Consider the following 490,482-nt stretch of genomic DNA (forward strand, 5'->3'; position numbering starts at 1 on the left):
CCTGATAGACCTCAAGCAAAATGAACAGGACTAGCTTACACAGTTTACATGACTGGTCTATACCAATCCAGCCATGCTCACCTGATGTGAACCAAGCCCCCTAGCAGACCAGCAAAGGTGGTAAGGTCTGGTAACGAATGGGGAACAGGAATCCACACCTGGGAGCAGCAGCTTGTTTCAGTGAAGCAGCTAGATTTTGAAGAGGAGGTCTCTCCACAGCTTAACTTGTTAGCAGTTTTGAGCAGACTTTCTGAACAGTAACTAATGTCACCTGATGATATGTTCTCATCACTCCAAAACCAGGGAAGCTGATTTTGGCAGCACTGGCATTACTGCTCCACATCTCTGAAAATATGCCTGTACTGGGGCTGCACGAGATGAAATACTAAGGTATTTGATTAATCATGACAGCTATTGAGCATTTCACCAGTTAGGAGGATAAATACATTATGCAGTAAAAGGAGACATTGCCTCAACCTTTCTTTGACTCTGTTACTGCAGAGGGAGAGCAGCTCCCAGCCGGAGAAAGGGGCCCTCAGCACCTGTAAACTGCCCGAGACATGTCTGCATACATTTCAGACAAACATTTCTTCGAAGCTGGGCAATTGTTTTTTCTTCCATTTTCATTTTCCATTTGCTTGCTCAACCTCTGCAGCCCCTTTGTTGCCTGGTAATAGGTGAGATAGGCAAATACAGGCTCCGGGCACTGGAACGAAAGAGCCTTTCATGTTGTCGGCACCGCAGAATGAGCAAGCGGTGTAAGCCCTCTCTGCAGTTTACATACTGTAGTGGCCTGCTATAGAAACTATGTAATTTGGTTTGCTTTGTTATTTGATAAACGGCAAGGAAAGCTTTGTAGTGTGTTGACTGACCCTACTTGTAAGGTCATAGGCCAGCACTGGAGTGAGAGGACACAGCCGTCTGCATGGTCCCAGCATGCCTTGAGATTGCCTGGGAGAAAGCAGGCTTTATTAGAGGTACAAAGAGCTTGCGATGAAGAGCAGCAGCTCTTAATCAGGAAAAAATATTGGGGGAATTTTCAACAAAAAGATACCGAGAAGTCTTAATGTCTAATGTAGCACATAACGCACAATATAGAACACTGAGTCATATAAACGACACTACTTGCTTACAAATCCATGGTCCCCCATGGATTTCTCCTTTTTTGACCCAGTCCTACACACTTTTTCACCCTGGACAGGCCTGTTCAAAACACAAGTTGTAACACCGAGCCTTTCATTTATATTTGAGAAAATATATTTGAGTGAAAGATGTGTTCACTTCACTGGACTGTTACTTGTGGCAACACCCAAGGAGGAATGAAGAAACAGAGCATACAGAAGATGCAAGTCAGCCTGTTTGTATCATCTTTTACCTCCAGGAGTCACTTGTGACACACATTTGTTAACAGGAGACTATGCCCAACAGGGGCTCTGAACAAGGGGAACTTCTGGACCCAAATTAGTTGAAACACATGGAGATGGAAGATAAAAGGAATTTTAGTCAACAATTTCCATCCCTGCTATGTTCTCCCCCTGCTCCCACTGCCCTCACGCACCTGTGGGATCACAAACTGGGACCTTCCTTCAGCAGGTCTGAATAGGCTGATATATATTTAAAAAAAGTTTGTAAAACATAGCAAGGAAGGGGCTGCACAGCAGGCAGACTGGGTAGCAGCAATCTGAAACAGGACTGTCCACCTAGGATTAAAGAAAGACTTTGAATCAGAGCACAGTTACAGTACAAGCTACTGTATTTTTATATATAGCAGTTTTTTCCCCATGGAAATATCTGGCTTACTCCAGTTCAAAGCCCTATATTTCATATGTACGGTTACATCTGTCCTACTGCTGAGAACTCACTGACACCAGCGAGGACCTGCCCCAAAAGACATTCCATGGAGATATCAAGTTAATGGCAGTAGCTACTGTACAAGAAAAATTCGGCTCTCTACTGCGGAGTATACAGAGCAAAAATTCAGTTGTCATTCTGTTCAATGCCTTCTGATACACAATTAACTTAATATTCTGAGATGAGTACAGATTATTGACTTGTACCATCACTCAAAGCAGGGCAAATCCAAACTCACTTTGTAACGAAGGGTGGGAAGTTTGCAGAGGTAGCAAAGGAACTGGGAGGACTCTGAGCCACAACAGCTCCGACCAGCTGGGGAGACGCTGATCACACACAACTCTAGCTCAAGGAGTGGGCTCAGCGCTTGAGACAAACCTGTTGTCAAATGACAGATGTGTTACAGAGGAATAAAAATCAGTGCATGGGAAGCCTGCACATTAAAGCTGGAATTTACACCTACCATTTTCATAGCAGATACAAGGCAGACGACACTTAAGACAAACTGAGATCTCTCTTCTGAATTATTTGTCTTGCTTCTTATTTATTTTACTTTATTCTGTACCAGCTCAATTTTGTGAGTCAGGGAGAAGCACTAAGTAGAAATTCCTTGTTAATCACTTGGTCAGAGCTGGACTACAGAGACAGTCTTACCAAGAACCTCTTAAAACACAAAACAAGGGCTGAATTAGCCCAGGAAAACTCACCTGGAAGCAAGCTGTTACAAAGGGCACCAAAGTTTGACAGGCAAGGAATGAGCCTTAATTAAAACTAAAGGGGAGAAGAGAAAGGAAGGAATTAAATGCTATTTGGGAACACACAAAACATAACTAACTCAAAATATGAAATATTTATTATTTGTAGCTGTGAGGGGTTATTTGGGAATATTTTATCGCTCTTCCTCTGTCCCCAGTGCTTTTTATGGGAAGGGAGAAAAAGTGGAATACTTCAAAGGATGTAAATCAGGAACAGGAGAAAAACTGGGGGAGGAGGGTAATTCATGTACTTCTGGTCTTTCATTCTCTGACTCATTCCATCTGAGCCTTGGATCTTACACAGGTTGAAGAGCAAACACACACAGATTCGGAAGCAATGGGACTATTCTCACTCCAAGCAATGGTTAACTCTCATTATTAGGACACTGGATCTGGGGTAACCCAGGGCTCTCTTCTCTGGCTTTGAAAGCCTCCCTGTTTTGGGCAGCAGGAGGGGATGCATTACCAGTAGGAGGTGTGGATGTATCCTTATCCCCTCTTCAGGGGTCAGGCTGCTCACATCATAGCTGGAGCTGTAATATGCTTTGAAAAGATGCAGTATGTATGCATATAAGCCCTCCTTTAGTTACTACAGAAGAGGGATTCAGCCTACTCCTAGCATCTCTGAGGTGTCAGGCTTACTGAATTATTGAGCTTTTCTGCTCCTTTGAGCATGCTTTCAAAATAGGTGCTAGCTAGTCTTTAAGTATATGGATTCTCTATATTAAGCAATACTCATTGCGGTATCTGGGTTCTGTTGATTGCAACACCACTATCCTCCCTTTAATCATTGCCGTAAAAATCACAAACTTTCTGAAAAAATAAATGCATTCTGGATTTTTTTTCTTTTTCTCTGATGCTAACTTTGTTACACTTAAATTATTTTACATTTTTCTCCACAACCAGGTAGGCTACAAATTTTCGTATATTTTAAATGAGCTCTTAACTCTGGGGTCCAGGAAAAGCATCAGTTATCATAAGACATAGAGAAACTCATGGAAGTTGACAAAGCTGGAATCTTCATTCTAAAAGTACATTGTAATTGTTAAGTGATCACTGCAATATCCACCTGAGTAAGTAGTATTATTTTCATGTAGCGGGTATGGGCTAAATCCAGAAAGGGACGCATGTACTACTGAGCCAAGCAGTGTGGTCTCTGACTCCTGCTGACTGCGGTGAGCCCAGAGTTTCAGTCCCTTGCAGTGCTCTGCACATCTGAGCCTAATGTAAATTCAAAGCCAAACAAGTCATCAAACTGCTGCATAACTTCACACACTGACGCATTTGCTAAGGTGTTTAAAGTTTCTCTTCTATTAAATACCACAGTTATTCATGCCAACCTGCTTATTCACATAAACCTACCTTCCTTTTAAGCTTTCTTTCCCTTGAGAACACTAAACACTCTTATGTGACCATATCTTTAAGTTAAATAAAGAATTGCAAATGCCTGTCTTCCAAAGGAAATGCTGTACAGAGACAGTGCAGTGGAGGAACTACATTAACTGGATCCTGATAAAAGAGAACAGTTTAAAGCAATACAGATAGGATAAAATGAGAAGTATTCAAGAGTCCCCTATCCCTCTTCAAACATCCTAAAGAATTCTAAAGTGCATTTAAAAAAGAAAATACTCTTTATTATCCTCAAGATGAACTAACACTTTCAGCATTTTGGTATGGAGCTACCACCCAAGTAAGGTCTCCAGCCAAAGATTTGAGGAATAAAGTAGCGCTGTAGGACCTTTCAAAACTGCTCACAGCTTCAGGCAGTAGAAAAGATAAAGCAAAATTCACCAAAGGACAATAATATCATGAATGTAGCCTACAACATTTTTGTGATGGAGACTGCTACTACCACACTAGAGACAGCAGGATTCCTTTATATCTACCAGCATACTTGCATTAGCTGCTCCATCAGAAGGGTAAAAGCAAAGTCAGGTGTGCAGAGCTAAAAATGCATGTCTGGGTGCAGATAGGTGGCTGGGCTCACCACCACCAAATGCAGACCCATTGGTCAGATATTCATCCAAAGCAAATCAACACAGAGACTCTCCAGCCTGAAGCAAGTAAAACTACTGCTTATTCCCCCAAGGCTACTTATAGATCATCTCAAAGAGGAAGCCCCTTCACCAACAGTGTCCTCATGTGGTATGGCTACCCATTGTCCAGGCCAAAAGAAGGGGTCATTTCAACGTGCCTATTGCGGAGCGTGCAGGCCAGTTGGTCCCTGAGCAACAGGGACCGCACAGTTGGCAGGGCAGGGCCCATCCCATGGTACAAGGTGACAGAGCAGAGCCCAAGTCAGGCCAGGAAATCAGTTGAGTGGCTAAGGTCTGGATCAGTGGTCCATAGCACAGCTGAGCTGGAGCCCAGCACTCCTGCAGCAAAGCTCAGGCAGGACTGGCAGCCCAGGCAGGACTGGCAGCCCAGGGCTTAGAGCCCAGGGCTGAGCTGAACCAAAACACCTGGGTTGGGGGTGTGGGGAGGACCCAGATGGGGCTGGTCAGGGTCACTGAGACCTTTGAGTGCCCTCAGGGCCCTGATAGCTCCAGCCCTTTTATCCCAGCTATAACACACCCAAAGCTTTCCTTCTGCAGTGCAGGGGAAAGGAAATAAGCTACGTACTTCTACTGGGAATAGTCCGCGCCCATCTGAGAGCAAGAGATGGACAGTTTGAATGCACAGTGAGCATCCTTTAGCCAGGCAATGCAATCCATGGTCTGATGTTCAAACCTGGAAATAACTTGAGAAGATAACTAAGGAATTAATTGTGGATTAAGGTAGGATGTGAATTTAATTTGCTATGGCATTGCAAAGCAACTGAGCTAAGCCCAGCTAGAAAAAAAGCACTTTTAGTGTCTGGTCCCTGGCTGCAGCTGAGACAGGTTAGGAGGTGATGGGTGTCTCCCCTGTGCTGCTCACCTCCACTGAGCCCTCTGGCTGCTCCCTCACCTGCTCTGTCAAAGCCATTGACTTAGGAAAATAAAAAGTGTTTAAATTAAACCAGATAATCCTGACAAAATACAATGTTGGAACGTGCACCATTGTGCTAGGAGGTATGACAGACAGTGACCCTTAGTAAGATGAGTGTATGTGTGTGTGTGTGTGTGTGAAGCTCCTGAACCTCCTAACCCCGCTCAGCTCAGGCAGGATGGCGCAGCTGGCTCTGCCCAGCTGTGTCCTCTGAATTTCACAACTTGGCTGTTTTCATCTTCCTAAACCAGATGCCCCTGGTCAGTTCTATGCTCACTGGGATATCCCACTGATTGGATCTGGTTATGTACCTACTCATAAATAATCCCTTGAAATACAGATGAACAGTCTCTGCAGGAAAATAACAAGTAATATAAAACATAACCTGAATGCTGCTTGCATTATTTCCCATGTAAAACACTGGGCCAGTATTGAACAGTTATGCAAACTTTCTGAGACAACTGGCCATAAACCAGTTCTTTTACCAGGTGTCAATACCACAGCCAAATAAAATCTTTATACATTATATTGATCTGCATCTATCACATCTTGATCAAAGTTTCCTGCCTTCTGTTAAGGTGCTAATGATTTCCTAAGCAAAATCAAATGTGGCTACTTCAACTGTCTGAACAAGCTAGATGAAGTCACTTTAATTGCTGACTTTGATGCATCTTTTCTTGCATACCAATGTCAGCTAAGTAAGATGGTGAGCCAGCATTACATTATGAAAAAAGGCAGTAGCAGAGCCAGCTACAGGTAATCTTGCAAAAAGCATCTCACTCATTCCTAAGTCTCCGTTTTAGGAACTCCTTTTTTGTTCTGTGTTCAGACAGACCCATAACAAGAGGTCTTGCTCCACAACTAATTCTTCAAGGCTCAAATAAGAATATCCCAATGACAGCTGCAATCTTGCTACAAATACAAAGATTCACACTACTTTTTCACACGATCACGCTATTATTATCTGCTGCTTCTAATTCATCACCTTTTGCTCAGATCTAAAGGGGAAATCTGAAGAATGAAATCAAAACTTAAAGACGTAGATGGAAAAAAGTTTTGGAATTTATAGGCCTAAAGTGCCTTCTCAAAACAGCTGTGGCACACACTGGCCCTGAGATTTCCCAGTGCCTCAGCCCTCGTCAGCATCTCTTCTACGTGGCTCCATCTTTGCCTCTTTAAAATCCCATATGGAGAGGTTCATGTTTTCTGTCTGGGTTTGCAACGTGATGAAAGGGAAAAATTAAAGGGAATGGGATTCTTATAATAACATATTTGTATTGCTATTGTTAAACTTGTGTCAAGAGCTTAGAACTTGGCCATAGAAAAATTTGTACTTGGAAGAAATCTAGAAAGAAAGTGCTTGGCCCTGGAGGGAATTTCATAAAATACCAAATTAAGAAATGTCAATTGGGTTCTTAAATTACGCAAAGGCAAAGCAAATAAGATACATCAGTGGCTTCAAGTGCTCTTTTGTAATCAAATGATTTGTGTTTCAAACCTGACATTTGGCAAGTAATTAATTCCTTCTGCAGATTTATTTTGTATGTATTTTTTGCATTTTTAGAAAAAGATAGATTGCATCATAATGTAGTAGAATATAAATTATATTATTATGGCATGAATTTTTTAGTCTGTGTCTGGTTTTTTTTTTTTTTTTGCTTTGTAGAATATAGAAGTGCTCTTGGAAATTCTTTCTCCAATTTTACAATTTGCGTTTTGCAAGTTTTATCTCTGACATGTTTGCTTTATTTTTTGGATGACTGCCATTGTGTGCACAAATCAGGCCTCCTGTTTTGAAGTGCCAAGCCCCTTATCCATTACATTTCCCATTGCTTTCAACAACCATTCAAACTGGGATGTAAAGGTCCTCTGCACTGTGCAGGACAGGGCCATTGGGTCACATATGCATGTCAAGGAGTTGAACATCTAACCTGCCACTTGGTTCTCACAAATACTGCTTGTGAACTTACAGTATTTGCACACATGAAGATTTCCCACAAAAGAATAAATTAGAGAACGATTTTCAGCTCCAGTGGGAGAGCTTAGTGCTCAGGACTTCTACAAATCTGTCTTAGAAATGCTTAGCATAGATTTTAAGCAGAGTTGATCAACAGCTGGTGGCTTCTGAAAACATGGGGAAGTCTTTTCAAATAGGCACGTACACACAGTTATCATCTGGCAGATACTCCTAATTCACTTTTCTCCTTTTCAAGTCCATGCCTGAGTCACAATGTTTTGTACCTGCATTACACAACCTAAAAGGACACACACCACGCTTTTCACAGTGCAGGTGACTAAGAGATTGGTCATCTGCAAACTACAGGTTTCCATTAGGCGAATTGCACTGAAAAGGATGCGTGTGGGCTATTGTTTCAATACACACAAGTACATTTGGAAAAGTTCAAATACACACAATATTACAACACTAATTCTTGCTGTGCTGTCATATGACACTTCCAATGGATTCGTGCTGAAGTTTCCCTCTGTTCTGCAAGTCACCATGTACATCTGCCAGGCTGCACTATGGCCCCGGTTGTTTCTGCAGTCTGAAGTAAGCAGGGAGCACTTCCCAGGGCAAGTAACATTTTGCCTAGCTATACTTCAGTAGCAGTGATGGAGAGGTATCACTCATTGTCAGCCGGCCAGCCCAGTTCTGGCCAGGATGAAGGACTTTGCCACCCACATAAAATACACAGAAGCACCTCAGCAGTGAGGTGGACGTTTACTCAATTGCACTTGCAAGAAGCCTGCTGCAGAGCTGCCTTTCTCTCCTCCAGGCACAAGTAATCTATGCTGAAGACAGAAATAGAGACCATTGCCAAGACAAATGTGTTTATACAAGCAAAACTAACAACATCAACCCCTCAGGATATTCTGTCCCCTAGCACCAATGACCTGCAGCAGTCTCTTTGTGGGACGTCAGAGGAAGGAGGATATGCCGACCATGCCTACTGCCTTGAGCAAGTTCCCTGAGAGGAGGGATCTGGTGGAGAAAACAGTTGCCCAGTGTGATGGAAAATAGCTCTAATACAAGACAATTTTGTGTTTTCATCTCCACAGGCAAAACTGTGATCATTGAGAACGCCACAAAGTTCTCGTACATGCAGGGATGCACTAGGTGCAGGCTAGGGGCAAACCAAAATAATTTCCTAAGTTCCTAAGGACTCTAAAATTCCATTTTCTTCAGCCATATTGTTGTTCTCATTATGGCCAGTATGTAAAACTGTTAACACCAGTCTAACCTCATAATATTTATTATCAATGCATAATATTTATTGTCAATGGAAGGAACACATCCCTGCCTCAAGTAATGAATACAAGTGCTCTTTCGAAGAGAGCAGAACAAGGTATCTTTTTATATACTACAGGCCAAATTACTTACCACACTGAAGGGTACATAAGTCTCCTTGGGAGGAATGAATATGTAGGTTTTTATTTTAAAATTATTTGCTATCCTGTCATATAATCTGAAAGTCCTGAACCTTCATTATCAGGGTGAAACAAGCTACATCTTTTCGCCTCTCTTTTTTGTATATACTGTAGCCAATGTTACTACCATGCAAAAGGTAAACTATTTTGGATTTGTATTTCCCTTTATGCCATAACACTATTCATTTAGCTTTAACAACAAAAGTATTTACAATCTCCAGGTTTGAATGAATGCATTAATTGTTCTTTGTGTTCATGAGAGGCTTCGCTTTTGAGGTTGGGAAATATTTCTACTGTAAATATCAGACCAAGGAGCACAAATTCAGCTTTCATTTTTCTCCATAGTGATCTTTGCATGCAACTTATGACACAGAAGTGAGTCAATATGTAATACAGCAGCAACAAACCATTACAATAAATAGAAATTCCGTTTTGTTAATATTTCAGTTGCCTCTACAAACAAAAGATTTGCTGCTATGCTTGTGAATGGCCGGCTCAGTTGGAAGGTGTAAGGTATGTCTAAGGCTCACGATGTAAATGTTGCCTTGTACTGAACTGCCCTGAAGTGGGAGGGTCATGAAATGTCTTCCTGATAAACTTATTTATATAAGACTGAAAACCAACAAGACTTCAGTTTCAAAGCTATGAACACTTATGTGTATGTGGATATATGTATTATGGACTAGAACTAACAAGAACCAGTGCAACTCTGAGACAAAAACTAGTATGCCTCACCTACTTAATGTGTTTGGATTTTTTGCCCTGTAAAAAGGAGTTTGGTTACTCTTTAGGCCATTTACTTCAATTACATGTTACTCTGTGCCATCATATGTATAAGTCACTCCTAAAAATTACACATGCACAATATTTTCTTTTTTGTATAGATATTGTGTGTATTAAAGCCTCATCAACAGCCAGATAGCAAATTAAATACTTGTCGTCAAAGTCTGTTTTCCACTCTGATAAACGTACACACAATTCCCAGTTCTACCCACCCTTACCAACACACCCATCTCAGTGCTGTGTATAACCAAAGGCCACTGAAATTCCAACCTGAAAACTTTAATGTCCCTCTTCACCTAACAGGCCTGACGGATATTGGGATGCTCTCTTACAATAAGTGATCATTGGCTTAAAATCATATTCATGTTGGAGACTCAACAATCCATTTTTCTACTTTTGTGTTAAATTACTGCATTATGTAGTTATAATAATAAAAAAGCCCTATTTCCCTTTATCAGTCTTATCAGTCTAAGTCACAGTAAGATTTTTGCTATTAAAGAGTCTCCCTAGGTACGCTGCTTTGTCACAGATCTTAACTCAAAATCATTTATTTAACATCTGTTCCACAATCATTTCTTAAAGATTTACTTCCTTTAAACACAACTGGGACACTTGATCCTCCCTTGTTTCAATCTCCTTAAAAATAACAGTAAAAGATGTTATGAATACAAAACCAAAGCTGACACCAATAAATTTCAGTGACTCATTTCTCTTGCATTATTCCTGCTTGGCTGCTTTCTAGGAGGAGATGAACTGTAGAGACACTCAGAGGCAATTTAGTGGTATTACAGAAAAAAGACCCATTCATTCTGGATTGAAAAGATCCTCTCAAAATTACAGGAAAAGGTTTTTTTTTTTTGGGGGGGGGGGGGGGGGGGAGGAAGAAAGAACAATTTCTCAAGTAAGAAGCCCCAAATCATTGCTAGAGCTATGTTTAGAGTGGAGCATGCACCAGAGCCTGGCACACTGTCCCTTGAGAGCAGGTAATGCACAAATACAATCACTCTACATGGTCATTTCAGATTAAAAAGTTGTTTTTCTTTCACATAGGAGGTTATCTTTGCAAAATTCACTGTGGGTTTTTTTTGCCTCCATAAAACTAATAAAATATTAAAAGTATGAACAGATTTACCAGCTGTTAGAAGATTTTATGTCAGGCTATGCCGGTGTTGCCATGGACTTGTCCTCTTTTTTCCACCTGGAAATTTTGCCTGGGCTGAATTTAAAGATTCTGGACATTGTTCCAGGATTTCTGGCAACCCAGTCAGAGCAGTAACTACTGCCAAGCTGATGGACATCCAGAAATGCCAAACAAATGGCTCCCAAGCAAGTACAGATCAACTGTATAGCACGAGCACCCATCCACTGTACAGGACACGTGCTGTAGGTCTCGTGTACTACAGATTTGCTGCAAATGCATAGACCATCTGTGCTGCACATGAGCATATATTTCAGTCCAGGAAATCCTGGACAGAAATAGGACTACCTGCGCTTGCTGCTGCCCTCCCCCTTCATCAGCACGCATGCTCCAGATTACAGCTGCCTTCCCATCCATGCCCTGACTTTATCAGGTCTTGTGGAGCCACAGTGGGCTGCTTTGACATTGTCTTTAGCAAAGCTCAGGATCCAGGGCACATGTACTGCTCTGAATGACCAAGCCAGGTTACGTTTTCAAACAAAGAGATTAAGCTGATATTGCAGATCTTACCATTTTATCAAGGGTCTTGCAATGTTTGTTGTTCTTGTAGTTGAACTTCTGAAGTCACATGATTGTGTGAGAATTGTAACTTTTCATTTAAGAAAAAGGTTTTTCAGATTAGAACTCTGCAGCTGAGAAAATGTAAATTATCTGATTATCTGACTCCAGACTATAGCTTGTCCAAACACGTAGAATAAAGAGCTTGCAAATGTGAGCTTAGAGACTTGAAATGCACAGATATATAAAAAGAATCCATAATATTTTGTTCCTTGTTACTAATTTTTAAGCCACTCATAACTCAAAACTATCAATAGCTCTGAAAGTCCCTATCCTGCTGATAAACTGGGCAATTTTGTGTGGATGAAAGTTTGATTTAAAAATTAGATTTAAAATGCTTTTTTTGTGGGGCAGAAGTGTTAATAATAATTGCTGTGTAAAAGATTTTCCTAGATGGAGACTGTAGGAAATGATCACAAGCACTTGTGCTGGAGAGAATTGTCACAGTGAGTGCCTGAAGTCCACTCCCAAAGGGCTGGAGGGTCCGTTCCAGCTGGCTGTCAGGTCGTCTCCATGCCAGCCTACTACAGTGTTTCAAGTGGTGGGTGCTTTGGATGCAATCAGCATGGTCAGAGATCATGGGCCCCGATAATTTGTGTCAAGTATCAAGGAGAGAGAGCAGAAAAAAAAAAAAAAGGAAATCTGACACACAAAAATTGTTACTCATTCAGGAAAATAAATGTGGTTTTTTTCCTCAGTCCTATAGTTTCATGCAAATATTTGTAAGAGGTGACAACTATATTTTCAGTTTCGTTCTCAATAGCAATGCTTGTGAAAAGAGTTGGTTTTTTAAGTGAAATAACTAGAAGTCTAAAAATTTTACATGTTCTACTTCAGGTTAATCTGAAAATCTAGGAACACAAATTTTCTGAATATATACAGATAATCTTTATAGAAGAGGTGTTCCTTAAAATTATTCCAGATGTATCAGCTTATAGATTTGTTTCTCTTTTTCCAACAGCACAAATCAGAAAAAACTCACTGAAATCAGTGGTGACATGTCAGTATAAGAACGGTACAAGTAGCTGGAAAATCCATCATGACTGGAGTAAGGAATTAAGCCTGGTCATCCCTCAACCACAGCACAGTTATACAGCTCCAGCCAAGTTAAAGTACTTAAGAAGGGAAATGAGACTCATTGTATAATGAAAGAAGTCTCATGGGATGTTGTATATCTTACTGAAGTACTGTTTCAGTGATGACAATTACTGCGGATACTGCAAGAGGGCTCTGCCTTACCCAGCAACTCTGCCCTCTGCAACACCTACCCAAAGCCACATTGCTGCATCCTGCCAAGAAGTTGCCTTATTAAGAAAAAGCAGTTAAACATCACAAATATATTATGCTCGGTGTCTGTACACAAGAACAAGCAACTGAAAGCTTTTCAACCACCTCAAATGCCATCACGACTTCATGAATCCTATTTTCAGAGTGACTCACAGCTTCCTGAGACGTCTGGCCTCAAAGAAGCTGGGCAGGCCCAGGGACCCAGTGCTATCTCCCTCTCTCTGCATTACAAATCGCTGAAGTTACTGTGCTATGCTCCTTCACACAAAAAAACTTGACGAAAACCACCAAGCATTCAACGACCTAGTGTGCGGCCAGGCTGCGGTCCTGCTCGCAACTGTAAACCCATTGGATGGAGCCCTGATTAGCGGTGCAAGGAAAGATTACAGGATTGGATCTTGTGGCTGTACTTGGAATAAACTATAAAAAAACAGGAGTTATTTTAGTTGCTTCAGTACCTAAAGGGCCATCGTGTTTCTACAGAATCAGCTCCTTAAACCTCCAGAGCCAAAACTGAACCTGGCAGAGAAGCTGGAGGTAGTGTCCATACGTGGCTTTCTCCCTGCCCTAGGCTTGCCAGCTGTCCTGCTGCAGCGTGTCCTCCCTTTCCTGTCACTGCAGATGCTGTCCCTTTGTCATCAGACCCTGATGTGCAACCCCCCCTGCCCTGAATGCACCTCATCCATCATGCAGTGCTAGGCACTCATGAAAAATTCCTCACCCACACAGCACCCAGCTCGCCTTCAGAAGAACAAGGTAGCAGAAGTCTCCATCAAATTCTTTCTCAAAGCTGTTCTTTGCCATCGCGCCCGTACAGAATGTGACAGCTCCTCAGTGGCTTAGCTGTGCTAAAACCTCTGCTGCTTGTTCTGACCCGTAGCACTGTCTGTGTCTTTCTGTTTTCTTGGCTCATAGGACCAACCTGCCTTGTCGCCATGTGTTTGTACAGCTCCAAGCACAATGAGGTTCTTGAGTCCAATCAAGCACTTTAATACATAACTATAGCTCCTTGACACTAGAATACTGTAAATAAGACATGACAACGTGCCTTAATCCCTTTTGTCAGAGCGTCACTAAATATCGTTCCTTTATTTTAAGAGAAGTGATCTTCATTTGAGGATATTCCTTTCCTACCTATGAGTATTCCAATTTAGAATATTTCTCAAAATAGTAAGTACAACAGTAGATTCCCCCACAAATGCAGATGTGCATACATTTGGACTTAACGCGGTCATCCTTTTTTGCTGGCAATGAATTGTTTCAAATATTCGTCAGCGCTGGCAGCAATACCTCCTGCGTACAGCAACAGGAACTACCCCAGCTTTATTTTCCACTGACTATCCCTAGCAAGTGGGTCTCTAACTCCTCGCTCCAATGGGAATGTGTAGCACAAGCCCCCTGACATGCTGCCCGCTGTCTTTGTTACTTGTTTGCTACTAGGAATATTGCACCAAGGTTTGTGAACTTTCTGGTAGCAGCGATGCTGTGTATTCCCACAGCTTTTCACAGCAGCCCTGGTCCTACCTAGCTGAAAGCTGTGTTAGGAGCTGGATGGACGGGTGGGAGCTAGATGAATTTCAGAACATTTTCTCTGAGTGCATCAAGGTTGCCGCTTGTATTTCAGATCTGAAAAATGGGCTTGTGTGCCCAAATACTTACCTGTTTCTCCATAATTATGTCTCATATAAATATAACATCTATAATGCCTATAACTAATAAGAGGTACTGAATCTTCTTCAATATCTTGCCTCACTTTTATTCTAAAACTATCACGACTACAACACCACTACTAATATGAGCACTTTACAATCATTAATGGATTAATCTTCACAGCACTATTGTAGAGATAGAAGACGAAAGCACAGAGATAAATCAAATCACTATTTAAGTCAGAGACACAGCAAAAAAGGGAAAAAACCACCCCAGAATTTCCAGTTCCTCTATGTTCTTATGTCTGCATTGCAGCTCAGGCTTTTTGTTTTGATATGCCTTCTAAGTTTTTTCGTAGCTTTTTTTAACACATCAGAACCGAAAATTTTCAGTGTTATGAAAACCTTTTTACTTTCGATTGCACAGAATACTAAACTTCCACAGAAAATCCTATTACAATCAAAAGAAACTGTTTGGGTCAGCATTTTCCATATAAAAATTCTGACCAGTTCTGGTTTTGACAACACAGCTACCAAACCAAAATATGATTTTGCTGAAGACTTTATTGTAAAAAATAATGGCTTCTTCAGTAAAACCAGCTTTACAACAAGTCTAATTACTTATAGGCAAGAAATTATTTGTTATTTTACTGGCATAAAGATACTAAATAACTTGCGAGATTAGGATCAGATAGGAATCTAGGGCATGGTCACTGAATTACTCCAAACCCCCCAACTTTCCGTAGGCGTGAGCTTTTGCATGGTTGCTTTCATTTGTGACCGGGGAAGGGAGTCTGGATTTTCAGAGTAACTCATTTTCACTGTTTAATGGGCTAAACTGACCAACATATATAAGCTTGAATACCAGTGAGAAATATGTCCAAACATATAACTTCTGGGAATACAACAAAGTTAATGCTATCTGTGTGTTGTTTTTTTGTTCCCAGTCAAGCATATGAAAAAATGGAATTTATTTATCTTAAAGCTATGGAAAAAACCTCCTCTGTTGGATCTGCTCTAGATTTCCAATTCCTTCACTTTTCTGTATCAGCTATCCTGTACAGATGCTTCATTCTTCAATGAGAAAGCCAGAAAATTAAAATCAATAACTTCATTATGTTTACAGTGTTTTTCTTTTCACCTGAGTTTTCCCAGTCTTAATGTCTTACTATAACTTGAAAATCACTGGTTGGTTTTACTGAAATATTCCGTCTTTATTCCTTTCATATAAAGGTTAGGAATATGGTAATGTATACCTTTATTTTTTATAATGTATATTCTGAAAGGACTAAAGCATAAATTTCAGTCCGCTTTCACAAAGTGTCCAACTGAGTGTAGTATAAAAAAATATTTTTATAATATCTTCTACTGTGAAAATAATAGTTATTATTTTAAAATGGAACAATTACCAGGGATCTTTTAAATTCATATTCTCATTTTCTGACAACAAGAATTCCTCCTGCACAGTTCTTGTTTTTTGCATATACAAAAAATAAATAATTGACATTTTGTACTATATGAACTTCATGTATTATTAATTTGATGGAAATGAACACATGATGGAGCACCTTCTTTATCTTTGTGATTGTTTTCGCAGATATGTCAGTAACACTGATATTGAATTGTATGATGTGTCCTAGGGACTGTAACATTTCAACAAAATATCTCCAGAAATATACGTGCACCCACAATGTCATCTAACAAACTCACCTTTCATTAAAGTCATCTACAGTAAATCTGAGCTCGCATTTGCAAGGCAAATCTAAAAAGCTATGAAATGAACGCTGAAGGTAAAAAAATTATTAATATAGCAATAGAGCCTTAGAGATTACTTTTCCTATAATTCTAAGGAGACAATAAAAATAAAAATCCAGAGATTCAGACTTGACGGTAACACAGAACTTCCTTCACAAGAATATTTGGGGTCTTCATTAAATGATATACTATGTGCTATTTCTATCTCATCTAAAATTCTGGCATCTCCTGACAATGCATTCTCCCAGTGATATGCACATGTGTAATCACTCATTTACATTAATGGGATTATGGGTGTTTTGTATCTAGGAGAGAATACCTTTTTTTTTTTTTTTCTCTAAGAGTGGTTGCTCACTATGCACTTGGCAACTGAGATGTATTACGTTTTTTTCCCTAAACAGAAATTAAGTCTCTACTGTACAGCATGTCATACTTGCCTGAAAGCAAAAATGCTGCCTGCTAAGCAATAGACACCCTAATTAAAGTTGCCCAGCATAATATCAGCCCATTAGTATAAACTAAAGACCAAAGAGAATAATGGAGGTGGTATTAGGATACCACAAAACATAACCTAAGGTCAAACAAAGATTACTTTGCTTTGGGTAATTTTTTTTTAATTTATACATTTTCAAACAATTTTCAGAAGCTTTCCAAAGCCAAATATAGATAGGAAAATGCATGTCAGTTTTTAAGCCCCTGCCAAAGCAAAAATGATAACAAATAAACAGCAATAAAATAATTGTCAATCAGATGCTTTTGCATGAACATTTTGCAATAATGAGACATAATAAATATTCATCAACACATAATCCATAAAGGCGCATAGGAGCATATTTTATGCCTATGTGTAACATATGCTGGACAGTTACAGCTGATTGTGGAATAGCAGCAGTCTTATAAAGCTTTCTTGCACATTTACAATTTGTTTATCCCTTACACATAGCCTAGAAAATCTGAACCCTTATAAATTGTGGGGGAAGAAGGGGGTAAAAATTGTGCACTTTTCAACCTAGTCCTTTTTGCAAGGCATTCTTTAAAGTGGACGGGCAAAGCTCCAGAAAACAAGCAACCTTGGAATTCCTGTTTTCAAACTTCATGTTTCATCCATAATCATATCTTTAATGGTGCAATTTCAGATATTCTTGGATTAACTGTTTCAGATTGAATCACTTTAAAATACTTCACAAACAGAAAAATAATTCATTCAGTAATACTGCTGAATAATAACAATTCAGTAACACTGCTGAATGATCACCTGTTAAAATAAGTAGGTTTTGTTGGTTTTTTTTTTTAAATATGATCCTGATCCTGACAATTAACCAAATAAAACAGTAAATTATCCAGGTTCATTAAAAACACTTGTATGGCACTTTAACAAACAGGAATGTGTTTCAAAACATAGGAAAATCCTCCCAGAACAGCTGATAAAGGAAACAGCTTGCAGAGAATCTGGGTTTGTTTCATGATACTATAAGCAGCACTTAAATTGTTTCTGCTGCATGTCTATCATGCGGTTCGTCGAGATATTTGTCACTGGATTCAGGAAGATAAGCATTAGGTGGAGTCACAGGCACTCCTCAAATTAAGACAAAGGGCCAAATCCTGCCCACACAGACCACGGCCCTTTCCGGCATCCCACTCTGGAGCTGAGGTTTTTCAATAGGCACCTCTCTGAGGTCATTCCCAGCCCTATTTTCTATCATTCCACAAGCCTAGCTCAAAATAAAGGTCTAAGCCTTCCTTTTCTCTCCATCCTTGCCCAGGAGGATGGGGATTGCGTGCAATGTAGCAAAGCCTGATGGTGTACAAGGGGTAGATACAGCTTCAGGCTTCTCCCTCTTCCCTGTATAGCCCTATAGGGCACTGGAGAATATAGCTTGCAACAGGGTTTGTCACAGCCTGCATCTCCAGTAAAGTGGAGAAAGTAAAAGGTGATTTAGGGAGCCAGGCTCCCCCTTATTTGCTTCAAGGGTGACACAAGACTGTCGGGTAATGGCACAGTCCAGCCCTTGATCATTCCCCTCACTTCTAGGAATGACCTGAGCGCTTTGGTTTGTAATGTAGATTTGATTATAGCACATATTGTGCCAAGTATTCCATCTCTGGTGCACCAAATTAATTAATAGGTATATTAATATTTAGCTGTTCTCTGTGTAAACAACTACCAGAAATGCTTCTACGTCTGGCACTTTCACTGGCTTTTATTTTTCAAAAGTTAGAGTGTGCGATTGACTCTGTTCACATTATAGGCCCATGGTTTAGATTTATCCTGAATTTCTTCCATGGGAATCACACCCAAAGACCAAATGTAAAAGGAACACATCAATAAGGATATATTCAAAACCTGATCACCTGCGCCTGGAAAGCAGAGCTCTGATATGGTACTAGCTTTGAAAGAGCACCTGGAATTTAGACATGACATGTCTGCCTATTAGCCAGTGGTCTGCAAGTATTTGATAGTTACAAAATTGTCACTGGTAAGTTGTTTGGCTAGAAAATAACAATAGCTGCAAGAAACATTTCAAATCTTTTGACCGAGTGCCTGCTTTAGTGAAGGTCTGAGCTGTTCTCATTAAAAGTCAGCAGAGAGGATCCTACTGCTTTCAATGCTACAAGCTCAAATCCTGCAAGCATCATTGTGCAACTGAAAGTAGGTCTGTAGAAGAACAATTACATAGCACAGATCCCAGATATTTGAGCTCTCTTCAGCTGTGCAAGACTCCTGTTATCACATTTGGCAGTGGTACTCAAAATAAGGCTTTCACAAGTTTAAAATGGAGACAACAGAATATCTTGTAATGGGACCCTTTGGGTGAATGAATTCCTTTGCTCCTTGAGCGGTGTGATTATATAGGCCTGGATGGAAGGCACGGAAAGAATGACCTGTCTGTACCACAGACAGGAACAGGTTATTGGAAAAGACGGGTTAGACCTCTTATTATGGATTATGATCCTCCTAATCTTATACAATTACATAGCAAGATGGGCAGGAGCTACTAAAATAACTACACATCAGGCAATAACTGCAATGCTCATGGTTTTCTCTAAGGAGAAATTAGAAAACTCAGGTATGACTAAAACCCCCAAAGGTGGCAAGTAAGTACAAAGAGAAGCTTTCTGGACCTATCCTTGCTATCATTTCTACCCAGGACTCTTCCAGTGGTACTGCAGGGTTGCAAAGCCCGACCGTTGCCTGATGCTCTGGTGAGTATTCGCGGGACACTTCTCTCCGAGAACAGCTGTACAATGACCAAGGTGACACCGGCACATCTGAGCCTCAGCCACCCCCAAGCCCTCCTTAGTCCCACAGGGTTTCAGCAAGCTGGGTTTTTTAGCTGGGCTAGATCCATAGTCTGTTGGGTTTGATCATCTCTACGTTTCATCAAGGTAGCCTTGGGCCACAGTCCAGTAATTGCCAGGGTTTTCCAAATGCCAGGATGAAAACAAACTCCCATCAAAATTGAGTGGCTCTGCCAGGTTCAAAAGGTGAAATAAATGAATCTTTACACATTATAAGAACAAAATCAACATTCTTCTGTGGCATAAAGTGCCTGAAAAACTAGCAAGTAAAAGCAGGTGTGATGTGCTCCCTGTCAGCTAACAACACTGATAAGCTTGCCATGCCTGGTTCTGCTTCATTTCAAACAGACTGCTGGAAAAAAGGGGGAAAAGCCAAAGCAGAAATAATTGCTGGAGCTTCGAGTTAGCTGAGAGAGCCTGCAGGCTAAGATCAACGCGACTGATTTCATCCTCTTCCTTTTATTTCTATAACCTTAAACGTTCTGCTATTATAAAAGTCATCATGTCAGCTTTCCCCCAAGCCTTAGCAGCGGTCTATTTTAAAATTGTATCAATTGGTAAAGCTCTTGGCTGGAGTATTTTCATCTTGATTTATGTTTTTTGAGCTTTAAAGATGAAGAAAACTCCACTCACCTGATCCAAGCATGTACGCGCATTGTCCCGCGCATATGTTTATAATCAGACCCTACAGAAACAACACATGCTTAGGAAGGCTTTAAAATTACAGGGAAAGCAGCAAATTGCAAGTGAACACTGTTTATCCTGTATTTTTCTCCAACAAAAAACCCTACCTATTTTGATTCTAAATGTTTTCTTTCTCTGCTTAATATCAGGGATTTAGGACTTCCTGAGGCCATTGATAAGGTAAGGGTTTTAGAATTAAGAAACTCGTAAATCAGTGTAACAAATGTGGACGTATAATATGGTGGTCTTGTCCTTGCTTCTAGATCAATGTAACTGATAAAAGAACTCTAGGATGGTGAGGAAGGGGGCAAAGGGACTTTTGCTTTTTTTTTAAACAAGGACTGATCAAAAGCAACCCCATAACTTAGACTATTACAGCAAAGCAGCAGCCATTCAGTGCTATCGCGTATTGCTTCCTTTTAAACACTTGCAGCATGGACCCCAGAGAGTGCATTATTAAAATGTTCAAGAGGATCATATTAGGGCTTCAGAATAAATACTAACTTCCCACAATAATCTTCACACATTCGTCCATAGGGAATGATGGAATAATGACCCTTTGAATTTGTAATACAAAGGAGAGGCTTTTCTTCTCCCCCTCTCCTTGCCAGCAATGCAGTGGCATTGCACACTAAAGAGCCTGCCATTAGCGGAGAGGTGAAACTGCTAGAGGAGGGAGTTAGTTAGAGAAAAGAAACTTAATCTAAAAAGATGGCAACTGAAGCAGGCACACGGAGGTAAGGCTTCATCATCTGATGGGGAAATGCATATTACAAATAAGACACACTTCCAATGCCCCGGGGTTATGGAGCGAGGCTGGGCAGCGCATGGTGTCAGTCTGCAGTGAGATGCCCAGGAATTACCTGTAGTGTTGTTCTCATCAGCCCATGCGTGCCACTGCATGTGGAAAACACTTTCCCCTACACAAAAAAGGTTTGAGTAGAAGAAGTATTTGTGAGGTCCCCCATCCAGATTATTTCATTTTTTGGTATGAGAACTAACCAAAATAATACCTTAAACAATCTCAGATAAGCTATCCATCAAAAGCGCTATTTCTTATAATGTGGGCAGAACAGAAGCTCAATCCAAATCTGAGAAAATTCTCTTTGGATTAAGTGGAATTTCGCTGGTCCCCTAAAAATGATCTATACCTACTCTTCAGACAGACAGTAGGTCAGAAAAAGCTGTTGTTCTTTTGAGGCGAGCTGGTAGCTGTATTTCTGAAACAATTCTTTTTCCCTGTCTTTTCTCTCCTCTTTTGAGAAATGGCTCGACAGAGCTCACCTTACCGAGGGAGATGCTTGATAGATTGCATGTGAAAAAATCCGATCTATCCCTTTTCCCAGGACAGAATTGTTCCCTACAATATACTTTGTATCCATTATCAAATGAATTAAAATATGCAAATAGGAGAAAGGTCTGCTAAGTTATCCTGTTGCTTTGAAAGAACCTAAAGCCACAATTTATGGCAATTGGGAGTCTTTTAAAAAACAGCAACTGCATTAGCCGAGCTGGGGGGAAGAGGGGTTGCGCATGCAGTCAAAGCCATAAACGCAAGCCTTAGTCTGAAAAAAGGTAATTGTGCTGCGAATGCTGACAGGTTTGACAGAAAGTGTCTTCATTGAGAAATTGCATTTTGAAGTTCTTCCCGTTCCTTCAGAAATAAATGGACTAAAGCAACAGGGCTGGCTCTGACAGGAAGCCGAGATTCGGGACTTCAAATACAAACATTATGAAAAACAAGCAACATCTGCAAACAGTAAGTACTTATTTATATTTTATGGAGTGTGTGCTTGGGATTTTGACAGGTTTTTAAACAGAGCCTATATTAGGCCCATACAAAGGCGAGAATGTCCCTTTTTAAAAATACATTATGCTGCTGAAAAGCAGTTTAAATCTGCAGTCCAAGCCTCAGGTGAGCTCTGACCCCTCCTAACCTGGTCTAACAAAACACACATGTGGTGTTTGCAATAGAACAGTTTACTGCTACTTTCTCAAGGTCAGGACAAGACAGACACTTGAGGGTTAGTATTCAGCAAGCTCTTCCCTCAGCTGCCAGAGTGGCTTTGAACTTTTCCCTTTTGAACAAATAGGAAACGAAACTGTGAGGAAACAAGTGCTTGGAATCATAGAGAGGAACACATACCAAAAAGAGAGGGGGAAAAAAAAAACCCAAACTATAAACAGACCTTTTTCAAGCAAATAAAGAAAAATCCAAAAACCAAAACCAGCCTGACATCTAATTTAAGGGTTTAAAATTATGCTGTGTGTAGTTTTGAAATTTTAACACATACTCCTTTTCACATGCTACCCCTTTATTTTTTTATATGACAAATAATAACCAGTTGGCAGGTATGGTGCACTGTGCACTATAAAATATTTAGTAAGGCAATAACGACTCCCTGGGCAGCATAAGAAAACCGCGATTATATTCAGAGAGAAAGCCATGAACAAACAGAGGGGAAAAAAATACAAAGAAAGATAAAGGAAGGCCTTTCATCAGGTCTTCCTGTCCAATAACACACTCAGGCTTGATCCATATGTTTTGAGAAAAATCAAAGTGTCACGACTACCAAAAATGTCAATAGCTCCAGTAAGGAATATTGTCTAACATTTTCTATTACACTGTTGAAGAATTTGCCTCCCAGCGCAATTTGGAAGAAAAGTCTTTTATTTCTAAAACACTAAAAGAAATGAACAAGGCACGCTTCTGTGCAATGTGTAATACAATAATGCTGTGGGCTTCCAAACTATCCTGGAAACTGATACTTTGATGAAAGTGAGTCCTTCTCCACACCTCTCATATTTTCTGTCCTCTGCGCATAGACAGGGCTGCGAGGCACATCCTGGTCAGTTGGATCTTATAGCGTAATACACCATTCCGTTGGAAATTGGAGAAGGCAAACTTTCATCAGCCTTAATATTTTTATAATCCTGCATAATGACCCCCAGGATTCGCTAGCCCTCCTCTCCCCCCCCAAAAGGAGGAGGGGTGGCTCTCCAGAAAGGGGGCATTAATTGTACTTTGCTCAAAGATGTGCATCTGCCTGTGCACTGTTTGCATCCCCGTGCATAGCTTGCTTTTAAAGACATCCCATTTCTTCCTGTCATCTGTAAACAAGCAATTTATTGCTGTCTTGGCAAAATGTAAACAAAACTTAGCACCTTGCCCTGGGGAGAGCTGCAGCTAACATATGGTTTGTCTGTACCTTGGTGCACAATTTCTTTTGTATTTGTCTTTTCCAGCACCCTTCAAGTTCCAGAGGGAAAAACACATCAGTGCTGCTGTGTCTTTATCCTGTGGAATCTAAACGAGAATTGAGCATGTTGCAGGCAATCAATATTACTGTGCAAATTAGCCTTTATGACTGAACCACTGTTTGCTCACAGGAAAAAGAAAAAATAGCTGGTGTGAGTACAGTGCACCTAACAAATTGCTGCTGTGAGCACACTGCAACTTAACTTGCGTCCTGGGGTTCTTTTCCAGAGAGTTTAGCATCGACCTGAGGGAGGAGTGCCACCAGAGCTGGAGAGCTACTCACTGCTATGAAGGACACCGAATTAATTTTTTAAGTTTTTGCACTGGAGCCTGCTCCTATCCTCTCAGCTAGAGGAGCTTGGTCACAGCCAAGGAAGCCGAGGAACCCTCCTTCATGGCCGTGGCAGGGGTGCTGCTGCTGTCGGAAGGGCTCAATGGGTGCTTTCATGGCCGTGGCAGGGGTGCTGCTGCTGTCGGAAGGGCTCAGTGGGCGCTTTCAGTGCTTGACACATCCCCAAAGGAGCAGGCGCAGCAGGTCCCTGCTGCAGCCCCGTCAGGCTGCCCATGCCCTGACAGACTACAGCGGAAGGCCCGCAAGATGGCGGGGGCTGGAGCACATGCTCTGTGAGGACAGGCTCAGGGAGCAGCACTTGTCCAGCCTGAGGGAGGGAAGGCTTCGGGGGACCTGACAGCACCCTTAAAACCTGCGAAGGGGTTAGCGAGGAGATGGAGCCAGGCTCTTCACAGGGGTACGTGGTGGGAGGATGACACGCAATGGGCAGAAGGTGACACGAGAGGTATGGAGTGGAGAACAGGAGAAACTTCTGGCCTCCCTGAGGCCAGCCAAGCAGGGGCACAGGTTGCCCAGAGAGGTTGTGCAGTCTCCAGCCTCGGAGATTTTCGAGACCTGACAAGAAAAAGCCCTGAACAACCTCTTCAAAGCCCACAGCTGACTCTGCTTTCAGCAGGAGGTTGGACAAGAGACCTCCTGAGACCCCTTCTAACCCAAATTATGAATCCTTGCTGAGTTACTCACAGGAAAGCCTTTTACTTCAGTAAGTCTGATTTTTTGAATAAGATGCATTGTAAAGCATTTCAGAATCTGGGCTTTGGCATACTATTTGTCATTAACTTTTGTACTCACTTAGCATATTCCAGCACAGTATTTACACACTCTTACATGAACATACCTACTTAGATATTGCTGCATGCAGAAAATCCAACAAGGGTGCCCTGTAAATATTTGGTTTTATCACCCAGTGCAAAGTAGTTTGTTTTCCACCTGTGTGTTATTAAATGGGAGAGCTAACACCATAGTGGACATTAGTAGTCAATAAACTAAGCATTAATACGCATCATGTTAATAAGAAGGTGTTGAAAAGTGAAAATAAATACTGCCTGCCTAAACAAATCATGTGGTAACTGGAAGAAATATTGTAAGAATTTATTTTGTAGAGGATAAACAATAGAAAATACCTATTATGGAGATAAGTGCAATGAACAAGTTATTCAACAAATGTAACTCCTTTTTCTTGTTTGCAAATTATCTGCAAACAGAGCGCGAGCTTGTGTATCTATTTGCTATTTAGAATTACTCAGCAAATGGGTCATGTCAGCAAACTGCTGCCAGTGCTTTACTGGCAGGTTTTTCACCACAACTATTACTTTGAATATATGTTCTTTGTGCAATCAACTACTTGTGCTCAGCACTTCCTCACCTAAGTCAGTCACGTGGCGTTTTGCCTCTCTGCCTGCTGTGTCGGGTTAGCCGATTCCCATGCCAGCAAAGTACGCACAACATGACCATCTACTTTTGGCACCAGTAATTTATAATCACACGAGTTCTTTCCGCAAATGTTTTCATGCACAGAAAAGGGCTCATAATGTTCCCAGGAAGTGAACAAAGATGGAGCAAATACTGTCAAAATCACTTGCAGCTTTCATTTGAAATAACACTCAGAAATAATTTTTTCAAGTATTCACACACTGCTAAAAATAACCCCTCTTAACTTCCTGCTGTAATAGTGGGCTATATTCTAAATAATATATTTTAAAAGGATCACAGAATCCATGAAGGCTTCCTTCCTTTATGCATTGGATTTAGCGTTTTTTTAGCTATCATACAACCCAGACATTGCTTATGAAACTAGCATACACAGGAAAAATAGCCAGAAAGGATAAGATTGGACTGGCAGTCCTAGTTTCATATTCATCCATTCCCCTTCCAAATACACGCCAGGATGTGATCCTGTTCCTCCTAAGGCCAGCTGCATTACCAAGGCCACGCTAAGGCACGACTACTTTGTCAACAGCATTTTTATTTGCGGGTACCCACCGCACTCACTGATTTTCCTGCAGGTCCATTAGCTGTGTTTTCAATGTATATTGCTCTAGCTGGAGTACACAAAGACAGAGTGACATGATACGCATTTCAAGCGTTTTCACTTCCTAAGCTGTTTTTTGAAAAGAAGTCCAGCAAGAGATACTACAGCTAAGATCTCAAGCATAATATTACCAGAGAGATGACACCATCTTACTCCTTCAGAGGAAAAATGGTCCCCAGATGACTGAAATTTCCCTCTAGTCAGTGTCAGTAAACAGCAACAGAAATCAAAAGTCACAAGGGTACAATTGTCATTAGTATGTAAATTTTAAAAGCTCGGTCAAAAATATCAATACTTTCCACTTAATTTATTACTATATAAAGATGGATGATAGTAAAGTGAAACATTGATTTTCAATGCCCTTTAAAAATGGTGATGAAGAAAATACTCAAGGACAACTACTTCAAAATACACAGACTCAAAATTAATTATTGTATTTTTTTACAACTGCTTGTTCAGTTCAATCCTATTTGATTGCTTTTTTTAATGAAGAAAAGGAATAGACCATTTATGTAAAGAGCCATTTCAAAATTGATTAGATGTAAAGACAGGTTAGCATTTTTACAGTATTGACAGAAAACCATTAACCAAGCAGCCTATAGACACGGTCACTGAAAGTTAATCGAAGCGAATAGTAAGTTGGTAGGGCTTTGCGTGACAGTCATACAAGCTCACTGCTTCTATTCACAGATTTTGGTTGTAACTGATCTCTGAGATGCATTGAACTGTCTCTTTTGAATGCAGTGTATAATTACTTTTCGATTATAATTGAATTGAAACATTTTTGATAGTGTGTAACTATTGTCACATGCTTGTTTCTAAAATGAACTACAGCATCTTTAACGTTGCATAGAGACTTGGATTTAAAAGCACTGTAAGCAGTCTTCGATAATAACTTTTCTTTGATTATTTACCTTTCAGATTACTTGAGTCTACCTTGTAAGATAAGGCTAAAGCTAAGAAATTATTTTAAAGGAAACAATACTTGTGGGCATTTTAGGTCGATGGTTCTGCAACAAATTCTGTACCACCTGACAAATATCACATGCTTACAGCAAACATGTTCTTAATAGTGATAAGCTGCAACTAACCGCTTTTTCAAGTGGTGCTGGCATATGAAACAACCAGTAGAAGTGAAACACACAGAGCAAACTAGATAGAGGGCTTGATAAGGGGATACCCAATTTAATAATGTAGATAGCAAATAAGCACATTTCCTTCCACATGTATAATTACTCTGCAGCTTATTAAAAGCAGGGCAATTAAAAAAAATTTTTTTTTTACTCTTTACTTCATGCAATTAAATCAATGTTACCTTTGTTTCACTTTCACATTTTTAGTGCATTATTTGAAGAAAATGCACTGCAGGTACTTTTTTATTTTCATTAAAAATATAGGCAGCAGCTTCCGTATGAGCGTAGCATAGCTCAGTCCCAAGTTGCAGGGAGAAAATATTTGGAGATTTAAGATTCTTTCCAGATTTGAAATATTTAATCAACTAGCAACCTTGTTTACATCTTCCTAGAAAAGGTTCCTTCTAGATAATTAAGCTTTTGATAAAGTTTTATTTGCTAGGATCTGTAATACCATGAACTCAAAACAGAAAAGATGGAACCAGGGTTGAATTTCATTTGCATTTTCTACACCGTGACTTGCATGCCCACTTGTAAGGTTTCATCAGTGACACCATTGAGTTGGAGAACACTGTCCTTGTAAAACTGATTTGTTTCATCACCTTATTCCAGCATAAGAACAACAAAACTCAAAAGGATGGAGAATTTTGACGGAGCTTCCTGAGTGATTATCAGGGAAAGCCCTGCTTTCCACCAAGTCCTTTGGCAGAAAACCCCTGTGCCTGTGCTGGATTTGGAAGGGAACCGACCACAGCGAGGCCATCCAGAAGGACCAGTGTGAAAAAGTTTTTATTTCTGGAGGTAGTTTTTAATACAGCAGGAAGAGGCCAGTTCGTCCCTGTTCCCTACTAATCTCATGTTACTCAACCGATGTGGATACGCAAAGCCACTCTACAAAGAGCCCTTGCAGCAGGCTACGAGCAGCAGGAATAACTGAGGAGCTGCGGCATTAATCCTCCAAAGGAAAAGGCAGAGCGCATTTTCCATCACCACTGCAAGTCCCCCAAAACCATACATTAGATTTTTTGCTGAAGGTCAAAATTTGGCCCTGGGGCGGTACAATATTACAATTTGGCCCTTGGACAGAACAATTTTAATAGGGAATTTATAGCAATGTCCAGTGAGAGAGACAAACCAGTAATTAGGACAATCTTTAAATAATTATCCAGCAGCTTTGGGAGACAGAGCTGTCTCTGCACACCAAAGCAACAGCAAGAATAATTTCTCCTGGCTAGCTCCATCACACGAACATTATGAAGAGCAACTGCTAAAGAGCTGCAACGCAGCATGCCGCAGTTGATGGAAGCCTACCAGCATTCACAGGACAATAAGTGCTCTATGCTTCTCAATTCATTTCAGCTGTAAGGGCATTTTAAAGAGAACAAAATGAGAAGCTGGAATACGTTCCTTGTCAAACTGAGCAGCGGTTCAACCTGGAGTTTGAATATGTGGACCTTGCTAAAAGGCTTGGTGTGAAAAGACTAAAGTTGTTTCCTTATTTGTCTTGAAAGGAAAACAGGAAATGAATGCAAAGATGCCAAAAGCTGGAGGGATGCAAACTCAGAAACACAAACTAAAGGCTGTCTCAACCTGCAGCTGTTGCACAAAATACACTCAAAGCCTTCCCCAAGTAAATATCTTCCTTGCCTGCCTCTTTATTAGCAAATGCTATGAACCCTGACCCAGCTTAGAAAAATTTAATATTTTCCCCCTAAATACTTTAAAAAACATATTCAACGGGCCTGGTGGAGTCAGGAAGTCTGGCGAGAGGTAATTTGACATCTGAATTATTTCAAGGCCAATATGGAAAGCTATTCAAAGGCTTATTTGAAGATACGTCAGTCAAGAGACCACTTCTACCACAAAGATGGTGTTGGAAACCCAGACAGCTTTCGGAAAACAATGGGATAGAGCAAGGGAACTATGGTGAATGTCACATCTCAAGCTAAGATGTCTATGATTAAGAAAATTATCTTGGTAATAGGCCTATTTCCACACCTGTAAAAGCATTTACAATTTATTAAAAATGATAAGCGTAAACAATGAACATGGTGTAAAAGCTTCCCTCTGCTAATTTGGTTGCACTGATTAAGATTTTACGTGATGCTTCTAAATCAGGATGTCAGCCCCATGCTTCATGGTGAGGCTTCGCAGCGCGGGGTCTGCAGTGCTTTGGTTAAACAAGCGGCCTTTCAGGACTCCACTGTGTCGAGGGGCAGGCAATAGTAAACATCCTTTCTTTCATTTAGATAAGGTGTGGATGATTTAATTGTTCTTTATTGTCCACACAATGTAGCTTAAAATAAAATGGCCAAGCTTCTGCTTTGCCTTCTCTTAAGGTATTTCCCTGTATAAAAAAATAATCTAATTATCCACTATTAAAATTTGAAAAAAGCATCATGGCTGTAATTATGCAAATCTGGACCCGTTTTGCTAAGAAATGCCCAAGTTGTGTCTCAAATGTAATCAGCAGTGGAAAAGGAAAAATAATTTAATTAATGTTCATTTCTGCAAATTATTAGTAGTAGCACGTGGCTAACAGCTACTTAACAGGCAGAAAGGAGGTATGCGAATCCTGGGATTGCCTGTCTAAGACTTCTTTTTGGAAGTAACACAGAACAGTTACTCAGCCTTTCAATTCACGTCTTGATTGTTTTTATATGAATCCTGTCACAGGCACTACCACTCACCAGTAGCAGCCGTGACGGGGTTTGTTATTGCCTGACCTGGTGCTGGGGAGGAAGCATGGTCAGTTGTAACTGCTCAGGGATCAGCTCTGGCATGAGACAGTTGGAAGCCGTTTGTTGTCATGGCTCGTTGCCATACATTACAGACACTTAAAACTATTTTTGCATTGTGCAGAGACACGTATGACACAGGGCCGCACAAGCAGAGCAGTACCTCTGACCGAACCAGGCAGACTACAAGTTTCTGAAAGCAGAGAGAGCACCCGGAAGCACCCACGCGCACATACGTTTTGATCTTCAAAAAAATCTCATATCTTTAAATGCCCAAGCAGCACGTACATATTTAAAATGACACTTCTCATCTATTGATATAGCTGCACTTGTGACATTCATCACCTAATATTAATGAGAAGATTAGACATTGTTTAGTCTAAGGCCCCGGGCGGGTAGTCCCTCCAACAGGCAAGGAGCATTGCCTGGATCAGGTCTCCAGTCTTAAACTCAGCTCTGTGGCTGCAGTTCTTAACTTCACAAAGTGAATTTCTTTTTTCAGGATTTACACACACAAAACCGCTACTTACTGATTTGTTCCTCAAAAAACCAAAAACAACTTTCTTCTGCCATTGGCATTTTCTTAGTACAAGCAGCTCTTCTTAACTTCTGCAGAATTTTCTACTTTATGGCTCCCAGGCTCAGTTTCCAACATACAGAAACTTTAAGTAATATCAGAAATATCACCTTGTCCCGATACAGAGGTGCACTTCAAGGATAAGAGCCAGTCATGTGCTGGCCGACGGTGCCTCGATGCACCTCTGTCTGTACCTAGCTGTTCCCCTGCACCTCTGGTGAGGAATCCACTGAGATAAAACTGAGCCATGGCAACACTACCTGCCTCCTCCCAAGGAAAGAGACCGGTATTAAAAAGAAATCTGCACTGTCAGTTGTAGAAACCGATGGGCTCCCTGCTGCAGTACCATTTATCAAAAGGGTGAAAGAGCCCTGCAGGTTGTGCCCTCTGTTCTCCAGTGCAGCCATCTCTCAGAAGCTGCTTTTCTTTTCCATCACTTGCCACCATTTACATCTCAGCACAGCAAGAGGAACAGGCAGTCCCAGGCCCTTCCCCAGAGGCCAGCTTCACTCTAACCTCCTATCAGCTGCTTTAGCTCAGCCCCACTGTTATGCTTCACAAAGATTTTATCCACCAGCAAATCTCTTGCTAAAGGCTTGCTAATGCAGTGCTGATTGGCGAGATAGCTAATGCCTTGTTGCCAAGTGATTTCTACTTTAATTGCATTTTAACTCTCTTTTAATTAGCCCTCTAAAAGTCTCGCATACTGTAAGTGGAATAAAGTTATACTGTGCGTCTTATTAGTTCTCTCGCAAAGGATGTTCTGTAGAGGATTTTGCTATGGCATTATGGCCTTTCCATTCATTACTTTGAAGGAAAAGATTAGCCAATGATTTGGATATTACTGTTTAAATGGTGGCTCTGGAATTACAAACCTTTTTCTTCCATTAGAATTTTTTAAAATTCCACGTATGAAATACAGTGGATGACACCATCCTAATCCTCGCTAATAGTTTCTGACTTTTAGCTGCAGGCCTATATTTTCCTGGGTTTTCAGGAATGAACCCCAACATTATGCTTCATAGCAAGCTGTTTCATCTCTCTGCACACTCCTAAGTTTAAACTTTCTGCTCTGTCTCGTTGGTATTCACAAAGCCCACATATATTAAGGCCATACTTCCATTGACTTTGCTTTTAATATTAAACAGGCAGTACATGATACCCTCAGTATTGACTCTACTAAGTCCATTAATGACCCTTCTGTGGCTTCACTTTAATTTACGCTTTGAACGAAAACTGCTGTATTATGAGTCAGGGGTGAGAGAGAATATTGCTTATATTAAAGATCTGTATAAAAAGAAGATAATCTCTGGCCTACTAAGGCAAAGTTGAACACTCAAAATAATTCCTACTGTAAGGCACATGAAAAACATTATTAGGGAATGCCCAGGTTTTCATCTGACAAGGAAGATTTAAGGATTTCATTGTTTATGTACATAAGAGGAAAAGGTCTTTAGTTTTTTGTTGCAGCCAAGCTGCAATAGAGGCAGAGTTGCCCAAAGTCAGAATACATATATCTATCTCGAAATCCATGTAATTATACAGATCTGAAGTGCCGCACAGAGTGTATCAAAAACACCAACTGTTGAGACACATCTCGAGTCCTTAAACCTTACAGGTCGCATTAAAGACAGAGTTTCAAAACTTCCTGAGTCTTGCTGGTTTAAGTGAAACCCTTAATAATTCAGTATAGCTCTGTATGTGCATATCAGACCCTGTTGTAGAGCTAAGCATGTTGTAATGAGATAGGAGCAGATCTGTGTTACAGTGAAGGATGACATGGGCTAATGGCTTTGGCTACAGCATAAAGTGTGAGATTTAAATTGACTAAAGTGAAATGCAAGGGTGAGATTTGCTTGAATGCGGTCATCTGAGGCATATTCCTTCAGATTGCCCTAGGGAAGAAACAATTCAGAAAGGATATTCTGGAGTCTGTCAAGGAGACTGCGAGCTCTCCAGCCTGCTCTGCAAGGGCAGCTCCTGGGGATGAACAGGCAAGTCCTGCCTGCCAGGGCCTGGGGCTCACAAGGCTTTACTATTACCAGCTTCCAGACAAGCACCTAAAGCAAGAAGTTTGAAGGCTCCTACTACACACCAAAAAGGTGCTTGAGACACTGAGCAGCTGCAATAAAAAAGGTAAAAGACTCACAGGTCCACGATGCATCAAGAAATGCTAAAAGAATTTAAAGGTAGGGGACAGATTCAGAATATGGTTCAAATCAATAAACTTCTAATTGGGCAGGCACAGAAGATGCCCTGCAAAAAGCTGATGAGCTGTAGAGCTACTACATAAGCATTTTAATGTAGGTTTCACAATAATAAATTCCCAATTGTTACTTGGGAAATTGCAGCGAATTATAAGAACATTGCAAAAGGCGAAGGAACACTTAGAAAATTTTATTTTAAAAAACTTGCTCAAATAGCAGTTAGGAGGAAACTAAATACTAACAGTCTCTGGTCCAGTGACACTGAATTGCATTGGATGATAGTTATAAAAAGTGCACTTTTCCTGTGAGTCTGAACAATTTTCCGTGCCATCTCTGCCAGTCTAACTTCAGTTATTGACTACATCTTTGAATTGGAAAAAGACCAGCCAACTCATCTGAAAATGAATCTACTGGAAGGACAATATTTTTCTATGAAGATCAAAGGCAGTGAAATACATATGTGTGTGTGTGTAAATTGCATCTGGTGCACTGTTTCTTTTCATCTGGCCAACACTCGGTAATGCAATTATGTTTAGATAAAAATGTGAAACATACCTTAGCATTTTCTAACAGAGTCCATGCTCTAAATTCTCAAGCAGCAATCCTCTCCCCCACCCAGCCACTCACCCTCAATCTCAAACCAACTGTTAATTTCCTTTAATTGAGTCCTACCTCAGTCAGGAAGCCAAAACAAGGCTTTTTTTTAAGGTGAGTGAAGTCTGGAGTCTCTCAGTCAAACAACAAGAACCAAGAAGTCTGTTATAGTTATATTGACCCTTTTCCAGCCAGCAGCTTCCATAGCTAAAATAAAGCCTGGCAAGATGCAGCTGGGCAAATGTTCACATAATATGCTAATTTTTTTTTCCCCCTACATTTGTGAATGCCTTGTAAAAATCTTCAGTTAAAAAACAGATGTGGAAGAAATGTCTCTGCAGCCTGGAAGGAACAAGGCTACTTGTCGTTAAGGGGGCAACACAAGTTGTTATGGTCTTCTACTGACTTGGACTGGTTTAGAGGAGAAACAGACTGGGATCAACCTGAATAGCAAACAGCTTGCCTTCCTAAGCCTGAGCTCAGAGGTCAGTGCTTCTTACAGCGAACAGTGCCAACAAATTGCAGTGGACCAGTGCTTTGCCCTATAAATACTTTAACAGAGGGTTGCATCCTTCTAACACTTCACAAAGGAAACTGTTAACTGAATCCTTCCCTATTTATCTGTATTCTGTAGTCATGCCCCTGGGTGAGATCTGAACACTGAGAAAGAACAAAGCTGCTGAACAGAGCTCTTGCCTAAACCAAGGCAGGGCTTCGTGTCTCCCAGGTAAACGTCGTTCCTGTCCTCACACCAGCTATTTCTGTTTTGTCTCTCCTGTGCACAGGGAGACAGAGAAGCTTTGCAGCAATGTCCCTTCCAAAGGGCTCTACCAGTCTCATTTCCATGCAGGATACAGACATCACTCTCAACACATTCCCATGGAAAGGTAAAGTAGCAGAGCCTGAGATCCTGTTACTTTCACTGCACTCTTAAGTAGGCGATACTGTACCCCCAGGAGCATTACTGCAGAGCAGCCGCACTACCTGGTGCCAGCGGGAGTCACGGCTACTGCAGGCATCCTTAGTTTATCAGGATGCATCTACGCTGGTGTAGATGTACAGACAAGGAGCACGCTTTTGAGGTGAATCTCCCAATCACCACTGCTTCCCATGCTTTGCTTTACACTATGGAGCAGAAAGCCGCTGTCTGAACTGAGATCCTCTCAGGTGAAACTAAACCTAATGTTCTCCAGCTGCAGGCAAGCACTCAGCATATGGGAGCAGACCAGAGCTAATTTGAAATAGACTTCCCTGAAACACCCACAGTGTGGACTTCAGGTCTTTAGCATCACATGTTTTGCTTTACAGTGCTGCTCCGACGGGGCTGCATGACTTCCTCGCGTAGGCTTGGCTTTGTGGACCCAGAGACATCAGGAGACCAAGTCTACTCAGCAGGAGAGGTGCAAGGCTGTGTCTCCACAGGGGATTGGGGTGAGGTCCTGCTGTCATGGACAGATAACATCAAGTGATGCTGGAAGCTAAATGGTTCAACTTCCCCCCTCCTCTCACTTTGTAACCAGAAATCACAAAAAAACCCCAGTATTTGGGCTATTTTCTTGATAGATGCCACTGTTTAAAAGCAAGGGACCAAGTTCTGCAGCTCTTCCATAATAAATACACAATTGCAGTAGGAATTTTTACTGAATGAAAGACTGCAGACTTTAGCCCATTAATTTTACAAATGTCTTGTCTTCAAATGCTACAGTAATTAGCTTAACTCCTTCACACTTTAAGATGCTTTAAAGTGTGTTGCAGGAATGTCTTAGATTTTAGGGCAAAGCTAATTTAAACTTCACTAGCGGTATGATCTCTTGGGATACTGCAGGCAATATTGATTTTTATCTGCAAACTCTCTTCTCTTAACTGTTGCCAAGGTTTTAGATTTTATCATAATGTATTCACAAATATTTATGGAAACTATAACTCAAATATGCACTGGTTAAAATTAAACATATTTTACACAAGGTAACATCAGAGCCAGTTTATATAAATAAGACTTCTTAGCTGCTTCAGCAGGCTTATTTGTCATATTTAGGAAAAAACACCTTTAAATCCTGACAAAGCTGTCTCATAAAGGAAAGCTAAATCTGTGGTTATGGCTTACTTGCCAACACACCTTTTTAGCGCGCAGTAGCTGTTGCAGAGGTCACCATGATGCTCAGTGCATGGCATTTGACTGGCCTGGGGTGTGAAGTTAGTTCTAAGGTGCACGGGCTGTTTCATAGGAAAGTCAACGGTGCATCTGCCGTACAGAGCACAGCAGAGCGGCACAGAGCAGGGCTGAAATCTCACAGACTTAGGGAGCCCTGTATCTCTCGATCCTGTATGTTTCTGGGGAATGAAAATTTTCCCATGATTGATCTGACTATGGGAATACTTTGGACACCAAAATGATGCAGGTAAAATAATACTCATTGAAACTTTGCAGAGAAAATAAGGAAATGCAATATGAGAACTCATCAACTTCTGGATGTTACAGATACGGAACTTGTTCAGTGTAATAAAAGAATCATGGGAAAAGCAGAGGCAGAGGCAACAAAGCAAAGAAGGTACTCAACATTTCCATGGCATATAAACCTAAATTCAGTATTTTAAGTGTGAATATTTACTGTTAGCCCTGCAACCTCAAAAATGCCTACAGCATATGCATGTCATTCATGATTTTCTACAGTTTTAATTCAGCATGCTGCTCAAGTTGTTGGGAGAAAATTTGTGGGGACAAAGGGCAACACTGAGCAATGGCAAAATTAACCTTGCAGTAACCAAGGCTGGAATCCAACTTGGCTTCAGATAAACACAGATAAATGGATTTATATGTTCTTTGCACTGGAGTTTGTGTTTGACCCAAATTACACTAGTTAAGGGTTTACCCCTGCAAGGACGGTCACAATGCAGGAAATGTTTAATCTCATGCTTCTTCTATTTTAGCTTGGCTTAATTAATTGTAACTGGCAAACCTTCTCGTTAACCCCATAACACCATCACTCCTATGTCATCGACTGGTTTTCTGCCCACTTTACATTTCTTGACAGGGTAAATTAGCCTATACAGAGGTTTGTGCTGTTACAGCTTGGATTTAAGATAACAGCATCGCTGAATGGTTGAGGTTGGAAGGGACGTCTGGAGGTCGTCTGGTCCAAACCCCCTTCTCAAGCAGGGCCACCTGGAGCAGGCTGCCCAGGACCATGCCCAGATGCATGTACTGGACCTTTAAAAGTTATTCAGCCAGAAGGACAATGAACTCATCTGAGCCTGTTAGAAAGGGAATGGTTATCAGGAAGAGCAGATATGCAGAATACACGGGTTCTAAAAAGAGCACATCATTATACGTATACACGTATAATGAACCTTTCCTCATCCACACGTGACAGTGACTACAGCGTGTCTACCTCACACTGAAGTCACCTGTATGGATGGACCCAATATAGGCCCTCAGTGATCAACAGAGCCCAATAAAGTGCAGGAACAAAGCTTCAGATTTGTAGCTGTAGACATCCATGGGTGCTGAAAACAGTTTTTACTATTTTTTCCTACTGCTTTGGACTAGGTTATCGCTCAGTAGAGGTCTTTTACTATCACAAATACTAGACAGGTGTGTCTATCACCTCTAAAGCCCTCAACTACATTTTAAAACCACTTGTTCTGTGGTTATTTTCTTGACTGGATTTTTTTAAGTTCCTTTGACTCCAACAGAAATGAACAACTAAGTCATTAGCTTAGATTTTTTTGCCCCCATATAGGGTATAACTAAACTGATAGTCCTGCCTTGATCTGTTATGCAGGTCAAATGAAATACAGGGAAGGAAAAAACCCTACTAGTATTTGAAACACTTATTCCTTTCATATGTTGTTTTCAGTTACATACTATGTTGCACAACCCTCTGTTTTCTAGGCCTTCTTGGATTTTTTTCTTTATTTCCACTCAGTATGTGATATGACCACTGTTGGAATTATGCTGCAGCCCACCAGGATCGAGAGCTAGGTACTTCTCATAATGGGAGGTCAAACTAAATGAAAGTCGGAGCCCCACCAGTTCTCACAGCTGAATTCCAACACTGGATATGACATGGCCAAGGGGAAAATATTGGATTTATTTTTATGAGTTAGTCATAACCCTAATGCCCTTAAGAGGTACTGTGAGAAGTGAATCCATTCATAAGGCCAACAAGGTCACTTTTAACTTGTAAAAATAAATCCAATATTTTTCACTATGTCTTATTAGGTTTGTACAATGCAGCAACCACAGTGGTTTGTTTTAAAAACGTCACTTCCCACAACTGCTTATATTGCTTTTTAGCATGATTCTCCTCTCCCCTGTTCCTCTGCTCCTCAGCTCCTGAGGTCTGTATTGTCTCTTCCAACCATCTTTCTTTGTGCTTTGGGACGCACCGACGAAACACATCCTGTTCCTGAAAGTACTCTCGAGTTTTATGTTCACCCCTCGCTCTAACACAACTTTGTTGTCACAACTCTTTCTTTTGGGCCTTGCATGTTTAATGCATCCTTGGCATTTCTCTTGATTGTTTCCACACAGCCTTAGCCTTTGCTGACCTGTCTCAGTGTCTACTGTTAATTGAACTGCAATCAACAGAAATTCTAAGTAGCATATATAATATGTTGGTTAGGCTGGTCTGATAAATAGTCTAGTAATCAGCCTAAATCTGATAACTTCTTGAGCTTTTTCTTCCCCCCTCAAGGCTTCAGTAGCTGTCCACTTAGAGGAGAATAGACGAGCTGGGAAGCGACTTGGAGTACTTGTCCCAGCCCATGAAATCTGCCATTTCAGGCCATGAGAAGTCCTGCAGCCCTCAGGACTGTTTGAATTTGAACGGCATTTCCCCCCGCTGACAGCAAGACACCATTACACATTTCCCTTTTCTCCCTTGTAGCCCATGCCATAATTTACAAATAAGCAGGAAAATGCAGAGGGTACAGAAAGGCACTGCCTACGAGGCAGGCTGGAACAAGTCTGCCACAGTCTTATAACCAAAGAAGGGAGGTTTCAAGTGACTGTCAACACACACAGGAGTGGACAGATTTGGGATGGCATAGTCACACCTTCTTGGTTGCAAGAGAAAGGCAGGGCAGCGGTTTGTGCCCAGTGGAGTTTGAGCAGCTGAGCCTCAGAAAGGTCAGAAGAGATTACAGGGGTACGACAGGAAGCGTTTCAGAGGTGGTGAAAGGCAGAACAAGATACTCATCCCTTCAAAACACAGGTGGAAGAATACTGTTTCAGGGATGACACTAATACTTGCCGCCAAGAAACTGAAGGAAAGCAGCGGATCAAAGAATGTGGATGGAGCAGAACAGTTTGCTCTCAAGACAGTTCAAATATGTTGGCCAGCTTCTGCTTCTGGGCAGAAGCTTTAGGGGCATTAACAAAAATCTAATTAGAAAAATAACATCTCTCTCATGAATTATTAGCTGTCCTCATATCTGGCTGTAATACATTAAATTAAAGTCACAAAAGCAGCAAAATATACTAAAACAATTAAAAAGGAGATTTTTATGTTAATCACATTCTATTGCTTCCTTTTAAAGCACTTAAAAAGAAATGCTGGTTTATGGCAAGAAGCCTCTCCAGAAAGTATTTGCTTTTTCCCTACAGGAGTGTTCAAAAGTTTCTGAAAGCAATGAAACTTACGTATTCTCTCCCCTTTAAGAGTAAGCAAAACACAAACCAAGCTGTGAAGGGTTATAGGAATTAAAAAACCTGTCTCTCTTCTTGGTTTTCCCCATGTATCCATCTGTATGTTCCCATTCACTTAAATGTGATGACCCTGCATTTTTACTGGTGAAGACAGAGCAGAATTTGGCTCTGACTGATCCATAAATCAGATCTATACAACTGTAATTTGTGCACCCTTTATCCAAATTCCGAACTATATTCCATCCCAGTAACGATTTTCACTCACTTTGTACTAATGCAAATGATTGCATAAGGTGAAAAGGAAACGCAGATCTTCAGCTGTGCATCTCAGTGAGAAAAGGCTCCGCATGAGCAAAGCAGCTCTAACAGCTCATACGCAGTTCTCCTAAAAATGGCATGGCCACATCTTTATAATTTCAAAGCTCCAGCTCCCTGTTTGAGTAGCAGCTCCAGATCATATAGTGCAATTTGAAATCTTGGCACTTGGCTTTCAATAATTCCCTGTTAGATTACTGTCTGTGGAAGAGTATATAACACAACTGCTACAAATGCTGGGAGCAAAATCTTCAATAACAACTTAGCGCATATGATAACTTTCCCAATTTCCTGCATCTACACCACCTATCTCTTTACTCTGGTCTGTAGCAGCTTGTTTCTTTATTGAACATCTGCCTTGGGATCCCCTGTCATAAAAAGTAATAAACACATCAATCCAAAAGAAAGAGTATTGCATGGCCCAAAACTACTTAACCAATCAAATTGGCAGCTGGTAGCATGAAACTAAATGGATAAAACTCAGAGGTGCTTTTTATACAGGGTATTTCTAATGATATTACACACCTGCTGCCATTTTGCACACCTAGCTGCCTGAGTGCTTCTAATAAGTTAATTATAGTTTCTAGCACCAATTACAGATTTCAACCTTTGTGGAAATACCAAGCAATGGGATTAATTTGTAAATCTGCTATCTCACTGATATTTGACAGCTATTGCTTTGATTCTCCTTCCTAGAAAGTACAGATGGATTGTCTTGGGAAAAAAGCATTCTTTAACTAAATAATAATAAAAAAGCACAATAAAAATGCCTTGTAGCTTATTATCTACAGACCCCACGACTTGTAACTGTGACTGTAATTATAGTTGTTCTAGTTTCCCCTGCAGGTTTTGCTAAACAAACAAATGAAAAAGATACCCAAAAGGAAAAACAAAAGCAATTTATGCTCTCCAGTTATCGTAATATAAATATCCATAGATTACTTGCATAGAGAGTAGATCAGATCTAATCTTTCACTGGAGTTTCTTGTAAATTAGAAATTACATTTACTCCAGGTGTATGTTGTTTGCCCAGTTCATATCCAGCTGTAAATTAAAGCAGTTTTGCCTTTTGGGAGAAAAAACTCACTTTTGAAATGTGTCTTATTGACTGTGTATAAATTACCAGCAGCTGATCTATGAAGTAGATCTGAAGGTAGAACTGCCTATAGGCAACTTTCTTTATTGATTGTAGATTGATATTCAGTTGATTTTAAAGAAGAGCAAAACAAAATAAAGCTGCAATGTAATTGCCGACTCTTTGTAGGAATAACAGAAACATTATCTCACATAATATTGTGATTTGACAAGCTGTTTGTTCTTCATCCTAGGACTCAGATTAGTACGTCTGGGCCACCTTTCTTTTCATTGCTCCCTTTCTGTGAGTTTACGAAGGTGAAGAAGGGAGGCTGCCTGTGGCCAGCCGGCAACTGAACTTCCCAACATCTGCGCGGCCATGGAGATGGTTTGTGTTGCTTCTGGGTAATGCTACGGTCTGCATTAATGTGCAGCCTGCCACATGTGTCCCTTAGCAAGAAAAAGATCCCTACTTTGGGTCAAAAATTCCAAACAATTGTTCTGAACATGGTGTTTGCTTTTAAAGCTTTATCACAGTAAAAACCACAGGTAGCTCCCTGAGCCATATGAACAATGAATTCTTACCTGCTATGGAGCTCTGTCTCGTTACTGAACACCTGTGTAGGTTAGCTGATTTCTAGTAGGACTGAGTTCTCAAAACAGCCTTTTCCTTACTGGTATTAATAATGCCTCTTTTCTAGTTTCATGAAACCTGCAGAAACTTACCCTCTCCTTCAATTAAATTTGGTTTAAATACGTCCTTGGCTGATTAGGGTACAGAACTAACAGACATATACGTATGAGCATATAGCAGAACTGCAATCATCATACTTCTTTAGGAAACCAGGTTAAATGATTTATTCTTCTGAAATAACCTCTGCTCAAAAAGTTAGAAAACTGAGGTGCAAAGCACCAGCCCTGATGCAGCAAAGCACGCACTTACACATTTTCTCAACTGGGAAACTCATGCAACTTAAATCTAAATATATGCCCAAGCACTTTGCTGGCTTGAGGCCGAAAAGCTCAATACCTAGCCCGATTCTACTCAAAGTATCACACTGACTATTACAAGCAAACATGAGTTAAGAATATGTGTCCATTGTGGATAATTCTTGGAAGCTTGAAAAGTGTTAGCTTTTATATAGCCAAAGCACTTTAAGTAACATCCCCCTTGATTTATAAGCGTAAAACAGAGAGAGGGTTTTCCCAGGATTACCAGGAAGAAGTTGTTTTGTGAGCAGCAGAACTAATGAAGCCTAATTTCCCATGGATTCAAATTCTTTGTCACCAAAATCCTGCCCCTAAACCCTCACCACAACAGCCCTGCTCTCTCCACGTTGTTTAGTGTTTCCTCTACGCAGGCCACAGACCCTGCTGTGACTGACGGACCAGTTGGCCGCTGCAAAGGCACAGTGATGGTCATGTTCTGCTGGTTCCTCCTTGGAAGAGACACTGCTATACATCACTCTTCTTTTGCCACATTCCAAATGTCACAAAAATTTCTGAACTTTCATTTTTGAGACTTGAATTTCTATTTCGTATTTGATTAAAGCTGGCCATAAATTCAAAAGTCTTTAGGACAACTCAGACACATGATGAAAATGCATTCTTAGAGGCTTCTCCCCATTTAGGGGAAAGAGTTAAAAAGCATCAGAGCAAGCAACAGAGCCTGTCTTCCCAAGCCAAGCTTGGTCCACAGGGGTACCAAAGCCTTGTTCCTACAGATGGAACAGTCAGGCTGAAAAACTTCCATGCCTGAATTTGATTCCTCTATTAATCACAGAAAGTATTAAATTATTTATTCTACTCAAAGCACTACTTTCTGCAAAACACCATAGTAAACTCAGAACTGTGGCAGAACACTCCCACCTACCTTTCTGCCTTCAAGCATGTCCACAAGCTTCTTCCAGCCTCTACGAGTTCCCTCCCATCACATTTCTAGCTCACTCCATTGCCACAGACTCAAGGCTTCCTCCTGGGCAGCTTGGGAAGTAAACAGAGCTTGGGTATATTTGCTTCCATTTCCTGTCATCTCAGATTTACTGTAGCTGCGGATATCCGCGTCCTTCAAGTTTTGGGTGCAGAGAGGGGTGGCATCTTGTATATCAATGAATTGCAATTTTCCCCTGCCAAAGGAAGCCATTCCTGCATTTTTGAGGGTGTTATTTTGATTCCTGTATAAGCCCACACTTATATGATAACCACCTTCATGGCTTACACAAGGCAAATTGAGGACACAAGGAGCCCACTAAAGCAAAAACCTACTATTTCCACTAAAAACACCTGAAATAATACTTTTACTGCAGATAGCACTAAATGATATTTGTGGACTATCTAGAGAAGGAACTACTAAAGCATGCTCACCAGTGCATTACATTTGTAGAGTGCATAATATGATGAACTGCTCCTTCCTAGCTGGCACATCTCAGTTTCCCTGTAATAGAAATATTCAAATTACAGTATTTTAGAGGAAAAACACTATAACAGCAAAAGATTATACACTGACCACTGGTGCATAGTTTGTGAGATAGGCCTATGTCTTTCACTGCTGATCAGTTCACTTCTATCCCAGATTTTCAATTTTCACCTTTTAAAAAAAAGTCCTTCCTGCTCCTTAATCCCAATACTTTTTATACAACTGCACAACATAGACCCCAGCAGACACACAATATTTGAAAGATATGTTAAGTATTTTGTATCTAATTCCTAATGAAAATCAGCAGGTAGATAACTGATAATTGCACACAGCTGCTTCTGTTATTTGGGGCAGTTAATTTTGATGCATGTGGTTTCCTCGCTAATGTTTGAGGGGTTTTCTTCTCTCTGATTATGTTTTCTCTAGAAGTGCTGGCAAGGCCACTTGCTTGAGGAGGGTGGAACTGCAGTGCAGCACCTTATTTCAGAGCACGTTATTCAGTGATGGGCAGGCAAAATTACTTCACTGGGTGTTTATTTGCCCTCCTAATGGACATAGGGTCTCCAAACCTTTCCCTGTATGACTTTCCTATGCTTAAGTACACGAGTTCCCTGAGCTATTGTGTTTTTCTGCTTTTTAGCATTGGGCATGGCACAAAGATTTATGTTGCTCTGTGTGACCATACCAATCATCCATCACTATTAGTTACAATAAAATCTTTCTCCTTGTTTTTAAAAGCCCTTTGAAATAGATTCCATTATGAGTTAACATACCACAGATGGTCAAGTGCTTGTGAACACAGAGAAGGCAAACATTCTTCAAAAACACCTTTGTGATCTATCTAGGCTTCTATGTCTGGAAGAAAGTCAAGGGACTTGGATGACTAAAGATGACTTTCCTCAGCCAAATTTAGCTACCTGAAAGTTAGACAAGCAAGTGACCTTAGCTCTCCCTAGAGTCAATGGGAAGAGAGAGGCTTCTTCAGAGACAGTTCATCCTAACCTGAAATAAATATCAAAACCAGGTGGAATGGTTAACCCTCTGGAGCTGCTTCTTGCTTTTCATTCGTTATGGAAACTATCTTGGAATATGGACCTAATTGTCAAAAGGTCTTTGCTTAGATAACATGAATGTACAGTTTTCCAGTGGTTCTAAAAATATGGTAACATTGTACATAAAAAAGAAACAGATAAAAATATCTGAGGGGAACTCATAAATAGCTGAACACAATTATGCTATTTTAAAAACAAATGTATCATATTCTTCTGCTGAAGATGGGGAAATTATACTAAGAGACTAATTATACTATGACAAATAGTTTTGTCTCTCACAAAGGAAATAGCACAGGCTACCTCTCTTCTTCATCTGCAGAATTTCCTGTAAAGTAGTTACACCTAGGTGAGAAGACAGTACTTAGTTTCTATTCATAATAAGAAACACAAAAGTGTATTTAAACTATGCCAAATCCTTCCAATGAGGGGCCCAATTGCACATATGCTGCATCTTTTTAACCACTGATCCCATCCTATCACCCATCAGCTTGTATTACAATTGTTTTTGTTCAAGTTGCCATGCTAAATCTACATGCACACCCAGTACTACCACCACTAAATGCTATTAATGGGGCAGGCTGCAACAATGGAGACTGTAGTTTTGTAACTAATATACGTTTTTAATTGGGATCTCTGTATTTGCTACCTCATGCCACTGCTATTCCATTCAGCTGTAAACAGAATGTCTACTTATTTGCTTCTTATATGAAAGCTAAAACAACGTTCTTACAGAATCACTGACTTCCAGGACTTGAGACTTAAGTAAAATACCAAATATTGCATGGCTTCCAACTGACAATAGGACACTAATATGATCTGATCACAGTGTTACTGCAAATCAAAACCCTGTCTTTTGATACTTTGCTTGTTCTTGGATTTAGAAAATCTGCACAGAATGGCCTTAATCCAGACTTCCCATGTCACAGGTCTACTAGAGCCTTAGTCCCTGCCTGGGCCACTATGGGCAACTGAAATCCACATCATCGATGAAATATGTTCTTTCATCTATAGGAGCAGACGTGCATCTTCTCCCCCTGCCTTTAAAGCAGTTTCACTTGTCCGTAGATAAACAAGGACAGCAAGGGGTATTGGCAGTAGTACAGGTTTTAAAGGGATGGGTTCAGGAGGGGGTTGGTTCATGTGTGCAAAGGCTACAAGCAGGATGGCAGCTCCGCTGGACAGGCACGGCATAGTCCTTGCTGACATGCATTGCAGGAGCAGAAGGCATTCAGTCAACGATATCTTGGTCACTTTGTAGGTAACAGAAACACACCAAAACTGGAGTCTAAAGGGATTTTTTTTTTCTTTTAGAAGAATTGCTTGGCCCCCTCGCACTTCTTCCAGAATATGGCCACCACTTGCTGTCAGCAGGGCAAGAGCATTAGCATTGCTCAAGAACAGACATACTGGGATATGCTTGCATACAGTGCCTTCATAGTATCGGATTTTTCTGGATTTACTCAGTTTTACACTCGCATTCTGAAGAAGAGTACTTACCAATCCCATGGCCCTTGCAGTGTGGGAAAAACCCTTCATTGACTCTGGCAGTGGCGTACCCACAATATGTCTCCAGTTTAACGTTACTAGTTTGATCTGGTTTATAGCATAAGAACATTATCCCCTATGACCCTCTATTTATTTATTTTTAAACCAAACATATTAGGTGTATTACTGTTTCACCATCTGCTCTTACTGCCCCATTCCAGGAAGCCCCACTGCAGTAAACAGTGGATATTTCAGTGGGACCTTATTCACCCCATATGCCAACAATAGCCCTCTGAATGGCTCTTGCTACCTGTCTGATTGTGAAGGAGTTAAAATCCTAATTTTTCTATTGCATGGCACTTTAAAGATAGAACCCTTTTATTACCGCTTGGTTCAAACCCTCGGCTTGCACCAGTGTTGCTCAGCAGAGCATTTGATTTTCTCTTTACATCATATTTTAGCGAATGTTGTGTTTTATAAGATAAAATGATAAATGGCCTGACTTAAATGACCGGAGGGTATCTACTTTCCTGCTACTCTATTTAAAAGGTTTCTGTGAACATTTTACACACCTTATTGTGTGACTGTGGCTGTCTAATAGCAAAGGAAACAATAGCCTCTGATGTCCACAAAGGCAGGGCATACCACACAGGTGCCATGTTTTACAACACCACTATATCTTGTCATTCAGAAGTGCTCCCTGAACAAATTGCCTGTCATATTTAAAGATAAAATCTGACAGTGCCAGAGCTGACAAGAAGTCCTCAACCCTGACATACAACACAGAGCTGAATTTTGCTAGATTCGCTGTAGATGGATTTGTCTTTAGAGATTCACAGCAAAGCCAACTGCTGGCAGAGCAGCAAAAATTATTTCAAAACATTGCTAAGTGTCAGACTTTATTAAATGGTTGCTTTAAAAAAAAAGGAAAAAAGTGTCTGTGTTAGCTTTAGAAAAGAACTGTACAGAAATGTTTTTACATATTTTACTTCTCTGTAAAATAACGATGTACAGTGTTTCTAAATAATAGAAAATACTGCAGTACATTTCAGGAAATGTATTTTCATTACTCCTTAACAGTAGGATATGTTTACAGTACAGGAGCCTGTATTCTTTTATCTTTCATCCTGTGAGGCTCTGAAAGGTACGTACAGTAAATAAGAATTAAGAAGGAATGACATGGCCATTTCAGTAATTACCGTACACTGCGCAGGTGGTTACTGGGGAGAGTCAGAGGGTTGCCTTGGGTAAGTAAACACTATTGCTTCACTACAAGTTACCCCCCGCAATACTAAAGGGAGTAGAGGATTTACATTATAGAACCACTAAGCACAAGTGGCGGAGGCAATGGCAGACTGGCAGAAGTAGGGCAGGTACTCTAGAGGTATGTTAAAATCCCAGCCTCTAACGGTTTTCAAATCAGCCCCGTTTTGTTTTGGGGTTCAGAGGGGGTAAAAAGCCACATACACATTCATCTGCTTATGCAGCTCTTTGTAACCATTTTACGCCCATGTTAGGTCCCTGTACATTTCACTCTTTCCTTGGCTACAGAATGCAAACTTTTGCACGTGCAATTGGAGAGATTTTTCTCTTCCTGCTCGTTAGCCATTAATAAGGAGCTACACATTTGCTCTCAAAGAGGAAAAAGTGCCCTAAAACATTATCTACAGTTCAACGTGCCATGTTGTGCCAAATCATTTCACAAAGACAGCCCTGACATTGAGATGTCTTTTCATACCTATTCCCAAGGTAAAGGGAATGTGCCAGCACCAATGCCCCAAGCGCTGCTGCCCGTCTGCCTGCCTGGCAGCCTCCGCCACCGCACCCACCACTCCACTGCTGCCGTAACCACGCTCCGTGCTTTAGGTTAAGTAAACGCTCAACCAGAGGGAAAACAGGAGAGGACACCAACATACCTGAAGTCAGTGGGTATTATGCAGAGCACATTTAGAGGCAAGTCAGACTGCAGGACGTGAGGGGAGGAGAGAGGTGAGTCTAATCACCAATCTCAAAAGACAGCTGTCATGGTAAGCACGAACAGCACACAGCTGAGTTGTGTTTCTTCAAGGAAAGGGATCCTCACCATAGAGCAGGGACCAGCAGTGAGCACAAGTATCTCTGAAAAAACAGGGAGAGAGACAAAGAGGGTAAAAGGGAGGACTGTGCCATCTCCCACACTGGGTGACAGCAGGAATGTGAGAGCGACAGGGCTGCAGCCCTGTTTCTGAAGAGTTTGTGGGGCCACCATGCAACTTGATCTTCTGACAAAGCAGTGCTAATGTAGGAGTCTGGGCCAGGAGTATTAATGCAAGTCTCCTGGGTATCCAAAATGGATGATTGATGTCAGTTAAGCTAGGGGCGATGACTGGAGAGCCTACTGTTACATCTTGCATGGAAAACTGGCGTGTGCAGAAGGCTGTGGGATTACAAAATTGAGAACTAAGTGGTCAGAGACAGGCGAGTTCTCAGCTGCTGCCCACATCTCCAATTTATATTTCAGCCACTGACTTGCCATGGAAATCAGGCTTTGAATTCAAGAACAATGGGTGAAAATTCCAGGATGCCTTGGACTTTCTGGGAATCAGTAACCTCAGAGGGGCAAGCAATCCAACCCTGCTTTTGTTCAGATAAATGTGGGCTCAGTGGTGGCTCTGATGCTCTCTAGCTGGTGCGATCTCCCTTCCCTGCCACTGAGGGTTACTGCCCAGCAATGGTCTTCTCCCTGCACTGGTGAGTTGTGAGGCAGCTTTGCTGCTACCATGTGCACAGTCCATGCAACAGCACAGGGGGAAATAATACCTATGACAGTGACAAAGTTCAGGTGGAGATGGAGCCCACCATCTCCACTATAACCACCTGTGCCCAGCCCTACCCTGGCCCCCCGGCTGAGACTTATGCCACAGGACATGCTAAGCCCCAGCAAAGGACTGCTCAGGTGTGAATTCTAGTTGCAGTCCTAACTTGATTTTGGCAGCCCCTTCTGAGCGCCTCTTCTACTGTACATCTTGGCTGCCTCCCTGAACTTTAACCCCTGGGGTGGCTCTTGTGTTTTTCACCTGCTGGATAAAAATATCTGTTGCCATCACCAGCTGCACTTAGCACAAGAAGAAAATAACTCAGATCTTATCAAGGTGACCCACACAGGGATGCTTCTCACTGTCTCCAACAGAAGAGCCACTTATGTGAGCTTCAATTTCTCTCTCACAGAACTTTTTCGCAGCACGGACCTACCCACTAGTCACTACACTAAAAAAGCTCCCCGAGTACTCCATCATCCTCTTTCCTACAAAGTACGACTTTGCCTTAGGAACAGTGTTAGTAAAAGCTGTAATTGTCATTCTCCTGGGCTGCATCAAATCTTATTTAAGGATGGATCTCCTCTCAATTTCTCTTAGAGGCACTTTACCCCAGAGAGAACCAATCCATTATTGGAAGAAGATGTTCTGACCCCATTAGCTGGGCAGATGTCTGTTTGAACTACAGACCTCTGAGCATCCTCAATCCAAGATGAGCTAGCTCGGCTACTGTGTCTAGAATGGATGCATCCTCAGAGATCCCTTTGCATGCCACTCTGTACCATACGGGCAAGTGCCAAATGCACATTGCAACGGGCAGCTGAGAGATCAGTATGCCCAAAAAGTGATTGAAATGAGTGAACGTAAGGGTATGAAGATAAATAAAAAATCCTGAGAAGTGTTACTTTGGACATACACTTTGTTTAAACATCAGCATTGCAAGAAGTTCTGCATGATTTATAATTCGCTTATTGTCATATACTAAAAATTAGTGTGTAATATGGAATTTTTTTAAAAGACTGCTCTGTTCCCAGCTTGCTTCATGCATGTTTGATTCTGGCCCTCTGAGACTACCAGAAGCTGCATAATACAAGCGTTTGTAACCTTTAAAAGTGGAAATGTCATAATTTAGTCTTAGTTAGTTAATTGTGGCCCTGACTCTAATGAAAGTGCTGTTGCCCAACAAGCTTTGCACTAGATGATCGATTTTTCTTCTATCAGCTGGGAGTTCTGGTAAAAGAACAATAGATCTAATAATATCAGCAAAGCAAAGAAAGTAAGGAACAGTGAGCTCTTCAAAATAAGTAGGTCAAGCCACAATCAATTTCCAGATTTGAAATTATGTTCTTAAAATGTATGTTTAACACAAGACCTTGTTCTATGTCTATCAAGTCAAAGCTTGTACGGTTTAAAGTTCCTGAACGACTGCTTTATCAGGTAGCCCAGAGTTAGGCCCCAGAGGTTAAGCAATAAAAGAGAAACAAAAATAACTTAACAGTTTCTGCAGCTAGTTGAACCCAGCAACAGCTCCTTAAACAGCTTTTACATTCCTACAGTTTGAAATGCCATAAAGCCACAAGACACATTGAAAAGCTATGAATTTGCTAAGTAGGATTTCACTTCCTCTTGTTATTAGAGGTCATTAAATTTATTAGATGTTAGCAAAATCCTTGTAAACAGAAAATATGAAGGCTTATAAAAGAGTGCTCTTTATTTTCACCCTAATAATTAAGATGCAACTAGGAATAGGATAATAACAGAAGCCTAATTTATGAAGTGCCGTTAGTTCCCAAATCTTAGTGATATTTATGCAACAAGTTTCACACATACCTGCTGAAATGAAATATAATTGTGCAAAGAGGATATCATATAGATTAAAGAAAACTTGCACGTATGCTATCTTAAGTAGATATTATGATTCGGTTACAAACTCTAAAATCGTACTCTTCACTCACTGAAAAAGCAAGCATCCAGAGTGATACAAACTTTCTCTACTTCTTTTTACCTATTTACAAACTCAGTGTGGTTCTTCTGTTTTGAGATGATGGTTCTTTAATTTGAACGATCTTGGAATAAAAACCCCAACGCTTCAGAAAATGTTTAGTAAAAACCACTTCTAGTTATGACTGTATGACTGCAAAATAAAGACACTCCAGCTGACAGATAAATTGCACACCTGCAACTTCAGCAATATAACTTGAGACCTTTTAGTTCAGAAATGAAGTATTACCACTGAAAGGAAAGGAGAATATCTTTTAGCTATAGCAGGGTATATAACCTTTGTGAAACTCCTATTTGCGGGGCGATAACTGTATGTAACAGGGTGCTAGAGTCTTTATGACAAAAGGACAACTACAAGTCCCTCTCCTCAAAGGGAATTTAGATTCTCATGACAGATTTTCTATAAAGAAGGATAGAATTAGGGTAAAATTCAAAATTCAACACGCAATGCATTCTGATTAGTCTGCCTCCTTTAAGACAAGCTGCTTTTGAGTGCAAAGACTGGAAGAGTGCCTTAACCCCCCCCAGAAGATGCCTACCCTTGAGTGAAGAGGAGTGACATCTCCTTGTGCTGGTATCCCTCCAGAAAAGGCCCCCTGATGGTTGCAACTTTTTTGAAAGGTCACTACTGCCATGTGTTGTACCCATTTCTATGAAAAGGTAAGGAACAGGAAAATCTAGGGAATCTTTGGCTCTGAGAGAACCAGAAAAAAAGGAACAGCTTAAGGGACTCTAGATCCCAGGGATGCTCATCTTGGTCTTTCTAGATACATGTAACATATGGTACAATGAATTGTAAGAAATACTTCAGAATAATATTGGTTTTGCAAACAGGTCTCCATCCAGTTGCCTGTGTACTGACTTCTAGTGAAATCAATTAAACTTTTTCTAAAGCCAAGGAAAGAATATTCTAGGCTAAGAAATGAAATTTCTTACCTCTTGGATGCCTTGCTGACTCTAAACTGGAGTATCTGTGAATAATGCTCTCTGTCAACTCTTTTTGGCTTGGAGACTCCATTCCATCCTGGCAGGGAATGACCCGGCCTCTGTTATTCACGCTTTCGTCACCTCTTGGCTGGAATCTAGCAACGCAGAATAACTTGGGCATGCAGCCTTTGGCATTAAGGGAACTCCAAGTAATACAGAACACTGCAGTGCATCTCAGCTACATGGGCATGTGCACATCAAATCGTTCTGCTGTACTCTACAATAGCACTCTTCAGAGTACCAACGGAAATTTGCAGTATTGGTCCTTGCCTTGCTCCGTGACCCGAATCTGGGGTAGCTTGGACTTCAGGCCATCGATAGCCCTGAGACGGAGACAACTGATGATAACTATTCCTTTGACACAGTAGAATCTTCCACAAAATCTGCTCTGAGTGGGAGATGAAACTGTGAAGTTCCCTAGAAACAACAGACATCACAAACCTCACTACCCTTTACTCTATGTGCAAGACACATTTTTTTGATATTGCCTTGTTTAACATGACTAAGTATGTTTTCAACTGCAAATGTCACTGCAACAAACACAGAACAAACAGTTTTGACACTCAAACAGGTTGATGCACTGCTGGTAGGCACTGAGTTCCTACTACTCACATAATGTAAGAGTTTGTGTCAAACATGGGAAGTGTGAGGTTGCACAGCCAGAAGAATATCTTCTAAAACTAGTAGTAGAGCCATAAATTTTTGCTGAACGAAACACTATTACGGGGGGTAGAAGTCAGTCATGTCCCTTTACAGTATGTGTCTTACCAAAGTAACAGAAATTAATCTGCCTTCCTTACTAGAAGATTTGCAATATAACCAGAAATCAATTCTATTAAAGAATAACAACAAATACCCCATTATCTCCTTTATCTCTTTACCCTTATTAAATTGTCAGCATAAGCAAATGAGGATAACTATGCCACCTAACTTGGACTTGCAATACAGTTCAGGTAGAGAGAGATGCCCCACTGAAGAGGAGATTCAGAGCACCTTTGAGTTTGCTGCTTTGAAGAAGCTTACCTCTCACTATTCAGCATGGAGGAAGCTTACAGAAATTAATTTTCTCAGGTAGGGACCTGAAGTTAGATGGTGTGAAAAATACACTCCTCTTCTTTCATTCACTGCAACAACGAGGTATTAAAGACAAGACCTAACACCTTCTGGAGGACAAATGATAGACAGATTCTTTAAGTGGTTTATTTTATAAATTAGCAAATACACAACACAAACTTAAATATCACCGTATATCTTGCAGTGTTATATAAATAGTCCTTAATAAAAATTGTATGTAGCAGTACCAAATAAGCAAGGAGCAAAAATATCCTAATAAATTGGTTTGAAAATAAATGTACTTGAGAGAATTCTATCTGATACACAGTTTTTAAGTTTTCTCACTTTAAAGTCATGTGAGCCTAACAAAGAACACAACGTGTTAATAACATTACTGTTAATACAGAAAGAAAAGGGAAAGAAAGGGCACCAGGGGATAGAAGAGAAAGAACAGCAATGAAAGAATTGTGGAATGCTTTGATAATGTTTGGGTAATAAATTATTAGGATGTTCATCAAAATAACTAGAAAAGTAGTGCTCTCAGTAAAGTACTACCAGACTACCAAATAGGTACCAGACAAAAAGTGCTAACAGGTGCATAACAAGCATTCCAGTTTGTTCTAGCAATGCATCTTCACCTTGATAAATAACACCCAAATACCCGTAGGGTATTTTCTTAGCAGTTTCCTAGTACAGCAGTTATACCACCTTGTGGGGCTGTCCAGTGAACATATTTAAAATATAGCTATAAAAGTGTAGACTGTATTATATTATGCATCTACTGCATATCTGCATATTCTCCATGGAATAATTTAATAGTTCCAATAAAATTTACCTTTCCCATTGACAGCTCAGGGACTTGGAACCTAAGTAAAAGATTCACCAGACAGTTTAATCAAAGATTAGGAGGTCTGAAAGATCTCTGTTACATGAGATGTATTATTGTATGTTATGCAATTAAATAATACGTTAAATGTGACACAAGGAGGACAGATTCCAGCTCCACTTTCAGATATATCTTTGGAGAAAAAAAGTTCTATGAGAGCATCTTTAATCTGTAAACTGAGCTGATTAACTGGAAATAATCGAGAGAGACACGCCAGCGATGGAAGGTTACATATGCTCAGTTCCAGCATTAGCAGTCAGAACACAGCTGCACTTTTGACCTCTGCCTCAGTTTCTCTGTGTAAAGCATCCTGAGATCTCAAGATAAAAAGCTACTTTAAAATATTACTACAATTAGATGTTAAATTTTTCATTGAAGCTTTTGAGCAAAGGACCTTGAAAATTTCTTCCCATTCTAATCATTACACTTTGATAGATACAATGAAATAGGAAAAAAACAGAGGAAAAGCTTCTGAGAATATACAGGTGATTTCACTGCATTTGTTTTTTTCCTTTTTTATGTAGACATTTGTCTTCCACAAAAAACCAAGCTTCTCAGGACATGCTGGATAGCAAAAAGCCTGAGTCATACATGCTTAGTTTCAAAGTCATGTTACAATTCAGAGAGAGAAATAAATGTATACTATATTAAAAACAATCATCACAGCCCTTTAAATGATTGGATAGTTTAGCTTTGAATGCAATTCAACCTAATAGAGGCTTTAATGGCTTTTGACAGATTGTTCCACTGATCAAGGGACATGTATGAAAATAACTGCCTACCAAGCCCTGATTTGATTTTAAGAAAAGAAAACTGAAGGTTAATGGTAAACAGAAGTTGATTGTTCACATTTTCACTGAAATAACTCTATCTGACCTGTTCTTAGAAGCAGTGAAATAAAGGATAATGGGAATCCTATACACCTGACTTCTTACTTTAGTCTCTAATCAAGGGGACTAATCAGACCAAGATGTGTTGGCATGAAAGCAAGTATTTGACAATACGGAGGGGGAGGAGAACTTTTGTGACCAAATTCTGATTCATCATGGACAAGCATTGTAAAACCAGTGGAGTATTAGAAGATGTAAACCATAGCATAGTATGTCCTTTTCTATCATGTCAGTTATGAATGCTATCTCCAAAGCAACAGGAAGATAAACCATAGTTTTCATGTCATGTGTGAAGTGCTCACACCCAAACATCAGCACTTTAATGTGAGTACAGTCTTTTTGCAATTGTATAAATTATCTTCTCTTGTTCAATGAATGCCCCCAGGCTAAGGTGAAGAGGACAGATGAATGTACATTAAGATGCAAGCCCAGCCACATTGAAGGTGATGGACTGGAACGAGAACAGTGGTTCTATTCAGGATTGCCTCTGCCCTTACAGGTGGGGTGAGGTGACAGCCAGAATCGGGCAGGTTGGGAGTCTTCAGAAACATTGAAGGTTGGTGTTTTTGCCCAAGTTTTTCATCACTACCTAACAGCTCCCTACCTAACAGCTCCCACCCTCTAATGCTAGATTAGTGTGGGGTTAAGCTTTTCACTCTGCTGCGGGGAGAGCAATGGTTGTCTTTTTTTGGACGAGGAACCTCACAGTGAACAGCGTTCTGTTTGTTTGTCTGACCCTTCTCCATAGCAGCTCACCATCCTGGTAGGATAGATCAGAAGATGAGCTGCAGCAACTTGAATCTCAAACGGGAAACACATGTTGAGTGGAGGTACTCAGTCCATGGAGGTGTAGTAGGACACAGGTGGAGGCTGAAGCTGGTTATCAGGGTTTCTCATGCCTGTTGCTACAGTGGAACAGCCACCCTTCGCAACTCTGTAATTTTAGGGCAAGACAACAGCGGTCAGCTCCTAGCAAAAAGCTGAGGACCAGCTGTCGAGGGCATGAAGGGGGTTAAGGAGCCAACATTAACTTTGCACCAGGTGGTAACAATTAAGGGAGAAATCCTGACCTGCACCGTACAAGTTACTGCTCAATGACTCCCATATGAGTTCAGTTAACAAACATCCCTTGCATCTCACGTGCATCTCATCTCATCTCTCTTCCCCTCTTCTCATCCCAGCTTAGACATCAGCTTCTGGGCTAGTTTAATCTCTGTTACATTAGCCCAAATTCCACTGCATGATGCAGGACTAATGGAACAGCACTACAATAACCGAGAAAGGAGCAATGTCCACTCTTAACACACTACAATATTTTAGCCATCTTTCATGATGGATTTTAGTATTCTTTTCATTTTTTTTTCCTGTTATGGCACTGGAATCCCTGAATGTGTCCCACGGCATTAAGAAGTCCAGCATGATTTTAATATGCATCTTGCATCATTACCAGTGAAACTAAAACTGTATCTGGATGCTAATAAGACAACTGATTTGGATATTTATTATGTTGCATGTTACCCATCCTGGACAGTTTCCAGTTGGTGATTACTCATGGCATTCTTATTTACACTTTAGATAATCAGAATCTGCTATAAAGCTCAGAGCATAAGCATGATGCCTTTAAAATCTACTGTATTGAGATTAATATTTTTTATTTACATAACCTTTTAACAAGAAGAAAGGACCTACAGGATAAAATATTTTCATATACAGAGATATGAATAAAGCATTATAAAAACATTTCTAATTACATTGTATAACACAGCAGTTTTCTATCAAATACTTTAAAACAGACTTTACCTTTCATCCCCCAAATTACAGAAACAATGAAAGTTTTTCATTTTCTGCCAACATTTTCTTTCTATCAGTGTAAAACCAACTCTATATCAGATTTTTTAAAGAAAGCCCTTGCCTCGAGCATTTCATTTGTATTGGTTCCATGTTTAGTCAGTAGCTTCTGTAAAATTGATGAATATTGTCTAAAGGCAAGTGCAGTCAGGCAAACAGATCTGTATCTTCTGTAATCCATTTAGCCTGATGCACACGTGCAAGTGAACTATTTTACCTTAATTCTTTCATGGCTGATGAAAAGTAAATGTAAGCAAAGTCGTGAACTTCACCATTTAAAAAGAATCACTGAATCTAATGTTAGAAGCTAATTTATGTTCTCACCTCTTCCCTGAAAAAAACTGACCTTGGTCCTCCTGCCTCTAGAGCATCCAGACTTGGCAAGTGGCTGCTATACACAGAACATCCATTAGAGGCTGTGTCTTTCAGCTCATCCAAAATGGAAATGGGTTCTCTAATGCTGGAATATAAATGGCTTGCTAAAGTATCATTGCAACATGAGCTAAATTACAGCTATTTGAATATAATAAAGAAAACTTCGAAGTATTTGTCTGCTTCTAGTATGTAATCCAAAGACAGTAATTTATGCTTGATCTCTCAGGGATTTTATAATTATTTACCTTTAACCACGCTCTCCTCTTGGGGTACCCTTTGGCATTATTATATGCTTCAGACAGTTCCATCAACCTTACTCATGCCTTTGCTATCAACTCCTGTGGGCTCTGGAGATACGAAATCTTCTTATACTTCTGTATTTGAACTGAACTCACTCAAGTTACACTGATTTAGATTATGTGAGACTGGAATGCAACACAGAGCATTAATCCTCTTTAACCACTTGATTATTGGTATATTGCCAGTGAATCTTAGGTCTTATCCATTCCAAAGGTGTCCATTTGTCTGTGTCATTGCCGTCCATGGCTTAAATGAGCTCTGTCTGACTGCACTCAGGCTAGTACTAGTTCAGCTAATTCACTAGCTTAAATCTTCAGCATAGGCAAGACCTAGAATCATGTATTTTTAAAAATTCTATTATTGCTGCTAGCAGTCTCCTAATACAAGAAAAAAACCCAGTTTGTTTTTTTTTTTCACTACTGCTGGAAATAATTATTTGCCAATCATTTTTTAACAGCTATGCCTCCACTTCAGCTACAAACTACAACATTGATGTGCCTTCTCTACCCTTTATGGCTGTCAGATTCATTTCAATACTGTGATCCCCATGGCTTCTAGCAGCGCTTAATTAAACACAAAATAATCATCGAGTAACAGAATAAACAAACAAACAATCCCCTCAAACGCTGTGTTAACAGTGTTACATCATTAGCTTGTTTGAATTCATCTTGCTCATTTCCAAAGTAATATCTGTTTCTGTGAGAACTGCCTTTTCAAAAGCAGAATTCCCACATCTTCAGCTAGCTTTTCTCTAAGTGATCTCCAAAGTAAACAGTATTTAGTGTGGCATTAATCCAAATATATGCTATTTGCTCACTGGTAAAGCCAGCTTTAGCTAGTGCAGGAAAGAAAAAGCTATGCCCGTAACACAGTATTTAAAAATGTTAAGAAATCTGTGGCACGAGAGACAATAGATAAATGTATGGATCAAGGGTATAATATAATCAAACCTACTTTAAATAATAATTTATTCTTCAGAGAGTCTTTACATTCTACAGGGTGGCTAACAGTTTTCGCGGAAGTCCAGGACTACAATGAAAATGCTTGATGCTGGTCTTTATACTTTTGCTGGCATAGCTATGTCAAAGGTGTTAAGAGGTACAATCTCTACTTGACATAATTGTCCTAGCAAAAGCTGGTAGGTGTGGACACAGTTTTATACCACTAAAGCTGAATTTTTGCTGGCACAGCTTCTTTAGCTCCAGGGAGGTCTGGCATATGTTATACTGTCAAAAGTACAATTTTCGGCAGTACAAGCCTCATCCGCACACGGAGTGCTTTGCCAATACAGTACACTGGTATGCTCTGGGTAAGCCTGGCCTCAACAGTGATTTTAAACAGGAGATTAACACAGGAGGCGCATTCATTTCTTGGTGGCAACGTCAACCTGAGTTTTACTGGTTTCTTTTGTAGTGGTAATACAGACTGAGTGCTGTTTCACCATAATATCATTTTCTTCTGCTTTTTATGGCAAAGGAAAAGGCATACACCAGCTCAAGTTAAAATAGCAATTTAACCAAATGAAAAATCTCTCTCTCATTCAGGAGTGCCCTGTATCATCCAACATAGAATTGTTCTTTTTATAGCATGTTACTACAAAATGCATCACAAACAGCTTCATTTCTCATAGTCTTCTGGTTTTGTTGTCATAGATCTCACTAGATCAACACAGATGCTGCAATGCCCAGTATCACACAACCTAAATCTGATCCATCAGGGGACCTGACACCCCAAATGGAAACCCTTACTTAGGTCTGTCAGCTCTTTAGACAATGCAGTGGGAAACCTGGCCTCAGAATAGGATTCACAACATGCAGAAACAAAGCAATGGTTAGGAACCGAATTCTGAGTTCCAGGGAGCCCAGGAGGTGTAGATTCACATTGGAAATCTCTTGCAGTACTACTCAATTGCCATGATGAAAAATAGCAAGAAAGATCTACGTCAGGATGCTCCTCCAGAGTTCCTCATCTGAAAAAATGCTCTAACAAGGAGCTATTGCATAAAGGACTTTCTCCACCATCTCCTGCACCTCTGTCTATGTTAGTGGACGAAGAAGTCACAGCTCTATTCTAAAGATCTCCAGCAGGCTCACCCCAAGCTGGCCTCTCATTAGGATGCCCAGATCATGGATTCTGCTTTGTCACAGGTGTGAGCTATGCCTTATGTTGCTCAAACCTGCCAAGCCCGAGGCAGTTCTAGGCACTCATGGAAGCTGAAATTTAGACATCAAGGGAACTTGTGGAAACATGGATATCCATGGGCTGTAAGGTCAATGGGAATTAGAGTGGAGGAGGAAAAAACTGAGGCTGGTGTTCTGGACTTCAGGTCTTAAAAGCCACCTGTTCTGTAGATTTGGGGCCTGGTCTTTTTTATTATGAGACAGTAACTAAGGTACTGTGTGAAGACTGGTAAAATCTGCATTGACACATAAAATAACACATGATCAAGGAATCATAAAGCTGGAAAGATTTATGTTAAACTAAACGGCTTCTCTCCAAATGATGAGCATCAATAATTCTAGGCTGGAAGGTCACTTGTTATTCTACCCACTGAACAAGATTTTGTAGATTAGCAATTACTTCTTCAAGATCATATGGTAGAGGCATATCACATTCATCATCTGTCCAGAAGGGACGGCATTCTGGTTTCTGGTCTTCTGGCAAGCTCTCTGCCGCTTCTGACTGGCATCTGAAAAGAAAGGTAAGCAGATGAACTACTTAAGTAAAACTGTATCAAGAAACTGAATACTCAGCGAGGATACATTTGTGCATTAATTTAAAGAGAAAGATGATGATAAAAAAGAAATACCACATCTTCTGACCAAATGGATTGTTCATTTACAGTGAAGTTGATTTCTGTTGCAGGCTTTGTATTTTCTATAGGGATTTCTCAAAAAGCCAATCACAGAGAAAACTCAGTTAGTGTACCTTTATATGGTGAATTATTTTTTCATTATCTCAGCTGTTATTTAAAGTATGTGATTAAACCATTATCAGATTTAAATGTTTGCCGGTTTCCAATGTATTACTAGATTATTGAGAAAGATTAAACTGAATTTACTGCATTAAGGTCAGGGGGGATAGATTAAACAATATTAAAGAAGCCAGACTAGCTTTGTAGATTCTGGAGATTTACAAGTGTATCAACCTGCTTAGCTCTGAAAAAGGCAATATAAAAAGAGAAAATTCTATAAAGATAAATGGAAATGGAGGTTAATAACAACTTCCAATGATGAATAGGTGGGCAAAACTTCAATAAAATTAAATTAAGAGGTTAGTGTATGTTAGTCCCCAGAGGAAATGTTTAAATTACAGTGTTTTTTATTAAATGGATTATTCATCAATACTAGTGAAGTCTAATTATAATATTCAACTGAACTGCAGCCTGCAGAGGAAAGTTTTATAAGTGGCGACCATCACATCTCTTAAGATTAGGCTGTAACACACCATGCTGCATCAAAAAAATTGTCACAGTTCAAGGAGGATTTCTGCCCCTCTCTTTTCCCCTCCCCTCAAACAATTTGCATGTTGCTGATTAATTAGTTAATGTTTGCAATGGGGCAAGACAAAGAAAAATGCTAAGCATTACTATAATTTTGGTATATACTGCAGGTCTACATAGTTCTTCAAAGAGATAAAAAGCAAATTGTAGAAATACGCTTTTATCTCTTGTAAGACATTTTTGAAAAGTCATGTTCTATAAAGCACATAACTGTAATAATTTTAAAGTTGTTTTAAACATATATGTGTCTTTCATCTCTGTAAAATGAATGCTAAAAATATTGACACATACAACTTCCTTGTCTACACCGTCGGCCTTCTGGAAGAGACTGTTTCCAAATGAAAGATGTCTTCTTCTCTTGGGAATTATTAATGGCAGTGTAATGCCCATGAGAAAACATACTTCAGCTTTACACCCATGTTGGTGTGTGGTTAATTGCCGCACCAGCATCCTGGGCACTCAATCCATCGTACATTACACTACAAGGACAGTATTAACACATAACATTCCAATATATCTTCAGCTCTCCACATCAGCCCCTGATAATAGCATCTGTTAACATGCACTAAGTACTATTATGTAGCACATCACTTCATAAATAATAAGATTAGCCGACCTCAGGGCCCTGGGAAGAGTAATGTGTTTAAATGTTCTCATTATTTATTTAAAACAAGAATTAAAGGAACAGAAGCTACTTGTGACAATCCTCTTAGCATAAATATTAAACTGTTTGCATTGATAAGCTGCACTGTACAGAATAACAGAGGATTTGTTTTGCCGGCTGCTTTATAATAGTTGTTAGAGCAAATGCAGTTTGTGTATGAGTTCTGAGAGGTACTTAACTGATTGTGCCATCATGTTCTGAAGACATTTTCCAAATTATATAAAGGAACAGGAGAAAATTAATATGCAGGGGAAGCTGAAACTAATTACAGCATAACTCTATAAGGCTTTTAAAGTCTTGCTTTATTTTCTGTCTTGGCACAAAATAATACGCTCAATTTGCTGGGTAGTATAAGATATTCCAGTTTAAGCATTTCAATCTAAATGGGTAAATTAACCATGTAGAGATTATTGCAGATGACAAATCAAGAAGCTCAGCTGGTAAATACTGCAGGCATGTTATGTGGTCTGCAAAACTCAACTTATAATAATAAACATTCTCTCTTACACACATTTGCTATTAACAACACAGTTTTCACTGAGAGGAAAAATATACCAACTTTTAGTTTCTTCACCATTTCAGAGCCCTTTTTTTACCTTTCACATCTCTTTTTTCCCTTGCTCTTTCGCACAAACGGATTGACCAGCTTTTCCCTCACATTTGGGGTTTGGGCATTTGTGCTGCTGTAAACGTGGCAGCAGTCACAGTGATGCTGTGACTGGACAGCCCATGAGCAACTATTATAGTTGCTACTTTCCTTTCTCTCTCTTTCTTACTAGCAGAGCCATCTCTGAAAGGTCACCCCACAACTAAGCATGGGCCTTACCTTCCAGGCAATCATGCACTTGGGAAGTTTTAGCCCTATCGTATTCCCCATGAGGGATTAGAGGAATGGAAGTGTGTCAGGTCCTCCGACTTCCTCTGCAAGTCTGGTGACAGAAATGCATCAGTGCACTGCAAAAGTGTAAAAAAGGGGAAAGCAGTGCCGTAATATTGCAAATTCTGCAATCCCATAGCTCCTTTGTCTTTCTGTCCAGGATTTCTACTGCTTTGCTTTATATCACTAGCAAGAAGAGCAGTGAACATTACATTTTTATATTTTGTGAATCACCTATTTTGACCAAAATTACAATTCCTGTGCCAGATCTGCTGACGTCAAAGTCAACTCAAGTTGCTCATATTTAAAGATATGGGGCTGAGTTCTAAGCAGTCATCGCTGCACCTGGCAGCTCATTAAGCAATTCACCTGAATGGCATCCACAAGCTTGAATACAGTCATCTGAATACATGCTTTCTGACTCAGTTAGGGTGCAAGAACAGTCCTTTCCAGATGAGTATATTACTATTGGTTTTAATAAATTTCTGTGGGAGAAATTGTTCCTACAATGGCCTTTAATTTGTAGCAGAGTAACAGACCCGAAGGTCCTGCAATAGGATAGCAACATTTTTAACTGAAGCAGAACAATCAAAGGCACTTAAATAATTGCACAGAATGATTTCAAATTCCTTTGTATCTGGGAAAAGATAGCTAACATAAGTTAGCAATGATAACTCAGGATAAACAGAAATTCTATCTTTTCCCAGATACAAAAGAATTTATGAAGCTCCATGTGAGCAACCCTGCAAATATTGAAGTACGGTGGTAGTAGAAAAGTACCAAGATTTATAATCTTATAAGTTAATTAAAATATTATATATCAATTAGAAACTGCTATTTGAGTTAATAAAGTCAAATCTCCAAAAGAGAGTAGATCTAATCTGTGTATTGCATGCACAAAATGTGTGAAGAGTGGAAATAACACAGGCTCTGAGATATAGAACAGATGCCAAATCAAGAGGCATCTTTCATACCTTATTTGCAGCAGAACAGAAAAACTGCCATGATATATTTCAGAGCAATTTAGCTCCAACGTTTTGATAATACATGTTCACCAACATATTATAGAAAGGATGATTTGTCTAATGATGTGCAAAAGCACAAAACTCCATGGTCCCTACTTTCTTGCTAAAACCATCAAGAGCTGTGCCAGTTTCAATTAAAAAAGCCCATTGTTAAGGAACAATTAGTTACTGTTGCGGTGGTCATTCTCACTACCTCTCCCCAGCAAACTTCACAGATTTTTTTATTCCCTTTTTGTCTATTTTTGCCAAATTGACTTTCTTCATTAATATTTACCAATAGCTGAATATTAATATAAGTTCAACTAAGTCATGACAAACATTGGTATGACTGTATGACTATCTGTATGACAATATACGAGACTTTCCCTTGGAAGGTGGCTAATTTCATCATGGGCAGGTGTACATTCACTGAGACAGACAGTTGCCTGGTTATGGTCCCCTGGGCTGCACTGACATTTTGACGATCAGGGTGTCAGCTACATTAGAGGACACTGATCACGATGCTAAAATTAACCAAGCTAGCTAAAGTGTGTGTTAATTATGAGTATGCAAGCAGTCAATAAAAGGTTAATGCAAAAGTCAAAGGATAAATTTATTTCAGTATTGCATCACTCTACTGACTAAATGACTAACATTATGCTTTGTTTTTAATCGATATATTTTACAGTAATGCGTGAGACATTGATTTGAAAAACAGTCGTCTTTCTAACGGTTAAATTTTGCAACTATTAAGTAACAAGTATCAATATACTTAAAACACTCTGTTTTCAGAGCAGATACTTTTTCGTTCCATTGTCAGGAACAGGAACACATATAAGCCAGGAGGCAGCCTCGGGTTCTGCTGATGAATGTGATTAATGCAAATAAGAATTATTACCTAGGAACCTAAATAAGGTACTGTGAATTAGGGTCCCTGGATTCTATTGCACTGTTTGTCTGCTCCACAGAAGTGTAGTCAAATCAGATCAATAGGGGTCAATTTGTGACTCAGACTGCACAGGAATGTTAAGAGTGAGGAGATTATACGAATAGTCCAGTTTCCTAGATGGTACTAATTTAGATGCCCGTGCCTGGCAGCTCAAAGACCAATGGAGATCACATGGAAATTCATAAGGTAAGTCAAGGAACACGGGTCTGGCCATCTTCCCCATGTACTGATGTGGTCAGAAAGGGAGGATGGAATATTTGCTCTGCATGTACAAAAGTACACACTCACCCATACATGCTTACTCCAGCATTCCTGAAATTATTATGTTTTATATGGGAGTTACTTCCTCCATTCATGCTAGAAGAAAGGTGTTACTGAGCTGTTATTCAGAACTTCAGAGTATGTTTATAAAACAAAGGTCCAGGCAAAAACAGTGTTTGGATCACCCTACTAAGACAGATGCATTCATTAAACCCATACTGACGTTGGCTAAAATGATACAACACTGCTAACACGGATGATAGGATGATATTCTGAGCGAGAGTAACAGTAGTAGCTTCTTTAGACAGCATCTTCCATTCTTAACATTTGTAATGACTTTGCAAATTTGGGTCTGATCAAATATGGGTTATTACTGTTCCAACACAGAGCTCTGCTGTGTGAACACAAATCCTAATAGTACAGGTACTTGGTACATAGAGCTTTGCTTGCAGGTTTGGATTTTTTCATGCTTGTCCTTCAAACTTTTCCTCTGCCTGGAAATTATTATGCAAACTATGTGTAGTTACTGTAATCTCAGTGTTAGGATTATCCCATGTCATTTCAGGCTGACAGTTGCTGGAGCAATATACAAGAGAATACAGTGCGTTCTCAGCTATCTGAATTGTTACGCAAAGCACAAAGAAAATACGAGATTACATACATGAGAACAATTACTCAAATAAGTTAACCTTGATTTTTCTTTTTTTCTAAATAGTGTATCTCATTGACAGGTATGACAAATTTACTTCTGCTGCTGAATGCACCACAATTAAAACCTGATACCACTTAAGTCAAAGTTGAAACTTCCAGTGGTTTCAGCAAGGCCAAGATTTCAATCCAAATGCTTTTCCAGAAACCATTCACAATAGACATGAGCTAGTAAGCATAATAATAAAAACCACCCAAAAGAAGCTATGGAAGGAATGAAATAGGCTGAATATACTTTCTCCAAGTGAAATTTAGCAAGGCATACTCATTTAAATTTTTTTATCCATTTACAATAGTGGTTAAATTACTGGCATTGTAAGTCAGCTAATACAATACGGAGTAACAATATGTGATGTTCTGTAACTTCAAAGTTGCCACAGAAAGAAAAAATATCTGTCTTATCAAACTGAATTGCTCAGTAAAGCACAGAAAAACTCTAAAGTAAAACCTCAAATTGATGCTGTAAATACACATTGTCCCTCACCTTTCGACATGGATAGGATATTCGGATAAAGTCCCTAAAAAGGATTGAAGAAGTCACCCCTGTTATTTGAAGAACCGAACTTTCATTTATCTTAATGGAAAATTAAAAGGTGGAAGCGATAAATGCAATTAACGATAAAATGCAATGGGGGTGAGAAATCTGAAAAGCAGCTGCTTTCCAGTTGGCTGCCCATTCCAGCATTAGCAATTTCAGAAATTACAGTATGCCTAATTTTAAGTTTTCTTCTACTCCAGACACCTGTTTGGTCACCGTAGCTGGTAACAAGTGAAAATTTCCAAGTACTGATAGAGGTTTAAGGCCATCAGGTAGACTGCTGCGAACAGTTTTATACCTAGATCTATTTGTCAGCATGTCCGTTACATACCAGTGGTGATGAATGGGACGTTTTAGCAGCTGACCAGATACGAGCTGCTGACCTCTGACATCAGGCACTGGAGGGGGGCACCTGAAGCCTGCATTGCTCCTACCTGGCCACATAGAACAATATGGGGGTCAAATGGCGAGGGTGATTATATATGTCATATCTCGGGCAACCCCGCCAGAGCTTTAGCGTACCCAGAGTCGAATTCCAGAGCTCAGCACAAAGCCGAGACAACTGCAGAAATGTACAAAACAAAAGGTGCATGGTTTCACAGAGGTATAAGGTAGCTTTCCTCGCCATTTGGGAGAAGGGACACATTGTTCTCAAAGAACAATGAAAACAAACACAGTTGAAGAAATGGCAGCTCTTCCATTGGGAGCAGAACGTGCAACAGCCATTATGCCACTGGTGCCCTCATCCTGCATGGACAGAGCTCCAGCCTGGATCAGCTATATCAGAGGGAAACCATTCCTATGCTCTCCCAGGAGCACTTTTTCTGCAAACCTAATCCAAGACATGAGATTTACATAGGGAGCTGGAGCTAAACTTGTTTATAGTTAAAAAAATGTTAAAAGTCTTGACTTCTGGTTTGGCTTATTTTAAAGGAAATAACATATACAAAATCAGTATTTCAGTTGGAACTTCACCAAAATTGAACTGTTTGGAAAATGGGGGTTAGTTAATGCCCCATCATGACAGAGGGTTAGGGTGGAATGTTTTCTGATGTCTCTGTTTCAACTCTGTAAAACATAATCCAACCAATAATTTACAAATCCTTCACCTGCTATTATCATTAACTTCCATGATTTGTACCCTAAAAACTGTTTACTGGAAAAACAAAGGATGGAGAAAATATAAATATATTGAATTATAACAATATGAAAGATGTTTTCTTCCTATGGCTGTAAATGCTTTGTCTTTATCACCAACAAAATTCTATTTTTTCATGCCAAAACCGGACTTTTGAAAGTTATTGAGTTCAATCTAAACCATAAATCAAAGATATTCTTAGCTTTTTTAATTAACCAATCAAAAAGTTGTCAACCTTGGCAGAGAGTATTTCTTTCAGTTGTTCCATGCTTGTGCCTACTGTGACTCTGCACAACTAAAATCTTCCCAGGTTTACTCTGCCTTTTAAGAACAAAACAAATTACACCAATATTTGACTTTGCAAACCAGATTTCAGAAGTACTGGTCCCAAACAGGCAGTCAAATGAAGTGGCCAGATAGAAAGAGAGCAGTGCTTCGTTCTTTTGAACATCTAATGCCCCGTGTATTCCCAAGGAGTCTGTCCTATTTACATTAAGTCACTGCTGATGTTCTTTCATGTGCTGTAACTAGAGTGTGCCCAGCCATAAGTAATGGCTGAGACCAGGACTGCATTTATAGAAGGGACAAAATAAGTTTGTTTCCAGATAAGAAACTTGAAAAGAGAATGCCAGATTTATGAAGGCATGGAAGCAATATCAGTTAAATTTTAATCCAAGAAAAAAACATGTATCAGCTGCAGAAATATGCAAGTACAAATACACACGACGGCATGTTAGAAGACCTTTCCTGTCTGCTTCTTTCAAAAGTTGATAACGACTTGTGTCACTGATGCATTTGGCCCTTACTACACAACCAAAGTTTACAGTCACTGACCCAAGAGCTTTATGCCTCCAAAGTCAGCCATTCTGTTCGAAATGAGGACGCTGCTAAAATATCCTGAGGCATCACTGGTGACATAGTAGGATAGCCTGGAAACAGCCAGCATTATCCTTGTGTGTACTTCTACAAAGTGAATGTATAGCAGAATCCATCTTTTAACACTGGCCTGCAGAGTGCATTTTGCTGTTCCACAGAGAGGTAGGAGAGAGATCAATGAACCTGACACTAAAGAGGTTTAAGTAACAGTTGCACAAACTTGAAAATGCCAGAGTTTCTATTATTACTCAAATTGTAGATCAGATAAATATGAGAAAAACTTAAATTGTCAATACCCTCCAACTGTTGAAATAACAGCAACCAAAGCACTGGCGGTGTCCAACTGCAAAGAGTTTTCAAGTGGTGCACTGTGTTTCACATGTATTTGTAGAAATAAATGAAAAATTTACAAAACTGTTTTTAAAGAATGTTTTGCTTTGCCTTAACTGTAGAGAAATTAAATTTTCAACTTTTTTTTTGGCTACAACATTAATTAAAATCTGTAAACATATACTTCAGCCTTTATAAACTATTTAGCTGACAAACTATGGGAAAGGATAAAGATTTGCTGCAGAGTATCTTCAGCTACAGAGTGGGGATTGTAAAACAAAGCCCCAAAACCTCAGAAACATTCCAGCTCTGGGTGGAAAGAACGGAAGAAAACAGGACGCAAGAAGCTCCTTTCTCCAATATATTCATCTCTACTGTGGGGGAAATATTAAAAAAAAAAAATCTAAATATACGGAAATCTACCCAAAAGGTACTTTTGATGAGATTATCAATGACCTTCCTCACCATGTCCACCAACTCCACCCTTCCAAAAGGGAATACCTAGTAGATGGTACTGCAGGAATCGTAATGCCACTGAGAAGTGCTGGCATTGGATGCGTGACGTAAACTTGACTTCCCCAGACAGAGCTCTTCCTCTCCTTTGTGGCCTCTGTCCAACAGACCTAGAAACTGTCCATGAGAAAATCAGTGCGCCTCCTACTCCCACAAGAGAACGGCTGTGTGGGGCAGCCTCCATTCCATGTTTGTTTGATTTTTTAATTAAGCAACATCACTACTCTCTATAAAGTGTAGGGGGTAGGGAAATCCCCCAGAGAAACACTGAATAAATAACACGGCATTTGCTGAAAGATGAAGTTTAATCCAATTTAACCTATAGGTCTACAAATTGTTCCCTTTCAGCCCTGTTTCTCAAATGCTTTTGTTTCCTGTTTTTGGAATAATATGTATACAAGCAATGCATCCTGACTGTATGAGAAGCACGTTTATACATATTTATATACACACCCCTTCATACCAATACTTGCAAAAAAATCCCATCAGTCCAAAAGAGACAGCATTTAGGACGAAATTTTCAGCACCACAGCCATGGATTTAGTCACATACTTTTCATGATCAGCAATGGGATGTGAGTTATTCCCTCTGTGCTGAGAATATTTGGCTTTGACTTCAAACAACGTAGAAATATATCAACCTCAATATAATTTATATTCTCTCAAAAGGAACCTAAAATGCTCTAAGCCTTTGCTGAGGCATCTGATGTTCCAGTCCCCTCTGTTGCACTGTATGATCGACTGTTTTATTTCATTTGCGATCCTTGCTTTCCTATGATTTTTTCAGACAAAGAAACAAGATGTCTGCTATATGCTGAGTATAAACACAGCTGACTTGTTTTCCCCAAAGTATTGATTTTATGCACTTTTAAAATAACTATTTTCATTCTGTTTGCATAATCAGCTGGGGCATTGTTCCTCTACATTTGCAGAAACACAGATGGAATTGCTGATTTGGAGCCTTTGGAGAGATTTTACAGTATTCTCCAGAATCTAAGCTTCTATTAAAATAAGGTTTCAAGCACTTCTGGTTGTGAAGATAGCCTGGACAATGTAAATTGATGCATGGTTATCTTGTTGAGTCCACAACCAGACAGACAGACGCAATAGCACCAAGGGAGCTGTGAACTTCCCCCACTTATTTTATTGGGTGTTTACTTGGGGCCAGATGCTCCCCTCTGTTGTGCAGAACGGCGTTAAATGACTGAGAAAAAGAGAGGAAAAGGAAATGGAAATAAAAACCAACAAAGAGGAGAAAAGGAAATCTCCACAGCCTGCTTCCCAGGAGGCTACAGATGTCCTCCCTTGCCAGTATTAGACTGCTGGAAGATTTGGGGCTGAGCCATGCATATGGCACTTTTTTCGAATGATGCTCTATTTTCCAAAAGAATGCCACCCGAAAAGTTAATGATGCTTCCAGCACCATTTACTGTTCCACTTTATCTTTCGTACTCCTTTTATGTGGATGTCATATAGCCAAGGAAAAATGTAAACATAGGGTGCTTTTAGATGACACTGCAGGAGGATGGCCCTTCCATTTAATGCCCCCTCATTTAAAGTAAGCAATCCCATTTTCCAAAGAACTTCAGGGGTTGCAGGCTCTGCCCTTCCACAAGAAAGGAAAGGTTTCCTTGTTGAGCGTGCATTTTTCCATAAGACAACTTTTCACGTTAATAAAGATGAACTGCTGTATGACAAATCCCTATTTGTTATACGTGGAAAGTAAAATCAAAAGAAACATGACTGAATGCAACTAACAGTAACCATATTACTTGATCATTAAATCAGACTGGACAGAAATGGGCTATATCTTTTCAGCATCAAAGCTATGTAATCCTTTCAGCCGAAAGCGCTTCCTGCGTCACTCCTGCAAGCTGCTAATACAACCCATCCTCGAAATCCCACAGCTTCCATCAGGACCAAAGCAAGGGTGACACAGAAGGGGCAGCACTTGGGAGCAGAACGGAACCGCAGACATTAAGATATTTATAGTAACAACTGTGCAAGAAGGACTCCGCATATGATTTTACACCCAACAGTCCTTTGTTGATGTCAGTTTATTAGGGAGAGTGACATCAAATGGAGATCCTGCCCCAGGAACCATGTTGTCTAGCTGCTCTCAGACTCTTACTAAAATGCAGCTCTCATTAGCTTTGGTCCCTTTCAGTGAATTTGCATGTTTCATTAGCCAAAAGGAAACTACGATAGACTCATAGCGAGCACCATATGGGAAAGCCGAATGACCACAAGGCTAACTCTCTATTTGCAGACTGAAATGAAGATCTTGCTTATCGCTATAACTTGTGATATAAATAAGTATGTGTACATATATACATCTCTCTCTGTATACATAGATACATATATACTCACACACATATATAAGAGGAGCTTACACAACGTCTTCTATCAAGAGATATGGCCTTGAACTCCTATGTGGCTTAGGGAACAACAAAAAAAAAAGGTTTATTGTGCTGCAGAACTACATTGTCTTCCCTGTGTTGTGCACCTCGGCTGTAGCCTGCAACCAGAATGTTTATAACATATATTGGAACTAATACTATAAGAGCAATGCAATCCTATGGACTAAAACACAGTTTCCTTTAGGTCAACATGAGGTCAAACAGAAGCAGGAGGGAACAAATAATAGGGAAATGAGAAAACAGATACAAGAAAGGCAGAGAGGCTCTAAAAGAGGAAAAAAGTTTAGGAATAAAAAAAGAAAGTCTCATGTAACTGATCCCATTTCAATCACTGCAGAATTTCTCCATGGCTGCTGCTTTATTCAGTGAAATTTTATGGATAAATCACTATAAAAATATACCACCAAAAAAATTCCAGTGCTGGCAGAGAAACAGACTTGACGTCCCAGGAAATGCTGCAGTACCTCCAGGCACAAGCAAAAATCATATGGCAACAATATGCTCAATATGCTTCTTCTCTACTTCTTTAAGTAGAATAAATCTTTCTGATTACCAAACAAGACAGCAGAATTTTTTCTATTTATCCTTTGCATTTCAAATAACTGAAAACATTATATAGAAATGTTAAATATCCTTTTCTACTTTAACTTGTAAATAATTACCATTGCCCAAATACAATGCGAATAAATGCATTTCTCTACTTATTTAACTGTATTAAGGGAAGAAATTCTGCATTAAAGTTCAGCATCACTATACCTCAAAATTTTGCAATTAATGTAATTCTGCAATATTACTAATACCAACTAAAATTCCAGTACAGACTGAATGATGACTTAAGGTTATTAGACAGGTATACACTTTCCTTTATGGAATACGATAGCATTCAACCAATTTAAACACACGATAAACTACATGCATCTGATCCTGCCCTACTTTCACAGACATTATTTCCATGAGTGCTTAAAAAAGTGCAAGATCCCGGTCTATAACATTCTATCAGTGGACTCGAATTCTCTCAGCACCGTGAAGACTTATTCATCCAAGTGAGTACCAAAATGCTACTAGTAGGTAAAACCTAAAATGTCTACTGCAAGAAATGCATATAGCTCTTCATATTATTTTCCGTGGTGTAAAGAATCTTTGTGACTGCTATATCAATGACTTTAAACCACAGACTAAGACTTTAGACCTTTCGGTGGTGCCAACTCACTTGTTTTATATGCTATGATATACAGAGTCCTGGCTTTGAGCTATCTCTCACTACCGATGCTTTTGATGCTTTGTTCTCTTTTTACTTTAGGATGGAAAATAACAAATAATGCTGAGTTCTCTTCTTACTCTTGAATTCTTCTGATGTCTATCTTCAGAACTCTTCTAACATCCAATTTATGTCATTCTTTTCCTTTTTTATGCTGTGAATTTGAAACGAAAGAAGGGAACATAATATCATAAGATCTACGGACGATTGAAATGGCCTTCGGAGTAAACTTCAGAGTTATTCGTAAAACTATCTTGCCTCAATAGAAAGTAAAAAATTGCTTTTCAATAGATAATGCAACTACTCCTGAAATTCTTCTTGGATGAAGTTATTGCCATAGGGAACACTCTAATGATAATAAAGTACATGGTGCCAACACCTTAAGAGCAGTTCAGATGGGTTATTTTGTTAGTATTTGCAAGGCACAATTCAAATTCATTCTCAAACATTTATGTGCTTTCTCTTGCCTAATACTTTATTATAAAATGGCTACAAAACCTGAAGTTTGTTAATGAGAGAAGCTGACATCTGCTGTGCTGATTGACCTGCAATGCTACTCTCATGTTATTCTGTCATATAATTCCTCTTAAAACACCACATCAGAATTCCAAAGGCCTCTTACATTAGTTAATTAAGGACCTGATTCAATCTTCTATCAGGTTTGAGCAAAATGCATAGTCACATATTTAAATCTCCTTTAGCTCACTGGAACTTTCAAATAGATTTCAAGTTCAGCATAGGCTTAAAAGCTTCACTGCGTGGGGTCCCTAGAGATGATCTCTACAGCACTGCTCAGTGTACAGCCGTATACATATACATGATTAACTGCAACTTTTCTTAAGAACTTGAGGTAGCCATTCTATCCCTACCCCAGTCCTCATCCTCACATTTAGTCTCCAGTCCCTGTACTGCACTGACCTGTTCTCTCTAATTAATTATGCAATGGGCATGAATCATCCACATGTTATCCGAAAGACTATAACAATGTACTAGGAGCACTTTTCAGGGATTTCTGCCAAGTAACCTACGTGGTAGCCACACTGTCAGGTTCAAATTCTGTGGATAATGGTGTAATTTTTTGAGCCCAAGGAAACAGAAATCTCCTCTTATTGGGTGCCATAAGCCGTCCATCCCTCCATACTTTGTGCAGATTCACGGGAAATCAAGATACACATAATGAAAAGTCTCCATTTCATTACACTCACAAGAGACTTAGTGTTTTGTCTTCCTTCATTCTGTGTCTGCTAAAGAACAGTTATTTAAACTTTATGAAAAGTGGATGGTCTTGGCCTTCCATGTTTTTTATTTTGTCTATGAATGGTGTATTTCAGACTCCATTTTTCCTAGTTTATTGCTTGCCAGCTGAGTTACATTAGCAATTTCTTTCAATAAACTGCTGATAACTACTTCTCTTCCTGTGTTACAAGAAACACTACTTCCCTGAGCATGCAACAGACCTAATATCCCTCCTACTTAGTTTGCTTTTGCAAATAATACTGTGATTATATTAATCTAAAATGCAAAGTATGTGTTCACCTTTTTTTTTTCTGAAATGCTATTACTCCAACCTGTCTTACTGCCAAGGAATTAATGTAAACTTTAAGGGGTTTGGCAATAGCTACATAATCCTCCTCTTTTTGGTGCAAACAGGAGGTGTCCTTTCTTCTTTTTTCCTTTCTTAAGTACTCCTGAGGAGTTATTAATTTGTAGTTTGTATTTCTCGGATGTGTGCAGTTCTACAGGGAAATTTCACATGCTCTCCTGTTTATTGAAGTGCCACTAAGAGCATCTAGGGAAGTTAATGACATTCCTCAGCAAGACAAAAAGCCCGTTTTCTTAGACCTTCTCCTACAGAATTTGTCCTTTCCACTTTCACTTTAGCTTTTCTAGCATTTCACCACTATCGAGCACATAGAACACTGTTACCTGCCCAAACAGTGACAGGCCTGGGTCAGCTACTTTCTGTTAACAGATATCAACTTAATCTCCCTTTTCCAAGCCTTAATGACTTTACCAGGCTCAGTTTACTTAATGTCGGCTTGTCTGTCCAGCCAGAGTAAAACACTGGTGAAATCACACTGTAACCACAGGTTCTTTTCCAGTCCTTGAGGACTGCTCCATGGATTTCTCCCCCCCCCCCCCCCCCTTTTTTTTTCCTTCTGACGAGATATTAGAAAAATGCTATTCATTTACATTTGTCTCATAATTTAAACAAGGTACCAATCTTCTAGAGATATTTGTGACCTTTCTAATTGGAAGGTTTAGAACACCTTTGCATTATGAAAACTCTGGGGCCTAAAAAATCTTGTCTGCCAGTCTGCCTTTTGTATGTTTTACTCAGAAACAACGAAGGGTGTAGGAATCAAATAATCTTCTACCAATGCAAAAAAACTCTCTTGGTAGAAGTCAGCTAGGGCTGTGCCAGGAAGCTTTTAGCAGTGTTCAGACTGATTTTTTTTTCTCAACTTGCTCCAGAACACACACAAAAAAGAACAGTATTCATCTTTGCATACAGCCAGCCCTCTTAGAGATGTTAATGTCTGGCACTATGCTGTGTTATTAACTTATAAGAGACTGAAGAACTCTGTGTCCCAATAACTTTGATTTGAATTATGGAAATTATAAAGACTGTTAGGGTGCTACTATCATGACAAAGGCAATGGAGTGATCCAGGTATCTACAGGCCCTGCAGCATATCATTAGGCAATACAAGAGCTGGTACAGGATTCATTTGACAGATAATAAGAACATATAAAGCATGCCAATCAGTATGTTTTTTCTGGAAAACAAATCTTGTTGGACAAACCCTTCAAGATGACAAGTTCAGTTACTAGGAGAAACTATGGAGGAATCGGATAAACTGATTTACACCGGCTAGTGAATGATTTTTTTTTTCCCAAGTAGCACTGAACGTCACCAGAACATACACCGCAAGTAAGTAATGGCTATCAAGTAACATAATGATAAACATCAATGGGGAATCACTACCGCATGGTGACCCTCACAAGGGATTCCTCCAGAGACCAATACGGTGGCCAGTATTAGTCACATTTTCATCAGTATTCTGGAAGTAAATGTCAATGATCTGCTACTTGACAATTTTTGCAGATAGCACAGAGTCTGATATGGTTAAAAAACATGTGGACAGGACTTAGCCCTGCTGGGTCACTTAATGATCAGGACCAAATGTGTTATAGAACTACATGCAATGATAGGGAGAAGGATGACTGGAAAATTGATGAGTTTGGGCTCAAAACCACTGCATCTGAAAACAATGTAGATATCCCGGACAACTCAAAATTAATTCCCAGTATAGTACCTAATCCTTCTGTATTTCACGAGGTAGACAAATATGAGAGTAACATGGAATAACCTTGTGTCCCGCTTTTTAGAAGTACATTGAAGAGAGCAAAGAGACTGTGGAGACAGGTAGAAAATATGCGATAATGATTAACTCAATTTGCTTCACTTATCTGATAGATTGAAGGAAAGCATCTTGTATGAAAGAGCTCTCTTGTCTAGCAGAGGAAGCTGGAATTTGAAAAAGAACCCAGAGAGATTCAAATATGCCTGTTTTTTACGATGAAGTCAATCACACACTGGGACAAACTATTAAAGGAACAGAATATTCTTCATTTTTGACATCTTCAAATCAAGAAAAGATTCCTGCCTGGAAACCATGCAGTTACACAGCTAGCACAGCGATAAAAGGATAAAATTTAGTAACTTGTGATAGAAGTCAAAACAGCTGACATAAAAATCCTAAATACGATGGTGCTCAAACTTTTACACAACCATTCTTTAATGAGCTTACTTTGAGTAAGACTTTAAAAATACCTTGTAATACATCTTGCTGTAAAATTATACATTCTATTTGGAATGAATACTCCAGGAGAATGAAAAAAGACAGAAGACTTCTATTGTCAAAGTCCCCAAATTACCAGCTTAGCCTTTGAACCCAATACCACTATGGAGAGAAAAACCCTGATGCAGGGAATAAAAACCTTTAGAAGCATCCATATCCTCCATTGTCTTGCACAGACAGGTATAAGTCTAACTTTTTAATATACATAGGTTTAACTGAAAAGAGAATTGGCCAAAAGGTATGTATACACACATATATTTAATTAATATTAAAATTTGTCACGTAATTTATGAAAAATATTCAAGATACAAAAATGTAAGTAAACAGCGTGTTTATTGTTTCATTTACTTCGTTTCTCTTAAAGCATCCTGGAAACACCAAAACATACAAGGTCACACTGAATCAAAGGACATCATCTGCTTGTTCAAAATGTCATTATGGAAGAATCAGGAAAAAGCAGCTGTATTACAAGTCACCTTTCCAGCTCTCACAAACAAACTCTTAATGGAGAAAGTCAGCCCTTTACAGTGCATTACAGGACCAAGGTCACCTGGGAAACCGTAAGGCCTCACCGGCTACCCACAAGACCAACTTGATTAGTCCCAATAACCTCCTGCCCTTGCCAAGGGACTGATGGAAAGTCAAGTTTTTCAGCAGACTGCTAACTCGGCGTTCACGCTTTTTAGATGCACAGTTATACAAGCTAAAGTCTCTGAGATTCATCTGAAGCACATAGTTTCAATTACTGTACAGTGTTCACTACTGTCTATTGGAATTACCATGAGCGTTATGATTATGTTGATAATCACAAATTCTCTAAATACAAAGACAGTCTAAACTCAAAGTTTACGTCAAGATTCATGTCTGCCAAAGAAGGGTGTAACTTTGGCATAGTAACTTTTAATTGTCTTGTTTCTTTTGACTGCCATAAATCAGGCAATACGAACACATCGCCAGGAAGAAAGTTTTCTTGGAAATAACCTGTAACCACATGCCAGACACTTTTAAGCACTCTCTTTAGAATACAAATAGACTAAAACCATGCTTTCAATACGTGCACGAATTATGAACTCTGTGTGTTTTCCCTGTACAGAATCTCCCATCATATTCCCATAAGAGCAAGCAGTTTGACCTGTTAAAACATAACCAGCTCACTACAATAAACAAATTACATATATAATATGAAATGTGTGAGAACCCCGTGCAGTTTCCTTCTATATCTTTATTATGCTTGAGTAACCAGCTACATTAGAATGCTGAAGAACATTTCACTGCATCAACGACAGGTTATATTAAACTTGTAGACTGGGGGAACCTCGTAAATTAAGGTGATACGGAAAAGGGAGGAAAAAAAAATCTCTAGGTTGTAACCACTTCTTCCACACGTAAATATTTGGTTTCAGATTCTCTTTATTACATCCCGCATACTGGTGAATGAACAGGACTAGGCTCTTTCTGTATCTGCCATAAGCCCTTTGAAGATGTTATGTTTGTTTGTCATGAATCTATGAAAAGTCCTGTGATTTTCCTCCTATGTTGGTCATAGTAAAAATATGGTATTTTTACCACCATTTTCTCAGTAGAATTCTACAAATATGGGCACACTCAATGAATAAATTGGTGTGTTTTATTTTACGATTTTTCTTTTTTTTATTTGCAAGAAAGAAGCAAATTCTGAATAATTGTGAGAGTGTACACACTCCCTTTTATGGACTTTCTGTGTAACTCCAGAGTATGACCTCGGGTATCTCATCTAACTTAATGTTGCTGCAGTCTTCTGAGCTGTAAAGAACAAACCATAGTTCCATACCAAAACCTGATGAGAGGATGTTAGTTATGTTTATTTGTTTGGCTTTCTGTTCTTTAAAGCTGTCTCCACTTTAAAATGTTCAGCTGGATATACGTCTAAAGATAACCAAGCTGTGACTTCAGACAATGAGAACCAATATTAGGAGAGACCTGAAAATGCCATTTATACTACTTATGGAGTTTATAAACATTCCTCTGTAATGCTTAAAGCTGTCACCTGAAAGGAAATGCAGTTTTACAAATTACTATAAAATTGTTTTATTTAAAGCCCTATACAATTAATTTAAAGCTCTAATTATATGCAAATAAGTGCTCTTAATTCAGCATTATCCTAAAGCAGTGGAGAATTTAGATAGCTCTTAATTTTGGTAATTTTAAAATTTTATTTTGGTGAATTAGTAATTATAACACAAATCTTCAAATATGCATGTACATAATAGGAATAATTCCCCTTAATTTCATTATTATTATGGATATAGAAAGTGCTTTTCTTTGACTAAGGCTAGTACAACCGAAGTCATACATACTATTTGCTCTAATTCTCTGCAAAATTGAACTGAAGTAACAACTTTCTTTAATTCTCTATGCCTTTTAAATAACTTGTTCTACTTCCAAGACAGCCTTCTTACATTTTTCTCCATAGCATTTAATTTGGTTTCAGTTAAGAAATTCTTTAAAACCTCTACACTTACCTTCAAATATCCTAAATTTAAAACGAAGACTTGACGTTGTAATAAAAACGCATCCTGTAAGCTCATCTGCTTCTAGCACCTATCTAACTACTTTCTGTGCTCTCATCACTGCTCCATCCGAACACCTCACACCTGCCTTCTGGTGTCATGGCAATGTGGTCTCAATGCATGGGAAATTAGTGCTTGAACTAGTCAAGAACTGAATTAATTTCACTGATGGTACCTAACCCACTGGACAAGCTGCCTTCCCATCAGACTACTACTACTACCTTCTTCTCACCATTCAGTTCTCTCTCTTAATTTGGCAGTAACAGGCCATGCACCTTCAAATCAGAATCCAACCCTACAAAGGATGCCATAGGCAAAGAAAAAAGCACGATGAAAAGCTAAAGGAAATATAGATTACAGGTGTGCTTAGCATACCTGCAAAAGTTCCAGAAATTCTGTGATAAAACGATTTTAAAACACTTCCTTCAAAATTCAGTAAGTGCTCTGTCAGTTAATGCCCCTTCATCCACTCCTTCATAGATTACAACTAGTTTGAGGAAAGAAACAAGTGTTTTTCATCAGTAATCCTCATCTGATCATTGCTGTACAGGAACCTGGCACAAACAACAGAATCCTCTCTACTTTTCCACAAAAAAAAAAAGTTATGACAAATGTGTCTTTAAGACATTTTCTTCATTAATTTTCAGCAATATCTCACTACTTATGAGCTGCTAGAACCCTCTGTTCTCTAGAGATTTAATGCTAGAAGGTGCCAAACATTCAGTTCTCAGTGATGAAAATGGGAGCTGACGGCTCTCAGCAGCTCATCACATTAGACAGTAGGGATTGCTCACAAAAAGAATGACAGCCATACCTGAAAAATGTTAAGCAAGGTCCTAACAGCTCAGTTACTGACTGGCATGCACCCAGAATTGAGCAACAAAGTGATGAAGACAAAGTAAGGATTGCATTTTATGCTTACTTAAAAAGCATTGCATTGAAAGAAAAAAGCCTATGCATTTTATGCTTACTTAAAAAGCATTGCATTTTAAAGCTATGCTTATTTTAAATCATTTATATTGTTTCCACTTATCCATAAGCTATTCTGAGAGAATGAGCACAGTGATACCAAATTGTCTATTACAGTTACTCACAGGCATAGTTTCTGTTCATAGCACGATGCAAAGAATGTTTACAACAATTACCTCGTCATCTTAAATTCAAATATACCAGTGAGAATTTCTCACATTATAATATTTTAGAGGAATTTCTGTTTAATATTTGCCATTATGCCTTATATTTGCATTAAGAGAGTCTTATTTCCTCATTAAAAAAATCCACTGGGAAGTGTGGTCATTCTACAGCTAGCATAAATTACATTTCAGATTTAAACTTCTTAGATGGAAGAAGATGCATAGTCTAAGTCTCATAGCAGTTCTACACTGCCTTAATCAAATTGATTTATCTTCAACCTTTTATATCAGTTTTACACTAGCATAATTGAATTGAGTTGAATGGTTATTCTTATTTACACCTAAACAAGGAATCAAGCCCACAGCATTTCTTTTCATGACCCAAATACCTTGTCCATGGATCCAGTAAAGCTACATACTTTGAATTCCATGTGTGTTTTTATGCAGATACATGACACACACACACTTTAAACTGTTATGCAAGTGACAAGAACCAATGCCATTTAATCTGGGTTGGTTTTTTTCCCTCAAAAGGCAAGGACATTTGGACTGTTTAATGCAGTCACATCAGAGTACAGCATGATCTCTACTTGTAAGAAATTTCAATTAGTTATTCTTTGCTTTCAGGTACTGTAGCCACTAAAGCAATTTAACTTTAATTCCATCTGACTTCAATTGTGTTCAAATTATAGTAAAAAGGAAGAAGACAACAAGCTGTAAATATGAAAAGAGACAGAAAATCATTGAGAATCATGCCTTTATGAATATTTGATGAAGAAAGGTTAGATCTACTGCTGGTAAATTACAAGAAATTATGTCCATCATGTGACTCTGTCAGCAAAGGTTAATACAAATAGGTTTGGATTTAGTCGAGATGACAACGAGGATTAAAAAAGATTTGTCCTGTCCTCACTGCAATTAGTTTTTCTCCTATTATTATTGTAACAGAGTTTATCGTTAGGATTATAGTAACAGAACTACTGCTCAATGAAATCATTTTGTTTTTCATAATACTGTGGCAGTTTTGCAATAAATTTTTCATCTCTACTAATCTAGCTCCTTATTGTGCATTTGCTGAAGTAGAGATACAATCATTAACCCGTTTCTTGCTGTAATAGGTCTTATTTTGACTGATGGGAATTTTGGGCGCCGTCTTGTGGGCTGCAACAAGGCTCACAGGTTGCCCTACCACCATTCTCCATTATGGCAGCAAGGGAGGGGCTGTTGATTAGGTGGGACGTGACACAAGACCCTTTAGACAGAACTAGCAAAGACATCTCATCTTGTCTGCAGTAACAGCTCTTCCGTGTTTGTGGTGATGGAAAATGGGAAATACGGAAGTTGTTACTGTACATGTGTGCACACCAATGAAAAGGAAGAGGTCTTCACACCTTTCCTCTCACATCGTAACTGCTTCAAAGCACAAGCTAAAGTAGATTGAAAACTTGATAATATGTTCCGTAGTAAGAATTTGTTCATAAAACAACTATCAAACAACTATGCAAAAGAAACCAGAAGCTTAAGTGAAGTTAGGTTTTCTTCGAAGATGCATTTCAAATTTTAACTTCTAAGGTCAAATGTTACATTTGCTCCTGTTCTGAAAACCTGCTTTAAATACAAAATTTTGCTATCCTGGAGTCCGTATTTTCTTTGCTCACTTTTGAGTTTGAATATACACTTTTAAGAATACATTTTGTAAGTGAAGCAGAAATTTAATTCAGACTTTTTTTTTATGTCTGATGAAAATAAAACTTTTTTGTGTAATCTCTTCTGATGAAAACATAAATGAAAACCCTAGAAGTAGATAGTGTATTAGTAGGGGTACACAGAATTGCTAGAAAGTGTTAAAAGTGACAGGCAAATGACTAATTGGAACTGGCATGCACAGCACAATTGATGGCAAGCAGTCATACTTTGGGGGTGTCCACTGAGAGTTACTTCTGCAGTTACATATACTTCTTCCACACTTAACGCCACGTGAAAGAAGGAAATTTAACACATCAGGAAGCTTGCTAGATTATCAGAACATCTAATCAATACCATTGACAATAATTCTGTCTAAAAGCATTGGGGCAACCCTAAGTAAGGTACAGAAACAGACATTCAGGGCCTTTGCCAACGTATTACCTTTGACCCAGTGTTTCCACTCCGTGCCCAAGAGGCAATGTGGCTTCCTTTCCCAAGCTCTTCCACCTAACTGCTTTCCAGCTGCCTAGTTTAATAAAATGCACCCTTCACAGCAGCTTTGACCCAGCTAAAACCAAAACAAATAAAAAACCAAAAACCCCACCAGTGCCACAGCCTCTGAGGCATGAGAAGCAGTGATTCAGGTCATCCCTGCTGCAGCCATCTTATCAGTTGCATAGATTGGACTCGTGTAAATCTCAGCAATGTGCTCAACATTACCGGACTCAGTGGGATACAAATGGCTTCTTCATGTACTAGGCTTGCTCACAGAGATTTGAGTTACCTGTGGAGCAACTTTCCCACTCTCTGACATACACCTGGTGGTCCTGAAAGACATCATGACAAATTTCCACTCGCCAGATTTAATGCTCTAAAAAGCACCCATATTTTATTGCTCAAGTTGAAGTTAACTCTGAAAGACAGAAGACAGGGATGCATATGTCTCGAAATACCTCAGGTAACATTAGGGAAATGACGTGCAATGGAAAAAGCATTAAACTCATAGTGTATGCAACGTATCAAGTTTGACTGTTGTTCCCACGTACTGCAAATGGCCATCTATCTTAAAAAAAAAAAGAAAGAAAAAAGAAGACAAGAAAAAAGAAAAAAAGAAAAAAATGATCAGCCTGTTCTGAAAAGAAACATCTCAAAGCACAAATGTACTACACGGAGTCACGGATCAGTATATAAACTTTTAAACGTGTGGCTGCTATAAAAAAAATCAGAAAGAAGTACAACAGAGTCACAGCTATTAGCTAAAATATGCACATAACCCCTAGAAAAAGAATTGCATGTCATGGGGCACGAAAAATGATTTTGTCATGTTACCACTGACTTGATTGTGTGTTTAGCCCTGAGACCAGGCAGCCTGTGAGAATAATTCTTCTATGTACCATTGCAAGGCAATCCATGGAGCACAGGTTATTTTCAGGACATGATCCACATTCCACAGCTGCATCAGTCACTGAATTTTGTAACTTTTAAATGAAAATGTGAATATTGCTTTATGATTGCCCAAACTGTCACTTTTTCAAAGACTACCAAATGAGTCCCCAGAGACACAGTCCTTTAACTTAAGAACATCTTTTTACAGGGATATCAAAGTAAAAAAAACACCTGAGGCCTTCAGCTTTAAAGACAACATAATGAGATCAGAGATTCTGCCTGCAAAGAAATTAACTTATGGGTGATTAATGAAAGTACCTTAAATAGTAGGCATATTGCCAAGAACAGGATACTATAACAAATGGGTAGGAAATAACAGGCAGCTTTCAAGGGGCTCGAGCACAGCAGCCTAGGAAAGAAACTTGAGCAGGATACTGCTTTCAAATTTGATCCCAGATTCTTGGAATGACCAAATAAGTTATATCTGCTATAAAGTCCTCTATAAATTACCCCTTCCTATGTACCCTATAATAATGTAGATAATGGATTTAATTAATTGTTGGTGAAAAAACAGTTACTGTATATGATCAATAATAAAACATTTTGCTTGTTATTATAGGAATTACCAGATATTAAAAAAAATCTGCTAGGGCCTGTGAACCCTAAAGGTCCTCAGCTGCACTCATAATTTGCCCCATTTTATGTCAGCAGTATCTTTTCTCTATTGCTGTAATTGATACTAAGTATCTTAGGACTCATTCACTTACTATTGCTCCTTCTTCCCTTTTGTTGGCATAAGATCAAGCCCAAAAAGAATGAGCTTCCAAAAGACACTTAGCTGGTCTCTCTGACCTTTTTCCTACCTCTTCTGGCCTTGAATATGCTTGGTTTCGTGTTCATACACTTGCTTCTTTACCAATCTCCCACAGTTCCTTATTACATTTTAGTACATCAGTCATTCTCTGGTCCACCCAAAAAATGTGCCTTAATATTTTATTCCATAGGATTGCTCAATTTCCTTTACCATAAGTGCTGAGGCCTCAAACAGATGTACAACAACAGTTTTTTTGTTTTCTTTTTAATTAGCTTCACACATCTTCAGCTTGTTTTACCTTGGTAGTTGAAACTAAAAATTCTCAACAGAAAAAAGTGTGAAGCAAACACACATTGTTGCTTGGACTGTGCCTTATTTTCTTCTCCTTAAGTTGTTATTAGTAATTAATGCTTCTAGGTACCTAAACTATATAGCATGATTATCACTGCAAACTGTTTGTAAGCTTTTCTGGGTGCTTATGTTGCCTTACATGATAAAACTAGTTTCATTTTTACCTATCTGGATGACATCTTTCTTGTTATTTTAAACAGATGTAAGCAGGTGAAAATGGCATCATCATAAGCTGTCCAAAAGCCGGTGAAGGTCATTTGTGTATGCTTTTTCCAAGCCTCACACTAATATGAAATAACAAAAAGACTTTATTCATAGTGGACATGTTTTTTTTTTTTTTTAATAGGCTCACCAGTATTTTCTTAGTATTTCTGCCAAATAGCGAGCAAGCTTATAGATTAGTATCAAAGATAGAATCCTACAGGCTGTAATAAGGACTGGGATGCAGTGGTACTCTACATGCCCTTCTTCTTTTAATTACAACCCAATTTTCATCTGTTTAAATTTATTTTAGATCTCTAAATTATACCTTTAAAAGTCTTTATACCTCCACTTAAAGGCTTCAAACAAAACTCACTTTTTGCTTCTTTTAATAATTCAGCAGGAATGTTTTCAGCACTTGGTGCTTTGTTGTACCTGGCCACTTTCAATGCCCCTTGGATTTCTTCATGATTTGCTCAGTTGTCTAGAAAGCGGTGGGGTTTTGGTCACCTGTAATAATCTCAGCATCAGGCAGCTCATTAAAGCACCATTTTTGTCTTTCTATAACTAGACTTTAACTATAACTCCTATGTTTAAGGTTTTTGTCTTCATCCTTTTTGCACTTTTTGTATGGTATACAAACACAATCTCTTGTAGAGTATTTGTTACAAAATTATTTTCTCTGTCTGCCTGTACCTCTTAATCAGGGTACATTAGTGTTTAATTTGTTGTTTTCATGTTTCTCACCATGATGCTGATGCTTCCAAAGTTCTGAAGACTTACAACCTTACTGAATGCTCGACCTTGGCTGTTTTCCCCTGGTCTGCATCATGCCACGTTTTGTTCTTCATTGTTGCAGTTATTCTCTTTTACCTCTTTTTATCTCTGATTATCTACCACTCATGCTTTTTAATCTTCAGACAATAATTTTTCAGACTCTCAAACCTGTTCTTAATTGCTAGCCAATGTTCTTGTCTGTACTTTATATTAATCAAAGAGTTTATTTTGAATCTGTTTCATTCAGCACTTTACTTTCACCAAGGAAAAAGGACTGGAAACACTACATACTTTGAGCTTATGCTGATCAGACATCCTTTCTAAATTGAGGGAATGACAGGAGAAATGTTACATGCAAACATCACTGTCTTGCAAGATATAAAATGGCTGGGAAACAGGTCACTGTATTAGCAAACCTACTCTCTTTTACAGTGGAGGAGAGACTCCAAGGTAGAAAATGGTAAGTGACAATATAGACTCAGCAATTATTAGTTTTGTGAACAGATTTGCTATTGGGGAATAAAAGGAAAACATCACAGCACTAACTTCATCAAAATACACATTCTGCTAAAGAATGAGCAAATGAAATCTGGTATAAATCTAATGAAGAAGTTAAATTGATACGTGGTAGTCTTCCAAAGTAGAATGTTCAAATTAACCTGTATGATGGTGATGCTAATACAGAAACAGTGCAAAACCAACATCAACAAGCTAGTTTAAAAAATATATTTTCATCAAATAAAAGGTATGCTTGTGAAGAATGCTATATATTTACATTAAGAATAGTCAAAAGGTATTATGTATGTGCAGAAGGGGGTTAATGTCAATCAGACTAACCATATACTTATCATTTCAAGACACTATAGTAATATTGATTACAGCAAAAATCTAGCAGATTAACTGCAGTTCAGATTGCTGTCTTCCAGGAAGATGGAAACATGTAGATTTTCCACAACAAACAGCTGAACAGACAAGCTGCCTAGATCATTTATATCTATACATTAAACGACTGGGTCTTGCCATCTTTTAAAGCTGATATTTCTTTTCCCCTTCAAAAACAGTGGAACAACAATTACAGAAAGATTTTTTGATGGAAAATTCAAGATTAAAATAAAATCAAGACATTTTGCTTAGGCATACTGAAGTATTTTATCAACCCTGCACCTCAATAAACTGTTAACTCAATCCCACAAAATTTTGTATACTCTGGTTCTGACTCAACAAAGGAAATCAACATGCGCTCATCTTCAGACAAGGGTCTCAACAGCATTACTGATTCTCTTACACAGAGATCCATATAGCCTGCATAAGTACACCTGGAATGTTTAGCGATCTGTGGAATGAAACAAATATGTAACATTGATATGAATGTATACATAGAACAACTCATGACTTCTGTAGGAGGTGGCTAGAAGCTCTAGCTGCTGCCTGAAATCAGTAAAATTATCCATCACAACAGAAACTGCTAAAAATCTGTATGTTGTTAGAAATGGATTTTACAAGAATAAAATGAAATCATTTCATTATGACCAGGTAATTTCAGTTGTCTGAAGGAATGGACAATGTGTTATTCTACAAATCAGCTGGTTTTATCAGTGGCTGTCAGAAGAACTCAAGAGTTTGATATTATCAGGGGGGTTATATTCATCTCTCAAAATTGCTCATGTGTGGCTTTATATTTGATAGTTCAAGAAGAAACCAGGCAACCATACATTGGTTTTCATGCACTTCCTCTAAACCTAATCTGGACACATGAATCTGATACAGCTTGTAATACTATGACATGCTTTTTCTCATCAATCTTATATTAGCTTCAGTGCTTAATTTCCTGTGTAAATGTATACTGCATACTTCTGTAAAAGCATATACTACTTGCTGCATCCTATGAAAATTAGTGAAGTTAACATGAATAATGTGATCAAGATGAGCAATGTTATGCCATACTTCTTTTGTGTAACTAATGTCTATTTTAAGGCAAAAAAAAGTTTCACTCCTCATATTAAATAAACCTGTTCAGAACTGAACCTAACAAAACTCCTGCTCCAGGTCTTTGGAACGTTGAAACCAGACTGATGTAAAATATACATTGGCAGGCTCTTAATAGTGATTCTTGTAAGTGAGCTCATGCCGCAAGCTATGCAGATGCAACGTAGAATTCCTATTATTTTAATCTTTCAAATATGAAAACTTTAAAGTGCTAGTTAAAACTTGGCGTGACTATCGCTGTATATCACTTTTATGCTCCTGTACGACTAATGATTTAATTGCATTTCACCTACATAGAACCTAATTAAGACACTGAACAACCAATGTGCATGTGACCAAATGGAGGCTTTGTCTGATATAGGCACCTACAAACAACCATTGCAGGAAAAAAGATCATCCCAGGTTGAATGGACACCTAGAAAGGTAAAAAAAAATTACTTTGATGACTAGGGGCTCAGAGCATAGTGGTTAATGGTTTGGACTCCACCTGGATGTCAGCAAGCAAGCTGACAGATGAGATGTTGATGATCTTGTTGATACAAGACAGATGTTGATCAACTGAAGCAAGTTCAGCAGAGGGCTGCTAAGATGGTTGGAGGCTGGAACACCTGCCCTGTGAGAAGCAGCTGAGGGCATGGGGCTTGTTCAGCCTGGAGAAGTAGCAGCTTTAAGGGGACTTAACAGCAGCTTCCTAGTATCTATGAGGAGGTTAGCGAGAAAATGCAGAGTCAGGCTCTTCAGAGTGCTGCACAGGAAGAGGACAAGAGACATAAACTGAAACAAGAGAGATTCTGACCAGATATAAGAAAAAACTTTCTTCACATGAGGACAGCCAAAGAAATTGTGCAGTCTCCATACTTGGAGGTTTTCAAGCTCTGACTGGTTAAAGCCCTGAGCAATCTGAACTGATCTCACCAATTATAATGCTTCGAGCAGGAAGTTGGCCTGGAGAACTCCTGAAGTCCCTTCCAACCTCACTTACCCTATAAATCTGTGAAGTTTTTGACCTCGTTTTTTAAAAGATATTTTAAATGCGGATTGCCTGTCTCTTTTCAGAGATGTAATCTAGCATCTGCTTCCATAATAATAGACAACTGAAACCTTTTTATGCTGCAGCTAAAAATGTTGACTTACTTCCAACTTCCCCAAGCAGGATGGGCAAGAAAGAAAGAAGAAAAACCAAACCTTTATTGACATAAACCAAGACAGAGTGGCTTAAGGTTTCCCAAGTATTAACATTATAATTAGGAAACAAGAGTTTTTGTTCCAACTCCGGGTTTCTCACAACATCCTGCCTTAACAGGATCTCTTGGAATTTGTGACTACTTTAAGCACAAATTGTTCTTCCAAAGAGATGTTGATTTTTGTGGTCTATTAAGCAAGCAATACAAAATTGTACAGTGACGCAAGTGCTTCAGGCTAAGCTGTACATAAATCAGCTCCTTTTCCCTAGGGATTTTGTAAAAATATAGACAAGATTAAAAGTAAACTTCACTGTTTTGGCAATAAGTGGTCAGGAAACAAAAGCAATTCATACAAGTTTGCTCATTGTCGCATTTCCAGGTGAAAAGATATCTGCCTACCTACGGAGACGGGGAATCGCAGGGGGAAAAATGCAGATAGTCCAGTCTTTTGGGGTGAGTGAAAATCAACATGCATTTCCATGCCTTTGGATCCTTCTTCCAGAGTAAGTATCTCCCATTTACAGAAGATTGCTGGGGTAGCCCTGGCCAAAAACTCAGAAAAATGTACACTACTGTTTGTAGGAAAAAAGGGACAGAACCAACATGTGTGTACCAGCAATCACAGCAGGGACTGTTTTAGCCTGCTACAGCCTCCAAGAAATCCTACCGGGCATATATCTGGGCTCAGATGGAGGGCAAAAAAAAGAAGTTAAAAAGAAATCTCGACAAGACAATGTTTCATGAAGCAGAAATTCCACAGAGCTTTTTGTTTATTTACTTTTAGACTGTGCTATTGTGCACTTTTTTTCTCATTGGTGTGGAATGACCTACCAAACTCTCTGCTGGAAGACCAAATTCACCAATAATATAAGCAAATACAAGAAAATAACAAAAACCTACTCACATCAGTGAAAATTCTGACTAACTTATTTGCAGAAAAGTTTTCTATGTCATTTTTTGGTTAACACGCTAGATACAAGGATAGTCATAGTTTGTATTTGAACTGTACAGGTCATATAGGAAGTCAAGGAAGGGGTGGATATGATGTATTTATTTTAGGATAGTTCTATTCTGCAGTATTCCACATGAAAATTAACCTGGAAATTGCTAATACACTGATAGCAGCCAAGGGCTCAGCATAGGATTACTTCCCAAGTACTGAGGTTCTTAGACACATTTTGCCTAATTACATTTACTTCTGGTGGTCCCTATCTATTGAGAAAGCTGTCTTGTATATGTTTCTGCTAGATCTACTTAACAAGAAAGATTCATGAAGCTTTAGTTTAGTTTTTCCAAACATACTTCTTTCAGTTTGCAATGCCTCATATTAACTTATACAGTCTTATTCTGTTCTTATTCAGACAAGACTCCCATTCACTTTGATATAGTCTTCAGTATTCTATAGAAAGCACGTTCAGAATTAATCTATCTCAAAGGGTAAACAGAATTTTTTTTGAGAAATTATATTAATATGCCAGTAGGATTAACCCTATACTTTTTTCCCCAAAATATTGGATTACCATTGCTTTTTAATGTAGACCTTATTTCAGATTTCAAAGTAACTCCAGACGCTTGTGCCAGTTTCAGCAATTACAAGTGTTATTCTCTTCTAAAATAACCTATTTTAATGGATGTTACATAATGTGACGTGAGTTCAGATATCTATTATATGAATGTAGTAAGTTCACCATCCATAAAAGACCAAGATGTCATACTTTGTGAAATCCCTTTCTATGCTCCAGTCAGCAAAGATGTAAACTGGTAAAGACATTATGCATCAAAATTTCAACTTTAAAAATGAGTCCTTTCCACTGGGAGCTCATGCTCAGTTTGACAATTAATGAAATTTTATTTGGAGATTTTAATTGTCCAGTTGATCTCTGCCTAAATCTCAGTAACCAAAACAATAGTGTTGAGTTTTTCACAACTGCAATAAAATGTTAGTAATTGTGTTAAAGTTAACTCTTGTAGGATTCAAAACGGAAAGAAAGAGATTTTCTTTTTAAAGTCTTTGACAATTAAAAGTTTTTCTACAGAACAAAAATAACTCTCCTTATAATGTAACTTCCATGTTCCAGCTTCTATTTCTCCCAGCTCAAAGCACTTTATAACATTGGTCCAAATACTTCATGCTTTATGCTTGGAAGCACTTTCATTAACTATTTATGTAGGTACAGAAAGCAAGATTTGGTCCATGATAAATAATAAATCTTCAATAGATTTAGCTGGGATCTTTTCAATGAAACATGTTTTCCCCAGAAAATCCTAATTTCTTGAAACTGTAAAAGTTGGTGGAAAAGGTCAGTTTCAATTTATTAAACATTTAAAAGATATTTTGGAAAGACATTTCCAAATTGTAAAACCCCCTCATTTTAACATATTCAAAACAAGTAACTTCCATTTGGAAATTTCAGTTAAATATATCCAAAAGACCTCTCAAAACTCATACATGTTTTGGGAACGTAAAATACTTTCACTAGCCTGTGCTAAAGTGTCTTTTGAATGGAAGGTTACAGTAAATTTTTAAGAATTTGACTTTTTGTCCTTACAGAAAATACCTAAAACGTTGCCATTTTTCCCGAGACTCGCATCTACTCTTTCTATCAATACTGATTACTACTATCTACATTTTCCTGCAGACATATAGGTGAATTACTTAAGATTACAAAGTAATTGGATTTCAGAACAGTGAGAAACAAAACCAGTCTGTTTTCCAGTAGCGTGGTGAAACTGTATTGTTGTTCTGCGAATATAATCTACTAAAGCCTAAATCACAACCCAAAGGTGTGATCCAGTTCCTCTAAGCATCCCTGAGCTAGCCAGGATATACCCAGCAGTTTAGGTAACAGTGAGCAGTACATAGTATATGTCTTTGATCTTACAAAGTAAACTGGGACCTCAACAAGGTGATCAACACTAGATAGCTATGCTTCACCAGTACCCAGCTGCAGTCAATTTAAAGTCATCCAGGGTATGACTATCTAAAGTGAATTTACAGCGCTGCACTGTAATTTACAAACAGTGGGTCCAATCAGTCCATCTGTAGATGAAATAAGAAGGGACACATGGAGCTTTTCTCCCATCATTTCAATTACTGGTAAAGAACTGGACAAAACCCATTCTGGCTGAGTTTTTGCTCTGTTCTCTAATCACAGTAAGTGCTCAGAACCTAAGAAAAGGAGCAGACTGAAGCTAAGCAAAAAATCCAAGCCAGACATGGAACAGAAAGAGTATCACATAGATGCCAAGACTGTGTAATTGAGAAAGCCCTATCAAACTAAGGAACAAGTCCTGTCCTGTCCCCCCCTCCCCAGCCTGCTGCTAAAACCTATAGCAGTCTTCTGCCTTAGTCATTCAGTCTTCCATGGACCTGTCAGGCAAGTATTTCTGTTCCTACCCCGATTCCCCACCAAATACAAAACTCAGTTCTAGGTCTGTTCTGAGACAAATCCTTCCAGGATATTACCAGCCACCTGGGAGATTGCCAGGATCTCCCACAACAGCAGCCCCAAAGTGATGAAGTCATTGGGGTTAAATAAACAGAAGAAATTCAGAAGGGAAGAAAAGGAGAATCGTGGAACAAGGTAGTCCTTTCTATCCTCTCCTGCAGAATTCCAGAATTTGGCTAGTAACTTCTCATATATGATACATATTACATATTTATATCATAAATATTACAATTACTCATGATAGCAAACAGAAGAACCTACTATTTTCACATAAGCAGATTCTGGAAAAAAAAAGTTGTATGATATGGTTTCAGAGATGGCTTAAACAACAAGAACTTAAAGAACTTTTTCTTTGTGATTTAATTTTAGCATTTATGCAGTTACAAATAACCTGAGGCATTCAAAATTGCCATGCTAAGGTATCATAAAGGCTGAGTCAGGACTTACTGCTGCCATCAAAGACCCTGAAAAGTAATCAGAACACAGTCATTTGTCCTTTGGATGTTGTTTTGGTACTAGCTCATTTAACAGGGTGCAGGGAACCCAACAAAATCAGTGTCTCTGCCAAGGTAAAGTTGAGGGTTTGGCTTAAATTAACAAAGCATGCCAGCAGATATATAAACTTAACTAAACACAAAAGTCTCAATTGAGCTAGAATTTTAAAACGGCCCAAGTGGAGAAGTTTTCCTTTTATATAAAAAGAAGGGAGGAAAAAAGTAGAGATTTTGTCATGGGGGAGTTTCTGAGCCCTCCCTTCACAGTGGCAACAAAGAACCCGCTGGCATTCACTAGAAGACCACCCACAGTACCTATAGTATATTGGAAATGTCAAGAAAGAGCTGCATGTGAAAATAAAGAATATATGTCCTATTTCCTATGAAACACTTCAATATGGCATGCATAATGTTTTAAAATTTTCCACTGAAATATTGGCAGTTACTCTGGACCAATCTGGATTGTCACTCAAATGTCAGGACAGAAGGAGAAAATGCAGGGCTGGGTTTTTTCCTTTGCTTTAAACTTACCCATAATTTTACTGTCAGTCACCACCTCTGTCTTGCTACTAATGGTAGCCTCTAAAAATCTGAGAGGTGGCATGAGCATTTCTAAAGCCAGCACTCAGCCTACCTAGGGGTGGGCAAGCAGACGGGTGCATTACACTTGTGTGACCTTGTGGCAGCTGGTCCCCGCAGGTCCGAGTTGTCAGATTCCCAGTTCCAACACAGAAACTTATTTCTGGAATTGTAAAATAAGGTACCACACGCCACATTGCTGTCACACTGGCATAAGGAAGGGACTTCCTTTATAAAAATATGACAAAGAGCTGACCAACAAGGGCACATGTTGCTGCACAAATGTAGCCAGACAGTCCAATTCTTGAGCAGTCTGAATGTCCTGAGAGAAATCTTAAGAGAGACTGTGTATATCTCATAAAAGCATCCCACCACTTATATTAATACTAGGTCATGCAGCAAACTCCACAAGGTGAAGCTGCAAGGTACAAATATGACATCATATTATAAAAAAAATCCTGTTTGACATTATTTTCCAGTACGGAAAAAAACAAAATACAAAAGCATGGAAATGAAATATGCAGGTCAGCTGTGTTAATTTGCTTCTCTGACCCAAACCTCTAGATTGTACCATAGAAATGCAAAGCACAACTTTCTAACATTCCCTGGTAAGCAGCTGCTTTATGAATAACTGGAAGAAAACCTTTATGCTTGGTCACACCACCAGCAGGAGACAACTGGCTTTTCTCATGTAATACAGGGAATTGCAGCCAGTACTTCATTAAAACACAAGACACTTTGGCAGACATGGATGCTGAACATTGCTTACTGTTCACATCTGTGGGTAAATGACAGCAGGCTGAAACTGTTGCCTTCCACTAAAGAGCAAGTACATGATCCAGTGCAGTTAATCAATAAGATAATGGAATGAATCAATAGCAAAGATTTTTAGGAGGTCTTAATTAAACAAACACTTGCAGATACAAATGATGTCTTCAATCTATTGATGGTACCAGGGTGAGGGGTTAAACACGAACAAAACCATCAACTTTATTTTACCAGCATGTATTTCTCTAAAGTACCATATAGCTTCTTGGCCTCTGCATTGGCCCATCACTGCATCCCTGTTCATTTTTACCACCATGTTACACAGGCAAATTAGCCCACGATAAAGAAAAAACAAACAAACAAACAAAAACCAAAACAAAACCTGAACAATTCAAGATGTGATGACAAATTAGATAAAAGTCACTATTATCCACTGCTATTCTCTGTGAAAGGTGTGACTACCTAGCCAGAAGTCCTAATAAAGTCAGTTTCCAGCTGCAAGGTGTACAATTAGAATAATTAAAGAACACCTAAATTAATGGACCCGTTAATGCAGGAGATCTCCAGCGGGCCTTCTGCACAAACATGGTAAGTCGATATTTTTGATTCCCCCAATGGTTCTGTGCTAGGCACTGTTTTAAAGAGACATCAATCTATGATGTCAGCATTTATCTAATGAACCTTCAAAAATCAATGTCAAGATGGCCTGCTACATGTATGCACCCAATTTGTCTGTTCTCTAAGGGATACTAGATAAAACAAAAACATTATAAGAGCGGTGAAAACTGACTGTGACCACTCTACCTGACCTTGAAGATGTTAATGGAAGGAGTGAAACTTGACCTGGCTGTAGGCATAAACAATAGGTTTCCAAAGACAATAGGTATTCCAATACCTACTATATATGTATAAACAATAGGTATTCCAAAGAGAAAAGAAAATGAGGTGGCTTAATTTAAGGCCCTCTAAAAGTGCCTTTGTCAGCCTTTCAGTACAATGACAACCAGGTTGTTGTTTTTTAAATTACTATAATCAGGATTCTTAAGGATAACAAGATTACCTTAGCTATTAATATAATTCTCGTCCCCGTTGCCAGTAGTACTTTCCTTGGCAGAATTCTTGTCTACCGCCGACAGCTAGTGTGTTCAATCCCTTTCACAGCTATTAGCAAGGATAGCCATTTAGTTTGCTGAAGCTGTGGATTCTTTTAGCTATTTTCTTGTTAGTGTTTAGACTCAACTTATCCTCACTATTCTGTCCACAAGATTCCCCGAAACTGATGTTTTGACACCATATCAGACAGAAAGTGGAGGTCTAAGTTAGCTTCTTCCTCTCTCCTGTTTGAATAATAAACTGGTCTCTCTAGTTGCTACGAGGTAGGGCTGCCTCCGGCTTGTAACTAGAGGTGACAGGTACTCTCTAGCAGATGGGCTGTCTTGTAATCTTTTTCTTTATTCACAGCAACTCTGTCTCTTCCTTCTGTTCAGAGTATTTACTCTTGTTGGTAGCATGTAAACAGTTAGGTATGCCTCAGACAGTTCAAAGATGTGTTATGTGGGTGAATTAGTTGTTGCAGGATGCCTGTCTGCCTTCATTCATATGCTTCTTTCAAAGGTTCCTATTGCCAGATTTCTGCCCAATTAACTGCCGATGACAGAGCCCAGTCCTGAGCTCCTCGCACAGAGGAAACCTCCCCTGAATTCAGGAAAAGTCCTCAGGAAGCTGCGAATCAGTCTGAAGATGCCACGATTTCTCCATTGTAAAATGCTGCATTCCAAATATTTAGTAGGCTTGCAAAACATTTACACTCTCTTATCAAAATACAAAGCATGTAATTTAACTCCTTTCATAAACTTCGTGTGTCTCAGTGCTACACATGAGTTGGAATGAATTCAGATTTTTTTTTTACATATAAAAATTACACAGAAAAATTTCCTTAAACGTATGTATTCTATGGCAACTAGGGCAGCACTGACAAATGGGACAGCTTCTGCAAAATACTGATGTCTCGCAACACGTACACTAATATTTCATAATGGCTTTTTTTCTTTGCCTGTCTGTTGTAGAAGTACTGCTGATTTGTCTTTACTCGCAGCTAACGCTGTGGGGCCAAGTTTTCTATTTGATGCAATCACACGAGGACTGAATTTGATTGCTGATATTTTGGCAAATGTAGCTGGATTTTGTATTTTAATACTAACAATGTTCAACTCGGCTCCTTTTGGAAAACCTAATTCCCTGTGGAAGGAAGCTGCCCTCCAGATAAACATACTCTTGCATGTTTATGAAATATTCTAACTTTTAAATTTTTTCTTAATGCAAGTGAAATTTTCAAAACTGTCCAAACACTTTTGGTGCAAACCCCCATTAACCTCCGTAGGGATTCTGTATTTAATTTACCACCCTTCTTTTATTAAACAAAATGCAACTCAGTTTTCAAAAATAAGCATACAAATTAATTTTAAAAATTACTATTCAGTTCTTCAAAGAGATATCTTCCATAGATATCTAATTCTATAACCAGCACAGTAAAACAGCATTTGCTGTGCAAAATGCACCACCAATCAAATAAGTAATAATTCGGCAGTTAGCTCACATTTTAATGGCAGAAAAGAAGAAATTTTCCTATACTTTATAGCACCTACTTTACTCTGATTTTTCAGAAGGTTATGTCAGGTTTCCTAATGTTATATAAACTGAGGACAAAGATTATGGTCTACTGCTGTTGGCTAAAAAAAAAAGAAAAAAAACAATCTAATTGACAAAAGTCAACAGATAGGTTATACACGTTCTACTGGTTAATTTTACTAGGTGATATCGCAGGCTTCTTCAACCTTGTGTATTTCCTAGTGCAAGTATTTTAATTTTACATTCAGAGTTTTCATTCTCTGAGGGATGTCACTAAAGGCACGTGCCTCCACGGCACTTTGGTAGGTTAGATTATTAATAAAAACTTCTGTGGGCAGACTGGATGGGACTTGAGCATAAACCAAGTGAAATCACTCATTCTTTAAAGAAATGCTTGTAGAAGGTATTTTGCACTATACACCCACCTCTAGCAATTGTTGAAGATGAAATTTGCCCAAAAGTCTTCATTTTACAAACAGTAGGACATGCAGGCAATGAAATAACTGGCTCTTAAATGTCTTTATGAACATAAGCCTGAGCAACTACATATTTGTACAAAGACAGGTCACCATTGACAGTATAGCATCCCTAGTATTATGCTAGAATATTCATTAATAGCTCAGAATGCCTGCAAAAATAACCAACTATTCTTTAGAAAGTGTTAAGATACTCCTTCACGATCTCGCAAGAACTGACTGGTCTCAGTCTTTCTTGAGAGGTCTTTGCAAAGCAAATCTAGACTTAAAATATTATGCTGTTGCAATTTTAAATATGTGTGATTCATATTCTTGTTGAAAAGATTGAATTGAAACTCTAGCCAGACACAGCATGTGTGCTATGGTCTTCGGAAGCATGTTATAAACGCAATCTAAAATCAATAGCAAGAAACAATTACAACATCTGAATACCATTTGGGTGAAATAAGCTGATGGTGGTGAAGCAACCAGCAGATGTATGTCAATACTTGCAACAAAGTATTCTACAGCGTTTGCACAAAGAGGGGTTGAGTAAATATCAATAAAGCAACTCCTGCTACAAACAGTAAAAATGATAAAATCAATATTATAAAATAAAAAGTTAGCACATAGATGAACTCTGTGATCTAGACAGTGCTGTGTTAGGAGTGTTCCTAAGTTCCTGGATCTCAGTAAAGGAACAGACAGTGGCTGAATTTGTCCAGTGCTCTGATTAATCAAGAAACCAAAGTATACAACAAATGGTATGCAAACATTGTACCATAGAAATTCACACAAAAATGTATTTACGTCCTACAGCAGGAGGAATCACATATCTACTGCACCTGCTAGTCCTGTGCACTGTCAAGAATCCATCTAACAGCCCACAACATGCTGCATGCTGCCAGCACTGTCTGCTTAATGGGAAGACCCTGAAGGACTTCACATTTGTCTGCGAAAAAAGATAGATTAAGAAAAAATAACCCATTCTTGCCAAAAATTTATATGAAAACATCAAATCCCAGTAAATTCTTTAAAAACCCAGCAACTAAAAGGGCAAAACTGTGAGTGACAGCCCATCTGCAAGATGCTGTCTGTAGCTCTGACCTGCATTTAAAACAGGGCTGCTTAGCCTTTTGAGCACCTAAAGTTGGTTCGGTTGTTTGCATTTCATAGAAACTACTTTTGAAAGTAAACAAGAACCTTTAGTGAATTATTTAGCATACAAATAAACCAGCAAAGAAGCCTAAGTAGGCCAATATGAACTAACTGGATTGAAATATTCATCTGTAAATAACTTTTCAATCTGCTGCTTTCACGTACAAATACTACATGGAACATTAGACACAACTAGCTTCTAGGGATATTTAGGCTCACTGGAGAGCAATTTTTATGTCTACTGGCATCTGTGGGTAGTGATATGGACTGACTGTTAATATAACCAACATAAAATTTATGTGAACACTCACTGCAATAGCAACACACTGTCAGACAGCTGGTGGTTGATGCGTAGCACATGCGGATTTTATATGCGCTGTGTAAACTAACCTTTGCAATAAAGATTTAGCAGGTTTATTAGTTTAGGAAATCGCTATAATTAAGGATAATTCATAATGGCCGCTTATCCACTCTATAGCAATAGCTGCTTTAATTTAGACTCTGTTTCTTTGAGCCATAAATAAGTGTGCTGATATCTTCTGCACAGATGTGGCATTCAACCTGTTCAAGTTGGTTGAGTTTTGCTTGTGTTTTAATCAAAAGCATTAGTAGATAAGCCCATAAAATGTACTTTGCTTGAAATAAATTAGCAAGAAATGTGGTTTGGAAGTTCTGAAACTCTACTAGTAGCTCCTTTTTGGGAGGAGGGAGGAGAACAGAGAAATTTTCCACAAAAAAGGAACACACTATATGGTCATAGATCTGACCTGAGACAGAATACCAGATTTGCATAATTAATCATAGGAGAAAGAGATATGTCTGTGACCTACGTGTATTATTTACTATCTATTCAGTTTGTAATTGAGGGTTTGACCTTTGTGAGCCCTTCTAGTAACACTGTGACTTCTCTCCTTTTGTGCACATCCCAAGGCTTCTCTGCAGAAGTATACGTACGGTGTCTCGTTACTTCAATTCCTATTAATAATTCCTGTGAAACAATTCCTTGTGTTCACACTGCTTATTCAGTGGAAAGCACTTTTCCTGAATTTTCAGCCATGCCATGTTCTAACTGGTTGGAAACACTGTGGGTCTCTCTAACCAAACACCCACAAAGCCAGTTTTCTTTCCGTTCCCTCCCCTTGGACAAAATTATATAGTCTCAGCTTAGGTATTACACAGACACTCAGTATCATCACTCCTAAAGAAAGGAGAGGGATTTTGCCTTTCTAATACCTACCTAAGGCCAACAGAGAGACTACTACGGCCTAAGTTCATAAGCAGGCCAAAGAACTCCTTGGTGGGGCTCAGCTGAAAGGAACACAGATGTGTCACAGCAGACATTCCTGGGGTTTTTGTTGGTACCATAAACGAGGGGACTTGTCACAGGTCTTTAAAGTGAACACTCAACGTCTTGTGACTGGTAGTAGGAAGAGCCCATTTCTTTCTGGCGATTAATTTACTAAAAGGTCTCTCTGTTGTAAATTTAACCAGGGTTTTTAGCTAGGTGGCCCTATTCTGGAATTCTCCATTCTCCCCCTTAGATAAGTCACGCATTGCTGCCCAATTCTTCTCAGAGAATTTCCATGAAGTGGATCCCTATACTTCCTCTGCATGTATCTGTACTTTTGTGCAATGAAAAAATATTTTAACTTGCTATCATCCTGATACAGAAACGTTTGACTTACTGAAGTGTCATACCCAGATATAATAGAATTACAAGTACTGGCTCTCCATGGGCATTCTTTCTGCAGAGAACTACTTTACTAATCATGAACTATTACCACAAAGGCCTACAACAACTGACATATCAAATTAGCTGTTTAAAAAAAAATAAAAATCTGCTATATTTGCCACTTGTGACCCCATTAGTACTTTCTGTAGACAATGACTACGGACCTACCTACCTAAGAAATTATGATTTGAGGTGTCTGTCAGCAAATGCTTAATAAGATGGTTGATGCAGCATCTTGAACTATCAAATGATCACAAGTTTAGAAGTAACTATAATCCAGATTTTCCTGATTCCAAATTATGCTACTTCCCTTTCTTTAGGAGAACCCTAGAGTAAAAATGCTCAGTAAAAAATCTGGATACTGAGCTTCGTGGCAGATGACTAAGTATAACAGCTCAAGGTATTATTTCCTTAAGTATAAAGACAAAGATCTGGAGCCTTATGGAAAACTATCTAGCTTTGTAAGTATCCTGCCACAAAATTACTAATACATTGCCTTTTCAGGGGGTGTGGCGATCTACATTTTTTTTCCCTTTAGATTTTATAGTAACCTCAAAAGTGACAGTAAAATGACATAAATTCACATAGCAGCATGGCATTCAGTGGAACACAGGAAACATTCACTAGCTGGGATCAAGTCAGTTAAAGATGAAATTCTTTTCCTAGACTGTACTCAGTTTTTCTATCAGCCTAACTTACACTTTGTCTGAAGAATGTGTACCAGCCAAAGCACTGGATCTCTGAGTTTAGCATGGGCCTTCTCTAAAAAGATGCAGCTATACCCTTTTTTTTTTTTAAAGAAGAAAATACAACAAAACTAGAAGTAATCTGCTTGCAATCACCAAGAAAATGGATGTTAATCATGGTTAACAAAGTGAGCTGTAGTAATCTCCATACATACTCAATTTCAGGTTATCTAAACCTATCATTTTCAATCTCCTGATGACAAATGACCACATCATTCTAGTTATTTCCAGTCCAACCTGGAGAGTTATTCATCATGAGATTCATACTTCATTAATAAACATATCTTGGCTACACAAAATTTTAATTTTGTAGGCTATGAAATAGTGCTGGACCTCAGACTGCAGAAGCAGGTTTGGTCAGTCTATGGCTTTAGCTTTGCATCATCAAACACTGAGGCTAAAAATGTAAATCTTGAATGCCAAATGCATTTACTAGCAAAATCTGTAGGGTTAACTAAGATCAATTCAAGAACACAACTCCTAAAGTCTTTAAAAAGTTTCTATTACACCAGTGTGCACAAAGAAGACATATATTTAAAAACATAGGTCATTCATTATTAGGAATGTTTATATTGTATATCATGCACATATTTTATATATGCATAGATGATATGTCAAGCAGGGACAGGTCAACATAGCTTCAAAATTATTTTAATGGGAAAGATGCGGACACATAAACTGAAAACATTCAGAATACCTAGGCAAAAGGAACGTTATCTAAAGAAACGTGAGCATTAGAAACACAGATATCCCATTATCAATTTTCTGAAGTATATTACAGTATGCTTCTAATATGTTGAATCATTACAGTCAATTTTTTCATGAGTGTATGGAAGAGAGTATAAAAGTATAAAAAAAGTCTTCCAATTCCCTTTGCAAATCCATGAGGCAGTAAAGCGCAACTACTGCTTTAGCACCATTCAAAGCACAAGAATTGCAGTCATTGGGTACCTTCTGGATAAAGGCACTACAAAGAGAGACAGAAAATGGGAAACAAACTTTTTTTTTTTTTTTTTTTTTTTTAATATTTCTACGTGGTGGCAGGACATAACTGTATTTTCCTTCCCCAACTCAGGGCCATGATTAGAGTGGAAATGGGAGAGAGGAGCTCTAGAGCTAGAAGTTTTGCTGTCAATGCAAGACACCTTTTGGCTGTATCCTTTTGCTCTCTGGGTTCCGACTAATATGTTTTGAATGAGATAAAAGCTCCTCCATTAGCATTCAGTTCAACCAACAAGAGCAATTGACTACAGAAGAGAATTGTTTTGCCGATGGCATATTGCACATAAGCTGAGTGAAAACGCAAATCTCTGTGCCAGAGGAAATTTTGAAATTTTCCATTGGTTTTTTATACATTGCATCTATTTCATCAAATAATGCCCGAACAATTCCAAATTGCAATGTTCACTCTGATTTGTAGAACTGAGCCGAAACACTTGGTTTTTAGTCAGTAAAATATTGAACTGTATTCTTCATGGTGACACATAGCTTGATGGGAGTTGTGGCAGATGAGCCTGACGTTCACATTCGCACTATAGTCGACATCCCTTATGGGAGACTGCATCTCCTATAATTTATTCAGCAGTCATTTAACTCCTACAGGCCATTACATGGCTTTATCTTACAAAGTCCAAAATACATCAAAGATATACTATTTTTGCCAAGAAGCTGAATAAACAGAACAAAATGGGAGTTTAATCTACACTTCTAGAAGACAATTTCAAATCACACAAAATGAAATGTTTTTGAATAATCAGAAACCTGAACTATTTACACTTCAAATCAAAATCATACAAAATTAAACAGAGTTTGTTTTAATAAAACAGAGATATTTACCATGGAAAGCTTTAGCTTTGTAAAAGTTGCACTTTTTGGTGAAAAAGCATTTGACCTTAATTTTGATTAGCTCAAATAATTCTATCTCAGCAAAAATATGGTAAAATGGGAAGAGTTAGACACTGCTTTGCTAATTCTTGTAACTTTTACAAATTTCACAGTATTTTCTGCATTTTTATTAAATAAGAAATTCTTGGACTTGAATAACACATGAATTTTAACCTCTGCTTTAAAAAGGCTTTACTGTTCAAGATTGCAATGGAAATACAAACTCTACCTGCTCAAAAATAGAAGCTGAAAACATGTTAGAAATGGTCTTTTAGAATCTAACAATGTATGTTAATAATGACATTATTAACACTTGTGAGATAAACTGATGTATATTTAACCTAAATTTATAAATATCTATCTAAATTTTTCTCCTGAGACTTTTTTTTTTTTTTACTGTAAAACTGTTCTCTAGGTATTCCATAAAGTGCTGTAACAATCATAAAGAATCAGGAAAAACAACCCCTTATACTAGGCTAAAATGACTACAAATGATTCTCGACTAAGGCAAAACTTGTTATAGCCTTGGACAAGGAGAAGCAAGCAGATCAGGAAAAAGAACCCACTCATATAGGCTGGTGGATAGCAACAAAAGACCTGCGAGCAATGGAAGGCTTGTCTGAATGGGGACTCTGCTGCAAGGGACAGGCAAAAGAAAAAAAAAAAAAAGAACAAAACCAACAGAGAAGGCTAAAGCAGTGCAAGAATGTAAGGGGGAAGATCCTGGGGCCTACAGATATTTTGACTTAAGCCTAAAAAGCATTCTGTGATGAGGAACTTGAGACAGGGAGGGTCAAAGCAGAACATACATTTCAAAAGCTCTTTATTAGGGTTTGCTCTGTGCTTTAAATACGATACGGCAATGGAGAAGCAAGCTAGACATTTGCTAAATAGTTTGAAAGTGCTGGTGAAGATGACCAGTGTATCTTACTGCACAAAAGCTCATTATGTGGCTTGATATCACTGGGACTGGTTCCTGAGCTAACCCAAACTCATATTCTTCAGGACCTCCAGAGGAGGGCATCCTCAGGAAAAGAAAGTGTTCACACCACAGCAGCTCAGGGAGAGGGTGACTGGAGGAAGGTCAGTGCAGATCATGTGGGGAGGAGGCCAAATGTACGACCATGTCCCACCTTGCACAAATCGTCCAGAAAACCTGTGCCCAACACTATGCCAAAGAGGCAAAGAATAAAAAAGAAAATCCTAGCGTATGAAATTAATACTTAAATAGGGTTAGTATGCGATGTGTATCAGTGCTCAGCAAGGAAGCAAGGATTGACACTTGGGGCTGAGCATCAGACCTGTCACACCCCGCTGCTTTCCCACTAGCTCAAGGTATTTGAGTGAAGGGAATAGGTACTGTTTCAGCGCACTGCAGAAGTTATTCAGAAGCTGGTGGTGTGGAAGGGACTTGAGGACACAACAATGAACTTCCAGTTTGGAAGAAAAAAGAAATAAACATGGAAGAAATATGTGGGATGTGAGGAAATGTAAGGGTGGCAGTTCTTTTTGCTCTCTATTCCAGGGATCAAAATGACTTCAGAGATTGCCTCCGAAGGACAGTTTCTTAAAACTGAGAGCCAGACTGAGAAGAAAGGGGAAAAACAGAGATTATAAACTGAATAAAATGAAAAGCCAAGCACATCATCTGCCTTTGGTTGTAACTCATTTCTTTCCTGAGAAATAAACTTCAGATTATCAAATGTGAATAATGAAAAGAAGGTCACGAAGAGCAACTGAATTCAGAAGTGGTCTTCAAGGTTAATTACATCCCTTTGTCTTAAACAAACTCAAAAAAAGCACTAAAACTATCATTAAGTTTCTAAACAATATTTTAAAAACTGCAAGTCACTTCCCCCCCCCCCCCCCAAAAAAAAAAAAAAAAAGGGGATGCATTTGCAGTAGGAATTAACAGAACCTCGAACATAATAAACAGCAAAGGGTTTGGTACTGATTTTTAGCACCTATGGTTGACTGCAACAGCTAAAGTACAATATTTTTAAAAGCAGAATGTATTTGTTAAGTCACAAGTTTCTTCATTTGATTTGCAGATGGGGACCTCTATTGGTATAAAATAATTACTAAAAAAATGACACCTAGAAGCAGACCCATTGGCTCCCTTGAAAATCACATTGGCCAAATCCTTATTTTCATTACGTCAATGTTACCCTATACTGATTTCAATTAAAATCACAGGAATAGGCCCAATCAAATGTAATTAATATAAGAATTTGGCCCAATTGTGTAAGACATCAAGTATTCTTCTAAAAAAAAAAAAAAGCTACAAAGAAGAACTAATATACTTTGAAGTTAACCTTCTCATACTTACGCCTGGGGGCTCTTCTCTGCGTGTGCCTTATGTGTATTTTTACTACAACCTTCGTGTAACCATGCAGTATTCTAGCTTTGGACTGACATATCTCTGTGTTGGGCAGGATTTTCAATCCTTCATGACTATCTATTTGTCACTGCAGGTGAGTGGTAGCACTCAGGCTGATCCCCAGCCACTTTCACAGTTACTTATCTGTCTTTATGGATTCTTCCTGTGTGTCAAGTTGGTGCATAACAGCATTACTGTCAGGGTGACAAAATTGTCCCCAGAGTGTCACAAATGATTCCCTAGCCTTATGGCTGCAAGCAGGTAGTAACACATCGACACTGCCTTTCTAAGCTCATCTTTCTCCAGTCCTGCCACCCACCCATTATTCTGCACACACATGCACACGTTCCCCCATATGTATGTAATTCGCAGTTAAGAATTAAGATAGTTCTAATTTTGGTCCTTTAAAATTGCCATGAAAAATAAACAGAGGTTGTTTTCAGGGTGAAATCTTTTTCTCTGAAAAGTCTGTTCCTCTGCCTTATTTTTAAATAATAGAGTTCTGGGGGAAGAAAACACTGCAGAATGCCTGTTTTCTAAATACAGAAACCATGATTACATATTCAAAATAGTGGCTAAGACAGCTATACATACATATTTTTGTTGAATACTATATGCCATCCAAGATCTTAGTTTCTTGATGTGTTTCTATCATGCAAAGCCTGTTTTTTTCTTCCTATAATTTTTTGTGTTTTTTACTTAATTGTAATCTGCATGCAGTAACATCTTTTCTAAAATAACATTTTCTCCAGTTCAACACTGGGAGTGAATTTGTGATAAATTAAAAACCTTATTCAACATGGGCTGGTTTAAATACTCCCCCCTGCCCCCCAACGTAAAAATCATTCCAAGGAGAAAAAAAATCCATCAAGTTAAAACAATGTATACGTTATTTGGAGAAGGCTGAGAATCTTGATGAATGTATAAGAAAAGAATGCTTCAGCAGCAAAGCTTGCTCAATAATCTAAAAACTATTTCATGGTCACATAGTACAATCTAGGATTTCGATGATTCTTTCATGAACCATGTTTTATGTAAATAAGTTTTGCTTTGTTTAAGTCCACAGTACTTCAATTCTTCAAAATGCCTTCAAGGTAACTGTTTCTAGACAACGGCAGCTGACAGGACTCCATGAAGGACAGACCCCTGTGTTCTTGTGCTTCCATCACCTTGCTAAACAGCTCACCTCTCTGTGCCTCAGTTTCCCTAACTGTGAACTGAAGAATGTTATACCTATTTTGATAAAGACGCTGAACAAGCTGCAGAGTTGTGCAACTAGTTAACATTAAATGTATATTGGGATAAAATAAAAGCCTTTTGTTTGGAAGATGAACCTCTAAGGAACGACGTGTGTGTGCGTGTGTGAGAAACGCATGGTCAAACTCTGCTACCTTGAGAAATGCAGCTGGACTAAGGGTGGCCGATCCTCGTTAACACTGGCACGACTGAGGACAGAAGTGTTCCAGCAAACATGTGTTTGGGTGTCCGCACACACCCTCCCCACTCCTCAGACCATTTGTCCTTCACCTGATGAGCATTCATTGTTTGAGTTTTCAGATAGGTTCAGTGCGATTTCTGACACTGGAAAAACAAACCTAAAAGCAATTTAGAAATACCTGCCCATGAAGTCAAAAGGCAAAATATCTAAAGCTTCTCCTGGAATCTCTGACCTCAGACGCTGACATGGTTTGATGGGAAATTTAATGTAATAGTCTGAGAAAGCCAAAAGGCCTATTGTCAGCAATGAAGTCTGAAAGTTAGCAGAATTAATATAACTGTACAATGGAAGTGCCCTCGAGGGACAAGGCTGCAGAACCAGGGCAGAGGGAAAAATGACTTTTGAAGTCATTTCACTATGACATTCTGTCATCACTGCTAAACGGAAATAAAAAATCATCTGAATCACCACATGCTTCAGTGTGTGTCCCTTCCTTATCTAATATAAAGTAATAACACTGACGTCCCGTGCCCCACCTAAGCCGGGAAGGGGCTCTGCAGGGACTTGGGGAGCTCCATTTTGAATTGCTAAATGCAATAAGAATAAATGCAAGTGGGAGTCTGTTTAGCAGAGAATGATGTCTGGTCTGTAGCCCATCAAAGCCCAATAAATCTCAATGCTTCAACAAGAGATGAAAATGGTTATCTCATCATTTCAGTGCCAGGGTGAAATTTTCTCTGAGCCAGAGTATTTTTACAGGTGATTTATGTCTGGGAAGGGTAGTTGTTTAACAAAATGGCAGATAATGATAAATAGAAAGTAAATAGAAACAGCAGCAAGGGAGTGGTTCTTAGTTGCAGCAGAAGAATAAACAATATACTTACATAAAGTGTATGTCACATATAAGTGCCATTATTCTAAATCCTATGAGTTATATGTTACTTGGAACATCACATAAAAGATCTGGTAATACAATTTACAGGATAGGGAATTTAGCATGTATGCAAGGCAAATAAGCATCAAAATTCTTCTTTCTGTTACACCTGTGTTAATGCCACTTCACTGAAATTACTCTGGATTTACAATTGTATAATAAACAGTGAGTGTCTCTGTGTTCACCGGGTTTAATACATTATTATATTAAAATGAGAGGGATCAGGAGATGGGCTAATTTTGCTGTCCTTACACATTTATTTTTATATACAATACTTATATTGACTATGTGCTAAAATACAAATACTTCTACAGAAAAGGGAACGACTGATACATGCACTATCTGGACATGTTTTTATAAAGTCATCTGAACATACAACTTTTTCTCTTAAGATCTTAGTTTGGATGACGTGATAAAACAAATATCCATGGAGTTAATGATGAGAAGGAAAAAGTAGTAAAAAACAAACAAAGCTGTCTTTTTGAGTTTTTTGAATTAGAGATACTGCAAACAATGTCAAGCTGGAGATAGAGATTTGAGGTCAGGGTGCTCGCTTTGGGTTTCTTTTCCTTTTTATGCATTTTTCCTGTGGCTGTACACAAAGGAAAAAAAAACCTAATTACAGTTTTAAATGCCCAAAATGCCATGTCCACCAAAAGCCCGATGCTCATTAGTACTAGTAATTAACTTTACAACTGTCAACACAAACACCACACAGGCTGACAGATAGATAGTAGCTCTGAGGGTGCTAATAAATCCGGAAATAACAACTTGACACGCAGATGCACAAAAGGATGCAGGTGATAAAGAAATGTTGACATCAAATCTAATTATCTTCGAAACGGCCAACTACTGCACAATCCACAGTAATGCACTGTTATTGCTAGTGATGAGCCCCACTGGAATGGCTCTTAACCACAGCATACAACTGAGCTTTTGCAGCCCCTTGTCATATCTAGTGAGGACAATATCAAAAAGGAAATTATGAGTGTCATGACCCCTCCAAGTCAAAAATCTAGTGATGAATATAGGCTCAGCAAGGCATAGCAGATTACCCCCTTACGAGTTTTAAAGCCAGGATGATATATGACATTTTTATCAGGCACTTTCTTAGGAATGTCACCAAGAGGGAAAATAACGGCCCTGAAAAGAGACGACTAGGTGAATTATGCAACTGTAATTGCCGATCATAACCTGATATGAGCTGAAATTGCTCTGTTTTCATATTGAGATAGCATAAAATTGTCGGAAAATGCAATGGCTCCTTAATGTGGCCTAGATGAGTCTAATATTCTGATCATTTTTCACTCAGCTGCTAGGTAAATAGTGCTTCTTTAACACAACCACCATGGCCCAGGGCAATCTGGGGGCCCAATTTTACACTTGAATTGAGAAAATATGTGTAAACGACAATTTTTCATATTTTCTGCATACATAAGAAGATGAAACATCTTTATCATGTGTATTGTCTGGCTGAGCTTATACAAAATATTAGTTTATCTCTCCTCCTTTGGTTTATTCCATAAGCAAAACACATAGATCTAAAGGACAGGCAATATTCTATATACAAAATAGGTCCATCTTTTATGCAGCCTCATATGAAGAATTCTACCATTTTGTTTTTGAAAAGCTGGCAATTAGCAAGTGTAGATTTTGCAAAATAAATTAAAATATTCTAAAATGGTTACACTTTTCTGCAAATCAGTGTGAAAAAACCAGAAAACAAAAGGTCACAGAAATATTTATCTGCACAACCTGAGATATTAGTTTAAACAATAACCTCTAGGAGAAAAGAAAAGTGAAGAGCGGTTCTTTATTACCATGCTATAAGAGAAATTTATTTTACCAGAAATCTGCTGTATTAAATGGTTCATAAAACATATTTGCTTAAAAAAACCAGCTTGAGCTAAAATAAAAATAAAAAAACCCACAAAAAACAACAAACCACAAAAAAAACAACGAAACAAAAAGCATGCTACTACCCATTCTCAGATAATAATCAGCAATAATACCTGGGGCAGAAAGGTCATAAACCATACTTCCAAGACAGGAATAATTCATTGTACTACTATGTGTTTAAGAATTAGTTTGATAGAGTCACTATCTAGACTGTGAGATATTGTCTATCAATCTGACCTTCTAAAAATGAACCAGCAGACTCCCACTTAGATCAAAACCTCTTTGCTTTTATGATATGCACTGTCTTATTTATGATGAATTTTAGGACCAGGCTTATGATCAGCACAGCATCGTTTGCAAAATACATCAATGTAAAAGTGAAGCAATACAAACTCTTAAATAATTACGTCTTTCTTTCTAAATTTCTAAACATATTTTTCCCCCAAAGGAACCATACTGAAATGCAACCTCTTTTTGCTCTTTTGCTTAAGAATCAGTCCAGAAATAAACAAGTACAAAGGAGGTCAAAAGGTTTAAATTTCTTTGTTTGCATTTATGTTATCTGTTCTTAGTTCCTATATATCCACCTTATCTAGGTGCTCCAACACTAATTGCAAAGCAGCACTGACTAGCAGTAATAACTAGCACTTGGAAAAACCCTGCGTGTTGCTGGTTACTGCAGATAAGAGCCCCTTAACAAAGTTGGATATATCTGCATCAACTTACTTCCTACTCCCTTTTACATTTTATGCTTTCTAAAGGCTGAGATTTTGCACTAAATAACGTAGCAAAGTGTGATACGTCACTCTACAGAGAGGCTTCAAGAACAGCAGATTTCCAAAGGCTTCAGGGTGTGGGATATACGGTACTGGAAATAACACTGACATACTTCAGTAATGACACGAGTCTTTGTAAAATATTTCACTGGATAAAACAGAACAGGATTGAAATATAGTTCCTAGTGATTAATACTGCGTGATCCTAAATGTAAAGTTGTTCAGATCTCAAAAGAATTTAAAATTGTAGACCCATCCATAATTATTACATTACCACTAACCCTATTATGAACAGACCTTATGTAATTAACATACCAGCAGGGAATTTAAGAGGTACTTGGCATTAATTTTCAATCCCTATTCTCCATGAATTTGGTACCCAATTGTAGTGATAAACAGAAGACACATGGTTACGATTATGCATTTTCTGTAACGATTATGCACCACAGCAGAAAATACCTCATAATATAACGCAGGCTCACAGTTCGCAAGAAAACATATTTTCTGCTATATTTTCATTCCGTTGTAGTAATTCAGAAAGTCAAGTGACCAGTTTCCATTTTTTTCCTTTTTCACAGGATCTATTTACAGAAGACTTTTCCCACAGTCACTGGCACTTAGCAGAAAAATAACTTACAACCTTTATCATTCTCTTACAAAGTCAGCCACGCCGAAACTGTATTTATTTCATCTTCCTGTCTCTGTATCCCCCTTCCGGAGACTCAGCGAAGAGGCTGCAGCGACTGTTGCTAAGCAACTACACCACAGCACTGCATCACCAATTACAGATTTTTCCCATCATTTTCAGCCTCACAAATTTGGGAGCTGGTATAATAATAGGAAGTAGTACAGATAACAGAAGTATTAGCCACAGACTGGTAAGTTAGCAGATAGATCCTAAGAACTAAAAAAGAGATGACTATAACAATAACACTGAACAATTATTGCTAGTATTATTTTCAGGTTTTTTTTATCAGTACAGCCTCCACAAAGAACTTTACGTATTCACTATGTGTGAATGCAAAAGTATTTTTGAATTCTGATGATTTTTTGTGGGTCTTTCTGTGCAAGAGAACACCACAATATCCATGCTGCCGAATGCTAACGCGAGATCTATTAGTAATCAAATTTCAGCCCAGATTTTATGGTTAGTCTAACCGAGTTAATTTCTCTAATGTTAGCAATTCATGGAAGAGGTCTCTTGTGGCAGCACAAACCTGGGATCCACAGCAGCTGTCAGAAGAGACTCTGAGGAATTCCTTATTAGCCAGAATGCAACCAGGCAGAAAACTCATTACACAGTGCTAAATATACTTAATCACATCTATTAGAGAAAAATGAACTTGATAATTACAACAAATAACTAAAGAGCAAAAAGTGTTCATGGAAAAACCCACACCAGGATGTGTACGAAAAGGGGCTGCATACTGACTCTGTGTGGGAGAAAGCCGTGCCTCGCGGTAAACTCTTCTGATTCTAATAGAAAAGGATTACACCACAAGGTACAAATGATTTAGGTTCCCCTTGAAAGTGAGGCATTTACGTTTAACAGCTTACATAAATTTAATGTAGTAAGTAAATTAATTACTTAAATTTTAAAAATGAATTTGGAAAGGTCTTCTGAGAGTTAAGACAACCGCATCTTCTCAACATGCTTTTTGGGGAAAGGAAGTCTCCTGTAGAGACATTTAACACAATAAATAAAGATAATTTCACAATAACTGATACTTTACTGCAATACGTAACACAAGGGCTCAAAGTCTTTCCTTCTTGTACAGCCTTTATTTTCCTTCAAATGGGATTGGGTTGTGGAGTGACATGTGACCCAGAATTTGGCCCATCAAGCTATCTATATTTTAAAGCACAGTTGTTGAAACTAAAGGTATCAGATATTGACCTCATCAAGTAATTATAGGCTGAAACCAAACATAAGCATCACATACTCTTCACGGAATCACATACCATACACAGGCACTCCAACCAGACCTGAATACCATCTGCCAAAACCTCCCTTGCTCTGCCGTCCCAGAAATATCTTAAGTCTGCATTATTTTTATTTGCACATTGCCTAGTCAGCACATGTGAAATGTGAGCATTCTAATTTTGCAGCAACTGATATCCCGATATACTGAGAGATATCCTGATATACTGACACCTGGAGAACACAACGGAGCAGTGAATCAGGCTCCTTACCTTTAGAACAGGCCTGATACTCAGACTTTTGTCACTTCATACCAAACTCCTCTCACATCTTACGTGAAGCAGTTCATCTTCCAGCAGCTCTGTGAACTTGGTTTGGAGACTTTGAACCCAAACTTTATTTTAAATTCCTACCCAACTGTATATATTTTTAATTCAATAACATCTAAATAAAGAAATCGGGCATATTGAAATCATCTAATAAAATCCGAGAAGGAATACTCTGATGTTTTCATATAATTTTGACTTCGTTGGAAGAGGGCAGCTAAGTAATGCATGAAGCAAGCCATCTTTTTTTATTCATCCACAGAACATTTTCACCTTGATTTCTATGAAATACCGTTAAAATATTGGATAGCATCTAGCAAAAATAAGACAAATTCTTCACAGCTATATACAAATAAAGACAGTACACAATGGCCACAGAAAGCCCTTACCTAAAGGCTGACAAAGATATGTCAGTGCTTGTGCACGCCCAAGTTAGGGACCCAGGTATGTTCCAAGTGAAAGGTCTACACTGCCATCTTTCTCTCTTCACCTCATTCCTTTCCTCCAGCTGTCATGAAGAGAGGCAAGAAACTGCAGAATTCCATTTCCTAGGACCGTAACTTAGAATGGTGGAAATTAGGAAACAGGATTTGATTCATTGCATGGCCTAACAGCAGTGAAAGATCCAGCCTCTGCATGATGATAAATTAAGAGCAGATGGACATGACTTTGAACTGATAGAAGAATACTTCTTTTACTATTTCCTTGCACTTGCTTTCCTTTGGTTTAGCTGATTCATACCTTCTCTGGGTCATTTCTGCTGTCTCTGTATCATGTCAGAATCAGTATTTTAGGATTAAAAAAAAAGTAGTAGCCACAAAGCTCAGGCAGTAGCCACTTCTCAGAAGTTAAGCACCACATAGATACCATTTTCAAAAATGTTCCTTCCAATGAGTTATGGACTGATGTTATTTAAAGGAAAAAAAAATGTAAAAGGTATTCTAAAATAGTCTAAAAATTGAGTGCTTTTTCTTTTCCAATGAAAACATATCATTCCATACACACATGCATACAGTACTTTGCTTGGCTGGGTTTTAGGGCAACAGAGCACATTTTTGGGGGTGGCAGTAATTCTGGGGATTTTTTTGTTCTTTTACAATCTACTGTTTACAGAGCAGACAATGCTCTTACAGAAAGAAACTATTGAGCCTTGCAAAAATTATTGACTTTATGAAGTCCATTTCTTATCCTACAAATTTAAAGAGTGAACCTTACCTATAGAGAACATGATACAGCATTCCTCTCGTGTGAACAAAGGTATCACAGAACATATATAATTGCTTACTCAGTTCTGTACATCTATTAAATCATTTGTTTTTATTTGTACAAACTGAAATTCTAATTTTAGACTGTCAGTCAGAACTTAGCACAAATATCAGGCCATGCTGAACTCGGAATTCATACATGCACATGTGAATTAAATTATGAGCACAGAACTGTATGTGAATTTTTAAGTTATTTTTACGGTGTTCTATTGTATTTCAACAATTTTAACTCCCACTTAGTTATACCAGATCTTCTTCATATATATGTCCAGTAAGGTTCAGGTAAAGTTCAGGTGCGGAAAACCAGTTTTTGTCTTCCAGCATTATCTCTCTCCACTCTTTCTCTAAGCTTTCAAAACTGGGCACAGTTCAGATTGGATTACTGAATTAGGCGGACCTTTCCCCTGAACTTTCATAGCAGATTTTATATTCTTATGACTAAGATACTCTTTACCCTACAAAGTTAAGTTGGCAACACAAATGTGACATTAACTGATATGAACAGAAAGAGAGCTATGGTAGCAATGATAAGATAGAAAAATGAAACAAGCAAGTTTAAAAAGGCATAAAAGGCCATGATTTTTCTTTATGTGTACAGAAAATGCCTACAATTCGATCAGAATTTTGTTCAAAGAGTAGAAGTAGTTACTGACTGCTCCTTTTAGAATATCAGCCTTCACTTCCATGGTTAAGGGTTTGGACAAGAAAGGTAGGTTCTGTAATACTTCTGAGTTTTACAGTATGAACTCTGAGCGTAAAAAAGCCATACGTGTATAATTGCGCAGCGCAGGCAGTGAAAAAAAAGAGGTATAATATCCTTATATAACAATCACATTCAGGAAGGCTAAATACAAGAATGTCGGCAGAACAGAATTCTGCCATTAGTATTTTGGGGATAAAATGTACATTGAAATCTTTTCTGTCCTGTCATTCAATAAACAATAATAACCCCTCTTCAGCTGAAGCAGGAAAATTATCTATTTTAATATAAAAGTTCATTAGAATTTACTGAGAATTAAATTAATAGGAATGGAAAGGCTCCTGTAGAATTAGAGTATTAATAGTATATTAACTGCAAGTATTTTCTTTTTAATCTAGATAATTCTTGCAGGGATATAAATCCCTATATTCTTATTTAATTCTCTATTGAGGGGGTTATAGATTTTTTTTTTTTTTTAGGAAAAGTGTTCTTTTCTATAAAAGTGTAGTATTCTACACAGGAAAAAAAAAATCTGTGGAGATATTTGCAGAGCAAGCTTATGTTTTAGACTGAAGAATGGTTTGGATGTCATCACAGAGTGATGCACAGTGGCAAACACAAGGACAGCGGAATCATTCCTTCTGCAGTCCTCACTGACAGTTCAAGGATTCCACAGGTACAAACTTTTCATAAGAAAAAAAAGGTCTATGTGATAGCAGCAAAAGGTGACTAAAAGGGCTAAAATAGAGCTTTGTTGTTACAAGGTATGGAAAACCTTGTAGCTCTAGATGGTCCAGTTTGTGTGGTCCCTAACTAGAGCCTACAATGATCATGAAACTTTTCTTAGTTTTTTCCTATTTTCTAACACAGTGTTGTATCAAACACCCTTGAAAAATATGGAAGAGTTAAGAACAACACTGACAAACAGCAAGCAGAAGCAGCACAGTGTGCTAGCAGCTGCAGTAGTACAGGACTGGCAGTAGGATGGAACACATGGTTGGCACTTATCAACCAACAGAGGCAACCACTATATACCAAGAATGGGGTATATCTCTGTGGGGTTCCACCACAAGAAATGACAAGAAGAACTGTATCTATGACTTTGTCTAACGTTCATAACTCAAAAACTCCGACCTTGATCACTTTAGCAGATGGTTTTGCTCTGCTGTAGTTGCAATTAAACAGAGTGTGCCAAAGTGAAGAGCAAATTATCCATGCTATCTATCCCAGTTAAAAAAATCTGCAGTCTTCCAGTATCTAGCGGGACAACATCCAAGATTCTCCAGCCCCAGCCCATGCTGGATTGCCATTATATTTTATGTCAGTCAGTACTTCAGAGAGTCCAAGACCCTTGGCATATGTTCTTAGTTAACAAAATGGAAAATTAAACTTTGTAGCAACCCCCTGCCACTCCCAAAATAAAAGAAAAATTCTATCTACATCAATGAGCAGGAAGTCTGATCTTCCTGTGCCAGCCAAAAAGCCTGCAGTATAAGGACATTTGGTAGAAGAAAGGAATTTAAAATAAGCAAACTAGCCTAAATTCACACTCTTGCATTTCAGGTACTGAGGAATATTTATAAGGAATACAAATTTTAAAATCACCTCTGATATTGACAAGCATAAGTTTATGACTTTGACAAAGCTTTTATGCTTTTTAAAAGTGAGTTCATTGTTTGAAAACGTTATCCTCATGGAAGAACTGCTCCTGAGTTTCTTCAACACACTGAAAATACCACGATCATAAACCCAGTATATACACGAACAAATAAACAAAAGTATTGCAATAAAACAGGAAGAGGTACCCAAACATTGTGGCATTTTCACTAATTAATGACCATGTATAAGACCACATGGAGTCTGAAGGACAGAACAAGACAACTTCTAAATATGAGACCTAGTCTTCAGTTCCCAGCTATCAGAACATACTTGCCTCTGGGCTACTCCGAAAAGGAAACATGAGCAGCATCTGCGCATTGGTCCCCTAGCATTGCTGAATTGGAAACACCCAAGTACAGTAGTTTTTCAAATTAAATGCATGAAAACTGTGATGAGTAGATTTACAAAAATTGTATTTGAAAGTAGGTCTGAATATGAAGAAGATATGTAGATAAACTACCTCACTGTCAAACTCATGTTAAGTTTTTTAGAGTCCAGATGGTAAGGGGTAAATGAAAAGGGGGCATTTATGTCAGAGCTTGTACAATAGGAACAAGAACACTGATACAGTTTCTTTTTTTATATATAGCTGGGTAAAGAGATCAGAGAACACTGGAACATTAGCCAAAACAAGTTATCCAGCTGCACTGTGTTTCATCACATATCAATTTTTACTGAAAGAAAACCATACAAATTTAATCAGTTCTTCATATGGTAATATTTAACATTTTTTCCAAGTTGTTTGATATTATTGTTTTAAAAGTTCCTTTTCCCCCTCCCTCGAATGTGATGTGTGATAGTGGTGAACACAGGAAAAATATCTATCCCTGGCAAGACCGAAAGTCTCATTTACAGTAGACTCAGTAATAAATGCACTGGCGTCTGTGTCAATTGACTGTCTCAATGAAGAACAGGTCACTATAGGAAACAGTACAAGCAGCGTCTACATTTGAACTCCCACATCCTCATCCCATGCATGTTTGTAGCATCAGTAGAAATTAAATTACCCTAATAAACCTTTCTGCCTCCTCCCCTCCCCAAGAAACAGGATTTTTTTTTTCCTGACAGCTTAAACCACATGGGTTTTCCCTCTTTTTTGTAAGGCTATCATATGGCATTTGTATAGCAGTTTTAATTATTTGAAAATATATGATAGAGTGGAGACATGGATCCCACTTATATAAATGCCTATTAAAAGGCCATGTATTCTCTCAGTAACCATAAAATATAAAACACCTCTTAAAAGAATATAATTCCTTTGTTGCTAAGCCAAACACATATAATAAGACAGCTTGCTCCTTTTAAGTAAATAAAAATGATTTGTATTAAATAAAATGAAATATTGTATGCACTATATAATTTAACAATAAGACACATCAAAGTATACATTACTGCGAGCTAACCCATGCCTCAGAGGTGTTGCAAGCCAAATACTTTAAACGATCCAAGAAACATGTTGTTACAGAAAAGCAAAAACCACAGCGCGTCATAAACTATTGGTCAGATGAGATGTAAAACCAAGTTCCTAACCATTTGTGGTCACTAAAATCCCCTGGCGCTTACTGTACCCTTAGAATGTTGATTTTGCCCAAACTGGAATGTTTTTAATACACAAGTTTTATGCCACCTCGCTCTATTCCTTGTGCATTTTCTTTAGAGAGAAGTCGCCTGCTCTATGCTGTTCAGTGCTGAGCCAGCCCACTGCAACCTTGCTGTGTTCTTCCACTGGAGTGGCTGCCGTTCAAATGGTTTCAAGAAGTGTCTTGCATGTAAACGCATTCATACGGATCTCTACATGCTCTCTCAGTTAGAGCCCATTAAAATGGGTGAAACTAATGGGATTTCTTGGAGGTACTTGATAGTGAAATTTGATCCATCGTTCGTAACACAGTTTCAAATCCCTCAACTAGAACGCAAGTATAAATAACGTGATTATATAACCTCAAATAAAGTGATTCAAAAAATGTAATCATTGAGAATACACTAAACCCCTTAACAGAACACAAAGTATGTTAAAAAACACAGCAAAAATAATCAGCACAGAAAAGCTTATCCATTGTTTGTATCAGTTTTATATGGATTTAAACCACCACATTGCATCCACATTCCCCATTTATGAACTGCTCTGTAGTTTCGACTGTTCTATTTTTAAAATGTTTCAGTGGAAGCACTGTACACTCAATCAGAATGCTTACAAAGCTGATGAGTCAGTACTTTTTGCTAAGAAGGAGGAGGTTTCTCTCCAAGAGCATTAACAAGCAAAGCGTAGTTTAGGTTCTAGTTGTGCCAACTGTCTAGTAGCAGGAGAAAAAAAAAATCCACTGTCTCTAGCAGTAGCAGTAAAATTCTTTTAAGAAATACGCCATGCAGCAAGGAAAGGTACTGTAAACCTATTGATTTCTATTATTTGTGAGGAGTGAATGAACGGTTGCATGAAGTGAAATGTGAACCAGAAAGTTATTGAGTTAGAGAACAGTTTACAAACACTAATGCTATTTCATAAAAAGAAACCTCTCCAAAACACGACAGAACCCCAGACCTTCCACTGCATCCTAAACCATCAGTACTACATAATCAACTGAGAGAGTTACGTTACATCTTTATTGTTATTTCCATGACTACATACTTATTATACAACGCTCCTAATCCTGAAGAGATCAATTGTCCTGACATCTGCCCTACCGTTGGCACTGTGCACAGAGCAGCACAAAGAGCAAGGCTGCATTGCACATAGCAGATGTGTAGGAGATGGAAACTCACTCTCTGCTTGTCACAACAGTTGCACGTTCCACCCACAAAAGGCCCCGCTAACAACAACACTAATTTATTTTATGATGCTTGAAAAACTCTTTTGAAGTAACAGAACAATCCTAACTGAGAAATAATGAAGCATAGTGGAGTTCTTCCAAGTAACTGTAACCCCAAAACGTTTTACTTTATTTATCGAAATACACTTGCTAGGCGGGTAGGAAAACCACTGACACTAGTATACTGTCCATTTTATTCTATTTTTACAGAAACAGCAGAAAATACCTTAACATATTTCAAACATTTCTATAAAATAAATAACAACATCGAGGTGATTTTTTTCATGCTGTAATGTCAATGAAAAATTAGAGTGTGCTTATGAAATTTTTTCTTGTTAACTTTAATTAATAGTATCTGAACTTTTGCTGCTGTCTTGCAAATTAACCTGCACCTGCCGTTTCCTGTGGCTATAGACTTCACCACCAAAAGTCATATGGTGATACAGTAATATTTAATAAACACCTTTTATTAACCTGTCTTCTATCCGCAGTCAGTAAATGTTACAACAACATTCATACATTGCCTAAAAATTGTTATTAATTTGCATTTGATCAACTCCATGTGTCCTAGGAGCCTAACGGCATTGCTAACTGTTTCTAGCACGGAGCTGAAGCTCTTCTGAAGCAGGCTCACACCCATTCAAAACCAAAAGGATATGCCCATTGAACAAACAGCAGCCAAATCCTCCTTAATTTAGTTGCTCTAGGAGTGCTGGTGAACTATTCACACTGATTGGCATCGCTCAATTTTTAATAAAGGATTTGCTGAAGTGACAGATACTTGTGGAAATAAACTGCCGACAGATTTGCTAAGTTATGTGAGTAATTAAGTATGTAAAGCTACAGATGTTGAACAATCGTGCCTTCCACCAAGATGTATGCCATAATATCAAAAAATAACCTGGCATCTGGTTTCTTTATTTAAGTACCTTTCTTAGGGTTTGGATCTTAATTTTTTACAGTTGACAGCAATGTTATTTGAGCCAGTCAGTGGCATCTGGTTGCTGGGGGGGGTGGAAAAAAAGGAAAAAAAAAAAAAAAAAAGAAAAAAAAGAGGGGGGAAAAAAAAAAGCTCTGTGCACTTTAATTAATTGTGGAGAGATTACATGGTCTTCCAACCGTGTAGTTTGTCATCAGAGCACATTACAGATTTAAATTAGAGGTTTCTCCACAGTGTCAAGAATAATTAAAAAGGGATAGGAAATGATGCCAGCTAGCAATGCTTTACATCAGTGGTGAAAGTTTTACATTTATTACAGCCAAACAATTTTAAAAGAAGATGTCAATTTTGTAGTTATACTGTGCAAGGAATAAATATTAGGTGGGTAAAGCAGCCAATACATTTCAGCTGCTTGAATAATGAGAGGTTCATGTTTAATCTATCAGACCTACCAGAATTGGTGTGACATGTCAGAGTTATTAATGAAGCAGCATCCCCTTTTCTCATAAAAACATCCTCTCAATGCAATAACTAACATATGCTTTTCTTTTCTTCCTAAAAGGATCTCTGCCCAACTCTTCCTTCTGGTTCACATAAGAACAGACATGCCAACTGTACACGAATTTTTTTGCTCAATTAATTTGCAATACCTTTGGTCTTGGGCTGTGCTAATAGTACAGTGTTTATGTGTACTCAAGCTTTCAATTCACTAATCATAAAGGGCCACATATTTCTCCTCCCCTGCCCACAGACTTTGTACGTGTGGATGAGAGAAGCATATGGGCCTAAAAGCAGCTTGCAGCCTAAGGAACAATTTCTACCCAAATACCACAGGTCTCATTTCTGTCCTCATATAGACTCATTCACAAATTGCATCTCCCAAATCCCTTCAATACGCTTGTATTCCTTTAATGCAGTTTTATTGATTTAGTTTCTGGTGCTTTAAACATTCTGTAGTAAGAAAACAGTGCAAACAAGTCACTTCCTTTTGCTATGAAATAGCTTTCAATCTCTCAGCTCAAATGGAGATTTTCTTTCACGTGACAACATTAAAATGAATTATTAAAAGCAGGTGTAAATTGTCCTCTCTTCCTATTCTATCGTGTTATCAGAATCACAATGAGAAAGTAATTTCAGATAAATTACTACACTTAATGGTGATCAAATCACTTGGCCCTCACTGTTGTTTTTACTGAGCCCAAAACAGGAAATAAGCACGCATGAATAAAATGACTATCTATCTTTCACATTCAGTTCATGTCTTTCAGTGACTTATCTTTTATAAAAGTAAAAATGTAAGAATTTACTTCGTACACCTACAGTACCATTCAAGTATGTTCAGAATCCATAAATCAAAGTGCTGGCCTGTAGGAAGATGGAGCATCTCTCCACACAAGGCAGGCAGTGAGCTCTAGCAGAAAGAGCTCCGGACTGGGATTCGGAAGATGGTAACGCTTCACCTTGGCATTGCCAGGAACTCACTACATGGCCTTGAGGAAGTCTCTGTCTCTTTTCTTTACGGTTTGCGACTACAGAAGGGCCCGTTCATTTCATTTAATTTCAGGCACTTAGGCATCTGTTCATCACCATACACAATGTTACTCCAATTAGAGATGGAGTTCTATACGTTATTATAATGAGCATACATTTTAAAAAATTTTTAAAAACCAGTCTTTCAATCTTTAGTTGTTCTGACTTCATTTGAGATGTGTAACCATGCAATACAACATTACTGGGTTAAGATATCACAGAACTTTCCTGCTTATTGAAGCTGCTCTGGCATGCTTCATAATTGCTTCCTAGCTAGCAACGGACACCACACCACCTGCTTTTGTTTGGTTTTGTTTTCTGCTGAATGATTACTTCATTTACCATAGAAAACATGGCAATGAAAGTTCCATAATGTTTCATATCTATAATAAGTCTATTTGGAAATGGTAGCCAGTGCGCAATTTGTTTGCTTAGTGATGGTTCTCTAAGCATTGCAAAGCTTCGCAATGGGAATTTATATTTACTGCTGTCTTCTAAGCACATTTTAAAATGCAGCTTGTCCTGTAAATTTCTAAAACTTGGGGGAAATTACCTGTCTGAATGCCCTTTCTCTCTTTTTCATCTGCCCACAGTAGCAACTGCTGCAACTGTACACAGAAGAAATGCTTAAGAGAAGCAACACTGTTAAGTGAACGAGATCTCTTTCTTTGAAGCCAGATTATTGGCATTTTTTTTCTACCCTGGCATTCCCTTCTCCCTAAGAGGTGAGGAAGCATTCTGGGCAAAATCAGGTAATGGGTGTGGGAATTCTCAAGAGACTTGTTCTGATTATTTTTAGGTTGATAAGGTATTTGATTTGATTAGAAGAGAGAAGAAGGGAAGAAATGGTTGGTGGTCTTATCAAGTAAGATCAGATTTATTTTAAGATTATTTGGAGCACTGAGAGCAAGACATAATAAATAAAATATGAACACAAAAAAAGGAGGAGGAAATTGTTCACAGCTACATACTGCATTATATACTGCATTTTACTTAGCTGATGTCTTGCAAGTGCCAGTCAAAACAAAAAAAAGTTTCAGCTTCTCTCAGATTTCTGTGTGTGAGTACATGTGCCACTGACAATTCAAAGCCTTTTCTGTCTTCAGGGAACTAATAAACATATTCCAATGAATTTGAGAGGTGCTAAAGAGGCAAAGAGAAGACATCTTCCCTTGTGCCCAAACTCAAATGTCCTTTTATTTTGAAATTAAAAATTAGTCCTCTAAACTCAGTTCAGTTTCTTCATCATAAAAGATCACTTGATGAAAACCCACTGGTAAGAAGAAAAGATCAGCTGTTCACAATGACTGACAAATCTTTTGGTTCTGAATTAATGTACGGCTAATATCAATGTTCAAAACATTACGCCAAGTAGTACCTCCTGGAGAATTAAACCTGGACCTCAGTGTATCTCCTGAACTACAACTTCTAGCTCAGTAAAAGCCATACATCTAAAATTACAGCATAATATCCCAACCTATGGTGTCAGATATGACCCAGGGACTCAAATATCATGAATGTGTCTGGGAAAATAATCCCCCACCATGTTACTTTGTCCTCTGAACTACTTTTCCCCTCCCTCTCTCTACAGTTCAGTGACAGGCAGACAGCAAGAGCCATTAGTAGAGATATGGCTGGTACAGTAGCTACTGCATACTTTGATGATCTGCTTTGATCATCTTGCATCATATTCATTAGAGAACTTTTTACCCTTTCCATTCTGTAGAGAGTGGATATCTCCTTTAAAAATCCCCTTCTCTGATTACTATCAATACTGGGGAATTCATAGCTTGCAATGTAGCTTTCAGATCTGACACACCCAGAGATGACAATGTTCAAATTTAATGCTTCAGTTGCATCAATATACAACTGCTTTATGGTCAAATCAATCCACTGATTAACAATATTTTATTATCGACTTGCAATTTTGCCCATGCAGAACACAAGCAAGTTATTAATATTTGTTCTGATTTAGCCTACCCTAATCAACACTCTGCTGCTACCTATTTTAACTGTAGAACATTTATTAACTGGTATTAAAAAAAAAAAAAAGCATTATCTAAGTTTTGGACATTTTCCAAGGCATATTAATTTCTTATGAGACCCATCCAGCCTTACTAAAAACATACACACAAAAGCCATTAGTTTGCATGAAATCAATGAAAGGGATAAAGCATAATTATAGATATTTCTCAAATTATTTGCCAGAGCAATGGTTGCCTCCCCCCCCCGCTCTGCTTTTGTAAGGAGTAGGATACAGAAAAAAAGAATCAACTTTTCCTAATCTGGTTGTTTACATTCTATGTAATAACGTTAAGTAATTATTCCACTTCCACCTCACCCCGTTAACACATCCAGGGGCTGCAAAGGCAACTAAAATACATTAAACCATAAAGACTAATCATGATTTAAAACTACTTCTCTTTGGAGGGGATTTTGAGGAAGGGATGTTGGGCGTGGAAGCTGAGAAACATTCCTAAGCCAAACAGTTACTTAAAAAGATCATACTAGAATGCCAACATGGTTTTCCAGACTTAAAGTCCCTAGACACTTTGTGACTCGTGCTCCAAAGTGACAGTGAATATTAGCAAGGCAGGCAATGGGGTAAGAAACAAATTACCTCTGCTTTCTTTTACATTTGTATGTTCACTTAACAACAGATGAATTCATTTACAAAAATATTTACCGCTTACTTTAGACTGAAAAAGGTCTAAACGTAATCAACGCTGTTGACATTTTTATTCAAATGAAACAAATTAATCAAAGTATTTTAATTATAAAAACTAAAGTCATTCATGCAACTGCCAAAAAACGTGATGCTTCTTAACCAAAAACTTTACATCAGGAATTAAAAAGCTCTTTCACTGAGATGTTTCCCAGGAGCTAAAAATGTGCATAGCCTGGCTGCTGTTGCTGCGTGTACCAAGTTTCTCAAAGCTAAGATAAATCCACTGGACTTTGAGAAGAGTATTTTTCAGGTCTCTTCCAACAAACGGTTATTATGACAACTAATTAAAGTGAAATGTGTTTTTTAAGAATGATAATGTACTGTATATTATCAGAGGTCTTTATCAAGATCATATGTTCTCGATAAAGGATATAAGCACATTTTTTCTAGAAAAGAGTTAACAGGGCTTGTATTACCATTGAGTGATAATGCTAAGGATGATTTTTTGATCTACCACAACATATTCCAGTACTTATTATGACTCAGAATTATGAAATATTTTACACACAGCAATGGTGATTGCAAATATTCATATTCTAAACAAACACCCCCCCCCCCCCCCCATTGACTGGTGTTGGTTTTCCCAGTTTAGCAGGGCCTGTGAGGGTACACTGGCTGCTAAGGTGGCACAGAATACCTGTAAGAAAGACAAAACCACTTTGGTCTGGCTCAGGCTCCTAACTGAAGCACAGCAGTACTGGCAGTGTAAAATTGGTACTGGTGGCTTTAGGCCACAGCCAACCACTTCTATGCCTGGAGAAGCTTAGTGCTGCCATTTCAGTTACAGCCCCCATCTGGATGGCAGCAGTAACCAACCACTAGCAGCAACTCCACTTTATGCCTCTTTATACCAACAGCACCTCTAATGCAAATCCCGGAGTGCCTAGCACTTACCTGGATGCAATTGCTGGACAGTGTAAACAAGAACTTTGAGGGCAGATTTTTTTAAAAGACCACAGTTTTGGTTTCAGAGCAATTTCTATGCGAAATGGTAGAACTTGCAACTGAGACTCTCAGTTTTCCCTGGCTGCACTAACAGCATCGGGTATCTCTGCTTTCAGATGAAAACCAGCAGCTGTTAAGTCGTACAGGTGAATTTTAGATTCATACACCTTGCTACAGTTGTTTTCATGTGCATTCAGTGGTATAGCCTTGGGCATCTCCCTTTTTGAAAGTTAGATCAATCCAAAAATAGCAACAGAAAGGAGAAAAAAAAAAGGTCTGACTAGGACCTGTCCGGGACCCTTAGCACCCAGAAGTGAAATAAGGAAAACTGTCTAGGTTAACATGGAAGAGGAAAACTATTTCCACTTTCTTTCTCTCTAAAAGTCTTGGAAGCATTTCTTATGCATATCACCATGAACTACATCTATACAGAGAAAGACAGGTAGACTGATAAACATAATGTATTTTAACATGTTAAATTTTTTTAAAAGTTTATTTATTCATAGTCCATCAAAGTTACCACCATAATTTCTATTCACTGCCAATGCAAACAAGATTGGGTCTTAATATTGTAGTCGTATTTTTCTTCAAATAACAGCATCCATGCTACTCCTAGTCAAACTCCAGTTTCTTCACTAACTAAAGTCCTACTCACTTACAGTGGAAAATATTCTTGAGTTTAGGTACGTGCAGCTGAAGTTAAATTGAGATGGCTTAAAAAGTTTCTTTAGGATCTGAAATCATAAGCATTATACAAGTGATTCTGTAAAATTACAGATTTTCTGAGGGAAAAAATGGAGAGTGTTTTTCTTTTTTAATCTGTCAAATAAAATGGTGACATTTCCTGAATTTTTCTTGTGTACTTCCCACCAAAATCAATGGAAAGACTGTAGTGGCAGTTGACCCAGATGCTTACCGTCTTTTGTATCTATGTTTTTAGAAAGAATTTTACTTCTTTAAAAGGCCACTGTGTTCTGTACCACAGGTGCCAATACTCTAGTGGTATGCTAGATGATCCAACATATGTTAAGAGTTTTCTAAAGTACTTTGGGATCCTTGGGGATAAAAGGTGCTACATAAATGTAAGATGTATATTTTTAAACAACAAAATTGTGTCTCCCTTAAAACACATGCACATCTAGATGTTTGCAGACTGCACAAGAAGCTGCATTTTTGTTGTGAATACCTTATCACTTTGTTTCCTTGTGGGAGACACACTAAAAAAGAAATTTTAATTAAAAAAACCCCCAAAACCTAAAAATAAAACCAAAAAAACACACCATACATTTAGATTTCAGGCTGAAAACCTGACAGACCTTTTGCTATAACACTGATATTGAACTTCCAGTAAATCCTGTTCTAGATATTTACGAAAAAATACATAGATAAAAAGTTAAATGTTAATTATGCACTATAATGTTTTAAAGAGGTTTTATGCTGGATTCTAAAATAGGCACAAGCACTTCGGGAATAAACAGCTTTATATTTTATTCCTCGATTTCAAACAGTCTAAACATTTTAGCATTTGATGTGCCTTTATGCTGACAGCCTTTGCAGTGCACCTTTTGACCTTTCAGCACTCAAAAGTGGGGCTGAGATAACTAAAATCTGGGAAAGGTAGTAAACCACAGAGCACGTAATAAATTAAAGACTTGGAAAATTGTGGTAATAAGCCCTTTGGGGTAAGTCTCTTTTAAAGCAGTAGCACTGTTTAATGCTGCTGGAACAATTCTTGTTTTATTTAAGACTTGTGTTATGGAGCTTCACCTACTGGTTACAGATATGAAATGTGTTTCTGTTAAGATGACATGATTCGGTTTCAATGAGTTTCTGGCTTATTTCATGATGTCTTTAGATCTTTGTCTAAATAAAAAGATAACAGTTGGGTGAAACGTTTAGTCCCATGTACACAGAAAGACAAGTTACTCCTTGCATCAAATGCTTCCATTCTCAAAGCATGAGGTTTGGGGAAGAAAGCTAGGTGAATCAGTTGAGTAAAACAAAAATTAACTTTGGCGAAGAGTCTTCTGGGATACCTTGTTTGCGCAAAGCTACAATGAATGGGAACCACAATTACTGTCTAGATCTCACTTATGCTCCTTTGTAAAAGTGAGTGCTAGAGAGAAGGCTGCCCTCACAGAAAGAAAGAATAACCAGCAGCTGGATCCAGATGATGGAACTATCATGGTAATGACAAAGAGGCAGAAATGATAAGGAATGCCGCACACTATAAAGAATATTTGCATGAAGCCCTTAAGGAATCTCAGTAAGTCATGATAAAGGTAGACTGTTCTTTCATGGAAATTTGGTAACGCAGAGATGGCGGTCATGTGCATGCATAAGCTCTGGGGAATTCTGTTCTAAGCTAAGGAAGTTGAGACTAACTGAGGCACAGGAAACTTGAACCATTCTTTAGGTGTTTGACATCTCTATGAGGGGAGGCAAGACATGTACAACTGGGGAAAACATCCAGCCACCAAGCTCCAATACTGAAGCCATGAGGACATGCACTTAATGAAGGAGTTCTCGTTACTGCCTACAAATCTGCAATGAGAAAAATGGATAAGTAAAGTAACCAGCAATTTTGCAACGCATGAAAATCAGAAATTAATAACTTTTAAATAACTGTTAAAAACCAGTCCCAAGTGACTGTCTAGTCTATCCTCCTGCAATGGGGCAGTACTGATGTAATTATCAGCATTCATGTTCTCAAAACAACTGATGTGAAAACATGCTAAAGGTGTCAGTTGACAAATGATAGCAAACATAGATCAAAATGAAGCAAGCAAATTGGCAGGAAAAATGACTGACTGAATTGCCTGAGGGATCACACAGGTGTTATATATATATACACATAACCATGTGAACAGAAATGCATACAAGTATTCACATGGAGCATCTTTTTACCCAGAACATTTTTTATCTCCTCACCATTATAAAACTGTCAACTCAAATACATTTATTAGAGCTCTAAAGAAAAAAAACCAGAATGACTCATTGCTATTTATTAGTTTGATATGTTAACTAGCAAAAGGGAAAAAAATCCAGATGAATTAAGTATGTGGAGGCTGCCTACTCTTAATAACTCTGGCAAATCTTTGATCTATGTTAATCTCATGTTATTGTAGTAAGCATGCAGGACCATCATTCATCTCACATATGAGCAAGGCACTCTTGTGTGTCACGATAGATTTTATCAAGAAGAAAATGAAGTCAAAGGTGGCTGTCAAGGCAGCAGGGTTTTGAGTGAGTAGAGAACCTCAGAATGGGATTTTTAACTTGCAGAATTTGATGGAGGAAGCAAGGAAATTTAATCAACCGCTTTACATACAGGGTACTTCACTGATCATCAAAAAGCTTTCCTCATCTAAATTCGTATAGAAAAAATCTTGCGCAGGTTACCAGGTAGAGGGAACTTGCAAAGTAATCAACAGCAGTTCAGTGCACAAATGAAACAAGAGAGTAGTTTGATATTGGAAAGGATGCCCTTTCATTATTCCTTTTAAATGTTATGGAGAGATGGGATTTGAGCACAGCAGTAAATGCAGGGCATGAGACTGTTGACAGGATATTAGAAGGAATCCTGTGGTGGCAAAGTCAATGTAATTCTCATCACTCCACAGAAACAGGCCTATGGTATTTTATGAGCAGTGAGTACAAATAATATTCACTTTGGCTTTTAGCAGAGTAGGGACTGGCAAAAATACAAAAATTCTTTTTAAAATAGAAGTTATAAAAAGGTGTTTTGTTTTGTTTTTTAATTGCCAGGCTATGCTAAAAAACCAAAAAGGTAAAATTAGAAGTACATTTTTCTTTGCACTTGAGTATCACTTTTTTTTTTTAACTAGTCAGCGTTGCATTACAGGGTGGCACACAAAAGTTCTCTCTGACAGGCAGCAGGTACTGAAGGCATTTCACTTGTGTTGCAGTTAACCAGGAAAGTATCTCACCGATCATTACAGAGAGGAGTTATTGTCCTCACTGTCTGCAATAGATTCAGTACAGATCAGACGAGCCTTAGACTCTGACTCAGTTCACCTGCTGATACTCTTACGTGGTTAGTGCTACTGGCATCCTTACTCCACAGCAGTTTTCAAGAAATATTTGCACTAGGGCTTCAGACAGCATTTGTGCAGACATACTAGAAGTTAGTGAGATTTTGAGCTCACGGATAACTGCAGGAATGCAACTAAAGCATGGCTGCAAAGATCTAGCGTTATGATTGCTTATTTAACCTCAAGTGAATACAAATATTTATACCACGGTCCTCTGAGCTCATCACTCAATGATAGTCTGTTTCCTATCCCATCTTGTTATTACCAAAATATTAGCATTGCAAGTTGCCACCACACTGTACTAAACGCCTTCATAACTGGCACAGTAAAGGCATTTGGACACTAATTTCTGCTATATAAAAAGTTACATCTGCACATTTTTTTTTCTCTGGGCTTGGGGGTGAATATCTACATGAGAACTGGTATTTTTTGGCTTCTTCTTTTACCTAATTTATTTCAAATTTTCAAATGATTAAGAAAGAAACTGTACATAGGCAGAAGAGTTTACATCATGCTGGTAAGGGATTGGTTTTAGCTCTGTGTTAAGGGCTCCAGCAGAATTTAAATGGTACATAATTCTCATGGCAGCCTGCTGCACAAGAACAAGCAAACCTATAACCACCCTCTGTACAGAGGGCCGTCCACAGCGGACTTCTCATCGCATTAACATGTAAATGCTGTCTGATCCCCAAAATCACAAGTACCATAAGATTAGCATGACAGAAAGAATATATGTTGAGTTGATGTTGAAACTAGAGCTCCACACATATATCGTGTTCATAGTACTGACACATATCCTAAAATTAAATTAAATGGGAATAAAGGTCTATATTTAGCCATTGATGCTTGAAGGTTTTTTTTCTTCTTCTACATGGAGACAAGCCTCCACCCATGTTAAAAAAAAACCCCAAAACATCAATTCTCTCCTTCATTTTCCCACACTAATGCATTATTGACTACAATGTACCAAACTTGCACTTGCAGTCTAACCCACTATTACAGCACCTTGTATCAGTACTTTAAACATTGCTTAACAAGAAAAATATGTCAATATACAATGAAAGCTTTCATTTATGCTTTCAAATTGAGCAAACTGCTGCAAGCTATGTTGTAAATTACCCCCCAAAATGTTTAACTGGGCAAAATAGAGAACAAATTTTAGTGACATCAGACGTGACTGGATTCATAATTAGCAACACTTAACAATATATTAAGTTTCTCTTCTTTCTGTTCCAGTGACCCTTCCAGTTCTGAGCAATGTTTGCATATGCTACCATAAATCATGTCTCAGATTTGTCAACGAGCTCTGACTACTTTTGTTCTTTGTGAAAATTACAAAGTGAACTCCCGGTTCAAAAATTTTTTGATAATGTGTTACAGAATAGGCGGGAGCTGCCTGATCTCAGCTTCGCTCCAGTCTCTCTTGAAACTGAAAAGGAACTATGGAGAAGTCTATTGCTGCAATAACTGATGCTACTGGCTGGTGGGGCCATGCCAAACTGATCAAAACCAGATACTAATGCCAAGTTAGCACTCTGCCTAAAGCAACTGTCAAGTAATGATAGATTGGACAAATCTGATTGCCCTATCAAAACATTCATCTCAAATCTTGATTAGTAAACCTATTGAATTATGATTAATTCACAAGAGTGCTGCTGACAGATAAGGTACTTTATCTGACAATGTGTAGTAGTTGCTTTGCCTGAAGCAAAAAAAGCTCTGAAGTTTCTGGTAAAATAAACAGTATCAACTACAACGCACCGAGAAGGATAATGAGGCTACACGCACCTTTTAATTTAATAAAGGCTGATCTATGAGAAGGTAGCTTCAGCCACAAAAACATAGGAAATGGAGGATAAGGGCTAGGAAATCACAGAAGTAAGTGGCAGGAGAGTAGGTAAAACTGCCAGACTGAAAGTACAGAGCTGAAAGCTGCATAGGATGGGCTGTAAGGACTTTTAGGGCATCTAGGATGAATCACGAAATCCAAATATCCCTGGCTTTGAGGAAAAATCTGATTCCAAAGTTATGGCATATGGCCTCCACCTATTGCATCACTTGGGTTTTAATGTCTTGTGTAGAAGTAATACACTACAGAACATAACACTTGCATGAGATGTGATATCAGCTACTTTGCACTTCCAGTGAATGAAACAAGTGGTTAAAACCTGAAAATTGTCTTTAATACATTATACTAGGAGAAGGAACTTGCTTCAGCGTTACTAAAATGATATTAAAAGAGTATCTTGTTAGGTTTGTAATTTGTCATAACATTCAATAATAAATAAAACAAATCTATCATGTTTCTGCAGCTTTTAAAAACTATCTATAACAAAGGCATTTTTACAATTAATGAAAATGCAGTGTCATGGAATCATCAAATTTCTTTCAATGCCACCTCTGCACACTCTCTATGAATTTGTCCCAGACTCAGTGTATCATAACAGACTTTCCTTTGCAGGGTAAAGTGAAAACCTACCGGTTTCAACTCAATTTTGCTATCCTGATTTTGCTATCCTTTTGCATGTGCACATGGGTAGATCATTAGAAAGCTCCCCATTACTTGAATTTGCAGCACAGTCAGTGAAAAATAGATATGGTAATATTCGTCTCTTGACTTAATGAAGAATCCACCTTCTCCAAGTCACTTGTTAGCTTATTCTGATATAATCATTTTACAAAAACTCTAATGCACTATAATTATGTTTCTCCCCAGCCAGTATTAACCTTTCTGTGACTCTTTTTTCTTTCTTCTCTCTCGCACATATTTATTTATTTTACCTAGCCTCTGTTAATCAATGTGAACTGCAGATGGGGTCAAGGAAAGCTACTTCCTCCTTTGATAGCCTCCAATGCTTTCACTCCTGGGGATAAAAATGCTTTAAATGGAGTTATATTCTAGGAAAATCAATATATGATTACTGCAAAGATTTGTATCGATTGCCCTGTTGCATTGCAAAAAGGCTAAAGAAAAATTGCATGGCGCATTCCCTTCATTTTCTACTTCATAGAACTTGCTGCAAATATTTTGAGCAAGTAAGAAGTGTTGGAACTTTATTTAATAACCTAAACTTTTCTTCGTTTAATCCTGCTACTTGCATGCTTACTTTGAAAAAAAATCCCCACTGACAGCTCTTTTATAATGCCTGAAATCAGAGCACTACTTGCGATCCTGAAAAACAAATGCACTGCAGTAAATATCTAGCTCTCAATAACTTCACCAGTTTTACGTATTTCACAAAAAAAAAGAAACCAAACCAAAATTCCTATTTTCACTACTTTACCAGAATTGTTCATGCTTCTTCCTAGCACAGACACCACACCAAGTATTCAGGCTAGATCTTGTTTTCACAGACTATAGTGGTGGAGGAACTGGGTTTCCTGGCCTGGTTTCATTTGTCTTGATGTAACCAGAGCAAGACGACTTCTTCCCCCTAAGACCAGTCCTAAGAATTGGAAATACCGCTTCAACAATTATTTCACCAAAAGAAAATATATTCTCCAACAGAAATAGATTCTCACTCTCTTCTCTTCTGCCCCCAAGAATTAGGTGCAAGTTCGAAGAGGATCTTATTAAAATTCTTTACAGGAATCTCAGGTTTTTTTAATGCATCTTTATTCTGCAAGAATGGCCTAAATGCTTTCGACGAATTGTTTTCAGACAATAGTTTCCATAAACTTGTTTCTTGTGTTGCCTATTTTTTATTTACATTACATGGCATGCTATCCAAATATCAGACCATTGGTTTTACTGTTTGAAAGAATAATTAAAAAATGTTAAATAAAGTAACATACCATGATACTTCAAAGTCACTTTGGATAGGTTATTGCATTTCTCTGTTTATCAGGTTCCTGAAGGATAACATTATCTACCTCTTTGTAAATTATTCAGAGATTTACTGGCAAAAAGTACTACGGAAGGACTAACATAATGATGTTTGTATTAGTGAACACAAAATACAAATATGAAACTACATTTTAGAAGATACTGAATTTGTACCAAAATGTACAGGTATTTCCCTGAATGCACACAAATTCTTTGAATGTTGCAAAGAAATAATATGAACTTTGAATGTACAGCTATCTAAACTTACTGCTTTTATTTCTAAACTACACTTGTAAATCTGTTCATCTAGTTCTAGTACCCTACCATTTAAAAAGGAGTTGCTAGTCAAATCCCTCCCGATTACAAAACGCATGTCATCCAGATCTGATTATTTTCACATGTTTGAGTGATTCAAGTGTTGTCTCACAGTCATTTAACAGATAGCTTTTACTGTGGCTCTGTTAAGAAATAAGGAAAAAATGTAAAGAATGAAGTGATTTTTCAAAATATGTTGATGACTGCAAGGTTCCTTAGATTCTTACTCCTTTCTCCAGTTTTATACATCAGTGGCTTTACAGTTTTATTAATATTTCTTTTGTACAAAGATCTTTCTAACGCCTGCCTTTCTTTAGTCCTCTTTCCTAGAAGTAGATCATCCTGCATGTGTGTTTTATGACCTTTGTCCTTTTTCTACAAGTCTTCAATTTAACGTTCGTTACATGTCTTCTGCTTTCTGTTCCTCTCCTTATCCCTAATATATTCCAGTTTTGAAGGAGTCCTGAGGATATCACACTGGATCCTTCTGCTACTTACATTTTTCTATTTCAGGAATATTGTAAATTATTTCAATTTCAATTACATTAAAAGGTATTTCATGGCATGCTCCATTACAGTATCTGGTAGAATTCTTCAGGCTTTTCTCATATTGCTCATTTTCATAATTAATAAATTCCTGACACTAGGTTTCTTTTGTTAATTCTTTGTAACTTTTTCTCTGAGGTAGGTGCTAAACATACTACAAATTAATGCTAAACATACTCATTAACTGACAAAGTGACACCATTTACATAAAAGGGTAATACTAAGCCACATCCGACTCATGAGACTAATATTCAGAAATTTTTCTTCTATAACAATACATGTGCAAAAAAAAAAATTCCGTTTCAGGTGCAGGGTTACTAACCGCTCAATAATTTGGATATTTGGCCATTTAACTCTTCTGGTGGGAGATGATAAAGACTAGGAATAAGGTCTGTTGCCAGATTATGATTTATGTTAATTACTGGGTGAACGGAGGGTCCCAAGTAGTCTATTTGTATAATTGCACTTTTGACATTTCTCAAAGAGTGCCTGGAGAATAAGATAGGCACACCTTTTTATGGAATGTATATATAAGCAGAGTAAATATATACATGGTACTTGAACTCCTGTGAAAACCTGTTGCCTTTAATGAGATTGTTAAGTGGGAGGTGTTAATTGCTACCCAAGATTTATATATGAACCAACTCTGCTGTCTCATAAGGATAAGTTGTTTATGAAAAAGCATGATGGTACAAAATGAAGAACGATACTCCTTTCTGTGTTGGATGAATCCTCTGAACAAGGTCTGGATATGTAAGGTGATATAGTAAGTAAAACCACCTCCTCAACCTCCTTTCCCCCCAGGCTTTTCTCCATTCTAAAAAAAGTAGCAATTATTCAATTAGGCAAATCTAAGTATGTTTTAATTTGGAGATTTTCATACTTGGACAAATAACTATCCAAAAAGGCAGCACTTTCACCGTGCATTGTCAAACTCTATTAATGGTCACCCACAAATACACAGTCAATCCCATAGCAGAACAGTAAGTGTTTAGGTCATGACTCTGCAGTTCAGGGAATTCTCTGTCATTCGATGAACACCAAGAACTGACCACAACACTGAGAAAATGGTAATACCTGCTAAAGTAAGTGTAAAGTGATGTAGCCCACATAACAGAAGGCAGCGGTATGCAGACTCTCTTCCAGACATTAGGGCACCACTAGGTGGTCAGTGAAAGTAAGATTATCATCTCCGTTAGAAGGAATGCTAGGCTTTCACGAAATAAAGTTTCATTTTAATTAAACCAGATTAAAGATATCGCTCAAAATCTAGAGTAATTATAACCAGGTGACCTTGCAAAATACCCTGGGAGCTTGTAAACAATTCCAGAATATAGCCCTAGATTTAAAAATTCCAATAATTCGTATGTATAAATATAAACACATATACGCACACTCATTTTAGTACTGTCTCATGAAAGGATTAGGTTAAAATTGAATATAGACTCAAATACATGTAAATCTAGACCCCATTTACTCTATACATATATAATTGCTGTTCTTGTGTAATCTATGATTAAAAATCTGGTTTTGTTACATTCAGAAACACAATTTCTTCAATGTACAAAACTGTATAGTTTATTAAATAAACACAAACTGGGATATAATGGCACACATTTGTTTTCATTACAAGTAGTAACGCAATGTTTCTCTAAGGCTTACTACATTAGCATTTCTCTCCATGTTCCAAATGCCTTTGAACTTTCTGAAAAGCTACATCTGTTAGCTCCCTTGTATACAGCCGAAACTTACCAAGTGAATTAACTTTTAATATAAATTGCTTTGTTCGCTATTAAGATTGATGTTGGACACACTGTACTGTAAGTTGCAAACTGCAATTACAATTCACTGCAATTATCTCTGGTTGTTAATAGCACAAGATAGCATGCCACTTTCTACCAAGTGTATAATTTATCATTGTTTTTTTTTTTTCCCCCCCTTCCCTTCATGAACTCTTGTGGTATTCCAAATGTATAATCTTGTTGTATTTATTTCCCAGTGGTCCAACAAAATGCACAGCAAGTGCTGACTAGAACAAACTAAAAGGCAGTGCTATTGACAAGCCGTCACTTGAGCAGTAATGAACACTCTGCCTCTACTTTCACCTCACCAAACTAACAGCTTTAATTTATGATAAAGCAAACGAGAGACAACCTCCAGTTTTATTATACCCTCAGTGCTGTTTCAAATAAAGTAATTAGAAGGTCAAGAGGCAGGTCTAGAAAGCCAAATACAAATGCAAGCCCTCTGCACTGACATTTTTAAAAAATCTTGACTGTTCAAAGAGTATTTTATCCATCCCTCTTCTGCAGAGCAACACAAGGCAGTTTTTACCACCGTAACCAATCTGAAACAGTGTGGTTCAATTCTTTGCTGAGTAATTCAGCCCATATGTTAAGAGAGATACCTAGCAGACAACGTCCCTTCCTCAGGCCTTTAATTTAAAAGAAAGGTACAGGTGAGTTTTAAAAGCATGTTTTCCAACAGAAACTTTCACATGAAAGTGGCTTTTTTCTTTTTTTTTTTTTTAGAAGCACAAGAAATTTCATGGGATACCATAAAAAAAAACCCCAAGAGTGAAATATTTGAAACAAATAAATAAGAAAAAAAAATTATGTTAAAAAGGTGAGCTTAAATCCTCTAAAAGTTTATTTATAACTTGACGAATGAACTATTCCTAGAACTGGTGAAGAACTAGTTTTTCTTGAATGTTTGGATGAACTGGAATAAAAGCACATAACTATATTTGGTCTTTGCAGTATTGTTACATAAATATTTACAACTAGAGAGGTATAATTATGCTAATGCAGCATGTCTCCATTTTCATTATATGATATCATCTTGAATTTATATTTCAGTCAAAAGTATCTCATAACACCTTAGAAGCTAGTCAAAAGCATGCCTCAGCTAGATACAATGAAGTCTACACAATTAGGCATTCTTATTAGGCAATCATATGTCTTAAGCTACATCAAAGGATACTCCAATATATTACTACAGTTCTGTTACATGTTGATTGGAAAATTACTTCCCATTAAGAAACTGTTTTTGTTGAGCCTTTCATGAGTTGTCTTAGACTAGCTTCACAACTTCAGATAAATCACTGAACTCCAGCCAGGTCTGAACAAAAGGCAGCAGCTGTTTAACACAGATCAACAGTTTAGGGAAAGATAAATCAGAGTCCAAATGAAATAGCCCAGGGAACCGAGTCAGAATGTGGCTATCTTCATGGCCATTTGCTCTTCACTAGAGTGCCTGTAGAATCCATGCTAGTAATTCTCACAATACCTCAAATGCAGAACTTTGTCTCATCCAAAATATTGTTGTTCCACCTATGTCCTAGGATTCATGCAAATACCTCTCCACTGATAATACCAGGTCAAGAACAGAAAGAAGAGTGCCATCTGCAGACTTATGCCACACACTAACTCAGCACCAAGTTTTTCTGCAATGCATTCTTGTAAAACTACCAAATCAGCTTGTTCCTATTTCCTTATCTAAGTATCACGGTGGAATTCATACACAAAGGTTTATCTGACTACATCCGGAACTACAGTTCTCAACTAGTAGTATTATTTCTATGTAGCACAGATATTAGACAAGTTTAATATACATAACAAAAATTGCACCCGAATGGAAATCAAGGCAAAGGTCTCACATGTGTATGCATAAGGAAACACCGAGACTTTGCAAACACTTGTGCATCAGGGGAGTTTTTAGCCTTTAGTATATACTGTATTTTGGTAAGAATGTCCTACATACTTAATCGTCTTTTAATTAAGATTCTGTTGTATCATTTTTCTCAAAGCATTTTTTGCTCTATCATGACACGTTCACATAGCAAGTGCAATTATACTTAATGACATAAGAGGTGTAAATGTGTAATTATATAATTAGAACATGCAGTTATGCTGTGAAGGTCCTTGCGGAACTGAAGAAACCCCAGAAGATACTGAACACACACATGAGATAATTAACATAACATAGCGACCTCCACTTTAGTTTTTACAGACAATACCAAAGGAATCATTTCAGAGGTTTTCTCGAAAGAGCTGTTCAAATGACAATCCTTTACACAAACCATTATAAGTATCTTCCACCTTCTCTCTTCCATAGTTGCTAATAGTGATTTAAACGTTTGAAGTGCTGACAGGGACGGAAGAGTCTGAACGACTTGAAATGAAAGCGGAGATGGAGTTATATGGACATTCTGGTGAATAAGGACTTCCTTCTCTTTCCACATCTTAATTACCAGTCCTTTATAACTGGTGTAGTTACATGTTATTTACTCTGAATTCAATTATTTGGTCTAAATGCCCAAACGTACATAATCTGTTTTCTCAGAGTATGATTCAGTTAAATACAAACAAGTAACATCACACCAATACATCTACGGTAGTAATGAGAAGCACTTTGAACCGTGAAGTTTTATCCTGGCTTATATGAAAAGTCTGAAGCTATTTTAATGCAGACTTAAGCGTTTCAAGGAATCCCTCACGACTCCAGTGTTTTTCCCTGATAATGGTCTTCAGGGTCTGTTTCCTCAAACTGGTGTTTACTATACGAGGTTAAATTTCTTTTTCTCTATGCTGTGTACTCCCACCTAACATTTTCCACCACATATATAGTGAACCTGCTTTTTTCCTACTTCACAAGTCAACAGCACCTGCAAAGATCACTTTGTTTGTCATCTTTTCCCACAAGAAACTCTAACTCTCAAGCTTCCACTTTCCATGTACCCTCAGGGTAAGTAAATTCTTTACTAAGATGCAGCTGAAATTGATGGCTGCCCCTTTGCTGTCCCCTTGCCTGCTTCCATCTTATGTTTACTACCTCCCTTATTCAAATGGGTCTTGCACCAAATGGTGAATACAAGAGGTCTGTAAACTTTGCGTGGAAGTTTATTTTTTAAACACACGATATATGCATCATAAAAGTTCAGAATGCAGTACAGAAACATCAGATGCCTCTACTGCTCAGTGTATTTTTAGATTGATATAGCTGATGTCTGTATGTAGCAGGCAAAAAGTAACTGAAATTGGGAGTAAGTATGTGTGTTCTTGTGTTCAAGAAATTGATCCTTTGAATTAAATATATTAGGAACTCTTCTTTGTAGCATTACGTGCTGAAATGCCACCCAAACTCATAAGATTCAAACCAGGTAATATTCAGTGTTAAGCATTTCTTTAGCAAACCTTTGATGGGTTCTCACACTTATGACCTTTTGACAAACGGAGCTTATGGGGATCATTATGAGGTTTTTTCTTTTTTAAAAATCATTCATTCCTTGATTCAGATACAGCCACTGCAAAGCACAACAGCAGTTACCTTCAAACTACTGTTCAAATATTGTTAAGCAGCAGAGGAAGTACTGAGGATATAAGGAAATCTGTGAATCAGTGAAAGATGTTGGTATGCAAGAGTGAAGATATACCAGCTGGTCTCCTGCTTCAGCTGGTTACCAGAGGGCCAGGAAGAAATTAGTCTCAGACATCAGTTGAAAGAACACCTGGACATTAACCTGGGGCACCAATTCCCTTATGAACAAGGTAATCTTTGTTTCCTCACCAATACATCTAGAAACTAAATAATGACTATTAAAAAAAAAAAAAATCCTTGCTCCCAAGTGTCCTTAAATCACTTAACTTCAATAAAGAAAAAAAAGTATTTATGAAAAGGCTAGGGGAAAACACAACAGGTTTTGCTCTCACTTTAAGACACAAGTGAAATAAACTGCAGTAACATCTCTCGCCTCCTTGACACAGGCATGCAAACCCAGGGCTGCGTGAACAAACTAATTTGAAATTCCACATCTAATTTATTTCTAGTAAAGACAATAATAAATAGTCAATGCTTTCCTCAAGCATTTGGCTCTTTGGATGAAAATGGAGCACGAGGTAATGGAGTTCACTGTTTGGATAGACAGAACTTCTACGCTGAAGATGATACTGGTCTCAAAATAAAAACTATGCTGTATTTTGGCTAGTGTCTTGTACTTTCTCTTACTCGGAGATCTTGCCTTAGGATACAGCATCAGGACATAGTTTGTGTTTGCATATTTAGATCATCCCAAAAAAATGAGTATTGCACAATTTCCATAGACATTTACAAAACCTCACATACGGCTAAGTAGAAACTATTAGTGGTGTGTGAATCATATTATATTTGGCAGCACTGATATTTAGACTGCCAAATACCACCCAGTTCCAAATACAGGACTAAACCTCTGTTTCAATACTCCAGCAGACTCTGCCCTTCAGAAATCTTCAAAAGGAAATGCTAAAGAATTAAATGAAATCATTGTTTCTTCCCCTATATACAATGGGTTTTTGAAAAAAAACCTCAATATATTTTTCAGAAGAAAGATATTCTTCTTACAAGATATTTAATTGCTTCGCAAGCCAAAATAAAGAAAATGTTATTTTATTTATAAAAATGCTGTATTTGTCTTCTGGTTGGGGGGGGGAGGGGAAAGAATAGAACAATTCCTACTCTCACACCGATATACATAAAGGAAATCTAGATAATATGCATGCAGAAGGACTGAGGAAGGGAATGAAGAGAGAAGCAGACAGAAATCCCTGCAAGCTGAAGGAGCTAGAAAAGCTCACTGAGACATGAATTGTCAGCTAGAAACCAGCTAAATGCTTCTTATTCCTAACGTGCTTCTCATTGGCTACAGCGCTTCCTGAATGACACGTGGGTTACTGAAGTTGTACAAGTCTTAGAAAGGTATTTCTCCAGCAGAAGATTCAAAATCCAGAATTAGTTTTTCATAATCACCTACATTTTCAAATAACTAATTCTTTTTTTTCCCCCCACTGCTTTTTGCAATAAAATGCTCAGCATATTTTACCTTCCTGCAATAAGATACTATTTTCTCCCAGTTAGTCTCAGTACTAAGGCTAGTCTTTGGCTATCACCATTCGAAAATATACTGTGATTGCTAAAAGTCCACTGGGGCTTCATAGCTGTATTTGGATGATAGCAAATTTTATTACTACCCCATACAAGTACATGCCAATCACGGAAACACTTATTTTGCAAAGTTTCCAAAGGTAGCCAACATATTCTTAACGTGCACTTTTATGCCAATTTTCTTTTACGTTTTGAACTAGTTTTAATCATCATCCTTCAGACGATGTGGAACAGAACAGAAATACTCTTTTCTCTCACAACAGATTTTCTTACTGTAGTAATGCAATACAAATTCTACTCCAGCCAGATAGTGGAGCCTTCCATTTTTGGGTCAGCCTTCATTTGCATGTTATACACACACTAAAGATGTATATTTTATCTCTCAATCAGTTCATATCGGTACATGAAAGACACTTCCTAGAAATTCTTTGCTACAGCTTCCGATTCATGATGTATTTTATGGAAGACATTTTAGGTTGTCTGTCCTTTGATTTCCCACAGAAACTAATAAATAATCAACAAAAATATGATTAAAGACATTGCTTGAACTCTCAGCCAAAATGAATACTAGCTAGTTGAAAATCTTTCTGATCCAAATCCGTTTATCTTAGAAACAGAATTCTAACTTAGGTTTTAAAAAGCCTGATGAAGGGTTGAGCTAAGTTTTGACATGATATTTTCATATTCAAAATATCTCTTGAAATAAGAGGGAAAAGGTTATGAAACTTGAAATTACAGAGGGATAAAACAGAGCTCAACAAACTAGAAAAAAATTATTTATCTATGATTGCAATTCTCTCTCAAAAAAAAAACCTTTGAAATCTTATTCAACCAGTACTTGATGTGTTCTTGTGAACACTGCTTTAAGACTTTGTTTAGGTAACTATAAGATCATGGCCAACAATAGATAATAGATTAAAAATATTCTAACTTCTGTCTGACTTCCAGAATCAAAAGGTGAGGAAAAACTAAAATTAAAACTTCAAACCAAGTATTTCCTGTAATTCAGTTCTCTGTAAGTCCATCTGTTTATCTAAACCTCTATTCCAAACTTCCCAAACCTATTCAACAAATTAGGAAGTGGGCTTATATCATGTTTATTTTGAGAATATACATGGGACTTCTTCCTTGTCTAAATTTGCCTTTAAAAGTATAGGAAAAATACAGAAGATCTGGTTAAAGAATATAATTTATCAAAACATATATGACCTCTAGTCTTTTTAAAGAAGTATTTATTTTCATATAGGCAAACCTGAGATACTTTTATAGATCAGTTATTGCTATCTGTAAATGCCCAAGATCTGACATGTGAACCTTATATTTTGTCATGGAACAATAGTTTTAGCTCAGAGGAACAACATGAACTAAGTAAACAGAAGTGGAACCTCCAAAGGAAGGGATTCTTTGTAAGAAGCTGAGAAGTACTAATTACAACTTTCAGTTGTTTTCTTACAAAAATATTGCTAATTGACTAGTAACTATTTAAAAAGGTTGTTTTACAACTCAGTACAATACCTACAACACTTGATAGACATATTTTTGTCAATTCTATACTTATATAATATTTAGTAAAAATGACAAGAAGTGTGATTTAGGTCTATGTTTGGAAAAGAATTGAAAATGCACAAGATGATAATTTTTTTGAATAGTTGTTTTTTAATTAAAATAAAAACAAAGTTAGTGCATCGGATGTATTAAAAAAATTAATTCTTTTTTTGTTTGTTTTTAATGTCCAGCAAGCATTTAAAACTTGCAGCTCAAGTCTTGTATATCCATTTATTTAAAGGTTACAAGAGGAAAATAAGCATTCCTGCATTTTCAGGTCTCAATTGGTTTCTCAGCTTTGAATGAATTAGTCACTGAAATGAACCATAATGGAGGAAAAATTCTCTCTGCATGCTGCTACTGCTGCCAAAAGCCAGCTTAGCAGTTTAGCAGACTTGCTCCAGGTGTTTAACTCTTTCAGCCATTTGACTTTCTTTAAAATTTCAGCTGTAAACAAGTGTGCTGCTTGATTATTGCTGTAGTACAAATGGGTTTCATTGATCTTAAAAAGTCTGTATGTTAACACTGACTGTCATGTTTATTTTTACATATTTATTTTAAATCAGAATGATTCATATATAAACGCCAGTTTTTATTCATTTCCTTACACTGATTTTTTTTTTTAACCTACTCTAACTTCTATATAACATATTTAAACTTGCCTTTATATTTCTTAAGAACGACACAGACCTTTACTTCACTACATAAATTCTTTTCCAATAGCTTTTCCACAGGGTCTGAGGAGAACAGACAAAACTATGCTTTCTTGTAGCTTTCTCTGCCAGTCCTGCTCAGTATTTTCAGCAGGTAGATCTCGCAGTAAATTTTACAACTGGGGCAAAGAAGTCTCCTTAACTTCAAAATTTAATGGAAGATCAGAAGCAAATTTTACTTCTTAAAAGCATCGGCAGTACTTATACAAACATGAGCCTAAGCAAATCAACAAAATGCCTCCTTCCTCAAAGTCACGTAGATGCAGCATGGAAGTAACATGCCCATCAGCCTATAAAACCCATATGCAGTTACTTAGTGCTCCAGGAAGACGACTTTCTCTGTTCATGGTAACGAGCGTTAGCAGTTTAGAAATCTTGGTATAAAAAGCAGATGCCCAGAAAAAGCTTAATTTGATTTAGAGGAGAGATGTATCTCTAATACATGACCTAACATAGGGACTGGGTCTGTTTTAACATGAGCTGACAAAGATTGACCTGCACTCAGTCTTCTGTGGTAAGAAACTAGGAAGACCTCACCATTTAAAGAATGTCCTCTGCTGTACAATTGTTTACACAAGAATTCAGATGGTAATAGCTGAGCGATAAAGTTTGCACATAATCAGTAGGAACTAGTCATCTTTCAACCCTTGTTTGTTCTGACAGAAAATCAAAATACAAAAAGTTCACAAGCAGGGATAATGCAGTGCTCCCTAGAACTCCATTTTACCAACATTACTGCATTCTTAGTACCCTTTTCATGTGACTTGAAGCAACTATATTCTCAAAAAACAGTTTTCAAAACCAGTGTAGGCAGTGTCCAATAGAACATAAAGATTGAATTAATCCTCGTGCAGAAAACCTCTCAGTGTGCCACACTGTTAATATGCTCTAAAATATAGAAAGCTGATTTTTTTTGACAAAAAGCATTGCTATTTATTATGTAATTGAAATGCTCCTTTTTTTCCCCTCTTCTGTGCAAACATGGTACCTATTTTCTTCATAGTCCACAGATGATACACAAAATGATTTTACAGACTTTCAAAGAAATTTTGTAAGGGAAATATGAGGGTTTAGGTAAGCAGAGTAAATACACCTCTATAGTAAACAGTTTATGGCTTTGAAATGTTTTCCTTCATTATGTAATTTAAGGGAAAAATCAACAGCATTGAAACACTGTCACAACATTATATGCTCTAGCAGAAAAAAAGATCTAGCATTACTGAAAGATGATCTGACATTTGGCCTTAAATGAAGAACACAAGCAAGTTTAATACCTCCTGCTGAAAGGGCATTCATAACAGAGTATCTTAACCCAGCCTCAATGCACTAACACATTTCACTAAAAATCTTTTGATTATTAGTGTTGTTCCCAGCATCCTTTAAACATAATATGCTAGTGTAGTGCAAACATATCATTTAGCTTGTGAGTAGATGTGCTTTCTCACATTCCACGAAGAGACTCGTCCAGACTCACTGAGGGAATTCCTGAAATGACTACAAAATTTCAGCCAAAGCCCCCAAACCAGACCATGAACCACATAAAGACTCGGCCTTCTTCAATGCGTCAAACAGCTTCTAGTCCATAATTTAAAATAAATTAAAAAAAAAGCAATTAAAAATTATGGAAAGCACAACTGTCTGTCTATGCGATCTCAGCAGCCACTCTGTGGGTTGCTTTGTCCCAAACCTGTGTAAATTAAATTTTAAAGAAGTATCTCTCCCTCTGTGGAAGTCCTTTGTGTGTATTTCATATCACTTATGGTATTTAAGAGCAAAACATCGACAACATTAGGTGTCTCAGTACAATCGGCGCAGAACTGAACTTCACAAACTTTGGCACATACAAGCACCAAGATAACTTTTATGAACTACAAAGAAGCTAAAGGATTTCCTGGCAGAGAATACAAACACTTGAAAGTTGATTAAAAATTATTTTTGTGCTACTTATACTCAACAACTAAGTGGATAGGAAAATGTGTATTTTCAGTTTTCTATATGAATGTATAGGTCCGTTATGAACCATTTTAAGATAAAAATTTTAATAATTCAGCTTTACACCTAATACTCTATTCTTGCAAATATTTAAAACAGTATGCATCCCACCAACAGCTGTATATAGAGTTGACTTGTACTACAGTAGGCCGAAGATAAAGCTGCTGCAGATGTGCAAATTAGCACAGTGTCAATTGAACATCTATTGTACATAAAAAGGGAGCTGAAGGCATGAGTTTCTGTGCATGAGTGATGAGTGTCAATGATGAGCCCTATAAATCATAGTCAAACTAAGCTTTGCTTGCCTATTGTCTGTTTATAGGAAGGATAAAAAAGGTCTTTTCAGTACAGAAATGTCTACTAACATCTCATAACAACACAATCAAAAGTATAATAACTAAAACCAATGAGTATACAAATATACTTATTGATTCTAAATAGTAACATTATTTCTTCCTATGCTCCTCCATTTTGTTTTATTACCTTAAAAAAATAATTCTGGGATACTAGAATAAATACTTACACATCACAAACAGAATAAATACAAAGAATATAAATGTCAACAGAAATGCCAAGAATGCATGGTAGTGATAACAGTTTTTGTTGACAATTTGTCAATGAAACCAAGCACCTAGAATTCCAATCCTAAACCAGAACACTACCAATATCTGTTTCTACAGAATTAATCCCTAGCCTGCATCTAATTTTCCATAAGATTATTATGGAAATAATGGAAATAATCTTCCTCAGAGATGTGATATATATGCTCGCTACAATCCCAGACACTGTTTGTGGCTCTGCACCTGAAATCAGCAAAACTCTCTCAAATTCCTGGGTCTGCTGTAGTTAATAGCAGAGTTGTCACAGACATCAATGTGGCCCTGTATTTCTTCATATTCGGAAACTTAAATGATGCAAAATATGAACAAAAATGGCAAGCCCGACCGGAAGATACAAGGCTGAGTAGCAGCTAGGGAGAGTGAACAAAATACAGGGGGAAGTGCAGCATCACAAACTCTCAAGCAAAGGCCCTGAATGGACTTGTGCATCATAAATCTCATTATTATTCACTCTCAAGTCATTGCTACTAGGACAACACCAAAGCATCCATTTTGTTTAATGCAATCCACCATATTTCCACCACATACTGTCCTTCAAGAAAGTCTGTTTTAAAATTCTAAAAGCTAAAAAAGCCTATTTATTGCATTTATAAAAACTATTTAGTAACTATATTAGCAAAGAGGAAAAAACAGAAAAAGAAAAGATTTTCTGTGATGACCACTAATCATACACTCCCTTCAACCACAGCCACTCCCGTCTCTGACATATGAACTATTTGTCCCTGAGAATTCTTTTTAGCCTGTATGAGCATAGTTAACTGTTTGACTTGTTCTGCAAGTTGCTTTTAATTGCTTTAATGTGAAAAAAACAGTGATAATTAAATTATCACGCAGATCTCCCAACTGTGTTGACAGTTTCAGTAAGAGAAACATCACATTAAAGTACACTTTCACAGCATAGAGTAAACCATGAACAGACCCTTGGAAATTGGCCATATCGATATTAGCAGTGAAATCTGAGTAAAAACATTAACTTAATACAAGATAAAGTGCTATAGCAAAGTGACAATTATAATTCATTTTCATGATTATTTTCAGAACCACAGAGAGAGAAGAAAAATATGTAACATACAACTTTTGTAAACCAATAACATGGTAAATTCACACTGCTGTACTATGGTGCCAAAATGAATATTTTTCTTGAAATTTTGTCACTGTGAGAATTTGGTAGGGATCACTCTGTGTATATCATCTAGATTAATGCCATTATATTTAGATTTGCTAGAGACAGAACTGAGATCTTCACTGCCAAATACCCCAGATCATGCAGCACTCTATGACAACCCCTTTGTTCCTACAGAACTATTCCAGAGAGTAGGAAGACATTTCTGGAAATTTACAGAATACCTTTTAGCCATTCTGATTTTTATTTGTATCTTCTGGAGGTGGATTTGGGGTATATGGATTTGCACAGGTGGATTGCCGAGTCTCTGAATAATCTTTTTTCCTCAGGCTACTTTACCCTTCAGCCCTGTTAGACTTTCCGTGGTACATTGCAGAGCTGTACTAGGTAAGTTCAGAGCACAAATCCTATCATTTATCAAGAGAATCTACACACTAGATTCCCCCCCACACCTTTGAAACTTCCTAAGTCTTCAACATTTCTTTGGTACCTTTTTGAAGTAGGCTAAGCTAAGGAAATCCATGTCCTAGCTCCTCATTCTCTAGACTATGAATCTCCAGATAAATCCACATAACGTTTTCTGAAAGACACAGGTAGTGCTTCTGATACGCTGCTGATTTTAAATGAAGGCTGAAATCTTATGCCTATGGCAACAATACAAGTTTTCAAAAGGAAGATTTATTTCAGGTCTTATCTTGAAGAACAACCAGAATTCTGACTGACTCAAGGGCCTATGCCAACAGCAGCTAGCACGGAGCACGGAGCCGGGTCCCTGGGGACTGAAAGTCAAGCGGGTGGAATTCAAGGTGACCAACTGCCCACTTTGTACCGCCAGCCGGCACATTCCAAAAATAGGGCACTGCATTGGCTAGGCAAGGATTTGGTTACAGCAGACAGAGGATATTACTAGCACAGTATATGTTAGCTACTGTTTGTCTCTACAAAATAATACTTAGGGCCAAGCTTTCAAAGACAATTAAGGCCACCCCTTGGTTTTGGGCCAGAAGGTTTAATCCCAGAATTCATTGCTACCACAAAATTTGTGGAGTAAACTAGAAGGCTGCCGAAACAACATTTGCAAATGTGCTTACAAATAAATTGTTTCATTTGCAACTACACCTTCCTGGAAGCGCAGAAGCATTAGGCTACTGATTTTTATTGTATATTTCAACATAGCTGTGGAAGCAGTATTTCCTGTAGAAGAAACTTCATTTAAAACTTGCCCTGTCCTTCTTCCCTCATTCATAATGACACCAAATTTACACTTTTTGCTTGCAAGCGTTATATTAAGTACAACTAAAATTCAAATAGGAGAGAGTTGTCCTTGAAGTCTTTCAAACATAAGAATGACAACCTCTCCAAGTGTAACAGCCCAGATTCCATTTCCAACCATATTAAACACCAATCTTCAAGACTTCAAGTTATTAGAAGCTTAATCTAATAATCACAAAGAAACTATTATTATACTATTAGAGAAACATCTGTCAACTGTGTTTATAGTTTTTAAGAAACTATGCGTTAATGAGATGCTGTGCTTTGTGTTCAGACAATGCCCAGTAGATTATGTCTGTGTCCTACAAATCCTGCCATTACAAAGTACAAAGCGCAGCTTTTACATTTTATCACTCTTATAAAACATTCAACAAGACTTTCTTTCAAAAATAACACTTTTTTTTTGGATTGGAGTAACAGCAAAAAAAGGACACCTTCGCAGCTGCCATCACAGCACTACCTAAATAAAACAGATACTGAGGTTCACGTTAACATGATAAACATTTGAAACACAGAATTTGATTATTTCAGGGGTCTTAAAAGGTTTTTTGAAGAGTGAGACATAAAATAAAAGAAATAAAAATGTAACATAACCCACCCTTCTGCTATAAATCATTGAGCTCCTTTTCCCAAATCCATTAATAAAAACAGTGATTGTATTTCATGTTACAGTTATCTACAAAAGACCGTTCTTAATTGCTCTTAAGGCATCATGTTTTATTTTAGCCAGGTTCACATTTTATTGTGGAAGACTAATGGGGCATAGACTCCCAGCAGAACTTATTTTAAACCTTGGACCAGTCAACTATAAAAAGGGTATAAAAACAGTTATAGAGGCAAAATAAAAATTAAAAACTATAGCTAAGCTTTCAGATTTACAGGTGTAATAAAATATGTCATAAACTTTTGCTTTCATTCCAAAGCTTTGTCGTAAGAACACGCGGAATCCTTCTCCATTTCAAAAGCGTATGTTCAATTGTTAAATCTTTCTGTTTTCATTTTTAGTTTATAGTCTTGCTTGGGTACATGTAATTTCTTAAAATTTATTGCTATTTCATTAAACATCCTTGCTGATCAGAATGCAAGAGTGATAAGAAGAAGAACCGTTACAGGATAATAATAATAACTTAATGGCATTTCTTGTTAATGAGGCAATAACAAGAGGCCTTCAGGCTTTCTGCTTCAAAGTTGATTTAACCAAACTACTTTTGTTATTATCTTATTAACCAGGGCCCTCAAGTTGTCATTGCCCTAATAACAATTCGAAGACCTACTGGGTTCATTTATCAAATTAGTTAAGGAATCAAATAATAAGTTAGAGCTAAGAACTTACGAAACATCATGATATTAGACAGACATGACCTCGTCGGTATGTAATACTGAGTTAGTGCTGATTCAAGACAATAGGTGTTGCTATGCTGTTTGCAGCAAGCTCTCTGTCAGAAAAGACTGAAATCCTAATCATTTAACATATGTAAATATTTTCTAGATCAAAGATATTAGCACTTGTGTCCTTAAAAATTCTAGCTCATTTATGCCATCTTGCTACTTGATTTTGCTTATTAGTTGCAGCTGGATACCATTCCATTTTATTTCCAAACTTAATTGTATTGATGTAGCTGAGCGGCAACTCAATTACAGGTTTCTTGATATTGAGGACATGATTTGAAAAAACAGTCGTCTTAAAAGAAAAAAAATCAAGTTACACTTTATTGTCACAGTGGAAAGTGATCCGAACAGCCAGAACTACCCCAGACTTATGGGGGCTGGCTTTCTTTATATATTTCCTAATTTTTAATCTACTCTTGTAGTTTTCCAAATAGTAGTAATTCCAAAGGTAGTTTATTTTAATGGTAAAGCCATGTCTTCAAACGGCTAGCATGGTTTACTTGCCAAAGAGCTGCAGAAATAACACTATTGCCTACCATGGCAAAACAAATAACAGAGACAGGGAGGGTAAAAAAAAAAAAAAAAAAGTTTTTGTACAAGATTAAGTGTACATGAATATTTTGGAACAATCTGGTAGCAAAGAGGCAAAAGGACTTCACTGAAAGTCTACTGCTGGCAAGGTGCACAGTCACCCAATGTTTTTTGCTTAAGTCTAACTAGAAACTGTGGTTATAGCCATGGAAGCAGCATCTCTTGTCCACAGAATGGGCTAGTTCTTTAGTACTGTGCTACAACACTCAGTTTTACGTACTATTCCGGCAGGTTGCATTCTGCTAAAGATAACAAATTTTCAGGCTGAAGGAGCTATGAAAATCTGTCACATGAACTGAGTTTAGTTTCTCTAACTGTTCTGCTCCGTTTCTGTTTTTACTAGAGTTAACCAAGGCAAATTATTCATGTGGAAATATTCTTATTTCCTAGGTGAACAGTAAGTCCTCCACAGAGAAAACTGCTTCATTATGCACATACGCAAAATGACGTGTGCAAAAACGTACATGCAATAGATATCTCTATTACCCGAAGATATCAGCAGCTAACAGGTTTATTTCTAATTCCCTGTCATACTCTCCTGCCACAAACACTTTTAAGTAGAAGAATCTTGAACTGGCTCAGGTTTGTTCCCAGCAGGCATACTTGTAAAGATAAAAAGAATAAGATTTTTTTTTTTCCTTTCCCCTGCTTACTCCCTATTTTAGTAGTTATTAACAAGAAGAAGGGCTAAGGAAGGAATGGAATGTTTAGCCCAGCACCACAGTCTGATCTTGCAGAAACAGAAAACAAGAGCAGTCAAGCAAGGTAACTATGTTCCTATTTCTGGGTCTAAATTTCCATGCCAGGTTGTCTTTTAATGTCCGTTTCTTAAAGTTTTCCTACTCTTAATCCTTCTTGCTAAAAAATTTGTTTTGTTTTTTCATCCTACAGCTTCTGGCAGCAAGTGGTATGTAAACGTTCAGTAGCCCATTTGAACCCCGTTTCAGAACAAAACAATTTTGGTTTCTAAGTGTCTGAATTACTTTAACTAAATCTGAGGATTTACCTATTGAAGCTTGAGCAGCTCCCTTTCAACTCTGAATGAAGGAAGAATTATGAGACTGCAGTTATTCAATGAGAGCTATCTGTCCTGGCACTTAATCAAAGGGATTAGGATTTGGAAAGAAAAGCCTACAGGTGATCCTCCAGGAAGCATACCAAGCAGTTATCAAAAACATACAAGTTCAAAGCAGCTCAATTTTCATATGTTAAAAGTATTTGGATGAAGCCTCAGGCTTGTTTCTAGGTAAAGAATTGTGTTAAAGCTGTTTGTACTTGCATACTTAGTAGACAAGGGAATGAAATAGCATGTGGTGAAGCAGTGCTAGGTCCATCTAACCCTGATGTAACACAATAAATCAATCTTGTTTTGTTAGTGAAACATGATCTGATACTGAGTCCAGGTTTCAATGCTCTTTCCTCACTCTGGCAGCCATAACAGACACTCATTTACCTCTTCAGCAAAGAAAGCTCCTATAACATAACGGGAAAGATGTTACACGCTACGTCAAGTGCTTTAATAATTGTTATTAATCTTGTAGCTATGTTCTCCCCCTCCACACAATACTTCGAATTTAAAATATAGTCAGTATCTTTAGTTTGTAAGACTATTTTTAAACTATTAGCTATTAACTATTAACCTGTCTTAGTCAGAGGCGTCAATAATCAAAGTTAATGCTGAATCGTCACTCAGCTACAATTATTTTATTTACCACAAGCATTACACCATACTGGCATAAAAGGGCAGGTTAGGGACAACGAATAGTATGTTCCATTGCATTGCCAAGAGAGGAAGGAACACTTGAGTAGCAGGGCTGGACCAGCTGTGGATTCAGGACAAATTATTTAAGAGTTATAAGCCTCACCACCACATCTCTGAGATGGCTTTCCTTGCCAACCACAGGCAGTTATATTTTACACGAAATAAACGGAGATACGTCTGTCCAGAAGGAGACAGAAAGAATCCACTGTACATAGTACGTTCCTACCTAAAGTCACCATAAATCATACAGCCAGTCGTCATGTAAGTTAACACTGCATCACTCTGCAAAGTTTACCCGCACAATCTGTGAATACCGAGAGTGGTGTGGAAAGCGAAGTTATACTCAGCAGCTGAGGTATACTTGGCACCAGCAGTCTGGAAACTGAGACAGTTCTTAAAGTACTGAGTGCATGGCTTCGGGCAACACAAAAATTCTTAAAACTCAAGAGGGTTTAAATATGTATATATACATCCCTCTCTACATATTTATACATCTCTCTCTCTCAAACATTATCTCAACTTGAGGGCAAGTACTTCACAGCCCAGTCCACAGGAAAGGAGAATGGCACTGATTTCCCAAAAGGGGAAAAAAAATATTTCCACGCAGAAAGGAAGAGGAGGGTGAAACATGTTCAGCACCCCAGCTTTCAGTCTTTGTCTGGTAATATTTAGAAAAAAACCTTTTGTGTTTCTTCTTTACGTGTTGTTAACATTACCATCCTACATACATATCAAATCTATATATAACCCTGCATAACAGCCAACCAATCAACTCAATTCTGTGTGGGGGAAGTCAAGATTTCTGCATCTATCAATTTCTCTGGCAAAGTAATGAAGAAAATTTGGAGTATCTTATACAGCAAAGTTAACTGGACCAGCTCGGTTAACACAAAAGCACAAGATAAATTCTATGGAATGACAGAGCTTGGAGTTGCACAGTATATGTGCAAAAAGTACTGTACTTTAAAACTAGACATTTAAAATACTCTATATGCTTACAAAAATATTAAGATGTGTCCATATTTACAAAACTACTTAGTAATAATTTTTAACCAAGACTTGGATTGTGGATTTTTCATGGATAAGTCCCAATCTTAGTTAATTTAAACAAATGAGGGAAAACAAATAAATTATGGATTTGGAGAAAATTGTTTTGAGTGGGTAATTACAGATCATTCAGAATAATTAAGTTCCACACTCCTGAAATACAAACCTTGTAACAAACGTGAACTGTAGCAGAGCTATCAGGCATGACGGAGAAACAATACCATAATACTGACTCTCTGTAGCTTCCTATCATCTTTGCATTAAATTACCCATTTAAATACTCTTCAGAGACAATCTTGAAGTCCTTATTTGGGCCAAATTCACATTTAAGAGCAGCATGATTTAGCCCTAAAGTATTTAATAATGAGGAATTGGAATAAATTTAAATTTACATTCTGATTCTGTCTCCATATAGTCTCATATGCTTATGTTCACAGTTGTAGAGTCAGAGCCTTAAATGTTCATAGGAAAAATTAAGAAGAAAAATGCAACAGTTTTCTTAGGTGTCCTTCACAATTACTCTCTAAAAAGGCAGAGTTATTGAACAGAAGTGTATGTTGAAACAATAAAAGTCTACTAAAGTACACCCTTGCTCCAAGTAAAATATACATAGTTTATTTTGAACGTATGCTTATATAAGTAAAACTAAACAAGTAAGAAGTCTTACCTTATTAATGCAGGTTTCAAGGCATTACATTATCAAAAAGTTGTGTGCTACACTACAGAATAAACATAATAATGCTTAATATTTTTAGCCTACTGATAGACAAATCAGCCATTCCAAAGAAATTCCAAAGTCTTAAAAGATACTAGTCATCTTTAGGGAAGTGTCAGGTACCCTCATTCATTTATATATTTCACTTAGGACTTGACTTATACCTGTATCAATAGACACTACTCATAATCCTGATACTGTGCTAGACAGCATATAAACAAGGAGTAGTAATCAGCCACGAACAGCCTACAGTCAAAAAAAGAAAAGGACAAATAAGGCAGGAGAAATTCTGTGTTATGATTACAAGTAGTACAGAGACATCAAGTACCTTCCCTAAGTACCTATACAAAGACTAAGGGAAAGCTGGAATTGAATCCATACCTCTTATCTCTCTTTCCAGAGCACAGAAAAAAAAAACCCTATCAAAGTCAACAATAGCTGAGGGCACTCAGCACTTTGTAAGATCAGTCTAGCAAGAAGTTCATCTTTCTTTAAAATAAAGCTATTGAAAGCCAAATATCACTGTCATTCATAATGGTGTAAACCCACGAAAATTCTTTATTTCAGTGGAGATCCTTAGAGTGGAATTTGGCTCCGGAAAGAGTCAGTTACTGAAACTGATGAGTTTGGTAAGGAATTTTAACTAACTTCAATGGAGTTCCTTTGGATTTACACCAGCATAACAGTGTATTTATGCTTGTACAACTAAAATAAAAGGCTATACCAGTTAGCTCCCCGTGCTGTCTCTCATAAAAATAGAAAGGGCTGTTACCATCACAACATAAACACTGGAATACATCTTGTGTACACTATTAAAAAAAAAATAAAAGTATTGCATGATTGCCACAATTTTATTCTTATGTCTTTTTGCCAAAAACAAAATATGGTTTTAATATAAGTTTACATCTGCGTAGTATTACATGCATGTAAAACAGATGTAACCTAATTACATTTTCATTTAAATTGCTAAATAGCTACTTAAGTAAAAAGCTAAAATAACATACAAACAACAGTTACTATAATAACAAGTGTACTTAGAATTAAATGAAAGGGATCAAAGCTACAGCATACAAAATTTGAGCTGGTCTTTGAAAAAGATACAGTGACATAACAGTGCTGTATTGATTTACTCAGTAATTTAATGTCTCTACAACTCAGCCAGAAGACACATCTCAGTTTAGCAGAGACACATGGAGGAAAATTCAGAGAGTTTATACAAAGACTTTGGGTCTCATAAAGATTAGACATACTCTACTAGAGATTATGTAGCAAAATCCCAAATTGGAAATTAGAATACCAATGCAATACAATCAACTTGATTATAGTTTTAGGCAGACCTGTCTGAACTGGCTGGACTCAGAAATCATGTCCTGACAGTGCAATCAGAGTGTGCTTTTTTTATTTTTAGCAGAGAACTGCAGTCTTCAGAAGAGATACCATATTTATTTCTATTTCTCTCCATGCAAACATATGTTCACTAGAGCTAAATTTGTGGGACTAATCAAAACATAGTGAGTACAGTGGAAAGACTAGAATCAACTCTCCTGGGTCTTTAAAGAAGGGAAAATAAATCTAATTTTCATTCAAACATATTTACCAGAAAGGGCTAAAATTTCAAAGCCTGGACACAAATACAAAAGGATGACCTGCATTGGTAAGGCATATTTAAGCGATGTGAGATAGTCAGGAAAAGGAAGTACAAATGCAGGATTCCGTATTCCTACCGTCACTCTCAGGAACTTAAGACAGTAGTAACATTTCATTACATGCAAATAGCTGTGACTTCTATTAGAGTACCACTTTAGGGAAAAAGCAATCATACATTTTTGTCTGCAATAAGTCCTATCTTTTAATTACCTTATTTGTTCATACTTTGTGTTTTATAAAGTTTGCCTTCTGCATGCTTGTCTTTCCAAGCCAATTGTACAGACTTTTGTAGATGGATACAAGATAGTGAAATTTACTGTCATGAAACAGCTATTATGAGACTATACTTTGTATCCTATTACATTTCTGTTTACTTGTTAGGTTGCATATGACTGATGAAAGTTCAACATGCTGATAAGCAGAGCTTTGTAGAAACATGCAAAAGCATGTCAATTTTTTCTAACAAATTATTTTTCTATTAAATAAACAGTTAAGGATGATATTGAATATTTTTTTCAGAATAATGTTGATGTAAACATTCAAGTTAAACCAATGCGTTCAGTATGTGTAGGCCACTTATTACTGGTTCACTTGAATGAAACTTTGCCCTCTTTAGAAACACATTGGAGCAAGAATGATATGCGCTTGCTGCTTTGTTAAAAAAAGAAAAGACAATGACCCTCACACACGACTCTTCCGCACAACAAAGTGATAGAGGTTGCAGCTCTTCAGCACCAAGGAACTTACTGAAATGTTCAAATTCACATTATTTTCACTTTTCCCAAGATGTTAATTTTATTTAGTTGCCTCTTAGATAATTAGTTATAAAACACCTAAATTTATGATTCTATTTTCCCCTAATCTAGTAGAACCTAACAAATCCGCTTAAAAGTAGGAAATTCAAGCATCAGTTTTTGCAACCTGCAGAGCTTGTTTTGCATATGCCTATACATATGCTCTCTAAAGTTATTATTTGCTTAAAAAGAAAATCTACAAACATCCAAATTCCATCCAGGAATTGCCTTCTTCGATGAGATTGTTTTGTTAACACCACAAGCAGTAGCAGTCTAACCAGATTCCAGTTTGACTTGAGGTGGCCACTCCCTGATAAACCACACCTCTTGTCCTCTCACTATTTGTCTTGGAACTTTAATCTTGAATTACAGCAAATTCTAAGGAATAGCACAGCTGAACATGTGTTTCATCTACCAGCAGTTTGAAGGCAGGAGAACAAGTTAAGTAAAGAGCACAAGCTGTTTAACCTTCCCACTTACACAAAACCACATGTAATTTGCAACAGCAACTTGGGGGCTGTTAAAGTGATAGGAGACACATTTGAAACAAATTCAGTTCCCAACCAGGTCAACAGAAGTTCAGATTGCTCAGCATTTAATTACAGGTACTCAGTATGTGTCGAGCTTAGAACCCAAGTGAAATTCCTGTTTAAGGTCCTCAAAATCTATATTCCTTCATTTCTATTTTATTAATAGTCTACTCCTCTCTTGCTTTTATGCATCCAGACATCGCTACCACAGGTTTAATATTTACAGACAATTACTTAATGCATAATATACACTTTGATTCTGTATAAAAATATAACCTTGAAACCAAAACATATTCTACTGTTAAGGCACAAACCAATTTGGGGGAATATGCAAAGTCAGGAAGCAGATCCGAGTACTCCCTGTTGCCATTATACATCGGAAGGAAATAGAACTACTGGAAAGTCCTGTTATTAGTAGTCTATCTTAAAAAGATAGATCAAGTAACATCACCAACAGTAGGTGCAAGAAGGTTTTGAGGCAAAGGTTTGGTCTCCTTCTGCATCCTTTATGCTACCTAGAACAAACAGGAGTCTTAGCTGATGACAGCAGGCTGCTGAGATTGCAGAAATTCCTGGCTTCCAAATCCCTCATGCTGCACGCCTCTGCTTTTGTGCACTAAGGCTAAGTACACACAGGCGGAAGTACATTTTTACATGTTTTGGTATTAGACATGGATCCACTGGAAAAAAGATACATTTATCTTGCAGAAGCATGGCTTTTTCTTTGCTCATTTCAAAGAAATTATCTTCATTAAAAGAAACATGAATTAACTTGCCAGGCAGATGTTATTCTGGTGGTCTCTTCTGTGCGGTCTGGATAGAATAAATCATCTTTCTGAAAAACTTCCATTTTCACATAATACTGAAGTCCTGTATTACTATTTATAGGAATCTTGTGATCTTTTGAAAGAAAAGAACTCTGTATGTTTTTTCCATTGGAAAAAAGCAACAGCAGTTACTTTACCATGAAAGGTTCAGTGTATGCAGTAATAAGCATTAGAACACTGACACTTCTGAAGGAGGAACCAGCCTCTGACCCTATTTTGAAGTGCCAATACAACTTTAGCGCTTGCATTTTAAAATATTTACTTCCTTCATAGATATTTTATGTGTAGATCTCAGTCCCTCAGCTGTAAATATTCTTATTTTCACATTAGCAGAAACCGAAGACTAATATGATGCTCTAATATGAAAGGCTTCCCTTCTTGGAAATCAGATTGTCTTCTCCTGTCTTAAACTCAGAATCAAAGGCATAAAATCATGTCTGCATTTGGTGACGGACAAATGTAGAATCATAAACATGGAAATGCAAATCCTTCACTGAAATGCTGAATAAAAACTTTTTAATATTCATGTCTCTGTGGGGGAAATATCCTTTGTTTTGAATTGTTTTTATGTTTTGAGATAACTGACATCACTTTCCAACTTAGCTCTATTTCCTCAATTCATACATAGCTCTAACTTTTTTTCTTTTTTTTTTTGGAGGGGGACATATAGAAGACTGATTATCAGCCAGTCAAGAAACTGACCCAGTGAAGAATTTTTTTTTTCCAATTACCAAGTCACCACACTTTCAAGTGAGTTTCTCTCCCTCACAAACAATAATTACACTTCTGAATGCTGCCAGCACTGGAGCCAACAGTTTTGCATAGAAATCTGTTAACCATGAATCAGTAAGCACCAGCATAGTGGAGCTGCCTTTTTTTTTTCCTGTAATACCTTCTATACAATTAAAATCAATGCTGTCTGACAGGATAAATCACTACCAAGAAAAACACTCCACCTCCTGACACAAGCTGCCTTTCATAACAACAAGTTAGAACAAGAACAAGTTACTCTCAAGATATGTATACACTTTTGTTTCTTAATGGTCAGTATACTCCAGTAGTGTGTCCTTTTGACTTGTATTTTGTGTCAATGAACTACTAACTTACCCCTTCATGTTCAAGTCCTTTTTTTCTTTATCTTTCCGTCTCTTTTCTCACTGATCTTTTCACTCCTTATTGGCAGAGCCCTCCCAAAACACCGATGTTTATTATCATGAGAAAAAAACCCTGGTATTTTAGATCTCAACTTCCTCTTCAATCTTTACTTCAATTTTTATTCCTCCTATATGCATTGAATGTCAGTTTACTACCATTGTTTCAAGTTCCTCTCAGCTTCCTTTCTGATCACCTCAGCTTGGTCCACCTTTTGTTCACAGAAATCACTTCCACTACATGTTGTAGTACTTTCCTTGAGAATTTTTAGAGCCTTTCCCATTTCCATTCTCCTTTACATCTTTATTGCCCTTAATCTTGCGGTGCCCACAAGTCTTGAGATTTGTTTGTGTCTGAGCATTTAAGATTGATTTGATATTCCCTTCCACATGTCTTCTAGCAGGTCCTTCTCCTCCCACGAGCCATTCTTGGTCCACTCATCTCTTCAAATAACCAGTTGCTTCATAGGGACTTTATTAACTTTTCCTTTCCAACGTACTCAACCCCTTGCTGCCTATTGATTTGACCCCACTGTTAAGAGTCGCATGATGTCCCTGATGTCCCTTTGTGAATTTCTTATCAACTTAAAAACTTTAAATGACTGATCCATCTTCTACAATCCCTTGAGTCCCTGTTTTTGCATGTTGGGTTAAGGAATTCAGAAATGGCACACAACAGTAACATGAAATGTGTTACATTTAATCTTTGCGAGTAATTTATTTGGAAGCATACATATGCAATTATGAGCTGATCAGGCTGTTTCAAAGGAAATGAAGAAATTTGTCTCCCTTCTTTGTGAAATTTAATATTGCAAGATATATTCCTCCTCTTGTTCATAAGTCAGAGATGTTCCTCACCTCTGTCATTCTTGTCCTTGCTCTATACTGTGTTTTATGCTGACATTATGCAAGTCAATATTAACTTATTAGTTTGATAAAGTAAAACATGTAACTTTTTACTGAGCTGTTAGAAACTTATCCTATATATTCACATGCTATGTAGATATAAAGTGGCTACATCCAAGATAATATGTTTCCAGATAAATGCCAGACCCAGATCAAGGAATACATAAGAATACAATCTTTCTGAATTTTCCTCTAGAGGATGAGATAAAATACCAAACTAACTTTACCTATTTACATTTGGGCTTCTGGAACCTGCAGGGATGGAAAAGTACTGCCAGGAATTATTTCTTCGACTGATTTGCATGTTACATCAAGCAAGCAGATACTTATTTTTCCCATGTGTGCACAATGGAGAAGATGATCTGTTCCCAAACTTGTAAAACAAATTTAGAATTCAGTCACACACTTAAAATTCACTTGGTTCTTTATAGATAAATCTGTTGAAACAAACCTCTGCCTAAAAGGCTAAAAGAAATGTTATTTTATTAAATAGCACATGGAAAAAAGCCTAGAATTTCAAAGACATAATATGGAGAGAGTAGCAGGGATAAAATGAAAAGAATAAAAGCATAGAGAGATCCTTCTGGGACCCTTAAAGTTTTATGAGAATAGCCTTAGTGAAAGATCTCTGAACATGTAAATGTAAATTAATTGAAGAAATTGAATCTTTACCTGCATAAATTTGTTACATTTAACAATTAAAATCTATTTAAATGTTAATGATCTAAAATTTTAAACGTGCCGCCTATTAACAGCAATGAAACCCACCACAGTTTGATCAATATTAATGAAAGAAAAATGTTAAGGTAACAAAACCTAGTGCATTAGTAGCTGTTGGGGAACAGGATTTTTCTTTATTAAGCTTTCTATAATCAGACAGATTATAGCATCAGATAGATGCATATTGTGTAAAAGAAAATCTGCAAAGGATAATTTTAAGAAGAAAGAGACTAATAATTCGGTATACGGTCTGGAAGGTCATTCATAATTACGGATTGTTACCTTACATACACTAACCAACAACTTGATATCAGAAATTGAACAAGCAGCTCTTAAGAAGCTGAAGAATGACATTTGAAATAATCCACTTATCATTACCTAATACATGCCTCTTGTACGCATAATATCAGTAGCAAACTCACTGCACCCAAAATTGCTGGGCAGCAATCATCTATGGAAATGAAGCAATTATCAGGTGTGTTATGCTGTATCCTACAGTTGCATGCTGTATTTGAATTCATCATGTTTTTATGCAATTGTTAGCAATATCTTCTAAAACACACATCCTACCTGTCAGACATCTTTCTATTGAATTACAGTTTTTCTGTTTGTTATTTGTCTTCATCCACAAACAAACTGCTATATATATTTTTTCATATAAATACCCTTTTTTTTTGCAGTGGCTTTTAAACTTTACATATAGGCTCTTTTTACTTTCTGTGCACAACTGTCTTATTTCCCTCCTACTATTTTCATATCTCAGGAGGGAAGTAACCTCAAAATTTTTAGTTGCAGGTAAATCCACACAAACATTAAGACTTGATCGTGAAGTACTCCTTCAACCTGAGACCTTCTAAGAATCAGTTCACATATTACCAGTTCCTCTTTCAAGACTTGTTCCTCTCCCTAGCAGCAGAGGGTGAGCAGGTGGGTACAGATGAGACCAAATTCAGGCAAAGAAAAATGGAAGACCATTACTGATAAATTTTGCATCCTGGGAGCAAGGATGTAAACTGCAAAACCATTGTAGGCTATTCAAAATCAATCTCAAACCTGGGTCTCTAAAAGAGCTTCTAAGATTAATTTAGACATTATTGACTTGAAGGATAGGTGGTGGAGATAGATCTGCAAATAACCCTAAAGTAGCTCAGCATACAGATGCTTGCGTTTTCTCCTGTAATGTTCCATCAAGGCTTTTATGAAGGCTTAAACATGACCTGGGTAGTGACAGGGTCCCTACCACTGAGTCATCTGTATCCCTGGCTTTATGGCTGTGCTGTACCACCAGAGGGCACACACAAATAAATGAAGATACCGAACTGGAATGAAATGTATCAACATTTGTAGAACTAGGTATCTAGGTTCCTTGGCTCTCCTTAACCCAGAGAAAGAATAATGCAAACAATTAACTCTGAAATTTAAAATTTCTGAGAAGAGTATTCAGGTTTAAAAGTCATAGCAATCATGCAGAGTCATTTTAAGGCATTTCTATTCAATGGCTCCTACCAGACTAGTCTGCACTCATGGTTCCCCAAACGACCAAAGATTTGGCCTAACAAAAAAATCATATCCCAGGGTCTTCAAAAATCCCATGGAATTTTTTACAAACCCCATGTCCTGTCCAACATCCAGCTTGAATTATGCTACACAGTGTACGCAGCTTCCCCTGTAATTTGAGTAAGTTAGTTTTCTTATTTCTCGCCCTACCTATCTAAAGAAGGTGTAGGCTGGCACATGTGATGCGTTGCATTCTTCATCAGATCGCACAGGGATATGGGATTTTAAACATACTGTCTGTCAGTGGCTTCCCTTTTGAATAGCTGGATCTATATGCAGCATACATTTGACTACTATCATGCCATTAAGGACCGACCATGCAAAATATTTTGTCTTCATGTAGAATATAAAGTGATTAACTGAAAATATAGTAACAGACTACATACGGCAATCAGAGCAAATAAGGAAGCACCAATGAATGTTAATATGTTTCCATGCCTTACAAATCAATAACATTTTTAGTACATAATTAAAAAAAAAAAAGACATTTACTGAAAGGAAATCTTTAGTTGCTAAAACTTAATAGTTGCTATCTTAACAAAAGACTGCTTGTGATCAGAAATACACAGAACTGCTGCACGGGAGATAAGTTTTTGAGAGTCATTATGAAACTACTGATTACTGATAGTCTGGCACTAAAATGAAATGATAGTCACTGTATGCAAACAATCCTTCTGACTAAATATTAATATAAAGATCTACATACCTCTTCAATGGCCTATTTATAAGGAGAAGTCTCGCTAGCACAGCTCCTGAATTTAACTTCTGCATAAGTTTTCTATATCCAAGGTATTCCAGACAGAATATAACCTTAGTTTAGAACAGATACTTGTGAAGTGCCTTTACATGTACACCGATATCTCAACACCAGTATTCTGCCTAGCAAAGAGATCATAAATGTCTTCGTTCTTTTACCCAAGGCAGGTAAATAAACCCTGATCTGACTTCAGTTCCACCTTGTATGTTTAATGATACACACAATTAAATGAAGATATAATTCTATATCTGAATAGCAGATGCTAGACATCTACTGTGTTATGAAAATAATAATTATTAATCATATTTATGTCAATCTCTACATTTCACTTTACAAAAAATATATAGGCTCTTTTGGGCAAATTAGAAGTAAAAAACCATTCAAACTAGGAAGAAAAATGAACTCATTTATATGAAGCAGATACCTACAATTAACAAAGACATAAAGAAGAGTGATCTGGAAAGGACTCTGTATGAAGAATTATTAAATAGTGTAAGACCGTTCAGCCTAGAAAAGTGATCACAAAAGGGAGATGCAATGGAACTCAATAAAATCACATCTGAACAAAAAAACTCAACCAACCAACCAAAAAAAAAACCAACCCAAAAAAACCCCACCAAACTTACCTAGGGAATTACTTTTCACTATTTGCTAATAAAAGAAACAAACGAGCAAAAGCAGATAGGATTTTTGTTTTGGGTGTTTTGGTTTGGGTTTTTTTGGGGGGGGGTGGTGGTAGTGTGGGGTGTGGTCATAATCTTTAGTACATAGTGCAACTGCTCAGAACAGAATATTGAGGCTATTAAAGGTCTACTTAAATCAAAAATGATTGCATAAATTCTCTGAAAAGAAGTACCTATGCAGGACCATTGAATGCAAAGATATCATCACCTTTGCATCAGAAATTGTTAGCCACAAATTACTGGAGCTAGATCAATACCTAGAGAAAGAATCACTATATACTTCCCTAATTCTCATTTTTTTTTTTCTTTTGCTATCTGCTTTTGTCCAGCATTATATGACACTGAGCTAGAAAGATCTTTGGTCTGACCTGGCATGGTGCTGCTTACCGTGGGGGAAGCAGAGCAACACAGCAGATTATTATAGCAACATCTCAGCACTCTTTTTTTCCACTCTTATTGACAGACACATTCTTCTTTACATTATTGTATTAAAACCATGAATGCCGATAGTATTAAAACAACAAACAAGGACGCTACTTACAAATTATTAATCTTGACTTGCATAAATATGATATTCAGAATATAGGTACTTGGTATTCAGAACATGCATGCACTGTGATATTCACTGAACAGAGGGACCACTGGGAGCACCTATGGACACTAATGAGCTACAGCTGAAGTGTAAAGATGCAGAATTGTTCCTGGGCAAATGTGTGTTGGGGAAGGAAGTTCATACAATGAAGTAGGTTGCTTTCCTGAAGGGGGAAGGTGGAGTCTCTAACTTGCAATTTTTATGGAGGAAACAATACCAAAATAGGTGTCTGGCTCAAATAAATCTCTTATTCTCAACCTGTTGCCTTCCCTCCTCTCTACCACAACACAGACTTATCTATAACAATTATTTATCTATGACTCTACTGTATTCAGCCTTGCTGAAGCCTTCCTTAAATCATACACACACATGCTTAGATTAATAAACTATTCAATTTACTTGCCAATACTTATCAAAACTCTGGAATGAAAAAAAAGAAAGGGGCACACAGACTAGAAAACATGAGCTTAAAGAACCTAAAAATTGTTCATAAGTTTTGTAACTGTTCATGAGAAAGACTTTTTATTCAGAATAAAGGACCAATGTTGTCTTTTTAATTATCGACATTTATCTCTGGGACAAGAACATCAGGTATATAATATAGAAGATTCTTTTAATATAGAGGACAGATGGCAACTTCACTCCTGGGACTTCCTTAGACTGCCCCAGAAAAAAAAAAACAACAGCCCAAACCAAAACAAAACCAACACCAAACCCCCCATAATTTTAAAAGGCTTTGAGAATTCCCAAAGGAATGCTCGTCTGGATACAGGAAAGCTGGACTGCCTTGTTTGCAAAGCAAATGATAAAACATTTCAGGAATGTCCAGAAACTCCTTAGGATGACAATGTACAAAATCGACTTAAAGAATATGTTTCCTTGTCATCTAATCGTACAAATTTAGTATTCATTCACACACTTTCAAATTTCACTTGGTTCTTTATACATGAATCTGTTGAAACAAACCTTTTTGGAAACGAAATTATGTTAGCAGAGTTTATGATGATGTAATATGTAAATGCAGTATGGCAGGTAGGAATACTTAGGAAAGATGTTATTTGCTTGTTTTGCAACATAAAAACATTTCAATAAACTAATAAAACCAAAGCAGACTTCACAACCCTTTAAAAAAGCACTTCTACTTGTCTAAAATCATACATGCATCCATAGATGCACGTGGCATTTCACAGGCATGTTTCATACTTCACTTACAGGGTGTTAATACCGTAAGCTGTGAATCAACACTTTCTCCTTGAGTGTTAATACTATTAATGTCCTGCTGGGTAAACAGCCGGAACCAAACCGGTGTTCTAAACTGTCTCTGACAATAGTTAGCCTTCCTACCCTTGGTTTTCAGCACAGTAAAACCATTTACTTTTGTAAATATTAAATTTCTCATGGCGGGGCAGCGGGGGGGGGGAAGAGTCTGAATAAAAGAAGAGTTTAACATTGGTTTAAGAAAACTGGAAGAGATACTTCTTGTAATAGCATTAATTGAATATTCTGCAATTGCAGAATAATGTGATTATTACTGAGGGTTTATACTTCTGTAAAAAAGATTGGAATCTAGTCAACTAAATCATGCTCATCTCCATTTCTGGTGCTTTGGGCCACAAATGAAAATTTCCATCTCTCCCAGTTTTCTTTATGTTGCCTTAAAAAGCACAAAACAATAAGTGTGCCAATTTTTTTCCTTAAGCTTTTAAATGTAAAGAATGAAATAAGGCAAATATTTTTCCTCCTTAAACCAAAGTTTCAAACTAGCAGTATTTTATATTGCACGAAGTGCCCTTTAAATAATTAAACCATTCAGTTCCAAGCCTAAGTTAAAAAATACAGAGAACAAGCCCAGCCATCAATACAGGATTTGCCCCTCTGAATTAATCCAATTATTCAAATGTCAGTTATAACTGTCAGAGAGCAGTTCCTTGGGCTGGACCAAACTGTTAAAAATTAAAACTGTTTTACCTCGTTTAGTCTCTCTGCCTTTTTAATGTAAAATCCATGGTCTTGACAAAAAGTTGTGGGATTTGACACCCAATGCAACACAACCCTATTTCTGTCATACATGCATAATTCACTTTGGAAATTTGCACTTGCTTTAAAATATTACTAAAATATACATGTAACATATGCTAATTTAGCCGCACTGGCTTGTAAGCTCCAGCCACTAGGTTATATGTAAACTTTGCCAAGTGCATACACTGTACATAAAGGGATTATAAATGAAAGAAAAGATCACTGTCCCTAGCTCTCAGTTTCCAGCCTTGGCCAAACTGACAGCCCCAAATCCCAGCAACATCTAACATGCCCTTCCTGTGGAGAAGACAGCCTGTTCTCAGAGTCTTAATTACATCCCAGCTGACTGCCCAGCGTTGCCAAAATCAGGCAACAAACGATGCACCTTCACTTGCAATATGGTCTGCTAAACAGACTCCCAGTCACACAGAAAGAAACTTTCACAACAAGGAGAAATAAAGGGACAAGCTAGAGAGTGAGGGAGAGGGCAAGCAGCAATCAAGACAAGGAAAAAACCTCTTCCCAGACTCCTGAGGGACCAGTGAGCAGCAGCATGTAACAAACAAGGCTATCCCTTGCTCAAAACAAACTCGCAGCCCAAGGTGCCTCACGCCAAGGACTGCTGTTCTCCAAGATGGGCCACTGTAACTAGGACTCGATAGATTAATGATTGTTAAGGAAGGCTAACCAACCCCTCACTGCTCAGGCCATTATAATTACAGAAGAACAGCATGCCGCATTCTGCAATCGCAAATGGTATCATATGTTTTCCTGGCTGGCTTGCAGGAGGAGCTTTATTTACAGAGATGAAATACGAGAGCTGCAGACTTAAAGCAACAGAATTTTAAAATTAACAGCATTACGTGTGCTTGTGGATACCCACAGAACAAAGTTACGGTGAGATCTGTTTTAGCTTGCAGACCAACAAAGACCAAAATCTCCGTGAGGGAAAACACTCACCTGTCCTACCCGAGGCCTGATGTTTATACAGAAAATAGTTACAACATAGAAAAAGTTGTATTCAAATGAATTCAACCTTACAGAAGTGCTAATAAAGCACATCCTTTCACTAAGACTACATGACTTCTTTAGAATCTGTGAAATGAAACTTCACTCTTACTAAACGTGCTAAGGAAAATATGCTAATTCAAAGAATATTAATAGCGAAATGATGTCAATTAGCTTCCAAAAGACGGACTTCATACTACTTTTCACAAAAGTTTACTATATGCAAGTATATCATTAGATTCTAGAAATATGACGTATGCACTGACATTCACTCAATTTTAATTAACATATTTCCAGAATAGCTTGCAATAGTTAAAAAAATATTTTGGGTTACTCCAAGTACCAAGGTATTTATTCCGTTAATAAAGCTAGGTAGTTTACCTAAGAGTAACACTTCATTTTTAAATTTGCCTCCTTCTAAAATACACATTTGATGAACTAGCATAATATGATATTTATATAAAAAGATATCTACCCCATCAGTTTAATACTCTTTCAATCTTATCTCCATGTTTAAACTTGTACATGATGGACCATCTACTTCCACAAGAGTCAAAGAATTTTTGCCACCGACTTCACTGGGAACAAAACTAAGCCTGCAAAAACTGGCTGTGTAACATTTAAACCAAGAAGGACATGCCACAAACGAGAAATCTTAATGCTCTATGACAGGGTACAGGTATCTCTTAAAAATAGTTCCAGATCAGTCAGCCTTATTGATATAAGTTTACAGGACAGAACCCAAATGTACCAACTTGCACAGAGCTTACTTAGACATTTTTTCCCTTTCCAGCACTTTATATAAAAGATGAATTATAAACATCAATTGCTATAGTCAGAGTACATCACATTTAAACCAAGGATTACAGTTACTACCTTTTAATATAGGCCTATTAAGGAAAATTCTTTAAAACACAGGACAATTTTCATCAATACCTCAAAGGCAGAAAAATTTAGCTGAATTCAGAAGACTGCACTCGATAGAAGCTAACAATCCTGTTTTAGCACAGAGAAAAAGTCTGTTATTCTTACATTTTAATATTCAGCCCTGAAACATATTAGATAGGATGCAACTTGCCTACTTAGACACAGGTTAGCATCTGATGCTTTGTAGAATCATAAAATCATAGAATGGTTGTCAAAGTTTACATGCAAATATTACAAGCATTTACTAATTCTTCCATATACTTATTGCTCAGTATCGGCATTCTCTTTTCCACATGCAAAAACTATGGCAGCAACATGACCAAAGCCGAAACTGGAAGAAGGGTTACTCTGTGATTCAGATGACATCAAGCTACTAATGCAGCCTGGGAAGAAATAATGTTCTTTATAACTTAGGGTTTCTGTTCTGCTAGAATAGGGACTATGCAAGACTAATCTTTAGATAGATATACGTGTACACAATCCTCCTCCTGGATCTGCTGATTAAGGCCTTTTGGGCCTTAATAAAAGCACTGACAGGCCTCCTCGCCACATCAGCAATCACAGTTGGTGTCCTGAAGATGGTTCTGAAAGATTGAATGCAAACATTTACAAGCAAGCATGACTCATTGGAAATTTACTTACTTTATGAGAATTTTAAATTCAGATAGTTTCACGTATTGCATTCTATGGTTATTCTGGGTTCAAGGCTTCTTGGGTGAAGATGTATGACTACATTAAGGAAATACATGAAGTTAGCTTTGGATTTTATTCTGAAATGTTACTATTGGTATGAATTCACAGGTGAAAGAACTCCCCTCCCAAACAGAAGCATTTGCATTCCTACCCAAGTCCTACCTACATAAGTTAACTGTACTTTTGCTTTACTTCAGGAATTTTCTGATTTGCTCTCCCTCTCGCAAAACACAGAAGCATTTTTCCTTCATGATTTTTTTCACTTCCCTATCATCTTTTACTTCAGTCTTGCTTCTTCTCATCACAGATGTTCTTTTTTCTATTTTACTATTTGAACTAGAAAATATATTAACAAGTTCTTTTTGTGTTTTCAAACCTATGGACCTGACTACAGCAGCCTGTCTATAGGAAGATGAAGTGAAAGACCCAAAAGGTCATCTACCTTTGCAAATAGATGACCATTTAAAGGACTGCAAAAAAATTCAGTTTTTCAGTGCAATAAATATCTATAAAAAAATTTCATTCCACAGTTCCACCACTTTCTCCTGAGACACATACAAATACTAGTAGACTTAGACAGCCACACAAGGGACTATACACTGTACCTTTTACAGTAATGCAGTAAATCCCCTGTGTTCCTGACACTTGCATTAAGCAGTGCTTTTTTTTGCAGATCTTGTGGCATGATTTTTTTTAGTGTAGTTTAAGAAATAACAGAGGGTGGAGGGTTTTTTTGTTTGTTTTGGTTGGTTGGTTTGGTTTTAAATACAGACCCCTACAAGGTGAGAGAAAAACCTGCCCTATACATATTTTTATACTTGTGAAATAGATTCCAACTACCTTAGAACACTGAACTTAATACAAGAGTTGTTGCAAATATTAAAGTGAAGATGAACAGGTAAAAAATTAAAAAAAACCAAAAACCAAAATAGTGAATACACAATACGCAAACTACCCTTCCAAAAGTATAATTGACACGTAAGCAACCGAAGGATGATTTTGCTGGCCTGTATTTATGTCCTGAGAATATGCTATTGGAAACATCCACTTTTTTTTTTTTTTCCAAAACATGGTGCTACATACTTTTATCTCCATACCTGCTGCTCTTTACATAACAGAGTAAAAAATTTCAACCCACATAATCATCTTAAATATTCTGAATACCAAAATATCAGGGTTTTTTTTCCAAACTTTTCATGGCATAGAGCATGATTTGTGACCTGAGCTGGTGAAAACGTTTGCCTTAGAATAAGGTGCTACCAAAGCATGGAACTGTGCATTATCCATCGACCAACACTCGTGCTGTTAACGTTGGCCTGCCAGGTTCCAGGGTGTTGTGTGGAAACAGTGCTCCAAGTGGGATGCAATGGCTGGTTTACTGCAAAGTTTCATCCCAGCAGCTGTGGAAGGCATTTTTATGGATAGCTGCAATGGTAAGAACAACATGAGACTGGAGACCACTATGCATCGATATGCATTTTGTCAAGCATGTTGAATGTTGTGGAATTTGAGGGTAAAAATGCATGTATATGAACCAAAGAACTAGTTTTCGAAGAACTTATTCTTGCATATTATAATGATAGATTATAGTGATATGAGTAAAGGGCCAAAATAGGAAAGGGAAGGCAGAGGAAGGATGTGGTAGGAATATTATCACAACATAGAAATAACATTAAGGAAATAAATGTAAATTTATGACTGGCAGATAACCGTCTACTTTCTTTCATACTCAAATGCTAGTTAAATATTTCTTATTTTTAGAAAAGACTGCTTACTGTCTAGAAGTTTGGATCATTAGTTATACAGATACATATTTTCTTTAGATTTGTAAATAAGGATGCATGTATTTTTCTCCTTCGTATGTCTCTGACTGTTGCCACTGCTGTTCAATACCTTGGTGCTGCAAACACTAATTTGTAGAATATTCTATTTCTGTGAATAGCCCTAAAGATCTAGCTACAATGTCTGCTTAAAACAGAGTAAATTCTACACAACATAAGAGAGATTTTGCACCAACTAGACAAAACAAACTGATAGGTTATTTCTTTGAATAATAAACATTATGAACTTCTGAATACACTCCACTAAATTTACTGCACTTTACTTTTGCAGCCCCACTGCAAGCCTCCACTTCCCAACTGGAAGACTGCTGCTTTGGTGGGCACAATGAGGACACATAAGTTGCACTGGGGATGCAAAGTCATAGGCATTAAAAGATGTGAGGAATTAAGAAACTATTATGACAAGGTGAAAGATTATGAGACCCTCCTGGAGATGTAGGTCTCTTCTTCTGCCTATTGTGTAGACAGGCACATAGCTTTTTGCTAAGTCACTCTGAAGTTCAGTATTAATCTCTCTTGCAAAAATATAACAGAAAAAAAGAGCCATATCCAAGCTTTTTCTGTCACGAACAGAATTAAAATGGGTCATGACCCATCCATTTCAAGAAATCCAATCCTATATGACCAAAATCCTAATTCAAAAAGAAAACAGGTGGTATTTTTATTGGCTGCTGTTAGCTGTAAAGGACAAACCCTAAAAACAGAGGGCAGATAACACCTAGGAAATCAGCAGAAGTCCTCTAGAACTCTATTTATATGTGGTAGGAATACTATTCATGATCAGAAAAACAATGAACAATTTTATAAAGCAAAATAGACTGCATCAGATACTCTACCAGCCATACAGAAAAGATGTGAATCAGGTAATTCACAGTTATCCACTACCTCCAAGATTAAAAATTAATCACACTACTGTTTCATCCAGCAGATGCAAGAAGCCATTAAAAGCATGCTTAAAAATACTCTTTTATATGAGGAAGTTTATACTATAGCTTTCAGGTATCACTTAGAAACAAAGTAATAATACTTCTACCACTGAGCTATCTGGAAAGAAACGCAGCTTGAACTTTTTTTAAAAACCCTTTTCACAGAAAAATAAATGATCTTTAACCAGCTGTGATTAACAAGTTATACCATCACCCAAATGTCCTGAGTTCAGAAATCTCATCCATTGATTTAGCTCAACAAATTGTAGTGTCAGGCTCTAGTGGCATTATTACTTGCCTTTAGCAGAAGAAGTTAAAGAAAGTGTCTCTAGGGTGGAAGAGAGAGTGTGTTTAGGTGTTTTAAGAAAACATCTTCCTTCCAACCCTGCAAGAAAAATTATGCTGAAATATAGCTTCTGGGGTCAATTGGGCCTCCTAGTATTTATATCCTTATTAGCACACTATACAGAAAAGTCAGAAATGTTCAAAACATACCTTTCTCAGACCTGGAAATAAGGAGCGCAACCTAGCGATGAAGATAGTGATGAACTTGTAGAAGTTCAATAGGAATCAAAAGCATTATAAATCATCATCTGTTAAGTATAAGCTTTTAAAATGAATAGTATAACTAGGTATCTGAGAGTTCCTAAAGACCAGGAAGAGTCTTTTTTTTTTTTTTTTTTTTGGCTTGCTGTTCACTTTTAGCTGATAAACACATCCCATAGAAACTTCACAATACTGGAAGTACAGGCCTAAAAGTATGGAACAGCAGGTGGTGCAGAGCCTTGAGCTAACCTCACATTTAGTGTATACAGCTTCTTGAACCCAAGACAGCAGCTCTGCATGCAACCTTACTATGTGAGGTAAATACCCTTCTAGATCTCGGACTGCCAAGTTATTCAGAATCAAGAGAGACAAGTGAAATGACTGCTGTTTACAGATCTGTAGACAGTAAAGTACTGTACACTATTGGGTTTTTTCCTGTCTAGCAGAGAAAATTATAGTAAGGACTAGAGACTGAAAGATTGCTGAAGCCAAGCATTCAAATAGAAAATAGAACTTTTAAATTGTGAGGCTGATTAATAATTGAATTAAATTCCAGAGAAGTGCTAGATTCTCAATTTCCCATTGTCCTCAGACCAATGGACACCATTCCGAAAGATGCATTTAAACCCAAAGACAAATCACTGGACGCCATACAGGGACAGCCAAATGAAGTGTAATGTCTTATGACAGACAGGAGTTCAGACTAGATGATCTAACAGTCCGTTCTGGCATTAAACTCTATGAATCTATGAATCACAGAAAAAGAACACAGAACAAATACAACAGATGGAAAATAAACTACAAATCTTTTTTTTAAAATATTTGTTCCTTCAAACAGAACTGAATTCTACTCTCTAATTTGAGCCCTCTTAATTTTACCAATGGCATGCAATTCTTTTGATGTGCTACTTGAAAATCTATTAAATTTTCATTCAAAGTATTTGTTTAAGAGTGGATAAAATCACAAGGGCAAAATTTATCTTCATTACTGAAGGGTATAGACTTAAAAATGGCATTCCTTTCAGATGAAGGAAATGCATCCTCGTACTATAGTATTCTATTAGCATAATCCTTGAATCCAGCTCTGAACATCCACTGAAATGTGCTTTTGAAGAATGCACAAGATGAATGTCATATTCACTCAGCATCCATAAATCAACTTGAATAATTTAATACCTGTTGAAATTCCCCTCCAATTTATTATATGAAATAATAACATGAGAAGTAATTACAATAAAGAAAAAGTTCAGGTGCAACAGCATTAGTTCAACATCTAGGATCAAGTGTCAGTGGAGATTAACAAATTTCATTCATTTTATCTCCAGTACTGGAGACATGCTGCTCCTAGCTTTAATAGTCAGGAATGTCTGTTAGTTAAATGACTTTGTAAAGGCAGTCAAGTGAGGGCAGACAGCGACAGTTTAATTAGGGAGCTTGCTATAACTCTATCTGGGAGCTGTAGGCACTGGACTAGAACAAGTGTAAAACAGCACTCAATACTGACTAGCAATGCCTGCCCCCCCAACCAACAAAAACCCTCCAACACAAAAAAAACCCCCAAGAAGATACTTTTCATGGCAGGTTCTCTCATTTATTCTGGCGTCAGGTTGGCTACAGGTGAACAGGAGCAACATACCCACTGCAGCAGAAGAAAGGTGAGGTTAAGAGAGCAATCATTTATCTTGTATTGATTTCTGGACACTATGTCCTAGATACATTCCAAGATAGAATGACAGCTTTCTGTTTTGTGTCGGTAAGAGAAGAAAATGACTAGCACCAGTACCCATTGTTTTCCTATCATATTTCCTTTTAGAAACATGCCACACGTAGATTTTTATTCAGACAAGGAAATCCAAACAAGTTTATCACAGAAAAGGAGGGTTAGGGGATGGTTAATCAGCCATTTGTCTTTGCTGCTGGGCAGTTGGGAGTCAAAGGGTCAAAACCGAGCACAATTGGACCATTTGGTTTTATCTCAGGTAACCCTACATCTCTGGTAATTGAACCCATTTCACTCGGTCAGAGTTCCTGTCACTCATATTCAATGTCTGTCATTACCGAGAAATGCTTCATGACATATTACACTGACAGAACCACCACTGCAAGACTAGAAAGAATCCCCAGGCACCAGAAGTAGAAGACAATGGAAGCTTCTTTCAGACCAGTGATGTTTAACATTTTATGTGCTGACATTGTGACTGTAACCACAATATAACGAAAGTCTAGCAAATGGAAGATCAAAAAAAAAAAAATCCATAGTTTATCTGCTTCAGGGACTAGCAGGCAACATCAGATATAAAACAAACTGGCAGCTCCAAGGTTACTTGTACATAACATTAAAACCCTTAGAAAAAGTAATCTACTGTACTATACGTATAAACACACACACTTAATACTAGACCTAAATATGATACTGATTTTATTTCTGATAGGCTTTACAAATATTACACCTCCCTTAACTTTAGGACATCCAAGTCCTTTTCTTTCTTCTATAGTCTCTTTACTTATAAGCTGCAAACAGTAACAGGCAGCATAATTTGCATACCCTCTGATATGCTGAAGACAAGGGGACACACCTTAGCTTTTTAAAACCTCTGAAATGCTCCTGTACGTAGAAATTCTAAATGCAAAAATGCCAAAGTTATCCTCCCACTTTTCAGCTTTATAATCCTTACAAGTGATCCCCTAATTTATTTTTTCCATAGAGGCATTACTACACTTTGTTAGGGTCACCTCTGCTGTGTTTGACAGACCCATCGCTTACCACCACCACCACACTTGACTTCATCAGGTATATTCAAGCCAGCTTCCTTGGACCATACACATTTTTGCCAGAATCTGTCTCAGTCCAGGGACTTAAAATTCTACAAATGTATTAACTGCACGTTAACATTCTAGTAGCACATTCATTAGAAGAAACAGTGCATGGAAAGTTGAGAGACTTGGACTGGGAGATGGGGGTGGGAGGGAAAGCAACAAAAGACAGTGAAAATTTCATTGTGATCTTAATGGCTTTAACTTAATTTTAGCTTCTTCTCATATGAATGTGGAAGCAAGCTATCTAACAAGTCATTTAACTGAATCTCTTCAAGTAACTGAAAACTGATTTCACCATATTTAAAACTTCATTTCTAAGAACCAGCTTTAAACTAAAAGAGTTACTAGATTCCCAAGACCCTTTGCTAGGTACCCAGTCCAAATATTAAGGCTGTATTAGCTACAGTCTACCATTTGTAGCAGTTTCTTGTACTGCTTTAGTGATGTCCAGACCAACCAGTGGAGAGAAATAATTTCTTTCCATGCTGAGTGCCGTGAATGAAAAATAAACAGGATTAAGTTGTTCTCCCAAATTTGGTGGAAGTCCAGAATTTTAACTGAGATTATTATATTAAACGGTCATAGCTTCAAGGCTGAGGCAAATACCAAAGGAACATCAATAGTGTGAACAGTTAGCTTCCACCCTAGGATTGTAATGAATTTCATACAGAGTAATGGAAAAATATCCTTAAACTAGATACCTCACATTTTAGGAAAACAAATTTGATTAATTTATAGGATTAAACCAAATTTTTCCACAGCTCTCATGCAATATGTGAGTGATTAATTTTAAATAAGGAGTTGCTAGGAATTCCAAGATCAATACAGAACTTTAGCATTATTCACTATCAGCAAAAGAAACTTGAACAGCAAAGTCATATTAAATTACGAAATTGCTCCATGAAGATCTGAGATATATTGCTTGAAGTTCACGAAAGTTCTAATATTAAGTACATTATTTCTAAAGCAACAATTATCTTCACTTTGAGAATAATCTGTATTTCATTGTGAGTACATTCACACACACAAAAAAATCTTAAATAGATTTAGAAACTACAATTTGCAGCAGTAAAAGCAGTTAAGATGTCCAATAAGAAATATATGACAAAATACAGCACAATAATTCAGCCGTTAATAAATTTGGCACAGTAACCGCTATCTTGTCGTAAAGTAAGCTAATACATCTCCAATCCCTTCCATGCTGGATTTTTATACCGTATTTATATGCTAAAAGCCTTCTTAGAAGCAGATGCTTCAATTCAGAGCTCCAAAACCCTACTCATATGTACCTGGCTCTATTCAACTAGCTATTCTTGCCCATTGCCCTACACTGAACACTTCTCATACTAAAGCAGTGAGCAGATTTTGGAGTACTATGGCCAAAGAATCAAAATGAATGATATTCAGGTCTATAGCCTAGTAGGGAAAAATGTGTTGCAACAATTTTTCTAATGCTGAAATACCATTTCACCAAATGTTCCTGTCAAGGCATGGTTTAATTACCTTGGCACCCATGCCACTTATAATCACCTGTCATTAGCAACAATGCTTGCATCTGTTTACACGTCTGTCAGAAATGCCAGCCCAGATGAAGTCTAAGAATAAGACAACTTTTGCTAGCACTTGACCCCAGATGTGGAAAGGTCATCTTAAGGTTATCTATCCCGAGTGAAACGTGCACAGTAACTAAAAGGTTCTTTATTCATTCTTTAGTTTATAACCCATTTGATTACTTCTATATAGGAATTAGAGTGCTCTAAGCAAACAAGACAACACAAGACAAAAATCTATATTCTTTCAAAACTCTCTTGGTTTTTGTTTTGTTTTGTTTTTGTTTTTTTTGCATTTGGAGAGATTTTTGTGAAACCATTTCCAAGTTTAGTTGCAGAATCCAGAATGAGCTTATTTGCTCTAGTCCATTAAACTACTTATTTATTGATTAGCTGCTTTCCTCAGAGGTAACCTTAAACAGAGAACAAAGAACTAAATTCTAACTCAAAATATAATTTCATAGGCATTATTACCTTTAAATATCAGAGTGGAGCAAGCATGCCAATGAACATTCTGAAAAGCTAAGAGTCATTACGCAGTGACATTGTGAAAACTTCAGGTTTTGATGGACTACAAATTCAAATGTCATCTTCATCCTGACTCTAGAAATGTGCATTTTAGGCTGGCTGCTTTAACAACTGGTATTAATGGCCTTCTCAAAAAATTATGTGGTTTTAAGCTTTCTACTGAGGCAAATGCTTCCATCCCCTATGTCATTTATATGGATAAAGGACTGCTGTGGGTTTTTAAAGTACTGAAAGTCAGTAGTATTTTGGTTTTTGAACTCCATTCAGTGATTGGAAGTCGAAATTCCTAGCAAACATTTTCTTTATGAGAAGCAGACGAGAGAAAACTAGATAATAATCCACTGCACAAAGAAATAAGTACTACAGCCTTTGACAGAGAGAAAAATATGCAATGTGTATTTTTGTGACATGCATTTAAACTAGATGTTACTGATTGTTGTATCATCTATTTTGATTCAAAACTAATTATACACAAGAAGGGTCCCATCCTCATATATACACTCTGTTGGGGGACACATTCTCTACACACAGTTTGTCATGGCATTTTTCTGTAGGTTACATATATCTATTTCAAAGGTATTCAGCAACAGATAACGACAACATCAAAAACTCTTTCACAACTTTCAACTGTAAAGAACTCAGTACTACAATGTTTTTGCTTTTGCAGTGTGGATTATGCAGCCATGAAGCTTCTCTCTTTTTCATTGTTATATATATTACAGAGCAATTTCATCCAGGAATTTCGAAGTATTATATAAGGTAGAATAAATAGCTTAAGCTATACTAAAAAGACCTTTCTGGAGGTACAGAGCAATTAAATCATTGCTCTGCATCTCAAGTTATTTATAATGCAGGAGGACAGGGCAAGACAAGACAAACTCTGAATGATATTCTGGCAAACTCTGCTTACTAGAAGGACTCATTACGTATCAATTCAGTATACATACCAGGAAACCAGGTATGCATGCACATGCATGTTGGGTGGTAGGGAAATAACATACTAAAATGAGGGGAAGAGCCTATTTTGACAGATTTTATATTTCTATGACTAAGACTCCTGGAACAAAATAAATATATTTTCCATGTGTTTGTGCTACACAACTGGAACACTCACTGTAAGCTATTCTAGCTATCTGGCAAGTATCTCTAGAATGAGGACACAAATAAATTATGAAAGCAATTTTATGGCTCAGTCCTGCAAATACTACTGCTACAGCACTTGCTCTTTAAAACCACAGCAAGTTAGCTGTGCATTCAGAAGCGTTTTGAAGGATCAAAACTCTTAATACATGTCAGCACTCTGAGGGCAATGCACACACAGAACAGAGGCGCACCTGCCCTTTCCTTTATAAAAGCACATGTATGACATCGCTGGTATCATTGCATTCTAGCTGCTGCTGAAGGACTGGAGATAGCTTTTTGTATACACTATCTCTAGAAAGTTAAAGGACCGTCCCTCAAGCTCTTCAGCTGGTAAATTAAGAGAGTTTACTGCATAAGTATTTTCACATCTTTATAATGTTGCAAATAAAAGCTTGCAGATGTTACAGAAACATGCAGCTATGCTGAGTACTACAATTTAAATGCACTTTCTATCCTTGTTAAGACACATGAAACAAAGCCAAGAACTCTTTGGCTTTACATTCTCGTGAAATCCAAACTGGTCTGAACGACTATAAATGGTTACTGTTTGTCTTGGCTCCTACCTATATCAGATTCAGACTGAAGAATCTTAGTGAAGAAATTATAAGGGATAAAATGGATATTTCTAAATTACAAGACTGCAATTCCAGTGGCTCAGTATATCAGTTTTCTGTTTCATCTAAGTCTGCTGTAGAGAAAATTGTGGGATCTGACAACAAAGGATCGAAAACGTTTACTTTCATGAGCCAAAAGCTTCTTGCCTTGATTATATTGAAGATTAACTCTACCTCCCCCGCCCCCGCAAAAAAAAAACAACCAACCAAACCAACAGATCAGGATCAGTTACATTTTGTTAATGACTCAAAGGGAGCGTAGGTTACCAACAGAATAGTTACCAGCAGAATTTTAAAGTGCACTCAATTAAAAAGGTATATAACTGCAGTTAAATTAATTTAATGCTGAATTTTAATCCCAGAGTCATGCGTGTGTTTTTCAAGTAATTTTAGGTTTGTACCATCAAAAATTAAGGGAAGCAAGCTCTGCCATTGTGTCTTCTGTTTGATGGGGAGACATAAGACTTAGGATAGTCTATCACCACTTAAAAACAGCACCCTTTGTTTACTTTGGTTTTTTATCTGACATTAATGACTTCTTGACCAGATAGCCAGGCCATGTTAGCAACATGTTAGCCATCAGCACTACTCACAACCAGCGCGGAAGGAGAATACAGCATCTGTGGGAGTAAAACAGACTGGTATTGCCGGCTTTTGTTTCACTTTGAGTCAATCAGCAGAATTGGATTAACAAGTAGAAAGACATAATCTATTGCACATAGAATGCACATCAGAATGAAAACTCCTTCCTCAAGGTTTGTACCAAAGCCATAACTGGTATGTGAATAAGCAACATCATAACTGTAACTTCAGTTGAAACATAATGCTCGCAGTAACATTAACACTGATATACAAAGCTTCCTACAGTCACTACACAGTTTGCTGGATGGTGAGTATAATAAAATTTGTGCGTTTGACAACCAGAATCCAGTTAGAAGTGTCTCAGAGACCAGGCCAATCAGTGCTGAGGATGCACGCTTCCCGGCAATCCATGCAAGTCAAAGCACCCACCCATCAAGGCAACTATGATTGCTACCCTTACTCATCAATAACTGATTTCCTAGAAATCTTAGAAATGACAAGTATTGATAGAACACTTGGCATTACATAAGCCGAGAATCACAGTGGATGATGCACACAGAATGAGACCAACATGGATCATTTTCCTGCCGAAACTGGACTATAAATTCTACAGAACATGGACCATACACCATTCTTCCTCCCACAATCAGCACATGACCAACAGCTTAAAATACACCATTATTCATTTATTATAGATTACTATTTCTATTATACCTTCTCATAATACATGATGAATATGAAGAGAGATGAATTAATACAATATAATCCTTAAAATAAAAAAATGGAAAAGGATTAGGACCAACGATGCATGGATGGCAGGGTGAGGGGGGAAGCAGAGAATGGAAAATTTTGGGGTGGGTGGGTGGGGGAATACTTCCCCTTGAGGCGTTTGTTAAAAGCATGAAATCTATGGGGAAAATATGAAGAAGTTAACTTTTTTTTTTTTTGACTGAATACTAAAACAATTTGCTGAGTAACATTTCAAGTATTACTACTATAGTGTCATGTCAGCCAATCAAAATATTTTCTATAGCTATTTCATTCAACAGAGTAGTTAGAAATCACAATTTTTGTTTTAAAAAATAATACAAATAGATAAGGAGATACAGTCTATTTTCTAAAATAACACATACTATTTATGCATTATTACACTGTGATGTAATAATGATGTAACTTTTTTTTTCCCAATTAAGATGGAATTCCGCCCCCCCCCCCCCCCCGCCAATATTTAGGGATACATAAATATTCAGAAAAAACAAATATAAGCAACTACATCAGTGTACAATGCAGCTCCATATCTAAAACTAAATGCATTCAAAAGTTTGAACAAGATTACAAGAGCCAGTGCAGAGGAGAGGCCACATCTCCCAACATTTTTAAATACCATTAGCATACATATTTTTTCCATGAGAAAAAAACCAGAGGTTTCTATACTGAAAACACAGTACCGTTACACAAAATATTCCTAGTTTACAAACTTATTAATCAAAAAAACACTATTAATTGCTGGAGGTTTTCCATCATGTTTCTGCAGCTGACAGTCCTAAGCCTACAAAAGCTGTCAGTCAGGTTCCAGAAGCCACGAGCATATATGTGTGTATGTGTTTATAAATACATACATAAAGCACATTATATGTCTTTACATGCTTTTATATAGAAGGTTATCAAACCTTTCTTAGCAGCTCTGTAATAAGTGAAAGCTGAGACACATAAACACAGGTACTTAAAAGCTAATGCTGTGAGGAAAATATGAAATATTAACGGACTTGAGATAAAACTGTTAATAACACTATTGCAAAGTCCCTACCACTGTTCACTTCCTTCAAGCATCACAAGTCTGAGCTCCGATTAGGAGCTCTGTCCTTAAGTATATGAAATTGTTATCCTTCTCTGGTTAGACAGAGAGGTTTACTGACTACTAATCATCAAAGACCATTAACGTTATACCACTGCTAGAATGCCTCACTCTGAATGTGGCTCAGTTCCATGTACATAAACCTAGTGTTTCCTCCTTTCACTCCGTTATTCAACAGCAATTAAAGACGGGATGTTATATAAGAATCACCCGATATTCCAAGCCACAATTTAAGGTGATGCACAGCTACCTGAAGTTTACGGGTATGAAAGTGAGATGTATTCAACCACACAGAAAAAAAAAAAAAATCCTACCCTGTATTACTTATAAAAGCTCATTATATTATAGCTCTTCACTGTCCTATAATTGAAATAATTATTACAAATAACTGTCCCCTAAAAGTAACCTCGCGGATACAGAATTCAATTGTGAACCATCTGGGTTTCGTTTTCCACCTTCCAGCATTGGTGGTGATAGTGGTTATACACTCTAAAATGAAGTTTTAAGTAATTTTATCAGTATACACAGCATTCACTAATGAACGCCAGAAGTTTCAGCTTTCTAAGATATTTTTATACTAGAAAAGACAGATGACTCATGAAAGGTAAGTTAGTATATCTGCAACAAACATATTACCACAGTATAACATAGGACATAAAGCTTGCCATTTGCACCATTAGGTTTGCCACAATAAATGAGACGTTGTATGTGATGTATAGCCCAGGAAAGAAACCACAGCTGTTTGTTTCTGTAGAGAAGTACATAGGTGCTCTGCACCTGAGTCTGCAAGTATTTATTAAGCCCTTAACAGTGAGGTTGTGATGTTCAGAACAGCTACTGCTGAAAACCATTATCTATGGATAATTAACTATGTCAGGACACTGAGGTCCTAACATGAGGTCCTCATAATTCCCCACTAAGGGAAAGACAGTACAACATTATTATAATATATTAGTAATATTTAACAACAGGATCATACTATTTGTGTTTTAACAATGACGGCTGAATACCATAGCAGGGTTTAAATTATTATTAGTTTCTGATGGTGCAGTTTAAGCCAGGCTTAACAAATTCTCAGTTTTTGTTACTACTAAGCAATGTGATACACCAACAAACAAGGACAACACCTAATTAGAAAATGGTTTTATTTGTAAATAAAGCATTTGTGTCCTTGCAGGTTTAATTATTATTAATGCATTTTTTCTATCATTTGCCAGCAGAAATCTAAACTTATTTGGAAAAAAAAAGAAATGGGAAAAAAGTCTTATTTTTTACTTGACCAAAATAATTCACTTGAACTTTGGAAGCCCTTGTATTTTTTTCAGGCATTTTTAGAAACAACTAGGCAAAAAAAAATTTTTCATCACGCAATAAAAAGGCTTTTTGACACATGAAGACAAAAGCTTCAGGCCGTTTATTAAGACTACTTCCTACTGTGTTGGGCTTTGTTTTATCTCATAATTAAAATCACACCTGAGCTGGGCCATCTGTGAGAGTGTATTAAGTTTCTTACAAAACATGAAAATCCTTTCATTTTTTCCATACAAACGCCAATAAATCTTGTAGGTTGGGTTTTTTTTTTTTGTGTGTGTGTGTGACACAGAAAAATAATATGCTTAAAGAAAGGTCAGACTGAGCAAAAAAATGAGCAGGCAAACAAAATTATTTTTCTGTAGTCATCATCAATTGCACCTCGAAATAATAGATACATTTTAAAAAGCTGTATACTTAAACATAAAAATGAAGCCTTTTTTATTCTGATATTTGACAGTATGTTGTTTTCTTACAGTTTCTTTGTAGCACAAAAATCAAAATTAGTAGAAGTTGAAGGATAAGTATTTTCCGTATCAGTTAGCAATTAAGAGTGCGCAGAAAAGGTCAGTCAGCACTTTTCAAGCTCAGCAACTATGTTAGCATCCTAACACTTATGCTTATAGGTTCTAGTGAGAAAAAAGAAAAGTTACATATTTCATAAATGTAGATACTTTATAAAGTTCAAGTTTTGGTTTTGTTTGTTTTTTGGGTTTTTTTTTTTTCATTTTGTTTTGGGGGATTTTTTTGGTTTTGTTTGTTTGTTTGGTTGGTTTGTTTTAAAACACTCTGAAGAGAGCCCAAGAGGATTTCCTTTTACAGAAGGACATCATGGAGAGGGAAATCCCTAAATATAGTCCAAATCTATGAAACCAAGCAGATGTCTTTTCAACAAAAGTACTTCTGTGTGCATAGTTAAACTGAAAGACTAATCACAAGAGGACCTGAATTCATGCTAGAAGTCAGACATATACTTAAAGTAGCTTGCTTCGAACACGTGAAAATTTAAACAGGTAAGTGATTCTATTTACTTTGTCGCAAGCTATATTCCTTTAAAAAGGCTATATAATTTCTTGAAATTGCCTTGTTTAATGCTTCTGTTGAGCCAGGAACCGAATACATATCAAGCTTTCGCTTCTTATATCATATAACTTTAATTATGCAATTAAATTTGCATAGTATTTTGGTAGTCTAGGAATCCTACTCAGAAAGTTTTAAACTTCTCACCCAAGGCAAATGATAAAATGTCTGTCTTTCTTACACATTGACAGCAAATAGATCAGAAGGCCCTAAAATGGCAGTGAAGAACAGTGATTTGCCATCTAGAGTAACAAAAGAGCATGGTATGGGAATATTGTGAAATAAAAGAAATAATTTCACATCAAAACGTATTGTATTAGAGTACAATAAGAGAGATAAGTAGTATTGATAACTTGTTTTCATGGGTGAACTGAATGAGCAAATGGTCAACTGCATGCAGTGCTCCACTGATTTCACAAGATTCAACATGCACAGAGGTCTTCCCATGTTACTGGAACTTTTAATTAACTATTACAAGCAGAAAATTTGAGAAATAACTCTTCCTATTACAACAATATTAAAAATTATGATTTCTTTTCTTTATACATTTTGAAGCACCAAGCTTCAACACTGATCTGCACAAACTATCACTGATCTAAATCCCTTTGATATTTACATATATATTAGAGCTACAAAATTATTTTTATTCTTAGAAATTCATCTGGCTAATAGTGCACTTAATTGGCAAACACATTTCATTTGAGTTTGTTCTTTTAAATCACTTCTTTTACAACAAAAAATGTCTAAATTCTGTGTGTCATAAATAAGACACTAAAGCCACAAAGCCTCCCTTTTTTTCCAAATGTTTTTTGGAACCTAATGACTATCTAAAATTCTCAGACTTCTTCCCTATCCCCAACCTTCTGTACCTACACAAATCCATCAAAAATTTAGTGAGAATGGAGGAATTGCTCTGGCAATACTGATGGATAATCTTTGTATAGTAATTGACATCGTAGGGTGTAGGAGATAATGACATATATATGACCAGGCGAAGCAACCCCGCATTAAATGGTATACGCTAGGAACAGTTACAGTTTTTCCCTTATCTCTTCTGTGAAAGACAAGGAAAGGATGAAGCCAAGAAGGAACTCTTACTTCTGAGAAGCAATGCCTCTGGATCTACTCTTGAGGCAATCCTGTTTTTAGCCCAAGGCTGTGTCTAATGCACAGCTTCCCTCTGAATAAACTAAGCCAATAGAAATACAGGATTCTGGGCAGTTGAAACTTCAGAGTTTCTTCTCTGAATACACCGAAATGGGCACTGTTGACTCTGGGAAAAGAATGGACCTCTAAAAGATATCACAAGGCACATTTACTGTAAATTCCAAGGGAAAAGCAATGACGCGCGTACATTAGAAATGTACTAATTTGCACTCTCTAATCAGCCTTCCCCCCCCTTTGTAAACATATAAAAGGTCCAATTTACAAAGTCAGCATTTTTTTTGAAAAATTTTACTTCCCTGTAGAATGAATGATCAAAAATAATTAAACTGAATGAAGACTGTCAAAACAAATGAACAATATATATTTAGAAGCATTATCCTTGCTGGTTTTCATTATTGTGTTTGTTCATTTTCTCCTCAATTGAATTCACAACATTTACTCATTCACAATGGGTCTGTACATTCACATCTGCACAGCGGTTGCCTATGGAAATGCGTTAAGTATCAGCTTTCAGTGTTCCTTCTCGTATGCCCTCCCAGCTGTAAATGAGGTTAGGAAACAACACTGTAAACACAGAAGTCCTTTCGAAAGGTAAAACAGTCGGGGGGGGGGGGGGGGGGCAGGGGGAGCCTCTCAGGAAATTTGATTTGCACTTTCATTCTTAAAGGAACACCCAAAGCTTGATGGCATTTCAAACTATTGAAGTACAAAATACTAAAGGAAGAGACAGCAGAATAAGGCATTATATTTTTATTGTAGTCTTGTATTTTTACTGTAAAGAGCAGAATAAGGCATTATAGTAATAATACAAGTTTACTGCAAAAGTATAAATAGCACTGAATGCTGATCTCATTGTTCTGAGTAGTGGGTTGCTTTATTTTTCTCCCCCCCCCCCCCTTTTTAAAGAAAACAAGTGATTGGAATTCCTTCAGCAAAAAAATAGGACACACACACAGAGATATCATAAATAATTCCAATATAAACCCATGCTATTTAATGTGAAACTCCAACACAAATTACTTAGCAGTGAAATTGCACCTACTCATATTGTGTATGCGAAATAAAACCGAACAGATGTGCTCTTCCAAACCAAGCTATTGCTACAATTAAACCAAGTCATTTTACAAACCAGCGAGCTATTTCATGTGTGTCTATGGTGCTAATCATCTTTTCTCCACTCCCCCAGCCCAACAGAACAGCGAGTTATTTATAGAGTTATCTATCTTGCACTTTGCAGATGATGCCTAACATTATGACAACAGTGAAAAGGTCTCCGTACCTGCCTACCTAAAACAAGTTTCTGTAAAGTAATGAATAGAGACAGCTTGGGGACTATCCACCTGCACTGCCTGCCTTTTACTGCCTGCAAAGTGAAACCACAAGGGATTGGCAGAAGGTACTTGTCTGACAGGGCCAGGACAGCCTTTCTCCTCAGTGACAGCCTGGGCCTAGCCTCTTAAACCTGACCCACCGTAATTCCTTCACAATGCAGCAGCGAGGCAGCTGACAGTAGCAGCTGCACCTCCTAAGCGAGATGGATGGAATTTTCATAACTAGTTCCCCAAGTTACATTTTACCTTCAAGATAATTTATGAGCTGCTGTGGAGCCTTGAAGAGACAATATGCTTGCCATAAAATTAACTGTAACAGTCTTGTAGGTTATAATTAACACTGGGAGGGTAGCACCAACTGGATGAAACACATGGCATAATTGATGGTGAAACTGGAAATTAAGGAAGCTAACAATATCATTACTGCGCACATCACTTTAGTGAAAACTATGCTTTCCAGGGGTTAATTACAATCCCCTTCTAACGTACACATTCTGACGGGGAGTGGATGAGTGTCACAGCTAGGAGGAGGCAGGGTTGCTGGCAAAGCCACCTTGCACCTGGACTGATGTATATATTGTTTTTTTGCCTGGAAGAGATATACATGTCAAAGCAGCAGCACCAGCACCTGAACATCTGGCAGCAGGCACACTGTAGCTGAGAGATAGATGATTGCTCAAGCCTCACAGAATATTTCATTTTCTCTGTAGCCAGCATACTTAATGGCAAAGAAGAAAAAGTCCTCTGTGAGATTTCACTTAATGGCACACATTATTAATTTAAATGACTTGAGCAAAGAAAAACATTTTAACTTTATATTGTCATAACTCAGTAGCAAATTAAGATTTTTTTTTTCCATCAGTGTATTATCATCTTGGTTGATTACATTAGTCTTTAGAAACATGCAGAGCAATCCTTTTAGCATCTTACCTGTCAAGGGAATACTGAACTGAAGATGCAATGCTAGTGAGCTAGTTAATCAGAAATAATACTATAAACTGCTGCCATCTTTGGAAGGGAGAACATGCAATTCATCTACCTGTATCTAAGACTCTACTCTCTAGCCAAGGCTTAAGGAATCATTAGTGTAACATATTTATTTGAATTTCTCTCAAATTATTGTAATGAAACTTTTTTTTTTTGTCCCTGGACAAGATATGTGAAAATGTACAGATAAATGATGCAACAGTGTCACCTACAGGCAAGCAAAACAGTTAAAAACCTTCTCCAACATTGCACCCTCTTCCCTCTCAAATCCCTTTCCTGCCCTCCTTTCCCCTTCTCCAACCTCCCCCTCAATCCCTAAAACACAATCCCAAACAATTTTGGGATTATACATATCTCCAAATATAAAAAGAAGCGGGGCAAATACCTAAAACGCCTAGGATGGCCTAATAGAAAATAATTAGAGCTTATACGCCTTACAATAAACACACTGTATGGCAAGCAAGTCATCTATGCTGGAGTGGATACACTGATCACCTTACATCCCCTGAGCACTTGTTCCAATGCACCTTTACTAGGTGGTCAAAAATAATTCTGGTAAGAATATTTTTCAGAACTCAGAAAGACCAAATGTTGACATTACAAAATATGAGAAAAATAAAATGTCAACTGGCTCAAAAACAACTGGCAAAAATTTTACGACTATAGTCTAAACTTGTACGAAAAATGCCCTCCAGCATAACTTGGAGCTAAATCTAACTCCAGCACATCCACAGGCATAACTGATGGGTTCATTCAGTTTACCCTTGTGGAAAGAGTGAAACACCCTCTTGAGTAGCTCTTAAAATTCTCAGAAGTCTCTTTTTCCAACAGAATACTCCTTTCTCCCAGTATTACTGCTTTTACTGTAATACTCAATAGCCTTTTCTTAGCTTCTCCCACAAACCCTGCATTTTGAGAGCCTGTTTCTCAGTTAATCTTTTTGATACATCTCAAGATACCTTTTTGTTTCAATTATTTCTCTGAATTACTAATTATATCACTGATGTCCACTATGTTACTTTAACACACTGCTCACCCATGAGTCCTATCTGCTCCACCAACAACCCAGGCTAGATCATCTCTAGAATACAGCAATATGGAAATATAAATGAGTATTGTGAATTACCAGTAAGTTGGGGTGTTGCATGCCACCAGAAGTGTTCTCACTTGGCTAAGCCACTCAAGTAAATTACAGTAGGATTTTCTTCTGCTACTACTACATATGCTTTAAGCACTGTTCCTGTTTGGGGCTGCTGTCATTTACCAAAATAAGACAAAGAATATGAAAACAATGCATGTTACGTAACAGGTTCCCAAGTTCTCTGTTTTTACAGAACATCGTAAGCATAAGAAATGCCAACTTCCTTTTTCAGCTATTTTAAACATCATCATAGTTTATAATTCAGTAATTCCACAGTAATGACACATTAAGAATTGAAAATTCAGACAAAATAAACAGTACAAATAATATAACCAAATTAAACTGTTAAGATGCCCCAAAGATCTCATTAGTAGTGAAAATAAGCAAGTAAATCTAATTCTATTCTCCAGTCCATCTTAGTTTCTCTGATTAGTTGATACATCTCCAACCCATTCTTTGACCTCCCAGTGGATTGCACGTCCCTCTTGTCCAATGCTGTTGACATCGCGCAGTAATTTACCGTTGCTCTCTCACCAGCATATGATTATCTCTGTAAGTTACCATAACTTTTTGTGCAAGCAAACTGTATAGCAATGCAACAGACTGACATTCTTCTTTTTGCCCACAGTCAGCCATGATATCCACTGGCTTATCACTACCTCACAACCACGGTCTAGACTACTTAGAGCATTGACAGCATCTTGCTCAGTTTCTACATCCATTTAATTTTTGGCTGCTCCAAAAATGCCAGCAAGTGTACCAATTAGTGTCAGCTGTAACAGTTGCTTTATACGATATACACACCTGCCTACTAGGATCGGAGAACCAATGCATTTTACATAGGCCATCAGACACAGATACCCAATGGGAATAATCTTTGGCAGTATCTACCTGAACCATATTTGAACCGCCGACCTGAAAACAAAAGGCTTTGTATTTCATTACCAATCCCAGAAGCCATCAAGTTCTATGTATGTGGAAAAACTTTAATAACATAAGGCTGACAGCATTTGAGACTTAAGTCACGAACTTATGTAAGCATCTGCTCACTCATGCCTCATGCTATGACATGATAAGCACACCATTTGGCTAGGTAAACCCTTTATGTTACCCTCTGTATTGGTAATATACACAGATTATTTAACACAGATCCTCCCAATTAAATTTATTTAATTCACCTTTATGACAGATAAAGCTGTGACAGTAATGGTATTAACAACAATAAAGTCCTGTTGGGATAAGGTTTCCATTATTTTACAGAAGAGAGAATTCTATCTTTAAACATTTAAAATTAAACAAGTCTAGTTTTAGACAAAGTTTTAGTTCATAGTTGTGAGTAGTTTTATGGACATGTTACATACATTAGCACATTTTGCTGAATGCAAAGGAAAGTATGGATTGATATCGCAGAAGAAAGAAACCTCAGTGGATAAAGCAAAATAAATCTACCATAATTTTTCTCTCTGGACCAGTCACATGTTATCCCTAGTTTATAAGACCTGGTCTTTAGCTAATATGGGCAGCTACAGAGCACTGTACACCACAGTGAATTCTCCTGGCTTTTCTCCTTTTCCCCTGTCTCCGGCAGACACCATTCTCTCTTACAGGAATGATGACAGCTGATGCTAATGCTACTTTGTGGTTCAACTGTCTGATGAGGTGGCTAACACTTTGTCTCCACAGATTATAAATTTGTCACCTCTGCGATCTATTCAATCTCCAGTATCCTGCAGCCTGGAAACGCAATAATCTCCATTTCCAGCATTCGGATCTCCCAGTGGTAGTGAGCAAATCATTGTCAAACCACTGGAAAAACAACACTAACTATCTTTCTTGTACTACAATCATGAAAGCTTACATAAATAAGGAAATGTCACCCATGCTGCCTTTAAAAGCCTGTCCAGGTGAAATCAAGTCAAAACTCTAACAAAGTTAGATTAAAAAAAAAAAAAAAAAACCAACACGTACTCTGATAGAGTGGGAAAATTCTTCATAACTTTTTGTTTTGGAAGCTTTAATTGCACTACAAATAAGGACTAAATTTGTGTCATTTGTCACTTTTGGAAGTGTCACTGAATCATCTTTTGAAAAATCCATCTAACATAACAAGAAGAAAAGTATGACATCAAAAAAGGGAAATGTCAAAGAATTTTGATTTAGTAGTTATTTGGGTATGGGATGATGCATCTGTTTATGGTTTTCAGAAGTGGAGCATTAAAACTAAACGAAAATGATAAAGTAAACCCTCAGAGTAAACAATCCCTACAAAGCGCTTAATGAAAGAGCCTGACATACGCAGAAGCCATACAGAGAGCTGAAGTTCTGCGACTTTCATCAGACTGCCCTATAATACCATTTGTTTTAAGTCCCTACACCACGTAACATTTTTTACACTGTATTCGCTGTGTATATAGTGACATCACAAGGTAAGAAGCAGCATTTTCTGTAAGTTGCCACAGCTTGTAAACATAAAGTCTTTTCAAGGGTAAAGGGTCAAGACAGTTTCAAAGGAAATAATAGCAGTGGTTAAACAGCAGCATTTAATCAAGCAGTATTTCCATTGTTCTGTAGAGTACTTGTACCTATTGATCCCAAGCTTGGCTGCTTCAAAGACTCCTCAATACAAGAAACACAGGTGAAAGAGAGGCGGAAAACAGGAAGGGTCACGAGAAGAGAAAGAAGTCTGGTAATAAGCAACTGGAGAAAAGTCAAAGGTCAATCAAGGCAGCTGATGTCTAAGCATAACTACAGCAGGAGATCTGACAACTTCATTGAAGTTGCAGTGTTTTCTCCATTCATTTGAAAGCTGCAAGGTTGGTTTTCAGTCTGCCTCAAAGCACCTTCCTGATTAACATAGAGCATTCAGCATTACCATCTGAGTCACAACATACATTTACTTTCCGAAAAACTGTTTTAGGTTACATACTGGGTGCTGAACAGTAGTTTTCTTCTTTTAAAGAGCATACACATGCACACACACAAAATATGAATATCAAAGAATCCAAATATAATAATTTTTCCCCCCCTGTGATTTCCAAAATGATGAATCAAAATTTTTGTCTATGCTTGTTGCTAACTTACTATTATCTGTACCTATACTTATCTAATTTACTATAACTCTATCTATTCCAGCTGACACGCGTGTTGTCCAGAGAGGACAACTGTTACAGAAAACCCACCAGAGATCACACAGCTGTGTGTACTGAGATCCTTACTAATTTCAGAAACATGGATGCTAGATTCCTCAACATGAAAAAAAAAAAAAAAATTCTGTCATTCTCATATTACACAAAACAACCACAAAAGTTTTAAACAACTCAAATACTTCCCCCAACTCTCTGTCAGACTTTGATACCTCTGCAATTTGCCTGTTAAATCTTTGGAACTAGTGTAGTTCCCATTGCAGTAGTTTCTGAAGAGTTCACAATATTTCATATATTTATCATCTTGGCAGGCCTGTAAGAGTGTAAAAAATTTCAGTATTTGTCAAGGAGTCTTTCAACCGGTATTACCACATTTCAATTAAAAACTAGCATTTAGTGAGTTCCTGAAAAATACACAAAGTCTGTGACAGAAAGAAAAAAATGGCTCCAATTTTCCCAAAGCCCATGCTAACTTCTTAACCCATGGACTTTTCTTCTGTTACAGAAGGAAATATGTTCCTCCTTTACGTCAACACCACTTTCTCCTACTGGAGCTAAAAAGAGTAATATCAACCTCAATTACCTTCTTAGATGTGATCTAAAATTCCAAGGTATAACTTCTTCTTCAAAACAATTTTCTTCTTCAGAAAATAAAATGTATAAAATTCTTCCTGTTTGTATTTCATTTAATATGCATACTATTTTAGGATTCCACTCTCATATTCTTAATTATTCTTCTTATTATAGACCGTAACAGTGTTATCACAGATTAGGACTCAATTGTCACCTTATGTACTTATAATTTAAATTCCTATATGAATATCCACATGATAATCCAGATTTTACTGCTGAGAGGTAAGACTACCTCAGTAGTATGATCAGAGTTCACTGTAGCTACAAAAAAAATACATACCTTCACATTGTTATGTCAAAACTCTGAGATCTAAGAAGGGGTTTGACAAAGGCAAAAAGCGCTAAGGAATTATAGCTCAAGTTTGACTTGAAACCTGAAACTTGCACGATTTGCCATGAGTAAGAGGTTCTTTTTTGAAGTGTTGTATATGGAAGAATATAACAATTCTAAAAATACATAGTGATCTGATCTACAAAATGTTATGGGTTGTAGAATGACCTCATAAAATAGATTTTTTTCATTGTGTTATTTCAATGAGCCAAGGTTTTAAGCTATTGATTCTTACAAGACATAATCAATTAACACTTTTCTGCTGTTTATCTCACGAAGCGGAAGAATTTAGTGTTTACTTTGGTCCAAATTATTTATTGAATGTTTATTCTGTTTTTACTATGTCAATTTGTCATTACATGATGGCTTAGAGAGAACTGTTAAGATTTCAGAATTTGACTAGGTAGCACAACTATGAAAATACAACAATTTTAATTTTCATTTTTCCTGTCAAACTTTTCACTTCATTATGTCTTTCCCCAAAACTTTACGTTTTCCATTACCTGGCTGAATTTCCCCTAAGGGAAATGGTGCAACTTCACTCAGGGAAATAGCAGAGTCTGCGTCACAATAAAACCATTTTGCACTAATACAATCTTTGCATGAAAAGGACTTATTTTAGTAATGATTTAACTAACAACGTTTTTTCCTAGCAGTTAATAATTTCAATATAGTTACATGTTATCCTTTAAATTAATCTATTGTTTATTTCTTGATGACAAATTAGTTTGGTAGCAAATGCATCTATATGAAAAATATGGCAAAAAACTACTAGCAATTAAGCGGAATATGTTATGCAAGCCTTAAAGATAATATTATTAATACTGTATGATACAACTTCTACTAGGAGGAATAAGAGACACAATTTTTATTGAACTATACTGTCCAGTTCTCTTGGGCATTTACTGATCAGGAAAAGTGCAACATTCCCTTTTGAAATTCAAGTCCTTTTTTTTTTTTTGGCCAAACTGTTTCTGTATGATATAACAACTTTTCTGGTTCCAGTTAAAAAGTTAAATAAAAAATACCAATAGCATCATCAATGGGCTAAAAATATTAAGGCCTTTTTTGAAAATGAATCAGGTGCAGATATTGAACTGTACTTTTTCATCCTTTGTCTCACTTTTCAAATGATAATTTCTTCCACAGCCACCATTAAATCTTGATCTATTCCAGCTCTCTGTATGGGTCATTGATTCTAGATGTACCATGGTTATTTTTAAATGTTTCCCTTTCGTAGAGAAAAAGAGGGCTGTCTAGAGCCAGATGGGTAACTTCACACTTCATTTATCAAACCCAATGCATTAGACCCCACCCTCTCTTTCCCACTATTGCTGTTAAATTCCCATATAATTTGGTAACAATTTTCATTATCATACAGTGACCCTAAAAAGTCTACACAGGTTTGCATGGTTAGTCCAAAATTCACAGCTGTTCCCTTTACCCTCTATTTGTTACAGTAGAATCTAAGGTTCCCCTTACTTTATAAGCTGAACAGTGACCTTCTATAAGCAGAGGTCAAGAAGGGGTCAGTTCAAAGGGCCAGAGCAGCTCTTTAACAGCTATAACAACCTGTCCATCAGGCACTATCATGCAGTATAAACAAATCTGGGGCTTTAGAAACTCTGGACCATTTCTGTTAACACTTAGAGGACATTCATTGAGTCCTACCTGAAGTATTTTGGATCACTACCACTCAACACAGAACAACGTGAATCCCTAGAAGACCTGCTCAGATACTTAAGATACTGATGACATCTTTGAGCCAGAAGTGTATGAAACGGCGAGCCATAACACTAAGCGCGCTACCATGCGTTTTGGACTACGGAGCTGAAATAAAAACTTAAAGTGTAATTTCAGTTGGTTAATAGGCAGAAACACTGGTACAACTTCAAGCAAATAATGCAAGGACATGCTTTAACCAAGTAGATACGTACACCTATCAAAACAGTTCAGACGCCTTTCTCTGAGAAAGGCTAAATCTCTAAGAGTTGAATAACTTTGTATTAACAGTTCCCAGCACATTTTTTTTCAATGACACAAATAAATCCCATGAAAGAACAGAATGCCTACATAACTCTACAAAACCAAGTGCAAAGTAAAGTTTTTGCCAGCTGCCCTCCCTTCGTTGACCTAAATTTCTTGAAGTTGTACTGTTCATAATGTGCTCTCTAATGCACAATGTAAGGTAATTAGAGTCATCTGTATTTAACTTCCAGAGGAAAAAAATTCTATTATCTAATCTAGCTGATCCCCTGATAGCCTGTTGAAAGTAAAATACTGTAACCTATTGCCTGCCCTTTGACAAGTGCTAATTATTTCCTGTCCAAGCACATTTTTCTCATGTAATTCCAAAGTACACAATAGACTGATCTCTAAAACATGGGCAGCCCTGCTAGTACCACGGCGGACGTTTTATAACTTTCACCACCGTATGCTTGATGGCTACCACAGCCAGTGCTTCATTCCAGACATCTAGCTGAAGCTTTGATGCAGTAAAGTGAGGTGTATGGTAACAGCCTGTTTATGCAGATCATATGGATGAGACTCTCAGATAGGTCACCGGGATGGGAAACATCAAATGGAAAGAAAAAGGATTATGGATATTTAATACTCAAAGGACACTTCCTTTCAGAACTTTCAAGGCACAATGCTCTTGAAATTTTCTTTCAGGTGTTTAGTTATAAGGAGGCCTGCACTTTGTCTGCTTGTGCCTCTGCCCACCCCCACCCAAGAACTTCAGCGTTTCGGTGTCAGAGACTAGACTATGTCTACAACTGCAACGCTGGCTCCAGCCTCCGATTACATTGTGAGCAGAGGCCAGAAACACTGTAACCACATTACTTTTAAATGAGTCCCAATTGCCAGGATTCCTATGGTGACTTCATATATTAGAACATCACTGTTACCTAAATGAACACTAAAAAGATATTCCACTCATTAGAGTCGTTTAGCCTATCTCTAGGAAGCTTTCTACTCTGGTTTACAACAAAGATGCATGTGTCCCATGGAAAAGTCTTAAGTGATTTCCTCTGTTTCCAACACAGCCAAACCATTTGCATTTTTTAGTAAGCATAGTGACGGAAGGCAAAAAAAAAAACCCTGACAAAAATCCCTTAAATTCCGCAAAAAGGAAGACACAAAACCAACACAACAACTGATTAGTATACAAATAAATATACATCTTAACTGATTAGTATACAAATAAACATTCCATACTCATAAGAACACAGACTTATAAAACACAGCCTCTAATTTGTAATAATGATTGCTACTATGTAATAATGTTTAATTTTTATCTAAAGCTTCTAAAATGTTTCAAGTCCACTCACTGTAATTATTGGGAACAGCGAAGCCGCTCAAGTGTCAGATCCAATTTCCACAATTAAATTTTTAAAGTCAATCTCATAGAACTTTCAGGAACTTTCCAAAATTATACACTAACAAAACACAGGAGAACTCCCTTAACTGGAACATTTACTGCAGGTAAAAAAAAACCATGCCAATTAAGTGCTAATTCTGATTAATGAAATCTCAATAAAAAAAAAATACTTTTGACTAAAAACTGTATTTAATTGTAAGCACAGGACATATCCTGGCTTTAAAGGAAAGCTGTACATTTGGTAGAAAAATTTCAAAGACTGATATTTTATGTAAGTATCATAAATAAGAAAAAAAAAAGAGATTACTAAATAAGTATAAATCTATAGCTTTTAGAAATAGATGTGAAAAAAGGTGACATCAACTCATTTGGCAGCTAAACAGGACACAAGGTGGCTTATGGTGGAAATTCTCTTTTTTGAATTCACGTATTTCTGAAACAACTAGAAGTATGATGTATCTGTCATTTCTGAAATGCATTCATCTGACTACACTCCGGTAATAAACTTTTTCGAATAAAAACATACGGTTTAAAGGTTGGACTCAATGATCTTAAAGGTCTTTTCCAACCTTAACAATTCTACGATTCTATGATTCTATACACAACTTTTAAAAATTGTTAACTACATCACCTGACTCATTACCATGGCAATACAGTCAATTTAAGAACTCAAGTATAATAAAACAATCAAAATGCGAACTCTAGCAATATGTACATTTATGCCAATCTCACCCAACACAACCCAGCTAACACCAGTAGGATACCACAAGAAAATGTGAGGATCATGAAGAAAGGAGAAAAGAAGGGTACCTATTAGCGTGGCATGCCAGCAAGCAGTACTGCAATACAAGGAAAACCTTAGGGCACTTAAGGTGATACCAATCCTCAAATATGTATGCTGCCTATCAAGCTATTATCAATAGATTGCACTATGTAAGTACAACAAGGGAGCATTCTACTCCTCAAAGTAACTCTGAAATCAGAAGCAGAAACACTGACTATTCCATTCAAGGAAAAATACTATTTGAACAGTAAAAATTTTGTATTTTTTTTTAAATATCAACTTGTCCTCCCCTGCAAGTGGATTTATAGGAGTATATTTGACATAGTTGTTTCTAATTTTATTACCTTACTGTTTTTCTCAAATTCCTCACCTTGCTGTCCATTCTTTACGCTGCCTTTGTCGCTCGGTAAGAACTAGCAAGAAGCAGCTGATGGTTTCATTCCTTTGTTTCTTAGTTTGTTCCTCTTTTCCAACTTCAGAGAGGACCAGGCTTGTCTTAAAGGGAAAAAACAAAAAAATTATAACCTAGAAATAGGAAACAATGTGTAAAATTAATAAAAAGCCTATAAGCAAATAAGGACAGTAAATCAATAGCTTTTTTTATTACAGTTCCACTGCTGACAAATCAATACAGTAAATGATGGTTAGAAATGGCGACCATATATTTGGTATTTAATCAATGTACATGGCACATAAGGTAAACCTTAAAATCTCATTTCTTTAAGTAACACAAGACATTGTGCATTCTAGCTCTCATTTTCTCGAGATATAATTCTTTTCTTTTCTAAGTATTTTCTTGCATCAAATCATATCAGAAATGTTTCCCTCAATACCGCATTCGTTTGGGGGATTTCCCCCTCCCCTTTGATCCTTGGTGAAGCTAAAGTAGAAAATACCTGTTTGCACTGTATCTACTGAAAGGAATTTCTGATGATGTACCCATGTTTTCTTCATCATGAAATATTTCAAGCAAACAAGTAGTAAAACGCTACCTTTTTCATTTATGGAATAAATAAAAATTGCTAAAAATATATACATAATATACCTATACACACGCAATGGGTTTAAGTCATTGTGGGGAAGGATCACATTCAGATTCTGCAGACCAAAAATTACTGGCCTTCCCAAATACTGTGTCGACAGTTAATGTTGATGTAATGAAACTGCAGATCTTCTTATTGTCCTTTGCCCACCCAAGCAAGCTACCTCCAACTCCCTTACTCTGTCTTTACCTTCAACTACTAACTCACTCACCATTTTCTCCTCTTTTTTCCCCTATGCTTCCCTATGTCTGCCAACTTGGGAAAGAAACAGCACGTGCTGATGGTCACACTACTAACATGTAAGTCGTAAGTCAACCAGTGTACATCTGCTGACTTGAAGTGCAGCAGTCCAAGCCCAACACAGAGATCTAGTGTCGATGCTGCCGTCTTTTGCTTCAGTAAAGATACCGTATTTGCCTTTCTTGCCTTAACCAGCCACTGATTTTCACTTAATCATCTTTGCTATTCTAACCTTTGGCCACATGTTCTGCAAACGATCAAAGTATTTAAATGTTTTTGGGAAGAATAACTGAATGAACAGAATGCTTGCACAAACCTAGTTTTTCACAGAAAAGGAGGCAAAAAATACGTTTCTAACCTGAGCAGTTGTGGTTGAGTTTGAAAACACAACTCAAATATCACCAAGAGCTGCAATTGCTGCCCCCAGCATGGCCTCTCTTACAGGAACAACACGACAAAAAGACATGGCATATTGCCTCCTCCTCAAGATCCCATACACATTACATTCTGCCCTGCCCAAAGAATAATATGCAGATTATACACTTCTTAATATGTAAAGAAAGCAGTGACACTGCTACTGCCATGGTGGTTCCAAGAGACAAGCATGACAAGGTCCATAGAGACAGAAAATAATTTTATTACACCAACATCAGATGAGAAAGACCAAAAAGCGCCTTCATCCCCATCTCCTAGCTCTATCAGTTGGCCTACCAAAAGGCATTACCCCGTAATATGGGACTTACACATCAAAAACAACATTTTCTTGTAAAAACCCAAAATGTTCAAAACTGTCTATACAGATCACATTCTTGACCCTGCTTTGACATTACAAAAAAAAAAAAAAAAAAAAAGCCAGAGAGTATTTTCAGATAGGGATTCCCTAACATGAGTTTCCCTTGCACTGACCTACATCATCTTTTCCACAAGCTCTAATATCCACCAACTTCAACGATCCTGATCTTACAGCCTCACTTCCAGCAACTGCACAGTTTAAAGCAGGATTCAACAGAGGACTTCAGCATATGAGAACATACTCACAAGAGATTAAGAGACATACATTCTTTAATTGATGTAAAATTAACACACCTTGTCATTCAGAATAGACACGCTTATTAAGGCTTTGACTTTCATATTTACCACGTGCAAGACTTGACACAGCACTATAACTAAAGCTTATCTCTGTATTATAGGATGATCAGATTGTAGCCATACAGCTAGGTCACAGTACACCAAGATTTCCCTTTCAGAACCTTTGCATGGCCTTGTTAATCACAACGGGATAAGGAAATCCACTGGTGATAGTGTTGAAGTCTACTTCTCTCCAAGACTGCAGAAAACCCCCAAGTTTACTGAAGCTATGCCTCACAAAGCTGAAAGTATAGTTATTTGCAGGCAACAAACATCAAGATCCCCTAAATAAGTGATTCGCAAAGTGCAGAGCATGGAGAACTGATAGTTCCTAAAGAATTTTCAGTTAAAATCTGATGAAAAGAGGATGTGATTAGAGTATTATGTCAGAGAAAACAGGTGACCACTTCTCCAAGCATTCACAATCACATAATGCTGTGATACTGAGTTCCACTGCCTGAAGTCCCCTCCATCTACAGGAACACAATCATTCCAGAAATTGAACATAATTTAGTTTTCAGTGGGAGAACAATTATATTGCCCCAGCCCTCTGTTAACACCTTTCATTTATGTGGTGATGCACACAGGTCCAACTCATAGTTTGACACTGACTTCATAAACGCTTCTTTACTGAGCCCTGGGAGTACAGTTGCAGCTACCTGGAGGGTGAAATAGTACTACTGAGCAACACACAACAACAATACACAGCAATTTAACTGATTTACTTGTCTTCTAAGAGAGCTGAGGGCAGTAAGGCTACCTGCAACACAAGTGCAGGGCTTGATATATAGATTTTATATTTTTTAATAACTTGATATTCTTATAATCTCAATAAAAATCCCGAATTGTAACAAAGCAGCATTCTGGGTAAAATAATATTATAAAACACGTTCCTTTGAAAGTGTTCTTTTCTATGTAACTTGTTTTGGGATTTATTTTTAACAAGGGGATTCAATATATACCTTGACTGATAAAGGTCAAGGGTTCAAGAAACTCGGTCAAAGATGTTATCAGCTGGGAAAGCCATTTCCTCACATCAACACTGATAAAAATCCATCAGAAACCCAGCCGATACCACCCCTGCTCTAAAGGGCAGGAATGACCTTCTTTTGAACATCACTATAGTTGTACATCCCATCAAAGAAAATCTGACCTTGTGTCTCAATTCTTTTAATGTTCTTTAATGACAGATAATTGTCTGCAGAGGCCCCCTTTGCCCAGTGCTGAGTGAAGCCTTCACATTTCTGAACTGGACTCAACACTGACCCGGTGTTTTTCAGCACACTTGGGACCGCAGGACAGTAGAATAAATAAACAGCGTAACCAGCCCTACAGCCTGTCTTATCTCATCCTTGTGTTCACAGAGATTCTTGAGGGTGGTAATGTTTACAAATTGTTGAAACTTTCTTTCTTCTGCTTCCTGAGCTAGAAAAAACATATCCTGGACAACCTAAGCAACAAGATTACGCAAATTCCTTATCACCTGGGGGAAGCAACTTCTTGTCTCATTGGCCAGCACGTCTCTTTATCAAGTAGTTCTGTTAATATATTCAGCAAATCTTCCCCATTTCTCCTTACAGATCTATTAATGTATTTAGGGCATTTCCTTGTAAATCCCAAATGGTGTGAGCTTAAAAACAAACACACAACCCACCTATCAAAAAAGCCCAAAGCTATATACGCATATGGATATAGCAGTTGCCAATCCAGTCTTCTATGTTAAGGATAGTATTTAGGAAAGTATACCCTTTTACCTTCCTCCTAGTACAGCGGCAGAACCAAGTCTAGTGCTCTACTGACATAGGCAACAGCCATCAGAGCATCTTCTCTTATTACATAAGAAAGAAAGGTACTAAGATATCAAGAGAGCAGTATAATATTCCTCTCATACCCACTGACAAAAATATATCAGTGACATGGGACTGAATAGAAACTGTTATAACCAAGTCTTACTATTCAGCCAGGATGCACGCTCAAAATTAGATACCTTTCACGAGTCTTAACAAAGCTAACCGAGGTATTGTAACAGGATTACAATAATATTTTTTTTCTTAGATCCACAGCAGAAGAAACTATGTTTCAACATCAACAGGCCACTACCCTGCTTAACTGTATGTATCCTGGGTGAATACCACGAAATGCTTACAAACAAGAAAAAAAAAAGCAACCTCTAAACACTCCAAAACCCACACTGGTACATTTTTAGTCTTTGAAAGCTAGACTTTCCTTCCTTCAATACAGACCTCTTGGGGAGCCAGACTTAAGGTCAGAAACACTGTATAGCTGGAGACATGAAGCCTAGTATTCTGTCAAACAAATTAGCCTTCAGTCTGAACTAAAGTGGCACTTGGGACAGTTTGTCTCTTAGTCCCACTTTATTGGGTCAACAAATCAGATTTTTCACTCTGAGTTAAGATTTAATTTACTCACCACCAGTCTAAATAGAATAAGCTTCTGAATCTTTACTAACCTCTTCTACTTTAACATAGCAGTCATCTCTCAATAATCAATAACTAATACAGAAAGGAAAATAATAAAGCGTAAAATCTGTAAGCAGGGCTAAAATTTTACATGTCGTTCTGTATCTTCCTTGTTATTCTTGTGACTTTATTTTGCTCTTAGTGCAAAAAGTACCCTGATGAAATTTTGTAAAACTAGAACACTGTGCCTTTTCGAGGGCGGGCGGGGAGGGGGGGGGGGGGCAACAAAACACGAACCTGAAATTTATTAAACCATGTCAATTTAAAATGTCATAACTTCTATGTGATAAAAAAAACCTACTAATTGCTTACAAACCACTCCTCATTTCTTCTTTACTTTTAAAATTTTTACTTAAAATATGAGCAAATGCACACATTTTCATTGATACGATGGAAGCAGCCAGTATGGTTTAAGTTATCACCCAGTAATTTGGGCACATTAAACCCACTTCTCTGCCTTTTGTTTATTAATCCACTATGCCAGATATCACAGTTTCACTCAGCAACCCTCATGTTTTGGATGATATTGAAAAATGGCTCATGTTTGTCAAAGAAAGTAAAAAAAAAAAAAAAAAAAAAAAAAAAAAAGGTAAAGAGGAAAAAAGTGTTGTTTATAGAAGCCAGCTGCTCTGGCTTCGGCGCCAGCAGCTCTTCATCCTGCTATTTTACGCTCGCAACCCCCACTGCCCCCACTGGCACAGGTACAACTAAATGTTGACTTCAATGCTTCAGAGAGCACTCAACTGATTCTGTACATGATTAATTGCCAAAGACATGGCTGACCATATGGAACAGAGAAAGCATCAAGTAATTCATACTTCTGTATATGATCATTTGGCCCCTGTTGTTTTAATGTACAGGAAAGAGCTAGTATAGCACAGACCTGGTGTCTTGCCCTTGACAGCCCATTAAGAAATCTCAAAGCACCTAGTTGAAGTTATGCTGTTGGCTTTTCAATAGCAGCCTAATAAAACAGAAGCAAAGCTTTCCAACTAGTCTTAAATCTTTCACATACAGTACATTAACCACTGCTGCTAAAACAACTGGTTTCTTATGATAGGAAATGGGATTTGATTTCTAGCCTCTGCATACTTACTGAAAGCCTTTTTCTGACCTTTGGAGGGTTTACAAAATCATTGTTCGTTTTTCCTGCCATTTTCCCAGTTTTTTGCCATGGTGATCCTAATAGATTTGTTTAAGGCTCAGTACATTCTACTCTTACTAGCTGTTATATGCAAACTGTACAATGAAGGTAGGCTCATGGGAGCTGAAAGGAAAGAAATTATTATTAACTGTTTTCTTCCTGAGAGTCAGAGAAGTCACTGCAACATCTAAAACATAATTTACTTTTAAAGAGCCTATAAAACGAAACAAAAAATTCCTGAAAAGAAGCAATATACTAGCGTGTGCTTTCTTTTATCAGACTGGAGACAAATCATCAGATTTCATTTGAGAAGGAAGGACAATTCATTTTAAAGCTGTAGTATTCTCAGGGATGTCTGAAACAGAGCTCAATGAAACAAAAAAGGTGCAGACTTGGAATATATGTCAGTATCATGAACTGCTTTATATTAGTTTTATCTACGGTTAAGATCTTTTCAGTCACATGCAGTCAAAGAAAAACGTTTAAATAATGTTTCCCTGTCAAGGCTCTTAAGATGACAGTGCTAAAAAGTTAATCTCCATCCTCACAGATCTGGCAGTTTTGACATATGCTGGCAAGGATGTATTTGCTGGCACCTTCCATTAGAAAATATTTACATGGAGTTTTCTTGTCTGTGGATTTTCTAGCTGTCTAAAGGATCTTCATGGTCTGAAGGGCCTTATGTGGGAAATCCTAATCATTGGACATTCAGCAGTGGTATTTCCCAGGCTACTGAATTCAGCTAACACTATTGATACTCCAACAGAATACATGAATAATCCACAAGCCAACATAAAACTCCATAACCATTCTGGTTATTGACAGAGCACTTCCAACATTAAACCAGTTTGTCTGAGTCAAATATTAAGTCTGTATTTAAATAAAATATAAAGGAATAGAGATTTTTATGAAAGACAGGCAATTTTTATATTTTTGTAGGGTAAAAGGAACGGAGGCTCAAGTTTCTGGTGTGAAACCATTGCCACAAAGATTATATATTGTCCCCCACTATTATAGTCAATGGTGCATATCTAAACTAAGCAAGTACATAACCCAAGCATAAAGTAGAATACTTAAAGTTAGACATATGCTTAAGCTCTATATACAAGTCTACATGCATTTAAATGTAGGGAGCCCTGCCTCTCTGAGGTATTCACTGCTGACAACAAAGGATGAATACCTGACTTGATAGATGAGTAGTTCGACCTAGAAAAACCTACAGAGAGTAGATCACTTAGACATTTCCAAAGAAACTTTAGGTCTTGTCTACACTAGAAAGTCGTACCATTTAACTATACCTGTGGAGCTAAAGCAGTACATTTTCTAGCTATATGAGTTTAAAGGTCATAAATTAAACCAGCCAGAGCTTATTTGGAAAGAACTATTACCTTTATACCTATACAAGTGTATTTATAATAGGGTCTTGAACCATATATTTAGGAAAAAGGAATCTAAACAGACGTAATGACCAAGTAATTTTTGGTTACTCTGGCATGCCAAAACTGAATGAATTTCCAGTGGAGAAAAACAAAATAAAAATCTTTTTTACTGGATGATTCAATGCAGTTATGATAGGTCTCTGAAAGACTTCCAATACTTCGTTACAAAGAAAAAAAAAAAAAGTATAAAGATCAACACTTCCAAAATATTTTTGCTACACTAATGGGTTTGGCAATGTTCTAAAGGTGAAGTATAACCCATCCCATCAAGAAAGAGCAACCGAACCACTCCAGATATTTGGAATAAGAGTGGCTTAGCATCTTCAGATGTATGGGTGAGTGAAAGGTTACCCTTTAGCCACATTCTCCCAGAGCATGGCCCCTCCACCTCTGAATCATCAATAGCACAAAGACTGAGGCAGGCCTACCATGCATAGTGGATTATATGAAGTGTAAAACATTGTGGGGGAAAAAGCTTTTGAAAGAAGTCAGGAAAAAGAAATCACGCTTGCAAGAAGATCCAGCTGACAGGCTAGTCCCTAACAAGTGAATATGTTTGAAAACATTGTGAATGCAAGAAAAGAACACGCCTTTTGTTTCCAAACCTACAGTGTGTCTTTACCCCAACTGTTGCCTGCATGGCTGAACATATGTTTTCTGAACAAGAACTGAAGCAGAAAGTGTTCTTTGTTATAATTCACTCCTTTGTATACACCTCCTTTTTCCCATTTTGGTCACATGCAAACAGTAGTTACGCTGAACACTTAAGTTCTGAAGGACTGCAGAGCAGTGTATGCTTCAGTGATTATTTACTATTGCTGAAATCAGTTGAGCTAAGATGCAATACAAGACACAAGACCGACTTCACCAATACGCACTCCGGACAGCTTACATTTTGCAATACTGAATCACACCGAGTACAACCTGCACAAGTTCACTTAGCCAGCAGACAGAATTTTCATCATCAACAATTATGTGCAGTTCTAGTAAGCACTGAAGAATCATACAACAAATGATCTTACACGTTCAAAAAGAACTCAAAAGACTACCCTATAAGTATAATTTTCTTAGCATATCAAAATTAACATCATCAGATATTATGAGTAATTTAGGGAGGGAGGAAGGAGAGGAAAAAATGATGGACTTCAAAGCCAGAAGCAGGTAATACCACCTCACAAACACTGAAGTGAACTCTAGTTTGAATTAAATACTCTCATAATTTTACTGATTCTAATGAAATAATTCTACATGTAAGCAAGGCTTTGCTTTGCTTCATCTAATTTATACTGAAGCCCTAATACACTAAGCTACCTATAAGCTTCTCTTAAAAATACTTACAGATGCAAACTTATACCAAAATCTCCAAACTAGACACCCGGTCCTTGTAGCACTCAAAATACAAACTGGAATCACTGAACTTCATGTTATTGGTCACACACAAAGTTATTTTTAAAAATCCCCAGACTATGAAGAAAGATGGAAAACTGTGAGTGCTAGATTCTAAATTCATTATTGCATTTTTATTTGTGACTATCTTTCAGTGTTCAATTACATGTCATATTACTGATTTCCTTGAAAAGCACATCTTAGCATCTAGTTAGTATGGAAAAGCCTAGAACATCAACAGTTTGCTCCCATCACTGAGGCCACTACCTGTTGCCATCAAGCCACTTACTGCCTTAGCCACAATACTTTCTAGAACAAGGTCTAGTAAAAATACAGCTGCGGAATAATTTGGGACGTATTTCCAATGTCATTAGTTTTATTGAAATAATTTAAAACACAGAAAGCCAAGTTACAGAATGGATTAAACACTGCAGAATGAAGAAGCTGCAAGCCACAATCAAATGAAATAGCAAGCCACTTATGTCCAGGAGTGCCTGTGGGCATGCTTTGTCTAAGACGCATGCCATAGCGGAACAGCAATTTAGTACATATGCAAGATAACCACATACGGCTGAATCACATCTTCCAATGACATAAGGGTTTCAATGCCTTCATCATCCTCACAGTACTATAAATGCACCAGGTCTGTGCATATCTCTGTGAGAATGGGACTCTTACCATGTTGCTTCAAAAATGAACTTTTGTCACATTTGGCTCAAGTAACAGCTTCGTTACGCCAGTGGCACCATGGCACACCTTTATGTAGATTTAAAATTCATAATAGTGTAAGTGCAGTAGTAGTACTAGCTGTCATGGCAAAAGGGACAGAAAAAGAATTTAGAGCATAGCCCTGGAAAGAGCATAGGAACCTTATATATAATATGTATTTAATGCATGGGGAATATGGAATTCTCAAGTAGCAAGGAGGACACCACCACCCACTACTGAGGCTGATGATTAAAACAGCATTTGGAAATAAACTTCTTTGCAAGCTATGAGCCTTGTTCCTCAACTGAAAAGTAGGCAATCTGATTTCAGTGCCTTATCCTCCTCCAGTTTTCTTATAGTGTTTTTATATAAAAATATAGTTACACATGTGCTAGGCACTTCATATATAGGCCATGCAAATGGTGATGCCCTGCCATTGTGCAGTGTAAGTGGACAAACAAACGCAATATACTAGCAAATTTAAAAAACGGGGCACTGACAAAGGAGAACATACAGAGAAGTTTACTGATTTAACTCTCATCAGTCACCCATAATATGTACAGTCACTATTTCGGATGCAGTACGTACATTAAATATAGCTTCCTTCTGGGGGGGCAGGCAATTACTTCTTTTTACTTCTCTTGCATTCAGAGTATGTTTAGGAACAAAGTTCTGCACATATCATCCTGACTTATTAGAGCATAAAGATACATAACCCTGTAATATATACATATGTATGCGCCACATATGTACAGACACTAATTTCCCATTACGAGTGATAAAGGGGAATATGACTTACTAGTATACACAGGCAACACAAATATTACACTTACAAGAAAAAAGATAATTGCAAAATGAATTCAATAGTCCTGGTACACCTACAATGCTAAATAAGGCAATGCTTCATTATAATTAATAAATCTGCTCAAACTTACAAACCTGTAGGCTCAAAAGAAACTTACACTTTTCTTCCAGAAAAAAACCAACCCGCCTCCTACATTAAAGTAAATTAAACCAAAAGTAAGCTCTGCCTAATCCTCTGCATGTATGCCTGTATACAGATATACCCAGACCAGGGCACAACACAGATAGCACACCTGCAGTCACAGTTTTTATTGCAGCCTGCTTAATTGCAGTATGCCATCACGGAGTGGGAGCATTAACCCGGGGAACATGCAGGTGGACCTCCACGCCTTCTGAGGACAGGTCGCTTTCCACAGAGGCTCTCACCCTCTTGTGACGCTCAGTTGCCTACCTCCGTCACACCAGGAACTCAGTAACGTTTCTTGCTATTTGTTGTTCTTCTGAATGCAATATATCTGTAACACCTACACTTTATAAACCTGTTCATGCTAACTATAGCCAGTTATCGATTATTCTATTTTGATAGAGTTGTGTTCCAGTAACAGACCACGCTGTACACTGCACTTTCGGGACTTTAGATTTGGATTCTGCCCATGTTTTCCTTTCATCAGAGGCATCTAATGTTATGGCTATATGGATATGACAAATATCAACACGTTAATAGTCCATGCTATCAAAGTAGCACTTTTCTTCCTTTAATATTCCGTGATATCCCATACGGGTTTGTTTTCACTTTATTTTGATTTTGGGGAAGGATTTTTGCTCTGTTTCACACTCTTCGGAAGAGAGCAATAAAGCTCTCAGTAATTTGTTTATCTCCTCAGGAGAAAGAAAATCAAAGGATCATTCTTCATCCTTAAAAGGAAGATTATCAACTAATTAGCCCAACAATTAAAAGTACACACAAGGAAAGAACAAGGAAGTAGCTCAGGGGCAAAATAAATCAGTTAAGAAAATTTTAAAATTTACTTCCTGTCATCTACTAGTGCATTAAAAAAACTTCTGCTGGAAATATTTTTATTTAGAGTCTCATCAAGTTCTAAACGTCAATTTGTCATATTCATTTTCCATGAACATTCAAGTGTTTATAGATGAATACTTGAGAAAGAAGCTTGAATGGCCAACTACTTGAAAACTTCACTATATCGAAAGTCATTACATAGACAATTTTCATTAATGACAAAGCATTCAATCAGAGAAAATAAACTTTTATCATATGATTCATGTGCCTAACAAAGAAAACAAACAAAAAACCAAACAGCATGATCAACAGATCACTGTGAATATATGCACGTTGATTACTCTCTAAACCAAAGTCACGTGCTAAAGATTCTGGCAGTTCAACAAATATGACATTTGCATGATGTGCTCACAAACTATGACAATATAATTTGGCAAACAGAAAAGACTGTTACTCTGTGACACCCCGTAACAATACATTCTGTTACACTGCACTGCGACAGTCACAGCTCCTGCCTGACCATTCACTAATGTCTCCTTCTATAGGCACATGAAATAAGATATAGGTTCTCAAGTTCAGCTGCAGAGTCCAACTTAAGAGAGAGGTCAAAGGTGGCTGACTAATCACCTCTGCACTCTTCGAGAAGGATCAGTTAATCCACTAGTAAAAGTTAAAGCAATGTCAAAGATGTATTAACATAAACTGGCCAAGCGTCCTAAACACACATGTAGTAAGTACATGCCACGATGGAGATGTTCTCCACTAACCTAAGCAAGCTTTCAGATCTTCTGCGTTGCTGCAGAAATGAAAACCAGGAATTTGCGGAAGACGGTTTGACCTGTGTTCTCTCGTACAAAAACTTCTGCCCTTAAAGATACATCATGACAAGCTATACTAGAGCTCTAAATCTCCATTTAATGTTACCGTCTACCTACTTCGCATTCTGCTTTAGCACAACACTATAGGGCAAATCACACTTCACAGCATTCAGAGTCTCACACATAAGAGAGAGAGTCTACGTGAACAGTCATCCACACTATTAATGTCGTATATATAACTATTTTGCTTAAAGAAGAAAACATGTTATTTGATAAAAAACTGGTGTCTCTAATATTTGGATTCTGGGGTTTGTGTTTTTTTTTTCTTTTTCTTTTTAAATTTTTATTTAATATTTTATTATGCAATCTTTTTATATATACCACATCAATTTTCAGGGACAACTTCAGATTCATTTAGGAAAAATAAGCTAAAACATTTTCATTAGGATATGGACTGCCTTCTAACAGTATTTGATTATGTTTTCACATTCATCAACAACTCTGTTGTCAAGAAGACTGCATGCTGGAAGAGTATATTTGTTGTACTACTCATTTACAGTCTTAAAATGCTATACATTTATTTCTTTCTGTTTCACAAGAATGTTTCTTAAATATTTATTAACAGCAAGAACTACTCTAATATCAAAATATCATTATGTTCCTGAGTGTGAAATAGTCTTCTTTCAAGGTTGGCAGATATCATGCTGTTTAAACTTCTATGACTAGTCCAATCAGTTATTCTCATACTGGAGGGGTCACCAGATATAGTAAGTTGCTCTCTATATAATACCTATGAAAAAGAATGCAGAAAATTTAGATGATTTGTAAGAAAATTAAAACCCAAGACATAAAATGTCTGTGTCCAAAGCCTAAGAGCATAGCAGTTCTTATGAGGAAAAATAATATTTTGATAATCATTTGTGAAAACATCTTACTGTTACAACATTTCGGTTTTAAAATACAGCAACCAAATACTACGAACTTAAGCTCACACTGAAGAGTTTTCACCTCAGGAAAGTCCCTTTTTTTGTCTCAACTGCAAGTTGGCAAAAAAACCAAAACCAAAAGCAAACAAAAAACAAAACAGTTTTCGATCTTGATTAACACAACTTGGAAACCGACAAAGTACCATCCCTACTAAACTACAACTTGCCATATTCAAACCAGCGTTCTGCTTTGATAAGCATGTATTATTGCTTCATCTTCTAGAAATAACAGTTTCCCCTTGCCTTGTTCATTCACTGCTTATACATTCAGCACACACACAGAAACTGTTGCATACAGCCCTCTTGGATCAAAGTCATCACATTGGATGGATCACAGCCACATGTGTATACTCTTTTCATGTGCTGGTATAAATCTATGTGTCTCGAAACCAGACATGAATCAAATTGTATTCATGGTCCAAAATGATAACCAAATATTAAAACAAGCAAACAATCTGGAATGGAGATATCCCAAAAAAGGGCTCGATTTTTGACACAGTGCAGCACTTAAGAGCAAGATTTCAACCGTTTTAGCCTACAAAACCAACTACAGATGCCAGCCACAAATGACAATCAGCATTGGATTTGAAATTACCTAAAATCTTGGGACTCGGGGCCACTTCTAGATAATCAAAACCAAAATAACTCATAAGATTTCAACAGTATTTTTCCTCCATATGTTAATGACTACAGGTAGAAAAACACAAAACTTACTTAAAAATCCTGAAACCATTTTAAAAGGCTATACGTTGTTCATTTTTAAACTGATTAAAAGCACTGAACATACTAATTTAATCTGACATTTTTACAAAGTCTTAATTTCAAACCTCTACATCAACACATAAACAGCAACGGGTAAATTGTTATGTAAAGGGTTTCGGATGGAAAAGAGCAGTTCCAGCTCTGTTTACTACTTTTAGGATATTAGGGAAGGAAAGAGGAAAAGCTTCTTCATTTTGTAGTATTTGAGCTGAATCCATTGGCTCAGTTAAAAAAAGAAAGAAAAAAGTATCACAGGTCAAAAGAACAAAATGACACACAAAAATCCATTGCCAAACTGGCTGTCGGTTGGATGCACAAGAGTAATGCTAAACAACTGTGGTATGGAGACAAAATATGCTTTCTTTAAGACACTTTTACAATAAGTTATTTAAGCCTTGTGAACAGCCTTGCCTTGCACCCACCCCTCACACATTAATGAAAACAAAGGGGGCCCATTTACATTGTAACCGTGCAGTGGGGTTAAGCATGTGACCTTAAAGTATGGTGCGCTTGTGCTCAGTGGAAAGGTTCTTGACAATATAAACAAGAATTACTGCTGTTAGAGAAAGGGAAGACAATTAAAAACAATCTAGGATGCATGTTGTACAGCTGTTCCAAGTTTCAGCTACATCTGACCTCTCAAGATGCTACGTGTTTTACTTCAGAAACATAAGCCGTTTTAGTTTTATTAAAATAATCCTTCAACAAAAACTGATTTCTATGACAAACATGAGGTTTTATATGAGTAACACAATGAAAATTGTGTACTGCTGGCAGAACATGCCATCGCTGCAGTTAAAAAGATGTTGCGTTCTGCGCATCTCTTTCCAATACTTAAGTTTACTAACAGCTAAGCAAAAAAGAAAACTTTATGAAGAACGCTAAGGAAACCTGTCGAGAAAAAAACTGTTCTTGAAACAAAAGACTTCAACGGGTCAAATCCCATCATCAAATCTGTTTGACAGACCTTTGTGCCCAGGCAAAAAAACCTGGGTGACTTCAGCAAAACTCTGCAGGCACGGTGTCCCAATATAGATCAGATTGCAGGACCAAGCAGCCACAACATTTTTTTAAGCTTAATTTTGGATACCATTGATTCCAAATGCAATAAAGACAGACTGCAATTATGGTTAGTATTTTCTTTATACATGCCTACAAATTTTCTAATAACTAAGAAAATACTTAAATTTTAAAGAGAAAAATAACAGAACGAGCTTTTTTCCATCAGCCACTACAACTAATTGTCCTAATATTGTCCTTAAAAAATACGGTTAGAGAAGAAAAACTTCTGAGAAAATAACAAAGATCTTGGCTAAGTTTCTCAAAACCACAATTTTCCTGCCTGTTTGATCTTTGTACAGTCAGCATAAGCCACTGAAACTCCTCCACAAACGAAAGGCATTCATGGGAAGCCATCAGAAAGCATTGCTCTTCCTCTGGGACCCAGGACAATAAAAGAAAAGTTTGTGTCTGCCACGTGGGCCTACGATTCAGCTTAAATGAACAAACCATTGCAATATCCTTCGGCTTTGTGAAAGCGATACTTCCTACTTTTTTTGGAAGAAAGGAAGTCATATATAAACAGAACAAAGGGAAGAGGCAACACAAGTAGAGCCTCTCATAATAAATATTACAGTGAAAGTTTTGCTCATCAAACCAAGATTAAAAACATATTTTAATCTCCCAAGTTTTATGCCTTTGATGTATGTCGAAGAGGAAAGCTTATATATTTTGTAAGATTTACAACATTTCTAGTGGGAATAGCTTCGTATTTCAGTTTTTTCCCTGTTTCTGAAATTGAGAATATATTGATTCTATCCCTTAATGCTGTGTCATATTGAGCACTTCTTTAGAGAACAGAAGTTAGCATGTCCTTTGGACATTTTTTCCCTACAAATAGGCTGGTGTTCCACTGAGCAAAGCACTGCAAAATCATTAGAGTGGTGTAATGGTAAACTTTGTAACTATGAAATACTTCTTAAAATGCCAGCTTTCCTAGACCACAGGAAAGCTCAAATATTTACGCTAAACTCCATAGCATAGAGAACCAGTAAATTGCATTTCTTTGTGGTGCTAAAATTAGGAGAAAGTTATATAGCTTCAGTAGGAAGAACAGTAATTTATTATCTGTAATTTCACCACTACATGCCCACAACAGCCTGATATAACACACGAAGCATTAATTTTCAGAATTACAACACACAAAGCATAAAACTTATGCATCAAGGACTCCCCTTTATAACATCTTCGGTTAAATTTTGCACTCCCATACAACCTTTCTGTGCAGCTTTTCTTGTTCTCTCGATAGAGCACCCATTGCTATGACAAAAGGACCTGCACTTAAAATCTCATTACCTTGCTGTAACGCAGTCAAACAGTTGCAAACTTCCACAACCTTAAGTGAGGGAAAAACCAAATGCGCTAGCGGTCCTCTCAGATGGTGCGAGGCGAAAGAGCTGAAAGTTTCATTGTAAGTAACAATGAAAGAGAGCAGGTAAGCATGCTCTCTCTGGTTTTGCCTGTTGTACAACACTCTTGCTTTGGTCTTAAAACCCAACCATTAACTTCAGGGGACACCATCAGAAGAGGAAATTTTCAAATATAGTTTCACAAATACTGAAGTCAGAAGAGCAAAGGTGAAAGATGCTGGAATTGACGTTTTAAATAACTACTACAGTGAAAATAACTGTATTGAATATTGGTAGACTTAGTTTAGCAATTTTTAAGGAAGATCTGCTAATTTCAGAGAAATCTGAAACTAATATAAAACAGTTACAAGCGAAGAAAACTCTGGCTAGTAGATAGGTGTGTAGGGAGGTGGGAAGGAGGAAGCAGCTGAGGAGGTGACAAAAAAATCTTTTTCACAGCTGTAGCAGCCCCTATAGAGCTGATAAAGGCTCTCCTTCTATGTATCATTTCAAAAGCACATGGACCACACAGCCGTCTTTCCAGAAGCCAAATCCTTTCAACGTCTGGTATTAGTACTCTCAATCAGTCCATTCGATTGTCTATAAAAGAGAGATGCGGAAAGCTGTCCAGAGATGGTAACTTGCAGGTGAAGGAAAAAAGAGAAGGCAGAGATTTCAGGGACAGCAGTAACACAATCATAGCAGATTGCCTTTCTTAAGGAAAATAAGTGAAATGCTGTAAGAGAAGAAAAGGTTATAGTACCAGAAAATGAATATAGATTTCAACCTAGGAGCAGTCAAGAAAAGATTATTCTAGAACTACTAGAAAAACAACAATAAAATTATAATCAGAATTACCAAAGCTGGAATGACAGCAAAGAAACTTCAAGGAGCCTGACAGGGAAGACAGGTGTCTTGTCAACAAATACTGTGCCAGAAGAAGGTTCACGCGCAAATTCTTAAGTCATTTGCCCAAAGCAGATAGCAAGCAAATGAAAGTGTGAGGAATAATAGGATTCTTGTCTCCTACTCTCCATTTCCCTTCACGTTGCCATATGGTATCCATATCTGTGAGGATAAGCGGTACTTTGTACCCTGGTGTTTCAGTTTTCATGACACTTTACAAGTCTCATTGCTCATTTCACCGCTTTCCACTAGCTACTCCTTAATGACACCCAGCCATTGCTTCCTTTGCTTTCCCATAAAAACAACATACTCAGGAAATAATGAATGTATATTTGTCTCTTTCAAGTAACTGCAGCTCCGTTTTAACCATTTACTTTGCAATAAACTTTTTTTAAGAGAGCTTTTTTTTCCCCCCACAAAAAAAGTCTGTATGTTAAGGACCACAATATACTGATTTTTTTAAATATACAAATAATATCCCATAGCCTCATTTCTGAGCTACAACCTACATTAATTCCCCTACCTTGGCAAAAAAAAAAAAAAATTAAAAAAAAAATCACAATAGATGCAACAACTGAGCACATAGCTCATTTGAGTCTTCAGCCTGAACAGAAATATCCAGTGACTGGCATAGTTCACAAAAAAGACTATCAAATTACTTCTAATAGTCAATTGCTACAAAGCATACTTTGCTAGATGGGGTTACTTAAGAAGTTGCCGTGGAAACAAGAAAGAATTGGCCCAGAGAGGAGTAGTGTAAGCTTATTAACAACTGCATGCTCAAGTGCTCCAAGGCTTAACTGAAAGAACCACCTGAAGAGGCAGAGTCATTTAGGCTCCTCTGACGAGTGCAAATAGTGGACTCAAACCAGTTGTTAAGACTGAGCAGGTTTGGTGAAGATGCAGGTAGAGCCTGAGGAGATGCTAGAAAGGAAAATGAATGCTCCAGAACTACAGAAGCCAAGAACGTACCTCAGGAAAAAAATAAAATTGTGATGAACATGACTCAAAGATTGACCTTTTGGCAAGGCAGTCTCTCTCTGCTTACTCTTTCTCAGTGCACAGCTGCTACATAGTCTATATGAAAAAATTCTGCATTTTTCTGCATTAAAGTAGCCTCTGAAGCAGGTATCAAAACTTACGTTTAAAAAAGACAATTCTCTGTAGAAGACTCAGCATTTTAAGATATTTTAAAGCAGGATAAGGTAATGCTTAATATTGCTGAAGTCTCTGAAAACACAACACTGTTCATAATAAATTAGGAGAAACAAAATTCCTGGGAAATTGGAAATCCTTCTTCTCTCCCCAAGCCCCAGATTTTCATAGAATTTTAAAGCCTATTCCATTCACAGACCATTGCAACTCTCTGGAAACTATCCTAAAGGGTAGATTTTCCCTGTATTTAGAGAAGTGTTTGCAATGTGTTCTACAACATGGCCTAGGAATGATATTCTAAATTTTTCACCTTTAAATGGTAAACTCGAATATGAAGAACATATAAAGAAACCCAAGTTAGACTTTTTTTCCTTTTTTTTAGAGAATCCAATAAAATTAATATCGCAAAAGGAAAAGATTCATCACTGTTCATAAGAATTCACTTGCCCAGGGAATTTTTTCATCTGTCCTCTCCCTTTACTTAAGTAGACAGAAAATAGATTTTGCTGGCTATGTTTAATTTCCACAGCTGTCACTGTGATCTAAAACATTTATATTGGAGCAATCACATTCATCCTCAGGAAACCAGGAACTGAAGTACCAGTTCAAACACTGTATAGGCTACCTACTATCTTCTGACCCCAGTGGTGTCTTAGATTTAGAAGTTGTACTGTGCAAATAAGCTGTAAAGTGTTTTTTGATTAAAATATATTTGAAAAATGCAATTAGGTCTTGTAACAGCAAAAGTTGACATGGTTCATACGTGCTTATTGACTGAGTTAGTACAAATGTAAGACAAAAGGAGATATGACAGTAAAATGAAAACAGGATACAACTACTTAATATTTCTGATGTACATCTCTAAGCTTATTTCAAGTAGCATACTTTGAATGTCTAGTAATGAATTTAATTGTATAAATTCTGCTTATGGAAAGATTGACCAAAAAAGAGGATCACAAGTAACAGATGCATAGCTCTAGTGAGACAGTCATGTTATTTACTTAAGTCCATTATGCAAACCTTTCAAATGGTTGTTTTGAAAAAAAAGATTACAGCACTTCTGCAAATATGTATGGTTCAACCCAAGAAAATAAATAGTTGTTTGTGACAGATGTAAAAAGGAGTTAAGCAGATTTCAGCAGACTTTGAAACAGGACTAGCAAAATTATAACATAGTGTATATTTATGCACAACATAATCTTCAATATAAAAACTGCTAAGCACATTGTTCTAGTTATACCAGTCAAATCAGCAAACAACTTTCTCCATCCTTCCCGAAGCAAATCTTAGTTACCAAGCTGGATCTCATTATTCACATTTAACATGTTGATATCTATCTAAGTTTAAGTTACGCCTTCAGTTGTATGTTCTTCCCGTCTTTTCTTGCTACCCTCTAATTCCTTTCCTTCCCCACTTTTTTTCCCCCCCTTGTAGTAGTAAAAATGGATTTACACAAAACCATAGAATCATAGAAACACTTAGGTTGGAAAAGACCTTTAGGATCATCAAGTCCAACCGTTAACCTAGCACTGCCAAGTCCACCATTAAACCATGTCCCTAAGCACCACAAACCAATAACAAGTTTTACTAAAAATATATTCTGGTTTTAATCAGGCAGCTCATCACTTAAAATTTCACACATACACGCTATTGCAAATGTTCTATCTGCAGACTTTCAGGCTGAATGTTCTGCCACAGTAAGGCCCTAACACAACAGCTTTTTCAAGAAAGTCGATTCAGAAATATGTCAGCAGACAAAAAACTACTTTTGACATATAAAGTGAAATAATACGTTCACACAAAAGTCACATTTTTAACTAGTTGGATCATTTGTTATTAGTAGTTTACATATTTAATTTTCCCAGAGCAAGACCCTATTAAATGCTACAGCCAACAAGTTAAAGTTTAATACATGAAAATTCAGATCTTCCTATTAATACCTTGCAGTTCCTTTGATCCATGCAAGCAAATATCTGTCTAGTTTCTCTCTCCTGTTCTACCGCTTACTGTGGTATTTCAAACTTCAAGGAGTAACAGGAAGGAAAGGAAAAATGATTTTGAAAGATGAGGCATCAACTTTCACATTAACTTCATTATGCTGACTACAAATAAAGTTTTAAAAGTACAGACATTTTCTAATTTATTACTATTCTCTTTTCTGTTACACTGTCTCTTGCACTTCCAAGATTCTTTATACTTCCATTATGTTTATTCCCATTTCTCTATATTTTTTAACCCTCCTCTCACTTTGTTATACTATCTTCCTTCTTACAGTTACTTCCCTTCCCTGTTCTTCCCTCTTTCCTGCAACTTATTTTCTCTCAATTTCTCTCTGCTCTGATCACAAAACAACCTTGGCCTTTAATTCTGCCTCCTACTAAACCCTCCTTCAAGTTCTCATGCTTTCCATAGATTTTGTGGTGCCAGACTACTCGCAATCTCTCTGCAGAAGCAGAAAAAAAGATTTCTAAGTGTAAACAAAACTATTAAAATATAAGTGAAACACTAAAGGAACAAAAAAGGAAGGAACGAAGCCAGTGTAGTGTTTAGTATTTGTACAAGAGAAATAAAGCTAACCACAGGCCAGCAATTGAATGGCAGACAGCAGTTAAGCAATCTTAAACAGAAAAGTCATGTAGGAAGCCACAGTGCTATATGCAGAGTTCCCCCTGGAGCATGTGCAGGAAAAAAGTCCCTCTAAAATTTTAGCATGTCTGCTTTTTATCCCACAACATAAGACTAATTGTCCTCAGTGTCTGAGCTGGATTCCTTGCATGCTGGAGCAGAACAAATACTACTTTTTCACCTATCTGTCACAGCAAACATGAAAGATTATGACAAAAGCAAACCAGCACTAATCTTAGCACCTCACAGAGCTCTCAGCAAAACACCAGAGAGAAAAGCAGAGAGAAAGCTAGCACACAACAGACAGTAAAACAAAATCATCAAACGAGTAGCTGGACAGGAGCATCTTGCCTCTGTGCTTCCACTTACTTAAGAGTCATCCTACCTGCTGTAGAGCAACATTAAAACACCCACAGATTTGGTATGTAGATTAAATGTAGATTATTATAATATGTTTCAATTTTCTGACAGGTTGAATGACTTCATCCAGCAGTTCAGGCATTAAGACCATAGCTGGTAACTGAGTTAAAACAGAGCTTGTATACATCAGTGAACTCATGTTCCAGCTCTGCAAAATATACACTGTTAACACTTGATCAGCCTAGTCTGATGCTGAGTTTTCTTAAAATACCAAGTCAAGATCAGTTATGCCTCTACTGGAAAATGCAGAGGCAGGCTATCATATTCCTTTACAGTTTCCAAGATTAGCATAATTTGAGCTGAGAACATACTACAATCTGAAGCTTGAAATACTGATCCCACCAGATGAGCTGCTCTCCTTTCATTTTTGGCTTCTTAACATTCCTTGCTCTTTGACCACCTTCTTTGTTTATATGCAACATGCAAGTCCTAACCTTGCAGAAGGCTACCGTGTATCAACACACTTCTGCTTTAACTGGCTTCTAACAGTTTCAGGTACTACCAGAGAGGTTTTAGAGTGGAAATATGCCAGTGAAGGAACTCTTGAAGGTCTTCGGCCATCCCCATACTTTTCCAGATTTGGAGTAGGTGGAATGCCCACAGCATGAAGAAACCTCCAGGTGGAACATCTACCTTAGCATTTGCAGTTAAGGAACATGTTACGGTCATCTTTATAGGAGGGAGCAAAGACAGTGTCACACCATACTTTGGTAAACCCTGACAATTGCTGAAGACCGCTGGAAAGTCTTTGCAGTTGGACACAGTGACTCGGAAAACCTGGACACATAACTGAATTCTGTTGGAGATGTATGAACGGTTACGCAATCCCAGGACTGTGGGGAAAACAAAACGGCAAAAAGCCTTCGCTGCTTCCCTCTCACCAGCTCCAGCCCTGTAAGGAACACAGCTCAGCAAAACACAAAAAGGACCATGGTATTTAGAGAAAGGCTTGAAATATTAGGCTAAGGGCAACTTCTGGGCAGCCACAACCTTTGAAAGAAGTGAAGGCTTTTAATATAGCTACTCAATTCTGAAAACATAGTAATTGGGTAACGGCTGGCAGCTGGACAAGAATCTCTACAGTATCTCCAAATCACCTGAAATGACAGCCATACACATTTATACAGTATAAAGTGTGTGTATTATATATAATATTGTATATACATACATATACACACACACACATATATATAATCTTCTCTTTAATAAATCTCTCCAAAATGGCTTAGAATAAGACACAGGTAGGTATCTACTCTTTTAGAGGCTAAGTAGGAAATGCTTTCTTCCATGGGCATTTGACTATGCTGCTTCTGCTTAAGAGATTTTCACTATTTTTAAATGAAGGATTTCTGCAGGACCTATTCATTGCAAAGAGAATTTGTGTTCTAATGCCTACAGCTTCAGCAGACTTGGGCCCCTAAAGAAGAAGGATGCTCCTCTCCTCCCCCCACCCCAAATTACCTCAAAGTAATTTTCGGATAAAACAGAGAACACAAAACCTTTAGTTAAAAAAAAAAAAAAAAAAATCAAAGGAAGAAACACTGCAAAAAAAAAAAATCAAATAAAAGACTGTACCTTTGACCCCTGGTAATTCAAATAGAGTGTTAATCACCAAAGGATTAACACCCTCTGCATTATAAATAACATAACCAGTCATCAGGAAATTATAACACCCCATATAATCAAGAAACACTGAAGTCTACCACAGAATTATGCCCAAGCAGTGGGAGGTACTAAGATCAGAAACTAAAATATCGTATCAGTTCAGTAAGATTCTGCAACTTCAAGCATTATGGAGAAAAGCTCAGTACTTAAGCAGACAAACCTCTTTCCCTCTATGTGTACACATGTATATATATGCATGTGCACCCACATGTTTACGTATATAAACACACAAACAAATAATTCACACATTTTAAACATTATATGCATTTTTTAAACTGTTAAAAATCTATGTGTATATAATCTCCCTGATTTTTTTTTCCTAGGTAATTGTATATGTTTGTCGCATTAAAATCAAATACTTTTTAATGTACTTCAAGTAACTTTCTGCATTTGATGTAATTATTTTTTGCTTAAACAAGGACTATTTCTCCCTTATTTGGGTCTGTAGTATAACCCAGTAGCATATTAAACGTAGTATTATTAATGCACAAAAGCATCAGTGAAGAAATTTCTATCAAAATACAAACTTTTTTAAAGGGATGAAAAAAAAAAATCAAGGAAATCACTACCCACAGTATTCTGCTTTGAAGGAGACACACGGCTACCTTATCTTCTGCCATCTTCTCCATAACCAATTCCTCCATTGCAAAGCTTCCCCTGTCCCTATTTTCTCCCAAACCAGACCACTCCTTTTTGCTTGAGAGGCTTTGCCATCCTTTCATACTCTCTTCTCAATCTCCAAAACTTTTCCTGCCAAGCTTGTTTTCTATTCCCACTGTACCCAAAGGTCCATTCCACCTACATATCCAGTTTCAAGTTTTTCAACCACTACAGCACTTCAAAACTCCTGTGCCAGGAGTCTTCACTCATATTGGCTTTGGTCCTGTTATTCTGTCAACAGAACAGCTCCTAACCCCTCTTTCCCATGTTTTCACTGGCTACTGGCACCTGCTGCCACTCTCTGCTTGGCCAACTGCAACCTGCAGTCTGCTGTCCTGCTTGCCCTTTTCCTCCACACCTTACTCTTTCAAAAACCTGTACAGGTAGGTAAATAAGTAAGTACTGTCTCCAGCTGTGCCTTGCTGATCAATCTTTTTCTCTAACCAGCCAGACAGTATTCCACTAGGATCAGGATACCAACATTTCCCCAAGAGGAAAATCAGACCTTTTCTTTAACGTAGAGTACCTCATGAAGAACATAGAGAGCAACTCATCTCAAGGAAGAGCAACTCAGTTCAAATTACTTTAATTTGTAATCACATTTTCTGCTGAGACCCAGAGATCAGGGGAGAGGAGATCCACATCCTCACAATCACACCACACTAGTTTACCTTCTTCCAAAGAATGATATAAGAAGGTAGTGCCATCGAATCTGGTGACACATCTGCAAGCAGGCAAGGTGAGGTTGGGATGAACATGGACAGCTCTTCCGATGTATAAAAATGTTAAAATTAGATGGGTGGAAAAAAGAAAAGTAGACTTTCTCTGTTTGAGAAGCCTTTACAATCTAAGCTGCACTAGAATTTCTCCTTTAAATCTTCAGTAAAAAGACACACTCCTTCAATTCACTTCTTCACATTGCAGAATAACTAGGAAATTTCACCTTTTTCAAGCCCACTATAAAAACTCACAGGATTTCTCCAACCTTGTGTCATTCCACAACTATGAAATACAGTTTCTAAATGACATACACTTTAAGACTGTACCATGAGAAAAAGCACAGCTTAATTAAGTTAACTAAGCTGATTAAGCCATGCTCTTTCACCTATTACAGGAAGTATTTAGCCCTGGAGCCATCCTAAAGGCACCTCACAGAGCGTATGACATGTTTTCCAGAGATACTGTATATATTTAGTCACTGCGGAAGGGGAAAAAGCAAACCCCCCATATGTCAGCATGCCAACAAAAGAACAGAAGAAGTATCAGCTGATAAAGCAGCTGTTTACATCTCATTCTTGTCTGGAAGGTAGGTATTACATTACAAGGGAATAGATGAAGTTAAGAGAACATTACCCCAACACCTCAGATCTGACTGTTATAAAATAATTGCAGTAGGAACACTCTCTCCAAAAATCTCAGTCACTGATATTATTACTGGGATCTTCGTATGTTTACAAACTCGGACAAATGGATTTAAAATTGAATAGATTACAGCAGCCTTATTTTAAAACGATTAAGATTAATCTTTCTCCTTTGCTGTATCTAAATGAGTTTACATCATTAAAAGAATCCTTTAAAATTTTCAATCCTTTCAAAATGTCTAAAAGCAATTTCTAAAATAAAGACATAGCTAAATAGCATTATTCTTATCTTGGCTTTTGCCAGTACAAGGGTGCTGCTCTATGTCTCATAAAGATTTCTGGCAGAGTGAGAAAGCCTGGTCAGTATCAGCGTCTTTCCTGGGACCTGTCTGAAGTGTCGACAAGGAGCTAAGCTGAATATTAATACACTCTCCATCATCAAAAGCTGTTGCATACCCAAAGGATGAGAAATATTTTAATCAGCTTTCAGCTTGTCTAGTAGAAGTCAGTTTATTCCTTTGGGATTATACATCTATGTGCTCAATTTTTGTCTTCATGCTCTCTCTCTCTATATATTACTTTTGAAACTAGCAGCAAAGAGCCTAAATCTGCTGTTTTGTTGGAAAAAGCCAGCTAATGCTGTGATTCAATTACAGTATTTTACATTTAACAACAAAATGTAGAAGATGAAAAGCAAAGAAAAAAGTTGAGAAAACAGTCCTGTACCCTGTTTTTTAACAGCAGGATTTCTTAAAGAAACCAGCGGGACTTTTTCTGGTTTGTTCAATATTTTCGCAAATTTTATGAATTTTCAAGACTGATTCATCTGTTGTCTTACCCATCTTTTCCCCTCCCAAGTACATTCCTAAGTTTTAACACTGTAAATTCACAATTCCTTTAGCATAATGACCACCAGTGGAATTGATCCGTGAATGTACACATGTTTTATAAACATGTTTGTATCAAGTGTGTCCTACACGAAAGCCAACAAAAGATCTGTAATAGCATAATGGTCTGAAAAGCCTTGACTGTAAAACTACAATTGCATGGTAATCTCTCCTTTCTCTGCTGTCATTCCTCTGAGAGACAAAGTCAGTCACTGTAAGGTTGCATTAATGAAGATACCACCTCTGGGAGAAGACTTTTAAAGTGAGAAAGATTAATAATACTAATTATGTATATTTTTAATCCTTTTAAAAGCATCATAACATTTCAGACTAAGATACAGCCAGGACTTGTATTGGCCTTTGCATTGAGCACCTACATAAACGCAATATAGAATTCATTTCTTGGTACTTCATCCTTGCTTCCTTGGGGATAGATGTATTACCGTTGTACAGGTAATACCACGGTGCTCTTTCCTCTTCCCCGTAAGAGGAGGCAGAAATATAAAGCTTAGCTGCTGAAAGATTTTCAGATACTCTATCACCTCAAGGAATTCTGGGAAGTGCAACCTTTATGTACTTTGGTACTACACAGCATCAGCATAAATTGGTTTGTACAGGCTAATCTTAAAATAATTTCTATCCAAATCTTCCATCAGCAACATAACCAACCATTAGTTTTGAGCAAAGGAGTGAATTCTGCGTTCCTACTACTGCAAACGATTTCAGCACAGAAACTCCTGTTTCATCAAATGGAAGCATGACATTGGACAGAATATGAGAACAATCAGTAAAGGATGACAATGAGTAAACTCACTCTGCCATGTGTCTGAATTACAAGAAAAGTCTTATAATTCACTTATCCAAGCTGAGTCCCACCACAACATTGACAAAACAATTGACCTTCTAGCTAGCTCGTGAAGCTTTAATCCATTAGCATGTGGCATGCAGCTTGAAGATCGAGCTAAAATATAATTATTAGCAGTGTGTATATATATATATGCATACATATATACACACACATAAAAATAAAATAATCACTTCAGTTTATTATACAAGTATATTGATCCCTAGGCAGCTGGACAACATGAACTGATGCACTACTCTCAGTTATTAACAGTGCACTTTGCAGAATAGTGCACGCTAAGCATGAAGTCGGATTCGTCTTGAGCAAAGCTCCATTGATGCCATTCCTATTCACAAGCAAGAGTCTGGCCTGTTCTCACCATTCTCTTAATCATTCTATTATATTACAGGAATTCAAAATGAGTCCTTTGAAAAGAGACGCTATTAGTCTGATTGTGATAAACAATCACATTATTTTACAGGACTGATTTACAAGATTTGCTACACTTAAACTTTATATTAGAGCCTCTGCTGTGAGAATTATATAGAGTTCAGATTCACTAGCAGTCCAAGGAGGATTGCCAAAACCTGATGTTAACTAGAGACATTTGAGAAAAGCCAGTAATTATCTTCTTACTGCAGAGTAGTAAATATTATATTATGTCTATAGCTTCAGGATTATTAAGCAGAAGCATGTGTAGTAAGAAATGAAAAGTGCAAAAAAGATTCAATCAAAAGCTCCTGAGAGCTAGAACTGGGAACTGCCAGGAGACAATCAGGGTCAGCCAAAACACAGTAAGCTCCTTCTGTCATGCTTAAATGGATAGAACTTGCCCATCCGAAAAAAACCCAACCAAACAAAAAAACCCAACAACCCACCTTAGACATGGCTCAAGTTCTACAATTTCCAGTCATGGTGGGAGGGGCAGAAATTTCTTACGTTCCTTCAAGCTACAGAATGTTCCCTCCCTAGGACACAGGCAATAAGTAACTCTTTTTGAGCTACAGTAAAAATCATAGCCTCATTTTATTGATGAGGAATTTAAGATCAGAAATAGTCTGCAATCTAAAACCAAAGTAAGACCTCAACGTTTTGATCTCCTCACTGATTTTGAAAACTACACTTAAGTTACTTGCACAAGTTAAACAGAGGGTCAGTGAAAGAATTAGCACCTAATCCATCAGACCATAATGCTTTCCATGGCAAGTACTGAAGCCAAGTTTTATTTCTTTATATATAAAATGAGACCTGTCATTTTGATCGAAGATGAAGTAACTGTTAAAAAATACATTGCAAAAATACTATTCACCCATGATCTTGTTAGGAATTAGAAGGACTGATGATCAGATAGGAAAGAAAAGGTATCAATGCAGCAACGGCAGCTTTTCGGAAGATATCACCTCCTTTGCTTACAAAAGCCATTTGGAAAGTAAACCAGCTGTGTTCCGTTTTATAGTGGTTACATAGCCACTAAAATACAACAGCAATAAAACCATGTTTAGCAGTACTAGTGGTACTCAAAAAAAAAAAAAATTACAGCAATGTAATGGTGACTTTTTAGTCATACTGCTGTTTGCTTGCACTTTGTTTCGAAATCACAACTTCCCCTAGTTTATAGCAGTCACAGTAAAAATTATTCCTGCCAAACCACTGTAATTCACAGTTTTAACACCAAACCAAATCTTTTTCTTGTATCTATGTAGCATGTCCATAAACATACATATACAAATGTACAAATCCATAAGCTCTACATCTGATCAATTCTACGATTGCATAAATGAGAACTAGAAACCACTTTAACCATAGTTAATAAGTTTTATATAACATATAAATACACAAATTTAAAAAATACAGAAGAATTTCTTTTCAAGAAATGTTATTCTTGGTGTTCAAATATGGTCTTTTATTCAGTTTTTCTACTTGGATTTCTAAGAACATAAAAGACTTTGCAAAGAATAATTGGACTAGTAAAAAAAATAGCACAATACTACTACTTCGCTATTTCCACAGCAAATAATAAGGCTCAATGAACACACTGTTGATAAAAAGATCTTTTATTATTCCAGTATACATCCATCCAAGGTTCTGGGGAAATCATACACAATCATACACATCTGATAGTAAATATAGTGAAGACGACAGAAAGAAGCCCTGTTACAGTAAGAGTTAAGCACAAGACAACAGAATTCTAGTCATCCAAAACTGAAGCTCACGAAGATCTAGTCGTGTGCACAAGAACACCTACAAACATCACACTTGTACCTCAGGTGCAAATCCACCCAGAAGGGAGCACAAAAACGGGACAGCATGCCCACCTCCTTTGCACCATCTGGTGCAGCACACGCTACCAGCCACATGACACGCACAGCTGCACAAGCCACCCATGGTCCTCCCATTTGTGCTGTCAGAAACACATCTCCCTTTCCCATAGGGCGTAAATTGTCCTAAATTTTTCCTGGCTTATGCCAGTTTACATTATAACCTTAATGTTTTCAGTGTAATTCTCACAGTATGCTGTATAAGTTGGAAGACTGCCCTTTTAACAATTCCAGTTTATAATAGAAATGTTATAGTGGTTCATATCAACACAGCTTAGATATCAACCAGCTCACAGAAGGGTTAAAAATAGAAAGTGCTATCCACTGGTTTGCTCTGATGTTCCTGTAGATATTGTCACTGGATGTATCCTCAGTAGAATTCTATTCAACACCTCTGTCTTTAAGTACAAAGCTGTAGGCTGTAGCAGCTTTAGGAAACATAAGTATCCTTTTTTCTGCTGCACAGTATCTGTGTGTGAAATTCTCTAAAGGGGTTTAAGTATTTACCCTGAACGCTATCAGACAGTTTCTAAAATTTTCCTTATCCTGTTGCAAAAACACTTCAAAGAGAATCATAAACACAGTCCTTTGTGCTTTCAGCACACACTTTGTTTTGGAAGCTTAAGTCTGAATTCCCTCAGAATTGTAAATATTTTTTTTTTCTGAAAGATGTGCAATACTACTTTACATTTTTTTTTTTTAAGAAAAAAAAAAAAGATTGATAGTGATTCTATTACACACAATGCTGAATCCTTTCGCCCATTCCTGACAGCTAAAAATACTGGGGTCAAGGAAATTAGTGTCAATAAACCCACAAAAAACAAAAAGCAAAACAAACAGGAAAAAGAAAAACAAGTCTTCAAGATCAGGTTTTGTTGTTGTTTAAGATAAAAGGTACATTTCCAGAAACATCTGACTTCTAGTGTACAAAAAATATAACCTGCCAAAAATACATCTATTTAAGGGTCTGGCCTAAACAGATAAGAAGAGCCCCAAAAGACAAGAAATATGGCTAAAATTTAGGTCTTTGCGCTGCCATGTTGTGCCTACATTTCACAGCTCATTAGGCAAATACGATCGCCCATCACCGCATGGCCCTCCAATAAAGGAGCGTGACACTGCAATATCTAAGCACAACAGCAAAGCTAAAAAAGAAATTAAAATCATACCTCAGAACTTCTTGAATTTTGGGTGACAAGGTCAAATCAATTCAAACGTCAGTTAAGTTGCTTGGCATTTTCTGAAAAAAACTAACCAACCAGCCTGTTTGTGATCACATTATCTATTTTTTTAATATAATTGGTTAGCTGTTTAAAGTGCCACAGTCTACAAAAGCTAGGAAGATTCCTTTTAAAAGCATATTTTGTCTTATAGCTTTTCAAGGCTATTCTGGAACCGAAATACTCCGATTTAAATACATATTTAAACCCTTGTTTTAATTTGGGGGGAAAAAAAAAAAGAAAATAAATATATTATGGCCCTGGGCTGAGATTTTGTAGCTCAAGTTTCAGCCTAGACTCAATTCTAACTGTCAGGCTGTAAACCCCTGACAATAGTGGCTTATAGCAAAAACTGTGACATACTTCATATGTAGCAATCGTAGCAAATAATGAAATAGACATCAAAAAGGAAAGAAAAATAATTTTACAAGAAAATAGTCTTGCTCTCTGATTTCAATTTAGTTGTATAAACTGATAAAAACATGCTGTTGAGAATAACAGTAATAATAACAACTAGTAAATATAGTTTTTAAAGTTTTACAAATCAAGATGAAAGTTGTGCAGAAAGATACCAGTTTGCATGAAATGCCCCTTTGCTCATTATAACTACACAGTGTGCACACCTCTGCTTTTACACTACATTCATAAATTAAAAGGTATGCTGCATTTCATTATCATTAGATGTATTTTAAGATGCCAGAAAGTGAAACAAGTGGTACAATGATTACTTGTGTTTCAGTTATACCATTAAAAATCAGTTCTTTAAGATCTAGGTTTCATTCCTTAAGTAGACCTTTCACAGTAGGCAAACAGTGATGCTGTTACATATAACTCCAAATCATTCATATATTTCTCTACATTTTAGTTCTACAATTTTATTCATCTTCCCAAATTCCTGCATAAATAGGTGGGATTAAATGGAGCCTAACCTACCTAACATAATTATATATGTTGTGATTTTATATTGCAATTAAACTGATACATTTTAATAATCCCAGTCTTGGCTCTTTCCCACTGAAGTCAATAAAGGTTATTAAGGCCAACTGCCATATAAATACATTGCTACATTGCTAAATGGACTGTCAAAGCAGGAAATACAATTCACACCATATAGCACTACTAGGGTCTTCATTTTTTTTTTTTTTTTAAAAGGAACACTAGATATGTTAAAAAAGTCTTTAAAGATTCGGTATTTAAGTATAATCATATATGTTTACTTTTCATTCCACAAACAAAAAACATTTCATTGATTTACACTTTACTTATTAAAATGTGAATCAGCCTAAAACAAAATAAACAAAAAAAGACTGTAGGATTTCTGCAGTTCTTACTGATTTGGCATGGTGTTAGAAGATTTTCATAGCTAAAATAAATGTCAGATTGCAAGGTTTGCATGATATCAGACCCTGAGAGACAAATTGTCTCTCCACTGAATCTCAGAACAGCTACAGCAAGACTTCCTCACATCACATGAGATTTCAGCTTTTCAGACTTCTCTTTACCCAGAAAGCAAAGCTTGTACAGTCTTTTTTCAAATGGTAACTCTCCCTTTGAATTCAGCAAGCATTTATTCTGATGTTGCAGATGATAAAGTGTTAATCTTGGATGACTTTTAAAAAAAACCCTCAAACATTTGAATAGCCTTCATATTTTCAAGGGAGGGGGAAAAAGAGAAGAAGATTGGTTAAACTGCTTTGGATTTAATGGTTCATAAATTCATGAGGTAATATTGTGGGAAATGTGATGTTTTATCAGAATGTCATTCAAATGAAAGGTTTAACATTTACATCACAAGAGCGAGCTCTAAGTAAAACTATCCTCAGGGAAAGAAATGCCAGGAATAAACATTATGATAAAATTGTGTGCTTGCTATAATGTACAAAAATATTAAATAAAGCCCAAAGGTCTGAAGACACTGGGTTAAACTTCCTGCAGTATCACACTTGGCTGTGACATTGGAGCAATTGCAATTACCAGAAGCAAAAATTGTTTTGGAAAACTATTCTCTTCCTTAAGACTGCATTACTAAACAAGGGAAAAAAAAACAAACCAAAACAAAAACACACACGCAGGGACCCCAAGACTGACTTTTATATTACTCTAGATATACAAAAAAAAAAAAAAAAAAAAAAAAAGTCGAGTCGTTCAGTTCACACACAAATGTAAAAAAATACATTGCTTAAGTATTTTCTTTTAAGAAATAATTCATTTTAAGCAATAATACTCTAGCAAGACAAAATCAACAACTCTAAGACATTTTTAATTTAAGCATTTTGTCACATTTTTTTTTTTTTTTTAAGAATCATCCGGCTAAAATTATAAATTTGGAGATAAAACATCAACTGTAGACTACTGGGTACCTTCAGAAATACCTTTTTGATTTAACTTAATGCTGTGGAAGCTAAGCATGCACCAAAACACTGCACTTTTTATGTTAAATTGCTGTTGAATTTGTTAACCCACAATTGATTTCCTGTGTTATGGAATCTTAGAGATTACAGCTAACTTGAAGCAACAGGGATAATTCCTGATGTTAATGCTACATTTCCATGTATTTTTATGAAGTCAGTGCCCGTTGTTGCATTAAAACTGCGGCTCAACATTGCCCCCTACTGTCACTTTATGAAACACTAAAGGACAAAATGTAGGTTAAACCCAAAAAAACCCACCCTACCTCCAAGTCCCAAATACAGTAAGCATCAAATTTACTGAAAGACTCAACAAAACAGACATTCTCAATTAACATTCTCTTCTGTCTCATTCAATAGCTGAAATTAATTGTGATTAATATGTTATAAGTCATAAAACATTAAAGCAATTTTTAAAATTTAAATTAGAAGCAGCTTCTGTCTTGGCCCAACCTTCAGTTTGCTGATAAATATCATCCTGAGGCCTGTTGAAAGGAGATACACTGACGCCACCATGTTTCTAATTAGAGACACATGGTAACGTCACACCAATTGCAGAAAACCTAACCCTTGAGAATTCCTGAGTTTGCTGTTTTTCCATGTTCTCGACACACAATGGATATAAAACAACAATCAAACATTCTTGTCTCTACCTCATCTAAGCCTGTGTTACAAGAGAGTAAGTTGTCATTTGCAAGAAAAACAAACCAAAAGATTTTTTTTTTAATTATAAAGGTCATTCAAGAATGTGAGCACATAAGAACACAAGAATGAGGGAAAAACCCCACATAAACAAGTTATAAATAATTTCTCTCCTTTTGTAGGAAAGTTTAATGTTCACTGATTCCTTGTGGCAACTGATTTCACAAATGAAAGTTCCACTTTTCCACTGAAACCAGTCACTGCTGGAAAAGCTTACAATACGTTTGAGCAGGTTAGTGAGTCACAACATTTCCCTCAAAACTCAAGAGTGTATTTGTGTTGCACTGTACCTCCAGAGGTTCAAAAACACCTCTACTACAAACCATATTCAGCATCCTCAGATACATTACAAACTTTTCCAAGTCAACTACGAGCAAACTGAGGCTTATGCTGTGACCAGCAGAAATAACTGAGAAGCAGCTTCTAACACAGACATAAGGATATGAGCAAGCCATGTTTCTCCGTATAGTTCCGTCTGTGCACAAATCTAGAAGCAGGCATGCTGGCAATTGTATCAAACACTTACACTAGCAAAGTCTCTGCTTGGACAGCAACAGCAAGCAGGCTAACCGTGCTTGTCACTGAGTCCATTTTCAAAGAAAGCAGGGACGTGCATTCAAGTATACAGGAACCAATAGCACTACAATTATTCAAGAAACTAATCTCCTCTTGTTGGTTCTAGCTATGGTGTGAATGTGCAGGTGGACTACAGCCAGATAGTTGTTCCTCCAGATTATCAGATTTTACTCCCAACTTTCCCCAGATGCATTCACCATTGTTGTCGTTGGCAGAGTTGTCTATCTTGGTGTTGTACGAAAAAGTTGACAATGCAGTTTCATGTACCAATTGGTGTGATGTAATATATGACTGTGATCTTACGAGGCTGTCAAACTTTAAAAACAAGCAAAGTCAGGAAATGACTAAAATCTCCTCTTGGTTTTTTGGATCTTATTTCGCACACATTTCTTCTGGCTACTCGGCGAGAGAAATAAGATGAGGCAGTGGAAGGCTGACATCAATTCTACTTTTCAGATGTTCTGAATAAAGTTTAAATCCTGTTACTACAGTACAATTAAAAACATAATTGTGAGTGCTCTCAGCATTACACTCTAGAAGCTTTAGACTATAAAACTAGTACTTACCATAATCTCCATTTTTCTCCAAAATTCTTCCAATTTAGCCATAGGCTTAAGCCACCAATCACTGAACTTCAAATACCGCTTGCCTTGAAACCAGAACTGCCTAAGCCACTCAAATTCAACCTGCAAGATAAAAACATATGGTAGCATAAACATCTATGTTCATTATTTGGGGCAGGAATAGGGTAATGCATGAATCCAGCTATACCTGAACAATCCCACAGAAAAGGAGAAGGTTACCAAAGTACTCATTTCTAAATGCACCCTTACACCCAGTTGTTTATTTCTGTTCCACACGAATTTGCGACCCGAGCTACTCCCTTCAAACCTAGAGAGGTGTAAACCCCAACTCTTTTCTTTACATGTGGTACCTGTACAAAGAACATCAGAAGTTCAGGTTTACTTACAATTCAGTCCAATATGTACCAACTCTGGCTTATTTTGATTAACATTGCGGGTTTGAAAATATTTCAGTCATATAAAAGATTGAAAAAACTTGCAGTAATAAAATCGCTAGAATGCAGCCTAGTCAATTGCTATGGAACGAGAGCACAGCATTACCATGAATCATAGTTTCTCATACTTTACTGAACAATCTGGTTACCAGATAGGCTACCAATAACTTTTGGATTAACTGGGTCTCAACAGGAGGCGCCCAGCTCAGGCAGACCTGTGGGGGAGAAGGGGTGTCCCCAAAGCGCTCGTGCTCCCTCTGCTGGGTCTGCCCTTACATCAAAACCCTCTGACACACAACAGCGCATGTGCACCACGGGTGAAGAACCAGGTTTCAGCTTTTCGGGGCATCTGAAGTAACAGGTTTTTCTAGGACAAAGGTTGTGTGGAAACTGTGCTTTATAAAGAAAACAACCCCCCCACTGAAGCAATAAAAATTCCATCAGGAGCAAGCTAATACTTTTATTTAGAATATGAAACACAGCAAATGATGTAATACTTTATTAGTTGTTTGTTTTTTTTTTAATTTCATATATGGATGGTCCATCAACTTTAAGACAAGAGAAATATTAGCTTACTAAAACATAATAGAACTATATAACTCATCAAGTACTCTTTAGGCAAAATAATTCCATTTACCCTTATTTCCACTGAGCCTTTTCTCCTTTAATAGTAATGCATAGTTCTGGTCTTTAGAATTCTGTATTTGTTGTGGTAGTTGTGTTTCACACCAAGTTCAAAGCTGCTTTTATCATTATTTGTACCACAAAGAAGTTTTTATTTATCCCTGCTCAGCTCCAATAATGCAAACAAAGACAACTTGCTGAGGTGAAAGAATAAAGAAAACCGCCCAAAGCTGTCACCTAATGCTTTCTTTCCTGCAAGGGTGAACAGAATGGCTACAGAAATCTGAAAGTGTTCCAGTTAACATTAACTAAATGTTTGGTCAATATATGTTAAAGATTACAATAAAAGATACTTAAATCTGAAATGTATAGAAAAGGATATTAAAGTAACTTTGTTGGTGAAATATAACATGATTAGTTGGCAGGCATAGATCTTAAAATATTTAAAAAAACCCTGACTGCTAGCCTAGTGACTTTTTAGAACAGAAGTTTATGACATCCTTCCTAAAAAAAGCTGAAGGAAAATTTTCTTCCTCTGCAGTATGAACGAGATATGAAGGATCAAGTTATGGTTTGTTAAAAAAAAAAAAAAAAAAAATCGGTATACACAGTTTTGGGAAGGCTGAGCATATCAACAGTTCAACTAGAGTTTTAAGCATTCAAACTTTCTTCTCCCCCCACTTCTTTTTGGCTTTGCTGGCCTCTACCACCAAAGGGCTCTAACACATGATGTCTGGCAAACATGTTTCATGAAATAAGTCACATGAGGCCACTAATCAATGAAAACATTTTTTTTTAAATTAAAATCAATGTTACAATATGGCTTATCATGACAAGAATCTATGTCAGTCAATCTGATTTTTGACCAGTCATATTGATTTGTTACATTAATCTATGTAATTTCAGTCTAATTTAAGTCTGGCATCTTGGCCAAATTTTAAATGTATCTTGATCCTATACAGAATATACAACGTGACTCAGAAGAGCTGCTTTTTAGGTGCAAGAGGTAAAGTTTAGCAAAAGGCTAGTTAATTTTCTGCAGGATTAGCTGGTCTCATCAGAGGTCAGTGTACCAAACTGCAACATGTGGCTGTTTAATCGATGTGGACTACCATTTATTAGGGCTCTATAAACTCAGGTCCACATTCATCTCACAACATCTCTGTTTAGCTCTAAACTGAGTTAATAAAATGGGGTTGGGGAGAAAAACAATGTTTCACCCACCAACCTAGCCATCAAGCTGCTTGACAAGTGACTGCTCTGAACTATCACCTCTGACCAGGTAACTGTTGATGCTGAAAAAAAAAAAAAAAAAAATCATCCTGATAAGGCAATGGTGACATGATTTCTCTGTCACTCTATCCTTGTTTTATATATATGCGAGCATAAATACTTAGTTTTGCTAAAAATATTCAGAGATTCCAGTTATGCTAAGTTTGTTTGGTATTTTTAATTGGCACATGAACACTTTCTACACCACATTCATTACTAAGTACATGTTTTAACAGGAACATATGCTATCTGCTTTCCAAGTTCTCTTAAAAGCTCTGTGCTCTCTCGCTTTCATTGAACTCTGTTCAGTAATATCTTTTCCTGTAGCAGGAAGGCCAATAGGCTTGCCTCCTTCCACGAACAGGAGAAGCTGTACCAGGAAAAAAAAAACCACATCAGTAAATACTGGAGAGAGACAAAGCACTCAATTCTAGGCTTAGAGGAACCGAAGTTACAGAATGTTCATCATCTGTGAGAAAACTCTCAGGTTAACAGCTCTTGCCAAGGATTTTGTCAAAGAGGTTTAATTTGGAGACTCCCATATATCAGAGCTAACTTTACTTACCATTAGAAAGCATTTTACATGACTGAACAAGACAGTTTAAACATATGAATATATAAAAATGTATATGCTGAGTGTTTGAGGAACAATTTTCATCTCCTAATTAATTTTCACTTATGACTTTCATCTGTGCAAGTAAGCTCAGAATCAGGCCTCGTATGTCTAACCTCAACATATTCTCAAGTTGTCCTTTAAACAATGATGAAAGGCCAATTTTAGGTTATAGTCAATACTGAGTAGTAAAAGGCCAACAGTAGCATTTGACATTTTGTGAGGCAGTGCTCCTCTGTCAATTATTTAAAAGTATTGGTTATTAAATGCCACACATGTAGGTGATCTATATTTTCTCTCTGCTGTACTAGCCAGCCACCAACCGTGCTGTCAGCTCACTGTGATGTGCTAAAACATATTAACCTTCCTTTGGCTGCGTACACCGCTACCCTATCTCAGCAGTGACCTCAGTGTCTAACACCGTATACCTTCAACTTAGCTAGCTCAAGATTTTCTACATCCCTATGCATTCACCACACTTAAATTTATCTACTGCTGCCATAAAAATAGATTTTCTGTAGGCAAAAGTGACTGTACCTCACAAGCAACAGAGCAACCAATTCATTCTCAAGTTTTAATCGTGGTAATCAGGATTTGATAATCACAGCTGAGCAAAAACCATGATGAGGACAAAACCCTACCTTTTCAAACTTGAGTACTTACTTTGAACACTGCTACATTTTCAACACAATCCCCAGATACTAAAAAAGCTTCCTCTAGTGTTTTACCTCATAGAGAACATCCAATTATTAGTTTGGTGTTGGCAAATAAAGCCTTGAAACTACCTCACGCAACATGAACTATTACCAGATTTTGCATTACTCCGAGCAAGGAAAACAAATTTTCTTTGAAACGTGAAAAATAGGCTAGCGATGATCTTTTCTGCAGATTTATTTTTATACAGATGAGCATTTAGATCATCTGTCCAGCAGTATTTTATTACTTTAAAAAGCATTTATTTGCCAATGGGTTTCCCCAGGTTCCCTGTAGCTCTGTTTGGGACATACCCAGCAGCTGCATGTATTTTGGAAAGCCAAGTGTGATTCAGTAGGGGCAAGAGGTTCACATTTAGTGAACTCTGCAAGATCATTTATTTCAGGATAAATTATTACTGGCCAAACAGCAATCTGATTGCTTAAAAGGGTAACTTCAATCTCTAACACTGTGTGTGCATTGTTAGGCTATTGCACTTCACAGCTGTCCAGGTAATTACTTCTGTTCACCCTGCTACACTCCGTTCACTGGATACCCTGCCATTGAAGTATTTGTTCAGACTTCAAGCCCATAAGCTACTCAGACAAGCAGCACGTGAACACCCTTAATTAAGGTTATCTTTACTTACAACTACAAAGTACATACTGGGAGTGAAGTGACTCACACATCTAACAAACAGCACATACCTCACAATTACTCAGATATTCCTTTGACGGCTGTTTTAGTGAGGGAGACCATGACAACAAAGCTAAGTCTAAAGAAATATTAAACTTCTACCTGGCTGCCCGCTAGAGATGCTAAAAACCTCCTCAGGTTAGCATCTTACTTTTTTTGACAGGAAGGCCTCTGTCAAGACATCCAAGACAGGGCTCTGACAAATGAACTCTGGGAAATCTAACATCAGTAAAGACATCCCCCAGATACTCACCCATACCTCTTTTAGAGGTTTCTCTGCCCACCACAAAAATGGAAAAAACTAAGACTCCAGCTATGCTTCAGATCTTCAGTTCAAACCCACTTTATCAGCACAGCAAGTCAATTTTCCTGCCCAGGAATACAAAAGTGAAGGCACAGAATCATACCTCATTCTTTCAGACTTGTTCTTAGGGTTTTTCCCTCTAGCAGACACAGATAATTCATCCAGACCTCATTTGGCAAAGCAGTTAATTTCAGCACAGACTGAATCTGTGCTAAACTACTATATCTTTGCTCAGTCACACATAGCTTGATGGTACTGTGATGGTTCTGTTCCGGTTAATGATCTCTGATGACCACTTCAGAGGTGTCAGCAAGAGGGATAAAAAAAAAAAACAAACCCATAGCATTTCAGGAAGATAAAGAATCTAGAACAATGGCCGCATCTAATTATCTGAGTTAAACCCTGTGAAGAACTTCAGTTATGATAATATTTGAAAGTAAAATACAACTGTACCACCTCCTCTAGAGATGGGAATACTACCTAAGTCCAAGCTCATGATCTCTCGTCCAGAAGAACAGAAAAAAATTCACAAGGAAGTTTAGAACTAGCACAGAAAGCTGTATATCAGAACAGAAATACACAGGCAAAATTGGGTGACAGTTCTTCACTAATTCTATGTTCAGCTTTTTGTGCAATTTTGTCTTTTGTATTTAAAAATTCTAACATACTAAGGAAAAAAACCCAACAAAACAACAACAAAAAAAAAAACAGTGACCAAATCTGAACACACCAATCAAATGGAAGACTCATTTTCATCAGTAAACAGTTTGATTCTTTAAAGAAACAAAACACATTCTTCTTCTTCACCTGCCTGAGAAAACTGAACCTAAAACCTACATTAGTGCCTGAAAATACAAAGGTTTATCACACAGTGAGTAAAAGAAGGTGGGAAGCTTTTACATGCAAAAAAAAGTTGAATTAGCCTCACAGATCCGTATGTTTTCACTTCAGTGATGCTCAAAAAAAACGTGCATTTACCACAGTGATAAGCCACTAGTAATTTTGTCTAGTTGTGCAGCAAATAAATGAAATTTAAATAGCACTTTAACATACAGAATTTATCCTTCAAGTGAAGAGGTGACCTTTGGAAAAAAGAATTAAAAAAAAAAAAATAGGTGAGTGGATACTCTCTTTTCAAATGAAATATAGATCCAATGTGCCTACTAAGTCTAAGTGCACAATATGTACAAGTTAAACAATGATTTCTGTTACAGTATATCCCATATGCATAACAGGAAACATCCCTGTATGTCATATAGCAAAATTATTCAGGTGACTGCAAACACCAGGGGCTAGTCTCTCACCTGATGTAAACGGCACATGTCTTTGATGTTAAAGGACCCGTGCAAATTTACACCAGCTGTGCATGTGGCCCTAGCTGTGCAAACCACATATGTATATAGTTTTATGGACTGAGCCTGATTAATGTTTTGTAAAACCCTGCATGCATCAGACTTCTTTAAATTGCTCTTCACTATACTCAATTTTACCAACTGTAAACACAATACAGAGAAAAATGTGTTCTATAAAGTTTTAGTAACAATACACAATATTATATTCCTCAGCAGATAGCAATTTAAACAGTTTACACAGATTCTAATTTGAGTGAAAATTACCTATGTACTATATGGCTCCTAAGAGTAATCATACTTATCTTAGTAGAAATACAGAACAGCTCTTTTAATCTAGGAGTGCTGTAAAAAAACACTGATTTTTAAGCAAAAAGTGGTTCAGAAGTTTGTATTAACTGGTTGCTATAGCCATTTTTAAAGAGAGATGATCATCAGTGCTTTACAGTTAGGAACAGCTGAAAGCTTTGTTTCAGGTAGAAGGACAGCTTTCCAGAGCAGCTAAACAATCTGTCATTTTAAACTCCCAGTACATAGCTTTGACTACATTTTCTGTAACTTCACAAAAAAAAGGAGGAAGAAAAAAAGAAAAAAAAGAGAGAAGTCTTACATTTACCATCTTCATAAACACTACCCTTGTAAGACAACCCAGTCCATTGTGTCACATTCCTGACTCTATCCACTAACAGAGAATAGGCCAATTTATGGGTTTCTTGTGATACTGCCTACTGCTTATACCACAGGAAAAAATACCTGTTTCTGCAGTTTTCCAAAATACTGTCTGATATTTTCAGTACATTTGTCAAATCAATGTGTTTGTTAAGACTCCAGATCTGTACTTCAAACAAGAAAGCACTGCCAGATTCAGCGGAATCCTGTGGAAGTGCATTGTTACACTTGCATATTTTGTAACACAGAATGACCTATTTAAATATGCTCCTCACAATTATTTCCACTGTATTTTCTTCAGAATATAATTTAAAGCACATACCCACAACTGTGTCACACCTGGCGTTCTGTAAAAACCTGGTTCAACAGCTGACAAACAACTGAAAAATTTTACCTGCTCTTTCCCTCTAATTTTTTTTCTCTCCCCCTTTTTGTTAGGGAAGTGCTGGAGTAGTTTGGTTTGTCCACCACACTATTGGATTTGGCGTAATCTTACTGAAACTACTCTTTTACTCTACCAGCAGAGGGATCTTAAGAAGGAAAAATGAAAACTTCATGGGAATGAAAGTATCAATCCCAAATTAATCCCAATTACTGTACCCAAGTAAAAAAAAAATCAAAAAACACATTTCAAACTTATACAGAGTAATGCCTTGACAGCAGCTGAACACACTTATTTGCCATTAACTCCATAAGCAGACTGCACCTCTCAGAATCTGGATGAAGTCTTTTCAGTGCAGATAGTCTCACCTCATTATGTATTTCTTCTACTTGCTTTACAACTGCAGTTTCCAATGATTTCAAAGATAAAGCCATTGAAGCAGAATCAGTCTGTAAATTCTGGAGTGCTAGTTCACATTGTCCAATTATGTATTCCAATGTTCCTCTTGAACACTATAAAGATACAATAAAAAAATTATATATAACCACTTCAGAACATATGTATTTCTCAAATATACTGAACTATTTGCTTCTGAAATAATCAAAGTGAAGGAGCAGAAGGGATGTATTTCTGTAACTTTATTTCATGATCTTTTAAACAAAAGCGTAATACCTCCTGGATTGTCTATATAGTTACTGATATAAATTACGCAAAAGTCTAATCAATCTGACATCTAGCCAACCAGTACAGTGTAGATTGAAAGGGGAAAGAAAAGAACTCCTTTTAAATTTACTTTAAAAATATGGCATAGAGAAACATGGCCATACTTTCCATTGCTACCTGGCCAGTTTTTGACAGTATTTCAGAATCAGTTGTATTTGCACAGTTGCATGGGCTCCCAGTAACACTAAAATGGAGTTCCATGTGCAGTCTGAGAGCTGTCTGCTTACAAGGTATAGAGAATATGAACAAAACAAATTTGCACTTCCACTCCTTTTGTTTTCATTAAATTTCCTTCAAAATGAGAAGGAAATCTGTGAAAATCCTTTTGAAACAAAAGAAAGAAGACATCTATATCTTTTAATTATTTTCAATTAAATATCTGTACCTTCAGTTAAATTTCGAGGAATAATCTTGAATAAGGACCTCCTGGTCTCATATTCTTTGCAAAAAAAAAAAAATTCCATACTATGTAACTTGAAGTCACAACATTTTACAAAAACAAAGCATAATCACTTAATAGAGAAGCTTTTCATACTCTGAAAATAAATGTGCATTTTCCTGCAAAGGTAACACAGAGACAGGAGCAGTAGGTCAGAGCACTCAAAATGAGAAATGAAAAATACAGAAATATTTGTTTTAAAATGTACAGTATACTTTATGTCAAATCCCAGTTCAAGCAAGCAGAGCGTGTATTTGTTTGGAAAATTAAGGCACTTTGTTTTATGTTACAATGTATACGCATGTATATGTCCATGTTCGGTGCTATTGCTTCATTTCCATTCCAGCACATATTAGGAAGAGTAATGGGGAAAAAAAGAAGTATATGGATACATATATCTCTCTTACTTTAATAGTGGTATATTTTGCCTTGCTGAAAGAAGAAAGCAGTAATTGTAATTTTTTAAAATATGTTTTTACAATACAGTCTATTTTTATTTTTCTGTATGCTTTCCCATTAGAGTACTACATAAACAAAACTACTGATAATGCCATGGAAAGGAACAGGGAGCAGAGGCCTAGTTAAAAAAAAAAAAAAAAAAAAAAAAAAGGTGTCTTAGCAATTGAAAATATCAGGCTGAAGCCTTGTTATCTCAGAATGACTCCGAGACAAGGGCCTGTATCACTTTTCCACTTCTTCAGTCCTCAGATGCACAGAAGGATCCAATTTAAAGCATACTCATGACCAATCTTAGTTGTTCTGACCATTTTTGCCAGTGGACACTGCTGACATATGTGTTTTGAGTATTTCTATCTCATCGTCAACATTGCCTTTCAACTAGGACTGGGATATGAACACAGCAAAAAAGTTTTAAAACATTTCAGGTAAAAATACAGTTGTTTCTTCATTTCATCAGCAATCCATGAGATGTGGTGTAGCACATTCTTAACTGATACTTTATATGCCTAACTGTGAGTTTAGGCAAACTACCAATACAGAAACAAGAGTACCTCAATCCAAAAATAAAGAAATAGCAGTTGTTTCAAGAAAACAGTCATAAGCATAAATGTGAACTACAGTTCTGGATAAGACAACATGATGCTACCTATACAGCACCAGAATGTTAGTTTTACGAATGACCAAAGAGCAAACCATTTTTGATACTTACATCTGCCACTCTGTGAGTTGAGCTGAATCGAGGTGAAAAACCAGCCAGAACACAGTGCTGATGTGTCATATTGAGATCATCTAGGGACAGATTAGAAAAATTTAAGTACAGTGAAAAAATTATACTTAATAAAACTTATTCTGGCTGAATATGAATTAAAGACACTACATTAAACATTTAAAGAAAAAATAGAGAATTCAGTCAGATAGTACTATCTACATAAAGCTCTAATGTTTAGCAGAGCATGATAACTATTCACTGTCCTAGTGTTACAAAGATCTCTATTCATATTAGTTTTCTCCCAGTTTATACAGTTTAGAAGTGGCATTTTCCCCCCTGTTACAGGAAAAGTTCAACTAAACAAATTCTTTCAAAATTGAGGATTACTATAAACAAGATTACTCAGAAATTACAATCTCTTTTCTCAAAAATTACTAAACAGTACTGACATTTCTTGAAAAAAGAAACAAAGAAAGAGAAAGAAAAATGTCAAAGACACAGTATTTAATCTTTTTATCTGAAATTTATCTGAAGTTTTCCCTTCAGCTCAGAGCCAAGAAACTGGGAACCCAGAAAGCACAATCTGCTAAAAGACCTGTCTCCCAAGCATTCCATTTGTGACTTTCTTGTAGCCTGCCAGAGGGCTGTCATGGACTTGAGTTCACAAACTGGCAAACAAACAACCCCATAAACCTCTGTAGATGGAATCTACTTGGTTGCCATCAGTTTCGTCAAAACTATCATACCTGAAGAATGCTTCAATTTTGACAAATTAGCACTTTTTAGAGGAACTGTATTCCTCTGGAAAAGTTCAGATTAAATAGAGCAACAACACCCACTGTTAAACTGAAAACCATTCATGAAGTGCTTTCAATTCAAAGAGTTCTGGTGTTAAAATTATGCTACCTTCTCAACCTTAACAAGACATTCAGGATTATCTATCAAAAATTTCTGTAAAATCACTCCTGGATTATGGTTTTGTAAGTTAGTAGAAAGAGACTAAAAAACCATACAAAACGAGGTGACCTGAAGCATCACCAAGCAAAAAACCGCCATAGACAAAATTAGAAGAGAACAGGAATAGAGACCTACAAGATGCTAGTTAACTTGGAGTCTGTATTTTCAACAATATCTACTCTTTCAGGGAACTTAACTTCAGTCATCTTAATACAGCATGATGAGAAATTATCAAGCTTCATCCTTCCATCACATAAATATAATTTCTCTTTAAGAGATCAATATTTGCATACCTGAAACCTGATAACCTAAATTCCTAACAATTTTTGAAAATGCTCTTCTGACCATATTGACAGACTATCAGACTGAAAAGAACACAGCGTGTAAGGTTTATAATGGTATTCTCTATTACTGAAAAAATATATAGAAAACTTTTACTTTACCTTGCAACAAGTCTGAAACTTTAAAACTGAGAAAAGTCTAATGAATTCAGAAAAATGACTGAATGTATCCTAGTTGTAAGAAGTGTCTTCTTATGAATTTTATAAGCAACTATTAACAAAGTTCATACCCAAGACAGCAGATAGCATCACAAACTTGAAAAAATAAAAATCAGAAAAACAATTTATATAAGGAATAGGCAGACAAGTGTTATGAAACAGGACTGAATTCCCACTGAGAAAGTTTAGATGGGAGGCTTATTTTCTGTTTGCATGAGGTCTGCAGATAGGTGAAGTTGAAAAGCTTGAAAAAACACTCCAAAACAAACAAAAGAAACATAGGAAAAAGTGATTTCCTACATAAACATATAAGGGTTAAATTGCATAGAGCCAAGTCCTGCAAGGGCCACAGAACAATATTATCTCTGGACATCGCAATATTTAAATATCACAATCACTTTCAAGAAGAATTGCAACAGAAAACAAACCTAAACACTTCCACCATCCCATTCAGTGCCTATTCATTGTGGTGTGTTTTAAACGTAACACATTTTGATTTGCACCTTTATTCAAACCCTTGGCAAATCTTTCATTGTAGAGCTACTCCTTGAAATTGCTTCCAACTGTCTCTAATCCTTTATGACTCTTAGAAAGAAGCCTGTAATTTTAATTTAAGAGTTTATAATTCAGCTAAAACTGTAATTGTACAAAAATAGTTGAAGCTTCATGGATTGCATGTCTCAAGGGATATTTGAAAAATACATTCTAGGTCTTAAAAGATTACAGTAAAGATTTGCTTATCTTTTTCTTCTAAAAATATATTAATTGAAAAGAAAAAGCACTCTTTGTTAAATTGGCCATTGTCCATTTGGCAGCAAAAGCTTTTATTCAGATACAGAACACTACATCCAGATTACTATTTTGGTTTTAGAGCCAAACCAAAACTGTTACCTTCCTTGGACACCCATGTCAAAACCACCATAGTGCTCTCGTGGCTTTACATAAAATACAATGCGTATGGAGTTAACATCAGTTTTACATGACTAAATGCTGATCGGTCAGGTTTGGAAAACCAAAACACAACCTCTCCAGTATTATATCCATGCATATAAAAGTAGGAATATATGTATCAGTCCTGCTTTGGAAAACTGCATGCAGGTAAGTTATTTGTCAGACAGTTCTCCTGAATTTATGGTAAGAGCCAACATGGCGTCTTTTCTGCCACGAAACAGTGGGCCCTCATCTTGCCACAAATTCAGGACAACTAAGGCAAGGACATCTCATTTCAATATCCATTACAAAAACAAAACCCCACAAAACTTACGTGAACTGTATAATACGTATGGGAAGTGACTTTTTATTTTAAATCACCATTAAAACCAACTTAGCAATGTATTTAGTACAGTTTCAAGAACTATCACACAATCCCTTCTCTTTCTTAAAACAGTCTTGCCTTCCATATGGATGCTTACAAGATGCACATGCCAATTAACTAACTGCTAGGTAAGAAAGAATTTTTGAGAATTGGACTACAATTTTCTGCTTACATGACTGTTCCTCTCCCAAAGCTTTCCCACATCTATGAAAAATGCTGTCACTTGCACAGACTATTTCTCTGAAGTCCAATCAGGATTTTCACTTGTTTATAAATTTTAAAACAACTACAAATTATCCAAAATTTAAAGCAGCAATTCTAGAAAACAATCAAGAAAAACTAATGAAGTCCAATACATGCTAGAGTGCTACCCTGACCAAAGGGAATTTTCTCAATCAAAGCCTAATCACACAGATTAAAGCTATTCATATTTACCTGTATTAACAGGATACCGTTGTGCCACCAGTCACTGTGCAAATGTGGATGATTACTCGCACTTCAGGCAGGATAATGCCTAAATCAGTTTCCCCAAACTACTGACAATATTGTAAAGGGCTTGTTTGCATTCAAAGGAACACAACTTGGTTAGTAACAGACACTTGGTGTTTGAACGCTGGAAAAAATAACTTCATTTTTCTGTCTGAGGTGGAGCACCTAAGAAACAAGGAGACTATTTCCTGCATACATGTATATGGCAAAATCCGTATTTCTTTTAAATGGATTGTTTTATTCTTTTATTTCTACTACTTTCTGCCTGCCACCTCCCAATGAATCATCTGCCACCTTACGGCCAGATCCCATTATAGGGCTACTAGAGCTGAGGCGAGATTTATTAAAAGAAATTAATCACACGTATGATTGTGTACAGGTGGCCAAAGCCACCCTGGAAAACAAAGTTATCAACTTCAAGTCTGTTTAAATAATTTGGAGGTCAGATTTTGACTTTACAGATGAAGTACTAAGAAGTCATAAGAATGTTTAGCAGACGATCTGATTAGTTGCAAATGCATACAATTATTTGACACAGAATCTCCAGCTACGGAAACTTCAGGTAACACACCTTCTGTAAAACATAGCTACAAAATGGAGTTTTTATTTAATACAGATCCCTATTCCTCACACCTGCAGGAAAAAGAAAAATAAAACAAGACCCAAACAACACAAAACCGTCTAAGGTACTTGGTGCTTTAATACATTTATCCATGCAAGGCCTCTGTAAAGTCGGTAACTGACACAGAAAAACTTAAGGGTAAGGAGAGGTTAAGGGACTGCCAAAGTCTGCATGGAAATTCTGTGAGAGAAGCAGGCTTACAGCTCCTAAAACTAATGCTACTGTTTTAACACCTGAGCACTCTTCTACTAGTAGATGCAGACTATTCTTCTCTATGTGGACCCCCTTATCGGACAAGCTTCTCAGTGATTTCCTGCTATTTATAAACAGCAGATACATTTTGGAATTTGGATGCTGTATATTCTATTTTAAATTGTGGCAGCAAGTTCATGTCATAGATCTTTCTGTCCATCCCCTGTACAGACTTCTGCCCTACCTGTTCTTTTCTCAAATACATCCCTCCCAGCACGGTCCTCTCCACTGCTTGAAACTACTGCCAGTTCCTCTCTTTTCTCTCTGATCCTGTTCTTCTCAGTCCCTGTCCTTGCTCTGTCCATACCTCACTGTATGCTTTCTTCTAGACAGCTGAATTACCTGGGCACCACCAGCAGAAACACTCAAAGCCCTGTGCTTGAACAGCCTTTGTCAAAAGAATGGACTAATGGATATGTGTATGTATATACACTTAACTAACGTATGTATACTTAACTAATTCTATTCGTTAACCGATTATCAGAGCACCTGTGAGGTGAGGAGCCAAAGCACTCGGAGAGAAACAATGATGGTATACCCAAATGTCACTACAGACTATTAAGACATAACAAATACAAGGTAGAAAGAAAGGAAATTAATTCTTAGCCAATCCTTACTGAAAGGAGTAGGGACTAAAGCCCAAAACTTATTATTTCTAGGTAAAGTAATTCCCAGGAAAACACAAACCACAATGGAAAATGCTCTCAGAATTAGCAAGAGGGGTTTATATCGTCTTTTCTATCTTCTTCCAAGTGTACTTCCTGAACTTTTAAAACAGTTGTCTTTTTGTCATCTATTTCATGAAGCAGATAAAAGGAACAGTGGGGTTTAAAGCACTGGCAAAGCTTTGCTATTCTAAACACTGCAAATATCTACAAGTAAAAGTGAAATGGACTGGTGCTATTAGTTTTCTTAACTATCATAAACAAATAAAGAATTTTCTTTTTAACTGTATTACAGTGCAATTTTCAAAAGCACTAAAACGCTTTTCCGCCATTTCCAATTCTACTTGTATCCAACTGCACACAATGCTTCAACAGGAGAAAACCTGACCAAACTAATTTTACTGTAGATATGTCAACAAAAAGCACCAGGAAGTTATGTCTCCTTCCCCAAGAAATTATGGGTCAATGGACTACTACTTTCATAATAGAAAGCTAGAAGGATGATCTGTCCCTAATTAAAAAAATACTTTTAAACAAGAAAAGTGTGTCCAAACAAAACACAGCATGAATTAAAAGGCTGAACTTAAAAAAAGAGATGTCTGGGATTTGCCAGACTTCATGATCAAAGTTTGGTAACGACAAATACATTTCTGGGGTTCGAGGTCTTAATAATCAAGGAATATAGCATTTGGATTAAATGTGGACTCAAGAGGGGGAAAAAAAAAAAAGGGTTAAAAACTCCCAACACATTCAAGATGCTAGAGAGCAAAGAGGGTTCAAGTTAGTTTGTGGAAATAGAAGCAGATTAAATATCTAGAAATAGTTTAATGAGCCACTATATACATGTGGAAGTGTTTCCATTAAATACTTATCTTTAACCACAAGCCAGCCTCCGCAATGTGTGCACTCTACTTCTGGTTGGTTACGAAAATAATTTTTTGATGCTTCTTGAACTATAATTTGCTGGGGGTGGGGAGGGGTATAAGATTCCAAGTTCATCTTCATGCTGTTTTAAAACCCTAACCTTCAAGCAAGAGCTTGATCTATGGGAAACAGCTGCAGAAAAGTAAATCTCCCTTTGAAAAAGTCCAGAATGTATTTTTGTTAAGTATGTTTTGAAGTCATGGTAGGAAAATTAGTGAAAATTGTAAATCTGCTTGCAAATCTGGTCGTGTCTAACTCAAAGATTAGGGGAAAGATTCCAATTTAATAGCAAGACCATGACAACCCTAGTTAAGCATGCTCTAGGACAGAGCAGATGGGGCCCTTTGCTCACCTCCACGCGTTTTGGATTTATTGCACACACCCAACACGTTTCATATTAGACACCCCTTGACTGTGTACTTGAGACAGCAGGGTTCAGTATGCACTTCCTCTGCAGACCAATATATTATTCTAAATTGAGCTAAAGTGTTTCCGTTTCATGAGTGATATAAAGTTCAGATTTGAGTTTTTAGGCAGCAGATTTGCAGTCATTCACCAGATCTTTTTTCTTCGTATTAGGAAAAGTAAGCCTTAGGAAAAAAAAAAATAATCTGTCTTACTGTAAGTCATTTTGGATTTTGTTTGGTTTTGTTTAAACAAAATACATTTATATTATTGTAATAACTTACTTGAAGGATGGATTTGGTCACCTAATGTTTAGTACTAACATACATTTAAATTATGGCTTATGATTTCATCTGAAGAGGACTGCTGAGAATGCAGGTGTAAATTTATATTTTAAGACTGCATTTTACTAAAATTCTACCCAGAATAACAAAAAACATTTTATAGAGCCAATGAAGAGAGGAACATAAACATTATTAAATGTCCACTAGAAATGCTAAAGAACACCCCCAATCTTTTTGATACTTTGATATACCCATTGATCAGGATTTACAAGTTACTGTAATTGCACATGACTATTAGAAATATTAATTGACCACATTTTCTTATCTAAGATTTGTGTGTACAATATTAGGAAATAGTTGAGGTATTACAGGTACAGGAATTGATAGGACTTGACTTTTTAATTATAAGCAACATACTGAATTTGACATTTCAGTATTTTACAACATTCATATAAAGCAGTAAGCACTATACCATTCCAACAATTGGAAGAAGAGACCTACAGAGTTGCTAAGTTTTTTGCTAGAGCTGGATGAGCCAATGGTAGTCAGAAACAGTAGATAGTCCTCCCAACTAGTCCCTGTACACCAACAGCTACTACTAGCTGCAGTACTCTTATCTTAACATTGTATTTTCTAGATGCCCTGCACACTGCTGCCACTGCTTTTAAAATAATGCCAGCAAGAAGACTCTGCTTACTGAAATCAGCTTCTAGAACGTATGATGTATAAAGGCACAAGATAAATTAATTTAAAATTGGCTTCTTTGTTGTCAAGTTACTTTTTGTACAAAGTTTTTAATTTTATCTTTTAGATGGCATCCTCAAGATGCCTCCTCTTAAAAGTCAGTTTAAAAAAATCTGAACAGTAAAAAATAAACTAAAACTGTATACATCCACTTATATTGTCTTTCATTTCAAGTGAAAATGATAAAGGCAGCTCTGCTGTACATAGAAACCTAATAAAAGGGCCAGTTTGAGAATACTCTCTCAGTAATAATAATTTTTTTTAAAGTAATTGAGGAAAAAAAAAATACAAAGGCTATGGAAATGCAGAAGAGATTATCAAACACCTGGCCTACAGAGCTCAACTCTGTAGCTCTCCACAAAGTATTAATAAGAAAGTGATTTACACATCATCTTCAAAAGAATGTTTAATATAACCTTAGTTTCCATCTAAACATGATCATGATGTTATGTGTTAAACAAACTAACTTTCTGACCCATCCTTCATATAGCATCCCTGATACTTCTTCAGTTACTGTATGTAAATTCCATCAGGGAATAAAAAGATGTCCTTATGACCTGGTAACTCAGTCAACTACAATCTACAGTATTTTGCAATAAAAATACTGAAGACAGACTCCTTCTTTTATTACTTGCCTTCTGAATCTGTTGCCCAGCAAAGCTGCGTATGCACTAACTTTCCAGTCAGGAAGGATTAGATAAGAAGTTTACTTGATGCCCAAACCGCTATTGCACAAAAATGGATTAATAATTCCCTTTCTAGGAACCTTGAGCTGCCACTTAAACTTCACTTTCACATAAGAAATATCTCAGTTTCCCTCCAGGCTGCTAGTCTATATCCTCACAAATACATAAAAGAGATGCACATCCACACCACTGTGCCAAAGGATCTCGCCTCTTAACACTTGATCTGTTCACGTCTAAACATACCTAAGGGCACAGACAGCCCCGTTCTTTTACACAAGATACTTTGTTGATGACAGTGCACAGGATTTGATGAGGTAACTAAGAACAAGGAATGGTATATGTTTTTTAAGATTGCCCACAAATGTATTGCTTACAGTAAGTAAACTGTTTTCATATTTGTTGGAAGATAAAAAGTGAAAGGTAAAAGTGAAAAGACTGTTCAGCCCAGCAAGTTGGCAGTGCGACAGGTCACTCTAGGGATGTTCCGTGGTGTCTACCTTCCAAGTCACAAACAGATAAATAGGGAACACTGCAAGTGCTCTCCCACTCTTCGATGATGATGTCTGTCAAGCCAAGCCACTGAACAGGCAAATATGGTGATGTCAAAAGCATTGTTCATGTTTTGAGTTGTGTGACTTATAACTAAATTTGTTTAAACAAAAATGATAACTAAGAGAAACACAAGCCAAAAGAGAAAGCAACAGATTTTGTGTCAACAAACCTTAGCCACAGTCCTTGCCTTGTTTCTTTCAATGGAAAAACCTTAGTGTGTGAGCTCAGCTGCTCAAGAAAATGAACTCAATTTAATTTTCTTTTTTTTAATCCTCCACACTTGAGACATTGAGAGTCACTCTTGGAGTATGACAGCTCTGTTCATTATGATCTTAGTATAATCCCACTACTAGAAAATAGCATGTTTGAATATACACACGGAAAAGTGTAGCAGCAGAGAAGTGTCATGTCTAAAACTGGTGACCAACCAAACATCCAGAGATTGGCATAATGGTTGAAACTTCAAGAACCATGGTACCAGAAAACTTTAAGACTGCTACAGTCACAGCTTACACAATACGTAGCCACTGTATAAGCCAAACTCAAGAACAGGAATTTTTTTTTTTTTGTTGAACATAACAGACGCAGATGCTCACGGTTACTCAGTTTACTTACTATTATTAAGAATAGAAAAAGGAACCAGCATCTACAAATACAAGGATGGGACAGATACAGCTCAAATTCTCTCAAGATCTGTGGAAATTCTGCTTATGACCTGAAGCCTGACTTGGGACTAGCAATTCTGACTGCACAACAGAGAGAAAAGGCTCAGAAAGAGTATTTCCTTTCTTAGCTGTGAAGTGAAAGAAACATTAAGGAACAAAAAAGTTCCCCAAAATACACTGCAAGTACACAGGGTAGGAGGGATTTATTACACACTCTGGCCAGATCTCATGTCTTTCTAAATAAGGCAAGTCCTAACTGAAAGGGAAGTATGATAATCTATAATAAATAAGTGTCGTTTTCTCCGTTTTCAACAGAAAGTTCACCTTCTTAGCCCTTGAAAATTACCAAGCATCAAGTAGAAGTCTCCTTGGTGAAGTGGTATGGCCAATCCAGGTGTCTCTATGTCCCATGCTACCTTCAAGCCTACGTGCCAAACAGCTGGGTCTCTTCCCTTCAGTCTTTGTTCATTACTTTCTGCCACAGCTGAACCTTTAAAGAGAGAGAGGGAAAAACACCACAAAGACAACAGACAAGGTGAGAACCATAAAATACAAAACCTAGTCTAACAATATAGATTTAATTATATACCACATTGGTACAATCTTAACAGGCTTAAACTTTCTATAATCTCAATTTGCTATAATCAGCGTCTTCAAATCCAAAAGTACGTAATAGGTAAATAAAAAAAGCCATATGAGAGCAAGAATTCTTTGCAACCCACTTTACTAAGATGAAAACTTCATGTTAACTACAAAGTAAAGGCAAATCAAGGCCAACTCTGTAATGGACTCAAGTTTTTCTGAAGTTCTCAAGTACAGGTAATGGGAGTTTTAGTTAATCTTCACTCTTAATTTTTTTTTTTTTTACATTGGTAAAACTATAAGCATGGAAGAAAAAAAGAAAAAAAATGCAGCAACACTGATATAAAAATAGATAACTTCTGAAAGAATTTCAAGTCATAAACTGCCAAAGCATTTTATGAACAATTTCGTTTGTTTATGTACTTCTAATTTCACCAAATCATAAACTGAGGCAAAGTAAGGCGAAATAATGGGCACAAAACACAATCTTGAGCGAATCTTGGAGTCAAATCTGCCATTCTTTTCTCAAAATTATTAGTCAAACATGCTAGATGACATGTGCAAGTGCCACCGAAGCTTCAATACATTTGTCGCAACATTTTTCTTATCATTAAGCAACATGAATGGGTTGAGCTTGGGGAAAAAATAATCCACTGCATTGAAATAGTATTTACAGTTTAATCCCTCAGAACTATTTTCATAAGCTTACTTCACTGCAGTATAAATTGAAAGATACAGTCAGCATTTATAACAAGGTATTTGGGAGCTACGGCATAACAGTTTTATGCCTAAAGTAACAGAGCATTTTGACAGAGGGAGGATGAAGTTTTAATAAGCAGTTGGCACAGAACAGCAGCGAACAGTTAGAAATCACCAACTACGTCGCATGCCTAATTATTGCTTATAAGTTAGTAACTGTGTGTGTCCATTTCACTGTCCTTTTCAAATGTGCTTTCATGTAATAATTTTTAAAACTTTTGTCTTCGAGAATAAAACCACTAAAATAAAGATTTATAACTCTTATTATAATATGCACACGTAAAAAGTGACCTTGAACTCTCACTTTCAACGTATTCAAGTCATTCATCCCACACGGTTACTGCAATGTTTGTTTAGTTGGCAGTAGCCTTTAATAATTAATAAATTGTCTTAATTTTCTATGTCAATTAAATATTGCCTAAATTCAAGAAGCAGGGAGCCAAAGCTTTTTAAAAAGCCAATCGAGTTCTCAGTTAAAACTCATACTGTAAATTCAGTCCCTGTATTCCCTCCCTCCACTGCTGCAGTTCTCATCCAGCTGAAGCTTTGGCTCAGGACCAGCTCTAGGCCTTTCTATCAAGGAGCACACAAATGAGAAAACAAGAGCTAGCAAATACTCGGAAAAATCAATACTAAAGTCTTCAAGGGGCTTTCATATTTTCTGCCCTGTTCAGATAAATCGTAACTTAATTTAAGAAAAATGTTTTCTGAAAACTGCAAATAGGATGGCTTTCAAGGCATTTTTAATGCAATACATCATGGATATTATAAAAAGAGGTAACCTTTCTGGGTTAACTCTCTCTGTTATGCTGCTTTCCCATTCACTTTGGCAGCAGCACTGTTCACAATATGGCACCAATAAAATATAGAACTACAATCAGAGACAGCAATTTCAATCAAAGTTTCCTGGGGTCTCCTCATAAATCCAGCACCTTTGGAATGTGCTCGTTAAAATGACTTATTTTTTGCAGTTTGATAAATTTTTTATTGCTTAAGTACAGAGTTCAAATGTAGCTCACAGTCTCCTTTTCTTTATATTCTCAATTATTGCACCTTATAATTATCAGCAGCAATTGAAACTGATTGCTCCTACCATGTTATTTTGGTAACAAATGGAGGCAAGCTGCTACTAGCTTTTACATGCAAGCTATTCTGAAAGTGAGAGCAAGGGGGAAAAAAAACAAAACAAAACAAAACAAAAACCACACACCTTAACGTTTGTGGTATATCTCCAGGTAGCACTGACAAACTTTTACATAAAAAGAAGTTATTAAATTCTCTATGTCACACTCCAAGCATGACTGAATGCTGTATATTCACTGATATAATTACAGTTCCCATTTAAGTGAAAACATTTGGATGCATCTAAACCATAGGTATTTGAGAATAAATCATGTGGGTCTTGCACATAGACAACACCTTAAGAACAGGTATTTATTTTGGAGTAGACCATACAGAAATGGTCAAATGTAGCAGTATTTAATGGAAACACAATAAAATTATCTGCGATTTTTAATTCTGTTCATTAAAGATTTATAGAATTTGGCCTGCAAGAAATGGTTATGCTTGCATCCCAAATGAAATGGTGCAACCAGGTAACAAGCCCACCACAACATAAGAACAATACCTCATCACAGCTGTAATGAGGGTAGAACCATGAAAGAGAGAATGTAGCTGCAGAAAATTGGCTACAACATTATGCTTCTAACTAGACAGCTCAAATTTCAGAGATGTTCCAGCTCTAAGACCCGATCTTATCAGGTTTGGGTCATGGTTAGGTTCAGAACAACATGAAACTTGTTTTCCTGGATCTAGTTGGGTTATTGTTCCACAGCACAGAAAGTAAAAGTAGCCTTGAAAGGTTTCTTTGCTATTCAGCACAACAATCGTCAAGAAGATTTGAGAGCTTTTTGACGGTCTGAAACTTAAATGTTCTCTATTCAAGTCAAATTGTAATGCCAAACTATATCCTAAATGTCGTCTTAAATCAAACATGATTTCTTAGACAATGGAATCACTGCCAACACATCGCTAAAAACAAGCAGGACTGTAAACATCTACTTTGTTATTAAATCCAACTGACCATTGTTATATAGATATGGAAAAACAAATTATTTTTTTTACAGATTGATTAATTTTTCCAGAATTTAAAAGAATTTGAGCACTTGTTCAGCAATTAATGAAATATATACATTACTACTGTCTTCCATAGCAATTTATGCATGTTATATGCAAGAAGTGAAAAAAGCAGAACATGTTTTGCTTTCCAGCAGCTGGTGGGAAAGAATGAGTATCTACCCAGAGTTATTTCTTCTACCTTATTACTGAAAAGCCATAGCATAAGAGGTTAACTAAACTGTACTAACGTTTTAACTTTTGCTTTCAGCTGACATTCACAAAAACAAAAACTGGAAGATTTGCCAACACTGCTCTTATCAATGCATATTTGGAATACAGTGTCCAAATATATCAAGAACAAAAGCACTAAAACAAGAAAAAAGAATATTCTGTCATCCCTTCATTCTTGAAGGAGCGACTTTATTTGATCAAATCAGTGCGAGCATGGTTAAAATAAGAAGAAAAAAAAAAACAAAACACCACACACACAAAACCAAAAACCATAACAGTTAATTCAAATGAAGAGTTCTTTTTAGAAAGCAGGGATTTAAATCTGTTATTATAAGAGTAATTGGATCACTAAAAATTTGTGATTTGTGATTCTCCTAGAAAATAATTCCAACTGGCCAGAACCTACAAGTAACAGATGTGACCATTTCACTCCCATATTCATTTCTTAAAAAGTAATATGTATTTTTCTACATACTGTTACTATTCTTTCAACAAGAAATACTTCTACTACATTATTGACATTAGAAACTATTTAGTATAATTATTCTCATCCTGTACAAACCTCTACTCCATGACTTTTATCCATTAAGCAGTACATAAAGAGGATTATTGGTCAACTACAAATTTAGATTGACTTAAATTCTGAACAACTTTCGTAGTTTCAGCATTTTTTTTTAACCTAGTGAGGAAACAAACATCTGTAGTGAATCTCAATTGTTTTTATTCGCAATTACTGTAGAAATGAAATAGCAGTCATTAGGTTTAGTGCTAGGATATTGCTTCTAACATTGCAGTGTGAAAAAATACAAACAGCATTTTACAAGATAAACAAGCATAAAAGCTCCTTCAAAATAAGTCATTACTGCAACTAACTGTAAATTTGTTAAACCTTTCAACATTACATTGTCAGTGAACAGAGCCAGTTGTTTAGTACTTCAAGAGATTTATATAGCCAGTAAGCCTTACAGCAAGAAGACAAACAAGATACTGTAAAGAATCTAGAGAAAACTACTTATCTAGCCTCAAACATAGTTTGTGGGAAATCCGGGTAAGAGAAAGATGGACACTTCCAGTGACTACATTATTTTCCATCTCCTTTAAGTTGGTAACTGAAACAAGTCTCTACTTCAAAGAACATCTTTAGAACCAACTACTGCTCTGCCTTAGCAAAGCAATAAAACTTCCTTCAAAACTTACAAAGACCTGAGGGAAAACTGTTCATTAGGAAATTTTCATGGATAAAATCCAGTTTTTGAAAATGCCCTTATTCCACCAGTGTTTGGGTTGCAATTCACTTTTATAAATAGAGCAGGAAATAAAAATGGGTTATTAACTTACTATATTAAAATCCTGACAAGTTTCTACCTTAATGCTCTCATGTGATAGGATATTTGTAAGCTAATGTGTTATTAAAAATCCTAAATTGGTCAAAATTTTGAATTCCTGTTCCATGGTAAATTCGGAAAAGTAAATTAATTCTGAATAGCGTTAGTGACAGTACAATTGAACACACATTCTGTAATATATGCAGTTCTGTATATGCACCATGACTACCAGTCATGCACTTTCATGCAGTATACACATTAAAATGAAATTGCCCAATTTTTTGTGAGGGTCTATTCTTATCACTTGATAACCTACTTTTAACCTACCGTAATGTAATGCATTTTATTTTAATTTAAATAAAAGCAAATACTGTTCAGATGAGCATTAAGAAAAACGTCTATCTTGTTTTGCTGTTAGAAATGTACTTCATCTGAAGTTGCTTTGAAACAGTTTGACACTGGAAACAAGAAAATAAACAGTGATACTAATTAGAATATCAGCTTGTTCCAGTGTCTTTATGTTGGCTCTCAAATTTTTTTTCTGGCATATTAAAAGCTGCTTCTACTCCAATTAATAATGATCAAAGTTTCAAACATTGAATTTTCATTATAGCATCAAACACTGAACAAGCAAACAAGAAAAAGTTGTTTCTATTACAGTAGTATCTGTTTTAATACCATTTAATCAAATAAGTAGGTATCAAACAAATAATGACATAAAAAGGCAAATTAAAGTAAAAAGAAAACCATATAACCTGAGTTGTGCATCTCTCAACAGTCCAACAAACAGCTGCCATAACACAGTAAGATTGATTAACTCCTCGGGCTCCTGCTGTTCAAAACCTGAAAACCTGGGCATTCTGCATTTGTGGCGGGAGAGGCTGGTACTAGCCATGAAGCCCTGGAAGCCCTAGCTTCCCCATGCTAAGGGGCTGTCACAGAGCCTCAGTGTTTGGAGTACCACAGAGACCAGTGGGAATCTGAGGAATAGAGAGCTGACAACAAAATGTGCAAGACCTAGCAGAAAAGAGAATCAAGCCAATTTTAACAAAAATCAACGTGCTTAATTATGTTTGAATTTCCCAAAGAACGAGTGTTTTCTCCCAGAAAATTACTAAAGCCATCTAACTGACATCTTCTAAGGAAAAATTGTTCCATCAAAAAATTTCTGACCATCTCTACTCTTTTTATTATGTATTCTGTAATGATTCTGTGATAGTCTTTATACACTACAGTGAGAATTCAATGCTAAGTCAACACTAATGAATTAATGCGGTAAGTACTAATAAAAGATACTGGTGTAAAAAGCAAAGATATTTATGGAAAATGGGAAGAGGAGTCAAGATACGATTCTAAGAATATTTAACAACGATCTTCAAGAAGATGTGGAGCTTCTTCATGCTTCACAGTTATGGGGAGCTTGATAAGAGATATAGTAAATATTGACAGTCTTTGTGATTGCAGAAACCACCAACACGTTGAAGTGATATAGAACTGGAAAGAATAATATTATAAGTCCTGATAAGTTTATAACCACCAGCATTTGAAAGCTACAAACAGGAAATCAGAAGAGCAAAAAGACAATTTATTTATTTGTCTAAAATCAAGCAGACTCGTTACTCCTTTTGGATGCGCTAGGTAGAAAACTTCAACACAGCCAAGTATTTACTGTCACTTTAATTACAATGCCATATTCATAAATTATAAACAGGTTCCATTTCCTCCAATTTATAAGTAGGCCAACTATATATATGGCTTCACTGTAGGGATATACAAGGACAACCACAACCTGAATCCAGACAGATGCAAGTGAACTGTTTTCACATAAAGGTATACTACAGGACATTTCCTCACGATGATCAGGAACCATGCTAGGCACCTTAAATTCCCTCTGAAGTTCATGAAACCAACTTGAACCGTCCTCAAAGCTATCAACTGGAATTCAATCTTGTTCAGATTTAGATCTGACTTCATAAATCATTTTCTTTCAAAAAAAGTGTCTTTTACCCTACCTCCAGCTGCACTGAGGTTTTAATATCGCCACCTCCTGCCAAGAGATTCCCCCCCAATATACAATCAAATTTCAATTTGATCAAAAACTTCTGGAATCATTGCAAAACCACAAAAATTTGAAGTAGTTTTTGTTTCTTGTTTTTTGGGGTTTTTTTTGGTAAATGTAAACGATGGAATGATCAATTCATTTACTGGAAAGCTTGTAGGTTTTTTAAGTTTTCATGTCTATTTTTAAATCCTTCAGGAAAAAAATATAAACTTTTAAGTGTATTTATGAAAAAATCTTGTATGTGGCAAAAACATTAATAACATAGATATCAAAATAATTTTTGGTCTATATATATCAAATATTTCTTTCTACACTCATCAATCAAATTTGCACAGAATTTGCAGAGGGTTTAGAACAGCATAATTTTTACTAACTTGCTGAACTTGAAGAAACAAAATCAAGTGATGAGTTATGAATAAACAGAGCAGCTTTCATTTTTGTTAATTTATAGCTCTCTGAACTTAAAGGGACTCATTTTTTCCCCTCCACAAGAAAGTTTTATGTTCAAATTTTGAAGCATATTACAATAAATCCTCACACTAGTTCTACTACGAGTTCATGCTTATGTTTCTTTAAATATTTTTTTCAGTAACATTTTATCTACAGTACTACTGAAAAAACATTTACTGGACATAAAATATCAATGTCTTTGGCAAATAAGACAGACAAATGTTCACGAACAAAACTACACTTCTGCTGGTCAGGGAGTATCTGCTATTCAGTTTGCTAAGGCAGGTGATGTTTTATGTCCAGAAAAATGTAAGTATGATGATTTCAGCTGAACGTTATATAACAAAGTGACCCATAGTTTCAAAACTAATAACAGAACTAACAAGAGAATGCACATGAAAGTATAAGCTATTATTTTTACCTCATGGCCATCAGCCAAAACCTACTGAAGTCAATGTGAATTCTTCCCACGTTTTGAAGCAAACATCAAAGGATTTTTGGAAGGACCAAAAATCAGTTGTGAATTATGAAGCATAAGGGAGCATTTGCAAATTCAAATCAAGTGTCTAAATTCTACTCTTATGTTTCCAAAACTGGAAGCCATTAAAAAAAATCCAAGGTTTTTGTTCAAAAATTGTTAGGAAAAAAATAAACAAAAATCTTCATATCTGTTTTTAAACTAAAAATGAAATTATTTAATGACACTTCAACTACACATTTTTCCCCCTAATACTGCATTTAAATGGTTTTTAAATAACTAAGAACCTGCAAAGCCTGTCAGACAACAGGTCTTTTAATGGAAAACTTCCACCCTTCCCAACTACAGAAATGTTGGCAAGTCCTCCGCAAAACATGCATTAGCACTACAGCATGCCTAGGCACAATGTATATACTTCCAAGTAAATACAATAATACTTTTATAAAAAACAACCTAAAATGATCTTCCCAAAGAAAGAACAGTAGTAAAATCAGCATAAAGCAGAAGCAAGTCTATATATGATAAATAACACAATAAAGACAGTGATCTCAACTACAATTAAACATTTTACAAGATAGAAAATATGCACATGCGTTAACCTGAAATAGATATTTGACAGATATTGATTTCCTGACTCTTAGTCAGGAAGTTAATCATACCAATTTTTAAACCTACTTAAGAGAACGGCTGATAAACCAGTTGCAGTAAGCACAGGTATATTTTTGTACAGGTTTTAGCAGAAATAAAGATAGGGCTTAAATACAAAAAGTACCATAATGTATTCACAAGCACATAACAAAACTAGACTATCATGCAAGTATGCCTACGTACATACACACAAGGAAACATAAAAGAGCTTCAGGGATTCAAGATATTTATATCACTAGTCAACTCATACCTCCCATCACTCACCTTCACAGCTATAACTGTACACAGCAACCGTTGACCTTTCAACCAGATTCTCATCATGGTGCCAGCTCACTGCCATGTTCCCCATTCCAAAATAAGGTTCCTGTTTCAAGTACAGCATTTGTAGTGGATCCATATAATTTAATAAAGTCAAGTTATAAGATGTTCTGTTCTTTAGACTTATGTAGTCATCCTCTGGTACGCAACAACTGCTTTGATCTTTTGAAACGGACCCTTTCTCCGTAAGAGAAGTAGCAAGATTTTGCTCCCTATCTGTTACAGTAGTATCTTTAATTTCTTTGGTCTCAAACAAATTTTGTCCTTGTAATGCCTTGACTGCTTCAATATGCAAGTAGTCATTAAGTCCGATTAACGCTTTACAAGCATCATGTATTTGAGGACTGCAATATTTTATATCATAGCCTTCAGTAGGCCAAGGAACTGTAAATAATCTTGTGTTCAAGTACTTGTAAGTGCATCCTGGGTTTCCAATTAATATACGAGACACTGGGGTAACAAAATCTTTTCCTTTGATCCTTACAAGATCTTGAAAGAAACAATCATGTTTTTGCAAGGTCAGAAAGCCTTCTTGTACCATTTGATGGAGCTCTTCAGGTACTGTATCAGATTTTCTGAAAATCAGCTTGGAATATTTGGTCTTCCACTAAAGGAGGAAAAAAAACCACAACAAACAAACAAACAAACAAAAAAAAAGAAAACAACAAAAACAGCAGAAGAATTATTCTTTTTACAGGAAACAAAGTATTTCATATATTCAAGAACAGACAAGGCTAAGCTGACAAGTTATCAAGCATGAGTCTAGAAGGTGGTGAAGAAACAGATGCCAGTATTTGTTACTTCATTTTCATATTCCAATACATCACACAAACTGTGGATATGTACCGATGGCCTGTAACCAGAGTATCGCCAGGGCAAACCTCTAAATAAATAAATAAATCTGAGGATTCTGGCAGAAATCAATAGAACACACAAGCTCCACTGATGAATCTGTAGATAGCACTACCTTTAAATATACAAATAATGGAATATCAAGCAGTAACAAAGCAACTCCTCTTTTTGCGATGGCTGCAAAGACCATTCTGTCTCTTTCTGATGTACGGAATTCTAGAGGGCTACTTGATAAACTGAAACAGTTTTATATAACAACAATTTTTAGGGCAAAGATAAAATGAAAATGTAAATTTTAAAAAAAAGGCCAACATTTTGCTGCACTGCACCTCTGTCTTCAAAATAGTCTTTGACATACTGGTCCTTTCTAATTTCACATTCCTCAATGCATGCCAATTAGCTCTCCTATTTTATATAAATGTTCCCCTTTTAGATAAAAAAAATTTCCAAACTTATTTTCCTCCCTGTGTCCCCACCACACCAACTCTGGTATCAGGTTCAGAATCCAGCAGTTTGTGGAGGCAACAACTCCCAGCAAGGTATGACACTGCTAAGCAGCAGTATCTTGTTTTGTATGCAAAATACTGTTTCCCACTCCAGGAAGGCGTAGATAATTTTATTTTGTTAATCTGTTTTTTTAAGGAAGTGAGTATCACGTAATCACACCTTTTATTGGTTGCCTGTAAATTTGCTTTAACTACCGCTGAGACTGTTTAGCAAACTGGACAAAGGCTAGAGAATAAGTTCTTAAATAGACTAAGTTCCTATGTATTTCATTAAAACTAATAGATTAATAAAAGAAACAGATGCAAACTAGTGCCCTTAGTAAGGGAAAGGCTGTAATGTGAGCCTATCAAGTGTCAATTAGCATGTGCGAAGCTCGGAACCGCTCACTACACCTTTTTCCTTTCTCCAGAAGTTAGTCACTATTCTGGGGAAAAGTAGATACTGATGGTGTTGTGGGGGGTAAAAAAAAAATTAAGGTAAACTGAAATCAGAAGGCATCAGGCAATGGGGCAAGAGTACATGGATGCACAAAACTGATCTATCAAAACTTTTACTAATGTAATAGCTTATGTTCAAAGTGCTTTTAAAAAACAAATACAAGCCACCAGCACAAAAGAATCACACCGACCTACAATCCATCTGTGGGCTCCTTCTGATACAACTCAAAACCACTCTACTAGTACTATCTACTTCCAAGTCACATTTGAACCTGCCTTTCAGGAGATTAATTTTAAAATCCAGAAAAAGTGCCTTTAAAAAATACAAACCAAGCAGTAAGTCAGTATGCACATTTTCTACTGCATGAAAACAGACTTTTGCATCATAACATGTTGTTATCCTACACCACTGAAGAGGTGGCTTTACAGGATCATTTGTTTCTACTAAAAAGGGGAATATAAAAGGAAATCTATTTTAAAAATAATGATTACACATACTAAATCGTAGTTTATCTATAAACCTTGCCACCATTTCTTGTGAATTTTTACAGTGAAGCTAATTCCCTGTCTTTACACGTTCTTATGGTTTCCAAAAACTAGCTTCCTAGAGAGAGGAAAAAACCCCGTAACAGTATCTACAGATAATAATTATTTCTGACAATTGTATTTACATGCTATACTTTAAATACCAAAGCTTGAAAATACTTCCAGATATCTATTTGAAGGTCCACAATCCTCAGCACAGAACACTGGATCCCAGCTTTCATTAAAAGAACTGAACATAAACTTGATAAATGCAATTCGCCTGAGCTTGCCAAAAGCCTGAAATGATTTCTTTAGAGGTCCTGAACTGTCCACTTTGTTTTAGTCAGTGCTTTGTATCTGTAGCCTTTGAACACTACACTGAAAAAAATCTTCATAAAGAATAACTACTGAAATCAGTAACTGCAAATTTTAATGATTTACAGCTATAGGCTACAGTCAGATGTGTGGGTATAGGTTGATGGGAATCATAAGTATCCTTTCACAATCATACTTAATAATGACAGAACATTATATGTTGTGACATATAAAGATTATTATTGAATGATTTGTTTCATTATGCAAATGATATGTATAAAAGAAAGAGCACTAACAGTTCTATAGCAGTATCCCAGTATTTCTTTAAATAATTCTGTACATTGGACATACTCAGGTCAGATTAACCAATAACCACATTACATATGCCAATATGGCATATTTAAAAAGTCATTGCTACTACATGTTTTTAAACCATTTAATATACTGAATTTCTGACATGAATCACACACATGAAATTCCAAACAATTATTACAAATAGAAGAAGGGAAATAATAACATGATCTAAAGCAACTAAAAGCCTGAAAACATGCACTAGAAAGGAAGCACACAGATTTTTACAAAGGTAACAACATTCTGTTCCCCTCCTGAACTGCAGAGGTAACGTCTTCCACACTTTATTGCCAGCTGAGTCAGAGGCATGTTACCTTGTGTTTTAAGATGACATGCTTAAGAACTATTTTATCATTAAATTTTACACAGTATAGTTAGGATTCTACCTTAAAAAAAACCCACACTGATATCTCAGAAGAAATCAGGAAGTGGAAACACATATCCAACACATCACATGAAAACAGTTTGGTTGTCTTTAAATCTCCAAGCAGTCATTGTGCTATGTCCTACATAAGGAAAGCATTAAGGGATCAGAACACAGGGTGAATGCTGGGTTCACACTGGACACCTTGTTGTTCTGGGGGGATGGGGAAGGGGGAGTAATCGTGTACTCTGTGTTGTAAGTCTGACAGCAAGTATTAAAGGTCAATTCACTGTTAAGTCTGAAAGAAGTAGGTATGTTACTGGCAACTACAGAGCAGGAAAAAAAAAAAAGCACATTTGATGCTCAATTCTTCATATGAATATTACACATGTGATTTTAAATATACACATGCTTTCACTTCTACTGGTGATACTCAATACAGAGAATCACCCTACAGGATGACTCAAGTCATGGAAGAAAGTTAGAAATCAGCAATAACGACCCTTGATAAGCAAACTGCCACTTAAATCATGAAATGATAGTTTGTACTTCAGATATTTGTGAATTGCCTTGTTAACAGACTTTTTCTTGTTCGTAACTGGCTTTAAACATTCCCTTGTTTCAGCCTATGGGCCTATGGTTTGGGGCCCATTTCTAAAATCCTTCATCAGGCAAGATGCATTGAAAAAGGATGTCACTGAAGTTTTGCTTGTGATGGAATTTCTTAGTTTTGTTCTGACTGTACATTTCCACACTTGACAGGATACTGTATTTTTTTACTCGCATCCTACCTAACCTTTCCAACACGTTCAAAGAATACTACTTTATAAGGGGTGGATTCTTAAAGGAGTAAGGCAGGTCTCTCCAGGAAAGACTATAAAACTAAACTGTATGTGCTATTTTATTTTGCCAGTTTGTTGTCTTCAAGCTCTCACCCATCTTTTCCTCTCCATCTGTAGTACATTTAAGCATCATGGAACTTGTAATATCTACAGCTGCGATTAAAGTAACCTTTCATAACCACCATAAGAATATAAAAGGCGCTTGTGATGCTTACCATTATCACATATACTTAAAAATACCTAGCACGCACACAAACACTATACAAGAACTATAATTCTGTATGATGCAAAAAGAATGTATCTAAACTCTATTAGGGCTTGAACAGGTCTGATTTCACTGCTTATCTTATTCCCATTGTATTCTATATTTATGGGTTACTGATACTGAGCAAATGAGATGCCACTTGGGCAACCCTGGCTCCATCTTCTTTTCACATCAGCTCCACAAGACTGTGGATTTACAAAAATGGAAAAAAGAAAAAGAAAAAGATGCTGGGCATAGCAGCTCTTGGCAGCAACAGACAGAAAAGCAGAGAACAAACAGGAGGGAATGTAACAGGACTAGGAAGGAGAAAACAGTGAGCTGCCTCAGTCTCAAAAGGAGGAAGAGCTTCTTCTTGAAGTTTAGTTTAAGACTTAAAAGAATGTGTTTGGGGTTGTTGTTTTGGGTTTTTTTGGGTTTTTTTTTTTTTGTAAAGAAAAAAAAAATCTGTTAAGCTCTTCTACACTTTTCCAGCTCTTCTACACTTTTTCTTGCCCTTACCCACAGAAGTGCTTTTATGGTTAACAGCAAGTTATGTTTTCATATTATTAACAGCTCTTAAAGATCCCAATCAAGAGCTTACTTCCACTACGTTCAGCACTGTCGGAATACAGAGAAAACCATGCTTTCCCTAAGCACCCTACAACCCAAATGAACAAGAAAGGTGACAGAAGTATACAGATTGCTCAATATCACAATTGTAATCCCATGGCAAAACTGGAATTTGACTTCATGCTTCTGAGTCTCAGTCCAGTACCTGACCCATAAATGCATCTTTCCTCTTCTATAGTGTGGCGTGTGCTAAACTTTTCTTGTCTTGGAATCCTGCAAAAGAGAAATTCATCCTTGCAAGGAAAGAGTCAGACCTATTTTTATGCTACCATATACATCTTTGAGCCATATGTCAATACAAGAAAGGTGACATGCCTGTAATGTAAGCATGCTTGCTGTAGCTGTTCAAGCTACAAGATTCTTTCTTATGCTTTTCATCTTACCATGTTCTGATTTGATCTGATTGAACCTACAATTCTTGCCATATGTTTTGTAACTGACCTAGAAAGATCCAAGATAGATACAGAATATTAATTTCATGATACTCTTCCATACACTCATTTGGTTTACTACTCATGCGGCTACTGGGCCTGTTTTTACTTTTATTTGGTTTCATTTGAGGCATGCATTTCAGTTTCCATAATTCGTTTTGTAAGCAAAGTCTTCAGGGTTATTTATTGTTTGAAAGTAGAATTAAGCCAAAAATTTTCAAATTTCTATGTTAATATTTTCCCTATTTTGCCAAATCTGAGCTATAAAGAATATTCTCTTCACAACTCAAGGGGGAAAAAAAGCAAACCCCAAAAAACCTTAAAGAATGGTGACGTGTATTTTTTTTTAACACAGCATAAGAAACTGATTCATTGTTACATGTGTTACCTGGTACTCAGGTACTGATATTCAGGACCAAATCGTAAAAATAAATGAAGTTCACAACGTTTTCATTCTTGAATATCCCAATTCTAGAGGTCTTATTTTGCACCACTTGAAAGTACATTATCAGCCATCAGGATACTTTTTTCATATCAGATTTCACAGTACCTTTTTGAAGGAAGATTTATTTGTTGTTCAGTGCAAACAGCCATTTTAGTTTAAAACAAGTACAGTTAAAAGAAATACATTACCAATTGATGGAAATCAGCATCAGCTGGTGTCACATATGGAAGTCTATTGTTTCCAAGTTCCTCAAGAAGCTTTTTTTTCTGTTTTGGAGGGGTAAAATTGAAACAGAAAATTAGACTAAAAACCAAGATAAAAACAGCCAAGTATAAAACTAGCTGTATTAAAAAAGACACAAGCATGTGCAATTATTTCTCTTACTACCTTCAATTCTGGAAAATTAAATAAGGAAAAATGGATGCAAAAAATCAGTGAAGCTTTTCCACTTACAAAGCAGTAATTCAGGTTAGATAGTTTCAGAGCACACGAGTATTTTTGCTCCTAAATTGTTTATTTAATAATCAGTCCCTATTACACTGATGAAAATCCATCTTGGTCTAAAGTTCTTCAGAACAATGCCTACTTTGTACCTTGATACTAATTTCTTATTTTTCATTTTATTTTCTACTTCAATTTGTGGATCCAATGGGTACAAAGCTCATATTCCTCAAACGGCTCAATAATATACTTCATTAAAACAATGAGCCTCCATGTTGGGCATACTCTAAAATGTTTCCTGAAATGGGTGTATGAAGGAAAAAGAAAACATCACCTACTGCACACCAAAACCCCTACAACCTGACCACATTTAAAATGCCACACTCAAGACCTGCCATTCCAGCAGCCAGCCACATACTGGGTTTGATGTTGGGAGTGCGCTAAGAACCAGCTGACTGTGGAGAGCAGGTTTTCTCTGCCCCCCTTGTTCTCTCAACTCCCTTTTTACTTCTGTTTTAGGTTGAGAGTATCTCCACCAATATTTAGTCAACACAGCCACTAAGAAATTGCTAAGATAAAAGCCTGATTTTCTCCAAACTGCATTTTCCAGGTTTTTATTAACAAAAATAGAATTTTTGTATGCATTATACAATTAATTGTGCAGGTAAAGATGTAGAACGTGCAAGAGAAGCTTGAAACATGCCATCAGATTTTTGGAATCAAACAGTCCCAATCCATGACAAGTCCATCCACATTTATCTACTCGCAGTCTAATTCAACACTAACTCAAAATAAGTACAGATTAACAACAGTGTAAAAATTGTTACAGTGGAAGTATTGGCCTAGTTTCCTTTATTTCTTCTTTTTTTCCGCTTGCAAGGATGGTTTCTTTACAAACTTTGCTCATTAACAAATATTTACTAATAAAAACGCAGCTCAGAGATCATAAAACTACATCTGCCATAATGCTGGAATATTTCAGATAACAGGATTCAAAGTCTCATTTTTATTGCAATATATTCAACTACTTAAAAGCTATCACAAGAAACAATTTAAGTTGCAGCTCACTCAATACTTTTATGTTGTAAGAGCAAGACCAGATGGAAATGGAACACTGTTTTTAAAAGAATGAGAAGGGTGTACTACGAAGGAAAACACAGAGTAAGTTTAAAAAGGGTATCACTAACACTTTCGTAAAACCCAGTTATATGGGAATGACTACGTATTTCATCACCTAGATGTCACTGCAAATTGATTATTCCATAGAAAAGAGAATTCATTGTTAAAAAAAAAATCTTTTTTTTTTTTTCCCTTTGTAAATTCCTCTTTTCATAATCTTTTCAGGTTGCATATACAGGTCAAAACAGATCTTCCCTATTCTGGCAATCCTACTTAAAAATTGAAGAAAGAAATATTACATGTAGTAACTAACTGCTGGCTTATAGCAAACACGTAAACAAGGAAAGCTGAACTATGAAGAGTGTTACTGTGTATTTTATTCTGTGACAGTGAATTTCATTTATTCAAATTTAAGCATCAAAGATGATGACAGAGGCTTAAAACCATGAGGAAGTGTAGAAGATTTTAAGGTTTATAGATAACAGATCAGTCCAACTAAAATAGGAGCAGGTAGCTCTCACTTACTCATCTCCACACTCACACTGCTGATCACCAACTTTTAACAAGACTGAGAAGAGCAGCGCTGAAATTTATGAACTAGCAAAGTAATGTCTCTAGGTCTCTAGTTTTCTTTGGGGACACGCTGTTGGTATGTTGACATGAAGTCATTGGTGAAACCGAGCATAATGTAACTTCAGATTAAGTTTGCAAAAAATGACATGCTAATTTGCTGCATATTCTAAAACAATAACACTTCTCTATTACAAAGAGCTTGCTACAATTTCATTACATGAAATCACTGAAAACATTAGATTGGCTTTGTTATCTGCTAGATAAACCATATTAAACTGCAGAAAAAAATCATGTATTTCAACACGGACTCACATCTGTGGGAAAAAAAAAAAAAAGAGATGGGAAGAAGAGAGATTCCGACAATTTCTTTGTCAAGTACCAGCATCTTGGCAAAAAGCACACAACATTAAAATGCACTCTTGTGTATAGGTAGTACTAGTTCACATTTGATTGTCAGATCTGGCTAAGTGCCGCTCTTCAGCTTGATGTACAGACTAATACACACAGCTGGGTGGTATAAAACGCTGCTCATCTCTTATGCAAGAAGCTGTCACACAGATGTCAAAAATATCAAGCTACTCACAAATATCTCAAAAAAGTAAAAAAAGAGAAAACCTGAAGATCTGGCTATACCAGCTGGCTGATGTTTCAGTCTAAGCACTGTTACATAAGCATTGCTTATAGGCTCTTCCAACACATAAACCCCTAAATTAAAAAAAAAAAATGCCTTTACTTGAAGCATTTTTCTAAGCCTGAATTTTACATTTTAAAAATTATTAGCAGTGTAATAGTTTATTCAGGTACCAGTATTACGTTTCTTGCACTTTAAAAACCAATGTGAATTTTACATATACATTAACAGTGCCAATACATGAAAGACAATCTTATGTGCACCATCCCCATAATGTCATCAGGCACTCTGCACTGCTCAAGAAACCCCATAAGTGTTGTACTTGGCCCTTCAGAAAGGAGAAAATGTCTGCAAATATGTTATTTCGTAGGCTGCTGTGAGTGTTAATGGATCTGTTATATCTGACTCTGATAACTGGAATGAATATCAGAAGCACTAATGCCCAATTTCAGAGCACGTGAAATATCTGCCTGCAGATATTAACAATCTCTGCTCATTTATTAGTAATAAACAGGTTTACTAATGAGATGGTTGGTTGTAAAATTCAGCAAGTGGAGTAGTAATAATTGGAATCTCTCAATCACTATACATAGGGGTTTTCCCCCCCCCCCAAGTTTCTTCATGGCAATAGAAGTAATGTGTTGTATGTTACAGAGCAGGAGAAATAACAGAAACACAGCTAATACACATCAAAGTCACAGGCCAAAATGCAGTTATATTACACACCCATGGTTTGTTATTTTCAAATTAAGTGGTATAAGGGAAAGATGGGACTTAATGACACTTTCTGGCCACGAAGCATGACAGTGTAAAAATTTTTGCAGCTGACATATTTGCCGGAAGGGTGTCAATACCATTCTCAAAAGGTTTCATTTCTCTCTTAATTGTAAGACAAAAGTTCAATATCTAGGCTATAAAGGCTTGTGAAAGCCTTAGCGTTTCAGACACAGAATTCCCATTTAGTTTCATCATCAAACAAGTCAGACAACAATAGTCCTTTTCCAGGTTACAGAGCATTGTCTTGGCTGCAACAATGTATTATAAAAACTAATTTTATTGAAATCTCATTGAAATATTATTGAAATTAGTTCTGACAACAAATTTAAGGCTGCAATGTTGCAACAATTTCTAATACGTAAAGCCACTGAAAACATTAAGAAGCAAAAGTTTGGTTCCCCCCCCCCCCCCCCAGTACTTAGTATGAAACACACTGAAGAATTTATTGAAGAAATGGCATTTGTTCACACAAGCAGACTTAAGTCAATGCAAGCATTATTTACCTCTGAAAAGATAACCCTGTGTGCTGCCCTGCATTTCTCCTGAATTCGAGGAAAATGTCAGCTTCACTACACCAAGTAATCTCTCTGGACCTGGAGAAGCATCCCATATGGGTGTAAAGTCACTCAAGTCCAAGACATGGACAGATACAACAGTGCCTATGAAAGATTTAAGGATGTTAGTTTTTACTTACACAAGAACTCACTCTGATGAGCAGTTAAAAAGATATACTTTATTCAGACTAGTAGACTGCCAAAGAACATGACTGTTACTCATTATTCTGGAAAAGCCCATCTCATTATTCCCTAAAAAATATTTTTTCAGAAAAGATGGTATTTTGAAACTTCTAACAGGCACATTCCCGACCTCTGAGGGGATACAAGCAACCTTTTTTTCAGCTATTGATTACCTACTTTCACCTTACAATCAGCATTATGCAGAATGAAGCAAAAGATGAATCATGCTATGGAAAAGACACATGAAAGAAGTCAATTCAAACAAAAACTGACTATCTCACTGTTGTATTTAACTTCCTATTTGCTTCTAACAATTCTTAGGTATTTATTATTTACAAATATATTACAAATATACACATCACATAAGGGAACAACCATTTTCAATACTCTGCAGATGGCTGAAAACTGGCTAGACTCGTCAACCTACCTTCCAGGCAAGCTGGTGCAAGCTGGTGCTTGCCTGATGCAGAGAAAACAGCACAACCAGCAAAACAGTTCTACGTACTCGTATACACTCTTCCCTGCAAAATAATTGAATTTCCTGATTTGCTACCTAACTCATGTTACAATGACCTGAAGTCCCACCTAATGTTGCCTTAATTTCTTCGGGTCAATGATTTATTTTTTTTATAAAGCAAAGATTGGAAATGCTCCTCATTTTGACTTCCCTCCACCCCCAGCAATCTTACAGTAAAGAGAGGTAAAAGAAAGCTGAACATTTTATTTAGGCTGAGTTTTACCTATCTCATGTCTAGATCTGACAAATAATCTTACTGGGGCTAAAGGAGGGAACAATATACTGCTAGAGGGGAGAGTGCAAAGGAAGGCCTAGTAGCTTTGAAACATCGTCTCCACTCAGAGCCTACAAAAGCCCTTCTGCCTTAACTCCTTTCATTAGAAGCTCTTAAAACATTGGCCAATTTTTTCATCCTGAACAGTTTTGCTAACTGCCCACTGCAGTTTTTATGCTTTTGAAAATACTGACTCAGGACCAGAATTAGTAAAACACAGACACTTAAGTCTTTTTGATTTCAATGCAATCCAATGTGTTTGCAGAAATTTCTGGGACAGCTCCTAAAATAAGGGCCTCTAGTCAAAGCTTAAGAAAGTATCATCTCCATCTCCAACACTGTTTTTCCCAATAGTCTTTTGTTTTCCAAAAGGTTATCAGGTTTAGCAAGGCACTCTGAGAATGCATATTGTCATGAGAGAAAGATCTGAATTGCAAGTTCAGATGCAAACCTTTGGTTTTCCAAAAATCCCTCCTTTCTATTGGCTTTTTCCCCACATAAGAATGTACATTAGGGCCTGTGTCTCTCTTTCATCCTTTCTTTTTTTTTTAATCAAGTATAATAAAATGTGGATTTCTTTCAAGTCACGCAGGAAGAAAAGGGCTAGTGCTCTGAAGTGAGAGCTCAATGGCTTTATAAAGGAGGAAAATTAAATACCTTATACAGTAAAAATTTTGTGACACAACAGTAAGGCCCCATCTAGAAAAAAGCCACCACTTCACAGGAGCTTCCACAACCTTACTTCCTAACATTCTTTCACATGTTTTTAAAAATAAAAAAAAAATTAAAAAAACAACCAAAAAAACCACACACCAAATTTTGGACAGTTTCTTAAGTCAGGAATGTGATTTTGAAGTTGACTTTTGTTTAAACTACAAGGCTTTCCAAGTGTTAGCTATTAAAACTTCATAGCAACCAAGGTCATTCAAGTGGCTCACTAAAACCAGTTATGTCAGAAATGAACCCAGAGTAATAAAAAATACATTCTAAATGCACTATTACAGCTTTTATTTCTCTATTATCACATATATTACATTTCAGAATTTTTTTTTCCTCAAATTATTTCTGTAAACTCCACTCATTAAAAGATCTTAAGGGACTGGCCAATTTTACAGCACCATTTACTCACATGAAAAACTTCTATTTCCAGGTTACCCTTCATTACACTCAAGTCTTACCAAAAGCCTTGTCTGTGCTACATTCTCTCTATAATCCAGCCTGTCAAACATACCGGCAGACATATGACCATACTGTACCACACTTCGCATACCACAGCTCCCCCCCATAATACTATATACCCAAACCATTTTCATATTAAAGACAAAAATTTGCATTATTATTCTGTATAAATTCATACCAAAATTATCTAGGACTCTCTAACAATATTTAATAGCCCATAAATCCATTTCCTAACTATACTACAATAAAGTATGCTGGTTATTTAATATAACCATTGTGCATCTTTGCTCTCCCGCTGAAAACCAGGCCAGTTACAGAAGTAGCAGGACGCAGTTCAAGTGATCTGGTCATGAAAAAAATTACATAATGAACAACCTACTGTAATGCAAAGACCTCAGGTCTAACACCAGCATTTGTAACTGAGCAGCTGTCAAAAAGACTGTTTGATATTCTTTCCTGCAAAGGTACTGTTTGCTTTGCTTACTAATTTCAACCTCTCTTACCCTTTCTCATAAATCAACAGGCCCAGATTTTGGTTCACACACACACACGCAGACCAGTCATGCATATGCACAACATAGTTGACTGATGTAACTGAACTAAGAGTTAATTTATGCATTGAAGCAGCTTAGCAATGTGTGAAAAATGTCTTTGCTACCAGTATCCCCTCTCTCCCCCCCCTTGACGTGTTAAGGGCCCCTTAATTGTTGTTTTAACCTACAGGAACATTGTTCCTTTGGCTAGTGGCTGTTAATGGAACGGAACTGGCAATTTTCCTTATGCAACTGAGTGTAGATTTGTCACACATGGATTAGCACTTTAAGTAATCATAATAAAAATTTGAAATGATAAATTGTTCAAACACAGACACTTTTTGCTGACAAAATGCACCTAAGCCTCCTCAGTATACCCGTCAATAAACTTCTACCATCACTGCAAGCGTCTTGACACCATCATCCATTTCTTGTTCCCTCTATCATTTGTGCATCCTTGTCCAGCAGGTACCACTTGGTAAATGGATCAGCTGCATTAGGTGAGAAGTACGAACATTCAAACTTTGTTTGAAAATAATGACCACATTTCAATCAGATCTCCAGTTCTTCAGTTTTCTTCTTATACAGATGGACACAAGAGCATGCATGCACCTAAGAAAATGTTTAAAAAAGTGGATACTTTTAGATCAACGTGTTTGTGAATCACAAGGAATAGATAAGGACACTGGGCCATTTCTGCATGCCATTCTTTGCATAACTTCACTGAGAAATAGCCAACAGTAGCTGAGAAACTAGATTTCTTAATCAAGCAGTTCTTAACCAGCTCACCTCCAAAGAATCAGCAACAGAAACCTTAGTGACTGTCACCAGTAATTGGGTCTGCATGACGTAGCAAACATACCCCTATACGCACAGTCCCAAGAAACCAAGTGGGTTTGACCAGTTGTGAAACACTAAGCACCAATTCTTTAACTGAGAAGACATTCAATAAAGATTAAAAACAGATAAAATAAAACAACAGATTATATCAAGGGTTAATGTTGAAACAAGGATACGTTTGGCATTACCATCTGTTCACCTCTCACATTCTAATGACACTAAGAAGTTACTGATGTTGCCTAACTTCTACAGAAGTCCATTACCAGAATGCAGGGCACTACAGCTCTGTAGCCTCAGGAGGGGCCTACTATGCTTATGAATGGGAAATATACTGACATGGCGCTGCTTCTCCTTGAATGGCCCAAGCAAACAGAAAGAACTGTTAAGAATCACCACAGCATTTTCGGAAGCACTGAATAACTGCAATGTGTAATTGTACAACCTTCGCTGAAGTATAGTATCTAGTTAGTGTAGCAAAGTAAGAGCAAACACACTGACCAACAACCAGAGAATGAATCAAGGACCTCCAGAATGAAAACCAAGGGCTGACACAGCTTCAGATGCAGATTCAGAACCTTTGTGACAGGCTTATAACTTCTGTAGATGTAGACAGACAACGAACTTTCAAACACACATGAGCAGGTCACACTAATACAGTTTTCCAGAACCATGAGCAAGATGAAAGATGAAATTCATTTTCTTGCAGCTTTTCATCATTTCCAGAAAATACTGAGCCTCGCAGGATTTCTACTCTCTATATATTTTGATAGGTAATGGTAGAAGTATCCAATGTGTAATAAGGATACTTAAAAATGGCAGGGGATAGAATTTTAAATGTTAAAACATCACCCAGAAGAACCAGCAATCAAAAGTAAAGTGAAAATAAAATGGATACTTAAAAAAACAGATATTTCCTTAAATACTTCAGTTCAGCATCAAGTGTGGTTTCCAAAGTCCCCTTTATAACACTGCTGAAGATAGCGTTAATGTAGGAAGAGCAGGTGCTAAGTGCGAATGCTTGTGCCATGCAATCGGCTACAAGGAAGATCAATAAGGAGCTAGAGCATTAAATTTCACATACTGTAACTGTCATGCCCATTACACAGTATTCGAACATCTTCGTAGGCCATTACAAAATTGTTTACTCTTGATATTTTTTTTACAGAACTAAATTATTTTCCAGGAATTTTATTAGCACAATAAGCACTATGAAAGTACAAAAGCACTTACAAACTTGGTGAAATTTGAAGACCTTTACAGCCTTCCAAGACATCATATTTGATTATTTAACTGTATTCTTCACTCTGGAATGTAAAGACAGAAAGATGGTTGAAAGCCTTAGAGATAAAAGGAAATGTATTCCAGGAACACTTTTCTTTTGTGTTAGTCACATTTCACCAGATGTATTTTAAAGGAGGTCTTTGCAAGATAATTCTTGAGAGTATATGCCACAATTAACAAACTCACTGCAGACAGAATACACAGAAGGAAGGGGTATGCTAGGTCACCTGAGGTTCAGCTGCAGAAGCAGCACCCTACTTCCTCCCTCTGCTCTTCAGTCTCTGTGATTTGTCCTTTTCAAGGACACGACAAACACAGATTTTCCTTCAAACATTTCTCACACTAGAGGAACCTTTGAGCAGAAGCTTTGTGCAATTACCCCTCCTCTTCCAAAACAATTTAAAGGCAACCACCACTTATTTCTTATCATGGTTACAACAAATTTGGTATCATACAAATTGTCAATGTTATTTCCAAAACAGCACAACCATTGAGATGTTATTTTTGAAGCTACACAGGAGTACCATGTTAATACAGTTGCATCATTTTTCACAAATGTTTTTCAAGGATATAAAAATTAAAGATTACATTATGTACATAAATTTAACGTATGTATCAATATTTGTACAGGAGTATTCAGCTGCAAAAAGTGCAAATTGTAACATTTTATACATTTATAAGAGTAACCTGTGTAATAAATGCACATTGTTTTGTATTTTTAACATAATTTCCTAATCTTGCGTAAGCTATGCCATTGGTCCAATGATGACAACAACACTCACTTAGAAAACCTATAAACTGTAGTTGTTGCCTCAGCTTCATAATAAGACAACTATTAACGAAACACTGTTGAATTATGGCATAAGTTCAAGAAGGATATTGCTATATGGGGTTTGCTGGAATAAGAGGTTGGGGTTTTTTTGTAAAATTATTTAAAGAAAAAACCTCATAGTGAACAATGCAAATGTAATGAACAATTCAAACTTAATTAATTTTGTTTAGTTCGAAGGCTTTGTTTTGTTCACAGCCTCTGGAATAAGCCACATGGGGAAGAGAAAGCTAACATTTAACATCGAAGTTGGCAGACAACAATTAGCAAAATTCTGGGTCTGAAAGAAGGTTAGACAAGTTCAGATCAGAAACAGGGAGCACAATTTAAAAGAAAGGATAATTAACCATTGGAGCAGATCACCACTGTGTGAGATGAATTCTCCCTCATGGGAATTCTTTTTTATATCAAGTTTGGATGTTTTTCTAAATGATACATTTTAGTTCAGTGGTTCCCAAACTGTTTAGACCAGCAGACTGCAATGAATCATCCATATTTCCTTAAAGCAGTTCTGCACATACAGCCTAACCAAATAAACTGGAGGCAGTAGAACCACGCTGACTGAAAGTTTGGTGCATCTTATTCCTCAGTTTGGTTTTGATTCATCACTTTGCCAGTCACCAGTGGTCAGTGAATCACGAGACCCTGGTCTACTTCTGTAAGAATATATTTTACTGAAGTCCTAAAGCTGGTGTGAGAAATTCACTTCTGCCTCACAACTCATACAAGTTTAGACAAGAGTTTGTCAGGATCTGTATTTCATAGTACTTGGAACATTTACAGTACTATCATAAGGCTAAAGAACTACAGATAAAGGAAGGACTATTCAATTTTTTTTCACATCTTATTCTTAAACTGACTTTGCGTAATTTAAAGAATAAGCTTAGGTATACTAAGAGGTAAAATACAAGAGACCACTGAAAGAAGTAGGTCCGTTAAGCCATTTGCTTTGTGCCAAACCAAGGCAAATTTCATAACGCAAATCAACATTTTGCTTAAGAATACATTTGAAGAACTGTTACTTTTTCAAATAATGCTGTCTTAATAAAGCAATCCTAGCTCTTGCAAATGCTAATACATAATTTCCAGTTTTCATTTTTATTACTTGCATATACAGACCTTATTTCTTGCTAACTTCTTCCCTCGCTTGCAACGATCAGGTGTAATTTTGCAGAGCAGCACTATTCAATTAAAATGGACATGCACAAAAATTATTTCTTAAGTCTTCCGCGTACATTTATTCAGGGAAACTTTTGTCTGTCCTTTGTCCCCCCACACTTCTATTCCTAACTGGTCCAAGAGTCTAGATAGTCCTGCTGCCATCACTGTCTGTACTTTGTGAATGTGAAGTAGTACAGCAGTGACAAGTCTTTTTAAAAATCATCTCTTCCCTTCTCCATGCTATTCTCAAATACAGGCTGGATTTCTGAAGGTGAAAGAGAGAGAGGCTGGCAGAGAGAGGACCATTCCAGATTTCACCACAACTCTCCTTTCTCCTATTTGCTCCCTTCTGCTGAAAAAAGGTCCTAGACTTATACTACTGCGTATTCCTACTGCCAAGTTTAATAACCAAACAATTCCTACAAAAAGTACTAGCTCATTCTAGAATGGTTTGGATTCATTCTCTAAACAAAGGAAGAAGAGAGGCAGCCATACTGATCTGTAACAGATACTAAAGCTGTACTAGGCTGATAGGAAAATACAGACATGTTTAATCAACTGTGTGCTAACATTCAAAACGGAACCCATTAAATGACCCCATAAAGAAAAAGCACCAAATAGTCTCTAACTGTATTTTTAAGTAAATATTTGTATGTGTTATACAAGAACATCAGCAAAAAGCCCACAGGCAAATCAGTACAAGGGAAGGAACAGGGGTGGTGAGGAGAGGTAAAAACCCTTTATAAAAAGAGATACGTACACAAAAAAAAAAAAAAATCCTAATATGGAAGTACAATGTGACAGAGAGAAGGGTTGTTCTGAACTATCATAAAATTATTTTTAAAGTCACGCAGGCAAGTCTCTGTCCAAATGAAAATATTGTGGACACCTTAAAATTCTAAACTCTCGCTTCCTTAGAGTATATGTCAAAGACAAGAATAAATAAATTTCATTTCCCTCAGAAAGTCTACAAGGACTTGAGTCAACCATTTTATAATTTGATACAGCGGTTTCATATGTTGGGGTACTCTCAACCTGAAATTCAAAAATATAGGCCACCCTTTTTGACACACAGTATGCATGTCTGTGTTAAAACCATCTGAGTGACAGCAGCTCAGATGCATTAATAAGGGAGGCTGAGGGCAAGCAACTGACATTAAGAGAAAGCTGCCAGAGCCACCTTTGTTCTTATTTGCTGGCTTAACATGCTGTATTACTTTCTCTTCTACAATGGAATTGCTTTAGCGGTAACTAGAATTCAAGAAGGGCTAGGTGAAAAAAGAATGAACAATGTAGGATAATAAAAAATTATTGGAAGGGAGGATTTCAAAATTAAATAATATCAGACAACTGCAAGAGCCTATGACCAACATTTAACACTACATATGCTGCAATTCCCATCTAAATGAGGAGTGACAAAGCTTTGATGGTCTCCATACAGAGCTGAGCTTCCATATGACAAATGCCTCAAATCACTGTTATTTGAATTAATTCATTACATAGGAATTTCACTAGATTTTTACTTAGGAGTTTAACTAGAAAAGACTTTACCTAATAATTTTGGGAACCCTTAACTCTATCTGTCCTTGCCACTGCGTTTGGAAAAAAACACGACATGGATCCTTACCACAGCATTTATTCAAGGAACTTTTCTTTTTATTTCCATCACAACGATTTTCAACCTACTCACTCATTTCCAGCCAATAAAGTGCAAAAAAACCAACAGATGTTTAACTCGGGCTTCCCATCTCTATTTTCATACTAAGCAGCGTAACTGTTTGAACATCATGACAGCAGAAATATCGCCTTTAACATGCATATGAGAAGTCATAGAATCATTAAGGTTGGAAAGGACCTCTGAGATCAAGTCCAACTGTTAACCTAACTGCCTGGTCCACCTCAAAACCATGTCCCTAAGCACCACATCCACACGTTTTTTGAATACTTCCAGGGGCTGTGATTGTACCACTTCCCTGGGCAGTCTGTTCCAATGCCTAACCACTCTCTCCGTGAAGAAATTTTCCCTAATATCTAACCTAAATCTCCCCTGGCAGAATTGTACCTCTAGAACAAAGTACAGTGATCTGTACCAAACTTCATAAAGAATTACAACAGGCTTCTAAAGCATCTCATTGTTAAAAGACAGTGTACTCTAATTTCTAGAGCTCCTCGTTCAATTTCTTTTGTTCTTTAAGTTGGCAAGTTAACTGTTCTGTGCTTACAAGTTTTCAATAGCCTATTACAAAAAGGCTCAAATTTGTTTGCATTACACACCACAGGGATTAAAAAGGAGTTAATATATATCCATTCAAAACTATTGTGCAGAAAATAGCTGTGTTGTACAGGGCTTAGGCTGTGACCCGCTTAACTTTATTCATAGAATGCACAATCCATCACGTACAAAAACAGAGAGGAAAATGTGAGGTGTTAGTAAGTACCGCTGTTAGTGAGAAATTCTGCTAATTATTACACCAAATAAGCATAGTCAACAGGCCAGAGCTGTGAGAGGGCATGTTTCAGGGCATGAAATGGCTGCCTTGGATGGAGATGAATATATTACACTATGCCCTTTAACAATAAAACAATCTCCCTGACACTTACAAATCCAGGCAGCTCTAGTAGAGCAGATGAAGAGCTCAAGACTGTACTTGGCATACAACGATGTTTCAGTGCCACCTAGTGACGTGCACTTTTAACTTTATTGTCTCTTAAGATTTATAGTACATGAAAAGTTCAAAAGCTAATTCGGCTCAAGTGTGGTGTCCGCACAATACCGAAGAGAAGCCTCACTCTTTGCCAAGAAAAGACAGACAAAGAGAGGTCATGATGAGACAAACTTCTCCCTTTTCTTTAGAACTAAAACGTACGCTTCCCTAAACAGCTGATAAAGCGTTACATACATTTTTATTACAACCTGCTCTTACAGTCAAAAAAAAGAGAAAAGCCTTGCTGAAAAGGACAAAACCTGGTATATTTTAAAGCCTATACTATGCACAAGAAGGTTTAGATAGCTTGGATGTTTTCCGAAATTGATTTTACGAAAATATTCCATCAACTTAATCATTTTCAAAGCGATTTTTTTTCCCCTCTTTGAATGGACTTTATTATTATTATTATCATCATCATCATCATCTGGAGTGCTTTCACAGCTTAAGAAAGTGTTTTAGAGACTGTAAACTTTGGACTTTCATTCCTTCTTTGCATTTTGACACTTTATATACTTCTGCCACCATATTTATTATCACTACAATGGAGATCACAGCCATTTCACATCCCCGTTACCCTGTTGCGCTTCTGCTGCTTAGTACTGCAGTTGAATGCTTAGGTTGATGCAAACTAACTAAATTTTGCAGTGGAACCTAGCCCAAGAAAGGCTGTGAAGAGGCTGAAATATATTTTATGCTGAATATAAATTAATGTTTGCATTGAATACCAGCACAATTGTCTACCAATGCAAAAAAAACCTATAAATTTACATGCTTAAATCAAGTTAAAAGCATAGACTGCAAAAAAGATGCTAGTATAATCCCTGACATTAGTCTCTGCATTTTTATTTCACAAGATTTTTACAGGAAAAGTCAAGTAAAAGTCTTTATGTTCACCAGCCATTTAGCACATGGACACTATTTATTTATGGATACTTTACATATAGATGAGTAAATTAAAAATTCTGCATCTGAACCCCACATCTAGCATCGTGAAATGGATAGCAACATATTAATACTTCATAGTACTAATTTCAGCAGAAAACCACCCTCAACAAAGCTGCTTCTTATCACAGGCATCAAATTGCCACTTCAAGTGCTTCATGACTCTAAATTTCGTGTTCTTAGCTTCATTAAGCTAAATGAAACTCATATTTTAGGGTACATTTTTGAACTGCATACTACAGAACAAGAAAACAAAATCTGAAAAAAAAATCCAAAATCCCCACACAGCAGACTTACTACTACAGGAGGACACTAAATGCTTGTTCTGACTGAAATATAACCTCTATCACAAAATTTAAAGAAAGATGCTTAGAGATTGCTTTAATAATAATTTCTCCAAATGCTGAAACAGCAAGAAGTGTGAGGGGGAAGAATGAAGAGGACGAATAATGACTTTTAAAACATTGCTCATGAAAACATTATACAGGCTGCAAGAGAAGTACACGTGCAGAAAGTTTGTCTAATGTAATTTCCCTACCCCAAACTCAGCAAAATCAAAATATAAGATTTTAGCAAGGTTTTGCATGTGCTCAGATCTTGACTATTATAGGGTCCGGACCTTGAAGATTATATGATGAACAAAGAAGCTTCTTCATTTATGTACCTGCATCAAAAACCCCCACTGAAACGATGTGCAATGAAAGAAGATTCTCAAGTTAAAATTCTCACCTTGATGGTTATATTAAGACAACACAACCTTGTGGATTAAAGTTTCTATTGTATTAGGCAAATAGTTATGATGTAAAGTGCCTACATACTGCAAGACTAAAAAGCCCTTAGAAATCCAACTGGGAAAAGTTTCACTCAGTGAGTGGGCAGCACACTGTAACTAAGTTTGGAAACCTCTACTGCAAATATACTTCAGATGTTTTAATCTATACCCTGCCTTAGGACCTAAACTGCTGCCACAAGAATCAATATTGTCCCTACTTTAAATAGCAAATAAAAAAGGAAGATAATCTTGTTCCTTACATGTCCTATAGGATTCTACTCTTAAGAATGGCTTCTTAAATTACACTTCCAGCTTCAGAGAAAGTACTTTTACTTCCTGGACTACTTTCATTGCTATCACATCTTGGAAAGCTTAAGTGAGGAGACTGGAGGAAAGATGTGCTGATACAAAGCAATGAGCAATGGTATAACAGTTAAGGAACTGTAGAGTCCACAAGAGAAATAAAGCGGTATTAACAGCAAAAACCTACTGTTTACCATAGCAATAAAAAAAAGAAGTCCAGAGTTTGATGATCACTGAATTACATTATTATTGTCCAAGCTTGTAAGAATCTGTCATATTTTATTGTTTTTAGAAGAGTACTTCATTTTATCTACCAGCAGTTGTGTTAGAAAGAAAGAGGATTTAAACTAGAGTAACTCCTGATCAGCATGTTAGAAGATCCAAAAAGATCCCAAACCACTAGTTGCCTTGGGAAATAGATGTAGATCATCTACTCCAAAATAGGTATCTTTTCTTAAGGACCCTGAGATGCATAGCCCTCTGAAAGCCAGGGGTATGCTACTTTACTAGATTCGAGATGCAATCTTAACTTTAAGTGCTGCATAAATTCCAACTCCTGACATCCAAGAAGCAAACAAGGAATACGGGGCAAGTTTTAGGCAGCGGAATGAGCCCACTTGGGCTTCTCTTCAGTTCAGTCCCCATTCAAAACATCTCTGCTTACATCCGCTAGCATCAAGCTATCAACATTCTAGCTCTGTAGCCCACATCAATTTTATAGCCACAGAGGAATGCTGCTCAGAACAGCTATCACCTGCAAAACTTTTTACCTCAAACTCACCCAAGAAGAGAACGTCACGTTAAATTTCTGTCACATTCCTTTTGTAAAACATATCATTCACGTATTTGCAGGAATATGACACTTCTCCCTCTTGCAGTATACCAACCATTTCCTCCACAGGATCCACAAGATTCTTTCCCTAACAGCTGGAAAAATGTATTTGCCCTTATACCTCAAGAAAGGCTTGACTGACCAATGCTCAACTGGTCATATGCCCTAGATATCCCACATTCATAATCATTCATATCTCAAGGATGGCAATTACTTACGAACGTTGAATGGTTACCCATGCTGAAGCCATCTCTAAGAAATGAATTGCTAAGCATCTTTCCAACAAAAGCAGTAAGCAGGGAAAGAATTCTAAGCAAAAAAGTAAAACAAAGTTTCCAGCATCCACTACCAAGGAATTATCTTTGCCACAAAGTATTAAAACAAAACTAAACAAAAAACAACCTCAGTGATGACTTAAAGCAACAAATTCTAAAATTGTGGTCTATGTTCTCTTTTGCTATTACAAGAAAATGAATATATGAAAAAGTGGCTTGATAGTACTCCATTTTACTTCACTTTCAACATTCATTTGTTTTAATTACATGACAGATCATTAAATGCAAACAGGTTCACCATAGTAATACAAGCTTCGCAGAGTATTTTTAAAAAAATCAATTTATTGCCACCTTTGTTTTATTTTTTTCCTATAACTGAAAGCTATTTGGAATGCATTAAAAAGCATAAGAACCTCTAACAAAATTCATCTAGTCTTCAGTATAAAAATTAAGTTGTTATCCTATGCTTCTGATATAGTAATTTCCTTTTAAAATTATGTGGAAAATCAAGCATGACCTATTTTTAAAAGTGCAGTGCAAGCAATACCAACTGTTCTACAATCATGATTTGCAGGTTCCCCAAAAAAACCAAAACAAGGGCACATAAACAAGTATCATGCACTTCAAGGACTCAACATCAATAAAATGGATTTACTCCCATGAAACTGCTCAGCAGTGGAGAGGGCAGGAGGGAGAAGGATATTGCTACTTGCTTTTATGAATTCTTTTGAGTATAGCCACGGTATAACTTTCTTCTGGACACAATCCTCAAGACAGCTCCTATGTTAGAAAATCCAATGTAAAACTAAGGTAAAGTAAAGCAGAGTGATTCTGAGCTTCTAATAACATACAGGTCAAAATGTACTTTCGGTTAATATTAAACATATTATTATTATCCAATTATTAATTCTTATTCTTGAACTTAGTAATCATTTTTACATTATAGTAGGTATAGAGTGATATCAACACCAGGAGATTATACCAAGGAAGTCTTGAAAATCGTCTTGTATGACAGAAAAGATTCACAGATTTTAAAATGTCATATAAAATAGGCAGACTGCAATACAGCCGTTGTGAGTCCCAAACAACTACTTTTATAATATGCATCTTACAGAGAAATGCTGCTAGTTATTAACAGAAAGTTGTCCTATAGAAAGGCATACTATATTCACTGGATTTTATCCACCTTACTGCAGTCAGGTGTGCAGTCTTACAGTCTCTTTTCTGCTGTCAAGATGCTTTTGCTATATGTAAATATTTAATGTTATTACCATCATTCACTCGGTGTTCATATTGTCTGATCAAGCATCTATTACTGTCTGCTAGATACACTTGAGGATAACATTTATTCATGTCTACTGCTCAGTCAAATGCAGGCCCTCCTTCTCAATGGTTCTTCAAAGTTCAATAATTTATTAAACACTGTGCACAAAGGTCTGTATCATTTGCAAAAATGCCTAAATGTAGAGTATACAAAACCAGGATTTTCCTTGTCCAAGTGTATGCACTGAATGCATGGCATAGGCTATAGCAGTTTATACATATCAAGACTGTACTTTTACTCACGGTTCTGTAAGCAATTTAAATTACAGAAATAAATTTTATGTTTCTAGAACTCCCAGATAAGAAATACAGATTTTAACAGGAGTATGCTGAGTGCATTTCAGTTAACAAAATTCTCTGAAAACACATCAAAATAAACATCAGCAATTGGTTTTACCCCTAGTTGTAGTTGCATGCATCACAACATTTTTCTATTTACCTAAATTCATAGTACTGGAATAGATAGCACATGTGTAATACAAGATTTTATGATCAATATTGTCACTTGATACACTTTCTAATAAAATACCTTAGAAATCAGATTTCCAAAACACTGAAGTCCTGTTAAGACAGACAAGACAAATTGCCAGTCCTCAAAAGGCTTGCCTAGGATTAAACAGGTCTCTTCAAATCAATCTCGCAGTTTGTATGTAACAGAAAAATCTGGATATGAAATATATAAAATGAAGCATAATATTTCATGATCTATAGCCTTAACTTCACCTGCATACAAAATGTCAAATGAGGACAATACAGGAGTGGCTGGGTTTTCAAGGTGCTTATGGCTGGTCTGTTTGTTCAATCTTTTAAGACTTAAGCATAAGCACCTAAGCAGGGAGAGCTTATGAAAGTCTCATTCAAAAGAACAAAAGAGAAGCCTTTAACAAGAAGATATCTGAAATATAATACTGTCATAATTTTTAAGGAGAATGTTGTTGTTGAAATAAAAGAAAAATAATTAGCTATATGAGAAGCAGGGCAGTCTCTCTAATGGTCTGAAACAAGATTTTGTTTCAAATCTGTTTTAGTTTAGACAAAAGGGAATCTTTTTTTTTTTTTTTTTTTTTTTTTTTAAGGAAACAGTAAGCATCACAAACAGACCATACTAGAAAGTGCAAGACAGCACAATTATTCCTTCTATCCCAGTGGACCATCACCCTTTATGAACATATGACAAGATCCAGCTATTCATCAATGAGGCTAGAAGGAAATGAAAACGTTGAATTCAAAAGATCTGCCTTTCAGTTAACATCCTTAATGTAAATTAGGGTTAAATGTGAATAAAATTAATATTTAATCACTTGAAAAACTTCCATTCCTTTCTTCTCTTTAAACACTAAAACTTAATTATAAAATAATGTAAAACAAGTGTAAATTTAAAAGAACCATTTTGAAGATTTGCATTAATAGTTCAAGACCTATTGACACTGAAGAAAAGAAGGGGAATCCCAACATTATGTTGCTTTAAAGTAACGTGTGATTCTATTCCTTGCCAACAGACAGCAGGAGCCTAAAGACACGGGGGAGTGCTGCGGTAGGGAAGAAGGGAGACGGCAGCATGGAATGGCATTGCAGGAGGACAGCACAGCAAGGCTGACCTAGGTTAAAAAGGCAGTCAAGTACGACTGCAGGAGTCGGGGAGTGTTGGGGAGAAGAATACCAACGTTCAAACTGCTAGAACAGGGTCTCAATATATTGCTTCACATATCACCACGAAATAAAAAGGTCATGTCATATAGGGGCACAATCCAATATTTAATTATGATGCAGCATGATACACAGCGAAGAGTGCAAAACCAGGAAAAAAAGCATCTGACATCAGCACAATACCTCTCCAAAGTCTTGCAGCTCTTATGTAATCTAAACTGCTGCCCTCTCAAACTTTCGTTATTAAATTCCACACAAAGTGAATCCTACATGCCTTACAGTTTTGCACATAGTAGTTACTGTTACGCAGTCTACGCTGACCATCAGTTACCATGCTGTCACATGGGAAAGATAATTATTCTCTTTTCTAACACAGAACTTTTTACATGGTAAAAAACCAACATATAAATGCTCAGATTTTGATAATTTGTATCTCCATGAAAGGCAATTAGGCTGTAAATAACTGAAGGGGCTCAATCCACCATTCTTCTCTATGCAAAATTTGAACTAAACCCAGGTTAGAAGTTGTTTCCACAAATCGTAATGAAATTCAAAATCTCTGAAGTGTTTCCCATTCCTTTCTGCAACATAACTGAAGCAATTTGTCACTTACAAAAAACGTACACAAATGAAAGACATGAGTGAGCTTTCATGGCAAGCAGCAGTCACACAGGGTATGCATTTGAATGCTGAAAACCCAAATCCAAGAACTTCTTTCAAATCAGCTTTTGACTACTCTGAGTTGAAGTCTTTACCTTCCTCTCTTACACCCTAAAACTTCCCCTTGCACCTGCCAAACTTCTTTTGACCAGAATTCTCTTGAAGTTATAACCTACTTCAAAAAAGTCTGGTTTCTATGAGGAGGCACATGTTCTGTGAAAAACGGTTATGTAAGTAACATAGTGAATTCTAATATTAACATCATTCAACAAATAAATCCAGCAGCATTGTCTATCACTAAAGCATACCACTCTCAAAAGTTCGTTTTACTGAAGTGAACACACCACTGATAGACACCGTTGCTTAATCTCACAAACTGCACTTGAACATAATGCAACTTTTCCTTCCAAAGGGAAAACTCAAAACCAGTTGAGTACTATGGTTAACCTTTCCAAATACTGACAAGCTCAGTTGCACCATACAGCATATTTCTCCCTGGAACAAGCACAGGTGGTCATTTCATTTCTGCCTTGCTTAAGTCAAAGATAAGATAGATAGACAGACAAAATTGTTTTTAGCAAATGGCATCAAAATAAGAAAGAGGAAATTGATTATCTGCAAAATATTTTCTTCAATACAAAGAACCCAACGCTCCACCGAAACTATAAAGGTTTATTAGACTTGACCATCACAATGCTGGTATTTTGTTAAATCCCTTTTCCTAGTTATTTAACTTCGGCTAATTGAACTTTACTAATGCCTAATAAAAGAAAGCGGTCTTATTTCCTGTCCAATAATAGGTTTTCTTGCCCCTTTCTGCAATCACTTTGTTTACATGGACTTTGTTGACTGTACTCTACCACACAACATTTTAAAACGTGAATCTCAATCAGGGCTACCCTCATTAAAAATATGACCTTTCACCTTCTATGAAGCACTGCTAACATAAATTACATTTTGTTGTAGCCCAAAGGTGATAGAGATGAGAGTAGGATAAACAAGGTATAATACAAAAGCCAGTTGGGTCAGCCTTTCATTACAGCCCTTTCAAAAGCTATTAATCTCGCTTGTAGTCAGTAGGCTGAGAATAATTACTTCTTCTAACCTATGTTGTACTCAAAAAGTAGCAATAAGGACAGGTCATGCAAGACACAAATAATTCTTGGTCCTCATAAAACCACTTCAAATGGTATTAGGTGAACATCACGGCACATTACTTCAAATCTCACTGACAGGAGGAATCTCAATACTATCAATCGCACATTATGCTACGTCATATCAGATGTATTTGGCCATAATATACCACAAAGAATGGAGAAGAATTAATGATGGTAAATTCAAAGCAACTATAAAATAGTTCTTTAGCTTTTAAAATGTGAATAGAAAATGCTATTCATCAAGTTCCACTTAATTTATCTTTCAAATTAGGGTCCACATTTAAAACAATATAAGAAGAAAAGAACCTTACTTATCTTCAGTCTACTTAGTGTGTCTCGGTTGCCTCCTGACTTACAAGAATTAACACTGACCTTTATCACATTAAAAGAAAAAAAGATTCTCATGTTGGTAGGGAACATGAGGATCCTGGGAATCACACATTACTAGACAGCAGCTCAGTAAAAAAATTAAACCTGTTAATGATAGTTCTAAGTACTGTCTGGAGAATAAATAGTTACTTCAAAATTTGATGTTAAGAACAGCTTGCTGACAATGACCGGGCTACTAACAAATTTGTGATTAACTGGCTACACAAAAAGTAGTATTTCCCCAAATAAAATGTTTGCTTAAAAAAAAATATTCTACTGAACATATGTCATGTACAGATGGTTCTATAATAAAGTGAATTGAAATACTGCCTGAAAGTTCTGCCAACTAACAGCAACCTAGTGCTTATTCATCTGAAATAAATAGCTAAGTGATAAAAAAGAGGGGAAAAAAAAAACAGACAGAAATTTTGGGTTGTGCAACATGAACCAAAATTCTATGCCACATTCAATCACATCAGCATTTTAACCATAACTGGGAGAGACCACGCACATACTATCTAGAACAACAGAGATTCATATCTCACTTACGGCCTCTAAGAGCTACTCTGAGACGAAGAATACTGTGGGACACTAACTCAAACTTCAGTGCTGCCTTTTTCTTAATCTACTGGTCAACTAGTAAGCCAATTACACACTTAAAAGTTATAGCTAATTCTTATCAAGGGCCATTACAAATCTTCTACTGAAATCTCTGAAAAGACAACTAAACATTTAATGCACTGGTAACAGATGGCTGGAAAGAGAGGGAAAAACAGCAAAACAACCCCTCAAAATAAAAAAAAACACTTTCCATTGTATTTTTGTAGTGAAAGCATAGATTTCCTAAAGCTTTTTTTCTGGGAGGGGTGTCATTGCTACTATTATTATAAAGTACTAACTAGCAGGATATGCTGTTAGAACAGACCTGGAGTCAGAAGAAACTTTTATTCAATTTCCAGTTCTAATTTCCTAATTTTGCTTTAAATACAACCAAATCAATCAGTTTTCCCAAGGCTTACTTCTGCAGTCCTCTATCTTCCTCCAAGATTGTTTCAAGACTTAAAAAACATCAAGAAACTCTCACATCAATAGTTTCAATCAAATATTCATTTTGTCCCTAAACTAGCATATAAACAAAAACAGTCTGTTTTAAGATAATGATATCTGCAGATGTAAGCAGAACTGATAACATCTGGTTAAATTTGGATCCAAGCAAAAGAAGTACAATGCCAGTGACTTCAGCACAGCTACATCACCCCACATATGATCTACCTTTAATGATCAAGAAAATCAAGATGATGAAAGAAAGTAGGTTCGGTGCCTAGCTATACAACTATCAAATAGCTCAGGAATATGCCCAAGGCCAAAGGTAGACATGCCAAAAAAAAAAAAGGCAGATAACTGCAAAACAAATAGTAACTAACATTAAAGAAAACAAAAGCAATTCTGAAACAGATTAATGCAACTACAGGCATTTTAGACATCTAGCCTCACTCAAGCAAAGTGAAAGGACCCATAGAAAGGTCCAGTGCTTTGGAAATCTCTCCTTTCCCCCTTCCAAATAAAAGTAGGCATTCCCTCATTTCAAAGAACCAGGCACAAACCCGGGTACAAGCCACTCCTTATGAAATACAATGACAGATTTTAGTAGTAGGCAACAATGATCTTGTCTACCTGCATCTTTCTTTTGGTACTTCATGGCCAATTACGGTAAAAGTTGCTCAACAGGATGCATACATAAGAAAATTCCTGTCACAGAGCGGATGCAAATTTAATTACTTTAAGTTAAACCTTCCATCTTGTCTAGAGGTCCTTCAAAAATGCAACTGTAAACAAGCACTACATTGCAATCAGGTGTCAAGGGCTTATTTGATCTCTTACAAAATATGTCACAACTCACTTGGCAGAAAGTGGGTCGAGAGAGAGAACAAAGGAAAAAACTGTCAATGGACTAGGTAGCTCATGTGAGCGTGCCTATTAGTGCACTGGATCTTTCTGCTCCTGTCTAATGCTGTCCATATAAAACCTTCTTAGCTTGACAGTGTTCTGTTATCCTGCATTTGATGTATTTTTTCTGTAGTAAGCAAAGAAGAAAAAAAAAAAGAAAAAAAAAATCTGTGAAAAGAACCGATAGAGTAACCAGAGAAAACATTGAAGATACCAAACTTATTCTGCTAAAATATCAGTTTTGTGCTATTCTTCACTTGTTATATGTTACATAACTTTTAAAAAGCTCCACATTTTTGAGAAAACCATCACATAAAAGCTGGAAGTAAATTAACTTTACTTCGCAATAGAATTAGACATGGCCCCAAACAAATAACAGGTAACATGTTCTCTTGAGAAAGAAAATGACAATATTGTACAATCGGCTGGAAGCAAAGCATGTGTATGCGGTGCACACATTTTACCTTTCACTGAAACACCAGGTACTTTTTGAGACTAGAGGCAAAATACCAAACAGCTCTCTGCAGTCTTCTGGTGGTCCTAAAATTCTAGTAGATCACTCGTCATTATGAATCCTTGCACTACAATGTAGCTCAGAATGGACGGAGTTTAAGTGACAACGTATTGGTAAGGTTAAGAAATTTGTGAATACACAAGTACGAAGACATACCTCTTATGGCAGGAAGACTGGGTAAGTATTTTATTCAGTAGAAGAATCCACTAGATGTACCTACGTGTCCTGTACACACTCAGTTAAACATTTACCACATAGTTAAAATATAATTTAAAAATTCATTAAAAATTCAAGACTGAATATGCCAAACATCTCTCAGAGTTCTTTTGAGATCTGTGGAGTTAAACAATAGATGAATTGTGCAACTTCAGCAACAAAGACTAACTGGTCTGCATAGCACAACTTGTCTGTTATAAAGCACATGTTGCGGGGCGGGGGGGAACTAACCCAAAATACATTGTGCTATGGTAGCCATGACAGTTGAAGGCAAGGTAATATCTGTAGGTATGTCTTTTATAAGATCACCCAGAATCACCAGGCAAAGTCAGACTAGCTTTAGGGCACACAAGCCCTTCTTCAGCCTTGTCTAACTTTTATAACCTTACAAGTTGGTGTGATACATATTATCTCTACTCATCAAACTTGTCTTAACACAGCAAGGAAAATATCAGAACTGCTACTCTTACATTACATACTCAAATACCACTGTCAGAAACTTGGACTTCATTTTCTCTGACTCAAACAGCGTAAGTCCTTCATAACATTAATTGGAGGTTTTCTGACTAAAGTGCTTATCTATTCTGAAAAAAATAACTGGAAAAAAAACCTGAAAAAAATAACTGAAAAAAACCTCACTTGTGGTTATCAATTGTGGTTCCTCTATGTACTGACTTACCATTCCAATGCATTTTCCTGAAACCAAAGCATATCCTTACTATCTGTAATACAATGACATTTTCAAAAACAGTATCCTAAAGAGTCAACTTAGAGAAGCCCTACTTAATTACACAAAACAAACTAAGGAGTTTCTCCTTCATACAATCAGAATTACCCAAAACTAGAAAAGAAAAGAAAAAAAAAGCACTAATTTTCCTCTTAGGCTTAGAAAACCAAGCCTTCCTATGTTGATCTAAACCGAAAGAGCAGACAAAGAACAAGAAGAGCTAGGAAGCTGACTGCCTAAAAGTCATTTCCACTTAGCCAAAATTTGATTAATGCCCACCTTCTGATACAAGAGATTCATCAGAAGCAAAAGTAACTTGTGCTTCAATAACACAAAAATATTTTTTTTACTCTTAGAAAACAAAACAAAAGGTGAATCAAAGGCTGGAGGCAAATGGACAAACCCTATATGTAAACAGGAGTCCCAAAGCTGCTTATTTACCACCTTCCTCCAGTAATAATGGCAACTAGACAATTCAAGCATAAAGCAGAATTTTAGAATCTGATATATTTCCCTATGGAAATCTTCAATTGCTACTTTAGAGAGGCAGTCCAGTCGCTCTCTCATCTTGAAGTACACAATCCTAACAACACCATGAATTATCAGTGGGAAAAAAAAGCAGACAACTAGAGTTAACACAACAACTGTGAAAGAGCATCAGCGCTGCTATGCAAGCCCCTTAAATCTGTATATGTATGAAGTGAAAAATGAGACAAAAGAGATTATCAAAATTCCTAAATTGGGAAGGGACAGTACATTGGACAAGGCCTTACTTTGCTTCCTATACAGGCTGCTATTTTTCCTATTGAAGCAGAGCTGTATGTCATATTTACCAAACTGGTAAATTTAGTTTAGCTATGTTTAATATATGTACCTCATATACACTTTCTTGCTACTGGGCAAAGAAAACAAATTGCTAAAGTTTTCCCACCTAGTTCCCTTTATTAGCAGAATACACCCCTTTAAAAAAAGAACTTTAACAGCTGACACTCTCACTTCTTTCTTTTAAAAAGGAAATTTTCCTCTTGGTTTAAAAAAAAAAAAAAGGGCAGTTTTAAGTCTAAATTATTTTATTCATATATTGATAACAGAGTAGCTGCAATCACTTTGCTTAGAACTGACTTTTTTTTTAAATCCACCAGATGACTTTAACACTCCATTTACCAACAAAAATGCACTAGATCTATTTATCTCATTCCAATAAAATTTAAATAGTGCAGCACATTATTCATCTATCCATATTATAAACTGTTGTGTACATTAAGTGGATAATATTATTAACACTAATGTTTCTGTAGGCCATTCATAAAATAAATGGTGGACAAAGTAATTCCATCTATTACACATGGAGCTCAATAACAGCTGTAAATGAGAAAATTGCAATAGACATACTGAGTAATAATCAGAACTAAAACGACAACTGTAACAATATATCCATTGTGTAAATGTTCTGATTATAGAAACACAGACTAATCTGTAATTTTTCATCACTGATAAACATTGGTAACCAGCCAGAATTCAGATTATACTTTATCCAGTTACTGTCTACAACACAGCTGCAAAACCTACGTGATTCATTAATTTCATGAGATAGATACAATAAATATTTTGCTTACTATGATACAGAAATATGTGCAGCATTACATCAAATCACTATACCTGCCTAAAAACTACAGTTAGCAGAATGTACTATACCTCTCCACGTATGTAGCTACAAATGTGACATACACAGTTTTGCCAGCATAATGTCATAAAGCTATACTGGCTTGTCAGTAGAAGTTCTCTAAGGCTTTTTGTTAACATTTACAGGCACCACATGATCGCAGTTTAGAGCCTGCAAGAGCAACTGCTCATGTCAGGAAAGAGATTGAGGTAATTTTCTAGTTTGGGAGCTTTGATAGTCTTAGTTAAAAATCTTTTAATTACCTCCAGTATCTTAACATTTTTACTACTGTACATGTAATAATGCCTAGGAATTATCTGTAGAAGCACAAAAAACTATATGGCATGCTACAAATACAATTGAGTAACACTGTAAGGTTAGCCAAGAAAAGTCTGGCTCCTTTCTAAGAATGATCACAATAAAAGCCCCAATATTTGGGATATGAGGCACTAAGTCATCTGATACAAAATTGCTGCAGTCAAAACACCAGGCATGATTTTCTGTAAACAGTGCAAATTTATTAACAGTAAAAGACTCAATGTGGCAAACTCCAGGGATTATTATATAACGGCTCCTTAGGAAAATGCCATCTATCTTGCGTTTTCCTTCTCTCTACCAAGAGTCACACAAACTTGCCAGCTAGAGATGAAAGAGGTTGAGGTGTGGTCCAGCTTCATGATACCGACCAGATGGGGAAGATGCTGCAATTGGCACAGAGCCCAAGGAGAAAGAGATCTATGGGGAGTTAGGGAGAGGCAAACATACTTGACAGCAAGACAAGAGCTCTCTCCCAGACATCATCCATGGGGATCCTTCATTCCCTTTTGCTTATATTGTCACTGCATATGCACAGGATGACTGAATATATTATGCATGGGAATTAATCATGCCACTGGCACTGTCAAGAAGTCACTGAGCTTTTATTATGCATGCAAAGTTCTGCCATTTTGCACATGCAGATGAAATTTGGAATTCTCAAAGAAAGAATTCCAAAACTAAATTAGAAAGGAGAGAAGATTAGGCCCAGGGTCACAAGAGCAGATAAGACTCCACATGCAAAGGAGATTTTCTGAAAATAAGTGAAGAGGTCCTAAACATTGTCTTCTCTGACAGAGTAGTTCAGACTTTTTCAGCCAGGCACCTCTCTAAAGGACTCAATGGCCAAGTCCCAGCAGGTACTTATGCATGAGCAGGCCACGTGTTCTCCCCAACTATTTGTTAGGATTTTTTTTTTAATTGTAGCAGTGTTAACATTTCATGCTTAAAAAAAACCTCCTTTTTCTTTCCTCAGTGTCAATTATTAACTACTCTTGCTTACTACTTTTCATAAAACAAGAATTATCAGATGCCCAAGTGAAAAAATTACTTGCCTTTAAAAAAATTTGATGCACTTACATTGCCAAACAGCCTCACCTGAATTCATCTGAACATAAAAAAACCTGCGTAACAACCACCACTTTCTTCTAAAATTCAGCTCCATTATCACTTAAGGTGAGAGAAATGAGGAGGAGAGGAGCAAAAGTGTTCTCCTCCTGATCAGGCTGCTGGGTTTGCAAAAGACTTGTTCCTCCTGTTTGGCACAGCAGTCACAACCTGCTCTCTCCAGCCATGTTAGTGCAAGAGTTGGATAGTCTTAGCCCTTCACATGCCCTTACAGTAATAGCCCCTTTTCAGAAAACGACAGTAAATCTTTTAAACAGCAAAACACACATGTAAATTCATTTATATAAAGTTTACATAATAGTCACTGATTACGTTCCAGTCAAATAAATGCTAGGATATTACACTGGAATCCACTAGGTGTCTGGCTTTTTAATTCACATTTTATTGATTCTCCATCACTCAATTTTATGTCACTTTTCTGCTTATTTAATCTTCTCCCAAAAATATCACATTGCCTTAGTATTTTACCATCTTCCAGCAAGTCCCTATTTGCTGAGTTCTTATTTTGTTCCTTCATCGCTCATTGCCTGCCTCCACTACCGACTTCATTCTCTAATTTATTTCTCTTAAGAACTGGATTATCTCCAGTTCTTGACTTAAATTCCTTGGAATAAAAGTATTTAAAAGAAAAAATAAAAACTCCACCGATTATGAAACAAACAAAAATGATGATAAATAAGTGGGCTTGTTAATGCAAATTTCTAAACACTCTTTAAATGATAAACTTATGTAAAATGAGAGCCAGTCAGGTATGAGCCAATGTAGTATTGAATTCTATATACACTTCGAAATTGAAAGAGTAAAGTTCTGTAAAGCAATAAGCTTTCACTTTATATCTAGCTACTACTTTTCTAGGATATCATTTGAAACATTCTACAACACCTGATAAAGCCAAATTCTTGGGACTTAACTGTTCTTTCACTTTTTAATCCATATATCAGTTTATAACTATACCAAAAGATAAGGGTTAAATTGATATTTCCACTGATATTGCTATACTTTAAATAGTTTAAAATAAACTTGATTTAATTCATCAGCTCATCGTGCTCAAAATTCTTTCAAGTGGAAGTCAACTTTATAGCACTTGATACCACGGCATAGCACCAACTTCAAGGAAACTGTGGACTTTTGAGACAAAATTGTCCCAGTATAAGTACCTTTTCAACAAGTTGAAAAGAACTGTCTGCTTAAAGTCCTTTTTCAGGATGGTCTGACAGCTATCTCCTCTTTTCCATGCTTTAAAAAAAAATTCTGAACAATTAGGGAAAACAAAAGCGAAATTGTTTAGGCTTCAGAAGAAGAATATAATGCCAGAATATTCAGGATCTAACAAGACACATTTCATTGATCTGATTTAAATGAGTTAATGTTGACTTTCTAGTTTCATCTTATTTTACTGTAATTCAACCCAATACCAACAGATTTCTACCGTCTTTATGAATACTTAGAGCTTTAGGATAGGAATAGTTTAATGAGTTTAATTTGCAAAAGGTAGAAACTAGACCACAGTTCATGCTTTTTATGCTTTTCACTTTCTCTTATGGATATCATAGCTTCACTTCTCTCGTCAAAAAAATGCACATTTTGGCCATAGACTTTAGTGTAAAAAAAAAAAAGTATCAGTTTGGCAATATGAAGTCAATTTCCTATCCCCTGGAGTCTCATTCCTGTAACAACAAAACTTTTTTTTTTTTTTTGAACACTGGTCAGCAAGCACCAAATTCACCCATTGAAAGGGCCAGATTTTAAATTCATCGTTTATTTTTCAATTTTCAAAAGTTACACTATATAAAGGTAGCTTTACACATTTTCATTACTTCAACAAACTACTGATTAATTCTCAGACTTTTTTAACTGACAAGGAATAAATGATAAAAGTGATTCATTCAGCCATAAGGCCCATAAAACCCCCAGTAAAGCACTGGTAAAAGACAATGCACTTATCTTCTAAGCGGATGCTGTAAACAAATTTAATTAATGGGCCTGTTTCATCATATCTCAGAAAGAAATCTTTAAGCTTTCAAACCAACATCAAAACTATTATGCAAGGAACTTACACAAGAAGCGTATTCTGCAACTCATCACCATCTTGCAAAGTGTGAACTAATGCTGAAACACACCCTACTCTTAAATATTGATAAAGAACATAACAGAAATCTTTCTTTCATCCTTAACTCCAGTTTCTGATTAGCATGAAGAACACCTTCATTTTTACAGAATGCCATAGAAATATTACTAATAGCTTAAAGTACATTTAACAGTTTGAGATGTTCCAGCTCTATGGTTTAAATCAACTCTCAAAGTTATTTACGTATTTCACTCACAGTTATAGTAAATGACTAACCATAGTGACTGCTAAATTAATTGTTACAAAACTATAAATGCTTTGAAATGCTACAAAGGGTCTTGAATAGGACACCAATTATTTCCAGAATATAAGAAATATTGTTACTAGTATTACCTAAGTGCATGATTAAACTCTCCAAGTTGCACAGTACACAGGTATCTCAGAATTTCAAGACATGACTCAAGAGATGTCAGCTTTTTGTGTACCAAAAGGCCACAGACAAGTAGAAAGCAGGGTTAAATGCAGAACTTGAACCTTGACTGTCTGAAGTGATCAGAAGGAATCTCTTGATACCTATCATGTGTCCTGTGATACCAAGGGCTCACAGAATAAAGAATCTCTGCATTTCTTCACAACCTTGTTTAGTACCATAAACCAGTTCCTTCTTTCTACCCTGAGTACATTTTATCAGTAGCTAGAAATGTCAAATACTTCTATGGTAAACAGAAATATCGTGGCCTTTTTTATTTTTCTACACACCAATACTAAAGAAGATGACAATATAATCTGCCCCAGGCAACTCTATCACCATCCACAGTAGACAGGTCATTTTCCTTTTTATCAGAGAAGAGTAGGTCATCACATTTTAGTACATGTTGACACTACTGCTAGTAAAAAGAGATAAGAATTCAGTGCCCTTAAGGTGCCTTAACCTCTATTTTACCTAATACAGATATTTCACAGCTATTGTATTAAAGCCAGAAGAGAGACTGATTTGTACCCTGAAAGAATGCACTACAAAGGTCTCAACCTCTGTGACAAGCTAGTATTTGTACTGCACAGAGTATAGGTGACAACAAAGCGCTTCCCTTAAGGTTTCTACCTCTCTCTTATTTTGGGTAATAGGATTTATTTTTCTCCTATAACACCATAGAAGATCATAGATGTTTAACCTCTCAAGTACATGTATGCAGTTTTTGAATACTTTTGGAAGTTGAAATAAAAAGCACATGTACACCTCCTGCCATCCTGGAAACAACTTCAGAGGTTTCTTTGCTTGATTAAAACATTTTGCTTTCAGTCAGGATACTCTCAATTCAGAACACAAAACAAAATAATGACACTTAACTGCTGTTGTCTTTATTCACCGTGTTTTCACTTTCAAACATTTGATTCTAACATCTAAAAGTTGGAAACCACTTTTATGGCAACGTTCCTCATATCTTTTAAGACAATGGGAAAAGGCACCTAATTGTTAATACATACCCATCTGTACGTGAGAACTTTTTATTACATTTTCTGTTAATAAATTGGTTTCTCCACATCCTTTTAAAATAGTGATAAGTTAAAAAGATCTGCAGGGCAAGAGCAAGAACATCAACACAAACTGCTTAGTTATTACACAGATTGGACAGCATTCACAAAAGGACTTTTTCTATTTGGAAAAATATAAAGATATGAACACACTTGCAATAAACTGGATAATGATGCTCAGTTTCTTCTGCACATAAGTGTAAGATGTTACTTCCAGATGGGCAAAAGGGCAGCCTCTGGTTAGAGGAAGAACAGGTATTCCATACTTTAAGTGAAATAACACATTTGTGCTTGAAGATTCTAACCTTTTTTTTTTTTTTCCCAGGAACACAACTACAAATGGTATTATTAACTCCAACTAGAAATTAAACCTTGATTTGTACAGTAAGAGAAAGAGCAACGCCTTTCTGAAACGGAAAATAACATTCCTTTATTTTGTAAATAGTCTGGTCAATTTTTCTATTTGTTTTGGTAACATTTTTTTAAACCCTGGAGGCCAAGAAACTAGTTCTGAGTTCAGAGACAATATCAACAAACACAATGGCTCATTATTTAAGTGCTCATTATTTATTTGTATACTTAAATGCACTAAGTGATTGCATATTTGCATATATACACTTCCAAAATTCAGCCCTCCTTCACCAAAACATATTGCATAGGATACATTACTCAAGAAGAGGGAAACATAGATCAAAACTTGGTAACAGCAACTTTGTGACCAGAATAAAGCATTTAGAACAACATGATTTTAACATCTAATAACAGACCACTTTATTTGCCAAAGAATTTTGCACATTTATGGCATGCATACATATATATGTATGCAAACACGCATCTGAATATGCACATTTTATACTCCATTTAAGACTAGGCACATATTAATGCATTAGCAAAGACTGAAATCAAAGAGTTAAACTGTTATTAAATAGCAACAGCATTTAAGATTAAGAGCAAGAAGACCAAAGACTAAGAGATCTCCATGTCACAATCTAATTTTTTAGATCAGTGCATCTGAACTGAGGTCTCTTGCAGATGACATTGTAAGCAGAAAAAAATAAAACCTGGTTCAGAAAATACACAGAGAGCAAAAATATTATGAAAACAACACTCTTTTTGTTTCTAAGCAATCTAGCCACTAATTACTTTCTACGATTTTATTGTTTTTACTAAAATAGCATGAAGATGTTTTGAAACATGAAGAAAAAAAAAAATTATAGCCAGCTAGCAAGCTAATGCTATATTTATGCTTTGGACAGAAGTCATTATGAACAAGCTCTAGTGAATCTCTGCTTTTTTAAGCTGATATTTAGATTTTGTGATGTCATTTTGATATACCATTTCAATTGCAAAGGAACTGGGATGTTTTGAGAGAAGAAAACCAACATGTTTGAAATTCAATAAAATAAATTGCAGTTACAGATGGCTTTTGCCCAAGTGAATAGCGAATATTACACTAAAGCTGAATATGACTCTTCCAAGCATGAAGCAATTCAAAGTATTTGTTAATATATAATAGTTTGCATAAGTGATTTACCTACATACCAAGCTTATGTTCCTAATTAACCCAGGGGTACAATTCCCATTCGTTAAATTAAGTATGAGGTTCAGCCCCGAATGTCTTTAGCGTTCATTATCAGAAGATACAAATATGTCTGCCTATTAAATATTTTCAATGTCATGCATTTATTACTTAGTGAATTTCAGCCTTACTGACTCTTCATATTTAATTTTGATGCTCTTTTATGCACTGTATTCTGTACTTGAGAGAAAAATGACCATTTTACATTGCCTTAGGTTTCTTACTTTTTTATTATAAATTCTATCTTCTCTTCAACTCCTTCAAGAGAAAAAAAAAGTACCTGAAATAACATTTTAGTCATTTTAAGTTCGCACAACTGCTTTACAAATCACACAGCCTGACCTCCTTCTATAATATTACATTACTGCAAGATCCAAAATAACATTCCAGTTTGACAGCTAACCTCAGGCACCACTGGTCTAGTATCTCGCTGCTTATACTGCTGGCTGAAAAGCTGATAGGATACGCAAGACAAGCTGAGAGTTTAACTGGCAGAGCTGTTCAAATCTAAATTGTGCTATTTGAAACTTAGACCACAGGAGACAACAGTTCACTTTTTACCATGGCAGCAGATTCAACCTCTTGGCCCTGTGAAAGTCATATGAATACTTCTGGCACACACAAAAAATATCTCCCTATATTATGATCAAAGACGTATTCAACACACATTTTTTATGCACATTTGATCGTTCTGTTGACAGTCTTGGAAGTTAAGTAATATGGACTGCTGCACATAGGTTTCAAACCTTGATGGAGCCCAATGGCAGGCTACTTTTGACAGTCAAATAATGACAAGCACGTTGCAGGCCGATGCCCGTCATTCATGAACATCTTGGCCTGATCCAACCGTTGCACAGCGACTAAGTGGACGGTCAAAGGTTAAGTTCGAAGAAGACAGCAATGAAGGGCAACTGTCATGCACCACTGAATACTGTGAGGCAGCAAGGAGTGGTTGTCTTCTGAAGAACATGCAAAATGTTCTCATTCTGTCCAGGCAGACATATATTTGAAGGTCCTAAATGAGACCACTGCCAATTCATGAAGAGCCAAACTGACAGCATGCCATTCAAACTGTCTCTCTCAAATTTGTCTTTTTTTTTTTATTTCAAATCACAAATGCATGCAAAGTATAACGTTAAACAGAACTCCCAGCAGTTGTTTTAAGCAAGCCAGATTTTGCAGGGTAGGGAGGGTGAGAGGAAAGGCATCTAAACTTTTCCCCTTCTCTTTCTTTTAATATTTAAGAGAAGTTCAATTATTTCACAAGAAATGGTTCAATTTTCTTGTAATGGCATGCATTTATTTCCAAAATTACATCTGTTGTACCCCTTTTTCTAAATACTGGGGTTTCTTCAAGTATTAAAAAGCAGAGCTTAACACCTTATAATTAGGGCTAATACAATCACCTGGAATTTTAATTCTGCATTTGTATATTCATATTGCAATAGAAGCATACATTAAAGCATGCAAAGAAATACTTTGCGTCAGTCTCTAAATACCCTAAGCATTTCTGTTATAAATGGTACAATAACAGTATTTTCTATTTGTTTAAAAGCACTGTTTTGTGTGGAGTTACGGCTTGAACAGCATGATTAACAATGAAATTGCATTATTTTGCATAAAACATATACATCTTACTTTTAACCCATTGCCAGTAAAGATGTATATTTTTTACTTACACATTTAAATTATGCGATCATATTCACGTTTGCCTCTATTAACATATAAAAGACTTCAGGAAAAATAGAAATACTTTTTTTTTATTAGATAAACAGTGATGCCGCTCATCTTTCATATGAATGAATGCTTGACACTAAATTTAATCAGGCTGACAAAGGATCATATGGGTTAGCTCTTTATGCCCTTCTCATGAACAGCCCATCTCTCCTGCACTTACAGGGCCAAATATTGCCCTTTAACAAAACAGATCAACATCCAAAGCGCTTGTTTCTTTTTGCTGGGTCACTGGTATCATCCCGCTTGTGACATTACTGCTTTGTACCAATTTCTGTCATGATACCCACACATTAAAGACCCTATTCACAAACTGCGCTTTGCAAACTAAACAGAAAATGAATTGTCATTATTTATGAGGAGTATGTTTGAATTGTGAAGCATAAAACCACTTGTCTGTCATGTACACAGAGAGACACACACAGCATAAACTCTTTAAGGCAGGAACTATATTCATATGTCCTATTGCACCAGTCATACTATCAACACTTTTTAAATCATAGATAATGATCAACCTACTGTCCTGATCACAATGAATGGCTTTCAGGAGGCCAGGATAAAATCATAATTCAACTTATTTTGGACTGAAGGACAAATTCCAAGGCTTTTCTACATAGGCAAGAGGGTCCTATCTATAGCAGAAATTATAAATTTGGGGAAAGCTGATCAACATCTTTTACACTCTATGACGATGGGAGAAAGAAAAAAAACATGCTTTAATTGTTAGAGGACTTGCTTGGTTACACATCCATTTTCCCCAGTTGCTTCCTCTCTTTCTGTCTTATAATGAGGTCCAAATCAATTCAGAAGCGCTTCTGTATTTGTCTGAGATTTCCAGATCTTAAATTCTGGGTGTCCTGACTTCACTCTTCATTGTTGAAGCGCATAATGCTACTGCACACATACTGCACTTCCCGACTCTGCCATCGTGAGCTGCAGAGCGTGCGCGTGCACACACACGCTAGCTATTTCAGGTAGTCAACCCCTGTCCAAATGAACTGGACTTACTGCACACACACCACTCAGTCACAAGGAGTGTATAGCTGACGCCTATCATACACTATCAATTTACTTATGATAATGAGAAAGTTAAAGTTTCTCCACGCTTTAATTTCCATTTGTAGAAGAGGGAAAAATACCTCCCTACTACAGAGATGTTTTGCGAGGATAAACTTAGGAAATAAGACGAGATGACAAGATATACTAAGGAGTCACAGGTAAGTACACTGTATAATGCAAATACTTCAGTAACATAAGACATTTTTAAAACAGTTCAGGGAAGGCTGACCAATATCTACAGTTTATTAGAACAGTCTAGGCTAGAACACCAGTAAGAACTCTGCTATATACTGTTATCAAGCACCACAACTTGCAACAGTCAAGTGATTATGAAAAGTTTTCTAAAGTATGAGTTCCTGCAGTCAGGAAACGTCATACAAGTTTCAACTCCTATTTGCAACAATACTGGAGAAAAACTCATGGAACAAAACTGGAAAATATGAATACTAATAATGCAAAGAAACCAAGAAGAACAACAAAGCTTTTTTTTTTTTTTTTAAACACTAGGAGAAGGCAACACTGGCCAGAGGAAAGACAAAACAAAATAAGAGCGAGAACCAAACTGTGTGTTAGATCTCCTGCTACATTACCTATTGGTTACTGTTATCTAAGGAGTGTGCAGTATATCATATAGATAGATATAATATAGAATACAAAATAGCTCTATTCCCAACTATACACAAATTCCCCATGACACATTCAAGCAAAACTGGTTAAAGAGGAAGGCGCCCAGGAATATGAGTTTTTACAAATGCAAGTAGAAGACTTTTGAAGTCTTCTATAGTGAAATACAAGGCTAGGAAATAAAAACACGGGCAGTACTCATAACCTGCTTTTATCTCATGCTTGTCTATGTATAAATGCTTTCCATAAGCACCTTCCATTGACCCAAGATTGATAGTGTCCATATGACTATATTGCAGGACTATTTTCCAGACACCAGCAACAGAAATTCAAAAAATGAAAGACAGTGCATACCAGAAGGCTTCCAAACTTGACAATGCAGAAGCTTAATAGCTTCTGTTTTAAGGAACAGGAGAAGTCTATGCAAACAAACATTTGTCCCCATACTTTTCCTCTTGAAAAGTTCAACTACCACCATCTTCATGAAGTTCAAAAAGAAACAAAACCACCAGTACAGTACTTTTTACATTTCGCATGGCAAAGGCAATAACCAGAGCACTGAACATCCATAAAAGATAACTGCTTACTGAACTAGTCATCACAGTAAAAAACCCAACCCAAACCAAAACAGTTTATCTTCCCTATTAACAAAGACATAAGGAGCCACACAACTGATTCAACCCATCTTATTCTAAAGGATTGACAAGGGAATGGCTGGAAAGCAGGGAATGGAACTGCCTTTTGATCTTGCCTCCTATCACATCAGTTCCATTACACTCAGCAAATACAAAGTCTGAAATAACAAATTTAGTATAAATTACCTTTTGGTTCCTACCTGGATAGAAGTCAGAAGTGGATTTTTTGAATTACTGTAGCTGCAGTACATAAAAAAATTTTTCTTCTAGATTTCAGAATAACCCCAGGCTTACAAAACCAGTTTCAAACTGATGTGAGCTTTGGTATAATTTCCAGTGCTTCTATATCGCATACTAAAATATGCCACTTACATGGTCTCAGAATACATAATTGAAATACTCTAAATTTATCTCACTGGAATACCTTTGCACAATTTTTCTACGTGTCTTGCAAAAGTGTTACGTTTGACAAATGTTCATTTTCTTTAAAAAAGTTTATTAGAAATTTCTATCTAAACCCCGACTCTAAATAAGCTTTCCAACCCAGAAAGATGGTCATTTCACTGTTGTTTATATGCACTATTTATGACGAAGGCCCCAAATAACTTTCTCCTACATAGTTTCTTTGGATTAAATAATTTGTTCTGTTTTCATTCTGTGATTAGGTACATACATATGCACCAGAGCACACTGTTCAATATTTTACCATCTGCAGTCACTTGCCATCACGTGATTTAGATACCAGACAATGAAGTATTTCCTTTGAGCACAAGAGCATCATTACCTGCTGCAATGACATCATTTACGTTAGAAGTAAATGTAGAGGAAAATCAGAAGAGAGTACAGCCAAATACAAATTGTTTCCAGATCTCTAAGCTGTTATTTAATTCATTTGTATGCCATCTTTAGTCAGTTCTTTCCAAATACAGATGTACATTTCAAGAGGCCTACCGCTTTGAGACAACAGTCAGATTTTTAAAAGCTTCTTGCCCAACTTGAGCGCACACTCAGTATCAATAGGATTGGCTTCTAAAGTCCCTTAAATGCTTGTGAAAATCCTATCTATTTCCATTCTAAGTTAAAAAAAAAAAAAATCTATTAAATGTGTATTTGAACGTGAATTTTAGCAGTTAAACTCTTTCAAGTATACATAAGGTGTATGATTCTGCAGAGCAGTAATAGCAATGTTTTCCAATCCCAAAGTTGCTTAAACTTACTGTTCAGAGTTTGGAGATGAAAACCTTATCTGATCTTTACCTCCATTTTTTTCCCCTAAAAGCATGTACAGTGTAACATTCATGACCTTTCACTGGCAAGATCCAGCACGTGAAATTTTTGCACTCAAATCAGAGGACACAGCATGCATCAGAAGTGGGAGGTTTTGCTTTAAGTAAAATCTTTTGCAATTATAGACTGGAGCCTCTCCGGCGAATTACAGGCAGAAGTTTGTAAGTTTAGTATCTGTACAGAAATATGCTAATCAGACCCTGAATTTAATATTATGGGATGTTTGATTTTAATACAATTTAAAATCTTAGAACAGAATCAGCAACATATTTTAATCACGTACCTTTTCAAGTATTCATGCATGAAGTACCAGTTGCCTGGGGGTTATGAAATAATACTAAAAACTTTATAATCATTCATTGATTTAGTTTTGAGCATAGTATATCATTTGAATCCAATGGGAACATAAAGAGCTATTTGCGAGGTCAACCACAGTACAGACAGAGGCTGACATGATATCGACGGCAAGGTGGAAAGAAATTGCCAAATACAGCAGATCAATACCTCGTTTCACTGTTACAGCCTTCTGGAGACATAAAATATATATCTTTACAGCTACGAAAATAATAATAATGAAAGTGGAAGATAAATGCTTCCCTCAAGGTAAACTATTTGATTAGCTGAGGGCAAAGGTGACAATAGCAGTTACACTGAAGTAACTTTACAGTCTTAAATAAAAATGGTGGGATGAGCAGCAGATAAAAGGGCAAAATGAAACTGAACAAGTTCTAGGAGATAAAGATGTAATTCTTTTAGAAAGCGGTGTAGTATTTGTACAAAAGCAAAAAACTGTTAAGCTAAACAAGGTAGAGCAGAGCTTCCTCCCATAGTAAGACTCCAGTAACTAAAAAAACTGTTTTGAAATTACAGCACTATCATCTTCTATCCAGAAGGCTTCAAAGATATGTTTAATCTGTCCCATACTTTAAATGCCAATAAATATTCACAACCATGTTTTGTACTTCACTAGTGAACCTAACAGAATACAGTAATACACTATAGTGCTTTTTAGTCTCAACTGAAGGGAAGAGGATCATCTGATATTTTGGATGCTCTTGGTCATTAAAGGTTAATTAAATAATCTAAGGAATGGATGAATTATTAAAAGCATGAGAGCCCAATACTGCTTCAGCCGAAGGCTGAGTAAGTTTGACCACCAACTGCACTGGGAACAGTAACAAGCTTTAGGCATTCACTATTTGGCCTGTCTAGTTTTCACTAACCTGGGTCAGATGAAACTGAATCCTACCTGCTGTAAAAGGAAAAAGTATAATAATTATTCATTAAATGCTTTCCAAATCTATAAATAAAAGTGAAAGTAGGCCCTGTACTGCACCTCCAGCAGGGACATTTTACTATAGCTTCATTTCAAAAATGCAGATTTCCATCTGAAACTTCTAAGATTGTAAGCTAAATTCACAATCAGAAGACCACAGTGTCTGGGTAACCTACATCTGAGACTACCTAGCTTTCTGAAATTGAATCACCTGCTAACAACTTCCAAATGATTTCTCTTCAGAAAGATGTTCATTCAAAACCAAAAATTAAATCCACGTGAAGTTTTATTTTCTACAGAAATCAGGAAGGATTTCCACAACATACTTTCCCTCAGTTTTTTGGGGTAAATTTAATTTTCCTGAATGCCACAAGCTATAGAAATATTTGAAAAAGAATGTAAACAATTATCATCACATTTTTAGACACTGCACATCTAACACTGGATTTGCAAATGATTGTTTTCTTTGTCTTAGTGTTGCTGTTTAAGAACATACTCATGTTTAATAACAGTCTTACTAAGACAACAGAAAACTTTAAAGTTCAGCTTACATTTGGCAGTGTAGCTTTCGGCTGAATAAGTGAACTCCAGATCATCACACAAGATGCTTTGCTGTACACATTTCTAGTCTGCTGTCTTGAAAATTATAGTAAAGAGGTTGTTGAATAGGGAAATTGGAATTAAGCAAGCAACATATGCTCTGTTCATACTCTTTATTAGAAGGAGGGTAAAAAAATTTAGTGTTCTGAGGCAGACAAGGAATCAAAATCCCTGTAAAGGTATTGGTACCCCAATACCTTTTAGGAAATGTGAAGTCTCTCTAAATGATACAAGTTGAATCAGTTATACTATGACAAAAAAAGAAAGCAGAGGGGTACTTAGGTAAATAAACAGGCTGTTCGTTTTGCCAAAGCAAAAATCTAATTGACACTACAAGAGAAAAAAATTCCTAAAAATGTACGGAACACTACCAGATTCTTTAAAATAAGCAGCCAGTTCCGCACTTTGTCCCACTTCTAGGAGACTTCTTGCCCCCCATAAGCTGGCAAGATACCAGTGGCTGTCATGTGGTAGGAGCCCATATTAATAAGACTAATGAAAGGTCAAGGTTAATGGAACCATTTCATGCAGCCATGTCCTACGAGGTATTGTGTACCTGTAACAGCTATTATACTTGTGGCATGCAATCAAGCCAAAATTTTAGTTGGCTAGAGGCTATACAAGTAACAGACATGAGCTTACAATCTTAACATACAATGCTATGAAAAAATAGATGAGGCAGAGGGGAGGAAAAAAGAAGAAAAAAAAAAAAAGGAGGAGGAGAAAAAAGAAAGAGGAGAAGCCTTCCAAAGAGTGCATATTTGGATATGGAATATGCACAGCTCCCACACCAGTGTCTCATGTAGTGGACCACGAGGATCAAAGTAAACTGAAGACCTTTAGACCCCTGGCATTTGACTTCTCTTACATTATTCTCATACGCAACAGCCTTACAGGCCACAATCAACAAAACATGAATTAGTGTTTTCAGTATCCATGCTCCTCACGTCCTTAGCTCCAAGATCTTAGAAGATTCTAATATATGAAGCATAGATCTGTTCTTATTTACAGCAAAAACAAGAGACTGAATGTAAAACAACATGTTTAATAAATCTGCAGAGCCTAAAGTACCAATATAATTCAGAGCAGCGAGATAGACACGCACTTCTTAATTAAGTGGGTGATGTCCTAGTTAAAACAAAAAGACAACCGTGGGCCATAGCTAAGATTAAGCACGCACTCTTGCAAAGGAAGCTCCTACTATTATCAGTATAAAGGCTTTAAATCACAAAAAATAAACCATCTAATAGTCTGTATTCAATAGTAAGTAGAAAGTCAGGACACAGACTGATTTGGATTAACACATTTTCAGTCATAACAAGTAATTTTACAGAGGATTAGTATCTTGATGGTCTGATCAATACTAGGCACTGCTGCTATTACAGATGAAGAGAAAATTACCCCTCTAGTAATAAAGTGTGTATGTCTTGGTTCTCCTTCATTTGCTGAGTCCATTACTGTAATGGTTCCAGCATTAGCAGCTGAGGCAATTTAAGCAGCAGGAATGTGATGAATTTAAAAGCAAGGAACATTTGCCACTCATTCTTTCTTGTATTTTATTCTGCATATGCAAGGCTTCTACCTGACCATTTCCAATATACAAATCATGTGCTATGTGACTATCAACCCTATTTCTTAATTATTGTCTCATTAATAATGGGAAGGGCCAATAATGTGATTACCACAAAAATTGCTACTGGCATATTGGCTGCTGATTCTGCTAAAACCTGCACACCATTTACCTAAGCAGAAATATGACATGACAAGAAGCTCATTTAACTGCATCTAAGCTGTTTCATTAACTTTAATTTTCCTGAATACAACTTCTAAAAGAATCTATTTAATCTGTCAATTAGAAAATTTTGTATGTTTTTGTATCTTAAGAGGCAGAACAATAACAGGAAACAGGAAATTAATGCAATATTTGAAAAAACTATGATAAGACAATGTTAAAGTTTATATATTTTGTTGTGTGGTATGCGTGGACATTTTTCAGCATTAATCCTAAAATCATTCCCCTGCTCTTCAGTGCTCTGAGAATACTTGCCTATTTTTCCCTGAGTATTAATATGTTGAAGCAATCTATTTTTATCTTGTAAATATATGTTATTTTCCAGCCAGCAAAAATAAGGATGATGCAGGAAATAAGACTTTTCATTGACATCTCAGCCAGAACATTGTATATTCCCTTTTCCTCCTTGTAAATAAAATACATGCAAAGCTTTGTGTTATTTAAAGCTTTATATTTCCTTGCCACTTTGTCTAACATGTCTCACAAATGTGAAATTGCACATGAATATCTTTGTAAAAGCCCTTGTGAATATTCAGATATGTGCATATTGATGCATTTATTATTTGTATAGCAATAACTTTATTGGATTGGGGTCCCAGCTGTGCTGGGAGCTGTACAAACATAACAGTAATGTCTGTGGAATACATTCTCCGTAGTCAGTTCTGGTTTCACAGTAATGTGAATTAGCATAAACAGCTACATAAGGTAATTGTGAACTGGGCTTAGCGGTCTATTCCGTCAATGGAATCCTTTTAAAGTAAAAGAAAATAATACTCCAGACTAGCTGAGCATCTTCTCTTTCACACAGTAATGACATAGGGTCTTAATATGCAAAGGGTGGCAAGAGGAAGCATATAAAGGTAGCTAATAGAACTTGGCATCTGTCACACTGAAGCTTACTTAAAAAACAAACAAACAAAAAAAAAAAAACCCAAACACTTTGACTAAGTGCTGAGAAGTCTTACATTAAAGATGAACTTTAACTAACCTGTGAATATTAATCAAGATAATAAACATTCTAAAAGCAAAACAGCTTTCTTCCCAAATTTAAAAGGAGAAAATAGTCTAAGTAGACTACAAAATGAGAGTTTTATGTTTGGTTTTACTTTATGTAGTACCTTTTCTTCACCCAGCAAAAGAAAGTTTACTGCAAGCTGATGAAAACTCTGACCAACGGTGTATAGAAAAAAGAAATAACTATAAACTGTAATAATTAAAACTGAATTTTAAGTTAAAACAAACAAACACACACACACACAAATGAAACACACCCCCAGTGGACGGTTTCATTAAAATGCCTTTCCAGCTAACGAGCAACATCTACTCTAACAGCTCTGGTTTTATGCACAGAAGTAATATCTGCTATGGGGAAGACCAGACAAGTTGATGGCATGCAACAGCTCTACAGGTGTCTTTAGAAACTTAAGAATAATCAAGTTTTGCTGTCCACTTAAGATTCACAGAAATATTCCACAAGGCACTAACAACCCCAACTTGGTGTTTAGGACAGCTGAGTAATTAACTTTTGGCTATTGTTTCGCAACTTTTTTGAGACCCTCTTCCCAGGAATGAATTTGCGTCCTCCTCCTCTTAGGCTTGGAACACCAAATACTAGCATGAATAATTTCATTTCTGCTACACGCTCCATCTTACTCAATCCAATTGAGTGATCTGCAAAGTGGAAATTGCTGTATGACAGCAATGCACTCTAAAGAATTTCTACCACATGTACTTGGAACAGAAGTGTTCTTCTATAACAGCATAAATCAAAACTTGCTATACATACTTGCTATATATATAAAATTTGAGAGAGACAGAGAACAGCTTATCACATATAAGAAACATACTGCATAATTACAAAGCAAGAGCCAATCACTGGGCTTCTGATAGATAGCATTTAACTGCACACAATTATGTCAAAACAAGAACTTTTGTTCAGGATTTAATTCTCCAGAACAGAGACGTTGCCAGGAGATACATAATCCAAACCAGCTTCTCTATCCAACCACTTCCCTCTCATTAGTAGGCCTCATAAATCTTACTCTCCAGAAGAGGTCGGGTTAACCTCACTAATATTTGGTTTGCGATGAAATATTTTGATCAGGACCTAAATGGAAGTCTTGGCAGAACTACTACAATAAATACACACTTCCTTTGCCTCCAACATTTCTTAGGTGAGCAACATAAGCAAACAATGGCTAAACCTAGGGACTGCAGAGTGAACTGGCATAGTGCCAGGAGCCCCAAGATTACATTTCTAATTAAATTGTATGAAATACCAGTATGAGGATGCTCCCATGAAAAGAAAGCATACATTTCTTCTTGTGTAACCCCTCCTCTTCACATTGCTGCCTGCTCCATTGGCATCCTTTATTCTAAGATGTTCTACAGGCTCTTTTTGTTTCACTTTCAATATACTCAAAGCTTCTCTGAAGCAGTACCCAACTTACAACATCCCCCTAAGGCATCCTATAAGCATTCACACCTTTAAATTCTCTATAAGGATCTCTTCTTAATTTTCATCCTTCTCTGTTTGTGCACCTAAAACATCTAGGTGTGTCTAAGGCAGTACTCTTTCACTCTAGCTTCCTTGAGTTTTTCTTATACATTGCTCCTCTGATACCTCTTCAAGTGCCTTGTCCTCCTACAACCTTTGCCAGTGTATTTCACAGTTCCATCCTCTTATTCCTTCACACATATTCTTGAGTGATTATCTTATCAATAGCAACTATTCTCCAAATGCAAATGATTCCCAAATATGCTTGAGATATATTGCAAAGACAAAAGCCCTTGGACAGATAGCATAAATGTACAGCCTAAAAATGGTACGGGTTGGCTTTTTTTTCTGCAACGTAATTAGATTGGATTGGATGGGACAGCTTACATCTGGATGTGTTTTCACATATATAGAAAGAGCAGAACACGAACAAAACACTGAAGTTTCTGCTATCCCTCATCTCTGAAGGACAGTAAGACTAATTACAAAATAACCAGGTTGGCCTTAAAGAGTTGTTAAGAATCTTACTACTGTGAACAGGCATTAAAATTATTTTGCTATTAATATATTTAGTTGCAAACTTAGGTCAGACCTTTTACCTGCCCCTATAATGAAATAACTTTTAATGCTAAAGAGTAAATTAATAGCAATACCAAAACCAGTATGTTCTGTAAGCAAAGACAGGTGAACCAGATTACCATCTTAGAAAGCTTTTTCTAAATTTACGGTGAATTAGCCTTCTTTTAACATCACTAAAACCAGCATTATGCTTTTAAAGAAGTAACTTACTGCTTCGCTGTACTACTATTTTGTAAACAAAATCAGCAGAGGTACAACAACCATCAACAGTTGCAGTCAAATATTGTACAACGTGGTAGAAACAAGCCCTTCAAAGGCACCTGAAACAGCAAAACATTCAGCAATGCTGTTTGCTTATACAAACAGTGTAATTACTTCTAATTACAAGCAAGCATGTAACAGCATTGCATCTAAACACATTATCAAGAAAAAAATTATTTAAAATGTTTATTTAGGTTAGGCTTAGGGTGGAGCAAGAGTACTTTTAAATTTGAAAATAAAAGTGCAGTTACATAACGCATCATCTCACTGAGAACGTACTGACAAACCCAAACATGCATTTACTTCTACGATTTTCTCATATAACACTGCAGAACTCCCTTTTAAATTAAAATACCCAAGCCCAGATGGTAAAGAAACTTTATTATTAGCTACTGTTAAAGCTGTACTCGGTTCCCCTCTTTAAAGGGAACAGGGAATCCTGAGATTCCCAAGTCCACTGGGGCACCACGGCTAACCGGCCCGGCGGCAGGCGGACCGCGGCCGGGCCAGGGCTCCCACCAGCCCTCACGCACCGGCCTCGCAGCCCCCCGCAGGCCCCATCCCCGGGGGCACGGGGATCACTTCGCACACAGGGCACGCTTAACCAAAGCGACCCGAGCGCCTGGGCCGTGCCCTGCCGGGGCTCCGGCCCGGGGAGGAGCCGCCGTCGGCCGCTCGAAGCCGCTGCAGAGGCTCGGGGAAGAGACGACCGCCGCCCGCGCTCGCAGCAGCGGTCCCTCAGGCGGCGCAGGCAGGCGGCCGCCGGCGGCCCCCGACTGTGTAACCGGGACAGGTAGCTCGGTGCTTGGGCTGCTTCCCTTTCACAATAAACTTCACGGCGGCCTCGGAGTCCCCTCACACGGGGCTCCCGCTCCCGCACTGGAGCTGCCGGAGCTCAGGCGGGCTCGCTTTGCCCCTTGCAGCCCCACACGCCGCGCAGCTGCCGCGAGGAAGAGAGCTCGCCATGGGCACACTCCTCAGGGCTGCAGGGGAGCAGGAAGCAAAGAGAAGGTACCTTCAGTTCTTTCTCCCGCTCCCCTGCTCTCCTCTTCATGGTGCCGCCTCAGCCAGCCGCCCGCCCGAAGCAGCAGGCGGCGGGAACCGTCCTCCCCCAGCTGCTCCGAGCAGCTCCCGCCGGCACCCGCCTGACACGCTGCTACTGGGGTGACTACAACTCCCGGCACGCACCGCGGCACGGAGGCGGGAAGCAGGTGGTGAACAGGCGCTGCAGTCCCCCGCGTAACGCGCAGGCGGTGCGCGGCCCCTCACCGAACTACAACTCCCAGCAGGCAGCGGGGACCCGCGGTCCCCGGAAGTGGAAGGGTTTGGTTAGCAACGGAGGCAGTTGCTAACAGAACGCTGAGAGAAGACATAGGGCTGGCAGGGAGCTGTGAGTACGGGGGAAGGTTTTCCCCCTCTGGGGCACGGCGGGAGGAGTACAGCCACACTGGAGCTACTCGGGGGGGGTGGTGCCGTGTCCCGAAGCGGGGGTGTCGCCGAGGAGCGGGGCTGGCGGGGGTCGGTGCTCTCCCGCTGCGCTCCTGAAGCGGTTGTTTCAGACCTGCGAGGCTCCCTCGCTCGCAGCTTAGTGCCCGTGGGGAAAAGGCAGGGTGCCTCACCGTTTGTTAAAAGTAGCCCTACAGCCCTCCTCAGTTGTGGTCTCTGTTATGTGTGTAAAAAGGCTGCTGGACTCCAGCGGGAGCTGTGTTCCTGTGCCCGAGGGCGGGAAAAAAAGGGGAGTGGAGGCGTTCCTTCGTGAGGCAAACGCTACCTTTCCTCCTTGCCCCCTCCGGTCGTGTAAGTTGTTGTCAGAACTGACGGAGCGGAGGAAAAATTTGGAAAGCCCTCGTAAAATACGTTGAAGGCAAGACAGGGTTGTTTTGATTTTTCTGTGTTGCAGTAGGACTTGCAGGTCTGAGAGATGTTTCTTCCCTCAGACTACAGCAGGATGTGGTGATCTCCTTTCCTAATATCTTCCATATCGTCTCTCTTTTTTTTTTCTTTTCCACCTCCTAAACCTCACAGCGCTGCAACAGATGATGTTTGAAAGATGATATGTGTGTATACTCCTACCAAGTAATAAATGAGATTATTTTAGATGACAAGCCCAATAGAGTGCAAACATTTATCTTTAAGGAATCAATAGAGGAAGAATGTAGGCTGGAAATACTTTGTGATAGGCTAAGATAGGTGGGTGGTCTGTCTCGCCTCCTTTTTTTTTCCTTTTTTTTTTTTTTTTTTTCTTTCTTTCTTCTTCTTCCCTCTACCAGAAAAGCATGATCTTGGCCATGGCCAAGACTCATGAAATTCTAAATCCATGTTGAAACAGTTAAGTAAGTGTCATAATTCTTAGGATTTCACTAGAAACTGTACCTTCTGGCCCCACTGGCTGAGAACTTTTGGAAATTTAAATAATCCCTCCTCAGTTTTGCTACATTTGAATGATGTTGGGAGAACAGTACACTTCTGTGAGTTATATAAGAATTCAGACCTAAAGCATGAGCTTTGATACTTAACTTTCAGTATTCATGCTCATTACTGTCTAGTCTTGCATAACTGCAAACTTGTGTGCAGTTTTTTGTAGTAATTTGTCAGATACAGGTGGTGATAGCACCAGTTTTGTAAGTAGTGCAGTGTATAAGAAAGTTACAGTTTCTTTAACTTCAGTAACTATATTTAAAATACTTGCTTATACCAAACTCGAAATTCTTATAGGTTAATCCCAGAGATATCAAAAATTTTCCTCTCTTTGTATGTGAAGTTCTTTTTCCTTATTTTTTAGGAACAAGAAGTGCCAAAGTGACTGTAGCTTAACCTTTCTTGGAAATAAAAACTGTTTTAAGTTGTTGAGGTTCTGCATGGCATGTGGATCTGTCCAGATGCAAATACAAATTTATCTCTCTTTTGCTTTATTATGCTTTATTTTAGGAAATGGTGGACTCTTAAGTACAATCACTTTTGTAGCAGTGTTGCTGTACAATTTTGTCAGATTTAATCGCTTTGGAAATGCTTTCCAAAGAAGTAATATGGAACTCTGTGGAGAAATCTCGTATGCTTTTAGAAATAATGCTGGAACTGTTGACTGCAAGGAAAGTAATTTTGTTTAAGTGTTTGTGATTGACACTGAGGTAATATTCAAAAAGTAACTGTAACATATGTTAAGGCATGATTTGCTGTTTGAAGTGTCCTTTCTCAGAGAAGCAGCATAAACGATGGTTGTTAGTGATTATTAAAGGTTACTAATGAGGCAAATAAATTGCCAGGCCAAATTCTAAATCTGTGATTATATTTTGCCTCCCTAAAACCAGGAGGCAGGTTTGTACTATTTCTGTCTAAAAACACTCTTTTTCATAAGAACAGTTAATTTGTTTTTTTTCTTTTCCTGTGGCCCAGGACAGAAAAGAAAGCTGAATACTTAATTTCCATCACTTTGTAATGAAAATAAGACAACTAATTCTTCCTTTTACTTTTGAAAATTTCATCTTTCTAAGTTTTTGGGACTTGAGATTTGTAGCAGCTTTATTTTGTCACTTGTCTTCAAGTCATGTCACGTTGCCAGTAAGAACTGACTTTCATGTACATCCCTGCTATGTTTGTTTACTTACAACGTAAATATTTCTGTCTTTTTGCTGCAGCCAGTAATGGATAACTACTGACAAGGGGGTTTTGTTTGTTTATTTGAGGGACAAGCATGTGTTGTTTTGTCTTTGTTTTGTAAATGAGTGGATTTCTTTCATACTGAAAATAACAGGTAGGTAACCATAGCAAAGTTTCTTTAGCAAGTTGCAGATAGTGAAAAACAGTAACATTTACCTGTGCCTGTTGTTGTGCTAGAGTTTTTGAAGCTTGATTTTGATAGATCACAAACATTGTGGAGTTGTGCTGATTAAAATATTTGTTTACCTCTTGACGTCTCTGAAATTTGCCAAAAAAACCCTGTCATTTTTGATTTGTGAAGGCTAAGACAACCACATTCTAGAAGGACCTATAATGGTAGCATCTTCTCCTTGCTACCATCGTGAACCAAATTTGGATTGATCATCTAGAGGTAAAAGTTTCTGTTCCACTTTAATCTCAGTTGCTGCAGTGATATTGATACAGTGACATATAGAATCATAGAATGCTTTGGGATGGAAGCGACCTTTAGAAGTCATCTAGTCCATCCCCCCTGCAATTGGCAGGGACATCTACAACTAGATCAGGTTGCTAAATATAATAATGACTGCAGTAATGAACCTAGACCTGAGTGAAGTCAATGACTGCAGATAGCACTAATTTAACAAACTAAAAAAAGTTTTGAGGGATTTCTGTGAAAAGCACAAAAAGAGCTGAGAACACTGAGGATCTGGATTCCAGTTGATAGGTATTTGTCATTAGAATTGTGCCATTGGTTACAATGGCTGCATGCCATGGACCTGAACATCCCGAAGTATTATTCTCCGTTTCTGTGACTGACACCATTGAAATTGTAACCTTATTGTTAATCTGCAAGTGTAGATCATTTCAGGCATTTCAAAAGTCATGACAAGGAAACATTTGTTCTACATAAAAGAAAAACGTGTTCAGGTTGTTATAAACAGTGAAAGCTGGAAGTAATACTTAATCCTAAATTTTAATGATGAAAAAACAAAAAGGTTGAAAACAAGATTGACTTGTTGGAAACTAAACTTCCGTTAATCCTTTTCATTCCTTTTGGACAAAGCCATAAGCAGACTTGTTTAGGATGGAAGACTTTACTGGTAGAAGAAAGGCATATCTTTAGCAGCAGTTCTGATTATGATAGAATTAACAGATACTTCGTGGAATGTCTGTGGGTTATACAGTGTCACTTTTGTCCTCTGATGCAGGTGTTTCGTAACATCACTGTTAATTTCCCAGTGCTTTCCTGGGTATTTTTGCATTCAGTAAGGATTTATATTACCTGAAGAGTGTAACAATAGGGGGAAAAAAGACTGTCCAACGGACTTCATGTCTCTCTTTTCATGCTATTCAGCCTTACTTGACTCTATGGCCAACATCTAATTTTCTGCACTGGAAGAGAAGAAACAGTAGTTGTTAACAAGTATCTTCATATATTATACTGAAACAAATGTACTACTTTCTCACATTAATACTTTCCTAATCTCACTTTGTCATGTAGCTAAGTTTTCTGTTGCCTCAAGAAAGAAATGTGTTCAGATTTATGAGAATCATTCATAGGAGAATCTCTATCTTAGAAAGTAATTTCTCTTATGACAATGATTGAAAGAAGACTAAGAGAATGGTAGGCAACACTGAAATGACTTCATAACCCCCAGCACCTCTCTTTCAAAAAGTCCCATTCAAAATGTGGAAGATTGCATTACTCATCTACCCGTTGATGCCTTAAGCTTTGACCTGTCTTCAAATGAACAAACAAACAATTAAAAAAAACCCACCCCCCACAGCTCCCCTCCCCCCCCGCACTTAGAAATATGGCCTTAGCCCAAAGATTGCTGAAGACAACAGAATTAGAACTTAAAAAAGCTAATTCTACATATATTAAATAGAATTGGAGCTATTGCATACAAAGAAGCCATATTTTGTCCACGGATTAAAACTGGCATAATGTTAAGCTTGAAAGTTTAGATTGTCCTCTGAGCAATATCATTGAGATAGCAGCATTCACAGTAATGTACAAGTCTGTCATTTTAGTGAATCTGTCAGTACTTTTTCCTTCATTTTATATGATGTATTGTAGTTCATTCTAGTCTCGCAGTTTAAGTTGCAGATGGAGAAGAATTTCATTTGAATTTTGTTATCCGTAGATAAGCCATGTCTGTTCCAGCAGACGAAACTGTGGGGGACCTGCCTGTGAGAGATGTAGGTCTAACTCTAACTGGAACTGGAGGATTACAAGGTTTGTACCAGCTGCTATTTATTAAAGTTACAGACTTTGATCAGTGGCTTCTTTAGTTTCTTTCTAAAAATGTTTCTGACATTCCCACTCACAAAATTAAGTTCAAATACCATTCAAAATCTGGGTTAAATTCTGAAACATACTATGACCCATTCTGTGTTCATGTTTCTTTTTATAAGAGGGGAGTTGCTGTGAGATGCTGAAAACTGGAAATCTCATTGAGCTGTAACATTCATCCTTCCAGAAGAAAAGAGGACTTTTTTGCTGAATTGTGGACAAAACCAGACCCATTTAACAAAATGGGAACCAAAAGTACTATGCAATTCTGATGTTATTCAGCTCCTATTAGAATGGAACTACTGGGCTTAGTCTTGTATCTGGGTAAATTTATAGAATTATGAGTTAATCTTTTCAAGCTTCAGGGGAGTACGTTAACTTTGAAACAGATTAGAAAGCATCTCTGTGGTAATGATAATCTTATTTAGGTAGCATGTTTGACAGTACCTTCTTACTTGCTAAAATATTTCCTTTGTTTTGTCTAGTAGGTAATCAGTTTGGTGTATCATTTGAATTACTTTTTTTGTCTGTATGAGGGAGGAAAAAGGGAGTGATTAATATGCCAATACATCAGAAAAAAATAATCAACAGACTCATACAAGTGTAAAATATCAAATTACTTGAAAACTTTTTTTTCAGTATTTCAAAATGAGTTAGACTTTGGATTGCATATTGTTGAATGTATTGAAGATAATTTAAAGTTGTCTTGGTTTGGCTAGAATCATCAACTACACAGAATGTAAAAGCTCGACAAGCTGTATCACGCATCAGTCGAGAGGAACTAGAAGACAGATTTCTTCGTTTACGTGATGAGAACATCTTACTCAAACAGCATGCAAATAAGCAAGAGGAGAAGATTAAAAGGTACAGGTATTAATGTTTTTATTTTAGCTCACAATAACATTTTTGCCCTTTAAAGCATTATCAGCAAATTAAAAAGTGTGCAGATTTCTCTCAGAGCACTTTTTAAAGCAGTAGCAAAAATCACTAATAGGAATTAATTTTTGTATTGATTTCTCATTGTCTCTGTGATATGTGGGATATTTTTTGCAGTGGACAGTATTAGATCTCCATGTAGAGAGGTACACCGCTATCCACCACTTTGGAGTTGATACCTTGGGTTCCTAGCTATACTGTCTGAGTACAAATATAACAGGTATTCTGGGAACTGAAGAAGAGGCTATAGAAGCCTAATTATTCATCAGGAATTTCATCCTAGAATCAAAATGGCCTATACAGAGAGATTCTGCCCCTTTTGTTGTCCTTCTCTGTCCTCCAAGAAGTTGACTTAGTATCTAGCCTTTTATCGTCTAGTTAACCCTAAAATATCTTTATAATTATGATCAGCTCTCCTTTATTCAGGGTAATAGATAACTTCATTGCAGAAGTCCCAAGTAGCATGGGGAGCACAGTACCCAGCGTACCTAAACATATGCAAGCAACTTTAAGCTTATTATTAAACTTAGTACTGTGCTGGCAAACCAATCTGGACTCAGCGAAACTGTTCATGGTATTACTATATTCCAGGAGGTCTAATTAATCCAAAAGCACTGTGTCTGTGTGTTCACATTGTGCTGTACTTTAGCTAATAAAATCTTGCTGCATCTAAGCTAGCTTCTGGTTAGAAGCTAAACAATTCATGCAAGGGCATCCAAAGATACTGCCTCTGTAGATGGGACTATTTCATACTTTTCTAAAGTCCAAAACATTCTTTCCTTTTGACTCAGTGTTCAGTGAGTCAGGGTCAAATTGACCAGCATGACATAACTTCCATCTTTCCTGTCAGGCTACTGTCAAATACAAGATGGTGGAACAAATGAATTGTTTGCTTATTCCAAATGGCATTTCCTGTGTTTCTGTTAAATGATTTATCAGATGCACTCATCACCCGCTTAGGTAAAATTACACAAAATGTCCAAATTGGAATACCTGAATTAATATTTTAAGGCACAGAAAATATAAAATACAGTGTTGGTCTAGATTGCCAGAGAAAAATCTTAACTCCTCAAGCTAAATTTCTTTCCCAGCATCCCTCGTGCCAAAACGCTTGTAACTAAAAGTTTGGAATGAATTTGCGGTAGAAGTACATTGAAAAAAAAAAAAAAATCAAACCAAATAAACAGCCAACCTGCTTATAGGCAAGTAACATTCTGTGACATCCTAAAGTTATTACAGATTTTTTTTGTTTCACTTTTGTTCTTTTAAGTAGAAGCTTCTGTCCACAAGTATACAAAAATAAAACAAGCCCCTTTAAACAAATGAAGTGTGTCCTTACTTTCAGTTTTCTTTCTGGGCCTGCAAAAATAGATTCCCTGTAAACTAGATACAGGTCTTGAAGATGTGCGACCAATTTTGTAAAGTCTTGAACTTGTCTCTCTCATCAAAGCCACCTTTTCTTTCTTTCTATGCCAAGTTTTTTCCATTCACTGCTGGGTATGTTTTCTGTTCTTGTATATTACATCACCTCCATGTGCCCTCTCTGCCTTTTGTTCTAGCTTACCAATGTTTATCAAAACTAAAGGAAATCAAAGGTACAACTTTTGAGATGCCAAAAGCAAAATTTGTATCCTTTTAAAGATAGATGAAAACCATACCCTCTGTATCTAATTATATTCTTCAGCTAACCGTTCCTTCTCTGAAGCACATTGGTAATATTTACCAAGTATAAAATTGAGTATGCTAATGAGAACTATTAAGTCGCTTTTTCCGGAGTACCTTCTTAAATATCTCCACCTATAAGTTTTAGCCACTTTAGAGCTGAAAAATATATTTAAATCCTAAAATACTAGAAATGATATATCATTGGAATGTGGCATATTATTAGCATTCTTTCCATAGTTGAATGTTTTGTGGAATTGTAGCTTTTATAGTTTGCCCCACCACATCCCAAATCTGTAACTTTACTTAACAGCATGCAGAGGTTCCTATATAAGGTCATGCGTTAAAAATTACATTTAAGCAGCATATGGAGTAAATATGTGTCCTCCTTTTACTAACCTTAAATGATAAGCCTTAGGAAACTGTTATTTGTCAGTGCTATAAAGCAGATTGCTGCACAGTGGTTTCAATTATCTTCAAAGAGTTCTTCACAGGCAGTAATAGTTATATCAAAACCTGAAATTTATTATTCAGGTTCTATGCTGAAGTCTTCACAGTGATTATGTTCCTTTCAACAGAATGCTTTTTATGCTGACTTTTCACATTCTTTTTCATCTTTTTTTATTATTTTCCCCAGAATGGCCACCAAGTTAATACGGCTTGTTAATGATAAAAAAAGGTCTGAACAGGTTGGTGGCGGCCCCAAGCGGCTGGGTCAGGCTGTGGAGCTGGAAGAAATGATTGAGCATTTGCAAGAGAGAGTTCGTGAGCTTGAGAAACAAAACGAGAGCCTCCGCAGCAAACTCATTTCAACTAAACAGCAGCTCCAGATTCAAGGCCATAGGCCTTGTCCGTACAGCTATGTTCAATCTCGTATTAACACTGGTCTCAAAAAAGTGAGTGAAGCTGCTGGCATGCCGGAGCACGCAAAGAAAGGTATAATTCACCTTTATTAAAAATAGGGGTTTATATAGGTACTACTAATTATTGCTTCGCCGTAGCAAGTACATACTCTTTTCTGTTCATCAGTGGGCAATACTACCTGTAGGCAGAAAGATTGTTCTTCCTCCTTTTTCTTGTATTTATTTACAGCATTCATGATAACTTGTTTGCCTTTGAAGTCCTTATTTTGAGAATCCACAGTGGTAGGGGTAAAACAAAAGTACAGATTTGAAAATAAAGTAGTTATCAAGCAAGTTTTCTAATAGTTAAAATCATGGGACTTTCTTAATATAACTTCTCTACATGTTAAAGGCTTATAAAAGAAGTATATGAAAAAGTTTAGCGTTATCATGTTATAACAAAGTTTTACATCTGTAGTTTGTTTGCACATGTTTTTCCTTTTTTAATTTCAAGGTTTGTTCTAGTCTCTTGGTACATGTGTGCACAACACTGCAGACTTGAAAGATCTATTACATGTGTGGACTTTCAAAAGCAAATACCACAATGCAGCCATCTTTAATGATGCTTTTTACTGTGAAGACTTACTGCTGAAGGCAGTCTCACTCTCAGTCCTTTATGGTAGCTGCATTTGGAAATTACACTTTAAAACTGTCCTGGTTTCAGCTGGGATAGAGTTAATTTTCTTCTTAGTAGCTGGTATAGTGCTGTGTTTTGGATTTAGTATGGGAATAATGTTGATAACACACTGATGTTTTAGTTGTTGCTAGGTAGTGCTTACACCAGTCAAGGACTTTTCAGCTTCCCATGCTCTGCATGGCGTACAAGAAGCTGGGAGGGGGCACAGCCAGGGGGCCTGACCCACATTGGCCACAGGGCTATTCCACACCATGTGACATCATGCTCAGTATATAACTGGGGCGAGTTGGCCGGGGGGGGAAGGGATTGCTGCTCGGGAACAGGCTGGGCATCAGTCAGGGGGTGGTGAGCAATTGTGTCGTATATCACTTGCTTGGTACATTATTATTGTATTATATTATTATTATTATTATTATTATTATTATTATTATTATTATTATTATTATTATTATTATTATTATTATTATTATTATTACTACCACTACTACTATCATTCTATTTTATTTTACTTCAATTATTAAACTGTTCTTATCTCAACCCAGGAGTTGTCTGACTTTCACCCTTCCAATTCTCTCCCCCACCCCACTGGGGGGGAGTGAGTGAGCGGCTGTGTGGTTCATAGTTGCTGGCTGGGGTTAAACCATGACAAAAACCTTTCTATTTTCATATGAACATTTGTAGAAATAGTTGTACTCAGTTAATTTATGCACAAATACAGACAATGTGTTTAAAAAAAAAAAAAACAAACAGCTATGTTGGCCCTGATTCAAAACTGAGTCAGCAGAAGTGTCTTCTTAACTTCTACAAGCTATGGATCAGGCTGATGGACAGTTATATTGTGTATTTTCTCCATCTCACCCTTCCACCAGTCTTTATTTTGGTTATGTTGATTATTCAGGTGTATGAAAACAGAAGCAATTCTTATGTTTTTAGACAATAAAAAGCAATTGACTCTACCACTTTGCTTCTTTAAGTGGAATATAGGGCAAGTTTCGACATTTTAAATACACCTGTATTTTCACAGTTTATGTCATAAATCAGGCAGTTTTATTCCCAAAGTCAATTTTTTGTTTGTTTGTTTTAACGATGCAAAAATAGGGTAGAGATATAATAAATTTATTCAGGCCCAGTGCTAGCAGAGAGTAAAGGGCAACTCGGTTCAAGGATTAAAGATCAAATGTTGATATGGCATGCTGTGAGGACTTCTTTTGGCATAAGAACAGATCCAGATCAGAGATGTCCTGTGCAGAGCTAGGATTGGGGCCATGTTAATTGAGGCAGTGGTTCTTAAACTGAAGAGAACATGAGGAAGGGGGAAAAAAAAAAGAAGTTTTCCACAGAACATCCAGTTCAGATAATAACGTTCAGAAATTTCACAGAAATTCTAGTGTGCCTATCTCGGTTCTAAGACCTTGTCCAAACTAGAAGGGATTCTGATAACTTGAGTGCTATGAATATGCAGTCTCTTGAACATACTTCTCTAAGGTAAAGCCTTTTATTAAAAATTTAGTAACCAACACTCAGAACTTGGACACGGTGGTGTTGTCTTCCAGAAGGTCAGAGAATATTTTCTATAGTATTCATTAGCATAGCATATTTCATATTTTTCTCTTGCATGTTTTCTCATCCTGCTGTTTTGATTAATGATGATAAACCTAGCCCTCTAGTGTCGGGTATGTGCCCCCTGTCTCTAAAGACTGCTGGACTCTTAGATTGCTCTGTGGAACCATGGGGCTGAATCTCAAAACATTTTTAGTGCAAAATATTCAGAGCAATTCTCCAAAAATAAAATGAGGGCCTGGAAAAATTCAGGAGAGTTTAGCTGTCTCCAGGGTTTGAAGAGGCAAGAAGAATCCACAAATAATAAATACACATTACTGTATCTGCTTTGCATTTGGCTGGTTTACAAATACTGTAACAAGTCGATCCAAAAGATGTGGTCAGGTATGAATGTTCACTAAACACCCACTCATTTTTTTCATTACTTTCTTTATTGAGTACAACCATCTAAGATATATCGTGATTTGAACAAAAATAAATAAAAAATATATACGTATATATATATAGCACAATTACCAATACCTTAAAATAATAGTTAAAGATCAAAATTCAAGTTAACTCAGCACAAATGTGAAGGAGGTACATGTTTTTCAGTCATTTTGTGAACCTGCTGGTGTCGTTGTACCTTGAACCTAAATGACTCAATTTTCGGGACTGAGGGATGGCAGCCTTAATGCTGTATTTGAAATTTAATGCATAGTTTGGTCCCACCTCAAAACTTCATTAATTTCTTCTAGCTGAAGAAACAGAAGAAGGAGAAAGATTTGGAGAAACCATTACTTTTACCCCTGAACTAACAATTCTTCCTCAAGTAATTTCGCACTTTTCTTCTTCACCAGGGACTTAGTATGCTTCTAAAGAACATAAGGAAATTATTTGCAGTGCTGCTAAATATGGTCCTGTAGTTGTTTGGCTAGGTAAACGACACTCATGATTTTGTAAAGAAAGTGCTATCAGAGAAAAAGTGATTACAAGTCCTTGTTCCTGTTTAATAATGTTGATACTGTTCTTCGAAGACACCATCTCTGTTCTCAGTTTTTAAAAGTAAAATCTTCTAAGAAAAACATTTCAAGACACATTTTTAACACTTTTCTTTAACAGTGCATGCTGTATTGCCCATACTTCAAATTTTACAGCAGCTATGTTGTAGATAGTCTGAGTATCTCGTTCCACATGAATTTGATGTAAAAATACTTTTTATGGCATCTATATAGGAGTTGTGTTTGTACTTTATAGAGATTGTTGTTTTGTTAAATGCTTTTTCATTCAGCCTGACAAAAATTTATCTTTTCTTTGTTTTCAGGAATGAGATTCCAGGATTTAGAAGTGAGGTCACCTAATCTTGTGCTCCCAAGATATGGACAGAGTCAGCTCGAGGATCAAAGGGCTGAAATAAGAAATTTGTATGATTTTCATATTTCTTAATTTTTGTCATTATAGTTGTGAAAACTTGTGGTTTTCTTGAAGGAAAAAAATACATTTTTCAGAGGTCTTTACTTCAGAAAATAAACTGACGTTGTTGGATCTAACAACAGTAACACTGGTAACAATGCAGAAGTGTTTAGGATCAGGAATTTAGAATGCAAAATGTAGGTACATAAGAATTTGACTGGAAGTTAAAATTGATCTTCAGTGGTGAGCCTCTCTTTCTGCTAGGATGCAATGCTGCCTAGCTTACTACTGGACAAAACTGACAAAAGCAGAAAGAATCTTAGCTGCAAAATTATTACCAACATAACTCCTAAAATGTGTAGGATAATCCATGCAAGTGGTGACTGTATTGAAAGTGTTACGCTGATGCATTTAAACTTAATTTCTAGAGGTGGTGAGATTTTATGGGTAAATTGCAAAAAGTGCAGTATGGGATAGTAATGTAAAATGATTTTGATTCACTTCTGCATTTTGAAAGTTGGTTGTAGTCCAGTTGCACATTTTAACTGAAACTGAAGCTCAGGAAACTCTTGATAACATCCTTAATGTAGACACTACATAAGAACAGAGAGGTGTTATATAGGATGGAGAAAAGGGAGTTAACATCTAATTCAAAGATATTGAGGTCTGATTAGAACATTTTTCTTCTCCAAAGTATATTGGAACTGATTATGGTTTTTAGACCTCTGGTTTTCTAAAAGCTACTTTCGGTATGTGTGTTTCTTTCCATAATGATTTACTTAAATCAGATTTACTACAGTATCTGTAAATGCTAAATTTTCAACGAATGGGCAAGCTAAGCATGCAAGTATATGAGTTAATGTGCAATTATGTATCTTGTGCTTGAAGTTTTGTAAACACAAAGATTTAGTGGGAATATAGGAAATAATTTTACAGAAATATTCTTATAAATGATTTAAATTTAAATTATTTAGCTATATTTAAATTGCACTCTTGCTAGCATGCTGTCTGAATTTAACCCTTGCTGAACAGTTATAATTAAAAAAAAAATAATTGCATTATAATAGAATGTTGTTACTGGGAAAAAAAAAATGTTTAGTAATTTTATAGTCATGGGCCTAGAAAGGGCGGTTTCTCCTATACCTATCACTTTTGAAGACTAGGAAAACAAGAGCTATCCATTAAGGCTGCCATGAATCTTGGTGTTCACAATAGCTTTTCTCCCAAGGCTCATCAAAAGCATTGTGTTATAATGCAGAAAACATTCAAATAGCGTTTTTTTCAGAGATTTCAGTTCTCACAAAGGTGCAAAAATAACCACAGTTGCTCAAAATGGTGCACTCAGGTACAAAAGCAAACACATGGCCAAAAAACTCAAGGTACTTTTAAGTCTATGATAGGTGTATGAAGTAATGAAGAACTGTAGCTTATGCATCAAAAGCTTTAGAGTGAAAAAAATTGTAGATAAATTGTTGCTTATTCTTATTAGAAAAAATTATTATTGGAAAAGATATCTGAGATGAACTTGACAAGAAAACCAAAATCGCAAAGTTGTGGCCTACTAAAAAATATTCGGACTCTGATCTCTATAGTTTTCTGCCTTTTTTTAATTGTATTTACTGGATAAATTCCACTGTTAGAGACATATCATCTGATTTTTTTAGCCTAAGGTTACCTAACTCAGAATAAAAGCTTAAAAATTACTCCCACTACTCCATCCATTGAAGATCTCATATTCATTTGATAGCTAGTAATGGTGTTTTGCTTTTCTGAAAACGGTTGGTACTAATGGATTAGGAGGAGGGTATGTTTAATAGAGAGTATAAGAAACCATAAACGATGTTTTTAGCTAGGTTCTGCTAAACATTATTCAGTCCACATAAACATTTATTTTAAGAGTATTATGTGTTTGTGTTGTGTTTGATAGTGTGTTTGATAGTATGTTTTAATTATTTATCTATTTATTGTACTATTCACATCTTTTCATGTGGTGATCTCTAATTATTTTCATAGTAAGCTGAACTCTTAAACCTCTGTTGTGATGCATGTCATTAAGAAATACAAATTTTGCTGAACATTTAAAATTTTTGCTTTCTTGAGTATTCATTTAATTTTTTTTCTTTTATTAAATACTTACTGGTTTTGGAATGTAAGATACTTGTACTTGCAGGGAGACTGTGATTGAGTCCCAAAGGGAACACATTGATGAACTAGAACATGCCAGAGAGGTACTTGTGAGTCAGCTAAGAAGGAAAGAAAAGGAAATTGAAGAATCCATCCTACGGCTGAAAGAGCAAGAAACAACAAGCCAAAGGTAATGTGAAAAATAGAAATCTCTGTGGTGGAAGCATTAGAAGAGCTATGTCACAATGTTTATATATAGCTGTCAAAATTACTTGTTCTGTGAAGAAATACGTGCTTTATTCATTTTTTTTCCTTTGTGAATCTAAGTCATAAAATGTTTTACCAAATAGCCATGGATAATTCTAAGCAAGGAGATTGTTATGATAATAGGTGGTTATGTTTTTTCGCAAATAAACAAAGAGGTTCATAATTACCATTTTAGAGAATTCATTTCCAGCTGATTCAGATTCAATTGAAGTTCAACTCATTAAATTTTAATCATCTGTTGTTTCTTCAGTGTAATTCTTAGGAAATTTCAGATATAGGTTCACAATGGATAATTCAATGTTCATGAATGCTCATTGATAATTTGGAGTCTACAAATAGTCGAAAAATAATGGCCCTGTAAGGGTAGATTAGCAAATTTTTGAAGGACTGCAGTATAGCTGTGCAATGAAACAAAGCCAGACAAACATGCTTGTGGAATGTGTTTCACAGTAAAGCCTCTATTACTTTAATCTCTTTCTTTCTTCTTTCGCTTTTGCAAAAATATATGCAAAATTATATGCAAAATTATATAACTTTACATATATTTTCCCTCTTTTGACTGTTTCAATTTCAGCCTGTTATTTTTAATTCTGTTAAGGATCTAATACGGCACAATCCTGCTTTCCTTACTCATTTGATTTCAACGAAAGTTCTACTCGGATGAGAAATATGTGGTCAGTTCTTCAACTGCCTTTCAAGAGAGGGACCCCGTTATTATGTGTGAGCATCCTTTTGTGCATCAGTGGCGCTACATAAATAATACATCATAATGTTTGCTATTAAATTATTCACAAAGTCATAAGTCTCCCCTATTCAGAATTTCCTTTATATAGTTTAAATAGGTTAAAGAAGTTGTTGTCATAAATAATTTCTCAGTCTATGCCTACAGTGAATTCAGAAAATATTTTAAAGATTTTTTTCATTATATGAAAATAATCTGATACAAATCTGAAAGAACTTCTGTGCTTCATTTTTCAATAGATAAACACTGTTCTTTATGTACAGCAGTCAGAAACTGAACATAACTTCAAAATTCAATGTCAGCTACCATGTTTCTGTGAAATTTTTAAGGAGTTTTAAAGTAAAGATACACTTCAAATTCAGCTAAAAAATCCTTAAATAAAGTCAGGCTATAAATAAATAAGGATCTACACTACTTGACCTAAGTTACAATCTGTGAATTCATGTTTGAAGTTCTGGAATTATTTCCTTTATAGTCTGTTTCTTGTTTGAAACCAGATAAAAGATACATTAAGTATTTAAGAGTTCCTGTGTTTGGCTGAAGACACTGGGAAAGAAATTGAAAAATGTCCATTAGTGCATATCCAGAACAGTGTGAGTTCTATAATTTTGCCACTAGAATACTTTATGGAAGGCTGTTAATCCCCATGTTTTTCAAGTTATATTTCATTTTATGCTGAATGAACCAGCGTCAGAGCTTAGAGGGATGCTATTCTCTCCAGGTTTAACTGTAACCATAGGTACCTATACATGCTACCTTTAGGAGATTTTTTTCATTAGCTTTCTTTCTTGGAAGTCTTGTAACTGGTATCTAGAACAGTCTGTATTAGTTGTTTTATTACACAAATAGATTTATAGGTTCTATGTAATTCTTATTTTTAATCTTCTTTGCATCAGAAAGAAGAAACTGTCAATACTGGAATATCGGAGGAAAAATTGGAAATTTGGATGATTGATAAGGTCATCTTATTTCATCTTTGTAGTTTATGTCTTTGGATTTTGGTACAATTGACAGCTTTTTCTTGTGTTTTGTAAGAATACACTTGGCTGTCATCCGGTTACATAACTACCCAAACACAGTTAATCTGTTGAAATTATTTAGGAACTGTATGGTGCCAAAAGGACGTAATAAACATGCTTCCACCGATCTTCATGTTTTAGTACCATTTGATTTCAGCCTGGTGTTAACAAAATTAGGTTAATTTCAACCTCTAGGAAAACAGTCTCTATTCTGCTACATGATTAAGAAATTCTTGTGATTGAAATAACAGTAGTTTCCAAGTAGTGAAGCATCCCCAGTTAATAATCATTGATCCACCAGCAGTAAGGGAGGGAGATACTGGTTATCCTGAGTCCTATACCCACAAGAAATCCAGTTATATTTTAAACCTGTCTTTACAGCTTCACTAGTTTCTGTGTAACAACACAAGAACTACATAACATAGCTGAGTTCATATGCAGTGTACTCCTTGAGGTGATTATTGTAACATGGCTGCAATCGATGTTTTTTTCGATATTTCATTAGAGATTGTTTGGGGATTGTTTCAGGAATATATAATTCTGACTTAGTTAGAACTTAAGGGAGAAACTTGGCCTGTGGGTTGTTAGACTAAACACATTTTCTTAGGTACAAAATTTAACTGCATTTAGCTTGACTGTTTTTAATTTAAAGATGGCCAAAACCATAATAACCTTGTGGTTTGATGTCTATGATATACAGTGTACAAGTTAAAACAGTAAGTCTAAACAATCACATTTTGCAAGCAGATAGCTTCAAATAAATTAATTGCTCATTGTACTTCCCAAAAACATTTTTAAAACCTCTCCATAATGCATTTGTGAAGCAGGTACTTGGTTTTTGCACACGTTTGTGGTGGGGTTTGTGTTTTATTTGGTTGGGGTTTTTTAATGAAAAAGCTTATTTGCCAGTCATTTTTTAATTCCTTTGGCATTTTTTCTGCAACATGATTTTGGAATTAGACCTATTAAATGTGTGCATTTTTGGACAGGAGTATTATATCTGATGCACTGATGACTTCTGTGTTTGCATTATAGCGTTGCAGACCTAGATTAAAATGTGGAACATGTTAGTCACGATGCATTATCTAAAGGGTTTTGAGAGACTACAGCATGTATATGAATTTGCTACATCATGTCTAGTATAAAAAAAAAATTATATTTGCATTTCCATATCTGATTTTTCATTTTTAATTAGTTTCCCTAAAGATCATGACTTCTTTTCATTTGTAGATAGCTCTTTAGCCAGGCAAACAAATATAGAATTTTATATTGGTATTTAAATAATCTTGATAACTTAGATGCTAGAGCTATTGATGCAATATTAATGTTTTGCTTATTGCAAATATATTATCAATTACAACATAAAGGTGCTACTAGAAGGTAAACATTGTTGAGGGGTTTTTTTTTCCCTTTATATTTGACTTCCTATAAGGAATAAGAGGTAAAGGAAAGAACATAATGTGTATCAACATATAATCCTGTTAATTCCTAAGCGTTGTAAAACGAGAAGAGTACTGCACATTGACATTCTATTCTTTACTTCTCTGCTTGGGAGTCTATGTGTATATTTTGGCCATTGAGGCATTTGCCATTGAGAACTATTAGCCGAGAAACCTTTTGTTTATTTTGCCAGACAGAGGGTAAGTGATCTTGAGAAGTATGGTGGTGATATTTTTTTTACTTGCTTGTTTTTCTTGCTCTGAATGTGAATGGGGAAAGTTTGTGAGCCATGAGTCCAGTTGATACAATAGTCAGGACTCTGTAAGAGTAGTTTCAGTATTGTATCCTTGTCCTGTTCATATGGAGGTAAAGACAAGATGCAAGGGATGTGGTTTAATTAGACCTCAATTTTATTAGCTTAACCATCTGGGATTTACTGGCATAAATTTGTACAGTGCAGGTCAAGATCCTTTCCTTAATCATTTCCTTCTGGTGTACGTTGCTATCAGTCCCCCATTCCCACACAGCTGGTCCCCAGCCTGTTATTGGGACCCCACTCTATATGCTTTTAATCCAAATGATAAGAGGTCTGGAAAAGAGATTGTCTCTTTGGTGTACTTCAGACATTAACCCCAAACATAATTCTTAGCTTTTTAAAGAGTCACTTTCTCCTAACTTCATTTCCAATTTCAGACTTTTTAATCCACCTTTAAGATGAGGTTTAGAGTGGAAGGATAGAGTTCATGTTCCTTATTTCTGCACTTGTGGCAGAAGGCATGCTAGAGCTAAATCAGTATGCCCATTAATTCACGTTACTGCCTGAAAAGGGGTATTAGTTCCTTTTTTTTTTTTTTTTTTTTTCTAACTTCTGTTCCAGGTCTACCTCCATGTCTTCAGGTTCTGTGGCAGGATTTTTGGCAGTAGAGAAAATACTGAATGAGCTATCGTAGTCCAGCTTTATTCTTATATGTTATTTTGTTATTCTTTGAGCAAAATATTATCTATGTAAGTGAAAGGTAGCATTGACTTTTGTATCAAATCAGTATATAAGCCCTATTTTAAGTTATATTAGAACACCTGGGACGATGTTCTGGAAGCAGAATACATCAACTACCTGGGAGGGAGAAAGCTGTGTAGCTAATCAATTTCTATTCTATTGTACTGTTTTGTGACTTCATTTATAGAAAAATGAATCTTCCCAACAGAATCTTCCCTAATGAACTTTGTCTTGCCCATGAAATCTGAAATTATTTTGTTCTTCACCAGCAAGCTCCTTGTCATGTACTTAGATGCATTGGACATTTCTTAAACATATTTTATTTAAATAAATAAATAAAATATTGTAGAAGTACTGTAGAGAAATAATTTTGTTGCTCTAGCCTATAATGAGAGCTGAGATTGTGATCGATGTAATGCACTAATAAGAAATTAGCACATGCTTTCTGTAGCTAGAAACTTCATGAGATAAATACTCTTAAAATTGTAAGAATTAAAATGATCCCAGTAAAAAGTAATTTTTCACTTCCAAATTTGAATAATTTACTTCATAATATCAGTACCCCAAACCTGTTTAAATCAAATGCTGTTTCATTCACTGTTGAAAAAATAGTTAATGTTGATTGTCAGGAGTCATGGGGTTTACATCTGTACATCATAAATTTCACTATCATCTGCTCCTTTTTCTACTTAAAAAAAAAAAAAGAAAGAAAAAAAAGCCTCCTGCTTAAAAAAGAAGGGGAAAAAAAAGGAAAAAGAAAAAGCCTTTGAAGGCATCAGGGCCTTTTGTTTGATGTGTGGAACAAGATTAATAAAAACGTGCCACTACATTAGCTTTTAAATAGCTAGCATGAGACAGTGCTGCTGTCTATGTTCACCACAACTTTAATTTATGTAGATAACATTTTAGACACATGATAGTTTTAGCATTGTATTAGGGGTATTTCTTGCAGAAGAACTCAGGTTTGTGAGTGTGTTTATCTTCCGTGTAAGGACAATTAACTGGGCAATGCCAAAACACAATAGGCTTTGATATTTTACAGAATAAAAGGAAAGTATTTCACGTACTCAGCTGGTTTACAGATGTGTAAGCTTTGTAGTCCATTTTCTTGCTCCAGCATGGCATTGTGACAATTCCTCCAGTATGTCTAAAATATATAAATATTGGAAGAGAAATTAACTTTTCAAATGCTAAAGATTTATTGTGATTTTATCATATTTTATATTAATACAAATCAGAATTGGTTTCTCTTCCCATACTTGAAGAAGCTGTGAAAATAATGGGGTTTCGTTTCACTGTTTGAAGTAAGGGAAAACATCAGAAATAAATGTTTATTTAAATCTTGAATTATTTTAAACATCCTTTGTATTAACCAGTATGTTCTCAAATTAATCTTAGAATTGTAACAATATAGAACACCTACATGGATATTAAGTGATTTTCATGTAGTTAAGGCACACCTGTAGCTTGTTTGAGTGCCAGCCTTAAGGTGTTATAGTATAAATTGGTAAGTCACTTTTTCTTAGCAGTATTTGATAGGTTTAAACTCTGAGAGGAAACTCCATAAAATGGTAGTCTACTGGCACCAAATACTTTGAAGGATGGAAAAGAAGTGAATGGAAAACAAATAATCTCTTTAGGTATAGGATTGTTTTCTCTTCCTGTCATATATAGTTCGATACAATAAACAAAGATATATACATATTGATTGAAACTGCTATGTCATCATGCAGTAGAATGTTTGTTTATTTACCTAAATTCTGTAATGTGGATTATAGAAGAAGAAATTAATTTGGGTATTACACACTAAATCTTCTCCCAAACGTGTTGTAGAAAGCTGATTTGCAAAGGATTTCAACTTTTCAAGACAAAAATAATAAGATAATTCATTTTGTGTCTTTAAGCTTATGATGTATTTCTTTTTCATACAGGCTAAACATTCGGGACAATGTGGAAATGATCAAGGTCCATAAGCAGCTGGTTGAAAAAAGCAGTGCTCTTTCAGCAATGGAAGGAAAATTTCTCCAGCTTCAAGAGGTAATTGCAATTTGGTCAGTAAAATTCCTTTGCTCTTGTCACATAAGCATGCATAAATGGAAAATAAATATACACAGTTCTTGATTCTGAGTCAATGCTGAGTACATGAAAATGAACCACATAATACATTGCACCCAAGCTATTCCAAATGTGTAGGTGTTTTTAGTCCTAAATTTTGTTGTTTTTTTTTCAGAAGGGTCTAGCAGGTCTTAAAGATTTTATCTGCAAAGCCTTCCCAGGCAGATTGTGCAGAATGAACTGAGTTGTCTGGCTATCTAACGAGATTCCTGATCATTTAAAAAGAGGGCTTTGAGTTAAATGTACCAATTTTCTAAAGAAGTGCTACCAGACCCCCCTCACTTTATCAGTCTTTGATAAGGTTGGGGAGGTTTGGCCGTTTAGAGTTCTGACATTAGGACTTAACTTGGGTTCATAGGTTCATGGAAATTATTTTAGAGGGCTACTGTAAGTATTAGATTTTTTTATAAAAACAGCAGTTTTATGAAAATATCACCAGAACACGCAACTGCACGGTAGATTCCGTATAGGTTTTAGTTATACAGCGTTTTTCTGCTTCTTCCCATATGTATTTGGAGAACCGTGTGTGTGTACAGACAGGGGTAGTACGACAGTAGCTTAGAAACGGGAGAGTTCCTGTGAGTAGGAATCCTACAAGCAATAGAGCTTTATAAAGTATCCTAACCTTATGAGGTGGAAGCACTAGATATCCTTGTAAACTCTTACTGGTGCCTGCTTCTTGTTATTTTAGCATACTAAATAACACTTGTGCCATTAGATTTTTTGTTGGGTTCCTTTTTTCCTGTGTTTTTCCGCTTCTACGTTTTGCTTTGCTTTGCTTCCCTCCCGCCCCTGTCGGTGTAATACCTATATCTTCTCAGCCAAAGCAGCTCTTCTGTTAGTAGCTCAAACCTAATTTTTCACAGGGTGGACTATGTAGAATGTAAATTCCAGGGGAGACAGTTTTCACATGGCTTTTTGTGTTCTTAAATAGAAAGCAATAAGTACATTTTCAATCATATGCGACTTTTTGGTAATTTACAGCAAACATCAAGTACTTATGCCTCTGTCTTGGCAGCAGCTGAATAGAAACACATGCCTAGGACCCAAACTGGTATTTGAAGACATTCTTTCTAATATTGACAGTGAAAGCTGCATTTTTGAAAAGGATGAGTGTGTTTTCTGTCTCTTTTTTTTTTTTTTTTTTTTTGAACAAGACAATGGATAAAATGGTTTTCCCAATTCCAATCATTTGAGTGTTTGAAACGTGTCTACTAAATGTGAATAACTAAAATTCAAAATTTCTAGTTTAGATGGCATGTAAAGTACTTGCCAATAGAGCAGTTTTTAGTATTTTTTTATGTTTATTTTGATGATTTTTATGACTATTGAGTTCGTTATCATTTACTTTCAGCTTCTACCAATTGAAACCCGTACAATTCCTCCATGTTCATCTTTGAACTTGAGTCAGCCCACAATGGGAAACCACAGAATGATAAGAGCCTATAATCCTGCTCCATCTAATGATATCGAAATTGAGCTTGCTACCAAATGTTTACAGGACAGTTTTGTTGACAAAGAATTTTAATGTAGCCAGTTGAGTGAAGGAATTGTGCAATCTGCTTAGAAGAACTGAAACTGTTTGGATTATGTATTTGATCCCACGGGTATATTTATTTGCTTTAATTATAGACTGAACGTTCAGGATTTCATGTTTTGTAATATGAAATATGCTAACCTGTGCAACTACAATTTAAAATGCTATAGAGGCTTAATTCTTCTCTTGAACAATCGGTACAACAGTTTCACAACTGTAATTGAGAGCACTTTATGTTCATTTGTGCAATATTTCTAGGAGGTATATATCCATTTTCTTTAAGTTATTTCTAACTGACAACAATATCAAGGCATGTTTCCCAAAGAAATATAATATTCCAGACTAGAAATATTAATCTAAAATCATTATCCCAATTGTTGCCATGACCTGAGTCTTGGGATACTCCAGGGAGAGCAGGATAGGAAACAGTTTGGGCATAATGGAAAAGAAGTGCTGACAGAACACTCAGATATAGAAGAATATCTACGTAAAGAATGCAATTGGGGGGGGGGGGGCGCGGGAAGAGTGAAGTCATGGTCCCCTTACAGTTAATGAGGAAAGTTAATCCAAAATGGTCAGGAGAGTAGCAGAGACACTGAAGGATTAGAATGAAGTTGAAGCAAGGAGATTTTTCAGGAGGATATTTTTAATGCTTTTAATGAGATGGTTCAGTAGAATAAATATGATTGTTGAATTTGTTTTCAGCTGTTTTGGAAACTGAGGAAAGAGATAAGGGTGAAATGGTCTATGAAAGGCAGCTTTGCCAAGGTGGTTTTTTTTTTTGTTTTGTTTTGTTTTTTTCTTCATATATGATGGGTTGAAGTGACACAAGTTATTGACGTGGAAAAGAACTTCAGGAAAAAAGTGAAGCTGAGAGATGGGGAAGAAAAGATGAATTCGCTTGGACAGTTGGAAGGGTTAGAGACTGTAAGGATTCTGATTTTGATAAGAAAGGAAAGAAGTTTGGAGAGAAAAGAGTGTAAAAGAATGATTTTTAAGGTGTCATGTTTTGAAGTTATTGAAATACAGTTCACAGATATAGGACAGAGTAAGAGGAGCACTGAAGAAAGACTGTTAAAAATTGATGAGTACTATACTTCATTATATCTCTGAAATAAGACTGACTGGTAATATTATTTATTCTCCATGATATTTTTCTTATGGAGAAATGAGATATGAGAGGCTGAAGAGTAGGTTGGTGATTGGGTTTTCTGTGGTTTTTTTGTTTGTTTCTAGGATATTCAGACTGCACGTGAACCTAAACAATTTGTACAGGATTCACATTCAGCTTCTCCGTTTAACTACTTTGTAGGAATATTGTATGGAAAACACGAAGCTAATTTTTTTCTGTCTACAATCATTAAATGTTATTTATACTCATACATGCATTTGACATAAATTTTCATATAATCATTTTATTAAATAGGAGATTAGCTTTTGGGCTGTTTTGTTTCAAGTCATACTTTGAATGTGATTTACATTGAAATTCTTAATGAGGCTTTATTAAAGCATTGTGGAATGTAGGGAGTATAATATTAACTAATATTCTGGAAATAGAGGTTCTATCAGAATCCTCTATTTAATATTAAAATTGGTTAAATGTGCCTTAATATAATCCATTGAAGTAAATGAAAATGTAAAAGAAATCATAAGTCCCTCATTAAGTTACTGCTAGCAGGGAAATAGAACTGAGTGCATTAGGATTATGAAACAAATATATATATCTACACTTAAGAGTTAACAGAGCTGTGGCAAGTTCTGTGATTACATAACTGTGGTCAACATTCATTTTTGCTTGCTACTGCAGTGTTTTTGGTCAGCATGTCTAACCACTGTAACCACAGCAAAATGTTTTAATTGCTTAACAGATGTATTTCTTGGTCATTTTCATCATGACTGAACTGAGGGTTTGATGTTCATGAAAGCAACAAGAATGCCACCTTCTCCTGGCCACGCATAATGAAAGTTGCTTTCAGTTACTTAGTTCAAGAGTGTCTCCTGTTGACCGCATTGAGAATATATATTAAATACTGCCATGAGAGACCACTGGTTGAATATGCAGAGTGCTGTAACATTCTAAGTGTGATTTTTTTTTTTTTAATTATTTTTTTTTTCCCCTGCATTTTCCTTCCTTTCTTCTCATAGAACCAAAGGAACTTGAAGATGAGCCATGATGCTTTAATAGCAAAAGGTGATGAACTGAATCTACAGCTTAAAGAGGAGCGGTTAAAGTGCCTCCATCTTGAAAAAGAATTGCAATCAGTGACTATTTCAAACCTAAGGACAGAGGAGGTGGGACTGTGTTCAAGAGAGCTAGAATCTGCTTTTGGTAGTACACATAGATCAGGGAAAAGTTAATGATGGGATACCTTTCAGTTGCAGAGATGTGGATAGACCTTTCAAACACATTTAGAAGACTGACCTGGTAATATATATACTTTTATCCCATTAAAAAGAAAATCCTGTGGCTGCTGCTTGCATTTCATAGAATCATGAACTGTACCTGGTCCCCATGCCACATAATCACAGCACCAACGTTTGGACAATATTTGAGGTTAAAGCATAGGATTTCATGTCATTTCTGACAATAAACAAGTGGTTTGTTAACCAGAAAAAAATCATAATACTTGATTTATTGATCACATATTGCTAGTTTTTTTAGTATTATTTCATCCTGATTTAAGTACAGTACAGTGTAGTATTACATCTTACTCAGCAGTTCAAATCAGTCACTTCTATTTCTTTGTCTAGTGACTCTCAGAGACAAGTATCATCACTAACAGTCACCCAGATATAGGGCTAAAAATCAAATGTTTTATTCCTCATTCTCTTCAGTATATGAGGATTAAAAGTCTACAAACTTATTTGGTTTTATTTTCATTTTGTAGCAACTTAAGTTTAGTTTTACCACCTGGTTTACCTGTTTTGAATGTATTTTCCATGAACCAAGTTTATCCAGATTACCACATAGATATTTCCTCCAAACGTTTAAACTATTGTAGTGCACATAGGGTATATCTTCTGGGTTAAAGCATCTTGTATCTTTAAAACTATATCCTGCTTTAGTGAGTATTTTGAAAGCAAGGACTTGTTGTTTCTATAAGGTCAATTAAAAAAATACTTACAGGAGCTATTAACTAGCTAATACTAATAGTCACCAAAACGGAAATAAAAGTTTTGAATGCTATAGATTTTTTTTGTTTGTTTTTTATAAGGCAGAATGTGATTAGATACTTTTGTTCAACTGCAGCATGTTAGTCTCAGCTTCATATAAACAGCATGAAAAAGACTGTCTGGGCCAAATGTAAATCCATGTGGTGAAAAGAAGTGTTACTTTGAAGCTTCTAAGTGACTGTTGTATAAAAAGAACAAATAAAAGCCTGAGAACACCTACAAATTATTAACTAATTGTCTTTACATATTCATTGTAATTTCCTTTTGTGCTGTGCATTGCTTGAAACTTCTTTCTTCATTTTAGTTACAGGAAAGAATAAATGATCTAGAAAAAGAGAAGGAACTCTTGAGGGAAAACTATGATAAGCTGTATAACAGGTAAGTTACAGTTTCTGTATATTAAAAACTTGATTCCTGTGCTGTTTAATAGGTCTTCATATACTGTGTGCTTGAATGTGCATATGCATATTGTGTGTTTGTGCACACATGTAAATATATTCATGCTACAGTTCATTATATCAGTAAGTGTACATGGAAACTTTTATGGTGTTCTGTCTGTATTTCATCTGTTCTGTTGAAACAGAGCAGCTTCCATACTTATTCTAATATTCTTGAAATAGTAGATTACTTCTCTTTAAAAATCTAATTAAAAAATAAGTAGAAGTCACTTTATTTTGAACATCAATGCAAAAAGTTCTTCTTTGAATTTCTAATAATTTTTTTTAGGGTTATTGTTGAAAGAAGAATACATCTGGGTGGACATATATTCTTTTGGGTTTATTTTATTTTATTTAATTTGGGGAAAAATGGTGTTTGAACTTTTTGTACAAATTCTTCCAGCACTTCTCAGTGGACCTATATAAAGTCTGATATTTGACAGCTTCTCCAGTGTTTATTTTTGAGGGGTGGTATGTTTGTTTCGGTAATAGCTACCATTTCACTTGTACTGGTGGTACTTGAAGTTTTTGTATAGGCCCATGTGAGTTTTTACAAAGGTTCCTATATGTAATGAGTTGATAAATTGTATCAGCAGTGCTTACAGTGAAAATGAAAATACATTGCCAGATATGATTCAGAAATTCTCTGGTACAGAAAAGAAGTCATTATAGTCAATTGACACAAGCATATTAAAGGAAAAAATGACCTTCAAATTAACTTTTCTTTTATTGTGAAACCATGTGGTCTTTTACACTGAAGAGGGTTAGAAAAATAAAAGAAATTTCCTAGAGCTAATAATTGCCTCAGAAAGTAGGTAAAATGCTTGAAGTCTTTTCTCATATCAAAATTATTTATCCTGTTAAAGTTTGTTTGGTTTGTCAATGTGATGTCTTTCAAAAAAACCACCAATGAGTAAACACAATGTGAGTGATATCAAATGTGGTTTATAGTATTCATACAATATGTGTTCTACTTTTTGTACTTCCTACAGTGAAATTAAAAATTATGGTAGTAAAAAACTGTAAGTACAAATAGCTTAAAACATTTTTTTACATATGAGATGTAACAATTGTATAAACACAATATTTAGAGTTTTGTATAGGGGCAGTTGTTCAGTTGTCTCTTGCTTAAATTCATTGTAGATTCCTCCAAAGTCTGATCATGTTATAAATATTTCTGATTATGATTTTTTTCCTAATCTATCATTATGCAGAGAAATAACTCTTACTAGCAAATCAACTTACAGTCTTGCCTTGAAATTTTCTGTTCTATTTAAATCATAGTGGGATAACTTAAAAAGATGTTTAACTAGATAAATTTAAATATGGTTCTCTCATAACCCAGTAATCTACAATATGGCTTTTCTTTTCCCTAAAATGAACTGTCTTTTCATATACTCCCATTTAAACTTTGATTCATGTTTCATCATTCCATGTTAATATAGGTAACAAGAAATTAGAAAGAGAAAAGGATCGTTTCATTATAACTACTGTTTAATGGCCAGCTTCTTCTGTTGCCCATTTGAACAATGCAACTTTACTACAGCTTACCTGTTGCTAGCAGTTGATAGGCTGGTGTCCACAGGTGCCAGATAATTAATAAATATTTCCTTTTTTTTTTTTAATGGAAGAGAAGAGACGTGAACCCATTCTTTGCTAATGTTACTTTTTTGGAAATTCACTTGAAGTTGATGGGAATTTTTCCAAAGCCAAGACTGCAGAACTGGATATGAAAAATTTACAAAGAACAAGTATGATTTTGTCAGTTGACTCTTATTATTTAGTCAGTATCCAAGAAAACAATTCGTTTGGATAAAAGGTTTGGAGGAATTGTTTTCATATGACCTTGTAGTGCAAATCTAGCAATGCTTAAACTCCCTCCAAAGGAAACGGTGCCAGATGTGGTTGACCATTTATAGTTACCCAGATGGCTTCAACTCCAGTGAAATACGGTAAATGTGAAAGAAATTCCACATAAGTTCAAGTAAAAGTAATCTTAAAATTCAAAGGAAGAAAGCGACAGAAGTGGACTCAATTCAAACTGACTTAAACATTAGCATTACATAGGCTTGGATAGAACCTGTCTTCTAAATTGTTCTTCATTTAAACATCTAAATTCTGAATTACTCTCATAATTAATTATTTTTCTGCCAGCATAGTCTTTTGAAAAACTGAAATAATGTGTAGCTACATCTTTATGTGAAGTAATTATACCTAAAGATAACGAACGCACATATAACTAGATATCATGGTTATTAAAACTTGAAAACATTTTCAGAAGTGTGAAAACTAAGGGTATTTGATATCTTTTCTTGCTAAGATTTATTCTTTCCTTATGGGAGCCAATCAAACTTGGAATAGTGATAAATCTAAGCAATTATAGAACACACTGTGTCTCTTCTGTACCTATGCAGTATTATAGAAATGATTGTGGGTTCTGTGCATTATATTCACTCCATATTATCTTCAAAATTATAGCAGAGTGAAGTATATATTACTGTAGGACTTAGAAGCATTGCTTACGTTCATCCATGCTATAAAAGACACTCTGTCACCCTATAAGATGGTATATGCCTAGAGAACTGTGTAAATAGGTGGCGTAGATATAGTGTGAGAAAAAGACAAAATACAGAGAGAACTGTTTTTATGAAGATCACAAACCAAGAATATAAACTCTTGCCATATACTTTAGAGTCTACAATTCATGCTATATTTTCTTTTTCTTTAATCTTAAGGTCATTCTTCAAATGTATTAGATATAAATGCACTTATATGTACTCAGAACCACTTTATGTAGTGGCAGTTTTCTTTCAGTCAGCATGTGCAGTCTTCGAAGCTATGTGGGCTGTCCCTTCCCTTCTTTATTCTCCTCTTGTGTTTTTTTTTGGTTGAGGCTTTTGTAACATAGATCTCTGGGAGAGATAGATTGATAAATAGATAAATATCAGAAGATATTTTTATACATTTACGTATGTAAAAAATGACTTTTTTAACTGGTGAGCTTCACCAAAGTGAAGAGTTGAGGAACGGACTTTTCTGTTTAAAAAAAACCCTACAATTTCAGATTTCTCACAGAATACAAAAGTGAATAAACTGATTTATGATCGGTTAAGATGAAGGACATTTTTCCAGTCAATGAGAACGCACGTATTGAATAATAATATGAAGACTGTAGTACTCACTGTCTAAATTATGGGAAAGCACATTGCATTGCTTTGTCTTTTTACCTACTGGGAATTATACTGTAAATTATATAATGTACTTAATTTTGTTTCAATCTGAGTTACACATTTTGTTGTGGTTTCAGCAGTTCTCATTCTCTGTCCCTGCAGTCCTTATTGCACGTAGATCAGTAATTTACAAGTAAATAATGTGTTACAGGCAAAATAGTTATTCTAATTTCTTTGCCCACGTCTGTTTTTTATTTCTTAAAGTAGGAGAAAGATTACTTTATATGTGCTTCTTAATCAGCATCAGAATTGTTGTTTTACAGTATAAGAAAACTGTTGTCACTTTGTGGTCAACATTTCTTTGAACGGGCAACTGACTTTAGGCTCTGCATGTTTCACAGATTTAAAAGAAATCAGGTGGGTGATCCCAGTTCTCTACATTAAGAGGTTTTGTATGCGGAAAGAATGGTTTTGTCAGTTGTCAGTTGCTGAGGTTTGGAGTTGTGGATTACTCTGGGATATGCATCTGAATTCCTTTTCTAGTCCCACAAATGTTGCATGCTGCCAACTTTTCTGACTTTGGAGCTCTAAATTAAGGCCAGTTCCTTTGCTCATCCCACAAACTCTTTCATGTTTTTTAACCGCAGCCTGAGAAAGGCGCCTTGGTTTCAACAGCAGCAGACCAGCATATGTTTACTTAATTCCTAAGACATGATGACAGTGGTCTCTGTGCCACTAAAAGCTTTTTTCTTTATTATTTTCTGTTGAAGTTCATTTCTAAAAGTTTTTCACATGCCACATGTTTTATTGCAGTGTCTTCAGTATGACCCATGAACAGCAATGGATATTAAAGGAACAGCAACTGAAACTGCAAATTGCTAAACTAGAGACTGCTATCAAATCTGATTTAGCAGACAAAAATGAAATCCTTGACAAGATCAAAGTAGAAAGAGGTATATTTCTGAAATAACTGTCATTTTCTCATGATGTGAGATTCTCCTGTGTTGGCGTTCAGGTATATTGCCCAGAAAAGTGTAGTTTCTGTTGTTGGTGATTTCAGAGCTCCCTTTTAAGTGTATGTTTGAATGCTATGCTTAAGTTATGACTAGCTATGAAGTAAAAAAAATGACCCAATACAGCTTACGTGCTGAATGAGGATCATATAACTCCAGCTGCCTTCATTCCTCATCTGTTGGGTTCATATTTACTCTTTATTCTGTATTTCTCCTGTCCTCTACATTGAAAAGTCTTATGGAAAAAGAGGGCCATCTGACAGTCTCTCTCAAATTATAAACCACTATTCTAACTTTTACTGTACAAAGTTGTGTGAAGCCTATGTAGGCCCTTGAAGATGGCTTATTGTCTTTCAACTTTGTGAATTCAGAATTTTTTAATATTTTCAGTATATATTATTTTTTATTTACAGCTATGTATGTTTACAATAATACAGTTTTCTTCTAATCTGCTGAAGAGATTGTTTCATATGTGTTTTTCCCATGCTGTAGGACAACTTCTCAGTGAGTCTTTAAGACCTTACAATCTTTTCTTTTTTTATCTCAATACTGTGATATACTGTGGCAACATAAAGTTTACAAAACAAGAGCACAGGCAGGAAGTAAACTAGAGTTGATTCTTCAAGTATGTTTATTTAAAAGGTGTATTTCTGTTAACAATCTAATGGAATGAAGTGGGCCAACTTGTTGTGAATAATTCTTTTTATGATTATGGCTCAAGTTCAGCATGCGCTTACCGTTAAGATTCTGAGTAGCTCTACTGACTTCAAATACCAGATTAAATATTCAAACATTTTATTTGATCACAGCAAGTGTTTGCAAAATTAGCCTTAAGCGATACTAAAATAAATAAGATGCCTTAAGCTGCAATAATATGAAGTTATGATGTATTGACAGTTAGAGACAGTTGATTATGCAATTGAAAATTTAAAGTGATATTAAGAGCATTAAAATGTTATGGGCCATACTATTATGTGGTTGAGTTGAATGTGGAAAATCAGGCAACGCCTTCCATCTTCTGTCCTTCCTGCAGGCATTATGTTTAAGTGGCAAGTCTTTACCACCCCTTTCCAGACAGGCACTTAATAGCTTGTTGTGCTCTTAAACTGGATCACCAGGTTATTACACTTCCAATTTCTATTGAATTGAACTTGCTGCAGCTTGAGTAGATATGGTAATATCCTTCAAGGCCTATGTATCTAGGATTTGATTACAAAACTCAGGCAGCATAAGTTTCTTTAATTACATACTTCAGAGTATCTGCCTTTGCTGCACACCCCTTTTTTAAGTTCAGCAGAACTGAAGTACTGTTTGTCTTAATCTACTGCCTGGAACTAGTGTAGAAATAGCGTCTTGTCTACCCTTTGTAGTTTGGCATATGAATCTTTTTTCAAAACTTCTTTTCCAGGACTAAGAAAAAGGTTAAAATAAATAAAATCTTGAAAATTCTTAATGCTACAGGAGATTAACATCATCTTGCCTTTTTCCATGTCCTCCTTCAGTATTTCTATTTTAGTGATGATGTAATTTGGATCTGGATTTTTTAGTAGTATTTTTCTGTCCATAACTTCATAATGTGTTTTGTAATACTTAGAAGAAATACATTTAAACAGAAAACAGAATAACTTATTTCACATTGTGACTATGTTTGCCCCCCCCCCCTTTTTTTTTAAGAATATGGTATTTGCAGATGTTTTATCACACTTCCCCCTGCCCCGTTTCCCTTAGTCATTTATTCTTGTGTTTCTTGTCTTTTCAATGTCTCCCAGATTCTCAGCCATAAATTAGAATAGCTCTTTGGTTCACATTCATTGTATCTTCCTGACAGTGTTGTTTCGTGCAAGTCTTAAAAGGCTGAGATAAGCTAATACAAAATCTAAGTTGAAACAATTAGTATACCAAGGATTGGTGTCACTTATCTCATGAATTCATACAGTGTATGTCTCTACTTGGTAATATTTCTGTCTAAATAACTTCTGTTTTTCATTAATATAATCTCATGTCTTGCTGCATTTGTTGTTCATAGTTATAGTACTGTTTTACAGAGTACACTATTTACTAACTCAAGTTTTTTTTACAGTTGTCTTAATGGGCAAATATTTGTTCTGTGTCAGTAAAAGCTGACATGTGAAATATACGAGTAAATATTGTTCTTCTGTCCATAAAACTACCAAAAAAAAATCAGCATAAATGCAGTTCCAGTTTTGTTCCATGGGCTAATAAAGAAGGCAATCCTGTTGCTCTAAATTGGACCTAGACAAATAGAGGGTTTGGCAGGGAAAAGGGGGAGGATAGGTGCTCTTGTACATGTAAATTAGGTAGGTAGATTATGGGATAGTAAGCAAAATAGGTCTCAGTTGTCTTGGAAGCACGTACTTTTTATTTACAGGGAAAGACAGTGACAGTTTTCTTCTCCCCTGCTTACCTGGTTGGTAGTGGCTGGTCTATAAGAACTCTTTCTGTGAATTCATGTAGGAGGTGAACAAATGTGGAGGCTTTTGCTGATTAAGATTCTAATTATTTTCATGTTTTGCGAATATGTACAAATATTTAATGTGGAAGACACCCATGCAAGTTTATTCAAATTCTGATTTTGAATGGGATTGCATATATTGGCACAGTATGTATTTTGATTACAGCTGAGAAGAGTAGTATTGCACAGTCCCTTAGATGTCTTATAAGGCCCTTATCAACACAGACGACTATCTGCAACTCTGTAGTCTGCTTCCACTCGTGGCTCTGTAGCCTTTCTTGCAAGCTGGTGTGGCAGTGTTTTCCAAAGCTTCCGGGGCAGTGTTTTCCCTCTTTCTTGTGCTCTAACTGTCATAGCTTTGCTACTGAAAACCCTTATATTGTTGTGATGATGTGTTCTTGTGGGATGTGGTCACCAATGGTGTGAGAATCACCTCTTCCCTCCCCCCTCTTCTTCCCCTTCAGTTGCAGCTTTTGGGTTAAATTAAATGAGCAAGCAAGCTAAGCAGCAGCCAGCATGCAGCACCAACCCTGATCCAAGTGTGCTCCAATCAGTGCTGATAGTATTATAAGTGGAAACAACCAATAGAGTTTGAGTAGCTCCTGATGAAAAACAGTGTTGTTGTATGGGAAAACTGAATGGCAGGACCCTCCTGTCACTTCTGTTCCCTAAAGGCTATTGTGGAAGTATTCCCTTTCCTCGTGCCTCTTTCCCTGCATGTCTTGCATTTTTATCTTTGGTTGGGATCATAGAAACACAGCCTGTTGAGAATCTGAAGAGGCAAGATGGACAGTGCTAAGGTAGACTGAGCTGTGCTATTGACAGATTGGCCCATTTTCATTCAACAAGCTGTTGAAATTGCCTCAATTTGAACAAAAGCTAGTTTCCTTTCTATATATGATTTACAGTTTTGAAGTTAACTTTTTAAGCAGCAAGTGTAAATGAATATTAAAAATGTGTACAAAAACTTCACTGGGGTTCGTGTTAGAAAAAGAGTGGACTAAGCTTGCTGCTCTTGTTAGAAAATTCATGACAATGAGATAGAAGTACTTGAGAAGGGATATCTTGTCTCCTTATCCCTGGAAAAAGTGCCAGTTCAGATCTCAGTTTATATTGTAGGGAAAAGAAGCAACATCAGCATGAGGGGCCCTTTTTCTCTGTGGGAGACCTCCCAACAGATATGGGTCCTTTGGGTTTATTATTTGGGAGAGTCCAGAAGACTCAATTGCTGATAAGTGTTTCATCATGTTTTATGAAGGCCTGCCTTCTCTGCCCATTCGCAAGGCTTATTTTAATTGTTTTCTTATTTGCTTCCTATTTTTTAGCCCTTAGTGTTTCTAATTATATTTTCTTCTCAGTTGCACAAATGTGTTACATTTTCATCATAACTGCAGAGAATTAAAACCTTACTGGTGTTTATGTGTTTGAATTGAAAGTGACTCTTGTGGAGTCCCAACACATACATGAGTGCGACTACTGTGTATAGGAGCAATGGCATTACAGATGATTAATTTTTAGTGAAGATGTCATTTGATATATAAACTCTGCAAAATTAAAACTAACCTGATGTCAATTTTTGAAACATTTCAAAACCCTTGAGACTAGCATCTCAGCCACCTGTTTCGTGCTGAGTTCAAGCTTCTAAACTGAAAAGCTATTCTGTAAAAATAGCTAGCTTGTGCATCATGCCCTGAGGGTCAACAGAAAAGATTCCAGCATTAAAAAAATATTTTGGACTATTTTGCTGAAAGCAGTAGAATATATTCTCAACTAAGTATGTGATGTTTTACTAATCAACTCGCACGAGTGCAGATGGGAATTACAAAGGCTAGTACCTGCACATCAGGTTGACAAAGTTAACATTTGTATCATTCTGACCCAAGATTTGAATTCATAGGATTTAAGTACATGGTATGAGAATATAACTTTGGGACTTTCAAAAAAACACAGGAAGAAAATGGAAGGAGAAAAAACACTGTTATCAAGAGAATAATGAGTTTGGCCAGGGGAGGAGAATGAGAGAGTACTTTTGTTCCTTAGAAACCTCAATGATTTTGAGAAAAGCTTGCTTTTAAAACTTTTCCATGTGAAAGAAGGTGTGTTGTTATAACTAAATCATTTTGCCTAATCCTTAAGTTTTTTTCTCACATCTTATTGAGAAATCATTGTGGATGTAGCTATGCGTTAGTGGGTATCTGTGTAACCTTCTACTGATAACTTTAATGGTGTTCAGTCATTCAGATTGACAAAGAGTTTTATGTCCTCTCTATTCCCCTCTTTCCTCCCTCCTCCCAAAACAGAAAGCTGTACTTAGTTGGGCATATCTATCTATTTTGAAATACGCAAGTGTAGATTTTTGATGCTGTAGGTTCCCTTTTAATGAAAGTAAGAATGTTTTGCTTTTTTAATCCATACAGCTATACCAGATCAAAGAGTAGTTTTCTATCCCTCTCTGTTTGTTAATACCAAAGATTTCCCTATACAAAATAAAGTAGTTTCTACATTTTAAAATGAAATTTTCATGCATAAGTTAATATGAAAAAGCAATTTTATAATTTCTATAATTAAGTTGAATTAAGTAGAATATTTTGTTCTTTTTCTATGTTAAGACCAAAAGGAAAAGCTGATGCAAGAGAACAAAGACCTGCAGTTATGCTACCTGGAACATAAGCAACAACTAGATGAACTGAAAAATCACATGAAGTTTTTGACCAAGGTGAACTCTATTTCTGTTTAGAATATGAGCAAAAAAAAATTGTATGTTCTATGCATATTGCAAATACTTCCTGAAAGTAAAAGAATACAGAAATATAACAATGTTTATTTATTCATGATATCAAGCAAAATGTCATGTCTAGTGAGAATGCAGCTTGTTATTCTGAATGTATTTCTTCGATATTCATTCACATCTGATAACACCTTTTCATTAAGTATTTCTGTTTCAGGAAAGTGATATTGATGTGGCAGAACTCAGTGAAGCCCTCTTGCTTATAAAGGTAACTTTCAAAGCATATGGGGGGTTGGTACTAGGTGGTCTTTAAGGTCCCTTCCAACCCAAACCATTCTATGATTCTACATATTTTGCATTTCTTCTTTTCTTTTTTTTTTTCTTTTTTCTTTTTTTTTTAAAGCCTTGGTTGACCATTACACGTTCTCTACACAACGCCTGGGATTTTCAAGGACTGAATTATTTGTGCATCTTTTAGTAGTTAATGCTTCAAGCTCGTATGTGTGCTTTTGTCATTTTTCAGTTACAGGGAAGCAGAAGGGAAATTAAAAAAAATTGCCAGGATGAAATCTAGAGTTATGTAGATAATTCATTATAACATCAAAAGTGAATTAAACCAGATTCACAAGCATTTTATTTAAAAAACTTATTTTTTCTCAGTTAAATGGCTCATCATGCCATCTTGTTCTTCCTAGAATGTTTATTAGAAAACATTTTTGTTTATTAATTCTGTAATTTATGGGAGTGTACTATAAGCATGGAAGTTCTAAAATGTGATACAGCGATGCTTAGCAACTTCTCTTTGTTTATTAAAACAGAAAAACAAAAATACCCAGAAGATGTTCTATTTTTTTCTCTTGCAGAAAAGTTGTAATTTTATTGTTTACAGGGAAATTGAAAATGAAGTGGGGGTGGGGGAAAGAAATCAATGAAAAAATAAGTTTGCATTATGTTTCCACTGTTCCAGTGACTTACGTTTTTTTTTCTTGAGGAAGGGTTTACTGTAAATAGCATCTTCTTCTGCTACTTCTATAATGATAATGAAAAAAAGAAAGAAAAGGCAAGAAAAAACACAAAACAAAACAAAAAATCCTAGATGAAATTTAAAACCCCAGTGTTAATAACGGAAGCAATGTAGACTTGAGAATAATAATTCAGGTTTTGTACATTCACTAAAGCAGGATTATTAATTATATAAAAGGGAAATATATTAATGTTTTTTTATTTTCATTGGATAGGCAGGAGTGATTACTTCTTGAATATCTCATACATTTTAATCGGTTCCTGATAATCACGAGATTACGTTACTGAATACAATCCTGATACTTACCGGTCTACCTCATTCCTATTTTTTTGTGTTACCACATGCTCGAAATTTACAACGTTATGCTTACTATCTTATTGTTGTTGCAAAAATATATCCCAGTGTTACATTTAACCAGACACAAATACATACAAATATTTTGCAAAAGTTTGTTCTAGTAATTTTTCAAATTTGCTCCAGGTTCGAAAGCAGCAGAAGAATGGGGACCTTATGTTTTTGGAAAAAGTAGATGATGATATCCATAAAGATTTAGAACATTCCATGCGGGAGCTGCAATTAACACACGCGGAAACAGTTCAAGAACTTGAAAAGACAAGGAATATGTTAATTGTGCAGCACAAAATTAACAAAGATTACCAGGTACTAAACTCTACTCACAGTGGAAAATAACCTGATAATAAGATTTTAACATTTGTAGCGCTGGAACTTGTCATAATTAAGACTTGCAAATTCAGCAACAAAGCCAGTCTGTTTATAGGTAACCTAACATAAGATTTGCTGTTGTTGAAAGTCTTATTTAAAAAGCGTGAGATGCAAATGACTATAACTTTAGTCTTTTAACTTGCCCTGATCAGAGCCCTCAAACCATGCCTTCTTGGGATTCTCTCTGAGCTCTTATCAGGTCCTCACAGGAAAAATACTAAGTGTACTTATCAAATAAGCTTCCTTTTCCACAGCACTCTGCTTTTACTCTCTTGTGCTGGATTATTGCAGTTCATATTTTGCCTTTTCATTCAATTAATCTAAGTTTAAAATAACAAAATCATTAACGAAACTATTAGGAACATTGTCCTGAAAGAATAGCTAGTCTGTTTTTCTTAATAATGTTTTTAGATTTTGCTGAAATTCGAAATGATTGCCTTATTGCTGAATTAAAAATTGCTGCTATTTTTGTATACTCTAAATGTTCTTTCCTCAAATCTTACTGTATTTTAATTTGTAGCCAAAAACATGTGTAGCATCAATGCAGACAAGCCTCAAAAGTCTTTTTTACATGCAAATTTTTTTCAGACTGAAGTAGAAGCAGTGACACAAAAGATGGAAAGTCTACAGAAAGACTATGAGTTAAAACTGGAACAGTACGTCCATCTTCTTGATATTAGAGCTGCACGCATCAGGAAACTAGAAGGTATCTTTAAAGTATATCTTCTCTAAATTTTTTTTTTTATTTTATTTTATCTCTTGCAAATTATTGTTGTAAATTAGTTCTTCAGTTGAAACACTTTTCCATTCCTAAAACTAGTAGGAAGGTCAGTTCTTTCATGGAAAATTATCTGTGTGCTGTTTCATTGACTTAAATGATAAAGTTATTAATCAAACACAATTCAACAAAGCAGTTTATGCTGCAGCTATTGCTGAATAAGAATAAAACTACCAAACTTAGATACTTTTTTTTTTTTTTAAATAAATCATACATTTATGGTCAACCTTTTATTTTGCTTCCTATAATTACATAGTCATTTTATGTGTTGCTAAAAATCCCAAAGTCATGGTATAATATACCTTTGAAATATTTCAATATGATGAATTTAAAATGCTGTTTTAATGGCTTCAGTGTGTAAAAGGTGCATAGGAAGCCTGAAATAGGATACCTTACAAACTCCAATGTCGTAACAATTTTCATGTTTTGTCTCCAAGTTGCACCCCCTCTACTAAAGGACTGCATGATGATTTATGTTCTAATTCTGTAAGCATTTGTTCACCATTTACCACCTGTGAGGCCAGGCAACATGTAAAGGTCTTTGCTGATGGTTCTGTCCACTCAGCATATTACAGAGGTTAAAATTCAGATGTATTCCTTCTTTCCCTGGCAAATTTAGTTCAGTCCTACAAAAACATGTATCTTAAGTCTCTGCTACATTTGCATAGTGATACGTATTTTGATCATTGCATGAGACTTACAAATTTTTGCTTGTTAACTCCCTTGTAATCTGTTATTAACTGTTAGGGGCCTGTGTCTGTTTTTATGTATATTGCAGCAGCTCCATTGTGGAGGTATTTTTGATTGTTGTCAGTGTGCTAAATGAGCATTAGATGTGTGATTTTAAATGGGTGATTTCTTTTTTGGTAACACCTTTAAGGAAGTAACATGGTTAATATAATTGACTTATGCTTTTTTCCTCTCTAATTAGTCATCAATTATATTTGATTTTTAAACAAGATGGTCATATTGTAGCTCTATTTTATTGTATTTGTTGCAGCCCAACTAAGAGATATCGTCTATGGTACAAAACCGCATAAATCCAGACCAGAAATATTGCCAGGTGATCCAGTGGATGAATTTGATGAAACTTTACATTTAGAAAAAGGAGAGAACCTTTTTGAAATTCATATCAGCAAAGTGATTTTCTCTTCTGGAGCTATGCATGCTTTTGGTGACCAAGAACCTGCAACTTTTTGTACTTATGCATTCTATGACTTCGAAATTCAGACAACCCCAGTAGTTTATGGGTATACCCCATCATATGACTTCACTTCTCAGTACCTTGTGCAGGCTGATGACTGCTTCTTGCACTATATACAGCAAAACAGTATCACACTTGAGCTTCATCATGCATATGGCACAGATTATGAAACAGTTGCTGCATGTCAACTGAAGTTCCATCAAATCTTGGAAAACAATGGGAAGATCTACAGCACAGCAAATTTACTTGGTAATTAACATATCAAAAAGTATTGTTCGATGCAGTATTGTAAATGACAATTAAGTAATGTATGTTTGGCCAGCAATGAATTCGTGTATTGCTATTTCAAAAGAAAAAAAAAAAGCTTTACACAACATGATATTTCCTGTTGGATGTGCAGCATGTTCTGGTGATTCTACCAACAGTTGGGGGGAAGCTCTGAATGTGCGATTTTACCCATAATGGCTGAGGACAAAGATGGTGTTAATACAGTGATCCTGAAGTACATGACATTAGAAGTATGTGACATGCTGGAAATGGCATTAGAGAATCTTGTCTGAAAATAGCAAGTGATTCTTTGTCTTGTATAAAGGTTACTTGCAAAGTGTTACTACTACACATGTAAAGAATTTTAATAAAAGATAGTATCACCTTACTCAACAAAATTATACAAAAACAACATGGAGAAAAGTAGTAGAGCAGTGTACTTGATTGCATTGTAGTACTATTCATATGTTAGAATTTCTCTATGAACACTGTAGAGAAGATATTTTAAAATAAGACTGATATTCTTTTTCATTTTGCTTTATTTTTTATATTGTTAATTCTGCTTTAGTTGTTTAATGCAAGTTTCTTTCATCCTCTCAGACTGTTACTGGTACAAGGGGACCTTACTTATTTCAACTGTGAAACATACAGCAATTTCAGGGAAGTCTTGTAATACATTTAAATGAAACTGAATTCTACTTTTGCATATGCAATTTCTGTTTGGCAGAATATGCATTAAAAACAAAAACATTTCTGCCTTATAAGACTACCAAACATCAGTGCTTTATGTCTGGCCCAAATGTCATAAATATATCCCCTCATTCCTTATCAGTAAATAAAGGAAGAAATGGCTACAGTGGCTGTAATTTAAACTGGTAAGTCAGAGGTCTTCAGATAATAGTTGTAAGGCATCAAAAAGGTGCAAGTGATGGTGATTACAGTTAATAATATTTCATATAGTAGCATAATCTATGGGGAAGTTGGTTTAGGTTTTGTGTAATTTTTTTCCTTTTAATTTAATTCATTGTTTTAAAATAAGTTTAAGATATCCCGGACAAGCCTTTTTTTAACAAGTGCATAATATTCTGTGCTGCTTGCTTGTTCTTTTCAAAGTGTTTTCTCAGATCAGTATATTCAGAGACCTCTAACTGCCTGCTTTTGTCAAAAATCTGGTTTAATAAGCCATTATAAAGTGGTATTTTTGCCAGTAATTTAAACTGCATACCACTTTATGGGACATTTCCAACTTTTGACATGCAAAACTGTCCTAGGCTGTATTTGCCTGAAAGAGATTAAAATAATGAAGTTGATTTGACTGTATAGCTTGGACAGTAAATATTGCAGATTACAACATGAAAAATGGTCATGTTTCAGTTTCGGATCATACATGTAGAGCCAGAGGAGTTGTTTCTGTTTCTAATATGAACTGCACATCTCATGTCACAAACACTGTCATAATGCATAGTCACAAGATAACTAATCTTTAATTTGTGGCGTTTCCTGGTTTTGACTTAAGTACTTTAATGTTGAAAAGAAAATTAATGCAATCCCGTATGTATTTATTCCTTAGGAATCAAAGGAAACATTCAAAATTATGGTACTGTAGAATACTGGATCAGGTTAAGAGTTCCTATGGATCAAGCTATTAGTCTCTACAAAGAGAGGTCAAAGGCTCTGGGGTATATAACATCAAATTTTAGGGAACGTGAACAACCATCTCAGGTATGTTTGGGTTTGTACTTCATAGTTTTGATAGAATAAACTGTTCAACATTACTTTTTCAGTTCAGATAGTTTACTTCAAGTCTTGAAATGTTCCAGGTTAACAAAGTTAAAGGTTCTTGAACTGGAAAATATCTTTAGCAGTTGAATGGCATGTTTTTCATACAGAGAAAGAACCAGTTGAATTATAGCTTTACTGAAGAGGCAAAGCCTTAAACTTCAGTTATGTATTTTTATTGAAATTGAACCTAGAATATTTGAAATTATTATATTTATTATTTTTTAACCTGTAAGTGCCAGATTTTGTTAACATTTTGTTCCAGTACGGTGTTCAGGAATGTTAAACCGACTGGGTGTCAGATCAGCATAACAGATGAAGTGGTTGTTCAGAAAGGTCTCAAAAGTTCTTAATGTTTGAGTATTATGAGTATTTTTTTTTTAGCTGGATAATGAAGAGAATTTTGATAATATAATGCACTGTATAATCACATTTAAATAAAGGTCACAGAAAAAGAAGGGACTTTCAGACATCTTTAACAATTGTTTAAGAAATAAAAACAATCAGATTGAAATGTATAAATTAAAACACTTTAGAGTTTTAAAGGGGAATTTTTTTATCTATAGCTGTTTAAATTACTATAAGTCTGAAGTAACTTTAATGTTTTATATTATTCCATAATGTAAATTTCTATTGTACTAGGATCTCAATGGATTCCATGATACAATCTGAGAAGTATGTTTAGTGTATGAGTTCTATTAAACGTCAGCGTAGGCACAATAACTTCGTGTTTGATAACATTGTAACATTTGCTTTAAATCTGATTTTTAAAAGAATCAAAGGTATTTTTAACTAACTCATGAAATCTGGCCATTGTTAAATGCCAAAATCTGTTACTTAGTTTCTCTATTTTTGACTATGTTATTTTGAGTTGTGTTACCAATTCAAACACAGTTGCAAGGTAGGGCATGTGGAACAGTGTTTTGCTGTAATTATTGTAAAATTGCAAATTCAAACATGGCAACTGAAATACACTGATTATACGGGAGAAAATAAAATAGGAAAAATGGCAGAAATTAAGAACAGCTTCTACAGAGCTGTTTGAAACACTGCAATTTTCAGAAATGTTTCATGTTAGAAACTAAAAGTCATATAGCTATAGCAGATGGTTACATTATGTTAAGGGTTCTGTCAATCTGCAGCTGCAAAATTAGCTTCAGTTGTGCGTTCCAAAACGTAAGCTTTCACTAGTTAAACATACACATAAAATTTTCTGTCCTGTATAGCAGCAGAAATCATGGAAACATGAACTGTACATAAACTGCTATAAATTTTTTTTTTTCCAGTTCTATACGTAACCAGGAATAGTAGTCTTAAGGTTGCATGTTAAGGACTTAAACTGTCATGTTTGGTTTTCTGATTAAGCATTTCAGTGTAGATTATTTAATCAAAATATTTAACATTTTATCACACAAGATCAAATTGATACATGTTTCCCCATATACCAGAAGACAGAACTCTGGCTTCCACAAGCAAGATAATTATGTACAATTAATGCAAATAGCTGTGACATATTACAGTAAAAAAGGAGAGCCTTTTGAGATCAATATAGATGGAGATCACTCATTTAAGATAGTAATATTTGTTTTCTTCTTATTCTTGAATTTTTATTAAAGTATATTTCCAGTTTGCCAACTATGAGTTCCAGAGTATGTACAAGCCATGCTGATAGATAATTCAAAAAATTTGTGATATCATTGAGTTTTTAAATTTATTTCAAACATTTATTATTACTCTTCACATGCTGATTTCTAATTTTTTTTTTTAAATTGTTTATGTAGGTATGTAGAAGAAAAAAAGAGGGGAATCTGCAGTGCAGCTTTAATTATTGAAAAGTACATGTAAAAAAGGGACTACAGTTATAAAAATTTCTTGACACAGAATAGCTGTCAAGATCAGAATCCTTAACTTTAAAGTGGTACTAGATACGAATCAGTCTTAAAACTGTGATCTTCACTGATTTGTAGATAATCAAATGACAAGTAGATCATAAAACTTTAGAAGAATAAAGCAAACAATCAGACCTGAAAGGATTAACCTCTTATTTCCTCATACCAACAACCCAAGAGAGATGTCATTGTATTTATAGAACAAGTAATATTTTGACATATAAAATTAAACAGTAGTTAGAGTGTCATTGAAATAATCGGTTATTTGTTCTATTTATATAGTTCTTAGGGTTCACCAACATAAGAATTCTAATGTTTTTAATTTAACTTCTTTTTCATTTAAAGCAGCAGATACTCAGAACTGCCCAAGTCAGCACTTCAACAGATGGCAATTTAAATGAACTCCACATCACAATAAATTGTTGTAACAATCTACAATCCCGAAAAAAACATCTTCAGCCAAATCCTTATGTTGTCTACAAGTTCTTTGATTTTGCAGACCATGATACTCCCATCATTCCTAGCAGCAACAACCCACAAATAGATGACCATATGTGTTTCCAAGTGCCAATGAATGCAGAGGTAGACCGATACCTAAAATCAGAATCCTTAACCTTTTATGTATTTGATGATGGTGAAACAGAAGAAGGTGCTTATGTAGGGAAAGCCAATGTGCCTCTTATTTCTTTAGCACATGACAGATCTATCTCAGGTAAGAATTAGACCTCTTTAAATTTAACAAAATCTTTACTTCCTGTTTCATATCTCTTTAAATCTCTTTAAGAACCAAACTAAAGAAAGGCTCTTCAGAGGGATCTGCAAAGGCTGGATCAATAGGCCAAGGCCAATTGCATGAGATTCAACAAAGCTAAGTGCTGGGTCCTGCACTGGGGTCACAACAACCCCATGCAATGCTACAGGTTTGGGGAAGAGTGGCTGGAAAGCTGCCTGGCGGAAAAGGATCTGGGAGTGTTTGCTTGACAGCTAGCTGAATATGAGCCAGCAGTGTGCTCAGGTGGCCAAGAAGGCCAATAGCATCCTGGCTTGTATCAGAAATAATGTGGCCAGCAGGACAAGGGCAGTGATCGTCCCCCTGTACTCAGCACTGGTGAGGCTGCACCTCGAATACTGTGTTTAGTTTTGGGCCCCTCACTACAAGAAAGACATTGAGGTGCTGGAGCATGTCCAAAGAAGGGCAGTGAAGCTGGTGAAGGGTCTAGAGAACAAGTCCTATGAGGAGCACCTGAGGGAACTGAGGTTGTTTAGTCTGGAGAAAAGGAGCCTCAGGGGAGACCTTATCGTTCTCTACAATTACCTGAAGGAAGATTGTAGCGAGGTCAGGGTCGGTCTCTTTTCCCAAGTAACAAGTGTTTGGGCTAGAGGAAATGGCCTCACGTTGCACCAGGGGAGGATTAGGTTGGATATTAGGAAAAATTCCTTCACCAAAAGGGTTGTCAAGCATTGGACCAGGCTGCCCAGGGAAGTGGTTGAGTCTCCATCCCTGGAGGTATTTAAAAGATGGGTGGACATGGTTTAGTGGTGGACTTGGTAGTGTTAGATTTATGGTTGGACTTGATGATCTTAAAGGCCTTTTCCAACCTAAACAATTCTATGATTGTAAAAACTCGTATCGTTCATCTACTGTTATTATCTGACTCCAGTGAAATCCTGGAAAGAAATTTTGCATCTTGGTGTTACATAAGTCATGGATAGTGAAAAGTCTGTGTGAGAGCTTTGAAACTGATGAATGATTTTTTTTAATATAAACATTAAACTTCAAACATTAGAGAAAGAAAAGACCAACGGGGAGAAAAAGTTTTGAATATCTGTTTTGTTTACTAAGACAGTACTAACAGAATGTTCCAGCATTGTCGCATTTTAACTCAAATTTTAAAATGGTCTTTGTTTTTGTGATTATCCATCAACTGCAATGAATCTGAACAAGATGCCTGTACCTTACAGGGTGGATTGCAATAATAGGATTTTTTTTTTTTCCCCTCATGACATTTTCTGAGATTTAAGAGAAAGTAGTAAATATTTTCTTTAAAATCCATAAGCAAAAAAATAAAAAATTAAATCAAAGGAACCTGGAATCCAAATATTAATTTATCATGGTCCTAACAAGGATGAAAAGTCTTTTAAATCCTTTTTTGTTCTCTGTACTGGCCCAGGTATGGAATAATTATGATTTGATAAATAATTATAATTAGAATGATGTGTCACTGTAGCACTGACTAAATTTAAAAAATTGCTAATCAATTATGGATGTTTTCTTTTTTGTTAGCATTTTAGTAATCTGTCTGCTTCTGGTTTTTACCACTGTTTTTTGCCTTGAGAAGCCTACCAAATTTACTAGTTATATTTCTCACACTACTGTATTATGAGTATCTTTCATTATTAGGTAGAAAGAAATGTACTGCTGTCATAACTGACAAGGTACCTGTGAAACAAAAATAGTAGGTGTCTTGAAATAACTCTTGAAAAAAGAAATCAAGTGTTTCTTTCTGGTTCAAAAGTAACCTGGAAATATTTTATATCTTCTTTTACTGGTCCTTTTTATGTTCTAATGATAAAAAGTTTCCTGGCATATACATACTTTCTCCCACCTCCTTTTCTTCTGGTGTTGCTGCTACTTCTTTTCTTCAGGACTGATATGCTAATTTAAAACATGGTTTCTTTCTCTGCATGACTTCCTTTTTTTGTCTTATTAGTTTCCTTTTCTAGTTTTGTCTAATGTACGCTTAAAATAAATTAGAAAATGGACATGAGAAATCAGCCGCTTTGGGGGGAAAAAAAAACCAGATCAAGAGCTACACTTAGAATCTTAGAATCATTGTCAACTGGAACTCCTGATATGGTCTAGTCCAACCTCCTGACCCAGTTAAAGCAAGCTGCTCAGGACTTTGCCAAGTTAAATTTTGAATATCTCAAAGGACAGAGATCTAGTACCTGTCTGGTCAAACGGTTCCAATGTTTGATCACCCTCATAATAAGAACTTTTTCCTTACAGAGCTGGGATTTCCCATGTTCCTACTTGTGTCTATTGGCTGTCCTCCTCCTGCTGCGCACCTCTGGTTCTGTCTTTTCCGCACCCTCCTATTAGGTGGCAATAAGATCCTCTCTGACCCTCCTCTTCTGAAGGCTGAACGCATCACTTCTTTCAGCCTCTTCTATGTCATGTGCTCCAATGCCCTGAAGCTCTTTGTAGCCCTCCAGTGGACCTGCTGCAGAATGTCAATGTCTTGTGCTGGAGAGGCCAAAACTGGACACAGTGTTCCAGATGTCATCTCATAGGTGTCGAATAGAGAAAGTATGAAGCTTCCCTGGACCTGCTTGACTGCATTCTTGCTAATACAGGCCAGGGTGCAGTTGTCATTTTTTGCTGCAAAGACACAGCTTGGCTGGCTTCTATTATTTTCATCAAACAGGACCAGCGCTTTTTCTGCAAGGCTACTTGTGGCCAGTCAACCCCCGGCCTGTACTGCTACTTGGGCCTATTCCTGGGCCAATGCAGGACTTCGCATTTGCTTTTCTGGAACTTCATGAGGTTTCTGTCAGCCTGTTTTTCTACTGTGTGAATAGCAGCCCTGCCTTCAGTGCATCAACTGCTCCCCACAAGTTGATATCAGTTACAAATTTACCATGGTGTTTATAATATAAAAGCTGCTTAATGATGATTTCATTGTCAACTCTAAGACATTAATGAAACTTTTAAAATATGATTCTGTAGTTATCCCATATAAAATGGATAATTGGAGAAAATTTGCAAGTGAATTTAGGGTGTTTCTTCTTCGATAAAGATTTAGCAACTTGCAGGTTTTTGAAACCCTTACGTTTTCTTTAACAAAAGTTAGTATTAGTAAAACATGGAAATGTTTTAGCTACATCTTTTGAAAGATGTCAATAAGAATTTGTTATCTGGTATTGGATTATCTGAGAAACCTACAGAACATCTTCAACCAACACAGTAATCCAGTCCCTTCTAAATCCTGTATTTTTGAATGTCCACAGTGTTACATTGGATATATTTGGATCTACAACCACAATATTTTGACACTATTTAGCTTCTAAAATGAAGACTATTAAGTTACTTAATTTCTGAATCCTATTCAGTTTTGCATTGCATTTCCTTGTATATGTATAGAATAAGATAATTTAGACAAGATTTGCATTTTGCTTTCAGGTACTTTTGAACTAACGGATTCTGAAAAACATGCTACTGGTACCATCACAGTTGAATTAAAATGGAAGTTTGTCTACCTACCACCAAGTGGATCAACAATGGCTGCAGACCTAGTGAATTACATTCAAAATGAAAAATCAATGGCAACTAAATTACTAGCAGAGGAAAAAACGCAGACTCCAGCCATGTCTCCTTCTTTTACTTCATCAGTGACAGTAAGTAATTTAACAAACTCGCAAAAGTTAAGAGATATAAAAGACCTAATACAGCAGGTCATTTAGTTCTTCCCTGATGATCAGGATTTGTCCTTACTGTAGAATAATGCATAGTACAAACACTTCATATAATCACCATCTTCGACTTCTTTTGGGAAGTGAAATCTTTCTTGTGTCCAGAACTTTTTAAAGTCTTCTATAATGGTAGATAACTGGTTAGCCAAAAGGGCAGGGAGAAAAGGGAGGAGAAATAACAAACATTAAATGTCTTCCCTATAAATTTAGTGCTTATTAATTCTCTTTCCAATGTAGATGTCCTACGTAAAATGTAGTCACACGCTTGTACAGCTTCAGGGCTATGGTTGAAATTTATGAGTCATGAAATCAGCTATTTTTTCTGTAGTCTTTTAGAAACTCAGATGGAACTCAGTCAGTTGGGGTAGCTTTGAGCCAAAAGAATTCTCAAGCAGCCAGACCAAAGCCATATGTACAGATATGTAGGTGTAACTCCACCACTCTTTGTTATTCTGGTGCCTGGAGCATGGTGCTAAGATACCCAACAGCTTCTTAAAAATCACGCATAAATTAAAAGTAGCGTGGGGATTTTTTTTTGTCTTTAAAAATCAGTGGAAATGGAGGATAATTTCTACCTTCATCAAGAGAGTAAAGCATGAAGATTAATAAACCTCTTTTTCGTTATTATTTTTTGTCTTTTGTATTATAATGTCATGACAGAAGTATTTCTGGATCATTTTGTTAATTTTGCAACTGTTACTAGTCTCTTTTCTGTGTTAAAATTCTCCAAAGGGAGTGGCATGAGGAAAGGTGTCAAAGATATGGTAAGCCTATGGAACAAGAAAAGAAATCAGACACTCCATAAATGATAATAATAAATCAATCTGCCACATATATGATACCACTGACTTCAGTCCTACAATTATTTCTCATCTGGAACTCACGTTGTATTCCATAGATGTTCTGCAGAGTTTTATACCCATTTCTGGCTGAATTCTGAAAGGTATCTCCATTTGGTGGGGGTTGCTAATTCAAACATCTACATCATCTTGCCTGTTTAGAATTAAATTTAGTGCAGTTAGATTTGGCTTTGAGGAAAAATTAGGGTCCCTCAAAACTTACTGTAAAATAAGGTGGTTAGAATATGGCAATAAATGGTCTTCAACTTTATTTGTTTTATTACAGAAACCAACACCCAAACCAAGGCAGCGTGCAGCTCAAGCAGACAAGAAAGTATCTTTTCTGGATCTTAGTGCAACACAGATGGCAGTAAGTTTTAAGTATTTTGCTCATGCGTGTTGAAGCAAGAAAGGCTACTTATGTCTCAGTATGGACAATTTGTAGAACTAATAATCGAGAACACTTAATTATTTTAGCAGCACAAGACTGGGATGTCCCAGGCAATGAATGATAGCACAGTACTGCATATAGGTGTGGAATCCAATACAGGGATATTTGTGTGACTCCCTTAGAATTGCTTGCTGTCCTCCACAGTTTACAAGCTTCAACTTCCATAGACTTAGAGTGGATTCCAAAAGGACCAATCAGCTGTCTCTGCACTGTGTTTCTCAGCTCTCTGGGTTATTAATTAAAGTGTCTTTGTACAGTGTACCACTTGCACAGACATATAAATGGCTCTACAGAAACCAGCTTGATCCAAACAGATCCTGAGTGTTGTGCTAATGAGATACACAATTTGACACAGTTCAGAGTCACCTTTTAAACCAAGTTTATCAGATGATATTATACACACTGAAAACAATTACACTTCTGAACTTGGGATGCACTGTCATTTGTACATCCTTCCAGACTCTAGGAGAGTCTGCATGGAACTAACTCAAACATATCTGCTGTATGGTGTAAATTTTCATTTGATCTTAAATAATCTGCCTTCAGAGAACAAAGAATAGGCTTTTAATGAAATCCAGGAAGTTAAGGTAGGTTCTTTAACAGCTAATTATAAAAGGTTATGAGTAGTAGTATTAGTTAATAATATTATGTTGCATTAATTAATTAAAAACTAGCTGTGATCATTTTTTTCCATTTGTAAATGCCTTGATTCGATTTATTTTTTGAAATGTTTACATCAGTTTTCAAGTCACAGGTTCTTCTGCTATTGTGAAGTTTACCATGACTAGAACTTTGTTTTGAGACATACAGTATAGACTAGAAATAAGAATTAAGTCAATCTCTTGTATTAATTAACCTAAAAAAAGAAAAAAAAGTCAAATGTTGGTAAAATCAAATCTTTTGAGGGCTTAGATATGGAAAACTGAAATGTTAGCCATATAGTTACACACACAACATATCTTCAACTGTGCAAACAGTAACTTCTCAAAGTTCGACAATTTTTCACAAACTAGGATTTTCTAAGGGAGACAGCTATTTGGTCTCCATCAGAAGTCTTCATTACTGGTTGGGCAGCTCCTCTAGCTGTTTTAAAAATCCAAGCCTCACTGTCTTGTTAGAGACAAAAGTACTGTTTGAACTAAACAATTAAATAGCTGGGGCTTTTCTGATGTCTAAATCTCGTGGTGAAATGGCAAGAGAGTGTCTGTGCAAGAGAACTGGAAGTTCAACAGCTTAAAACTGTACAGGAACAGTCTGTTTCATTTTCTGAATAGCAGAGAATCTAGTTCTTGAATATTTATGTGACACATGCCAAAGCAAATAGTTGTTGTCGGAAAAGGAGACCCACTAAAAATTTGTAAGAATTGTCCAGCCTCATAGGTAGAAGCTACAGCAGAGGATAGAAGCAGTAATGCTGATGCAGAGAAGCAAAGGAGGACATAATTTTCTGTCCAAATGCTTCTCCCCCAGTAAATTTATACCTACTTTAGGGTGTTAGTTGTCTACTAAATTATATTAAAGGCTTCCCCTTATTTTACCTGTAACTTAGGGCTCTATTGTTGAAAATAACATGGAACTTGCACAGAAGATGAAGACTTCAAGAGTTCTAAGTGTTTCAGAGGTATGAGATTATTCAGGTTCTGTGGTTTTATATAATATGTTGCATTTGAATTCCACGTGTATCTTATTTCTTCAGAGTCATGCATCAAAAATCAAACAACGGTAAAGTAAGATCTCAAAAACTTCTCTGAAATATGAAAAAAGTGATTCCTTGTGATGACAATCTTCTTTTTTTGGCCATTGGAAAGGGAGGAGTATCTCTACTTATTTCCTTCTATGTTTGGATGAAGTTTATTTTGTCTTCCCTCTAAAAATTGCCGTTATATAGCAGGGGGGAATGAAGAAGAAATGGAGTAACTTTAGAATATTGCTAAATATGTAGCATTCCAAAGAGAATAAAAGCGTTCAATATTGTAATTTGTAATGGTCCAATTGGTTGTGAAAGTAAGTAGTGGCAGATTGGCAAACTGTAGTTTCTAGTGGTGTAACACAACATTTAATCACTGGCTCTTATCTTCCATTCACTTTTCTACTTTAAAGCTCATCTGGGGCTTTGATTGAGAAGTTAAGTCTCCCTTCCACCACATCAGAGAGTATTGGTCAAGTAGAATAATCAAAAAGTATGGTCTCTCTGAAAATTTTATCCACAAAATGCAACTCTGTCACTGAAGGAATTAAAAAGAATGGCCAAACATTGTCTAAAACACAGTGGTTATGACACATCATCTATGCCAAGGAGGAGCACAAGAGACATAAAGTCAGTTTTCTATGACTTGAAAACTTCAAGGATAACCTTTATTTCTAGAATAAGGCTCTTAAGTGTTTGTTAGCATTTCTTTGCTTTGTGCGGCTCCAAGTGTGTTAGAATAGAACCAACTCTTCAGGTCCAGTTTTGGAAAACCTGGTGTTCTGTGGAGAGCTGAAAGTTATCTCATGGATTCTGAGGGTGGGAGGTGAAGCGAGGCATCAGTGTGTCTGTGGAAAATTCAGTCCTGGAGGAGAATTGTTGGATAATAAATAATCCATAGGTCTCCAGCAAATTTCCATGGAAGATGCCATGTTTGTAATGCTATATCCATTGATGAGGTATTAATCTATGTAATTGTACTCTAAGAGAAAAAACGAATAAGATTACTTCAGAGTAAGTTATGCACTAAAGGTATGTTACCTTAGATAACATGTTTGTATTTTGTAGCAAAGCTGATTCTTTTTTACATTATTTTAGTTTGCTTTTGAAACAGAATATATTGTATAATTTAAGTTATAAAAGTGCCAACTGAGTAAGGTGGTGGTGGGTTTGTTTGGGTTTGGTTTTTTTGGTTTTTTTGTTGTTTGTTTTTTTTTTTTTAAATGAGCCTTGTAGAACTGAAAGAGCTGAAATATAAATGAATCTGGAAATCTAACAGGCTGTATATATGTTGACAGGTACCAAATGATTATAATAGTTATGTTTTCACGAATATACATCGTTCGAGAATTGTCTTTCTACTGTATCAATTATTTGTTGCTGCAGTTGACAACTTCTCATTGTTTCCTGCACTGCATAAGCAATATAATTGTTTAAAGGCTATGTATAATGAATGTGAGCCATAACTCTTCAGGTTTTGAACTTCAGTAACTTTTACTATTCAGTGACTGTTATAAAGACTGTGAGTTTATCTATTTTTATATAGCATGTGGTACATGAAGGTAAACAAGAAAGGCTAGCAGATAATAAGGTGAAGGAGATGGCTGAAGAAATTCACCAGGAAAAAGAGGACCTCTCACATCTGTCAGAGGGGCAGTTGGCCGACCAGAGCTCAGTTACCTCTGGAGATGAGACAGAAATAACTGAAGAATTGGACCCAGAAGGTAGAATTCATTTTTATGAATAAGTAACTGTATTTTCTTAATAAATCTATGTCTCTTTCCATTTTCTTAAGCATTTCTTACTAGCAGTGGGAGCTGCCTCATTATGAGAAGCTTCATGACAGAAATGATATTCTGGTCTACTTTATAGCTGAAGCTGGGTGGTGGATGTGGTGGTGTTATTTTCTTCCCAAATGGAAACACTATTGTAATTGAATGCAAAAATCTGGTATCTGACCTAGATTCATAAAATATTAAAGGAAACCTGGCTTCTATTTTAAATGTCTTTATATTCTGCCTTAGAACTATGCTGTTCTAAAGACTATTTTAATGAATATGCTCCTTTTGTCTGTAGATAACAGCCAATGCTGATATCGGAAATCCTTTCAGTGAGGGGGGTAGTACGTCTTATCTTATCATATCTGTGACACAAAGTTGTTAGAGGCAGATTTATTTAAAGATTATAAAAGCTGGGTCATCCTGTTCCACCTCCGAGCTTAAACTGTTTATCATTGAAATAAACGAAGTCCACAATACCAAGTTTAAAGTAAAAGCACAAGCAGGGTGCTAAAACTTTTATGATCAGTTATTTGCAGCTTCTGCATAAGAATTCATCAGAAAAACTGGAAAAACATGATGTTGAATCTCTGTTGTGTTTATAAGTAACTTGCTCCAGTGAAAAAAGACCTGAATGCTTTAGAAAATAATCCACCTGCATACAGAACTTTTTTTTTTTTTTTTTTTTTTAAATAAAGTGCATTGTTTACATGTACATGGTGTTAAACGTAGTCAGAGGAAATCCACAAATTCAGGCCATATTCTTATATAAAGTGAACTGTTGTTCGTACTTCAGTTCATCAATGGTCTTATATCATTCCACTCATCAACTTTTATCTGGGAAACATTACTATTTTTTTAGCAAATCAGGAAAAAATACAGTTTACATGACTTTAAAGGTCATTGATTTGCCAGTGTTAATCTTCTGCAAGGAAGACAGGATTTACCTGGCACTTATACTTCATTTATTAGAAAAGCAAATATATTGCTATCAGGTTTCTCATCAAGTCTCAGATGGACTACAGATACAGGGGTTTTTAACTACATTGATTTTTTTCCTTTTTTTTTTTTTTTTCAGATCAAGATGATAGACAAGAAAATGATGCCATTGAATCAATAATAACTGACAGCGATGACTGTATTGTTTCAAGTCCAGTATCCAAGAATATTAAACAGGTGAGTCAGAGTATTTATGGCAATTGTTTGGTCAGTCTTAAGAAAAATACTTTAAGCCTAATGTCCTCTAAAAGTAGCTTTGCTATATCTAATGTCAGATTCTAAGGCATTTTCAGCAAATGTATGTTTTCCTGTTTCCAGTTCAAATAGACACCTTTCCACAGAAAAAAAAAAAAGTTAACCTGACCGTATTGTGCATGTGATTTATAGGGTTTTTTTTAATGGGGAAATGGGTTGTCATCTTTTCCATTGTTGTCATACATGCTTAGGAATAGACATTTCTAATTAGTTTCAATCTGAATTCAAATTTTAGTCCTGCACAAAATCTTCCTAATGAAAGATAACTGTTGTAATGCGAATGTCTAAAGAACTTAGTCTTGTTGTTCAGTCCTACCTGTTACCTTCATGTGGGAAAACGTGCTTTTCTGCTGCTTCCAGTGCTTTCTGAGGAAAGGGAGGATAATTTCACTTATCAAGGCCTGTAGTAAATCTACAATGCACTGTTTCTTCCCAGTATGTTGACTTGATTGAATGTTGTTGAAACGGCAATTACATAAGCTTGAGGTTGTTAATAATATGCAAACCTTGCATTTATTTTCTAGTTCATCCACATAGATTTCTTTTTGTTCCTGACTTCCCAACAGTCTTAGAACTGAACATCCGTTTTCAATAAAGTTTGTACACGTACAGTATCCAATCACTTCAGTGTACTTCTTTTTCTATTATTATTTGTGGGCCTGTACAGTAGTGACATTCTCTTGACTTGTTCTTAAAACCAGCAATTAATGAGCATAAAGTCATATATACAAAATAACACAGCATAATAGAAATTTGGAAAATTTACTTTGAACGGTATTTCAGTCGTGTAGTTCTCTAAAAAAATAACAATATTTCATACTTTTAGATCTAACATTGACCGAACAATCTTAAATATAAAACTAGCACTTAAAATTCATTATAATGCTTCTAACAGTTAATACTTCTCTGGTCTGTCTTAGCCTTCTTTTAAAGGACCAGGGGTGTACTGTTATATCCTCTCAGTCTTAACTTTTTTTAATGTTCTGCAATGTGATAACCTAGAGGCAGTTTGATTTATTTTTTTTTTTTTATATTTTTTTTAATCCTTTTTTCAAGGCTGTGTGACATCTTACAAAGTAACTAGCAGCAAGAAGCAATGCTTTGTATGAGAAATATTGCTCCCTTTTTTTTTAAGTTGTAGAAGAGATTTAGAAATGCTATCACATATATATGTTGCAGAAAGATACTAAAGGTAGTCTTAAAGACAGAATTTCATTGTTTGTATGTAAAATGTAGAAAAATTGTTTCACCTGGAATTTCGAGTACTAAAATGATTGCTATTTGTAACCATTAAGTCAAACTATAATACGGTTGATTGATACATTTCTAGTCATCCTGTATTTTATTTTATCAAAATTATTTAAGAACACTTCTGAGAGGATTTTGAGTGTAGGTTCATTTCAGGTTCATTAATTTCTACCTCTTTCCATTGATCTGTTCCTCTGGTAACAAAGTGCGTGTTCAAGAAGGGTAGATAAGACAACAAAAGCTATAAACTATTAAGGCAACACGTTTGATACAAATTGTATTTTAAAAATAGGCATTGGTATATTTGAAATCTTGGGTTAATTGTAAAATACAGCATGTGAAAGTTGTGACTGAATTTGTATTTTTTTTAAGATTAAAAATTACTGCCTTTTATCTTTTGAGATAAATATCCTGCTGGTAATCAAACACTGTAAATAAGGCTTGTGATTTTTAGAGATCGTTATGCTAATTATCCTATAACTCTGAGTTTTATGCCAAACTGTTTAAGCCATTTAAGATCATACTGTTTCTTTTTTGCATGTTGCAAATTAGACAGTTCATGGTTATTTCTTAGATATGTTGATCATAAAGGGTATCTAACAAATTTTCCACTACTTAGCTGTACCACTTGCTTCTTTCTCTTTTCTTCTTGTCTATGATGTATAATTAATCATAGATTACTTCATTTTGTTTCATTTCATTTACAACATTTATGAGCTTCACTTTGTCAGTATGAAATGCTTGTCCCCTTCTTTCCTTTCCAAAGTGGCGTAATTAGTGTTAGCATCTTTTTTAACAGGCTACATAAAGTTTAGTGGCTGGATTAAATCAAGTCATTAACATAATGTGCTATACAATTTGCCCCTATCTCTTTTCGTTTCCAGTACATCAAAGTGCCACAGAGTGCCAGTGTAATTGGGCCTTGCTAGCTTGTCAGGTTCAGTCAGGCTGATGGCTGCTGCTTTTACTAAAAAGCTTCCAGGCATGATAATTAATAGAGAAAAGAAGTCTGAGAAATGTAAAAGTTTGGACAGTTCTCTATGAATTTTTCATACATTTGAATAATCAGAAGTTAACATTATCAATTTGATGTATAATACATTGATTAAAAGGCTTGTTTCAGATCCTCAAAATAGACATCAAAACTGGGAATTTGCATTTTCTTTTGCATGGTCTTTATATTTAAAAAAAAATTATTAAAAAAAAAAAAATTCCATCCCCTCCTCCCTTTCACCTCCATGTCTACACTTTATCCTTACAGGAGATAATATAGCATTCAATTATCACAATAAAATTTACTGCTGTCAGCTTCTAAGTTGTCTTAAAGTGTGCCCATAAGGCAATTACTGGCAAAACCAATTTATTCAGTGGTGGTCCTGTTTTTTCTATAGGTGTGTTTACATCTCTCTTTTTTGTTGCAGATACTGTGAGTGCGTTATCTTGTGCTAATAGCAGTTTATTGAAAACTGTCATTTTCAGTGCCTGTAAATTAAGATCTCAAGGTCTGATTAATTTTGACATGAAAATCTCTCTTAAACACCATTAAAAAGCAATACCAATTGATTGTGGTTCTGCTGATCAATGAAACGTGTTTGTGCAAAGCTGGGAAGATGTAAAGCATAAAGCTTATGTATAGCAAAGCAATAAATACTTCTATTATGCCTTTTTTTGTACAACTACTTGAATAGTGCATTTCCTCCTATGAGATATCTGCGTTCATTGAAAAAAAGAAAATTGTTTGGACATTGTATTGCAATTTTAAATTTTGGCTGTCTTGATTTCTCTTTAAATTTATTTTCTGCAGGACTTGACTACCTTTGGTGTACTTCAGGGAGATTTCTGAGTGCTCAGTGCTTTCCTTAAACTGGTTTGTTCTGTGAATATCTAATCTGAATTTAGAGAAGCAAAATTTAGGTTTTTAGTATTACCCTCTGTTGCTGAGTTGGCTTTATTCTACTGTGCCAGAAGTACTAATCCTTTGTATTCTCTTAGTCTTGTCTAGATCTAACCTTAGTTGCTTTGTGCTTCTATAAGAAATTCGGGAAGTAAAAGTGCTGCACCAGCATATGTAATAAAACAAGAAATAAAACTCATGAAACAGAACTATCTTATCAGAGTAAGATAAAAGTAACTTATTAAAGCTTTATAGTCAGTATTTTCAAAGACTACTGATGGGTCTAAGATTAAAAAGGAACCTTTGCCATTCTCCATCTTTAACGTGATTGTTTGCTGTTATGGTCACTATTAGACAGGAACTAAAGTAAAAGAGAGAAAGTTTGAAGAATCCAGGAAAGACCTAAGTTGTCTTTTGCCACTGATAAAGTTTGAGATGACCATAGTTTGAGTAGGCAGTACACTGAAATGACGGATTTACAACTTCTAGCGCTTGTCAAATATACCTTGAAGTAATAATTAGAAGCATGTACTACAAGTCATTCTTCTTGATGGAAGAACTGAAAGAAGAGGAAGAAATAATACCAAAAACCCCCCAAACACCAGCTTTTAAAATTATTCAAACAACAGAATCTTAAGTCATTAGGTAACCCGTTACTTTTTAGGTAACAAATAAAACTAATTAGTCAGAATATTAAATTAAGTAGAAAGTCAGATTTAAGGCTGTGTGCATTAGCCCACAGGAAAAGCATCAACTGGAGCCATTTTTTACCTAGGTGGTAATAGTTTTTGTGGTTATGAATATGATTGCTCCTCAGTTGCTTACTTGAGGGACTATATTTATCAGAGGTCATTGATATAGAAGTAAGTTATGGTGACTTTACAAGTAGAAAGGAGTATTTTTCTGATTGGAGGCCTTAAAACCAAAGGATGGGATTTGAAACTAAATCTGAGTTTTGATTAGCTGTGATACATATCACCCAGCATAATTTTTTTCACACTGTGGGTAATATGAGAGAGAGTCAAATTCCATTCATTTTTTGCATGTCTATATTGTCCCCACACAATACTATAATGGCAGGGACACAGACACACACAGTATCAACTGTTAAGTCTTAACGCTCTAAATAAAAAGAACAGCTATATTAAAAACGTGCAATTTGATATATTTTTTCACTACAGATGCACTCTTAACAAATGAAAATGCTATACTTCGCTTTCTTCCCATACTAAGGTGGTTTTTTTTTTTCCTAAATGGATTAACTTTCAAATACAGATTTTTATAATTTATTTTTTTAATCAAACCAGAAGTCTATGATCTATATATAGAAAAAAACATGCATAGATATATACAAAAGCAGAAGTCCTGTTATATTTCTATTTGTTTAGTTTTCTACGTAATACTGCTACTTTTTTCGTCTTATTTCTGTAGCTTAAATGTTGACATGTGTTAGCATGCTGAAAATGTCCAGACTAAGACCTCTTTTTATTGAGAAATTTTCTTTCCTGCTTATTTACTGAAGGATCATGCTTCCTTTTGAAATGAGAGATAATTCTAAGTTTACAGAGCATTTGAATTACTTAATTGTGTGACTAGTTGGTACTGATGTAGTTAACTGTCTGAGATTTGATAAAGTTGGTATTTGTTTTTTATTTTATTTGGTGGTATAATCAATGGTGAGTGTTTAAACACTAAAAAAAATGAAGTCTCCTCTTTGAGATAGTTCTGGACTGTAACAATATTGCTTATGTAGCCTTCCCCACTTCTTGGGGAGAAAAACAAAACTCAGAGTTAAGGAAGTTTGTATCTCACCAGTCAAACAGCTGCAGATATATCTGCTTTTTTGTATTTATTCATTCCTAGAAACAGTTTATCTTTAAAAGCTGTTAGATGAGGCAGTGCCACAGGCAAGTTGCAAAAGCAAATCCTTAAAAACAATTCTGCTTCAGGAGAAACATTGAACAATTTTATGTTTATTTTTCGAAAAGGTGGGGGAGGCAAGCCATTTGAAGGGAAGAAAGTATATTATTCAAGTGATCAAAAGTTGTATTAGGAGGAAAGCGTAAATGTGACTTTTAAGTTCAGATGTATAGTTGTCATAGTCGTGGTGGGAAGGCTTCACATCCCTCAAGAACTTAGTATTTTCTAAAATGTTTGGTGTTCTATACTGAATTAGAAATTGTCTTTTCTGAAAAAAATCAATGCGCTGATGGGTATGTTACAGATTTGCATAGAAGGGGCAATATCTAATCATTGAATTGTCTCAAGCTGTAGCAAGTAATTCATGCCTTTGCAGATATTGAAGATGAATTCATGCTCTGAAAATGATGACTTTGGATTCTGCGCTAGATATGGCAGCAACCAGAGATGTACTCATTGTCACAAACAGATTTTTTTAGTGTGTTCTTAATTCTAGACAGAGCTGAAGGGATTGAATTGAACCTTATTATGGAGCTAGCCTTGTCTCATTGCATTCTCCTCCTAGCACATGGCAAAACCAGCGATGCTGGGGGAAGATTATATGTGCCTTTCCCTCCTTCACAGTAAATCCAACTCCAAAAGAGCATTGAACAAGGAGAGATCTCTTTGCCCCAGGTCCTAGGGAGAATCTAAAGTGCATGCACTTTTGTAAGTCCCATCCATTTGGAAAAGGAACAGGGAGCATTTCCGTATCCCTCTTTCTATTCTCACGTCTACAGCGTTGTGGGGAAAATCTAAAAATAGATGATGTTGTTCCTAACATGAAAAGTCAGTGCATACACTTAAGGACTAGAATAATTGTTTGTAATATGTATTTTTATGTGTACATGTAAGATGTTAACCTATTAATCATAATTACTTAATGCTTGAGTAATGTTTGTCACTGAACAGTTACCTTAGATTGACGTTCCTATGATAGCATTCCTTTGCAGCTCTGTTCTGACGTTGTTAATAGGATGATCACAGGAATTTGGCACTTGATAGAGGAAGAGGATGATTTCTCATTCAATAAATGTATTTGTCAATCAAGTAATATTGATAGTGATTGAAGTATTGATAGCAAATGGATGATTACTTGTGATTATTGGACAGTAGCTTATAGTTTATCTGATGTGCTCTCTGCTTGAAATAGAAGGGAACAAGTGAATAAGTGGACTGTGGAAATAAATACCTAAAATATTAAGGAGTAAAGCATATATATTTCTGAGCATTGGTAAAGGTAGGATTCAAGTTGATCTCATGGTTAAGAAGTTTCCTTTATTTTGAGTTTTTCAAAGGCAACATCTTAGTTGAAACTGTGGATGTAAAAAATAGGAACATTGTTCCTATAAGCAAGGCATTTTCAATGCTGCTCTTCTGTGCAGAAAGCACAAAAGCTTTTTTGCTTTTTTTTTTTTTTTTTTTTTTTTTTTTTTTGTAAAACACTTAATTCTGTGGGATACTATTGTGGACCATTTGAGTCAATTGGAATTTTATTATTCACATCAAAGTCTTAGCATTTTATTGTGACCACAAAGGAAATTAAAATATGGAATATACAGCTTCTTGAAGATGGCAGTCAAGACTTTTTATGGAATTAAAAAAAGCTGTTTTTAATCTCAGAAATCAGAAAGATGAGAGAAATTCTGTTGAGACTTCAAATTCTGATGTAATGTCCAATGCATTTAGTACTGAACCTAATCCTAAAGCTTGTTGAAGGAGTTCAGTGATTCTTCCAAATCTCTGGGTAGTGTTAATTACAAAGAGTCAATATTAAATGGTAAAGAAAGAATATTGACACAGACTAAGTATCTTGCCCATGTTTTGTTTTCCTCACTTGAAATGAAAGCACTGAACTAGTTTCTCAGAGATAGTCTTTGAAAGCATTTAGTATTCTTTATTTTAATATGTGTGTCCAGTCTCTCTGTTAGAGGAAATTTGATATTATATTTTGTTTTAAATACTAAATTTAAAGACTAATTTTATTCCCGTCAAAGGAGAATGATTTGTGGGAAGTAATCAGTCATGACAACCTATCCATTTTTCACTTGAATAGTACCTAATAAATGAGACCAAGGCTTAAAAAAAAACTTAGGAAAAGATTTAAATAACATACTTCACTCTGTATCATAGAAATATAAATGGTTGTTTAAAAATTCATTCCTATCATATTTTGGATGCTACATATATCTTCAGCATGGCTACATAATACGAGCATTTTTGTATGAGTAGTGAAATATGACATGCTGGCTATGCTGTTCTTAAGCAGTTCTATATTTTTTATTTGTAAATATCTTTTTTTAATCAGCTTGTGTTCTCCTTTGTATATGCTGTATTGATGTTTAATATTAATAAAACCAGGCCTTAAAATATTCTTGACTGTTAAGCTCTAAAGTCTTTTTTTTCTTACAATTTTCTAATAGTATGACTCAGTTATTTGCTTCCTTATAAGTTAGAAAGCAGAATACCTGGATTTACCCTGCTATCCTTGAAAAACTGTAATATTCTTTGCCTACAGTATGCAATTACAAGTGTTAAATATGTCAAACAAATTTTAAGATATGTAAAAGGAATACTCTATAATACAGGATATTGTATTTGGACTCAATTCATAAACTACTGTCTGTGTACAAACTAGTCTGACATAGCTGCTAAATACTTTGGGGCGAACAAAACCACTCAGCATATCACTTTAAATACAGATGCTAATACATCTGTTCAGTGCAAGAAGAAAAGAGTTGTTTCTGAAGTAAAATTAGACAATAGAGCCAATTTCATTTTTTATGCATGTGAATGTAGAGTGCTTGAGGTTATTAGTTGAAACTGAGTAACCTTTCCAGGCTTTCATCTCTTTCTTTTCAAATTTGAATATGAAAAGCATATTCAAGTCAAAGACCATCACTTTAATGACATTTGGCAGTCATTTGATTTATTAGATTTTAGAAAAAAAAAATTCCTTTAAATATTTCATCATTCTATGCTAATCCCAGTAATATTGCCAGCTGAAGCCATGTACCTGTATTAGTGGAGACAGAATGGTGTGGAATTTTCTCTGTCATCCTAGTAAAATTTCCATGAATCTACTGAATAATAAACCAACCTTATTGAAATATTCAGATTTGGGTTTTTAGTTAAAGTGTCTTAGGATACATAATAAAAGGAAATGTCTTTTGAAAGGAGGGGGTAAAATTACTTCATCAAATATTGAAAGGGCTTGACAGCAATGGAAATTGTTCTATTTGATGGATATTTTTACAGTAGGATACACCTACTTTTCAGTTTGATTAGTTAGCTTATATTTTTCCAAGCAAATTATATATCTCCATAATAAATTAGAATATTGACTTGCAGTTCTAACACTGAATGTAGAAAGCTAATCTTTTTAATATAATTTATTACTTCAAGTGATTTAAGTTTACAATCAAAAATTGTCAAAATATTTCCATATAGGGGAAATATTTTTAATAAGGTGATGAACTTGAAAAGAAAGAAGTAAAAAAAGTTTTTTTGCATTTCTGAACTCCAACATGTTCTGTTTGCTCTTTGAAGAATCTCATCTTTGAATGCTCGCTTATGTACTCCAATTTTGGAACCATAGAGGCTTTTCTTTGAATTACAGAGTTACCTGGGGAAATATTTGTGACTCTTTCTGTCGAGTCTGACATTCCCACTTAAATACATAAAGCTTATTAAAATTTATCTGTACACAAATAATATAGACTTTGCTGAACAGTATGAAACAATTTCATATAAGCAACAGAAAAATATCATTTTAGTTAAAAATAATAAGAAAAGGCTCTGGTGAAGAACAATTGGGATATTACTTTTATTATCATATTGTTAATTTTAACTTAAATGTGTATTTGATTTAACTAGAAAAGTTTGGTATAGGAAGTTGAATTCCGTATAAATACAGTGTTACGTTACATGCCTAACTACTTTGTGACTTGATGGATTTTTATTGAACTATTTTTAGTATAGTCTGCAGTAGGCACTGAGTAACAATTCTCTTTCATTTGGAAAGCTTTAGTACCTAATATTACTGAGACTATTTCAAGCAGTTGCAGGATCAAGATACAAATCACTTTGCTGTGTAGCTGAAAATAATGGCAACTGAAATTTGTGGTTCAGATATCATTTGTACATGAAGATAACCTTAACCTAATCTCCTCCAGCATAGTATGACTATTGCAAAAATATTTTCAACACCAAATGTAAATCAGTATCTGTTGCGACAATATTCTTAACTACAAAACCTGGGGCTTTAGAATCTCATTGTGCCTACGTCAAAATCAATTGGTCAGTGTTAATTATACAAAATAGCCAATGATTTACATGTTTGTTTGGTTTTTTGTTTTGTGTTAACACTTCAAGAAACACAAAATAATTTGTATTATGTTTATGCTTTGTTTTTAAATAGGCAACTGAAAAAATCCGGATTGAAATTATATCGCTTGGTCTTACTGAGTCACGAATTGCATCAGATGAAACAATACAGCAGCTGTTTGTAGAATGCAGATTATACAATTTTCTTGCAGAGGAGACCCCACTGTCACTTCCAAAACCAACAAGTGGTCAGAGGATTCACTATAACTATAGCAATGGTAAGTATGATGTATTCCTGAGCAGGCTTATCTCTTCTCTTAAATTCTGTCTTATGAAAATGCCTGCCAATAAGGTCTACTTCCTCTATATGTTATAGTTGTGTTTATCTGTGTACCGATTGTATTTGTTTATTTCCCAAATATTTTGGGAAATATTAAAGGTGTTTTTTAAGAAATGAGGTAAGGATGCAATTATGAAGTATCAAATGTATTATTGAAGTAGGCTTGTGTATGAAATGATAACATTACAATATATTTAAATATGCTGCTAGCGCCTAAATTTTAAAATTAGGCTATACATGAGTAAAATTTATGTGTTCTTTTAAAAAGAACACGAACCGATTTCTCTATTGGTACATGATGGCAGAGCAAAAGAAAAACATTCCATTTAACCATGTACAACTAATACACAGTTGAAAAGAGGAAAATATGTCATTGGACTTGATCATCACTTGGGAATACTCAGTGTTCCTTTAATAAGAACTTTTTGAAATAGGAAATTATTCAGCCATGTTTAATACTAATACATTGCTTTTTACTTCATAATACTTAATCCTGCATGTTCCATATGCTATTTTCTAATAAATGAACATTTGAAAATACTTTATATCAATACACAATGTAATTTACACTAATAGGTTAGACAGAACTATTGTAATAATTGATAATTCTCTTGTTAATTATTTTCCCAGCTATTTCATAGTATTTCAATTATTCATTAACTGTTTTTTTTTTTCTGTTAAAGTTTATTTCATTTAAGATTCAGCCTGAGTGCTTCATGTTGTCTTGGATTTTAAGTATTGCATTTTTAGCTGAGAGTATCCTGGAGCAGGTGAATCAGTTTGCTACTAATACAGACATTCAAAATAAGCATGCTTTTAAAAATAATTTTGTAAAAGTGGCTTTGCAAAAGTGGTGTCACAGTCAGATCTCTAAAATTGCTACCATCTAGAAACCTGATTTTAGAAGGGGACTTGCCAAAGAATTTACTCATTTATATCCTCCTAATAGTCATAAACTATTGGATTGCCCCATAGTTGAAGACTGAAATCCCTTGTAGATGTCATATCAACCATTGCTGTAGTGGGACTGCCCATTTGAGAGAGAATATAGAGGACAGGGCACAATGTGTTAACTTATATGACTCTGAGAAAGACAGTAATCTTTGTAAGGCTTTGGGGGGAAAAAAACAAAACCACAAAAACTAATAGCACTGCAAACTCTTTCATTCACTGAGGCTTACTTCCATTCAAACAAATGGGATTTCTGGCATCATATACTAAATGAGACATCAGATAAGCAAGAACTCTTTTTATGAGCTGAACAATATTCATCTTGCTAGCTACTATAAACACTTTTCCAAATGTTCTAGGTAGGCAGACGTAATTGAAATAAATTTTTTAAAACTTCATTGAAATAATACCATAAACCAATAAAAGCTATTTAACACTTTTAACTCCTCTAGCTTCTTGAATTCTTATTGCTTTGAATATAAGAAGCATTCAGAAGGTATAAAAATTCTTACACGCTATTCTGATTCCCGTGTATATTGGCTATGGTCTAAGGATAATATTATTTTTTTAAGTATTGACTCTGCAAAGTTAAACTAGAAAAACACAGCAAAGTTATAATGAATACAGAATGAAATTTCAGACTCTTAAGACAATTATGAAACTTAAATATATTTCAAGCTGTGATATTTGAAAATAGTATCATGCTTTGTAGAGACTGTAATTCATAAGGCTTCCCAATCTGGTAGTGCTGTATTATATTATTTCTGCTAGTCAAAACCTGGCTTCATAACTTTGATTTTTCTATTTGCTGTAATTAAGTATCGAATATAGAACTGTTTAAACTTTAAAATATCCTAACGAATCAATATCAAAAAGGTGGTTTTGGTCATAATTGCTTCAGGACTGTATTCTGCAGCATAATACTAGTGTGGTTGTTATTTGCAGAGTTTTGCTTAGATAATTGGTCATCTAATTTCTACTCAAGATTAGCTTTGCATAAAGGGGGGAAAAAAACCTAATGAGTCTGCTTTTTGATAATGTCAGTTGGAAAGCCGGTAAGATAATAGTAATGAAATCTGCATGTGTGTTTACTATAGCTTTACTGCATCTCTTATTCATGTCTAATTAGATTCGAGTATGTTGAATATTTGAGGTTAATTGAATATTTTCTTTAATAAAAGTGAGATTTGCATGGGTAGAAAGAAATTTACTTTGAGCTTAGAAAGAAACTAATAGTCTTCTAGATTGTTGCATGGAGAAAATGAGGGTAAGTCCATAAGTAATCCAAAAAATCATTAATTCTTATAAATAAAACATTTTATGTTATTTATAACTGGAACAACTAGACTGTTTTAAAAACATCTTAACTGATACAGAAGGCTCCATAGATTCATTGCTTAAAAAACATTTGAAGTTTTTCCAGACCTTTTGCACATCCTTCGCTGTCATTACTTGACATGTAAGATACCACAAGATTAACGGAATTTACTCCATTGATCTGGACATACAGGATCCCATGAATTTCTCTTTTCATAAGTGGTTAGAGCATGTAACTTGACATTAATTGTTTATTTTGACTATGACTTTTTGACTAGGCAAGGTTAGAAGATCATTTTCTTTCTTCCACAGTCTTGGAACAGAAACTTGAATGGGAGGTTTATACATTCTAGGGTTATAGCGCATAACTCTTGATTTCCCGTGACATTAAGTGATATATCTACTGATGGCCAGTAGGACTGAGGAGAGGAGCTGTTGTGTTCGTTAGTGGTGGAAAGAGTTATTAGAATATCCTATAATGCTTCCAAACACTACAGTCCCATAAATTCAAAGAAAAGTGGAACTTGCCAAATTGTGCTCACACCATGACTCTGTCCTGTAACTTGGTGAAAAGAAAGGATTCTGATTTTTTTGATGGGGTTTCTTTTGGTATGGTTTGGTTTTGATGTTATAAGGTGTGTTACAGATCAGAGTAAGTAATGAATTAATATTTTAACTTTTTAATGCAGTTTAAAATTGTGTGCCAGAAATTATTTATTTCCAGTCATGTCACAATATATGCTTTAAAGTGAAGGTAATGGCAGTTTCACATGTTGCTCCAAGCAAACAAAGCCCAGGCTCCCTCACACATAAATGAATCTATTGATATTTGACTCTTAATTTCAGTTAAACAAACGTTTTTCTTGTCAAGGCCACAATTACTTAAATTACAAAGCTAAGGTTAGTTCATAAATGTTGTTAACAAAAAGCATTCATATTTTATTAAATATGAAGACTTAACTATGAAAATGCTGAGATGGCAAGAAGGTAAGATTGATAGAAGGTTCTAGAGAACAGGCAGCAGAAGAAAGATTTATGAAATTTCGCAAAGACTTTATGACATTTAATTGGAAAGCTTTCTCTCTTGAGCGAAGAGGTTGTTATTTGAACAACTTGAAGTACAAGCGTAAATAGACCAAAGGAAGGGGAGGTGGGGGAAAGAGAAGGGTTGTTTCTGGTTTGTTTTTGTTTGTTTTTTTTTTAATTAAAAATAAACTTCTCAATATCCATATTCTAAAAGGTGGATTCCTCGATATAACTCAAACAAAAATGTTAAGGCCTTGCATCAGAAAACATTGTTATACTTTTTTGTGTTTATTCCTTTTCTACATTAAAGCTCAACACCGTGAGGCATTTTTTCTTCATCATTGTGATGAAACTCTGCTTCATCACATAGTCATTTAGGTTTGTTAGAAAGTCAACTATGAAAAAAATATGCTATAACAGAACCAGCTATGTTAATGTTTGGAATTGCAGTGATTTTTAACAAGGTTCCAGGGTCATTGTAATCTTCAGGTTTTAGTGCTTCTTTAGGACAAACTTCAAAATGATAATTCTAGATGCAAACTGTCACAAGTTAATTTTGAATTATTTTTGCAATTAATTGGATAGAAATAGGAGATATTCCATGCCTTGGAGCAATGTTATAATTCTAAGTTCAGGCAGTACTAAGGGGTGATATGAAAGCATGTTATTCATCAGCATTGAAGAATATATTTTCACTATGGTTAATCATTTTCCCCAGACTCGAATGGAGTTCTTGTGCTGAATGTTTTACTTGCTAGTCTGAATTTTTCCATTGAGTGAAATGAATTTGAACTCTTTAGGTTTGTAAATAATTTCCACTTAAAATTGTTTTAGATACAGAATTAGTAAACTTAGGAAATTCCATTTGGGATGCTTATGGGAAAGGGAAGAATCTGGTGATGTGGCAGCTCCTTTGAAGTTCTTCGGCTGTCCATCTGTCTCCCTGCTGCCTCCCCATCACTTCCTGTGGTGGCCCCAGGAGCACTTGGCCATGAAAGTAGCACATGTGGAAAGTCATCCACGTGCCCAAAACAATAGCAGATGGCAGTAACAGCTTCTTTTAACCTGTCTAGGAAAGTAAGAATATTGTGGGTGGAAACTACAGATTCCAAGATAGAGCACCAATGCTTTGGTTTCTATTAGTAGAGAAAAAGGTGTTAAATTGCAGATTCCTTTGATTGAATGATTCAGATACCAATTGTACTGGCTCTTTTCTGAAAGTAACTAATTCCTAATAGCGATTCTGCTGGCCAAGTAAAAGCTGAGGAACAGCTTTGGAGAAAACTGGAGAACCAGTAGAAGGACTTTTAGAGAGATATGTCCCTCAAGAAATACCTCTGCAAGGAATTAACTGGAGCCTTCTTATGTCTGTTTCGTACTCCTGTATTCCAATACTCTGCTCCTTGGTAGAGTTGGTAATTTTTGTTTATACAAATAAGTTTATTTTGGATAGTAGAAGACAGTATGAAATATGTTAAAGATTTCTGTCAGCACGTGGGAAAAGGAAACCGTAAAGTGGTGTGGAGAGTGAAAAAGAGACTTTTTGAGTACAGTGGCAGAGTAACTAGAAGAGAGCAAATATTAAAGATGTTGGAATTTAAGGACAGACAAATTTATAGCTCCTCCTCCTGCCCTGAGAAGGAAATGAAAAATGTTCCTAAGAGCTATGTTTGATTCTCAGAGGATTATATTCATTCTCGTTCTGTCCTAGCAAAATTTTTTCAGCTGTATTTCTTACTTCCCCCCCCCCCAAGTAATTCCTTTAACACTGTTTTTCAATTTTCGCATCCTGAATTTTTATAATCTTTCACAGTAGTTTACTGATACTTGTAGGCTGATACCATTTGCAAGAAAGCAGCTTTCTTAATATAAGATGCCCAAAAACTTCTTAAAGAATTTCCTAAAACCCTGTTTCTCATTCATTTATTGTTTTTTCCAACCAAGGCTATTTTTCACTGTAGGTCATATTAATGGTATAAAAATTAAAAGCTGGTCCTTGTGTTTGTGTTTTAAATTAAAACAATAAAAGGCTTTCAGAGCACTCACACACACTCCCCAGGCTGTGGATTTTCTCCAGTCCATTGGTCTAGATGTTTCTCTTATTGAAATATTGTGGCAGGAAAGGAGGATTAAATTACTGAGGCTGTCAAAAAGGACAAGCACTCTGCCATACATTATCATTATCACTAGCTTCCTCAGTGGAAGAAAATGCAGTAAATCACTTCAAATACAAAGCAATAAAGACCACTGGCTCTTAAAATCATGACTGCTATTGCCATTAACAGAAAATGACAGCTATGTGGCATACTTAGATGCTGCTTGTATCTTTTTTGACAGTGTGCACATAAACCTGCCAGTGACACGCCATTAGATCACATGACCTTTCAGATTTGATTCTAACATTGTTGCTTTTCCTTAGGAAAGACAAGGGAAAAAAATGTTTCTTTTTCTTTGTCCTTTTCTTCATGCTCGCTCTTCTAAAAGATGAAAACCAATTGATAACTAATTATATTAATTCTGATTTGCTTTGCAGTGATACATGTGGATAAAGCAAATAATCGTGCAAGAAGAGAGTATCTCAAGTCTATGCTTCTAAAGCCAGATCTACATACTGACAGGTACATATCAGTGCTGAAAAACTCTATAAAAGTTTTTTGTAAATAATGCTTATGGTTTGCCTTGTGGTTTGACTTTATTGAGGAGGTATCCCTGAGAAGTTAGTACATAACTAACTAACTAGAGAAAATTTTGTTTCAGCTAGGAATTATACCTATGTTCTGATGTGGCGATTAATCTACGTTTCTTCCCTGAGCTGGTTTGTGCGGCATGGAATATTGCAACTTGTCTTAATGTTGTTTTAGTGCTGTGTTTTGGTTTGGTTTGGTTTGGTTTTGTTTTGTTTTGTTTTGTTTAACAACCTCGTTTTGCCAAAGAGAGATTCTATCATCAGCATTCTATTAATAATCATAGAATACCAGGTTGGAAGGGACCTCAAGGATCATCTGGTCCAACCTTTCTAGCACAATCTAGACAAGATGGCCCGGCACCATGTCCAGCTGAGTCATAAACGTGTTCAGTGTAGTGGAGTCAACCTGGGGAGTCAACCCCTTCCCTGGGGAGATTATTCCAATGATGGACTGTTCTCATTGTGAAAAATTTACCTCTCGTGTCCAAACGGAATCTCCCTGGGAGTAACTCGTACCTATTACCCCTTGTCCTCACCATGTGACTCCTTGTAAAAAGGGAGTCTCCATCTTCTTTGTAGCTCCCCTTTAAGTACTGGTACATGGTGATGAGATCACCTCTAAGCCTCCTTTTCTCAATGCTAAACAAACCCAGCTCTCTCAGCCTATCCTCACACGGCAGGCTTCCCAGACCCTTGATCACCTTGGTGGCCTTTCTCTGGACCCCCTCCAGCCTGTCCACATCTTTTTTGTATAACGGGGACCAGAACTGTACACAGTATTCCAGGTGTGGCCTGACAAGCGCTGAGTAGAGTGGGATAATGACTTCTTTATCTCTGCTGGTGATGCCCTTTTTGATGCAACCCAGCAGCACACTGTTCCCTCATGTTGAGCTTCCTGTCCACCAGGACCCCCAGGTCCCTTTCCACGGAGCTGCTCTCCAGCCAGGTGGATCCCAGTCTGAGCTGCGCTCCTGGATTATGTTTTCCCAGTTGCAAGACCTTACACTTGTCTTTGTTAAACTTCATAAGGTTCTTTTTAGCCCACTCTTCCAGCCTATCCAGATCTTCCTGCAGGGTGGCTCTCCCTTCCAGAGTGTCTACTTCCCTGCTCAGTTTGGTGTCATCTGCGAACTTCATCAGGCTACACTTGATCCCGTTATCCAGATCACTTATGAAGACATTGAATAGTGTTGGGCCCAATATCCATCCCTGGGGGACCCCACTTGGGACAGGTTGCCAGTTTGAAAAAGAGCCATTTACCACCACCCTTTGGGTGCGGCCCATCAGCCAATTCCTCACCCACTGCACAGACCACTTGTCCAGGCCATAACACATCAGTTTCTCCAGGAGGAGCCATGGGGAACCATATCAAAGGCCTTGGAGAAGTCCAAGTAGACAACGTCGACTGCTTGCCCCATGTCAACCAAACAGGTCACTTTATTATGATAAAGGTCAGCAGATTTATCAGGCACGATCTGCCTTTTGTGAAGCCGTGTTGGCTTTTCCCAATCACATGCTTCATTTGACTCGTGATGGCCCCCAGGAGGATCTGTTCCATGACTTTCCCAGGGATTGAAGTAAGACTGATGGGCCTATAATTACCCAGATCCTGCCTTGAGCCCTTCTTGTAGATAGGGGTAACATTTGCCTTCCTCCAGTCCTCTGGGACATCCCCCCGATCTCCATGACTTCTCGAAGATTATAGAGAGTGGCCCCGCAATGACATCAGCCAGCTCTCTCAACACCCTCGGGTGGATGGCGTCACGGCCCATCGATTTGTAGGGGTCAAGCTCCTGTAACAATTCACATACTAACTCCTTCATCATTAATGGTGGGTCTATGTTTGGATCCTCCTGGATTTTTGTTCCCAATGCCTGGGATCCAACAGTGTTGGTAAAGACAGAGGTGAAGAAGGTGTTGAGAACCTCTGCCTTTTCAGCATTGTCGGTGACTGATTGACCTCTACTGTTTAACAGTGGGCCTATGTTTTCCCTCTGTTTCTGCTTGCAACTTACATACCGGAAGAACCCTTTCTTGTTATTTTTGACGTCTCTGGCCAGTTCTAATTCAAGTTGAGCTTTTGCCTTTCTAACTGTATCCCTCCACACTCTGGCAGTGCCCTTGTAGTTCTCAGTGGACAATCTTCCACTTCTCCATCTCTGGTACACATCTCTCTTGGTTTTAAGCAGACCCAGGAGCTCGTGGTTGAGCCAAGGGGGCCTCTTGCTCTGCTTACTTCCTTTTCTTTTATAGAGGATAAACTGGTTTTGTGCTTCCAAGAGAGCATTCTTGAAGAACTCCCAGCACTCACTGGCTCCTTTATCCTTCATGGAAGCTTCCCACAGAATCCCTCCCAACTGAGCTCTGAGCGAGCTGAAGTTTGCTCTTTTAAAATCTAGAACCCTTGTCTTGGTGCTAACCTTCAGCATGCTCAACCGGATCCCGAACTCCACAATATTGTGATCACTGCAGCCAAGGTTGTTACTGACCGAGATATTACAAAGCAGGTTTTCTTGGTTTGTGAATAGCAGGTCCAGTAGTGCCTCCTTCCTGGTTGGCACATCTAACATTTGTAAGAGGAAACAGTCCTCTGTGCATTCCAGGAACTTGATGGATGACATGCGAGCTGCTGTTTTGTTCTTCCAGGAAGTCTCTGGGTAGTTGAAGTCACCCATGAGAACCAGGTTCTGTTGACCAGAAGCTTGCCTTAGTGTCCCAAATATTGCTTCATCGGCTTTATCGTCATGGTTTGGGGGTTGGTAGCAGATGCCCACTGTAAGGTCCTGCTTGGAGACGACCCCCCTGATTTTAACCCAGAGGCATTCAATAGAGCACTCACAATCACCATAGTTGAATTCAATACATTCAAGGTTTTCCTTAATATAGAGTGCGACTCTTCCACCTCTTTTTCCCTGCCTGTCTTTGTGAAACAGCCTGTAACCATCCATCACGATTCCCCAGTCATGTGAGTTGAATTCATAATGAATTTGAAAAGCACATATCTACTTGATGGTAGAGTAATACATCTGTTGCTTTCTGAATTCAGAGTACTGAAAGGAGTGTAACAGCTTCAGAAAGTGTTCCTTGGCCCTAGAATTTCCAAAAACATATATGTGTATATAGATGTAGCAGGTAGCTATTATATGTATACATATGAGAAAGAGTATGAATTAATTTTGTCCAAGCTGATAATAATAAATTTGTTCTTATTCAGATTTTTTGATTGAGATAGCATGCGCATTACTTTGAGAGAATGAATGACATACTTTGATTCTGTTTCCTCTTGAAGGCCAGTCTTCATTAAAATGGAACAATTATTAATTTAAAGATTCGTTTAATTTGCAGAAGAGTAGAATACCTGCTGATTATATTTGAAGTGTGGGAGTTACTTGTAAATCTTTTAAATACGTATTTATTCACAAATCACAGATTCGCTCTGCAGTAAAAGAGTGATCTCTCTTCATTCCATTTCCCTTCTAAAGCTGAGTTTCATGTCTTGGCCAGAAGACAGGTTTTACTGGAATGGAGCAGGAAACACCATGAAATGATTACTTGCTGGAATGGAAACATCATACCAAAACATTCTTAGGTTTGGAGATTTAAAAAAAAAAAATAGTCTTCACTTAATAAGCAAGCAGAAGACTTAGTTTACCATATAGATTAGGAAAGCGGGTACATGTTCTACTAAGAATTTAACAATACTAAGGACAAAATATTCTTTTTTTCCTGAGGGATAATTCAGCGAAGGAAAATAGGTAGTCTGTAGGCTTCACTTTTGCCTATAAATACTTATATATCTACACTAAATATTTAACAAACCTGAGGTAAAAATAAGGTAAAATAACAGCAGCGAGCTTTTCCCCACAACAGAAGCATTCCTCTTTTATGTGTGCCATCATGGTACTGTCCTTTGTGTTACTAGGTAGGTTGTTTTCTGCATTTATCGGTGTGTCTAGTTTGGTCTGTGGTGAAATTTCCCTTCTGTGTTGGACTAAATAGCAAGGCAGGAAGTTCATCAGTAGTCCCATTCCCCACTTTAGCCTAGCAAGAGGACCACCAAGAAACAAAATTTATGGAAAGATTCTGCCTATACACCAAATGTTTTCAACTCTATGCATTTTAAACTGGGCTGAGTTATATCTTCAACACATGTTTTCTATTACAAGCCTTACAAACTAACATCAGAGATTTTTCAGCTGAAACAGGAACTGAACTAAACTAATGCTTTAAAGCTCAGGAAACCAAATTATCAAGAATATAAATATCATTGAAAATTGCCTGCACGTGGTTTAGCCTGACACTTTATTGGTGTTTGTGCTATGCCAGATTATAGGAGCATAGATAGTGTTTTATGTATATTAAGTGGTGTATCAAGTTTTCAGGTGAACTTTCTCCCTGTCACAATTAATGTTGTTAGAAATGATTCTCATAACGATTGGGTCCGTATTAGAACATAAATAAATAACTACATCACGTGCTATTTTTGTCTTTCAAAAGGAGAGTCACTTTAATGAATGTCCCTTGAAAAAGATAAATATTCTCAGGTGTTAAAAGAGATACTAATATAATACATAAAATTACTGCTAAGCCAACGTTGCAACTATAGCCTAATCCTATAGCTGAAACAGGAGCCAACTTGGCCCTGAAAATAATGAATTTCACAGCTTTATACTCTTTTAGTTTATACTTACAAATAAATAAATGTAGATTGATATGGCATTGATATGGAAAACTATGTTTATTTGTTGGGAGTGGGGTTTACTGTTCATTAAAAGATAAGATTTCAAAACAAAGTTGATTTTTCTTTTCTTTCAATTTCATTTCTTGATATGGAATCATTGGAAGTGTTTATTAGAAATGTTGATTTTGGTCCCACATTTAAATAAATGGCTTTAGTGGCAGAAAATGCAAGAATATTCAGTATTCAAGAAAATGTTCTGCTAAATAGAATGATATAAAATCTAAAATATATGTGCATAAGGTAGTAGGAGACTAGGAAGACTGTTAGAAATCCTATTTAGGTTAGTAATTGTTGCATACCTCAAAGATGGTTCTTCTCTTTTGATAAACATCTTTGTCTTTATCTTTGTTTTCAGGCAGACAATGTCTGTATCATTAATACATAAATTTTGTCAGAATACTTGCTTTTCCTTATAGCTGTATTGTGTGACATGGGTAGCTGTTTTGTTTTGGTTTTCTGTATAACAGGGATTCAAATTACATTCTTTATTTATGCTAGGAAGCTATACATACTAATATTTGTAAAACTTGGGGAAAAAAAAAGGATACAAAATTATTATTTTATTTTATCATCTGAACCCAATAGTTATTTACTTACATGTTCAAGTCTTTAAATCGGTTAATAACAGGAGGCATTTCTGGCAGTCCATTTAACTTACCTTAACTGTGTCATAGTTATCTTTTATTCTTCATCCTATTTGTATTCCACTGTTGCCTTTCAGCATTTTAAGAGTATAGAAATTTGGGTCACATAGAGAAACTTACCTGATGCCTCATGCCAGATTGTACTTGCAATGCTTGCAGACCTGGCGATAGAGTATATGCTCTTCTGACAAGTGTCAAAAGAGACATATGTGAAGAATGGAGGAATCCACTCTTCTAACAGTCACCCTGCTGTGATAACAAGAGTGAGCAGGTTTATGCAAGAGGTTTCCAGGCTGATCCTGACAGGTGCATCATTTCTTGGTAGGAAATGACTGTCGCTCCAAGAAACTGACTATATGAAGTCATTGTTCTCTAAAGTAACAAAATCTGTGCATCCACATTATAGGAGTATAGAGCATGTGTACCGTGTTAGCTTCACATTAACATACTATATTAACACACAAGGTTTTCTCCTTGCTGCTTAAAAATGACTGATGTCTGGAATAAAGAATTAGAACCAAATTTGCCGAAGTCACAGCTTTGTCCAGGCACTCTAAATTCCTTGCTGGTGATAACGCCTTTAAGTGTTGTCATAACAACAATAAATATTTTTTCCAGGTTTTTCTGCTTCATTGTAAAGCACATTTTAAGCTTAAGGCAATTATTATTTTTTGCTTTTCTTTTGGCCCTTTATTAGCAGACAAGTTTCATTTAGTTCTCTAGTCTTTCTTGAAGTGGCTAGCAAATATCTTCCCACACAGTACTTTTCGCAGGATGTCAACATTTTTTCTTATTCTGTCAGTAGGCAAGGGATTCCTGCAAGGAAGTGAGTACTGATACCTGGTGTTACAGGAAAGAAATGTGGAAATGAGCTAGAGAGAAAGTCTAGGATCTTAGAGAGAAGCACGGAAGAGGAACGCTATACGTAGCTTTATTTATGTAAGAAATCCTAGTATGAATTTGATATTCCAACTTCCGTCAAAGTTTCTCACGTAAGTGAGGCAGCGTTAAGGTAAGATGGGACACTAGCTGCACGTTTGTGCATTTATGCTGAAGCAGAGTGAGGAGTCTGTTCATGTGTAGTATGTTCCAAGGCAATGTAAACTGTGTCATTTTAGCCAGTTCAAAACCTGAAAACAAAACTCTTGCAATTTTTGGTAAATGAAGAAAACAAGTTAAAGCATACTAAATATCATATTTAAATATTTTTTAAACTTAAAGAATTTGTAATAATTTTTTAAAAATACAGAAGTCAAAGTGATTGTGGTTCCATTCTTGCAGTCTGCTAGTTGGAGTATTCCCACGGGATCCAGAGTTCAAATCTCCTCCTTCCTGATTAGCAGCAAAGATTTAATCCAATATTACGATCTTTTAGGCAGATTGGAACTATAAGGTGTTACAGGTCCAGTTCTTTTGATCTGTTTTGCTGAAGCTTGCTCTATTCATGTAATATACTTGCATATGATCTGAACCAGAAAGTGGACCAGTGTGAACGACTCTCCACTTTAGCTATAAGGTCCTGCCCCAGATGTCACTAGGCCTGCTTTTAGTTTATGCTTTAGTGAAACTTTCAGTAGCAGTTGGTACCCTTAAGTGGCAAAAATTAACCCAGCACTAATCTCCTCCTCTTCTATCACTGCCTTAACTGCTAAGCTGGTTTCTCCAATTGATTTGATTTAACAGTGACACTGAATCATAACAAAACAGATCTGTTCCCAATACCCAACAGTTTTATCAGTTATTCTTACAATTTCTAATTTGTTTTTATTTCATTTAATATTTATCTTGCACATCTAAGTCTTTCTTTTTGATTGAGTTTTGGCAGTTTTGCTGCTGCTCAGCTCTGTGCCAAAATGTTGCGTTAGATCCATTATACTCAATCAAGCCACCTGCTGTTGGAAATAGCTGTGATATTTTTTCCTTTTTTGCCTCCAGAAATTTTTTTAAAGACACATATTTTCAATAGATGTCTGGTTTTAGTGACAAACAAATATTTATCCATATATTTTCTCTAATAAATATTTGTTAGTAAGAGCCAAGCACAAAAATAAACTACTATAAAAGCATATTGCAGTTGCTGTTACATTTAAAGTCTTTTAGGAAGATTTGATTATATTTTGTCTAAGATATCCTTTCCTGTAGACTTGGATTTTACACAACTTGACTGTTACTCATTTGGAATTATGCTTATTGTAACATTTTTAGGCTGTAAAGTTCACAAGCATTCACAGTTTAAACAACATTGCCAAGACATACCAAAACAGTAGTTAGCTCTGAATTCCTCCCATTTTGTCAGTCTCGGTGTTTTTGGCCCCAACACAAGCCACTAACTCAAGTCAGCTCCAGCACGATACTGGAATTATATGTTTAAAAGAAAATCCGTACTTGGATGCAATGAGTGTAATTTAAGTTCACAGAAGAAATGCAAATATTTTGTATAGTTGTTGGGCTTAGATGTTTGGGATGGACAAACAGGCTGTGTTTAGACAGCACAGTAAATACTCAAAGGGCTTTGTATCCAGGCTGTACTCGTGAGTAGTTTTTTATGTGTAAAACAGGAACAGAATAATGAAGAATAAAATGAGAGATGTGTTGGTCAGAGGGAACAAGTGCAGGACAAATTGCTGTGTAAGGTCCAACTTTAAATCATGAATACACAAGGCAACATTAGAAAGGTACTGTTTTGAGAGAACTACCTTTAGGTTCCTGCTACTTTTGTGGCATGTGTCCTTGGCTAGAACATGCTCTCCAAGTATCTAAATGAGGTGTGAAAATTCTCAATAACTTTCAGCTAAACGTTTTAAACTTGGTGTTTGGAAGTACGTGCTTCATTGAATATGGCTAGTATTTCTGATATCAGGAAAATGTTTTATATGGTTTGTCTTTCTCAATTATTTATCCCATGTCTCCCACACCACTCAATGTAAAGCCAAGAAAAAGCATGGCTTAAAATTTACTAAGGCTAGATCTAAATTATCAAGTGGTGCAGACTAGAGAATCTCTAGGACAAAGCAGTTGTTGCTAACGGTCTGATATTCACAGCACGTAGATCTTTAGGATGATTTTGAGAATTCAGAATACTAGTTAATCCTACTGACTGAATGTCTGTTGCAGTGGAGTGCATTAGGGGTAGGTAGTCCTGGAGCACAGCTTCAGTTCAGTTTAGTTTAGTCCAGTCCAACAGGAATCCAATTAATGTGTTCCAAGGCTACTGTACAAATAAAGCATCATAACTGGGGACAACTGAAAAGTTTTACTTCATAAGCATGCTCCACATCAAAGCTGAAATAATCATATAGATTCATCTTATGTGGCCTGACTGAATTAAAGTAGTTGAATTTTTTTAACAAGTTTATTGCATTAAAAAGTTTTAACCAACAAAACATAATTACATTAGATCTAAACCTTCCATTATTGCTTATGAATTGTTTTTATTTCTTCACATCAAATAATTTGCATGGTATGGTCAACACAGTAAAAATTAAAAAAAAAAAAAAACAAAACCAAAAAAACCAAACAAAACCAACACACCCCCTCAACTATATTTTTAAGTATTTTATATAAATGAGTTTTGCTATAAAAGCTTCAAAGTACATAGACACAATCTTGATTTTTACCTGTGGGGGGTAAATATAAAGAAACTATGTGACTTGAACAGTTGATTCAGCAATGTGAAGAAGTCTTTAATCCTTAGACTATTCTGCCTGTCACTGCCATGTGAACAAGAATTGTGCCACAGGGTGGTGAGGAAGGGGGAGAAAAATGAAACAATTCTATAAGCCTGCAGGTCTGTGGTTACAACCTGTCTGTCCTAGTACTGCTAAATAATGCTAAAGAAGGAGGGAAGATTTAAAAGAAAGGGTCTCAGACTATTCTCATAATGGAAAATGTTGAATATAATTGATAGAGAGTTATGGTTTATGCTTAACTGGTAAAATAGAACAAATTTTTTTGCCCTTTTTTTCTGGTTTTTGAGTTAATTTTCAACCCTTTTTGAAGGTAAAATATCTTTGTTTGTTTTATTTTGTTTTGTTTTGTTTTTCAAATGCTTAGCCTACGATTTACAGTGGTCAGTGATCCCCCAGAAGACGAACAGGATCTTGAATGTGAAGATATCGGTTTCGCTTATGTCAGTTTGAGAGAGATATTCCAGAAGCAAAGAGATGTCATTGAGCAAGATATTGATGGTAAGTTTTAGGGATTACTTTCTTGTAACCTTTTGTAACCTAAAAATTATTTGTTTAATTTCTGCTTTTCTTTGCAAGCTTTACTGTGCAAGTAATTGTTTGACATTGTTTCAATAAGAAATTCTTTAATATTAACTAATGGCTTCCACACTTGTTTGCAAAAGTCTGCAAAAACTGTGTACTATTGTTATTCCTCAAAATCTGTTTTAAAAAAAAACAAAAACAAAAAAACCCCAAACAAACCAACCAAAACCAAACAGCATTCCCAACTCATAGTAATCAGTTTATAAAACCTAAGAACTTTCAGTACATGTCCACTTGTTATAATTCTCTATTTTGTACAACATCATGCTACTAAGACTATAAATATAGATATTGTTATTAAAATTTATGTCAGTAATTCTGTATTGCTAATGTCTGTATCTTATTTGAAGTTATGTTACAACCCCCAGAGTACCTCAAGCTTGTGTCCTCCATATGAAGCCTGTGTCTGAGACAATATGAAATACTGGTGGCTTTGATTAGGTATCAGTTTAGAGTAAGCATCCTTCTGTAACAGACTGTGACTGAACTTTCACTGTGACTCATTAAAACAAGGTGAGGTGAGTAGGAGGTGTGGAATCTTCCGTTTCCTGGGTCTTACAACAGCATTTTTATAACGTTGATAAGAAGACTCGAGAAGGCTACTCGGTCCTTTCATAGGCAGTGAAGGAAAATATTCTTCTTGCTTAGACTTTCCTGTTCCCCAGGGTAGCAGGGACATAGTTATCAATGGTGCATTTTTCTCCTTACCTGTTCCTCTCCATCGTCTTTCCCCATTGTGGTAAAGCTCAGTGAAGAAGCTGAGAGTATCTCTGTTATAAAACAGTTACTCTTCTGTAACGGTAAGTGAACCAGCTTGATTACTAGACACAGTGCACCCATGTTCGCAAGGTACTCTTTGCAATAGCAAGAATTCTCGTTAGCCCAAGTAGAATGCGAAGCTAATGTGACTTTGCTACATCTACTGCTGTGCCTAATTACCATACCTTGAGTGATGGGGAGCTGAGTAACGAGGGAAAGAAACAGGCTTTCTTATCCATTTCCATTATCATGCATGATTTGCATCCATGCTGTAGCTAAAACACTCGAAGTATGCATCAAAGTTCCAGGAACATGATAAGGAAAATTCTAAGAAGAATCAAATTTCCATACCCTGGAAAAATAATATACAGATTTGATGCACTTCTGACTGTGGCTGAACCACTTAATCTTTTCCAATAATTTTTCTGCAAGTAGTTGTCCGAAAGCACGTCTCCTCCCAAACGGTATTTCATAGTCTCTCACTGGAAAATTGTTTTTGTTCTGGATTTTTTTTTTGCCATAATTCCCATTTTGTCATAATTCCCATTTGATAAGATTGATTAGTGATATAAATATAATTTTGTATCCTTAAAAGTCACCTTTCACAAAACTCTTAAAACTCCTGATCATCATTTGAGATGATAATTATGATAGGAAGGACTGTTCTTTGTTACTAGTTGTTGTTCTGTCAAAAGGTAATCATTACTGTGTAATGACAACTACTTCAATATTGTGAGGAGCATTTCTTCCCCTAATCATAAGACATTTGAACTAATTTTTACTTTATGTACATTATATCTGTGAAAGTGATAGTAATAAATGGAAATCACAGAATCATAGAATCGTTAAGGTTGGAAAAGTCCCTTAAGATCATCGAGTCCAACCGTAAATAAAATACTTTTATTCTTATTCCTGTCCACACTGTTCCCCTTCCCTGCAGATGCTATACAGTTTAGATTGTTTTTAATTGCATCCATAACCATATTTTCTGAAAATTTAGAACGTTCAGAGACTTGAAATGAATTTTACGTTAATATATGTAAGATCATGGCAAAAGTAGAATATATCAGTATATTTTCTTGGACGAAGTCATTGTGAAAAGGTCTGTTCTTAAGATCTGGACACAGAGTTCAGTTAAATGTAATGGCACAATAAGTAGAATTCCTAAATAATATTGTACACATTCTCTGAGGTGGATATTGGTTTGAGGGAAAAAGAATAAACCTGGACACAGGGAAATTTATAAGATGCTACCACATGAAGATCTAATCATTGTTATGTTAGATACCAGAAACTTCCTTCATTCTTTTTGAGGCCTGCAAGCATATATCTTTTTCATATCTTGTTCCTTTCACTGCTGATTGTGTGAAAGTGGCCTACATGAAATCTGAAGCAATTAAGTGAATGGCTAAGCAAGAGACTGTATGAAAAAGAGTATAGACAAGGCATGTAACAATATGTCTCAGACATACTATGACAATATTAAAACTGAGAAAATAGAATTAATGTTATCTTCTGATATCATTAATTACAGTTATCCTACTGTTCTAGTAAGTAAAAAGAATAATGTCCCCTGAAGTCTGCTCTTTAAGTTGACAGTTGACACTGAGTGATTTGTCCGAGGATATACAAAATGTTTTGGATCTCTGAGAAATAGCATCCAATCTGTCCTGTAATAGCTCTATCAACAAAGTAAATGATGGAAGGTTTATCCCATGTTTTTCCTTCTCCAAACCTCTTCTGAGCTGTCCCAGCAGCCTAGAAGTTGTAGCATGCAGTATCATTGCATGTCCCAGAGTACTTATCCCAGTCTATATAGTAAATACATAACCTTGCCATTTGTCTGCTGCATAATTTGCTTTGAAAAGATGTGCTGTCAAGATTATTTGTTTTTATTCAAATTCCTTCTAAAGTCATGTTAGGCAGCCTCGCTGCTTTTTATGCAGGACTGGGAAAGAGCCTCATTTTTGACTGTTAGCAGCACGTTTTTAATCACAGCAGCAGAGGTTGTGGCCCTCTGGGCTTACTTAGATATTGTAAAAGAGTGCAATTTTAAAGCATGTTAGCTAATTTCTGTAAAATAGAAATTTTAAATACTACTTTAAAACCCACATACACAAAGATTAAGGTAGTCAAACAGTTAGTCTAGGGGAAATACCATCTTTGTCTACACTTCACTATTTCACAACACACAGAAGCTTGGAATTAAAATAATTTTGCATTGAACCTACTGGAAAAAGCAATTTACTATTTAAATACTAATAACTGTCCAGGCTGATTTGGACCAGTCATACACACAGTGTAGAAAATGCATTAATTGGTACATTTTTTACTTAAAACAATTTATATTAAAATAATTAATTTATATAGGCAATTCTCATACAGATAGTTTTCTTTATTTCAAAGTTAATTCCAACACTCATACTTTTATTGATGTACATTCTAGTTCTTAGAGTGCGCAGTTTCCAGTAGGCTGAGTGCCTGAACTGGAAGATTCCTTTTTTATTTATTTATTTTTTCTCTTTTTTAAGCATATGCTAGGTGCCTTTTAATCTATCCAAATGCTAAGGAAAATTATCAGAACAAAAGCAAAACCTTAAATGAAATTGCTAATGCTGTTTTCTGATGTTTCCTTTCTAGTTTTCGATTCACAAGATGATAGTGCAGTAATTGGAAAGCTCAAAGTAACAGTGGAAGCCCTCCATGCGCTGCGTTCAGTCTATGAGGAATGCAAAGATGACTAGGAGGCATGAAAGGGAAGTTTGCCTACAGAAGTTCCTTCTCCCAGTGTAAATACATGCTTGATAGTGCTTCAAAGATGAGATCTTTGTAATTCTTACAGTATATTTAATGTATAATTTATATGAAAAGGACGCTTGATTTGTAGTTGTAAAGTTTTGTATACTTTTCAGTCTGTTTGTTTTTATATTTCCCCCCTAAGGCTAAGAATATCTCCACAATGGACAACGTCTTGTAAATAATTAATACCTACATGATTGAATGATATGCTTTATTTGCATTTTCAAGATTTTTTTTCCTACATAAAACAGTAATAAAAATGCAAGTCAAATTTTTAATTTTTAATAAAAAAACCATAAGCCTTAGAAAACTGATTAAAAATACTTTTATGTTATCCCTAATCACCCCACTAAATGGAATGCCAGTGATTAGCCTCATTAAGAATTTTATACTGTGAAGATTTTATTAAAAGCAATATATGAAAATTACTTGGATTAATGTGTTAATCTGCCTCTTTAAAATGCTAATATCCATTTTATGCACATTAAATCTCAGTATGTGTTTTCTTTGATGCATGCAGTTCCTATCAATTAAATATAAAAAATGAGGCTAGTTGCAGGACTTATTAAATTACTGCAACCTTTTTTTTAAATAACTTTTACCCTTCTACTAACATTATAATCAGCTGTTTATGATTATCATGATTTGAAGTAGGGGGATGGCAGGCAGAATCATTTTTCTGTACAGTAAAAGATTTACTTTCAGCCAACATCTGTCAAAGCACAAAAAGACGCCATACAGTATCAGATTTTGCTTCACCTATTATGAGCTGTAGGGACAGGCAACCATGTTTTCATTTGTTTTTTGTCACTTTTAGAACTTATATCAAACATATACATTGAATTGTTGTATCTGAATAACCAGTGTCTAGCTTGGAAAGTTAATTTTCCAGCTTTTAACCAATCTCAGTGAAGGATTTAATTGATATTTTTAATGGAGCTGTGAATCAATGCTGCAAAAGGATTGTCTCTTGAGAACAAGGATATAATACGTTTCATTTTTTAATTTACTTTTTATTTGTCATTTTCTTCAAAGGATTTTATAGGCTGTGGATTTCCACTGTTTGCAAACAGGCTATGTTTCTTCATAAGCATATGTAAAGTATTCAGAGAGATAAGTAATTTATTAAAATCTACCTAATTTGCCGTGATATATTAAATCTCTGCTTCAGTGATCACAGACCATTTCATTTAGAGAATTAGGCATTCCCTCTTTGTGTGATTAAAGCTCTGGAAAATGAGTTCTTTGCTCCTATTTGTGAACATTCAAAGCCTGCTAATGGCAAGAAGATGGAATAGATTATGAGACAATTCATTACAGTTCAACAGAAAAAAAAAAAAACAGCTATAATGCAGAAATGCAAGTATGAATATCTGCATATAGTTTGAACCATCTGTGCTCTAATGGCTTCAATAATGGCTCTTCGTCTTCAGTAGGCTTTGAAATGACATCCATACAATATTAATTTGTTGATGTACATTATGAGGCCAATGGAATGAATATATTCTGACCACGGAAATCTCTGAATTCCAACAGGAACTGATGGTTGACTCCATTTTAGGACCTACCACCTTCAGTAGTACTTCTTATCCAGACTTTGCCAATCCTCGCAACATTTCATTCCTCTGGAACTTTCAGGAGACCACAGACAGCTGCATTCCTAAGCCCCTCCATTCTTCAGTTAATGGCCATATGTTTGTTGTGATTTCGGCTGGCGCTTAGTTCATCATTTTGGCCACTATTTCTAGCTTTTTTTGGCTCTGTGCATCTATATTGTCAATAAGACTGTTATTATACATTACAATAATTTGAAACAGCTAGATTCAACACTGAGATTAACTGAGTGGCTTTTTAGAAATTTGGTTGTGGTATTCTGTCAGGAGGTTCTTATTATTCTTCTAATACTTTGCAAACCAAACTAAATATCCTGCACATAAACAAAGAAGCAAATTGTATTGAGTTTTTGTATGTGACTGTTTACTGACTTGCAGGAGAACTATGTAACTGGTGCTTGTTTTCTTCTGAAATAAACCATGTGGTAAAATTAGAAAATCAGTGATGTTCATCTCACTTAAACGTTTACAGCAACACCCTTAGCACTTAATCTTCGCCATCTGAAGTTGAAAACTTAGAAACCGAGCGTTCATATATTCATTAAACACAGACCTCTTCGGTAAGTTACTGCAAAATCTTCCAGTTAACATTTGGTTACATTGTGTTAACTGTTCTCAGTGACTCCAACATGAACGTGTATAATTTGCCTCAGGTTCCTAAACATATTTCTTTGTAAGGCTCACTGTTACTCAGTTTTGGATTTAAAAAAGATAAGCTTGATTTCTATTCATGTTTATTACTAAGACGGATATATATTCAGTGAGGATTTTTCCAACAGATGGATTGTATTATCTTACGCAACGTAAACATGCGAACATACTAGAAAGTTTTGTTCTTGCATTAAGTAGTCTGTATTTCCAACATGCTCTTAAATCCTAAGTCTAAATGCTGCACTGTGCAGGAAAAGTGGAAAATGTAATCTAGTACTATTTTGTCCAGATTTTAGCTATGAATAGCTTGAAGAAAACTTACATGTGTGTATTCTCTAGCCTAAGGCAAAAAGTATCCTTTTTTGTGTGCAATATGTTAGTAAGCACAATCCTTTTTGCATTTTAAAAAAGGAGCCTTATTAATGCTGGGTACCACCATACTTTAAAATGTTACTTAATTATAATTAATTTTTGTGGAATAGGTAAGATTTTTCTATGGTGTAACTTGGATGCAACAGTGTTCCTGTGTAAGATGAATTGGGCAGGGTCAGATGATCAGTTTTGTTATTTTATATCTTTCCCCTTTAATTGTTACAGCTTATGGCTTTGCTGTGATATCTTCTTATGTGATACAATAGTTGGTGTTCTAGCAGGTGTCCCAGGTATGTTTATCAAGATGGAAACTGAAGTTTAGCTCGAAATACCTTTCTTTTTTTTGTTTTTGTTTGTTTGTTTTGTTTTAATATTGCTTTCAACCTGTTATAACCTTAACCTAGGGATGGAAGTTATAAGAGCAAATACATCATGAACCAAGGTAACATCTTTATAAACTCGATCAATTTTGCTGTAGAGTAAGTCACAGCTTATCTCATGATATGCTTATAAGAGTAGATATAACATGACAAAAAATTATAATAACTTGCCTCACAGAACTTCTACAACTGAAGATTAGTATTTAAGTTAATAGTAATATTGTTTTAAAATGTTTTTTATTATTTCAAGGCATAGTAAGACATTATCATAACTCAAGAAGCACCAAAGATACCGAGACTAAATATGAGCTGTTAAATTTAATTTTCTTGTTTTGTATTAGAACTGAGAAATAAATTCAACAAACTTAAAATTGTGCAACAAACTTCATTGCATGTTTCAGAGCCAGAGAAATATTTTATGTTGCGGTTAGATAGACAGGTCTTTTTGCAAGTGATGATAATGATTTATCCATCAGTTTTTCAACATATTCCACAAGAGAATAAATTACTTAACATTACTGTTTATGATATAGGTCTTAGTAACTGGACTAGATCCCAATCCTGCAACTAATACTGAATTGAATGCATTATGTTGCCTGCATAAAATGAATTGCAGAATGTAAGTTCAAGTTAATAATTCTGTATGCACGTGATAAAAATTTGCTTTTGGCACAGTATGCTACAGGTGTACTGCTCTGTGCTTTTCGTTAGTTCCTTTTTGGTATTGCTGACAAATTTTAATTCTCTTGCATCTTTAAAAATGGGATGAGGTAACTTTGAAGAACTTGACTTCATCAGAATAATTTCTCAAGGGAAGAATTTGACCTATATTTTGTTTCTGATTATAGTATAATTTTAGCACTTACAGGACATGACCTTGAAAGTCACATATGACATAGAGCCTTCAGTCTTAATTCGTAAGCACCAAACTCCTAAATAGTGCATCTGTGGGCTTTAGAGGTATTTAAAAGCTTTTCTTATTTCTAAGGTCCTTGCTGAATCATACTTCAATCTCTCAACACTTAATGGGATCAAGGTCTAACTCAGTCCTGGCAAAGTTTCATTTCAAATGAAAGCTGCTTGTAAATTATCAGATACGAGGTGAGGATATTTTGTCTAAGTAAGTGATTATGAACCTTCAAACAGAAATGCTTATAGGTTCTTTAATAGTAGTAGTTCTATCACAATACTATATCAGGATAGGATCATTCAGGTTAGAAGAGACCTCAGGTGGTGTCTAGTCCAACCTGCTGCAGGATTAGCTATAATGTTAGACCATGTTGCTCAGGGCTCTATCCAATCTGGTCTTGAAAACCTCCAGGGATGGAGACTGCATAACCTCCCCGAGCACCCTGTTCCAATGCCTGACTGTCCTCATGGTGAAAAAAGGACATACATTTCTAAACATCACTTCAATCCAAATTGAAGCCAAATCTAGATCTAAGCATGTAAAAACAGCTTTTGTACTTAATATGCCACCTAATCACCTAATTTTTTTTTTTTTTTAATATTCTGGATAGCATAGCATGACCTTGTTTGTCATTTGTTTCAGCCATTTAACATTTTGCACAGAAATACAAATGACTGGGCATTTTAGTGTTGACTTTCGTCCCTACTGCCTTGCAGTATGCCATCGAATTTCCATCCAGTTTTGTGAAGCAATTGACAAAAAACAGCTATGTTATTGTTAACAATGTGGTTTGCTCAGATAATTTTTCTGTAGATTTCAGGAGTAACGTGTTTTCCAATTTACTGTGGTTTATTTCTGGTTTTGTTATATTAGGCTTAGATTATTTTAAGGGTAAGAAAAAAACCAGATAAATAAGACCAGACTGACATTGAAATTATACTCTTCATGACCTTCATTTATGAGTTCTTAACACATTTTAGATTTACAAAAAAACTGTGTTCCCTGAGCTGTGAGAAACAGGGATATAAACCTGCAACCTCTGTCCACACCCATTCTCTGTATCAAAATATATCTTACTTCAGTGGTCCAACATCAATAGCTGCAACAGCACAAGACAGGTCTTGCACATGATCTAGCAATGATTTGTTTAACATTTTTGTGCATTTGGAAAATAATCTATTTTCTATTTAGACAAACTGTCACTCTTGTCGAACGCAAAATTATTTCCTTATGCATTAAAATTGCAAGAACTGAACTTTCCTTGAAAACTATTGGAAAAATGCAGTCCTCCTACTACAAAAAAAAAAATTCAATAAACTGAAATTTCTTGTGCTTAAAGAACTATCATGCAACCAGTGATTATTCTGATTACCTACTCATAAGTATAAATAGCTACAATAGCTGACAGCCTTTGACTTCAATGATAATGAAAAACTGAAAATGTTTTACCATATATAGGGCAATTTTCCCAGAGAAATGAAAAGAGGAAACACCAATCAGCATCTGACTCCTAACACACAGTACACTAATAGCAAATAAAGCACAGCAAACTTAAGAAGAGAACATAAGGAAATCTTTCTACATTTTGAAAACATTTGTTAACCTTTCCTCTGTAATCAGCACTTACTGTAGTATACCAAAACCAGACCCATTTGTAAACTTTCCAATAGGTTGGTAATGTCAAATAATTTACATCTTAGATGAAATACACAAAAATGGAACTATTTATAAAGCGGTATCAGTTGTATATCAGCATACAGTAAATATAACATGAGCAAGAATATATGTGGGGTTTTTTGTAGCCTATCTATATTTAAGTCAAACAAGTTAGTGTAAATGGTAATTTATTTTAGAATGGAATTTACAGTTATCTACTCAAAGTCTTTAGCAATAGAGCTTTTCACAGAAGTTTGAGAAAAATGAGGGATCCCATTTCCACCCACAACATCAGACAAATAGGATAGGGGCCTATAACGTAGCCCCTGTACGGCTATAAATGGATCCTACAACAGCATACATCTTGTGGAAAGCATTGATTACTGAAGCTTTGTTAAATCTCTCTTCAGTATCTTCTCTTTTTGAGTTGGCCTGTTTAGGGAGAGCACAGAAGTTGACTGTTACGAAGTCTGTAGGGTGAAAGACATGCCATTTCTCCATTTTCATCATTCTCTGGGGGACAGTCTCCCTATAGCAGGTGAGTGGAAGGAAGACTTTTCTACTAAAGGTGAGTTTTGTGTTTAGAATCAACATATAGGAAGGCTGTGGGAAAAATTGACAAGAACTCCTTAGATGCTATAAATCAAAATACTTTTTGTGTTTGACTTGCACTTCAGTAAGTGGGAAGTCCACATCCTATCAGGCCCACAACCTTAATTCTTGCACTTAGTTGACTGTAAATTTTGATGAACTTTCAGCAAGTTGTAATGATGACAGAAAAAAATAGAGTGCAGAAAGACACAGAGCAGAGAGATTAAGCTCTTGGGGTATAGAATTAGTTTATAGTTAAGAGGGCAACAGATTGGGATATTTCCATATTGTAACTGTGGATATTGTCTGTTAGAATTTCTTTCCTGTTGTGCTCTCAATGGACTTCAGATATCTTGTTTGTAACCGGAGAGCACTGCCTCAAAAATCACACGATCACAAAAAGGTTGAGGCTGGAGTGGACCTCTGGAGGTTACCTTGTCCAGCCCCACCATTTCCCCAAAAGTTTCCTTTCCTCCCAACAGAAAGAATCCTTGAAAAGGTGCCAAATGAAAGCATTTGGGATATTGTGAAATAGAGGCTTTTATTCAAATGAGAGATGACATTAATTAGCCATTTTCTGGAAGCTTCCCTTCTATCTTTATGCTTACCACGTGAGGATATGAGGCTTTACAACCAACGAGAGAAGAAACATAACTACTTGTGACTGTTCTGTTGTATTTAAGCGAATTCTACACATCAGTGCCTGTCATCTGGGAGAAAGCAGAAAGGACTAGCAATCTTTCATAACCTTTCTAGCTTCTGCTCAGACTGTTTGAGGAAAAGCCCTGTAACTGCAGTCCTCCTCAAGCAGAGGCACGCCGGGTGCTGTCAGGGCGGCCACCATGCTGTCCCACTGCTGCCCGCTGCCCTGCCCTCACCAGCCCGGGCCCGGAGACGGCAGGAAGCAGCCTGGCTGCTGCTGTAGCAGATGGTGAAGGAGAAAGCGGAGGTAGGACCTGTGAGATTTAAGAGTTATGTCTACCTAGAGTAAGTTACGTGGCTGCAAAGGATGGGGTAATTTTTGAATGCCTGAGGAATATGGGCTCCTTCTTGGGATTCCTATATGTCAGTGAGGAAATGGAGGGAAAAGGTGGGTCTGAGGTAGAGGAAGTCACATGGAAGGTAGCCTGGGAGACAAGGAAGGAGAAAAAATAGGATGAGGAAATGAAAAAGAGAATGGAGAGAGAAGTAAACATTGTAAAGTCATTGTCCTGTACAAAGTGAGCTTTCATACTGAGCATGTCCTCAGCACATGTAACCAGGGCTGTTATTTTATGCAGAGGAGAGGGAGGCCTGCAGGTATTTACACTGGAGGGGATCCTGGAGGGACAGCACGCAGGGGAAGGTGTGAGTCTGGTTCTGTCTTTGTTCATTTGCCTGTTTTACTATTGAGCCTGTTTTCTTGAAGCTTTTGCCTTAGGAGAAAGGAGGCTTCCATAAACCTCCACAGCTTTTTTGCCTTTGGGCACACTTACCACGGTTTTAATGGAAGGAAGTCTGTCACGTATAGGTTATTTCGTACCAAGTGAAGAGAAAGGACGCAACAGAACTTCACAGTTTGTTTGGCTGTACCTCCAGGATGACCCTCCTCAGCCTGAGGAGCCACATCTCCTACTGTCCATTTGAAATCAAGCCCTGGATACAAGCGAGGAGGCAAATGAACTGGAAATTGAGTCCTGGCACGCCAACACATGAAAAGGCACTCAGAAAAAAAATCATCGGGGGAGAAAAAGGGAGTGGAAATCAACTGTTTGGTTTCACCTGGATTTCAGTCCTGTCAAAACACAGTAATAAAACAGCATGATACTTCTCAGCCATAGGTTAAAAGACCAAAAAACCAACCAAACACCAAAAAAAACCCCACCCAGTAATTTGTAAAACAGCACAAATTATGGGATCATGAGGTAATCTCAAGTAATCTCTTGTGGTAAAATGTGTGCTCTGATCTTTTTACTATGCTTTTAATGATTAGTTTTGCTTGTAAAGTAGTACTGTTGATACCAGTTACGTGCATGCTCTTTGAGTATTAACATGAAAATGTAAGTTCATTTCAGGAACTGCTGGAGGGTGGATGTTTTTCACATCTTGTAATCCTTGTTTATGTTATGCTCTGTCTATTAAGTACAATACAGTTTAAGTGCAGTAACTGAAACAGGAGATTCATTTTTTAAGGTGGGGTTATGTTTAGAGAAATAATTGTTATCTACATCACTGAGAAAAACAAATATATAGTGCATTTTCTTTGGGTTTGAAGCCAGATGAGATATTCAGAATAACTTATTCTGACCCCCTAATAAAGGCTGTTGCATTTAGTTACCTACCTGCGTTATTGAAGGATCTCAGGACAGTTTAGAAGAAAGGTCTGCAGTCAGTTTCTCACTTTGTTACTGCAGCTTGACATCCAGTATATTTTACTCTCAAGTTTGAAGCTTAAATGGAGCATGAAGTTTTGTATGATCTGGTTCTCAGTATTTGACATTCTTCACTTGAAGTCATGGTTCTGCCCAAATTTGCTAAAAACTCACCCTAGGCCTAACCACTTCATTTTGTGAACCCTACAGCAAGACTAGCCATAGTATTGTGGGTTTATTACAAGTATTATTGTTCTACTTGACTAGGTTTGGTGTGAAAATACTTCAGTGCTACCCTACTTTTTTACTTTCACCAATCTGATAATTTTAAAAATGAAATCTAAATTTTAAAGGGAAATCAGTTAGTTGCATATTAAATTATATAAATCATATAATCTTTTAATCCACAAATCATAGTTGTATAATATAGTTAAGCACACCAGGAAAAAAATGCTACTTTGTGTCTGACTGTTTTTTTTCTTTTGATGGCATGCCTGTAATTAGCATTTGCTGTCGGGGAAGTTCATGACAAAACTCATTTTTCAAGTGATACAAAATTTGACAGACAATATAGAACATAAATTTATTCTTAAATATGGATTTATTGTTAAACATAGTCTAATTATGTATGTTAATACCATTAATTAATATTTTGCTATTTATATCAACTTTTATATTAGTCCCTACTCTGCTTTTTAGGGTGTTAAGTTACTGCTTTTATAAGTTGCTTATTCAAGGAAGAATTATTTATCAAAATGTAAGTGTGGAAAAATAATCTTTTTGAGATTGGTTTCTTACAAATCCTATGACAGCACACTAGAGAAATATAATTGTCCTTCTCTTTCATTTCTCAACAGCTTTGAGATTGTAGTTTGTTATTTTATCTTGCAGCATTTTTCTAGTATATAAGCCAGATATTTCCTCAGCATACTGCCTGGAGAACAAAATGGGTGTTTAAAAATGAAACCTTCCATTTTACAAAACTGATATAGACCACACAATAAACTTAGGTAAGTACTGAAAGTACCCACTTCATGTCATTATATTATATATCAGAATGCATAAAGTACTACTTGTGGGTGAAAGTTGCCCCCTACTGCCTGATGTGACATTTGCATACAGAATAGTAATTCTCAAAATTTGAGATTACTTTGTCTACTGTGTCTTTAAAGAACATATTTTAATTTTAAATTTTATAATTTCATATGGACATGCGGTACATACAAGATCAGATGTTACAGGAAGAAATCGAGCTCAAAGAGTGCACCAGTAAAAGCCAACAGGTAGCACTGAACAGATTAAATACTAAAATTAAGTGATTGCTTTAGTTTTGTTTAGGCCTATAAACGAGTGTGAAGCAGATCTGGCCTTTAATTAAAATATATATATATAAAATCGGGGGAATTAAATTGAAATGACCTTATTGTTTTCCCTACTTGTTTATTGCAATGGAAATTTCACAGGTTTCTACACAGTGTGACTCTACCGTTCAATGCATACAATGTTAGATAAAAGGTGAAAAGCCAGTTTAGGAGAGGAAAACAGAGATTACAGACCCAAGGGAATAAATGTGTAACTAACAAAAATATTATTGAGATATTGATCAGTGTTTCATTCCATATATATGAGACTTGGAGTTAAAAAAATGTAATTTTGAGAGAAACTGTATCCATGCTGGGTGTATGATCCTTTAAAGGGATTTGGTTTAAGATATTAATTTTCAGTGTCTAGTTAGTTGCTGCAGACTACCCCTTTCTGACCTCTTATTTCAATTACACAATAATCATAGAGTGTCCTTCTATGATATACCAACCACACATGGTTAATTTGAGTATTTTTTTTTGTTTGTTCAAATCATGGTGGACATTAAGAAAGAAACAAATATACAAGCTTTTAAGTTTTTAAAACACACGTTTTCAGAATACTGTAAGTTAACTTTTTGTTTCTCCATTAAATAGTAGTAGTTAGTTCAGCTTAACTACCTATGGATGCTTACTCAGAATTTGTCAGTGATTCAAGTTAGCAGTTCAAAATCATTAAATGCATAAATAATTTAAAGACAGAGGAGAAATGCCAAACCTCTGGGAAGCTTGTAAAGCATTGTCCTAGTCACAACGTGAGTATGTGTTCTTATTTATACTGCACAAGTGGTACTTGAAAACAGCTGCAGTGGTACCACAACAATTGTCCATGTTTATGCTTTCAAATTATGTCTGTCAGAACAATTTGCATGTAAGGATCTTAAATGATTCAGTAATAAATGCTAAACAACATTGTAGCAGATCACAACTGATATCACATTGATATTATTAAGATTTATTACATTGTTATTATTAAGATTTAGATACCTTCTTGTTGGATATTTTTATGAAATAACAGGATTTTCAAATCCAATCTTTGATTTGCAGTTTCCAACAAGGAATTCTTAAAGCATTTTACAAACCGTGTAGCACATCGAAATTATTTCGAAAGGAGAAAAAGTAGGGGAAAAAAAATGCCTGGAGGCAGGTGGTGGGAGTTAAGGATATGTCAATGGCAAAGTGGCAACACAATTGTACAAGGAATGAGATTGGAGGGATAATGGTGTATTTTTGAAGGTAACACAGATTCTTTTGCTCTCAGTCCTAGTACCTGCTGCTCCTGTCTGTACTACTTAACTTCTGTAGAAGACCTGTTTCTCTTTTTGAGGATTCATTGGCACTGTTGGGGAGATATCAACCAGGAGTGGCAGCTTCTCCCTGAATGTTGCTCAAAATGTTAAGCTTTGCACGCCTAAGGAACAAGTTTAAGGAACAGATATCCATGGAGGCTTGCTAAATACTTAGAAACCACTTGTGGTTCAGAAATGCCCTGAGTGGAAAATAGGTAGAGGGTGAGAGAACGTTAGGAGGATGTGTTATATAGTCTTTCCTTGTTGTTATTATTTAGGCACTCTTAGACATTGCAGCAATCAGGATAATCAGCTAAATGGACCTTTGATCTGACTCCACATTATAAATTTTAAGTCTTTTATACTGGAACATGAAATTAAGCCTTATATGTTAGCCTCTTGGCTTTCTACTTTGTTGCTCAAAAAGAGCTCTTCGACAGTATACTGAATTCAGCATAGTCCCACTCGGGAAAAGAGTATAGCAGATGCTTTCAAACTGGAAAAAGAACAAAAAGGAATCGGTAACTGACATTATAAAAGATGAAGCACAATACAGGTCATGTATTCTAATTGCTCAGGTTCTTTTTTCTTGAATTCCTTGCATGACAGAGGTTGTGAACTGTACACAGTTTTAAGTTTGGGGTCACAGTTGAACTTAACTATTCTGTAACCCAGTAATCAAATTATCACTCTGTGGTTTGCTGACTTGCCATTATCTCTGTTCTTCCAGCCGCTATTATAATTTCAAGAATTTAGGGTTTAGTATGCATGCTTTGAAGTCATTAGTAAATGTGAAAATACATACTTGAACAAGCAACCACTGTGTTGCACAAGTTTGAACTTCCTCTCATCTGAACTGTGATGTGGTCCCAAAATGTTCAGTTTAACAAGGTTTCACTGTAACCCAAACATACTCTGTACGTTTATCTGCATTAAATTAAAACCAAAAAGAACAGCGTAACAATCATATTTGTAAGCATTTGCAAACAGGGTCAGTCCAAGTAACAGATCTGACTCAGTATTTCTGAAAGGATGTAGGATGATCAACCTAAAAAGCAGGCATCTGGCAATATTACAGATGTCTTTCTTGGGGGGTGGGGAGAAGTAAAGTATTTTAATTCTAGAAACTTAAAGAAAGGTTGACCACATATTTGAAGAAGGTATTTTTCCAAAGTTCCAGGGTTTTTCTTTTTGACATTTACTATTGTAGTTCAGATTTTATCATATGTATGAATGTTGAGTTACTCCTTAATTTCACTTTTATATTGTCACTTTTACATCAAATATTTTTAAGCTCATTGCTCTTCTTGTGGCACAAGCATCATTACCAGCATGTTTTGTCTTGTCTATATCTACCATGTTCCTGCTGATCAAAGTGACCAGAAGTGAAACCCTACCATTAGTTGGGTATATAGCTGTGTATATTTGAGATGTGTTGTGTAAATTTAAACACATGTACTAATATGCAGTATAAATGCAAATGTGATACAAAATGTTGACTTTTTGTATTTTCCTCTATATTTTCACCCTATAGATTATCAATTTTAACATATTCCTTAGCTGGTATAGCACAGAAGCTGACTAAATTCTTCTATTAATTGTGCCTTGGATCAGCATAAAAGCAGCAACAAAGAGAGATATTGCACTGGGCAATCTGAAGTATCCCAGGGCAAAGGCTGGTTTTTGTTTTGTTTTCAAATCTATAGCAAGGCAAACATCCATCTGTCAAATTAATAGCAAGGTCCTGTTTAAAGAAACAAATTCCTACTTGTTTCACTACATTTGCTGTAGTTTCCCATTAAACCTTGTTGCAATTTATTTTCTTCTTCACTAGATGCAACATATTTGACTGAAAAGTAGTTGCAATAATGTGAAGTTTTCCGGAAAGTCACGAATACCTTATGTGAGTGAAAATGTGTTCAGTTGCCTGTTGCTCCACAGCTATTAATCTGATGAATCAAGAGTTTGCACGTGGATTCACTCAGAGAGTTAACATCTGATTTTTACATGGAAATATTTGAAAGAAAAAGTACAACATAGCCTGAAGCCTGTTAGAAAGATTTTGAGAGATTTATTTAATGCAGTTCTTTGCCTTGGTTCCTATTGTTTGCTTAGAAAAGAATGTTGTTTTGAAATGTAAAATGAAATAAGGGGAAACAATTCAAACAAGGTTTCTACTGGACAAAAAAAAAAAAAAAATCCCTTACCTCAAACACATACAAAACCTGTCAGTTTTCATTACTCCTCTGTTGTTCTACTATTTCATTATTGTCTACATTAAATCAGATGATTCCCCACCTCTGCACTGGTGCTTTGGAGATAAAATAAAGGGGCAGGAACTACCTTCATTTATCAACATGAAATAACATCAGCATTTGTACTGGGATAGTATTTATGTCAATAATTCATTTTTAGAACAAAGAATGAAAAGAATTAGTAGTTATTGTTTCTCTCTGTGGAGATAAATGCTTGATGCAGGAGCTACTAGTCAGTTGAACATCTTAAGTTACAGGCCAATACTGAATCTCAGCTTGATTTTAACATGGATTCTACTTTCCTGGTGAATCCAGGAGATCTTCAAACATAAGTTGTGGCCCTGTTTGCTGCTTCTGTTATTACTTTTGTATTTATTGACTCTGGGATGTTGTTACTTAGAGTTGGAGAGAATGGGAAATAGGTGGGACACCTGTATTAATTAGCTGAATATGTTTAATGACCCATTATTAGTAAGATTGTAAGTACTCAGTCTCTGACAGTTACCTCACTGTTTCCTTATTACAGTGCACTGGATGTGGATGATTGGAATAATATTTGATTGAAATTTACTTTGCTTCTTCCTATAATGTTTTTTAATGACATCAAAGAGACTTAAGACTTGAAGCTAACACTCATGCAATCAAAAATTGCGTTGCTTTGACGAAGAATATTTCATGTTGCGTTCATATTGTGTACTTGGCTTTAAAAGCAAGACTAGATGCGCCACTTGAAAATACTTCTGTCTTCTCCAGATTGCTAGGTAGGATGCTCTTTGCCTCAAATTTTTTTAAATCTAATTTTAGAATCTATTCTGACCCAAATTGTTAAGTTGTCTTAAACAAGCTCATTTTGATACAAAAGACTGCACGAAATGATTTGTTCCATGTCTAATGTCTTTGGTCTAAAATCTGATGCTTGCTCATTTCCGAGTGAATTCAATTCCTTAATACAGTTGTACATTCAAAGTTTTGTGTTGGGGTTTTTTGTTGTTGTTTAGAGTTGTATCTGCTGACTTCTACAGATTTTCTAATTACAAGTAGCTGTGAACTATACTCAAATGGCAGTTAAGTGTCCTTAGATTATAAACATATAACGTTTGTATTCTGATCTGTGCTCTGTTGCTCTATGGAGTTGCCCACAGAGACCAGCTGGCCCATGTGCCTGCGAGATAAGCCAGGACTGTTTAGATAGTTCATGACCAAATACAGAGAGCCAAAGGCAAGAAAATGAAAGCTTACTTTTTTACTTTTAGCTGCTCCTATAGATAGCAAACATTGACTATGCACAAAAGCCTCAGATCCTTCAGACACCACTTGGAATGTTTGGCTGTGACTTGTCTTCTGAGAAGCTTCCACAGGAAGGCTTCCTTTTCTTGCCAGATCTTCATGTATTGGAACAAAGCTTGTTTCAGAGCAGGCTTTGCCTTCATTTAGCTTGGTTATTAACTGCAGAAGATTAAAAAAAGATACAGATACAGGCTGTGCAAAAAAAGGGGCTTTCTTGGCCTGCTGATGGGTGAAAAATAAAGCCACAGATTGAATAAGAGTGGAGACTAAAATAATGCTGTGAAATGAAATGTCAGTGGGGGAAAGGACTTTAACTCTGAGCTGCAGTCATAAAAAAGATTGCACTATAACATAAGATGATGTCTCCAGAAACAAGTTATTCTAAATGGGCCATCATTGATTTGAGATTAAATTACTCCTATTATATTTCTTTACCCTGGTGTCTGAGAAATATAACAACAGGTACATATACTCAGGGTATGTTTTTTAAATGGGATGTTGACACCTATCAGCTGCTTGTGAAAACTTCCATCTGTGCTCCCTTGATTGATAAGAAAATATGCTGTTCACAGATCGTATCCTGTTGTTCTATTATGAAATTGAATTGACTTAAACTTGGCTTTCCAGAAGAAGTCAGATGCTCTTGAATGGATAAAAATATTGTATTTAAAGAGCATTTTGAGCAAGTAAATTCTTTAATGTCTTAATATATATTGTCCAGAACAATAGAGGCCCTGGAGATAATACATGGATGTGTGTGGCGGCAGATACAAGGCCTGCATATGGATGTTCAAATCCACATCAAGGCTTGTATCAACTCAGCGTGATACAGCAATTGAGAATGGCTGTTTCTAGAGCTCTGGCCAGCATTAGCAAAAAAAAAAAAAACAAAAAAACCAGCAGGTTTGCATTCCACAGCGGTGTTGTAAGCCAGCCTCTGTAAACCTTCCTTCATGTGGGTGCACATCATTCTTCAGGCACATCCTTGGTTTAGACTAACTGTGACTCACGTGGATAATGCGTTAATCTGACAGCTAATCTTGCTAAAAAATGGGTTAACTACTATGTACACATGACAAAATATGTAGCAAGAGGCATGATTTTGCTTTCCAAATACTCTGTTCCAGTGGACGACTCCTTCTGCTCATCAAAAATGGGTTATACTTGCTTCTACTTCTTGAAGAAAGATGGCTCCTTATTGCCATCTAACCTCAGAAAACTTTTTGATTTTTTTCTCCCTGATAATTCTTCTTGACATTTTCATATCATCAAAGTTAACTATCTTGCCCATAGAGCTATTGAGGATGCAAAAACATCTGTGAACCATACCCTGCAGTTAAATACTTCCCAAGTCAGGATTAGCAGTCACTGTTTTGTTTTGTTGGGTTTTTTTCCCAAGGAAAAAAATGCATAAGTCCTTAAACAGAGGATGGATTTCTGAGTAACTGAAATGACACCTTCTAATTATTAGCTTTGTCTGTAGTAAAATGTGAAAATAATTGAATATTACTTTTAGAAGACACTAACTTCTGCAGTATATTGTTCCTAATAGGCTCTGAAATAACTTGACAAGAGTCTCACAAAACACATTGTAAAATAGGAATGGGGTAAAGGTCATTCCACCTGCTGTGGCAATACTAAAACTAGCCTTGTTGGACTAACCGAAATTCACAAAAAAGTATTTTAGGACAGAAAGCTGAAAATAGTACTGAAGTAGAGTATTCACCTTTTATTCTTGGAAGCAGCAGTATGGATAACTGCAAATCGTCACCCAAAAGAATTAATGGAATTAAAAACATTTAATTGATAACCAAAGATTCATCTTCACGAATAACATTCAAAACTGCCGTCTTCTAGAGTTATTAAGAATAAGTCCCCGAGGTGTTATCACATAGATAAATTATAGAATGCAAAACCTATTATACAAAGTATTGGAGATAAATATTGCAATATTTTTATTTTATTTTATTGCAATTGTTTCATTTGCAGTAGTTTCTGAAGTGAAAATAAATTCCAATTTAAATTTTCTATTATCTTTTCCCAGTAAATGCTGCAGTGTATTGTTTTCTATTTTGACTATCGGAGTCTTTCTTGCACAAGGCTGCACACATCCATGTGTTTGGAAATTTGCTTATGCATTCACTGCCAAGCAGGGGTTTGCTTCTTCAATAGTGATCAGATATTAGTTTGACTGTGTGTGGAAATGTGCAGTAAATCAGTGACGAATTTTTCCATATGTCTTGCATAAAATACAAAACCAGTTATCTAATGTAAGCCAGAACACCAGAAAACAAATTCTACTGTCATGTATTAAAAAAGGCCTTAGCAAAGTTATGAAATAAATAAACAATGTAACATGTTGATCTTAAAAAAAATGAATTGCTGTAACTGTTTTAGTTAAAGGATTCTTTTATTTGGCTAATGACTTTCTTGAAATATGAGATTCTCTTGTTACACCTAATTACGTAACGTATTTGCTCCAGGGTTTAGAAGCTGCAGATACATGAGTCAGTCTGCGGGTCGACAGGTACCTAAAGATGCTGCAGTTAAATCCAATTTCCTTACTTTTCAGATGTGATCCAAGTCACGAAGTAGAAGCTCGAATAAGTGCTTTCAAACACTGGAGCTCTAAGGGGAGTTCTCTGAACTACATTGTGCTGGTTTAAATATATTGATTCTGTCACCATAGGACAGAACTGACCTATTTTCTTCACTTTCTCTCTGCTCATTTCTTTCTTTATCTTTATAAAGAGAGAAAGTTAAATAGATCTCTTGATGTTATACACTATCTACATCTATTAAACAGTATTGTATAAGTGATTACAGATTAAAACAATAAATAGCTTGCATAGGAATTTATTGGGCATCTTTTGGACAGGTTAGCTTTTAAAAGCAACTTAATTTTAATTAGGTAGAATCTGAAAAGTCGTATTTAAACAGAACACACAGGCATCTATGATAGTTCATACAATATAACTTGGAGCACATTTCAGCATCTGGATAGACTAAATTTAATGTCATTCATCTGTACGGACCACTTTTCCTTGAGTTAAAAAAATAATACGTAAAAATTACCAGATATCTCTGTCTTATGACTGAATAAAGAAATTAAAGTAGCTGAAGAGGGTTATTATCAGTCATTTAGGGAAATTTTCTGAGTGATGAGAAGATTACTCTGAGCTCATTGGTTTAAAAAAAAAAATTCATCTCCCCTATAGACAATTTTGTATTGTATAAATGACTACAAAATAATTGATTCCAAAATGAGGTAAATTAACAAAATCAAGCTGCAAATAATTATAGTATTTTCTTAACCTTAAGAAACTTTATAGTCCAAGTCCAACTGAAAGAAACAACTTATAATAAATAGGATATATCATATTTCTCTTCTGAGAATCCGTTACCGTGCAATAAACCTAGATATTCCCAAGTGCTTTTATTATTAACATGTTAATTGAATCACCAAATAATTTTCAATCCAGAAATCATCTTCATGGCAATTACTGATATTAAATATACAATTTATATGAAATGCATAGGGTATATAATTGACCCAACTAAACAGTAGATTGAATTCTAGTTTATATTCAACTTCTGTGTCTATATTCAATGTAAATGTATTGAACCTGGAAGTACTGGCTAGTTCAAATTGAGATACCTCTCCCATTATTAAGTAATGTAACATGAACTGATAATTGTACAACTTTACTGTAGAATCAGAAATTCATTTTCATGAACATGTACTAAAAAATAATACTTTTTGATAATTAGTGCATGTAAAACTGTGATTTTCACAGATGTTTACCAGAAGTTAACCTCAGTCTCAAAGTGAACTCATGTACCTGTTCGTTTCACATAAATTAAGGGATATAAAGCATTTGCGATCAATTGCTATCTTTTAAATCACCTGTGCCTCATATGTATTTGAGTGTTGGTCAAGAAGCTATGTCACGTGAATATAGAAGGCAATACATGGGCTTGTAATTACCTTAAACTGTGGACTTTAAGAGGGAGTGTAGTGACCCAATCGTATCCCACAGGATAGGATAGTTGTGCAGTACAGGGTCCCTATTGCTACTTTCTACCTGTAAGCCGTGCTGTTCCTTCCCTTTTATATCTCTCTCTCTCTGGAGAGTGACCTTTGGCCATGTGAACTTTTTGGTATGCAGCTTTTAGAACTAGAGAGATTTGCCAACCATGATATAAAATTAGGGTTCTCATTAACTTTGTAGAATAATAATAATAGTTAACAACAAAAACCACCACCAAAAGTAATAGTAGTAATAGTAGTAGTAGTAGTAGTAGTAGTAGTAGTAGTCTAAAAGTGTTGCTGGTTGTTACAGCTCTCTGTGTTCAGCCCCTGATTCCAAATACCAATCCGGTACTAATAGTCCCTGCATATATATTTTGACTTCCAGAACATTAGTGGTACCAGTTGTTTCTTAGAGTTTAAAACAGACAAAAATATCTTGAAAAGTATGAAAGAACGTATTGTTTTGATATTTCTGCTTATTTGTTTTGTGGAGATTTGTGTTTGCTTTGCTGCAAGGAATCAAGAAATACTTTGGTTTTTGAACAAGTGAGTTATAGGAAGGAAAGGATTAATTATACTCATGAACCCTGTATTGTTAGCCACAGTGATAACTGTAGGCATATTTTACTCCTATAAATAGCTCCTCTTTTATCTAACATCTTTCAGTCAGATGGTGCTGAGATCCCTCCTTCCTCACTAAGATTCCTACAATCCATATTTCAGCAGTATGTCTTATATGTAATACAATAAAATCCACAAAATGTGCTGTTGCTTTCCCTTTTAGTACAGTACCATAAAATTATGAAAGGAATAATGGGTGTAGGGGATGAATAAGAATAGTCAGGTTTGTATTTCATTTTCTAAATGAATTCAGCTGGAGTGGCAGCCCTAGAGGTGCCCTTAAGCAGAGAAATTTTTAGAGAAGGTTAGATTAGGTGATAATTGCAGGACAGAATAAAAGTTGAACAACTGTCTTTCTTTCTTTGTGGATTTTTGTGGAGAACTGAAGCAGTTTGGCATATTGAGAAACCAGGAAAACAGTGGGCATCTCACATTGTTTGTCCTGAAAATTAAAACCTCAATAATGTAAAAATGCTGAAAAGCCTCTAAATACATTCTGTAAAATTCCGAACTTGTATTGCCAAGAGGGTATTTACTTAGGTTAGGGCTCCATCTACAGTCATGAGGAAGAAAATCTTACCATTGATGGCAGCTATCTCTGCTTCTGGGGCTTCACTGATTCACCATGTTTAACATAATAAAATCTCTCCTTTTATTTGCGTCAGTATACTTCAAGCTCATTTGCAGCCACAGTTAAAGTATCTGATCTCTAATTATTTCCAGTAAAGTAGCAAATAAGGTTATACTGACCATTTCTTTATATGCCAGTGTTCTGGTAGGGTTGGCTTAAATTTCAAGTAGTTCTGTTATCAAAAGGCTAGCAGGCACAGAGAATCTTATCATATAATCTCACTCACGCATTTATCAAGTTCTATTTTTAAAATTATTAGGATTTTTGCCCACTCACTATTTTAGTTTGAGAAGATCTTCAAGAACATCGTTCCTCAGATGATGAGCACTGTTCCAGTACTTTCAATCTAAATGTATTAATGGGCTTCTTGTATCCTCTTGATTTTAAGCCACTATTGACCTTGAGTTAAAATAGATTGCATGTAATCCTCACCCTCAATTTAAGATAACGTTTAGAAACAGTTATAGTACTTAACATAACTAAATAACTGAAATAGTGCTCTTTTATTTGGTACTTTTTGCCATCCACATATGAATTGGAACTTGACTTAGGTCTTCCATTTCTTTGGAACAGTCAACCAGAAGAGAAAACAGCCACTTGTGAGGAAAATGGAAGCTGAGCAATACATAAGTGTAAGTATGTCTGTTTCTCTACTACTGTCTGTATGCTAATTTATTGAATAATTAATCTTATATAAGTAAAAACAAGAAAAAAAAAAACCAACCACCACCTGAAAGCCTGTCCTTCACTTATAAAACAAGTAGAAGTAGGTAGTAAATTAGGGGAAATAATTAAATATAAAAAATGGCAATAAAAAGGAGAGCTAAACATGGGACAATACAAAGCATTGACATGGCTTACTGAAAGTCTCGCACTTATGTTAAGCAAATAGCCACATGAAGTTGATAGGACAAAGCTTAGAGGTACAGAGATCAGTCTCACAGTTTTTGTATATGAACAGTTAATCCATACTAATGAGAGTTTAGCTACCGACGGCATAACAGTAGCCAAGAAATGCATGGAATAGTGGGCATTTGCTTGAGCACGACCAAGCACATTAAAAAGTTGTGAGAATCTAAAAAGAGTGTTGTTAAAGAATGTGACAACTGTCTAGTAACTAAGGTTGAACATTATGAACATTATATGAACATATACATAATGGATAAACAAATAATTTTTGGGGGGGTGCTAATAGTTAAGAACTGTTTAATAAATAGCACACAAAAAAATCCAGTTCTCAATTTTCTTCTAAAATAAAGCTCACATAAAGTGAATGGTTTCTCTGCATCCATATGCAGCAGTCCTCCATGTAGTTGCAAAATTCTTAGCAATAGCTGTCTCCTGAGGGTAAATTTAAGCTGCTTACTTCCAGTACCTCAAAGGCAGTGAGGTACACTACCTTCCTATTTACTGGAGGGTAGTGTACAGTAAGAGAATGCACACACGGTTACTGTGGAGCAGATGACGGTATCCTCTGGTAACCTGTATGTCAAAACTCTTATTTGATAATGTTCTTGTGGATCTGAAACTGGAATGGATGTGTGTCTCTTTCCTGAATGTTTGTGACAAGTAAGAAATATTAAAGAAAGAAACAAGAGTTGCAAAATGAGAACAAGCAGCTCTAGCAGATGCTGCTACAAGCAAATATTGTCAAGAAAAGAGAGTTGGATGTGGGCACAAAAAAATCTCTCTCTAGTTTCATTGCAGTGCTCCCCACTTAAATGAGGAACAGCAAAATTATTAAAGAAACTATCTATCTGGTTAAAAATCAGGGATAGTGCTCCAAATCAACAAGACTGAGCTAATGCAAGTTTGAAAATACAGAAGAAACAGCTGTTAGTGCAGTTATCTCACCATTTGCCAGTAGGGGGAAGGGAAATTTCTTTACAATACTTAGAGGCATTAAAAGCACTCACAGCTCAACTAAAGAAAAAGCTTGCAGTACTAGAGATTTGGTGAACTATAGGAAGTTCAGCAAAATAATTTTGAAGCGTTTGTGTGTTGGGTTTGGGTTTGTTTGGGTTTTTTAAATTATGAGTAGATAATACCCTTAACACGTGGCAGGTTTCTGCTGTTCTTCTAGAGTGAATTGTAAAAGAGATACCAGCAAACAGAAGAAAATGGGGAAGACAAGAAAGAGCCTGCTTACAGAGAAGAACAAGGTCTGTGGTCATTTAAAGTGATGGCTTTTTGTCTTGTGTTGTTTTAAGTGTCACCATGTTTTACAAGCTTACAGAACATTGTTGCACTTTTTTTTTTTTAGCCTAGTTAAATTTTATTTTGATGCATGCAAAATTTTGATGAGCAGGAACCAATACATTTATAAACACAGTAACCTTACAGTATGACTTTAAAATTTAATCCAAAGAAATGTGAATAGTTTTTAAAACAAGTAAATTATTCTGAGTATACAATCAGTGAGGAGAAATTTTCACGATGAAAAGGAAGCTGAGGCTGTCCAAAACTTGCCAGCTCTTTGGATGCTCACATATGTTCAGAGTTTTTAGGCCTCCTATTACAAAAAGTTCATTTGTAGGTTGGCCAGAACAGCAAAACCACTACATAAGTTGGGTAAAGAAAGGAAACCATTTCAGTGATCAGCAGTGTGTGATTTAGCATTTTGAGAGTCAAAGAGGCTCTTGTGATTGCTCCTGTTTTAGTCTCCCTGTGTTTCAAAAACCCTTTCATATTGTGCACAGCTGCTAACACTTACAGTTTGGGGATACTGTTGACACAGGAACACAAAGGGGTTAAGATATTGCTAGCTTATTACCAGGGTGGGAGGTCACGGGGAGGACGTGTGGGGGGAGGAGTTTTCCAAAGACAAATTATTGCAAAAGTAACTCATGACTATGGTTAAAGACTATTTTCTTGGTTGGAAATTTATGATCAGGATAGACCATGCATCTCATTCAATGATTCTGTAGATTCAGGTATTCTGAAGGAAACTTGCCAAGCAGTTACAGATCTACCACACTGTGCCACAGACTTGAACACAATCGTGGCAATGCTACTGTTGGCATTCATGTGGCATTTTGATTGCTAGTCGCAAGTATTTCCATAAACAGGAATAAGTGAACTTGGTTACAAAAAAAAAAAAAAAAAGCACCTTTTCTATTCTAGACCCTTGAGTTGCTGAAACTCAAAGTAGAATCTTGATATTTGTGCTATATATGAACAAGCAGTTGATAAACTGCTTACTTGAGAAAGTATCTTTTTGAGCTATGACAATAAAAGCTTATTGTTTACAATGTGAAATACAAAGTATTCTACAGGAGATGAAAAATAGTTGATGATGGCAAGGATGGGGCATTGATGTGCACAGATAAATGTGGTTGGTATGTCAGATCACAGGACATACGGAAAGATGAACAGAATCTGGCCCCTCTGTGGGTTCATTTTAATTATGCTCGTTGGGCCACTCCAGTGATGGGTACCTGTAACATCAGACTGTACTTAATTTTTTGAGAAAAAGGCAATAAGGTTATGATTTTTAAACTGCTGGACTGCAGGAACCTTGGCATTTTGCACATTATGCTTAGACTTGAGTGAGGTTCTTGCAGTCTAGCATCTCTGGGTATTTTCACAAAATGGCCTATAAGAAACCAAGGAGAAGAAGGTGGCACTTGGGCTGAGGTTAAAGACTTAAACTGTTTTTGTAAGTTTGTCAAGCTCTCCAGTCTGTAGAGGAAGACAAGTTGTTTGCAAAGTGACTCAGATCAGGAATTTAACCAGACCTTGATGGACCACCTTTTGGGCAGAATCAGTTCTTGCCAGAGAGAAGAAATCAAGAGAGCTTAGACCACTAGGTTAAGCATTACCTTTGTAAATACCCTCAAGGGATTTCATACAGTGTTTGGTAGTGAACTGAAAAAAATACTGTTCTCATGGATGAAGTTCCTAAAAAGGAAAAAAAAATTAATTTGGATGATGTAGAAAACCTGTAGATAAAAATCATGTTTATTTCTGCAAAAATGAAAATACTCTAGCCGGTAAGGACACTTAGGTGTACTTTTTATAATGTCTCCAAGCATGATTTTACAATCCTAGCAGAAAGAAAAGCCGGACTCCTTTGAGGGATCCAATAAAATACTGATACACGTATAAGAAGTAATGAATGGGATACATTGGGTCCCAAGACTTTATTCAGAGTTGTTAATAAGGACTAGATGATGTGATAACAAGGATTTCAGTCAAATTGCCTCAATATAATGATTGTATGATGTGCTGACTAACAAAGACTTTGAAGCAAGAAGCAAAGAAACAATTTCCATCTGTTCAAAAATGTTGTGCATTCTTTATAAATACAGAGGATTAAAGGAAAAAACCACCTGATTTCAGCATCTGTTTCTTTTCAACTGGAAACAAATGAAGGTTAGTAAGCTTTTGGCTGTTGGAGTGGTTTTGGTGGGGGTTTTTTTTTGCTTGTTTGTTTTTTCAAAACTCAGGTAAAAAAAAAGGGGTAATAGTATGTCCAATAGTAACAACCTGGTGTTGCATTCATAGAGAAAGAATTTGGATTCCTATCCAAAACACATGTTTTTCTGTAAAAGTCAGAAGGGGTGAAAAAAAACCTCAAAACTTTGAAGCTAAAGAAATTTTGTACAAAATGAACATGTTGGTATGCTTCAACTAGCAAACAGTGAGTTGCCTGTAACCTCCAGGCTGTTCTTACACTGAGTGACAATCACTGCACAGAGCTGCAATTTCACCTGATCACTATGATATAGGTGAGATCTTCACAATTCCTTTCTCCTCCAGCTTTATTTCTGTGAAAATTCTATATGCCATAAACTGTTGTTAATATTCTGCTTGTGGTAACTCTGATTTCAATGCTAAACTATGCCAAATTAGTTAATTTTAATGCTTACTGAAAATTGAGAGGTTGGAGTTGAAAAAGTAGGAAAATTTCTGTTCCTTGAGATATCTTGCTGATTTTAATCACCATCAAAATTCACATTTTAACCAGCGTGATTCAAATCCATCTACCTTGTCACCATCAGAGTGCAGAGCATCCATCTGAATAGAATGCTTAAAGCCTTGGCACGTAAGGTGTTTGACTGGACCTTCTCTCCACTTCGCAAAGCAGCCAGCGAACTAGTGCTGTACAAATGGATTCACAGAAGTCTCATGAGCAAGGTCAATCCTTGCCTTTGTCTCTTCTTTCATCTGCTCTCATGACCCATTGCCTTCAAGTGCTAACATGTCAAGCTCAAATAAAGTTGTTTGCAGCTTTCTAGATGTTTACTAGGTAAGTTGTATCTGCCCTTATTGGTTTTTATCCTCTGCAAGGATATAAAACACTCAGAAACTGATAGAGATGGGGGAGAACACACACAGCTTTAAAATATTACGGGGGGAGGGGGGAAGATTCACCATGTTTAACAGATGTACAGACTTCAATCAGAATTAAAGTAGTTGCATGTTTGGGCTTGATATTTTTACTCTGAATTTATATTGATACCATAGTGGAAGCATAATTTTAGCATGCGTATGTGCTTATTACTCTTTTCCAGTCAAACGTATTACAGACAGAAGTTTAATTGTAATTTATCTTCTCTGGTTAAATATAGAGAGAGAAAATAAAGAGCACAAAACACAGGTTTATTATGACTGAAACCATGAGACATTTGTACCCATGGCAGGCAGAGATTCCATGTAAAATGTGAACATTTTGAACCTTGCTTATCAGCAAGCAGAAGAAAGTTCTGCTTTTAACAAGACATATTCTATCTGGGGTTTTTTTGTGGTTGGTTTTTGGTTGGCTTGAATGTATTAGCCAGCATAACTTGCCTAAATGATAGCTGTATGTGGTAGAGTAGAAAGGAGCTAATATTTCAATTGTGTAAACATCAAAGATGATGTTTATTTACGTTGCTATGAAGTGATGAGACTGACAAAAAGTAGATCACGCTTACAAAAGACAAGAAACTTTATAATAGTGAAATGTGTAAAGTTGTAGATCAATTTCACAAATGAGGTTAGGGAATCCCCACTGCTTAAGAGTTTTTAAAACTATTCCAAAAATGATGCATGTTCTTAAGCATAATCTGGGACAGACAAAAAGGCTTAACTATGAATGACAAAGGCTCCTACCCCATCTCAGTACTTAACATTTCACAGTATGGCCCGTAATAATCAGGGTTATTAACAACTGTGAGCAATTATACTAATGATAATTACTTCTTAAAAATCTCTGTTGTGATTCGAGTGACATGACTTTGTTGCTTCTTACACTTATACTTCTTACACTTACATTATTAAAGAATCAACAGGAATTGTTGTAACATTCCCTTAACTTTCTAACGGTTCATTTGTGTTCTCTGAAAAAATGTCAGTATTAGAGAGTTGTTTTATGGCATGGACATGTGAATAGATGCTCCTCTTCACTAAGAAGCTGTGCACATGGTCTTAGTTCTTGGTAAATGGAAGTAATTTGCTACTTGCCAAAAGACATTTAAGCTACCCCACACCTATAGATCTGTCAGTCAGCTTCCTTTGCAGCTCATGTTATTGCATAGCAGCAGGGCTGTCTTTCTGCTTTAAACTCCATGTTTAAACTCCAAGAGGTCATTTGCCCTCCACTGATAGAGGAGAGCTGCCCGGCATTGGGTCGTGGACTATGAGAGAGGTTGCAGGTATGTGTCTGCAGCTGAGGAATGCATCATTTAGCAAGGCGCCTGTTCAGAGGAGTCCTTTACAAACACGTGCATCACAGTTGCTGATTAGCACCACTCAGTGTATTGTGTTTGGCATGTAGTACAAGTATTTGCATAGGGAGCCAGGTCCAGACCTAGTTCACCTGAGATCTGGTGGAGGCACTCTCTCCATGGATTTTCTAGCTTAGGGAGACTACAGTGTCCCATTGGGGCCTAATTGAGATGTGGTAAGTAACTATTCTTTTGTAAGTTCATACTCAAGTTTACTGAGTAGTGATTTTCTCGTGCAACAGATCTAATTTCCCTTGTTGTAGTCCATCTACATAGATGATTAGTTGTGTTAAATAGTTATTTTTTTAACTTGGAGTAACTTGATTTCTAAAAGTACAAATATTTTGCTTAGTACAATTTTACAATTGTACTTCTGGTATAAGGTTTTTTAATTTTGGCATAGGTTTTTAAAAATTACATTGCATGCTTATATTGCCATTTGACTTTTTCTGTACTTTTACGGTTGCATGTTTAATGAGGTCTGATATTATCTATCCGACACTGTTGCCTCTTCATTTTGATAATCCTAGTACAATTAACAAGGGCCCACGATAAACCCAATGAAGTTGTACTGAAGTTGTACTAAGCTGTAACTGCCATTTTACTTGGGAAAGCTTAGCTGTATAATATAATGTGACTTGCCTGAAGCTACACAGCAAATCTTTAAGAAAGCTAGAGTGGGTTTGGATTTATTCTTTCTATCTTTTGTTTTAAATATAAGACTTATTTCTTCTTCCAAATAAGGTAAGACATGTAGGGAGAAATTATCATGGTTGTATACCCAAGAAAAGAAATAGATTATGCAGTAGTATACATTAGCATATAAGTTTACACTTGCAAGTTAAGATCAGTCATCAAAAATTTCATCTTAAATGAAAATTTTAATAAGTATGTGCATTTGAACAACTATACAGCTTTATTATCTGAACTGTGGCTTTCTCTAAAAATGCATAAATATGCATCTGCTTGAAAGATTTCTAATATTGCTATATTAAAATTCTTATTATCAATAAAAAAAAAATCTGTGGAATAACAAATGCTTTTTCCATATGCAAAAGTCTTTAGAACTGTGTGGTCTAAAAATGAGACATTTCCAAATAAAATTGAGCTATGCGGAAGAAATTGAGGGAAAAGTCCTTAAGGTGACTTTTAAATGAAAATGAAATGTCTTTTAGTAAGTTTCAGAGGTACAATATTACAGACTAGTAGAATTGTATCTCATTAATTTCAAACACAGATTTTATGTGAGGCTATTTGATTATAATTTGATTATCTGACCCTGTAATTAAAGTTTATTGCCAATTTCAAAGCTTATGTGTAAAATGAACTGGTTTTCTTCAAAGCAATATACAATCCATTGGACTCATTGACTTCTAGTTTTGCATTTAAATCGAAAGTCTGTTATAACATGACAAACAGGTTTGGTTTTTGATCATTAATCCTGCTAAGCAATATTCATAAATTCAATTTTGAATCAGTTGGAATACTTTTCTTTTATTAGTTTCTGTGTTATTAAATGAGATTGTTTCTGACTAATATATTTCTGGACTCAAACTGTAGCTCCAAGCTGTTATTCAAATCAAATAACATGCCCCTTACTTGTGCCTAGCACTAATAAATGCCAACTTGTGATACATTTGCTGGAGACTGTCACGAATATTAAAGGAGGCAATAATGCCACTAATGTCTCATAAGTAAGCTTATTTTTCTAAAGGGCTGAAATCAGTCATCCTACTGAGGGGGGCAAAGGGGGAAGAACCTTTAAGACTTAAAGCCTAAAGCATTATTTTACTCAGCTAAACATTATTATTGAGGAGGTAAATGACCAAGAAATTACCACTGGAGAGAATGAAAAATATAACATGTAACTTCTGGTGCCACCCTGAGCAACAGAAATGCATCCACTGGCTAAGCATATGCTGGGTTTAGTAGGATTGCATGTTCATTGGTTTGGAGGCATGTTTTTCTCCCTCTGAGCGTTTGAATTAAAGGAAGAAAAAAAAAATTCCTTTTACTGTTATTGTCAACCACCTACTTCAGTTCTTTTGAGATATTACTGGTAATAGTTAGGAGGTTTGGTATAGAACATGAGTTTAACATGTTGACATGAAATTATGCAATATATAAATAGGATTAACTTGTCTAAGAAGTCTCGCAGTCTGGACAAGTTGGGAAGGAGTGCATCAGGTGGGGCAGGGGGTATGACTGGGACTGAGAGACGTAGCATGGACCCTAGCTTTGTCCTGGCTGGATACAAGGGCAATGCTGAGGTTTAGACGCAATCATTTTACCCGTTTTGCTTTTTCCTATGTCAGAATATTCCCCCTTTATTGTTGGAGGTAGAATATTGATAATGAATGTCTATTCTACAACTCTGTGTACTTTTTTATGCCACTTTGAGCCACATATTCATCCCTTTGTTTCTCTAGCTTTTGCCCAAATGTTTAAAACTTAATTATAAGAAGGTAGTTGTGTTTTATATTTTGTGCAGTATGAGTTCTTAGCTTTCCTACTTTCTCAAAAGTTCTGTGTAATAACCTTGTATTTTCTTTTCTAAAATTAAAAAATCTCTTCTCTCTATTAGATGTCATTAGTGTCAGTATCACAGAATATACCAAAATAACTGATAGGTTCTAGTAAAGTGACTAATGTATTTGGGTTTGGTTTGCTTTTTTTTTAAAATGACGATTCCTACATCAAAGGTGCTTTTAATTGGAAAGGATGAAAGGGTTGAGACGAAATCTGATGTTCTGTTTCACGATTGCCTTTGCTTTTTACAAACTGTTCTGTTCTGTGCAGGATGTATTTCAATTTGATTAAGTTTACAAATTGTCTGTGACCTCTGCATTAGCTGTTTCAGAAAGGTGCTCTTTCTTATGGACATCACTGAGAATTTTGTAGCCTAGCTGGAATGCCTGTACTGCTCACACATTTTGTTATGGCCTCCAGCCATACCACCTTACCTCGGGCAGTGATCTTGTCAGAGTTCATAAGCTAACAGGTCACACAAAAAGAGTTATGAATGGGATACCCATAAAGAGGCATCACTTTACCCTCTGAGCTAGCAGGGAACCTCTGATCTAGCACTTTGCTTTTAGATTTTCAGTTTTTCATGTAAAACAGAAACTAATCACAAATTCTCATCGTTAGAGATATTATTTGGACTATCTGGAGCTGAGGCAGAGCTACAGTTCACAGAATAGATGAACAATACTTGCCTAAAGTGTCCAGTAATTTAACTGATTTTTTTTCTTTTTAATTCTAAAATGTTGTCTAGTTTAACAAGTGCTATGATGCTCCCCAAAAAGGGATTTGTATCAGTGCCTTCTCTATCTGTAATACCTCACTCTTTCTGAAGTGCAGTGGAACCACTTGGGTTGAACGCTTCTATGTTATTTTTTTAAATGGCAGATTTTTATTTGGCACTTGTTATTATAGACATAATACTTAGTTCTTACAATGAATATAGTAAGGTGACAGACTGTCATATATAAAGCAGATTATGACAGATAGCATGTGATCCTAAGCTTGGATAGTATGATGCAAAAATTACTTGAAATGTATTTATATTTCCATGTTCTTGTGACCAGGATTGACCCTCAAATTGTGAGTTAGAACAGCCTCAGCCTGCATGGTAAGAAAGAAGCCCATTCAAAAATGACTTTGGTATCTAACTATCTTAACTGCATAACAGTAGTTAAGTTCTGTCTACTGTTAAAACTGTTATATAGTGCACTGCTTTGGTATCACCAGAGAAACTAAATCCATTTTAATTTAGGATTTAGTGGCCAGATCCATTTCAACATGTAGTTTTCTCTAGAAACAATGGAGTACTTCTTTTCTCACTACACTTTGTTTCAGGTTTTTTTTGATTAAAAATAAGTTATTTTGGATGCAACCTATTTAACTGAACAGGCATTTGATACCTGGATTTAAGAACCAAGAAAATGTGGCTTGTTGGAACAAAGTAAGTTATCTGATGCAGTGATATCTTTAGGGTGGAAGAAGAGGTATTGTTTAATCTTAAGGGTAGACTGCTTCTTATAACATGTTCATCCTAAATTAAATATCTAATATCAATACAAATTGTGTGGTATACCAAAACACTCTTAACAGTTATCTTCAATGGTTTGGGTTTTAAGAGTAAACTTGCTGACTTTAGTTCACATCTAATTAACACCTTCCATTTTTGAAAGATAACACGAGAATAGAGAAGTGTGGTAAGACCCATATCTAGCATCGTCAGCTATATTAACAACAATAACAAAGGCCAATAATAGTGCATTGATTGCTAGGGATTCTCAATGAGCTTTGTAAGAACTCCAGAACAAGGAAAGCTTTTGCCTAATTAAAAGATTAAGAATCTAGGGCCAGATGCGTTGGCAAGTTGTGGTTGTCTTTTGCTGCATGTTTACTGAGCTGTGCAGTGATACGTGCTTTTTATCTCTATAACCATAAATTAGTTTATACAAACGTATAGCCCATAACATGTTTTAGTTTAGCCTTCAATAGCTCGTATCCTCCAGGTTTCCTAGAACAGTAGAAGTTTGAAATACCACTTAGCATATGCTTACTTTTCAATATGTGCTTAAATATTTCACTGAATAAATGTGGGAATACCAGATGTGAAAATTAACACCAATGTTAATGTTTTCTTAAGGTAAGTCCCTAATTATTATTATTTCTTAAGCAAATCAGTTTAATATTTCAGAAAAAAAATGGAGCATCTGGAGATGCTTGATGTTTGACATTTAATAAAAAATTAATTAGGCTTCGCGTGATTGTTTAAACATTGCTTAGGTTGCAATTCTGCTTTGAAGTATTATTTTAGAGAAATAACATGATAGTGGTTATCGTAACATCTGGTTATCTCCCTCAAAGGATCCCTGAGAATAATTAAGAAGTAATATTTTAGAAAATAAATGTAAAATGTTTTTCTTATTCATATTTTAGCTCTGGAAATATTTCTTTTCCAGTACTAGACTACTAGCAAATTTTTGTTCCTCATAAATATTGTGTTAAAATAGTAAGATAGATAAGACTTTAATGATACAAAAAACATAAAGTCAGTGAACACCACTTGCTGCGCACTTCATTTCAAGACTTTGAGTCTCTCAGATTAGGGTCCAAAATCTGCCTTCTCTTTGTTTGATTGATGGATTTTTTTTGTTTTGTTTTGGTTTGGTTTTTTGTTTGTTTTCTTCCAGGAGGGCCAGCCTTACTACACAGTAGAATCAATGCTGATTCTACAAAAGCAAGGGATGAAGATTGTATCCTCAAAGGACTACCTAGTATTTGCATACCCTGAAAAGTAGGGTTATGAAGTGAGTCAACCTTTTAATCTGCCCAGTAATCACAACTAAGTTAATGTCTGGTTTTGCTCAACTTACACTCTTGCATATCCATACTCATTTTGCATAGAATATATGGACATATGATTTTTTTTTTTAAATAAAATTGAATTGTTTCCCTACAGTCAACAGATTCATGTTGTCTCCTGCAAAATTTTCAGGTTTCCACTATAAGCACAGACATTCTTTTTTTGAAGAGGATAATAATAATTTTACAAAGTAAGACACATAGAGCATTCATTCACCCTCTCAGTCCTATTTCCCCAATTGTAAAAACTTTGGGTTTTTTTTTTCTTTTCTAAATTTTCAGAAAAATAATAGCTCTGTGTGTGTACTTAAAACTTAAACTGAAGATGTGCACACCTACCGTTTCATTGACATTGTTAAAGGAGCCTGAAGGTAAAGGAGGGACATATAAAGTTCTAGCCGTACACTAAGAGTGGAAGGTAGTCCTTCACCACTCTTAACAAATTTGGTTCTTTTAAGAGGAGGAATTGTTTATTTTCATTTCCATTTTAAGTGTGACAGAAGTGACAATATTTTTAATACAAAAGATGTGATTTTTTTTTTTTTTTTCCCAATGGTTGGCAAAGTCTTGGAACTGTTTAGTACTCCAGCTTAGTATCTCTCCATATTGTGATGGCAACAGGAAAACGTATTAGTATGATGTTTTAATAAATTGGCATACTTCTTTAATTTCCTATAATAACTTTAAGTAATTTTTTTGGCATACAGTTTACAGTATCTCAGTAAAATGAACAGAGATTAAGACTATTTTCTCAAACCCACTTTCTGTAGTCTCAGAACACGTCACTGTGTCAGTTAACTTGGAATATGTGATTCATATTTCTGCTTCTAATGGTTATAGGCTCTAAATTGTCTCTTAAAAGAAATTTTGCATTTTAGATCATCATATGCACTATTTTTGAAGTGACAGTAATTATGTGATTATAATTTACACCAGAAGGCTCATGAGGACTTTAAGAAAACTCATAAAACCATTTCAAGTGGTTAATATTTAGTCTAAATACCAAATAGTTTACTTCATATTTAAATCTTAAAATCTAAAAATTAACTTCATTGTAAAATTTCAGACTTACTCCTAGAGAAAAATTAATTTTTTTAGACTGAGATGGTTTGGACTTCAACAGACTTAGATATTTGTTTAGCTGCTTTGTGGTAAAAAATGCTGCATGATGATCAAAATCTGGTAACCAGAGTGTTTACTTTTATGTTTAATGACCAGCGTGCATCCACTTGGATACGCTTTGAAGAATATTAGGCACTCTGAAATTGTCTAGGTTGTACTATTTCTTAAACCTGTTCATCAAAAAGAAAAAAAAAGTTAAAAATTATATTCAAAGTATTAAAAAAAAAAACCCAAACGCACAAATTGCAATTTTAAAGCACAGGAAATTCTTATGCTGACAATTTTTTCCTGGTGTATAGATAGTCTTGCCTATACTTTTGCTACATTTTACTCCAAAATAGTGAAAAAACTGTATCTGTATGAAATTTTCATTCTGATTTTCATATAAACAACAAATTACTAATTAATTAATTTCCAACAACTGGACTAGGTTAGCACAGTAATTTATTTTACTGAATATTCCAGTTCCTTTTTGTGGAATTAATGTCATTTCATGCTTTTAAATGATAAATTATAATAGTTCTGTAAGTAAAATTTTTATTGTAACAAATGGATTATACAACAAATTATAACAAATGTTATATCAAGTTGATTTTGTACTAAATATTTTATCCTACTGTAATTTTTTTTTTTTCTTAGTTCATACCCCTTGGACTGCTCATTTAGAGTCTGGAGGGCTCACATAGTGGAAAATGTATCTGTGATATCTTTCATGTAAGTTATAGAGGGATTAAGTATTTTTTATCAAGCCTCTGTTATTCTGAGCATGTCAGCTCTTGAATGCCTCTGCTGACGTTTACTTGCATAGTTAAAGTTAAGCACAAAATTTGTAGGAATCAGCTCAGAGTGTGCAGAACCTTGCAAAGCTGGTCTCTTTGAAATATGTCCAAATGGATATTCAAATCAGTATTACAACATAAATCAGAAATGCTTTCCACATTTTACAGTGTACTTTATATGACAAGAATGTTTCCTCTCAGATATACTTCTTTTTCAAAGAGTGAAAATCTTCAACTTGATGGTACTTGATGGCAAAAGAATTTTAACTGAAGTGTGGCATAACGCTGTTGCTTGTTCACATTCAAATTTAGAATAATTTGAAAAAATGAAGGAGCGGAGGAAAAAGAACTATTTATCACACGGTTTATCCACTAAAACAATTTCAACTCGTAAGCCCAAATTTATTCATGATGTTAGTGCCATTACAGCACAGGTGATTTTATCTCCACTGCTTTTCTTCCATGAGCGTTGCTGTCAAAGCTTCCCAGTCACCTTGGTTAATTCATTCCATGTGCCAAAAGTAATTATCCTAAGAAGTTCCACGTTGACTGCAACGATGTGAAACTTTGGAATCTGTGTGGCTATGATGTCATAAGGGAGTCATTAATGTAACAGTGGCTTATATGGAGGCCTGAAGGCCCATGCCAATTAATCACATTCCCATATGAAAGGTATCAATTTAATCATTCTGATGGCAGGCCTAGCAGAAATGTAATTGTCCACGGAAAGTACAAACGTGTAAAGGGACATCCCAGCAAAAGGCAGCAATCTCTCAAAGTAACATTTTACATTATTCAGATCGTTCCGCTTGTTTTCCTCCTCCTCTTGGCCCCAGCCTGAGTCTGTTATTGATATAAAGGTTGAAGCTCAGGAAGCTTAACTGTTATGTGGAATGACCTTTACTTTTAATATTAATATATTATTGTAAAGTCTATGAGACTCATAAATGCAATTTTAGAATCCATATGAAATGCCATGTGCTGAACCTATTGCAACTTTTCCTCTAGTCCTGTGGCAGGTTGCAAACTATGCGAATTAATATGCATCATATTCTTTCCCCTTTATTTACTTAGAGAGGTTTGCCGAGCAACTTTATCAAGAGTAACATTATCAAGAGCTTTCCTGCAAGCTTCTTTATCATATTCACATCCGTGTCTGCTCGACACTTGTCACTGTCAATCAAATCGCAATAATACGCAGATGATTTGCTCATTTGGTTTAATAAAATCTCTCTGCTTATTTGCACTGCAGTCATTATGCCACATAATTGCTCTGCCGCTGAGGTGAAAGGCAGCCAGTTGCCTGGGGGATAAGAAGAGACTATTGCTATATGAAGGATTTGTTTCTTTGCCTCTGTCTCTCCCTAGTCACTCATATCCCTAAAATTAATATTGTATTTGAATCCAGTCCTGCTATTCTTATGCAGGCTAACATTGTTATTACTTATTATTTGGATGTGAAGTCATTTATTTTTAGTTTTGATGTCCAAGCTGTCAAGCTAAATTTCATTGTGTACTGCTACATACAATTTTTAACTGCCATTTAAACTCGATTCAAAATTCAAATTATGAAGAGAACATGTTCAAAGGAATGGGCTGACAGGAAGTATAGCTACAATTTTTATTTCCCAGGAAATCAAAGTATAGATCTTGTTATTGTTCTGTGGTGGAGATATGTGCAGTTTTCATACTTCATAATCTTTTTTGTATTGGCTGGACACTGTGACTCAGAAACAGAAAAAAGGGGGCTGTTTATGCATATGAGCAGCCCTTAGGGTGCAAAACAGAGGCATTCACTTCCAGAAATGATATAGCACAGAACTAGCTCAACTTACTGTTGTAAATTCGTGAATGATTTGTACTCCATTTTCCAGTAGACTCTACTATGATGGATGGTGGAGGTAAAAATGAGGAATCTAACCATGTAACACAAACCCTAGCTCCTTCACTGCACAGCTAATATAGCAGTAACTGCCATGTGATAATAGCCATGATCCCATATTTTGAGGGTGATTTCCTCTCAGTGGCATACTCGTTAGGAGCCTAAAATACTTATATTTTTAAATGTATTCCAAACAGCAAGTACTTAATTGTTTATTTTAAAGAAAATGAAAAACCAGACTAAAATTGCCTATGAGAGAATACGTCTATGTTCAGCTTTCCTCTTTTTATTCAAAGTCCTGTATTGAGCCTAACTGGGACTCTGTTGGTAGGTCAGAGGAAATACTAATATTTTAAGGCAGTTGAACTTGAGGACATCTTTTCTATTTGTATAAACTTGATCTAATAGTATTCAGATACAGAGAGTGTGATGAGTCATAATATTAACATGGGGATAGTTTCTTTAGCTGCCTGAATTCAGAAAGTCTACATCTAAATAGAAGAGCCCATTAACTTACAGAAGTCCCCAAAACGACTAATAAGTCACCTCCAGCCTTTGTGGTAGGCCATTACATTTCATCCAGTCAATGTGATGTTGAACCCAGTAGCTAGATAAAACAAATTTATACTGTGAGATTTTCAAACTCACTTTGAAGAAATCAAGAGATATAAAATAACTCCTTGCAGTAGTTAGATTAAGTGCTTAATCACTCTCACTATTAAAATATTTACTGAATGTCTTCTTTAAAATTGGTTCTTGTTACAGCTTTCCACACTAGATTAAAAAGATATTTATCTCCCAGCATTTTCTCTCTGTTTTCTTTTGTCTTGTAATTGAGTTCTTTCTCAGTAGTTTTTAGCAAAATTAACATATCCCTTAACATGGCATTTCATCAGCTTTTTATGTGTACATGGCTCTTTCTTTGTCTCTTTTTATCACAAGTAAGTAATGACATCAGGTATCTGAGCAGTATTTGGTATAACATTAATATTTATTTGGGGGGGCAGGGAGGCATAGCAGTTGTAATGGGCAGCTAATATTGAATTTTTTAGTTCCATATTGTTTCGGAAATATAAGAAAGGACTGCATTTCTGTTTTTCTTCGCTGTATTATTTAGCATTTAGCTTGCATTTTTGTTGGAATGAGCATACCTATGAAGCAGTTGTGATCACCCTTTGACTATGCATCTTTATCATTATTTACCACTGTGGAATGGATTGAACATTTGTATTATCCAAGTATGCTTGTAACTTTTATTTCCTAGGGAAAAATGTATTAGGTCTGTTATCAACCCAGCACTGGGATCTCTCATGCTAAGACAGGTTATGATATAAAACATTCTAAATCTGACAGTCTGTGCAATGGAGTTCAACTGAACTATGTGCTGCAGTACAGGATAGAGATACCTAAACATGAAATGTGGGGCATAGGTCACATAGCAGTGTAGATTTATTCTAACTCAGAACTCTCATTATCCTTCCTGAATAATAAAATGTTCATCAAAGGAAACTGGTAAAAGCATATAAACTTCCTTCAGGTAGTTAAACGCCCATCGATGGAGATCTAGTGAGTAGGAAAGGGAGATTTTTCTCTTAAGTTTGAGGCTACTAAAGATCTTTTCAGCAGTCTGCATGACGATTACAGTTTACATGGCATTTTTTTCCTGTAGAATACAGCTCCTCATCCTGTCCTCTTCCATAATTTACATTTCCTTTCATATTGTGTTCTGACCCAAATAGCTGTTCACTACAGACCAGCTGTTGCTACTACTACACTGTAGCCTATATAGACAGATCATGAAACTTGAAGGTCTTGTGAGGGTGATCAAGTAGTGGTGCTCAGAAAGGTTGTGGTGTCTCTCCATCTTTGGAGATATTCAAAACCCAGCTGGATGTGGTCCTAAGCAATCTGCTCCAGACCCTGTCTGAGCAGGGGGGTTGGACCAGACAATCTCCAGAGGACCCTCCCCACCTTATCCTTTCTGTAATTCAAGGATGCAGGAGTGCCAGATGACTTGTAAAAGTCTTTATATAAAGGATGTAAAGATATACTATTATTTATTGTCATAGCTTGGTAAGGAATAATTTTATACTGAGATCAAAATATTAATCTGCATTACCAGTTGTAAAGAACTTTATTTTGCCTGATTGCTTTGGGTTTTGGGTTTTTTTTTTGTTTGTTTGTTTGTTTCTGGGTTTAGGTTTTTTGTGTTGTGTTGCTGTGGTTTTTTGTTCGTTTTGTTTGTTTTTTAGGGGCAGGTTCTTTTTAAAAAAATGCAGATCTACTTAGCTGATTTTAGGCCTGACCAGTTCCATGCCATTTTAGTCAATAGGAGCAGATTCAAAATATTTTCTGCTAATTAAATGGTAGGTAGGTTTTAAACCAGATTTCTAAAGAGGCCAACCACAGAAAACTTCAACACCAAGCCCTAAAGATTGTTTTGAAACAATATCTTTACTTTAGATTAATCACAAAAACACTCAGGGAGGAAGGACGGAGAGTTTAATTTTCCTGTCCTTATGGTGGTTGTTGATCCTTTCTAATCTCTAATATTAAAAAGATCTTAATTCTAAATATGCTTATTTTGTCATGGTGGCTGATTTGCCTTTATGAAATTTAATGAGTGTTTGGAAGAAATGTTAACTATTGTATGCTTAATGGTTTTCTCACATGGAAGTACAGCTGTTGTGTTACTATTGTTTTAATGTTGGCTCACTTGCTCCTTTTTGTATACAATCCATTGCATGTTCCTTTTTAAGAGCATGCTTATGCAATTTACAATGGGATGTAGCAACAGTCTTGAAATTGTTGCCTGTATTTTTTGTAGAGGTATCTTAGCTTCAGACAAATTGTTTTTAGAAGTTGATAGGATATTGTGTATGACAGAAATAATAATTGTGTATGACAGAAAATTAAAGTAATATGAGTTTTTCTAAAAATACAATGCTTAGCTTGGTGTGCAGCTGCCATAATTACTTAAATAAGCTATTGGTGTGTTTGGATTAGCACTCTATGCATTTGTATACACAGACTTGTGCATACACATACACACAGACTGAGGCTGTCATAACTTAAAGGTGATGGGGAATTTCCCTCCAGCCCAAATACCCAAAGCACCTGCCTGTGTTCAAAACTTTGGTGGTCAGGATTTTCAGAGGTACTGAAAAGAAAAATTAATTTATAATTACACAGTCTGTACTGAAATAAGAAAAAGTAATTCAATTGTGACAGTAGCTCTTTACTTGGCTATTGAATAAGTTACTTGACATTTTTCAGCAATATGCTCTGCTATAAATTGGAACGAATATATAAAATAACACAGAAAATACTGCATCAGGGAACATTCTATCCAGGATTTTCATGACAGAGAGAAATCTAATATTATACCCTGCTATTAATTAACATTAGATTTACTATCTGAAAGAAGGTGTTTAAAATTCTGCAAAATGAGACATGATTATCTTTGTATAGTCTTTTTCTCATAATCTTCATTTTCCAAAGGCATTAAGGGACCTTATATTTGCAAAGTGGAAATTATTAAGGATAATTAAGATGAAAGTTTTATTTGATAGATGAATTCTCATGATGTTTGGAAATACTCAGTTTAAATCTAATCTCAGTTCACACTCTTGCTTTTTAGAATGAAATGCGATGTAATAAAGGGAAACCACAAACAGCGAAGCCATGTTTCAAAACTGCAGAGACACTACCTGTGTCCCTTAATAAAGAAGAAAAAGTAAACTTCCCAACATTTTGTGGTTTTGGTAACTGTTAAATGAATAGAAGATAGGACTGAATGAAATGAGAATCACAGTACCTTGAGGAAACAGAAAGAACTGAATGGGAGGTACAAACTCCACTAACCTACAAAGAAAAGGTTGCAGGTGGCATAGAAAAGCTGCCAAAAGTCGGCTAAAAAATAAAACACTTGAAACAGATGTGGACAGAGATGTTCTATTGAGGATTTTTTTGCCAACATAAGTTCTTATTCACAGATGAAGTATCTCAACTGAAATCTTATTGAAGTTAACAGGAATTTTGTCAATACTTTTAATTGGTCTGTAATGTCCCTAAAACATTAATTTGTGACTAGTCAAATTGGTTGTGAATAGTCACAATCGGGAGGCAGACTGAAGTGTCTATATCTTGGTCATGATGCAGCAGCAGCTAACAACCACCTTATTTGACTTTTAATCGCTGCTTACTGAGCAGATATTTAATTTTCCATCTACCAATGTCCGTTTTTCTGGGGCTCTTCAGCTGTAACTGAAGATAGCCAGATCCTGAATCCGATTGTATTTCCAAGATAGTCAGTCACCTGAGTCAGTGTTCTCCTTGCTTCTCTCTTACTCATTGCAAAGGATCCATTTGCAGTGGAACCAAAATGTTACTCTATTTTCCCACACCACCCATCATCTCACCTTGTGTTGGCTAAAAATTTGAGAACAAATCTGAGACATAACCAGCTCCTACAGGCCTGTTTCCAGTCGAAGAATGACTGTACCACATCTGCTTCTACCCCAAATGCCAGGATGTGCAGGCTGTGGGAAGATGTTAGGCTGTTAGTCTTCTGTTTCTCTTTGTGTTCAGCCTAGCTTTAGAAAGAGCTAAATGCAGTAATTGTTTTCTTTATATATTGTCTATAGTATTTCGGTTTAGTTTAAGCCAGAAATACATATACAGAATATAGAACTCAAAAAAATTGGGGGGTGAGAGGGGTGTTTCTGAGTTTTCATTCAGTCCTTTATGTATGCAAACATAGCCACTCTGTCCTGAGTTCTAAACTCCGAGTAGGTAGCATTGGCTATAGTTTCTATTTGGAGGGAAGGAGGGAAAAGAAACGATCTTTCTCACAAACTTTTCAATTATTGGAATGCTGAGGTCACCAACGTCACATGTTAGCCTGCATGACAGGGCAGCTAGTAATTGAGACTGGCTCACCAAGGGGTTGGATGAGCCCTAAGGAAGATAGGATGTTATGGCATGGATTGGCAGCATGGGATATAAGGTGCTGCTAAGTGGTGGTATGCCCTTTATTTAAGCACATTTCTTTCTGCATGGGGGTTTACCAGATGACATGTTCATATCCTGCTTTTTCTTTCTGCCTTTGAAGCAAGGAGCCCAGAACTGTTTCATATGGTTGAGATGTGTTTGGTTTTTTTAGCTGAAGAGAGATAGAGGGTGTAAACTTTTAAAATCTCTCTTTGAGCTGTGAGGTGTAACTGGTCTGATGCGATACTCTCTCTCACATAGAGAGGTGTGCTGGTTTTGGCTGGGGTAGAGTCCATTTTCTTCATAGTAGCTAGTGTGGGGCTATGCTTTGGATTTGTGCTGGAAACAGTGTTGATAACACAGGGATGTTTTTGTTATTGCTGAGCAGTGCTTACACAGAGTCAAGGCCTTTTCTGCTTCTTACCCCACCCCACCAGTGAGCAGGCTGGGGGAGCACAAGAAGCTGGGAGGGGACACAGCTGGGACAGCTGACCCCAGCTGACCAAAGGGCTATTCCACACCATGTGACGTCATGCTCAGCATACAAAGCTGGGGGAAGAAGAAGGAAAGGGGGGAAGTTCGGAGTGATGGCGTTTGTCTTCCCAAGGAACCGTTATGTGTGATGGAGCCCTGCTTTCCTGGAGATGGCTGAACACCTGCCTACAGATGAGAAGTAGTGAATGAATTCTTTGTTTTGCTTTGTTTGAGTGGGTGGCTTTTGCTTTACCTATTAAGCTGTCTTTACCTCAGCCCATGAGTTTTCTCACTTTTACTCTTCCTATTCTCTTCCCATCCCACCAGGGGGGAGTGAGTGAGCGGCTGTGTGGGGCTTAGTTGCCAGCTTGGGTTAAACCACAACAAGAGGACATTCTGCATTATTTCTCTAAGTGTCAGATCTTGCTAATTCTTACTGATGTGTTCTGGACTAAAGAGCCCTAAATCATCTCTGTTTGGAACCGTATTAGTTGAGCTAGGCAGGCACAATCTTTGGTAGCTTTTCATAGCTTTTCCTATTGAATGTGATAGCTTCCTTTGCATATTCACCCCCTCTTTCCAGTCTTTACTCTTCATATTCCATTCTTTGATCAGTCATACGCTAAGTTTTTTAAATATGCAGCTTTTTAAAATTACCAACCACTTACATACCTGCTTAATATGTCACTTTACCAGGAAAGTAATAAGAAGATGAAAGGAGGAAAGTGACTTTTGTGTTAGAAATCTGGCTCAAGGTGTGAGTGGAGAAAAAAAATAGTCCTACTTTATTATGTCTTATCATCTCTGAAATTATGTAGGTATTTTTCAGTCAACAAATTAATTTTCAGATGGAAAATCACAGTTATGAATTGGTTTTGGTCTGCCTTTCACTCATCATATCATACCATTACAGCAAAAACTGGAGTTCGTAATGATATTGTGGAAACTGCTGATCAAAGGTTGTTTACATGGACTGTGTTCACTGCTTTGCCAAAGTTGTCTCCTACAGATGCACTTTAAAGACTATTCTCTGCAAAACTGATTTTTCAAAAAGATTCTTTAATCTGATTACTCTGTAATCTTAGTTATTCTTGAGAGTGTGAGATTACATACATATTTGTTTTGAAAGTATGTTTTACATGATTATGATTCAAAATGTTCCATGAAAGGAAGGTATTGGAAAAATAATAATTAAAAAAATCTTATTCATAAGGAAATAGTAATTACAGCTGTAAGCCTAATTAACAGCTTATGAAAAAGCATCAAAGAATGTCTGTAAAAAATGTAAAATGAGGAATTTTAATTCATCAGTAGACACACATAGGTAAGAATTAAATATAGGCTCTTATGCTGAAAAAGTCTCTATATAAATAAGTTGTATGGATTTGTAGTTTTTAGATAATTTTACATGTTAGCATTTACAAGGCAGAGGATTCATATGATTTTGATACCCATGGAACATATTTTCAAAATGTGTGCCAAACAAATTGAGTGCCTCTCAACCACTTATCTTTTCTGGGTTATTTTACCCTATAAGCAAGTATTCCCACAAGTAGCAAAACAGTGCAATTGGGATCTAAGACTTCTTTCATGGGATTTATTCTGACATTATGATCCTGTAGTCAGACTCAAGTATCCAACTTTTTTTTTTTTTATAATTTATTGTTGAAATAGTCCTTCCTCTCCTCAAAATGGGGAATTAATTCTAAAACTATACTATGCAGAATCAAAATTCATCTTAGAACTGTAATTCTCGCCATTCAAATAAGAGCTACTAGGTAAGCAAATAAAAAACGAATTTAAAAAGTACTTTAAATCAGTTTTAGAAGTTTCATGGTTCTGAATTCTGCACAGTTGGACTCACAATAATTAAGGTTTCTAGCTCATAAATTAAGGAATCCGAAATACACTCAGAGTTAAATGTTTGATGTAGTTTTTCCATAACATGAGACATATTGAAGACAGCATAGTTTGAAGGCTATGAAGTGATCTTTAATTAGTCATTGATAGCTTCTGCTATTCAGGAACCATTAATACAGCCAATCCCTCATGTTGTTAAATACACCGACAGCCATGCAAATATAAAAATGTCTGAATATTATATACATACATATGTATTCTTTTTTATATAAAGTGAGTCTACGAAGATAGGAGGCTTCCTACAGGGAATAAATACATTCAATATTTCTACCCCTCTGTTATAATAGTGAGTTTGCAGCTGAAGATTTACCCTTTTGCTGCTGACTGAGCAGAGACCAACAGTAGATCCTGCAATTCTACCTTAAGAACTAAATAACAAATTTTGATGATGCAGTTAGCCCTGTTTCATCTTATCTCTTCCGCAGAGAAAATAAATATGCAGTCAAAAGCATTTTTACGTTGGTGCATCTGTGTAGCTACATCCATTCTAGCAATTTCACTGTAATAAAAACATTAGAAAAAATAAGTAAACCATCTTTAAGTTACAGTACTATAAGAAAAAGTTTCCAGTTTATGCTTGGTTTTAAGAAACTAAAGAAATATCACCCTGTTTAGTGTAAGCTACAAGAGGGGTTTGTATTTGATTTGCTGTTTGTTTCCAATCTTGTTCCTAAAAAAACTGAACTTCTAATTAATCTTTACTAATTTTGATCTTTTCTTTCTTATGCTTTGTTAACAGGCTTGTCTTGTGCTAAGGTAAATCTGGGTGAAACTAAGAAAAACGGTACTTACTTTCAAATCCAAATGGAGCGGTGTGCCAAAGCAGCTCAAGAGAAGCATACCCCAGCACACGTTACGGGAACCACGGATCTGGACAGCATTTTCTGCCAAGCTATGAAGGCCTGTATGGGAACTAACATTTCTGGTAATAAGTTTTGGGGTGGCCTTCCCAAGTCAAATATCTTTCTGGCATATACCTGGCATTACCTAGCAAGAAGGGCCCGAGACATTCAATAGCTCTAGCCTTACCAGAAAATATCAATTCCAAACAATTTACTCAGATATTGTTTGTACTAATGTCCTTCAGAATGATGAGAGAACTGTGACATGATGTATTCCTCCTTACGGACAGCTTCTATTGTTGTGCACTGTGAAATAACCTCCTTCCGTTCACTGCTTCATAGATGTATTTAAAATGAAAACAGCCATTTTTAAATATTCTTGTATGTTTATGAACATATTTTAGGGATCTGATAATTTCTCTTTCTTGGTTTACTGAAAGGATATGTCCTGTTATTAGCAATTCCACATTCACCATTCAGTAATTATGCAAATAGAGACCAGCATGGAGAAATTTAAAATAATCCCTGCATCAGAGAGTACACCATTTTCACAAAGGTTTTGAAAAAAAAAAATCTAAATTGACTACTTGGCTGCTTTTATTTTTACTTAGAGTGTTCTATAAGGTGTCGATAGTATGTTCTTCTACTATACAAATCACAAAGGAATTGCACTTGAAAGTACAAAAAAAGATGTTCAGGGGTTCAGGTTTTTAACCATGTTTGTAATTCTGCTTTTTAGCTTTGAAAAAGAGAAAATACCATCTTTCGCCTTTGCATTTTTAGAGAGGAAAAGTCATGTTAATATGGATAGTTATCAAGTAAGGTAAGGGTTTGTGTAGTTATATAGGTTATTTTTCAAAATTCTTTTCTTAGTCTCCGTATAGAACTACTGGGGACTTCAGTGGGATCAGCATACCTACTTGTTTGCAGCTAGGAGCACTAGGCCTGATCATTTCTTTGTCATACAGCACATACTGTGTTTCAGTCAATGAAGTATTTTTGCCATTTATCTGCCTACGGATGACAGCATGAGAACAGAACAGCTGCAGAACTCCACCTAGTGGTGCCGAGCATTCCCTCCAACTAATTAAAGACGCAGCTTAACTTTCCTCCTCTCTCTTTCGTTCAGATTCCTTCTCAAAACCGCTGCCACCACAAGGTGAAATTCTGGCCCAGATTAACTCAGTCAGAACTATCCAGAGCCTCTGCACGCTGAACAATTAAACATAATATTGAATATGCCTTAAACGACACGGCCATCGCACTCTTCCTTCTTGCACCGAGACACAGGTAGGTGCTTGGCAATTTTAGGTTTTGGATAATGAGTATATATGGTTTTGGGGTATGAACATATGTATTGTGGAAAATCTTGGCCAACACTTTTTTCCTATGCTAGCCTAAAAACATTGTTTTAAATGAAATTCCTTAACTGTATTTAGACTTCTGGGTGAAACAGATGCAAACTACCTAAAGGTAGCGAAAAAAGTATCTAAAGGTTATTTAGACTTGTATTGATCTTATAATATTTTCTACAGGTACCAAGCCATAGGGAAAGAAACCTTTCATAAGGTAAGCAATATACCAAAAGCATTCTAGGCCAGTCTCTTATATGAGTCAAAACACAAAGATTTTGTTAAGTAGAATTCACTCAGATCTAGTATGACTAAGAAGGGGATCTGGTCTACCATGTAATTTTTTGAGGCTTCTGTATTTTAGTTCAGCTTGCAGGCCAACTTTCTGCATTCCTTTTCAAAGTCGTTATGTTTAAGTTTAGCTATTCTGGTATTATTGATTTACCAGCATGTAAACTATGCGTTCATTTAACTCACTTGAGTTTTACGCATACACCCAAAGGTTTACCATAGCATTTTATTGAAAGCTGTGTTTTCAGATTTCCTCTCTTGATCGTACACGGGACAAAATGATGCAACAAATCCAGGGACCTAAACCAGAGCGCTTTGATATTTCAGGAAAACATTTAGCATCATTTGAGCACAGAGACACTATTTTAGGTGATGACCTTGCATCCAGATTGCAAACAGATAATGTTTCTGGATTCACACAAATGATGGTGGTGTACATTAACTACAGGTGGTTCTAGTAAAAAATGATAGAAAAAGTGATTTCCTTATCGGTGGTTCAGAAAAAAAGCATTTAAGAAAACGTATTAGACAAAATTGAGTTTCTTTCTTGTCAAAGTATTATTTCTGGAGTTGGCAAAATGGGAAACTTGGGACTGTAGTGGGGTTTCGAGGATTAACAGTCTTGTGTTCAATGGCTTGATAAAGTATTCCTCTCAAGCCCTGGTATCGAAGTTAAATATTATTCACATTGTGATATAGTCTTGCAACATCCTGAACATGTACACTCAATTAACACTAAAACATTGTTCAAGCCACAGAATTTTGCAGTGTAAGATCTAGGACATCTGCATAACATGTAAATGAGCATTTAATGATCATCTTGCATTCCTTAGCAAGATCAGGACCTAATGCAGGCAAGACGATTTGAGGAATGGTGAGGTCTGAAAAGCCCACTGATGAAGGTAGCCATGCAAAAAGATTTCTGGAAACGTAACCTTCAAAGGAGAGGTGGTGGGGAAAGATTTAGAGCAGAAAAAAGACAATGTATATAGCAGGAAGGAGATTAAGAAAGAAAAGGAGGTAACAGGTGGCTGCTGCTGCACGTAGCCATGGAAGGTAGGTAGTGTAGGATGCGAACATAAACGCATGTTGTACAGCACGTCGGAGGTGCAGGCAAAGAGCTTGCATTTGAAACGCTGAAGAATAGGAAATTGCAAAAGAGTTTTAGAAACGGAGATGGTGGTTTGGCCAGAATAATAACATTATTAACTGACTGAAGATTTTAAAGTGGCATTTTGAGGAGAGGAAGACAGGAGAAGGTCATGATAATTGAGACAAAGTGGTGACCTTAGCATGGTATTTTTGCTCATAGCTTAGGAACAAAAAAAAAATCACCCTGGATTCATTGATTTTTAATTTTCTCTGTAATTTTTATACGTGAGATAGCATGGATTTTGTTGACATCTTCCACACCTTGACAAATTACTTTAGTTTTGGTATAGCATTTTTGTAGTTGTTCTACTGGGGTCAGAAAAGGTCTAATTACAAACAAAAACTAACTCGCTCCTGACTTTGGTTCTTATTGTGCTCCTTCTCTTCAGCAGCTTTTTAGAGCTTACTTTTGTGTGTACACATAGCTATAGTTAACTATAAATGAACACTGTGTGTGTGTAGGTACGTATGCCTGTTCAGCGACACCATCAGAAGCTGATACGTAGTATTAACTTAAATACGGAAAAAATCCAGCTAAACTGTGTTCTCTAAAATGCCAATTTTTAGAAGCCTACTAAAAAAAAGTGGCAAAAGTCCGTGACTGATGAAGTCATCGCTAGTAAGAGGTCGGAGTTCTCCGCTTGTACGTGCATCCTCTGCTACAAAACGAGGGGAGAGGGGCTGAGGCGGCGCCGGGCAGCTGCTCCAGGCGGTTCTCCGCGGGCAGCCTTCCTCGCTGCAGCGCAGGCCGCTGACCGCACACCGACGGGGCTCTGCTCCAAGCCCCGCCGCGGACGGGAGGGCAGCAGCGTTCCTTCCGCCCCCCCGCGGTGCAGCCCCGCCTCCGGGCGGCCGTCGGGGCCGCCGCGCCTCTCCCGGGGCCCACCCGCCCCGCGCCCCCGCCGCCATGCCCCCAGCCCCTGCCCGCCCCCTCTCCCGGCCCCGGCCAATCGCACGCCTCCCCGCTCCGCACCGCCGGCCAATGAGGGAGAGACATTGCTCTAAGCTTCGGTCCCGGCGCTTTCTTCCTGCTGAGAGAGTGACAGGTGCGTCACCACTGCCCCATTGGCCCGCTCGCCCGGAGACGGACAGGCACTCGGGCCAGTCCCCGTCCCCGGGGCGGAACCCTCGGCGGCCGCCCGCCCCGCGCCGTGACAGGAGAAGGGTCCGCCTCATTGCATCACGGAGAGGGCGGTGGCTGTGATTGGCTGGCTTTGGCGCCGCCGCCCCGCCCCGCCGAGCCTCCCCGGAAGAACTGGACGGCGATTGGCCGAGGGGAAGGCCAGGTCCGGATGTGCGATGCTGAGGGGCGGGCTTTAAATGGGGCAGCGGCGGGGGTAGAGGGGGAGCGGCGGCGGCTGGCGGGGCCTGGGCCGCGCGTGGAGCGGAGCGGCGGGAGCCTCGGCGCGGGTGAGCGGGCGGGCGGGCGCCTGGGGGCGGCGGCGCGACAGCCCCGGGCTCGGCCCGCCTCTGCCTTCCCGCGCGTAACGCCCGCGGTGGTCGTGGGGAGGCGGTTCCCGCCGGCACGGGAGGGCGGCGGGCAGCCCCGCCGCGCTGAGGGGCGGCCGCGGCGGCGGGCCGGCTGTCTGCGCCCCGCCGGGCCGCCACCTGTCCTCAGAGGGGGCTGGGCCCGGCCGGGCCGCCGCGGGCGGCGCCCGCCCGTTCGCCCCGTGAGGAGCTGCCGCCGCGCAGTGTCTGCGGCCCGGACAGCCCCGCCCCGCCCGGGGGACCCGGCCCGGCGCCCGCTTTCCTCCAGGGGCCGCGCGGCGGGGGCGAGCAGCGGGGCTCGGGGCGGCCGCTGAGGGCACTGGGGCGGCTGCCAGCGGGCTGGGGCCCGGCGGGCCGCCCTCCGCGCCCTTGCGAACGGCGCCGCTCTGCCGGGGAGGCTTGGCCCCGCGCAGGTCTCGGGGCTTCGCGGAACTGTTGTTTCCTGCTGTGCCCCGCCGGTTCTGCTGCAGCTGACAGCCCCCGCTGGAAACCCAGCTGTCCGCTGAGGCTTGGCAGGTCGTCCCCTTGTGTCTTTTAAACGGTTAGCTGTCGTACGAGAGCTGCTGTCGCTGGTGAGAAGTGTATTAGAGGATTGAAGTCATAGCAGCAGGTGTTGGTATGAAAGGTGTAATCCATGTGTGGAGGAAGAGTTGGCAAACAGGATTGACTGGTCAGCGTTCCTGTTCGCTGGCGGCGACTCCCCTTGGTGTCCAGGAGGTTAAGGTGTGGGCTGGTGAAGTCCTTGGGTCCTAAGGAGGTCAGGTGTAGCTTTGCCGAGAAATCAGTTCTGGTGTAAAGTGACAGTTACAGTCACTGGACAAACAGGTAATATGGTTGTTCTCCAGTGGTCTGCCTAATCAGTTCTGTTTATTCTCAGGTGTAGGAGTGGTTTTATTCCCTTCTGGGTAGGGAATGAACTGCATTTAAAAAAAAAATTACATACACTATAAATATATGATTGTCTCTAAGTTTTTTTTTCTTCTTGAGGAATTGTTTATGTTTCCAGAAAATATTTAGAAAAGTGCTCTGTTCCAGGCAGATGAAGTTTCTGTCAAATTGGTTTAGTGTTGTATTTAATCTAATGACCTTGCTGATGACAGGGAAAAAGTATGACACATGATATGTCAGTAGGTATAAATAACAAAAGTAATCGATAATGAGACTACCTAGTGTAGAGAAGAAAAAGATGCAAAAGCAAGGTACTTAAAATTTTGGGTTTTCTTAGTGATAACTTTGCATTTTTGAAGTATTTTAGAGTGACGATGAAGTACTGCATGAGTTTGCACTTGCTCTTACTGCTCTTATGTGTTGTGTACCTCAATGCTGGTGAACGTTGACATAAGATTGTGCTTGGCAGCCGGTGGCTTTCTTGGTCCAGGTGTGATGGAACCTTAGTAATGCAGTGCTGCATAGAAGGCCTTTCCACGAAGCAGCATTTGAAAGAATGTTTCTTCACAAGTTTGTGTTGTGGGTTTTTTTAATTGCTGTTGTACTAGAAGAAAAACACTAGAGATCTATAAAAAGCCCACGGGAGGAGGACTGCTTAGGAGGGCTGCTGTTACTTTCTATTTTTGAAGCAGTAGAAATTAGTGTAACGTATTACTGAGTGGCACACTATTAAGCCTCTTCTTAAGTGAGGCACTGTGAATGATGACAAGGTGAAAGGAGACAGGGTGGTGATTTTGAGTGTATTTATTCCCTTTTCATAAAATGAGGAGAGTGTATTGGGTTCTTTTGGGTAGCTGATGGTTTCAGTAGTTACAGCACCGTAAGTTGCCATAATGGTAGGCACATTGTGGTAGACGCTGTAGCCGCGTGTAAGATTGTATGACTAAACTGCCTAGAAATTCCACTTAATGATATTAGGACTTGGCTCTCCTTGTCTTTTGCAGACCTTCTGCCTAGCGAGAAGTAGGATAAACAGTCTAACTTAAAAATCAAGTAACAGCACCTTTATTTTTTTTATTATTATTGTTGTGATTGATGTGGGGTAGTAAATTGTGAGGCAGAGGCACTAGAGAGCATAAGCAGTTGCAGAGAAGTTTCCTGTACTGAAATCATTCCTCACTCCCATGTAGCGTAGCTAGAAGGAGAGAATATGATTTGAAATAAACAAGCTCTAAAACGCTTTGAAGGGCTTTCTCAATGATCCTCCTCTGGGAAGCTGGTACTCTGAGATTATTAGTTCTCCATCATAAATAGTATTTTAACAGGTGAATGAGACTGGAGATAGTTTAACAACAAGTTTAGAACAACACCGTGTATCAGTTGTTACTGGCAGGCAACTGGATAAAAGGTCTCTGTGCAGGAGAATCTCTGGAAGTTATTCTGCCGTTTAACTAGAGCTAAAATAATGTTTTATTTGGAGATAAAAACCATTCTTAATAGCCTGTAAGTAGGCATCTCTATAATGAAAAGCTTTTCAACAAAGCTGGAAGCATATTGAGATGCATAGCTGCTTTCTGAAAGGTGGAGTCAGTGACTGAACTCCATCCAGCACTACTTATCAAGCTTCTAGATCAGTTCCCTGTTTCTCTGGTAATAGGTTAGGCTGTTTTTTACGTACATACCTCATTCTTTGTCCTGCTCAACTCCTGTATCTCATATCTCTGGTTCTGGAATAATGTAATTTATATTACCTAGTCTTAAAAAAACCAGCAGCTCAAACCAAACAAACAAAGAAAAAAATCCCAGCCAAACCCCATAATCATTCCAGATTCCAGCTAATTGGCTTCCAACCCGTACCTCAGCTTCCAGCACTTTTCTCTCTTGTTAAGGCCGTAGCACTCAGTTGCTCTCTTTGTGCGTCAGTTCCTCCTCCCTCTGGTTACACTGAAGTTTCCTGAGGAAGTGTCTTGTACCTTCCGAGCCTAGTGTCTTGCTGTCTTTCTTCACCTGGCTGAGTTTCATGGAAGAGATAAGGCCAATGGCGTAGCCCTCTGGCATGGCCCTGCTTTCCAGACAGGGACGGGGAAAAGTGAAAACATCTTCTCGCTGCTATCACAGGGCATGCCCCAGTGCAGTAGCCGTGCTTTGGCTTGCTGTTTTCAGGGGCTCAGAATGCTGTCAGGCTCTCTGGCTGCTGAAGAGGAAAAATATCTGAAGGAATCATGTGTACTGGAGTGTTTGAGATGATTTTGGGGTGGGGAAATTAATTAATTTTCATCACTTTTCTTAATTGTGCTTGCATTTTTTGAATGCTTGGCTGCTATATAGTCTAGAAGGATACCTATGATTTGTTATCAATGTTTCTTTTAAAAATTTACCATTGCTAGACTTTCTCTGGATAAATTATCTGGCTTATTTTTTTTTTCTTTTAACAAGACTGGCATTTATTTTCCTCTTAGGAAGATTTTTGATCATAATGTTACCATTTTCTCTATAAACTAATCAAAGCAATGGGTGAACAGGTGGTGCCTTGCTTACTGTAGAAAAACTTAGTGTTGAGCACAATAGAAGCCTGTGCCATTCTCTCTGTTTCTCTGACATCCTATGAATTGCCTTGGTCAATGTTGTACAACTTCCTATTAAAGAAATTGAGTAAAGTGAATTGCCTCAAAACCTTAGTTAAAGCAGCCAGAAATGGAAGGGCAGGGAGGGGAAGGGAAACCAGGAGAAGTGGAGGAAAAAAAAGAGTGGAGGAAATAGGCTGTGCCAGACAAGAGGTGCTGTAGATGAGAGTTCTTGCACAAAGAATAGCAAGACTTTTTTTTTTTTTTAAAAAAAGGAGAGAAAAGCAAGGACGTATACAGTAGATGACACACTGAAACTCCAAATTCTGCTGAAGTCCTTGTTATTGAACTGCTGATCTAAAGAGTACTGAGCCTTAGTTCTCATAATGAAACCATTAAATAAGCTACAGAAAAACTTATGTGTTCTGTGGCTTGTCTATTCCTGGTGCTGTTCCAAAGCAGATGAAAACAAAATGACACATACATGATGCAAACTCAATGGGAAGATCATCTCTTTCACTGGCAATGGCAGAGATTTTTTCAAGCTGGAGCGCTTCAGAAACGTGCAAAGTCAGCAGTGTGTACAAGGGGCGACGCTTAACCATAACTACAAGAGTAGCACTGTCCAGTGCTGGACTTGAATGGTGAAGTGATAACTTTTTTAATATTTGCATATGTAGCGGATCTTTCTTGGCTGTGCTGAGCCAATAGATGGTCTTTTTTTCCAGTTGGCTAGACAAAACATGGAATGCCAAATCTAGAGTGTCTTTCTAGCAGAAAGAAGGCAGGGATTCACAGGCAAAAATTATTTCATAGACAACTATGTTATTGTCCTGGAGTCTAATATATAATAGAGCTTTGGCAGTTTTAACTATTGTCGGTCTTAACTACAAGAAGTTTTCTTCTGAAGTTACAGAAATATAAAGCTGGCTGCAGAATTAGATCTGAATCCTATTTACCTATTGAGTCCTGTTTGTCTGTTAGAATGCATATTCATTTTGTGTATTTTTAGGGTGTAAACCAGAGAGGCCTGAAGACACTGAAGAGTTGCAGTCCTTTATTTGGAATACACGTTATGAACCCTTTCTGGAGCATGTCTACGAGTTCTGTGCGCAAGGTAGATATTTAACGAATGGATGCCATAAGGTGTTAACGTGCATTGAGGGGCAGTAGCAGTTCCAGAAGAGACCATTAGATGATGTACAAGTATGGTTGGAGTTTGTGTTTTATCCTGAGGATTGTGATCATCTTCAATGAAAGTGTAAGCTAGCTGTGAGCTCCATTAACCGGAATGTGACTGTGGATGGAGTCTACTCCAGAATTTGTTGACTTTTCTTATCTGAAGTATCTTTAAGTAGGAAAGATGAAACAAACTTGTTCAAATGGTTGAAACACTCGTTTCTTAGGACATTTGTTCACTGTCTTATATAGACCGTAGCCAGGTATTGCATGTGCAGCGAGCAGTGACAAAACGGTGCCTCCATAATGCTATTGCTGCTTTAGATTGTGTGTATAAAAGCATGATAGTTCTAGGGTTAATCGCTTCTCAGGTGTTCAGTTAGGGCAAATTATGTAACGTTGTTGATGATGCTTGTGATGTAGGTATTGTTACTAGTCTAAGTCTCAAGCGCTTTGAAACACTATAGCCTAGGCCATGCCTTTAGTCACCACAACTAGCCTAATCACAAGTCTGTAGCCTGCAGGTTTGTCTTGGCACTCTGTAGAATGATTTTGAGGTCCGTACATAGTGCAGTCTTCTCTAGCAGTGTAGCAGTGACCCATTAGGTAGAAAAGTTTTTGTGTTTGATTTTTTTTCTTTTTTTTTAATAAAAGACAGCACAGGCATAAAAAGGTTGCTATAGCGAAACTATTTACGTTAAGCTGGATATCACTGTCAAACGGTGATTCTCCCACAATGGGAATGGGCTATATAAGCAGCTCCAAGTGGGATGTTGGTGTCTTAAGCACAGGCAGGAAGTGAAAGACATGAAGTTTTCTGTAGAAAGTTCTTATTTCATCTCAGCTTTACTACGCTACTTCTAAAGACTCTCTGAAGCCTAGAATGTGAGCGTGCTTGTCAGTGGAAATGATTTATCTTGATGCACTGTGTGCTAGAAATAGATTGACTTCTAAGCTGATGTTATGTACTATCTGGTTCCAGTTTCTAAATAAATGTAAGCCTCCTTAAGCATTTGTCCTAATCTGCATATTTCCTATCCAGCATTGATTACTTTTGCACTTGTAGGCTAGGTTTGATTGAATAAAAGTCTATTTAAAAACAAACCCCAAAGAGGCGCCACCTCCAAGCAATAGAACACTGAAACCCAAGATATATTTTGTTGGCCAAACTTGTAATTTTCAAGGTTGGGTTTAAACCTGTGTTAAAATACATTCACGTGTTAAATGTTTATGAAATACGGCCTGTAATCTCATGGTTCTCTTTTAATCTAGCAGAGACCTGAAGCTGAAGAGAAAACTTTGAGTGGAGAGCTGCGAACCAGTCCTCTACGAGCCTCTACAAAGAAACAGTTGCCTTCTATTCCAAAGAATGCTGTGCCAATAACCAAGCCTGCTTCACCTGCCACATCATCCCAGTCGACAAATGGAACACATGCTTCTTATGGGCCTTTTTATTTGGAGTATTCCCTCCTTGCAGAATTGTAGGTTTTCACTTTTTTTGTCTTTTTTAGGTCACTGGGCTTATGCTTCAATGGGGAAAAAAACGTGCAGGGATTTAGTTGTTGCATGGTTTCTTTGTCTCAGTCCTTGAAGAAGGCAGTAAAACTGAAGTTCCACAACATTCTTTTTCTGGAGCAGCAGTCTCAATTTCTTGAGGTAGCAGGGGAGAGGAAAATGAGATGAGATTTTAAGGGGTATGTTTAGATTGTGATTCTCTGAATTATTATATTTCTCAGTCTTCAAGTAAACACATTTTGGGTTTAGGCATCCTGACTAGTTATCCTAATAGCTTTTTGGTCAGAAATACTGAATTTTGGAAACAAGTATTAAAATAGAAGCAAGCAGATGTCTAGTGGGAAGATGGTTATGAATGTATGGTACTGTCTAATGGAGTTAGGATGTGGGAGCTTCCTTCAGTTGTTACATGGAACGCTTGAATGCTGCCTGATATGGCTTATTAAGTGGATATTAGGAAAGCTGTATTCTTTCCTGTCTTTCCGCGGTATTTAACATGAAACTTAGGAGGGAGAAGTTAGTGCGATTTAAATAGCTTTCTTTGGATCAGTTGCATTTGATCCAATCTAGTGATTTGTAGACTGCTGTGGGAGCATACGCATCTCTATTTGTCTGCAAAACTTTCTAGTTATATAAAGTTACATAAACTGTTTTGTGCTACAAAGCTGAAGGAACTTCCTCTGTAATAGACATACTGGATTCTCAAGTATGTAGTGCCTTTTGGAATGAAATCCCTGGAGTCCTTATGCAACGCTAAGGCTCAGTTCTTGCCTTTAACCATTAAATTGAAAGTGAGAACTTTCAAAACATTGATCCTTTTTTTTTAGGGAACTGACCCTGACTTCCTAATTCAAGAAAGATGTTTTTCTTCTGCAGCATGCAAAAATATATTGGTATCACAATGTAAACTCCTCTAGTTTAACAAATTCATTATTAATGAAATAATAGTGAATATTATGGAAATTTTAAGTGGAGAACTGTGTTAATATTTTGTTTTATGGTTTGTTTGTCCATGCATATGGAGTTCAATTTAATGGGCCTATGTGCCAAGTAACTGGAAAACCTATGAAGTGAATAATTTGGTTTATCGTTTATAGTGTTCAGTAGAATCTGTATACCATACAAGTACAGCTGGTTAAACTTACTAGCAACTTCTTGTGTTCATTGATTTGAAAAATAGTAAAAATAGCACATTTTGCCCTGGTAGTACTGTTGATTATCAAACGGACTTTCCGAAAAGGCAAAGGGGGAGGGAGAAACTCTTTTTGTAATGCACAGGTCATTGATGACCCAAGACTGTGACTGGATCATCACAAGAAGTGAAATAGCAAATAAGTGCAAGTGTGGGAAAATGACTCAGTCCGTCCTGTTAATGAGATGCCTGGAATCACTTGATCCAGATCTCTAATGTACCCTGCTTCTTGACTGTCCTTTTTTATTCCCTGTTACTTTGTTTTGTCAGTTGCCAGTGTAATTTCTGTTTGACCTGCAGCATAGTCTCATCTAAAACTGGAAAACTACTGGTTTAAAATTGAAGTTAAAGCTTTGGTCACATTCCAGAATTAACTACAATTGACTGCAAATCTGTGTTGAAAATTACTTAATTGCATTTCTTTTTTTCTTCTTTACTTTGAAACTGGAGATTCAATAGATAAGTGGAAATTTTGCTACTGACATGCATTAAATGCATCTGCTTGGGGGAGAATTTATTTCTGCCTTTCTGCTTACAGTTTTATCAGGAGAAATAATGTTTCCTGCTAGTAACTCTTTAAGTGGAGGGGTAGGAGAAGCAAGATTGAAAGAATATGGTTTCAGTAGTTTTCTGCCACCTCCTTCTGTGAGCAGTCTGCCCTTGGGAACTGATTGTAAGTTTATGAAGTAGTCCCCTGTTAAGCTATTGGTAGTACATTCTGGGTTGACTGTTGTCAGCTTGCTGTAGATTTAGTGTAGTTGTGAAACTGTTCTAAATACTGATTCTAATTGCAGTACCTTGGTTGTAAAGCAGAAATTGCCAGGTGTCTATGTGCAGCCATCTTACCAGTCAGCATTAAGTAAGTTTAAACTTCACTTAAAAAAATTTTTTTATATCTATATTTTTAAATTCTTTCACTCAAGCAAACTTTCTCACTTGCAGTGTGGTTTGGTGTAATATTCATAAGACACGGGCTTTACCAGGACGGTGTGTTTAAATTTACTGTCTATATTCCTGATAATTACCCAGATGGAGACTGCCCGGTAAGTGGTTGTGTGTGTCTTGGGTTTTTCTTGTTTTCTGATGTTTTAAGTATAACTTTTTATTAAAGCTAATATACCAATTAACTTCTCATTTCCTTGAACTAGTTTTGTTCAGCTGACTGGGCTCATTTGTGATGTCTTGTACATATTTCTTAACATTTGGGGAGAAATCGTGTTACTCTGATCACTGAGGCTGGTATAGAGTGAACTTCCTGAGCTTAGATGCATTAGGGTATTAAGTAATCAACCAGTTCTTTACCTCAGCTCTTGATCTGCTATGCTTAAAGAAGTATCCAGATTCTGAGTAGCGATGTAATGGAACATAAAATCCAGGCACCTGTGCTGTACTTGCTGTAGTGCTACAGGGTTTCTTGCCTGTCTCACTTCTAAATTGCATTGAAACAAAGAACTAAAAGAATTTGAGGAGAGAATTGGTGAAACAAAGGGAGAGGGAGATAGATAGTATGGTGTTACCTTCCATCTCTGCTTTCTGTTTTTCTCTTTAGGGAAAAGTATCCAAGTTATTACATCAATTGAAAAATAAAAATTAAAAAAAAAAATCCTGTGGCAATCTGACTCTCCTGAACAGACCAGCCGGCCCTGTTGGCCAAATTTCTTTAAGAGGAATATTGGGGGACAGGTGTATGTAACTGCTGTAGCTGAGGACGAGTTGCTATGTCAGGAAGCTGTCTGCTTGGTGTCAAGTTTTGTGTAAAGCTATCTTTAAAAGGACAGAAGTAGTAGGAAACAATTTCTTTCAAAGATTAGACTTTGGTATCTCTCATACAGCCATCATTCTTCTGCTAGCACAGGGCTTTAAAACCTTCCTGTTGAAACTGAGCTTTCTTTCGGAAGAATTCACGAGCACCAGAGGAGACTAGCTGTACAGAACTGAAGACACCATGGTGTCACTGCACAGTTTACTTAAAAATGTGTAGGGTAAAAAAAGTATTGACTGTAGCTCAAGTATGTAAAAAGCTTTCAGTCACAGATAGCTAAACCAGAAAAACTCCTTTAATCTGATCTTATCTGATATTATTACCTGTGGTGGCACTAGTGCTTGTGCAGTTAGCTGGATTAGTTTCCTGATTTGGCGATAGGCATGTGAGAGAGGACAAGACCCTGCATGTAGCATGGGTGTGTTGGGTTACAGTTTCACACCTGGTATAAATCACTTCAGGTTGCTTTCTTTTAATACAGTAACAATTAATTAGTATTTGGAAGCAACATCTGACTGACCTTCACCCAGTGGTTTTAACATTAGGATTGACGTTGTCATAACAAATTTCTTTTTTCTGATGCAGCGCTTGGTTTTTGATTTGCCTGTCTTCCATCCGTTAGTAGATCCTTTATCTGGTGAACTGGATGTGAAAAGAGCATTTGCAAAATGGAGGTTAGTGGTAACATATTGATGTATAACTTGAAAGAAGTTTGTTCCTTCTTTCATTGTGTTTTGTTCTTTTTAGGCGAAATCATAATCACATATGGCAAGTATTAATGTATGCTCGCAGAGTCTTCTACAAGATTGATACAACTAATCCTCTGAACCCTGAGGCTGCAGTGCTGTAAGTATCTTCCATGCGTATAGACATGGTCACGTAAGAGATTTTTGCATAGACTTGCAGAAACAAGAGATTTGTAAAATTGTTTATCAGTTCACGGTCTCTACCCCTAGAGTTGGTTGCACTAGGAACTAAAGTTGAGGCTTTGCCAAGCCTCTGCCTCCTTGCAATTACTTAACATTACTTACTTCTCTCTTGCAGGTATGAAAAAGATATTCAGCTGTTCAAAAGTAAAGTGGTGGACAGTGTCAAACTATGCAGCAGTCATTTATTTGATCAGCCTAAAATAGAGGATCCCTATGCAATCATGTAAGTGCCATGAGCAAATTCACCAGGTCCTAATGTTTCAAGAACAAGTTTTGGTATAGTTGTTGATTTGAAGCCTTTCTCTGCCAAGTTGACTGACCTGTTTTTTCTTACATGTATAGCAATACTTCAAATATTCCTACCCTCATTTCCTTCTGTTTAGTATTGAGTGAATCTTAAATATAATCGGACACTTGTGTTTACTGTTTTTTTCACTAAGCAACCAAGACTTAAAAAAACCTCAACAAAACCCCAAAACAAACAAACAAAAGCCCCCAAACCACCCCACCTCCCTCAAGTAGAGATTCCTGTGGAGTAAATATTGCTTTTGGGCTTTCTTGAACTCAATTTGCTGGACTGTAGCTTTGGTGATACTTTTAAAATACTTTTAAGCTTGACTGTATAGGGGATAGAACAGTCAGCTCCATAGTGAATATGAGTAGTATTTCATGTAACAGCTGCTGAATTGCTGAATTCTCATTGCAAAAAATGAAAACCTAAATATTTCTTGTTGAAAAGATCCATGACGATGTGAATTTAGTTCTTAACTGTATGTTTTAACACTGAAAACTCAGATTTGTAGTTTACTTGAAATGCAGCAACTTAAACAAAGGAAAATCGCTGCTTTCTGCCCTGTCTGTGCTGTAGTTTGCAAAAATGCGAAGCAAGAGATAACTATACTTTTCTCCATAGTTTTTCTCCATGGAATCCAGCTATACATGATGAAGCTAGAGAGAAGATGTTGACTCAGAAGGTATGTGCGAAGTCCAGATTCTCACTATCGTAAGGGTTTATTGCCTGATAAGGGAAGAAAGGTTCTCTGTCTCTTTGTGATGACCATGTACTAGACAGACCTTATTCCACCCCTCTTTTGGATCAGCAGGCACGCTGAAACCGATTTGGTCTCCTAACTAAGCAGTTATGTCACTGTTCTAACTTCAGTGTGTTAAGTAATTAATCATTTAGCCAGCTAGAAAGCTTTGTTAGTACAATTGTTGGCACACTTGGCAGATTTTTTTGTTTAGGGATGGAAGGGAGGGAAGAAGGGGAAAGAAGAGATTTGTGGACTGCCTATTAGCTTGTCCTGCACTTGTCATGGCCGTTACCACTTCTCCATAACCTGACAGTCCCCAACTTCTTTATTCTCTTCTGTTGAGAGATCTTTTGTTACTGAATCAAAGCTTCAGGGCTTTCTTCTCATTCCAGACTTTTTGAAGCAGCACAAGCAGAGTGAGTACCTTGCTCACATCTCTAACGCTACTGATTTCTAATAAGACAGCTAATCGAAGGGTGCTTACAGTTACTTCTGTCACAAAGCGCTCTTACTGATATAGCAAGAATGTGTTGGTTCATATAGCTTTCACCTGAGCAACACCTTTGGTTTTGGGGGAGGAGGGTGTTTGGTTTGTGGTTTTTTGTTGTTTTTTTTTTTTTTAATTATTTCTTTGCACTTGACAAGAGCTGGCACACAGCAATTCTGAGTCTGCACTGCGTGGCATGATGAGTCAATCCACTTGCAGTGCCTAGGGATTCTGAAATGGTGGCTGGTATCTTCGCTGGACTGGCAAGGAAATGCACTCTGAATGTTTTAGTTGCTGACTTGGGCTCCTTGCACTGGAGCTGTGGTGTGGTTTGCTGCTTTTTTTGTAATTAAAAAATAAAAAAATGAAATTTTTTTTGACAGTCCAAACTTCAGTCTTCCTCGCTGCAAGCTTTAACTCATGTTCTTGCATGTCTTCTGGCATGAATGAGATTTTTACATTGATCTTAATACAGTACGTTGCCTGTAAGCTCAGAGTAGCAATGTTCCCAATTGCCAGAGTCACAGTAGGGCTTGAGGTGAGGTGGCCTTTCTCTAGCCTTAGAACACACAGGAAAATACTTTTATCAGATTCTGACTTCTTAATGTTCTTATAAATACTTTTTCTTCCCCATTCTCCTTCATTCTCCACCTCCTTCTTTCTTATCCTTTAAATCAAAGACCTAAAGAGAAATAACAGGTTGAGGTGCTTGAAATGGAAGGGATATGATGTTGTCTCAGAGACTGATAGCAAATATAATGCCAGTGATGACTTTTCTTTTGTCCTTTTTCTTTGGAGATGCATGGTAATTTCTTTTTAAGTGAAAACCAACATCTTTAGTAACTCTTGTGTGGTACTTCTGTTGCTGGAGTAGTTTGTTGATAGCAGGAATGGCCGAACTTCTGTGCCTTAGGAGATTTGTTCCAAAATGTCAGTGTAGCTGAGAACGTTCTTTTCCTTCCCTCTGAAAGAAAGTTCCCTAATCATGTATGCTGTCTTTCCTTTCTTCTGCAACCCTGGATCCTTGTTTATTACCCCTGTAATTCCTGTGCCTTGGGAGACAACTAGGTAACACCACCACCTTTAGCCCAGGAAAGGCTGTGATGTCCCAGTTCCCTGCTGAGCACGTGGCTTTTGCTAGATGATGTCCTGTGTGCAGCATGTGATAGGCAGGTGCTACTCTGCAAGGCTCAAGCCTAACAGATCCCTCTTGTTTGCTGTTGTCTGGTGTGCTATGGCAATTCTGTCATGCAGCATCACCTTCTACACAAAACATGGGGAGGACAGAAGAAGAGCAGGTTCGGTTTTCTTGGTGACTTAATTTACTTTGTCAGGCAGAAGGCTTCCCAGAGTCTGATGAAGTCTACTCACATAATTATCCCTTTCTAGAACTTGATGCGTCATTCCAGGTTTGATGTAGTTGGCATATACAGGTCATCTGATGAGCCTACAGCAGTGCGGAGGCAGGGCTAGTTCCTGGTATGCAAAAAACCTGCAAGCTATTCTGTTTCTTTGACCTGCTAGAGCAGGTATCTAATATACTAATCCTCTTAAACTACTTTTAAGCCTACAGATGCTTGAAGTTGCACCTTTCTCCCTCAACTTGAAGCTTTTTTTTTTTTTTTTTGGTCTTCTAAATGGCAATAGTCAGTCTCAAACGTTCATTGCACTGTGTGGGGTAGAAATAGTTACTGTTCAAGCATTTAACCGTGATAAATGCTCAGGGAAGGGAAAAGCCATCCTTGGAAAGCACTATGAAACTCCATGGTATAGCAAAGGTATCAGTTGCTACTTTGCTATGTTAATTTGTGTTCAGAAGCCTCCAGTGGGGTGGAGTATGTATGTCCACAGTATGTCCAGCACCACAAGGTAGTATGCTACAGTGAAAATGTCAGGATTAGACAGAAATGTTTTGATTTAGATGGACGCTTCTTTCTATAGAACCAAGAAATTTGGCAAATAGCAGTGCAGTGGTGCTGGGCCATGGCCTTCAAGTAAAAGGCACTATTCAAAGAGTATCTTTTAACTTTTATGGTATGATGGGGTAGCAGTACATGAACTAAGTCATTAAAACTCTCCTGTAATGTCAGGGTGGTTCTACAGATGCTACACACATTCACACAAGTTAAACCAATAGCCATTTTACTGTTCCTCTTTGAGGAGAGGAAACGATGCTAGCCTCTTTTATGCTTGTGTTTGCCAAAGGTAAAAGGGATGGGGAGGGACTTAAAAGGGTTTGGGGTATCTAATAATTCTGACTTTAACTTTCTTCTACCTAGAAGAAGCCAGAAGATCAGCACTGCAAAAGCATGCATGTTTCTGGCCTGTCATGGGTAAAGCCTGGCTCAGTTCAGCCTTTCAGCAAAGAAGAGAAGACGATGCCTACTTAGCTCTTCTGGACTATGGTGCACAAAACACTTTCTGTGGGTGGAGGGAATGTAATGGAGGGAGAAACAGCAAAGCAGCAGTTTCCTTCTTGACTACGGATTAGTAAAATCTGAATGGTAGCAGTGACTCCAGTAAACCTGTTCAATGGATTACTGACTCTTAATGTTTTACATATGCATTAGGTTTTAAAGGCTTGCCTGGAGTTTGGAAGTCTCTCTTGAACACTGCAGTACTTCTACCTGAAGACTGTCTAGGGTGGGTAATTCCTCAGGGCTCTGAAATGCCTGGAGGTTTTGGGTTGGTTTTTAAGCTTTTATTTTTTCCCTCCAGGAATAGCAATTTTTTTAAAAAATCTTAAATTGCTGGCAGAAATATTAGCATTGGAAATATGATGCCAGAGGTAAGCTGTGTTCATGTAAACTAATATAGCAGAGTTAAACACTATATTTAATGGTTTTAAATACTTTGGTTTCTATTGTAAATATGTTAGGATTTGAAATTGTAAATAGACGGTTCATTGACTCCATTTAGCACTTTGCAGAGGTAAAGCTGGGGATGATCTATGATGTATTATTGATTTGTAAATGGATATTGTCACTAAAGCGCACATTAGTCTGACAGGGTGAAAGCAGAATGTCAGGCTTGTTAGACTTTTATTACATAAACACTAAAATCAAAGCTTTTAATGGTGGTCTCTTGAGCTAATAAAATCTTAGAGGATTTTAGAATTCCCTAGGTGTCTAGGGGATTACTTAGGATAGCTTGACTAATGTGTGTTAATAGTGACATCTTAAAATAAAAAGAAACCATGATCTAGCTTTTGTCCCTCTGTTTGTCTGTATTGTAGACATTTAGCAAAGACTGGAACCAGAATGGAAGCACCTGGCTACGTATGTACGTGCCTGCATATGTAGTCAGGGCGTTAATGGGGTAGCAGGAGGTACTGAAGAGACTGGCTAAATACAGTTTTGTTCCACGTACAGGAAGACCTTTCTAAAGCATCATGCTTGAGCTCAGGACAGAATCTTTTACTTGTCACAAGAGTCTTCCTAGTGTCATAGCCTAGCATAATGCCTTATTCTGGCCTAATAGGATTTTCCTATCAAAACCTGTAATGTTAACCCTTTACAGCTGGGGTGATTTTTCTTTGGCTGTACTGGTGGCATGAATGCAAACCCTACTCTCTAGTAACAAGTAGTAGTGACTTCATACATAAACGTGATGTGGTGTTTGGGGAGGGTGGAGAGTGGTGTGATGTGTGTTTTTTGGTTTTTGTGGGGGTCTTTTGTTTTTATGTGACAAGCTAAATCCGCTTGTCATATAACAACCTTTCCCTGTTCCCTTTGAGAACAACTTCTTAGCTCTTAAGGAAATAGCCAGAGACTTCACAAGTAACATGCTATCATATACCAGATGATTAATTGAATGTACTGTTAGGGATGACTTGAGTGGTGTCTGTGCAGCACTTAACATTGTATAAATTAAGTACTTATTCTGTTTTAGGTAATGTTGAAATCTTAATGCATGATGTTGCTTTAAACCTTTGAAAGCTTCTGCCTTTGAGATGCAGCGGTTTCCTGGGGCTGCCTGGAGTGTCTCTAGCACTGCTGGAATTCCTCTTTAGGCAGAAGAATGCAGAGGGTATGTGGAGAGCAAGGGTCCTCTTTAAGGCAGAGAAGGATGTGCATCCAAAGGTGCATTTCTTGGGACTACTCTTTCCTCTTTAACTCCCCTCATCTTGTAAAGGGTCTGTTGCAGGACTTAGATTCTTGACTAAATGCTAAAATGTTCTTTCTAAACTTCAGTATATCCATTTATACTCAGTGTAATAAGAGAAATATAATTTAGAGTGGCTCCTTCCTAAACAAATTCAAGGTTAAAGTAAGAGGAATTCGAAGCGTAAGTTACCAAGCGGGTGCTTCTGAACAAGGTACCTGCAACTGAACTATTGCCTTCAGCTTTCTGAAAGCTCTTGCTAACTCCGTGTTGAGGTACGGGCCTATGTAAACTGAAGGCTCTGGTCATGTGAATTAGTACAGTAGAGTTAAACATATTTAATGGCTTTAAATGCACTGGTTTTTTTATTGTAAACTGTATTGAAAGTGGTGGTTGCGTGCAGATCTTTCAAAAAGATATTTTTGCCAAGGTGAGTCAGTCACTGGGTGAGATGTCTGTGACTTGGTATGATTTTGTAGGGCAATTAACTCAGAGCAAACTCAGTTTCTACTGTCTTCAACACAAATCTGTCTCGTCTAGATCAGAGCTCAACCAGCTTTGTTATGAGGCTGAGAAGAAGATGTGTTAAGGCAGTGGTACTTAAACACGGATAGGGAAATCTAGAGCAAATCTGCAGGCTTCAGTGGCTCTCGGAAGGTTGCTTATGGTACGCTTTCTGACAATTGCAAAGTCATTACTGGGATAATTCTGTGTATTTCCACTTAGGTCACTATTGCCATGTCACCCCCAGGGAAACTCATCCCAAACGATCTAGTACTTTGGTGTATCAGTAACTGGAGTAAAGCCAACAGACTCGGTGTAGGACGTTTTGCTGTTGGAGTCTTGAAACAGTGACTGCTGTTAGGAGAAGCACTATATGCGTTTCTACAGTAACACTAGAAACCAGCGCCAGCAAGATAACATCAAAGTAAATGTTGCTTTCTTGCTGGTAGTGGTGGCTTGTTGGAGCAAAACATTCAAATCCAAACCTTGAAATAAACCTATGCGGATAATGGATCTGAGATGTTTGTGGTGAGATTTTTTTCTCTCTACTCCCATTCCTACCCCTTGGGAAGGAAGGAGTGGGAGAAGGCTTAGGACTCACAAGAGCTTTACTCTTAAGTATTTTTTTGAAAAAAACATGCTGCATAAATAAGCTGTGAAGTCCTGTCTTCAGATCAAAAACTTTGAGGAGAGTGCAAAATTCTGAATTGGCACTTTGGTTTGTGTGCTCTTTCCTATAGTAGGAATGTTCTACCTCTTTATTTAAAGATGGTTTTTCTAACATTGTTTTTGCATTATTTATCTTGCATGCCAAAGCTAGTTACTTTGTGAGAACAGGACTTGGATGGCAAATAGCTGTAACCCTTTTATGTTGTTTTCCGTGCATCAGTATAGAAAAGAAGCAAAAACCTGTGGATCTTGGAAGAAGGCGAGCGATTCTCTCTGCTGATCCTGTTGCCAGCTCTGTGATGACTTGTGCAGAAAGACTTTCTGTCCTTCCCTCTCTTCCTTACCCACCATGGGAGAGCAAAAGGCAGCAGAAACCTTCTGGAGCAGTTGCTTAGTGCCACAGCTGTTTCTTGAAAAGCTAGTGAGTAGCAGCGCTAGAGAGCGCGGGAGCATGTGTGTGTGCATGTGCTTTTCCTGCTGGGTGAGCGAAGGGACAAATAACGGGACACGTAGCACTTCTCTGCTCCAGTTCTCCCAATTCAGTGATCTTTAGGAAACTACTGCCAGTGTAAAACAGGGCTTTGAAGCTTAATTTTTCAGTCTTTCAAAGCAAAGAATGTCATTCTCGCCCTGTATTGCCAACCACGGAAGCTGTCTGGCCCACCTCCATCGGTGAGAGGGAAATCCTTTGGGCCGGGGGGCTGAGTGCCCCCTCTCGGGTGCAGTGTTGCCGGAGGTGGCACGTTAAGTGTGTGCTGGCAGCTCCTGTGACACCTCCCGGGCCAGCGTGGCCGTGTGCAGCTCCGTGGGCCCCACGCAGCTCTGCAGGGAGCTCCCAGCTTCATCTCCCACCACGGATGTGGTCGCTTCTCCTTGGGATCTTTGCTGAAGCGATTGAAGACCATGTCCACCCCGTGTGGAAGAGGGTGAGTGATCTTGTTGCTGATCTGCTCCTTTGAGAGGGAGGGAGGGCGGGAGGCAGTAGTGGGGGAACCGGTGTCCTGCTCAGCCTCCCTCCTCTTGTACCAGAAAGAAAGCTCATAGGTAGGACAGGACAGGGCTGTAACAGCGGCTGTAGTGTGGGACTTCGGCCATTTTCTGCCTCAATACTTTGGAAATACTTGGTAGAAGCAAAGGCTTCTATGGCTGAACTGCCATATTGTGGAAGCAGAGGCGTTGAGTGCTTGTGCGTATAGGCTGGGGCTGAAGGGCACTGTCCCAGGGCCTGTTGTTCCCAAGAGTGTGCTCAGGTTGTGGGGCACATTTTGCTTTTTTTTCATGCTTGCAGTTTTGCAGACCTGAAGGCAGCGCCCGTGGGGACCGGCCTTTCTCTGCGTGGCTTGGGCAGGAGCTCAGCTGTTCTCTCACTCGGGTTTCGATCCCTCCAATGCTTTTAGATATCTTTCTTAATATCTCTTGCTGAATGCTGTGCCTGCAATTCATGTGCCTGCAAGTTGCTGACATCCAGCTTGCACCTTCCCCAGCGCTTTTATGCTCATGGAAAGGGCCGGACATGGGGCACGGCATAGAGAGGAGCACTTGCAGCAGCCACAGCTGGTGTCTCATAGTTAAATCAGACTATTTCTGGGAGCGTGGGGTGGCTGACAACTGGTTGACAACTGGCTTAATATTTGGAAAATGTTTTTTTGTTGCTGTCTTACCTTTTTCTTGCTTCTTGTGCAGCTGATTTGCTACTTAAAAAAACCCACCCAAATCCTTCGTAGTGTTTCTGGCTTTTGTTATTTGCATTCTAGGGAACAGATTTCCGATAATCCTAAATACGCATTTGTTCAGTTTCACTCCATCCTCCGTGTCGTGTGCCACTGGTCGTTAACCTTTCTAACAAATACGTGGTTTTTAGCCACGCGTGACCCCGCTATTGAGCAGCTTGCTTTCAGTAGCCCTTTTCTGCTAGGGGAGTCTCTAGGACGGGGTAGGGCATAGTTGAAGCGGGCTTTAACAGTGTTGGGCTTGTAAAAAGTTGTGAGAGAAGCAGCCAGCTTCCTCGTAGCCCAGGACAAAGGAGGAAGAGGTGGCTCTGTGCCGCTGACCTTGGTCAGCGCTCTCCTCTGCATGGCATGAGTGCCCCCGTTAGCCCGTGTATTTCAGGCGTCCGGCAGATTCCGAGGAATTGCAAGTGCCTTGGAATTGTCAAATGCCTGGTCCGAGTTTGCAATAGAAAACAGAGATGGAGGAGCTGATCTGAAAGCTGAGCTTGGATTGCCTGGGAAGTGGTGACGTGGTTTTTTCAAGGAAAGCACATGGGACAGGTTTTTGAGGGCTAGTGTCCCGGCCTGGAGTGTAGCTGCTGAAACGCTGTGAACATTAATTCGGTTGCTGCTGTTATTTCTCTTACGCTTTTCTTGGGAAGGCTGAAATTGAAATTTAAATGCTTCAGATTTAGCCTTAGAAAAGTTTAGGTAAAGGACTCTGCGTGAAGCAGGAAACGGGCCTAGCGCTGTGATGGAGCGCGAGGTACCGGCTGGGCAGGGAGACGGCACTAGAGGGTTAAACTGGAAAGTGAGGGATCCTCCTTGGTTGTGCTTGCGATTACTCAGAAGCCTTTGTAATAAATCACTGACTTGCAAATTTCCTAAGCCTCTTAGGTGAAGGACTTGCGTAGAAGTTTAATCCCTTCTAATGCTGGGATGCTCTTTCATCTCGGCTGCAGCGGGGTGGGCACAGGACTGGCTGGATTCCTGGCGCCGCGCAAAGCAGAAGAGCGACTGCGTCCCCCCGCCTGCCCCGGTGCTGGCGGGGGCAGAGCCACACGTGGAGCGAATCCCGGCGCCTGTGACCTCCTGCCAGTTCAGCCACGCGGCGGCTGGTCTGCTGCTTGTCCGATTGCTGCTGGGGTTTGGAAAACACCATGGCTAAAAAGATCAGTAAAAACAACGACAAGGCAGAATGACAGAATGATGTAGTAAAAATGACGGGTATTTGAGGAAGTTTTGTTTATCATCTTTTGAGCTGCGATGGAGCCCTGTGGGTCTGGTGAGTAGGCTGGTCGCTCTCAGCTCAATCCATGCTAACAGCAGTTTGCTGAAAGGAAAATAATTTTATGTTTTTAAAGAACGCTGAATTTTGTTTAGCTTAGAATGAATAGTCTGAATTTTTCTTTTTTTTTTTTTTTTTTTTTTAAATTGAGAAAGGGGAGAGAACACAGAGTACGTCTTCTGCAGTGGGATTTGTGTATGAAAAGAAGCTGTTCCAGGAGCAAGGTAAGCGAACGAGTACTGAAACGATGCCCTTGAAATCAAATCCTTTCTCCTGAATTTAGCTGTCATCTTTCCTAGCACAGGTGTATCATTTAATGAAAAACTAGGTTTACGTCCCTGTCCATGCTTTGATAAGGTGGCAGCTTTGAATATCATCTTTGCAATTCTGAATTCTGTAAAGAATATCTCAGAAAGCAAAATAGCAGTCTTCACCAGTCAAGTTTGCGTTGGGCGGGGTGGTGGTTGTAGGCCCCTTCCACCTGACCTGTTCTACCCGAAGTCTTGAAAGAAACACTCCGAAACTACTTGAGTTGGTTTTTGTTTCTGTTTTTAATCATGTTTACATACTAGATTTGTTTCCTTTGGAACACCTGTGTTGAAGTAACTTCTTTTTTTAGCATTTGTTTCAAAGCATAAACTACAACTGGTACCTCTGTTATTATTTACATCCGAGGGTTACTAAACAACTGGGTTTCAGAAAGGGATAGAGACAACAGAAGCTGATGAAACTCAGTGCCAGGGCCACTGGGAAAAACGCAGGGGAAAAGCAGTACGTACTTAGCTGTAAAAATACCGTACCTGGCTGCCAGGGGCCAGAACAGTTTGTAACAACTTGATGAAGAACTCTCAGAAATTTCCCTAGTTCAGTTCCAGCGGGAGTACGTAGGCTGGCGCGTATGAAAAGAATTCTGCTTTCATTGGATTAAAAGGTGAGATCTTGGACTAAAAGCTCCTGCGAGGCAGACACAGCAGCTTGCGTTTCTCCTAGGGTCCTCTTCCGCTGCGCAGCCTGGGCGGCGGCCCCCCCGCCTCTGCGCAGAGGAGCCGCGCCAGGCGCCCTGGCTGCGTGGGGAGAGACTCCCCGGCGAGGGCCGACCTCCGCGCTGCCCCTCTGCCCGCTCCATCGCCGCGCTCTGGCAGGGCAACGGGGGAAACGCATTTAGAACAAGCGCGATGACTGAACTGGGGCAAGAGCCAATCCTTTTCTTTGCTGCGTGACCAGTAAGTACGACTCTCTTTTCTTTGTAACCATTAATTGCAATGTTTGACTGAAGTTCTTCCACTCTCAAGTATATCGCGTGCCTTGGAGGCCCCAGCTACGTGATCGTTTTGATATTTTCTTTTCGCGCTAACCTGTCAAACCTCGCGTTTGAGAGCTGCAGACTGTTTTTAGCTTTGCACAGACGGTGCTTTTTTCATACAAGAACATAAAATGGTGAGTTTATAAATTCTTTAATGAAAAATACACTTGCGATATTTTCATACAAAGTAATGTAAATGGTACAGAGTAACAAGAATTGTCTGACAATTTCATAAATATTTTTACAGGAACATCTACACAATTTCTTGACTTCAGCCTTTTTGTTATGCAGGTAAGAATGAAAGACGCTGTTATTTTACTTTAATTGAATTTGCAGTGGAATTAAGTCCTAAATTTTCCCATTATTCAGAGGAGCAGGAATGACTGAGAACACGGAGCTTTTAACTTTTGGCTTCCTTATAAAAACGTCTAGAATCCAAGCGTGCTACATGTTACATCATCAACAACAGCATCGTCCCCAGTCCTGTCATGGAACAGGAGTAAACTGGTATGCTGTACCGGCTGTTAGTGTGTTTAATGCTTTCCTAAGACATCTGGTATTTTGGAACTATTTTAAATGAAAACAACTAGTAAGTAAGTCAGTCTAATATGCGCACCACGTTCTTACCCTGTTAGTAGGGGAGAGATTTTCTCCCAGGCAGCCTGATTTAGTCCATTAAAAAAACCCAAACCAAACCAACCCCCCCAGCCCTGTCCTTTAAAAACAAACAGAAAAGCTAAGTCTATGCTGTGAGAGATGGCCACCGCCGTCCCGCTGCTGAGGCGGCGAGGTGGCCAGTTCCGGACTCTCAAGACGAGCGATCTGAAGAAACATTACAAGCGTATAAAATTCCTTGAAAAAAGCAAACATCCCTCGCTTCCTGCGTTCGTTACTGCGTGTACATCAAGGTACAATGAATTCTTAATGCCATGTGCTGAAGAGGGGAGCTGTGGGATGTCAATTTGAAAATAAATACAAAAGTCAAACTGCTTCAATACAGAAAGACAGCTGAAGTCAGCCTTTGAAAAAAATATTCACATTTAGAAAGTGCCATTGCAAATATACAGCAAAACTAATCGGCCTTAAAAATGACGCTTCACAGCCCTATCAAAAGTGCCACTTTTGAACATGAGTTCACTTTAAAACATTGCACAGCTAAAACCAATGCACAACCAACGTTATCTACCTTTATACAACGAGGTGCCCAAGCCTTAAAGCAAAACGTGATGGGTTTCAGGGGCACACGGAACATCCTGAATACGGAAAGGATCCATTCAAGCAGCTTCCTTCAGGGCTTAAAAAGATTATTCCCATCTTCCCTTTCGGAGCAGAACTGGACAGTGCTAGAATATTACTTGGAAGTCGTTATTTTTGTGGAGGTCATTATTGTAAAAACCAAGACACGGTTGAATACGGTTACCGTGGCGCAGCGCTCCCAGGTCTGCTGCACGTATAACTTTCTAGTCCAAAGATGAAAATGGTGAAGCACTGATAAAACCAGTGTGAGGGAACTGGTCAGAGCAAACGGATTTAGATACCTGTTGCAAGGCAGAAAGCGTAGAAAGCCCTGCCAGGGCTGCGTTCTGCAAGCACTAAAAAGCTCTTCAGCCGCTTTCCGAAGCCAGAGCCTGGCGATGGATGTCCTGCCTTGTGATGAGCTTAACCGTGGGGCGAGGTCGGGGCGCGGGGTTTGAAGCGTGTCCTGGCTGTCGCGGGCGACTCCTCCTGCCCCTTCCTGACGAGCGCGAAGGCTCAGCGTGGTCTGGCAGGAGCCGGGTGCGAGCAGGGCGGTGGGGTGGGCAGAGGAGGGCCTGGCCGGAGACACCTGCAGAGGCCTGGAGAATCCATGTGCGGCGCTGAGCAGCCCGGCCCAGCGGAGCAGCAGAGAGGCCATACCTGTGCTGGGGCGCCGGACTCAGTGAGACCCTCTGTCATTTGCTACATCTTGTAGTCGTCTTAACAGAGCAGTGTGATTCTCCTGACAGATTCGCTTGGCTGGCGCTTCAGTACCATCTTCCAAGAGGATGCCTCTCTTCTTTGTTGGAGTTTCTCCAGTTCTAACCATGCTGTTGATTTCCTTTAGCCTCTGGAGAGAGGAGGGGAAAAAAAAGTAGAATTACCTCTCCTTAGTGTGACTACCAAAATATGAAGTGACTTTTTGTTAACTGCATTCCGACAGGATTACATATGCTTTTTTCTGGAGACCTGTGCTGTACAAAGCGCTTCCCGTGCCAGACTAACCTTTTCAATCCCTGTACTGGTCTTTCCGTTACTGCGTGCTAGAGTCTGCGTAGGACTCGAGCACGCTTGTTGGCTCAAGGCAGGTAGAGCTGAAAGGCCTTCCAGCCATAGTTCTGACTGTTGGCTTACACCAGAGAGGCAACAATTCCTAGAACGAAGATGCTTCTCCAGGAAGATTTCTACTTCTACTTCGCTTGGTGACCAGAGGTGACAGGATTCAGCCTATCCCATATTCGCCTGCTGGGTCTTTTCATGTTAAGAGCCATTTGTTGAGGCTTTTTTTCCCCACTAGGTCGATAAGAGCAGGTGATGGTACTGAACGTTCTGCTCTTTGAACAGTCTCCGTACCGCGTAACCCATCTGTTACCTGAAAGCAAAGGGTACCACTGCCGCGCCTCCTGTGTCTTCCATGTGTACCAGTACAAAGAGTAACTCTTAGAAGTACACAAGTAGCTTCGGCACCTATATGCTTTACAGCTTCTGAGATAGCTGAACTGACAGTTTGAAGAGCGTTAGGTGAGAGAGTACATGCTAAACAATGTGAACAGAAAGGCGTGTTGCACACTCTTCTCCGATTTCACTACCAAAAAGAAAAGGTAGAATTAAGGATTTATAAAAGCAAACTAAAACCCTTTAGTCTCACCTTAGATGGGCTGCTGCTGAAATAATAGAATATTTTCTCTCGAGGAGAGAGAGTAGACTCGTTTTTGTGGGGTGAGATGTACACCGGGTGGTTCTGGGACAGCTGTATTCTGCGAGGGGAGCCAATCCTTACGAACGGGTAGGGCGAGAGCGGAGGAGAATCGGTCTGCTCAAGAGAAAATGAAAATCGCTCACTAGTTGGTGTCTGATCTCGGGTGTTGCTATAGTAAGGCTTTTGTAAGTTTGTCACCTTAAACACAGTTTGGGGTTTTTTTTCCACTAATGTCGTACCGTACGTATTAGAATAGATGCAATTTTCGTCATGTTGTTAGGCCAGATTAGGTGTTTATTTACTTTTTTAACCCTGTCCAAGGCTGGCGGATGACATTGCTCAGTGCTGTGTATTTCAGACAGGAGGAAACAGCAAATAGGCACTGAAAGTGCTTTGTATTTCAGCAGCAGAGTACGTCCCTGAGGCGAAATTATTGTCATAAAAAAAATACAATCTCTTGAGTTTGCTTACAGTGAGGTTAGCTCAGAGTACTTCACTGCACGTACGGTAAAAAAAAAATCTATTTACTACTGAAAGGCACAGCATTTAACTTACTGCATTTGAAGTATACTTCAGGGCAAATTCTTTAATCTGCTCGATGTAGATGTTGTTATAGAATTGTATAAGGTCCCCTCGCTCTTCCTCCTCGGTGTCGCTGTTGGCACCCGTCAGTCGGGTCGGAGTAGGGGGAGCGCTGTTGGGATGCGGGACAGGCAGGGTGCTGCTGGATCGCATCACGGGGCTGGAGTCTCTGCTGGCTGTAACGGTGAGAGCGATCGCGCCTTTACTCAGCCGCGGCTGTTGAATGCACTTCAGTCCCATTAATCCCAGCCATTCAGCTGCGTACAAAAACTGCGTTCCAGATGTTTAAATCGCAGCATAGTGGCCGTGGCTCCGGTGTCAATACCGGCAATGCTCATTTTGTTCCCTTAGCATCTTCCCTCACAAAAACGCAGGATGTTGTTGAAGACCAACAAACGGCTGAGTGTGTGTACAGAAACACATTTGATTTCTGACTTCTTACTGGATAAACTGCAAGTGGCTTTTCTGTATAAGCTGAGTTTCATCACAATATAAGCAGAGCTAAACCTCCATTTTTCAGGCATTTGTGCTATACTTCTAACAGTAGCTCTTTCTTGTTGCCAGCTGGCACAATTTCAAATGAGGAACGGCAGTCTTTTTCAGTTAGTAGTAGAAATATTTGGCTTGGTAATACTTCCTGCTGGTTTAATGTGGGAAGTTGCAAAATATATATACTTTTTTCCTCCCCTCCCTGCCACCTCTCTATGACAGAAAACAGTAATACCTACACTTTATACCGTCATCTCTTAAATATCTTGAAAACTGGTGGTAGGAATATACAGCATCGCTTATTTGCTTGCTTTTACAAAAGTTAATTCAAGGAAAATGGGTTAGTTCAAATATCAAGGAGAGAGATGTCAGATATGCTAAAACAGCTGCTGCGGGTGGCTGGTTTGTTCCTGTCTCTGAAGCCAGCCAGCTACTGCAAAAGAAACTGCTGCAGCTCCGTGATGGCTCTAAGTCAAGGAGTAACTGAACACGGGCCGGCACTGACTTCCTTTCGTTCTGCAAAGACACCTTCTTTGGTGTACAAACTGAACTCGGAGGGTTGAGGCCAGCCATCATGGTAAACTCTTAAGGTAAGCTCATGTGGTGACAGATTCAAAGCTGTCAAAATGTCAATATTAAGCTTGAGTTATAGCAACTCTTAAATGTTATCAATATATTCTTAATTGTGGCCAAGTTTACCAAAGAAGGAACTATTTGGGCTGGCACGACACCAAATCCAACTCTTACGTTACGCACACTATTTTGGAAATGGAATTAAAACTAAACATCTGGAATTCGGAATCACTCACTTCTTTCTTTGTTTCTCTCTTTACTTCTGTCTGTAGGTGAGTTCTGCTGGCTACTGCTATCACTGCTGCCAGAGCGGCGGCGTCTCCTGCCTTTTATCAGGACGCTCCGATATACCTGCAGGGAAGGAGAGGAGCGTGACAAAGGAAGGATGATTAGATGTGCAGTTACATAGTCAGGAAACAACAGTCTGCATGCTATATCTGCCTTTTAGAAACTTCATTCTGGTATCAAATTGCTTCTTGCAGGGGAAAATACAGCCTCCTAAGAGGAGTGTTATCCAATAGGCACTGCCTCCTTAGGCTTTAAGTAAAGATATTTTCTATTTTAGGTATAGTTTAGCATAAAAAGCTTTCAGTAGTGCAGGACTTTAGATATGACTGCTGTCTTTGGAGGAGAATGGCTCACAGACTGCATTCATTTAATACTAAATGTTACTTCAAAAAGTGATCCATTCCTAAAATAGAACTCAGGCATTTAATAACCCAGGCACCATATTGTTTAATACTAACGGTACTTACGTGACTCTTGGCTTGGGGTTGTGTCCGATAGCAGCGCATAATGTTCTGAAATGATCTGTCTTCCTTAGTAACCTAAGAGTAGACGAACAGAAAAGGTTAATAGTTTTCCTGTGGGTTTGTTTGTTAGTTTGGGGGTTGTTGTGTGTGGTGTTTGCTCGGTTTCGGGGTTTTTTTGAGGAATTGTAATCTTTGGAATATTAAGTCTTAAAGAAGTTGTTTGGTTTTTCTTTATTCACCTTACCTTAGCCATTACATAGATGGCACACATCAGCAGCTGATCCAAATGTCTGTCCATCATGATTTCAGGGCAGCGCACCAAGGAATACTCAAAACATGTCCAGATCTTTTTCCGCAGCTCATCAGATATATCCAGTTTGACACAGAGATCTCGCAGGCGAACGCTAGCTAAATGATACACCTGTTGAAACACAGACTGTGCTTAGGGCCGTGGCAACGCCGCTTTTCTTACCCAGCTAAAGGGTAGTTCAGACTTGCACGCCCCGTAGGACTTGTGCAGATGATGAGCCAAAAGAAGAATAACTAAATTTAACTTTTTTGCTTACAAGACATAGACCTTCCCAGTACTGGTATTGATGCCAAGAAAACATATGAACTATCCTGAGTGCAGGAAGGGCGCTGCACAGCCTACAGAAACCACTGTATTGCATAAACCAGAATGTCTCAAAGGTGAATAATTTCTTTTGAAGAGCCTTAAAGAAAACGGACACCTCGAAGTACCTGCTGGCCAAGTACATACTCTACTTCATAACCCGTGGTGGCTGTGGTGATAGTCTACTCCTTTGCTAGTGAAAAGTTGCCTGCATAAGAAAACTACTCTTCAGGTATGTCCATGAATAGACAAAAGCTATAGATTAACTTTGAAATTGAAGATTCTCTTATTATTACTGATCATAAGTCCATATTTTAAAAATCACTGAAGACTTACCAAAATAGAAACTCAGCAAAGCACAAATTAGACTGAAAAGTACCTTTCTAAAGAAGAGGGAAAGCGAGCCCATCTTCCGAGGCCTGATGGACGTGGCAATGGCGAATTGCTGGGTTTGTCTTTGCTCTCCAGGAGAGACCTGCTGAACAGTTAACTGGCCTGGTAGCTGCAGTGTTGCCCCACTCATCTGAGTGTTCAGGGTACCAGCAAGAGTCTGGGCACTGAGAGGCTGAATGGGACCAGAGACGGCCTGAGGCTGGGTACCTACATTTACTTGGACTGGGAAGAAAGTTATTCCTCCGTTTTCATTGGCAATACCTGTAATTTAAGAAAAGAGAGTCTGAAATAAGAGCAAGTTGGGGGGGGTGGTTGTGGTTTTGTTGTGGTTTGTGTTTTTTTGTTGTTTTTGTTTTAAGGATTCCGTAATTCTTTTCTTAGTTGATTGTAACTATATATTTAGTATATTATATATGAAATTGTTTCATCAAAATACTTTTGTCTCCTTATAATGAAAAGTCCAGAAGATAATGAAATTGAACTACATTTTTAATAGTAATGCGACTTTCATCCTGTGCTAGTTCAGGAAGGGCGGCTTACTGAAATAACTAAGTTTTATAAAATAGATGTTGGCAGTCAGAACATCCTTGTGCTGTACATGTTCTCTTCTGCTTATCTAGTCATACAAATCTTCCCAATTATGAGTCCTTAAATATACTTTTTTCTCCACTGGCGTACTGTTCCCCCTTTTCCCCCTTACGGCGCTCTAATACTCTGATGGGAACAAGCCTGAATAAATCTACAGTAGCTTTTCTCTTACCTTGTACTGGTATTGTAACAGTTTGCCCATTATTGGCTGTCACGGTGGCAGTCGCCACCGTAACCAGCGTCTGGCCGGGCACTGGAGTTACTGACATGGCTTCGGGATTCATGTTCTGCACAGGCACCGTATTTACCACGGGCTGCTGGGAAACTCTTACTGGAGTTCCGCTGTCGGAGGTATTGTCGTTATCGACAAACAGTCTTCTCCTTGTAGGATTGGCTGTAGGAGAACTGTATCTGTCATACAGGGTAGTGGGAGAGGATGAAAGGCCTGTGGATTACAAAACCACACATGTATGTAACTCTTGTTGTATAATCCCTTATTATACAACTACGTGACAGAAGTCTAATGAGCACCAAAATACATCATGCAAAGCTCTTCAGGAAACGTTTTTAAAAATTCCTTATGTCTGCATTTGTGGCTTACAGATTGCTTTTAGAGATGACTGAATCTCAAATAACACTGTGTTTAATAATCTTCTAAGGTAATGTATTGTTTTATTTTTCCACAGAAAAAGTTTGGGACTTCACCTAACTAAATACATAGTGGAGCTTCTGTTCTGGTGTCACAATAAAGCAAACTGTTCAAGTGCTACCCGTTAGAACATAAGTAGTGTGTGTGTATAAATACCATTTAACACATACATATGTATACATATATATGTGTCCTGTTCATGTATGTAACATCCTGAAAACGCCCTCTCAGAACAGTATTTTGTTCGCACTGAAATAATGAATGCATTGGTCTTAGACGTCTGACTTAACTATAGGAGTTGCAATAAGAAATACCATTTACAAGTGTGTTTGCAATTAACTGTACATTGACATTAAAGCAGCTCCCTTGCTGTACTCCACGTAGATTTAAAAATTAAAGCCAGGGTCTAAGCAGCATAAGTATACGTTATGTTTAAAAAAGTCTCACCTTTCCCTAGTCCTCCAGTTTCAGCGCGAACCTCATTTATTCGTCTTGGTGTCAGTGGTGAACCTACAACGCTGTTCCCAGCAGATCTTTCAAAATACTGAGGTGGCATTACCTAAAATATTTATACTTTTAGTAGAGTGTCTGTATTACAGAGAGATTGACTACATAACAGATTTTTAAAAGGTTCTGCACTACAAGTTTTGAACAGCAAAACTGTATGGAAAAAAATAAAAATGAGAACACCGAAACTTTGTAGTGATTGTACTCCTCCAGAAGATACAGTACTGCAATAATCTTTCTGTGACTACAATTAAAAGTCTATACTTTTTTACCACGTTTCTTCTTGTCTAGTAATCAAAGTGTGACTGGTCCAAACCTTCCCTGCTCGTCCATTTTGTTCACTGTTCTGCTACGCTATGCAAATACTGGGTGAGAGTCATCTCAGCTGCATGTCTCCATTTTGGATGTCTCTACAGAGAGGTCAGTGAACAGGCCAGAGCACACTACATTTACTGTTTTCTCTGCGCTGATGAGCTTGTAGGGTGAAACTGAAATTTGGACATGTGAAGCCTCTCCTTCAGGGTATAACGTCCACTCTCTACCGCCCTGGCTGATTAGGAGAACTATGTAAAACGTATGAAGTAGTGCTCACCTCTTCACAGCTAGGAACTTTGTTTTCATTATCTCGGATTCTGTCCCACAATATGGATTCCTGTTTCCATGCCATACTTTCCAGGATCTGTTCTTCAATATGATTAAGGTGTTTCACTACTTCCCGACAAAGTCCATCCTCTGCTCTAATGAAAACTTCAATGACCTGTAAGGTGGATTGGTTATGATCAATATAACGTAGTTGTTTCATGGATTGCTTCTGACAGCAAGATCTAATTCTAATTCCTGATTTTCAAGGAAGAAGAAACTATTAGAAATATTAAGGCTGCATTACTGTGACTCAATCATACATTGTCTTGCAGTTTTATCAGGAGACAGATATTTGTATCTTCCTTCATAAACAAACAAACAAACATGTCAAGCACTGTTGCAGAATACCTGCAACAATAGCTCATGATAAAATGATAATCCATGAGTTACTATCTAGATACTTGGATACTGCTCCTGCATTAAACTGCTAACAGTCTTTTGGTTTTTAAATGCCCAAGACACGCCCCCAAATGACAGACACTTGGGTTCATATGTTTTCAATACAAAAAGGGGCAAAGCTGAGAATGAAGGGCGCATGTGTAAGTTACCATCTAGGTAAGGAGATTACTTGATATAAGTCAATAGAGTACTCATGACTTGATAAGCATTTCTAGCTATCAAACACTTTACCTTATAGAAATGATAAACTGGAATGTCAAATATTTCAGTGATGAATGGGAAGTTTCCCGGTGGCTTATACGTAAAGGTAATTATCTCAAGGCAACACGCCAGCAGAGATCTATGAAACACATCTTGCTCCAGTATTGCCTGCAAGAGAATTGCAAAGTTTAGTACTTACTTTGCAGTCTAACTGTAGAACAGTAAAATGCTTTCTATTCTGCCTCAACAGCAAGAGGTCTGATTTTGTAAGAGACAGAACAGAATCCAAAACGGGCCATCTTTCCTCATTAAAAATTTCATATCCCTTTGTGCTTGCAAATACAAATGATTTCTTGTACACTTTTTCTTCCATTCAGGTGTACTTACAGACTACTTTTCAGAGAGATTCACCCTCGTTTTAATTAGTTGTCTATTCTACTCTACAACTGGTTTTGTTTTTTGTAGATTCAGCTTTAAAAATGAGGGACAATTTGATTAGTTTTCCTTACAGATAAGTCAGCGTCTCCCAGTCTTCTCCTCTCTTGCTCAATGACTGACTCCAAGACCTTGTAGTATAGCACCTCAGCACGACGGAAATGCTTACTAGCAACATCTGCAGGAATTTTAAATAGAAACAATATCGTGAAATGCAATAAAAGAATTATATTCTTTATCTTAAGCTATAGAGATACAACAGTTTAGTAGCTTGTGTGGATTTCTCTGCTGCTGTGGCTACGCTACTTTCAGGACTAACTCAGTGAATTTAAAGTTAACTTAGGAATCTCTCTCCTGTGCTGCAGTGACTTGTGAATGCGGAGCAGAATAACTTATTACTGAACCCAGATTTTGATGGAGACACCATATATAAGAACAACCTTTAAATTGCTATCATATACAGATTTCAAGTTCAGAAAATACATTGTTTGGAAAGTACACCTATATGGATCCAACTTGCACCGTGCAACAGAAAACACTGAAGCAACTATGTTGACAAGAACAAATACAAAATAAGGAAGGCCCTGTTAAGAAACAAGAAGGTCAAGAGGATCTTCCTAATTTTTAATCCGTCTTCATGCACTTCACAAATCTTGACAACATTGCAAATAATACTTTGTGTTTATACTGGCAGGATTTTAGTAATATCTGTACTAACCCATCCTTGTATGTAAGCCAAAATTGCTTGTGGGACTTGACGACAGTTAGGCAGATTTTTCATTACTGTCACAGAAATTGCTATTCTTGTAATGGAGAGAAAAAATGGTACCCTTAAGAGTCCTTTTTGTTTCACCTCTGCAGAACGGAAAATATCATCAAATTCCGGTGATTTAAGCTAAGGCTGATTGTAAAGTTGTATGCAGGATTGAAATTTGCCATGCCTTAAGAATACCAGGAAAAGACAAAAGTAATAGAAAAGACCCTTGTGCTAAAGCATAACCTGAAAGTAAAACTGTAAGTTACTTACAAGACATAAACGTGTTTACAGGCTTTTTAATTTTTACCTGTATAATTAAAATGTTTCCCACCTTTGGAAAAGTTACTGAATTCTCCTTCCGACTGCATGCTCTGGCAGTATACTTCATACATTTCTTTTACTCTGTTTGCAATGGATTGAGAAGGATCTCTGGAACATGCCCTGAAAATAAAAGCTAAAGATTCTCAACATACTATTCCTACTAAGACCAAAAAAAACCCAAACAACCAAAAAACCCTACAACTATTTTTATCATATGATTAAAGCAAGAAACTCTACAGCAATACAAGCACACCCATATGTGCCTAACTGTATGTGTACTGTGAAATGTCCACAGCATATTATTATTCTTATTGTATATACTGTAATAAATGTGCACATCTTTTCATGATCAGGGATAAACAACATTTTTCATGTGATAGAAAAATGGTTTTAAAAATATATTGTGCCTGAGCCAACAGTTTATCTACATGGAGAATGAATTTTATTTTGAATCTGCTGCAGTAGGGAGTGATTTGCTAGGTAGTGAGATTTGCTAAGTTAGGAAGAAGAAAAGTCTTGAAAATTTTGTGTGAGCAGTTTGCTGTTAAAGAAGCTCAGAACTGTTGGGTTTAAAACGCTGTATGTTTTTACAGCCATCAATCTCCTAAGGACAAAGGTGTCTAAGTAAAGAGAACAAAGTCTTTTGAAATGTAAATGTCTCTCTGGGTCCTATTTTACTCCAGAACCTTTCAAGACTGATTCACACTTCAAATTACACTGTTTAGCATTAACATTTGGTATTAAAACTATTTAAAAAATAGAATTATTTGATTAGCTAAACATCAAACTTACCTGAGTATTTGCTCCAGGTTTTCACTGGGGGCATTTTTCAGTCCTGCCAGCATCGTATGAAGGCGGCTCAAACTGTATGTTGCTATGGAAACAGGCGTCACATATGGGTTGCTCTCTTTAATATACTTGCGGCCAGTAAGCGGGGTTGTAATCCGAAGTGATTTGGACTAAAAAGACACAGAAAAAATAAGGCATAAAACTGTACATTATTATAAAGCTTAGATACAGGTCGTAACCTTGAAGTGTTTGTAGAATGCTTTCTTACCCTGTGTTATGATATATGCCTGGAAAAAAAGACCAGGAATCAAAAAGCCCAAACTGGTTCATGTCTCAGATAACAGTCAGCAATGAAAGGCTCATCTCTGTCACTTGGATACTTGTATCAAATAGTACCGTATAAACATATAAACAGAGAGGACGTGACCTCACACTGAAAACGCAGATACTGGGAGTGAAGTGTGAAAGAACTAGGCCAATCTAAAAAAAAAAAAACAACCAACCAGAACCCAAACCCCCCCAGCAGTGCCCTCCTATCCCCTGAGTACCAAAGGCAGCTGTAGCTCACAGGAAAGGTGTGCACAGCCAGGGTTTCCTTTCAGCACGTTTAACTCTTACAGGAAAAGCCCTCCTGAATGTAACACGTAGCATTTTAATTCATTTGCATCAGATCAGTCCGTCATATCAAAATAATTTAACATGAAGGAGGTTCCTTCAATTAATGTACAGCAACAATGATGCATCTTCTAATTATCCAAGCACACAATTACTTAACCAAGAAATGTTTTCCTTATTTTAATGAACACATTACATTTTGCAGTCTTTTCACCACGAAGTCCAGCTCCCAGTACTCCTCCCATTTTCCCCCCACGCTCCGAAGTGTGTTTTATTTCTGTCTCCATACCCTACCAGGAAAGACGGTTCCCCCAGCCCTGCCCTGGACTCCCAGAGCATGCGACAGCACAAGCACTGCAGCTGCAAGCTGCTGCCTTACAGGCCATACTGTTTCACCACGACAGAGACCTACAGGAGTTATGCACCCAGAACTATGCCAGCAAAACAGTGGCTGATTATTTCTTTAAGTAGATCAGAAGCAAAGAATTAACTGCTTGCACTGATGTAGATAAGGTTATTTTGATCTTTTCTCTCAAGACTGCTGAAAGCCATTAACCAGCTCTCTCTGGAAAAAGATCACTTAACTATTTCAGTGATCTAGACTATTTTACCCTTTTGCTTTCTCTAATCTAATTGTGCTAATACAGCTTATATCCTTCTTTATTTGCCTGTCTTGTGTCCTTTCTCCTTTAAGATATCTTTTCCATCTTCAGAACCATTTTGATATTCTGTCATCATATATATATATATACACACGCATATATATATGTGTGTGTGTGTGTGTGTATATATATATATATATATGCATTCAAAGCCAGTGCCTGTTTTTCAAAAGCTACTCTAGTCACACGAAGGCCCTGATAATGTTATAGGTCTTCACTTTATTGTTCTGAAACATGTAGTGTTCTTTATCCTCCCAAAGACCATATTCTACGCTATTTTATTAGTCATATATAAAGACATATCTATGTATCATGCTGTTAGGCAAGCAAGGTGAAAACCATTCCCTAGTGATTTAACTAAGACTGTAAACATGTAATATTAACACCTGAAGCATATCTATTAAAAGGAAACAAAAAAAAAAATGCATAGAGCAAAGCGCTGAGCAGCTTTGCATAGGTTAAACAAAACCTCTGCACATGGGTCAGAGATGTGAGGGAAGGGGAAGTGGGACAGACAGGTCCAGAGGGCCCCAGCGGGTGCAGGACAATTCAGCACCTGCCACACCACCACGGAGAACTGGCTGTTCTGTTGTGCTCAACAATCTTCACCTCAAGACACTTATTTTGGTAATTACCTAAATATTCTCTATACTGGATTTAATCAAAGAAAACCCAAATGCATGGAGAAATTCTGTCCAAAAACCCCAAAAGTAAACAACGTATCTAATCAATTACAAAATCTAACTCAGTTATGCTGTGTACACCCCCAGATCACCTTAAACAATAAAGATGGTAATTTTTTAGTAGCTGCTTCTCTTCATCAGACATAGACTAACTCAACTCCTTCTCCATATAAAAACAGCAATGCAGACCATGTCATACTCACCCTGTCAAAGTGCTGCTGCAAATTATGCTTCACTTGTACTCTTTCAGCTGTTTCCATTCCTGAAGTTGTGTTTAAGCACCTCGTGAGAGTTCCAATTTCTTCATCTGCATCCTCCCCAAGAAATATCCGCTCATCGAGATTTCCTACTGACAAAACATACTCCTCGTAGGCCTTGTTGATAGCTTTGCTATAGCAGAAAGGAAGAGACAGATACAAACCCCTCATTATTTAGACAGTGCTTTGTTCACCTGCTTGTGAATGAACACAGTTCTGGCCTGTTGAAGTCTACTTCAGAACTTCTTTTAGCCCTGACTTAAGCATTGGAGCTCCTTTAAAATCTACAATATCTTAAACAAGACAGTGGCAAGGACATTATTTTTCCATTACATCTGATGGCTTGCCATTTAGTATAGCTGCAGGAGCAACAATGAAATACTGAGAACTCGCATTTGGCTGGAAACTCCTCAAAACTTACGCAGCATCACATCGTCATAAACTACGCCTGCCATTTTCATACCATTTAAAAGAAAATAAGTCCTACTCATAAGCATCTCTAAGTTTATAAAGAAAAAAATACCACCAAACCCAATTTTTCCCTCCCACTTCCCACTCATGCAGCGTGCTCCCACATCTTTTTCATACTAACACTTTGAGTTATATACAAAAAAAATCAAGGAAACATAGAAACATAAGGAAAAAAGCAGACATCAAGTAACACCACCCTGAAGAATCATTCCTCTTTCAAATATGCCTCAGACCACACCACCTCAAAGAAAAGGAACTGAAACGCAATGTAATGTATAAACATTAATAAATACGCAAGTCAACTAGCTAGTGTTACTGTTAAGATACAGATGATAACGCAAGTGCAATTGTACTACAGAGGGATACTAATGCAAAACCAAACCACCAATACAGTGACTCACAAGCTATCTCCAAAGTTCCCAGGATCTAGAAATCCAGTCAGATTTTCATCTTTTCCTTTCAAAAGCTGTAAGACAGTTAAGAACAAAGGATGGACATTTCAGTTCTTAAAAAGGTTGTGAAGATAATCAGTAAGGAGAAAGTTTTCTCCGTTACAAGTTTATTGACCAACCTTTTTGTCAAAAAGCTTCCGAATATATGGCTTCCAAAAATGTTCCTTTATGCCTTTTGCTTCTAAAACTAATCCATAATGTAATGAACACAGTTTTTCAATGATGCAAGGGGGATCAGTCGATACTTTATAATCCTTACTATGAAAGTCTTCAGGTAGACCTACAATTAAGAATATTATATTATTTAATTTTGCAAATCCATATCCTGTTTTCTTATTAAACTTAAATTCTATGCTGCGTAGTCTAGCTGGTGTGAAATTAAAATGGTAAACTAATCAGTTCCCTTGAAGGAACTATTAGTTATATAATGCCCACTCAATTTGATAATGTTATCAAAAGTCAACTTTGACTCACAAATTTAAAAAAATTAGATATTGAGTGATAAAAATTAAAAATATCAGTTGTAATAGAAAATAGATCAAAACTTGTGCACTATAATCTTTATTCAAATAAATTTGAGATAATGGTCCCATTTCACATCCGGAGCACTGCAAAGGAAATGCGGATACTGTACAGCACTAAAAATGAAGTATAAGGCTGGAAAGAATTACATCGGAAATTCAATGGAAACTTCTCATTATTCATTTGCATTTGTGGTTATCAAGTCAGCCTACGTTTCCATTCTGTTCAGAAAGAGAACAGCAGCAATCCAGAAATGAGAGAGAAACAATCAAGTTGCCACTCTCATATTTGAGCACTGGATCTTTCCAAACTGCTGCCTCACGGGAACTCTCCAGTCTGACTGCGTCCAGTAATGACTGTGTCATTATGCACTCTTTCGCTGGCATTAAAATGTCATTAACTGAAAGTTACTTCCTTCAATGGTATTTCCATAGTAAATTAAATTCTTGACTTACTATATTACTGACAAAATTCAGTAGTCTGTTATTACATACTACATGAACAGAAATCTGATTGTGTAGCCAGGTACAGAAAATATTAATTCCCACATATTTCAAAATAATATTATTCAACTTATTCTCTGCCACACAGATTCATACTAATTTCAGTAGCCTTAGAAGTTCTTGCAGACTTTGGATAAAGTCAGATAGTTTCTTTCAACGTACCCTTAAAACTAGGATTCAGAAGTTCTTTACGGTTAGGACACTGGAGAGCGTTTCCATACACTAGGTCCAATGCGCATAACAAGAGATGGTAGGAATTGACCAAGTCATCACTGATCATAGGAAAATTACCTTCAATATTAGAAAGACATAAGACATTAATTAAAATTAGCACAGATTCAGAATTCTTTTAACCAAGAAACTGTTGATATTTGTATTACAATCAACAATGAAGTCTTGGAAACACAGACTTCGGTGACTGTAAATATCTGGATAGAAACACAGGTAGTAAAACAGACACATGCTTAATAAAATATATCAAATATAATAGCAAAATATGTTTTCAGGAACAGGAGCAATTGTGTGGGAACTCAAACATATTGTGCAGCTTTCAAAACAAACCTTACCAAAACGTTGATAAACATGATATTGCAGACTCCCTCATTCACAGTAATCTGATTAATCAGTGCACAAATAACTTGAAGCAGCATGAACTGTGTAATGCAAACTGCCTCAAGGAAGACAATTTGTTACCATCACTCTGGCAAGGCGAGCCCCGCTGTCTGGCAGTGTTACGTCCTTCAACAGATTCTTACTCCATCTGCCTGAAGCAGAATCTTGTTCTAAAGGCGCATAAGGGGGAAGAATGGCTTCCGACCGAGACTTTCCTTTTCCCCAATTTTGCATTGTTGTGAAGTGTTGTAAAGAATTTGAACTTTTGCTAGGCTAAACCCAAGGTGTCCTAGAAAAAGCAAGCACTGCCCCCTCCTTCAGTTCCCCCCATTCTCCAGAATGAGTCTATATTCAAATCAAAGTCAGAAGATTATTTTTCTTTACCAAAATTTTGTTGGAGGCATGCTCATTATAAACAGTAATAAATTTAACTTTAATTCTCTTGTGCTTTACAAAAGAGTTAAAATGTGTATCTCTGATCTGGTTTACAATGTAGCTTTATTTCATATACCTCTAAAGTATTTTTTATTTTCCTACAGAAAAGAATATTTGTAACCTCTTCACTCTTTTGTCACCTTTCACAAAGATTATATTCAGATTCATTACTCTTTACTGAACTCATTTAGTTTTATGATATTCCTTTAGAGGAATGGCCATAGCTAAAAACAGTCTTGTAAAATAAACTGTACCGTTAATTACTACCATAAATCACAATTCCATGAATTTATGTGCACAGCATGATTTTCTATCACTCTTTCGATAGCAATAACTCTTCTACTCTTTTTTTTTTTTTTTTTTCAGGTAAGCGCCAAACCACTTAGCTGAGCCCACTATGAAGAACAGGTTTAAATCTTTGAAGGAATCTATCATATACTAATAAACTCAATTAGAGCACATCAAAATGGATATATGATTAAAGAATTTCTCTAAATTATGCTGTTACTTTTCTACCAGTAACGTCCCAGCTTGTTCAAATTTATATTCAATTTTCAGATTCCATGTTTGTTAAAAGAAAAAATATTTCAATGCAGATGATTGGAACTATTTAAAATAACGAAGCCTACATGAAATTTGAATTAACTGTACACATCTATCAGTTATTTCCAAATCATTAAAGGCTCACCACAAAGCAATGAAAGTCATAAATACAACAGCAAAATATTAATCAATAAACATCTTAAAGAAGTAACTCTTGTAACATAGGTTTGCTTTCATAACCATGAAGTCTAGCATGGCAATCATTACTGTCAGCACAGTCAAAAAGCAATCTAATTTTACAGTACCAGCAGTTTCACACAAATGGCTTGCCAATGACATTTCAAACAATAGCTTACTACTCCCTTTCACAACCTAGTACCAAATAATAAAAAACAGTTATCTCAGTGCAGCAGAAATATATTTTTTCATTTCCATTTTAAAGAAAGAAAAAAAGTCAAGATAGAGAGTTTAAAGATAAATTCCTCCAAATAGTATGCAAGAATTGTGGTATCGCTAAACAAAGTCGCTATCTTACTTTGCAGTGTATACCAAAGGTACAAACAAGACCCATGTTTTCTCCATTTGTGAAACTGAACGCAATGATCTTCAGGCTTACAGAAATATCACAGAGACAAGCCTGAACTTGCCACTGATGTGCGGTTGCCATGATAAGGATTACTGCCAACCCTCAAAACACAGCGAACAAAACTTACCATGAATATTTAATGCCTTAAATGGTCAACATTTAGTTTCCATTTTTGTGCTGCCACACTTTAATAAATTTACCACTAGTCACTTCCTAATTTTCCAGTTTATAATTACTGTAAATTTTCCTTTTTCCTGTAAAATTTAATTGGCTATGTTATCTACATGGCATTCTCTACAAAGTTAATTTGTATGTCTGAAACTTAATTGTAATTAACATGTAGTTAATTGATGATGCAGTTACTCAAACATATTAACCAATAATTTAGCAATAGGAAGACTCATAAAGTCCCTTTGCACCTTGTCTACTGTCCAATCTACCCATAGAAGTGGGGATTTTATAGAAGGGAAAAGAAAAATCTGTGATTTTTCAGACTGACCTCCTTACTCTCTCAGCTGCCTAACTGTGCTAAAGAAGTACAGTCCTGACTGACTGGAAATAAAGTACAGTACTAACTCTCCTCTGGACTCAGTAGAATAGGAATAGGTATTTCATGCTGCTTAAGAGCGCTACTCTGCGGTGAAAAAAAAAAAAAAAGATAAAAAAAATTATGAAAATCATAGTGCAAGCAACATACTTGTTTAGGAAAGATTTCTCTGCCCCAATAAAGTGGAATTTGCAGCCTATTGGAAAAAGGCATCTTCTTCATAAGATACAGCATTCAGTACAGCACTCATGCAATACCACATCTTTCTTTGATCTTTGTGCAAAGATGTGATGCTGAGGGTCCAGTAATATTGCCAGTAACTTTTCTGAAAGGGAGCTGCTGGCAACCCTCTGCAATGTGGTACAGTGTAGAGAGAAATGCTAATCTGTATTGAACAGAATTAGTGCCAGATAATTCAATATTGTGACAGCCTACTCTGTCCTATCCTCAAAAGCAGTCAATTAAGGAAATCACAGCACACTGCAGAAATTTTAACACTGATTCACTTTAAAATTGGAAAAAACCCACCCCACCACACACCCCAAAACCAAAACAAAATTCCTTTTATCCTTTTCCTTGTAGAAATTAAACTATTAGTTTTCTTCTACTAGAAGTTATCTTACAAAAAAATATAAGAAGTCTCTGGAAATTACCAGTGGACCTGAACCTCCAAAGACGTTCTTTTCAGTGGGGAATATAAATCTTGTCTTTATTTTCCTCAAAACGCTATCTTACTTATACAGAATTCCCAGTGGACACTCATCCAAGCAGTACTTGAATAAAGCCCTAGGTATGCAGAAACTCTTTAAGACTCATGTTTGATGAGCAAAGACTTTAGACTATATGTGATATGACTGAACAACTTAAGCCTAAAATAAGGATTTAATCCAGTTTCCTCCTGTGGCTTTTTCTCCCATCAGTCATTATCAAGAAACACTGCTGAAATCCTCTACTATTCTTATGAGCTTTAAGGCTGCTCTTATGACAAAGTTTACACATACATTGCAATATATTGTCTCTTCATTGCATTATTTCTACAGAAGCATATTAACAGGAAAGTTACATGTTCCAAAGGAATCTGAGTCTTCAAGAGAGTCAGCCATTTATATATATACTGCTATGTCCAAAATGCGAGAGAAAATCACGCTTGCAAGACAGGCATATGCAGACCTATTTGGTAATGCGTATGGTTATTTGATACAACTGCCGTGTGCTCATTTTTTAAAAAGGCAGGGGGGCATAAGGGCTATCAAAAGAATTAGAATGCTATCTGTGATACCAGCATGAAAATATTCACACCTAGAGTTTTATGATAAATTTTTACTAGGTTGTAGGAAAAAATTCATTAAATATTTTCAGTGTTGCTAGAAACTTAGGAGGAATTTAAATATTCTTTGTTCCTAGTAAACATACATATACACCTTATGGTAATTACAACAACATCTAAATACGAATTCACTAAAATTCTAAGCTACTTTTTCCCTTGAAATTACAGCATTAATCTCCACAATACTGGAAATTTTGTAAAAATGTTCCACATAAAAGCTACCAAACTATTTGGACATATAGCTTACCTTAGAAGGATGGTAAAACATACAGCTGGGGAAATTAAAACAGAATACATTCCTTCAGGCTGTTCTGAGACGGCCCCTTCTCTAAAGGCATTTCTGAATTCAGAAATGCCTGCAGCTATTCAGTGTTTAAGGATTTATATAACATAATGACTAACAAAAACAGGTTTGCAGCATTTAATCCCTTTCAAATCTCTTACCTTTTGCATGAACAAACAGCACCCAACAAAACTGGAAAACTTCAGTCACAGTGCACGGTTGTCGTCTTTTGGGGAAAAATACAGAAGACACCCAATAAGCTCAATGAATTAAGACTGATACAACATTGTACAACATTCAATCACTCTAAAAGAAAATGAAGCTTTACTATAGCGTGGCCAAAATCTTAAACCCTTTCCACACAAACCTGACAACAGATAATAAAGCAAGCCGCACACTGGTTTAGTGCAGACACAAGAGGAACCCCAGTCTCAGTCTGCATGTAATGATTCAAATGTCACTACGGCAGTCCAACGCAGCAGATTCCATTAGAAATAGGCCAAGACTTGAGCAGAAAATTACTGAAAATGTAACGTTAAACATGGCTGGCCTAAATGTTTTCTTTTAAGGCAAAATTGTGATCTTAGTTCCAAAGAATAGGTAAATATCTGAATTTTAAATCTACAGAAAATGTTATTTCTGCTTCTTCATACAACAGATGGTACATACAGTCAATCAAAATAGTTTGAGAGCCAGAGCTGAAATTCCTTCTTCCTAAGCATTCTGAGTAATATAAGCATGCATACATGTTCTTGGAGGAACGCATTGCAGAGTGCATTGATGTTAATATACTCAGTACAGGCAAGATTTTCAGAACTGTGTATTCAAAAGAGTGTCATCTATGTACTAATGTAAAGCATTTTGTACAGGATTTTATACAGTATACAGAATTTTGAAATATATTAAATGTTTATTAGAACCAAGTTCCTCTGCTGGTCTTTGTTTAAAACGCTTTCAAATCAAATAACTTGTTCATGAGGCCCCTTTTAAATCAAAAGTTTTGCAGCTATTAAGGATTTGTTATTTCTTAATAACTGCCACATACACCATACTGGACAGGTTTCCTGAATCTCCTTCCTACTTTCACTTTTCTGGCTAGTATGTTCAGTTTGTGTTCTCGGTAACACAAAAGTCTTGACAGAGTAATCAACTCATCCTTTTTTTTTTTTTTTAAATAATAATCAGACACAATGCTCAAGTATTTACTGCGTGTATTTAAAAAAAAAACAACCAAACCAAACAAACCTTCCCTAGCACCGATTTTTATAACCCCACAACATCATTCCTTGTATCCATATAACATATCACTGGAAGTGCTATTTCATGTATCGCAGCTCATCGTCCATCAGGTTATGTGAAGAATGGTTTTAAAGGTCAAAATCAACAGACATTTCACACAAAAATTATTAAGTACCATCTTCCAACTTAATCTCCAAAATTACTTCACACCTTACCATCCAAGCTAACCAACTAGCAGGGTTTACTCTTCTAATCATGGAATTATATATGCAGTATCTTAATTTCAACACCATGTGCAAATATTCATCTCAATACATAATTCTATTCCATCTATAGTCCAATTCCAGCTTACTCACCTTTTGCATTCTTCAACAAAATCATTTAGGCACAATCCTGTCTTTTATTATAGATTCAAATATGTTTGGTTACAAATGTCACTAAGTTATGGCCACAAGAACATCAAGGGTAAAAAAAAAAAGCCAAAAAACCCAAATAAGAAATAGCTTGTAAATATTAGAAAAAGCAAAATAAAATATTTTTTAAAACCCCAAACAAACTACAAAAGCAACCAAACAATGGCACTTCACAGTAGTGAAGATGAAAGAAATAATGAACGGGAATAAATCAATCTCTACTAACTGCCACGAGAAATCACAAGTTGTGTTAAGTGCTGGCACAAACAGACAAAATCTTGTTGAGATCAGAATAACCAGAAAAGAAGGCCAGCACATAATTTTCACAGCACTCCTAATATGAACAGTAGCAAAGAAATAAAGCTTCTACTATAAACTAAAATATCCAGAAGATCTGTGTCTATTCTAGGCAGTGAAACAGGCTCAGTTGTTCTATGAGCTATTGAGGTTATACTAATCGTACAATGATCAAATCGTCCAGCCTTTCCCATCTTAGAAATACTAATATTTCTCTTGTCTACAGGCTGATTTTAATCTGTCCCCTTTCCCCGCCCCCCCAAATCATAGAAACGTAACAGGTTTGGGATTTCCCACATCCTGCCAGATCCAGCAAACTGAAAAAAAGATCCAAAAATTACTGCGAGCAAGGACAGACAGACCAACTCCGATATTATAAAGAACTACTATGAAAATACATTCAAAAATACAACTAAAACAACTGAGCAACTTTTGTAATAGTAATACTCTCAAATCAGTCTGGAAATAACAGAAATGTACCTCTGTTTTCTTCCTCTCTGTTGACGAGGTTGATCTTCTTGAGGATATCTGAAAACGTCCTGAAAAATGGGCTCATACTTCTTAAAAATTACTGCAGAAACGGTAAAGTTTCTCTCTAATCTCTCAGTTCGTTCTCTGAATTGGGAGGGTAGATTTGCCATGTCTTCCCATTTTTTCATCTTGTTAAAAAACTCTATCAAGCTGAAAATACCAAACGGGTTAGATCCGAAAGCTCCGGTTTGTTTTTTCAGAAATATACCATACGTTTTCTTTATTTACAACAAAAGTGCAATTTCTACTTCCCAAACTACTGATAGAATGGCGGTATTGCAAATGTGACTACATACTCAGAGCCAGTTGTTCACCCATAAACAAGGATGAGCTCAGACAGCTCACAAAATATTTTTATATCCTCAGTTGATGACCACGTTAACTATATATTCACAGTTCTTGGCTTTTCCTCACAAAGACACAATCAGCTCCAGAAGTCAGATTACTCTAAAATCATATTTCCTTCATTTTTCTGAATAATTTATTAACTTAATAAAACAAACGCTGAGTTCTACAATGCTAAGAAGATTTGACAAAGTATGAAAAAAATGTAAGTTACAGTAAATTTCACTTCATAAATCTGGCTTTCATTAATTTTTCACTCCTTTATCTACCCCTACTTTTTCAATGTTATTAGTCTTTGACAGCCCAGATCACAGAAACTATTTATCCACATTCAATTCCCTGAATTTCTGATTTAGAAGAAAAAAGTTTTTAAAGGAACACTTTCGTATTGTTTAAACCAATAGCAATGCTCCAACAGTAAAGGAGATGGAGAGAAAAAGTGCAGAAGAACTTTTTTTTTTTTTTTTTTTTTTTTTGCCAATCTACTAAATGGTTACAGAACAATCAGACTGCTAATAAATAGAGTCAATTGTTTCAGGAAGCTTTCCTTCATTACTTTATGGACATAAACATTTGATACAAATTTGTTTGTCAGATTCTGACAGGACTTTAGGTTCATAAAGAAAGAACATGTGAAAAGTGAAGTTTTCTTACAAAAAAAAAAGAAAATAAATTGTGTGAATATTTTCACAGCCAATTAAAAATGCTTTCTCGTGTGAGAAGTTCACATTTTGCACACTCTTCAAAAATAGACTGTTTTTCAGGGACTGGTTTCTTTCTCCTTTGCGAGAGGGAAGGCAATCTCTGATTTTGAAACCCAGTGTTTTTACAACACACTAATGACCAAATGGAACTGTCCTACTTCTGTGGCAACGAGCTATAACAAAGATTCTGATGATATAAATTCTATCTTTAAAAGCAGGAAACAAGAAAGACGTTTAGCCTTTGTTCTCAATTTCTCAATTTCACAAGCTGATAAGCAGTCTTTGAGATTTGGTAAGTGTTCAAAAATTAGCAGAAAGAAAAGTTACCTTTGCTCTGAACAGCGCAAAATTCTGGTTAAGGATACATAATTTCCCTCAGCTGTCCCTCTGTTCACAGTTGGAATCGCTTTTCTGCAAGCCACATACAAGGCACACGCTAGCCAATGCAGATCATTTCCCTGTGAATTAAAACACCAGGCATCTAAAAGACTTCATCGAAGAGAAAAACATACTTTTCAGCTATGGACCCAACAGCAAGAAAAAGGATAGACCTGTGTCCTAAACTCACGAAGTTCAACCAGTGACAAAGTTGATTCATTGTTTCAAAGTTTCATTGAGCTACTTTGTGTTTTTAACGACAAGAAAAACAGGTGTTAAACAGATACTTCACATTGAACTGTGTCAAAACTAAAATTACATAGTTACTAGTTACCTTTATAAATGTCACACTGGACCCAAAGTTTAACAATATATTTTCAGTGTTACTCTTCTCCTGTAATAACATTTTGTATTGCCTTGGTGTAACGGAAAAAATATAAAAGCTACAGTCCCTTGCCATCAGACTGTTCTGCCCTGAAAGAGAGTGGGAATAGAAAAGCATAGTTTCCATTTTTCTCTGTACTACACAACGGAACAATTACTCAATCTGGTACCTAAAGACGGAAATTAATTCCAATGAAAACCTTTCAGATGTTACTCTCCCTCTTCGATTAAAAAATAGGTTTTAATGGAAAAAAAAATAGCAAAAAAGGGGGCACGGAACACGGAATGGGATGCTGTGCGTTTCTTGGGCTACATGGTAGCAGGGGGCCAGGCGAGCACACGCCGTCGGGGAAGAGGCAAGTTTTCCTCCCGAGCCTCTCGGCCCGTTTCCGGCGGCGCCAAGCAGCGCCCGTGACCGCGCCGCTGCCGGAGCGGAGCGCAGCGCCGCGCCGCCTTCCCGCGGCCGGCAGGGGCCGGCAGCCGCCGGCGGGGCGGGGCGGGGCGGGTCGGGTCGGGTCGGGTCGGGGCGGCCAGCCGCCCTCCGCGGGCTCCGGCTGCGCCGACAGCCGCCCGCTTGCGGAACGGGAAGCCCTGCGGAGTTCCGACCAACGCCGGACAGCCGCGCGTTTATCGTAAGCACCACCTTTATTTTTAAGAAGCCACCCGCTAAAGGGCAGCTCCCAAACACAGCGGGTGCCTCACTTCATGCTGCCGTTTGAAGAGTGATGTTACAAAACCTGCACGCCCTTAACCATCCACGAAGTCTCGTGTCACGTTCACGCAAACCCCAATTTATTATAATTGCGCTGACAGCCTCTACGTGGGCAATGAACAGCTACTGACAGACGTTCGCCGGGATCGCTATGCTGCGTTTGTCAGCTAAACAGCTGAAAGCCTACAGCGATACGATCGCTTTTGCTTTTCACGCCTTTTCACCGCTGTGACTCGGGATTAAGAGGTTTTTTGCCATTTCAGAGCTGGAGGGCACCGCTGCGCGGCCGCTCGCCTGCGCACCCCCGGCAGCGGGCGCCCTCCGTGCGCGACGGCGGGCCGGCCCCGCTCCCCCGGCGGCCCCGCTCCCCCGGCGGCCCCGCTCAGGGCGCGGGGCGGGGGGGCGGAACGTGCCCTCGCTCGGCTGCGAGCTAAGGCCCGGGCGGCGCCTCGGCGCCGGGCAGTGCGAGGGAGAGGCCGCCGTCGCGCCTCGAGGGCCGTCCCCTTCCCTCCCCCCCGCTTAACCCTCTCCCTCCCGCCGGGCCGCCCGCCCAGGGCCGGTCGCCTCAGCGCGGCCGCTCCCCCCCACCCGCCGCTTCAGCGCGGCCCCCCGGCCCCGCCGCCCCTCACCTCCAGGGTGTAGTTGCGCTTCATGCTCTGGTAGCTGAGCCAGGCCTCGGAGCGGGCGCGCTCGTCCATGTTGAGGCTGCTGCACAGCTCCTCGTAGCGCTGCCGGGTGTCCCCCTCCTCGGCCGGCGGGGAGGGGGCGGCGGCGGCCCCCCCGGCCCCCGGCTCGGCCTCGTCCTCCTCCTCGCCCGGCATCCCGCGCCCCGGCGCTAGGGGGCAGCGCCGCCCCGCCGCACACTGCGCTTGCGCCGCCGCCCCTCGGCCTCGCGACGCGCATTCGAATCCAAACACCCCGGCGCCGGGCCCCGCCCCCGCCCCCCGCCGCGCCGCCGCCGCTGATTGGCCCGCCCGCCGCCGCGCCCCGCGCAGGCGCGCCGCGCCCCCCGCCACGCCGCAGGCCTCCCCTCCCAGCACGCACCGCGGCGGCCCCCAGAATGCAGCGGGAGCGCGCACTGCGCCATCGCTGCCGTCACCGCGTAAGCGTCACGGGCAGCAGCGCCGCGGCCAGGAACGCCGCGGGCGGGGCCGTCCAGCCGCCCCCGTTAAACGGCAGGGGCCCCCGGGCCGGTGCGATGTGGCGGAGGGAGGCCGGGAGAGAGGAGGGTTCGCCCGTAGGGGCAGGGGCGGGGCCTGGCGCCTGCCCGGCCGTTGGCCCTGCCTCGCTCGCGGGGCAGTGCGGAGCGGAGCGGCCCGGGGCCTCGCCCCTCGCCGAGGAGCTCCAGCACTGAGGGCGTTCCGGAGCTGTTCCCCCAGTTGGTCACTTACACGCTGTAAGGGTGCGAGATCTTCATGAGCAAAACAAAACCATAGGTGGTTAACTATCATAAGAGACCATTAAATAAAACCAAACGACAAAGTTCTGTTCAAGGCAGCTGCGCTCAGCTTTTATACACCCAAGCAGAAACAACAGCATTCAGGTCTGCAAATACATTTGAAGAGTTTTAGACCCTTACAAAGAAGAAAAACAATTTCAAAACAAGGTCACACAATAACAAAGATGGAAGTTTGATTTGAATCACTTCTGTTTGAGTCAAAACTTTTAAATGGCTGTCCCAATAACTGCAAGTGAATCAGGTGATGGCAGTTTTCAAAGGACAAACAGCAACACATTGGAAAGACACAGTGAGAGCGAAAGGCCCTGCTGAGCAGGGAGGAGACTCCCAAAAATAAGCCATAAGGAGAGGTCAGTCCTAGAGCAGGTACATGTGAATTAAGAGAGCAGTAAAACAGACTGTACCTTATTAAAAGAGATTTATTGACTATGCCTGTTTGCTTTTGTACTACTAACATTTCAAAGCTAACGAGAGCTTCAGAGGAACAAAGAAATGCCAAGAAAAGATGATATAGCTAACCTGAGATGTTTTCCAGGACGCAAGTATGCATTTTTACCCAGCAGCGAGAGCGCCTGGCGCTGGAAGATGGCGATGGCAGCAGGGTCTCTCCATGCCTGCAGCCCCCTGGCCTGCCAGGACAACTTGGGGGTCTTGCCCATTTCACTGTAACACTAAAAACTACTGGTTAGGCTGTATCTAATGTCTTGCATCTCTTTTTTTTTAACATGGAGGAGCTGTGAACTTTGCAGTGAGGCAGCAGCTGCTTTGAGGTATACAGGGCATTGATGGGATGCTTTCTGCCACCCAGAAGTCTGTATGTAATACTGTAGGGCATTTCTGTTAAGCTAGATTTACAGTATTTGTTAAAGCAGAAGGCAGCAATAACTTATTACGGTATTTTACTTTCTACTGAGAAACAATCTACTCTTTCAAAATCCTTTGGATAAAAAGAAAAAAAGTAACAAACCCCCACAGTATTAAAAGATAAACAAAGCCTAGGTTACAGGTAAGGTTATTATGCTGTGATTACACCTGCATACTTCCCTATGTTTTTATGCATCCAGATGTAAATAAATGGTTTAACTTGACTGCTCTTGTGTAAAAGGTAATTCTTCATTTAATGGTCTACGGAAAACTTAGACAAGAAACATTTTAGACATAATAGACACACCAAAATCTTTTTCATTCCTGAGGACTTAACTTCACTTGTTCCTCCACTTCACCTCTCCCCACCTTTTTCCCCCCCTTACAAAGAAGCAAGAATTTTATTCCAGACAATAGCAATGTTCAACATGAACGCTGAAACAGAGATCCTCATTTGGCATGTTAATTACTCAAATAATTTCCTCTACTGGATTCCATATTATGTCTACCAATATTGTAAGAAGTTACAGCCCCTAGTGTTACCACCAATGCAAAACTCTAATGGGGATACCACACACATCCTCTCAGTCTGGGTCTGTGACAGCTGCTGGGCTCCCCTACAATAAAACACATTTTTTACTGACGTTTCAGAAACTTGGCTTATGAACATGCTATGAAATGGACTTCTGTATGAACTACAAATGGTACTTAGAGCATCAAAGGGCTTCAGGCATACATATTTCTTTGGTTTGTTCTTTGGGCCCCCCAGGCCCCCGCTAATGTCATACTGGGGAATGTAGCCATAGCAAGCGGAGCTCTTCAGACAGGTGGCACTCCAGAGACACAGGTACTGTTTGCAGCTCACAGAACAACTAGTGAACCTTTTCAAAATAGGGTTGCACAAAAATAAGGCAAATGGCCTCAAATTCTTTCTGTCCTGGTGACTTTGATAATAAACTGTAGTTTCCTTGCAAAATACAAGAAACAAGAATCTTGAGGCCAAACAAATACTGCACAGTCATGGCACAGGCCCTGACTGTACTGGCCCCAAGTAGTGAAAACTGACTGTGACAAGAAATTTTTGAAATGGTGGTTAATGTTGTCGACCTGCAGGGAAATAAAGTGGCCTCCCAGATAAGGCTAGGTACATACCAGGCAACATCTGATCTCCTAATAAGGCAAGTCCAAGATGACCAACTCTTGGAAGTATTTGCATAAAGAGAAAAAACACACCACAGAAACCTTTCTTGCTATCTTGTCAATGTGTGTGACTTCATCAGGAACCTTCCAACATTTGGTATTCTACCTTAAGCCTCAGTTGATGAAGACCAATGATTACATGAAGATTTCACCTGTCTTTTGAAAAGGAGAATGTTTCTTCATCTCACGACTCTGAGAAACATTCGTAACAATAAAAAGTGAAGAAATCGGTTTATTTAGGTTAGAATTGCTGCTGCATTAAAAAAATAAAGCAGTGTACACTTATCTTATTTAGGGACTAGGAGTTAGAACCTCTGCCTTACAGGAGCAAAAAGCCAAGCTCCTACCACCTGCTTTGAGAAGCTGAATGGAGATCAAACAGTGTGAAGCAGAGGAGCTGACACAGTAGTTCCCAAATCAAAAGCTGTTCTCTTCTGAGAGCAGAGAACAGCTTGAGGACTATCAGTTTTGGTGAGCTCTGGTGAAAAGGAGAGATGATGATAACCGTATCCAACATTAGGATCCGCAGAATTTCCCAAACCAGCCTCCCTTACACACAGAAGAGACCGTAAAAGGTTTAGGCACAAGAGACCTTACCCGGAACACTAATGAGAATTTTGCACTCTTTGGTCTCGTTCATGGTTGAGGCGGACAAGAGGCAGGGGAAAAAAGTCCTCATTTTGCAGAAAAGCTTTATGGCAGGATCCTGTGGCACTTTCCTTC

The 490,482-nt window shown here is 37.0% G+C and overlaps 4 protein-coding genes across 32 annotated transcripts; 2 read left to right on the top strand and 2 right to left on the bottom strand.

Moving 5' to 3' along the window:
* Positions 1-55,350: 55,350 nt before the first annotated feature.
* Positions 55,351-309,408, bottom strand: FTO (FTO alpha-ketoglutarate dependent dioxygenase). Of its 6 annotated transcripts, XM_087739733.1 has the most exons (10): positions 309,248-309,301; positions 262,507-262,584; positions 261,588-261,655; positions 256,322-256,982; positions 247,751-247,894; positions 238,345-238,424; positions 236,383-236,526; positions 228,961-229,080; positions 194,651-194,775; positions 55,351-58,927 (listed from the first exon to the last, which is right to left on the bottom strand). In XM_087739733.1, exons 3-10 carry the CDS (start codon positions 261,594-261,596, stop codon positions 58,777-58,779), a joined length of 1,434 nt encoding a protein of 477 aa, XP_087595859.1. In that variant the 5' UTR covers positions 261,597-261,655; positions 262,507-262,584; positions 309,248-309,301; the 3' UTR covers positions 55,351-58,776. The 6 variants fall into 6 exon arrangements, with proteins under 6 accessions (XP_087595859.1, XP_087595857.1, XP_087595858.1 ...); XM_087739731.1 differs by lacking the exon at positions 261,588-261,655 and having other exon boundaries at positions 309,248-309,408; XM_087739734.1 differs by lacking the exons at positions 55,351-58,927; positions 261,588-261,655 and adding an exon at positions 96,400-96,532 and having other exon boundaries at positions 309,248-309,408.
* Positions 309,409-309,546: 138 nt separating this feature from the next.
* RPGRIP1L (RPGRIP1 like) lies at positions 309,547-394,914 on the top strand. 7 transcript variants are annotated; one of them, XM_087740139.1, is made up of 27 exons: positions 309,547-309,622; positions 314,019-314,110; positions 314,887-315,031; positions 317,403-317,701; positions 321,168-321,267; positions 323,427-323,570; positions 329,777-329,882; positions 333,643-333,789; positions 334,976-335,049; positions 339,092-339,231; positions 344,374-344,480; positions 344,710-344,760; positions 345,997-346,176; positions 346,828-346,945; positions 348,018-348,470; positions 350,059-350,210; positions 352,502-352,868; positions 356,340-356,554; positions 357,755-357,838; positions 359,469-359,540; positions 361,153-361,330; positions 362,463-362,560; positions 372,160-372,343; positions 378,233-378,317; positions 387,824-387,957; positions 391,441-391,589; positions 393,136-394,914. In XM_087740139.1, exons 2-26 carry the CDS (start codon positions 314,026-314,028, stop codon positions 391,542-391,544), a joined length of 3,822 nt encoding a protein of 1,273 aa, XP_087596265.1. In that variant the 5' UTR covers positions 309,547-309,622; positions 314,019-314,025; the 3' UTR covers positions 391,545-391,589; positions 393,136-394,914. The 7 variants fall into 7 exon arrangements, with proteins under 7 accessions (XP_087596265.1, XP_087596263.1, XP_087596267.1 ...); XM_087740137.1 differs by having other exon boundaries at positions 391,441-394,914; XM_087740141.1 differs by having other exon boundaries at positions 378,233-378,316; positions 387,818-387,957; positions 391,441-394,914.
* Positions 394,915-435,603: 40,689 nt separating this feature from the next.
* Positions 435,604-469,777, top strand: AKTIP (AKT interacting protein). 11 transcript variants are annotated; one of them, XM_087741008.1, is made up of 21 exons: positions 435,610-435,783; positions 436,830-436,990; positions 437,236-437,269; positions 444,448-444,552; positions 445,887-446,095; positions 448,116-448,180; positions 448,264-448,364; positions 449,669-449,757; positions 449,831-449,929; positions 450,128-450,235; positions 450,926-450,986; positions 453,813-454,176; positions 454,769-454,815; positions 455,425-455,562; positions 457,031-457,736; positions 459,409-459,804; positions 459,959-460,031; positions 460,798-461,030; positions 461,358-461,401; positions 467,152-467,286; positions 468,722-469,125. In XM_087741008.1, the coding sequence occupies exons 4-12, from the start codon at positions 444,511-444,513 to the stop codon at positions 453,921-453,923; spliced, it is 885 nt and encodes a 294-aa protein (XP_087597134.1). In that variant the 5' UTR covers positions 435,610-435,783; positions 436,830-436,990; positions 437,236-437,269; positions 444,448-444,510; the 3' UTR covers positions 453,924-454,176; positions 454,769-454,815; positions 455,425-455,562; positions 457,031-457,736; positions 459,409-459,804; positions 459,959-460,031; positions 460,798-461,030; positions 461,358-461,401; positions 467,152-467,286; positions 468,722-469,125. The 11 variants fall into 11 exon arrangements, with proteins under 11 accessions (XP_087597139.1, XP_087597134.1, XP_087597135.1 ...); XM_087741009.1 differs by lacking the exon at positions 468,722-469,125 and adding an exon at positions 467,385-467,521; XM_087741007.1 differs by lacking the exons at positions 467,152-467,286; positions 468,722-469,125 and adding an exon at positions 469,483-469,777.
* Positions 461,246-487,136, bottom strand: RBL2 (RB transcriptional corepressor like 2). Of its 8 annotated transcripts, XR_015700813.1 has the most exons (23): positions 486,866-487,136; positions 485,090-485,220; positions 483,663-483,863; positions 481,395-481,459; positions 477,063-477,191; positions 475,995-476,155; positions 475,825-475,889; positions 474,899-475,085; positions 472,739-472,905; positions 471,933-472,066; positions 470,943-471,046; positions 470,464-470,601; positions 469,784-469,948; positions 469,132-469,243; positions 468,208-468,480; positions 467,434-467,708; positions 466,686-466,862; positions 466,445-466,516; positions 465,926-466,040; positions 464,601-464,884; positions 463,995-464,162; positions 463,352-463,718; positions 463,060-463,196 (listed from the first exon to the last, which is right to left on the bottom strand). XR_015700813.1 is itself a non-coding variant. In XM_087740996.1 (22 exons), the coding sequence occupies exons 1-22, from the start codon at positions 487,055-487,057 to the stop codon at positions 463,026-463,028; spliced, it is 3,486 nt and encodes a 1,161-aa protein (XP_087597122.1). In that variant the 5' UTR covers positions 487,058-487,134; the 3' UTR covers positions 461,246-463,025. The 8 variants fall into 8 exon arrangements, 7 of the variants coding, with proteins under 7 accessions (XP_087597122.1, XP_087597124.1, XP_087597127.1 ...); XM_087740996.1 differs by lacking the exon at positions 463,352-463,718 and having other exon boundaries at positions 461,246-463,196; positions 486,866-487,134; XM_087740998.1 differs by lacking the exon at positions 463,352-463,718 and having other exon boundaries at positions 461,246-463,196; positions 471,957-472,066; positions 486,866-487,133.
* Between the last annotated feature and the right edge of the window lie 3,346 nt (positions 487,137-490,482).

The sequence above is a fragment of the Nipponia nippon genome, unplaced genomic scaffold (assembly GCF_047370975.1).
Source record: "Nipponia nippon isolate SJK-2023a ecotype South Korea unplaced genomic scaffold, ASM4737097v1 scaffold_7, whole genome shotgun sequence".
NCBI classification, from domain to species: domain Eukaryota; kingdom Metazoa; phylum Chordata; class Aves; order Pelecaniformes; family Threskiornithidae; genus Nipponia; species Nipponia nippon.

Coding starts and splice junctions, on each gene's coding strand:
- FTO (XM_087739731.1), bottom strand. CDS start 309,286: ATGAAGAGGAGAGCAGGGGAGCGGGAGAAAGAACTGAAG. Junction 256,983..262,506: donor ATGCTGATTTCCATCAATTG/GTAATGTATTTC, acceptor TTCCTCCTTTAG/TGGAAGACCAAATATTCCAA. Junction 238,425..247,750: donor AGACTTCTACTTGATGCTTG/GTAATTTTCAAG, acceptor ATCTGTCCCTAG/ATGATCTCAATATGACACAT.
- RBL2 (XM_087740996.1), bottom strand. CDS start 487,057: ATGCCGGGCGAGGAGGAGGACGAGGCCGAGCCGGGGGCCGGGGGGGCC. Junction 483,864..485,089: donor TTGCGCTGTTCAGAGCAAAG/GTAACTTTTCTT, acceptor TGGTATTTTCAG/CTTGATAGAGTTTTTTAACA. Junction 476,156..477,062: donor TCTGAATCCTAGTTTTAAGG/GTACGTTGAAAG, acceptor TCTTAATTGTAG/GTCTACCTGAAGACTTTCAT.
- AKTIP (XM_087741015.1), top strand. CDS start 439,788: ATGTGCGATGCTGAGGGGCGGGCTTTAAATGGGGCAGCGGCGGGGGTA. Junction 448,181..448,263: donor ATCTTACCAGTCAGCATTAA/GTAAGTTTAAAC, acceptor TCTCACTTGCAG/TGTGGTTTGGTGTAATATTC. Junction 448,365..449,668: donor ACCCAGATGGAGACTGCCCG/GTAAGTGGTTGT, acceptor TTTCTGATGCAG/CGCTTGGTTTTTGATTTGCC.
- RPGRIP1L (XM_087740137.1), top strand. CDS start 314,026: ATGTCTGTTCCAGCAGACGAAACTGTGGGGGACCTGCCTGTGAGAGAT. Junction 321,268..323,426: donor AGGGCTGAAATAAGAAATTT/GTATGATTTTCA, acceptor TTGTACTTGCAG/GGAGACTGTGATTGAGTCCC. Junction 329,883..333,642: donor AATTTCTCCAGCTTCAAGAG/GTAATTGCAATT, acceptor TTCTTCTCATAG/AACCAAAGGAACTTGAAGAT.